The sequence below is a fragment of the Aythya fuligula genome, chromosome 1 (assembly GCF_009819795.1).
Source record: "Aythya fuligula isolate bAytFul2 chromosome 1, bAytFul2.pri, whole genome shotgun sequence".
Lineage (NCBI taxonomy): Eukaryota > Metazoa > Chordata > Aves > Anseriformes > Anatidae > Aythya > Aythya fuligula.
In genome coordinates, this window is record NC_045559.1 from 126,644,810 (window position 1) to 127,143,505 (window position 498,696).

The 498,696-nt window shown below is 45.3% G+C and overlaps 3 protein-coding genes across 9 annotated transcripts; all 3 read right to left on the minus strand.

The window, feature by feature from the left end:
• Window positions 1-8,762: 8,762 nt before the first annotated feature.
• RAI2 (retinoic acid induced 2) lies at window positions 8,763-41,151 on the minus strand. 6 transcript variants are annotated; one of them, XM_032206527.1, is made up of 3 exons: window positions 27,100-27,151; window positions 20,990-21,194; window positions 8,763-10,891 (listed from the first exon to the last, which is right to left on the minus strand). In XM_032206527.1, exon 3 carries the CDS (start codon window positions 10,802-10,804, stop codon window positions 9,155-9,157), a length of 1,650 nt encoding a protein of 549 aa, XP_032062418.1. In that variant the 5' UTR covers window positions 10,805-10,891; window positions 20,990-21,194; window positions 27,100-27,151; the 3' UTR covers window positions 8,763-9,154. The 6 variants fall into 6 exon arrangements, with proteins under 6 accessions (XP_032062418.1, XP_032062409.1, XP_032062427.1 ...); XM_032206518.1 differs by lacking the exons at window positions 20,990-21,194; window positions 27,100-27,151 and adding exons at window positions 15,268-15,399; window positions 23,013-23,475; XM_032206536.1 differs by lacking the exons at window positions 20,990-21,194; window positions 27,100-27,151 and adding an exon at window positions 41,096-41,151.
• A 101,539-nt stretch (window positions 41,152-142,690) lies between these two features.
• On the minus strand, window positions 142,691-169,965 carry BEND2 (BEN domain containing 2). 2 transcript variants are annotated; one of them, XM_032208283.1, is made up of 12 exons: window positions 169,906-169,965; window positions 163,466-163,627; window positions 159,563-159,723; window positions 158,219-158,290; window positions 157,964-158,038; window positions 156,133-156,237; window positions 153,101-153,614; window positions 151,708-151,908; window positions 150,709-150,830; window positions 149,500-149,713; window positions 148,206-148,409; window positions 142,691-143,911 (listed from the first exon to the last, which is right to left on the minus strand). In XM_032208283.1, exons 1-12 carry the CDS (start codon window positions 169,910-169,912, stop codon window positions 143,889-143,891), a joined length of 1,860 nt encoding a protein of 619 aa, XP_032064174.1. In that variant the 5' UTR covers window positions 169,913-169,965; the 3' UTR covers window positions 142,691-143,888. The 2 variants fall into 2 exon arrangements, with proteins under 2 accessions (XP_032064174.1, XP_032064173.1); XM_032208282.1 differs by having other exon boundaries at window positions 142,691-144,628.
• A 9,789-nt stretch (window positions 169,966-179,754) lies between these two features.
• Window positions 179,755-422,476, minus strand: NHS (NHS actin remodeling regulator). The gene is made up of 9 exons (XM_032180566.1): window positions 422,146-422,476; window positions 203,490-203,642; window positions 201,357-201,490; window positions 192,785-192,847; window positions 190,398-190,590; window positions 187,221-187,352; window positions 183,043-185,994; window positions 182,404-182,530; window positions 179,755-181,714 (listed from the first exon to the last, which is right to left on the minus strand). Exons 1-9 carry the CDS (start codon window positions 422,474-422,476, stop codon window positions 181,090-181,092), a joined length of 4,710 nt encoding a protein of 1,569 aa, XP_032036457.1. The 3' UTR covers window positions 179,755-181,089.
• Window positions 422,477-498,696: the final 76,220 nt, after the last annotated feature.

The window sequence follows — 498,696 nt, forward strand, 5'->3', positions numbered from 1 at the left end:
GTGGATTTACTCCTGCAGGCAAAATCCCTGTACTATGCAATACTCCTGGTTAGTCATCACTGAACTCTGAGCCACGTATGCTGGTGTATTTCTGAAAACACTTGTTTGGTTCTGATGTTTTGGGCTTATATTTCCTTTCAGGAAGTGCTACTATGTAATTGATAAGCCTGTTTAAGGTAAAATTGATGCTGTTTGTGTAAGCTACAAGAACCAGTGGTGATAATGAACCAGTTTGTTGTCACTGCCGACTGTAATATACATCAGGGATAAGAAAATGTACTTTCTGTGTAGGAAACTGAATGTACTGTATGTAATAGTGCAAGTGATGAAAGCTATTTGCTAAGGAAGATGTAGTCCTAAATTGGTAGGTTTTATTATATTTCTTATTGCCTTTTTATATGAAACTATATAGTAAAAATGTATTTTTTACGAATCCTTTTGCTGAAAATGCCTTGTTGTACCAATACTCTGATACTCCTCAGGTTTCAGCAGAGATACTGCTGCAAAATAACATTTTTTGTAGCTTGTCTGAGAATTTTGTTAGTTTAAGTGACTGCAATGCAATTTTAATTTAGCAAGTCGTTTGGGCTTCCAGGCTTGTTTTTATTATTCCATCATTAGACATTTGACACTAAAGGTTATCTCTATTGATTTGTTTTGCATATCTTTTGTGGTGCGTGTATGCTTAGATGAATAATACAAGCACGCTCTTTGTAGTAAGAAAAGGTCAGAGCATTGATTGGAGAAAGCATATTTTCTCTTTGTGTTCGGAAAATATTGACTTGATCGTTGGTAAAACCCTATGAAAGTTATAGTTACACTGTGAGGAAAACATAATGCCCCACATGTGGAGCATAGCGTTTAAAACTTACTTCTTCTGTGCTTTCTTATGCTGAATTTCAGAGTTCTTTAGCTTAAAAGAAGTACTGCTCATGCAGTTTAACCGAAAACAGTTTTAATTTTTTAACTGCCATTGGCATAGGAGAAAGAAAGATGTTTCAAATTTCCCTCTGGCTTTTATGGAATGAGCTTTTTGTACATGGTACTATGATGGGTATAAATATTTGTTTGAGGCTCTGTGTGCGCCCAGGTGCGCAGGGCTTACTGTGAAGTTACAGTACCAGGGTTTCACCCTGCGCTACACCGGGTGAGATTCATGCGTTCAAAATGTTGCAGCAGAATATATTTTTTATTCTTTATTTTCCATGGGATGTTCTTCTCTGTAAACAGCAATAAAATAGTTTGTTCATTGTTGCCTGCTTTGTTTTATGTGTAAGCACCATCTGTGTGCAGGGGTAGCTGTCGTACCTGGCAGTTCGTGACAGCATCTGATGGGAGGAAGCTTTAATCAGAAGGATGAAATTATTCCAACATAGTTTATCTGAAGCAATTAATTTGAATTTGGGTTGGTCTGTGCTTTCAAAATAACAATTCAGGAATATATTCAACTATTTAGGTTTGAATATAGTATATGGCTGCTTAGAGTTTACCGAATTCTCATAGAAATCACTAAGGGGAAGAGACTCCTAAAAACGAGTTTGTCCTGTGTTCAGGTGAAGATCCAAACTATTTTTTTTAAAGCAGATAGTACCAGTAGGTTTAAACTTCATATGCTTGAGGATTTATCATTTATGTTATAGAGAAGTCTGTTGTTTTGATGCCTCTCTGCAGTGATCTGCCTGTGTTTAAGAAGTAACGTTAATTGTGTTAATGGTAACCTCAGATACTTCACAGAGAAGTTATGGAACTTGGAGGTAACAACAGTCCAGAGGCATTTTGCATCTGTTTTCCCAAAAGAGAGTGAATATCTTTTTGGTGCATATTCAATATAAAAGACAACATGGTGTATTGTCTTTGTTTTTCTGAGTTGCTTTGCTATCAACAGGGGTTCATCTGCTTATCTGGTTCTGTGTCTTGTAGCCTCTCGCGAGGCCGCACTGTGACACATCAGCACACGGTAAGATCTCTTCCGTGTAAAATCAAACTGCAGCTGCTCCAGGAGGGCTGGCAGCTCTCACAGCCCTTGCTGCAGAAGACCCATGCAGTATGGAAATGGAAGAATACTGCATGGCGGGGCGAGTGCACGTCGCAGTTGACGCTACAGCACTTCTAACACGTTTGGTGTGGCTGTGTACGTGTTGTAGGACTCTTGCAGGAATAGTAATGAAAGACAGCAACGTCACATTGGCTGAAAGGATGGAACATCTTCCCATTTTTTGTCTACACCACTTCAGTGACTTTTATGACGCCAGTTGCTCTAAAACTGTGTGATTTTTAAAGCTCGTTCTCCTGTAGACTTTAAATAGTAACTGGTAAGTAACAATGTGTAGAAAGTTGTAGAGAAAGCAAAGTGAAGTGTTCCTAGGTTTGTCCCCTGTCTGCTGTTCTAAGTAGGAGCTGAGGAGTGTGGTCTGTTTTAACGCAGCGGCGTGTGACTGAAACAGATTTTAGAAGTGGATAGCAGTATTATTTTTTTTTCCTTTTGGTCGATTAGCTGTTCACATAATAGAGTTAAATGAATGTTTAGTTCCAGCGTTAGATGTGTGAACCTGGTCTAAAAGTTAAAAGGCACCTTTGTGTTTCTATTGCTGCTTAAGCTGAATTGAAGCTATACAGAGATAGGCTGGCTTAGTTCAAAGGAAAAAAAAAAAAAAAGGAAAAAAGACCCCTTGAGATCAATTTCGGAGGTCATATATTCCTCCTCTCTTTTTTTTATTGCATGTAAAACTATTGGAGTGAGTAAAAAGTGCTTGCTTGGAATTGCCTAAGTGATGCAGGGAGGCAGAAACTGATTCACATCCATTTCTCTGCTGAAAGGGCTGCTGCTTTTTTCTCAAGCCTTGGTTGCAATCTTTTGCTCCGTGAAGCTTACTGACTAGCCCACAGATTGTGGGATCCCGTTCCCAACCCGTCAGTGTTCCCGTTGTTTCTGAGATCACGCAGAGCCATTTGGGGGCTTTATCTTAAAATCTGAGGTCTGTTGTAAGCTCGCTGTGTTTTGAGTCAGCAACTTTGAGACATCTTATGCTGTGATTTATTTATTTATTCATTTTTACAGCGGAAACCCCAGAGATTATTCATTTTAAAACGGCAAACACATATATCTTAAAAGATTCTCCTCTGTTTTCCCTAAATAAATTCTTACTGCTGTGGCTGTGGAGATGATGGGAGACCTGCATGTGCTTCAAGTATGCCATTACAGTGGTCCAATAGGCTTTTAACTCCCTCCCTTACATGAATCATCCATCCTTGTCCTAGCAGATCATTTTGATTAGCTGTAATTTGTCCCATCTGAATGAGAATCAGCTCCCACCAGCTCCGGAGTCTCCCAGCCCTGCTGTATGATCTAAGGAGTCCTTCCTGAGCTGCTTCTCCCCTTAGCTTTATGGGCTGCTGCTAGTTTTATTCCAGCTTTCATTACCTACCACGGAACTGGTTAGTGCTGATGGCGGAGGCTGCACACCGGCACTTCTGGCCTTGTTAAAATACACGAAGGCATTTTCATCCACCGAGATTCACTTTTTCAGCCTCCGAAGTCAAAGCCCTTCCAGGGCAAATCGTGTGAGCAGACAGATGCCAGCGCAGGAGGAAAGGGAGCTCGCATCCCATCTTGTGCGAACAGACAAATGCGAACAGATGTACGGCTGGAAGCTGGCAGGAACACGCTCCTGCCAGTGATTCCTTTCTAGTTATGACAGCTGGAAGGAAATGAATACGCCACAAAACCACCATGGTAATTGCCATTACCCTGCGCTGGCAGTCTCAGCGGTGAGGTCAAGGATGGGAAAGACAAAGACTCATCCACCCTCCCAGGTGGGCGCTGAGGAGGCACTGGGAAGACCTCCGTGAACGGTGGCGCACCTCAGCCTGTTTCACAAGCACAAAAGGCTGGGATTTCACTGGATTTCTCATTTTCTCACACGTGGGTTGTTTTCCCATGAGTTATGGCAGTGCTGTGTTCCTCCAAGCGATTGTGCTAACGCTGCTGAGATCGGAGTGGAGCTCCCAGGCAGGTCTGAACAATTCCTCCCTCAGCTTCCATCTCTGCCGGAGAGCCTCTGTTCTGAGGGAGGCGTCTTGGCACGTGCTTCTTGCTCCTGCACAGTTTGAAAAAATCAGGGAAGGGCCCTGCATCTTGACTGCATGATCCCAGTGCAATGTGCTGTTGCTACCGATTTCTGTCCCGGCCTGGGAATGCTGGTGGTGCTCTGCTAGGAGCAGAGGCCTCTCACCCGAGGCAGTGCTCTGCTACTCAAGGTGTGGCCTGCAAAGAGCTTTCCGTTTGTCGGGCTGCCTCTTAATTGCGTGTGCTTGCATGAACACAGCAGTGGGGAGAGCAGAATTAAATAAATGCTCAGTTCTAGTCTGGCTTTGGCTTAATGCTTGTGCTTTAGGGGTGAGCTACGAGATCGGTCAGAGATCTGAGGTGCGTGTCCCAAGGAGGCCACTTGGATCTCCAAGGCCTAGAAGAAATACAGAGGCCTCCTTGGAGATCCTTGCTTGCTCTACAGAGAGCTGCTTTCCCTTCTCCACGGGGGATCTGTTTTCCTTCTGTTTCAACCACTGCAAGCCCAGAGATGCCTTTGGCCCACCTGAGCAATGCACCAAAACCCTGCCAGTGCTGTGCCTGAGATGGCAGCTTTTGCTTATCAGGCTCAGTGGGCAGCAGTGGCTGCTTTGTGGGTGTGGGTTTTTTGTTTTGCTGTGTTTTAACTTAACGCTGCTTTGTGTGTTTTCAAAGGACCGGAGCAAGGAGTGCTCAGCTGAGCCACAGGGAACGTATTGCTTCCATTTATCTCTGCGCTCACCGTCGTAGTGCATTAATTGTAAACTGCCTTTGGGTTTGTGTGTGGCTACGGGAGATGAACAGGTTGGGGAAAGTTTAAATGTTTTGAAAGAAAACAAAAATGGAAGGCAGGGGTGAGTGATACGGCTTGTGTGCAATGAACACGGGAAGGAAAATATATGGAGAATGAAGTAATGGAAAATGGGAGGAGAAGGAGGAAGCCAGGTGGAGGTACGAGCTCACACAGTTTCAGGTTTGGATGCAGCAATTGCTGAGTCACAGCTCATGTCTTTTGACTACTTGACCTGGGATTTCAAGGCGGAGAGTTAGAGGTTAACACTCTGAGCCATGGAAGGGGTGTGAAGTATTTCATCTTGTGTCAAAATGGGTGTTTTTCTCCCTTTGGTTTGCTGTTCGCCAGTTGCAAATCATAACGTGTCTCTTTAGCATGAGCGCTGTGGTGTGTGATTAAAGGAGAACCCACGGGCCTGTCCGTAACAGCACATGCCAAGGACTTCTCGAGAAGATCTCATCTGCAAGCATGGGCTGAGTCCTTGGATTCCCTACGCGATTCCTGGGGCATCCTCTCGTTCTGTCCTTCAATTGCTTCTCCCTAATGGAACGAGCCACTGCTACCACTCCGCTCTCTATGTGATTTCTTTTCAGGTCACACCCGCAGAGGAGCACAGGATGGGGTTTAATTTCATACAACCTCATGTCTTCATATCCTATTTATGTCTAGACTGTCTCTCACTGTAGTCCCTGTCGGTCTAGTTGACTGGGTTCAGGGTAGGAGCAATCTGACCAGACTCCAACATCTGCTTCATGAGATCCAAGCTCTCCTGACTGCCTGGGTTTTATTGGCACGATTCCTGGCATCTATCACGGGAGCCGCAGTGCCCGTCCTGCTTACCTCCAGCATGCGAACTGGTTTCCCACCAGAAGTGCTGTTGGTTTTAGGTAAAATGGAACAATCCCGTACTCAAACCCTTCGGAGAGACCTACCTGGCGTTCAGAAGGGGCACATTTTACCAAAATCCACTCGATACCTTCACAGCGTGGAGCGCAGGTGGGGTTTCAGTCCTTTCCCTTTTGATGAGGCCTCAACAGACAGCAAATGACTTCTGCAGCAGCAGCTCCCACCTTTAGTAGCTTTCCCGTGCCTACTGATGGGACTTTTTGGGCTTTTTTTGCACTTTTAGGGGTTTTCTCCCAGCGGGAGGGAGCTCCTCGTTCCGTGTCCTGGCCTTTGGTAGCTCCGGTCCGTGAGGTGCCAGGCCTGGACAAAATGCTGCCCATCATCTCCGGCTCTTAAGCAGAGAAGGATGGGAGCGCTGTCGGGGAGGATGTGGTGAGAAGGATGATATTAAAACAATGCAGAAAATGCGGCCGTCCTCAGACAGCTGCGGGCTGAGGAGCATTAGTAATCCCGGGAGCCGGGGGGGGCCAGGCACGGGCTGGCGGGGATGCGGTTTGCATTACCAGCGCTCCCTGCAAACACCGACTTCTTTACAGCGAAAGCTGGTGCTTTACCTGGGAAGCAGAGCTCCCTTCTATTAGCTCGTATCCTGCCATTTGCTCGTTTAATTTTCCCCGCTTTGTTTGGAAATACCCCTGCAATTTCCGTGCTGAGACCTTAACGCTGTTGTTCCAGGAGAGCCTGGGGGACGTGGCCACGAAGCGGCGCTGAATATTTTAGCGGTTAGTAATTTTTCTCCCCAAATGTGTAGAAATGCCTCAGATGGTTCAACAATGGAACGGATTTTCCTAGCAGGGGTGGGATACCGGGATTTTAACAACTGTGGAAAACGTGTTTTCTGCGCTGGAATTAGGGGATTTGTTTGTGTGCGCAGGGCGGCCGCGGGACGCTCTGCATCCAGCACTGGCAAGCTTGTGGCATCGTCTGGGAGAAATGAAACTTTCAGTGAGCATGGGGGGAAGCACTGAAAGAAGGGAAAAGTGAGTGAAAAAGCAAATTTCACAAAGTCACATCACTGCTGTGGTGGTGGTGGGCTGGCCGAAGGCAGGGAGGCAGGACCCCGTCCCAGCCAGCCGAGAAGGCCTTTGCCCGAGCGCTTCAGCGTGTTTTTATAAACTCGAGCACAGAGAGAAACCAAAACATCTGGCACCGGGATATTATGTAATGCTGATTTATGCTGCTTTCATTGTCTGAGATCCTTGGCCAGGGCTGCTAGCGGGTGGCGTGCTGTCAGATCGCTGTGCTGAGGAGCGGAGGGGCACGGCCTGCCTGAGGCGCTCCCCTGGGCGCTCGGCGGCCACCTCGGCGCCCGTCTGAGCTTCAGCGTGCAAGAATTGAATGAATTCGGTGATGCCCCGTGGGTCAAACCTCGGCAGGGGTGTGCAGGACGGTGTGGTTTATCTGGCGTGTGGTTTATCTGTGCTGTGTTGTGTGCCTGACGCGACATTCAGCCTCTCCCCCTGCTCTCGTGTCTCAGCTACCTCGCCTCCCCTCCTGCTGCTGGTGCTGCACGTCCCGGGGGCTGCGCTACTCCTCTCTCTACCTGGCGCACCCCCATCCTTGTAAAACATCCTCCTCCTGCTGCCATTACCGCTTAATGACTTTCCCCCCAACATCAGGCAGGGCATTAACATCTCCATTACGAGCCACCAGCAGCGGAGGCCCTGTATATCAGACACACAGCTCCCCAGCCTTCTCCTCACACAACTTTCGGAAGCAGTTAAAGCATTAAAGGAAACTAATGGCCCCATACACAAAACCCGTAACCTGCTGGTGGTGAGGAGGAGCTGGAGGTGCTGGATCTCGGTGTCATCCCCGTGCTGAGGGGATGTGGGGCTCGTGCTCCATACGCGAGAGGTACCTGTGTGGATGGATGAGCCCCGCCCGGCCTGTGGGCACCTGCAGCCAGCATCGCTGAGGGGCACTGCCCCTGCATAGCCCTGGAAAAACCCAAAACCTCCCTTTTCAGAAGGTCTCGGTGCTCTGAGCCCGGCCCCACAGAGGCAGCGGGGCAGGGAGAGCGGGGACGGCTGTCCCAAGGGATTTAGAAACCCTCTGCCTCCACGCTGCAGCAGCCGTGGAGTGAGACATGCCGTCGGGGACTTTTCTTGGAAGGAGCAAAGCAAAGTAGCCGAGCATTTTCAATTAGGAACGGGGTTATTTAAAAAGCTGCTGTCAGATGACAAAGCATTAATGAATCCGTCAGCACTTTAAGCTCTTCTGAACGTCTCCGGTTCTGCCAGCTTTGGGGGAAAAACAAAGGCTTTAAAAATATTTTAAAAAGCAGGAGTTTGACAGAATCTGACGCTGTGTAGCATCCCTGCCATGTGAAAATTCCTGACTTTTCATGTTAAGCAAGAGGGCTGCGATACCTCAGCCCAGAAGAAGAGCAGCGTGGTGCCCTTCCCAACTTCGGAAGGCGGAGGCGTTTTCTGGATAGTGAGCTGGCACCTTCCTCACGAGTTTCAACAGATTTTGGGGTGACGCCAGCGCCTGAGGACGGGATTTCTAAGCCAGAGGCTGCTGCTTTGGCCAACTTATTGCAAGAGCTACTGCAGCAGCCTTCCCGGAGCTGCTCAGGAGGGGGCTTTTGGAAATAGTTTGGCTGCAGAGGGGTAGGGGAAGGCACGCTCAGTGTGCTGCGTTGCCCAGATGATGGGCTTACAACTGCTGCTTCTGCACAGACAGCACGGTTCTGGGAACACAGCATCCGAAATAATAAGAAGGAGTTTTTCTACCCAACAGGTATAGCCGCACACAGGCAGTGTCCCACCCAAATTGTTATGTTCTCGTGGCCGTTCTTCCCTGGGGATGGGTTTTCAGACATGAGCCACCTGAATTTAACAGCCAGTGTACAGGAGGGCGTCTCCAGCTGATTTCCACACACCGAGTGCCAAACCATGGCCTCCCAGGGCGTTTATTTGCATCGTACACTCACATCTCTCCACTGGCGTGGAAAGCCCTTCAGAAACGAAACAACAGAGATAGCGCAGCCGGTCAGCACGTACAAACATTTATTTCGAAATTTCCATTCTAGCCGTTATGAAGAGTTACATCATCAAAGCACTTCATGGCAGTGAAAATAGCTCTTACCCCTCTGACTCATCCGTTACTCCATTAAAGCTGCAAAATGTGCAATCTGCTTGAAAAATAGGTTGCTTTTTATTCAGTTTCCCGTGAAAAGTCAAAATTCAATAACAAAAACAAAAACAAAAAAAAAAAAGGAAAGAAACCCAGCTTATAGGGACTCTACATCTGCTCCTCTCCCCCTTCCCCCAAAAATAACTTACAAAGATAGTTTAAAGTTTTAAATGAGTTTAAAACCAAGTGCATCTTTTTTATTTTATTTTTTTTTCCATAATAATCTTAAAATTCTAAAAACCCATAATTTACTTTCTCGGAAAAAAGGCAGCGAGCCGTTGCTTCTTGATTGGAAGAATGTGTATTTCGGGCGAGTTCATTTTCTTTAGCTTTACGCTCCTGTTCTTTACAGGTTTCCTAAGCGCCTCGGCGTTGTCCCGGGGCTCGGGCTGGCTCTTCACGTCGTAGCACTGCAGCACCGAGTCCTGGGGCATGTCCCTTTTGAAGGAAAAGTTTTTGGTGGACACTCCCGACAGGCCCTTGATCTTGCCGCAGAAGATGGTGGGCACGGCGTCCTTGACGGAGACGATGACTTTGGCTGTCTGCGAGGTGCTGACGATCTCGATGTTGTTGCCACCAGCCTTGGGCTCGCAGCCCGCTCTCCCCGCTGGCTCCACCAGCCACTTCTGCGGTGGCCTCAGGAGCTCGCCCGGCCCGGGCCCCACCACCCTCGCCTCCGCCTTGCCCGCGGCCTCCGGCGCTTTGGAGGGGGCGAAGGGGGCGGCTGGTGGGGCCGAGGGGCTGCCCTCAGCTGCGGGGCTGGTGCCGGCCGCCTCCCCTTGTGGCCCCCCTGGCTTGCGGCAGGAGGCGAGGGACAGGTCCAGCGCCCCGTCCTCGGGGGACGGTGGTGGTGGCGGCGCGGCCTCGCCGGCACGTGGCGCGGGCGGCCCCTTCATGGAGAGGTCCAGCGCCTCGTTGTCGCTGCCCATCTTGATGACGGTGTGGCGGCTCAGCTGGGGGAAGTCCCGCTGGGGGACGAGGTCGAAGGGCTTCGTCTCCTCCTTCTCCAGGGGGGTCTGGGTGCCCTTGCAGGGCTGCGGGGTGAAGAGCGGGGGCTTGGGCGGGTCGGGGGCCACCTTGGACTCGGCGCCGTGGGGCACGGGGATGGGGACGGGGATGGGGATGGGCACGGGCACGGGCAGGGGCACGATGACGGGGTAGGGCACCAGCAGCGTGGCGGGGGGCACCAGCGGGGAGAGGGGCGAGCTGAAGGCCTGGGGCGGGAGGGCGGCATAGTCAGGGGGCGGCTGGCAGGGGGCCGAGCCCAGGGCGCCCTGCCCTGAGGGGAAGAGGTCCTGCAGGACGGCGGCGAAGCCCGGGGTCTGAAAGACGGGTGGCAGCACGGGCTCCTGGCCCGGGCCCGCGGGCTTGGGGTCCAGGAGCTGGGGCTGGCCCACGGGGGCCGAGGAGCCCGGGAAGAGGCCGCCGTGCAGGGGGCTGGCGGGGCAGGCGGCGCCGGGGGGCAGCACCAGGGGCGAGTTGAGGTGCTGGAAGACGTGCTGCTCCAGGAGGACGGGCAGCGGGACGGGGCCCTGCGTGGTCATGACATAAGGGGTGGCGTTGCCCGCCGGCATCTGCGGGGCGGCGCTGCCGGCCACCTGCAGGTGGATGGGCAGGACGACGGGGCTGTCCCCCAGGCAGATGGGCTGCAGCACGGTGGCCGCCACCTTCAGCGCCACCCCGCTCTGCGACTCGGCCGGCGGCGTCAGGATGGAGGGCGCGGGGACGGTCACCAGCGGGGACAGGGCCTTCTTCATCAGGTCGGCCGAGTTGATGTTCCAGGCCTCGGCCGTGATCAGCTGGGCCACCCCGTTCTCCAGCTTGTTGTTGGCCATGGCCGCCGGCGGGCTGGTGACGTCCATGGGCAGGTTTGGGGTCTCCTTGTAGAGCTCCTCCATCTCGCAGGGCTGCGGGGCTCCGCGGGTGCCGCGCTCACATCGCTGTCAGCGGGGCTGCCGGGGGCACCGGCACCGACATGGCTTGGCCTGCGAGGCAGAAAGACGGGTTAGGCACTGCATCAATCTCCCCCTTAACATAATATTTGTGACTGCCTTGAAGGATGCCGTCGCCGAAGGAAGGCCACTCAATGTCTCCACGCTTCGGGGTAAGGGCTCCGCAGCGCACCACAGTAATATATACATGGGTGCTGTGTATACAGACGTCCCTGAGTGCTGTACGAAGAGTTTTGAGGAACTTGTATTGAGCCGTAAACACAGATAATTTAAAAGGACTCCAGGGCTGGCTGCAGTCAAGACACCACCCCTCCTGCAGGCAGGCTCCCCCAGGGGCTCAGGCACTGCTGCGTTTCACAGATTTAAACAAAGCCTCACATAATGACAGCACGCGGCTTTAGCTCAGCCAAAGCACAAAACCCAACATTTCTAAACATACACAGCTCGGAAACGTCCCATCATGGGCAGAGGGTCCTCAGTTCCCCCACAGGAGCTGCCCCTTGTTGGTCCTGCAGGGATTTACCAGCACGGGTCGGGCCGTCGGTGCGGCAGCTCCGGCAGGTCATGAAGCAGCCCGGCCGCGCTCCCCCCGACGGGAAGAAGCCCAGAGCAAAACCCAGCCAAAACCCAGCACCTGCCCCGCTCGACGTGGGCAGTCCCTCGAACCAGACACCTGGTTCGTAAAAGACAGTGGGGATAAAAACCAAAACGACTTCAAATCCACTTTGCCAGCCCACGCCTTCATCTAAACCCAGAAAATGTCAATGGAAATAAAAGGGCAGAGATCATTCCTGTTCGTGATGGCAGCGAAATTTGCAGCCTGTTTCCTACAAAGATGAACACCCTGCCTCTCCCCCTCAAAAAAAAAAAAAAATAATTAATGTTGCTGTGCATTCATTTATTTAGAAGAGTAAATAATTTACGCCTGCAGATTTTGCCTGGAGGACTGCCACGCCGCCTGTGCCGCTCCTGAAGTGAGCAGCGCATCCTGCGGTAATAATCACCATGGAAACTTGTCCATTTTTAACTCTGTTACCATGGGGAAGCACCAAAAGCACCCCAAATTTACATTTTTCACCTGCACGCAACTGCATCCTGCTACCCAAGGGTGAACTGTGCACTGTCACCACCGCACTGGCTTGGCCCCGGGTGCTTCCCCGCATCCTTGGGTCACGTTTGCTGCTCGGGTGAGATGAGACAGAGGGCAGCAGGACGCTGAAATGGGTGTGAGGAGCCTGGGCCTTGGGATATATCCCTGTCTGAACACACCCGGATAGCTCCACTGGCTCTGCTACTCACATAAATTACTCGCTAGTGTAGCTGGCTGCAGGAACCTGCAAGCGAAATGGGGACAGACAAAAAAAACCCAAGCCCACGAACAAAGGCTAAAGCACGGCCAAGGCAGGGGAGCGGGAAATCTCAGCGTCTCTCCCGAGACTTGTAAATCCCCGGGCCTGGCAGCGCGATGCCACGGCGAGCGCGAGGCTCCAGCAATGTCGGGAGTTAATAGCTGGGGCTGGCCGAGCAAAATTCTGATAATTTATCATCAGGCCCATCTGATTTTTTTAAAAAGGATTTTAAAAAGTAAACAGATGAGTCATTCATTTTCCCCTGCTGCTGCTGGCTTAGGGAGAATAATTCATGATTTTTTTCATCTCATGAAATGTTCTGAAGAAAATATTCACAAGTACAGGGCTGAGGTTTTTTGTTTGTTTCCTTTTTCAGTGTTGGCTGAAACAGGCTGCAGGCAGGCAGAGATTCCCAAGCACAGAAAGGCAGGAGAAAAATAAAATCACTTATTCAGAAAGTGACAAGTAGTGGTACCAGAAAAAAAAAAATAAAAATAAAAAAAATCAGACCAGTCTTGTTTGGAAAAATAAAGAGCTAACGTTTCTAAAAATAAAGACAATGAGGAGACTGCTCAGCAGATTCAAGTCGAAGAAATAAACACTGTTGGTTTTGTTAATGAATTAAAAAGCCATTTCATACTTCTGCTACAGCCTCTTTCTTCAAAAGAGCCATTTACAAGCCCTTCAGCCTCTGCAGCTTGCAGCAGCACCTCGGCTCCTCTCGGTTCTGCGGCACGGACGAGTGTTTTGCAAACCAGGCTGGCTATTGCTGATTTCTCTGTGTGTTTGCAAAGCGTGAGATCTCTGTGTTTTCACAGAAAACGAATGATCTGGTGGGGACAGGAAATGACCTTCTATTCCCCTGGCAAAGCCGTTTAACATTGAGAAATAGAAAAATTAAGATGAAAATTATGCTGTGTAAGAGCCTTGAGGGATTAGCATGCCGTACGGACCCACGGCGAGAGAGACAGATAACCGCAGAGGATGAAAGTATAAAACATAATAAAATCCCCCACTGCTGCTTTAAAAAGCGACAGGGCAGAGGAAATATCTAGGCGAGGGAAAGAAGAGCTCATCTATCACCATCAGACACCTTGAAGAGATGCCTGCTTTCCCTCGTTGCCTTTTTTTTTTTTTTTTTTTTTAACTTTAAGGCATGGCCAAATGTGGTTCCCCAACAACACTGGAGCTGCCCAGCGAGCTGTCCTGTGGCTCCCGGACTCCCTCTTTACACGATGAGTGTCGAGAACAGGGTACAAAAACCCACGGTGGTGTGGACAGGACTCTGACTGAATGGCGCTTTTCAGCTTTGATATTAACAGAGAGAGCTGTACCACCCTTCCCCTCTAATATACACCGACCTGAAGCATGTGCTGCTTTTTTCTTTGATGACTGCTGCTTCGCCGCGCATGAAACATTAAAAGTTTTTAAAACTTAGTTTCATGTATCTAATAAATGCAAAGGGAGGCAATAAAACTCAGTGAAATTGCCTTAAGTTTCCTCTGCCTACCTCACCTCAGTGTCGGAAAATCAATTAATTTCACTTTCCCTACTTATCTATTTAATATTTAATTTGCTGTTTGTTTTAATTGAAAATAAGCTCCCAACATTGAAAAGAAAGCTATTGCAAATATCTGGGGTTTTCCCACCGGGGTGCTGATAAGAGTTAAGTTCATGGCAGTAGGCAATGATGTGTGTAACTCTACAGGAAATGATATGTTAGCTGTACAGAAATGCCATTAAAAGGGCGGCGATAACTCTGGCGTGTTTTTTTTGTCCCCTGCTGATGGCCGTGCCGCCAACTTTTCTCAGGGCTGTTGTGTGGGACCGCAGCTCTCCACACTGTGGGTGCAACGCATGCAGTGGTCCTGGTGCTCCAGCATAGCCCAGTTCGATCTCTTGACCTAATGGCATGAACTGGGTTGTGTAAGTACCCCAGGCTGGACCCACCTGTCCTCAGCAGCCAAAGCCCATCCCCTCCCTCCGCATCCATCCGCGGTAAATAAGCAAGGGGGCAGCCAGGGCACGTACCGACAGCAAGGGCCTATAAATCATCTTGCATCCCGTGACTTTTGTTCTGCGTCGCTGCCGCCCAACAGGAGCAAAGGCTTCGCATCACACATCCCCACCAACACTGCTGGTGTCGCCGTCTTGGCTGGGTGCAGAGGCACCGGGAAGGCTGGTGGTGACCCCCTCGGAGAGGAGGAGACCCCTGCAGGGTGTCTGTTGAGACAACCAGCCCTTCACCCTCCTGCCGGCTGACAGACACACCCCAAATGTGGCCCTGTCAGCCCCAGAAAGGGGCTCGATGTGTGAGACACCCCGAGCGGGCCTGCACGAGCGGGGCGAGGGCAACAGATCTGCCAGCTGCACTGCTGTTGCCAACAGCCTGTAGTCTGCAATCCCTTCTGGGGAGGAGAGGAGACACTTTCTGCTCATTTTAAAACAAATCGGGCCAATTAAAAAAAAAAAATCCTGTCACAGATCCGAAACCGGTGCCTTTGCTCCCAAGGGCGGCGTGCAGGGGACAGACAGACAGCGCTGGGGGACGAACGAACAGAGCGCTGGCCTGACACATTTCAACCTGCAGTGAATTTTTACACCCGACTGAGAGGCCTCGCTAAAAATTCCCAACTGCTCGAGTCTCTCACATCCACCGCACGCCCCAGTCCCTTCTGCCTCCAGGCTGTGCGGTGGGAAGGACCTCGCAGCAACTTTCTGAGGAGAAAACCTTTCCAGATGTGGTTTATTTCCCCCCCCTTGGCGCACTACGAGAGCCTGCAGCAAGCCCAACCCACTCAGACAGCACACGGCGATCCGATGCATTAAACCTGACACGCGAAGGACAAATATAAATTTGCCAGCCGTAATTACTGCTGGCTCACGTGCCGCCCAGGCCGCTGACATCCCTTCGACCTCGCAGGCCCATTTCTGTCCAGAGAAGGGCCGCAGCTCTTCTTCAGAGAAGGGCGAGACGGCAGCAGCCTCAGAAATTGTAAATTAAAGGTGAAAAACCGTGTGGGACAGCGCTGGCACCATAGCTCCCGATGTGCACCATACCTGGGCCTGCACGGTGCCTACACACACGCTGCGCCCATGTGTTGGCTTTTGGAGCGAGGCTGCGGGGAGAAAGGAGGCTCGTGCTGGCACTAAGAGGCTTCTTAGGCTCGAAAAGCGAACTGCGTGATTTTCCTATGGGAAAAAAATATTTTAAACAATTTTTCCTGACATTAAAAATCCCATTTAACTGATTATTTGGTATCGCTTTCAATCAAAACATTGTATTTGCCAGCGAAGCAAAGAAAAATGAGCTGTTTTGAGAGCACAGAGCTAAACAAAACAAACAAGAGAGCCGTCGCTTTACAGTAAATTTTAGAAAACATGCATTCTGCTTTCCCAGCAATCGATACCCCAATGATAACAGGAGGGGAAGGACACCAATTAAATGTAATTGCCCGTCCCGCTTCCCCCCAAACCCGCAACAAAAAGCACTCAGCCTGATAAAATATTTGCTCCTTCCCAGTCAAGAGCTTTATTAAGCAGTCCTCCAAGCACTGCAGCTCTTGCAAAGGATTGCAGAGTTTGATGTCAGTTAAACAACTTCAAAGCCTCATTAGCTCCTCGGCAGAGATTTGTTCCCCGCTCAGAAACCCTCGGCTCCCTGTTTTGTCCTGACACAGTTCCCTGATCCCAGGCTCAGATGTTTTTCTTGCGTTCACTTGATCTTTCCCACTACCCTGATGAGAACTGGCATGGCAAAGGCTGCCCCCGTTGCCTGTCCCTTCGGGACGAGGTGACTGTGTCACTCCCAGCTACACGTGAAGGGGACCTCCATGCACACCAGTCACCCCGTTTCAGCTGACCAGGTCAAGTCAAAATCCATTTTTAAGCTGCTATGAGTCTTCTGCAGGTGAAACACCTGACCCTGGGCCCATTATGCCACAATGTTTCATCATCTTCAGGTGCCTCCTGACCAGCGATGCCCACCAGAGCAACCCTCCACGGGTCCAGCAGCTCAGAAGCAAGGGAGATGCCACCAGCACCATGGGCACCCCGTCCACCCCAGCACCTCCACGTGCCTGGCCCTCCTCGCTGGACCTTCTCGAGGCCACAGGGATGAATGAGCAGAAGCCAGTTTGTGCCTGCAGGGAAGAAATTCCCTGAATCCAGGCCCCAATGAGAAGACCGAGCACAGGGAACCCAACACGGAGCCATCAGCTTCTCTCCTCCTGTGGGCAGGGTCTCACTCAGGGGCATGGTCAGCTACCAAGGTATGGGGGTGCTGTTTAGGGAGCAAAAGGGTAGACTCTTCCCTTCTGCAGTGCAAAATGTGGTTATTTAATGCTTCATCCTCCCCCACTGACTCGAGTAACCCAAAGCTCGTTCGGCTTGCCAGTCCAAGCTTTGTATTCATAGCGCCAGATTCACTGGATTCTCCCTCTCACTGACCCCTTTACCAACCCCAGCATTTCACCAGCATCATTCTAGCATTGATTTTGAAGCAGAAAGCACAGCCACGTCAGATTTCAAACTCACCCTGTTCTTGTCCCACCCTATCTAAAACTACGTGGATGGAAAAACTTTCAAGAGAAAGCAGCCCCTCATTTTCATCCTTGCAAGAATTTGTAAGCAGACACAGGCATTTTGTTTAAAAGACAGAAAAACTCTGGATTCCTGTGATGTGAGGAAAAAGGCACTGTTTTCTCTCACTCTCACACCCTTTTACACGCTGCCTTTCACCCCAGTGGCTGCACTGAGCCTTTCCTGGTGTGATGGGGAGAGGCAGGGATGACCTGTTCCCTCGGTCCTGCTGTCATGCATGAGGTGCCAGCCCTTTGAATGCCAGACAGCACCAACCAGCATGAGATGCCACCCTGCACCGTGGATGTGTGCAATGAGAAGCCCTCACCAATTTTCAGCAGGTTTTCACCGGCTGGACTACAGCAGCATGGCTCCAGGGAGGCGCACGCCCTGCTTGCTGCTCCTTGCAGCTGTGCTCCCCCAGCTTTCCTCTTCCCCCCTTCCCATCGAGGTCCAAAAGTAAATGTTATTTCCCCGACACCAGGAACCAGCCAACGCAAACCTATTTTGCAGATGTGCCTTGCGAGAGGAAACCAGATTGGTGCTGCCCATGCTTTTCCATCACACTTTCGGAGAGTGCATCCATCGCTATGACTGCATCACACCAAATTTTGTGCTTATCGCGTCCCCACCTCGCTGTCGGCCGGCTGGCAGCAGGATGGAAGGATGCCCCTGACATATTTACTGCGGCGCTCGTCACCAGCCCTTCCCATCGCAGCACACGCTATCACGTGCTGAAAAAAACTCACAGGAGCGGTGGGACACGGAGCGGCAATTACGTCTTTCCCAGATGAGACCGCTGCATTAATGGCTCGGTGCAATCCATCATCATCGACTGAAAGCCCTCGGGGAGCGTCGGCGGGCCACTCCGACAGCCTGGCTGGGAGGTGTGGCGTTGGGGAGGCAGCGCAGAAAGACGCCCGGAGGGACAGGGATGGCTCGGCACACTGGTGCAGCTCCGGAGCAAATTTTTCTGTCAGTCTTCATCCTGCAGGCCACCTCGGTGCCTGCTGAGGCGATGCTGCCTGTCTGGGTGGGATGGCTGCCAGCGAGGGGTACCACTGCCACCCCAGGGTCTTCTGTGCTGGAATTAAGCTTGGAAAATCAAAAAAAAAAAACACCAAAAACCAAAGAAACTGCTCAAAACACAAGCCATTGAGCACCCACCGAATACAGGGGGCAGCATCCTCATCCGCTGCAAACCATCCCCGGATCAGGATGCGGTCCCTGGTCTGGGTTGAGCCCCTCATCACCACCCATCTGTGGGTACTGAGATGGTGGCAGCAGCCTGGGGCTCCCCTGGCCCCCCCAGAGCAGCGTGGTGGGGCGACGGACCCTGCTGTTTAGGTTTGGCTGTCTAAACAGGCACTGAAGGATTAGGTCCCATTGCATCTTCTGCGCTAATTAAAGGTTGTTTATTATCCGATTGTCCCCGATAGCATATATTTCTTCCTTGTGTAAACACAGCTGACTCTGTGGTCTAAAAATTCACCAAAACAAAAAAAAAAATGTGAACCTCTGCGTTTGGGCAAGTTATAGGGTGCGAGAGACGCCCCCCAGCCCTCCCTGCCAGCACCCGGGGATCAGCAGGGCTTGTGTGGCTGGCTGGTGGGCCGTGGTACCAGCCTCCATCCCCTGATCTGGCAGAAAACACACAAAATGAACATCTGCAACCACTGGTGGCATCCTGTCACTCACTGTTGAGCCACAATTTTGGGGGCCTTGGAAAGGGTTTGCTTAAACCTAGGCAGACAAGGCGCTTTGGCAATGTCCATGTCTTGATCCATTCAATAGAGTCTTGAGGTCCATGTCTTGACCCCTTCAGTGGAGAAGTCTTGATGTCCTCATCTCGATACAGTCAATGGAGACGTCTTCATGTCCATGTCTTGATCCACGTCTGTCAATGCAGTCTCCCCCAGGCCATGCCTTTGGGTGCAAGGTGAGCTTGGTGGGATTGGATCCCAGCCCTGACACCAAAACACCACCAGCACTATGAGCTCGGGCACAGAGGAGCAAACCGATGCAACCGCTTCGCGGTTACCTGTGCTCGTGGCCCTGTGTGGCTGCAGCAGAATGTATTCGTAAATACACAATCAATGAGCCCCTCTTTTCCAAAAGGCCTCTGTTTTTCTGCAAAAGTACAGATGCAGAAGGAAAAAGCAATTTTTTCACAGGCCTCTTTGTAACTTTCAAGCGTCTGACTCCAAACCAAGTAACACTTTTTTTTTTTTTTTCCTGCAGATTTGTGCATGTAATTTAGAAGAATTAAATTAGTCTATGAATCTACTTTTAATGATTTGAAGCTGCGTGCCGCCCTTGTAAATTTATAGAATTATTTTAGATTTCTCTCGCTGCATATTGCAAAGGCAACACAGCGTAGTTTCAGTAGTTGAATTTTTAAATGTGTTTATCTGGGTCACTGCTACTTACAGCATAAGAAGATTTAGTGAATCCAGTTTAGCATCAGTCTAGTGCAAAGGAAAAAAAAAATCTTTAATTAAAACCAAAAGAATTATGGTGGTTGGTGGGTAAAAATCTGAACATTATCAAATAAAAGCCTTTTGACCGAGCCAAGAAGAAAACAGACCCGCTTACAATTTAATTCCAAAGGGGCTAGGTGGTTTTTTTTTGGCTCACCAGAAATGATCTTGTTTAATTGGCAATTTCAGGTATAGAGAAAAGAACTAAGAGCATTCGGACATCAGGATGGCATTTTCTTCTGTGGCATCATCTAAAATCAAGATCGTGGCTGCTGGTGGTCCGCTTGCCATTCAGGGAGCAGGGCTGCCCGCGTGCCCGACCGCTGGAGAGGCGACACTTCTTGGCCATGCAGTGGTCATGACAGAAGGAAACCTGTTTTGATGTCTACTCTCAAACCCTTCTACCAGGACAGAAATAATCAAGCAGGTAATATTCAGAAGACGGGAGAGGCACCTAACATAGTTTTTCCAGCAGTCCTAGCTTGCCCTTTCATGCGCATTGCCTTGGAAAACGCCCGAAGAAACCAAGACGTTGTTTGGGAAAGGACAAGCTCCCGTTCTCACAGGAAATGCGGTAGGAGGCTGAAAGGTCACGGTGAGAAGAAAGCCCGAAAATATCCCTGTGACGCGAGAACAACATCCCCAGCACCACGCTGCCCGGCGGGTGACACGGATGTGACTCAGGAGACGAGCGCGCCTCGGAGATTCGCAGATGGGGGACAACGGCAAGCCGAAAGCATCCACCCTGCATACTCCAGCCGCCGCTGGAGCCCTTTGGTGCCCACCTGGAGGTGGCCCAGAGCTTGTAGGAGAGAAGCTGAGCTGCGGTCCCACAGGGCATTGGTGTCGCGGACACGTGGGGCTGCAGAAGCCGCGCCGCTGGGATCCGCAGCCGGCTGCTCCCCAGCTCCAAGCAGCAGCAGCAGCAGCACGGGGAAGAAAGGGGCGAGCGTGTAGCTGGTAGTTTGACCCTGTTATCGATTTGATGCTAACAGGGAGTGCAGGAAATAACTAACTACAAAGTATTTCCCGTGTCAAAACCAGGGAGGAAGGATGATGGATTTTCTTCAGATTATTAGCGGGAAGAAAAGCCATAAATCCTCAACCCCCCCCCAGAGTTGTTACTTATTTTCTTCCAACCACGGTGGATTCTCTTCCTCCAGCTCCCCAAATCTATCTGTTGCTGGCAGATGGCACCCCAGACGTGCAGCTTCACCCCCCGGCATCCCTGCGCGATGACAAGAGCCACCTTCTGGCAGCCTCGTCCCGCCGAGGCAGCGCTCACCTTGCCGTCCGTGGGGCAGCCACACCACGGCACTGCGTGAGGGAAAGGCTCAGTGCCTGGCCCTCGGAGATGGTTTGTTTTATCACACTGGTTCTAGAGATTTATCACTTCCTCTACCTTCCTCCATACGCCCAGTGAAGAAAAATCTGTTTTAAACATGCGACAGGCACAGCTGCCTTCGGAGAGTAAGTTTGGGGGGTAAAACAAAGGAAAAACAAGAGCTATTTTTAAGCTGGGGATGACAACCGTGCTGACCAGCGAGCACAAGTGTCGGCACACAGCCGTTGTTCAGCACATTCACGAGGTCAGGCTGCCACATCATCCTTCAGATGCTTCACTTGCACCCCTTTCCTTGCAAATATGGCTGGAGAAAGGGATGGCGTACAGGCTCGGGATTCTTGCGGGTAAGTATGACCAGTTTCTTCTCCTCACCCACCTCAGAAGTCTGCTGCTGATCCCGAGGGAAAAATGCCTTTAGCCCTAATGTCGGGTCCCACGGGCTGTGAAGCTCTACCTTCAGTTTGGTGGGACTTCTGTGCAACAGCTTCGGCGAGGCGAAGGGGATGGACTCCAGGAGCGCAGCTACCTCTGGGAGCAGCCAGGACACCTGGCCCACGGGGTCAGGAGCACGTCCCAAAAAGCTGAAGCAAGGGGCAGAGAGAGAGGGAAGGGGGATAAGATGAAGAGCTCCTGACATCTGCATCGCAGAGCTGCAAGGACCTCTGGGTTGTCTCCAGATCAAAGGACCACTTGATAGCAGGCACCAAACACCACCACTCATCTCATCCTTCGCACATCCTCCCAGGAGAGCCCACTCCGCTGATGCTCCTCGTGATTTATCCCCAGGAGCGGCTGCTGTGGAAGGAAGTGGGAGCACATGGAGACCTGCCACGGGCAGTGAGACCAGCAGGACCCAGCTCTGGGGACACCCGGTGCCTGCTGCAGAGAGTGAGATGGTGCAGGGCCCAACGCAGGGACCTCTGGGCAGGAAAACATCCAAAAAAAATAAATCAGCAGTGTGACTGCTGTAGGGAAGATGATGATGAGGAAAAAAAAAAAAAAACTGGAGCTGCTGACACAAGGGATAAGATGCACAAAGCTGTAAAGAACACCGAGGGGATGGAAATTTGAGTTTATTGGGGAAGAGTCAGAGGGAGTGAAAATGAAGGGCCGCTGATTGATGCAATGCCCTTAGCTTGCAGAACCGAGCCTCACCGTGAGATGTCTACTGTCCTTCTGCAGCAGCTGCCGAAGACGGATGAAAAACACCTCTGGCCACAAGCGAGGCAGTGATGCACTGCTGCAACTTTGAAAGCTGGAGAAGAATTGCAGTGTTTTGGCCGCCCTGCAAAAAGGCAGGTGAGGCAAACCGGCGTCCTCGGGCAGACCCACGCGCTCTTCCACAGCCCTCCTTGGGTTCCCCAAGGTCTCGAATCAGCAAAACAGCAGAAATGGCTAGAAAAGGTGTCACGCTCAACCTGCAAACACCACGGAGCATGTCCCAAGCTTTACAGCAAAGGGTTACTATGACTTAGCAAAAAGCCTCCGATCTTAGCAATAAAGCAACTAAATAAAATGGCAGCTGAAACACATCAACATATCTTCGAAGGCCAAAATGAACAAGAACCTGAAGAAGCCAAAAGAGAATCAATACCGTTTTTTGGTTTTATTGCTTTGATTAAATAATGTTCTTTGGATAGCGTTGCTTGCTCAGTGCAACCGTGGAAATTGGATTGGCAAATACTGTGCTGTGATTTATGGATTGGAAGGTTGTCTGATTTCACGGGGCTGGCAAATACAACAGTGCAAACACCTTCCCTGGACAAACTATTCCTAAACTGCTCTATCAATATTCAGATCATCAAAATTGATGTTTGCCTTCAACAGGAACAGTATGTATGTGCACGTGCACACACACACACTTATATTCTCTTTCTCCATCTTTTGGACTGCAGGAATGCACGCTGCAGGAAATGCTGCTTTATCCCAAATCGAGACCTCTCCACCTGCAAGGTGTTTAGCCCTTCATGTAGGATGCGTTTCTGCCGATTGAACGTGCCCCTCTCCCTCAAATAAATTCTCAGAGAAACACTCCGCAGCAGTTCAGTTCAACTCCTTGTTATTCCAGATCTACAAAGGTCTCTTTACACCCAGTTTACTGTGACATGAATGATGGATAATTGCTGAAGCCCTAAAAAATTCTGTCCAACACTTATATAAACTCTGTATTTTTTTAGTAGAGCAAGGTAAATACCCAAAGGTATCGCTGGTCCCTGTGGGTGCATTTGTGGAGAAAATTTGGGAAGGTATTAGGGAGACTGCAAAAGAAGCTCCAAGGACAAGCACCCATGCTCTCCAGCAGGCAGGAAACCTTGGCACGCTTCTAGCTATGATAAATAAAGCAGGCCACATCCTGGTTTCTGCAAAACGCTGCAGGAGCTCACGGGGTGAGCCTTTACCTTGTCCTCCTCGATCACTGTCACCGCAAACAACAACCGGCTCTTATCAGTGGAGACGTCTCTGCTGGGAACAAGTGACTTCAGGACACGGCGTCCTTCCCCGCTCCCTTGAACCCTGCAGACAATTTACGGCGCTGTCACTGCTACACACGGCCTCCTCACACGCACGGTTCTTTCCCCTACATTTAGCATTTTGATTTTTAACTAAATGTCCTCTAAGGCTCTTGCGAGACCTTGATGAGTGGCCATCTTACGGATGCTCTGGGTCACTTTTCAAAATATTTGCAGGCTATAGGATGAGCAGCGTTTGCTTTTATCCCTTCTTTGGGAGGTAACATTTCGGTAACGTACATTACCCAGATGAAAATTTATTGGTTAGCACTGGGGAGAGCAGATCCTTTACAAAATTAGCCTTTGACCCAGGGAGTCTTTCCTAAACAGGCAATGATTTAAAAAACCCTCAGTGGCTCAGAGATGTTTGCAGTGCTGGTATCGACTTGCACAAATGTTAAAAGGTGCAAGGATAACACAACTACCTCATCTATATTTCACAGCAGAAAGAGTGGGGATGAAAAACTCCCAAAAACTTCCCTAATGAAACGTCAAAGCCAACTAGCTTCACTGGAGCTAATCCGCAAATCTTGATGACAGTGCAGATTACCCAGCCTGCTACACTGGCAAGCGTCCAAGGCGGCTCATCTCCCGGGGATTACACCTCCATTTAGGGCTGCCGTAGTCTGAATTATGTGGAAGAACCCTGGAGGAAACAAGTTGCAGCTCACGTTAGTCACCTGGGGGGCTTGCAGTGCGCTACAGGCTCCTAAAACATCACGCAACGGCAGCACGTATGGGCACACGAGGGCAGAGCCCCAAATATTGGCAGCGTTGTGCCACGGCCAACCACCGACGTGCCAGCGAGCTGCTGACAGATGCTGCGAGATAAACCTCCTAAGGACCTTAGGGTCTGGGGAAGAAATCCCTTCTGCTGCATCCACCCCGTCCTCGTGCTCGGTTCGGAGACCCGCCCGAGACGAGGGATATTTTCTCTCTCACGGAGGCTATCTATAGACGATCCTTTTTATCATTCTCCGCCGCGCGGCTCCCGAGTGTCAGGCCCAGCACATCTCAGCATTTTATTGTAATTTCGGGTTGTTTACTTTCGCGAGGCAGGATCTTGGCAGAGGCGCGCGTTTCCTCCAGGGATGGACGAAGAAGACGGGGGCGGGCGGGGGGAGAAGGACGGAGGGATGGAAGGAAGCACTTTAACACCGACCTCCCCATTGTCTGCCTTAACAGGGACACGGGCCGAAACACAAAGGAGAAGGTAGCCAAACAGACCTTTGATCCTGGCTGAGTCCTCAGGCGAGCATCCTGCACCCGCCTTGCTCCCAGCCCGGCCTTTCCTCCTCCTTCCAGCTCTCCCTGCGCAGCGCGGCCATCGCAGCTCCCCGGGGAGGAGGAGGAGGAGGAGAAGAAAGAGGAGGAAGAGGAGGAGGTGGAGGAGGAGGAGAGCTTCTCGTGCCTGTCTGCCGGAGACACAGAGCAGCACCAGTGACTCCAGACGCACGGGTTTCTGCACTGCATGGTTTCCAGGGAGATTTGACTCATCAGTGTTTGGGTTGGCAGCGCTGAAGCTAATGGGAGTACCTGCAAGCTCTAGGTGGGGGGAACAGGGCGTCTGCGTTTCGAGGTGCTACGCTGGCGTCTCGCACATCCCCGTGCTTTCAGGCGCTCCCCGGGGGCTGCTGAAGCTGTGGTCCTCCGAGGAGAAGGCGGCTGCAGCTGCCCGCCGGGCACAGCACACCTCCCCTCCTTCGGCAGCAGCTTTCTTGCTCCCTCTCCAGCTTTGTTTAGGTAGAGAAAGTGGCTCGCAGAGACCCTTGCACAAGCTCACCCCAGCAGCAATTGACTTTGCCGCCTAAAATGATTCACCGATGTTTGAAAATCACGCAAACAGGAGCCCGCTCGGGTTTTATTACCGACTTTCCACAAAGGCACTGACGCTGACTACCGCTAATGCTATGTCTGGCATCAGCTGCCTGTGAATATCTCTCAGCAATAACAACTGATAGCAAAGCCCGGAGCCTACACATCACCCTCCTATTTGTACATAAATTCCCTCTAAAAGGATTTCAGCATCCTCACACTGGCTCTACCCGAGCATTTGGGCTCTTAAAGTCAACTCAGCCAGACAGCACGGTGCCACGCAGCTACAAACAACACAGGACGATTTTTTTATTACAATACGCTGCACTATTATTTCTAAAAGCCCAGACAGTAATATGCGGCGTGTAAAAATATACATTCATCAGAAAGAGGCTAGATACTAATTCCTGCAGCTTAATTTTTTTCTTAAGGGCCCCAGCCCATTTTTCAATTAAGGCAGGATAATATTATTAATCATAAGAAACTGCTGATGTGTAAAATTGTTTCCTTTCTAGCTAGCATTGCCTGAGAAACGTCAGATGCGACATCTCCACATTATCCCAAGGTGGTGGCAGTGCGGGAGCTGTCGCACCTTTTGCATCAAGGACCAACCTTTGGCAGCTCCCCGGACGATGAGCAGCTCGTGGCAGTTGTCTCCTCTGCGGCTCAACCTTTGGCCATCGCCTGGAAAACTTTCGGCATCACTCCCGACTTGCGTGGCCCCGCGGCTCGCCTCCTCCCTCCCCGGTTCCTCTTAATCCCCCGTCCTGTAAACAGCATCCTCCTTAATTTTTCCCACAGTGACCAATCTCCCCCAGCTGCAGATCCCTCCTTCTGCTTCCCCCCGACACGATCAACCCTTCAATGCTGTTCCTGGTTATCTGTAGCCTTGTGCCATTAGTTTTCTGACATCACCAAATGCTTCCTTATCTGGAGTTGCTTATATATTACATATATACATATAAAAGGCTATCTTCCACCACCTTATTAACTGCTGAACAAGAGTAAACAGTGTAAAGAGAACAGGCAAGACACTGGGGCTGTCCTGTGGGATGCCCCACCCCGATATCATTCCCTCTTGGCAGACACTGACAACCAGAGCACTTCACTCCACAGCCTGCGGAGGCACATCAAATAAATAGAAATTGTGACTTTCAGCCAAAAAAATCCTTTCTGACACGAGTCGCTCCTATTCAAATGACCGGTCTCATGAAGATCTGAACTGGAAAAAGCTGCAGGACGGAGCTCGTGTAGGTCTCTTTGCCGAAATGCTCAGCAGTGTTTCTCCTTGTGAAAAGACAAACCAACCCTGTGCCACCACAGCGATAAACACAGCACGATTAATGGCCAGCAACGCACCGGATACTGCGTGCAGCAGGGCTATAGTTAGTAACTACTTACTGACACTAATTGTTACAAACAACTGAGTTACCAGAGAGATTTTCATCTTATATATATACACACACACACACACATATATATAAATACGGCTTTGTACAAATCCAAAGCATGTGAGGCTAAAGCTAATGGGCTAGCTTTGTCGAGCATCTCAAAAATCAAATTAGCTGCAATCAAATTCATGGCACAACTCAGGGTTCATTTCATTACTATCAGAAAATTCAATCTCTGAAATCTTACAGTATTAAGCTAAAGCAATGATCTTTCTGTTAAAGTTCTTTCTTTTTTTCATTTTAAGGTGAGAAAAAGCTAGCAGGCCCTGAGAAGGTGGGGGTGGGGACTCCTGATGGATCCTACTGAAAGCTTGGCAAACATTCAATCGATTACTCTTATATAAGGAATAAAAAAAACAGGCAGCCTTCCACACACATACTGAAATACGTTTTGCAGCATAAATCCTACCTTTCATATCTATTTCTACAACATGCCCTTCCTTACAAACAATAAGTACGTACACACGTGCACATATATATGCATATACATCCTTAAATTGAAAACGCAAATCCATTAGGGAGCTATTTAAATCTACTCATTGCTGCAATAACGAATCATCTTATCTCTGTGTCATACTGTATGCGGGAGAGTCAGAAGTTCAAGCAAAATGCGCACACTTATGCAACATTTTAATGAATCTGCCTTTTTGGTTCATTTTACAATAAACACTCTTTAACCTTACTGTAAGAGCCAAAAGGAGAATACTCACTGCAAACTCAGCCTCCTTTTTATTCCTTCTCTTCAAGGTTTCCAGCTATGTCTCTCTGCAGGAGTCAAGTGTGGTTTTAATAAGGCAGATGAGGCAGGGTTTCTCAACTGCTTTTGATAGAGGTGAGGTGGTCAGCTCTTTATTGACTTTCTGCAGTGCTGCAGCTACGTACTGTACAGACAATCCTGCTTTATGAGCATGCACCAGACAGGAAATGGGCCTGGAAATTTCCAGTCGGTGTTGTTTGATGCACTGTTTGAAAAGCTGCACGATGTGCATATAAAGGAAATGAAGGAGAGCCTTTGCTGTTGTTGTTGCTAACCCATCGCACTGCAGGCACTAAGTGTAGCCAGCAATGCCTGGGCAGGAGCCATTTTAAGAATTAGCATGTTTCACCAAAAGAAAGAACAATGTTGATTATTTTGTGTATGCAAGTACTGCATATCTAAGACCTTTCTATAAGGGAAAAAAACAACATGGGAGTTAACTAGCTGCTGAACAATGTTACAGTCCCTTTCCTACATCATCAGCCACAGTGATATACACTGTACACAGGGCGCAACTGCACTCACTGACAGCCACGCATCATCACGAGGGGATGCGAAAAAAAGGAAGTAATCACAGGCCGGTACCATGTACTATTAAGGTTTTATTGACACCAGCACGGAGCAAACACATCACTAATTAATGGATACTCACAAGCTGCACACATCCTTCCAACGGAGTGGCAACAGAAGCACGCAGCGCTCCTCGCCCTCATACATACATTACTTTGGCTGTTCACCCTCTTGCCTTTTCTTCTGGTCTTCTGCACATCCCTGGTCCCTCACCTCCTCACACACAGTAACCAGGTAGGTTTCTCGAGCAGAGAGATGCACCTTCACATCCCCTGCCACAAACCCCCCACGTAAGGTCGAGCAAGCCAGGTTCATAGGCAGACATGGCCTGGAGTACACAGACACATGGTCTGGAAAAATTCCCCCTGAGGTGTCTCTACATATCTGGATGTGAAAATAACTTTTAAAATCCGACCTGACATCTCTCTGTGCCTCTTCTTGCTCTCTGCCAAGGGGGGGTAATATTCCTCTGCCTCCAGGGAGCGCAGTGACGGTGAGTAGATCAAAGCTGGCAAGAAGGTGCAGGCACTTCAGTGGTGGCAGATGCACAAAAACCTAGCACAGACTACAGAAATATGGCACATACATACCCATGTGCTGGCTGCATGACCAAGCACCAGCTCGCACCTCTGGAAACACTGGCTGCAGGACTGCTGGGGCCAAACAGTGGATGGGCACACATCACCCCACCTCCAGCCGAAGACCTGCATCAGGGTATCAAGAGCTGCAGGGTATTTATCATGATTTCATTTCTTTCAGCTAACTGCAGAGCCCTCGGGGATGCTGAGAGTAAAGCTACACACACACACAGGGATTCAAAAACCTTCAGCTCCAGCCTTACAGCTATCGTGCTGCTATCAGTGCGTATGTCCCTATTTTGTGAAAGATACAGTAATGCTTAAACGCTACTGACTTCAGTAGACATAAGGATCTGCTTAACTTTCATTAGGTGCTTAAGTGTCTTTTCTCAATTGATACGCCTTCCTCCCCAAGCACTTCAATGCATGCTAGCCATTTGTTTTATAGTCACCTGGGTAGTATGTCTTTCCTTTCCAAGTACAGCTACTTACACAGGAGGGTATTATTTGTTACATATGTACAGAAGATACAGTGGAAACTGTGGAAAGCTGTTTTTTTTTTTTCAGTCAGCTTGTTGAAGAATTACAGGACCACAGCATGGCTGAAGCTGGCAGGACCCTCTGGGCTCCCCTGCTCCAAGCCCTGCCCAAGCAGGGACACCCAGAGCAGGCTGCCCAGGACCATGCCCAGGTGGCTTTTGGAGATCCCCAGGGAGGAGACCCCACAGCCTCTCTGGGCAGCCTGTGCCAGGGCTCCTCACCCGCACACGGGCAACAGACAAGGACAAGAACATGGACAATGACAGGCAGATGATTTTGCTGCACACTGCTCCCAAATTTTTGCCTACTGAATAAATTATCGGTGGGCAGCTACAGCATAGTCCTTAAGGGAAGGCGATGAAATGCCAATAACCCACAGCAATGAACGCTTTCATCCTGCGTTCTGCATTTATATTTAAAATGCAGCTACAGGGAACAGGCATCGTGTGAAATAACAGATGACAGGCTCTCACAACACACACACACTGCTTTAATTTAGAGGACTGTGCTGAATTAGCAAGCTAGGTCCAAGCTAAATGCCCACCTCCTCTCCTGAGCACCCGCCTCGAGCAGACCTGCTCTGGGCTGCTGCTCAGCCGACCTGTGCTTGCTCCCAGCCCCCCACCTGCAGGTCCCCAAAGCGTGTTCTTGTAGCAGTTTGGCTTGTTTTTCCAAATGAGATGCTGTTACACTGTGAATCTCACGAATTTTCCTTGCTAAGAGGAATTAGCACTTCGTTTCTGACTGGGGAGAAGTGGGGGGCTGGCCCGGGCCTGCTGCTGGGCCATGCTTGGGGCCTGCTCCCCGTGGGCAGGAGATGCTCGGCGTCTCTAGAGAGGCACGCCAAAGGCACTTTTTGTGGTGAAATGATACATTTCACCACAAAAATCAGTGTATCATTTCACCACATTGACACGCAGGCTTCACTCTCTAAAGCCTCACTCGAGCAGCCCAAACTACCAATGATTTAATTTTTAAGGCCTTTTTTCCGTCACTTTTTAAAATTACTCCACGAGAAGCAGCAGACTGGCACTGTCTCCAGGTCTTTGCCGGTGGTGAAGGAGATTATTCCTATCATATTCTGCAGGGGTGCTGTCAAATGCTGTTCCAGGCTACGGGCCAAAATCTACCCCCAGCCCATGTGCTCCCTTCCCACTGGCACCAGTGATATCTCCACCAAGGACTGACAGTAGTAAATGGGCAGAGATGTGCTGGCTGCTCCACCAGCACGATCTATGTGCTGAATAATTCATTTTAAACTGTTGCGCAGATGTCAAAATGTTATTGCTGATTTCTAGCCAGCAGGATGGGTGCTGCTTCTCCCGATGTGAGCATGTCACTCCCAGTAACACTAGAGACAAGCTGGGGGGTGTCTCGGCAAGACAGCAAATCCTGGGGTGCAAACTCCATATGCCCACGAATGTAAAATTAAATTCCCAAATGCTCATTACAGGCCACCTCTTGCTCTCCTTATTAGAATTTTCCTGTGGACACACTCACCCATTCCCTTTAAAAAATTCAGAAAATTAAGTTAAAACGTTCTGTAGTTATACACGTACATGGTGTCCCACAACCACCTCAACCCATGGGATTTTCTATAGGGTCTCACAAAAAGCCTCTAAGAACAAACAACTTAAGGGTCACAGCCAAATTTGGATCGCAAACAAAAACCAAAACAGAAGAATAAGGCCCAATCCACCCCACCCCACCCCGTCTAAACATGAATAAGTAGATCTAGCCTACGAAGTCTGTTGACATGGTCATGGCAAGAGTGCCTCATGGCAGAAATCAAACATCTCCCTCCTCTCAAAAAGAAAGAAAGAAAGAAAAAGGAGCTTTCCTGTGCTTCCCCTTTTGCTAAACCCAGAGCAGCCAGTCCAGCACCCACCCAGCCACCCCAGGGGGCTGCAGATGCTGGTGGCCAGTAGCACCTCCAGGAGCGAGGTGGGGCTGCTCCGTGCATGGCCTTGGGTGGCCCTTCCTTGGCTGGAAGGAAAATGGGAACAACACCGGAGAGCCATAGGTTGTGAACTGAGGTCAGAGATCGGGATCTCTGACATGAGCCAAAATAGCAAACAGACCCCCTGCCAGCACAGGCACACCTCCACGAGGGATGCATCAGCTCAAAATTGAGATTTTCTGTGCCTGTGGATGTGCTTTTTCATGTCAGCTGGTCTCTGTGGAAGCAGACCTAGGTTTAATGAGTTCTAATTTGTTTTAAATCCATAGGTTTCTTTTTAATAATTAACAGTCCCCATCGTTCAGCAAAGCCATTCCTTACCCCTGACTACTTGCTATTAGGAATGAATTTGCAGTGAAATATTGTTAAAAGGTGGAAAGCAAGTGACATAATTCAAGTTTTAATTAAAAAAAATATATATCACACAAAGCAAGAGCACTAGGAGGAATCATAATTGAATAAGCAACAAAAAAAAAAGAAAGACCCAATGCGTACTCCTCCCAATTACCCATTTTATTCTTTTTATGCTATTTGAATTCTTGTAATTGGTTTCCCTTACTGGATGCCCTGTGCCCAGGACATATATAACATTTTCTCTCTGCAATTCCAGGAACTACAGAACGCGTCCACATCATTACAGCGAACATTACACATGCTCACACACTGGGGTCCAGGAACTACAATTAACACATTAAGAAATAATAACTGCCAAGGGAGCAAGGGAAGATAAACAGCATGTAGCTGATGTAGCAAGAATTCAGGTTGGAAAAGGGCTGTCTCTTGGGTAACAGGCAAGAGAGAAATCGAAGTACGGTGCAGCACTGCCCCACCATTAAGCTAAGAAATCCCGAAAACCGGTTGAACAACAGCTTACACATTCATTTCTTGAAGTCCAATTTCACTAAAAGTACTGCTGGCTTCAGACTGTATTTTGAAGGAACCTGAAGGCTTGTATTTACAAAGAAATAATAATTGTGTCCAAATTGAAAGTTTAAACGGGATAGGGTTGAAATTGAAAACCATTCCAAGTATTATTGAGAAAAAAAAAGGTTCTTTTATTTCCAACTTCCAGTCTAAAAATGTGGGAGCAAACCTGTAGAAGCCATATAACAAAGACCACAAGAGCATGGTACGTGGATATGTGCTTTCACCACGCTAACAAGCAGAAGCCATGGACTACGCTGGCCCTTTTGGATATCAGTCCTGAGTTTCGCTATTGCTTTCATCTGGACCAACAAAGGCCTTGGCACTTTATTTTTTTGCAGAGATTGGAAGCCAATGGAAATGGTGGCACAACCAGGACTCAGAGGTGGCTTTGTCTCACCTCTCTCCACCCAAACACAACCAAAACAGTGCCGCGACAACCCCTTTCCTGAATTTTGTCACCTCCCCACAGGAAGGGGAGGCAGGAGAGGCACAAATACAGGGCCATGCCACACCCCACCTTTTGGGGGGAGAACAGCGGCTCCCCCTCAAGCCTGCTACCCACGTGGTGACGTGGAGGAGTGTTTGTGTGAAAGGCGTGATCCCCCGTGCTGCCCTGAAGCATCTCTCATCAGTCAAATAAGACATTTCAGCAAATAACATGGCACTTTGTAAAAACATAATTGTTTTTATTTTCCAATTTTCCATGTTTTGTGTAGAGTGCTGCTGTGTTCAAGTGAACTGAATAAAAGCATAAACAGTAAGCACCATCTGGAGAACATTCTTCCAGCATGCTGAGAAATAGCAGCCGCCTGTGCTCTACCTGCTATAAATAAATGTCATTAAAAAATGTCCAAAAATTTGTTTGCTCCTGTTTGATGGAACTGCAGCCAGATAAGATTTTACTTAACCCTGTATTAGGGTACCTGACATCTTCACAATGAAAAATAAAAGTGGGTACGCTTGTTTCTGAGCGCTTCGTGTTAACATCAGTATTGCCAGCAGAATATCAATCCTACGCTTTATGCTAATAGCAGCATCAAAGGCTGCAGCTTGGGAGTAACACATGAACAAGATATTTGAAACCTGATTTCTTTTAAACTGTATCAGGTTCACGCTGTGGTGATATCCCTGAATCTGCTAGCAAGAGATTGGGTGAAATTATTCTTGCTCTAAAACGACAGTGTAACAGTTTGGATTAAAAATAAATAAATAAAATAACGTTGGTAATTTCTTTTCAGTCTAACACAAAACCATTCCAATCTCCCTCTCTGATAAAAAAAAATACAGGCTAAGTCGGCCGTGGGGTTGTGATGAGGCTGTGAAGGGTCAGCATTTGCTGTGTTTGTTTAATCACTGCAATTAGAGCTATGCAAATAATGAAATTGTTTGCTACGGTGGCCAGGCTGGCTGAGAAAAAAAAAAAAAAAAAAAAAGAAATGCTTGAGTTGAGCAATCGAAGAACTATTTTTTTTTTCTTGGTAAAATGACAAAATAAAAGTGTTTTGTTTGCTCCACTCAGAGGGTAGCAAGGCCTTGAAGGAATCAATTCAGCTTGAAATGAAAATACATTTTCACACTGGAACAAAGCACTTGAACATTTTACATTTTTTCCCCTTTTTATTTACTTTCTTTGGGCCAGAATCTTGGACAAACATTTTCAGCACCCTGAAACAGATGCTTAGGAATACTTACAATTTGGGAGGGTAAAAAAAAAAAAGGTGAGGGGGAAGGGGGGAGAAGGGGATTTGACTGTTCCTTCACCTAACCTCTGCCACATCTCTCCAGGACAGCATGCAGGGCTGAGGCAGCACCCGCCGGGGCTGCTGCCTGGCTGACAAACTACCAGCACCAGTGGGAAGAACGATGGGAAGACATTTTAGTTTCCTTTTTTCCCTCTTCTCCAACCCACTAACCTTGGGCTAGCAAGTGCCACGTAGTGATGGGAGTGAATGTGCCTTGGGGAATAACAAAAACAGGCACTGGGTCCCTCAGAGTGGTTGTAATTCCCAAGACACAGTGCATTGCAGCCTAGGTCCTAATCCTAATTTAAAGGCAAGAGTGGAAGTGATGGACATGAATCAGATGCTGTCCTTCCATCAAGTTTTTTCCCCAAAAATCAAGGCTGCTGAGCACCGGTGTGTTTGAAGAGCAGCTCTTCTTGTTGCCCTGCTGTCAGCTGTGCCTTCCCGTGGGTCCCACTGAAAGCCATTCCCACTGGAAGCTGTTTTTTGGTTTTGGAAGGACTTCATGTGCGAGGAGCTGCATGGATACACACGAGGGCACAGTCCTTTCCCTGGTGAAACAGTCATCTCAGACACAGCAAGGGCAGGAAATGATAGCATGGTTATGGTTCACATGAGCTGTCTTTTCCCTATAAAAATATTTTAGATAGATTTATTCAGAGCCCACTCACTTCAGTTAAATGAGACTTTGCACACGGGTGCTTCAACTCTCTGGAAATGAAGATGTTCAACTCCTGATTTTGGCAGGGTGGGAATTTGCCTACCCCAATAAGGCTTTCCAGGGGCAGGTGTGCTGGGAAGTCAGGTGGTGGGTGTCTGTCTGTCCGTCTGGATGGATGGATGGATGGGGGGGAGGGCTGTTCTTTGTTTTGTTTTTGCCTTTGGTCAAATTCAAACAATATGCGGTAACAAGAACTAAATGTCATTTTCCTGCCATCCATCTTAATTTGGCATCCATTTTAAAGCTTACCTTTGACCTTTTAAAATGTTAATACACTTAAGCAGATATAAAAACCACACAGCTCCTGGAAAAATTAATCATAGCCATATCATGATGTTAGTCTAAAAATGTAGCATCAGTTGTTTTCCTCTGTAATTTTAAGAAATGTTTGTCAAAGTCAGCAGCGGTAACTACGCCACAATTAGCTATTATTTCCTTTGCAAACAAGTATCCATGCTAAATGCGATAGCGAAATCATGTCAGCATAACTGGCACGACTTACTGTGAATTTCTTTTGTTTGATAACTGCCGAGAAGCACAGAAAAGGACCTGAAAAGGGCCTTGAGAAGTTGGCTGAGCCATCGTCCTGCGCCACAGCAGGATCAGCTATATCTAAGCCACTCCTGACAGGAAACCTTACTTAGACTTCCTTAAAACAGCCTGAAATAGAACCGCAAAATCTGGTTGCGCAAATCAAAACAATTAAATAACGTAAATATGAAAATAATCCGTATACGTGCGCCACACACACAAATACGAAAAGACAAAAAGACCACGCTGACCTACACGGTAGCTCTCCCACCTCCGACCACTTCGCATTCTGTAGCCAAAGTTACAAACAGGAAACTCTAATAGAAACACCCCCTTCCTTTCAAAAAGGAGAGGCCGCTCACTTGAGAGCCTCAGCTCCTTGAAGTTCAATGGCACCTCTCCCCAAGAAAAGCAGTTTCAGAAGCACCGGGGTCCTAAAATATTTGGACCTTTGTGCTTCAAAGCCAAGAGCTCTTCAGTTCCACCCGAAAGCAAACAGGAAGCAGGAGTGTTGACCGGCCTCTCCAGCAACCACAGCATGGCTAAGATGTCCGGGAGCCTGTTCCTGATCAAAGACATTCACCTGGGCTTCTGACTGAACTGTTTCGGGGTCGGCTGCCTTTTGGATGGGGGCTGGGAGGCCGTGCTAAGTCTCTCCAGGACGTTGTCGGCTCTGTGGTTGCACGCTATGAATGTGAAGCTCGTGGCACGCAGCCGTGCTCTGCTTTCGCTTTCTTTTCTGTGGCATTTAACAACGCTTAGGGCCATCAATTTTAATGATCCTCTTTAGAAGACAGGAAGTTATGGTGACAGCCAGAACGCATCCTAAAACGCAAGCGATGGCTTCATGGCTAAGCACATGTGGGAAGGACCCACAGCTGCTAATTGAGCATCTGAAAAAGATAAATTAAGGACCTACATGGCAAACCCAAACCAAAGGCTGATGTGTTCCCTCAGTGAGCTCCTCACCACCGCGTTCTTCCATCTACCAAGACCATTTCAGCTCCAGCACAACTGGAGCTTGGCCAAGCAGTCTTCATTAAGCCGAACAGCTGCTTAGGTGAAATGCCCGGGTGAGACACGAAATATCAAGCCTGGCACCACCAGCCCCATCACAGAACACCACTTCCAGTGCCCCCTGCACACCCGGTGCAGAGGAGCTGTTCACAAGGAACCCGTTTTCTCCCGTGACAGAGGCCTTGTGAATCCACCCTCACCACACAGGTCCTCCCATGCCAAAACAGAGAAAGGGAACCCCATCCACACCACCTCCACAGACTGGAGATGAGTTAACAGCACCTCAAGGCTACAACAGCAAAGATCTTCTCTGCCTTTGCTCCTTCTAGGACAAGCCAACACGAGTATGTGTGGAACTATGTACATGTATCTCCACACCACGTGCTCCACCCTAGGTAGACAGTAGCCTTTGCTGTCCCACCAGAAGACCCTCCAGGGCTGCAGACCCATGTTGATCTCTCTCATGGAGCCCTGTGATCCAACTGCTTTCCTGTGGGACTTGTGGAAAGTTCTCCTCCCCCCACCAAAATCAGGCATCTTAAATAGGACTTGGCCCCTGCCATAACTTTCTTTGAGGACCCCAAAGAGAGTTGCACAAGAAGTAACAAGATTCTCTCAAGAAAGACATGGTAATTCTCTTCTTCGTCCCTGAAAAGTGCACAAGATTTAAAACAACAAAATCCAAACCCAATGATGTGTGTTTTGTACATAAATTCCTACTGACTTCTGTCGTTCCCTCAGTGTCCCTCAGCCCAGAGAGCAAAGCCCAGCCCAAGAGAGGCCTGACACAGCTCAGGGCAGCAGTCCCCTTCCCACCCCACTTCAGGACAGAGCTGCCTTCCCATCTCCAGCCCCACCACCGAGGCCAGAGATGAGGACATCTATTATTCTGCTGCTGATGCCTGACTGCTTGGTTAGGAAAAGCCCGATTAAAAAAAACAACGCGTTGCCCTTCCTGTTTGCTTTGCAATGGCCTTGTGCGAATCCAGCTCTGCAGCAAGTGATCCATCACCAGCCACCAGAAAGATGTGCATCATGCATACACAAAAATACATTTTACTTAGCTTTCCACATTTCTGTTCTCACTGACCTTTTGCACTAGTCAGTTCAACAGTCCTCAGTATCTTTCCTTCAACCTAAGGACAACCTTCTTTTTTTAAAAAAATAAAACAAGGACCATTTCATGCAGTATCGTCACCTAAGCTTTCAAACATGATCAAACATTAATATATATAGATAGATAGATATAAAATGAATACACATTTCTCACTTTGCCACTCCTGACCCTGTAGTCTGTCTTTTTTGCTGGCATGCAACACAATTCACACGTGCAATTGTTATCCTGTTTGCGACTGTTTTATTCAGCATCTTCTGATATTCACGGACTGTAAGCTAAGTAACGCTCCTCTAGCTAATTAGTTTACTCACTAAGCATAGATGAATAACTGATGAGCTACAAAAAGTTGCTATTGTTCCAGTCAGTCACCAAATAACTAACTTGGCCATTCAACCAGGGAGAAGTTTTCTTCTCTGAAAGGTGACAAGTAGCTCTGTAATGACTTCTATTATTTTCTCAATAAACTCGGAGAAAATAGGACGCTGCAGTTAGAAAAACACAGAAAAGAGAAATTAGCTACTACTGTCATTAAGGATTCAGAGGCTGAAAAAGAACAGTTGGTGCAATGCAGCTGGAGCGCCTTTCTGGAGCGAAGCGATTATGCTCTGGCCGTTAATGAATTATTTTTCGCTGGAATGCAAGACCTGCACTCCTCCAAACAACCTGGCTTTGCTGTGGGGAACAGGCTGCCAGAGCACGTGAGAGCCATTGTTCTCCTGGCCCTCCTGGTAGCCACCGCGTTTCTCCGGCCTCTTTGTTTCCATGTCACAATAAAGGCAGAAACATAATGAAAAGGTTGAAGCAAACACAGGTGTTGGAGGGGAGAGTGCTCTCCAAAGCCAGCCTGCACTACCTGAGTGGGGATGTCCAGGGGGTGCCTGCCCTCAGCAGCCCCACCGAGGTTCAGGAGGTGGAGAGGTGAACTTCCTTCTCCTCTTGGGCCCATCAGGGTTCACCCCCTAGTGCCAGCTCGAGGACAGTAAGACAATAAGCACATGAGAAATTGAGGCACTTCTGTGACACTGCCGCAGTGGTGCCCTGCTCCAGACTTGCAGGAGAAGCCATGGACATGGCCAGTCCTGGGAGGACTTGTTTGAGATCTTTGAGCTCACTGTGAGAGAGGTGGGAGCAAAACCCCAAAATCTCCTCCTCAAAGCCAACAGACACTGTTCTTTGGAGGGTGAAAAGGACAAGAGGCCTGTCCCAGGCTCTTGGGCTGCCTCTTGAGAGCACTCAGCCGCAAATCCAAAGCCTCAGAGAAGCATTTTCAAATATCCATGTACCCTATTAACTACCCAACGAAAACATAGCAGAAATAGCAGGCTCCAGCTGCTTGCACTCAATGCCAGCCCTTGAACATGGAGCTGCAGAGCATCCCCAAGCCACCCATCCATGCGCTGGTCTGCCTTCCACAGCTCCCACCTTGCTCTCCCTAAAAATCCCATGCAAAATCCCACGGATGCAATCCCATAAACTCACCCTGCCCACATTACAGCACCACTACGTGGCTGCCGTACATTACAGGGCAGCCTGGATAGATCTGCCTGAAAAAAAGAGAAAGCCACAACTAATGGGCAGCACTACATCACTTGACAAAGCAGCTCCTCTGCAAGGCAGCCAAGTTACTGAGTTGTTTAGTGCCCTGGGAAGGATTGGCAACACTGGAAAAAAATCAGGAATGGTAATTCCTGAGACCTGGGGAAGGTTAGCGATGCTTCTTTGTAGCCTAGGACTTCTCAGAAAGCTGCCTCCTTCTGGAAATCTGGAGTCTTCTGGGACAATTAAGAAGAAGGGCTTTGAACAAAGCAAAAACAAGAGACAGTATATGGAATCTGAGCAAAGCTACAAAATATTTACTGTACTGGCCCTCTGTAGATGCCGTTTCTGGAGGCGTGACCCAGCACAGCCCGACCTCAAAACAAAGCAATTCTCGGCTGGCACCATGCATCCTCACCCGGCTCCTTCCGCTCAAAATAAAAAAAGCAGGCACTCCCATAAATCATTTATCCACCCCAGTTCTGCAAGGAGAACGTTTGTCAGCTCCCATTTTGCTTCCCTTTCCCTGGCTGCCGGCTCTGCAAAGCCACCATTTCAGCTGCCTGCGGGCACACGCATCCTCCTCCTGCCCGTGGAGACCCAGCCCGCCCGCCAGCTTCGGAGGCTCTCAAAGACCACGCAGGGCTGCCACAGCACACGGGTAGGCTCAGGTGTAGCGAAGGTGGTGGTGCTCTACTCAGTACAGGTTTTTAAATGGCAATTTTTAGGCAGGTATATACCTTTTTGGAGTCGGTAGCCCTGGGGCACCCCTCACGTGTACTCGGCTACCGTAACCATCACGTGATTTATGTAGAAGTAATTGGGGTTAAACTCTCTGCCACATCGAACTCGTCACATTTGGCCCCATCTCTAGGACCTAGAAACATCTGAAATAAATAAAGCCCTGTGTCACTTCACGGGGTCTGGGCTTAATTAGGATCATCCTGGTTTTTATGGGAGAAATCTTGTACTGCCAGCTTGATGTGGCGAGCCCATCACTCGCAAGGTTATCTGGTTTTTGTTGTGTTCCTTTTTCCCTTTAAACTACCTACATGAAAACATTTCTATTTCTACAAAGCCTTATTTTTTTTTTTGTTGCAAGTCCTCCGAGCAGCCGGCTGACAACCCCTCCTTATCTTTGGCCGTCGTCCATGCTAAAATAAGCATCCCGTTGTTACGCCAAGGGAGCTGCACCCTCCCACCTCGGCTCGCTGTCGGCTCGCACACAGCTGGCTGCGCAGCGCCGCCCGGGGTGCCATTTTCTGGGATTCACTTCTAGGATTCACCCTCTCTCGCCACGACCTGCCTCGCCAAGTCATGCCAGGCCCCTGGCACGCTGGGGATGCCCCAAACCTCAGCCAACACGGACTGACCTTGTCCCAGAGAGCTGGTGGCACTCAGCCCACGGACACGAGGGTGGCGATGCAGTGGCATCAGCAGCTCAGGACAGCTGGGTTAGGGGAAGGACAGGGTCAGGGGCTGCTGGCGCTTGTTGCCACCAGCTCGGGCAGCTTCCAGCTGTGCCCCCCAGGTGAGGCGAGCCCCGCGGGCCAGGGGCAGAGAGGAGGGGAGCGGAGGCAGGGCAACTTTCAAGCTTTCCCTAAGCCCTGCTGCCGATCCGCGGCAGAGGCAGAACCAGAAGCCTGATTTTTTTTGCACAAAATGAGTTCCTGGAGCAGGAGAGCAGCCAGCCGCCTTTGTTACGGGCGGGTGCATTTTTTAATTTTTTTATTATTTTTTAATTTTTTTTTATTTATTTTCCCCCCCCCTCGCAATTCGTGCTGCTGCAGGCTCGCCTCTTGCTCGCTGGGCTGCGACTTTCCACGGCCGCTGGCAGCGGTGCCGGGGGGCTCCCGGTGCTACCTGCTCCGTGCCCTTGGGGAGGGGGGGGGGAACCCACCGGCACCCTGCCAAAACCATCCCCGGGCACCTCTCGCTGCCGGAGCCCCCCGGGGGCTTCACGGGGGGCATCGCCCAGTGGTCGCCCCCTCTCCAGAGCCGTACCTCGGGGTGCAGGCGATTGGGGCGGCTCGGACGGGGTCCGGCTGCCGGAGCTGGTGGCGGAGAAGCCACCCAAGAGCTGTCGGTGGCCGCGGGGACAGCGGGGCGAGGGTGCGGGATGGGGGCAGCGCCGGGCGCGGTGCCCGCAGCGGAGCCGCCGGGGCTGCCGGCGGAGCGGCGGCGGCTTTCCCAAATGTATAGAAAAGAGGAGAGGAAAAAAAAAAAATGGGAAAAAAGGGCAAAAAAAAAAAAAAAAAAATGGATGGCGCTGATTTTGAGCCACCGGCGCGCCCCGGACACTCCGAGCAGCGGCGCATTAGCCAGGAGCCCTTCCCTCCCGATGCTCCGGCGGTAAATGACGTGCGAGGTCACCGCGGAAAATCATAATAGCCATAATAATAATAACAGTAATAATGATAATAATGATAATAAAAGCAGCGCTTGCCCGCGGGGACGCCGAGTACCTGCGTGCACCCCGGGGGCCGAGCCCCGCGCTCCCCCGCCCGGCCCCGGGGGCTGTCCCCCCGCTGTCACCGGCGGCCGGGGCTCCCCGCAGCCCGGCACAAAGCGGCGGCGCCGCCGGGAACAATGCTGGGGCCCGCGGCCGCCGCCCGCCCGCCCGCCCGCGGCTCCCGGGGGCTCCGCGGGGAGAGGAGCGGGACCCCCGCCCCGCGCAGCCCCGCGCAGCCCCGCGCAGCCCCGCACCTACCTCCCTCCGGCCGCCGCTGCAGGCTGCGGGAGCCCCCGGCCGGGCTCCGCGCCCCGCGGCCCCGCTGCTGCCGCCGCCGCCGCGGCCAGGGCGCAGCCGCCGCCCGCCTCCGCCTCCGCCTCCGCCCGCCCCGCCCGGCCCGGCCCGGCCCGGCCCCGGCCCGGCCGCCGGCACCGCGTCCCGACGCGCGCCCCCGCGGGCCGGGCGGGGCGGGGCGAGCGGGGAGAAAGGGGCGGGGCTACGCGGGGAGTGGGCGGGGCTAGGTGGGGAGCGGGCGTGGTTAAATGGGGTGTGGGCGGGGCTAAGAGGGAGTGGGCGGGGCTTAAGGGGTGGTGGGCGGGGCTAGCTGTGAGGCTCTGAGGCTCAGGGGGGTGAGCACTGGACCTGGTCCTGTAGGGGGTGATGCCCTGTAGGGGGTGATGCCCTGTAGGCTCTGATCCCCTGTAGGCTCTGATCCCCTTCGCTGTTCTCACAGCGCTCAGGCTGCACGAGGAGAGGCGCCGTCTGCCTTTCGGGTTGCCCCAGCTGCCGCACTGCATCCCAGTAGGAGCTCCTGAACCTTGTGTGAGCATCCTCGCAAAGCCAGGTGGTCGGGAGAAATGTAGAGCATACAGGAGAAATATATTCGACTCGGCGTGAACTTCGTGTATGGCCCGTGCTCATACGCAAAACCAATGGGTTGTCGCCGCTTCCTTCGGCGAAGCATGTAAAGCAGGCAGCTGTGCCGTGCATCTTCCCCTCTTACTCCGTCTCGCAGCAATGCTTTGATCCCGTCCCGCGACAATGCTGCGCAGCAGCAGAATAAACGCTGCCGGGTGTGGTTATTAATCTAACAGTCCGGGATGCACTGCAAACCTTAAACTGGATGCACAAATTCAATATGAGCACCCACGCTGTAAATGGGAGGTAGGGAGGACTGGTAGACCAGCACACCCGCACCGTCTGCTGTGAACTTCCAGAGCACTGCAAGGGTGCTCGCCGTACGTGAAATGGGGATTCTGGGCGGCTGCAAGGAAGGTTTGCAGTGACAGGAGTAATTTTCAGTTTTCCTCTAATAATATATAGACAGTAGGAAGCCTGTGGCAAGTCGGAATTGAGCACCGAGCAGCTTCAGAATTGTGTAAGGCATTATCTATTATAAGGAAGTTTATAAAGCTCCATCTCCATTATTTGAGTTTTCATGAGGTCATAATCCACTTGACCCCCGTGGTTTATTTCATCACTATTGCCCCTCCAAGGAATTATAACCTTTACCATTACCACTTGCTAAATATATCAAGAGGTTTTAGTGACATTATAACAAATCACCAAGCTCAGCTTTGTTGCTTGTAATGTGACCGTAGTACCTACTATGAGAGTGATTGTCAGCCTGACGTCGCTGTATTTTTTTGATTGCTTTATAACAAGAGCACATGATAATAGATCTGAAAGTGTTTTGCTTTTCCTTGTGTACTTACAAATTGACTTTTTCTGAGGTCATCTGAAACTGAAGTGCTGGCTTCTTAACCATTGTTTTGGGGATCAAGCAATGAAAAATATAAACTCAAGAATATTGAAATGAAGCACCAGTGAATTAAGGTAATGCTCCTCGCAATTATTTCTCCTTTCAATTAAATGTATGAGTGTTCATTAGGAATCATACTGTAATTTGATTATCCTGAAAGCATTAATTGCTGATCAAGGATATCACAGGTAAGTCTGTGGCTTTTTAAAGGGACAGACCACAGAGAATGTAACGACAAGCGAGAATTTGGGGTAAAAATAATACACATAATTAAGCTACTTTTTACGGTTCAATCTGTTTTCCAGCAGGGGAAAGGTGGGTCCTATGTCAGTCCCCCCAAGAGATGCTGCTAAAATCATAAAGAGAGTTTGCCCAATAAAAGATTTGCTACTGAAGCCAACGTGCAGTCTCACTTCAAGACCAGCTAGAGCCAGATCTTGGCCTCAAAACCATTTTGACAAGACATACCTTGTCAAACTCTCACTGGGATCCAGCCAAGCTGCTTCTGCAACCAGTGCTGTAAGTCCAGCTTGTTTGCTGGAGCTGCTGGTGCCCCAAACCGTGCGAGGTTCCCCTCTGTGCCGGCAACTGCAAAATAAGCTCGCCTATCTGTCCCACACGATACCACGGGGCAGGTCTGGGCATACGGTACCATCTCAGCTGATGTACAGCAAAACACCTCCGCCGAAAAAAAATCTCATCTGATTAAAAACCTGGAAGTCTGGCTCTGGGGAAGAGGTCTCTGGCTTTATCCTGCGGACCTTTTTGCTGGCCAACAGGACTATAGGGGTGCACTCTAACATCCCCCATCTTCCCACCAACCCACTGGTTTTCACGCCTACAGTGTATTAATTTCCATCTGAGCTAGTCACTGTTTTCAACCTTTATGGTCAGTGGAGAGAATTAGGCGCTTTTAGGATGCAATTCATTTGACCTTTCTTAGACATCTACTTTAGGAAGAGATAAATCACTCCCCCAAGTGTCTCTGTTTCTCTGTCGACCACAAAATGGCCTGAGGGTGGTTAGTTCAGCATCAGGTATCAATAGTGTAGGCGGTCTACATACAATTAGGTGAATCCCAATCCGGTTTGCTACAGTGCTGCTGTTGCAATGACTGCTGAAGTGCTCTACAAAGAGTTTTATTCACGTATCTTGAGCATGTAAAAATATCGTGGGTTTTGTCCTTTGACAGTCTTTATGTTTCAGAAGCATCGTGCTAGCAGGGTCTGTGTTTTGTGCTGAAGTTGGTCTGACAATTCTGTTCAGAAGAGTCTTCAGTTACCCACCAAGAAATCATCAATTTCTGCACTTTTTCAGCCAATGTCTTTCACAAATATTTCTGTGATTTAATTTAAAGGTAGGGGAAAGGCACAATGTACAGCAAGGGAATGAATACAACATTAGAAACATCTCACATCACTGTATACAGTTGAAAGCAAAGTTGAATACGCACACATTTTTGTTTTTATTTGATCACAGGGCAAGATTTTAAATAATATTAGTAATGAAAAATCTATAGCGGTGAGAGTCACTGTAATGCCATAAGCACACTAAGCCAGTGTACAGTACATCTCAGAAAAGGCCCAAGGCTCAGATGTCTATCTCTGTGTTCTTGTATTCCCAACAAGCAGTGAATAATGCATTAGTTTTGCTTCAAGCATCCTATTTTGAATATGCTTTAGCCAGAATTATTAGCTTTCATGTAGTGTATATTGTAAACAGGGGTCATGCTCAGAGCCCACCTAGTGCTGTCTCCAGACGGGCCCTGGTAAGGAACACAGAAAGATTTCAATAAAAATTTCTCCTTGCTCGTTGTCCCTACGGGATCCCCCAGGATTTCCAGATGATAAGGCTAGGGCCAGCTGAAGGTGGTGGTGGAAATCTCCCTACAAGCCCCATGGTTCATTGGCTCAGGCCCCAACATATTTAACAAAGCAGAAGGAGGCAACCAGTTCTGTTGCGTTGACATGGGAGGACTTGCACTTCCTCTCCACAGAGACCCATCCCAGGACCAGCCACCCCAAGACACCCCACTGGGCGTGTGTTGAGCTGCGTTGGGAAGAGCCGGAGCCATCCGTGCAGCAACGAGTAACCCCCTGGAGCTGTCCTGCAGCTGGCTAAGGGGAGGATGGCCTGAAAAGAGCCTTCCCTAAACTCATCGTGGTGAGGGCCACCAGTGCCCAGGACGGATGATGGCCATGGTCATCTGCTGAGCAGACCTCAAGTGTTGAGGGAAGAGCTGCCAAACGCAGCCCTGGGCCGAGAAGCTGCCCCTGGCTGTTGTTAAGCTGTTGTGCTTTCTCCTCCTGCAGCCGGGGTGGTCTATAAAAAGTGAATTAGCTTGCAAGGAGCTATTAAGAGCATGCCATTTGAGATACAGGGTATAATTTGCAAAAGAGTAGGTGTTTACACATACACGTATCCACACGCACATCCCGTATTTAAGTTTCCACAGCTACCGCTGGAGCAAGCAGCCAGCTGCTAAATCCAAAATAGCAACGAGAGCACATCATCCGCCCTCTGTATTACCATTTGAAAGGGACAGTTCCTTGGGAGGATGGGAATTTGACAGGATATGAATATGTCTGAGACTCTATTAGGCACTAATTCAGCAGGACTGGCTGAATGAGATGAAGAAGCAATGAGGAGGAGAGAATCTCTTCAAATCTGAGCTGATTGGTAATTTTGATGAAAGCCCTTTAGTCTCATTCACTGCCTGTTAATTACCTCTGGAAATTAACGTTTATTTTTCTCTTCAGGAAATGTTGTTCAGCTGCCAATATGGAAAGATTAATTAAATTCTTCCATGGATGAAGGTGAAAGTAGGGTCCTTGTGGTCAGCGCGCGTTTTGGCTCTGGAGGCAGGTGTGTCGTGACAAATCTCCCTTTGAAAAGAGCAGTCCAGATCTTCCCTCCCGTGTTTTCAGAAGATAAGTATGTCCTTGTCCTCCTGGGGTGGGGTTGGCATGTCAGGTGCTTTCAGCGGGGAAGTCTGAGCGTGGAAGTGCTTTCAAAGAGGGGAGGGAAATGGCAGCGAGGACTGCAATTAAACAGTTTGGAATTAAATTAGGAGAAGCCTCTTGCTCCACCCAGTGAGAATTAATTAACAGCTCAGGACAAAGGTATCTCTGCTTAACTCAAAGGGAAACCCTCAGCTTGAGCCCATCTATACAGAGGATCACAAAAGTTAATTGATTCAAAAAAAGTGGTAACTTGAACCTCACATTCATAAACTGTTCATAAACACGACAGCTTCTCCTACCAGTTCTCATTTATTTGATCTTGGCTCAGCCTCAAAAGCTGCTTTTGTCAGTGCTAACGATGGCCCTTCCACTGCTCAAGAGTTTATTTCCAATATCCACTATTATGCTATTCGCTCCTGCTGTGCAGGAAAGAAAAAAGAAGAAGAAAGAAAGGAAGAAAGAGCAATGTTCCAGGGAAACTCCCATGCATGTTTGGTATGGGCATGTGAGTTCCTGATTCATAGCTGTGAAACCAAGTGTCTGGGCATGGTTGGTAAAATCAGACGGCATCATTAAAGGAAAAGGAGTGCTCTGTTCCATTTTATTTTATTTTATTTTATTTTATTTTATTTTATTTTATTTTATTTTATTTTATTTTATTTTATTTTATTTTATTTTATTTTATTTTATTTTATTTTATTTTATTTTATTTTATTTTATTTTATTTTTCTGAAAGGAAGTCTGCATTAAGTTTTAATGATAGACAAAATAGGTGGGAAGCCCTTGGAAGCACAATGGATGGGTTTCAGGCTGCCTCTGTGACACTTGCAGGGAGGAAATGAGGCAGCTCAGAAGGGCACCAGGCAGGAGGCAAGTAGGTCAAATAGACCCAACAGGCTTTCCAGCAGCAACCTGGTGGAGAGCAAGCTGCCAGAGGAGAAGCCAGCTGCAGTCAGTTGAAACCACCCAGGCAGGCGGCTCCAAGGCTTGCTCACTGCAGGGAAAATGCAGCCCTCGCTGGCCTGAGTTGCTTTCACCAGAGGACATCCCGATCAACCACGGAGGCATGGGGCACTGTACTGGAGGTTTAGGGGGTGGCAACATTGAAGGATTGGTGGTTTACGCTTTGAAGGGTCCATTATCGATGATATACCATAGTCATTTTGTTTCTTCACTGTCCCCTATACACGGGGAAGAGGAACCAATACCTTGGCCTATTAACAAATCTCCCACGGGTTACAGATTTTACCTCTACTCTTCCCTATAGCAAGTTTTCAGATCAATCTATGAAAGCACAGCAACCCAACGGTGTTTGCTAACAACTGTCATAGGTTATTTTGCATAACCTATAATGTACGGGGTTGCTGCCAGCCAAAGGTGGCATCTTTCGCTTGCAATAAATTTGGAGATTAGTAGTTTATAGTCTGTTCGGCTGAGTAAGTGCTGGGGCGGGGCACTGAAAATTATGAAGACAGACAGCAAGAAGCAAGCAAAAGTGATGTGAACAGACAAGATGGGTTGGAAAGCAGTAAGAAACTCATATATAGTGCACTGATTTAGTGGCCAGTCTGAAATAAATAAATAAATAAATAAATAAATAAATAAATAAATAAATAAATAAATAAATAAGAGATTTGACTACAGAGTCTAACCAATCTAGACCCCTTTTTGTAGCTGTTAAAAAGATATCACATGTGAAACAAATATATAATTTCCAAAGAAAAACAGTGTCTCAGTTTTTATGAACGTTTTCTCTTTCTTTCCCAGCTAAATCTGTTTACCACATTTGACTCAATTCTGCAAGTTGCTTCTTCAACACTGCATTTTTTTGACAAATTCGTTATTCACCAAAAGCATTCTCCCAGCTTTAATAATAATGAGAAGGAAAAAAAAAAAAAAAATTCAATGGACTGGAAAGAGGCCAGTAGGCTTTGGTTCAGGCCTTGTAAAACAGCAAATAAACATTTTCCGCATGCTTTAGGAGAGCGTATAATTCCTTGGTCCTCCACAGCCTCTGTGTAGAAGAAGGGGGCTAAGCACGTGGAGAAGCACGTGGTCGGATTTGTTTCATCTTCAGCTAGGAAGACAGGCTCGATCTCCTTCAGCCTCTGGCACTACCATCGGTCTGTCACAGTTATAGCTACAAACCCTTTTTTCTCTTGTGTGGTACACAACTCCAAGCGTCCTGAAGTACATTAGAAAGGTAAGTAAAAACTAGGTGAAGAAGAGAAATGAAAGCACATAAGTGAAACAGAGAACTCTGAGGATACCTGAGATAATTCTGCCATTTAAACTTGCTTTTAGCTTGTCTGCCTTCAACTAGTCGTATTACAGCAAATGGCACCATGGAGGTGCTCTGATGACTACTGTCATGGTGAGGGTAGCTCTACGGCTGATGAAGCTAAAATGCAGTGTTTGAAGTCTAATAGCAGGCAAGAGAGAAAATGCCCATTAGACGTGTTAGATGAGCAGCCTATCCAGTTTCTAGAAAATAATGCTGTTTTTAATGCATGGAAGATTTTGCCTTGAATGCTGTCTTCTGAGCCAGCAAGGAAGATACACCGATATATACAAATACACTTGTATGTCAATACTAGGACTGAAAAAATGGTTCAAAATTGACTCAGATGCACATATATGTAGTTCTATATACCTTCTTTTCACTGTGCAGAAGAGTTCACCCTCTTATTTGCCCCCTTTACTTGCAGTATTACCTGCCTTTCCTAAATCAGCCACCACACCGTCCTACAAAGCTCAGGGAGCCAGTAACTGAGTAATACTCGGCGCCTGGTACCCCATGTCATCGTGATTCCACACGACATCATTTTATGATGCAAACGCACTCTGACCTCAATAACATGCAATATATCAAACGTGAATGTATGCAAAAACGATCCCAATAAAGGGAGGGGGTAAATAAATTTGTTTTGATTTTAATGATATACAATTTAAATGTCACTTTTGCCGAGCAATTAGGGTCTGAAGAGAGTGACCTTTGCACAGCGCCCAAATTGTCCCGAGGCATGTTACTTCTCCCTGCATTTATTGCTGCCGTGCATGATAAAGGGTAGCTTGTACGATGCAAGTCCATCGTTTGTGTGTCTGTCTCCTTTCACTCGGGGACACACAAAGGAAGCAAGGCAGCACGAATGCCGTGCCATGAGAATGGCATGAAAAAAGCAGAGGATGTTGCTTGCTGCGGGACAGCAGCATGGCCAAACAGAGACGAACACATTGCCACCCGACAGCCACTACCATTTGCTTTGCTTGTGGGTGCTGTCAAAAAGCTGGTTCCACATCTCCTTCCATACAATTTATCTGCAGGTTGTGAAGGGCTGGACTTGTCCCAGCACACACACGTGGGCATGGATACATGGTGAGGGAGAAAGGGGACCAGCCCTAACCCATACAGGCCATGCTGCCCTTCCCCTAGCTCCTGCAGCTTCCCAGGTGAGCAGTGTGGTCTCCAGCCAAGCCAAGGAGGTGGGCCACGCCATCCATCCAGGTGTGGGAACACCATCTTCTCTTCATCCAGCCCCTCTTCTGGGTTCTGCAGTGAGCCAGGCACCTTCCAGAGGGTGCAGAGCACCTCTCCGTCCTCAGACATGCCCACCCTCTGCATCATGTCTGAGGCATTATACCTACTCGGTCAGACCAAGGGGAGAGGTTTTAAGTGGTGAGACGTGGCCCCACTGGTCTCTCAACCCTGGCAGCTGATTTGCAGCTATCTGGTTATCCCCAGAAGGGTCCCAGCTGGTAAGTGGAGGCCTCAAAGGGAAGCAGTGCCATGCGAACGGAGGCAGCAGCCTCCTGCCTCCTGCGCCGCCGCGGCTGGAGCTGACAGATTGAGTGTGTGAACTACCCACACCTCTGAGGCTATAAACCGCGCCAAGTATTATCTTTACAGCTGAGGGATTTTAGTATGCGGTAAAATGCAATTGCCAGTAGGAAGTATTAAAATACAGGCCTCTGTTTTGGCAAGGAGGAACATGACAGCAATACGGTAACAGGCCAGGCCGACCTTCCAACTGCGCCTCTTGTAAGCTGGACGTTGCGTGGCATCTGCCAGGTCATAAACAGTGTGATGCATCGCGAGAAAGAGCAGTGGATCATACGCAGGCATTTCCCCCTCTTCGGTATTTTTCCTTTGATGTTTGTAATGAGTTGGTGCTGAGAAAAGCCGTCAAGGGGCAGTGCTGGAGCTCCCTGACAGCGGGTGCTAAGGGTGGCGAGAAGCCGATGGCTCCTTTCGGCAGGGCTGCCCCTCCCCAAGCTGGAAAGCTGGCCCTAGCAAGGCAGATTCAGTCAGCCCCTGTCTCTAATCCATTCTTGGCTTTATCACTGGAAAGGCTATCAAGCATTGGGCAGATGGCTAATATTTTCTTTCCCTATCAGTCTCTGTTGGATTCGGACCAATGGTGTAAACACAAACAGCTCTGGCTCTCGGTCACCGAGGCCTCCTGCCATCAGCCTTCCCAGGGAGGAGTAATTTAAATGAACTGGGGAAGTGGGCACAAGTGAATAAAACAAATCCATTTGCCACACAAGCTGGAGGACCGATCTCTTGAACTGAGAGCACTCGATGTTGCCATCGCTAGCTGGTGTCTGAGGGGATTCAGCCCGGTGTTTACTCCGTGCCTGTTGTTCAGTGGCTTCGCAGGGTGGGAGAGGTGCCGGAGCATTCAGGACGCTGTGCATTTGGGGCCATCTGGCGTGTTCGAGCCACATATGGAGCTCCTGCAAGGCAGAATTATTAAACGCTTGAAGCCCAAAGCTGGTGGCTTGCTGAAGTCTAGCTGTGCTCCCATGGTGTGAGCCCATCTTGAGGCTGATCCCGGTGAATCCAAGAGGGATTCAAACACCTGATTAACAGCTTCACGGCGCTCTGTGACGCTTCTGTCCAATGCACCCGTATGTGTGATTTATTGCCACCCATTCTTATTCTCCATCGTCCTTGCGTTGCCAGACTCGGATGCATTAAGCATGCTGCCGTGGTGCATTAAAATGTGATGCGGTGCTGGTAAGGGTAAATTTATGAAGGTACCTACCAGCACCTCCCCATGGGGAAGAGACCCTGATGTGCCTCTTATTGTCATTCACATCCTCCTTACCTGACCTGCCCGGGTGGTGCTAAGGGGATAGAGACTGGTCCCACCACCGGTGCAAGCTCATCACAGCAATCAGGACTCCACACCAGCAGAGGAACTGGCCCTGGAGGGACACCAGCCCCTGCCACCACCCCACCTGCAGTGCAGCATCCTCCCACAGCACCTCCACACCATCACATACTCCTGCACCCCTCCAGCTGACCTTTCCTGAGCAGCAGCAGCTCCCAGGCTGCAGGCACACTTGGCTCTTCTTTTTCTGCTTTTGCTGTGGCAATGCTAATACCCCTGGGGTCCGGAGAAGTTGGAAGTATATGTCATGAACCCCACTGGTGTTGTTTTTTTCCACTCACAGAGTAGAAAATGGGGATATAACAAAGTGGAGGAGTAATGTTGTAGGTCCAGAAATGATGCTTCCCAGGCTTAATTGTTTAAAACTTCAGCTTTTGGAAAATCTCCCATTCCAGAGGGGAGGGAACCATTAGTGTCATTATTCCCAGCTGGGATTAAGACCTTAAAACAGATAATTCTGCAGTAGTGATGGAAAAAAAAATAGCTCCCCTATTCTCCAGCAGCATGTTCCATCTCAGGAACATTTGTAAGGAAGCAGCAGTCCTGTGTATTATTGGAGAGGTATTTAGTTCTCGTGTCTTTCAAAAGCATTTTTACTAGTTTGTTCGAAATGTTATGTGTGCCAGGTCCTCTCCTTTTGGCTTGGATGGTGTGCCGTACCAAATGTCAGCACACAGGGATGGAGCGGCGATGGCATTATTCTGGCTCCTGCTGCATCGGGAGCCTTTATGCACCTGCTGTAGAGCGCGGGCTTCAGACGGGGGGAGATAATGAATCTGCATGTGCAGATTTCTGGATGGTGCTTTAAAAATGATTCTGAAATATTGTTATGGATTAATATAATGCTGCCATAGACCGTGTTTCAGTGATCACTGAAAAGAGAAAGGAATAGTTCGTAGGGTGTAAACGAGCTGGGAGACTACTCAAAAAGAAAGCATGCAAATTATAGGGAGAGGTATTGAATACTCTTATCTGAAGCATTGAGTCTAGAAAGCCTGAACTGGGGAGTATATTCTCCTGCGATTCTGCAGAGATACCCATGTTTTACACTTCCAGCATGCCAGGCAGTAGCTGGAATCCAGCCTGCGCTGCCTTTCAGAGGTAAAGTAAATAGGGTGAATGCAATTAAACAAGCCCAACTTGCACGTAGACCTCAGAGAGCCTGGCATTTGCTTCCCATTTTAATCGGAAATTTCTGAAAGTGGAGGCCTTTAAAAAAAGCCACATGCAGAATCCTTCTTCCCCCCGCTGGTGATTTTTCTCAAGCCCTTGCGCTTTCACTGTGCTGCTGCTGGAATAGCTGGGAGACAATTGGAGGTTATTTTTAGCCCGCCTCGCTCTGTAATGCTGCTGACATTTGTAGGTTAGGCGTACCAGTTGCTGGCTGCTTCTGCTTCTCCATCTTCCCTAAATATTCCCTTCCAGCAGCTGGACATTGCCCTCTCCCTTCCCCAGTCTCGCCCCATAGGCATGGAAGTACCGAATCCACGTTGTGCCTGTCAGTGATCTCGGTGGTGAGGAGTTAAAAGCATCTTTGAAAAGCACAGGCACTCGCGTCCTTTGACGCAGCTGGAAAAACCCAACACAGCACACAACAGCTTGGCTCAAAAGGGAGCTCGGCATGCTCAGCTTCCCCTTGAGATGTGCAGGAGAACCAGCCTTGATGCCGGGCTGGGCGAGCTCACCGAGGGTTTGGGTGTCCCGTGGCCCTCTGAGGTCGCCACCAGCACCAGGAGCCCCCTGCCTGCCCCAGCCCATGCCCTGGGGAGAAGGGAATGCCTCGGAGAGCCATACAATTTGGCACACATTTGTAGGACTTGTTTTTTTTTTGTGTTATGGCATAACTGAAAGTGGAGAAAATGAGCTGTGCTTCGAGGTGCCATCGCTGGCATGCCCTGGGGAAAAATTTGGGAACGGGGGAGATGCTGCTGGTGGGAGGCAGGGCAGAGCAGCAGGACACATGGCAGCTTGCAGGGAGCAGCCCAGGGGCTGGGGTGCAAAGCCCTGGGAGGGGTTTAGCTGCTGCTCTGAAGAGCTGGAGAGTTTTGGGGGTAATTGCAGCAGAAATTGTTCGCTGCGCTTAAGCCTCAGCGCTTAGCAGCACAGCGAGCCGAAACCACCGAGCTCTCAACTCTGAGCTCCCTGGAGCTGCTGGAGTTTAGGGAAATGCAAAGACCTCCTAAGCCAGGGGAGGGGAGATGGCTGCTAAAATCAGAATTCAACAGCAGATTAGATTATGAAACCGCCATTAACCTACTCTGCACTGTAATCTCCAATCCTTCTAATATATTTGGCATGCGGCAGCACAAACATTATTTTCCACTTTAAATTAAGGCTGAACAGAAATCCTTTTTCCAGGCAACCTCTTTCTTTTCCTGGTGCTTTCGGGGGACTGATTTTAAAATGAATATCTTCATGCAAATCACAGCACAAACAAATCCAGGCAGATAATCTTTTGGGGGCAAAATCCATTTTCTCCAGTGGGGACCACATGTGGGCTCCGTGCCAGGCCAAATCCCATGTGCACTCTAGTGAAACCCAGCCTCAGCCACGAGATGAGGACGGAGCTCTGCTGTCCTTCCCAGTGCACTGCTGCGACTGGGGTGACCCCTGCACCTCCACTGAGCTACCAGGAGCGTTTCACCCTCCTCTGTGCTGTTTAGGACAACCCTAAAACTGGCTCATTTTGTCATCCAAACAAACGTATGATTAGTACAGATTAAAGCAAGAGGCCTTCATGACACTGCAGACTACCCAGCATGTTTATGAACTAAAAATAATTCAGAACTTATTTATTACTCCTCTGCAGGCAACTCCAAAGAGCTGACTGGGGTGAGACAAGGCACACAGCTGCCGTACCCATGGTTGCTTCCATACCTTCCACCTAGCCCAGCTGCATGGGGTGGCTGGGGGACACTTGGCTGATCCTTTATGCCCTTACTCGTGTTCCACCTGAGGATGTGTTACCAGAAACAAGCGCTATCCTCATCCCACCAAAGAGGACCATGGAGCAAAACCAAAGCCAGAGCGGCTCTGGCAAGGTCGGCTAGGTTGGTCAATGTGTCACGGTACAAGATTGCAGAAGCCTGAAGTTGTTGCAGCTCTTCCATTTTGGAAACATCCAGGCTCAGGCTTTGTGCCAAAGTCCGGGAGCATCTTCCAGCACCGGCGGGGAAATGTGAGCACAGCAGTGGGAGGCGAGCTGTCCCCGTTCATTTTTCCAGCAGTAAGCAGGATTCTGTCTGCATTTAATAATTGTACACCTGTTATCTTATTTCCCAGAAGTGTTCGTCGCGGTGCTAGAGACCCCGCAAGGACACAGAAGCATCCTCTCTCTCCAGTCGCAAAATAATATCACAAAGGTCATGTCAACAGGGCCCCTCTCGCACATCGCTCCCTCCGGTTGCCCAGAAACAAACCTCCTGAAAATTCAGACCCTAAAAGCAGCTAAAGGAAAATCAACATCAGGAATTAAGAAAGAAAGAAACGTGCTAACCAGTTAATTAGCTGATTGATGTTACTTTGGTGGTTCTCACCCCACAGTCAGCATAAGTTCAGCAAAATGTGCTTTCAAGAGGAACAACGCTAATTAAATACATGATAGAGCAGTCCAGGTAATAATTAGCAAGGGATAAAGTGTCCGTTCATTGGGATTTATGTATTTTTTTGGTCAGGCCTGCAGCTGATTTATATTTTTGTTTGTCTTTGTCTGCCTGAACCTTAGGCTACCTAAAAAGATCTTCGCTAAATGTAATGTCCACATCCCCCCCCCCCCCCCCCCCAGTTAAAAAGCAGCAGAAACCCGAGATGCAACCAGCATTCATTTCCTATTATGCAAATATAACTTCACAGTATGACACATCTGTAAGGCTTCATTTGGCTCCCCCCTGGCACAGTAAGCATCTGCAGCTTTAATGCCTTTGATATACTGTTTTTGATTAGATTAAAGATGATATTTATAGTAATTTCAGTAATGTCATTAGCTGTCACTGGAGTATCCTCCAATATTTTGTTTCCTCCATATGTTTTGCAGAAAGGATAATGAAATTTGACTGTCCTGCAGCCTGGGTATAATAGCATTGTTTGGGAGCAGGGCTGCCTGGGATCAGTTGCTCCTCATCGAGTGAAAATGGGGACAATCCGGTGGGCTCTGTGCGCCTGCCTGCTGCAGCACCCATCCTTCTCCATCCTTCGAGGGACAGGGTTGACTTCCCTGCAAATTGGCCGAGCCATGCATCGCTTCTTCAGACACCTTTTGTGGTTTCTCCTTCGCCGGTCCATTCGCTGCAAGCAGACCCCAAAAATCAATGAGGCCATCAAAACAAACCCTCACAAAAGCAGTCAAGGAGATAAATCATTCAATTCTCTTCTTTCTTCGCCAGTTCTGCCAGGAGAAGGGCACGCACAGAAGGCCCCTTGTGCCCAGGGTCCTCCTCATGGGCTTGTAGCCGCCGCATGCCCAAGGAGATGAAGTTTGGCAACAGCCAGCAGATGGACAGACAGCTGGAAAGGCAGCCTTGTAGGGGACATTGTAGGCTACCCCTGGGGTGGGATGAGTGCTGCCTGTGCCCTGCCTGTGGGGCCAGGTCGGGAGGGATGGGGGGGAGGAAGGACAGACAGGAGGGTGAGACTTACGAAGAGGGACTGCAGATCACCAGCACGTTTAGCAGCGAGAGGAAAAGTCCGGGGGAATCCGATGACAGGCAATAAATACCTACAGTTTAACAGTTTAAACAAAGGTGGGGATTATTTATGGTAGGACAGTGCATGTTGGCCAAGGGTCAAGGAAAGGAAAACTTAGTTTAGACTTCTGGGAGGAGAAAGTAGGTGGTACGCAGCAAAACTGCCAAGACATCGGAGGCACGTGGCACATCGCTGTGGCTTTGTGTGATCAGAAAGACCGTGGTGGGAGATATGTGGTAACAGCCCCAGGAGTAGGAGATGGATGCTTGGCAGCTACCATGGGGGTATCTCTTCTCCTTCTGCTCCCAAGCCTCATCGTGCAGAGCACAGACACTTGCATCTCTCCCGAGTGGCTGTGTCTGTGCTTCCTTGGGGGATTAAACACACCGATTCTGGGATTGCTCTAGCTTCAGGTAGCTTAAAGCTGCAAATACACAGTGTTCTTTGAAAGAATATCTGCTGCATTTGTATTTCTGGTGAGCAGTAGGCACACTGGAGTCATGGTATTCCTGGAGAGCTCAATGTATAAATACTCGCTCCTCCGGAGTAGGTGGGGAGTGAAGGATGATACGTGAGTGACTTTGTTTAAGTGAAAGAAATCACTTGGCTTTGCATTAATCTTTCAGATCCATTTCCCAGGGAAAAAAAAAAAAAAAAAAAAAAAGAAAAAAAAAAAGTAGTTAAAAAAACAGACACACACACACAAATGTCCCCCGAGAGCATTTAGAGAGGGGAAAAAATGGACATTAAAAATGTATGGATAATCTGGAGCGCCGCTCGTAGCGGTGTGTTCTCTAATTGTGCGTGCTGAAGGTCTGACCCTCTCCTAGAGCTGCATGCAGAGGGCAACCCCAGCCCCAGGGGGGAGGGCTGGGGGCAAGCGGCGGGGGAAGCCCCTCGCAGCGTGAGGAATTGGGCTGGTGTGAGTGGGAATGGCAGGAGCTCCTCACGAGGCAGCAGCTGAGCTGGCCTCTTAGCTCTGAGCGCTGTGTGAGTTTGGGCTGTTGGTCCTCTCCCCGGAGCCAGCCCACCAACCCTACGTCCCCGTGGCCGTGCATCCCCTCCTACCCAAGGGGAACCCCTCCAGGAGAGGGTCCCCATGTTCCACCACGTGCTGCTTTGAGCTGAGGACGATGCTCTGGTCACAGAGATTTGGTTTGGGTCCTTTTTACCCAAGGAGGAGACGCTTGCAGAGTGACCATAGCACAGGTCCTCCAAGCCAGTTGACTTTCTCTGCCTTTATACCAGCATGAACTGAGAGCAAATGATCATTTGCTCTGTGATCAGCCTAATCACTGCTAGTGAGTCTTTTCAAGCGGCAGTTCCCTTGGGAACAGCATATATTTTTCAATCAAACCGTGTTCCGCCACTAGATCTCTATACAAAGGTAAATAGGGCAACCCTCCCCTAGTCCTTACTATTATTTTTTCTTTTTCGAAATGCATTTTGCATTTATGAAAATGAAAGTGCCGTTTCAAAATGCAAACCTGAGCTCCTGCTTAGAAACTGCCACATGTAATTGCTTACTTTTTGGAAAATTGCTCTTCCGTTCCAAATTCTGGTCCAAAAACTATGCAAACCCTGGTTATGTATTTTCATACACACTCATATGCCTATGAAATATATTCATATGAGTATTTTTATATATGTTTTGCTTATAGCTATTACATTAACTCTGTGAATGCTCTCAGTTATTACAGAAGTTAATTTGTAGGAACTGTAGCAATCCCTGTTTACCTCAACTACATGAATACATCTGCAGCTCTGCCTCTTCTGCTGCTGGCTTCCCCATGTGTATACGCTTTCAAACCTCCAAGGGTAAATGCACTGGCACTTCCTCGTCCTCCTTTTATTAATTTCTATCACCGAAATAGCTGTCCTGGGATCATTCAGGTCAGGTTCGCCCTAGCTCAGGCATTTATTTCACTGTTCCTACCCCAAGCAATCCCTTTCAGCTGGCTCAGCCTCAGTGGGGCACATTTCTCAGCTCAGGCACTGTTTACAGCGTTCATTTTCTCAGAAGTTTCCTCCACTTCTGATGAGTCCATGCCTACCCCGGACTATCCCTGCGTTTCCACACACAGGAATACCGCAAAAGCCCCATACTAAACACTGGGGGTTGGAAATGAGAAATGTTGATTGTTTTCAGATTCTTCAGCTCTCCTTCCTGATTAACGTCTCATATGGAAGGAGTTTATGTAAAGCTGATGTTCACAGGCTCAGCAATATGCAATATCATTCTCCACCAAACAATTCTTGTCAACACCGATAGTCTGTTCCTTTGTTGGATTCTTGGTGAAAATTGTTGGAGCTCGTGTTTCAGTGTTCCCTCTTCCATTATTTATAACATACTGAGTTACAAGTGACAACTAACCAAAACAGAGCTACACTTCTTGGTAGATCTTCTCATTTTCCATATACTTTGGGCATGAAGTTTGCTCTTTTTAAAGCACGGGATGCTTAGCTTAACAGCCTCAAACTGTAATAAAAATGTAAAATAGGAAAATTTTATAGCTGTCCACCAGATGTCCTGAAGATTTTCTTAAGGAAAAAAGATGTAATCTGTTTTCGGCATCCTCACGGCTTCCTGCAGCATTCACCCTTTGGAGTTGGCAGAATCTATTGTCTCACGGAGATGAGTATTTTGGGGGAGAACGTGAAGAAGATCCTAACAACCTTTTCTTTTATGGCTGGCAGAGGCCACGAGCCACTTCCCGGGATGTCTGAGACATGCCTGGCCTCACCAGCTTTGTTTGCTACCAGCAGCCTTCCTCATCTAACCCCTCATGGTGTTCCTCCCAAACTTGCATCGTGGGCTGCTTGATGGCCGTCCCCTTCAGCAAGATGTCCCACATCTCAGCCCCGCTGGGTAGGATGCTGTGTACCAGAAACAGGCAGCCCGGTCCCTTTGGGAGGGCAGTGCCACACACCACCAGCTTGCATCTCCAGCTGAAGTGGCCAAACTCCCTCTTTCCAGGGCTGCCACCCTGCTGCTGGGCCTTCGCTGCAGGTTAGCTACAGAGGTACAGTTTCAGGGTCACCTTTTATTCCCTGATAACAGGATAAACGTGAGCCTTGTTGTCTGGGCTGGCCGCATACCACGGCGTGGGCTCTGACAGCTCGCAGCCTGCTCGCTGCTTGCTTCTTCCTGCAGCTGATGCTGCAGCTCCGCTGGCGCAGCACGGAAGGGGACTTTTACAGCGAGTGAGTCATGCCGAGAAAGCTGGCCACAGCCAACGTAAACCCCAGGCTGTGCACGCTCACAGCCTCGCATCTTATCTCCACCAGATCTGGTCAGAAACCAGGGCTGTGCAGCTTGAGACTCTGCAGCACTGGGTGGGAGGAGTGGGGGGAGTGGGGGGAGAAGCGGCACTGTGTGCAAGCACAGAGCCCAGCATGCTGCAGTGCCCCAGAAAATGAAACTCTCCTCCAAAATAAATTTTAGAGCTGCCAAGACATCATGTTTTGGTGTGTTTAATTTCCTTTTTGTTTTCACTTGCACACCAAAGTACATTTGTGTATGAGAACAGCAACACAAAAAAGTCCAAATGACCAGAGCTGGAATCGAGCTGAGATGGAAGGTTAAAATACTTTCTCATCTGCCAACACTGATATCAGCATTACCCCACAAAATATTTAGCTGAAACTGCATTCTACCAGAGACCTGCTTGGTCGAAATGGAATTTTTAATGTGTTTCTTTTTTTTTTTTTTTTTTTTTCCTCTACTCTTTAGTTTGGCTTTGTTTTTTTCCGAGTTCTAAAGAGCACGCATGCATTCAGGATTACAGTAATTTTGGGACGAGCTTCTCATCCACATGCTAAGCAAGGCAACAGCTGGCAGATGTGTGATTTAATTTGCACCTCATCTATGTGTGCTGCTGCCACAATAAGACGCACCAAGTGCCTCTGGCTCTGAGCATGCCAACCAAGCCCTGCACCCCGCTTTGGCTCTGCACCCCCAAATCCTCTGCCCTGCCAAGGCTCAGGACACCCCCAGCCTTCTGCCATAATCTCCCAGTTTTTGAAGATCCCACTACTATGAGAGCCTGCAGAGAGCCACTTGTGCCTGTGCTGGCTTTGGATAATTCTGGTGTTAACCTCTTTGCTTGGGCATCCTCAGCTGCAAATTGAGGAATAGCAGCACACTTCAGAGGGGTGGTAGGGTAAGGATTAACTCCTACGCTGCTTTGAAGCACTATATACATGCCAAATAATATAATCATCCTAAATGCGAGGCCAGGATAATCCGTGTATTTTTGCAGCCCCAGAATCCTATTTGATTTCATCTGTTTTAATTAACAAATTTAATTTTGCATTATTAGGGAAAACAAGAGCAAAAAAAATCAAGCTTGCGTATGCTTTATTACAAATTATTGTTATCAGCTGCCCCGCAGGACTCCAGTAGGCACTAAATATGAACAACGGTTAAATTATGGGGGTCATGGAATAAGCACAATCAAAATGCAAACACTTTTCTTTCACGTGAGGCGGGGCGAAAAAAAAAAGACGAGGAATCCTTGGAGCCTCCTTGGAGCCACCAGGACTGTGGAGAAACGTACCGAGCAAACTGTAAAACTGATTACTAGGCTCAAAAAGGCTAACATGCAATTTGTGTTCTTTTTATGTAGATTAAATGCATTCACTGCAGCTCATAGAGCTTAGATGCTCAGCAGGGATTCAGAGGGCTGGGTATCAGTCAACCACAGCCAGCCGCTAAACCACAGGGCAAAATCTGCTATTGTACATTAGAATAGTCACTTAATCTATCTTAATGGGTGAAAAACCCAAGGGACAAATGTATATTAAAATCAGAAAGTTAGTTGTAACGTTTAAGGGAAGCTGTAAATATTTTTTGAGATAACACTATAAAACATTATTAATGAGTCTGAAATCCCCTTGAATATCTTTACATATAGCTCTTGCAGATGCAGCTGCCTGGCAGCACCTCCTGCCTATCGATGGGGAGGAAGCCCAAAAACACTAAATGTCGGCTGAGTAAACAAGGCAGGGGTCGAGCAGGATCTCCTTTGGCAATGGAAAGGAAAGGCTGCCAGCTCAGTGGCTGGCAAGCACTGAAATGTGCTGCTGGGCACCAGCATTTGTATGTACAGCCACCAGGGCAAGGGTGGTGCTGCCAACAGCGTCAGAGCCACCTCTGGAGAAATGGCCCATCAGGAGGAGTCGGCTGTGGTTACACCCTTTCCACCATGGCACGGCACAAAAAAAAAAAAAAAAAAAAAACAAACATCCTCTGCCTGTCTTCTTCACAGGAATCAGGGTTACTGGAAACTGAGGAGCAATAACACGACCTAATTCCCCACCCTGAAAGCCTCCTATTTATTTTGCTGGTGTCTGGGGTCTCCTCAGCATCTTCTAGCTTAGATTCTCCTGACAGAAGGTTTTCTCTCCCCCACTCCTTGTATCCTATTTAGAGATAATTGGAACTGCCTGCCATCATGGCTCAGAAATAATTACTTTGCCATAATTAGGCTTAAATCAGGATTTTTACACCTGTGCTGAGGGTGGCTGACTAAACCACAGGCATTGCCACATGTGGACCCCAAACTGGCTCTGTGAGCAAGGACCCCTGCCTCCACAAACGTGGGTACAGATGGAGAGGAAGAGATGCTTTGTCAGCCATCAATCAACATTATTTTGGAAGACATGTGGAGGAAAATGAACCCTGCTGAGGCCTACAACATGTGTTTGACCTTATCTGGGTAGAGGATGTGTTTTTTTTCAGCTGTCTCTGTTATGTGCTCACCAAATCCATGTTGATGCTGCTGGCCAGAAGTGATGTTGTGGAGTCAGAAAACACACAAACCATTGGGAGAAGCTGTCCATTCCTGACGCATACTGTTATTCAAATGTTTGCAGTAATCTTCAAAAAAGCTTATTTCCACTGGCAGGACTGAGCTCTCATTCCAGCTGCAAGCTGGTCAGGGAGCAGCGCTCCACCACGAGGTCTTCAAGGCACCTCCATGGGTGGGATGCAGGGATGAGGAACTGGAGCACTTTGGGGCCACCTGCACCATATGGACAAGTGGCATCTCCAACAGATAGAAGAATAGAAGACCTCCATGGAGAAGACCTTCTATGGAGCAGGTATGGCCCAGCAGGCCAAAACCAGGTCAAGAGAGAGGGCAGGTGAGAGCTGAGGACTAGTCAGAATGGGCATGGCCCTACCAAAACCATGAAGACCAGGAGCCAAGGCAGTCACTGCTTGTGGCGCTGGCACCTAAGCAGGAGGATGGTGGAAGGAAAGGGGTTTGGCCTGAAGTGCTGTGAGGCCTAAAGGCCTGAGTCCCTTTCATGCTCCACAGCCAAGTAAACACCCCACTCCTGCCACTTTGCCATGATTTATGTGTCAGATCCGAGGGACAAATTGCTCCTGGGATGATGATTTATGCACTCGAATGTCATGAAGTGTATTTCGTAAGGTGAAGGATGTTTCAGAGCCTCAGCAGCATCCCTTTCTGGTCATCCCAGTGCAGGTACCACCTGTGTCCTGCTGGTTGGCCGTACCTCACCCCTCCGAGCCTCCAGAGGACGCACAGGTGGGGCTGAGTTCGCCAGCCCTGTGACAATTTTTCCTGTCTCTAAGTGAGAGCTAATTAGACACACACATTTCTTTGCTAAGGCTGGCTTAATTCTGTGTTTTAATTAGGTGAAAGAAAAGTGCAGAGCTTCTGTACTCCTTGATTTTCTACATGTCATGTGAAAAGCAGGTTTCCATTTTGAGAGTTGTACTTTACCCACAGATTGCATGGCAGAGATGACATTTCTTTCATTCATCCTATCCTGCTTGCCGTTTAATCTCCTGTTACATCGTACAAACCTCTGTGAAGAAAATTAACTGTATTCCAGCCAAAACCAAGGCAATATCCATCCCTTATTCCATACTGTTTATGTCATGCTCAGGTTCCACGCTTTCCAATACCTCCTCATTAGTCACCACGCTTCGATTAATACACAGATATCGTTCCCTCAGTCTCTGGACCACAGCTTCTGTGTGTTATGGTGGTTGCTCAGGACAGGAGAGGTGTTGTGTTGTGTGACACCAAAGCCAGCTCAGCTCAGGTCACTCCTGAACTTGCGCTGCTTCTTGTAAGGCTCATCCTCTGTTAGTTTGAGTGGTTCCTGCTATAGGACTTCCTATGAAATGCAGTTCAGATCATGGGTTATAACAGTTTAAAGGCATATTCATTACAATCTCCACTCCTTGTCCTTTTGGACCAGGACACGGTTTAACATTGCAATGAATTTCTCCCCTTGCCCCTGCTCCAGCCTGAGCTTCTCCATTGACCACAGTCCCTGCTCCAGCATGGACTTATCCATGAGCTACACCTTCTTCAGAGGTTTACCTACTGTTTCATGGACTTACCCATGGCCACGGACACTTCGAGGTCTACCTGTTCTGGTGTGGACTTTCCAGGCCACAGTCTCTTCAGAGGTATACCTTTTGTGGCATGGACTTATCCACAGCCACAGTCACATTGAGGTGTACCTGCTCTGGCATGGCCTTTTCCATTGGCCACAGCCCCTTCAGAGGTCCCTTCAGACATGTGCTGTGTCATGGTCTTATCCATGGCTACAGACACTTTGAGGTATTCTGGCATGGCCATATCCATGGACAGGGACACAGCAAGCTGTATGTCCTGTAGCATGGGCTTCTCTGTGGCCACAGTTGCTTTGTGGTGCACTTGCTCCGGAGTGGCCTTATCCATGGCCAGAGATGCTTCAGGGTGTACATTGTCCCACGTGGGCTCATCCACAGGTCACAGTCCCTCCGACTGGAGCTCAGTCTGGAGTTCCAGGCTCTCCAATACAGCAGCACAGGAACAGCAGCGATGCCCTGGCCGTCGGCCAGCCCAGGCTCCAGGCTCATGGCCATAGCTGTTATCAAAATGTTCCCAGGCACAGCAAAGCGAGATGATAAGGAGCAGAGCAAATGGCAAAAGCAAAAGCAGCCATTAACCAGCACGGAACTCCAACATACAGTAAGGTAAGCAAGCCTTGTGACAAGCACAGGAGCCTGCCAATTAGCAGCTAAACAGCTATAGCACCTATAAATTTGGTCTAGCACACTCCACACTTAGTCAAATCTGTCATCATCTCAAACCCTTTGTGCCCCATATTGGGCACCAAAAAGGACTGTGGTGGTTTAACCTGGCAAGCAGCTCAGCCCCACATGGCTGCTCGCTCACTGTCCCCAGGTGGGATGGGGGTGAGAATCAGAAACATAAGAGTGTGAGAAATCATGGAGTGAGACAAGGACAGTTTTCTAGGTACAGCGAAAGCCATGTGTGCACCAGCAAGGCAAAAGAGGGAATTCAATCACTGCTTTCCATCAGCATGCAGGTGTTCAGTCACTTCCAGGAGAGCAGGGCTTGTCCTGAATAACATTTTCTTGGGAAAACAAACGCCATCACTCCAAATATTCCCTCCTGCTTTCCCCCCAGTTTTATTGCTGAGCATAGTGCCATTAGGTATGGGATATATCTTTGGCCAGCCTGGGCCAGCTGTCCTGGCCGTGTCCCCTCCCAGCTCCTGGTGCACCCCCAGCCTCCTTGCTGGCAAGGCAGCACAAGAAAAGTCCTTGGCTCTGTGTAAGCACTGCTGTGCAATAACTAAAACATCCGTGTGTTATCAACACTGTTCTCATCAAAAATCCAAAACACTGCATCATGCAAGCCTCTGTGAAGAAAATTAACACTATCCCAGCCCAAACCATGACATCTCACTATTCTCTTCACCTCTTGGTCTGAACCTTCCACAAACAGCAAACAGACCACAACCAGTTGTGAAGCCTGATTTCCTCCCTGCTTCTACAAGGTCACCAAATCACATCCATCACATATCGACTGCATCTGCTCTGCCATTCAGTTTTGCTCAATAGCTAAACTACACATGGGAGTAAAGTATGAACATCTGCTTCAGTACGAGATCTTGAAGACCCGTCAAAATTATTGTTATAATTTAAACTCGGAAACTTGTAGAGTCTGCATCCTCCATTCAACTGTGAATGTAATGCCTACATTACTGTACTTTATGTTTAATAGCCCACTGTTTAACCCGTTGTTACCCACCAGCGTATCATGAAAAAATACAGGGATTATTAGACCATGATAATTTTGATCTATCTGATGCTGAAGAAGGGAAAGATTTGAATCTCATAAAAGCTTAGATGTTTAAAAAAAACAAAAACAAACAAACAAACAAACAAAAAAAAAACCACCAACCATTATGCAGGAGGTACTGTGTTTTTAAGTCCCCTTTTGGAAAAATATTAAGACTGGCCTTTCTATTACACCATTCAAATATTAAATATATTTGAAACATGGGGTTTTCTTCCTCATGTGAAATTTATCTTCCAGACATCACTTCTTTTCCTACCATAACTGGAAGATGAAATGATAAAAGACACTAAATTGCACAGTCTGAGATATTCTGGCTAGTGTCTCTATTTTGAAAGCCAATATACACAGTGGTATTTACAACTCTTGCCTGGAGAATGGTTTATCATCATTTTCTTTTATTAAAGATGTTTGAAGTAAATCTCAACCATTCTCCAAGGACACAAAAGTCCCCAGCACTAAGGAAATCACGTGGATCCTGTCCTCTTTGGTCTGTACCAGTGAGGACAACTAAAAACACACATTCAGGCATAAGCCCAGCAGAGGCCAGCCACACATCTGCATCTCCCCCAGCCTCCATGACTTCAGGTCATGGATATCATCACGCTGCCACCAGCTTCGAGGGCTCCGAGCTGCTGCTTGCAGGACTCCGAGCATCTAATTGTTCTATCTGTCAAATTACACGGCATCCCTCAGCTGTGATGGTTGAAAGCCCTTCTGGACCAGGCTTATGTGCAATGCGGATAGAAATAATTGACAACAGCTGATGTGCACGGTCACTAGTAATGGATGATGTAAGCTGCAGCAGGTTTGAGAACACATGATTCACATTACAGTTCACTGCTGGTTCTTTGAATTAATAATGGTTCATGCTTAAATGGTATGATATTTATATATATTGCTACAAATTCACTACTACCTAATTCTTCATGGTCATCAAGAAATGGTACACCATGGCCTCTGAGACTTTCTGATCCTGGGAGCACCAGGCCCTAATGCATGAAGTAAAGGAAATTAGCTCTTAGCAATAGAATCGAGAGCACAAAATTGAATCAATTTGACTTCGTCCAAGTAAATTACATGGGTTGTGCTACGTTAATGTAAATAAAATGTGTATATGCCAGATGATGGTGATGCTGCATAGATTGAACATATTAGGGAAAAATGAGCAAATGTGGGCTAGGAAACTTTCAGAAACATTATGATGGCTTCTGTGTCCTTTTGCTGCTAAAGGATACAAAAGGACTTGTCATGAATCCAGTTATCCATGCCCACAGAAAACCATAAAACTCCTCTGAAACGAGCCAAAACCGTGTTTTCAAAAACAAAGGTCTCTCATACTTAAATCCTTTCTGGGAGCTCTTCCAGATCTAAAACGAGTGTCACTAGGAGACAGGAAAGCTCTCTTGCCCAGGGACACGACCCTCTCATTTCCATCTCTGCAAAGATTAAATTTGAACCCTGCCCGGTCTGACTCTCTGCTTTCCCATCCCGCGCTGTGCTTGTGGTGACAGGCTGCCACGTCGAACGGGAAGGACTCTGCACCCAGCCTGCATGCCTGTGAATGGCTGCAGGATGAAATGTTAGGGGCACGGTGATGCTAGGTACAGAGAAGCTGCTTACTGTCCCAGGACTGCATCTTGCTCCTCCTATCACCCGGCCAGGTCGTGTTCTGTGGAAATTCTCATGTCTGGAAGAAGGAAAAAAATCCTCGTCCAGGTGGCCGGGAGATTTTTTTTGGTGATGGTGGGCTTTCCGGGTTAGTTTTCTGTTTTTAAATGGTGGCTGTTCAGAGGAATGTTAGAGTAAATCCTGAGAGATGGAGGAGAAGTCAGAGGGCAGGGGAGGCTCTTGGGGGTGCAACACAAATTCATTTAGCACATTGCTCTGCAATTTATCACATAGGTCTCACCTCCACATATGTGGTGCGTGTTGCGTATTTAGGGACAGGGATGAGACGGAGTGGGAAAATGGCTTCCCTGTTCTTCGTACCAACGAGCCGGTTTCATAAACCAGGATTTATTTACTGACACACAGTATTTCTGTCAGAGACACCTGAAAGTGTTTTGACCCGTAGATTTTCCTTGAAATAGGGGTAGGCTGCAGGAGTTGTGTCTACAGCAGAATGATGTCTGAAATGCCCGAGAAACAAATTGGGCTTGCTTTATTGCCTGAATTTTAGCTTTTCCATGAAGCATCTAGCGTTGTGCAAATAATGCTCAAGGCACAAAGCAGTGTTTGTGAGTGGTGTAAGAGTGACTGAACTTAGCAAGAAGCTCACTATTTAACTGTTTGGCTGCTGAGAGCTTCCCTTCAGAAAGCAAGTGTGTTGCTGCACAGCACACTGGCATTTGCAGCTTGCAGGCAGGTTTCTGTTTCCATAACTGGAGTGAAAGAGGAAAATAGTGTGCAAAATCCCAACCAGCCCTTTCTTGGTGACTCCAGCCAGGTGATCTGGCAGCTAAGGCACCTGTGCAGGGCATCTTGCAGGTGGGCAGTGAAATGGAGAGCCCCTTGCCATGAAATGCGCATCAGCAGGGTGCAAAAGCTGAGCAAAATTGGCTCAGAGTTGGGCTTAGAAAGTGGGGGAACAATAAATAGAAGAAGGCTTGCAGAAGAGCAGAAGTTGCAGCGTGTATTTGCCTAACTAGCCCCAGATGGGAGAGATTTGTAGGTATCACGGCTGAGGAATGTTTTCAAGAGAATTGTGAAGAAAAGGGAAAGACGGGCGCTTTGCGAAACCTGAATGTTTTTCCCATGCATGGAGGGATGTGTGGAAGTGGCTGAGGGGAAAAGAGGCTTGCCAGGAAAAAGGCAAAGACAGAAAGGAAGAAGTTTGATGGCCTCAAGAGCTAAAAGCCACTGAAGACAAAGTCCATGCTTTCGTATGAAGACTGGCCATGCCGCCAGCTATGAGCTGCAGCGCTGTGAAGGAGCGATGGCTGGCTTGGTAGCTGGGGCCCTACCACCACCACCTCCTTCCCTCCTTCTTCCATAAATTGCTGCTCTCCACAGAAAACAAACAAACAAACAAAAGCTTCCTGTTCTCTCATCTATGAAGCTTTGTTGAAGTGCTGGCTCAGAATCAGAGGTTTTTACCGAGCAAAACTTTGTCCCGCTGAACTCCACTTCATTTCCATTTCAAAGGGAAATGTTATCAATTTCTTTACTGGAAATTCAGAATGAAGTCCCTTTAGAACACGGCCCATTTTCTGGATTACTGAATATGCCTTGGTTTGTGGTATTGTGCTTAAATCCGTCTGTGGCTATATTTATTACAATTCCTTTTTTTTTTTTTTTCAGCTTGCATGAACTCTGAAAGGGGGAAGGTCAACTGATGCAACCTCATAAAATCCCAGTGCAAATGTAGGGACTGTCAAGAAATTTCATACGTGTAGGATTTCTGGCATTTCAAAAAGAAATATTGATTGTCCTTTTCCCATTTGCCTGGAGCAGGTGAATGAAGAAACTTCTGAAGCAATAATTTATTGTGTCTTTACCGATTCACTGAAGCATTTATGAATATAGCCCAAAGTCTCTTGACATTAGCCGCTTGATATGTTATCACACTATTTCATACAGAAACTCTAAGAGCAAACTTGGCTTTCTGTTCAAAGTCATAAACGCCAGGCAGCCCTGTGCATGGTGAAGCAGGCTACCAGACAGAGCATCCAGGGAGGATTTCAGCTGTGATTTAACCCTTGTCTGGCCTGCCTGGCCCCATTCTGCTGCAGCTATGGGATTTGCTTCCACGCCTGCCCTTGCTACAGGGTGCTCTGCCCTGCTCCAAAGCCATGGATGTAGGGAAATAAGTGAGGAGATGGGGACGTGCACCTTCTGCTTATTATGAGAAGGACGGGGTGGCAGCACTGGCAGGAGGCCGGAGGCATGCCCTGCATGCACTCTGAAGACATTTAATCATTGCTTAAATGGAGGTTGCAAATTGGTATCTGCAGCCGACGAGGCAAAGGAGGAAGTTCCTTTAATTACACATGATGAAAGGAGGTGAGAGGGGCCGTGGCGTGGGGTGAAGGACAGAGGGAGACACGTCACTGTCACGTCTGTGAGCAATCCGTGGCAGCAGCACGCATGTCTATCAGCCTAGCTTCCAAGTGGCTTTAATTACAGGAGACAGTTAAGTAATTACTGTATTCAACTTACCAAATTTTGGGCAAAGATGCTCCTGGGACCACGAGACTATGAAGTGCTGGGTGTCTCCTACAATGGAAATCAATGAGATCTTCAGAGCAGGATCAAGCCCCCCATGTAAAGGTCAAGCAGATGGTTGGAAATGACTCTACTGCCTGCCTCCTTGGAGTGACACTGGCTACTGACCACAGTGGGGGGATTGAAATGAAAACACATAGCCATTCCTCATTAATTAAAGGGTTTTAGTTTAGCTTGTTCATACTACAGAGGAGCCTAGGAAATTTGGTGTTTAGTGATTGCAGGAAACTTCAAACCTTGCATCCTAAAATCCAGGACCCACTTATAATGTTAATGATGACCATTTCAAAACCAAATTACTTCCATCACAGGACAATCGGGTTTGAGTTGGCAGTCCTGATAGTGCAGTAATAAATGTCGGACTGATCTGGTAATGTGTTTGTGCCCATGTTGAACTGGTGCAAATCACTGGGAGAAGGATGAAGTAAAGGCTGAGCTGGCCCACTAGATGTAAATGTTTTGTGCTCACTCACACAAAAAAAAAGTGTTGGAAGAACCCAGATGAAACCTAGATCCATGTCTGAACTTCAGCAGGAAGATCACACTTTTCCTCTACATATGGACCTGAAATCCTAGCTTATGGTTACTCATAAACTACAACTATTTTAAATCTGTAGGCCTAAGTACCTTGTACCCAAGAGTAACATAAGAACCAGCAGAGGAGTCCTCTGAACTGTCTTTAAGCTCTGGGAAAATCCTAAAAAATGGGAGTGGGAGAGGGGAATAAAAAACAAATGAGAAGAAGAGCAGGAGAGTCCTAAAAGTTGGGCCAATATTTCAGAAAGCCAATGGAATGACGCAGGAGACACTAAACTAGTTATCTTGGCATTGATCCCAGGCATAGTCATGGGAAATGCTGATAGGGGACACAATCAGCAAAAAATTAAAAGACAAGAGTGTAAAATAATGCCAATCAACAGCGCTTTATGGAAAACAGGTTTTGTCGAATATGCTTGATGATGGGATGTTTTTCAAGGGATCACAAGTTTGTAGGATAGAGAAAACTATTGTCATCAAGTACCTAATATTTTGTGTTTTGAGAAAAAAGAGCACTAAACAAATCCAGTGCAGCTCCCATTCAAAGAGTGACAAACTAGTTAACTGACAGATTGAAAAATGCTGGAAGTTGGGAAGGACAATCCCCTACAGAGTGGTTGTAGTGGAGTCCTGTGGGAGTCTATGTGTGATCCAGTGCTGCTTTATACCATTTTTCTAACCAGGAGAGAAAGCCCTGCGTCTCTGGTGAAGAGGGCTGACATAAACCACATGCATTTTCATATAGCATAGGTGCAATTATGAATTTAGAAATAAATGGAGCAGATCAGGAGTGTAAGGTGGGGGAAGAGGGGGCTGTGCTCTGGAAATTGGTGATGCTAAAATGGGCCTGGAAGTAATTTGGAATAAATTACTGAATATGTTGCTTCCAGTGTAATGATTCAGCCAGAGGAATGAACAGGTTTCAAGAGCATTTAAGTAAGCAAAAATAGAGAAATGGTATCTTCCTTGCATACAGTGAAATTACCTTTCTGTGAGGGCATTGCTATTACGCTACATCCAGCTTTGGGGCCAGGAGGAGTCAGGAAGGTGCAGGAATGATCCATATGCTTTCCCAGAACAGGCTGTGGGAGCTGGCTAGTGGAGGTATAAGAAGCTTAAGGCAAGGCCTGGAAAAAACCTTTACACCCTGTTTAAAAAGAGCTTTCTGATGGCAGTGAGCTCCTCAAGATGGCAAAAGAATGTAATGAGGTCCGGGGCTTGGAAGCCATGGGCACATCCAGAAGAGAGATGAGGCGTGATCCTGGCAATGCAGTGCCAGGACCAGGGGCCAAAATCCAGGCTGAACGGGGGCAACCTGTGTTGGCTGTGGGCCATGATGAGGCTGAAAGGATTAGAAATAATAAAAAGAGGTGGGTTCTGGCCCTCCACCCACCCACCCACATGGACATTCGCAGTAAAAGCCATCCTGTAAAATGGTGTTTGAAATCAATGGCCACGTTTCCATGATTCTCATTAAGTAAGCAGTATGATCTTGAAAGAAATTCACCACCGAGTGTGTGAACAAAATACACAAAATATTGTTACTCCATTTGTAATATGCTGATGTAATTCCTGTGCACCTGGGGATGTAAAAAAAATGTGCTCTGGACCTGCAGAATGTGCAGAAACATGCTTGAAAATTTGTCAAGATGCAGCCCAGGAAAAGGTTGCTAGCGTGACCTTAATGACATCCATACCAGAAAAGCTCATTCAGTGGTTTGCAAAGCTGCTTCTCCAATGACTGGTTAGTTGCTTTCTACAAAATAAAAATTCTCAGTTCTACAAGTTATTGTCTTACACAAATGCAATAGCAGAATGGGTAAGAAACACACCACAGAAAGTAACAGCAAACAGACGTGACATGGTGTGATGCACGCAGCTCAATTTAAATGCCCTAACCTTAAAGCACATCACTTATTTCTAATGATTATTCTGATGAGCAAAGGATGTAGCCACAGCGCTTTGTTTGCTCTGAAAAAAAACCCCTAGATGTTCTCACCATGCCCGGGCCCCTCACTTCACAGTTGTGACCATGGGACTGAGTGGCCTCAGCTGAACACCCGGGGTACTGAGCGCAGCACAAACAGTGGCAGCCCTGAGTCCTGCAAGTCCACACACATGGCAAGCTGCTGGGGTACACCAGGCCACCAGGGTTTTCCTTCAGCTGCCAATAAAATAGGGAAACGGTGGTTCTTCCAGGCTAATTTCTGTGTGATTTGAAAGCTGTAGAAACACATAACGCTGGAGCAGGCAACGAGGAGGATGGATACGGTTGCAACCAAAGATCATCTCCACACAGCCAATCCCCATCAAACTGGAGCTAACGTCTTTTGTATTTTAAAAACAGGATTTTTTTTTTCCTGTGTATGTGTTGAGACAAATACTGAAATATAGGTGTAAACAAGCCTTCATTGTCTTATTGTCCATAGATAAATACACAATAAGTTCAAAGTAGGGCTGGATTCATAAAGCAACACTATGCTAATCTGTATTCGGGTCTCAAGCGTATTATCTGTAATTTACAACCAATTTAAATGGCATTAAGAGTCTTCCCCTTATGGGAATTTAAATTTGCATCCTACCATTGAATTAAACACTGATTGCATATTTTCTATAGGGGACGTAATGCTCTTTGAAGCTTGTTTTGAATAATAAAGCATCTATTCATGCACATGGTGCAATGTGTTTCTTTGTCCTGAATGTAATTGAAGTAAAATGTGAGTTAAAGGGATTTTTCCTCTAGCCACAGGTTTGTTGATTACCATCTATTTTCATCTATTCAAGGTTTTAAAAAGGAAAAGAAAAATACAGTAATCTCTTCCTGCATTTGGAACCTCATTTACCACTCAGAGCCTTCCTGAGAGCGCCGGGGATGAACAATCAGGAGGTCAAGTTGCAGCCGATCTTTGGAGGAGGAGAAGAGAAAGGAGCAAAAGAGTCCCCACCCTTCTGGAAAAAAAATAAAATAAAATGCCACTGACAAAAAGCAGAGGGAAGCGTACAGCATCACGTCTAACCACCAGGAGAAACCTCCTGGCTGCCGTCAGGTAGCTCTTCTGCATGCTGCCGACCACTGCAGGCCAAAGGAGCTGCATTGGGGATAACTTCAAAGTTAAGAAAGCAACGAGGGTGAAATAATACTGCTGATTTTTTTTTTCGTTTGATTTGTAAGTGGGGATAGCTGAAATAAATAACAAACGTGTGACTTTCCCATTTTTGGAGCTGGAAAAACAGCACAAAGGCAGCCTGCAGAACAGGGGACTGTGTCAAAGCCATGGGGTGTGCTCCTCCAGCAAAAGCAAACCCACTGGGGAGAGGCACCCAGCAGGTCCCCGTCTGCATCACCCACTGCCAGCTTTGCCTTGGGATGTCAGCAGCTGTCCCCACCACCTCCTCCTGTCCCCATGTCCCCACAAGGCACCTGTGTCCCAGCCGTCCCCACGGGGCTGCAAACTGCACCCTGTGCACTGAGCAAAGCGCCACGAGAGGCAAGTCCTCCCCTAACGCTGCTGCAGCAGCTGCAGCCGGGCTGGGGGAAAGCCTCTCTGGTGTGTTTTAAGAGATCTCTTTTATTATTATTATCACTGTGCTGTTCACTTTCAGATATAGGCAGGCCTGTGCCCAACAAAGCTGTAGCTGCGTTAATAGCTCGGATATTCACGATCCTGGCACTTATCCAGAAATGACAGCAAAGACAAAACATAGTTGATGTATTTGGCACTTGTGCAGTGATATCATTAATGGTTTAGAGAGATGGTTTTTATTTTTCATCATTCTCTGGTTTCTATTTTCTTGAAAAAGCAGGGGCCACCGCTGCTGAAACCATAGCTTTCCTTCAAGCCTTGGGATTTCTGGAAGGCTTTAAAAATACAGAATGTACTGGCAACCAGAACTCCACGATGATTTGTGTCCTTCCCCATCTTAAAAGGTGATTTTATAGCTCCTCGAGGAACAAACACTGCTTAAAAACTGCCAACTGCATTTTAGGAAGAGGCAGGGAGGACTGCAGACCGTGGCCTTGATCCCATTAGGACAAGGTGTCAGACAGCGGCTGTAACCGTATCTCTGGACCTAAAGAGTTGCACAAGATATCTTTACAGGCTATCTCGAATTACTGCAGTTAATATTGTATTGGTGCTATAAAACCAAGTGCTGGCAGAGCCGCCGTTGTGTACGTAGCCAACATCAAAGGTTGCCGTAGCCGCACTGCCCAGAGATAATAAGGGAGAGGAATACTGCTTTTTTGCTTTCCAAAACACTTCTGTCACAACACGTGCACATGAGAGAGAGGATGGTCCCCGGACACCTCCAGCCTAATTGCCATTTTGCTCAATTTGCCTAAAAGGAAGGTCTCCAGAATGATAAACACTCTGAACATCAGCTCAGCACCACGAGTCCATAGGTGCGGGTGGGATGTCCTGCGTCCTGACGGTCTGTCCCAAAGTGTCCCCCCTCACACTGCCAGAGGCAGGGAGCTACAGGGGGAGCAGGGAGCTCCAGGCTAACTGCAGCTCTGCCAAAATCCCTCATGGACCCTCCTCGGCCTGCACCCAGAAGCAGGGTCACTCCTTCCCTCACAACATGAGATTTTTTTTGTTGTTTTCCAGCATGTACATTCAGGATTTTTTTTTGGCAGGCCTGTGGAGGACACACTACACTCCTTCAGCAAAGGCTGTGTGCTCCCTTCGCTGCCACTGGCACCCTGATAAAATGGCCCCAGGGCAGGGAAATGTGCATGCGCCAGGTCCCTGGAGCAGCCGAGCCACCCTGCGAACTGCAAGTATTTCCCCCAGTTTTCCTACAGAAACCATACAAGAATTCAGGCCTGATTTACCCACGCTAAGCCCAAGCCGGGAGTGATGAAGTACGTGTTTTCCATCCCCCGGCAGTCAAGGCCAGTGTACAGCGACTCCTCCAGAGATCAATGTTTTAAAATAGCTGAAACCCAGGAATCCTAGCAGAGCTGGCTGAGGAGGCTGCCTGGCTTTGTGTCTGACACACTTCACAACACCGAGAAAATGCCGTCGCAGAGTGAAAAGATGAGGAGCAGACAGACACCCCATCAGGTGTGGGAGGTGCTGTTGGTGCTTCTTAGCTACACACACACTCATTAGTGATGTGGAAACCAATGTGAAACCACCGCTGATAAAACACGCCGCTCATCCAAAGAGAGGCAGAAGGGGAAATAAAGCTGAAAGGCTTGCTGGGCCTCACGGAAAGCTGCACCCAGGCGAGCTCAGTGCTCTGAGGGCAATATGTAGAGACAAGGGGACAGGCCAGGAAACGCAGTCACCCTGAAAAAGGGGCTGCAGGCCCTGAGAGCCCCCCAGCAGTGATGGGGAGGGAAGGCAGCGTGATTGGGAGGCGGAGGGCTCCTGGCTGCAGGGCCCAGGGGATGCAGGCCGAGGCCCCTCAGCTGGGGGAGGCATGGCAAGGGACTGGAAGCTAGAGGCAGGTCGTTTCAGACAAAAATCTGGCAGGCTTTTCCTAAAGCACAAAGCATTTCCAAAACCTTGTATTAGTCTGCACAGTTTCTGGTGGTTTCTGACTAAGACAGGATGCCTTTTGGTGTTTAGCAGCCAGGATTTATGGACTGCCGTGCGGGGATAACTAGGTGGCATTTATATGGGAGGTTGGCTTCAGGAAGATCGGATGAGCTCCGCTGGCTTTTGGCTTTATTCATCTATGAAATTGCCACACCGCTTTATTATACATTATAAATAAATAAACAAGGGACGGGGCTGAGCTCTCATCGCAAACCCTCTGCCTGCTTTCCAGGCCTCTGCAGCTCGAATGTGCGCGTAAAAAAAAAATAGCAGGACAAAGGTGACAAAGCAGACTCAAACATCGCCATCGCCATGGCAACAGTGGCATTAGCCTGACACAGCAGCAGAAACCCAAAGGCACCCTCGCACAGAATATCCTGCAAGTTAGGGAATTGTGAAAGGCAAGCCCTGCACTGCACAGCGTAAACAAGAAAAATATAAACAGCCACAGATTGCTCAATAAAATGACTAATTGCTATTTAAAAATAGGCTTTCTGCAAATAAATAGGATCTTAATAATCTGTAAAATCAATTTCCCTTGACACTAGCAACAAAAGGAAAAAAAACAATCACAACTTGCATATAAACTAACAATTTGCGTTTGCGTCTTTGCCTGGAATCAGAACCAATTAGTGCGGTGATGTGGGGTGGGCTCCCCGGCTGCCATTTCGGCACAGCTCCTGTGAGCCTGCCAGTGGTGCACGCAGCGACGTGACTAACATCTGTCACATCTGGTTTGCTCTTTCTCTCATCTGCTCTCCGGGGAAGGACTGTGTGTGCAGGAGGGTATTTTGCATGGGGCTTTTTTTTTTTTCTTTTCCCTTTCCTTTTAATGTGCATACCGGGATGCATTTCAATGAGGAAAGTTCAAGCCAAAGCAATATACCGTGCACGTGAGGAAAGAAAGATTTTTCAGTCCCCTGTGGGATTTGGCACCGCCGTCTCAGACACAAAAGTACAGAGGAAGGTTTCTGTCTTGCCCAGCCGAGTTCAAAGCAGACAGCTTGCTCAGCCCTGAGGAGTGCATCATTTTGGACAGCGGTCCTTGTCTTGGTGCCTATAGGAGTGCCTCCCAGCTGTGTGGCCAGGGGGTGCAGAGGATCAGGGCAGAAAAGTGGCAGAAAAGGTGGATTTATTTTCTTTTCTATCACAAATGATAAGATTGTTGGCAATCTCTAGCTGCTGTTAATCATACAGTCCACACCTGAGATACTTTCATGTGTGGTGGAACAGGGGGGATGGGGCCCCAGCACAGCCAGTTGCCGACTGTACTAATTACTTTCCAGAGATTAATAAAGGTTGTGCTGAGTTCCAGGCAGACTCCAGTGGTGAGCCAGTGGGCAGCTCCATCAACTTCACTAGGATAACTCAGTTCTGGGAGAAACCCAGGTGTGAAGAGGAGCCATCACCCAGCTGTGCCTGGCGGGTGCACATTCTCTTTCACAGGATCTGGTTTTCCAACATCCTTACTTAAGTTGGTTACAAAACAAGAAATGCTCTCACTTTATTCAAGTTCTGCTTCATAATAAAGATTGTTCCACTTCATGTGTCTGACAGGGAGGGATCAGATGGGATTCAGCCCAAACAGACAGGGATTTATGCTGCCAGAATGTGATGCTGAGAATAAGTCTTGCAGTGTTTGACGGAGGCAACACACACAGCCTCTGCAAGAGGACAATACATTCATAACATATAAATCCGCAAAATGGTTTTCTGAGATAACTGGAATTTCCATATACATATAGGATTATTATTATTTTTTATTTTTGTAAAAATGTAAGCCTTAAATGTATTTTTATTGTAATAAGATTGTAACATATCGGTTTTATTTGCAATCACATCTCAACGTTGGCCAAATGCTCTTTGAAGCCAGCAGCAAAATGAAGAAAAGCAGGCCACGAAAGCTGACATGCAATATTCACAGTAAGCTCCCATTGGTCACCAAACCCAATATCTGCAATACTTTCAACAATTTCCATAATCAATTAATTCTGTGAAATGATTTTTTTTTTTTTTTTAAAGTAGATAAACCAGAGGCATTGTCCCTTGGGGGATATAAATTCTCCCAAACACTCAGCCCTGCTCAGAGGCTTACTGCAGAGCACTGACTGCCCATCAAGACAAATACCACGTCCCCCTCAAAGTTGCATGAAGATAATTTCATCTCTTGGCCAAAGAATTAGGAATCAGCCCATCAGATATGATTAAGCTGCTTCCATCTCCTTTGAGAAACATCTGCTTCTCAAACAGATTACCACAACTGATGGAAATGCTATTTTATTTTAATCTTCTAGAAGAAAAAAAAAAAGGAGCACGATTTGTCGGGGAAGGGAAATCTTGCTCTCCCCCTGCTCACGGAGCACAGCGATGCCCTGGGGGCCAGGCAGGGCACAGCAGCCAAGCCTTTTGGAGGAGAGAGAGAGGGACCTGCTCTGCAGCTGCCTGGCCAGCCAGGGTGGCTGGAGCCCCTTGGAAGTGGCACGACTTCCAAATGGAGAGCTGCTTACATCCCTGATAATGGTCCATTCCCTCCTTTTTTCTCCTCTGTTGTGTCAGACCTTGCCCTGTTTTGCTTGTCCGAATTGCCAGTTATTAGCTTCAGAGCACAGCTCATGCTGCAGGCAGGCAGATGGGGAGGAACCAGCGATGAGGTCTGCCCTGAGCAGCAGATTATTTCCACTGACAGTCGGCTGATGCACAGCACCTCCTTGGCTCCCTGAAGCCGAGATAGCTTTTGTTCCAGTTGGCAATGCAGCCACAGATTTATGAGCTTCTGTGTCGCTCCTCCGATTACCAAGCCAGGAAAGCCACCAGGAAACCAAGGTTTATTTGATTTCCATTTTTTTGTGGGTGTGCAGGGTGGCCAGCCTAACGATGCTGAAGCTTTGGAGAGGAGTCTGTGAGCACAGCCCCATGCACAAAGAGGGGGCTGAAGTGACATGCAGCATTTCAGTATCGCCCTTCACATTTCCTAACAGTTTTTATGAAGGTGAGATCCCCCACTGAGGTGCTCCTTTTGGGGTGGGGAAGCGGAGCGCCTCCCAGCCCTGCCACCCTGGCCACCCTTGGTATCACCAGACACTGCCAGGGTGGAGGAGAGGCTTGGAAAACCAGCACCAGACATTTCAAATCTAAAACAAACCATTACCATGCTTGAAAACCGGGAGGACAAACAGAGCCAGGCCCACCACTCTGCACCTTTGTACTTCTGATACCGTAATCCAGCCCTGATACAGGACTTCAACCTTGACTATGAAGTCAGGGTCCAGATTAGGATGTAGAAATCCACATGAAAGGCTTTCTTCTGGTCTTGTATTGCATTCCCTACCCTAGGAATAGTTTATTCAGTACTAAAATCAGCGTTTTACTGATTAGGGGAACAAAAGGTATTTACTGAGCTCCAGACAGCTTAATGTAGTCGTTTGAAATTCTAGATATAGAGCAGTGGGGTAGTACCCAGCCTGCCCTGCCAAGAAATAGGTGGAGAAATCTCTAAATATTCCTGGTTCCTCCATCAGAAATTATAAAACAAGAAGCAGATACATAATTTATAACTTATATACCCTTCCTTGGGGTTTCTCCTAGTTTGAAGTTTTTGAGAGCTTTTGCATACGTGTGGTCAGAACTCAGAGTAAAATTTGCTGCAGAGTTCATTTTCCAATTATTTCTCTCTTTTTGTGGTTATTCACAGCTATTATAAATGAAAAGGTGTTATAGCCTCATAGAAAGATGACTAAACAGGGAGGGGACAAGAGGATGTTCCCTCTGACCCACAAGCTGCCACCATGAGATCACAAAATCACACAACCACAGACTGGCTAATGTGAGAAGGGCCCTCTGGGCTCACCTGCTCCAAGCCCTGCCCAAGCAGGGACACCCAGCGCAGGCTGCCCAGGGCCATCTCCAGGCGGCTTTTGGAGATCTCCAAGGAGGAGACCCCACAGCTCTCTGGGCAGCCTGTGCCAGGGCTCCTCATCCTCACAGCACAGAAGTGCTGCCTGATGTGTTCCAGTTTGTGCCCACTGCCTCTTGTCCTGGCACTGGGCACCACTGAAAAGAGCCTGGCTCCACCCTTCTTGCCTTCTGTTATCCTCTGATATATCCATGAGTGGTTTTCTAAAATATGGTGTTTAGAGATATAATTAAACAAGTGATTTTCAGGCTTCCTTGTCCCGAGATCCTTTGCTCCATCTCCACATCTCTATGCCCTGCCTCCGACTTTCCCACCCAGCTAAAACCCACCTGCCTTTGAAGCTGTATAGTGAGGGGAGCACACCCCTGGCTCGAAAGCCTCTCACAGCATAAGAACTGCAGATGGGATCACATAATGCAATGCGTTAACAATTTTACATTTTTCATTGGCCAAAAGTGTCTCAAAACTCAATTTTAGCCTGGAAATTACCAAGGCAGCCTTAAATGATTGGCTTTTTGAACACAGGAAGCGATAATCAATCTGTTCTCAACCCAGTCATTGTAATCTCACAGAGATAAGGAGGATAAGACACGTAAGACGGATGGAGTAAAGAAAGTATATTGGAAATAATCTTTAATTAAAAAAACAACAACAACTGAAGTCATGTCAAGCGAACCCTTGAAAATGTATGCAAATATATGAAAGGAGGAAAATGAGACATAGTGCTGGTAACTGAATGAAGGGAAGCCTTTAAATGGCTTAATAATAGGAACACATTGGGAAGCAGTGAGGTTAATACAGAAATGACATAAAGCAGTGGGGGGCCTTGGACTAGATTTATTGTGCATACTAATTGGAGGACATTGAATACCAGATAATAGCTGAAAGATGGGGCTGCGGCTCTGTCAACATCCTCTCGTGCACAAAGGATGATCTGGCAGAATTTAATAGCTGCACAATATCGCTGAGAGTGACACTTTAATAGGTAACAAAACGCTGCATTTCAGCACGGTGCAGGGGGAAACCACACGAAAGAGAAAGCGTATGTGAATTTAACTGGAGGCAGCACAATTTCCCCACCATTTCTCAGCCAAAAAAAGAGCCCAAGCACAGTCTTTATCTGACATGATATTAAAACAAGCTTAAACAAACAAATAAATAAATAAATAAAACAGCACCAACAACTGAGACCACAAATGTCTTCTAAGTCTTTTAATCCTCATAACCTCGCACTGGCTGAGCTCAAACACTATTTCATTAAAATCCAGGAGTTAATTAGGGCAGGAAAAACAAGCAGCCCTCACCTATCCTTGTTTCCCCAGCTGAGGTAGATGCAGAAATTACACAGGCAGCAAGTAGATTTTATTTTTTTCTGTGGTAATGCTTTATTAACAATTTAGAAGAAATTTGCTACATTGCAGGTAGCAGCAGAGGAGAAGCCCCAGTGCGTGAGCGGAAGCCACAGCCTTGCAGCACCCGATCTCCAGGCTGCAGCACAGACTGCTGAGCAAGGAAACCACCAGCGAGGAAAGGCCTCGCAAAGATTTTTTGCGTAGGTTATAATATGCAGGCACAGAAATGCTGTTTATAGAGGTCAGGCAGCAGTCTGTGAACTGAAGCTTGATAGACTCGTGAAATCCACTCCTCACAGTCCAATGTGCTGTCTGAGACCATATTCCCAGGGTGCATACCAGGCACCAGAGATGGGATGCAGGGTGTGGGGCAGAGGCTGCTCCACAGGCCCTAGAGCTGTCAGAGATGCTTTGTAGGGCTGGCAGCTATGCCATAGAGCCTGGGGACCATGGTGCCTACGTGCACCTGGTGGGATGGCTTGCTGCCCCTCCAACTGCTATAGGTGCTTGTAGATAGCAACAGGCCATTGCTGACCCCAGAGACTTGTGCAGAAACACCTACATCTATTTTAGCAGCTGAGTACATCCCTGGGACCCACAGTGGTATTTGCTGGATGTACACTGGCTGCTGTGGGAGCTTAAACAGGCTCACCTGGAGCCACCCACACTGCAGACAATTTCTGGACGTCAGAAACCGAACCCCATCTTACCCTCCTCTCCTAGGCACCATCACTGTCTTGGTATTGAATTAATGCAACAGATACATTTCCTGCCACCATCCCCACTTCAAAACACAAGGTATGCTGTTCACTGTGTGCTCTTCACATTTTAAAATGCAACACATGGACACGTGAGAGCGTGTGCGCCTGCTGGCCTAACCTCAGTGAAACTCTGGGACCTTCAGGGTGAGGAGCCCCACAACTCATCAGAAATGCAGAGAAGGCTCCTGCCAGCACTTGCCTGAAGAGAGTGAAGCACTTGCACCATTCCCCATCTGCATAAGGAGAAAATAATCCTTTAAGTGGTATTCCCATGAGGCTGCACAGGGAGCACCAGGGGAGGAATGCAGCTTGGGTGGGTCAGCATTGCAGGCCCTTCATCCCTCACCCACGTTACTCTCTCTGCCCAGCTTCTCCCTTGGATCTGTGATACCTGCTGAGCTTTAGGCACTAACTTTTCAACAGGTGCTCAGCATTTTGCTCCTGGTGGGCATAAATGAGCTGGATGTGCGCTGGACAGCAAAGAGGAACTTTACTACAAAGTAAATATACTGTCAAAGGATGTGTCAGGACTGAGTAAAACACATTTGGGAAGATACTTTGCCATGCAAATAGAAACCACACAGATAAAGATCAGATACCCATCTGCCAAGGCATGCTACGAGAATAAGCTGGGCTGTAATCTCAGTAGATGACCCCACACAGTGCTTGTTTAACTGGTCCACTTGAGTGAATTCCATTGCTCTCGCGAGACCCCACCTGGAGCACTGCATCCAGCTTGGGGGCCACCAGCACAAGAAGGACATGGAAGTGTTAGAATGAGTCTAGAGGAGGGCCATGAGGATGGTCAGAGGGAGCTGGGGTTGTTCAGCCTGCAGGAGAAGTCTCCGGGGAGACCCGATAGTGGCCTTCCAGTGCATAAAGGGGGTCTACAGGAAAGCTGGGGAGGGATTCTTTGTCAGGGTATGTAGTGATAGGACAAGGGGGAATGGCTTTAAACTAAAAAGGGTAGATTTAGGTTAAATATAAGGAAGGAATTCTTCGCTCAGAGGGTGGTGAGGCACTGACACAGGCTGCCCAGAGAAGCTGTGGATGCCTCATCCCTGGAGGTGCTCAAGGCCAGGCTGGATGGGGCCTTGGGCCTGGTCTGGTGGGAGGTGTCCCTGCCCAGGGCAGGAGTCTGGAATTAGATGGTCTGTAAGGTCCCATCTAGCCCAAACCATTTAGTGGTTGTATGAAGGCACAAGAGTCAGACAATAACAGAAATGCCTCCCCTCAGCTGTGATACCATTCCTTTTATTTTCAGAGCACATCCCCAGTACATGGTGTCCTCTCAGATTTGGGCTGTCATTTATTGCTTATTAAGGAAACAGCAGTGCTCATTACTAGCTTTGGTGTCTGAAGCCTTCATCTATCCATGGCAAGACCTTATTTGTAGTTTCTGTAGCTGGGATCCACCCCAAGGGCTAAACCCTGGAAGCCAAGAGCAGTACAGGAAGGCAACTGGGCCCAAAGTTTGTCTATTCTGCCCCAAACTGAGATGCTGACAAGCTGAGCGCTTTGCAAGGCTCCTGACCTTCTTATGTCTCATTCAGCCCAGCTGCCAAGCTGTAGCAGGTAATAGCAGGGTCTTACTGAGAGCCATATGTTGCTGCTGGGCTGTTTAGGAGAAAAATACGTTAAAACAATCCACACAGGTTTTTATGCCATTTCTTATTTATTTGAAATTCTGTCCCCCCCTTACCATTATAATATGGGAAGGGATAAATTTGTGGTTTTCAGTAAGTTGAGGGACATCCCTTACACTCAGGAACTGCTGCTGGTGAGCAGCATGGAGACTGACTACCAGTCCTGTGGGAGCTCTTGAGTGTGAAATCAGAACAAGACAGGAAAAAATCAGGAAGAACAGAGGTTTTACTTACTCCAACAATCATCTCAGAAGCAAAAATTGCAACGCACTTCATTACTGTAGACTTCTTTCTCCAGAAAAACATCTTCAATCTGGCAGATAACATCATTGCACAGATGTTTTCCTCCCTCCTTCCTGCTCCCTACCTTTCTCTGAGTGTGTGGTGATCATGATATGGGAATGTTTGATTTAGAAGACTAAGCCTTACCCTCAGAAATCCTAATGCGCAGATTATCATTACTGTAGGACACAGAGAGCTGTCAGATTAAGGATTTAATTGAAAGCACAGATGAAAATACCCATGGAGAAACTGGTTTCCCTTCACAATGAGAAATCAGAGAGGGCTCTGGGGCATTTGTCACTGTGAGTAATGGTGTGGATGAGACGTCCAAAGTGCTCTGCATCTCCACCGTCAGCAGGCTCCATCCTTCAATCCTGAACTTGGCACAGAAGGGAAAGACGAGCATGCTCAGCGCTTTGCTGAGAATTAAGACTTGAGAACAATACACTGGAATATGTTTCAGGCAAAAAGGAAAAAAAAACACATTTACTTGTTTTGTGGATGCTGTCAGAAACAGGCTTTTATTTCCTGATAAATTTTGGGAACCTTGAGAGAGTACAAAGCCAGCCTAAGTAAGAGACCTTTGATTTAGAAACAAACCCCAGTATCATAGTGCTGTGTGTGTACACATTTCCCTCCCATGCTTTTAGAATGAATAATCAAGAGAAATGACAAGAACCCTACGGCACACGCAGAAGTAGCTCATATATCAAGAGAAAGGCTTTCTCTCTGTTGCTGCTCTATGTACCTCCATGTACAATACCAGTTGTTTGTGTGCAGCCATCAGTGTTCAGATCTCATTTGTACGACACTTTTATCTCCTCCCTTCCATCAGCACTGACGTTGGATTTCTAAGCCAAAGCTTTCTCCCCTCTTGTTAGAAATTTCATGCTTTTATCTTTATCTTTTTTTTTTTTTTTTTTCTTCCTTTTTCCCTGCAGGATGTCATCCCCACCATTTGATTCCAGAAGCTCCAGGCCAAGGAGGAGACGACACCTCTGCAAAATCCAGTTCGTAGCCCCCTTGCCTCAGAGCTGTTTTCTCAACAGTGCTCCATCAAGGGCAGCCTTTGTCCAGGGCGGGATAAAGGCACTTCCCTAATTAAGTTAGCTTCACCACCACTCGGGCGATACAATGTTCGCTAAACTCATCCACAGCCGGGCAGTGATGAGGATCGCAGCTATTCTGTGGGAATGGAGCACATGTCAATTATCCCAGAATTTCAAAGCTGCAAAAACCAATAGTTTCCTTGGCAAAATCTGCCAGGCATGACATGACTGCTACTTGGGCTCTGCACATTTCCTAATGCAAAGAATTGGACAACCTCAGATACTGTTTCCAAGAATAGCAAGGGCAAATGAACTGCAAATTACTAAATTCCTTTTATTGCTGGGAGCTACAAAGTAATTTAAATTAGTTTCACTCTAAAGTGAACTGTGGGGCAAGCTGGGAAAATAAAATAAGTGGTGACATTTTAGGGACACATTTTATGATCGTTTAAAGGAAATATTTCATCTCACACCGATGTATTTAGTCGTCTAGAAGAGACATGTTTGTAAAGGATCTCTGTTTTGTGTATGGGCATACACACAGCACAATTAAATGCACATGTCTACACATATATATGCATTAACATATAATATAAGCAGTATTTTTTGTTCACTTAATACCTAGCCTTTGCAGAGAAAGAGACGGGAACTGGACACACGTGAACATACATTATTACAGACCATTGCTGTTAACATTGGGTTTTGAATGCATACTGCTTTTCTTCTTTTTCCTAAGTGCTCATCCATAGGTAGGCTTACTGAGCACATAGGTAAAATTGTGGTTGCGTGTACTGTTTTAACAGTTTCCTGCTTCAGGAACTCCTTTTGGATCCCTGCTGGGGTTTTGATTAATGTCCTACCTGTGACTTGTGCAGATCTGAGCTATTTTGCTTCTGCAGGCAAAGGGAAGAGAGGGGGATAAGCTACAGCACCTGGCACCACGTCGTTGCTGCTGGACTGGAGAAGTCATAAAGCGCTCTGCCTCTTAATGAAATGGAATAGACAGAATAGATGCTTCCCCCTCCCGCGGCATCACTGTGAAAATAACTCAGTCATGCTGAGCGGGGTGAGCTGCACAAGCTTTGCATGTCACAGCTACAGCAAGCGGACAGCAGCAAACAACAACAATCATAACAGCAATAATAATAAAAAATGAGAGAACGGCTGGAAATCTTTCATACTGTCACATTTTCTTTAGATGAAATGAGGTTACGTCTTCAGCCAGCCAAAAAGCAAAGCATGGGGTTTGTGCCTGTTACAAATAATGGATCAGCAGCCACTAACACTGAATGCAATATGCAGTGGCAGAAAGCTTTCAGTCAAGTGGAAGTAACTTCTTCATGGTACAAAGCACTTTCTGTGACCTCAGTGTCCTAAAAGTAAAGCAATACAGTGCTAGTGTCACAGAAATCAGACTGCTGTTGGGTGAAGGGAACAAGGATGCAATTTCAAAGGGGAACATTTGGGGTGATGGAGGTGGCAAGGACCAGCCCCTGCTTTGTTGGCAAGTTCTGTGTGTGTGTGTGTGTGTGTGTGTGTTCACTCATTTCCCTGCTTCTGTTCCTGAGGTTTTGAGGAGCGCTTTTTTTGTTTCTTCTCATGGTGTCACTTGCACATTTCCCCTCTGGGGTATCTGGACTGCAGGCCAATGAAGATGCTTCCAGCTTGCCCTTAAAGCCCAAAGAGAGCAAGGAAAGCCCTGCAGATCTCAATGACCTGGGAGGAAGGTCTGGATCTCTGAAAACCAAACCAAACCAAACCAAAACCATCTTCCCACTGGAAGTATATTCCTGGCAGATGGAGGTGCAAAGGATGAAGTGCAGCATGTCCAGCAGCCCAGCCCTATCTTCTTCACCTGACCTCCCTTGGGTTGTTCTCACTCTCCCACAACAGCACCCAGTCTCCTGCCCTTCTTCCTCTGTGCCTGTGCTGGCCATTTGGCAGAGGATTTATTGCTTTGTGTGCCTTGTTGTTAGCTTACCAGCATATCAGCAGTGCTTCAGGTGGGCAGGCCATGGGTGGAGAACGAGTGGAGTTGGGAACTTGGGGATCTTAAAATGTGCTGCTAAAGAGCACCGAGGCACTGCATCCCCCTCCAGCTGAGGAGCGCGCCAGGAGCACTCAGGAGGAACAGTGACCCCTCAGGTGGGATGTTTTCTCTCCAACACCTCCAGGTGTGACTGACCCTACGAACACAGCAGCCATTGATGTCTGCTGAAAGGCCACGAGGCAGAGAGCTCCTGGGTTTTCTTGCTTTCTTTGGCACGTGCATGGTGACAGGCCGGGTGCTGTCAAGACGGGACATTTAGGGAAGGGATAGGACCAGAAGAGCACAGATGTATGGTAGCCTGCCCTAACCTCCACCTGGCTCCAGCCTCCCTGTGTCAGATGCTGTTCTGGCAGGCAATTCTTTGCTTGCAGTTTTGCAAAGCAGCAGCTTAATTTTGGTCTTTTAAGGCTGATGGAGGGACAGTAAGGAGACGAAAACATAATGTATGTTTTGTCTCAAAGATATTACTGATACACAGAAAGTGTTGGCCAAAGTCCTTCTGATTTCTCACCAGATGAGTGGAAATACTGAATTCTTTACTTTTTTTTCCACCGTCCCTGGCCAGAAACACAGAGCCTTTGAACTCCCCAGCACTGGCTGCCCAGGCAATCTCACTTCTAAAGGAGCCAAATTGCACCTTACTAAAACTGGGACTGAGCTCCATAAACTACAAAAAATTGGGCTGATACAAGGGTCTATTTCATAGACTAGCCAGTTTTCGATAACTGCAGGCTCAATTTGTGGCAGTGACAGCAGGGCTGGAAAATGCCCCATTCTAGCTTCAATGCCTGGATCCATTTCTCTGCTGTGTATTAAATGGCTTGAATTTAGGCTGTCATTCTTTTTTTTTTTTTTTTTTTTTTTTTTTTTTTTTTTTTTTTTTTTTTTACAGCCAGAGGGTACAAGTTTGCTGCGTGAGCATCTGCACGCAATGACCCCAATTTAATTTCTAGTACCAAAAGCCAGTCAGGAGATGCAGTGGAATGCATGTGTGTTTAGCATTGAAAAAAAAAAAAAAAAAAAAAGATATGATTCTGCAGTGGATAAATCCAGACACCCACTGGGAGAGAAGGCAATCAGAGAGAACCATTTCCAGCCCAAACAGACCCTTTGGATTTGAGGAGAGTGGCTGCCTGACAATGAATAATTTGTCTGACGGATTGAGTGTCCCGTTACTACCTGTGGATACTGAGAGAGCAGACTGCAGTTCCTTCAGATATACTCGATTACCTGAATTGTATCGCAAATCTTAAAGTCAGAAGCTTGATTGATTCCAAACACTGTTCTGCAGGTGTTCAGTGTTTAAGAGCTGCAGGCTGGTTGTGACCAGGCAGAGATCACAGGAGATTTGTTTCTGATCCCCTGATTCCTGCCACATTGGTATTCCAGTGTGAATTATCATTCCTCAAAATGTGAGATTCATTTTTCACTACTCCTCAGGCAAGTTTTTGAAAGTCATTTCCCACAAAAGCCCGTGCCAGAAATACGCCGCTGTATGAATATGCAACAGCGCAGACACAAAAGAAACCATGACTCGTGCAATTTCGTTTGAAGCATTCCGGGTGCTATTCCTAGAAATCCATTTTGGAGTATGCACTACATTTCACATCAAAGCACTTCGACTGCGCTTGTGCACTGTCACCCTGTGCTGCCCTGTGCGTAGCAATGCTCAGGAACCGAGGGGGCAGGTGAGAGCAGGTCAGCTCATCCACTGACCAGAGGGTGCTGGGGAAGGAGATGCTTGGCTGGGGCTGCTATGTCCAGCACGGGGCAAAGCTGGGGGCTGGTGGGGCTGCTGCGTGTGCCTGGGCGGGCTCAGTTCACGCTGGACAAAATCCAAGAGGTAGCAGAGAAGGAGCAGTCTTGCTAGGTTGTAGGTGGAGGTCTTCCTGCTGCCCTCCTGAGCTCCCCGGCTCTGCTCCTGAGTGTGAATTTCATTACAGGACCATAAAGATGAAAGCAGAAGCAGGCTTGTAATAGGCCAAGCAAATAAAAAGCAAGCAGGACTTTTCAATTGAAAACCCCAGCCTGTGCAAAATGTCTAATTTCTCTTACCCTTTTTGGGCTGTGGCACAACGCAAGCAATCTCAGCACGGCTGTTGACACCTACTGAAATAAAAACGCGTGAAGTAATCTTTCTGAAGGTCATGGTGACCTCACTGCCTTGCACAGAGTTCTCACTTGAGCTGGGGTTCCTGGCACATCCCTGTCTGTAGCTAGGGAACCAGGCATTTTGCTCGATAGGGACATGATCTTCCATTGGCTTTGCTCATTCCCAGCCTGGCCAGGAGTACAGCCGGGCTGAGAAATGGCTGCTGATCAGACAAAGTGGATTCAAGGACACGGCTGGGCGCAAACGCTGAAAACCTGCTGCATCACTCGTGGACAAGTGGAACCGGGTCGTGCTTCCCTCTTTGCCAAATTAAACACGGGGCCGCTGCAAAGAAATGAATGAAACACCTTTTTGCTCGAGTGAAGAAACTGGGACAGCAAATAAAGGGTGATTTCTGAAAGAGCCAGGAGATCTTTGAATTGCAGTGAGACTTTGGGAACCGAACCTCAGGGCAGGTCCTTTCAAAACCTTCCTTGTAACATGCTCCTCCAACTGTGGTAGAAGTGGGAACAGCTACAAAGTTTCACATCTCAAAACTTGGCCTTGGCAGGGATTTTCCTTTAAAAATAAAGATCCATTCTGAATGGAGTGTAGTAACTTCAACGCTAGCGTTACCAGGACTCTGAAAAATGAAGTATTAAATGATGAGGCTTGAAGTAGGTCCCTCCACCAACATGTTTTTTCCACTCACACAGAATCACAGAATTTTCTAGGTTGGAAGAGACCTCAAGGTCATCGAGTCCAACCTCCAACCTAACGCTAACAGCCCTCCACTAAACCATATCCCTAAGCTCTACATCTAAACGTCTTTTGAAGACTTCCAGGGATGGTGACTCCACCACTTCCCTGGGCAGCCTGTTCCAATGCCTCACAACCCTTTCAGTGAAGAAGTTCTTCCTAACATCTAACCTAAAACTCCCCTGGCTCAACTTAAGCCCATTCCCCCTCGTCCTGTGAGGGAGGGCTTTTCTATTAGTTTTTAACCCTTTAAAAGAAGATAAAGTATTATGAAAAAAGTCTGCAACACCTTTGCCATGCTAGGCATCTCCACCTCTCTTCATGCATGCTCTGAATAATGAGCCCTGGGTCACGTCTGCAGCTCTTCACCTTAGCAAAGGAGCATTTAACTCATACGTTCTGCTGATCAAAATGTTATTTTCCAAATCACCAGTGTCAGTGCAGAGAAGTCTGCAGCCTGTGGGTACAACTACAGCTCCTGATAGCACCTCGGGAGCTACTTCATCGGGATAAAACAACTACCTCCCTCTGGTCAGGCAAGGCTTTTTCATGGAGCCTGGTGAACTCTAGTTAAGATATGAACATCCAGGGAAAAAAAAAAAAAAAAAAAGCCATATAGACTAATTAAAAAGAGTGGCTAAGAAACAAAAAGCACTAATTTTCAGAATGCACCACCTGTCTCTAAAGTGCTCAAGAGAGACCTGACTGTTTTTCAGTATGTGAATTAATTCTTCAAACTGATTGCCAAAGCAACTAATTGACCAAAACCATTGTTTCTGGGGAATGCAGAGCCACACCAGCGAGCTCAACTAAACTGTTAAGGCGACATTGTTTTCACAGAAAAAGGAAACTTTCCACAATTACAGCCAAAAACTATATTGGAAGGGAGCTGAGGCACCTTGTCAGCAGAATTCTCTTTATTTTGGGTTAAAAAAAAGTCTTAACCGGCTACACTAATTAACATGCAATGAAGCTCGAAAGGCTGCCAAAGCATCTACAGTAGCACAGTGAATGGTCAGAAAACTTAGACAAGAACTTAGTGTTCCTGCCTCGTCATGTTTCTTCCCCCCGCGTAGGTGGACGGGCTGAAATGGGCTGTGTGACCTCCTTCTGTCAGAAACTATCACTCGTGTTATGCCACTAATGCCCCTGGCCAGCTCGTCTGCCAAACCTTATGCTAAAAAAAAAAAAAAAAAAAAAAGAAAAAAAGTCATTCGGGTCCCTTTCATTTCTCAGGACTTCTTCATGGACCTCCGGGCAGCCCGTAAAACCAGTGTGGCTCCGAGGCTTTGCCTCCTTGGGGATTGGGGACAGAGATGGTAGCGCGTGGCTTCTTGCAGCAGCTTTGGCCCTAAGCTGGTGGAATCGGAGGGCTGGTGAAATCGCACCCGCGACCCCACTTTAGCTGCTGCCTGATCATCTGCATAAGCGATAATAAATCATTTAAAATTAAGGCAGGATGCAGTTAAGCCTCTCATTAAGCCCTGCGTGCGTGGAAAGTGGGGTCAGGGCGGCCTTTTAAAAGGCGGCCGGCTTGGTTATGCTACCCCTCGGTGGAGATTCATCTTCTGAACAGGAGCTAAAAGCAGACTTTGCTCAACCGCGAGGAAGTTTATGATCTGCCGCGGTGTTTTGTGAAGTGAAATAGAGGCCCAAGTGCTGGGAAGAGATAACTCCAGGTGCCGCGGCTGCCTGGGCTAGCAGAGGGCTCCTGCCCAGGGAGGTTAGCTCGCTCCCAGTGTTCCCAGTAAGGACACAGTTATCTTGTTTTCATCTGGGCTCTGAGTCAGGAAGGTAATAAAAAAATAACTCTTCTGAGTGTTCTTGTACTTTGTATGTGTTTTTACAGGAATTTACAGACACCTGAAAAGGATATTTGCAAAGTGACCTATGATCCTTAACCTGCGGTACACACAATAAATCTGCCACCCTAACCATTGCCAGCCTTTTTGAATGAATGGCTGCATTATAGCAGCACATGTGTACAGCTACAGGGCTGTATATCTTATTGGGCTTCGTCCTCCAATCAACATTTAAAAAATAAAAGAAAACCTATATACAACTATCGACACATAAATTCTCCTACGGTGATTTGGCTCTTCCTTCTCCCTTGCCCCTTTCCATCCCGACTGACGGCTTTATTATTTTCAAGGGACAGTCATAAACATCCCAACCAAGCCAATGAACTTCTTCTCCCACACATAAAAACCTCCTTGGAGGATACTGTGTATGACCAACAGAAGAGTAATGACTTCTTTTCCTAGTTATTCAGTGTTAATGAACTAACTGGTCATCAAGATGCGGGCTCGGAGATGATAGATTCCTGCTCATCTTGGGACACCGAAGCAGACTTCCAGTGGGAGCAGAAAGGCAGCATCTTAAAGGGAAGGATGTTGCCAAACGCTTGGGGCTTAGGGAAGTGCTGTATGAGTAACTGCCCTGTGGTTCGTGAGATGACCCGAAGAAGACTCTAAAAGTAGGGTCAGATCAACCTAAAATAATTTTGACTTGTTTTGCCTCACCGAAACAAAGACAGCTTTTCATTTTGGTCCAGCAGCCTAAAATACAACACTCTGATTTTGGCCCCTGCCACAAAATCCTATGAGATGAAGAGCTGGAGTCACCAGCTCCTACCCAACTTCTGACTGAGAGGACTCAACCCAGTGTCTAGGACCACGACCCAACCATGGGGCCTCTGGGTGCTCCAGGGTGAGCTCAGCCTTTCATGCTACAGTCATTTTTCGATGGTGACATCCACATTCATTAATCCAGAAAGCTAAGGACCTTGTAACCCCCTGGTTAGCCCCCCTCTGAGAAGGGGACAACCTCGCTACCTTGGCCAGGAAGCAAGCCATCCATTAATACTTATCTATCCACTGATGGCACTGTTTCTGACTTTCACTGCCTTACTCAATATGGTTACTTCTTCCAAATATTCTACAAAATGAGCAATGCAGGGTGCCTGTGCTTCTCTTTGCTGAGCCAAGGTCACTTTCACAAGCTCTCGTTTCCTAAACGTGGCTCTGTGTCTGTCGATAATGTACGTTACCAGCCATGCCCATACTCTTCTCACACGTAGGCAGCGATACGCTGGATGCCCTGAGACCAAGCACCATAAAACGACCGTGAAGAACATAAATAAGCAAAGAGAAGGTCCCCACCATCTGGCAGTGCCACATTTTTGTTTGACCTCATTGAGCTGTTACACTGAAATTTCTTATTTGAGCAAAATTTTGACACGATAATATTATAATTTCAAAGCATAATAAACAGATCAAATTTGGAAATTGCCTATACATTTTCTTGAAACATTCAAACCATTTTCCTTGGAGACCACTGATGGTTTTGTTTTGACTATTGAAGTATTTTGCATATTTTAGTATAAAAAAAATCACTTTGCAGTGTGATCATACACTTTGTAGTACTCTTTGTAGTGAATGGAGTGTGATCAAAAAATGTCCCTTGTAAAAATAATCACCTTGAAGTGAGAGGCTTTAGCATGGCTTAAAGACTGACCATTGACCACAAACAGTCACAGTTTTTCAAAACACAGTGTCTTAACATTTCCCTGTCAAAAAATTTGGTAGAAAGAGTCAATGTTTCCTATGAAACATTCTGCCTTAGATGAAATCTGCACGATGTGCCAAGAAACCACGCAATAAAATTTTTCAGCCAGCTGTCAAGGTCAGGCAGACTATTTCCGAGCAAATTATGTGGAGGAAGAAATTAAAAAACAAGCGTACAAACAAATGCTGCCCATATTGGGCTGTACCTTCAGGAGGCTCAGCCACAGGACTGAAACTCCTCACGCTCTGTCTGGGCTTCTGCTGCAGCAAAGGGCTTATTGGCACACCAGTAAGCACTGAAAAATTCAAGAATTGCTGTAATTTATGTTGTTATATGGAGCAAAAGCAGCAGGCACCCTGCCTAGCTTCAGCATGCTGCCTCAGCACCCTGTGGGTCCTTGTGCAGAGGGAGCCATGCACCCCTCTCACCTTGGTACTCCACTGCCCAGTGCACTGCTCAAGCCCTGTATTTGCCTCATTGCAGGCATGCAGCACAAAAAAGGGATTTCAAAGGGATTCCCTCTGACTTTTCGGGGCAGAGGTGCTGGTGTCCCCTGGCATTAGGAGGGAGGAGTGGTGAGGAGCTGCGTGGCCCTGCAGCACTGGGGCTGCTCCCACCCATCCCTCCCTGTCCCATGGCGTCACCTTGCTCATGCACTCACTTCACTGGGAAATGGGCAGTGGGTGCCAAAATAGGAATAAAGCTTTGCTGGGAAACAAGACGGAGTCCCAAAGTCCTCAATTCTTCTGATCCCACATTTCCAGGTGGAAAACGAGCCATATTCAGGGAAAAAGCCTGTGGAACTGATGTCACCTTCATGCTGAGGGTGCGTTACAGGTCCAGCAGCTTCTCCTTGCATAAGTGGAGAACCACTGGAACCACTGAAGATGCCAACTGAGGTCACTGTCTGTGGGACTGACATCCCATGTTTTTCCTTTATTGACTCAAGGCATGCACAACACACACAAACAAGGGCTGAGAGCAGCAGGCAGAAGCCATTTGGACAGCTGTGACTTGGTAGGGCCTCTGCTTCCCTCCCTAATTGCAGGGAGCCAAGAGCCCCAGGTACCAAACTGCGGGACTGGAGCTGCAGCAAGTGGCAGCAGCTGGCCCTGCAGCTCCCTTGTCCCACCACACAGCTCCATCATCCTGCCAGCAGCGCTGGAAGGCTTTTTGGAGCCAGTGTTTTAAAACGCCACGAGGTCCTGGCTCTGAGTGCCTGAGGACGCCTTGCTGCTTGTAACCATTGCGCAGATGATTCACAGCTTCGCACTTGCACCATTAAAGGTAGCGTTAGCACTGGGACTCTTTATGCAGCAGCGCTGGGAAAGGCTGAAAAACGCTCCTCTGAAAGGGCTTTGTCACCATCCCTTGATGGTGAAGCGGTCTCCTACAGCAGCCCCATACATTTCAATTACCATACACTGGTGTCTCTACCTCTTTCCCCAACCCATAAAAATCACAGTCAATAAACACAAATCACCACCTGAAGGAGCCGGTGCTTTCCTCCCACTTTAATATACTTGCCCATACTTCAAAGAAACCTGGGGAGCTTCTCGTATCTGCAGTGCCCAGGCTGCCTGGTCTCAGGCAAGGATTAGCCATGTGTGCACCGGGAACAATCTGCTCCTAGTTTGCTCTAACATGGTTTTTATCCCTCTAAATCATGCTCAGCCATTTGACCTGACATCAGGCTGACACACAACCTGTTTCAGGGGTGGAGGGTTGGGAAGAGGAGGGGATTTTGCTGTTTCCTTCCTCAGAACAGAAAACCAGGCTTGCATCTGGGAGGGCGACTTCTTTTTTTTTTTTTTTTTCTTTGAGGGGGAATTTTCTGTGTGCTTGCTCCATTCTTTCCCAAAGACAGGTCTGGGAATATCTCAGGATGCCAAGTTAACAGCAATGATTTTAAGGCTCTGCAATGAGCTTTGGTGCAAAATATCAGCAAAGCATGTGAATTCCCCCAAAACAGAGGGAAGGCCACTGCATTTTGTCGTGGTGGGGGATGCATGTATCTTAATCCTGGACCTGCCCTCAGCCCGTGCCTGCACCTCTCGGTGCTCTCGGCTCTGCTGTGGCAAAACAAGAGCGGCCCTTCATTCGGGACTCTTCCGCGGAGCAGTGGCACTTTAAACATTTCAAAGTGTTGCATGGGAGCCCAGCATGTGACTCCCATTAGAGTCAATATGAGTCATGTGGCAAACAACCCCCAGAGCACTTTGAAGATATACTTCAATTTATGTTTTTTCTGATCCCAGCTAAAAAATAAAAAAAAATAAAAAAATAAAAAACTATTGTAGTACAGGACTTCAAGGACAGCTTTTCAAGAGCGATTCTCTTTCCTTATTTGCTTGTAGACATAAATCACCGAGGGAGGGAGTGCAATCAGTTAGGCTGTTATTTGATTATGGCATGGCAGTGACTGTATAGGGGAAAAAAAAGCAGCGTGTGAAAAAGAAGTGTTGATGACAACTGTATATTAATTATTTAAGCCTTGTACAGAAGGTCTGACTGAAAAGGAACCAGGGCGAATTTTCATGGAAAAAGCTTCCTGTTTAAAAGTTGAAGGGTGGGAAGCTCCTGTACTGGGGGAAGCTGTGCTGCCCAGGCTGGGCCAGCACCCAGGCCCTGTGGGGAGGCAGAGGGGCAAGGGGACACGGGTGACCCTGCACGTCCCCAGCAGCCTCCCCCAGTGGGGCCTCAGGGCTGTGCTGGGACTGGTAGTCTTAGCTTGTGGCTAAAAACCAGTGGGAATTTGCTCTTCTTGCAAGGAAGGGCCCAAATGCCATTTTCTTCCTCCAAACTTGTGCCCGTAGCTCCCCGTGGAAGAGAGAAACCTGCAGGTGAAGCCTTCTGGAGCTGTGGTTCAGGTCTCCTGCTGCTTTTCCCATGGTCCCTGATTTGTGAGTAACCAGCTCAAAAACACAAACAAATAGTGCCCAAACGAAGGTGTCTCCTTCGCAGGAAATGCTGCAGCTGAAACAAACACAGACAGTATTTCTTAAAACTTTCTGCGGCCAGAAGAACCCAACAAAGAAATCCCTGCTATTTCAGCAACAGAGGTTGGCCCTTGGCCTGGCATCCTCAGCTCTGTACCCAAAAATGGGGTCCAAGATCTCCTGCAGACCCCTGTTGGCTTGTACAGGGTCCCAGAAACCCTTCCCAAAAGCAGCTGGTCCAAATCTGACCATTTCCTTGAAAAGTGGAGTGAAAATAAACCCACATCTTCCAGCAGGAATAAAACACGATGAGAAGCTGCTCTCTTTGCAGACAGGGTTGCTGGAATAGCCCCATCAATACCCTGGGGGCCAGTGCTGACAGCCCCCTGGTAGCCTCAGCACCCAGCCCCAGCACCCTGCAGAAAGTTAGACTAAATGGAGAAATTGAGAAAAACAGAGGAGCAAGAAGCTTCTTGATTTTTTTTTTCTTGATATTTTGTTTTGACAGCTTTACAATAAACTGTTTCAGCTCATTCTTTTGAGAGGATGTTTTCATTCTAAAATTCACCTGAATTGAGAGATAGTGAAGCAACACATTGTACGTTGTTCTGAAGCAAAGCATGATTTTTTTTTTCATTTTTTAATTTAGATACCGAACCATTGAAAAAAGAATCCGTTCAGGTAAGGCCAAGGAAAATCAAGGTTGATAAGAGGCCTGGGAATGCAATTGCCTTCGACTCATGTCCCTGCCTGGCCCAAATAAAATCTCAGGAAATTAAAAGCCTCCACAATAGTGCAAGTGGAATATGCTTCTCTGCGCTCACCTCCTCTGATGTCCATTCTTCATTTTATCTTTGCTTGTCCTTGTCTCACTTTCCACCTTGTGTGGGATTCTGTTCAGGCTCCGTTTTATTCCCCGGACAAAACGCACAAGCCTGTAATGATCAGCAGCTGAGAGATGACATCCAAGCGCAGTGCTGCCGCGCCGCTGATTCGCTGGGATGCCTTGTGTGAGGTTAGATGTGGTTTCCCCAGCTAGGGAAACGCATCTGTCCAGAAAGTAAATGCACTTGCCTTAGGCTTCACTGTAGCCTCAGCCTTTATTTCCAGATCAGAAGAACTCACGAGGCAGAATCGAGAGGCACGCTCTTGTAATTTCCCATCCCAGTTACCTTCCTTTGCACATCGAACTTCCCAACTATTTCCATGACAACAGATTATAGACTGACACCTCGCTCCTCCACTGGAAGTGAATTTACAAACTGAGGATTTATGAAGTATCATTGCTAAGAGATGCATCACGATTAGACAGACATGCCACACGTTTCTGAAATAACTCATGCCTGGCTGTCAGGAGAATTTGGGTCCTTTGTGCAATAACTGCACTTAACATTCACACCGCTACCGTGTCACTAAACATCGCCTGCTCGCACGGGATCTCTGGCAAGTGGAGAGCAGATACGGCGTGCCATCAATCACTCACCGCATTCTTGCTTTTATGTGTTTGCAGTTTTATGGCTTTACTTTAGCCGCTGGCTGTTGTAACCGAAGCAATTAAAAGTTTGCTCAGCACGCGTCACTCTCGGGTGGGAGATGTGGGGGGGGCTCGGGGCTGTCTCAGGGTGGGGAGCAGCAGGTAACAGCATCCTTACAAAAGCATCCTTAGGTCCATAGGTCCTCACACAGCCCCTTGGTCCAAGGTCAGCTGCAAAGAGCACATATAGAGTGAGCACGGTGAGCAGCATGCAAGGGGAAATAAAGCGGCCCTTGGGAGGAGATGGGCCCCTTCTAAAAGCCCCGGGTTGATTTGCAGTTCAGCAAGTTCATGGGAGTGATTGCTCTAAGCGGAACAAGAGGTTAACGGGCGAACGCTTCACCCCTGAAAACCTGGGTGCCACTCCTGATTATGTCACAAGTAAAAAATTAGATTTTTTCCAATATGGGGAAAAATTAATAAGACCTTTAATGAGTCCATAAAAACATTAGAATAGCTTTAGTCACTTTCTTTTTAGTAACTATTAGGCTTGTACATTTTCTTAATGGAAGCACAGAGCAGGAAAAGTGCTTCCTCATGAAGAAAAACGAGGAAATGGCTACTCAAAGTGAAATGGCCAAGGATGTGGAAATGCTGCCGGCTCCTCCATCTGTGTGACCAAATGGGTGGGAGGGCGAGGGGAGAGTGAGGCACCGGGTGAAGGAGACTTGGAGAGCAAGAGTGTGGCTGAGGTGCAGACGAGGCATGCTGGGGGCATTACTGGGTGATTCTGTATTTCCCATGAAAAACAGCAAGACCCAACTAACATCAGGAAAAAAGATTTTGTGGGATTTTCTCTCTCTGGCCAATGAATACCTATTACCTTTGCTAGGCTTACTTCTGGCTGGTTACATTAACGTTGGTAATGCAGAGTCTCTGTTACTAATGAATTGAGAGATGGATAACAACCTTCCTGCTAAGATGAAAGGGTTTTTCTAATACCAGAATAAGCCTACCTTGGAAAGAGTGCCGTGAGTCCAGAGGTATCACACTAAAGGAGATCCCATAAACTGCTCTCTGCGTCTTTTTTTTTTTTTTTTCCCTTCTTTTTGTATTCCCTGTTAAAGCACTTAACCACAACACAGCCTAATAAATCGGGACATGATGGCTTGTGGCAGCCTGCACTGCACCAACACTGCTGTTGCCTCTTTGCTGTCCGTGCATTGCCTCCTGCTGTCACCCTGAGATGTCCTGCCTGTGACAGGCAGGGGTAGCACGGCCCAGGAGCAAGCCACCAGCTTCACTGGCCATTAAACAAGGTGGGAGGAGGAAACATCACCTGGCCTCAGCCTACCCCGCTCCTTAGGAGAGGTGCTGGCAGCGTTTCACAGCAGGCCGGGGCGATGGTGATGTTTGCAGGTCTGCTGCCAAGTATGACCAAATGTGTGAGCCCCCAGGTCACCTCCACGGGGCCCAGGTGGTTTTGTGGCATCGCTGCTGACCCTGAACAGTGTGCCTGCAGCAGGGGGGCTGCGGGTCCCCAGGGGGAGCCCCCACAACCCAGTGGCAGAAGGAGAGTGCACAGCATGGCTGTGAGAGCCAGGCCAGGGCTACGGCCTCCCCACGTGGGGCTGTCCACAGGAAATGAGAACAGAGGCTCTTAAAGCACAAAAATGGAGAGGCAGAAGCAGTCTTGGCCTCCCTAGGCAGGACAGAAACCCCAGCCCAGCCACCGCTGCTCTCTGCACCCCCCCACCTCAGCTGCCTCAGGCCATGGGCCCAGGCGCTGAGCTTCTGCATCAAGCCGTGCTTTCTCCACATACCCAGGAACAGTTTAGTTGTGCCCCTTGCTGTGCTCCAGTGCCACCCTTCCTTCTTCACAGAGGTCACTGTGACCCTTCAAGGCCTGCTGCACTTGAGCTCCCAGCTGTTAGAGCCTGGCAGCACCCCGTACACCCCACCATGAGCAGCCACCAGCCCCGTGGTGAGGAGCCAAGCAGCCAGCTGATCCAGCACAGCAGCACCCGACCCAGTTTTCCACTCTGTCCCCAGGTCCCCACACGCCCATGGAGCAGCAGGGTGAGCTCAGCATGCTGCAAACAATTAAGGCGAGGTGGAGGCAAGGGAAGCAGCGCTCTGCGCCGCGGCAGGCAGCAAGCAGATGGCTTGCGCAGCTTGCTTCGAAGCTGAGCTCCAAAGCGCAGGGAAAGGCCAAAATTCATCCACACTCCTGGGTGCTGGGCACCAGGCTCAGGCTTGCTGACCTTCCCACTCGCAGGGCGAGACGTGCCCGACCCCGCTGTGGAGAGGAGGCGGCTCGGTGCAGCAGCCCTGCGGGCAGAGCCCCCTGCACCTCCTGGCTGCTGCAGCCAGCCAGCAAGCTCCATCAGCATTTCCCAGCAGGATTTTGGCACCTGCTCACACGGCGAGCCGACAGCCGAACCTGTTATTCCCCGCTGCAAGAATAATAGGCTCGCGTTCTGACAATGCTTTTCAGTGGAAAGTTTCCCAAAGCGTTTCACAAACAGCGTGAAGTGTAGCGAAGGGGCTGGCCCTGCCAAAACCTGAAGTACAGCCATTCTGTGCTGGAACACAGCGGCTGCTGAATAATGAAGAGGAACAACGCAGATCTTTTTAGGAAGCAAAAACAAATGGCTGGAGGAGCATGGAAAGGCGTCCTGGAAGCTTAGCTAGAATTAATCTGAAAAAAAAAAAAAGCTGTGCATATGTAACCATCTTTGTTTCAATTTTCATCTCCAAAGGCTTCCTTTTGTTACTTGCGTGCTGGTCGCAACCAGGCTGCTGATTCTTTGGAAGAAAATCAGCAAAGCAATTTCTACCTTTATTTTAAAAAAATGCTGAAGAATATTTCGATCCCTTAGGTGTCCTGGAGTCAGCAGAGAGGCAGGGTCTGACAAGTGCTGCTGGAAGCACGCAAGGGAGTTGCTGGAGTGATTTCAGCAGCGATAGGGATTATTTGTGAGCACTTGCACAGGAACAGAGGAATTTCAGAGGCACAACTGGGATTCGGGTCCAGATTAAGGTTTCTGATAGTAGGTCTCCGTGCTGGAGCTGGGTGCCTAAATTCCCATTTTCATCAGTGGAGAGCCAGTCAGTGGAGGGTAGGGAGCAACATGCCTCATCCCAAAGCAGGCAGCTCAGCTGAATACCTCTCCAGATTACAGGTTAGGGACCCAGCTGGGACACCTCATGCCCTAGGGGGCTTCCTGGGGTGTCCAAAGTATTCGTGTGGGGCTGGCAGGCATGGCACGTGGCCAAGGGCTCTGTTCTGGGGCTGAGTGCCAGGGTCACGCCGCATTCCCATGTGGGCACTGAGGTGCATGCACCCACGCCTGGCTGCCCTCAGCTGCAGCACTCGGTGCTGCTGCGAGACAGAGGGAGCTCAGAGGGTTTTAAATGAAAGGCCCTACCTGCAGGATGGGCGAGGGGTGTCTGAGCTTCAAATGCTCATGTGTGCTTGTGGTTGTGATGGTCTGACACATACACACATGGTGCCTAGGGAACTGAGGCACGGATGAGACTTGGTGGAACAGTGCTTACTGAAAATGTTGCTGGTTTTGCAAATGGCGCCTTCAGTTCCAGAAGAAGGTATTCAATCATTCTATTATTCTGTATTTTTCCAGTGAATTTAATGCCAATAATATCCCATTGCATCTTGCAGGGGTTGTGGATTTCGTTTGTTTTTTTTTTTTTTTTTTTTAGCAAGAATGCTATTCGTGGATAAGTAACACTCCAGGAAGAGTCATGTGAGAACACATATCAAATGCATTTTTGCATTTCCTAGAGATTATAATGTTACGGTTATCAAATCACAGGTTATGATTTAATTACTTTTCATTATCTGAGCTGCATAGCTCTTGAACCTGAGAAACCCTCTCCTTCAAAAATTAAACAGAAATAAATTGTTAAAAAATTGCATCCTCTGTAAGGATTTCTACACAGCCTTCTGCAAAAATCCCCTGCATCCCCAAGGGCTACAAAATAATCGAGTTTTATTGTTCAAGAAAAGAAACAAACAAACACATTTTTCTGAAATAAAATTCCAAGTTCCATTCCAAGGCAGGACTTTTATCCTGGAATGCAATGGGCTTCCACACTTCTGTGTAATTTTTTCTTATTTCAATAAGACCTCGCCTTTAGTACTGCGGTAGATAAAGTGCCTGGGAAAAGCTGTTTAATAACTGACAGAATGTCAAAGTACATTTGTGCAAAACAAAGAGATTTATAACGAAATGTCTGTTCTAGCTTTTATTTCGGATTCTTTATTAACATGTTCAAATATTTAAACTAATCCCAGGAAAGAAGGGGAACAGAGATTAGATGCCAAATGAATTGATTGGCTTAAAACAAAGACTACACTGAAAAAAATCCCTGTCACGTGCTGCTTTGTATGTCTGCTTAGCTTGTGTAAACAATTGCAGATGCAACTAATTAGCCTAAAATATTACCCGCCAATAGCAACAGTAGAATAGCAGGCATCCTCAGAGATGCTGGTTCGAGATGACATCTCTTTTGGAAACTGCCTGCTTTTGATTTTGTAGACTCATATAAATGTAGGCTTAGCTGAAACCTCAAGAGGTCAGGTAATTTTAATCCATCCTCCTGTCCTCAGGCAGCAGTGCACATACTTACATTACTGATAGATGTTTGTCTTGTGTAGCCCTAAAAATCTCCGCAGTCAGTCTCAGCAGCCCATGCCAATTCTTAACAATCGTTACATTTAACCTAAATCTCTCATGGTGCAATTTAAGCTGATAATTTCTTGTCTTGCCTTTGGTCATGATGAAAAAAATGAGCAACATCCTACCTGTAGCAAGTTTATACACATTTTAAGAGGCTCTGGAGATTCCTATCTTCCCTTCTGTTTCAAGAAACAAACTAACCCAATTCCTTCCTTCTTTCCTTCCTTCCTTCCTTCCTTCCTTGACAGTGACCCAGCTGAGGCAAAGTGAAATGGCCTCTGTTGTCACATATTAACAGGATGCAGTACAAGGATTGTCACAGATAAAGAGTTATGGGGGGTTTTGTTTGTTTGTTTGTTTTCCACAACAATAACACTTAATGCACAGATCACTTACCAAGAATTTTGTTTTCATTTAATACAGAAACTGCAGGTCTCTCCAGCAGCTGTGGTATTTTCATTGTCTTGCTTCAATGCTCTCTGTTGATTTAAAGTAAGTTTGCTAGCCAGACATGTAACCCATTTTCAAGGGCACCGTTCAGCCCAGATCTCCCTAGTATTCCTAGTGCTCATGAGTGTAGCATAAAACAATCATGAAAAACTATAAAATTCAGGCCTATCATAGCTGTTGCCCATCCACCATGCCCATCACCCAGCCACATAAGGCCACTGGGTTTTTCCTTTGTGGTTGGTGCAAGTCTGGAGGCCCATTCAGTAGCTCTGAAAATTTTTTCTTTAGGATCTTTTACTCTCCATACCCCTTGCAGGAAGTGTCTGGTACTTTGTTTGTGGCTGATGAATGCCATGAGCTGCTTACTGTCCAGTATCTAGATGTGTGAGGTACTTCATGATACTACAGGGGCCCTGCAAAGAACAAACATTCGACAGTCTTGTCAGACTAACTTCAAATCCCATTTCAAACGCCTTTAAGAAATTAATGCTAGAAATAGAAAAGCAAAAGAAACTTAATCTGGAGACACGGGAATACAATCACCCTTTGGCAAAGAATCACACGAGCATGTCTGGGGAAAAGCAAGATCAATATTTCTGTATTGTGTACTTACCACCATTTCTAATCATTTACAACGTCCTGACACGTGTATTTTACTCGTCCTGACAGGTGTATTTTTCTTTAAGAGAGGGGTTTAAAAACTGATTCTTGAGGAGATCCTGCAGGCTTAAATAGGCCAGTTTCTGTTGAGTTAGGAAACCTTAGACTTTATGAGGGTGTCAAAAATTGGGTGCATGTGGATCTGAGATTGGAGCCCCTATAAACATCAGGAATTTGGTTTATATATAATAGGAAGAGCAGAAGTGGCAAAATGAGTCTTTCAAACAAGAAAATGCCTAAGGAAATGTGTAATTCCTTTATCACCTTCTCAAGGTCAGTGTAATCCCCAGAGAGTTCAACTTGACCCATTTAATTTCAAATTAATCTTTCTTTCTTTTGTATTTTAAAATCCACTCTTTTAGGGAGAGGACATTCACCAAGTACTCAAAAACAGAGGTAAGCTCTGAACTACAGTTTTGTATTGCAGTGCTGTAGGACTTGAATCTGACTCCTATTAAAGTCAGGCTAGCTGTAAGTTTAATGAGGATCACATCCAGATCACACAAAATAAGGGTTGTGAAGTGAGGGCTGTTCAGTGTTGCCGAGCCATTTGGCTTTAGCAGGCTCGAGGGCAGCCTCTGCTTGCGTTGCGGCGCTGAGGCATTAGATGGAAAAGCCACAGGCTCCGTGCTATAGCAGAGCAGGGAATTAGCTTACCCAGCCCATTAGATACGAGACGTCTGTTTCAAATGAACTTTCCCATTGCCTGCCTTCTTCCTCCTCCCCTGAAATAGATAGCCATTTAAGCATAAAAAATATTGTAAGGGAGAGAGAAACATTATGATTTAACCCCTGGAGGCACTTACCTCCACAAATGGCACAAAGTGCCTTGACAGTCACTTACGCTACGCTAGATACCCGCTAAAATCAGGCCACGTGAATCTTGCCCTGTGTGATTTCTGTCAATTAGAAACCCGATGGAATTCCACAGCCTGAGGAATTTTGATGGATCCTTTCCACTGGCTCCAGAGGCTCGATGTGGGCCCCAGGGGGACTAACCTGTCCCTCTGAGACAGCACGTGGCACCTCGGGCTGGAGCCACTGGGCAGCTGTGCACTGCAGAAGCAGCTGTCAGGTTCAGGCCAATACCTCCCGAGTGTAGAGATGGCCATGGTGTCCATTTCAAACCAAATCACACCTACTGTTTCAAAAGGTACTCTGTGGATTAGCCAGTTTAGGTTGTCTGTGGTAGAGCTGTCCATGTGGCTCGCACTGTTATACCAGGTAGAAATGACCTTAGTTTTGCAGACTATTGCCCTGAAGGGCCTTTTGGCTATTCTTGAGCCCCTTCATGGTTTTGGCCAGAAATTCCATCCCAGAAATGCCAGATTTCACCTCTAGACCTTTTGTTTCAGCAAAGCAACATTTTCGAAGAAAAAACTCTCAGTTCGAAAATTGCCATCCAGATTTCCTTGGAAGTGCTTGGGAGCACTTTGCTCTTAATGCAGACACAATTTTAGCAGTTGCCTTTTGAATTTGGCAAATAAGTGCTTGTGTTTTTCTTTATAGCTTTTAGAGGTTATGCCCATGTTGAGATTGCCATCAGGACCAGCACTCCGTCCCTCACCTGCTCCCTTCATCATGTTTTCTCAGAGCAGCACAGGAGCTGGCCGCAGACCTGGGTCTCATCTCTTCAACATCACCCCAGCACTCAAAGGCAGTGGTGTGGAGAAGAGGCAGAGCTGCCAGCTGCTTCAGTGGGCAGGGGCCTCCTGGAGGACTGGGGTTGAGCACACAGCCAAGGGACTTGTTTGATCAAGAGCTGCTCAGAAGGGATCACGCTCATACTGCCGTCCTTGCTGAAACACCCAAGAAGTTTGCTTTTTTCCTTTTAGCTGTTACCTTGTTGTCTGCTAATGAACTGTATCCCTTTTTATCTTGCAGATGCCCAGAGATAAAAAGTTGCTCCTTAAAATGCTCCCGGATGAATAGGTTGGCAAGTGGTTACTTCCTTAGCATTTTATATTCCTCAGAAACCAATTATTTTTATTTCAGAAGCTGTGACTCTTAGAAAGCCTGTTCCTAACTCAGAACTGTAGCTGAAAGCATCAGTACTCTAAATTACGAGCATGATCTAATTGATTAGTTTTACAAAAATATGAGTGCCAAATTGAAGCAAGGTGGAAGCTTTCATTGCCTTGACTGCTTTAAAGCATAAATGTTTCCTTTTTAACATTGCTTCTCAATAAAAATTCTTTTTAATGAATTCCAATGATGTCTTGCGCATTGATATAATTTTATCGGACTACACTGAACCACTTTTGCTTTTCTCCTTGAGAGGCTTACGTGGATGTTCAAGGTATTTGATCTTTGGGAAGGGTGATTTGGGAGGCCATCTGATCTAATGGGCTGGGCACTAGACAGGGACTATAAAGACCCAGGTGCTAATCTCCATTCTGTGACCTTGGGCAAATCATTTCATCTTCCTGCATTTCTCTCCTACCTTTTATCTTTCTTTAACACTCTTAATTAAGCCAGAGTGCTACAGATAATACAGATAATAACCAATTCTTCCCTTTCATGAATTAGACATGCTCCTCTTAAAATGCCACAGAGGTTGGACTGTGGTGAATGTGTGCAATTACCTTTAGTAAAGACAGTGGTTGTTGCACACAACCTCCCTGGACTCGTATGAGCATCTGGATTAATTATATCCTGTCTTCAGTAATTCCCTGAAGAATGAAAATAATGAAGGGTAAATACCTTTTATTAATACAGCTACGGAGTGCAATATGAAAAAAAAAAAAAAATGAATGCTCCACACATTTCAGTAACTACTTAATGGCACACAAGGACACAACCAGAACAAACACCCCATTCTCGGACGCGCTCCCCGCTGGGTTTCAGATGATGGGCCATCTTACAGGGAGGCAGAGCTGCCACGCTTCCCGTGTCCCCAAACCCCACAGGCTTCGATGCTCAGACGTGGCTGGGTAGCAGCCAGTGGGCCCTTTGATGCCGGGGATATGTGGAGAGGAGCCTGAGCTGAGCACCAAGAGAGGTCACCCCTCGCCAGCTGTGATGCTTTAGACAGGGAGACGACTGGGCTCTGTGGGTGTCCCCAAGGACCGTGAGGTCTCTGTGAGCAACCACAACAGGCTGCAAATTTTGTCAGGACTGAGGCAGCCGCCAAGCTGCTGAGCCATGATTCAGCAGCTGAGGATGTCTGTGAAAGTCACTCGGCCTTGGTTAGGAAAGTAAAACTCGCCGCAGAAAATAATATCCCAGTTAGGCGCTCTTAGTGCCTAAAGTAAACAGCGACGTTTCTGTATTGAAAAAAAATCAGTGGGAGAAATCTCACCTGTAAAAGCCATCTGGGTGCACAGAGTGGAAAATGGATCACAGCAGTCTGAGTGCACAAGGATGTGATGAAAGGTATATTTTACATTTAAACAGATAAGGTAGATGAAATGTAGAAAATCCAGAGCCCCATTAACACAGCTCCAACGCGCCGGCACATTCAGTTTAAGATGACAGCAATCAGAGTGTTCAAGCACTCTGAGCCCCCAGCAATGCTAATTCAGCCTCCTTGCAGAGCCACACCACCAATGGCCAGGGTGGTCTTTCCTTAATGCCGGCTCTCAGACAGACCACGTACAATGCCTGGTTATTACTTGAGAATAACTGTAGCAGCACCTTAAGGAGCCACTTATGTAGGACATTATTATCCAGGGAAGAATTGAAAAAAAAGAGGCAGTGCCTATACAAAAGATTCCCGAGCACAGAGCCAGCTCTGCCCCCTGTCTTTAGTGCTGTGCTGCTCTGCTCTTTCATTCACCAAATACATTTGCTGCTGCACACACTTTGCTAGGAATATGTACAGTTTGCAATATTTTAAAGACTGGCTAAATTTTCACCCTTAAAGAAAGCTTTAGCACGTAATAAATTTTTCAGATTACAAAGTGGTCTGTCTGCTTCTCATCCTTCTGGTAGAAAGAGAGAAAAATTAATGTATTTTGCAAATCTGAGAGAGTTGTCTTTTTTTTTCTCTTTCTCAACTTGTGTATTGCTAGAGCTTACAGCCCTGCTGGGTGAGAAATACACACCTAGTATCAAAAAAGCCATCTGAATAAGTGGGTTGGACTAGACAATCCTCAGAGGTGCCATCCAACCTCATCAGCTATTGTGTGATTCTGTGAAGCAGTCTGCAGTCTTACTGCCAAATAGGTCCTACAACTTTGCTATCCAAATGCCACTATACCCATGTTAGTGAGGCACATCAGACTCTGAGTCCAGTCATCTCCTGGGGAAAAGATCATGCATATCTACCACACAAACAGCTGTGCGGTTCTTTGCATTTTTTTTTCCTTCTTCCTACTATCTGAGCAGCTATTAAGGGAAAAGGAATTAGCTTCAAGCCAGAATTGGCTTAAATACTTTATAAGGGAATCAGACAGACCTTCAAAGTTATGTCTAGCCCCAGTCATTGCAATGCATGCCAATATTTTACACTTCGAGTACTGGATGTAGCAGTGGGACTGCTGGCTTTTATTTTTTAAGAAGCACGTGTCCCCCCCATCTCTGCACTGATATTAACCCTCCATGAGCATGTCATTTTTATTTTCCGCTCAATTAAGTAAAATGTAGTCCCCAATGAAATATTCAGGATGTTTGGCTGATAACTCCTTACAGCTGCAGTCACAGCCTGAAATGGAGGAGGGGGGAGCCCCCACACGTGCTCCCCCGCTGCAGCAGACAGGTCTGTGTAGTGCTGCCAGCCTTCAGCTCTGCTTCCCTGCCCACGCCTGGGGCAAAATTTCCTGGTATCTCACCCTCTAAATGCCTAAGGCCAACATGACCCTCAGGGGTAAGTCTTTTCCCTGCCAGGAGGGCAATGCCTGTTCACACACTATCATTTACTTCCTTAGCCTATGCTGTTATCCTCGTCAAACACAAATATACACACGCACATGCATGTGAAGCTTTTAAAAGCAAAGTCAAGACTGAACCCTGTATTCACATCAAAGAAAATAAAATACCCCAGATTTAAAAAGCTATCAAAATTAGCATTAAACAGAACTGAATACATGTCAAGAAACAGCTAAGGTACCCAAATAATCCTAATTCTTATCCTGCTGAGAGGCCAGCCGTCTGCCATCTCTGATTTTGTGGACAGAGTGCTGAAAATACACACCGCACAGCTCTAGGTCTGTTATTGTTTACTTACATGTAGTCTACAGTACTAAATGTAGTGCTTTGTCGTCATGCCAACGTTTGTATTTTTCATGTAAGTACTATAATTTTATGATCTGGACCCATGAGATCACTATATAGGAAAGTAGAGCTGGCGATACATCTAATGGAACCATGCAGTTCCCTCAACTAGGCCAGGTGGTCGGCAGCCTGCAAAAGCAAATGAGGATGAGGAGAAGAAAGTAATACCTGCCTTCTGAAAGGTGGCATGACTTTCAGTCACTGACTGGAAAAATAAATGCCACAGGTCCACGCGCCCTAGTAGTGTATCTGAATTTGCCAACAACCTCCACCTTTCCAAGCAAACCAGAGCAATACAAACTGTACAGATGGCTTCAATGAAGGAGTATCTGAAACGTTCTTCAGATTTGAGGTGGCAGTGCCAGAGAGAAAAAGGTCCAGAATTATAGGAAGAGGAGGGAAAGAAAATGAACCTCCAAGGTTAGGGTTAGGCAGCAGCATATGTGAGACTCAGGTTCAACCCTTGTCCTCCCTGTGGGTGAGGTGACATGCAGACATCTGCACTGTTGCCTGGGAGCAGCTCCTGAGACCATCTCCCATCTTCATTGCTAAACTCCAAGATTTTTTGGCCTTGTCCACTGGTGAGGGAGCCCTGCCACATTCATGACGCAGCATGTAAGAGGGCTGTGCATGGAGGGCCTGGTCCTTGGCCCTCCATCTTGTAAAGGCCTTCCACCTGCATGCAGCAGGCCTGACAGCAGATACACCTCACCACCTGTGCAACCTCACATAGCTGATGTGAACAAGCACACAGAAACTTCACGGCAAAGGTGTAAGAGCAGACTGGCCACTGGCTGCTCTGTGCATTGCAGCACTGCCTACAGGCCCCGCACTTCATAAGAAAGGCCTGTGCAAGGCACTCACACTATGACTGTGTGGACAGGCTCTGGACACTCTGATGCCCTTTTCTTACCCAAGCTTGCCCTGCTGAAGAAAGACTGGAACCTCTTTCCTAGCTTACTACCAGTGGGTCTGTGTTCATCTCACCTCCCACAACTCCATGAGAGATGAAGCCTTCACTAACCCTCTCCCATGCCCACATATGCCATAAGAACTCCTGCATGTTCACATGGGCTTCCTTGTGCAATTCCAGGCTAGCAAATATTTTGTCTACCAATAGCCACGAAAAGGCATTTCTGACAACACGCACTCTATTGGACATACTGGGGCATCACAAAGGGGCTCTCCTGAGGCTTGTCCATCGCTTGGCATTCCCAGGATGTTATAACCACCATTAGTGCAGGAGATGACTGCTCTCATTGCAGTCCCTGTGTGTAGTATTTGCTGTCTCATAGGGAAATTCAAAGTCCACAGAGGGACAAATGGGCCAAACCCTCTGCTGTCTGCTGCCCCTAGCTCACATCTGTGCCTCTCTGCAGCATCCCTGTGAGACTGCCAGACTGCTGCTCCTGTAGCTTAACATCATGGCTGGTCATCAGCAAAGCACAACGTCCTCACACTTCCAGTTCATACAGGGCACCAGAGAGGCAGCAAGCATCGTCTTGTAGGAGATCATTATCTGAGCAGGGAGGCTGGGAGGTACTAATGAACTGTGTTGGACATGTGTCATAGTCCTCACCAAATGCCCTGAGGCCATTTCCTTGCTGATCACCATTTTTTGTGAGGTCCCAGACAGGGTTCAAATTGCTGCCAGTAGGTGCAAGCCCTGCCACAGACCAACAGGAGCAAATTTTCTCAACCTGGCCGTCTGGGTTAGCTCCTTCAGTGAAACAGGGGTATGCAAGACATGGTTAACAGCAGTCAGAGGCTCCTGCTGGAGTTCATTGCACTGCTCAACTTCTGTTGTAGGGACCTTTCACATAGTCCCTCAGAAGTCCCTCCTATCTGCCAGACAACACCCATGCTTGGCCACTGTCTGAACCAGAGGCTGTTGTGACTATCAGAAATGCCACTGTCATTGACAATTTTGGTAAGTGGCACCACCTTCAGGTAAGTGCAACCAAACAATGATGAGTGCCTTCAGTACACAAATCCTTTGTTCTTTTTAAAAAAATAACCATGATGCTCAAACAACAGGGTGTAAAACATGAGCCACAGCCAGAGCAGATATGCTGAGCTCCAATATTTTTGAGTCACTGGGAAATAGTGAGTAACAAACAACGCAGTGAGTAAAATGGATGATTAAGCTAACACCCCCATCTTCAAAATAACTGTGCTGCCAACATATTTGTGAACTCTAGGTTGATGTTATTCCACATGCACAAAGTCAGTCAAGCTTCAGTTGTCCACAGCCGAATGTAAAACTCATTCACTCTTCTGCTATGCCCAGGGCATTGCCATATACATCCCATGAATTTTTCATATGCAAACTAGTCAAGAAAAATCCATGCCAGCTTCAAAGCCACCCTTGTGATTTGCATACAGCCTGTTTGTCATCAGGTTGTCCCCTGCAGCACAGCCAGCCACTCCTAGATGTGGCGGTGCATTCAGGGCAAGTCTGGTGGGAGAGGAATAGCCTCTGTCAGCGGGAACAAAGAAATACATAATGTCAAGCCTGTTGTTCATCCCACAGATTTCAGACCACTCTGCTTCACATTGCGACTGCTGAATAGACTCTGGACCACCCGAGGTCTATACATACAGCCCCCAGAGAGGAACAGCCACCTAAATCCACGGCCAAATGCAGACGCTGACACCTATTGTCCATAAATTTTTTCTCTCCAGACACTGAAGGCCTGAAGACACCACACGCAGCAAATGTAGAAGCTGCTCTCTTGCTCGGTGATATTCATGTCAGCTAGAAAAAAGCAGGCCTCGGCAGCCAGCATAAATTGTAGCAGCCTGAGCCACCCGCCTCGGCTTACGCCAGGGAATAAGACCAGAGCATCTCTGTGTAAATCTCCTCCAAAGTACGCTCCATTGCTTTTCACTTGCCAACAAGGATGAGGGCATAGCTGTTTTGTTATCTGTCATTATCTGTTTTCGTGTTCTCACAAGCAAATGGGTAATATTCCCCAAGCAGGTAGTGTTCTCTGAGGCAGGCCCATGGGAGCAGATGAATGCATTCATTACAGGGACCTTTGTATTGAAGCTGAACCCAGCTGATCTCTGCGGCACTGGGCTGTAAAGGCAGGCTAGCCAACACAAAAGGGGTCAGTGAAGTTATGCCAAACATACGCCATGTAATTGATTTCCAGATTTGGTTCATTATCTGTATTACCAAAGAACAAAGCAGGAGAAAGACTTAAAATATGAAGCAAGGCATGTATATATTTCTCAACGGGATGTTTTTAAAAGTTTTCTGTAAGGCTTCATCTGTTCTTTAAGCCTTGACTATTATTCCATTTTCAGAATTTATAGCACGCATAATAACCACATTTTCTTTCTTTTAGGAGTATCCATGCAGGTTCGCAAAGAGTTGGCTATCAATCTGAGGAACGAACGTCTTAGAGATGACTCCCCCAGCTGGGGCCTCAAGAGATAAGAGGATAATAACACTGTGCATTAGCCCCAAAGCATTCCTGAAAGCCACTGTCCCTTCAAAGATCCAGCCACTTCCAGCATACGCTGAGTTTCTTGGTAGCTGGCAGAGCTCATTCCTCCAGCAACTCGCGCAGCATTTCCTGCCGTCCCTTTCCCACTTCTCAAGAAAACTGGGATGGAACAAAATAGCTTTTGAGGCCACAGTTGATTGCCATCCCCAGATGCTTTACATTCAACATGCCATCTGTGTTTTGTTTTCTTGTTAAGAGGGTTTTGTAACAGTTTTTATTATCTACTGTAACTAGAAACAACAGCAGGAAATCATGTAGTGCAAAGCAAGTATAGAGAGTGATTTGGCCTCACAATTGCTGGCCATCAATCTTCCACTTGAAATCTCTCCATTGCAAGCCTTTTCCATCCTTGCCTGTATGTGTATATGTGAAAGAGAGAGGGTGCAATTGCAGGGCAAAAGCACACATTTGGAAGAAAAGCAGGAGATGGGTGAAAAGACTTCCAAAAATCTAAAGCATAGCAGGGTTTAATGCTGTTGCAGGCATCTTTTGGACACAAAGTGCCAGATAGTTAACCCTTTGCTCGTCTTCCTGAGGGAAACACAAACTTTTCTGCATCTTTAGTCAGCCCAAGAAATTATCTGACTGTCCAATTTACTCGGTCCTGGGTTCTCAGCAATTTGATTAACAGCTTCATTGATTAATAGTGATTAGTTTAACCAAAGGAATTAACCTCAGAATTAATGTGTGGCCAGTAATTTAAGTGACTTGCAAAAAAATTGTCCTGATTGCTGTCTTGCAGCCCATTTCCCATTAAATCTTTGTTTTCATTTGTAACCTTCTGCTTTCTGTACAAACCCACTTTCTCACACAAACTTCAGCTTCAGTGTCTGTGCTTCTCTGTAAACACTAAGTGGAGGAAAAACAGGGAAGCAACATGGATTATGGTCTCCTAGTATAGGGTTATTGTAAAATTGTACTCCCTGCATACCAGGGAATAGGAAATTTGATTTTCAAGGGCTCCCTGGGGGGCAGAGATAAACTACAAAAGTCTAAACTTGTCATAATTAAACACTCATGCCCATTACACACAAAGGAAATTATGCACATTTATCTAGGTCATTGAAACATTCATATGGCAATACTATACATGAATGTCCATTAATATCCTGTAAGAACATAGTGAAAGTGTTCTCCCAGAAGCAATGCAAGGTTGTGCTGGATGAAGATGCTGTAGTAGCATGGAGGAAAGAGAGGGGGAGGGATAGGAATGGTTAATATATTTCCAGCCGGAATGCAAAAGGGCCTAGATGGGTACAGGCCCCATTCCCTCTCGGCTGAGTAAAGCATAAATGTTAATTGGATAAGCTTCTCATAACAATATTCTATATGGTTATCAAGCAACAGCAATGGGAGTGGTTTAAAAATGGATACTCAGCGAGTGTAGTTCCTTTTACAGCTCTTTTGGATGTCAGCTTGGTTTGTCTAATGAAATCTGGTTTATTGGAAATTGGTAGCTCTGAATACATACCCCACCTTTTCTGCCTGATTTGTGTTTTGAATATTTACTTGTTGTGGAGCTATATGTGTGGGCTGGTAAATAGGAAAATATTTTGTGATAGACACCACTGTAGTCATCCATATTCCTTTTATTCCTATCAACTCCTAGATGATGAACCACACAAATCTCACCTGCCCCCAGCACTTTCCAAAAGTAAAAAATACATTTTTGACCACTAAAAAAAAAAAAAAAGACACACACACACACACAAAAAAAAAAAACCAGCAAGGACCATTAGAAATAGCCATGATGAGTTTGGCACTGGCATCTCCTGGGGAATTAATGGCCAGGTGTTGCTAATGGCTCTCAGCTTTGCATCAACACTCCAAGTCACTCCTAATCCCCAGAACGGGCCCTGCTCCTTATTGCTTAATTAGAACACAAACAGCTCTATGAACATAACACTGATGGTCTGACTCAAGCCTACAAAAGAAGAGAAAACACAGAGTTAAGGGTTAAAAAAAAAAATCGTAGAAATACTAACATAAAGCCATCTGTGTAAGTAGGTTTTGTTTTACAGCAAACACTGTTAACAGAAAAAGCTGAAAATATATATATATTTTCAGAATTTGATCTGTAGAGGTTTTGCAGCTAAGAGACCTGTGTTCGGTTCCTTCTATTCCTAGATTATGTTTTATGTTATTTACGAGGACTTGGACCACTGCCAAGTATGTGACAACTCTTGTGTGGGAAAGTGGCATGAATTTTAAGAATGAATGAGTAGTCCTCCAAGTGTTTGTGCCAGAAGCACCTCATTCAGTAGTGGGGTTTGTTGTTGTTTTTTTTTGTTTTGTTTTGTTTTGTTTTGTTTTGTTTTTTCTTATATAAAATGTTTTATTCATCCAATCAGAAAAAAAATATATATCTTACCATATGGCCCATGAAATTTGTGCAACACAAAGAGTGATCAGGTACAAGAACCCCCCAGTTTTGATATTCCATCAAAATGCTGGGTTAAACTTTCAGCCAATAAACATGTTCGCAGGAAGTCAGTAGTAGGTTATGAACCATTTTTTAATCCCAAAAGAAGGGAGTTTGTGACAAAATTTGAAGTTATTCCACTTTCTGTTGCATTTGAAATGCCTTTCAAGCTCAGATATGACAAGAGTTTGACGTCTGAAGAAGTGTCCCATCCCCAGCTCTAGAGGTAGAAAGCTCTGCCTAAAGAAAAGGGCTTCAAAACAGCCAGATCAAATTAACCATGAGTTCATTCTTATAGATTCAAACTTTACTGTCAGAAAGATGCAAGGGTCATGTTTGTGAGTATCTATAAATCTTTCTGCATTGACAATGCCATCCAAATTAAGCCCAATGTTCTTGTTAAAATACAGGACTTGCAACATACATGTATATCTGACTGCAGGAGAAATTTCCAGACCTGTACTAGTAAGACCCATGTCTGGATGTAGATTCAAACACATGATTTTGCTTAAGACACTTTGTTCCCGCTGCCAAACAAGGATTTTTTATTCTTTAGCTATTTGTGAATCTGGATATACACCAGACAGTTCTACAGTAAGTAGGAACATGACCTTCAGGCTTTTATAGAAAACCAATACTAAAGTACAGTATAAATGATCATTTTACAATGCATTAAAACAACCTTTCTCCCCCAAATTAGCAGATAACTCTAGATTAAGTCACATTTCCTTCAACGGGATGTAAGTGAAAATAAAATATTATTTTAAAGGCTTCCATCGGTGTTTGCCAACTGAAGAAGAAGAGATGCATACATCAGTATTTTGAACATGTTTGGAAGATGTGCTATACCTTTTATCAGGGCTGTTATCCCTGTCAACAACACCGCCATGCTTCTGCTAAACTGCCTTGGAAGGCTCACTTACTACAGTGCATCCTGTTTCCTCTAAAAATTACTTAAACTGACTTCTGCTAATCCTCCCAGCCACACAGGGTGGGCTCAGTCAGGCCGGGAAGCAGAACCAACCTAATGTTGCACTTCTCACAACCTGGAAATTCAGCTTAGCATTTGGAAAGTGAGAGAAAGGGAGAGAAAGTCGGAAGGTTTTCACAGCTATCTTGGTAACAAAATCTGTGTGAACTCCCTATCAGCAGTAATAGTAGGAGCACAGAACATATACAGAGCAACTCCAGTTACCGTTTCTGTGTCTGTGTAAGAAACAGGCAACACAAGTTTTAACAATTCATATGTATTAAAGACTAAAGACTTTGTGTGAGCTGAATTAGAACTTTTGAGGATTTTTTGCTTTGTTTCTTTCAGCTAGTTCTAGCTTTAGCTTTATTTTAGCCTGTGATATATAGATTTTGCATATTGTAAACCACACCACAGACTTGCACTATAAATTATTTCCCTAGGGGTTCCGTGGGGTAGTAGGGTTGCTTTTAAAGAGACACCTATTCAAATACAGCTGTATGCATTTATCAGTTGAGTACTTAATTAATTGGAAACTCTTAATAGCCACAGAGGACAAGAAGCTTTTGTCCAGCTTAGCCTGTCTGGATACATTTTATATGTTGGTAAATAATTACTCTTTTGAACACATGGTACTGCTGTTCTAATAGTCAGTGAAGAAAAAAAAATGAATTATGACTTGTACTGTCACCATTTGCTAAACATGGTGTGTCAGGTCTTGTTCTTGTAGTATGCTTCTGCAGCAAAACACAGGCATGAATGTAGCATGACGGGGCATATCTATGCTTCATTGAATCTACTTAGCCTGGGTAACAAGAGGAGGGAAAGGACGGTGTATGGGAATCGGAACTGCTCAGCAACCCAATTGCCCTCCTGAGACTTGTCGGTGACGCTGTAAGCCTGTCCCACCACATCTTTGCTGCTCTTGTACGTCTTTATAAGCACACTGTCATCTTGGTATGGAGGCAAACCCCTAGAAAGGGAGAAAAGGCACGATAGGTTTCTCTCTTAGCAGATTAGGAAACACCACCTCCTCCTTCTCCTTTATTTTACAGCAATTAGTGGATGGATTGGATTTCCCGGAGGCAACATGACAGAAGCAGATCTTTAGGAAGGAAGGCATCAAAATAGGGAAATAGTAAGAGTTTCGTTTTCCCTCAGGAAAGCTGCACCACATTAAAGGCTGATAGGTGTCAAGAGAGGCTGGTGAGCGCTGAGGCAATGGGCAGGACAAGCTTTGGCTCAGCACATTTCCCAGGAAAGGGCGATGTGCGAACCGCAGGGAAGGCAGTGCTGCGATGGGGATGGCCATGGGGTGCTCTTGAGCACATATCTCCTGCCCGCTGAAGAAGTGACTGCTGTCCCAGTGGGTGTCTGTTTTCCAATAGCATTCCCTGAAAGCTAATGTGCAGTTATAACAGACACACTTACATGCTTTAATACATCATTGGTTGTTCAAGTTATATCTGTATAAAGCGAGTGCTGAAAATACTGAGCGGCTGTGTAACCAAGAGTTGAGCAGACCTAAGCACTTCATGAAATACCAACAAAGTAGCTGTAAATCTCAATCTTAAAATGCCCTGCTCCAAAACGAGCACAATATTTAATCTTACTTTTTCTTCAGGACACACATCATTAACTGCTAATCAACTCAAGCTTCAGAAATCCCTGAGCAGTCCTCTCAGTTTTCAAAAATGTAGTCAAGAAACAAAGTGCTTTTTATCCCCCCCCTCGGTAATGTTAACAGGTCCCAGAGGTGTCCAGGTGCAGACAACATCACTGTTGCACACCGAGCCATGCTGTGCTGGATATGCTTTGCCTGTGTTTTACAGGATCTTGCACAAAGCCCTCCAGGTTGACAAACACAAATGCTCTGCAGCACATGGTGTTAGGTGTACCTTGGCTGTCAATTAGGCAGGGCCCTGGGAAGCTGAGCCAAGGAGCCAGCGGAGCTCCCTCACTCCCATGAAGCCTCAGCGGGCGGATGGGGACTTGCTTTGCAAAGCAAGCCGAGCCCTGGCATCAGGCACAGAGCTGATCTCTGTCGCTGGAAGTTTTTATTTCCCCCTTGGAAAGCAACCTGGGAATGGTCGCCCTCTGAGCGCAGAGGCTGAGCTCACGCCCACCCGCTGCAGCGCCCGTGTTCCTACGGGAGGGCTGCTATTTAATTAGCCTGGTGGGATGTGCAGTGCATTTCCACGCAGTGAGAGAATGCTGCTTTGTTAGAAAGTAGGTTTGCAGGTGCTAACAGGAGTAACTGGTGGATTCCCCCCAGCGTAACGTTTCTGCTAGGGAATTTCTGCCTTGATTTGGGGACTCTCTTGTCCCCAGGTAAGTGCCAGATGTGCCCTTGTTGTATTGATTTTGCAGGCTCTTGCCCCAGAATCTTTTCCTATCTTCTGCTGTGTTGGGGATATTAGTACAGCATGCACACAGACAAGAAAGCAGGCCAATTTCATCTGAGTCCTAGCAGCTCGTGTTGTGTGCCTGAGACCTTGGCCACTTCCTTCCTCCTCATCCTTCTCCTGCCTTTTCTCCTCCTCTTTTTCATTCTCCAGCTGTTACTGCAGGAAGCTGATGATGAAGTTGCTGGCACAGGAGTCAAAATATGGCAGAGTCCACTCCACCAGGTGCAAAGATCCCCAAACATAACACAAAACTGTGGGAGATAAGCACAGGACTATACCTATACAGGAGGGGTGCATACAGGGGCGCTCATGCTGGCTAAGGGGAACTTCCCCAGCTCCAGAAGCAAGCATGGAGGACTGGACATCCCACTGTCCCCAAGTTAATAAATCCTACCCTGTAGGCTCAGTGGCCTAGACAGGACCTGGATCTGAGCTGGCAAACTTGTCACTGTATGGATGGGCTAGTTCAGGCCTCCATGACCTCAGACACCTCCTTATCAGGCTAAAATTTGGCAAGTATGCGTCTCCCCACTCTCTGCCCATCATCCTGCTCTTGGCAAGCTCTCCATGCCCTGAGTCCCACCTGGTGCATCCTGATAAATACCCTCACGATAAAAGTGGTACCTCACTGCTAAGGGTCTGTGGTCTCCAAGCCAAAGATGATGCAGCAGCTTCTGCCCACGCTGCTCCAGGTTGGCTCTGTCTGCAGCAAAGCAGCTGAGCCCACACTATTGTGACACACTGGCCTGCCCATCCTTATTACGGGTATTTTTGGGAGGTGGGGGACAGTCTGAAGTGCACAAAACATCTTGGTGCCAAATGTTTCCCTAGTAATGACTGCTGTGTTGCTTAGTGTAGAGAGGGGAGGAGGTTTTGAGGTAAACTGGACCCAAAAAATTAATGACCTGGATGATTAGTACCAGGTATTTAAATTGAACCCTCATTTGAAGAAGGAGCTAATGGAGGGCTCTGGAGGGCCGTACTAGTTCTGCTGAGGAGAGATGCCTGGTGTGTAGTTTATTTCTGTGTTGGTCCATGGCTCCTAGCTGCAGGCTGGAGGACATTACTACAGCTAGGTTTTATTTTTTTCCATTCTGGAGGGACCTTTTAATGAGGAGGCTTTGCCTCATAGGCATCCCCTCTTCTGTTCCTGAGTCAGCCTGGTGTAAGAGAAATAAGGATATGTCCCGGAGGGACTAATCATATAAATAAGATTTTAGGATCTGGCTCTGAAGTAATAAATGAAAGACTAGGAATTTTGTATTATGAAACCCCAGCTGCACGAGCTCTCAGCTTAGGCCTAGTGCCTCTACCAGGTTCCAGCTGGCTATCAGAAATCATTTCCACTTCACTGAAACCAATGTTAAAATTTCCCCTTAATCCTTTTCCAAACCATGCCCACACATTCTAGCTGTATTTATTTTTACTACAATTCAGCAGAAAAGGCAGCCTGACATCACTCTCGGAAAAGTACAGAATTCATTGAAACAATTCAGCCTCGAGTTTGCCCTCCTTTGCCCCGTTAAGCCCTGTTGCTCGGCCCGGCCCTGTCTAAGCACAGCCCTCGCAGCACACAGACACTCAGACACGGGCTCCCCGCCCTAGCACGGGGCAGGAGGCCCAAAAGCGAGAGTAAATATCAGAACAGAATAAAAAAAAATAATTAAAAAAAGTGTATTTCCCGGGCTTTACCACCCATTTTGCTGAGATGCGCGAGCTATGGCTATGGCTGGGCCTCCTCACCTTTTGACCACATGGCAGCTCATTGATCACGGCAGGATGGAGCGCTTCCAGGGGGTGGGTTTTCCTCAGAGGTGTTTATGCACGCTTGCTGGCTGGCCCGCACTTTCTGGAAGGGGAGAGCTAAATCTTCCACGTTTTGGCCATCCAGCATGAGCAGGGCCTGCTGGCAGAGCTGGAAAGCCACATGGCACAGGCAGCATGGGGCAGTGTGTGCGTGTTTTTTTGGGGGGCTGTGGCTAAGCTCACCCCTGCAGCTGGAAACAGCTTTCTGCAGAAATACCTGGGCAATGCTGCAATTTGCTGAGGGACGGCTGCTCCTGTTGTTGCTAATGTTATTGGTAATAGTTTCGTGTGCCCCTCAGTAATGTGAGGGTCATGCAGAAAGGTATTAAGCAATGCAAAAATTCCTACGCCGTGCCAGGCCTCTACCCGTGTGTGCCCTGCAGCAGAGGTTCAGGCCAGCAGCTGCTCAGTGAGCAATCTCAGGAAGGAGTAAGCCACCCTCAGCTGCTGAGGAGGTCCATCATCCTTCCTCTCTGGGGACTGAGGCTGTCTGTAGACAAGCAATGGCTGTGGGGGGAACACCAGCACATCCGCGGCTCTTTGGCAAAGGCTGGGCACAGAGCCCTCTGCAAATCTGGATCACTCCAGTTGCTAGAAACAGAGGCACACTAAATCATTAGTAACTTTTGAGAAGATTGGCCATCATCTGCAGAGTGATAAATCAGTGTCAACATATCCTCAAGTGCTAGTCCTTTGCTTCGTAACCATCTAGGTCACAACCAGTAGGGTTTTTCCAGATTCTTTGGCTTGGTCCACATTTTTCTCCTTCCTTCCTTCCTTCCTTCCTTCCTTCCTTCCTTCCTTCCTTCCTTCCTTCCTTCCTTCCTTCCTTCCTTCCTTCCTTCCTTCCTTCCTTCCGGGGATATACAGAACGGAAGACCTACCTGCAATCTAAAAGTGCAATACACTTGCAAAGTTGTCTGTGGAGGAAACTCAATCATGAACACTCATATCATTGCTAATATTCTTCAAATGGCTATAAAAAAAAAAAAAAAAAAAAAAAATCTTCAGGTACTGCTTTTTAATAAACCAAAAACCCTCTCTCAAAACAACCTGAAAATAATTCAGCCTCTTGTAACAAGCTATCACTGCTCTCCGCAGAAGCCCAAACATTTGCCGCTCATGAACACGTGGGGATGGCAGCTATCAGCTTGCGGGGTTTGCTGTACTGCTGCTCAGGTTGGCATAACTTCACCGTAAAGCTGCCAGCAAGCTCCTCTGCCAATTGCAGCACAGCCCAGTCCCAAAGCTTGAGTGCTGTGACACCTTCCCCCGAAGTCTACTGTGGGATCAGTGGCTTCTTAAGGATGGCGCTGTTACTGCTGAGCGTAGCAGTCGGATGTTTCCCAGCACTGAGAACAGATTCCCCCTCACCACCCTCATTATCTATAACACCATTAGCTGCATAGTAGTGTCTCACTAATAACCGGCTTTTGCTTATTACTATGAAATTATTCTTCTCTGCCATATGCCACCTATATTCCTCTTCCAAAAACGTGCTAGGGACTCTATTAGTGGCATCCGCTGTTTATTGGGAACACATCAAGCAGATACTGCTTTTAATGTCCCTATCCACATGGGCATATCGTGTTAGAATTCAGAATAAACTTCAAAACAAACAAAGAAATGAAGAGAAAACAGCAGTGGGGAAGGAACTTCCCCTTTGTGTTTTAATATCCACTTATGTTATTGACAAATGCAACTTCATCCATGGTGAGCTGCTCTGAGGAAGCACAGACACCAACCAAGGTCACTAGCTCCAAACAGGAATTTCCCCCATGCTCATTTGCCTGTGACTCAGCCCTGCTAAAACATCTAAAAGCCATAAACAAAAGAGAAGCCATAACCATAGTTATGCTATAAGAGTCAATATCTACTGGGCAAGGCAAACAAAGGCATAAAAGAGATTTGGTGCCAGAAAGTTTAAAGGGACAGCATTTGGGAAATAGTAACCTAAAGGAAAAGCTTCAGCTCTGATACACAGCAACAAGCAACACAAGAGACCCTAGGACATTCCTCCTCCTGCAAAGAGGGACAGGAGCCATGATCATTTACACTTTAAAAACAAAGAAACTAACAGACTGATCCCTCTGCAGCATTGTAAGAGCTGTTGTCCACCCTGTTCTTTGCTGGCAGATTTCCAGGAGGAAATTATTGTGGGGGTTTTTGATGCTATCTGGCATCTCTACATGCTCATGCATATGGAGAAAGCAAAATGAGTGCAGGCATCGAAATGGGAAGCAAAGCAAGACAAGTCCCAAATAAACCAGGTAGAGACTGGGAGAATGACAGACTTGGGAGACTGGGAGGTGGCAGACTTCAGTAGTGTACGCGCTCTTTCGTAAGATGTATGTTCACAGGCAGACACATAAACGTGTACACCTGCACAGTTGAAAATGAAAGAATTACTTGTAATCTAAGGAAGGTTAGGGTGATATGCTGCTAACACACATGCAGCAGGTGAGTGTCCTGTATTCTAGGCCATGCTCTGGTGGACAGACACCTCCTGGTCATGTCACACTTCCCCATGCTTGGCTCATGCATTTAGATGACACACTTCCAGATGCTCACCCAGAGGCAAGTATTGTCTTAGGATGCGTGAGGACAGGAGCAGGCTATTCTTTGTGCTACTCTCAGTTCTTTCTGCACAGCCACACAGTTCATAGGCAAGGTCTGTCTGAAGTCCTTGTAGAGCTCCAGAGCCCAGCCTGCAGTTGGCTGGCCGCAGAGAAAGCTTTGGCTGGAGCAGAGCAACCTGACAGCTGCTTAGCTGTGAACAGAGCCAGAGCAGCCATTTTGGTAGCTAAGTAGGCAGAGAGAAGTTTGGATTATGTCTCATTTCTTCTAAATGATTCGTCCACCTCTTCCCCATTCCCTTATTCCCAGAAAGTGCAGGACTGATGATGAATGGCCAAAACCCTTCCAAGGAGTCCAACAGCCTGCAAGAAAATCACGTTGCTGAGCAGCATGAACATGGTGAGAATGGGGATCAGAAGAGAGGCTCTGTTTTTATCCATTAGCAAGAGTCTGGTAAGGTATTTGCAAATGCATTTTGATCCTGGGAAGGTAAACTCTGCAGGAGCCCTCAGTACACACCACAGTGGCAGATTACTTCTTGTGAACAAGTTCTGGGGGCTCAGCAGGGTCTAAAGACAAGATATTGTGTTACTTGTTCACACCTTCTGTCATCCTGTGCATACACACAGGAGTATCCATGTCTAGCTTAATCGAAAAACTACATGTCCAGTGTAACCTAAGAGCCTGGGTTCCCTCCCTAGACAGAGAACAGAGACAGAAGGCGATTCAGGTGCCCTCAAGTAGGTAATCACTAAGGAGCTGCTTTCTCTCCTTCCAGTAACACTAGAGGCTATAAAATATAAATAACCACCGTGTGCTCTGCTTTCAGAGGGCTAAAGTAGTCAGATGGGGTGAATTGCACTCACAGTATATGATATTTCTATTCATTTTCTTGCTTTGTATACATATATATATATATATATATATTATAGCAGAGGCATCTGAAAGCATACACACACACAGAGGAATGAAATTATTGCACAAAGCTAAGGCATCCCAAGCCTCCTTGCTGCACATTAGTGCTGGCGGAGGTGCCCATCGCGAGTGGTGTCACAGCTCCAGCACCCAGGTTTCAGGGGCTGTGGCAGCCCTACGCTGCAGTGCAGACTTGGCCATAGGGGCTGGGGTGTTTTCCTGGCCTGCCTCAAATTAGCTCAGGGCCTGCCACAAAGAGCGTAGCATTTTTATTTTGAAATATTTTCTTTCTTCTTATGTCTCGATTTTGCGATAAATCAAATTATTTGGCTGTTATCGCAATCCTTCAACATTAAACAATTCATTTTAGCTTTCAGCTTTTATGATCAATGGAAAGCTCTTAATCAGAGCTGCCAGCAGCGCTGCTTTTATTTAAGGCTCGCAATGATTAATGAAAATGTATATGATCTCAGTGGTGCTAATTTCTGCTAGCTATGCCAAGTGCTCCCAGCCGTCAGGGAGGGTGACCGGCTCTGGTCCACGTTATGCATCCCTGGGGGGGCCTGCAGACTGAGTCCCACGGGCAGGGCCGTGTCCCCAGCTCCACACCTGCCTGTGGTGGAGAGTGGAGCACCAGCTGAAGGCAACCTACACGGCCTGCAGGGCTGTAAGTGAGCTTAGGGTCTGGCCCCGAGGGAACCTACACTATGAGGGTGAGTCAGTAAAACAAAAAAGGGAGCCAGGCTGGCAACCAAAGCCCAGGGTGAGCTTGCACATCTGGTGAACAGAGTGGGAGTAAAAAGGAGTATAATTTCTTTTTATTGGGTTTATTCATATATTCCCAGGGAAGCCAGCGAGAGCCTAGAAATGTGGAATACCATGTGAGACAAAGCACATTGTGTGAGTCCATTTCTGCCGGCTTGTGTGGCAAGAAACACTACTAGCATTAGCAGGGCTCACTCACAGTAACCCGAAACAGAAATGGCTGAGCATCTCAGGATAACTTAATACCTCTTTGCTGGAGTCTTCAAGTGAAAATTTGGATTTAAATGTCATCTGTTTCCTACTGTCTTTGGGACAGATTGGAGAAGTCAGTGAGTAAATACTACCAAGGACAGAACAAAGACAACCTGGTCACTTGCTGGAAGAGGTGGTGTTGAGCAGGGGTGGTCCTGCCAAGGAGCAACCCAAGATGGGTGAGACCACAAGTCCATGTATAGATCCTTCAGCTGAACTCAACTCCTGTTGGTATTTGATGAATTCTATCAAAATATACTCAGGAAAGATGAAAGAAGAAAAAGAAAGAAGCCAGTGAACTTTTGGGGGAAAAAAAAAAAAGATTTGCAGCTACTATGCTTGTGGTCACCCTCAGGTCTCCTGAGGCATAGTCAGGCAACTGGGTTAAATATGAACACTTTGGCATGCCAGTGCATGGAATTTTGTAGTCCTGCTGCTATATTTCCATGCACTGAGGACACTGCCATGCACTGGTATGAGTCTGTAGCTTCTGTGGAATTCTGGATGCATTAAAAATTTTTGAATTTAAGAGATAAAAGCACAACATCCACAAGTTTAATGACATTCTGGTCTTTCCAATTAAAAATAATAAGGATAAGCTAAAAATCATACAAGAAATTGAGCGAAATCAGAGGGAAAAATTTTAGAAGTAAATTACAAGGTAATGACAAAGCATGAACATATGCCATGCAATTAGTTAGTGAAACTAAAGGTTGATCTGGAAAAATGGCAGGTCTTGGGGACAGATAGTTTCTGAAGAGGGTAACATCAGATCTGCAAAGTGAGAAATAACGTGGAGTTGAATAAGAGTCAACGCTGACGGTGATTTGGATATTTTTGATAGTGACAAAGAAAATTCACTTATTTAGCCTATTCTGTCCACTGACTTCATAGATCAAGAAGAAAAGATAGCATTGGTAGTTCCCAGAGAAGATTTTTCCCATCCAAGTATGTGACTAGAAGTGAAAGTGGTATCCATGAAGACCCATTTTAGTCCATTCTGGAAAAAAAAAAATAGTCTAATGTGTATGAAGGATGCCATGCAGTGAAATTGTTAAAGCAAAGAGACAGGAAAATTGTTCTCTTTCTGAAAACAGCTGGGCCACTGACTCACTGTGTGGCCGTGGGCAAGTCCTGGGACTTCTTTGCATCTTAGTCACTCCAGCAGTTCAACTGGATGAAAGCAGAATGGATCACAGTATGCTCCAATATTCAATATGCTGCAGATGCCGCTGCTGAAAGAAGCATTCTTGGTTAAATAAGATCACAATGCAACACCAAAAGAAACCAGGGATAGCTGGAGGCACCAATGTGAACAGCAGCGTTTGTGTCGTCTCTTGGAGCCTTTGCATTGTTGCAGATCTTCATGGTCGTACAGTCGTATAGCTCCAAGTGCAATGGATTGGATTAGACGAGTTTTAAAACTGCTTCCATCCTTTTTTAAGATATTCTTTATAGCAAATTGCACATATATATATGTAAAACAATACGAAGCTCTGAATTACTTTATTGTATAAATAACCCTAGAATGTTTTGATGCCAAACCTGCAAACATGCTACTGCCTAGAATTGCCTTGAAGTGGTTAATCAGGAGATAAATTATTCCTATCACAAAATACTTGTGCAAGTTGGAGTCATTAAAACAGCACTCTGTGACATACATTTTAGAGCAAATTCCTCTTCAAGGTAGAATATCTGTTAAAGTAATAAATATTCCCTGCATTAAAGTGAAGTGCACAGTAGACAGAAATATAGGTTAAAATCCTCTACAGCAATGTTGGCTTTGGGACTCAATTCAGCACAACGTTTAATTGTGTGCAGGTACTTAGCTCCTGATGCAGCAGAGCACTAATGCACATATTTAATTGCCACAATGAATAAAGGCCTAAATAGGAATGGGATTACACATTTTTAGCATTCTTACTAGTTCTTCATGTTAAGCAGATGTTTAATGCTTAATGTTTTACCGAGCTGGGTCTAGGCTAAATTTATTAACAGAAAAATTTTAAATTCTTCAGGAAATTTCAAGCACCTTCCTGAGAAAGCTCAGAGGCTTTTAGCTTTTGCAAACACTGTGTAAATCCTGGAGATTCTCTGGGCAGTGGCTGGAGAACAAACCCATTTCACTAATTTTTAATGATGCTTTTGAAGCCAGGCTGAATTGTAGCACATGGAATCACTTCCATATGATCACCTACTCAGTGATTTAGCAGAACGAACCAAGTTTCCAGGGAGGACGTGCCTACATTACGAACTTGCAACGTCTTCTTCCAGGACCACTTCATGAACAACTCCAGTGGGTGAATGGGCACTGGGGACCAGGCTACCTACCCACCTACATCAGAAGATTAGCTTTTGTCAGCCTGAGAATTACAAATTGCTTAGGTAGGGTGGATTAATTTGCGTATTGTGCCACACATATTCAGGGGAAAATAAGTAAGCGATGGCACTGTATAAATCAATGGAGCACGCACATCTTGGTTATTGTATGGTCAGTCTTTTCCAAAAGGGATAGAGGGGAATTACAAAAGACAGAGAAAAAGATGAAGAGGGTGATCAAATGCACGGGACCTCTTATTCATGAAGAAGGACTAAAGAGTAGGCTACCCTTCTGTTCCCCTACAGCAGGAACAGAGATGGAGGCAATATGTATGTCCTGAGGGCTGTATAACCACAGATGGCATGGGGAAGGTGGGCAGGGAGCAATTTTCTTCTCTTGCCACAGGAGTTAGGAGGCACCCCTTGAAATAAATGGGCAGCAGATTTGAAAACCAACATAAAGAAGCTGGTTTCATACTGTGCATAATTACAGCTGTGAAACTCATTGCCACAAATGGCTCAAAGCAACTGAAAAAAAAAAAAAGGATTAGAAAAGTTCCTGGGGTACAGTCTGTTGGTAGTCTATTAAACTAAATCTCAAATACAACCTCTGGCTTGGGAAGTTTTGCAACGGCTGCTTGGTGGAAACTGAAAAGCTATGCAAACGCAAGGGACACACTGCATTAGCATTTGCTATTTTCTTTAGTTAGTTTTGCATACTCTTTTCCTATGTTCTGCTTCTGGCCACCGTGTAAGTTTAAGTTGTGAACTACATACACCTTTTGTCTGATACAGTATTTTGGGGAGGGGGTGGGAGATTTTTTATGCGTGTTTTAGATGAAAAGAGATCCTACCTCCACTCTCCCATCGCGTGACCCTGGGTACCATGCCCCAAGAAGTGGTAAGAGGTGGGGTTAATCTCCACAATCTCCTCTTCTCAAATAAAACTCCTCTTCTTAAATAAAGCTACTCCTAAACAAAGCACTGTTTCCTCAGGAAACAATGCCTCCCCACAGAAGAATAACCACTATTGTATGCTCTGTGGCTTCATTGTCTTGTCTTAAGATGGAGGAAAAAGGCAAAGCATGCCAACTCATTGCAAGTGCGATGGAAAAACTGAGTTTATACAGACCAAGAACAACTAAATTAGGATGTTGTAGTCACTAACTATGGTGACTTGGAAGAGGCATTTGGTGTCACTGACAGCGGGTCCAAGTGTCAGCCCGTAGGGGACGCAGCAGGTCTTCTGCATACATTTCTGCACACAGTTAGGTCTCAGAAGGACATTTGTAAGTACTTTCTACTCTCCTCGTTTCTCTCATAAAAGCTACCATCTGTCAGCATTTTTTTTTTCCCAGTGTCCAAAACACAGGAGATTTGTTTGTACTGAGGAGCATTTTATTAACATTGCAGCAGCAACAGCAGCATAACTTGGGCTGGTGCAACAGAGAAATACATTTCAGCATTCTGAGGAAAGCATTACGGAATCGGGATCTGAACTCTTGCCCAGGTAAAAATGTACTCATTTCAGAAGGGAGAAACGTGGCTTCAGTTTTAAGTCAAGTGAGATTTGGGCACAGAGAGTGGGAACGACTTATTAGTGCATTGGCTTATTTGCAAGGTGCTCTGACACCTGATCTGAAGTCCCCATTCCAGTTTCATTGCCCCCTTCCCTCATTGAAGAGAGAGGTATTTTGTGCTCTGCTGAACTGCTAAAGGACAGGACACGAGTCACCACGACTGAGCAGATTTTGCCTCTTCTTCCCATTGCTCAGCCTTGCTGCGAAGGAGTGTTGTGCCAAGAGCTGGTGACATTAAATCTGAACACATTTTGCTGACCGTTGCAGAGTGCATGGGTGGCTGAAGCAAGCTCATAACCTCAGATTTCAAGATTAAGCTTTAGGAAAACCCACCTTTGATCAATAAAGGAGACTGTGTGCTCTGAATCCAATTCAAGCACATTGCAGGTGATTTGCCCAACCAGCACCGAGGGGCCACATTTTCAAGTGCGTGGCTCTTATGATCTGTAGGAAACTTTTCTCAAAGAGCTCAGGTCCCACGGGGGCACCCAGGGACAAATAACACCCATGATTTCAGCAGTGCAGACTTTCATAGGAACCGAGCAGGGGGGACAGCCCAAACCAGGAGGGATGGAGGAAATTCTCCCTTTTGTTCTGAAGGCCTGGGATCAGGTCTCATGGATGTGCCTGGGAGGGACTGGACATCTTGAATCACTAGCCTTATCTAAACTGTTTGCTGGCAGCACAGAGTGAAAGAGGTGTCTCCAACACATCAGGCACTGGCCCTGCTACCGTAATGCTTTCTACCCCCAGTGCTGGTGTCACTGTTTTTTTCCCAAGCCCCACACACATACAAGTACTAATGATGACATTAGAAAAAGCCATTCAAATTCCTTGAAGACGGAGTGAATAATTAGTACAGAAGCTCCCTGAAATGCTAGCAGTTGTTCTTTGGTGGTTACATTAACAGGGCTCGGTAACAGAAAAAGAAAGACGACGAAACATATTCTGATAAATTGCTCTGCCCCTATGTGCGAGGGGAATGACACAAGCTTCCCATGCCCCAGGGCTTGTGTTCCTGGTGCTGTGACACTCCTAGGTGATGCCACTTGCAGTAGGGACGAAGGGGCTGCTGGTGGGCCTGGAGGGAGAGCTGCACCTCAGGAGGTGCTGCCACACGTGTCCCAGCTCGAGGAGGGGATGGGTAGCAAGGCTGTCACACTCACACCTCGCATTTAACAGTCTTTCCTGATTTGACCTTTCAGTTTTAACAGGATACATTTTAAGTGCAAATAACATTGCTGAAGAGAGGCATAGCAGATGAGAAAACGCTTCAGCAGTCTTGTCCCCTTGGCTGAAATGAAAGTGCAAAAGGCTTAGCAACAAACAAGTGGGAAAGGGGAACCTCCTCCCTCTGCTTCAGATAAATAGATGCTGGCAGCGTCATGAAAAGGCAGCAATTTGAGGGTCAGCAGGAGAGGAAGAGGAAGCCATTCCTACCCCCAGACCTCAGGATGATACAGGAATAGGTCAGAGCTTAATGGCATCCCTTATGGACACATAGCTGGTACAGGGCCAAGCAGGGAAGCACTGTGGGTGCAATCACCAGGCTCCAGGAGCAGGGAGGAAGCGTGCAGCAGCTCCTGGCTCTGCCCCTGCTTCCAGGGGATGGAGGAGTGGGGGATCTGTCAGTCTGAGTCAGGCACGGGCAGTGCAGCTCCCAGGAAGAGCAGACAGAGTGTGAAGCTTGCTGCAGGCAGGAGTTCACTGCAGCCATCCTGGGATTTAAACAGTGCTAAGCAAACCCCTCCTCCATCACAGCCCTGGATGGCAACATTTATAAACCCAGCATGAGAAGGGGAAGGTCACCACAACAGCTGCTGTGCTGCAAAGCTGTGTTGGTACCAGAGGTGCCAGGGCCGCACCGGGAACCCATACCTCCCCATGCAGCTGTGGTCACATCCCTGAACTCCTGCTACCCAACTGAGCTGAGCATGTCCCCCCATCCAGCAGATGTCATGATTTGGTGGGTTATCAGGATAAAGGTCCCTAGGCAGAAAGCCCTATCGGCTGCCAGTGGGCTTTGGGCCCCAAAGGCAAGGGATTTAAATCTCAGATGAGAAGGTACCTGCCTTCTGCATGACTGCTTTTATGGGTGATGGCAGCAGTCCCAGGATCTGTAAGACCCTGGCTCAGCACGAGGTGCAGAACCTCACTCCAGTCCCACACAGGCTCAAGCAGTTGCGGTATTTCTCACCCCAAGAGGTCAAGGGGGCCTTAACTTTGGCAAATATTTTTTGTCTTCAAAGCACACGTTCACTTAACTACCATTCTCCCCTCCCCAGCCTTCTTTAAAAGCAATATTCAAAAGGAATATGCTCCTTCCTGTTGCTTGTTCTGCCTGTAAAATCCCACTCCCTCACACAACATTTTGTCTGTCTGATCTGGTTAGACTGGCAGCGCTTTCAAACAGGACCAAAATACACCCTGTGTATTATAGCACCTAATTAGCTCGCTCTGCATGTATAACTGTGATGAACACAGTGGCATCCTGGTCTTACTTCGGACTCTTTATTCTACTGTAGTGCTACAAATGAAAACAGGATTCACACAGCCTTGAAATGCAGGAGGGGACGTTTGGTATGTGACAGCACCACCATGGGGAGCTTTTGCTTGTTTGGGTTTCATAAAGTCCAGGAAAAGCATAACAAGCAAAGCTTGTTTAAATCTGCTTGGATACAACCATTTCATTCCTGCATTTTTTTTTTTTTTTTTTCCCCAGAGGCTGTGGAGCTGGGAGGCAGGCAGTGGCTCCTCCAAATTTCTTTCCTCCCATGTTTATAGATACCTTGATGCTAAGAGCTCTTCAGCAGCCAATGCAACACCTGATCTGACCCCATGGAGCTTCTTTCCACCATCTGTATCATTCCCTCTCAGATCATGGGCTGGACTTTCTTTTGCCAGCAAATGGGCTACTGGGCAAGGCAGACTTTCACCTGGAAGGGTCATCTTAACCAGCTGCTTCCCTGCGCTGCTGGCTGGCACTCTCTGTCCATTGCTTGGTGGCCTGTCCTTCCTCAGCAGGGATGCTTCGCTGCAAACCAGGTCCTTTGCAGTAGGTACTTCTAAACTGAGAGCCCATAATGGAGGAGGAAGAAGCAGAGAGACATTACATGGCTCCATGCATTCTTGCATTTGAGTGCTGTGTTCAGCTTTGGGCCCCTCACTACAAGAAGGACATTGGGGCCCTGGAGCGTGTCCAGAGCAGGGCTACAAAGCTGGTGAGGGGCCTGGAGCACAAGTCCTGTGAGGAGAGGCTGAGGGAACTGGGGGTGTTTGGTCTGGAGAAGAGGAGGCTCAGGGGAGACCATATTGCTCTCTACAACTACCCGAAAGGAAGGTGTGGAGAGCTGGGGTTAGCCTCTTCTCACCAATAACTAGTGATAGGACCAGAGGGAATGGCCTCAAATTGGACTAGGGGAGGTTTAGGTTGGAAATTAGCAGACATTTCTTCTCAGAAGAAGCAGTCAGGCACTGGGATGGGTTGCCCAGGGAGGTGGTGGAGTCACCGCCCCTGGGGTGTTCAAAGAAAGGCTGGACGTGGTGCTTGGGGACATGGATCAGTGGGTGACATTGGTGGCAGGGGGATGGTTGGACCAGGTGATCTTGGAGAGCTTTTCCAACATTTATGATTTTGTGATTCCATGATTCGGGTCCTTCAGCTTTGATCTTGGCTGGTGTGGGGCAGTGGTCCCCTGAGCTAACACGATGCTTGGCCAGCCTGGGCTCCTGAGCCCGCACAGGCCTGGGCTGCGGCCATGGAGGTGGCAGCAGGCCCGGGCAGAGCTGCCCCGCTGGCACCCTGCCACCTCCACCCCAGCTTCAGGATGTTTCTCTCAGCTTCACCTTCCCATCTCGTCTGGACGGGCTCTTGTTGGACGCACATACGCGTTGCTTTGTTTTATTTGGTCCCCCTGCCAGCACACACAGCTTAGGCAAAACACTTGAGTATTTTGTCTTGAAGTATTTACTTCCTCAGAAGCCGCCATCCTGGCATGTGGAGGAATGGTTAAGTGAAATAGGACACGTGGATGTTGGGCAGTTAAGAGGCAATGGGCTAGTAAAGTACCGTACTCAACTCACACGAGTCTGGCACGTACACAGCTGGCTGAGAGCCAATCAGGCTCAAGGACACGATGCCCTTGAGCGATGGGGAAAGTCCCTAAGGCAGGACAGTGGCTAAAAGAAGGAGGAACTACCTGAAAAGAGCGGGAAATGTTAGCCAATCCTGAGCTTAGTTTTTGCAATATGTATGAGTTGACTATGTTCGAACTAGATAAAAGGCGACAGAGCTATCCATTAAAGTTGAAGTTTACTGTTCACTCATATTGAGCGTCTGTGTCTTCCTTCCGTCGACAACACTGGCACCCAGTCAGATTCCCCAAATAAGCCAGTAAGGACTTAAGTAAACCGCCTACAGGTGTTGCCCAGCTGCTTCATTGTGGAGAGCCCTTGAACTTTGCACAGGCCCTTCAGGCCAGAAGGGATGGCACAGGACTTGCCTGCGCAGCCCGATGCTCTGCTCCTGCCCCAGGGCTGCCCAGACCTCCTCCTCCTCATCTGACTGCCTGCTGCTGCCTTTTTTCCACTCACAGCCGGCACTCTGAGATCATCTCTAGCACTGCTGTTTCTAAGACACTTTGCCATCTCTCCCTGCTGCAGACAATGGAAGAGGAAAATGAATCAGCCAGTGGTGGCCAGGCAAAAGGTTCCCTCCAGAAGTTGCCTGAAATGGAGGAAGGGGGCACAGGGAGAGAGCTGGGGATCCCTGTCCCCATCCAGGCTGAGGAGCCAGGAAGAAGGGGGTTTCATCCCCGACTGAGTAAAAGCCAAATGACCAGGCTTGATACATCAAGCTACATCAGCTGACAAGGAGAGAGTTTAGTGCCAGGTTTCTGCTGTCAGTGATGCACGCACAGCTGGATGTGGACCTGCACATCACCTGCAGTGTGCTGGTAACCCTACCAGCAAGGCCCCTCCCTGGGTTTTCTCTCCCACAAGCCAGCACCATCCCCTGCCACCACAGTGGATACAAATTAAATCCAGGCTACAGGGAGAGCTGTCAGCTGCTGCAAACCTACATTCAGCTGCAGCTGGGCTGGAAACCTGCTCCTACTGATGTTCGCCATAGGGAGTCAAGCCAAGGGAATAGAGGCCAGTCTCCAAATCTAGCGTTTAAAAGATGTTTGCTTGTTTGTTTGTTTGTTTTACATGAAGTTTCACATGTGCCTGTTTTTCTGTGCCTGCATTCTACTGACATGCTCACCCGGTTGTATTTCCACGTGCCAATCTTTGATCTCCGTGTTTTCTGTGCCTGTGTGCATACGTACATGCACATGCACAAAGACTGGGGGATTGGCATTGCACTAAGCTGACTGCATCAGCATTAGAAGCAGATTTGATAATGACCCCAAATATGGACCCAAATGTTCCTTCTTCTGCTACTAATTGACCTAATGGATTTCATATTTATAACCAGGCAGTGGTTTGTATTGTGAGTTTCTTTTTGTTTGCTGCTTCAGAAAAAATAGGAAATACTAGAACATAACACATACCATATTTGCACATGTAAATTGCCATGAAACGGTCCCCCAGGCAACTGCCAATAGTGGGTTACTAATAGTTTGGAGCAGTTGCACTTTAATTTATGATGGCAAACTCTGGGGCAGAAATCCGCAGTCATTATGCACACAAATACTGTGCTATATACGTGTATTAATCTATCTTAACAGCAGCATGATATTCTAGATCCTCAATCAAACCCACAATGCTGTCAAAAAGGAAAGCATGTTTTATCAGGTGGGGAAGAAATATCTGGGGGGAAAACCGAGACAACAGATTAGTGCCTGAGGGGAATTGATCTGCCAGCTTGAGGTAGACATCTAGCTGCTGTGTGCGCCTCTCCCTCTTTGGATGAGCATCCTTGCCTTCCACATTCACGCTTCACTTTATCCCATTGTCCATTCAACTCCTCCCCTCTCTCTCCCCAATTGCTGTCCCTTTTACTCCTCATTTCTTTCCCCCTGTGATCCTACATGAATTTCAGTCAGTCTGCCTCACTTCCCACATGAGGGGGAGATTTGTGAGGATCCCTCCGCTCTTCTTTGAGATTGGCAGGCATGGTGGGGAAACTAATAGCACAGCTGCCTGTGAAATACTTGTTCTGGCCACTAAAATGTAATAATAAAGCTGGGTGCTCTACAGCTCTCAAATTGGTACCTTTCAGGAGTACTAAATGGTCTTAACAAGTAAATGAAATGCAGGCTATTTATCAGAGAAATCAGAATGGCACCTTTGCAGCTGTTCCTGTCTCATGAGGAAAAAGATATAATTAGGCAGATTTAAAAAAAAAAAAAAAAACAAAAAAAAAAAAAAAAACACACTTAATCTGGAAACTCTCCAATCTGCTGAATAAGCGTGTATCTAGGTAAACTTTAAAACACATTTTCTGCACCAGATAGAAGAAAATCTCAGGAGGAGTCTCCCTGGCTCATTGGCTAGGCATGTATTGGGGCAGGTTTAGAAACATTTTAGCGTAGCTGATGGACCATGACCTTTTAGTATCAGTCGAATGCAGATTGTTTTTCTAAGAGGTATGCTATTGAAAGTCACCGTGAGCCAAGTTAGAGAAGTCTGCCACAGTATTTTCACAGGATCAATCCAAGGTATTTTCCAGTTCATGCCAAGTAATAAAATCTTTCTTTTTGTGTGCATTTCTGAACACAGCTGTTCTTTCCTCAAAGGCAAATTATCTCCAAAAGGTAACATTTCACCGAGATAGCTATGTTTTAAAGGAGGAAGTTTCACTTTTCCTTATTAAGATACTTAAACAAAAGAAAGACTGATTTACATGTGTTGTACATATAAAACGAGACAACAGGCGTGTACCCAAATATTGTTCTAATTATTTTTCACTTGTAGTTCTCCATATGTTTGCACTGCAGTCAGTGAACAATAGAAGAGCTCTCCTGTGGTTAATTTTACACCTGTAAAGTCCCCTGGATACAAACCAAGACTGTGTGGCCAAGTGGATAAAGTACCTGGCTTATCTTGCCAATGAATTCATTGCTCCAGGGGGTTAGAGAAGATGGTGAGAATAGGAGGAATCTCATTCTTTTCAGTCTTTAGCAGATTTCCATTACTTTTGCCCTTCCTATCTCCAACGCCTGAGGAAGGAAATCCCCACAAGCTTCAGGGCTTCAGTGCAAGCGCTTAAAAGCCCCTCCACATCCTCTGTGCTGTGTGGGTGAGGTGGGAGGGAGGGATTCCCTGGTGCTCCACACTCTGTGGAGCAAGCGTGCTGAGGACCTGCCCATTCTCAACACCACAAAAGCAACCGAGGCGCTGTTTTCCTACCAGTATAGGGCATGAAGTCTGTGGGGTTTCCACACCAAGCCTTGCAACAGGCTTCCTGAGTGACCTAGAGCAAGGCATGGCACTTGTGCCTCAGGCTCCCCCATCTATGAGCAGGAAAACGCTGTGTCCTGTAGCCCACTGCTTACCTGCTCAGGGGGTGAGCACTGGCTGGCAAGGACCGGCTCTGCTGCGTGTCCCTCACCTCCCACAGCAGGCTCAGACCTCCGTTGCAGTCAGTACGCATTACCGTAATAGATATTAATAGAAATAATTAGTGCTTCACAATTGTGCAGATTTAATATGCCTGGGAGTCTGACACTAATTTATCAATAGCATAGTTTACAGTACATCATTGGTATTCTTTGTGAGCCATGACCTATATTCGGATATAAAGGATCTTCAAGGTTCCTCCGCAAATAAAAGTAAATGTTAATTAAAGCACTTTCTTCGAAAGGCTTTCTTTCAAATGACCTACAGTTCCAATATTTGTTTTATGGTGCACACAGATAAGAGGATTCACAATCTCACAGGAAATGTCATATGAATATAGGAAGGAAAAAGTAAAAAAAAAAAAAAAAAAAGTGAGGAAATGAATTCACTTCTACAGTACATCAGCATACAGATTTTGGCTACAAGAAAGCTGAAGTGAGGAGGGTACCTATTACAAATGTCTGAAACATTACATTTTTAACTCCAAAAAAGGTTTCAATCCATTTTTTCTTTTTAGTGTAAGAGATGGCTAGGACATACAGAAATTAAATGCAGTGTAACATTTGTGTTGCCTTCAAGAGAGAGCTTTGGAGGTATTTTATTCTCCCCGTCATAAAATTTTCTCTCTTAAAGAAAACTCTCTTACATAGCTGATAGGAGCTTGGAGGTTGTATCCTTCTACACAGCCCTTTGTGGTACATTTTCTGTTACGTTCACAGTGCACTTCAGAACATGAGATCACATGCAAAATGCGATGCCTTTTACAGACATAAAAGGGCTGCTCTCTTTGCACAGAACTGTTCTTTTTTGGTGCATTTCCTCCCGTTAGAAGGCCTACTAAAGCTCAGCTAAGATGTATGATCTCAGCATAACTTCCTAAGACATTCAGATTACCAACAAATGTTCTTTTTTAAAAAAAAAAAAATTAAAAAATAAAGAAGCCCGCAACATCCCCAGGGAATTGAAGCCTCTGCTATTGTTCTTTCATTTCTGATGCAAGTCAGGAGATACCAGACAATACAAATTACTAAGTCACTATGCACTAAGCTGCATTTGCTTAAAAAGCTCTCCCAGCTGACCTTCCCAAGTTAGCATAAAGCATATAAAGACAAAAAAAAAAAAAGCTCTCTGCGTTCAAAAACCAATGCACTTTTATCTAGCCAGGTACGCTGGGAAGCTGGGAAGGAGGTAAATCCCAGAGGGAAGCCACTCAAGCTGGAGCTGATTTGGGTGGGTTTGTTCTGCAGGAAAGTGGGGACAGAGTAGAGTGGGTCATGGCTACAGGGTGGAGGCAGAAAAGGGGGAAGCAGATAGAGGAAAAGGCAAAGAAGCACTAGGAAAATAAAGGAAATGTCTATGTTCTAGCTCAGAGGACATTTAACTCAATGCTGATATAGGGACAGGCAGGGCTTCACTAGCAAAAAGGCACACAGGGCTCGGAAATTGATTCAGGACAAGGTGTACAGCAGCAATCTGCTTCTTTCAGCACTTTTTCTTTAAACGTCCTCGAATTCACCAAACAGAAGATATATTACACTTTCTAATATAAGCCTCCTGAGGGGATGCTGCTAAAAGGCTGTCAGCAGAAAGGGGAAAAAAAAAAAAGTGTTCAAAGTGTGCAAGTAGGGGTTAGGGACTCCACATTTCAACCGATCTGCAGCTGGGGACGAGATGTATTTGCATTTGTTCCCCGGGCAGAAGACCTCACATTCATTACAAAAGCTATTTCAAAATAGTTCTATCTACTTAAAAAAAAAAATAAAAAAAATCACATATAATCCAAACAAAATGAAAGATGTAGCTAAGCATCAAACAATCTTACCTACCTCCCAAAAGATCTGTAGATATTCCCTTTGGTTTTATTTGGTTTTGAGTCGGGCCTTCAAATAAAGGCCAGAATTTACATAATTACTGCAGTGCTGAAGGGCTTCATGCACAGGAGCCCCCTTTGCACCAAATGTTGAAAATAGAAACAAGAATAAACTGTCCCAGAAAGCTTTCTTGTCATGGTTTCAGCATCCCACTACTCTGCAAACGAATGACTTTTGTTTATGGTTACTGTTATTTCCCTGGCATTTAATTGCAGGGATTTTCTTTGGAGAAATTAAGACAGACACAAGAAACATCTTTGTAGTCCAAAGCACTGATGATTATGTTTCAGCATTTTACAAAGCAGTTAGGATTTACTGATGATTATTGTGTTCATATTCAGCAGGTATTTGTGGCAGCATAAGCCATTATCACGCCTCTGAGTCTTTCTTTCTGCCTTTACATTTGGGCACACATCTCAACCATTGGTGTTCGGAGTCCAGGGTACTTGAGCAAACTCACTTCCCTGTGCAGGACAAGGTCCCATGCCAAATTACAAAGTGGAGTGGGTAGATTACACACACCAGTGCCATGGAGTAATGCCCAGGGGTGGGTGGGATGGCTGAATCTGTCAACTTGTCTGAGGGACCACAACACCCTTTCCCTCTATGTGTCCCTGTGACCATTTGAAGTATTATTATTATTTTTAATTTGAGTGAAGCTCAGATTTGCCAACATAGACCCTGATACTTCAGCCATCTTTCCACGTGTTAATCTTTCCTACTTTGAGTAGTCATAAATAGGATGCAAAAGTTACACACTCGGATGCTGCTTGCAGAATTAGGCCACAGGCTTAGTTACCAGGTTAATAAATTCACAGCCAAGCAAAAGCTTGAATAGATTTGCTTCCAGACTAAGCAAGACTGGTTTTTGGTTGGTGGTTTCCAAGTGAAGGCTTTCTTAAGACAGCTGCGGAGTTAAAAATTAAATTAGGAAAAGCCACAAAAATACAAGAGGTCTCAATGCATTGTGGCTCTTTTGTTTGCTTGTTTCTCCTTTTATAAAAAATATGCAGTCCTTATTGACTTGTTATAGGAAAGGTGTCTGCTACTGTTGCTACAGTTATAAAAAGGAAAAGGGAATTACAACCCATAGTAAGATCTCCATGTAAAAATATCTTACTTGCTAAAGGGAGAGAAGTAAAGAATTTTACATATATTTGCTTTTGTTTATCTCTGTCTCCAGCTAACACTGAAAGTGTAGCTCTATAGAGCTACAGCCTTAAAGAAAAAAAAAAAAAAAAAAAAGACAAAATGTGCTCAAACAGCACCTCCATGAGATCACACAGCAGAAAAAGAATCCTCACTTATAATCTAAATACATGGGAGGATGGAAATAATGTTTTATGGAAAACTATTGCACTGGAATTTAAGGAAAGTTCTGTAGTGCGGAAAACAAACAGATTTTAATAGGCTGCTGCTTTAAGCAATTGCATTTATTTCCAAGAAGGTCATGCTCATAAAATGGAAAACTAACACTTCCTTCAGAGTCGTGGCAAAAAGGGAAGAGAAAATAGCTACACTATAAAGTTATCTTTGATCTCCTAGAGGAAGGGGCAGGATATTGTAGGTGTTTTTTTTTTGTTGTTATTGTTTTGTGATTAAATAAAGACACCTTCTTTATATTTTTCTTTTCTCACTCAATAAATTTTATACAGAAACATTTAAACAGAAAAAGTCACAGCAGTAATGTATTACTAATAATTTACCAGTGTTTTCACCTATGACAATTAGGGAAATAAAAACGTGCCTAAATACTTCATTTTCACGTCCCAAGCACCTGACTGCTCCACTCACTCCTTTCCTGTAGTCACTAAACCAGTAGCCTGCAACAGTCAAGAACTCCAAATATACATTTAGGCTTTTTTCTCTGTCAGTTTAAATAGCTTTCCCTTTCCTTGTGAAATTTCCTGCCTGCGTAACCAGATCAGAAAACTACACCAGTCTCTTTTCAGCATATTTCTTGCCAAATCTGAGCAGAGACTGATGCTCTGAGCTCCAAGAACCAAAGCAGGATATGATAGAAAAACTGCTCCCGAAATCCAGCTCCCAAACCATTTGTGGAAGGAGTAAAACACCTCCTTGCCTTTGTTGTTACCGTTTTTTGAACAGCAACATCATTTGGATTCTTCTCAGTTCTGAGAGACTGGTCTAAGCGAATGTTCTTCTACCTTTTTCAATTTGCAAGACCCCTGAGCACTGTCCAGTGGTGATGTAGACCTCAGAAAGCAAACTGAAGCTAAAGGAAACAGGCTTGCCTTTCTTCACCAGCCCTCATGGTTCACACAAGTAAGGGAAAACATGGTCTGGGTAAAAGAAGAGAAGGGAAGTCACATAATGTTGCACAGAGTGTTTCACACAGCTGAGCACGTAGGAAGCTCGTCTGGCTACCAGGGGCCTGACCAGATGATGATATCCCGTGGTCCTGTTACCAAACCCTCACATGGCCTCCAGAGTCAAAACCTTAGAGAGTAACTTGAATAAGACAACAATCTAGTTTCCTACTGACACTCAGCCTCTGTCAAGACTCAATTTAAAACTTAATTAGCAGGCATTAACTGGTGTAAGAAGCACATACAAGCCATTTTGCTCTGGCCTGGATTAACTAGAAACGTGGACTTCCTTCTGTATGCTGGGAGGCACTGGGCAGAAAATATTGGGCACCTTTTTCTGTACTAGTCCACGCAGTATAGAAACACAGCAATTGAGGGCATTCAATACAAGAGATACACACGCCATCCTGTGGTTAGCAACCTTTGCTCCCAAACTGAGATGATTTTTCAGAATTTCACATCCAGTTAGGTCCCTTCCTTTTCCCAAATCATTTTATCACTTCTCAACAAGCTGGAGCCTTCCCCAAGCTGGAATGCCTGTCGTTTCAGCAGGTCTCACCTGTCAAAGTCCTTCAGGATGTAGCCACCTCACACAGCTGAAAATCCCCTCCATTTGGACTGGTTTGTCTCTCTGTCATGGCAATGCAGCCCTTCCTATCTCAGGCTAAGCACACGATAATATTGTTACTGTCTCCTGGCCAACAATATCATTACTTTGCATTCTGAAACCTGACGCTACAAGTAGAAAGACATGTCCTGGCCAACCTGTGGTCCCTTGCCCAGCTTTGGGAACTCCCAAATCCTCACACAACTAATTGCCTGCCTGCTGATGCCACTGGAAGTCTCTTCCTTGACGGGGGCTTTCAAAGGAGATGTCACCCTCGGAAAGTTCACCCTAGCAGACTAAATGATAAAGAATCAGAGGATGCTGATGCTCCATTACTCCCTACATTTTACTGCACACACAACACTGTACATGAATGGATGCCCTATGTGCTATGTCTAACAGCACCTGTAAACCTTCAACTAAAACAAAAACTGTGTCTCAGTGAACAAGCAAATACAAAGCCAAAATAGATCATTTTTTAAATTAGAATATTTAACTTAAAAAAAAAAAAAATGAAGCTCAGCTGGAAGTGAAGCATTAATTGTTCAGCAACAGCACCTAAATCGAGTTTCTTTCATTTAATTTCTTTCAGGCGGGGAGGTTTTCTGTTCTTTAGAAAACTTTCAGCCCTCGGTAGGTGGTGCTAGAGCCCTTCCAACTACCCAGGAGAAAGACAGCATCTTTCCAGCACAGAAGTTTTTGTGGATTAGTATTATCGATGTCACCTCGCTGTTCATGAATAAACAAATAAATCAGTGCTAAATACCTACACAGTTTGGGTGGCATTTAAAGCCAGCAGCTCCCATCTCGGTTCACGCAGACACCACTGTACCTTGTCCTGAACAGAAGAAACCAGTGACGGTACCAGAACTATAAAATAATTGTTGCCGTAGCTATAAACAAGGCAGGAGCAAAGAACTGCACAAATGTTTATCCATTCCACATCATATTCTAAAACCCTGTGAGCACTCCCATTAAACATCCAAATAAACGCTTGAAGAAAATAGTTGTATTGATGCTGTTCGAGGGGATGAGTTGAAACTGTTGAAGCTGAACATGTCTGTGAGAGAGACAATTTCCATACATGCTGCGAATGGCACCAGGCCTTAGCAGAAGTACTGTCTCAAACCCTGAGACTTGAATCATGTGTGGAGTGGCCCAGCTCTGCTGTATGGAGGATGGAAACTTGTACAGGAGAGTACAGCTCTACTGTACAAAGACAGAGGACAGAAGGTGAATTTTCAGTGTTTCAAGGGAGCAATTACCTTCCTGCCATTTTATTCCTTGAAAAGGGAGTAATACAGAAACTGATTCCACTGCGAGTATGGCCTGATCTACTAAAAATGCACTAGTTTAAAGGAATTTCTTAGCAATTTTACCCAACTCCCACTCTTCTGTGGAATGCGTTTCACACAGCTTACACAAAGCTGGAACTGACAAGTCCAAAAGAGCTCTCTTTGGTTTACTCAATCAGTTAAAGCCGTCTGAATTTTGAAGCCCTCTCACCTCAATCAGATCTTCTCAAGGCTCTGGTGCTTGAAAGGAGATAAAAAGAATCTTTTCAGATGAAATTGTAGAGCCACGATGCAAGAAATAGTAAACAGACACATATTTAGTCAAGGAGATATAAGCTAGTTTTATTTGTAAAATACTTTCCCGAAGAGCAAAATACTGTAATTTTATTATATAAAAGTTAGCAAAATTTGATACATTTCTAACAGAAACGAGAAAACTATTTCTACTTTTATTCAATTATTCAACTCTCTTTCAGTATGGAAGCTAGAGGTATGCACCACACTAACAGATTTCAGTGCCAGACAGCTCGTTCAATAAATATATCGTTCTACCATTAAAATCTGTGAAAGACAGTGAAAAAGTTTCATATAGCTACTGAAAAAATATAAGCATTTTTGTATTTTTTTTTCTGAGGTTTGGAACTAGTAATATCTACACACAATATAAAATTCTTGGCATTTACAAGAAAGATTGTATATAACAGTAACAGCAGAATTTGTTACCAAAGTTCTTATGTTACTGACAAACAGCAGTACAATGTCTCTATTTAAAAAAAAAAAAAAAAAAAAAAAAAAGATAACTTCAGCCTATTTCTTAAGTCCTACAGAAGATGTCTGCCAGGAGCTGGCAATGGAAACGTACTAATTCCATATTTGATAAGGCCATTGCATATCCTAACTTGCAATAAAAGCTGATCCTATACTGTATAATATAATATAAACTGCCTGTTTGTTATGAATAAAAGGCAAAATGAGAACCAGTATCCTATTTTATCCTATTGCTCACAAAGAAACAACAACAAGAGACATGGAACCTTTGCCTTGGAGTGGACAGGTCTAATTAAATCTTGCTCTGCTATGTACACAGGCATAAATTTAGAAGCCAAAGTTTCAGAGGTGAAACTGGTTCCTTGTGTCAGCTTTCTGAGGAGCTATTTTCTATGAAAAAATTGGATGTGTGAGACTAAGCTCAGAGATTATGCAGATGGTAAGGCAAATTTATGCAGCAGTTATCCAACGTGAGAGGGCTGTGTAACTAAAGCTGAAAAGACAAGTAATGGAAAGGCATTGTATCGGGTTTCTGTGGCAAGGTTTTGGTAGCATGGTGGCCGCAGGGGTGGCCTCTGTGAGCATAGACAAGGAGCTGCCCCATGTCAGACAGAGCCAGCTCTAGCTGGCTCCAAAAGGCACCCAGTGCTGGCCAAAGCTAAGGCTCTGATAACATGGTTAAAAAAAAAAAAAGTAAAATATGCTGTGTGGAATCTGTGAGAGGAGTGAGAAATGTGAGAGAAGCAACCCTGCAGATAACATGTTCAGAAAAGGAGGGAGAGGAGGTGCTCCAGGTGCTAGCACAGCTATCCACACCGCAGCCCCTGGAGAAGCACACAGTGGAGCAGGTGGATGTGGCCTGAAGGAGGCTGCAGCCCATGGGGGACCCATGCTGGAGCAGTTTGTGGAGAACAGCATCCCGTGGGAGGGACCCCATGGGGAGCAGGGGCAGGGAGGGACTGTGAAGGAACGGTGGAGATGAAGCGTCAGGGATTGACCGCAGCCCCATTCCCCATTCACCTGCACCACTCAGGGGAAGGAGGTAGAAGAATAAAGATTTAAGTTGAGCCTACCAAGAAGGAAGAAGAGGAGGAAGGAGAAAGATGGTTTCAGTTTTGTCTTGGTTTCTCACTACCCTACTCTATTTTTAATTGACAATAGATTAAAATAGTCTTCCCAAATCAAGTCTGCTTTGCTCATGACGGTGAGTGATCTCCCTGACCTTACCTTGACCCTTCATTTTATTTTCTCTCCCTGTCCTGTTGAGGATGGGGAGTGAAAGAGCAGCTTGGCAGGCACCCGGCAGCCAGCCAGTGATAACCTACCACATTCTGAATACTGAATATACCCACCACATACCAAATATTTCCTCATTTGAAAAAAAAAGAAAACAAAACAAGTCATTACCTTCTGTACAGTTACTGCTGCTCAATTTCAACTTAAATGATGAAACAGATGTAAAATTGGATACATATGTAGTCATCTGTTTCTATTTGTGTATTTTTAGGATTCCCACACCCCAGTAATTTTCAAAATGAGATTTTTATTATTATTATCTTAATAATTCAATCCACTAATAAATCTTAGTGTTGTGCGGAAATGCAAGCAAGGGCAGGAGTAATCACTGCACATCTTTCAGAGTTAAGTTAACAAGGACAGGACGACAAGTCTTCAGAACAGCAGCCTAACCAGACAGCAAAGCAAATACGCCTGGCTTTGTAGACCAGGAGCCACACGCTTGAATATTGAAAGCTCTGATTGTGAGTTTGAGAAAGGTGCACCACTGATGCTGGTCATCTCTGGCCACATACAAACAGCATGCAGCATGTGTCCATACAGTCTCAACTGAAGGACCATCACTTGAAGCTGATGGCAAATATTCTTTCTTAAATCTGAATCAGGATCCAAATCCTCTAGATGGCTCGACGAAAGCTGCAGCCCATTTGCACCTTGTAGACATCAGACAGGATGAGACGTGCCACTGAACCACTACGTCCCTCAATGAAGTGCTTTCTTCCATTTTCTTCATGAAAAAACAGAATCAAGTGCTGGGCTGTTTGTTCTGGATGCTGTTTTTGTAGAGCAACATCAGAATGAAGAAAAAATTACCAACTGTACTTACAATGTTGTCTGTCTCTTTCCTTATCCTGTAACAAAGACTGCTGCTATAGGAAGAGGAAAAAGAGAGAGATAACAAATGAGCTAGATGCAATAAAAATGTGTTTTCCTTTCTGCATTAGGTATTTTTGCATAATATATCCAACTGCCAAAGCAAATTTCCCTCCTCACACATAAGGAGACAGTTTAGCTGACTATGAATCTTCCTCCACGGAGGGCCATTCTTTCCTCTCCACATTTCTCTGTCTGCTTCTGCTGCCTTGATGTGCAATCCATCTTTTGTAATCAAATTAATCTTTCATTGTCATTTAATCATGAAAAGAAAGTGCTTTCAGGGGACAGCACATTACAGCCGCTACAGGAAATGGTGGAATTCATCTCTGAGGAGCGCGAATGCTACTTCTACAAAGACTTTAAGGTTCCTACTGCCAACTTTGGTCTCGTGAAATATGATATTTAGTGCTGCTGCCTACGTGGGATTTATCAAAACCTGCTAAATGAAGATCTGAGTTGGCTGTTAAGAGATCTTCAGTCTGCAAGATTGATAGTGTCACTTCCACATGGCTTTACAGAAGTAGGACTCTGTGGGGGACTCTTTTCACTTGATGGTGGCCTTGCCAAGATTCTCCGGTTGATTCCAGCTGTAGCCTTTTTATGGTCGTGTCTGAGACTGCGGATTGTGCTGTTTATGGCAGCCACGCATGCCTTCCAATCATATCCAGTTTCCTTTAGATCAAAGGATGGGTAGTTCTCTTGAAGAAAGTCTAAAAATAAACACGAGCGAATTATCGATCATTTATGCAATTTTATTTTCAGATTTAGTTCAGTCAAAACAAGTGCATGCTACCAAAACAAGACGCCACAGGCATGAGGCTTGCAGAGCAAAATTAGAAGGTAGATATTTTTCCCTTCTGTTTGAGATATGTAAGAATGACAAAAGATCTAAGCATTAAAACAAAATATGCAAAGAAAGCGAGTAACCATTTATGTGGTCTTGATCCCTTAAAGTGCTGAATAACTTCAGCTTCTGCTGCTGAAGCAATTAAGTCTCAGCCTCCATTTCAGAATGTCCAGCCTTTGCAAGACTAAGCCCTCCTCCAGAGGATCTTTGACAACAATGTACAAGAACTATAAGCATCCTCCTGCTTCTGGTGGATAGGATCAGAGCTGTCTTAGCTCCATCTTTTTGAAATGTAGGGATTGAAGGGTAGATCAGATCAAACTTGTTGATCTTGAAGGTCTTTTCCAACCTAAATTCACTAATCCAAAATACAGCAGTCTAACACAACACAGCCATAGAGAAACAATGGTGACAGAAAAATAGCAAGAATTTGTTCCTAACTAATACTGTTACAGTACAGTAAATGAATACTTAACTTAGCAAGGGGATAAACAAGGTAAGACTGCTGCTGCACCTTTCTCCCCTTCCAACATGTAAAATGAGTGCTTTTAAGAACAGATTGGTTTTGTTTTTATTACTGATGAGCATTCTTCTGAGCTTAGCTGAATTAGGTTTTTCTCTCAGCAAGCCCCTAAAATCTTTAAACAGGCACCAAAAAGGAATTCTCCACTGTAATTTCAAATCAAAAGCAATACTAATTCTCTGCTTAGCATTTAGATTTACCTTAGCAGAATGAAAGGTACAGCTAGATGATTCTTTTTCAGTTTTGTTCTGTCGCTCTCACATATCCTTATCCTACCAAGTAAAAGCCTAATACAGTTCGCAGCTGACGCTTTGCTTAGCCTGTAGTTCCCCACCTGGAGAGCTGATTTGCCAGGAAAACATGGGCCAGGAGAAAGACAAGCACAGAGAGAGAAACCTGTGCTCCAGCAGTTTACTCTACTCTGAGTGGCTTGGAAAAAAAATAAAGAAAGAGTGAAAGAAGAAAGGAGAATACTCCTGAGGTATACTGACAAAGGATACAGCAGCTGTTGGCAGAGGCAACAGCCAGGGCGCCTTCACCTCCATCCCTGACAGCGTGTCTGGCCTCAGAGCTACAGCACAGAAGACAAATTCTTACTACCATGCCTTTGTACAAGGCCCACAGATCAGCTTTTTAATAATGCTTTTTCTTTCACAGAGAAGGACTAATTGTTGAGAATATAGCAGAGCTAAGTGGGTCCCCTTCCTGCCCTGCAGTGTTGCATTCAGGGAGCCGATGTGACCATCCCATCAGGCTATGTTGTAACGTTAAAGAAAACTGGGCCATGGACTGCCCTCTGGCCTGAAAGCCAAGTGACACAGCCTGGCTGCAAGCACAGAGCAGAGAACTTTGCCTTGCATCTGCTGTGGAGTCCATCTGGTGTACCTGCAGCCTTCAGACACCCCTAATATATCTTCTGAATGCTTGAAATCGAAATGACGTGAAACAAAATGTGTGTACTACGGACGTATGTGGAGATGCTTAGAGCGGCAAGCTTTCTCAGGCCAGTGGTGGAAGAACAAACAGTTCGGGAAAAATTACTTTTGTGTATAGTCTTGCCATAATGGGAATGGTTTCTGGTGTGCTCTGTCCCTCAAGCCATGCCCAAACACCATCCCACAGCGTGCAAGTCCCAATACCATTTTATTCAGCAATATTGCTGTGATCTCAGAGGTGAACTCACTGCACACCTACTAACAGCCACAGATCAAATAGCAAACAAAAACATGTTATCTTCCACTCAATGCTGCTGTTTATGCTGGCCATGCTAAATTCTTACCAGATAATGCCAACTTTTCTTCTGCGTAATAAACCACAGGTACCCTTTCCGGCTACAACCTGCTCCACACTCCTCCTCACCTGCTGTTGAATTGTTATTCTAACTCCACCGCCACTGTCACAGTTCTGCTTGCTTTACCCAGCCTTGCAGGAGGGACCAAGTGAAGCAAACAGAAGGCTCCCTTTTCGGGAAGGAGCATGGATCATTGCTGCCCAGAGAGCTGTGGAGTTTCCCACTTTGGAGATCTCCAAAAGCCACCTGGGCATGGTCCTGGGCAGCCTGCTCTGGGTGTCCCTGCTTGGGCAGGGCTTGGGGCAGGTGAGCCCAGAGGGCCCTGCCAGCCTCAGCCATGCTGTGAGTCTGTTCCAGAAGTCTTAAAGCTGAACTGAGAACAATGCAGAAGGCAAAACACCTGCTACCATTCCAACCATATCATAACCTCTCTTGGCTTCTGGAATAGGATTTGCAAATAGAATAAATAATACTAATCTCCTGAAGGCATCCTGGATTCACGTAAGCTGACGAGATGGCAAAACTGTACAAATTCATACAAAGGAATAGGTTGTTCTGTATTATATGAAAGACACACTTCAACAAAGAACCATTACCCAACGAGCTCAAACTGGTCAAGTTCGAAATGCTGCCCGTTCACTTGGCAGCAGTCCCTATCCTACCTGTAATTTCTAAACCAATAAATAATTTTAAATATAATTTTAATAATAAGTAGAGACCTCAGGAGGCCTCTACTCCAACCTCCTGCCCAAACCATGGCCAGCTCTGAGGTCAGGCAGCATTGCTCAGGGATTTGTCCATTGAGGGATGGAAAAAGGACAGAGATAAAACAACTTTCACAGAGCAACCTGCTCCAGTGCTTGACTGTCCTCATGGGCAAAATGCTTCTGCTCATATCCAGTCTGAATCTCTTGCTTCCATTTATGCCTGTGGTCTCTCATCCTCACACATTCAATGCTGCAAAGAGCTTGGCTCTCCCTTCTCAGTAAACTCTTTCTGGCCGACTGTTATCCCTTGGAGCCTTCTCTTTTCCAGACCAAATAAGCCCAGTTTCCTCCCTGGACAAGAGTTCTAGTTCACTGTCCCTTTTGGTGGTCCACAAGCTCCCACCTATGAGTTTCCCAAATAAGCCAAAGCCTGCTCTCCTAAGCCACAGGGTCTGCTCTCAAACCTTTCCAACTCTCCTCAGCATCCTGAGGTCCATTATTTCACAGTCTCTACAGGCAATACTGCCACTGATTATCACACCCCAACCTTGTTTGTGAAGAGCATCAGAAGCTGCTGTGCATTACTTCTGCTTAGCCTACCCAGCACTTGTACCAAGAAATTATACCCTCCGACCCCCTTCAGAACCCTTGGGGACTGCTTACATCTCCCACTCTGTCACCCTTTCAAGTAGTATCAAGGAGACTGAGTTCCCCCATAAGAACAAGGTTTGTGATCTGGAGACTTCCTTAATGACTTTAACTACTGTCTCTCAACTTTTTCCACCACTTGTACTAGTATTTGTCAAAACACTTTCACAGAACAATTCCTGAAGCTGCATGGTTTGTTCTTAAGACACAAGAGTCAATCGGTCGTTTTAATTTCCCCCATTATCATTAGAACAGAGGCTTGCTTTCTTACCTCTGAGTGCATTAATCCTGTTGCAGTCCAGTGGACTCATGCCACGCTCAAGATTACCGTATACGTTGCTTTTCACCAGCACGTCTTCAGTGAAGAGATGGCGGATCAGGTAGCGAGCTGACAGCTCCGGCCGGGACTTCCCCTTAGCCACGTAAATGACCGAGAAAGGCAGCTGGACGTTGCGCCATGGGCTTCCAAGTAGTTCTGGAAAGAAAGTCATGGAGAGAAGTATTTTACTTATCCAGTAGCGACCATCCCGTAAAATGGCTGTATTACACTGAAACTACAACACACAACATTCTCCCCTGAAACTGCTGTACTCGGTTGGAGAGACCGGAGCAAAACTGCAACACTGCAGCTAATTCTGAAATACAACAGATTGTAGACAGATGTTCCAGTAGCCAAAAAGCTGCCTGTTTTACAACAGTGTAATAGCACTTCTGATACGCTTTCAGCAATGCTGGCAACGTAGCCTTCATTAATGATCGCCTTCTAAATCGTTGTCCTCTCACGTGTAAAGATGCTATTCCAATTACATAAATAAATAAAAGTTCCACGGTTACAATGGTGCTTATGTCCCTTAACTGGAAACTGAACAGAGTGAATATTTTTTACAACTACTTCAGCATGACTCCACTGCAAACCAGGCAGTTTTTTGGGGGTCAGAATAGCAGTAAAAAATCTTGTATGCAGGAACAGATCTGCTAGAGCCCCAAAATGATTCTAATCAAATAATACAAAGGCAACTAACAGTTCATTTTCCTTGAAGCTCTCTATAGGCGTCATGTGCTGCATGTGAACTTTTTTCCATCTGATGCATTTGTATATATATATTTTTTTTAAGCATAAAGGCTACCCTAAGATTTTTGTTTTCTTAAATTGTCAGTTTTACAGAAGGATGTTCTTCTGAAATTACAATTTCATTTCATTGATATTCTGAATAAGCTCACTCCATTAGAGTAGAATATCTATTAAAAAAATAGCAAAAAAGGGACAAGTGTGAAGCAATTCCTGAAAAAGTGACAGACCAAGCAGACTATCTTACAGCTGAACTTTCTAGTCTTAAAGTGGACGTGTATTATGGGAAATTGGTAGATGCACACATTCTGTTAGCCAGATCATACTCCTGTTTGCTCCCAAGAAGACTTACACACCAAGAGGCTAAGAGAAGAGTCACAGAGGTCAGCAAATCCCTTTATTTCACAATTTCACCTACAGTACTATCTTCTGCTTTTCATTGACGATTTAAAACACAACATGCATAAATTCAGAGGATGACAATTTCTCAGATTACCCATGGGTTCTAAAGACTGCAGTTTCTTGACTGAAGGTGTGTGAAAAGGTTCTGGAAACTTCTCCCATCCTGAGTTCTGCAGACTGTCCGTTGTGGAAATGATCATTTTCTGAGGGTTTTGAGAACTGCCTTCACTAGTTTCGTTACAATTTAAATCTACACAAAGAGACGTATCTGGAGCGTCGGCTAATTTTTCTTTCCCGTCAGCTATCTCCTGAAACAGAGAAATGAGGTTAACACGTGCACCAGGAAAAGCCTACCTGTTTTCTAATTAGCGTTTCAGTTCATTTCCCATTTAGTATAGATTAGATTCCATGTATTTACAATAGTTAGTCCTGAATCTCCATCATCACAGCTACAGGTGAAACAGATACTACATATTCATGGCTTGGCACAAAGGTTTTTAAAAGCAGAGGTGAATGGAGTTACAGGTGTTTTGGGAGTGATGCTTCAGTAAATATAAAGTCAAAATGCATAACTGGATGTATCTGATGGAAAGGCTGTGAAAACAGTGCCAGCAGCTACATGGTTACGCTCTCAATCAGATCTGATGTTACTCCTGGGCTAAGGGAGTTGGGGTTGTTCAGCCTGAAGAGAAGGCTTCAGGGAGACCTTGCAGCGGCCTGCCAGTACCTACAGGGGGCTACAGGAAAGCTGGGGAGGGACTCCTGGTCAGGGAGTGTAGGGGTAGGACAAGGGGGAATGGCTTTAAACTAAAAGAAGATAGGTTTAGTTTAGATATAAGGAAGAAATTCTTCACTCAGCGGGAGGTGAGGTACTGGGAGAGGTTGCCCAGAGAAGCTGTGGATGCCCCATCCCTGGAGGTGCTCAAGGCCAGGCTGGATGGGGCCTTGGGCCCGGCCTGGTGGGAGGTGTCTCTGCCCAGGGCAGGGGGTTGGAATTAGATGGTCTGTAAGGTCCCTTCCAACCCAAACCATTCTGTGATCTTACAGAACTTTCCTTTTAGTACCCTATGTCTACATGTATCTTATTGGGAGCTGGAAGAGACAGACGAAGGAAAAGGCCTATGCTGCCAGTACTCCCCATATGGAACCAGTGCTGCAGTCAGCAGAGCCACGCTGAGCAATGCAAAGACAGAACCCAAGGAATTTCCAATTAGAGCACCGTATGACTAGGAGTTCAAATAATTAATTTGACAAGGAAGCACAGACTTAGTACTTAATAAATTACCACCTTGAGACAACTTACTGGGTTTATTTTTGTTTCAGAGCGTAAACAGCGGATCATAGCATTGACATTTGTGATACAGGTTTTCCAGTCTTTTCCATATTCACTCAAGTCATAGTTTGGAAAGTTAGTCGCAAGAAATTCTGCATATAAAATGTAGAAAATGTTTTAAGCTTCATGACAAGGAAACAGTATTTAAAAGTATTCTAATTTAGAAAGGAGAGAAGGCTAAGAAATGTTTGATTTTTTTAGGAGCTTTGTATTTCTAGCTTTTATAAAAAAAGATGGTAAACTCATGTTTTGAAGGTAAGTAGCACTATGAAATTCAGATGTACAGTGATATCTTTTTAATGTGTTGAGTGATATCTTTTTAATGTGATTTTATTAAGTAAATTCTGGTAGGATTAAGGGAAAGATGTAACTTAAAAAAAAAAAAAAAGACTGAGTAATGCTGATGCTGCAACAACTTTATACGGTTCATGAGATCTCCCAGCCTTTAAAAAGAAAGGAGGAGATAGACAGATTCATACATCTGTGCCACAGGATTTGGGGTAAATAGCTTGGCAACATTAAAAAAAATAATAACAAAAGCCCTCCTCATCTTCACCATTTCTCAAACAAACAAGAAAAGTGAAATTAAGAGAGAGAAGAGTGTTTAAGAATAAGTATTATCAGGTAACAATTGTCCTGAGTATACAATGACCATTAAAAAAATAAAAATAAATAAATAAATAAATAAAACAAAAAACCAACATACACAAAGTAAGCAGTAATGAAAAATTTAGAAGCACTTCGCATAACGGATGAACATTCTAAACAGAACTACGAGAAAGCACAGTTTTTATCCATTTTGAACAAAAATGAACATTGAGAATCACAAAACAGGAACTTCAAACCAGCAGAGCACATCCACAACTGCGTTTAGCATCATTACTGTAAAGAAACGGACACCTATATGGTAAAATCTCTGACAAGTACCGAAGAAGAAAGTAAACCTGTGCATTTTCAGAAGTGGTATACCTCTTATTGCAGCGATTTTGTTAGGATCCAGTGTTCTGCGCCCCCGTGCGCTCACTCCCATAATGCTACACAATAAGGTCTCCTTGGGGAACAAGACCCGAACTAAGTAGCGAGCTGCGTACTTTGGTTTAGTTTTTTGCCGAGCTTTCATCAAATAGTTTCCGAGAACTTTCACATTTCTCACTGGGTCACCAACATACTCTTTTGTGAAACAAAAACATTCAAAGAGAAGATAAAATATAATAAATTATATTAAAAAAAAAATCAAGAGTCATTCAAATAATAGTTTTTGAAATTGTTTCTTAACCTCTAAGCCAGCTCTCCACTAAAACTGATTTCCCTATATATCACTTATCTTTGCTCTTACAGAAATAAATCCACAGCTTTAAGTTGTTAACAGAACCGTCTTTTAATTTCACATTAACACTAACACAACTAACTGAAATAATAACACCCGAGAAAACATATTAAACACATAGAAGGTTAAAATGTTTGTACAAGTCTATTTTTGCACATGTACAGATGCTATACGTTTTCAAGATGACCCATGAATAATGGCACAACCATACACACTACTGCTAAATCATACATTGCTTACAAGTTCGCAGACAGGTATCTGGGTATTTCACCTACTATTCATGCAGCTCTTTGGCTGTATGAACCTGTATTTTACACCAAAAGCAACCAAAACCTCATAGTCCACACTTCCACAGAGCATTTACTCAGTGCATTTACAAAGAAATACATTATCTTTTTAAAAACTTGGTGCTATTTGATGTGTGCTTGCTTTTTATATCACAACGATGTACAGAATTCTTCATTTTCTGTGGAACACAGTATTTTGAAAGAAACCAAACACTGGAGCGTTTGAGAACAGAAAGGATTTTTCACAAAACTTTCCAGAAGAAAACAGGTATTTTCTTCACACAGATCAGGTTAAGTTGTTTCTTAAATACCCAACATCTATGCAGGCATATGCTTCAATTTTACTTGCAATTTCTTCTCTTTTAAAAAATATGCACAGTATGAATATATTACTTATAACACGCAGGTCAAAAATAGTTTACATCAAGTCCTAAGAGAGAATAAAAGGTCTTAGTCTTAAAATAACCCAAAGCATGTACTGTAAATCAAAGGCTTTTCTTAGTCTATACAACTGTATATACACTGCACAGAGGTTTTTAACTGATCCCCAGCATATTAAACACTCCTACAACCTTCATTTCAAGGGATTTAAACACTGTTCTATAATAAACATCTTTGTAACGGCAGCCAGTTCTGTTCCTTTACTTTTGTTAAATGATGATAAAGAGATATTCTTTAGGCATAATTTTTTACACTAACAGCATTTTTCTAGCCTAGGTGTCTGTGTGTTTATTAGAAAGGAACTCACCAAAGCTTGGGTGGATGGAGACCGAAGAAGATGGCAGTTCCTTACTAATGTTCACACTCCCAGATGCATTTCTGTAGCTGACCACCACAGCTTTATTTCCCAGGCTGGTCTCAGATGGTGCTGGCATCACTGAGGATGCCACTGAGGAAGGTGCACTGCTGACAGTACTTTCCACAACACTGGCTGAAAGATTTGATTGCGGAGGAAGGTCAGGGATGCTGTTAGCTGCTGCGAATGATGAATGCAATGAATGTGTAGAAACTATGGTGGGGAGTGGAGGGCTCTGCCTAAGAACGGGCTGCTGCGGTTCAAGCTGCACAGTCTGTTGAACACTTTTTATTGTGGAATTGACCTGAACATGGCCGTTTTGTAAAGCGACTCTTATGACTGGGTTATGCATTCCCTGGCCTGGTGAAGAGAACTGAAGACTTGATTCCCTTTCCATGGATTTTTGTACTCTTATTCTTCCTTGGGGCAAATGACTGGAACTTCTGTATGTAAATCCAACTGGTTTCTGTAAATGTGATTCAGAAAACAATTAAATGGTTAAATTAGATATAGCCGATCTTTCGAAAACCAGGAAGACTACTTTGTAGTATTTATGCTATTGGCAATAGACTTCACAGGATCACAGAGTGGCTGAGGCTGGCAGGGCCCTCTGGAGGTCGCCTGCTCCAAGCCCTGCCCAAGCAGGGACACCCAGCGCAGGCTGCCCAGGGCCATCTCCAGGTGGCTTTTGGAGATCTTCAAGGAGGAGACCCCACAGCCTCTCTGGGCAGCCTGTGCCAGGGCTCCTCACCCGCACAGCACAGAAGTGCGGCCTGGTGCTCAGAGGGAGCCTCCTGGGCTCCAGTTTGTGCCCAGTGCACCGGGCACCACTGAAAAGAGCCTGGCTCCATCTATTTTGCATACGTCCCTTCAGGTATTTATACAGCTGAATAAGGTATAAGATCCTCCCTGAGCCTGCTTTTCTCCAGGCTGAAGAGCCTCAGCTCTCTCAGCGTCTCATCACTGGAGAGATGCTCCAGTCCCTTAACCACTTTCATGGCCCTATGTTGGGCTCCTAATATGTCCACATCCCTACGGTACTAGGGGCTCACACTGGAAACGATACTCGAGTACACTTCACACCTCACTGTCATGAGGCCAGTGCTATTCTTCTTCTTTCCTTTTATTCTCACTTGTAGCTCAGACTCTAAGAGTTTATCTAGTCAGCTTGAGTGCTTCTCAAGTTTTCTCCACCTGGGGTGCTGGCTTTTTTTTTTTTTTTCTGCCTTTCTAAAAAGCCAGAGAAATATATAATGAGAAAGGCACCTTTGTGAAAGCTTGTTTTTAGCGGAAAAAAAAATGGGCAAAATAAAATTAAGAGTTTTTGAACCATTGACTCAGAATTCTGAATTTTCAAGGACTGTCCACTGCTATATTAGTTTCCTTTTAATAAAGGAAAAAGGAAACCAATTCACCTTCTCTCCTGGCTCCCTCTTCATTCTTTATTTGCTGGCTGAAAGCACTAAACATCCAGACCTTGCCCACAACGACAGACTCCAAAGTGACTAAAAAGGAGAAACTGAGAGATGGGCTATGCTTTCCATCTTTTGGAGTCCTTTCATTACAAAACATATGCACCCTAAAACATATATTCTAGTTTGAAATAGAAGTCACTGATAAGGAGTTACCCAATGTACCTGATATATTCTTGTTTTGTTATTTAAAAACAGAGGTCTGATCATATTCCACTCTTGTAACCTCGGAAAATCTATAACCTGAAGAAAGACTTACCTAAAAGTTTGTCCATTTCTCTGAGTATTTGAGTTGATTTAATAAAAAAATAAGTTCCTTTACGACAAACCTCTCCTTATTTATATCCTTAGACCATTACAGCTATAACAATGGTACAGCTTTAAAAATCCACAGCATTCCTAATGGTTTTAAAGAGAAAATGCAAGCAGAACATAAGAAAATGGTTGGCAGCTTACATTTGCTGGCTTCTGCCTTACACCATATAATGATAAAAGTTTTCTTTAAAAAGCTGGGGAGGCTACTTTTAATTTGAACATTAAAGCAGCTGCCTTCCCACCTGATCAGAGAGGCTAAGAAAGCAGAGGTCATGTGGTCAAACTACTGCTGATGACACCAGTTTATTCCCCAAATCTCGTATTTTCAGTTAATTGGCCAGTATAAGCTTACAGTTGTCAGGACAACAAAAAAGCACTGCCATATAAGTGACATGCATGAAAGTGTCATCATGTTTACTCACATACATTTTACTCAATGCAAATGGTTTTACTGATGTCTTGACATCTTGACACCAGAATCACCTCTGCCACATTAAAAGCTTTGTAGTATTGTTGACAAAGAAAGGTCATTATAGATTTCATGACCTTCTTCAAAAATCACCTGTAATGTTTTTCCTTTAAAGAGCATTTGTACTTACTTAAAATACAAATATTCTGCCTCTTTAGTTAACAGCAGATTAATGATGTAAAAACAAAATAGATCACATACTCAGCATTGTGCCTTCTTAAAATTTTTGAAGGCATTTTATTAGAAATATACAATTCTGTACTGCAATATTGGAAAGGACAACCCACTGCCGAGATCTAAAAATCAACTTGCTAATAGAATCAGCATGCGTTGGTTCTGTGATGCAGAAGCTCTCTTCCGCCTCTTGAAACCAAAGAGACAGTACACCACACCTGGTAAAGCAGTAACACCAATATAACCACATATAACATGTAACCTACACAATTCCTTCCCATTCCTTCCAATAAGGACAGACTTTATACAGCATCTATTACGGGATCCTTAATTTGACGAGGGCCACTGGCAATTCTGTGACCACTAGTCAATAACAACACAGGAGACTGAAGCTGTCATAAGAAATCTAGAACGATTTAACGGAAATGGAATCGACTAGTTTGCTACTATTTTTAGTCTTAGTGAAAGGAGAGGTTTTTCATTTTAAGTAAGCATCAAAAGAAATGAGAAAATTACAAGGAAAAAAAAAAGTTCTCAAGTTCTTTAATACTCACAGGTTTGAGCAACAGTGGCCTCACACGCGTATGCTGCATTTCTGAAACCTTTCGATGTAGTAGGTCAAGCTTTTTATCCAGTTTCTGAATGGCATCATACATGGCCTGATAACAAATGTACAGGTTAAAACAGTATTGTTTCACAAGAACCCACCAATTTAAATATGAAGAAATCAAGTAAATTCCATTAAAGGCAAAATTCCCTCCCTAAAATTAGGCAAGATCAGTAAATAATAAATACCTTCTTTAAGGATATTAAAATCAATGCAGATGACAATAGTAAATATCATGGTAAAAAGAATTTTCAGAGAAGCCCACTCCTGCTATTTTAACATGGCTGGCAATTACATGTTGTTCTTCCTGCTTGTGCAATGTTTTCCTTTTATCTATCATTTGGTACATTTCATTTTACATTGAAAAGCTACTGACAACCAGTAAAGTAAGCTACGTATATACTATTTTAAGTCACAGTAAGCTCCCAGGTACAGAGGTGAAAGGCTCATAGGCAGTCACTGAAATAGGGATTTCTGTATCACTAATGATATATATAGATATATCTATATATAATGATATAACATATTTAGAACAATACTGTCTAAAAATTTAAATTCCCAGGTGGAATTCAGTCCAGCCAAGGATGTAAACAAAGACAACAAGAAGTGCTTCTAGGACATGGGTAACAAAGGGAAGTCTAAGGAAAATGTGGGTCCGTTGCTGAATGAGATAGTGGACCTGGTTAAATGGGACAGGAAAAAGAGTGAAGCTCTGAATGCCTGCCTTGCCTCAGCCTTCACTAGCAAGACAGGCCTTCAGGAATCCCAGAGACTGGAGGTAAAGACTGGAGCAAGGAAGATGTGTCCTTGGTGGAAGAGGATAAGGTCAGGAAACACTTAAGCAAATTGGACATTTGTAAGTCTATAGGCCCTGATGGAATGTATCCATGCTGAGGGAGCTGGCAGATGTCACTGCAGGACCACTCCTTATAATTTTAAATCAATCATGACAATTTGGAGAAGTGCCAAATGACTGGACGAAAGTAAATGTCACTCCTGTCTTCAAGAAGGGTAAGAAAAAGGACCCCAGGAACTACAGGCTACTCAGCCACACCTCAGTCCCTGGGAAGGTGATGGAGTAGCTAAGGCTGGAAACCATTTCCAGGCACATGAAGGACAGAAAAATAAAAGCAGTCGGCATCGTTTCACCACAGGGAAATCAAGCTTGGCCAACCTGATGAACTTCTGTGATGAAATGAGCAGCCTGATGGATGAGGGGAGAGCAGCAGATGTTGCCTACCTGGTCTTCAGCAAGGCCTTTGACACTGTCACCCAGAAGAGTCTTATAGACAAGCTGTTGATGTGTGGGCTGGATGAGCAGCAAGGTGGATTGGAACTGGCTGAACAGCCAGGAGCAGAGGGTGGTGAACAGTGGCACAAAGCCTAGCTGGAGGCCAGACTTCAGAAGTCAAAAGGAAAGAACTCACCAAAACAACACTAGCAGCACTTTGGCACATTTTTGACAAGCCTCGGGGACTTTCAAAGGCTCGGTATGTATGACTGTCAGATCTTTCCAATTATTGTAAAGCCCCTCACAATAAATCACTTCTGTATTAAAGCTTAAGATTTGAAAAGTATTCATGCCAACTATGGTGTGAGAAGTTCAGAGTACAAAGAAAGATTATTCTTTCATTGAAAATAGAGCAGTTAAGTGAAAGGCAGCCAGTGAAAAACTGGAAAGGCTGAAGTCCTAGCTTATCAAATACAGATTTCAAATCTTCCTGAAGTTTACCTAAAATTGTTTCAATGCCATTGGAGGGAAGGAGAAAAAGAAATACCTGGCAGTAACTGAGGACCTCCATAAGAGTTTTCTGCTGATCTCCAATGTAGGAAGCTTCGGATACAATACTCCCCTTTTTCATTAAAATAATATTAAAAAAAAAAAAAAAAGTGTAAGCTAGCAATAGACACACAGTCTTATGATAAAACATTAATGAAACATATCCCATCTTCAAACATCATTTGAATCTATGCCAAAATATATAGCCCCAAAGCAGTACTTACAAGTCATTAACAAAAGAAAGCAAACTTACACATTCATAATCTGGTTCATACTCATAAATGACACTGTCACTGTCTTCATATTCTCCTTCCCTGGTTCTTATCTGGGAAATAACATAAAGAACTTGTAATGTTCTGAAAAATGAAAGAATTCTGCACATAAACAACAGAGAGAACCTGTTAGGAATATTACTTGGATATTTTCAGTTGTAGCTATATTCCCTCCCCGGCTACAAAACGGCCCAAGGAAGTGAGATTGAACAAAGACATCTCATTTACGTGCCTGCAGTCAGGTCATGTGAATACTCACCTCATATTTGGTTTTACAGTATTGTATTCGTGTTTAAAATAAACCTCTTGCAAATTTCTATTAAAGATATGTATTGTTATTTGGTTAGTCTAAGGACAGAACTTTCTCATGCAGTTACATAGGTAGTAACTACTATTTTAACTTTACTAATATATAACTACAGTCATATCCTGTATAACCAGCCTTATGTAATTATGAGACTCCACACACATTTTTACACTCATTTAAATAAATCTTTTTTTCCCCTAATTGATTTATTTCAATGGTTATAACTCTGCACAAAAAAAAAAATGCTGTAAAAATGTCTATTCACCAGCTAATAAAAGTAATTTTTTTGCTTGAAAGGAGTTGCATGAAATCTCCTTTTAGATGGGAATCAACAGTGCCACCACCTGGACAACGTTAATGTTTTTTTACTTCAGTGGATAGGAGTAGTTCCTGTCCACCATACAGAATAGATTTTGAGTCTGTTTTTACAAAACAGAAACAAACAACAAAAAAGCCACCAAAAAGAAATGAAGAAAAAAAAAATTAAGACATATTTGATTGCGGCCAACTGTGAAAGAGGGAATTATATTCTTTAGAAGAGGTAGAGTTATAAGAGAAGGTGCACTGTTAATCGTTAGACAAACCATCTCCTAAAATTTAAGGAATTATCCTCTGTATGGTGACATGAACAAAATCTGAGACCTGCCTCAAGATAAAAATGTATGTAATCTGTCTTTGATCAGAACCTGTCATCAGCTCGTGTGTACAATCCCTTATCCAACAAGATTAAGATCCAACTCTATTTAATCCTAAACTGCACAAATATTTTACTGCAAAATAAGAGGACGTACATGGAAAGTAAGTTGCTCTCTTATGTATAGTAACACGTAGTCTACACAAGTACAATATCCAGCATAAGGTAGATATGCTAGAAGCTTCCAGACACACTATGGATATATCCTACCCACGCTTCATCAAAATGTCATCAAATGAGCATAGAAAAGTGAAGGAAATATGGCATTTCCAATGACATTGAAACTGTCAAGAAAACAAGGGGCTACTGTTTGGCTACACATACCACATTCTGTCCCACTAGAGTGGGGGCAAGCCGTTTTCTTTTATTGTGCAAAAACACAAAATCCATTTTTTCAGGCATGTGACCATTTCCTCTCTGCATGCTTGCAGAATGGCTCATTTGTGATGGCACTCGTTCAGTCAGGACCGATAAGCCTTCGCTTCCTGGAAAGTGAAGAGAAAGCAAAGCACATCAGTGGGTTTCTCCCATTGATTTAGACATTTGACTATAAAAACATGTACAGCCACTTTTTAGGAAAACAAAAAACAAAACAAAACAAAACAAAAAACAGAACAATCACCATTTTCAAACTGCTTGGTTATTTGAGATTTATTTGCTAGCATGTTATTAAACGCTTATTATTCCAGTTTATTTCGGTCTGAAATTGATAAAATCAATTTAATATTTTCTTCCAAATTCATTGGTGGAGCTGGACAATAGGCCATTGCCACTCTTTAAAAGCACAAATAACCCCAGCAGTTTAGTACAGCCTAAAAACCAGTTTACTCTATGGTCAGAGAATATCGAGGCTCCAAGCACGTAGTAACACAAATACAAGTTAAGCCAAGTCAGAGAGAAGCAAGCTCTAAGGATGCTCACCGTGAGAGGACATTTGGATGGTATTCCCCTCTCCTCTGCTGCCCGGTTCTCTACCAAGAGATTGCAGAGACCCACCAAAAGAGGTGAGGAAAGGAGTCACTGCAGTTTTAAGGGAGCCAGCTGCCCATCCCTGGGATGATGCCCATGCCTCGCCCAAGAGGAGGACTCCAGACAATCACTTACGTGCTAACAAGCCCAGCACCCACGCCTGGGAGGGATGGACTCCTCCAGCAGCCTGATAACCACGTTATCAATTGCTAACAATTGGCACCAGGGAGAGGTGGCTTTTGGTGGAGCCTGCCTAGTGGCAGAAGCGGGGGTGGGAACCAACTGCAGCCAGCTAGCTTTCCATCGAGAGGAATGTTCTTTTAGCTAGGATTAACTTCTTAGCCAGACCTCTCAAATCTCAAGAAGTAATAATTTTACCACCATGCTAGAATATAACGGCCACTGAAAACAAAACAAACAAAAGAACCAGCCCACCAACCAGTTTGCCAACTCTTCCCTCCTAATTCTTAGCAATCCCACACAATTGCCAGACCTACCTTTTGAAGGATATTAAATAATTTCCACATTTCATATTGCAAAAATCCCGCTGTCCATCGTTTACGGGTTTCTACCTCAAACTTTCAGGAAAGAGCTATGGCAACACTCTTATGAGGAAACAATTTCTCCTTGATTTCTGTATATTTTAGATACAGTCAGAACCTAGCACTATACAGATAGCACTTGTAGAAGAGAGGATATTGAAAGCAGAGGAAAGCTGGAGAAGCTATGACAGACCTTGGTAGGTTTTGAAGAAATAAGGAGAAAAAAAAACTCAGCTGGCTTAAGAAGCCTCTGCCTATCTGCTGTGAAGTAGCGTTTTGGAGCTTAGGGCGAACCTAAAAAGCATGGTAGGGTGTTTGTTCTGTGGTACAGGGCAGCAGGATAAATGCTCTAGCACTATGTACTCCCTCAAACTCCAGATGCTTTCTGCTGCCAAAGGAGAATGCCACTTCACCTGGAGAAACATTAGGTAACTGGTTTCATTACATTTAAAACTCATTACACTTCTGTTAAACTAACCAGATTCCCAATTAACTTCCCAAATATAGATTTAAGAATATGATAACCTTAAAAAAAAAACAAGTGATACCAAGTTACCAAGTTTGTGGACATAAATGGATAAATAAAAAGCATAATAGTAGTGCTCTGGCAGCAAGCAGGGAGGAATAAAGACCTATATCTGTGTCTTAGTGATGTTGAGCTTGCTCTGCCAGCTAAGTATCTGTAGGTGAGAAGATTGGAGACAAAAAAATAAGAGAAAAGTTTTGGACGGACAGAACCAAATCTGGTGAAAAGGCGCTGCTCTACAAGATACCAACCTAAGGCGGTGGCTGAGTAAGAACTGAGAAAATTTCAGTTCAAAGAGTTAAGTTCAACAGTTAAGATAAACTTAGGTCATGTTTTGGCCATACATGCCACTATACCCTATTTTAACTAGATAATACTTAACACTAGCAATCTACAATAACAGAAGCTCTAATCCTGAAGATGACAAAAATGCCTTTTACCTTTTAAAAACAATCATCCCCACTCTTCATGATTTCTTTGCTGATAATGAAATAGTTATTCATTTCCTGAAACAAAGTCAGCAACTGTCTGTGGGGCAGGATTTTTTATTTATTTTCAAAACAGAGAAAAAAAAAAAAAAAAAGAGTAAATCATCTTCCTTCTTTCCCCAAATGTGTTGTTAAGTATAAATGTACAGAAATTTACAGCACACTCTGCTGTCAAGTAGAAGACCACGGAAATTAGAGCTTTTCAGTAGCACCTAACAACAATGGGAAACTAAGATGTGTGGGATGTTGGTGAAGAGAAATACTGATAAGAACCTCTATTAAGCCAACTAGCTGAAAAAAAAGGTAATAAATACCTTCACTTAACTACAGACATTTCCTTTGCTAACTTAGCACTTACAAAATGCTGTTAACAGCTATGATTGAGTTTTGTGTGGGCCAATGGAAAATTGAGTAACATTTCTGAAAGCCTCCAATCTTAAATGCTAAAATAAAGACAATGATTTAAAGAATCACTGAAGGCTACTTAGAGCTAACAGTTTACCACCCTAAACAACCATCTTACTACCATTTGTTATACATTAGTATCAGCAGTGTTCCGCTTGACAGTTGATCTAGACGCTTCATCTTTCGGATTAGGTTTTTTCCATGACATTTGCTTTCCAACTTGCTTGCTAATTATTATCTAATTCGCTCCTAGGTATACACAAGAAACCTCTATTTTAAACATAGTATTACTTCAGTGGGTTCATTATTAGTAAAGACCTCTAAAATAATAGTTAAAAAGGCAGCTATTTTTAAACCATAGAATGGTCTGATTTGCAAAGAACCCTAAGGATCATCTAATTCCAACCCCCCTGCCATGGGCAGGGACACCTCCCACCAGCCCAGGCTGCCCAAAGCCCCATCCAGCCTGGCCTTGAACACCTCCAGGGATGGGGCATCCACAGCTTCTCTGGGCAGCCTGTGCCAGCGCCTCACCACCCTCACAATAAAGAATTTCTTCCTTATATCAAATCTAAACCTACTCTCTTTTAGTTTAAAGCTGTTATTCCTTGTCCTCTCCCCAAACTCCCTGACCAAGAGTCCCTCCCTGGCTTTCCCGTAGTCCCCTTTAGGTACTGGCAGGCCACTGTAAAGTCTCCCTGCAGCCTTCTCTTCTCCAGGCTGAACAATCCCAACTCCCTCAGCCTGTCCCCACAGGAGAGGCACTCCAGCCTCTTGATCATTCTCGTCGCCCTCCTCTGGACTTGTTCTAATACATCCATGTCCTTGTGCTGGGGGCTCCAGAACTGGATTCAGTGCTCCAGGTGCGGTTTCACAAGAGCAGAGCAGAGGGTGAGAATCACCTCCTCGAACTGCTGGCGACACTTCTTGTCCATGGAGGGGTGAAGTGGTTCTGTAAGGGCACCTCAGTCTTTGGGGGAAGCCTCATCCTCCTTCTGGTCCTTGTCATTGGCAGCTTCCACTCTCTGGTTTTATTGGTCCCCCTCCCACCTGTGAGGGCCTGTGAGGGAGTTTTGGGCTGTGCATCCCCTGCAGACTGTGCTGGGATCCAGCTGTCTAACTCCTCAGCCTCCCTGATGCCACGCAGACAACCTATACAAACAATGTTATAGCTTCTGAACAAAATCTGCTTTAAAGATGGGTAACACAGAAAGCATTAAAGGCAGAAGCACTGAACACACAGCATTAAAATTAGCCACTAACTATGAGATCACCAAAGAAAACGAAGTGCAATTACCATACGCGAGTTGAGGCACGTGGTGAACGTTACTGTTTACTTCAGAGTTTTGTTCCATTGACACGCAGCTTTGTGTGGACAGTCCATTTTCTCCATCTTCTGCCTCAGAATTGTCAATAATCACTGCTTCAACATCATCCTCAACGTTCACGGGGTCATAATCTATTCGTGTCAGCAGAAAGAGAGGCAGGTTAAGACTAGACACTATTCTGCATATCAGATGAAAACTGTAATACTCTTATCATGCCTAGCATTATCTCAATTCTACCACAGGCGAATTTTAGAGCAGTTTCACTTTAACATTTAAATATGAGGTCACTTCAACACGCGTACTGAGGTTTTAACACATGCTAGAAGGGAAATGGCTTGCTATTGCTTAGTTGGCAGGACTCCTAAAAGTACCTAACCCCGCCTGCAGCGCCCAGCTCCAACAGGACCAGTTCCAGGGCAGTAACAAGCACTCCTGAAAACCCCATTTCCATTCAAGCACCCAACAAGACACACTGATTTGTTTTCGAAATTTTACTTCCGTAAACAAGAAATACTTAGTACACTCGAAACAAACCAGCCTACAAATCCTAACTGCGTATTTGGTATTCAGATCAACCCAAGCACTGGCTCTTAGTGAGATGCTGTAGAGAAACACTGAATGGGCAGTCTCCAGTGCTGTGGTGTTGTTTTTTTTTCAATTAACTGTATCAGGTCAAGAAAAAAGTGTTGTGCTTTCAGAACAACTATTAGAGCTACTACAGCTAGATTTTTTGATACAGCATTTGGAGGAGGGCAAGGAAGGGAGAGGAATTCATCCTTGATGAAAGAAATTAATGGAAGGAATCATACTGTGAGGCACTAGGCTGAATTAGAAAACACAACTTAATTCAGCCAGCACACACACGATGACATGTATGTCATCTTTTCCACAGGATCCCTGCCCCATTCGGTGTACAAAATGGGATGAGCTCTGGGGATGAATCAGGGCTGTATGAGTTTAACACTGGTCTGCTTCTTTACTCTCGTACAAAGAGTTCACTCCCAATCCTGCTCCCTTCCCTCTGTTCCAATTTCTCAAGAGCCTAACAGGTGAGAAATAAACTGGATCTACAGGTAAGAGTCTTCACTCTGGCCAGTACGCCTGTCTAATCCAGAAGACACAACGCAGAAGGGTTTGGATTTGGCTGTCATCAGGTTAGGAAACACTGCTTCACCCAATTACGGGTATATGCAGAGATGCCCATCAATCACCATGCAGCCAACAGCTACGTTTATAGCAATAAATGAGGCTGAAAATCCAGTAGCCCTGCAAGAAGGAGCTTAGTTGAGCAGACATGAGCTGGGATACGCTGCTTTGGCTCCAAGTCAGAGCACGGTTCCTGGCCAGTTTTAAATTGCTGTATAGAATAAGGAACGAGGAACCAGCACATGGCAAAGACAAAGCAGGTCCATCTGGAATAAAGGATGGAAAGTGTTATCAGATGTCGGGAGTGTTACTACAAGTGGTTGACAGTAAAAGTCAAAGCTCAGTTTTCCACGCCCTCTACCAGCCTTCCTGAAACAAGTTTCAAAATCAGCATCTCCACAGCATAGTGAATTCCAGGCAGAACGTTTCCAAAATCTGCAGCTACAGAAGTTTAGAGCTAGAGGATGACTAGAGGATGGATATAAACCAAACAGGGAGACACCCCACTTTCAAAAAAATATATTACATTTCTACAGTGATGTAGAAACAATGACACAAAAAGCATCAGTCTCTCAAAACCTTTAATCCCCAAGAAAGTGGCCAGGATCCTCTTCATATCTGGGACTTTTAACTTCATCACCTGTTGCTCAGCACTCAAAGGGAAATCATTTCCTCTTCAGAATGGCACTCTTACCTGGACAGCCAGGTAATACTGAAATTAGCACACACGACCCATTGCCATTAACATTTACCAACGTGGCTGGTCATCTCAGCTCTGTAACATAAAGAAAGCTGCTCCAAGAAACAGACCCACCTGCTTCATACCACTTCTTCCTTCTCCTAATGCATTCTAGTTTTTTTGTCTCTGAGGTCAGTGGCCAAATTTAAATGTCTTTGCTGAAAATTGCCTACGTTCATCACAAGGAGAATGTCTGTGCTCAGAAATATTTCACTTACGCTGCCTAAAACACTTGTCAGTTAATACTAGCTACTAAAAAAGGGTGCAGGGGAAGTAGTTCTCATCTTGTGGTCCAATATATAACTTATGCAGGCAAGTTGTTCAACTTTTTAATGTTGCTCCTGTAGCCACATATTCCCAACTACAATCTTTATAACTTTGAACATTTGTTACAGAAGAACTCTGGCTATTTACCCGTAAACTTGAGGAAACTGAAACTCATTCCTGTAAGCAATTCTGAGTACTTCTGGTGCTTCTAGGAAGTGCTAGCAATACGGGGTAATGGTATAGATATAGCGCTGACCAATATGAAATATGTACCTGTCTCTCTCAAGTACAAACCACAAACTGCCAGACTCTGTAATTAACTTGTGCTCCTAAAAAAAAGGACAGTAAAGCAAACCCATTAAGACACTATTTTTTTTCTTGTGACTTGAATGAAGATGCAACTGCATTTCTTGGAGCAATGGGAGTTAACAACCTCCCTGCACTAATTAGCTCCCCTGGCACAAAATATCATGACACAGGTATTTAGAAGTTTCCAGTGAGTCTTTAAATCAATTTAGAAATTAAGAATAAGTGTGATTGAGAAAATATTTAGGTTTATATATTTCAAATAAGGGCTTTACTGTGAATTACACGCTATAGTAAGACTTACTAAACAGGCTGTTTTGTCCAATGATTGCAACAAGCTGTATGTTTAAGAGCCTTGAGAATTTCTGTTTGAAAACTGAAGTGACAATCGTTCTAAATTTAGAAAGCATCAGCCAGCTAATTTCCTGCTCAGACTCAATGAGTGCTCTGAGCTACACGAGTTGTTATTTTCAGCCAGGCACTAGGATATGCTACATCAGAGGGTAGATGCTGACAAGAATCGTGCTGTGCAGGAAGGCAGCTGGAGAGCAGGGCTTTGAAATGATGAAGTTAGAAATCCAAGACTGGAGTTGCTCCTTTTAACTGAAAAATGGCTTGTGCTCACTATTCGGGATTTGTCCAACGTTGTTTTAACAGGAGCTCTTCGTTGCTTCTGCACAAAATCATCAGGTAAGCAGGTCTTTGCAGAAAGCCAAAGATACTGAACTTGAGCCCAGCTTTCATAACGATTTATATGCAAGAATGTCCAACTGTGTGTCTAACTCTGCATCAGAAGTTACATAGCCACATTAAGCTACTGCTTTTACACAGCAAAGTAAAGATCAAGCCTCAGAAAGATTTTATTCTCAGTAACTGAAGTATGTTTATAAATCATTATGACTTGAAAATCTGATCTTCTTTGGAATCTGTGTCATTTGATCAAGATATAAGCAGTCAGTGGGTGCCAGAATATTGAAGTGCTGCTCCTTTACCTATCCCCTAATCACAGCACAGCAGTATAGGCTTTGGGGTAGAGAGCTGAACACAGAAAAATGTAAAACAAGTAACAATGAAAGATGAACAGAACCAAACTGCAATATTTATTTTTTTAAGCACACTTAGAAATCGAAAGATGTTGATACAAACATCAAGATTTTTTTTTTTTTAAATACATTTTGAAGGCTTTCAAAGTAAGACTGCTGCAGAGACACTACTCTGGAAGTTACTACTGAAAGGCTGACCCCACATGCAAAACTGAGAAGTTTCCATGGCCTATTTTTTCTTAGTGTAAGGCTCCATTCACAGCTCTCCATTTCGCTTCTTCAAACTTGTGAGATAGATTTTCCAGTTTTCCTGAGTGAATATATTTTGTGAGCATTTGGGGGGGGGGAGGCATCCATTCCTCAAAAGAAACTGAAGGATAAACAAATTTGAAGTTGTCAAAGTCATATGGTACAACTCCTTACTTCAAAAACTATAATCCCTGAATGCTTCTGAAAAGAATTCTTTGCTGAGGAGGACTAGTTAGCTCAAAGTAGGGATATACCTTCTGCTATCCTAAAAAATGAACCTACCAAGTTATAAAAAAAGAGAAGTCAAAGCATGCAGATGACCAATTAACACCACCTTAATATGTATTCAATAAGATTTCCAAATTCTCTAATGCATTTTGAACATACTATTAGACTCCTGAGATGATTTCTTCTGCCTGCCAGGGATCACTCAACCAAAAGTGTCCAGAAATGATCCCTTCCCCGCACTCTTCTCTGTGTCCAGAAGACAACACTTGATAGGAACCCAAGTGCAAGGGTGGGAGAGGAACTCTCAGGTAGCGGGGACATAACACACAAGGTGAACTGGTGGAGACAAAAAGGAAAGAAGAAAAAAAAAATGCAAAAACAAAGAAACAAAACTGTAGCACTACAAACTACATCCCAATGTAAAAGCAAAGCAACTCTAGCTCAGTGAAAAGAAAGATACATACCACGAAACTTACCTGAATTTAAGCTAAGTCACAAAAGGAGAACCTGCTAGCATTACCTGGGACCACATCTATCTAGATCCTGGCCTATTTGTGGCACAATGCTTACGCCAATACAAAAAAGAGTGAGCTAACACAACGGACAGGATAGGGACAACAGTGCCATAATGTCTTCCAGTGGTAGCATCATGTTATCCCGGCTTCAAGTAAAGATTTGCATATTGACACTATCTCATTGCAAATATAACAACTTTAACCACATTTCTGCATACTATTATGCTCAAAGCTGTGAGCTGGGAAGCACAACCAGAACTGATACATCAGCTGAAGTCAGAAGACAAGCTGACAGACTACTTTTCCTTCCCTGAGCACATTACTAATTAAATACACCACATATGCCTGTGGGATAAGGAGGGGCTCGTACTGAGTCAGACTTTACTTGCTGAATGCTCTCATTTATTGCAGAAACAGGAGTGTAGGTAATCATGAGTTATTAAACCAAACAGAGAGGTAGGTGACCCGAGGGCCGAGGAGGCTGTAAGCAACGGGCAGTAATGAATCACATCCCAACCTCTACAGCAGAGCTTCTACTGGCAACGTCACCAGAGCTAAACCATACTTTTCACTGGATGCCAGTGTTTGTTCTTCATTTCCTAAGCATTTAGTTAAACGCATCTCTGTATTCTGCAAACATGATCCCCATACTCCCAGCTGTAACTGAGAGCACTGGGAGACATGTATAAGACAAAGTAAGTTTTATAAAGATGCTTTATGCTGCACTCAGGAAAACTGGGTACCATCCACCTTAGGTTGCATCCTTAAATTTAATATACTTCTGATAATTCTGTCCTCAGTCTGGATAGTTCCTGCCCTGTAGCAGCTGATCAGAAACACCAGAAGACTTCCAAAGATACTAGATACTCGTCAAGTCTCTGAAGGCTGAAACAACAGCTAACTTAGAATGCAGGAGCCAGCATCTGTGCAACTGAAATTTGCAACGAAATTAAGACAGTGGAATCGTACATCGAGCAAGCATAATACATTATGGTGAAGGGAATAATGAAGCCAGGTTTCCCAGGGCTTTAAGTTTCATGTTCAGGTTACCAAGATGCTGTAAGTAAAACTCAAGGGGAGACAGGCCTTACAAAGAGGCCTCTGATGTTGAGTAAGATTTATCTGTATGTTTAACTGAGGAATATTATTAATGGCACTTCTATCCTACTGCCGAGGGATTTAGAGCAGTTTCTATATTAACGATTGCTGAGTTCGAGCAAAAAACAGTCAGGAGACTGAAAAAACTGAGGATAAACCAGGCTGCGCTGACACCCACCACATGACACTGCGTGTTTGCCTGGTCAGTGTACCAGGACTGCCGTGCCCCCTCAGCACCCTACGTCTAAGCAGCACCCTTTGCTTGGTGCCTGTATGTATAACGGCAGAGCGCAGTGACCAACGCCTCAGTTCACCAAAAGCAGCGCCACAAGAGACCAGGGCTGACACCTGCTCCAACGCCACCCCGGGGAGGCCCGTGGTACACTTGTACGACACCCTCTGCCTCCCCACGGCAGGATCAGGGTGAGGGGGAGCCCTCCAGCAGCGCCACACTCCTTCTTTTTGCCGTTTTTGCCGTTTTTTGGGGACCCCCCGAGGGCTGTGGCAGCGCACACCCTCCCCTCACGGCGCCTCACCCCCACCTGAGGGGCGCCCGACCCCCCCCACCCCCGCCACCTCCACCGCCGCCGACGGGCAGCAGCGCCAGCCAATCGCCGCGCCCCCCCGCGCCGCCGCCGGCCAATGGGAGCGCGCGCGGTGGGCGTGGCCCGGCGCCGAGCGTTGGGGCCGTTGCGAACGTTGAGGGAGCGTTCCCCGCGCGCCGCCGGCTCGCGCCTCCCCCCCCCCCCCCCACCCCCTCGCCTCCCGCCTCCCCTCGCCCCCTTCCTCCCCCTCATGGCCGCCGCCCCCGCTCCTACCCGACATGGCGGCGGAGCCAGCCGCGGCTCGGGCTCGGGCTCGGGCTCGGGCAGGGGCAGGTGTGGCCGGAATGCGGCGTTGGGGACGGAAGCGGCTGGCGTGAGGCGAGCGGCGGCGGCTGTCGGCGGGCAGTGCGGCTGCGCGACGCGCCCGGCAAACGGGAGCAGGGCGGGCGGGGCCGCCGCCTCCTGCCTCCTGCCTCCTGCTGCCGCTCCTCGGCCGCCCGCAGGGACCGGGGGGGTTGTTTGCTCTAAATCCTTTAATGTATGCCAGCGACTCGCACCGGTGTCACCCGCTGAGCCGTGTCCCCAAGCACCACGTCCAACCTTATGCGTATCAGTCACCGGTGGTCCCTCTGGGGGTCTCTGGTGCTGAAGGCTCATGGTCTTCCTCCCTCTTGTCCTTCTCCTTTGTCCAGCTTGGCTGTATGTCAGAGACTTGTGCAGTGTCCCCTGCAAGCTTTGTCTTTTAGTTGTTCTTCAGCTTTCCTCGTCTCCTTAATCTCCTGCCCAGATATCAGAGACTTGCATAGTGTCCCACGCAATAGTCGTCATAGTTAGCAGTTATTCTGAAACCCCCCAGATACCAGAGACTTCAAGGAAAAGCCTACAAATACATTTCCCTTCAAGCTCTCTATTGACACAAATTGCTAAAGCATTCGTTTGCAAGATACAAGAACTATATACATTAACCACTCTGTTTTTCTTAGACCTGTGGATATACAAGGGTCTGTAGGACAGAAGGTCACATTCATCATACCTTGCAGCCCTAGCATTGTTCCATATTGACACGAATCAGATGAACACATTTCACAAATGTCTCCTCATTTCCAACCTGAACCTCCCTGGGCGCAACTTGAGGCCATTCCCTCCAGTCCTATCACTAGTTCCCTGTGAGAAGAGGCCAACCCCCAGTCCCCACACCTTCCTTTCAGGTACCTGCAGAGAGCAATGAAGTCTCTCCTGAGCCTCCTCTTCCCCAGACCAAACACCCCCAGTTCCCTCAGCTGCTCCTCACAGGACTTGTGCTCCAGACCCCTCACCAGCTCCATAGCCCTTCTCAGTGGAGTACAGGAGCACAAGGGTAGGTGGGAACCTGAGTAGGTGAAGCACCCTGCTCGGGCCCCTTCCAGGGCTGTCCCATCATTGCCCCATCCCCAGTAGCCAGGTGTGGAACCCATCCCCATGAGCCACCACCAGAGGAGCTTTGGACTGGGGGCTGATGCCTAGGGGTATGGGACACGCTATGGGATACCCGTGAGGGATTGCACAAGACAATTTAGCATTGGGGAGGAACCAACAGCAAGGGAAGAGAGAGATTTAGGCAACTGGGGAAACTGGGATCCATGGGGCAGACTGGGTGTGAGCCCTGCTGCTGGAAGGATCCCCACACTACCCATGCTTTTATATATATATATATATATATATATGGATACACCAGTGAACTCCAACCTACTCAGGCATAGAGAAGCAGGATGAGTGCTTCTCATGGGTGCTGTCTGTTTGGGTGAGGGCTGTTTGTGTGCTGTGGGGCTGGCTGCAGGTATGCCTATGTTTGTGGTGTGTGTGTGCTCTGTGTGCATGTCAGGGGAAAGTGCCTTCAGCCTCACTACTGGTTGAACTCATGGGCATGAAGCTACAGCAGCTTTGCCTCTCCTGGGCTCTTGGATCCAGCACGATGTATTTTCCTCTAGCATACATTCTGTATTTAAAGCTTAGAGCATACATCTGAAAGATTCCGGGCAGAAGGAACTAGAAAAGATTTAAAAGCTGTTACCCATATTGGTGAGAAAGGTAGAATGATGATATAGCGTGCAGTTAGTTGCTTATCTCTGAGAAAGCTTGTGTAAGAGTTAGGTACATATAAAAGGACTATTTATAGACTTTACCTTGTTTCCTCATAAGCGTTTTGAGAGAATCTGAAGGATTAGTCAATGCTTCCTTTATTCCTTCCTGATCTTTAGTAGGATTTAAAAGCCTGTTTTCTCTTTGACATTGATAGCTAGGTGGAAGACCATCATCTACAAGCCCCATCTTGAATCACATCAACATGATACATCCAGTTTCTTATGCAAGCGATTCTTCACCAAAACATGTCAGATTTACTGCTGCTTTTCAGTTCAAGTACATGGCTGGAAAAGCACTGAGTAGGCCAAGAGCTTAGTTTTCCCAGAAAGCTTGAGGTGGCAGGAGAATGCCCAAGTGATAGGGAGTCCAGCCATTTTCAAGATAAGCTTTTATCTTCCTCGTTTGTTTTTCTGGTGTTTTGTTTGTTTGTTTTTGTTGTTATTTTTAATGATAGGGCATCAATTTGTATGTGTATAAAGAAGGAGTCGCTGAAAAGAACAATTTGGGAAGAGGAATATCTTGGAAGGCCACAGAGGCTGAATAGGAAACTGAGACACGTACTGCTGACTGTGGAAAGGAAGTGCTCGGGACAAGGATAAAGAAATGTTGGCTTTCAAAGGAAACAGACTGAAAAAGTTTGTACAAATATCTGATTTCTGTACTCTTGTGGGACAATGGTATTTGGAGGAGCTAACAAGACAGATATTTGGGGAAGGGGTAAGATGAATCCAATCTTTAGGAAGTGAAGTTAATTAGAAAGTATTATCTGATACACTAGAGGCCAAACATTTCTGAGTTACACCATGTGATTTTAGAAAACTTTGTCTTGAAGATAAAAAGTGGTAGACATTCCACAGTGCTAGACATATACAAATATTGTTTCAGTGGCTTGCTAATCAGGTAGAAGAAATGATGGATTTGAAAAGAAAACTGAAAGAGGTGGAGGTAGGCAGGAGATTGTTATAAGGAAAGGAGTCAGCTAATAGTTAATACATTTGAATGTGGAATCATAGTTTCGGAAGGAGTGAGAAAACCTGATCTACAAGGCATTTGTTTTTCTTGGATCAGTTTTCACATAAACTTTCCTGGAATTAATTTGTTGGCCATCTTTTCTGGTACTTATATTTTGATTTAATTGGATCCAATGACTCTAAGCTTATCTACTTTATCTGCTTCTGAAAGGTCTTAATTTGATTAAAACTTGGTATTTTATATTGCTGGATATTTCAAATGACAAGCGAAGATCTGGACTAACTCCAGTTACACGTTGGTCTTCATAGATCCCAGAACTTGTTTTGTGCATTGATTTGACAGAAGTACCAGAAATGACAGCCTAAATGTATATGTTTAGGGTTTGCTTGATGGTTCAGCTGGCTTTGTAAAATGAAATGCATAGAAACAGATTGCAGTATTAGGATGTTATGGTTTGGCATCAGTAGTTTGAGGGTGTGGTCTATATTTCATTTGCATTGCTTTGGATCAGCCCTTAAATTATCTACCAAAAAAAAAAAAAAAAAAGAAAACAGTGAAAGCATGAAGCCCAAGAAAAGACTCCAGATAATCCGGTTTTGAAGCTCTAACATTCTTAAATGGTAATAAAGCCACTTGTTATCATTGCTCATGATGATGAAATTATGTAAGGCTTGTCCATCTGCTGTTGAGTAAGCTTTTAAAGAACACCTGAAGGAGGTACTTTTTAAGAGGACAGCATTCCTGTTAAAGAGTGAACCCTAAACACTGGCAATAACATTGCAGTTCTGTGCCAGCCTTTTAAATGTATAAATAAACTTGAGTGATCAGGAACTGAATTACTTCAGATTTTGAATGTCATTTACTCACAGAGATGTTTTTATCTGATGATTTCTTTTTTTCCAGCTTTGGAGGCTTGTGATAGATCTGAGCCACCTGACCTAGATTCAGTGTGACTGGTTACCCAAGTGACCAAGCCACCGTTTCAGTGATGTTACTTGCGCAATTTTCTCAGTCTCGGTGAAAACCATAGTGTGAATTTCCACAGGAAGCTCATTGAATGATTAGTGTCTTTTTTTTTTTTTTTTTTTTTTTTTTTGTAATGCATGATTTTGAGTAATAAAATAAAGTGGAAACAGCCTAACACCGGATCAAAACTATTGCAAAACCATTATTAAAGGGCAAGGCATCTCTTATTTGTTCACGTACTGTTGCCAATAAAGCCTGTTTTCCTGCTATATGACTACCTCGCTGTTGCTGCTAGGCATGGAGAGCAGTGTCTTAGCATGAACAGTCTGAACTGACCTATGAGTTGATCAAGAAATGGCATTTCCTTGGCCTTTGTTATTTTTCTCTTGGGGCTGAAGGAGCAGTTCCTGCCTTTCCCCTCGCTCCAGCTGGAGATGACTGAATAAAAAGGGAGCTGTGGATGCAGTTGCTTCCTCACAGGAATAGTTTATGGTTTGCAACTTTAATGTGAAATGACAATAGTAAGAATAGTAACGTACTATCTGGATAAAGTTCTGTTAAAAAAAAAAAAATTGGTAGCTATTTATCCAGAGTGAAAATTAATAAAAGCTGCTGTATCTATTCCTAGCACTGTCACTACCACTGCTGTTCTGTGCATCTTTTGAATTTAACATTTGAATAAACAGAAAACTTCATTGAGAATGCATATCTCTTTTATAGGATAAAATTGCTTTAACATTCATAGTGGTTTTGTGATTTTCCAGCTCTGGGGAAGTTTAAATGTCAATGCAGGTGAATCAAGTGGGAAAGCCTGTCTTTAGCTGCTTGCCTGTTTTGTTATCCTGACCTTGAGCCTGTGTTGGAGGATGTGGGTTCATCATGAATACACATCCCCTGTTTTCTGTTTCAGGAGTATATCCAGATGATGTGATATGAAAACTCTCCCATTCATACTGAGGTAACTGAAGACATCGTCAGTCCACAGAGCTGGATAACCTGCGTTCAACAACTCACAGAATCACAGAATCATCTAGGTTGGAAGAGACCTCCAAGATCACTGAGTCCAACCTCTGACCTAACACTAACCAGTCCTCCACTAAACCATATCACTGAGCCCTACATCTAAACGTCTTTTAAAGACCCCCAGGGATGGTGACTCCACCACTTCCCTGGGCAGCCTGTTCCAGTGCCTCACAACCCTTTCAGTGAAGAAGTTCTTCCTAACATCTAACCTAAAACTCCCCTGGCTCAACTTTAGTCCATTCCCCCTCGTCCTGTCACCAGGCACGTGGGAGAACAGACCAACCCCCACCTCGCTACAACCTCCTTTAAGGTACCTGTAGAGGGCAATAAGGTCGCCCCTGAGCCTCCTCTTTTCCAGGCTGAAAAATCCCAGCTCCCTCAGCCGCTCCTTGTAAGACTTGTTCTCCAGACCCCTCAAGTCTTACGAGGAGCTTAGGAGAACCACTGAAGAGTTCTTATGACCAATAAGGTTGGGCACTATAAAAGTTTCAGGAGAATACCTAGAAGCCAGTAGTTAAAAACACAACTGGGACAAGCTGGGTCAACAACCTGTCACCCTGAGTTTAATCCCAGAATCAGAACAGTAAATACATGCTTCTGTCACCAAGTAAAGAAATAAAGGAGGGGGGTGTAATTAACACAGCCAAACATAGGTTTATGGAAATCAGTGCTAGGGCTGCAGCCAGCCCTTGGCTGCTCTCTTCCCCAGGAGAGGAGTTTGTTGTGGGAGCTGAAATGGTGAAGGGTTATTAAGGTGGAGAATGGGTTCCAGCTCCCAAAGGTGACAGTGCCAATAGCACAGAAGTTGAAGATAAAACTTACCAAACTCTGTGTAACTCCACAAGCTGGGGATGCTTGACATACACACTATTAACGATCGAGATCTAGGAAATGCTTTTATATTAAAAATCTCATTTTAAACACCTAAAAGCCCTGACACTCAAACGAAGGCTCCGAAACCTTTGGAGGAACCACCTTTCCTTCTCCTGCGGGTGGCTGCTGAGTTGAGAAAGTGCTGTCGTGTTTTCAGGTGTCTCCACCCATGGCCTTAACACTCCCTCGGTGCAGGTATGCGTTGTGGTGTATCCCCGGGGCTGTCAGCCTGCTTTTGCGCAACAGCCTCTTCAAAAGACCTCATCGTAGACATTTGATATTGGGAGTGTCCCTCGCTGACGGGGCTGGCCCTCACACAGGCTGAATTTGAAACTGTGGTAGTAAAACAAGAGTTCTGCCTGTTGCTGCCCCGTGCTGGAACAGCCCAGCAGGCAGAAAGCCGTGTGGATGGCGGGGCCCTGTGTGCTGCACAGTGGGTGAAGTGTAGAGGTAGATCTGTTGTTGGGGGGGTGTGCGTAATGTGTGTTGGAATTCCACCCTGTGGAGAAAGTACCATCATTTTCACTGTAGCATCTGAAGCTCTTAATCCACATGCTTTATTATCTTCCAAACAGAAAGCACCCCCCACTCGTAAGTCGTCCCTTTGTGCACGTTTCTGTACATTGACACAGACACCCACACAGCACGATGAGATGCTTTGCCGAGCAGGAAGGCACAACCTGAGAAGCGCTTGTATATGCAGTGATGCTCCATGTAGTATCTGGTTTATATTACCACCGGACAGGCTCAACTGTGGTATGCTGTGTACGTGTACCCAAAGGTACACGCTGAAGCCTGGATTTTGCAAAGGCTTTAAAAAAAAAAAAGTCACCAACTTCACATATGTTGTAAATAGTTACAAAGATTTCAGCTTGTCTATATAAAAAAGCAAGGGGTATATTTTATGAGGTCTAATGTTTAATTTTCTCTCCACTGAGCATGAAAAAAATACACAAGTGTATAGCGAGCAGATAAAAACCAGATTGTGCCTGCCTCTGTAGGCTAAGCTCGTCCTACAGTTCTTGCTTATCTGTACTTCAGGGTTGGGAGAGGCGCGTAATATACATCAGCAAATGATCTACATAGCCATTAACTGCTTGACCATCTGGTTGAAACAAATGTTATAGAAGCTGATTCCCACTTGGAGACCACTCTGGTACCACACCCATAGGGGAAATCTTCGTATCTTTGCGAGGCACGATTTCAAATAGCTCAGCTGTGTTCCCCAAGGCTGATTTTTCCACTCTAAGGCACTAGACTTCCATATTTCAGCTTTGGTCCATGTGCGCTTTCTAAGTACCCGTGTCCAGGGTTGCAAAACTACTGACAGAATGGCAGATGAAACAAAAGCTTCTTCTCTCCCCCTCTTCCTGCAGGTATGCAGTTTTGGAACATTTAACCCACCTAGCACCCGTGTTCAGACTTCTCTATCTCCCACTAACAAAAATGACTTAAACTTAGAAGTGCAAATGATACTTTATTTTATGTTCATAGTTTATCACCTTCCTTTTTGGCTACAGCTTGCTTTATGCGATAAGGTTCAGTCACTGGATGCTTTATGCCTTGGGTCTTACGTGCTGCAATTTGTTTTCCAGCCAAAGATCAAGTAGCAGTCTTTCCATTATTTTTCATCCCTGCTTCCCTTCTTTCCTGCTTAACCTTTTGTCCCCTGTAGAATTTAGGCAAATCCAGCAGTCTTTATATTCTGGCAAAATTGTACTTGGGGGCTAAATTCCACTTAAACCCAGTGACGGTTTTCGTTGGATACAGATTTTTCCCTTACTTGGTTTGTACAAAAACTTAAATTGAAGGGAAAACAAGATCAAGAGGTTTGAAAGGCGCGATGCACTGAGACTTGCTTTTGGAAAAACTGTACCCATAGTCCAGTAGATCAGACTTTACATTTCATTACAAGTAAAGAGAAGGTGTGATTTAATTGCAGTCACGTTTATTTGCAGTTTCTATACACACTTTCTAGGTAATCAAACTTTTCCGACACATTTTTTGAGAGGGGTTCACAATGAAACTGTCACCGTTTTTACTAAAAATAAATACAAGACTTAAAGTGTTGCACAGCTCTAAAATATACAAAGGCTTGGATTTAATGTAAACTTTGAAAACATTTTACAAAAGAAACCATCTTTGCAACAATTTAAAAAGTTCATATTTACAAATATTACAAAAATACAAAATGGATGCAAGTCCATAAACCATTGTCTTTTCTGCCAGCATGAACTGGTGCTAATACCAAAATAGTTACACTGTAACCTTCTTAATTTTTTTTTTTTATTTTTTTTAATTCTTTAAGTCATAACCTACAGTATTTCTCTATATCTGCCACCATTGCAGCAAATGCACTCAATCACTGACCTTTGGCAAAAGCAAATATATGCTTTATTTGCTACAACTATTCCATCTTCTCTATGCTGCCACGAAAAAAAAAAAAGGGGGGGGGGGGGGGGGGGAAGAAAATGTTACTTTTCAGAACACACAGCTGTGTAACTTCCAAAATCATTTCCAGAACATCAGTGCAAACAACGGAACAACAGGTTGAAATGATGGTTCACTGGTGGCCATCAGGCATGTCCTGTGCCCTGTTTCAAGTTGTCTGATGTTCCCCTTGCTCTACAGCTTGTCCTCCGGTGCCTCGGAGGCACACCTGCAACACCGAAGGGGTCTCCCTCCATTTCTTTTCCACTGCCTCCCACATTTGTTATGAACTCTCTTCTTCACAGTGGATTCACAGTGGCTTTGTTTGGGTTTCAATCCACTGAATAGAAAATAGGAAGAAAGCCCCTCATAGATTTTACACAAAATAAGACTATATTTCAATGTGATTGTTCTCTGGTCATTTTGTATGTGAAGGATTGCCTCACAATTCAAGTCAAAACACATTTTAGTGTATATTTATATATGGCACCTATTGAATTGTTGACAGGTAATAAAAAGTGGTATCACCAAAGTCAATTCATTTGTATTCTCTTTACAGTTCTGAATGATTTTTTAAAGCACGTAGAACACCTTTAAGGGCAAACGTGTTATAAAAGAGCTCCTGGTAAAATTTTAGGGAAAATTACTTAAGATGACAAACTAAGGAGTTTCTGCCCAATACCTAAACTTCCTTTACTCATGTTCTCCAGAAAGTGTTTTGTTATATGCTATACAATTCCTATTAAAACATTCCCATTCATTCATTTCACTTGTGTTTAGACTTATTTTCTTAACTAAGCTACTAATGTGACTAGCCTGTAATTTCCAAACCTCACCCCACCTACCTTTTTAAATACTACTTTAGACTTCCCTGTTTTGAAGCCCTTTAGCTGATTTACCACCCCTCTTCCCAACACACGTACCACATGCATAGTGATTCCATCTGGCATACTGCACACAACCAGACTACACAGGAGGACGGTAGGATACCCTGAATTATATATTTCTTGTGGTAAACGCTAGACAAAATGAGACACAAACCTTATGGGAAATAACATTCAGGATTTGTGTTAAACCATTCTGACTTGCTCAAGCTCTTTAAAATCATAACCGCTTTAGGTCGAACCTTCCTCTTAAAAACACAATCTGCCCTCTTTTAAAACGCTCAGCTTTATGCATTACATGAATAAAAGCACACACACAAAAAAAAAAAAAAAAAAAAAAAGGAAAAACCCATTTCACACATCCCACTTCCCTATTATTTACTTATGCTTAAAGCCAGCTTTCAGTTGATTTCTTTAGTACCAAAGTACGCTCCTTCTGCCATCCTACTCAACCTGTCCTACTGCACACCAAATTCCTTCTTGTAATATTTTCTCTGCACTAACCTTTCCTCTGTTCCTCTACTCCAAAGCATATCCTACAGCAAACAACACCAACTGCACAAATTTTGGACAAAGAGGGCCTTGTTCTCTGAGTAGCATGGTCAGGCTACATCATTGGAAACCACAATGGCCCAAAGGAGAGTCAGGCCAACGACTGGTTTTATTTCATTTAGAAATTAAAAGCATAAAGCAACTTGTGGGTTAAGTTTAAAAGTACAAGTCCTTTCAGTTTTAAGACAAGAAAATTCAAGTAACTTCAAGTAATTCAGCTTTTATTTCCCTGCCTTCATTTGTATCAAAGCAGTTGCTTTGACTTGTCTCCTCTCCCTCCCCATCCCAGTCCCCCACCCTGTTGCACGTTTCTGGTGAACCCAGACAAAATCCAAACTGTATGAGGCTGGCACAATGAACCAGAGCTTTCCCCTTCCCGGATTCGCAATGAATATAAATAATGCATACACATACCTATTTCCCAGCTACATTTTCACAGTGTCATTTTTGTAAATATTTAGGTAGCATGAATCTCATCAGCACAAAGAGAAAGCTTCACTGAAAACTCATCGCAGATATTTACTGATAAATTGAAAGCGCTTGTTGCATGCTTATAATTTATTTGTTTCCCTTAAGAGCCAGAAACTAATCATGTTTAAAGATTATAGTTACCAGGTTATGACTGTGTTATGTATCCCAATAGCCTAATAGGAATACGAAAGGAAGTACTATTTCCTCACGTCTATTCCCGCCCAAGCAATCCCTGTTAGCACGAAGGCCCAGGGGACACCGTCAGATGGGACCGTTTGGGGCTTCGTATTAGAAATGACTTAGTTGTGTCAGAAGCACGCCTGCCTTCCCAGCTGGTTATCACGGTGAAACTCACAGCTGCACTTTCCAGTTAGCTTGTTGGGAGCTATGTTAGAAAGACAAATGGTTGCTTTAATCCGATCTCAGCCTTTTCGTTTTGTTAGCTAAGGTGGAGAATTCCTTTCAACTGTTAAATGTCATCTTTGAGGCTTATATGGCACCGAACGTGGTTGTTGGTGGCCATGTGAATTTATGCTTGATATGAAAATGGTATTCACAGAATACAGTTATTACATTTGACTTCTTTTGTCGTCTATAAACAAAGTTGTTATGCGGTAAATTGTTTGCCACGTGTCCACTTTTTGATAATTCTATTTACAAATTTCTATCAAAAATATGATATTTACATATGCTTTGTTAATTTCTTCTAAATTTTGTTTCAGCTCATTTTAGTGTAGAAAAATACCAATCCTCAAGAGCATTTGCTTTTTTATTTTTCTCCCTAGGGAAGCACTACAGTGAGGGATTTCTTTCTAGATGGGCAACTTCTGGGAAAAAAAAAAAACACAAAAAGTCTCTCTGAACTCTACGAAAAGTGTATAGCCTTGAAATCTACAGTGACAACAGAAATGAGAGTGGGATAAATGAAATGAAGCTAAAAGAAAACAGAATAGGCGTAGCATATCTTTCTACTTTTGGAAAATGTAGAGCAATAAATAGCTACAGCTGTAGTCCTGTTTCCCCAGCATCTGACGAACACAAACACATTTAAGCATCGATATTGCCCTGCAAGTATTGTTATTATTATTTCTTCGACTGCTACAGCGTTGGCCTCTTATATTCACATCCTTACACAACCCACGTGGTGTCAGCAGTCCCTGGCAGCCTATGTTGAGCTCTGAGAAGACCGGTCATCGTGGGGGCTGCCGTCCGAGTTCTCGGTCTCTCCCTCCGAGATGGCCTGCATCGGTGTGTTGTACAGCCTGCAGCGCACGCTGTACCTGCTGCTGCTGGCTGCTGGCGGCGCCCGGGAGCGCCCCACTCGCGAAGATGCTGACATGGGAAAGCTCTTGGAGGAGAATCCTTCCGCGTTGACCCTCGGGGAGCAGGGGGACAGTGGGGACAGCGCATCGGGGCTTGCCGCTTGGGGAGACTCGTCCAGGCTTTGGGGTGCATCCGCCGTCAGCTCTCCGGGAGACTTGGGCAGAATTGGACTCTTCAGGATTTCTGTGGCAGACATCCTGTAGCTAGAATCAGACCGACTGCCCTTTTTAAGGAGCAGTAGCTTAAACTCCTCGTTAGATGTGTTGGACTTCTTGGCGTTCCTGTATATAAGCCCGGGGGACCTCTGGCTGCTTATGGGAGCACCTGTGCTGCTGGCAGGTGGCGCGCTGCTGGCAGGCAGCGTACTGCTGGCGGGTGGCTGGCTGCTTGTCCCAGAGGAAGCTCTCAATCTGTTCCTGACAGACAGGTCTCCGGAGTCCTTTCTCCCAAGAACTTTCCTTTTTGATCTGTAACAACACAGAGGAATGCTCTTTCATACACTGTCTTTGTAGAAGAATGCTTCACACTAGCCTGCAGTTTCATGGATTCACCACGCTTTTAAACTAGCTGGATCTCCCTTATCCCTCTCACTCTTACCCAGTTCTTCCAAAACAATTCATGCACAAACTGCTCTTTATAAAGACAATGATGCTTGAGTCCCAGGTTAGCCAAATACTCATCATAACCCATTTAATATCAGAAATCTGTAATTTCAGCTGTGATCACAAATTTCAGCTGAATACACAACATGCTAAATTTGAAGAGATGCCCTCTCATCACTTCAGTGTGACAGCTCACTCTTTAAGACAGAGCTGGGGGGCAGCCCCCAGAAACCACCGTGGGGACTTTTCTTTGGAGATGTGTGTTTATTAGAGAGAACAGTCTGATGTTATTTCTAAAGCATCCTACACATGCTGTAGATGCTCATCATGCACACATATGACCAGTACCCATTGCTCCTGACCCCTGGTAATATGGTTAGCATCGTCAATGCCATTATATAAGGCAAACACCCATAATATGTAAGCTAGTACCAGCAGGACTTCAGGACTTCCAGTACCATCTCTGGCTGGGATACTCGTGCACGCCACCACACCACACCAGCTGTGTCTGTTGGCGGGCAGGGCAAGGCCTAACCACAAGAAGGCTAGATCACCTGTGAATGACTGCAAACAGGTCCTCAGTAGTGCGAGGTTTGTTGGGAGACACGAAAACGTCCTCAGCATCAGCCTGAGAGTCTTCACTCAGCGGGGACATGATGGAGTCGTCACTTGGAGAAGACTCTAAGATAAGGACAGAAGCCATGGTTAGAGTCTGACCACCGCCATGTGCTGAACCAGCGCTGCTAAGGCAAGGTGTGAGCTCAGTGTGTGAGCCAGAGGCCAGTGCTGGTGACACAGACTTTATCCTCTAACTACCATACACGTTGCATGTTAGAGCCATGCGGTGGGCACTGCTACGGCCCAAGAGCAGGACCTCCTGCTTGTGGTACAGGCGCTGGCACCACCTCTGCAGCGGTGACAGTGCAGCCCTCCTGCACAGCAGGGCAGTGCTCCTCCCTCTCCTGTTTTTGTCTGGCACGTAGCACAAGGGAAGAAGCATTTATCAGAGAAATACACCCCTCTGAGAGAGCACCCAGCATCTCTGGGTGGCTGCTCTGCTGTCAGACCAGGAGGGCTCACCAGGGCCTGTGGAGGCATGCCGAGTGGCACCTCCAGCCCTCAGGGCACCCAGCTTTGTCACCCTGTCACTGCCAGTCACACCCCACCCAGCACAGACAGAGGACACAACTGACCTTTCAGCGACGGCTCTTCTGTGCCACCCGCTGGCTCGTCCGCCCTGCCGGCATCGGAGGCACTTTTGGTAGGAATACCTGATGCGATGTCGTTCTCCTGCTTGCAACTCGCTTCACCGAGCGAGTTTACCGCCGCCGTCTCTGATTCGAAGCTGATATTCCCAGGCACATGGTGGCTTAAATCGAGTTGGTGCTTAAGCTGATCGCTGACATCCACTCCCTGCGCCTGAGCAGGGCTTTCAGCTGCAGGGCCAGGCTCCAGCTGCTGCCCACTGCCACCAGAGAGCTCTGGCTGCGTGCGTTCGGGGTGGCCGTCTACTTCTGCTCCCCGGTTAGCTTTCTCCACTTCGTAATCACCTGTGGGGACGGCCGAGCCTTTCTGAAACCCTTCTGTAGGAACGGCACAAGACTGATTCAGAGCTCTGTCTGGCAAGCGCTCGGCGGCCAGGGGCACTTGGTCCTTCACGGGTTTGATTTCAACCAGAGCTGCGCTTGCTGAAGTTAGGGTTTCTTGCTCGCAATTACTCTGCCCACTGAAAGAGGAGCTCTTTTCTAAGGGCGGTTTTCCAGGGCCTGTTTCTACCGGGGAAGCGTCAATGTACGGCATAATGGCCTCCTCGGTGGAGTACTGCCGTGATACCGGCTTCTTGGTTAGGAGCGGCCTCATTTTGCCCGGCGAAACATCATTTGCCACCAGCGTGGTCTCTCGGACGCAGAGCAGGTCAGGAGTGCTGCCCTTCTGCTTTGCTTCTTCGGGCCTGTTGACAGCCCTGAGGTGCACGGACTTGAGGACGGAGGGCGTGATGGCGAGGGCAGAGGGAGGGCTGGGGCTGAGGGCTTCTCCCACCGTGTTCTGCTTGCTGGGGTTGAAGGCGTGCAGCTGGTGCCGGTGAGCGAACGGTTTGTTCAGGACGCTGTGAAGAGCACTTAGGTCGAGATGGGTCGGAGGTATAATCGGGAGTTCGAGGTCTTTGCTTGCAGACACGGTGCCGTCTTTAGAGAGCGGCTGTTGCAGCGACGACTTCCTCTCGGGTACTTTCGGCTTTCTCTTGCTGCCCCCCGGAGACAAGGGTCCGGAGAAGAAGGCAGTCGGGAAGGAGGAGGTTGGTGTCTCCGACTGGCTCGAGTACCCGCTGGAGGGCGAGGCCAGACCCGCCAGCTTCTCCGGCGAGGCCAGCTTGAACTCGCTGTCGACGGAAGGGAGGGATGGGGTGGTGGCCCGTGACCCGGACTGCGACGTCTGGGACTCGGAGCTCTCTGGCGACTTGATGCACTCTATGACCGTGGTACCCGTAGCAGTGCTCGAATTAGATAAAGACCTGTAAGGATCGCTAGATTTCAAGTCGTTCAGGAGCCAGAGGTCTGCATAGTGAGGTTGTTCAGCACCTTCGTCTTTAAAGGACGGCATGTCGGCCGTGTCGAACTGAGCGTCCTTCAGGCTGCCGTCGCTCTGGCTCACCCAGGGCAGCTCGGATTTGGGTGGCAGGCTGGAGCCCTCCGCTCTGGAAGGTGTGTTGGAAAACTCAAGCGGCAGCTTCATTTCCCTGGCGGTGTGCGACACGTGCTGCCCGCTGCTAATCTTTGGTTCTTTCTTCTCAGGAAGATCCACGCTGCCCTCAGATTTCCTCAAAGACGAGCTGCGTTTTGGTGGGGCTGGCTTTGCCTTTGGTTTCTTCAGAGAGATGCTCTGCCGTCCCTGCCTCCTGTGGTTCATGCACTCCTGCCAGGCACAGTCGGCCAGGCTGGAGGTCACGCTTGCCGTCTGGCCGCTCTCGGAGCCTGCGGCTGCATAGTTGCAAATATAGCTCTTGTTACCCTTGAGACCACAGTCAAAGTGCATGGAGGTATAGTATCCTTCAGTATCCACGGAGAAGTGTGAGCTAGTGTCTGCCTTGTCAGAGGGGGTCTTCTCTAGGAAGCTGTCGTACGTGGCCATGCTCGTGAAGCTCGGGCATCCCAGGCTGTCGGCCTTGGGGCGCTCGGGGCTGAAGTCCTGGCGACAGGAGGCATCGTGGTGGTGGTGCAGGTAGTTCCACTCGCTGTCGCTCGTGTTGCTGTTGTTGGGGTCATCAAGTAAATCTGCCACGGTGGAGGTGAAGGAGCTCGCCCTGTGGCCTCTGACCTTGTCCACGTGGTCACCAAACTGCTCCGTGATGAAGACGCTTGAGTCCTCGTTGGCATTGGGAGCGGTGTTGAGGGACAGCTCGGAGTCACAGTGCGAGGAGCCCGTCAGCGGCGGAGAGGCAGCAGGAGGAATGGTTTCGGATGTCTGAGAGGGACACGTGGAGCTGCTCCCACTCCAGTTGCCGCTGGAGGACTGGTGGTCATCCTTCTGGTCCATGTGGCTGCTGAGCAGGACTCCTGCCGTGGAGATGGAGTGAATGGGGCTCCCAAAGGTGTCCGAGTTGGACGAAATCTCGCAGCTTCCCGAATCTGCCATCCTCGACAGTCGCGACCTCCCTCTCTCGCCGATGCTGTGCTCGGGGCTGTGCAGGTGCTGAGGGCACGTTAAACCTAGGGGCTGGTGCTCTTGTGAACCCTGTTTGCTCAGGACCTCCTTCCCCTTTTTCGGGAGCCTCTCCTGGCTGGCTAGGAAGTGCTCTGCCTCATAAGCCGAACTCTTGGTGGCGGCGGCCGGGTCGCCCTCGCTAGCTCTCGCACCCTCGCGAGGGAGGCTCCGCGAGCGGATGCGGTTGCTGACGGCGGCAGCGAAGACGGCATCCCCGTTGTCCGCCAGCACCAAAATGTTGCCGGCGGAGTGCGAGAGGGAGGCGACCACGCTCTGCCCCCTCTGCGCGCGGATGCGGCGCCGGGAGGGAGCGGCGATCAGGATTTCTTCCGTCTGGCACTCCGAGTCCCTGGTCCCTGACCGCCGGCTGCCGGCGCTGGAGAAGTCCGGGTTGGCGTGCACAATCACGCTGCGCTCCCTCGCCACCGGCGACTCGTCCGAATCTAGGGTACACGTAAAGCTGGGTGAGAGGCAGCTTCGCGCGTCCCGACACGAGACGACCCGCGGAGAAACCCAAGAAGCATATCTGCATTTAATCTTGCTGAGTTTTGTACCAAAGCTAGCTCGGCTATAAAATGTACATAAGGCAGACCTCATCGCAGTGAGGTGGGAAATTCTGCTAGTCCTGCAACGTGATCTCAGTTCTCCTGTTTCTGCAATGTGATCTCACGCAGAGCTGATCTCACTGTGGTAAATATTAAGATGAATATTAACTTTTCAGTTTTTTCACTGTACTGTAGCTCGTTACAGGCAGTTGTCAGGAGCGGCCGCCTGACCAAACACTCCGTAAACTTCTAAAAATAATTATATTCTATCTATCTTTTCAGAATTTCCATTATCTGCTTCTTTCCTACCAAGAATATTTGCACAGTAACAGGATCTTTGTTTCATAGGTTCTCTGGTTGCTTATTCCCTATGATAAACACATTCCTTCTGCCTCCGATCAAATTTTACAGCAACTGACCGAGATATCAGAGTCATCTTCAGATGTAGATGAACATTACGAAATAATGATCCTGTTCATTTAGTTTCGGGTTCAGACCAATTTTACACTGTATTTGCCCTCAACAGAGTTGTTCCTAGTTTACCTGCAAAAGAAGCAAGGCAAGCCACTTGATTTCAAGCAAATATCCTTGGTAATAAAGAATGCAAGGAAGGACTTGAGGACAAGCATGACAAAGAAAAGGAACTTTTAGCAAAGCTTTCAGTGGGGTACCAGCAGCTGTCTCTAATGCGGATATCCAGCTGATATCTGAGTGAGCTGTGACAGCTCATCACTTTGCTGAGCAACATCTGTCATTTCTTTACCTTCAGATCCCCTCACACAAGAAAAAACTTTCACTTAATCTAGTTACTTTTTATGCACGCAACTATGGGTTTATAACAAAAATAAAATGGAAAAAAAATAACTGATTAACATTTACACGATAAGAGCTGAACACGTACATCTATATTACTCGGTAAGGCCCCCCGTACATCAGGGCCATATGGAGTAATATAGCTTTGCTTACTGCAGTAAATCAAAAGAACAAAACACATCATTCCCAAACTCCACAAACAGTTATGCTTTCAAGGATTCATATCTTTGGAAGGCCGGCTACCAGCTCATATCCCTGCAATTTAAGTTGGTTAGAAAGCTATCTATGGAAGAGTTGTATTTATACTACACCTATTTCTTGTTGCACTCTTCTGGGGATGCCAGAGATGGTTTTCCTCCTCCTCAACTTTCGTCTCCGCTGTAGTACAGATTGTGAATGAACAAGAGAGCAGCGTATACTAGCCTCTCTGTCAAAACCAACTCCTGCAACCCATAAATAGGTCTCATTAGCCTTTAGAAATAGTAAACAAATTTTCATGGCTGGAACACAGTGGAGGTATGTGAGCTTGGATTAAGCCTGTGAATAAACATAAGGGAGCCCTTATATAGCTCTTATGTGAATTATATTACAGTATATCACAGTTTTACATTTAATTCCAGCTCCCCCTCAGCAGCCTGGTCTGCAAAAGTAACACAAGGACTGAAAAAAAAAAAAAAAAAAAAGAAAAAAAAAAAAAAAAGAAAGAGAGAAAAGGAAAAGAAAAATAAAAAGAAAAGAAAAGAAAATGAGGAAGGAAAATACAGTTGAGGGCTCCTGGTAGCAGGGCATCTTTCTTATAACTATTTATCCATCTGTCACAGGGACAATGACAGTTACTTGTCTGCAAGGAGCAAACTTTTCAGCTACAGCCTGACTTACTTTAAGCAACTAAGCATAAGGAAACAATTTAAATTTTAATGCCAAATTACATTAGTTGGGGGCTTCTTAGGAGATCAATATGCCACAAGGGCTACCATTTCAGAAAGGAGTAAGACAGCTAAAATGGGGCAAAGTCCACATGCAAGTTTAGAGAGCAGTTTCCTTGACTATTACACATGGCCAAGGATGAAATAAATGGGCAGCAGGTATTGTGCACCAGCACGTGGCCTGATTTTCCCAAGCGCTCAGCTTGCAGCAAGACACACAGGAGTCCGCTCTGGGAATCAGCTCACACATTTACCATCCTAAATTTGGATTTAGGAGCCCAAGTTCACATGTACACCTATTTATAACCATGATCATGCAGAATGGGCAAGAATTCCTCCTTTTCTCTATGTTTCTATGGAATTGCCACAGGGAAGTCTCTTTGACTTTGTTTTTTACACTGTGGTCAATCTAAAATTAAAAGGAGGCCCACCAAAAGACCAGCTGTGGTCTCGCAGAGCTACATGCTTCTGCTCTCTAAAGCTGACGTGGGACAGGTCGGAAAAAATGTGCCAGGTCCATAAAAACACTAACATTGGGATCATCGGTACAGTGGTTTGTAATCTTAAGAAAAAACAAACAAACCAAAGTAAACAAAATAATAATAAAAAAAATCCTGATAAAAACTATTGTAATAGCGTATAATTATATAAAACATAATTATACACAGACATACACATACATATTACACTACATAACAATGTAAAACGTTAAAAAGTAACTTTCTTGTAAAAGTTCTTCTTGAAATCTACTACAGTGAAATAGAGGCTTCAGACAGATGTCCTGTAACCACCAATGCCCCTGGAATAAGCAGAGGAAGAACTTTCTTTAATATGGAAGGAAAGTGCCGTAAACTCCAACAACAGTCATTTCAAAAAAGTGAACATTTCTCGGGGTTGGGAGAAGCTTAAAGAACAAAACAGAAAAATGAAAGCAAACTCTTTGAAACGAAAATCAATCCGAATCATTGCTGGGTGTCCAGCAATTGTGAGTTATCTGAACATGCTCTGTGTGCCAGATGCACGGGTCATCTCCAGAGGAAAGTGGCAGAGGGTACGTCCTCCCCGTGACGCGTACAAATTATTCCCATTAGTGCTAATGAGAATGATACACATAAACATCCAGAAGATTACATACCATTCTTGATCTGTAAAATTTGGTTCCAGTGTATGGCAGGTGGAGTCTAGGCAAAAATTGCTATTACTGGAAAAGTTCACATCGGTCCCAGGCCTAGCGCTGTAATTCTGCTCTGGACTGTGTGACGTTAGTGATGCTGGGCAGCCTACACACCTAGGGTCCTACGTGCTGTGGGGGCAGAGCATCACTCAACGCCTCGTGGACGCATGCCACTCTGTTCACTTCTTTCTGCAGGGGCTTTCATCGGGAGTGCCCAGCCTGGAGCAGGCAGCCCTCAGACACAGCTCCTTCTGCCCCAGGTGGATGGTGGGGCAGAAGGGATGCTGCAGTGAGCCCCCCAAAAAAGTGAGGCCCTTGGAAAGTCAGCAGCAAGTTCCTGGGAGCAGAGCGGGGCAGGGGGCGTGCAGCCCTCCCCTGGCACCACAGGTAGCTCGGCAGCCTGTTTTGTGGGAAGGCTGGGCACTGCCGATGGACACAAGCAGGAGCGATGTGACATGAGGGGACGTGACCTCCCCGCCAACCCCCCGGATTCTGGAAAAACACAATTAAACACCAGAATTTTCTCTGCGGCTAGCTGAGAGCTCCCTGCTTTTTCCCTGACTGTTAATTTTCAAGTCTATAGCCGTGGAAGTCAGCCCACTTTATGCTCTTACATTAATCAAACCTTGGTGCAAAATATCATTGAGGAAAACTCAGATAAACCTTATGTTTACCATAGCCCTCTGGAAGGAGAGAAAGAGAAAGAGAGAAAGAGAAAAAAAAACAACCTGATTTTTGATTCTGGAAACAAGTCATCTATCACATTTAATAACTGATCAAGCTGGTGCTTACACAAACAATTCTTGTTCAAATAAATCTAGTAAAATGCATCCAAATGTTATATAAATAAAAGAAAATGCCATTACTATACCTTCAGCATAGCAGCATATAAAGAGATCTCAGAGCGGTGGTTTGCATGCTACACAGTCATGACTTGCATGTTTAAAGCACTGCAAATAGTAGCCTACATTCTCTAGTTTCTCTTCTCCTGCTACACATGATAATCATATGATTAATCCTGGTGGCTTTCTGCATTATTTCAGTCAGCTACGTTCGAAAAGCTATTTGAGGTCTTTGTGAATACAGGCTGTAGGTTATATACACAACAAAAGTACATTGTTTATACAGGGAGCCAGCGTTACGTTACACTGTACAACATGACTCGAAAAATGTGGGCCAAATTCATCCTAGATGCGGCTCCAGTGACTTCAGTGGGCACGCATGAGGGATGAATTTAGCCCACTCTCTTCCAGCAACTAAATCCTCAGGCCAGGGTCTATGCCCACAGACTGTAAAATCCAGCGACTTCAGACAAATTAAACAAAGTAAGCACTTGACCTCCCTCGAACCATGCAATAAATACAAAAAGAAATAGAAGAGATTTGTACCAGTGACATTGATGGGGATAATGCAAGAAGAAATCACTTGGGCATCTTGTTTCATTTTCTCCTCTGGAGTTGGGAGAGGTAGTGCTTTACTCCAATTGGTTTGCTTATCCAGTGTAGAAGGGATATTATGTATTGGATTTTTCGGCCTCTGCCCTAACATGACATCTGTATCTTCGTCCTCTGGTGGATGGGACTGCAAACGAATACATTCAGAATCAGTGTCTGCCACTCGGGCACGCGCGGCTGCTGTAGGAACAAAGCAGGCAGACAGATCAGCAATCAGTGACAGGGAGCAACCACGAGCTGCTCTGGGCAAGGCACACGGCGCTGCCTGCTCCCCGCTGCAGCGGCGATAACGCGGCGGGTGCAGGGGACAAATACCTCACCGTGCGGGGAGAGGAGCAGCGCCTTCACGGGGCAGTACAGGACGCCCTCCCGCTTGGAAGGGGTACACGTCCCGTGTTTGCACGCTGCTGCCTTCAGTGCACACCCGCTTACCATCGGCGTGACACCGGGGCACGCTTCTGCATCCGCAGCCTTTGGAGCACAGCGGTCTGCTGCTAGCAGGGAGCACCGGCCCCGGGGAAACACTCGTTCAAGGACAGGCAGCAGAAGGCCTAAGGCTTTAAGCGAGACCCCTCCGTGCCTCGGGAAGTCACTCGCATCTCATTTTTACAAACTAGGGACGTGACCAGAAAAAAAGTTGCAGAAAACCGGCAGCGACGTGGTTGGAAGCGGCAGGTGTTAGCAGGGCCGGGGTCAGGAGGATGTCGGCCAGAGGGAAGGTCGGCCACCACCAGAAGAAATTGGAAGTATTGTTTAGAAACCATGCAAATTTTTACAGCATGCTACGAGAAGCACTAGGTACGGAAGATAAAGAAACAGAGAGAAAAGTAAACTGCGTGGAAGCAACACAGAGGCTTTGTTTTCTTTGTGAAGCAAAACCAAATCCCCCAGCAGCACCCTGTCCTGCAAAGCTGTTGTAATTCCACCCAGTAACAGAGAAATAAATTAAGCAGGTTTTCATGTGGCACCAGCTACCGACCCCTGGTTTGGAGTCCCTTTGTTTAAAAAAAAAAAACACAACAAAACAAACTTCCCATTTTGTTTGGAAGGAGCGGAGGGGAGAAACACTCACCTTTTTCTGCCCAGTTCCCCCCCTTTTTCCATCAGAACATTCTTCCACAAGCCGTGACAACTCTTCCCCTAGCCCGGGAAGTCGATCTGCCTCCTCTTTAAACACGAAGAGCAGCACCTCTCAGGCTGGCTTTCTCCCCAGCCCTGAATTCCCAGCTGCCCAGCTACCCAGCTTGTCCCTCATAACTGCTCTTGAAGCTTTCTTCGCCAATTTTTGGCTGAGACAAAACGCCGCGCTCCCCTCCGTGCCGGGGTCCAGCAGGCTGCGGTCTAGCGCGGCGCGCTCTCGCCAGCCTGCCTTTGTAGCTCTGCCATTCCTCCTCCCAGGCTTCGCACAAGTCCCCGGGGAACGAGCCGCCTCCAGCTCCAGACAGCGCTTACGCCCCAGCCCCAAAAGCATTTTGGATCCCAAAGCCACGCTGCTGGCTGCGGGGCGGGAGGACGCACACTTACCTGGCCGCCGTCACCCCCCGCAGCACCCCAGGGCCGAGGGGACGTGTGTCCTCCTCCTCCCGCCCGCGGGGAGCCCCGCTTTCCCACGTAGGGTTTTAGCAAAACATTGCAGCCTTCTTTCTCTCTGCGGCTTTTGTGCCGATCCCCGGCAGACGTGAATAGCTCGTATAAACTTCAAGCACAAAAGACTTTGTTTCCTAGGTAACTCCCCCCCCAAAAAAAAAAGTTTGATGCATGCATGAAAAAAAAGAAAAAAACAACAACAACAACAAAAAAAACCCAAACCCTGCACACACGCAGGCAGACACACAGAGGCTGCACCGGCTGCTGGCTCCTGCCAGGGTAACAATGGAGCAGGGGACAAAGCGGGTGAAGTGACCCCGGCTGCCAGAGCTCCTGCTCAGCAAACTGCGGCATCGCTGAGCATCCAAACGCACGTGTTTGTTCTGGTAATGCCCAAACCATTCCTTACCATTTGGAAAAATAAAGCATTGGGCAAAAACATTGCAAGAAAACGAAAATCAGTCACTGCTGCTACGGGCTCTGTCCTGGACCAGGCCGCTAAAAGGGGGTGTTAGGATCAAGGAGGTGGCCTTGTGGCCAGGAGCTCCTGAAACTGATCCCAGGTGGAGAGTGAAAGAGGGAAAAAGACGTCTTTATTGTGCCTTACTGACATCAGAAACAGAAGAGGCAGTAAAGTTAGCAAAGTGAAAAGCAAGCAAGAGGCAGGGTTAGGGTCTGGAAGGCAGAAGAGTGAGAGAGGGCTGTGAGCTGAGGATTGCTTGTTTTTCCAGTACCTTTCTACTCCAGGGGGTCATGTGGCAACACTCAACTGGGGAGGGCGAACGGGTGCTGTTAAACTATAAATGTGAAATGTGAAAAAAGAAAAAAAAATAAATTAAAATTAAAAACACAGACAAAATGTTGTTGGTAAAAGCACATTATTTCCGCCTGGATAAACGAGTGTCAGAGGCAAAACAACCTGAGCTTTCCACCTCGATTTCCAACCGATCAGTCTGTTCTGATTTTTTTTCTGCTTTTTTTCTGATCAGTCCCAGAACAAACTATTCCACAAATGCAGCCCCACCTCATTCAACTTTGCCTATGGGACCCATGTGAAGTCTGTGCTGATTTTGCTTACTCAGATCAGAGGAAATTGTAGGGAAATTGGTTCGATCTCCTTCTACGGACATAGTTAAATTGTCCTAAGAATGTCTTGTATTGATTTGGGGAACTCAAACTGTGTACTGCCTGAAGCTGGAGCAGTGCAAGGTGCTTATCCAATTACATTATAAATGATCTATTTCATAATATAAGGACTTTTTTTTGCCTGAGGTATTTATAGGGAGCGGATATAAATAATGCTGGTCCTGAGGATGATTTATCAAATACGTTGATTGCCAAGGTTTCCTGATGTTGTCATTACATTTCCAAGGTTGCAATCATTGTGTCAGGACGACAGCGGCCAATTGGCGTTTTGTCACATTTTATAATGCTTGAAAGGATAAAGAGGGATGCCCAGACTGTCCTAGGTCTTGCTGAATCCCTGCAGCTCTGAAGTCCTTTAACGGTGGAAGCTCTGGTTGGTTTGTTGCAACGTCCTATTTTTAAAACGAATGAGTGAAGGATGACTTCTTTCAAAACAGGAAATAAAATGAAAAAAGATAAAAGAAAAAAGGTCTGGTCACCATGCTGGAAAGCTCTAGCAAGTGCTATCTCCCCTGGCATTACTTAGCAGACCTGCCAAATGATCCTATGAACATTGCTCTGCCCAAACATCATCGGTGCTGCTGTGATGAATAAAACACAAACCCTCATCTGAGACGCTTTGCATTGTATGGTCTCCTTCCAAAATAATACAAGAAGGCGATGTTGAAGCTCCAAAGGCTGAATTCTCTGTCTTGCCCTACCTTTTTGCTAGATATGCAACACCTCTCACTGTACCCTGGTCCATGTGCAGGACTAAAGTTGAGTGAAGCCTCCAAATAAGCTTCACGTGAGCCCTATTGGAGAGCAGAGGGATAAAATTCAAAAGAAGGCTGTTCCTGGTTGACGTTTCTATCAGGCCATTCTGATCTGTGCAAATCCAGTTCTCCTAAGCTGGGAAAAGGCCCTTACTGTGGGATGAACACCACTGTTTGTGTAAGAAAAGGTGCAGAGATCCTGAACACGTCAACAAGTTAACTTTGCTCTTCAGAGTCACAGGGATCATTTTGCCCTTGATCTTCTGGCCAAGTTTCCCGTCACCTGCTTTGTGCAGATTTACCACAGCTAAAAGGATCAGGTTTTGAACTTCAGCTTCCCCATGGAAGGTGTCTGAAGAGGAAGCTGTCTTGGAGAGGGTTGAGATGGATGGAGACCAACACCAGTGAGGTGATGAGTCCAGCACATGAAAATCTTTTACTTCTGTCAGAGGTTCCACAAAAGCTCATGAGGATCCCAGTCGGTGCACAAGAAGAAGGGGATGGGGAGGGACCCAGGGCAAACCTCCAAGAGAGAAACAGCGTGAGCTCGATTCTGGACATGGAGCGAGTAGCTCTGGGCTACAGCAGACACAGACAAGGGCTGGCTACCCATCAACCTGTCCCATTGGTGCAGGGCTTTTCTACCTCCCCATGTGCTCCTCTGCCTTCCTGACTCCTCCAAGAAAACACCCCGCAGTTCCACGTACCCACAGCTTACACTTGACTTGCCAAGGTGTGGGGATTTAACATGGAAGAACAACGAAAGGTGGGAAAGGCAAAGGTTGCCTGATTACTGTCTTTTCTTCTCCCTGCCATGGAAACAAGAGAAATGCCACGGAGGAGTAGGTCTAAAATGGCAAAAATTTCAGCTCCTGCTATCTTATTGGTGTGACCTTCCACTGTGACCTGACCGAGGGATCCCAAGGTCACCCGCTGCTGGATCCGGCACGGTGCCCAACTCTGGGCAGCTGGGCACGCTGTGACACAGCAGCAGCCTCAGTGTTTCGATACCTCTGTGCTGGGGGAGGGAGCGAGCTGCTGTCCCTCAAATGTTCTCATTCACTCAGAAGACCAGAATATCTCTAAATGTCTTGAGTAAACACATAATTAAGCAAGAAATTATTATTATATACCCAAGGCTGTTCTGGTCTGCTGGGCAAATCTGCAGTTAGGCAGTTTTCAAAGTGAATTTCTTTTGTGTGGGTGTGCTTGGCAAATAGCAATGGTGATAATCAATCTGTTAAATACAAAGCCAGAATACTTTAAATAGGCATTTTTCTTTAATGGGCTAAGATTGCTTTGAAACCAAACTGGTGTGTAATTGCTTGAATAGGGATTTATTCTGCAGTCACTGACAAATGTGAGCCTCTCTGTTTTCTGAGCTATCCCATCAACTGCAGTTGCAGAGGTGTCACTGTGCTCTTGAATCTGCTCTGCAGTAAAAATCTTGGTTGCATATGCATGTGATTGGATTTCTCAGTGCTCTGCATCTCTTCAGTGTGAAAGTCTCTGTTTTTTGTGCACTGCAACAAAAAAAGTGAGGATGTCCAAGCCTGAGATTGTCAGCTAGGCTTCCCTATAGGGAAGCAGGAGGCGGCATTGCCACAGAGCAATCCAGCTCAACCTTCATCAGTACCTAACTCGGGATGAGGCGACTCACCCCTGAACACCCTATATGCCCCGAACGCTCACCCCATAGATTTTAAGAGGAGCCTAGCATTACTTGTTACTAAGCCAGGACCCATGAATCATCCTTTTAGCTAATGAGAACCCTAAACCCCATCAGAGCAGTGACACAGAAGCAATTTGGCTATCACGAACTTGCCAGCCTGGCAATTTATGAAACCACCCCATTTATTGTCCCAGAACTGGGATCAGGAGGAGGAAATGAGTGGGTCAGCAACAGTACAAACTCACCACTTAATCCCCACTTCTGTTCTACATCCTCCAAAGCTCTGAGGTGCCACTTTGAGATGCCTACTGTTTAGGATCTTCAAGACACGAGGGAAGACTAGCGCAAGAAGCATCGTGTGCACCAGGTCGTGTATCTAGCCTGCCTGCCTTACAGCCATAGTGTTACAGGAGATACTTGGATTTTAAAGAGCACAGGACATGGTGAGCACTGTGCAACAGTGAGGCAAAAAAACATAGCACCAGGAATAAAGAGCTTACTTCTGTTCAGAGAATTAAAGCTGTTCAGAGAATGCTATAGCCTTGTCAAGAGCCATACACATTTATCCTCAGCGTGTTTGTCTAATGGAGTCACAGCTGAGTTGATCCTTTCCCCATGCCCTCAGCACTGGTTTGACCGTGTGGGCGGCGTGCTGTCTCCCAGGAAATGTCGGTGGCCGAGTCACAACCCCTGCAGCAGCAACGAAGCCGGGGCGAGGGCAGGAGGTGGCTGGCAGCACGGCTCTGCTCCCCAGCGGGTTATCTCTTACTCCTGCTGCCTGTAAGCTACAGCCAACGACAAGCACAAGGGATCAATATTGTTTACGACTTCGGGCCTCTATAGCACTGGGTGGTAGACACTGCCTTCTCAGGATGACCTTATGAGTAAAGTGGGCAGCGCATTAGCGTGTAGCTTCAGCACCAGCAAGCTTTGTATACGGTCCGTTCCCAGCAGCAAAGGGAACATATGCAAGATGCTTTCAAGCTAAGTGAGTTCATAAATCACACGTACTCATTATGAGTGCATCCCAACCTGACATTTGAAGGCAATCATTCACGTACTGGAAAGGTAACACGCAGAGCAAACGAGAACTGGTGTTTTGTCCTACGTTTGCGTGAGCCTGCTCCTGACTCCCGTGGCCCTGGGTGAAAGCTCCCTCCCACCCTCTCCTCCTCTGCCTGTAAAATGAAGAGCCTGCTGCTTCATTAACTCACGGGAGCTCAAGGAAATGGTATGGATTTGCATGCTGGAAAAATTAAAGGTCTGGTAAAGGGAGAAAAAATACTAATAAAAGGTTAGCAGCTTTCCAGTGTTTTCAGAGCACAGCTGACTCCTTAATCAGAAATTAACATTCGTACCCATACAGCATCTTTCTTATGCAGTCAGCTGACTCTGAAAATAGGAATACTTCTGGTTGCTATTTCTGCTGCAAAGCACAGCCCTGCTCACCTGCTGCTCTCAATATTTATATTTCCGTATGTTTCATTCTCCTCAAATTTTTGTTTTATCTGCTTGTGGGTGTTTTATTTTATTTTGGAGCATCGCAAATGTGATCTGCTCAAGTACTGACAGTCCTTTAATGATTAATGTACTGTTCAATGTTTTGACAAGGTAAAGATGGGCTTTCTGACAGAAGTCATAGCACACATGGCATTCCAGCAGATGAAGGTGCAAACAATAATCCCACGATACAGGGTGGTAGGTATTACGCTCAGTGCACAAATAGTGCTGTACAAGTTCATTCTGATGAATAATGTTAGCTGGCTTTCATTTTAACAGCTACAGGCAGGATTTGGACACAGAAAGCCCAACTCCTGCCTAGCCCTTAACTCTTTTTTTTTTTTTTTTATTGAGGCTTCGTAGAGCTTCAGCACAAAATTGTGTAAAACTTAGGTGTGCGCAGTGCAAAGCACCCCAAGGCAGACCACAGGGAGTATTTTTGAAATGGCAGAGGCATAGAATAAATTACCTGATCCATTATTTTCTTTTAATATTTGTTCTAGCTGAGGTCTCAGGGAGAGGCAAAGCCTGACTGGAAAACAACCTCCTGCTTTCTGTCCCTTAGATTTCTGCTCAGGTTGTAATTATGAGCAAACTGACACTGCACCCTGTGCAACCATGAGTGTGGATTTCCAAATATTATGGGTTCCTTGCTCAATCTCCCTTATTTTATTATATCAGCTGTGCCATGAGGGGCTTGAGAAATTGTGGTCCCATGACACCTGCACTCTGCACTTGAACACTGAGATTTTGAAGCCTCACAGGGGGCACTTAGTAAAAACAGAAAGAAAAAAACGTGGAGAATATGAAAGAGAAGTCTGAAATGCAGCTGGAATGACACAGCATCTTCACACTCAGCAGAGCTACAGGCAGGGTTGTCATGGGAACATGTGTAAAGAATATTTCCCTCATTTTCCCAAGTCTGCACCTTCCTTGTACTTTCCTCAGATCATTTTTTGTTTTCTTCATTGGCAAAAATGCCTGAATGAATGATGCTTATAAATTTGTTTGGTTGTGTAGGTCCATTGTGTAGAGAAAGACTAACCATGCTAGAGTTTTTCAGCTTGAAAAATGAATGTCTGGGATGTATATGAAGTGAAACCATGTCTGCAAAAATGGGGGGAGGGGAGAAGGCATGGAGAAAGTGAACAGGAAGACAGTGCTCACCATTTCTCACACTCTAAAAACTAGAAGGGATGCGATAAAATTATGAGGCAACAGGACTGAAACAAACAAAAGATATATTTTCATATGGAAGATATATTTTCATACGGATTGTTAAAGTCATTGTCATAAAATGCTGTTGAGGGCAAAGGTGTAAATTTGCTAAAAAGGGGGATTAAATGAGTCTCAAAATCAATGCGGGCTTGTTCCTTAGTGTGTGTTATTCTGTATTGGATCTCTAGCTCTGGAACTCTGTAATTCATTTCTGCATGAAACTGGAAGAATAAATCATGGGACAATAAATGGCATAAATCATGCCCTGTCCTTATACACTTTCCTGAAGGATCCCATTCTGGCCTCTGGGCTAAGTGGACAAATCAGGGCAGCTCCTGTAACAAGAGTAGGCTATAATGAAGCTAACTTCACACATATCTTGTCAGGGACACAAAAGATCCTAAGACACAAAAGATCCCAGGACACAGCTGCTTCTTGTTCTCTGCTGCTCCATGACAACGTGATCTTGTGATGGAACAGTTCGAAATGGCCTTCCAGACCCATTTTCACTGGCATCAGTCACTTTGGACTGTAATTCATTTGGTCTTCCTTGGAATTTATGGGACTTTGGCACCTTCCTCCTTGCAAAAACAGCCGGCCATGCTTAAAAGTGAATCTAGCTGTTGAGGTTGATATTCTCTAGCTTTTCTAAACAATATGTAAGATCTTTGGGAAAGCTCCTGGTTGGTAGCAATAAAAATAGCAGCCAAAATGTAGGAATCTGGAGGCCTCAGCTGGTCTCAGACAGGTGATCTGTTTTATGGTAGCTTTCACTACGGATAATTCTCACAGCTTTCACAGTGGTCACTTATTTCAGTGCCTCAATGCACGTGTTTAACATAGATGCCCAATTTGGAAAAGTCAATCCTGTAACTTAAAGATTTCCCAGCTTCTCGCTGAACACTTTCCTAATTTCTAGGAAACTCGGAAAAGGGCTTCTATTGTCATTTAATATCGCTTTCACCATGCACCTTTCCCATGCACCACAACATCCGAATTCAGAATAGACTGCTGTGCCATGAATAAAAACTCTTGTGGGACTTAACATCTTTAGCTCATCAATGAACAGATGATACAATCGACTGGCATCAGGTATCAAACAATTCCAGCCACCCCTGAAGCATGTATGCACCTGCAGATGTCAAAAAGCTTATGTCAAAAAAGGTGAGCTAGCCAATAACAGCACTCTCAACTATCTCTTGTAATGATATCATTAAGTCAAGAAGGCTGGCACAGTATCAATTAGTTATTCATTGCTGCGGTATCTTGTAAAAATCTCTGATTAGCCTTCTCCCAGACGGAGCACTCATGTGCTGTTTCATCTTGCCTTATTCTCTCGATTTATGGTTGCCCCGTGGTCAAGGAGTTCCCTAAGAAATGGGTCAAGGCACTTTGAAGTACCCTGGCCTTGGAGTATTTGCACATCCCAAAGCAGAGCATTTCCAGATGCCTTGAAATCCATAGGACTGCAACCTCCAAGCTGCTCTCGTTTGCTTCTCCTCAGGGGACCGCTGATCCTGGTCAGCCTCCAAAAAAAGCCCCAGCATGGGTGGGCACAAAACTTAATATTTTCCTTCTTGAAAAGAAAAAGGTGGACTTGCTGATAAAGCCAAAACATCTGCATTCAGCATGACTTAATTTTACCATCTAATGCAGGACTCAGAGGGTTGCTCACTATTTATTATTATTTTGTGTTACACAGATGGAAGTAATGTCTAAAACGCCCTGGTTCCAAGCACAGCAAAGATTCAGGCCTTTCAACACTGAGTATGCAATTTCATAAGATATGACTCGTTCCCCATCTGATACTAACTAAGAGAGCTTTATGTTCAGTATATTGTCCAAACTATTATCCGTAACTAGTTCTGATTTGTAATGCAGGGTCACCTCTCCTTTACCTTTCAGTGACCCCATAACAGCATTAGCTTCGATGATAACTTAGAGAGAAGAAGAAGGCAAGCCTGTTTCTCCTTTCTGTCTTCCTTTTCTGTGCTGTCCCTTAACATCAGAGTATCTCCTTTCAGTTGATTCACAAGGCCTGCAAATCTAGCCAGTTCAAAGCCTGCAGCGATGGTGATGCTCTCCTTGAAATTATCCAGATAAGCAGCCAAAAAGCCAGAATGGTCAACCTAATCAAAACCTCGTCATGCATTTTGTGCTCACAAACGAGAAACAAAACTCTTTCTGTGGACTGAAGTTTAAGTTCCTGAGCAGGTGCTTTACAGTGTGACTCATTTACCATTGCAGCAGTTCTATATGGTTAATGTAATGGATTGGGGTGAATGGATTCGGAATTTTAAGTTCAGGAGGTGACAATTCAATAGCTATACATTTATAATGTGCTCGTGGCTGCAGTATCTCTGAAGATGCCAATGTCCCTGTGTTTGCACATGCCCAAATATCCCTACACTGAGGGCTGGCAGTGAGCATGTACATCACAAGTCAAACCCCAGCTGGACCAGTGGTGTTTCAGTTGGTTTTAGGAATGCAGTAGCTCTTGGCCCAAAGCAGAATTTAGCCAATCTGGCTAAACTCTGGTACTATGGTCCTACGTGAGTGAAAACTGCAGCTCCTGATAGCTGGAGACGTGCTGCTGAGCCTCTCTGCACCCGTGCAAGCCTCCAGTCAGTGCTCAAAGCCCTTGAGCTCTTGGCTCCTGGCAATGATAATTCAGGGCTGAAATTACAGCACTTACTGAAATTACAGGAGCGTCCTGGAAGTGCTGCCCAAAGCAGGAGCGGGGAATGTGAAGGACTGTGGAGAAGTATACGAAGAAGTGTGTACGTGTGCTGGCCAGGGGTGAAAAATAAGAGGTTTCAAAGTGAAAACTTCCACCTTGAGGCTGGCTGCTGGAAGCTGCTACCTGAGCTGTGTTACTGATGAGATGCCAAGAGGAGTTGTGTTGTCCTTGCATGTGCTTGGGGGGGGCACTTGTGACACAGTGTCACACCTGGGGTCCCACAATGCTAACGATGTGTTCACGTGGGATGCTTGTAGCACGCAGGAGAGACTTACTGATAGGAAGTGCCGGTCCTTTATCGCTTGCCTCTTCTGAGAGCAGACTGCAGGAAAGGGAGGAAAGGGGGGAGCCACCACAGAGATGGGCCCTGGGGCTTTTTGCTCTCTGTTATCACCTCGGCTTCGATGTTCTGTTTTGGAGGAGAATAAAGAGGACATGAGTCTTTCAGAGCATTAAAAACATAGAAATGTCTCTACTAGTGGTGCAACAGAGCTACAAATAGGATGTGGACTCTAAAACTGAAGTTCTTCCACTGAACACTACTGATGATCCTTACTGACACTGAACAGGAGAAGCACTTTCAGGACTCCCAGGCCTTGGAAAAGCAATGCATGTAAAATGTACCCCAGCACGTGTACTGAAGCTGAATTCACCCCACATGGTACTTACTCCAAGGGACAAAGGAGCTAACTTGTAAGTGCCTGGGACACAGCACCTGATTCTCAGTGGGAACCTGCAGCTCCTGTTGCCTTAGAAAGTCAAGATGAATGAACACCTGCATTCTACCCCTATAAAATATACTCTTATGAGGGAAACACAGTCTCAGGTAGGACTTCCTTCCATTCCTTGATATTGTGGAGGTCCTTACTGCAGCTGCTCTATGCCCCAGCATGGAGGAACCCATCCTGGCAAAATTCCCATTGCTCTTCTCCTGACCCAGAGGAGTCTTCCTTCACCATGGGCTCACAATACCCAGCCCTCTTCCAGCATCACTCCCAAGTCTGAAATTTTCCATGTGAATGGGGTAATGCTGGTGGATTTCCCATCTCTAATTTTAGGTGAGAGTTGGGTAATTATTGTTTGCTCAGTGTTGCTGGAAGGGGATGATGGATTCACCTAATGCACAGAGCTATGGTCTAGCCGACCACGTTTGTTAGCATGGATAGCTGTTTCCTGATCTAATGTTTAGTTTGAATTACCCCTGGTTAAATAGAGAGATAATTAAGAAATTATTATACAAGAAATGGGAGAGAGACAATAAACATGTTTAGGGCAAATTTCAGATTACAATTTCACTTCAATATGCACAGTTATTTAGAGAATAAAAATATCAGGATATGACACGCTGCCTGCTGAACCTGCACCGCTGCCCTTAAACACGGAGGATGGGAAATTGCCTAGAGGGAGCCGTGCTGCTTGAAAGCGATGAGGCATTTCTGCCAGCTGCCTTCCCCACCGGTGTCAGGATTTGAGCTGCCCACCAGATGGCAGGCAGAGACCAGCCTGGCGCTGGGACGGCTGCAAAGCGGAGCTGCTGAGAAGAGAAAAGCCAACTTCTGCTCTACTTGAGCACGACCGTGACTGCGATCCTGCCTTATTGCTCTTTGCAGTGCTGTGAGGAGATCCTGCACCCACAGTGTGGGCCTGAGATAAACTCTGCTGAGAGGTTCACATGTGGGAATTGACAGGAATGTTTCATCCGTCCAACAGATGCTCCCCAGATCCGAGTAATTTTTATTATAACCCAATAACAACAATAAATGGGCAAGGCAATGATAGCTGCTGGTGCAAAACACTTTCAACACACGAGGCTTCAGTGGTTTCACTTAGTAAATTCCCTGTATGGCAGGGATCCCTCTCTCTCTCTCTGCAGGCTCTCAGATGCCACCTAAGAAGGACACAGGTCTCCTCGAGGCTCCATATCCTGTTTATGACCCCAGGCGGGCAGCTTAGCTTCTGTGGAGCTTATTAGCTTCTCTCTAATACCACTGGGCTACAGGTTTAACCTCTGAGAAGTTAAATCTTATCTATCCTGGAGCCGAGGCATTGTTTAACGTGTGTTTAGCATTGAGAGGGAGAGATGTGGCCTTATTAAAACACTCAGTACCTCCATCCTTTTGGGGTCAGTGCATCAATTTGCCCATACTCACAATTCAGACATATCAATTTAATAGAAAAACACGTAAAACCAGAATGTAAAACAAACGTGTAAAAAGTCCACCCCAGATCTCCTCCAGTAACCATAAATAAGTCGTAGAGGGCACACGCCTCCTGCGCTGCCAGAACTTCTTCTTCACCCCTATTTCTCAGCCTGAGCCCCTAATTCCCCAGGGAGAGCAGTGCCCACAGCCCCGTGGCAGTGCCCAAAACTCCCCAGCGCTGCCTGGCGGGGACGTGCCAGCACCTACCTCTGCGCAGGGCTCGCAGGTGCTGCTTGGCGTGGTGGTGCAGCTCCTCCACGCACGGTGGTCTGGTGGAGGGGAGGAAAATGTTTCTTTGCTGATGCCAAGGTGCCCGGTAATAGACGCTCAGTTTGCTCTCTGCATCCAGGTTGGAGACAGCTGTAGAAAAAACAAAGAGAAGCCCAGGTGAGACTTGGAGCATCTCGTGTGTTGGTGTAGCTGAAAAGGAAAGGCTCCCGCTTGGAACAGCAGTGCTGTTACTATAGCTTTCCTCCCACCAAGTTACAACCACCGTTATCTTCACCGTGTTGCTGTATGACATTATGCTACTTAGCATTTAGATAACGCCTTTTTGCCAGATCACAGACCTCCAGTAAAGGAGGCAGGCAGGTGCAAGCATACATATTGTCTGTGTTAAACGTGTGGACTAACGGGCTGATAATTTTATAGGCAACAAAATGAAAATGCAAAGAAACTAAGCGACATTCCCATGGTGAGAATGGTTGAACAACGGCAGCGAGAGGACCGGATCCCACATTTACCCACCCTCCTTCCCAACACAGTGTAGCTCTTCCACTACATCACGTTACACACGGCTGAGTCCTGACACAGGTTGCTGGCTCGCTGCCTCCCAGCCCGTACTGACTGAGATTAACTGCCCATCCTGCTGAGCACCTCTAGCTGTCACCTCTCAGAAAAGGTTCCCGTGATGGACACGGGCTTCTGAGGGACAGAAAAACCTCAGTTCCCCTACAGAAGAAAAACAAAGGCTGCCTCTGAAAGTTGCAAGAAAAGTTTCAGGTCCAAGAGACCTTGTCTTGTAAGGCCAAGGAGCTTTGCTTACAGGGCACCGCAGTGGGAGGAAGGATGGTGGAGGGATCTACGGGGGGTTCCCAGCCCAGCCAAGGAGCTTCAATCTCCTTGGGTAAGAGCCCTCTTCCAGCAGTCTATAATCGTGATATGACTCTGTGCACCAGCCCCTTCTCCAGCTACCTCATTGCCCACTTGTATGACACATATTTTCACAGAATCAAAGAATCATCTAGGTTGGAAGAGACCGCCCAGATCACTGAGTCCAACCTCTGACCTAACACTAACAAGTCCTCCACTAAACCATATCACTGAGCTCTACATCTAAATGTCTTGTGTCAGGGCCCTCCCCTTACACTGTTTCTACAGTTCCTGGCAAAAGCAGCCCCCATTGCATGGCCCTCGGCATGCCACAACAAAAAAAGAAGGGACGTGCCCTGAGTGGGAGGCCAAGGGGCACCAGCAGCACGTCCACATCAGTACCTCTGGTGGGGATGCTTTCTGGTTTTGTTGCTTTCATTAATGCAAAACAGCATTTACTCAGACTGAAGGCATGCCAGTATTTTGCATGGAGAAAGAAAGAGGAAATGCTAAAATCTAGAGTAGGAGAAGGATGGAGCACAGAAGGGGAGAAACCCAGGAACCTTGCCACGTGCAGGATATTGACAGACTTTATAGGTTTCTTTGATGAGAAAGAAAACAGCTTGCTAAACTTTGTGGTGCCATGATGAAGATGGTGCCTTACGAGGGTGATAGACCTGCTGAAGTTCAGGTTCTAAAGGCTTCAACACCACTGACCCCAACCCAAACTTGGAGCCCAGCAGGCAGCCTCTCTTTGCTTTGCAGTTTATTTTTGCAGATGGGTTATTACTCAATTTCCATCATATTTGCACTGCCATTCCATGCAACTGGTTGTGCTGTCGGTGCAATGAATTGCAGCAAGGTGAGACAAAAATGCGTAAGGGGATGGTGGGAGTGGGTAGTGGCTGTAGGATACCCCTTGAGGGTAAGCAAGCACAACTTCTATTTTACAGACAAGGCACCAAGACACAAAGGGACTTGGCCCGATCCCATTCTAGCAGCTGCATCGCCTCCTGGGGAAGCTCATCTCAGGACAAGAGCTGGTGAGAGACAGCAATGGTACCCCACCCGTTCCTCCTGCCGCTCAGGATATGTGATATTCATGATCGCAGATTGCACCCTGGGGGCTAATGAAAAGGCAGGCACAAGCAGTTCCTTCCTGCTCCCAGAAACAGCCTGTCTAGACTGCAGCCCTAGTAGTTGTCTGTGACAGAGCTAAATAAGTGAGCGGAAAGTTTTACCTGCTTATGAGCTGTTCAGACATTTCATTAGAGTAGAATAGATTTCACTGCAATATTTAACTTGTAGAAAGCTCCTCTGGCTTTGGCAGCAGCGCTTTACAAGTAAGATGAGTAGGAGTTGGATTAACATACTTTGTGTGAGACTTAAAAATGAAACCAAGCTAACACAATCCCGCCCCGCACTCGCTGCGGTAGACACACGCTGCTATCACAGATAAAGCAGCACGACCTCTTGGCCATCCAACAAGCCTCCAAGAGCAAGCAAACCTGGCAGAGCTGTGAAAAATACTGTACCAGAAGGAAAATAACAAGGAAACCCGTTGCTTATCTTGAAAGGATAGGGCACTGAGCAGCTGACAGCACCCTGTAGTAAGGTCCCAGTTACTGCACACCCCTGTTACTGCACATCTGTGCATCCTCTTTTCCTGCAGGAACTCGGATTCACTGTGCCAGGGAATGTGCCCTACTGACACCAAGAAGGCAGAAATATTACACAACACGCACTGAACCAGACAGCCCTTTAAAATATTGAAAAGCTGGAGTGGATTTTCTAGGCGCTCCAGAACAGAAACGAAAAGAGCTGCCGAAAAAGCTGTGAGGGGGTGAATGTCCTCTGCCTGCGGGGCACGGGGAGAAGCTCAGAGGGAGGGAGAATCACTGGGCAGGGCGGAGGACAATGCTGGCCCAGGGACAAAGAAGCATAAACCCGCCTCGAATGCCATCAGGCTGGATGCTGGAAGACACATCCCAGCCCCAGAGCAGCGACGCTCTGGAACCATGTCCCGGAAAGGGGCAGGAGAAGGAAAAAGCCCTCTGGTAAGTGACGGAGGAGGATCAGAAGACGTGACTGCCTGTCAAAAGAGGGGCCAGCATCTAGTTCACCCTCACGGACTGTTACCTGGCCTGTGATCCTTGCAAGGGCATCCAGACTGATTTTTGGGTGCAGGCCCTGGGAGCTGGGCACTGGGGGCTGAAGCCACCAGGACTGCGAGCTTCCAGGCCACTGAACATCTCACTCTGGGCACAAAGCTGTATCTCCTGCCTCCACTAAAACAACGAAAGCCAGCCCCGTGACAGCACAATTCAGCAGTCAAAGACCACTGGGCTGAGATGCAGAGGACCTCTTCCATCAAAGCTTCACCACATGCTTCTGCTGAGAGCCTGGGTTAATTGGTAAGACTCCCCATGCCTCCGTTGTGTAAAATGGGGGCAAGGTATCTCTTTTGGCCAGCGCTTCCTTTCACTGGGTGATTTACACTGCAGACTGTTTTAACAAGGCCTTGCTCGTGTGTGCCTCCAGCCCCTGAGCATCATCATCATACGCATAGTAAATAAAGCAGCACAGAAACTGTAAAGCCACGGTCTTTAAATTATTAATGGCTGGACAACAAAGTGAATGAGAAAAGAATCCTGCATAGATGTAGGAAAAGCATTCCAGGCATCAGATACAGATTGTTAATATATTGTTAGCGTGCACTTCGATCAGTTTAGAACATACAAGTGAATCATATAAACTATCATGTTCATTTCATTCCCAAGCTGAAGTAATTGTTTTTTGTCTTGTGGGATGACAAAACGACAAGAGACCATTTAAATGGATTCTCCATTACATTTTGTGGATCCATTAACGTTGGCTGGTTTCCTGACAACCAATGTCAAACAGACGTATACTAATGGCTGCTCTCCTGAGAAGACTTTTGAGGGTTCCCAAATAGCTGTTTTATCAAAGCTGATCATATTTATCATTCACAGACCCTTCTTGTCGTCACGTCCTCTCGTTCACTCTCTCTCCTCCTTTAACAAAGCAAAAAAGGATCCTGCCATAGCAGAGGTACATGTAGATGCTTGAAGGTTGCGCGGCTTTAGTGCACTCAAGCGTGGTTGTTCTAATAATAACACCACAAAGGCCAAGCAAGAAAGATTTCTGCTCTATTTACTTGATAGGTCCAGGGGTTTCCCCCCCCAGCTCCGTCTGCTTCTCTAGACGCTCACCTCCCCCCTCAGCTCCTTCTGTTTCGTGACTTTCTGTTATATTTTTCTGTATTATAGCTGCCATTAGGCGTCAGGGGGAAAAAATGATGATGTCTTATGCTTCCTGGTTCAAAGCAAAAACACAATTTGGTGTGGGGTGTGAAAAAGTGCAGAGCCTGGAGGGGATTTTAGCGGTGAGTGAGGACGGAGCCTACGTGCTCAGGGACAGATCCCCCAGAGCTACCACACTGCCAGCTCCTGCACGAGCAAAGCCAAACCTGTGGCTGCCATATCCTTGTTAAAGCACCTTGGTTCCAAAAGGCAAAACCATGATCTCTTCCACACAGGCTGCACAGGTGAGCTACCATCTGCCAAGTTTGTGTGCGAAGCATCACAAGAAAATGAATTCTGACCGACACCGGTTCACCTCAAATACCAGATAATCCGGCAACACATCCAACTCCATCATGCATATTAGTGCATAAATGTTTCATTGAGGCAAGTGCTGAGTCTGATGTGAGTTTTATTTATAGCCCTGCATGTCTCGAATGTATGCTTCCCCTAAGCACTTGTGTCTCTGCTGTAAAATCTAGGGGGCTTAAGCCTACACGGCTGGTAAAAATCTACAGTCACTACCCTGCTGTACATGTCCCACATTTTGTGCAGTATCAGCAAGATCAGCACTTTCAAGGAAGCTCCTTATGGGGCTGCTGCTCCCAGGGATGGTACAGGGGGTGTCTGGGCCTACCCAGTGCGGACAGATGCCTGGGGGGACACAGCCTGGAGCTCCTCCAAGGTGGGACAAGCTGCTTTCTACAGTTGTACTTGCTGCCAGCTGTGTGTGTACCCAAACACTTCCCCCTATTTGCCAACTCAGACCAATGCCAACAGCATTTCCCTGTCCTCCTGTCCCTGGGCCTGCTGGTGTGTGGTCCAGCTGCCCCAGGACACCAGAGAGCCGAGGCAGGTAGCACTTAGGCCTTGGCAGGGCTTTGTAAGCATGCTTCTGACAGGAGACAAGAGATGCCCAACTCTCACTGAAACAGAAAACTGTGTGCCAAAATCCCTGTCTCCTTTTCCTCACCGCTCCTGTGTGTCTTTGGGGTTTGTTCAGTGACAGGATGGGATCCCCCTATCCTCAGTCACGTCTTTTTTCCTGCTTTCCTGGTGTGCCCACAGCCATGGGCTGACTGACACCCATTTTGGATGGTCTGCTCCTGGGTTACTTCTCACTGGGGTCCCACAGTGGAAAACATGGTTTGCAACGGCCTTATGCATCACTAGGCCTTATTATTGCTCTTTCTGAGAATTTTGTGCCCTGTGCGTCTCCAGCTCAGGATGGGTGTAAGGAGCAAATGCCAGCAGCACCAGCCCTGAGACATGAAGGGGGCAGCTGGCCTGGACGTGGAGCCTGGACCACCACATCTACACCACCACCAGCACTCACGCATGGACATCAAAGCTGGCATGGCTGCACCTACACAGGTTGCAACCACCCTCTGGAAAAGCAGGAGGGGAGACACAACAACACAAGTTCAGCCCTTAGCTACATGACAAGAACACAGTTATTATTCTGTTCTATGCTCATGGATGGACAATTTGCAAATTTTTCAAACTCAGGCAAAATGCAGAACTCTACTGAGAGCAGAAGCTGTTGAGAAAGACAGCGATCTTATGCTCTTTGTATTGTTTTACTTCTTGCCAATACAGTGAAACGTTGCATGTTTCAACCACAGTTTCTTAGTGCATCCCTGTGACACTTCTCTGCCTCCTATTACGCGACACATATGGAAATAACAGCTATTCAGGAGAAAAAAATGGACAAGTGGACAAAACACCATCCGTAATCAGCGTTCACTTATCCGGAAAGATGAAAATATTGGAAAGCATACAATTTAGATGTCATTTTCACGTGAAGATCCTTGAATTTCGCATTTACCTGGTATCCAGTTAACTGGCACAAAACCAGACACAATTCAAGAGGGTTGGGAAGCCTGTGATTCTTATACACGTAAGAAGATTATGCTGTTAAGCAATATGCACTTATGTGAAGAGTGCCACATGCTAATCCCATTCTTGGCTTTGCTGCTTTCAGTCACTGCTGGCGGTGTTTGAACATATTTTTAACTGCTTTCCCTAACTCTGTCAAATAAGTTACAGTGGCCAGATTGGGACTTGTTATTTCAAAGTATTTCAAAGCTGTCACTGCAGGATAGACGGTAACCTCACAGAAATGCACAGCATTTTATATGTTTAACGCTTCATTCCTGCAAAGCTTCTCTTGCCAGTGATTTCTTCCTCTCATTTTACTCCCATTCTCCAGCCTATGTTTTGCACTGCCTCCATGAGTGGATGGGAAAGAAATATCTTCGTGCTCTCAGCTACAAAATACCGGCAAATGTAGTCACAGACAGAAGGTTTCTGTTGGGGTTTCATTAATGGAGCTGCCCTTCTCACCCATGAACCAGACTGGAGAGATGAATGGCATTTTTATTCTAGGTGCACATGTCTAGTTATTATACACCTCTATGAATATGTGCAATTGTGCGTACACCCCCACTCCTATCACACCAAGCTCTGCAGTGAAGAAATACTCCTGGGCACACTGCCCGTCTAATACATGGTGACAGCGAGCACTGGAGGGAGTGCAACACACTTATCTATTAATAAACATCTGAAATGCTCAATAATGTATGCGTAGCCATGGTGTTTCTACTGTCCTTGTTCTGCCATTGATAGCAGGAAGCCCATCAGGGCAAGCAGGTTAGTAAGTGAGAAGCAAAACTACTAACATGGTCCAGCTCTATCCCTGGAACAGCTAAATACTTACGACTAGACAAAAGGTTTTTCAGCTGTGCACTTGTATGCATTAAAGTAAACATTTAATTCAATTCTACTTCTTCAGAGACTGCGACCCAGCTGGGAAGTGACTCACACCCCAGCTCAGTGGTTCAACCAAAGAGTGGGAGTGATACCACAGGCAGCACTGGTGTTGCCTGCAGGGCAGGCAGACAACACCTGAGTCCTGCCTGGCAAACTGAAAGCTAATGTTAGGTCAGCTGCTCTTCAGGATGAGTCCGCATTCATTTCCATTTGCTACCATGCTCCACGAGGAAAAAAAAAAAAAAAAAAAAGCCAATCAGACAGTAAAATAGCAAAGGGATAAACAGTGTTAATAAAAATATCACCCAAATCCAACTAGTTTAAGGCTACTGGACCCAAAGATAGGGATGGCACGTTAGTTCTAGGGATGATATGACATCAGACACATGTACATATATACATGCGTGTTTATGTTGTGGCACGTAACTGAAATCAATGTCTCAAGACGCCCTTCAATCTCACATTCTTAATTAGCTGAAAGCACTTCTCTCAATCTGACGTGCTTTCAGCACTCATCAACACAACTTTCTTCACAAGTTGACCCCTCACATTACTCCCACTCTCGATGACATGCAGCAAGATAAAGCCTCTTGTCTCCAGCAGTGCGGTGCATGGTCTCTATAATGCACTCAGTAAGCAGACTTCTATACATCCTTTGCAATTCTCTCTCACTGCTCTGCTATTTTTCTCCTGTACTGACTCATCCCAAATCACTATTAAGCTTGCCCTAGTTGCTCCAACAGGTCACCATCATGCTTTCCCTTTTAAAACACAGAAGTGTGGTGTTCACTGTGATGTTGCTCTCAGATCTGTCACCTTGATTTCATATGCCAGCACTCAAGAACAAAGCTTTACAAAATTCATTTACTATGCTACCTGCCTTGGTTAATGTTTACCTTCAAGATCTTGTGAAAAAAAAAAAAAACATCCTCATGTTCTCCAGCAGCCCATTTCTTCATGAACTATTCTATCTATTCTATACATACTTTTGTCATAGGTCAGTGTTTCTGCAGTAGTTTTAATGCATCTTGCCTATTCTCCTACACAAAACATTCGATTCCTCTGCATATTTCTCCGAATATTTATACTTAAAGTGGGCCAGTGGGCCTTTTGCATCCATGCCAAGGATTCTCTTTTCAAGACCAGAGGCCTGAACATCATAGCACCTACATGTATTTCCACATCATCATCCACAACACGAAGAACCTATGCTGCTGTAAAACCCCAGGAGCCTTGAAAAGTCACGGAAGATGACACTCAACAAAGAAGATACTGTGTTTGGCATGTTGGAAGATAAGATTCAGATGACTTATTCCAAGTACAGCAAACATATTTCCATTTTCCTTGAAATCTTTATAATCTGCAGCCTTCCATCAAAGCTGTAAGAGCAAGTCTCCATCAATCTCCGTGCCTTCCCCGTTCAGCTCTCAGGAGTGTCGTTCAGCAGCAGCTGCACCAACGGTGCAGTGATACACACGCCTGTCTCATAGACAGCAGATTGAGGGCATCGACTTATTCTGCACAGGGCATCAGATGGCCATGAGCAGGTGACAGCATTTTTGTTTACTACTGACCTGTGCTTCGTTCAAGATGATAACCTGTAAGAAATAAAGCCCGGTAGCCCCACTGCTTAATCTTATTAGTCCCTGATGTGGCTTCCCACAGGTAATGACGAAGTCACTGGTCTGGAAGGGTGATAAACACTCTACAGAAGAAAAACACTACGACATGTGAACAGCAAAACCAAACCAGAGACACGGGTTACATTTTGTATCTCGTGTAAAAGTACGGGGGATGTTTTTCTAAGAATGTTTCCCCCGTTATTATTTTTAATGGCTCCTGAGATCTCATTTGTCATATGTGAACTTACAACATTCGTTATCTGTCCTCCAGAAAAAAAGAACTGCCTTTATTATTTGTGAATAATTATAATTGCCATTAGCAAGGTGATTATGATTAAGAAAAATCAAGAGTTAGAAAACAGGGTGGTTTCTGGGTGATGGAGACCTGAGGATGTGTTGGAGGTGGGAGGGACAGTCCCATAATGAAGGTTTCCCTGGGAGGGAGGAGAAGGAGAGACACTTTCCTCATAGGCATATTTAAGCCCCTTGTCTTCAGCAAGTAGCAGGGGGGAAGCCAGTAACCAAGGTCAGAAGCTGCTCCCAAGCGAAAAACAAGACTGAAGAGTTCTCACACAAAAAGAACAAGCAGGGCCCCTCTTCCCTTCCACTGGCACTGCACGTAGGCTGAGAAATGAAGCCCCCAGAAGTCAGGAACAACAAGCCATGTGTTAGGAGCAGAAACGGTGGCTCAGATTTCACACTTTTTCCTCCCCATCAGTCTTTTTCACTGTGCTTGGCTAGATGCCCTGAGTACCGCTTAGCTGCGAGTTGAGGTAAGTAGCAACAGTTTCTTCCAATTATATTTAGTAAATACTAGGCTACTATTGCCACACATGCTCCTCTGAATTACTCACAGGCATCCAGGGAAAGACAGAAAGTCAATCATCTCAGAGGGGCCGAAGGCAACTCTTTTTTTGTCTCCTGAGGAAACATTTGTGCAGCTCCTGCAGCCCCATCACTGCCTTCCTGCAGAGGCACTGAGACACATGGCTCGCTCCCAGGTCTCTAATTGCTCCTGGGGTCATGGCCACACCACTGAATCTTCTTCCCCATAAAAGAAAAGCAGCTTGTGTCTTGGCTCAGGTGGCAACAATCATGTGTGCAACACCACTGGGTTATTCCCATGCCACCCTGATGATGGCCCAAGGCTGGCCTAGCACACGGGCGAAGCTGAAGATCCAACTAGTTCACCAGGTAGCTCTTCATGCATCCTTCCAACAAAAGACTTTCCCAGCTCAGTGAATACCTAAGACATTCATCACCACCCCTCTCAGATGTTCCTTTTGGCCTCAACCTCACAAGTGATTTATTTGAGTGCACAGTTCTGTACAGCCAAGTTTGAACTGGGTGTGCAGAGCACCTAGCACAAAGGAGCTCAGGGCGACGAGGGGGAGGTCTCATTTCTACACCGTCTGGCAACATCCTTCTTCAGTCCCACTTCTGACAAGACAGTTCTGTAAAACATTACAGCAAGCAGGGCCAGAAGGGTTCAGGGAGCCACTTTGAGCAGCCAGCTGGGAAGAAGTAACACGGCTGGCCAACTTGCAGAGGAGTTTCAGTTGTTGAAATAAGACTAAATACAGTCTTTGTTGTTTTATACAGGGAAGGAGAGCTGCCTGAAAATATAGATTTTCCTCCCCCCCCCCCCCCCACCTTTGATACCTTCTCAATCAAATAGATTTTATCCAAAAAATAAAATTAAAAAAAAAATATTAAGAAAGAAATTCAAGATGGAATCTTGTTAACCTTGTAAGATGGGGAGAGCACAGCAATTTTCCCTTCCTCAAGCCCTTGGTTCCATACTCCAAAGACATTTCAGGAAAAATGGGTCCACAGCTCGTCCATTGCACCTGGGGGTGCTGCACCAGCAAGGTCATATCCCAGAACTAGCCCCTGGGGCACCAGATCCTACACAAGTCTTGGAGCCTTTTGTCAGTGACATTGTGCACCTAGACTTCAAACCGAATGGCTTACGTCAAGACAAGCTATTTTCCCACTGTTATTATTGTTTGAATAATATGTTCTCAGCTTGCTCACCTTAGGTACTAATATTTTTCTGAGGCGTTGAACTGTTTTTCTACTGCATTTCAGGCCCTTGCATGCCTAAAATGGCAAACGAGCACCAAATGGTAAATGCCAGCTTGCACGCCTGACCAACTGGTCAGCACTGTTTGTTAGCCACATCCCCTTGCATGATGCTGCAGAGGACGCAAACCTGTTACCATGCCAGCTGCAGAGCCTCTACAGCTCATACTAACCAGCTAACCCCTAGCTTGGATTGAGACATCACAGCCGATGGCAACTAGCACAGAAAATGCAGCTTGAAAACATTCACGCTAAAATAAATTTTTAAACATTTACTTCTTGTAAAGGGTCATAAGGTGTTAATAAAGATTATAACATAGACTATCCCTTTATTGTTATGGCTAATGCGGCTTTATGAGCCCAAACCATACCCTATTGTTTGCACTCACATTTATATTGTTAAGCCACATATTTATGCAGAAGAACTAACTGAGTTCTGACATGTTTTTGGTTTTGTTTTTTTTTTTGAGCAGCCACAATTGCTGAAGAGCTCCAGCATTTGTCAGATGCTGCAGGGCTCTGGACCATTCCCTGTCAAGAGCTTTCAGTCAGGACATAACAGCAAACAGCAAATTCTTGCACATTTTTAACTCATCTGTGCTTGTGTGTGTGTTGGACTCAGTGCAAGGCAGCTTTCAACACACTGGGTTTAGTACAGCAAATACACAGGGTGGCAAAGGGTTGCTAGCTTAATGTACATATGAAATGATCACCCTTTAAGCATGGTCAGACGTGTTATTATGACCGTGTACTGAGTGCTGTCCCTGAAACATAAAACAGAAAGTGTGATGAAATGGGGATGTTTCCTTGCAGCTAGCCAGAACCAGTGCAAAAATGCCGGGTGCCAATATCCAGAGGTAACTATCAGGAATCCTGCTGAGGAGCAACATTGGCCTGCAACACCGGGCAGGAAGCTTTCAAACTCTAAATTGCAAGCAGTGATGAAAATTAAATAAAAATAAACGGCAGGAAATAATCCGCTTTAAAAGCCACAGGAAAAGAAATTAAGCCAGGATACACTTTCCAGAGAGGAAAAAGGAAAGGCAAAAAGGAGAGGGGAAAAAGAGCATTGTCATTAAAACGATCATGCAGGAAGTGTAAGTAAAAGATGGGGTCATCAAGTAGAAAAAAGAGTTTGACCTTAATGTATCACGTGCGGAGTGGAATGGTGAATCACGGGAGAAAGCACCCTTGGGAAACGTAGATTTGTTCACAGGGAGCAGAGCTGACAACACTTCCAAGCAGAAAGAAGCAGACGATGGAAGGTAATAACAAAAGTAACTCTTCCCATGGGAGATTCGTCTCCCTGGAGTACTTCTACAGCTAGCAGCTAGGCTCCCCTCTGATTTTGAGTATGAATGAGCCACAGAGAGCTCTGGGAAGTCCTCTGGAGGAGCCTGTCCTGCCCTGGTCACCCTGGAAGGACTACAGGAAGATGGACTGTGCTCAGCCAAGGTGCCCCAGCACTGCCAGGCACGAAGAAGAGAGATGCTGCCTTTGCAGGAGACCAGGATCACCTCAAGCGGTCACTCAAAATGTGAAGCACTGTCCAAGAGACTGAACAAATAAACTCATTTTTATGAGAAGGGGACAACTGTGTTTAGAAATGTGAGCCAATAAACTGGACCAGGGGTCAAATTTTGCTGTCCTTGCCCTGTCCTCTCTCAGCCTCTGGACACTGTGGCTACACAAGGACATCAGGTCTGGCCCTAGCTGGCTCTCTCTTTACTGCCTTCTCCTCTTTGCTGCTCTCCCTTTTGTGTGGGTTTTCCAAGCGGCATTAAAAAAAGAAGTGCTGGAAGAGGTGCCAGACTGCACTAGAGGCTGAAATGCTCTACGCAGTGAACAGCAAAAGGCAGACGACACCCACGGTTACAGCCCAGCCCTGATCCGGCAGGATGCTGTCTGGGGGAGGTGGCAATCAGGCTTCACATCGCATCAAATCCCGTAGCATCTGCCAACAGAGCGGGGGGAGCCACCCCAGCCAACTTTTTTTTTTATATAATATGTATATTTTTTGTTAAGTCAGAGACATTTTATATACAAATACAGATCAGTTTGCAGCCATCTGCTTATTTTCTATGTATCATCTCAAGTATTGTTAGGGTGTTAGAGAGAATATGAAAACAAGCTCTTATCTGTGCCTCTAAGCTTAAAAATTAGAAAAAAAAAAAAGAAAGAGAGAGAGAAAGAGAAGAAGAAGAAAATACAGGAATTGGTATGCAGCAAAAAGGAAAGAATTTTCTGTTCTTTCAGGCAGCATTTTCAAATGGTGGTGGCTGTGGTTTGGACATGCAGGTTGGTCCACTAGGTGGATATGCAGGCAGATCCCAGCTCTGGCCCTGGGCAAATCACCTCCTGGCCTTCACAGCCATTTCTTCTTCTCCCAGGGACCTTCTAGCCTTGTCTCTGTTCTTTCTGAAGGGCAGAAATCACTCTTTTCACTTAACACACACAGTACTTACACAATAATAGGCCCCTCATTTCGTGTGCTATTCCAAAACTACTTTTTATTTATTTATTTTATTTTATTTTATTTTTTTTTTTAATAGTGCTATATTCTTTCAGACAAAAGTAGGCTTGAATACTTTTTAACCTTGACAGAAAAGCTGTGGTGTGTGTTCCCCGTCCTGTGGTTCTGGATCCACAGGATGCCACGGCACAACAAACCTCTGCCATTTGCAAGCAGCTCCAAAATGCCGGCCTGGATAAATATTGGGTGGTTCATTATTCAGAATTAACCTGCCATGCCCAGTAAAAAAAAAATAGAGGCAGCAGAGCTCCCTGGCTGATTTCTACCAGAATCCTAACCCACGCAGCACGGGGAGACGCATGAATTCACTAATCAATTGCCAGGTTTAGTATCACTCGAGGTTCTTCTAACTACTCCTTTAAAATCGCAGCTGGTTCCTGAAAATCAGGATTGTTTCCCTGACTTGGCAGTTTGATAATTCCATCTTCGTGTTTGTTCATATTAGCAAGTATCGATTTCCTGTGGGATGCAGTAACTCTGAGCATAGTTAGTGTGGGTGAGGTCACTGCTTGGCGATCTCTCCATTACACAGAGTTACATCTGAGGTTCAGGCATTGGCATTCTCAGCACGCTCTCATTTTATCCAAAAAATGGGATTCTATGCAACAGCACAGAAGAAAACATTTCTAAAAGGTACAGCTACTACTTAGCTATGAAAATGGTAGCTAGGGAGAGATTAATTTCATTGTTTTTCATTTGGGTTCTCTTTTTTTTGTCTTCTATTAGCATCCTGACTCCTTTCCTCATTGTAATATTTGCTCATCAGTAACATTTTACAAACACTTCAATGCTTTTTCACTTTCCAAGGGACAGAGAAGCCTGCCAACATTTAGTACAACTCTTCCTACTTTATGTAAACATTTAGACTTACCTTCATTCAGTCTGTCAAGAGGAAATATTTAAACTTTGAGGGTTCTCATTGTGACCCAGAAAACAATTTATTTTGCAGATACTTTTACAGGACAGTGGAGTAAATTTTAAGGTTTTAAGAATCCCAGTTCTATTGCTATTGATATCTATGGTGACATCCATGATAACTAAGGGAATTATTTGCTAAAGGGGTGGCTACAAGATGCTCATATTGCTTTGCCTTCGGTGCCCTTTTACTTGTGGACACAGAGTGTAGGATCCCTGCAGCCTGGTGCCTCCTAGCAGCTGGTTTCACTGTCATAGCTCCTGATGACAAAAGTTTCATCCCGAAATTCATACCAACAGTCTTCTAGTTTTCCTGGTTTTATACCTGAACTCTGCTTTCCTCAAATCTCCAAGCCGGGCAGCTGACTGCGTGCAGGAGTTGTGTGCGGGAGCACCAGGCGGCGTACTGCACACACGAGCTCACCCCCTTCTGGCAATAATTCAGCTTCTTACCGACTCCAGCTGTGTTATCTGGGGTCATTTTCCGCTCTCAAACTATGAAGGTTCGTTGGGTTTTGATATGTTAAAATTACTTTTGCCTCTCTGCAATACATTACGCTGGCAAAGTGGCTGCGGCTACACAGACATAACTGCATTTTAGCAGTAAGCCTATTTCCTCACACCCCCATATTCATCAAAAAGACACGTTATGCTGATAAATGTTAGCAGGGGCTTTGGCTGGCACAGTTATAGCAGTCAAAGATCACACAGTTTTCAAAGCTTTGTCCAATACCTTTGTACAAGCAGAAATGGGTAATGAAGAAAATGGACTTAGATATGTTCAGTCGGACTTGGTAAGGGAAAAGCAACCTTTTAGGGTCTGGCTACATGAAAGGGACTTAAAAGTGTGGGATGCTGTTGCCTTACAGCTTTTACTCCCCAGTCTTGTTGCCTGAAGTTTCCCCCCTTGATCTTTCCCCACTTGACCTTCTTGGTAAATACTTCTCATGCCCAGCTGAAGGCCTTTTCCAGAGGTCATAAGGACATTTTGTGTACCAAATCCTACTCTGATAGCCCACAGAAGACAATTTATAGCATAAATAAAGCTTATTGCATCTCTTCGAAGTATCCCCAACTGCACAGTGCCTCTGTTTAAGCAGCAGCTGCCAGAAGATGGGGGCTCTGTCTGTCTCCAAAAAAAGTTTCCAAGAATCCTGATGAGACTTCACTGTGATGCTGGCATCAGAAATCATCAGGGACCTGAAAACTGACTCGGCCATGGAAACACCAATTTCCTTCCTTCACTGTTCAGCCGAGAGGGTATCGCATGGCCTCCTGATGTAGAAAAAGAGACCATAAAGAACAAAATAGTTACCGTGCTCTAGCCTCTACTGCTTTTGTTATGTTCCTCCAAATGTATCAGTTGGTAAAGCAGAGCTGCTGTGCTTCTGCATGCATCACTGCTTCTGCTAAGGTTGCAGCAAAAGCCTAGCTTCCTTTGCTCTCACTCTCTTTCCCTTCCCAACTTGCTTTCCCAACTAGATGTAGGTGTGACGAAGAGGCACTGCAGAACAAGCAGAAGAAAAACTGAATGAAATGTAAAATCTGCATTGTGGGAAAACAGTGATGTGAGCTCAGGGCATGGAGCTGCAGTAAAACAGACTGACACATCAGTCAGCCGCTGAATAGGGAAATGCATCCAAATTGGCTAAACCCTTTTTGGTACATTTATGTAGTGATGTATGACTTACAGATTTACTTCTTTTTTATTTTGCCTCATATGAAACAGGCACCCAGTGCTGCCAAGACAGCAAAGTAGAGCAGTCAGTCAGATATTGAGATGGAAACCACTCTTCTCTGGCCTGTCTCAAAGCTTACAGCAAATGGTAAGATTTGGGTTTGGTCACAGCCCTGCAGCTTTGGAGTTGCCTGAGAAGGGTGACATATATCCAGGCATTATTACAGGATGAGAAAGAAAGCACAGCAGTGCATGTGCAGGTTGAATTTCAGGAGACTGCCATTTGAGCAGTGCACACCTCATAGTTTAAAGCCCTTCCAATGTATTACTGAAGGTGTTCACTTTTTTTTTGTCTTGTATTACAGCTGCAGCACCTCAAACAGACCATGTCTTCCCAAAATGCTTATTAACCCCAGGCTTCTGGATTGCGCCTGCTCCCCCTGCCACTGGGACAGAAGTGGGATGTCAGATGAAGCTGCCATCCCCCCAGAACACTTATTTTGCTGTTATATAATGTACTGTTTCTCAGTTAATTGAAAAAGCTGTCGAGTCATAGAATTGTTCTGTTCTGTAGTAAAGACATTGGAAAAAAAAGGACTTGGTATGGTGGTGCTGAGAGAGGATGTCTGCGGTGGACCAAGTGCAAGGGAAAATACGTCTTTCCCTTACCAGCCTGCCTTCACGTGCTGGTTTTTGAAGCAGGCAGCATGGCACTGAGGCCTAGCAAGGAGATGCCATGCACCACACAGCCAGCCTTGCTGCTGGAGGTGGCTGAGCTGAGCTGGGACAGTGCTTGGGGCTGCCAAGAGCCTGCAACACTGGGGATGGACCACTGAGGCCTGCAGGTGCTGCCACAGCAGACAGCACACCATACCTTGTCAGCAGGCCTCAGTATTGAATAGCAATAACTTTCAATAATAACTAATTAGTGTCACATGCAGAGGCTTAAAGACAGAAAGTGCTGCAGCTCTCCCGTGATCAGCCTGCAGCGCCGAGGCCGAGCTGTGGGGCCGGCACAAGAAGCACCTGCACGCGAGCTGTGCCCTTCCCTTTGGCACCTGCATGTCCACCACCTCCTGCTCCACGGTACTGCTCTCCCTGCAGCCATCCAGCCCAGCCCACCAGCTCTGGTGCTTGTGCCTCTTCCACGCTGACCCCTGACACATCCTCCAGCTCCCTTTGAAGAAGCAAGCCGAGGCTCATTTTGGCTGGCTCAGGAGTGTGGGCATAGCCAGCACTCCATTCACCCACTGTGTGTGCACGTCGAGCAGAGGGACATATCTGTGTCGGCCCATGTCGAGCATGACACCTTTTCATTCATAAAAGACAGCCTGCATCTTTAATCGCTTTGCCAGAATAATAGCAAAGAAACAAACACTTGATTGCCTGCGTTATCAGGCACTATTGGAAAAGTCTAGATAAGGATGCCGAACAACCTTGGCTGATTAGTATTCCACATGCAAACGCTTCCCCATAACCCAGAGTCATCTGTATCCCGGCAACCCTTAAAATTTCATTCTCACTGAATTGCCAGATCTTTATCAAAATATAATTACAGTCTTAATTTGGAAGATAAATTTTGATTGCCTGTGCAGTGCAAAAAAAATAAATAAAAAAATAAATAAATAAAAAAACATTGTCAGGTACACAAGAGCTGAGGTACAACAACGGGTAAACGTGAATCTCCATACTCTGCCATTGGTACATCACCTTTCCTCTTAGCAAAAGTTGGCGCTGATAGCTAGCAGTGAGGTTATGCTGGGGGAGACAGGCAGAGACGTGAACAAAACAGACTCCTAATGCCATCAGATGAACTTTGTGCTAAAAACAGGGGGAAAAAAGAAGAAATCTGCAGCTGTATGTGAAGACTATCGCTATTATGAAGATTGTCTGCTATTATCATTACAAGGTGATCGATGTGCAGCACTGTTGTGTAAACCTGGAGGAAAACGCTGGTCTTCCCTGAGTGAAGGGGAAATTGTACAGAACTAGCCTTTTCTCCCACTGCTTCTTCCCCTCCTTCAAGCGCTGGCAGAAAACAGCACAGCGTTTTACAGTTATATCCAGAGGGTTCCCAAAATGCAAGGGTCACAAAATGGCTTCAGATTTCAGCAAATTGTTCTTGTGTTCGTCTCCAACCTAACTGACAGCCTTTAAAAGCACTCTCAAGAGCAGCCTCTGAGGTTGATTCATTCCAATAAGATCTGGCATCGAGAGCGTGGCTGTTAGGAGGCTGAAGGAAAGGGGGGCTGTTTTCCAGCAGTGATGGTGGAGTCTTATGTATAGAAGCTGCCACCACCTAAACACCACATGTCACCAGCATCTTTTATCCCCCAAAATGACTGAAGATATTAAGATTCATGCATGTATCACAACGACCAGAATCACCCATCCTCACTATGTGCTGTTACAGTGATGTGTAGTACTCGATCCCACTCCCATCTGCAGCAGACGCAGAGCCAACCTCTGCATACAACACGCGGATGCAGTTGGAAATCCCCGTCACTTCAAGCGTTATTACCAAAGACACGCTGCTGCACGGGGAGTTGCTCTTGTTACTTCCAAGAACTGAGGCGATTACAAGGATTTTTCCCAACTCAAACATGTAGCCTAGAAAAAAAACTCCCAGAGGAATATAGCCACTGCCTGCTCTACCAACAGGGCCCAGAGGAGAAGAGACAGCCTGGTAGGCAAGCCACGGAGGTTACCTAGTTTCTGACTTAGCAGACTCCAGCAGTCCAAAACCACCTCAGCTTTACCCTATTGAAATGCCAGGGGGGAAAAGATAATTACTTGGATGGCAATGGCATCAATGCAATTAGACGCCTGACCTCAGTGTTTCTTGGTCACACGCACAGAGTTGAACTCATTGTTAAATTTGGAACGGGGAGGTTCTTTTCTTCCTCCTCCCCCACACATACTCACAAGGACTGTGAATTACTTGTACTTTCTCTGCAGTGCTGATAAGGAGCCCTTCCTAGGACAACGTGATCCCACCCCTTGAAATGGACTTCCTCGCCTCCTGGGGTGGCTTTGGTACCCGGCCTCAGTCCATTTTGTTATCTACTTCTATAGCTTCAATCACCATTGCATGCCCCATAAAACACAGCTGTACCTGACACACCTGTAACCTTGAACTCACTCCCCGCTTACGCTGTCCTCTCCTGGGAAGACAAGACAAGGTGAGAAGAACTGGCACAGTCAGTAAAATCAATCACGTATGCATTCAGAAGGATTATTTTGGAGATAGGAAGTCATACTTTGCTAGAGTTACAGGAGGAAAAAAGTGCTTCCTCGTGGGCAGTGGTCAACTACATCACACAAGTGAAGTTTTCTTCCTTCATGCTCCCCTGCCTCAATGTTCTCCGAAAAAAACAAGCGTGGTTTTGACCAGAGTCTCATTTAAGCAAGCACGGCTGCCAGCTGTAAGACCCAAAGTTCACTAAAGTTCAGAAGGATGCTACAACCTTTGCAGTCACTCTTGTGCACTGCCTCCCATTTCCTAAAAGCCATGTCCACTCATGTGGCAGAGATGCTTTTTCTGACAGTATCAGTAGTTTTACAGCTGAATGGGCTTGGAGACTGAACCATTCTCAATCCCTTGGTGGCAGGACCTCAGCGGGGTTGTGTCGTACTGCAGCACAAATGGAGGGCAGGAAGGAACCACGAGAGAACAGTCTAGTCCGTTTTTCAACACTGAACCACGGCTAAGGCGCTATGAAGAGCAGGTGAGGTGCCCACCCCCAGGCCCAGAAGATGTTTCCTATAGTGAATTTTGACTCGTGTGACTGAATCTGCCCTAAAAAGGTCAAAGAGCAAAGCCGAGTATAATTTCACTGCTCTAAATTGGAGCAAGCGTTTCTAGACCACCCCAACTTTATTCTTTCTTGTTCTTTAAAAGCCTTAGAGAACGAGATCCTGCAGGCTGTGTAGGCTGCCTGTCCCAGTGCTTTATTTCTGTTTGCACTTGGAAAGGTCTCCCTAACCTTCCCTGCTGCAAAGTCAGCTGGCTCCTAACGGGGAAGGCTGCAGAAGCGGGCTCAGCAGCTGCAGTCACATGCAGCTCCCCTCTTCTTTGGGTAGCGGATTCCATCTCTAGTGACATGAATTCCCAATTTCTATCCTCAGATGAACTGAGCTGACACAACTAAGCCAGAACTAGAGCCCTGAGATACTCCAGGCACGGGGCAGGGGGAATAGGTGAGCCTCCAAAGGAGGAGGATGAAGAGACGCTTACTCCAGGTGCACAGTTCTTTGCTCACCTTTTCAAAATGCATTATTTTCCTGCTGGTGAAGGGTGCCACACTGAAATCCAAGGAAAATAAAGTTGCCTACCCACAGCAGCAGATACAGCCTAGCAGTGGAGAGACGGAAAGCCTCCATATGCCATGGTGACGACTTCGGTACTGCCTGTTATCCAGTCCCTCCACCTGCCAGGCACACAGCCCCCACATAAGCCCTATCAGCAACCAGCAAGCATCTATCTGGATGAAAACCAGACCGATACGAACATGCCATTTTGAAAGCCTGGCTTTTGGCTCCGAGTTGCATGTTCCAACACCGAGGCTCACGCTGGGAGGACTGGCAGAAGAGAAAGGTTACCAGATTTACTTTCCCTCTGCACCATGGCATGTTGCAGGGGGAGGAGTTAAAAATGACCTTCTGAAAGCTGCCAGCATCTTCATGATAGCTGGTAAAAGAATGCCTTATTCCTCCCAGATGGTCTTCACTGAGAGCTTTCTCAAGGGCAGTAACAGATTTCCCAAGCCTTTATCATCAGCAGGAACCTCCTGAAGGAACATTTCATATTTGATAGGTATCATGATGTTCCCATTTCTCTTCTATGCATTCTCGAGCCCAGATTTCCCAGCTCTAAATACACAAATGCCATGATAGGCTACAGCAGGAGGTACGTGGTTATCACATACATGTCCCAAGTTCCTCCTAAGCAAAACTAAGGTCTGGCCTCCTCGGATATTGCTCATGTTCTCTTGGATGAGAAGACAAGCAAACCTTACTACCAGCAAATGAGAGCTCAGAGGGGAATATTATACAACTTCCACAGCCAGCTGGACCCTCAGCATTACACCCTCTGCCTTCTTACCATGCAGCAGCAACAGCAAGCACAAACCCAAGCTGTGCCAGCGGCACCAGCAGAGGAACACTTGAAAATATGAACTGGGGATGCTCTTCCCTGCCTGCCATTTCAGCAAAGCCGCTTCACCTTTGAAGGACCTGTCTTAAAAACCTTATTTATCTGAAAACAGCTTGCCTGCTGCTGCTGATTGCAGGAGCTGGTGAGCAGAACAAGCCTGTGTGCTGCTGGCTGGCCACGGAGCTGCCCGGCAGCCCAGCGATTTCTATCAAAGCCAGCAACAGGGCAAGTGCAATGGAGGGTGCAGCACACGAGTGGTTAATGCACGCCGCTAAGAAATCTATACGCATCCGCTGCCTCTAACAGTCAGAACATCTTCTGTTGACATTTTCCATCCAGTTTCATTAGAATTAAAGCGCTCATAATAAAAACCTGGCAATCAAAGGAGAAGAAGCTGTCACCAAGGCAGGATGCATTTCTACCTACACAGTTAAATAGAAGTCCGCTTGCCTCTTCCAAGCAGCATTAAATAGCATCCATTACCAGCGCAAACACCAGCTGAGCCCCCCTCCATCCCTCCACCTGTGATATTAAAAGTCCAGTGCAGCCCGTGCAGGCAGCTTGGCAACCTCCGCATCTCCCTCCCCAGCGAGTCGCAGAAATGCTGCATGCTAAACTCTCTCCTGCACCGACACGGATTCACGCTACGGACAAAAAATAAAAAAAATAAAACTCAAAACTACCCTGGCAAAACTTCAAACAAACCGGCAAGGTGTTTGGCAAACCCAAGGCGAAAAAGCCGGAGTCGACCCCTCAGAGCGCAACGCGGGGAGGGCGACGTGCGATGCCCTCGGCTCGCCCCGAAACACAGCTCCTCGGGAGCAGCCCTGCGGAAGGAAAGAAATCGCATTACCGCCGTGGCCTCCCTCTGCTCGGGGCCGAGAGCCATGCCGGGACTGCGGGTTTTTCCTCCAACTTCACGGCGGGCCCTGGGAGGAAGGGGTTAACCATGACATCACCCAGGCTGCCACCTCCCTCTCCCCCCCCCCAGCCTCGATGCCTCCCCCGGGGGACCCAGCGGGACGGGCTCGGAGCCCCCCCGGGAGCCCCCCAGGTGCTGAGCATCCCTGCCGTGCCCCTCTTCGGTGTGCTGCATCCTCCTGGCGTCAGGACCGCAATCTTCTCCCTTCTTCCTCTTTTTTTTTTTTTAATTTTATTTATTTATTTATTTATTTTTCCCTCCCTCTGAGCGTGACATCATCACACGCCAACAACTCCACTTCTCTCCAAAAAAACAGGGCCCCGAGCACAGCTGCCTGGGACGCCTGGTCCCCAGCACCCTACTTTCCCTTCCTATAGCAGCGTACGCCTCGGGGTGCCTGCTGTGCACCCACTGAGACAGGTGCGGGTGCGTACCTGCATCCCCAGGTCTCTTACTGTACCAGCAAGCATCTCCGGGTCTCTTACCGCGCCAGCAATGCTGCAGAGGTACCAAATGCTGCTCAGGTAGCAGCATAGCGCTGCATCTGCAAGCACTCTCCCTCATACGCTGTGTGTGCACACGACAGGCTGCATGCAACTATACCCTCGCTGGTTACAGGTGAGTGTTTGGTGCAGAGCTCTGAAGGCTTTACAGAAGTCACACGAGCCCACCCGAAAGGCGCAGAGGTGTGCAACGTGCGTGGCGTGTGGTGCTGCTGCCCTGCGTGCCAGAACGCCTGACTTGGGAGGCACTGCAGGAGTCTTTCAGCAGTGAAATCCCTGGCAGCAATCTGAATTGGGAAAATGACAGTGAGCCAGGTCCTGAGAAAACCTGTGCCGGAGACAGGGAGGCAGTGGGAAGTCCAAGGTGGTCAAAGGACTGCCGTGGGGTTTATTCACAATTCCCTCCCCTTATCTCCCTCAGCAATGTGTTTTGCCTGCGGACTGGCTAAGATGTTTGTATCAAACACCAAGCCACGGCTGAAAACCTGACTGACACCTTCTGTCATCCAGCACAGAAGAACATTACACACTCAGGAAAGACCAGGTGTTGTGGCCCTGGGACAGGATTTCCATAGGAGGGAATCTCCCTCTCCATCTTTTAGTGAGTACATGGCCCTGTGGGTCCCTTCCCCAAATGGCAGCTGGGTCACCCTGCCTCTGGCACAGGCAGGGAAAAGCCCCAGACTTAGGAGGATGCCTGTGGTGCACAGGGATGTGGGGCCAGCTTTGAAGCTCCTCCGGTACGAACCTTCAGATAAACACAGAAGAGCGAGGCCTCTGCCACCATTCATTAATCAAACCCCAGTTTTCTTACTGCTCTGATAGGTATATCACAGTCATTAGCAAAAGCGGATGCTATTTACACATAGTAGCATCCATAACATCTCTGGAGTAACATCGATTATACATCATATACTGGATCCAAAGAGAAAAAAGCAGAAAATGCCCATTCACCAGAAACATCTCTGCATTTCCCTTCTAAATGAAGGAAGTGGTTAGTTCAGCTTATTAAGGAAAAAGGCAAACCCGCTGTCTGTCTCCCACACCCCAAACCCTCAATTTTTGAGTTCCCTGCCCACAGAATTGCCAGAATAATTAGATTACTTTCTATATAATTAAGTCCCTACAAATTTCAAGTTGAAAAAAAAATTAAAAGGAGAAAACCAAATTAATGCCATCCTCACTGAGGACAGCCAGCTACAAATCAGCTATTGCACTTTCCACAGGGAAACAACCAGCTGGCCCTGTGGTGGTCACTTGCCCTGGGAGAGGGAAGGGAGTCCCACGGCTCTTCTGAGAAGACAAATCAGAGAATAAAGGACAAATGGACAAGTCCACAGGCAGTCTTTACTTCTTGGTTTTCTTTGGTTACTCAGATTATTTGTTTAGTGTTTGTTTTCTTTTCCAAGATCTGCTTCTCACAGGCCTTCCAGCACTCTAGAGTTCAAATGCATATATATGCTTTTTTCTTTTTCCTCGAAGAAAACGCTGAACACTCCCTTCTCACTTCACTTCAGTTCTTCCAAGCGATGGCATTGGTTTAACCTGTAGCCAGGAGTGTTAGCAAGCTGCCAGCTGGTTACAATGGCTCTCGAACCCAACCAGATCCATGCTTGCTCCCAACTGTGAGACGTTTTTGCAGGAAAGCAAAAAAAACCATTCTCCTAAGAAGGACCAGGCAAGTAAAGTGCAGGACCGGGGGTGGAAGGAACCCAACATAAATAAGTGAAGGCTCCTAAAACTCCCAATCAAAGAAGAAAAAATTCTTCCAGCCAGAAGAAACTGGAGCTCGCCCACCTCTCCCATCATTTCCTCTCCTATTACACTGATATTAATGAACAGTTTCACTTGGCAAATGCAGGTCCTTTCAAGTATTTGGGTGACCGAGTTGAAGATCGGTGCCCAAATAAATGAGCACCAAACAGCAGCATTGCCTTAATGCGTGCATTTCAGTGTACCTTGGGGTTTCTCCAAAGTAAATGGGGTAGAATATGCTCCATGTTGTATGAATTCTCCACTTGCCTTAGCAAATGCACCTCATTCAGGATTTCCAATAGCCTCTTTAATCTAGTACTATGCCTCCCACGAGCACAGTTTAGCAAATGTATTATGTCGTTTAAATGGGTGTTTCCCATTTTAAGAATCATTCAGAGACGAGCCGAGAGTCCTGCACCACTTTTCGTCTTTGACCACTCTTTAAATGCAATCAAGTTTGGTAGCAGACCTGAGGAAATTAGCAGATGAATGTCACACAGCTGAATCCCCCGCTATTTTTAACATTACAGAACGCACCGAAAGGAAGAACTGAAAGTCCTCTTCTTTAATGACGTCCCTGCAATTTTCTAAAACATCCAAATTTCAATACTCTTTCATTTTAATCCAAACTGTTACAAAGTGAATCAAGGTCATGGCTGTCTGTCACTTTTCCAAATTACTCTTGAGTAAAGGCTGCCCTCAGCCAAATAATATCAGCCTAAATAGGACCTCAGCCTCTCCTGTTTCATTATCCCAGGGAGGTTTAAATTTCAAAGCTGACTTGGACTACATAAAAGTTAGCTTTCAAGCAGAAGCAGTATGAATATTCTTCCCACCCCTCTATTTAACCTTCTCAAGGAAAGAAGGAAGAAAATAAGACCCGGTACCAGTCCTGCTGACCTGAGACAAGATGAAGAGGCAGAATAGTGTGGCACACCTCTGAGAAGAAATCTCAATGCCATTTTTTCATTGCCTGATTTCCTTTCTGACCCACTTGACTGTGTGGTACTCCACAAACAGGCCGCTCCAGCCTGCTGCTCCCTGCTCAGCAGAGCTGGCTGTCCTCAGCAATGTCATCAAGTCCAACCATCACCTAATACTACTAAGTCCCATCAGTAAACCATGTCCCTTAGTGTCATGTCCACACGTCTCTTAAATACCTCCAGGGTTGGGGACTCCACCACTTTCCTGGGCAGTCCATCCCAATGCCTGATCACCCTCTCCATGAAGAAATTCATCCTCATGTCCAACCCAAACCTGTCACAACTTGGACATGCCCATCATGTCACCTTTGCTGCATTTAATTCACTACTGCTGGATTTCTTTTCCTCAGAAGGCAGTGGCTTCAGTGACAGACACACACTTAACTTCAGTCTCAAAGTCTTCACACCAGGCTCCTTGTGCAGACCAATGTTGATTTTAACATTCCTTTTTTTAAAGCTTTTACTACCCTTAGGGGCATAGCCCTCGCAGAGCTATTTCCTGCTTCGTTTACTCGTGTGCCTGATGGTTGTGTCGCTGGCCTGTCCCCGTCTCAACCCTGACGGTCAGACCAAGGGCACTGCTCTGCACCAACAGCCACCCACTGCAGCCCCATGAGGGAATTGGGGAACAGGTCACGGGAGGGCCTGTCTCGCACCTCCCATTTCCTCCTGATGTGGACACAGACCCCTCTTCTCACCCTCACTGAATACTATGATAAAACCAGAACGCATCGCGTTGATCATCTGAAACATTGTGGTTCCCTGTTCCTTAAAAGGCTGCGTAAAATAGCATACTTTTTCCTCACACGTCATAAAAAATCATTTTTCAAGGCTGTCCCTCATGCTGCCCACCCTTCCCCTCGCCCTGCAGCCTCCTTCCAGGAGTTGTGCCTTGGCACCAGCCAGGCACCCACCCCGCAGCATTGGCCATCGGACCTTGCAGCATCCCCAAACATTGCTCATTCCTAGATGAAAGAATAAACAGTCCCAAAAAACAGGACAAGCAACTGAATCCTGTCTCTAGCAAGCAAACAGTGAGAAACCTATATGCAGTGAGCACAGACCAGGCTGCTTTGGGCTTTTCTTGTCATTCCATCCTGCCAGAATTGGGTTTTCTGCAGCTGTAGCAACCATGCAGGTTGGAGCTACCAAGGTAAAAGCTTCCACAGCAACACAAGGAGATTTTAAAACTGCTTTACTGCCAGTTTGTTTTGTTTCTAATACAGATAATTTTTAAAATTGGAAGTATATTTGTAAATATCAGGAGGACACGGGGTTATACTTTTCCTCCCCCTCAATTTCTGGGTTTAATTTGTCTGCTTTGTGTATTCTGGGGGACTTATGCAAACACTTCAAGGCAGCACTACTGCAGCACTGCAAATGTCACACACACACATACATACCTACATATATACGTACACACATCAACATGAGAGCAGGAGCCTTGCCTCTCTTCGTGGGGGCTGCCTGGCCAGGGACAGGCACCCAGCACCCAGCAGAGGTCACCAGGGCCATGCCTGCTCACACCCTGTTCAGAAAAGGCCAGGTCCCATATATGCCTTATGCAGCAGCAGCCACGTGTTATGGAGGTACTTGAATGTTACACAGGTTTCCACTCTTTTTCCTCCCCTGATAACAGGGTTACAATTCCCACTTTACACTACTTTAAGGTCTCTGTAATAATCAGATGGGTATTTTTGGACTTCTGTTCTTGTTGTTTGGCAGCTAAGCAACATAAATTATAAAATTATTTTGGTTGACTCGAGATAACAACTCAGTTAATCTATTTTCTTCACAAATTCAAGATTTTTCACATCATCCTCACCTAGCAAAAACAGTAATCCTCTGGTCAGCAGGAGCACAGGGACCATAACACCTCACCTAAGTACAGGAGACATAGATGCAAGTTTTCCCCTCCTCATAGGGTGCAACATTGTACCTTCTGCCCATGAGAGCAATACAGAAGTGTTGCATTGGTGTCCAATACTGGTGCTATCTTGTGTCAGATTTAAGTAATGAGAGGGAGCAAAACTTCCTACTTACCAGGACATGACGATCCTTCCTATTTTTATTAACAAGAATGTAAGGATCTGAAATGAAACTTGGATTGCCATACAACCAAAAAAATAAAACTCTCAGCTGAATCTCTGGTCTTTCCCCAAATAGCGAGGTAAATGTTTAACCTGTTTGCTAATCCCTCCATGCTGCTGTTTCCTTGCTGCCCTGGGGTGGCAGGGTGCGCAACCCCTGCTTTGGGAGAAGTATGATGTGGCTTGCAAATCTTACAATGATTATAGATGTTGCTATATATGTAACAGGATCAATATCTGTGCCTGGTCTTTTACCACCAGGAGCAGAATGGACGTGTTTTATAGGAAGTGTAGTGGTATAAGAGTTTTGGGTTCATAATGTACTTTTCACCTACAACCCCCTAATAAAGGTACGTTGGATAGGTGGCTCATGCATTTCTGGGTAATCCAGCTGCCATGCTACTGGGGTACCAACTAGAAAATAAGGATTGCAGAGGAGAATTTTCTCATTCACTCTCACCAGCACATGCTTAGACACTGGCTTTGTTTGTCTGAAGTCATAGGTGACTGTGCCAGAGTTTGCAGAAGAACCAAGTCCTGAGTTATATGTTTTATACCCTAACAGTATTATGTCCATTGCTTTCACTATCATTTCCAGCCTCCCCCATCCCTTTTCACAAGATTTTCTTCATGTTTGTATCAGGAGAACTACTGATTATGTCATAAATATTGATGTTTGACTTAATATATTTTGCTTTTAGCCTGGCAACTCTCTATTTCAGCTTGCCAGGGCTTTGCTTTTCAAACACTCAGAGATACAATTGTTGCAGTACAGATTAATAAGCTTGGAAGGAGTGGAAGTTTAAGATGAATGGAAATACAAGTCACACTCAAGTAACCTACTGCCAAAAATAGTAACCATGTCGTTGTCCTAACACAACTTGCATCTCTGAAAAGCCTGCAAACCATCCAGTGAGAGCTGCCCTGTTCTGACCCGTTAAAACAGGGCAGAACTGCAATATTTCATACTATTTGTTGTGTGCTTTGGAGCAACAATCTACCCACAAACCACAACCACAACCCAGTGAACTATCTTTCCGTACTGACTGCATTGGTTCAAACCACTATTACTTATCTAATAATTAATATTGCTTGATTGAAAAGGATGGAGGAGCCTGAATTTCAGTACCATGCTCTCAGCACTGCCTTCCTGCTTTGATATTGAGTTAAACCCCGAAGATATTTCTGCTGAATTTTACTGACAAATTACATTCATCATCTACATGCCTGTCTTGTTAGAGCATGAGATGTGATACATATTAAAGTGTGACACGCAATTTCCCTGTTAGCATATTTAGCACACACCACTCTTACATACTGTGCTTGATTTCCCAAAATTCAAACCAAGGCATTTAGTAACCCCCAGGGAGAAGCCAAGCCGCAGGATTAGTGACCTCCATAAGCAATGACCACAAAAACAGGACTCAAAGCGGAATTATCCCCCAGTGAGTTTGCCATCTGTTGCCCCAGGAGAACCACCCCAATTCCTGTCAACAAGCTCAGAATGTAAAAGGACCGTGGGAAGGCTGTGTTTATCCCTCTGCATCCGTTTTCTTCATCGGTCAGCTAAGGAGGGGCCGATAACCATTCGCCCTGACTATGTCTGTGAGCTAGGCGTGCTGTTTGGTGGTACGATCAGGAGGACACCAAGCTGTGAGCGTAGGGGTCAGCAACATCCACCTGCAGTTCGCCCCTTCGCTACAGAGGGCAGCTCAGGAGGTGGCCATGGCTGTGGTCAGGGTGGAAAACAGAGTGGAGAAGATCTGTGCAACCCTATATGTCTCAATCTATCAGAGTCAGCTGCGTCTCTTTAAAAAATGTATCTCCACAGTGCTTGTGTTGCTGGAAAAAAGGTAGCGGGGCTTTTCCCAGGTGTGGGCTGTGTGCTCAAAGGGGGACTTTGGTGGTGGAGGAGGCCAGAGGCGGTGTGGGATGTAAATGGGACCTCTGCAATGCATGCAGCCCTACGTAATTCGATTTCCCGTATTTTAAAACACTTAATCCTTCTGTTTGCTTTTTACATCTGGGGAACAATGTGCAGTGGAATTCCAGCTGAACTCTGGAAACAAGAGAAAAATCATCTATTTCAGAAATTGGCCTTCCAGACTGAAAGCACGGGGAAGAAAGCACCTGAGCGTGTGTCTTTGAGGGGCAAGGTGTCTCTTCTATCAAGCTTTGACTGCTTTCTGCTTTTAGTGAAAGAAACAGCTTAGAAGTCAGGTGTCTGTGCTTGCCTTGGTGACAGTGTGAAGGGAGAAAAGTTGTATTTCATCCCTGTCCTCATCAGTGCTTCAGGGAAGTGAAGAGTGGGATGTGCATAATGAAACGGGAGAGAGATGAGTTCAGCTAATTCCACATGCTGCCCGTAACAAATACAAGCAGCTCAGAAGAGAGGAAAAAAAAGAAAAGGAACCTTGAGTCTTGTCCTGGCAATGAATTCCTGCTTCTTTTACAGATGAGATGACTTAAGCTGAACATGTCACGGGAAATGGAGACAGTCCATGGCAAAGCATTCTCCGTGAGAGGCAACCACAGTCACCTCCAGATGGACACTGTTCAGTGGTGAAAGCCTGTTCTGGTGGCAGCTGGTGGCACCCAGGCAAGGCCTACTGAGTGTGGCACTGAGGGGCACTGGGTATCAACATCGGCATCCATCCATGACCCACCTGTGAGCTGCTGCTTGTTTACTTGCTCCTTCCACGATGGAATGCCTGCGGCCAGGCAGGGCCTGGGAGGCCAAAGATGTTGTTAGGGCTCCTACCTCATTTAGTTTCTGATACACTGAATGTTTGACTCTATGCTGAAAACATTTAGTCTGGAAGATGCAAGGCTCTTTGGGCAGGCTGGTGGCTGAGGTAGATGTGTGTGACAGCAGTGCAATAAGCACTGGTGGTAATCCTCTTTGTGGATCAGTCTTTAAAAAGCAAAAAACCAAAATGTTTTCAGAGAGCCATGTGACACCATGACAACACGCAAGGGAATGACAGAGTGCAAATATTTTCCATGATTTTCATTAGACAGCCCTGAATTTTGTGGAAGCACTGATGGGCCAAAGGAAAAGCCCAAGTGCCATTTAATTTTGAATGAGGCAAAAGTAGCGCCTTGTACGGAGCATGACAGCTTGATAGTCTGCTTGGCCCCTTTTCCTTCGTCAAGGATCATCTACCAAAGGCAGTAGCCAGAATAAAGCACATGACAAACACAAGGAACCAGAAAGGCGGAGAGATTTTATGATCAAATATTTACAAGGGAGGGTGGAGGCTGTGGGGAGGGAAGGGAGGATGTATATGGAGTGCATAAAGCAAATGGTGCGGAAGAGACAGGCGGGAGATACGGAACTGCCTGACATGAAGCCAAAACCCAGGCTGATGGGGAGAAGTGACCCACCCCCACCACTTAGTTACAACAGTTTGCAACTGGAAGTCATCCCAACAATTTATTTCAATTCTTTACTCAACTACATTGCTATTCGATAGGAAGATAGCTTCTCCCTGTTAGCATCTAAGAGACCTGGCTAAATTCCTATTCACAGTAAATCTGGGACTTATTTTATTACAGTCCTTCCTTGGTCATTGCACCCTTGAAAAAATACAATGCCAAAAGCTACAAAGAGAGTATTAGCTCATACAGACCTAATGTCTTTTGATTTGGTATTGGCAACAGCGATCGAAGTTGGTTAGACAAATTTGGTTAAGCTTCTCTGTTTGCAAATGAGTAGTGCTGCGGCCAACTTAGCTGCTTTTCTGTTTCTGCCCTTCCTGCATTTGCAAATGCTGCTTTGGTTGACTTAACACGGGTCAATACCTGCCGTGGGATGGATACACACAGAGCTCTTGGTCTGGAGCTCCAGCCACCTACCACATCTGCTTTGCAAGGCTACTGCACAGGGCCTGTGATGCAGACACATGAGATACCAGGAATGGGAATTAAAGAAGGCAAAATCATTTCTCTGTGACAGCAGTTAAAATCTGCTTCCCCCATTCCTTTGAAAAACACTTCTCACCAAAGCTTCCCGTTCGAACAAACCCAGCGCACGGAGCAGTGGATTGGTCACAGACATCTTTGTTCTGCACCCAAACGAAATTAGAAGTGACACTCGGCTTCCACTGCCAGCCAGACATCAAGCAGAGTCGTGTCCCCAACTTACAGTGTATTTAAAGCCATTGCTGGCTTTTTAGGGATCAAAGAGAAGGGGGGTAACAGGAGCTCAGAAGAAGACCAGGAACAAAACTACAGTTTAGCCATATGTGTCTTTGACTGCTTAATGTTTGCTTATTAATTTTCTGAGGAGACCAGCTCCAGGGGCTCAGCCAGGCCAGGGCACGAAGCAGAGCTGGGATACAGAGCATGCTGCCAGCATCAGAGCCCTGAGCTGGGACGTTTGCAGAGGGCACAAAGTTTGGGCTTTGCTTTCTATCACCACCTGGACCCTCTTCCAGAGGCAGCCCCTCCTGGGCCGGCACGGCCTGGCCTTGCAGCCAGCTGGGCCCCCCGCCCCTCGCCACAGGGTCTCCAGTTTACAACTCTCACAAACGAGTTCATTTCCCCTCATTAGCTCTCACACGCAGCCGCCGCTCCTCTGAACTACCTACTTCTCTGCCCCCAACCCCTGGGGACCCTTCTGGAAAGGAGCGGGCGGCTGCCCAAAGGAGCAAAACGAAGGGGGCCTCCCCAGGCCGGACACGGCTCTCACAGAACGGATGGGGAAGAGGATTAAATCAGCGGAGAAACTTATAAAGCAGAAATCTGAGCAGCTCCATTTTTCTGGGATAATTGCTTTCAGCAGGTTTCTTATTTGATACAAGCCTCGGCCAAAGTGGTATTACAAACTATTGATCTCATGCTTGCAAATGCAGTTTACTCCTCTCCCTCCATCCCAGGCCTCTAATTTTCTTGCTTCCCTTAGTGGCCCAGTAAGTTCTCCAGCTGGCAGCTGAGACCCCAGGCTTTCCCCACAATCAAGTATTGCTCCCAACACGCAACACAGCAACCTTTTTCACCCTAGAGTTCATGGCAGTAGCGGTCTGGTTTGAAAACCTTCCTACACCCTCTGTGCCAGGCAAACTTTTGGGCTGTCTCCTCGACACTCCATTTGGCTCTGTCACACACAAGGCTCCTGGCCTAACCCTCATGTCCCTGTGTATTTGCTTTCAGTCGGAGGTTTCTTTCTCTCTCACTCTGTCTGGTGGGATTTTCACACCCTGGGCTCACACAGACATTTTCTCAAACTGTGGAACAAATATCCCCAGGCAGCCACACAGCTGGGGGAAGACTTGGCACAGGGGTATTAAAATAGCATGTGCATTTCTCTCCAAAAACCAGCACAGAAGATGCAATAACATCAAAGACTGACATAAAACCACAGAAAGTACAGTAAGCCGAAGGGAAAGGACTTCCACCCCTTTCCAGTACATGAAGTACAGTGTGGAGAAGCATTTGCCACCCACTGTAAAACTTCTGTTAATGACCCTCGGCTAGTTAAATTATTCCAACATAACAAAAGCAAAAATAAATTCAACCAGCACTACCATATGGATACATTCATTCCTGAGAGAGGGCAGGGCACGTTCCAGTGATCAAGATGCTGGATAGCACATGAAGAGATCTGGGCTTGGGTCCCAGCTCTCACAGAGGCTTTACATATGATCTTGAGCAAAGCACATAGGGTGGGATTCAGTTGCTTAAGCAGAGGTGTCTGGTACCATTTGAGATGCCCTGAGGTATCCCACACATCTGTACAGGGCTGGTCGATACAAAATAGGACCCTGGGGCAGCAGCTGGAGGCCAGGAAGGATTTAGATACCTATACTGCATTCTGTACTGCTTTCTGCATGTCTGCTAGAGATGCCTCATGTAGCTTGTAGAGATGCCATGCAGCTACAAGGCTAGTGCACCAATTACCCACCTTTCCTGAACCCTAGTGCCCTGTATTGTCAACTATAAGCTACAACAAACACAGAATCACAGGTTGGTTGAGGTTGGAAAAGACCTCTGGAGATCATTTGGTCCTACCCAACTGCTCAAACAGGGATGTGTAGAGCAGGTTGTCCACAAAAATGACTGCGGAAAAGAGTATTTGAATTCCCTTCTGCCTGCAACAGTCTGTTTTTGTTTTTGTTTATGTTCTTGTTTTTCCTCCAAGTGAAGAGTTTAAAGCTGGTTATGCTCTAGCAGGATGCATGGCTGCAGTCAGGTTATGCCAGCCAGCTGGTCCACTCACACCAAGTTTTTGGGCTCTGTGCTGCAGCCCCTGTACTGGCTGCAAAAAGCTGTTGTCACCTCATGCAACCTAACAGTCCATTTCTCGCATTTGTCACTGTAATCATACATTAGGCTTCATTATGTGTGTGAGGCATAAGCCAGAAAATCCTGTATGGTGATAGCATCTCGATGTGTGACACTCTGCAGCATTTGCAAAGAACAGTGATGTTACAGCCTCTTGGTGTATATAATGTCACAGGTTGACCAGTCACCACATGGAGATGTTGCCCAGGTTCAGTGTGATGCCCCATATAAGTACTAGTTTCTTTTGCTGCTTTGTGAGGTGGGGCTCTCACAGCCGCTCCCTACAACCCTCGTGCCAGGATCTGGCCATCCTGTTATGCTGGGGGAACAACAGGCGACCAACGACCACAGCCCCTTTAACATGATCTAGTTATTATACTGCACTGAAAGACAGATGCCCAGAAAAGGATGGTTTATGTCCCCATTACTGATTTTGCAAAAGTAGCTGCAGCCTCAGTCATATTAGATATTTCTGATATTCGAACAGCTCCATAGGTTAGGGATCCATCATGGCTCCTGCTGCTTCTGTATTTGCTGGGATGAGCCTCGGTTGAGAAGCCTGCTCTAAGTCTACCCCACCACGATATTCATGACTTGGAAGAACGCTTTTAAAGGTGTTTTTTTCCCTGTTTGGTATGTTTTTGGAACAGCTGCTGCCACATGTAACAATGTACTGCCCACAACCATCATAACAGCTATTATTCCAGCAAGTGACTGCACCTTGGTTAGACTGCAAAACAATCAGAGAAACCCCACTCTCAATCAAAAGTCTGCAACACACTCAGTGAAGTCTTCCCTGTGTGTCTTTACAGTGCTGGGCACACAACCCCCTCCGCAAAAAAAAAAAAAAAACACGCCCTTGTTGCTTCAGTGGTTTCCATCCATTCACAGTAGGCTTTAAAGCACCGTCGTCTTTCATAATTAATCACGCAAGTCCAAATTGCCAGAGAATCTTCTGGGGAGTAAAAACTTTGGCAGCTGGGGTTGTTGGTGGCCAGAGGCCATTTGTGGTAAGTACAGCACAGACAGGGCATTAACTGTAACTAATTTACCGCACGCTCAAAAAGCGCTTTCTGTGCTGTAGAGAAATCACAACTGGGTGTCAGAGACTGTCCCAAAGCCAGAGTAACTCCTACACCCCTCTGTCTCAGGCCTGCTTTTTGGGGAGGAAGCTTGTGCCACACCTGGATTAAAAGATTCAGAGAATAATTGTGGTGAAGAACTGCTAGAGATTAAAAAACACTTCTGGGTGCCAGAAGTGCAAAAGTAGAGCGAAGTGGAGCTCTGTTTGTCCTGCCCATGCTCTGCCAGGGGCTGCACAACTGCTGCCCTGCTACTGTGATGGAATTAATGCAAAATCCACTCTTACACCAGCTGCTACTGACTCTCTGCTATCTGACAGCAACCCGGACAGTTAGCAACAGCGGAGCAAAATATTAGATTGACCGTGTTTTTGAGGGACTTCATAACAAGCCAACAAAAGCAAGGACATTCAAAGCTCTCAGTTAAGCATAGCGAGAGGTCTCTGTGGAGCGTCAGATGACGAGAAACAGATTTGCTGCATTACATAGTCATGTCAAAGGGTTGTGCTGGAGCATTAGCTGACGGCAAGCCTGAATTTCTTTGCACTCGCTGGCTTGAGCCAGACCGAGGACCCTGCAGCCTCGTGTTTCATATTTTGCCTATCTTTTCCCCTAAATTTTGTTGCTCAAATTCTGATATGTCTCTTATGAATCTTATCTTACTACAAACTGATCCCACTGTTTTTGCAATGGGGATGACTTCAGCACCACCACTGGAGGAGTAAGGCCTCTCCTGTTATGATTAAGGGTTGGTCCACAAATCCAATTAACCGAAAGACGTATTATTATATTTGTAGGTAGTCATGGTACAAACCCTTCATGGTAAATTGAGATGTAGTTCTTGCTTGGTTTGGAGCAAACTCATTTCAAAGGCCATTTTTAATACAGGGGATTTGACCAACACATGGTATTTCTCTCTGGCCATTTTGTGTAATTTCCCGGGAGGGCTCGCTATTCCATAACAAAAGTAGGTTTAGCCAGGAAGCACCGTATTAATCGTTTCCAAAATCCCTATTTATTCTGGAATACAGTCCACTAAGACAGCTGTTCCAGAGCAGCTATCGTTAAGAGTACGGCTACGTTCACTCTATTCACCCCGCTTCCCCAGGAGGACAGAACCTGTCCAATTCATGCTGCATCAGAAATGAACTGCTGAAGAAAAATAGCCCTACCTGCCCATCCCAGAGGCTGCATCCCTTCAGTTTATTTTTTAAACTCACACCTTTGTTTAGTCTAGAATACGTTTCTCACATACACAAAGATTTAGAATTGGGCTCAGCTGAATCAAAGAAGTCCCAATTAAATGAAACAAAAGTGGCTTCACAGACTGTTTCTTGCTAAGGGCACATCCTCAACTGGCTTGCAATAGCTTAGCAAGTAATATCTGCAGAGATACTCCAATATGTGCACTACCATACACACATTCATCCACACTGCAATCAGTGCTACTTATAACTCAGGTGAATGACATTAAAACTGGAAGGTTTTAAGCTGAGCTAGATGGGGATGACTGAATACAGAGGTATGGGGAGGCAGCTTTGCTGATGATGGGAAACTTGGTAATTCACCATAACTTGACCCTGTCTGAATCTCTGCAAATCCTGTTTTTACCTGATTTAAGAGTGTGAGACGTGTTTAGGTTGTATATTTCAGATCTCTGCAGGCCTTGGACCTTGATAGAAGGCATTGCACACCATTACACACACAGACCACGGAGATTTTCTCTCAACATAAATCCACCAACATCAGCAACGACATCCAGAACAATAAGTTTCTTTCTGGAGCCACAAGACATAATTGTATTTGAGGAACTTTTAATGTACCATGATGTCAAGACTGATTTGCTTTTAACTATTAACTAATAGGGAGCCCCAACATTCAGCGGGGTAGGGGGAATGGGACTATTTCTATAAAGAACATACTCATAAAACAAAATGATGTTTTATAAGGCTTCATTCAAGCTCTGCTTCGTAAACCCATCAAGGAGAAATTCTGCATTGACTTCAGTGAAATGTTTCAGAGTGCCACTGGGAGGTGTTACTCTATAGCAATAGCACCAGGCCAAGGAAAAGAGCTGGCTGCGGAGCTGTGTGGAATACAAGAGGACACATGCCTTATTTCCAGGACTATAAAAGAAGGGGGGGAGAGGAGGGGACATGGGGACACGGGGCAGATGATTAACTCATTAACACTCAGATGGCTGACATTTTTGCCCTCAGATGCCATCCACTGGCAATATTTTAAGATGACCGACTCTGGCCCCTGCGTTAAGCGATACATTATTGACCTCCCCTTTAATCCTGTTAGGATCAGCATTCCCCGGTAATACATTCGCACATGCATGCGTGCGCGCACACACAGGGGGAAACCCCAAAGGCTCCCACATTAGTGTAATCTTTACCAGGCGTCAATAGGTTTGACACTAACGAGGTTGAACAACAAAACAAAAACCTATCCTGCCGATCCTCCAAGTTACGGAGAAAACTGCTGAGCGAGCGAACTGCCTAGCTCAACAGATCATGCCTCACGCTGCCGCTCGTGCTCTCTCCCTCTCTCCTGCAATCTTCCTCCCTCCAAGCATTTAGCTGGATCTCCCTTATTAAAGTGATCATGCATCCGATGCAAAAATGTTTGAGTGAATCTGCATGTTGCCTGGGGCCCTATCCATTTATTTATTTCATTTTGCCTTTCACTCGACAACAACAACAAAAAATCCTGCCCAGTCTGCACTTTTAGCAGACAAATGGAGCTATTTCTCCATGGTAGCAGCCGCGAACAAATCAGAAAGTGTTTTTACAACCTTCCTCTGGGGATTTTTATCACTGAAGCGATCAGGTGATACCAGGGCTGTCACTCAAACAGTAAAACAAACAAACAAAAAATAAAACAGAGCCCCCCTGCTCCCACTGGTGGTCTGCAAGAAGAGAAGGAAAAGGGAGAAGCAGCCAGCAGGGACAGGGATCCCCTGGCTGGGGGATGTGAGGGCTGTGCACTGCCCTGCTGCTGGGCCCAAACCTGCTGGGCACCCTCTGTGGAAAAACGTCACAGCCATGCGTTAAGGAAAAGATGATAAACGTGAAATATGTGGGGTCAGGCTTGCCAACTTGCAAAGAAGCAAGGACAAACATTAAAACCTCCCTCGGTGCAGGGAGGCGAGCTGCCCTGCAGCCCCCCTCAGGTGCGCAGGTGGCTCAGGCCGGGAGCGGTTCAGGAGTGAGCCTGGACAGAGAGGGAGAAAAAGCAAGGCCAGCAAAATTTGCTAGCAAAAAAGAGAAACAAAACAAAAATAAACAAAACACAAAACAAAACAAACAAGCAGCAACAAAATCAGTAAAACATAGATGTGGTTAAAACTGGACGCTTCCTCATGGTTTATGGTCAGCATCTCCTTGCTGAGAGAGGCGATTCTCCCCCTCTACGGAGACACCACTTGGAGCACTGCATCCAGCTCTGGGGCCCCCAGCACGAGAAGGACGTGGATGTATTAGAATGAGTCTGGAGGAGGCCACAAGGATGATCAAGGGGCTGGAGCACCTCTCATGTGGGGACAGGCTGAGGGAGTTGGGGTTGTGCAGCCTGGAGAAGGCTGCAGGAGGCCTTACAGCAGCCTTTCAGTACCTAAAGGGGGCCTACAGGAAAGCTGGTGAGGGACTCATTGTCAGGGATATAGTGATAGGACAAGGGGAGATGGCTTTAAACTAAAAAGGGTAGATTTAGATTAGATATAAGGAAGGAATTCTTCACTCAGAGGGTGGTGAGGCCCTGGCACAGGCTGCCCAGAGAAGCTGTGGATGCCCCATCCCTGGAGGTGCTCAAGGCCAGGCTGGATGGGGCCTTGGGCAGCCTGGGCTGGTGGGAGGCGTCCCTGCCCATGGCAGGGGGGTGGAATTAGATGGTCTGTAAGGTCCCATCCAGTCCAAACCATTCCATGGCTTTGTGATTCTTGCTGTCCATCAGGCAGTTCCCAGTTGGTGCAGGCACTGGCCGAGTCAAGGGTATCAGTAGCTGGCCGTGGTTTGTCACTGCTGACCTGAGCGCCAGACCCAGCATTTCAATGCCAGGCACAGAAACCATAACAAAGAGGGAGATGTGACTGGTGTCTCTCCGTGATACTTCCTCAGGTTTCTCACCAATTACCACCCCAATCTTTTCAGCCTCTTAATTTCTGATCTCCATACACAGAGATTATTCTGTTCAGAACAGCAAAAAGTTGTTTTAGCTAAACAGCAGCTTCTGCCCCAAGCCCACTCACTGTTCAATAAGCTGCTCCATCACATAATGGCACCTACAATTTTATTGCCACTGTGCAGCAATGTTCTCATGGTGGATTTTTTTTTTTTTTCATTTTCAGATTGTCTGCATTTGTTCTTAATAGATTTTTTAAAAATAAAAACCATCATAACTGCCTCTTATGGTTCACCTGATACTACCATTGATAATAGTACTGATCATGGATTATGACAAATGGATTTCCCCCCCCCAAAAAAAAAAAAAAAAAAAAAAAAAGGAAAGGGATATTGGGAGAGATTTCAAAAAATTTAAAATAACAACAGTGATCATAAAATAAGGTTTTTTTTTTTGTTTTTTTTTTTTTCTCCTTCTGGGCAACCAGAAAAGCACTGGCTAGTGTTCAGCCTCACTAGTCAGGGTACCCACCTCAGTGATTACCAGAAAAGCTGAATGGCATATCTCAAGACTGCAACGGGAACCGGAGCAGAGCAGAGTCGCTTTGATGTGTTAAGACAGCCCAAGCCACCAGCAGGTCTGGCTGTGACAGAGGCAGCAGCCTTGGAGAACGTGACCTACATAGGGGCTGCAGCCTCCCACCCTTCAGCGGCTTATGCAGCCACAGACATTCCTGAAAATACTTATAATTGCAGTACTCGCAGGCTGCTCTGTCCCCCCCTGCTTTGTGTGTAAGCCCTAGGATCGAGACAAAACAGACAGAAAAGCAGACTGAACATTTCTAGGGGTTTTTATCAAGGTATGACTTACAAACGATCATTTCCATTAGAAAGTAAAAAAGGTACATTAATCCATACATTTATTCAGATCTCCTGCTCTGATGCCAAGTCAGGCACAAAACAACATTTCCTTCCGAAGCCAGTGTTTTTTTCCATTAAAATAACCTCACAAATGGAAGGAAAAGGTTCTTTACGTTTTATTTTCTCTAGGAAGTAATAATAATTTTTAAAGGGTCGATATACCTCCAGCCCTGTTTTTCCCTTAAAATGACCCCAAGCTGCATAGGAAAAATATTTGCTCTCAGCGCTTGAACAAACCTCAGTGAATTAAGTTTTTGTTGTTAATGGCAAGGCTGCTGTTTATCTGCAGAGAATCAAACCAGATGTGGAAAATAACTGTGGGTTTGGTGGCTCAACAGCTTGCCCTTCAACCTCAGAGAGGAAGCCCACCGGCAAAACCTGTTCGAGGTCACCAGCAGCCTGAAAGCCCTGGACATGCCCCTGTTTGCCTGTTGTGGCCATCAGCACTGCATGAAGTTACCCACAGGGGGCCGAGGGGGCTGAAATGGGGACCCCTGGGAGCACCCCAGAGGGAGAGCTGTGTGCTTCTGCACATCTCTGCCCTCCTCGGAGAAAGCTTCCCACAGTGCAGCCAGCTGTGAGCTCGTGCAATCATTTAAGGTTAATTAAAAAAAAATATATAAAAAATCACAACTGCAATCCAAGAGAACATACTATGTTCGATTCAATAATACAGGTTGCGTAAGGCATTTTGTCTTCCAGCAGAAAATCCTCCCGGACTGGAAGAGTTGGGTACCTGGGAAGAGTGAACGTGGGGGTGCTGCGGTGACCACAGCAGGATGCGTGCAGACTCTCAAAGCACAAGAAATAAAACTCCTGTGTGGCCCCACAGTGGTGTTCCTGAATTTTAGCACAGGATCTGTGTCAGAAAATGTTTGCTTTGTTCCTTTTACATTTGTGTTGAAGACTTCTGCAGGAAGACAAAACAAAACAAACCCCAAAGCCTCCAACCACTCCTCAACATTTTCTGACCAGCTCTTTTTAATCCCATTTTTGACCACTGAACCACAAGGATGCTGCATTTTTGAAGCTCTTTCCCTATTTGTTTTCAGCCCATCCCAATAAATGCCTGCAGTATCAACCACAGAGCAAGTGCACAAGGGGGCTGAGCTCAGTTGGACGCTGTGCTGGAATAAAAGCAACGGAGAATACTTTCTCTCACCCCATTTCCAGCACTCCTTCACAGAATCACGGCATGGCTGAAGTTGGAAGGGACCTCTGGAGGTCACCTTGTCCAACCTCCCCTGCTCAAGCAGGGAGACCTAGGGCAGGACCACATCCAGGTGGCTTTTGAAGACCTCCAAGGAGGGGGAATCCACAAGAGACACCTTGCTTAGCATCTTGCAAACCCGAATAAATATCCTGTTGATCTAGCCATATTTATCAGACTATGCATGTTAAGAGTTAAAAAATGAATGCGGATTAAATATTGCTGCAGCACTGCAAGAAAGGCACCTGCACGTGTAATGCAGATTTGCATGGGGCTGTCAGCGTGTACGTATGAAAGGAGGGTTGGCTTACAAAATCAGGTTGCCTTTGTAATGCTGTGCACAGATCTCCTTCTCTCTCCTCCCTGGAGAAATCAGGATGTGAAGAAGCAAAGCTTTCTTCCTTCTTGATGTTTCCTAACTAGGCCAAATCACTTTGGAGGATGGCCAGAAGTTAATTTAATATTCACCACTGACCTGTTTTATTCCTCTGAGGTTTCAGCAAAAAGTTGGGTGAAAGCCTTTTCCTCTGTTTGTCTGAGAGTGCGCCACCGTTAACGCCAATCCCCAAAGCGCAGTCTGCAGTGCACACATAAATGATTTATTCTGAGCCTCTGCTCCTTCCTTGCTCCATCAACACACTCCTGCAGAAACTTGCTAGCTGCTGCTCAGGTGAGCTACCGCTCACCAGCAGTCTTAGCAGCACTGGGAGAGGAAAAGAAAAAAAAAAAAATTGCTTCCTTTTTATTTTAATGCCCTTCTTTATGTCTCTTTAGAGTCAGGAAGGAGATTTGGAAAACAGGTAAGAAATATCAAAGTTGCAGCTCTCCTCCAGCTGACTGCATGTCGCTGTGCTGCTCAGCCAGGAGATTATGCAGCCGTGCCATCTGCAATGCAAAGCTGAAGCCTCCTGCTAACCACCAGTACCTGTCTCCAGAACAAAGGTGCTAATCTGGCAGCGGGAACCAAGAGACAATCAGTGGAGGAAACTGCAGAGGCAGAAAGTTTTTCCTTAACAGCACATGAAAATCCATGTGCAATAAAGTGCAAATAAATTTGCAGTGAGAGAAAATGGCATTTTTTGCACTTGGAGGGCATTGAATCAAGTGTTGCTAGACTTGCTGATCACAGCTGCCTCTTCAGAAATCACCGTTTTGACTAAATTAGGGATTTATAAATACTATGCTCACATCTGCGTGTGTTCACCTGCAGGATCACTGATTAACTATGCAGCAGATTCTTCTGTCTATAGACAAACATACACATACATACACAAAATGAGTCCTACTTCCTCCAGTAAGATGGCCATCAGTTGGCAATAACCCTCATGACTTGGGAAATTGCCCTAAATATCAAGCATATGGTATGTGTTGTTAATCCTCTTAGCTTCCATTTTCTACAGTCGGAGTTGTGAATGTTCAGCTCCTTCTCAGACTTGGCTATGGAGGAGAATGTATTTCTGTGCCTGCCACTACGTGCTCGGATACCTAATTTAAGTTACTGGTTGTGACAGGGACATTGAATTTAAATTAATGATTTTGGATTCAGTCTTTCTTCGGTGGAGGAATCAACCGCTGTGCTGTAAATGCTGATGTCCCAACCAGTAGCGGTCATTAAAGATCTTGATGACACGTCTCACAAAATGACTCCCGGTCTTTTTCTTCAAGTCAAACTGCCTTAGAAGTACATACCCTTCTCATTTTAATTGGAAAAAAGAAAAAAGTGTGCTGAAGTTGCTGAACTAAAACATGGTATCTGCAGCAAGCCCTGGAGCCTATGCTAAGCGCCTGCACTGCTGCTTCTGCTGCAGTGGCATTTCAGAGGCAGCAGTTCCAGGCAGATCTTGTCCAGATCACCCCAGACAAGAGCCGCTGTAGAAGGTAACGTGTCGTACAGAATTTGATGCTTGCAAAATTTTACCACGAGCAGATTTTCAAATTGACATGCTGAAGGGCCCTGATGGATGCTTTACGGAATACAAATATATAAACGCGCTGTACTTAAATGCTTCGCAAAAGGGTGGATTTTCATCTGCCCAGGATTTCAGTAGCACCTAGGTGACACATCACAGCACTTCTGAGAACTCCCAGGAGGATGATATGCCCCCACAGGGCTAAACCCCATTGAAAACCTTGTCCCATAGTGTGCAATTCAGCTCACCTAGCAGCTGGTGGCTGAAAGTGAGGTGCCTACTATAATGACTCCAGGGCGAGCCTGGAGCACGCCAGGCCGGGGAACTAACTTTCAGGGAGCTGCTACTAGACAAGAGGAATCTCAGACTCAGAAATTAGCTGGAGTCTTCTCCTCAGGCCTTCTTCTTGTTTGCTGGCAGAGATCCCCGTTGGGAAGGCCCTCAGATCCTCAACTGAGGCTCCAGGTAGGGAAATGTCTGTTTCCACACCACTAGCACTGTTCCTCCTTCTCCTCCTGCCAAATCCATTTCATTCTCCAAGAGATGAATTCCAACAGGTAAGTTGAATGCCACAGAACAAGCAGCTGGGCAGTGCTTGTCTGTGTGTACAGAAACTTTTAATATTTTTGTCTTTCCATTGCAGTAGATAAGCTGAGGTCCTTGAGTGGGGGCTCCCGTGGAAGAGCTAACTTGCTGCTGACACACAGCCCAGCTCTCCTCTGATTTACAACCTCCTTACGCTGCTCTGATGCAGGCGTCCTGCAGCCCAACCTTACTGAGTAACTCGCACGATCTATCTCCTGTGATTTCCATCAAAAACACCTGGCCTAAAAGATTTCCATAGATCATAAATCCTCGGTTTTATATAGATTTCCTCAAGGGATGGTGAGCAAGATGTGTGCGCCTATGGGAGCCTGTTGAAAACTTCCTTCAGCAAAAGATGTTTTTTGAAAGAAAAAAAAAAAGATTTTCTTGTGATTTCCAAATCAATACCATCACTTTGTAGGCAAACTAAAGGGAAAGTGTTTTGTTTCCATAGGAAAAAAAATAATAAAATCTTACTACCTGAGGCATTTTGCTTTGTTCAAAAGTTTCCATGGATGAGAAAGAAATTAAAAGTCTCCTCCGTCATCATTACCTGGTGTTTAATTAAGTAAACAACCTTTCTTTACTAGAAACATGGTAATCTAATATCCATATTTTGGATCAGAAAACAGACATTTCAACAAGTACAAAGGCAAAGCAAGAAACTGCAGGCACACAATAGCAGCCAGTGTTTTTTTCTGCCAGTGGGAGAAATGTTTCCCTTCAGATAGCAAAAACTGAATTCACTTCTTAAGGTGAATAGTTCAAGTGATAAAGGCCCGTTTGATAAGAAAGCAGAGGACACAAAATAAAGCACGCTCAAGCCAACTACAAATCATCTCATGTAGCGTGACTTATTTATACTGCACATAAATAAAATAACAACTTTCAACCCACTTAGTGAATTTTTGTGTAGGGACAGAAAGCGAGCACACCTGAGTAGACAAGGAATATTCAGGTTAAATATACAAATTATTTATACTTCACAGTCTATTTTGGAGGAAAGGGGTTGGGGGAGGAAAGGGGAAGAAGCTGAATGCACTTCAAATAGCATTATTTATCATTTCCTGACTAAATATAGCAAGTGTCTCAGGAAAAGATTGACTTGGGCTTTCCAATCAGCAGCAAAGGGAATTAACCCATGCTGGGTTTGGTGTAAGCTGCTAAATCCTTCAAATATGATCCACCCTTTAAATTAAAGTCCAGGCTAAGCTACTGGAACTGGATGCAAAGAGAAGCATTCCCCTTCTGATGACAGTTCGCCTTGAGAAAAATATGATTTTGCCTTACCAGCTGCTGACCTGTGCTCATACCAGCATCTCCGTGATGCTGGTGTGATGGTATGGGAGGATCGCCTGCCTCCCCTGCAGCCATCAGCGTGCCACAAGCAGCAGACCTTTTGGTTGTAAGTCTTTGTGTTTGTGTAATTCCTCGCTTCCCTCCCTGTTTGATGGGCTCTGATCTTTGCCTCGCCTGCCTCCACAGCCTAAGCGAGCAAAGTTGGTGGTGCTGTTCGCCAGAAGCATTAACCAGGAGCACTATTTCACCAGTATGTTCCTGCACTTACCTTGAAAGCCACGCACACGTGCAAAATACTGCGTGCCATTCAGTGAGGAAAACTCACAGGAGAACTGAAATAGTGACCCCTTTAGAAAGGCAACAGATTTTCCACCAAGCAGAAGTAAGCTCGCCACTTCCAGCACCAGACCTATTTTACAGCCCTCAGAATCAACTCCGTCATTTATATTTCATCAACTATAGCACACCAGGGTGCTATAAATGTAAGCCAAAAGAAGCTGCCAGCTCAGCTTCCAGAAAGAAAAAAAAATAAAAAAAAAATCCCAAACACTGAGCCCATGCCCTATTCCAAATGAAGAGATGAAGCAGCCATAAGGGCTGCTGCCATGCATGCACCTTCCCAATAATTAAGGGTGGGATACTGCAAGAGGTCAGAGGAGAGTGCCTGGTATACCCATGCTATAAAGAGAAAGAGACAGGCTTCTCAACTGACTTGGCCTAGGATGCTTATCTCATTTTAATCCCAAATTTATTCCTGGCCCCAGAAATCACTGCCGTTATCCCACATATGTTATTATGAGTTATATATGCCAAGCACACTGAAATGCAAGCCTAAGGCTACAGACAGCGTACTTCCCACTACAGAAGTTGCTCCTGCGTTATCTGAAGTAATTTGTATGTCTGCTTTTCTGTCTTCTCTCCGTTAGCTCTTTGCCCAACAGTGCTGTCCGTGTTTGCGTTGTGATAACCTGACAGATACACAAACAAATAGCAAAAAGAGTCAGGAGTATTTATAGCGTCCCTGTAGTTCTGGCGTTACGTTATCTGGCCCGCCTGCCTAAAGGAAGAGGAGTTGAGGAAGGCTGGATGCCTTGGCTGATCATAACACACCAGAAAGCTTTCCTGCTAAGTCACCCATTTTGATGGCAAAGCCAGCAGAGCCTAGCCACCACTCTGACTCGCTTCAGCTGCCTTGCAGAGCTCCCAAACGAGTGTGAATTCTCACAAACTACACACCTATTTCAGGAAAGGCTGCTGCAGCAACACTTAAAGCCACCACCAAGAGTCTGGGCACCAGAAAGGCGTCCCCTACCCCCTCGCTGCCCCCCGTGCAGCCTCACCACCTCCTTGTCCCAGGCAGCTGCTCCTACCCTCCACCCAAATTTCATGATGAATGCATATGTACACATAGACACTGCTGCTGCCCAAAATATGGCCCTAAATAGCATGCAGGCTATGGCAGGTGTGACAGGAGGTTTTGCCGCAAATAGCAGAAGAAATAGGTCAAGCTGTGACTCCTGCACCTGTGCAGACACAGGGGCCTGCCCCCTAATTCTGCTCTTGTATTCCCAGTGGAGGAAATAAGAGATGGTCTAATGGTCTAAGAGGCTCTATGCACATGGGTTTCCTTCAGATTGATCTGAACTACTCTGACAATCTGATCTTCAATATTTCTTTCAGAACTTAGTGTACAGACCAAAAAAAAAAAAAAAAAAAAAAAAAAAAATCAAGATGTTGTTCCGATATTCAGCCCGTTACTGAGTTACTGCTTACTCCTGTAACTAATTCTTCTCCTGTCTTGGCCTTTACATGCTCTGCAGGTGCAGACAATTGCATCTCCTCCTCAGCTGTGGCACTGCCAAGCAAGCCAGGTTTAATTCTTGCAAAGCACAGCAGACAGCCTAGCTCCCTTCCAGCTCCACTTTGCTGCTCTTTTCTGAAGCTCCAGCCAAATTACCTCTGCTTTTCCAGCAACCCAGTTATCAGTACCAATCCCCAAATTCCCGTTACAGACCAAGTATGCAGGAGACAGGCATTACCACCTCCTTCCCAGGGACCTGAAGCCTCCCCATAGCACCTTATGTTTTAAACCTTCTTTGAAGGCAGTCAGCGAAGTGCTGCCCACCTTCCCACATGCTCCTTCAGCACAACCCTGCTCCACTTCAAAACATCAAAACCACGTTTCATGTTTTTCCCTAGAGCTTAAATTTGTGTTTTACCAAGTCAAATCTCACTTTGTTATTTTCTGCTCTTTTTTTTTTTTTTTTTTTTTTTTTTTCCAAACTGGCAAGGCCTGCCTGCCTCCCTGTTCATTGCTGCTCCAAGTTCTCACCAGCGTTTCCGATTCTTCCCAAGACAGTGTCACCTGCAAACTCCTTGAATTTGTTTGAGAAAGGAGCTTTCCTAATAAGAGAAGAGAAGATCAAAGAAAAGAAAAGAAAATGCCAGGTGAATTAAGCCAGCAAAGCAAGTTGCAGAGCCAGGCTGAAGTGGCAGACTTTGCCATCTGTGTACACACCAACCAGATACAGAATAACACGAATACAAAGAGAGATAATTTCTTGCCTACAGAAAAATTAAGTTAAAGACCTCAGAACAAATGGTAATATCTCTGCTTGTCCCAATAGCAGGCGTTATTCATTGATCTTTCACGGAAATTAAGGCACGGAGATTTAAAAGGCTTTGCTCAAGTCAGCACAGGAAAAAAAAATTCACACAGTCACATGGATTATGTCCTGATTTTTGTTGTATAAAAGCAAAGCCACATCTAATACACACACACACATATGTGTATATATATATAGTTTGATTGTAGACTCTTGGTATCTGTGTTCTCCAGAGTGTACTGCAGTATGATGAATTTTATCTAAATGTTCAAGAAAGAATATATACATCATATAACATCAGCAATAGAAAAAGCACAGTCAAACTCAGTTTGGTTTCACAGACAGGATTTCACCTGCTGTGTCTCAGCTTATCTCAACCAGTTTCATTTCTCTTCCTATCTGCTCTCCTGTTACGCAGTCCCCCTCTTGGTACTGAGTTCTTAGCAAGTGCTTAATTAACAAAACCAAAAATCACGATCTTTCTTCCTTCTCAGACTGCTAGAGAAATCGCTTCATTGACATATTTTTTAAAAAATTATCTGTTTGTGGTTGGCTGTGTCCATGAGTAATGAAATGAGTAACTGCAAAGAATGTGAAACAGAGCTAAAGAAATTAAATGAGTTTTAAATATATATATATATTAAATCTTTTCTTTTCATGTATAGAACTAAGAGCAAATCACTTAGTTCTGGTTACTGGCGTTTAACTTAAGCAAAATCTCTCGTAATAAGTACAGTGTATTTCAAAATAATGTAGCCAGTTTGTAGCTCCCCCACCAAAAAAACAAACAAACAAACAAACAAAAGCAAACAAACCAAAAAAAACACCTACAAAGAAAGGTGGACCACATTCCCCGTGACAGTAAGAGATGATTAATATTCCAGATGGTAGAATGGTCTGTAATTAAACCACGATATGCCGAAAGATTACAGCCAAACATGAGGCCTGCCCTCATCTGCTTCTTAGTATTACTAATTGTACAGCTACTAGGCTAAACAGGGGCTTTCCTTTTGTTATTACAAATTCCTTTATTTGCTGTGCAGTGCTCCTGCCTCAATGCCCCAGACAGCAGAAAACCAATTTATGCCACAAATGACTTGGCAGAGGTAGAGAGGGGCACGTGTGAGTGACACTGACAGTGGTGCATGGATGGAGGGAGCGTATGGCACGGAGCAGCCCCTCATAACTCTTCTCTTCAAATCTCTTTCTTACAGCTACCAAGCCAACTGTTGGCCAAAACACACAACCAAAATAAGGTCTAGGCTAGGATCATGAAGCAGTTTGGGTGCCCAGTCCTTCCTGTTCAGTGCTCCCACTGCAGAAACATGCTGCGGGTGGAAAGGTTGCTCAGCCCCTGTGCACCCTCCTCTCTCCCCTAAAACAAGTAAAGCCCTTCAGCTTATAGCCCCAGTGCCACTTCTGCCAGTCTTTCTGTGTCAGAGGTGTCATGGGAGAGAACCAAACGTTGCACAGCCCTCAGGCACCTGGGGGCTGGCTAGCCTGCAGCATCTCCTGGGTGGCACCCATGGACATGAGGTGAAGTTTCTCCTGGAGGAGTGTATGGCCCCAGAGGTACCCAGGTGCACAACAAAGCGGTTCGTAGTGCCAATAAAGGCTGGTCTCATCAGACAGCCTGCAGCCCACCACGCTGGTTATCTTCTCCAGTGCTCTGCTGCATCTCTGGGCTGGGTCCCACCGGTGCTCCTGGAGCATCAAAGCCCCACATCCACTGCACCGCAGCATGGAGCTGAACATTTCCACTCCACCAAAGCAAGCCTGACAACACACAGATGAACCAGCTGGGACCTGCTCAGCACATGTCCTCCCTAGGTCTGTGCAGATGCATGCTCAGGTTTCCAGCAGGCGTCATATGCACAAGATGAAGGACACGGAGTGTCTTGCCCATGTGGACAACATGCGTCCTACTTGAATGCACATGGAAAACACTTCCCCATTGGAACTCCACATTACTTTTTTTTTTTTAACTTCAAACACATGCTGTACTTAACCTAAACGGAGCTGAAAGAGAATGTGAAGAATTGGATGTATTTCAAAGTCCCAACAGCCCAGCTTTTCAAATCTCAGACCACCCTTCATCTGATTATTTGTGAGCCTAATGAAGTAATTGCAGAGTGGCGGCCTGATTTCCTCAAATCAAATGTCAACAGTCACGAATCTCCAGGAGCTTGTGCAGCTTGATAATGAGGCGGCTCTGCAACATAGGGGCCTGCCCATGTTTTTCGTATTACGGCGCAGATGGAAGCTGTAATTCCCTCTAGAACAGAGGGATGCATTTCAGCAAACAGTAGCGGATGACATGCTCATTTCTGGAAATGTTTTCTGCTTCTCTCCAGCAGATCAATGAGCTGTGGTTGAGAAGGGGCTGAAACAATCGTGGTTGGACAAAACACTGCAGAGGGGATGGGGAAATAGAGCAGCCAGCTCGTGACCTGTGTGTCTCTGTCTGTGTGGTGCTCAACATGGGGTGCTCACCCCTCTGGAAAGCCAGCCGGTTGGGTTGTCGTGCACACACAAAGCCGCCTAGCTGTTAGAAATGACAATCCCACCAGCACACACCATGCTATTTCTCAAGACATCTGCAGTTTTGCACTAGGCGGGCTCTGCAGGTGATGCAGTCTTTCTGCGGAGAGCATGCCAGCGCACCCACTGCAGTGGCAGGACACCTCCTGCGTCTTTGGAAGTTTCCGTGTATTTAAATTGCACAGAATGCTTTTTCTTCAAGTCAAAGTTTTTGAAATCCTGTCTGCAGAAGGGTCAGGAAGCCTCTCTGTTGTCTAAGGAAGTTTGGCTGAAAAATACAAAACTTCTTTAAAATGCAAATACCCAGGCTTGCTGTCTCTGAACCCTTTTTCAGGAGTACTTGTTTGCTCTGTCAGCGATGCAGCTGCTCAGAGAGGAAGGCAAGGAGCACAGAGGGCTTAAATCATCCTCTCAGCCCAACAAGGAGATTCTTCCATGAGCAAAAAGCTCAGGACTTTCAAAATCAACCTTTGCAACCCAGTCCCTGCCAAGAGTATTTCCCCACCCCCCTTTCTCTGACTCTCCAGCAGGAAGAGACCAAAGCCTGCCCTCAGGAAAATACACTGGTACAATTTAGAAGAACATGAACTAGCAGAAGGAGAATAACCAGAAGACTATGAAAATACAGAATAACGTGGCTTACAGTGAGATCTGCACTGTCGTGCATTTTTAAAAGGTGCACAGATTTGTTTCTCTTTCATGATGGTGATTATATAGACTCCCAAACTCCAAGGGGGTGTTTGAAATTCCAACTACTGCATAACTTGGTTATTTCCAACCTTTCGAGCTTTGTGGAGTGTTAATTTCCGTGCTGGTGTGCACCAACTTAGCCCATTTCTAAGCTACCCAAGTTCCTCCCTGCTGACTGACAGCACTCGGTGGCCAGCCCTCTGGTTTGTGCTGCTCTGCAGGACCCGAGCAAACATCTGCATCAGGCAATTACCGCAATAAACACCTGCTTTCCTCCCTCGCTTCCACCACCCATGTGTTGTTGGAGGCAAAAGACCACCTTGCCGGAGTGGCCTAAGTTTTTAATTGGGAACTAACCACCACAAAGGCAGGTGGTAAAGCGTGTGGTTTTTATACCACCTTTGGCCCATTTTGAAACACCCACCACCACTATTAAAAGCAAAAATCAGCCTCTGCTATTTTCTTTTGAGGGAATGAGCAGCAATTTTCCCATTGATACTGTAACACCTGATTTGGGGACTCAACAGGCAGACACCTTGCTGCTGGTGCTGCCATGGGGCACTGGGGCCAAACCCCAGAGCTGGACAGGGCTGGGGACGGAGCAGGAAAAGGGAACCTCTGGGTCTGTGAAGCTTGCCCTCACCTGAGCGGATTTCTGACCACAAATGTCATCCCAGGCAGTTATGAGCCCTCAAACATGTAGACTTTGAAATCCAGCTCGTCTGGAGCATTTGCAGAGCTTTTACTCATACACATGAGTAAATCTCTTCCATGAATGGCATGATCTGATGATAAGGCCCGCACCGGATTCGATTAGAGGAATTTCACTTGAAACTGCAAAATTAAATTCTCCTGGCAGTCTAAGGCAAAATAACTCATAAGCTGACAACACATTCAAAATTAATTCTGATTTTTAGAAGAGATATCTTTTGGCAAGTTTGATTTTCCTACCAGAATGACTTTTTTTTTCTTTAAACATGCAACTTGCTATTCAGTAAGCAGCATCTGAAAATCCATGGAATGCTGTTGAAACAATTGAAGCAAACTCAGATACATGAGGAAAGTGTGATGTGATACTGATTTATTCAGCATGAAAACAGATTTATAGCAAAGTAGACGTCTACAGCTGAAAAGTCTAAAACATTTGCAAATTTGCTCTCATTTCCCCTCAATCACTTTTCTGTGTATTATATCCACATTTTAAAATGGGCTCATGCATGTCTTTTACTCATATTTGATGCAGGTATGATCTGTAAGAGTTCATTTAGCCATTTCCCCATGTGTATTGAGCTATGTATATAATGGAGGGCTGACCACGAATGTCCTTTTCCACTGCCCAGGCACTTCTGTGCAGGCCACCTTGAGCTGCAGAGCTCTCTGCGTGGGATCCCGAGGGAAACTCAGCTCTGAAATGAGGTGAGTGACCCATGCAGAGAAGTGTGCCTGAGAGGTGCAGCGCTGATGTGCCGCCACAAACTGCCTGCGGTGGTTTCAAAAGCTCCAGCTCCGGTTACAGCACAGAGAGACAAGAAGAAGAACGATGTTTCAAACAGATCTGTTGCTACAGAAGGGAAAAAATGATGGGACATGTTTAAAAACTCATGTGGTATGATCACGGATTTGTAGGATTGCTGTTCACATCTGCACAGCCTGCATGGCCACACCGCAAAACATCACCCTCTATGAGTGGGTAGGCACTTGCATGAAGATGCAATGCCCATCTCTGCCCCCAATGCAATTTTGTCTTTGTGTTTTCTGCTGACCTTGGTGTATAGCATGTGCACATACCTGAACACAGGCATTTCATCCAAGGCAAAAAGGGCTCCTTGGAGCGGACGGAGGTTTAAAAGTCTCTGTTTTTGAAAGGCACTACCGCCAGAGCAGGTGCTTCCACTCACACAGACAGGAGCTAATTGTAGGATCGGCTCTGGCCTACGGGCTCTTTTTTATGGTTACATCCACAAAGGCTTTGACTGGTCTCTGTAGTTAGTGACTGCACACACAAAGAGGTCTTTCATTAGCGGCGCTCCATAGGAAGCCAGGGCAGAGAGTAAATGATACCTTAATGTTCCCTTTCAAAGCTGAAGGGCTTGACAATGACGCTTGTTAGAGTACCGTGGCATGTTCCTCCAGCCCTCCTCCTTCCAGCCTGCTCTTAAACCTACGAACATCTGATATTTAGCTCCAAACACTGGAGGTAATTGTTTATGCACTACTTTGGGAAGATGCAAGGAAACAGCCGCGTTTGAAGAGCGTGGCTCCAGTCCCACCTTACAGCCAGTGCCCATCCATCACACCGCCGACGGACCGAGCCCACGGCTGTGCACAGAGCATCTGAAGGTATGAGCAACTATGAAACCGCACTGACGAAACCACTATAAACCCCCTTATTCATTCAAATTAACATGTTAAGTGAACACCAGAAAAAAGATGAAGGAATTGGTATAGGACAATGTCCTGTTTCTGAAAGGTGGTGGTTTTATTCCCTATATGATCTGATTCCCTGTGAAAAGGAAGCTCTGTTCACTGGGTAGCACACAGTTGAGTGTCAGTAAGTGAAAGTCCTGTTTTTTTTATACGGCACCTCACTTTTCAGGGACTTCGTATTAAAATCTGCCTTCCTAGGGGAGTACAAGAAAAGGACTGCATGAAAAACAGAAGGAAAGAAAACCAAAGAATGCAATTACTGAGTCACATGCAAAGCACGTTTGCAACAACAGACCAAATAAACCTAAATAAATATTTTCATCATTATTCAATTGGAGGCTCTTCTGGTATTTTACAAAATGCTCTTAGTTTTGACAACTTAGATTATTAAGGGGGATTTTATGTACCCAGCCTAGCTGGAATGACATGACTACAAATGCTTGGGAAGGAAAAGAAAAAAAAAAATGCCCAGAAGTGAATACTAAGTAAGCATATTTAGAATCATTGAAAAAGAAGGTAATTTGTCATCACTTCTTCCATGGATTTTAGGTTGTATTCTATATAATAGAAGCTGATGGAAATGTGCTACAAATACTTTAATTTAGATTTTTTTTTTAATTATTTTTTTTTTGAGTTGCAAAATTAGCATTCACAAAGCCAGACAGCCAGGTGTTTTGTCTGTGAGAGATAAGCATCTCATCTCTCTCCCAGCTTTGTTTGACAGATGAGCACTATCCCATCACTTTCGAGGCATATCAGCCAAATAGAGATCTTCCAGCTGCACCCTTTGGAGCAGATCAGCAAAATGGTGCGTAGGAAGTACACATTAGTGAGGTAACTGCCTAAAGCATATTTGGAGATACTTATATTTGGGAACAGCTAGCTGCAAATATATGACACAGCTCACCCTACAGAAGAGCTGAACTGTAGTTACACAGCATATTTTTTTATATATCAGCAAAGCCAGCTTAGAAGCTTGTGTTAGGCTAATAGGTATCTCGTGAAGGCAACTGACACCCTCTGGAAATGCTGTGCTTCCCACTGCCCACAGAGGGAGCCCAAATAACTGGCCTGCGCTAGGAATCCACGTGTGAGAGTTAAAATAGAGTGGTAACAGGAGATAAACCCCCAGGGGAAGGAGCAAGCCCTGAGGCTGTGCTCTATTGGGCTACAAACTTCTGGAAGTAAAATGCCAGTCTTTTGTGGTGGGTCCCTGCGGGTGACCTGGTGTTGTATCCATCAGGCATTCATCAGTAAGGCCAGGCTCTGGCCTGAGGTTTAGTACGGCTACAAGCAGGAAAGGCTGCCAGTGCTCTTTGCTTCCTCACAAAAACTTTAGGACCTGCAGTTCTGCTCAAGAGCTGGCAAATAGAAGGGAAAGATGGGAAATCTACCGAGTTTCAGTGGCCAGCAAGAAGAATGCCTATGAAATCGGTGTGCTTCAAGGGCCCGTCTAAAACCCACAAGAGGCGGTGCTCAGTCACAGTCAAAATGGCAGAACTGCGGGTGAGCTAAGGCTGTGAGAGACTGGCTTTTGATTTCACTGGGACCAGGTTTTAACTCTGCCTCTCTGATGGCATAACCAGAGCCTCTTACACTCCTTATAACTTTCCAGCTGCGCAACATTTGTCTTCACAGGATCACAGCGTGGCTGAGGCTGGCAGGGCCCTCTGGGCTCACCTGCTCCAAGCCCTGCCCAAGCAGGGACACCCAGCGCAGGCTGCCCAGGCTCACGTGCATGTGGCTTTTGAAGATCTCCAAGGGGGAGACCCCACAGCTCTCTGGGCAGCCTGTGCCAGGGCTCCTCACCCACACAGCACAGATGTGCTACCTGGTGCTCAGAGGGAGCCCGCTGTGCTCCAGTTTGTGCCCAGTGCCTCTTGTCCTGGCATTGGGCACCACTGAAAGGAGCCCGGCTCCGTCTTCTTTGCACCCTCCCTTCAGCTATTTATACACATTGATAAGATCCCGAGTCTCCTCTTCTCCAGTCTCGTAGAACACGATTAGCCTGGAGTCTCAGCCACAAGAAGGTTCTGCTCGGCATTGCTCCCATTCCTCTGTCTCACCCTTCACTGCTGTCGGGATGTTCCTCAGGCCTTTTTTTTTTTTTTTGTCTTATCCTTTTCCTGCAAGCCTGGCCTGTAGTCTTTATCATAACACCTCTTAACACATCTGAACCACCATATTATTGTCAGATGTTGCGGTCGTTCAGCATCTGGCAACTTGTGCCGCACTCTCATGAAGTGACACATCTTCCAGGTCTTGCTTTGACGAGGCACCGGGCAGCTGAAGTCTATTTTTAAATGCACTAAAAATAATTGTTCTTTTTGTTGTGAAAACCAGGATTAAGCTGTTATTCTATGCTAGGAATGTGTAGGGCTTCCTGCAGGGGCTCAGTGACTCGCTCCAGCCAGGTTATTTTTAGAGCATCCAAGACAAGTTCCATAAACATTTATTAAACAGAATGTTATTTTTTTACCCATGCAAAGCAATGTATTCTAGCACATTTGGTACCTCCATTTTCTGTGTTGCTGCTCATTTGGTATCAGAAATTTCTCTATAATCAACAAAAAGTAAGAGATGGCTGGTGGCAACAAATTATCCATCATCTCTCCACCTTCTCTCTTCTACCCTTTCTGGTAGATACACTCCTTCTGCATTTTCAAAGGTTAACCTACCTCTGGATATTATGAACTCAGGGTTACTTTTGTTCTGGAATGTGCCTGACAGTCTGCTCCCCTCTGTGAACACAGGAGGGGACAGATGCAGACTGACTGCAGCAGAAGTGACCATGCTAATACTAATACTCCGCTGCTCTTCTATTTGCTAACACTCTTCTCCTTGCTCTTTTGTGGGAATATTTTCAAATTATATTCCAGGCAGCAGTAAAAGTGGTAGCAGATTATGCTAAACTCCAATGTAATGAATCCTGTAAACCATCCAACTAGTTTGTCTGCAAAATATTTTGGAACTAGAAGCACACAGCAGTGTGTGTAGCTTAGAAAAGAGCTATTTTCCTAGCAAGCCTTCCCACAGTGTTGTTGACAATTCTCAGTGCCTTTGTACACCCATGAATATCTCACAGTAACTTTGGTTCCCTCAGGTTGCCACTCTCCCTCTTATTTCAGGGTCCCACAGGGCATCCTTGAATTCCTCAGATACAGAGGATAAAACAGCTTTGTGCCATTCACTGGTAGCTTCATTAGGCAAGCTACTATCTTGGCCACCTGGCTGTGTTTCCCTCCAAAACCTGGGGTGCAATTCTCCCACCATGTTTCATTAGGGCAATTTCTGCTCTTGCAACTGGCTCAAACCCTTAGGAAGGAAGATTGCTTATCATCTATATATTCCACATGCAGTGTGGAAACTCCCTTCCCATTACACATTTTCTAGTGTGGATATTTCCATTCTAAACTGACCTCATAACATTAGGAGTGGAAGGTGAACCACAGCTCCAAAGCAAAGTCTGTGAGAAGGTCTCAAAAATTGGTCATCTTCACATCTATAGCTCCAGTTTAAACAGCTGATGACTGAAGGAGCAGAAAACAGGTGTCAGTAAATATAAAAATAAATAAAGATAGCAGGGTGAAAAGGAGGAGCTTAGAGATGTTCACTGAAAAGTTAGCGTTACTATGACCTGGGGACACATGCAAGATTCAGCAAGACAGAGTTGCTGGAATAGTTTACTATGAATACTCTGTCCTTTTCTACTGATTTTTAAATGAGCACAGCATTGTTAGGAAATTTTGGTCATTTTCCACATCCCTGTGGTGCCATGTGCATGACCAGGGCTTTGATCTTGAGCACTTGCCCAGTGTTTCTGGAAGGCTCCTGTTCAAGATCTGGTACAAGTCAGATACTTTTAAATATAGCTGCAAGGTATGTTAAGGAGTCTGGGGACATCAGAGGGTGGGTTACCCTGCCCAGGTAGAAAAAGCTATTGTGTGGTTCGTGGAACAAGCCACTGCAAATCTCTGTCTCCTCCTGTTTATTGATGAGGAACTCAATGGCTGAAAGCTGTGTGGAAGTACTTTGGAGTAAATCAATAAAAAGATATGCATTAGAGCAGAAAGAGGGTTTTTCTTAATAACTACATTTTTCACTCTTGATTTTTTTTTTAATTATTATTATTTTTTGTCCAGTAAACACCTGAGTCACAAATAATGCAAGGCATGGGATGGGTTGGCTGTTTGGTTTGTTCGGTATTTACAAGCAAACCTTACTTTCTTTTTTTTTTTTTCTTTTTTTTTTTTTTTTCTTTTTTTCTATACAGCTCTGTAAACTTTTCCTTTTAACACTTCTGCCTCAACTTTTGGCAACACCTGGATCGCATATTTAATTTGCTTTTTATCTCATCAGCTTGTTAGCTTTAAACAACTGACACGCTCCATCAAAAGAAGAGAAAAACCAAAACAAGAACCTTATTAACCTCTGTTACCCATACAAACTAATTACCTCTAACCCCTCCCCAATTATCCCTGGAGAGGGGAACTGTTTTCATTAGCTTTCTGCCCACTTTCCACCCCTCCTCTCCATGGTTGCCTGCCTTGCTCCTCAGGAGCACGGTGCTGATGTGCCCCCACTCGTGGCTGCCCTCCCAGCCCCGAGGGCTCTCCAGGGCGAATCCCCCATTCCTACTTAGCTGAGGTGCTCTTCAGAGCTGCCAGGGTGCCTGGGGAAAAGTCCCCTTTTTGCCACAACTTTCAGTCACACCTGGTTGTTTGGTCCACAGTCAAGGGTGGTGACCCTTAGCTTCTGACCTTGGATTATGTTTCAAGTCTTAAACGGGCTTCCCGTCTGCTGATTAAAGCTTGTTTGTTCAAAGCGAAGGGATTAAAAAGAGTAATTATAATCCTGCTAATTTATGTGATTCTTCATGCTAAACCATGCCTGCATGCATAGACATCTGTGAGCACACGTGCCTGGGACATTTTTGTGTGCATTTGTTCTAAACCTGTGCCAGCAGCAAGGGAGACAAAGATTATTAACTGGCTGCTGTTAGTCCTCTCCGTGCCATATATATGTCAACGCACGCGATCTTTCTTCCTTTTTCATTAGGAACGAAGTAAAAGCAGTGAGGCATTTCAGTACGCTAAGCTCTTGCTTCTGAATTAATATTCAACAAGTAATCTGACATGAAAGGTGAGAGTAACCGTGACTTCGGCCGTCCCTTTTATCAAACAGCCACAACCACACATTTACACACCACATACCAAATTTTCAGGGCACGACAGATGCTCACACGTTGTGCATGTGGAATTGAACGAAGCAGGCTAGCATCTACTTATTGCACACAGGCCAAGGCACTCTCATCAAGAGCCCAATAAAGCAGAAGGCAGCACGACGGAAGAACTCCCTGTTCCAAGCTGGCAGAATGGATTTTCTATAGCTGGTCTCAGGCTGCCACCATTCAGATCAGCATCAGGCGAAACGAGTGGATCAATTCAGAACTCAAAGCAGGAGGGAGGTACACAGCACTGGTCTCTTGGCAACTCCATCTTAATTATTTTGTGTCGAGGAGGTGTCGGATGGAAACTGGGCTCCTCTCTGCATCTGGACCAGGCAGACAGACCCATGCTGGCCTGACTAAAACTCGAGGCATGGTCCATATTTACCTAGAGGGGCTCCTGGCTGGGTACTACCTTGATCCAAAAGTTTCTGGAGGGACTTGTTAGTGCGTTTCATGGCCTGGGCCAGGAGATTAGATGTTGTTTGGATTAGGATTTGAAGCCTGGGGTGAGCTGGAGGGTCTGAATCCCTCTGCAGTAAATGCCTACAGCACACCTTGTGCTGCTAGGCACAGGCTGGGAGGGCCCAAGCAACCATGGCCAAAGCACAGGATCCACTTAACCTCATCCTAACAACACCAATCATGAATTTCCCCAACAAAAAAAAATCCAGCGAGTACAGCTGGCCACCTTCAGAGGCAAAAGAAAACACACTGTTTTTCCACATGTTTCATTACAGATGAGAACAGGTGTCTGGGCAGGCTCTATGGAGCCCACAAGGTTTTGCTTCTGTTGCCTTCCCCCTACCAGGTGAGCAGCAGTGCTTCAGAGAGCAGCCTTGCCCTCTGTCCAAGGGTGTGTGACACTAATATTACCGCTTAGATAAATAAAAAAGTACAGGGTGAACTTGATGTGCAGCCATTATAGAAGTGCCTGCCTTAAAGGGGCCTAGCTTTGATGTGCCATGGGGCCTACAGCTAGCCTCTGTCCTCTTCGTGTTGGTGAATTTGTACTCTTCTTCTGGCCGAAGCATCCCCTTTCCCATCCCTGTGGCGGTGGTCTCTCTGGCAATGCAGGGACTTGTGCCCACAAGACTTGTGGCCCTGTCTTTGGCTCCTTGCTGGGCAGGCCTGCCCCACTGTAGCATTAACCAACTCATCAGAGAACGCAGCTGCAGCAAAATTAAGGCAGAAAATTAGAAATGCTAAAAATTTTTAGCACCCTCCCCCCCCCGCCATCCACCTCTTTGGGAAACTGCTTTCAATCATTTTATGTACTGAAAACAAACATGAAAGGGAAACTCTCCTCTGCCTTCAGTTGTCAGAGCAAAAACCAGAATTCCCTGAGCTCTTTTCAGAAGTGCTAATATTCTCCCCCAGGCCTTCATTATATCGCACACAGATCTGCAGTCCTCTGCACACAGGCGAGGAGGGAACAGCCTGAAAAAGTTGGGCTGCTACATTTAGTTATTTATTTAAAATAAATAAATAAATAAATGCCAGCATCAGTGAAAAACAAATCGAGGAGTGCTAAAATTTAAAATACATAAATAAATAAAAAAGAGCTAGAGAGAAGCTTTGGTTCCAGTAGCAATCCAATGGGAAATGTCAGGTTGGTGTTATGGGGTCTCAGAGGGGGTGGAAAAGACGATGGGGCTGCATCCCCCTCCTCCAGCCAGGCGCTTGCAGGGTGCAGGCCACGCGTGGTTCAAAGTGTCTGAAATCCATTTCTGAAAGTGTCGGGTTTTCCTTCCCTTGATCTCAACAGGAATCCCAAACTTCTTCTGCCTGCTGTGACTGAGCGGTGCGGCATGCTCTGTGCTTCTTGAGAAAAAATCCACATGCATGAATTTCACTGCGGATCTCCCCCTGCACCATTCTGATTTTGTCAATGATACTGCTACTTCCAAGCTCAGGGAGATCAGGCTCCCTTTTTTTTTTTTTTTTTTTTTTTTTCCCTAAGGGAAACAAATAGTCTTAAAAGTCAAAATTCCTACTAGAGGCCAAAGGGGATGTTTTATACATTTGGGCAACCCCCTCGATCATTACTAAATTTCCCATTAAATAAAACTGAATTCCTTTCAGTTTGATCACTTTTTTTTTTTTTTTTTTCTTGTTTCAACAACAGTGGAAGTACTTTGTTTGGTTTGGATTATCTTACATCGCGTTATTTTATAAAAAAGATGCTTATGTTGAAAGGAAAATTATTTTGAATAGGAAAATCATTTGATAAGATGAAATTTAGAATGCAATTTTTAAAATTTACTGGAACACTTCAGAAATGATTCAATATAATAAAGTTAAATTGCAATTAACATATTTCAGGGAGTCTTTTTTTTAACAAATCAGCACATTCAAGTAGAAAAATATATATATATTAGGAAATTTCTGAGGATGGGTCAGCTTCATCCCACAGTTGCGGATCCCATTCTCTTGCTCATCTTGTTTTTCATCTACTTATAATTTGAATGAGTCCAGTAAGGCCTGGCTAAAATATAACCTGAGAAAGGAAAGAGAAACATATTCAACGTGAATGCTCCCTTTTCTCCTCAGTGAACAGATTTGACTGCAATGATGAATAATATGCATAATATACATATGCAATGATTGTAAATAGCGGGTTTTTGTAACAAGGAGAAATTCTCTTTGTGTTCCTTAACCTTTCACAATGTGTGTAGTTTCACTGGTGCTGCAGCATCCCACTTAACCACACTGACTGCATGCTTAAGCCGTGCAAGAATTTGCACTGTCAAAATGTATGATTTTATGTTCATAACAAAGGCAGTTGTGAATTTCATCTGGGGAAGAACCACTTGAAAATCCAACCCCGGACTTGGCAGAGCCCCATTTTACCAACTTGTGAATAAATTTCTAGGCCTACACAAAGTGTTCCTTCGTAGTGAGATACCCAAAACACAAGGTAATCCACTCAAACACCAATCCACGACCAGGCAATGGAAAGAAAAGCCAAAGGGTGAAAGATGAAGGAGACAGCAGAAGTGACCAACATAATGACTGGTGCTACCTGGGAGAGCTGGCAGGGCGGAGATCCTTTCTGGCTTGATCTCCAAAAGAGAACCAAGCCCAATAATTGTAATGTACTAAACACATCACTTCTTGTTAAAGCATGATGAAGAGAGGAAGTGTCATTTGGGGGAGAATTATATGGTAACAGGCACCAAATTAAAGATTAACATAAAGAAGTAAGGGGCTGTGTGTTTAGAAACAGACATAGTTAATGTGGGTCCCTACATTCAAGCATTTCATTTCAGTATCTGCATTTAGGTATGTGATGTGCATTTTTTGTTTAGTGAAAACAGAGGCAACTGGGAAGAAGCCCCAGTAAAAATGATTCCTCTTAAATACTGTAGCTTTCCCTACTAATTCCCATGCCCTGAACCCCATTTTTACCCCTGTAATACCCCTGTATTTTTTTTTTAATCACATAGCAGTGGCAGGTATTGGCTAACGGCAGGATGGCACAGACAGCACCCTCGCTCCTGGAATAGCTCCAGCACAGAAAAGACATTTATAGCATGCTGCCAACAGCCATCCACAGCAGCCCCCTCAGTTTTTAGATCACAGTTTACAGCAGATAGAGCATTTTTGTCTCTCACTTTACTCACAGTGTCTAGAGAAGAGAAAAAAAAAAGCTCTAAAACATTACTGTATTCATCCCTTTAAAAACAAAAACAAAGCAAAACATGAAGCACCATTGTAGTCAGGTTTCCCAAACACCCTGTGAAGACACTAATGCTAAGATACCATTGCAGGAACATGATGTGTATGGAAATGAGGTTTCATTTGGATTTCACCTACTTGCCCAGGGCCTCTTTTGGGTTCCTCTAGATTTTGGTAAGTTAGATGAGTCTAAAAAGTCAGTGACAGCAATACAGCATTGGGAACAGATAAAACAGCACATGAGCTGCCCTCCTGATTTGAGCCAAACTTCAAACAAAAAACACACCTGAGACATATGCCTATGTTCATAGCAAGGCACCTGCTTCAGGGCAAAAATACAGTTTTCCAAGTGCAGAGCATCTTTCACCTGCCTCTAAAAGCCTTGTGGTTAAAAATTAGCTTCAACTGCTTCAATGTGCTATAAAAATGCTCAGGTATCAAACTAGGATGAACCTTCTGCTGTTAAAAGTTGAAAGCATTTTTACTGTTGTGTCTCTTCAGTCAGTTGGTTCTGCCAATACTGGAAAGCACTCATTAAATCTTACTCTCCCCAGATGCCACCCCAAAGGCCTGAGGCATTTGTCCTGTGTCTGGGGCTCAGGACTCGAGTGGTTTAGCCTGTACTGCCATAGCTTCTTCTGTGTCTCAATGCATATCAGAAAATGTTAGGATAAACAAACTACTTCAAAAACTGGCATTGCATACTGCCTGCTGCTGAGCATCTAATACAACAGCTAAGTTTGCTCACTTGCTTCACTGGAGTAATCCTGAGAAAATCAATAATGTAGTCAAGATACAGCTACTCTATTCATGTGGAAGTTGCAATTCAGCTAGAAGTTGAACATGGCATCCCTCAGGCTGTTTTCCAAGGCCAAGGAATTGTTAAACGTCATTATAGCACTGAATGCATGCCATCTAGCATATGTAATACACCCCCTCATCCCCTCTCCCCTCATTTTCTTTTGACTAGAGACAAAAATCCCTACAAAGCCGAACAAATAACAAACTATCTTGTTTTATGATTTATATTGTGCCCAGAATATTAACCCTTTATCCTCAGAATATATCCAAGACATGAGGCATCGATAAAGCAGCCAGCTTTTTGGCATGATTACCTACATAATTTACCTCAAATGATCCTAAAGTACTGATTATAATTTTCTTGCTCTTCTGTCAGATCAGTTGTGGTTGACGACTGCTCTCTGCTACTCTCTTCAGTGTTGGTTAAGTCCACTCCTGTAGCTGAGATACAACAGAGGGGGGGTTGCAGGGAGAAATTTCTTTTCATAGATGAAGGCTGGCTCCGGACCATGGCAAAGCAGGCAGTCCCCTAGGGCAACATGCTGCTCGCAGCAGTGAAATGGCCCCAGTCCTTCTACTGACCTTGCTCCTGCCAGAGCCCTGGCAAGGCAGGATGGCTGCTGCTTCAGAGGGGAAAACGGGTGAGGTACTTCCAAAGAAGGGAGAAGGAAGCATCTGCTGATGGAGTTGCTGCTTCCAGCCCTCTAGGCTCCAAGGGGTAGCAGATCTGCAGACCCCTCCATCTCAACCTTTCACCTGGCTTTGGCCCCCTTTTTGCCACAAGCCTTGACTTTTGCAGCAGCAAAAATCATTTTTGCCTGTGCTGCTGAGCAGCTTGAACAAGCAGTATTAATTAGTCCCACAGACCAGAGCTGAAAAAACGGACAAGCTTTCGTGCACCCAATGCTTCTTATTTGATTAAACAAGTAGAACACATTCAAATATCAGAATACCCTTTAAAATGGGCAACATATCCAATTAACTGACAGGATCTGAAGCGATGGGACAAGGATGATAAAATAATAAATTATGAAACTGAAAAAAAAAAAGTCCAACACAAAATGAGAGGGATTTTGAGTGTTTCTCAGCATGGAAGGAGTGACACAGCCAAAAGGAATGGTTGTTCTTACCTGTTATCACCCACTTGGTAAAAGCACAACTTGAAGAACTTGAAGATATTTAAAAGATAAGAATGGCAGAGTGAAGTATGTATGTTCAGGGGGTTCCCAACTAGTCAGTATTAAGAAGTCTGAATTTTAGAGGGGTTTACGCCATCAGGGATGGAAAAAGCTGAAGCTGGATCTCAATGTCAGTCTAGTCTCATAGCCCATGTGAACCACCTAATGGGTTATTGCATCCCCACTGCAAGATGCGGGCAGCATTTCTGAGGAGCAGCTAAAAGGAAGTTGTACAAACAATGCTTCAAATGCTGCTACTGCAAGGTCAGCATAGGCTAAGCTAGGGTACAGCATGCACAGACACCCTCAGTGAAACAAGAAGCAACTCACTTTTTTAGTGCACATAGTACACAGCTTGCTACACAAGTGGAAGGGTCAAAAGTCAAGACAAGATTGATACTCTTCAACGATGACACAAAGGAGAAGAGGCCCTGCTCATAACCATGGCACCACTAGCCCAGCAAGAAGCGTTTATTTTCCTGAGGTTGAGGATAAGATAACTGTGATGCATCCAGCTGGCAAGGTTGTCAAGGAATTTCCCCAAGGCAGAATCTGAGCCCAGACTCCACCGGGCAAGATAAACAGATGTACCAAGCACATACTGAGATCTCCAAGACTATACTAATCATGCTTTACACCATGCCTGGAAACAATCCCACCAAGGTTTACTGCATGGATGCGATGACCTAGATACTTGCAAGCAAGGCAGTAGTAGAAGGTGGCAGCATTTTCTCATGCAGTTACCTGCAGGATCCTCCAGCCCTGAGAAACCACCACATGACAGGCATGATAAATGATCCTGGCTCCTTACTGTTAGGTATAACATTAGCAGGACAAGGGAAGAAGCACAGCAGAAGGAGACAGACTCAGGAGAAATACTAAAGATCTTGGCACATCTTGGCATATCTCAATGTCCTGCTTATGTCACAATCTCCTTCACCCTTCAACATCCTTCTTCTCCTCCCTGCCGCCACCCACCAGCAGGGATGAAACAATCAGGTTTTGCAGATGAGCATTATTGCCAAGAACATCTGTTTGGAAGCGTACCTTTTCAGCAGGGCTAATTGACTATTTCTAGGGTTGAGTGTTTTTTGAAGCAAAGATGTGAATCTGATGCTAAAAATGAAATTGAAATAATTCACCCTTTATCATCCCATATCTTGACAGTACCAAGGAAAACAACAGGGTCAAAAACTGTCTCCTTCCTAAGAAATTCATGTTTCCTGATTTCTCCTTTGCTTTTTACCTTCCATTTACGTGATAATTCTGCTCAGGGTCTGCTGAAGACAGAAGATTATTCATGTGAAAGTTGCAATTGCTTAATTAATGCTAATACACACCCAAGAGGATCACATCTTAATTAGTGCAGCTCTGTGAAAGTCCTGGAGAAAACAGAGTGCTCTACATGCAGGCTGCTGTACCATCAGATTGACAAGTAAACTGCAAAACTGCTTTCAAGCAGCATAGGGCTGAATCCTGTTCCACTTCCACTTTTGTCACTCTAGTGATGCTATCATGAGATACAGTGGTGTAAGTATGACAATCAGCCCTGTAATTCAGTACTGATTCTGCTTTACTTAAGATTATCTCCAGCCCCAGAGAAGGCATTTCTTCCTAAAACACCCTAACTACCCTGGTGGGTTTTGAAATAATGTACCAATTCTGGCAGTGTACATGTACTACTGGACTGGAGCAGTGACACAAAAACCATCTGAGCTGTTGAGAGCCAACGTTGCACTTTCACTTGTCATTGATCTGGCTTTTGCTTGTTAAAAGCAATGGTACAACTCATTCTGGCTTCCACAGCACAAAATCAGGCCTGTGAATGACACATCTGGCCAGGCCAAAAAGCCACAGCTGGTTGTCAGTGTCCATTAGTGCCACACAGTATCTACAGGTGCGCAGAAATAGACTTGGGCTAAATTTAATTTTATTTACAAGTGTTATGTAGAGTAATATATTCTCACAACTAAGTAGGCTGCCCCTTCAATGCTGCTGCCTGGGGCAATAGTCAAATCAGCCCCCAGAAGAGGCCTGCCCTGACATTAGACACCCATGACGTTCATTAGACGTGCTCGTATTCTGCGAGGGACTCAGAGCACCAGGAAAAAGGCCGTTCAGCATCACAAGGCAGTTAGCACGCTCAGAAAGATTAAACCCAACAATGACAGACAGCTCCAGCAACTATTCTAAGCTGGCAGTTTGCCAGTGAGGTACAGGTTTTATTAACTAACTTTCAGTTAATTTGCTGTCCAGTGGGATTCAACTGTCAAGAGGCCGCTCTTTTCATGCAAGTTAAAATGCCACTGTGGCAACCCCTGAGTAAGCACATTCCCACTATGTCTTGTAATAATGTAATACAGCTTGAAAAACAAAACCAGCAAACACTAAATAAACAAATAAATAAAAAGGCAGACTTTTTAAGTTGTCTCAACCTTTGACATTGTTCCTGAATTCCCCCTAAATGCTGTGGCTGACATCCTTGCCTCGTGGCAGCAAGAGGAAGGGTCTCACAGGCTCCTGGAGCACAGACTGTGCTTTCACTTCACTGCCCCAGCCTTCCTGCTCTTCTTGCTTTTGCAGTCTGCCTCCATCCTCTCCTTTTAGCTCATGTTAGTGCAATCACTGCCAAATTAAAAATTAAAGACATTAAATCAATACAAACCTCAGTGCTAACAATCTGTGTCCAAGCCTCATTGTTCATTATTATTCCTTGCTTCTATTCCTCTGGGATCTTGCTTTTGCGGTTTCTACTTCTCCCATGTGAGGAATCACTTATGCCAAAGGTGCCAGATTATTATTAGGAATGGTACACCGGCTCTCTTGGGAAGAGCTGAAGAACTAGTTAACCTGTAAGCAAGTGCCTTAACCAACTGCACGACAGAGGAGCCAGCTGACCTTTCCCTGGTCTAGGGGCAGTTCAGCCTCAAACACAAAAATGCTGTTGTTGTCCCATTCGCAGCTCTGCGATGAAGAACAGCTTCCAGCTAAAACAGCAGTTAAGGGGTGTCTCCAGCTAACCCTCCATTTTTTCCTACCAGAACATGGACATTGATTCAGCACTGGAAGGACTGGAGATCCTGTGTTTGGACAGATCCTTCCCTAACTCCTTCTGGCCAGTCCCAAGCAGCAATGAACTTGACTGCATATCACACAGTGGAAGACAGAAGGACCTAAGCTAGAGAGAGAAGAGAAAATTTTTAAGTGCTTTGTCAAGCCCAGGCAGCAAAGGGAAGCTGAGGCAGCTTGGCCTCTAGTAACCACTTAAGAATGAATCAATCCTTTCTATAGTGTATTGCTGTCTATACTTATCTGCCTATCAAAGAATACACAGTATACATCTTATAGAAGGGATATATACTATAGTGTACACATGTGTAAAGCTCTACAGTGGTGACAAAGATATAATTTGCAGCAGTAAGACTCCTAAGAACTCCCAAGAAAACAGCATTTGACCTCTGCACTTTCTGATGCACATAACCTCTTAGAAACAACAACATAAAACAAAAACAACAGCAACGAAACAAAACAAACCCGAAACCAACCAACAAACAAACAAAACCACAAAGGTAATCATCTGCAGAAGGGAAAACATAGGCAATGTCTGTGACTGCTCTCTGCCCTTGCCTTCCAGCATTAATACCTCCAAAAGGGATGTTGCCCTCTCTGTGTGCATATAATTATTGTTTTAGTTACATCAAGCGTGAGCTCTGGAAGCAAACTTACAAACCATTCTCGCTTGTCAGATTTTGGTTTACGTCATTAAGTTTTGAATTAGATTTTTTTTCCCCTTGAAATTAAATTGCAAGACGTGTCCAAGAGTTCAACCAACGTTCTCCATCTCCTAATGGGCATTCAGCTACCTGGTACCAGACCAGAGTTGGTCTGCAGTAAAACTCCTAAACGTGGTTGAACATCAGTCCTCAGCACCATCTGCTCCTCTCCTCTTGCAGCAGGGTACTTGCTAGCGTAGGCACAGCCTCTGAAACTAGTTTCTAACTTTCTCTAGGGAATTCTTGCTTATGGCCAGCTGGGCTACTGCTGGGCAGCAATCCCAGTGCTTCACCTGAAGTCCGGGCTGTTGTAGGTGGCCCTGCCTGAGCAGGGGAATTGGAGCAGGTGACCTCCAGAGGGCCCGGCCAACCTCAACCCTTTGGTGATTCTGTGCCAACTATTCTTACCAACTATACCATAAAATCTGAAATGTATCCTCTCACAGGATTAGAGGAACATGCCGTTAACTCCTCATGGAAGTGGTTTGAAGGTTGCTGGGGCTGGCAGAGTAACCTAACCCACCGCAGCTGATGTGGAAGGATGCTACTAGTCCAAGGAGCAACACTAGGCCTGCGCTTCTACAGCTGACAAAATCGGGCTTTGATCAGAACATCTCCCAGGTCATAGAAATGCCATTTTCATCGACATGGTGCCCAGGGACCTCTCCTGCAGAAAATCAAGTACTGCAGCCACCGGCAAGAGGGATGGCTCCCTGTCTAGAGCTGGGCAGAGGCCTCTCCAGCTCCCCTGCTGCCTGGGGCCGTGCTGGGAGGGACGGTCTCACTGACCTTCCCTATCACTGGTGCTACAGGCAGCGAGGCAGGAGGAGGTATTGTATTAGTGTATGCACAGCAGGGCACTGAGGGAAAAGGGCAGATTAATTAGATCACAGACAAAAAGGAATGGTGATCCGTTTTTTCAGGGTCAGCATTTGAGGAAGGGAAAACAAAACAGTTTTGCTTGTGGTTCAGGAGAATATAATGTAAAACTTGTTTGAGGCTAAATATGTTCTCAACTCAAAATAGGATTTTTACAGGGGTCAGATAATTTTTTTAAAGACAAAAAACCTTAAACATTGCAGAAAACCCATCATTTTGACTAGTTACAGTAACAAGTGCTGGGCTAGCAATATCCTCTAGCCAACTCTTTTTGTCAGAATTCATCATAAAAAGCATTTCAGATGACCACTCTGCAGCCTTACAGAGCCTTCAGCAGAAGCTCTTTTTGTGGACTGCATAACCTATAGGACAGCACAGCTGCCCGAGGAGACCTCCTTATCAGTCACATGCAGATACGTGGACGTTACAAGACAAAAAGCTCCAAATGGATCAAAAGCAATACAGTGAAAATAAATGACATTTAAATACATGAAGAAGCACCAGATATAGTATCTAAACCATGCGTTATAAACAAAAGAATGAATAAAAGCACATCTTGCCACGTGCTTTCACGTGATGACTTTTACCGTCAGCCACGAAGTTTGGGTTGGGTTTATTGCATGCAGTCAAGAACTCTCAGCTGGATTTATAAGTGTGTCATGACACAGCCAAGGCCTGCAAGAGTGTTTTATTTACTAATTAAATAGAGGCTGGCAGGCTGAGTGCCAGTCTGTGCCATTACGCAATTACATGAAGAGGTCTGGATGATGCAGAACTTCCATCACCCATTTGGGATTTTAGCAGGTTGTTTCGCTTTCTTTCCTAATATCGGCTTATTACAGTAGGTGCTGCCATTAGTGCTCTGCAGCCAGAGCTGGATTTGCAGCCAGCCGGACACAAGCGTGTGCTGTTGTGTATCAATTAGCGAAGGGCTAAGTGTGCCACGTGACCCATTTTCCTCAGCTCTGCAATTAGCAGCTTTACAAAATCATCTTTGAGGGCCATGAATGTGAGTTAATCTTCTGGGGCAAAACAGTAAAAGAAACAATCAGCAAAACATTTTGAATGGGATTTAAGATAATGAAAGGCCATGTGTCTATGTGATCACTTTTAGGACACTGGCAAAGCACCATGTCTTTGTTTCTGTTATAAAAATTCCAATGGAGTATATTGCCCTTCATGTTCACATCTTTATTTCTACGTTTTGGAAGCCGCAAAATCTGACCCAGCATCTTTGCATGCCTTATTATAGCATGAGATCACCCTCACTATAATTTGAAAGTAAAAAACTTGTTATTCCTGGTCAGATACCCACTGCAGACATTACGTTTGCTTTGTCAATCATTCTAAGACCTAAAGAAAGCCAAGTGTCTGCAGTTTCTGCAAACTTTTTTTTTATTTCTTTTTTTTTTTTTTCACTGAGTTTGTGCAATATTCAAAATGGTTTCATGCTTTGACTGAAGTGGGAGAGGAGTGGCCTCCAAACAGCTTCCAATGATGTGCTTATTTCCCATCTCACTAAAGGGCAAACACTCTCTGTGAGTTTTCAGCCCATGTTTTCGTTCACTTAGTTATTTCCTACGGCTTGGAAGGACCTAGCTGACAGGCTCAGGGACCCTGGTTGCATTAATTGTGGCTGGAACTGAGCCCATGAACAACTAGATTTTTCATAACAAACTCCTCCATAAAACTGGCTTTTACAAGTAATTTTCTATTAAGGATGAGGGAAAATGGTGAGGACCAGCTCAGGTAAACATTGCAATTTGGTGTCTGTCCAAACGAGATCAAACATTTTGAAGCTCTCCTCTTGTTCAAGTCTCTGTCAGCCCTTGAAATTTCTGGCAGTTGCTTAATGCCTTCTGGCACTCTCCCCTTCACCCGCAAGCACACAGTATCCTTGGGGGTTTCATGGGAATCACTTTTTTCTAGTACAGTCCCAGGACTACTATCTTTTACCCAAATGAGAAATACATTTCTGAAATACATGTAAGGAATTTCTCCCTCAGCCCCAGCTGAAATCACTGAGTAATGACTGAACATAAAAACAATGCTTAAATCCAAAAGTTAAATAATCTAGCTCAAGACCAAGGAAGGATTTCTGTAACAGTTTGGTGCAAATTAGGTTGGCATCAGATTTTATAAAGGCTGGCTCAGTTCCTAGATTTTACAGACACCTGTTAGCAGCCATTAGCCACATCTTTGGGTTTTACTTCTAATACAATGGCATCATTCCAAAAAAAATTCTCCAGCAGGTAACACAGATGGGCAATCAGCACCTACTAACCAGATCAGTGTGAATACTGTGTGCGATAACAGCTAGAATGAGGATTCACCATGTTTATCTGACATGATATTCTCACTGACATATTAATTTAGTTAATCTGACACTCAGCTAACATTCCCTGCAACAGAGCTATTTACACCGGGGATACTCAATGACAGAAAAACCTTTCCAGATCCAGGTGATAAGTGAATGTCACCTAGACATTGTGGAGGTAACACAATGTTCTCCAAATTTCTGCAGAAAACTTGCATTTATCACTGCTTTCCTGATCTCTGAGAAGTAGCTGTAGTTAGTCCCTACAATCCTAGCCGTGAGCACAGGCAGAGGACTTTAAGTCACCTGTCTTGGGATTAGACAAAGTATGAAGCAGCCTTGAAGAGCAACACAGGAAAGTCCCCAATTCCTTGAGAAGGTCCTGTTCATGACAGATGATATGCAAGAACTAGACAGGACAACATTGTCCACCTGTGTAAAACATTGCTCCAATCTCAAATCGCTCTACAGATGTTCACTAAGCCTCACCCCTACCTCTCTGACACTGGCTGTGTGCCCATTTTGCAGATGCCCGCATTGAGGCATTCATAGCTGCTATCTAGGGAGCAGTGAGGCAGAGGCAGAATTTTAAGTAAAAACTACGAATCCTGTTTTTGAATCATTCCAGTCACTCTGTGATATTCCTTTCCCTAGAAAACCTTTAAACTTGAGCCATAGAGAGGTCAGAAACATAAATTATCGGATTCATTACTTGTAGGCAAAGCTCCCAAGAACAGCAACAGGGGAAAATCTTGACATTCCTTTCCCCCTCCCTGTCCATCCTGGAAGCCACAAGCAACATCCCGTTGAACCTAATGGAGCCAATACTCTTGGCACTGTCAACTGACTTTCAAAGCTACGTTGTCATCGGTTACAGGAGGTTTTTGTGATGTTCAGACACATGACTAAGAGCAGAGACTTTTACAGATCAATCTGTTCGAGGCTGAGACACTGAAACTCTATGGCCTCTTACACCATTCATGTCTCACTGAAAATAGATAATGACTGAACAAAAAGTGATCTAGAACAGGAATAGAAAAGCTGTGGTTGTGGAGTAAATCCTGTACCAACACTGTATCATGTGGCTGGCCATAAGGCTGTGTTAGTCTTGGGGCTAAGGGGTGATCTGAGCTACTTGCTGTGACCAGCCTGCAGCTGATGCCACCAGGTCTTCAGCAAAGGTGTGAGATGATGCCTGCTGTATTGCATTTGCTTTGACGATCTTTAATAATAAGAGTCAGTTCCCTCCAGGCAAATGTTTGCAGACCCATTCAATTAATGTCTTCAAAGCAATTTGCTTGCAGCCTGCATTTCCATAAAGCGCAGCAAACATCCTTATAAAGGCATCAAGTAAGGAAAAGTGGTTTGGGATAATCAAGATGTCTCTTGGACCTGAGCAATGACTACTGACACACATGGACTTGCCCAACTCATTTTAACCATATTTTCTCTTCTCTGGGTTGTTTTATTACCCCTCCTTCTTAAAACACTTATTTTTTCCTATTGGAGAAATACTCTATTAACTCCACTTTAAGAGATTTTGGGCACCCGTTGTTATTGTAGATCCAGAATTATTGATGTTGAGATCTACAATGTAATTAAGCATTAAAAGAATAAAGCTGAAGACAGTCTACCAAACTTTCTATCCAGTTCAACAATAATGCAGCAGTGTTCCTGCTAAATAAATTAACTTAGGATTCCTACACTCCCATGATGAAATATTCTACGTGGACTTCAAAAAGGCATCTAAATGGATACATAGATAATTATGGCATACTATATACACCTTCAAATTACAAGGTTTACCAATGAGTAGCCAGTAGGTATCAAACAGTCTAGATACTACACTCCCTGATTTGGGCAGTAAGGGTTTTAAGAGAAGGCTTTTTTTCCAAGATAAGAAAAAAATATCTGTGGTAGTTAGATTCATATTTTCTTAAGATATCTAACTGAATACCAAATTGGGCTTGATTTCCCAGCTGGCATCCCAACTCAAGCTACCAGAAATAAGACCATCAGTGCATTAAAGCAGAGGTGTGCACTGCCTGAAGAGCATATTTTCAAGGGTAGATACTGATATTCAAATGGAATCAGTATCAGTAGAGCTGATACTCAAGCGGAATGGTATTACTCCCATGGAAACCACAATGTCCTTCAAAGAAGGAAGTCATCACCTTGAATATTCTTCCTAGACAAAGAATCTTCTAACCTTATCCAAGGCCCACCAAGGCCAACAGAAAGCTTCTTCTATCAGTCAGCGGGCTATCTTCTTTCTAGGTCTTTCTGAATATGTGTTCATTTATTCATGAAAGACAGCGGTTCACAGCTTTGTGGGAACAGTTACCAGTCTGTGTCTTATCAGAAACAATGCAAATTATAAGGAAGCATCTTCGTCACCCACCATTCTCTTATTTTAAACACAAACTTGCCTATGCATGTGGTTGAAATACTAGCCACCCAGAATGAGGTACGTAACATTTTGCAGAATAGCTTCTCTCAGTGGCAACAGCTGTGATGAAAAATTAAATGTTCCATGATGAAGGAACATTCAATGCTCTTCAGTTAAAAATTGCAAAAAAAAAAAAAAAAAGAAAAAAAAAAAAAAGGTTTTGTGGCATTGCTCTTGTTCTTTCTCTTTCTTGCTCTCTCTCTCATCCGGATGTTAATTTGGGCTTCACAGCAGGTCTTCAACAGAAGAAACCAGAAACAGGGGATAGATGCTCAGCCACTGGATGTTGTTAAGAGCTCTACTGAAGTCACTGAAGCTATGATGCTTTTCACCAGTTAAAGATCTGCCTGCAGGGCTTGAAATGCAGTCAATTGCCCCTCCTCCCCCTTCACCACACAAGCAAAATTTTGTATCTTTTCTATGGTAATTCACTCCATGCTATTGGGAAGAAGAGAGAAGAGGAGAGGAGTTCCCTAGATTAAACATTTGCTGTTCAAGGCTTGGACAGAAACCCACAAAACTGTGAGTGATCAGAGTGCACCACATGGAAATGATGATGGAAAACCCCAATGAATAAACATGCCAGCAAAGCCCATCTCTAAATAACATATTATTGTAGGTTTTCTTAAAAAATAAAACAACGCAGAATTTATGGTTCTTGCATTTTTTTAATAAACATTTTCTTAGTTTCCTGTATTCTGCTTTTTCTCTTCCATCCATAAATTTCTTCCCTCCCTCTACAGTCCCATATGTTCAAAAGGGAGACAGCACATTAACAACGAGGCCAAGTACAACCAAAGAAGTATGCAGAAGCACGGAGCAGGCTACGGGATGAATGGGAGCAGTGCCTCATTTTTTTCCTTGAGGGTCATCTGGTTAGCATTGAAATGGAGGTGATGAGCTGTACCAAAAGTCCTTCTCACTTAAGAGCAGGAAGGAAACCCAAGTGTATGGGGTCATCCCACCACCCGGGGAGACACTCCACAACCTAGTGTCATTCTTAGTCTGGGTCATCAAAAGAACTGGACCTTTGGATGTGCCACCAAAGGAATCCTCCCCATGTAGCAGCCATGAGGAATCCTCACCCTTACACAAAGTTCAGGCACTGTTAAACTGAGTGAGCAGAAGTGATGGGGTTTATTTCACCTGCCTGTAAGTTAGATCTAAGTTCCCTCCATAATCAAGGGAGACATGCACATCCCCAGCAGAGTTCCTCCCACCTATTTTAGGATGGGCCACATCTCTTTTCAGACGTACTTGTCTTTCTCCACTGTCCCTAGAGGACATCTTAGACACTTTTAGACAGCTAAAACAAATTAAATGATTTTCACCCATGTGTCAAAACTGGTTCCTTCCATTCTTGCAATTTGACTGATATGATTAATCAGTGGAAGAAACTGACTCAGGATAATTTTGAAGAACGGGGACTAATAGGATTCAAGACAAGATAAAAGAATCTAAGTACTCTGATGATGTAAAGGAGTGAAATTTATAGTTACTGTCTGCACTGTCACTGGAAGAACATTATATTTCTATAAAGAAAGCTTTGTATTCCAGTTCATGAGGTACAGAACATGTGTCGATTGTGCCCAAAATGTCAGCCTAGTAATTTCCAGTCTGGTAGTTTTGACAGTCTTAATGAACAGGCTCTTTGCTCAGCAAAAAACAAGGACTGGAATATGGAGATAACTGTATTAGGTGGACTGACAGGCTCTTTGAGAATTACTGGGTAGGACCTGCCCTAAATATTCTTAGCCATTCTGTGCTAGTACTTTCTCACTTTCTTAAGCATGAAATTCACTTACATATTCTAAGAAAGAAAAAGAAAGGTGTGGGGGGGTAAACAAGATATAGGCATTTTCAGTGTACAAGCATATTTACATAATCAGGGCAAAAACCTGCATTTTAAAAATGCCCTAAATACATATTTACATGAGAGAATGCAGTGATTCCAAAGAGGCTGATAATGTGCAATTTTAGTATAGCCAACTATGTATTTACACAACTGAGACAACAATCCCCATTATTTATTTATTGACATTGCCACATTAGAAAAATCGAACAGCTATTAATCCATACAACTTCACATTAACTCCTCAATATTGCATGTCCTCGGGGCATTCCAGTACTTGCAAGTGAACACCAAAACCTAGAAACTTTCTCCTGAGGAAAGGAGAGGTTCCCTCTCTTGCTGGGTTTCGTTCACTTATTAGTCCTCTTCCAAGAGACCTTCTGTAACCACAGGTTCCCTGCCACAAGCAGTATCCTGCTCAAGTCATTGGTGATCTGCAGCAAGGTTGAGAGTAAGCACTTCTAAAAAATCTGGACTCAGAACGCTATTTCTGAATGAACTGTGCCTACACAAGGGCCTTGTCCTCTTGACGAAGGATCTGGGTGAAGATGTACGTGTGGTAGGGAACTCCCTTGTCTCTTCTGATGGGAAAACCTGGTCTCCTTTGGGACTGTGACAAACAGAAAGCATGAGGGAACACACCGCTTTGGGTGTGCGAAGGCAGGGGGAGACACGGCAATAGTGTGAACACAAAAGAGTCTGTGCTGTCCCCAGTAACAGCTTCTTACAAACAATTTAATGTAGTGAAGAGGTAAGTGATATAAAAAGGAATCTGGCTTTCCCTCTCCCATACACTGTGCATTTTCCCCACTTGGAAATCCTGTCTCATTAACAAGCTGTAAAATGTTTTAAATACCTTTTTTCTCCCTTCCCTTCTCCCAGCCTCAGTTCCAATGACACAGGTATCAGCGTGTTTCAGGAAGCAAGAGATACTAGATTTTGTATTCTGCTAATTCACCATTTACAATCAACCCAACTACTTTAGTGTTTCTGTGGGCACACAATTTTCTTTTAAATAGACTGAAAATAATAAATTATGAAACACTTTAAAAATTAATGCATGCTCCAGTTTAAGCAGCTGTCGAATTCATCTGCTCCTCCCCCCCCCCAGGAAATCCTCTCCATCCTAAAATATCAAAACCCTAAAGACAGGCAAATACAGAGCTCTGACTGGCATAGGAAGGACAAACATCCATCATCGAAGGTACCACCTGTCTTTCACATCTTTGCTGCATTACCCCACTTCCAACCCGACCCCGCCAGCACCTGAACTCCCTGCAATGCACCGCGCAACGTGCCTGCCATCTGCTATGTGTGCTTCATCCGCTCTTACCTGCTCTCTGAGGGGAGAGCTGTGTATGCAGGCAAGTGTTTCGGCAGGGTTTTGTTTCAGGTTTCCAACCTCTCTATAAAGACAGGTCTCCTGACCACAAGTGGGCAGAGCTTGGACAGGCAGGTAGAGAGGTCACCAGCATGTAGGAGCCAGCCCAAAGAGCTAACAGTGACATTGTTCCTGGGAACAGTCAAGGGCCTTATATCAGTCACATCTATAATGTTTTTACAGCCCTTTTGTTTGCTGGCCAAACTTTCTTATGCATTTATTTTGCATTAGCTGACTTTTGCTGCTCTTGTTCTCAGGCTCCTCACAACTCTCCTTGCTCTCACTTCACTGATGAACTTCTAAAAAGCTTTTGCTTCCCTGACAAATGTCCATCTTGCTCTTGTTCCTGTTGTACTCCTTTGCACCTCCTGTCATTCCAGGTCCAGCTCAACAGACCCCATCTCCACTGACACCAGCCTTACACAGATGAGAATCCAATAGTAAAGTGACCAAAGTGGGACGAATCATCACATCAAGAGTACTGCCTCTTCAGCACTGCCAGCCACTGCCAGAGCACAGGGACACAAAATAAATTCACATTTTTTACCTGAAAGCAGTATCACACTAACAAGTAGCATCACAGGCCACTGGACCACTAAGAAGAGAACAATGCTGAACGAGTTAAAGGGATTCATTTCCTTCTCAGGAGAAGGGTAGAAAAACAAGGAGCCTGGCTATTGGCACGATTTGTGCTGCCTGGTAGGCAAACATTTTCATAAAGAGCTGGGGTAGTTTCTTACTCAGATTAAGCAAACAACAGCATGCACATGAACACATACACATGCTCACGACGCTTAAGGAAAGATCCAAGCTGTGGCTATCCCTGACAATTGCTTGTAGACACGAAAGCTGTTGTACAGCCCTTTTATGAATATTTTCCTCTGCTGTAAACCTACTGGTCTGAGCACCCCCAATAAATGGACATCAGAACTGAGAGAGCACAGAAAAACAAACAAACAAACAAACAAACAAACAAAAAAAAAAAAAAAAACAGAAAACTCAGCAGGGTCATCAAAGAAAAAGATTGATCAAGAAGAAAGTTATGCAGCCAACACAACTGGACCGAGAAATCAGTTGTGCTCTCAATAGCATACACTTCCTGGGCCATAAAGCTGACACTGAGACTGCACACTTGCATTCCAATCCGACACATTTATTGGAGAAGCAGAAAGCTAATGTTGGCCTATAAACAATTGCTGTCCACTGTAAATCACTGCAGGACCTCCCTTGAAGCATATTGCCTCCCATTTATCTCACGGGCATCAAGGAACCCCGTGCCCTCTTCAGCTTGTTGTTTGGCCATTAAGTGAAGACACTGCCTTTCAGAGAGAGGACAGGTCCACCAAAGCCAGAGCGAAAGACAGACAGCTCCAATGCAAGGTTCAAAACATGGTTTGTGGATGTATGTGACTTTATCCCAAGTTGCCATGAGCTTCTTGCAAAGATTTGACTTCATTTTATTTCCCTTTCTGGGGAAAAAGAAAAAAAAAAAGCAAAACAGTGCTATTAAGGTTCATCGGTGCTCCAAGAAAGTACGACAGAAACCAGTGGCTGTTCAGGGTGGGATGCTTGCACAGATTTGCAATCGTTTGGAATGAATGGAGATTAAGAGTCTTGCGTGTTTCCTGTGAGTTATCCAGAAACAATTTTCCCCGCAGAGTTAATATACAGCTAGAACATCACAATTTAATGCTATAATTATAATTTTCATAAATCTAAGTTATGCTGAACAATTGCAAGAGTGCTATTTTATTTTATTTTATTTTATTTTATTTTATTTTATTTTATTTTATTTTATTTTATTTATTTTTTTAAACTAAAGAGCATCCTTTGTAATTCTTGTACTATTCATAGAAATGCCAACTGATAAACAGTTGTCATGGGAAATACAGAGAGATGGAAAAATGGAGAGATATTTCTAAGCACTTTCTTATCGTCTGGACTCCAAGGACTTGGCCAGATATGTTCCCTGATAAAATGATTGCTTCTGTGGTCAGTGTCCCCTTCTGCTGACGGGGAGCAGATGTGTCCCGGAGTGGTTGCATTTCACAGCACAGCACCAGCCGAGTGGCAAGAGCCCAGGCTCAGCACCGCTGCGGAGCAGGGGAAGGAGAGGAGCTCCCCTCAGTACAAGGCAGATGGAAGTCACTTGTCTCCAAACACCATAGGCACATGAACCTGAGCACTCTTGGATGGACTGTGCCATGTCCCTGAGCGTGCTACAAGCCCACCCTGACACATGTCCTCACCCATCTGGGAGAAGATGAACTAAGCATGAGCTTTGTTCACAGGAAGATGAGAAATACCAAAAGCTGTGGTGAACATTTAAGGTCTGAGGGCTGGAGTTAGGCATGCATTAAGCATCTGTCTGCAGCAAGGTGTTGGAGCCAGGCTGGGAGCAGAGGGAAAGAGGTGCCAGGAGCCGAGCACACGTGTGCTCGGCGGGTGAGTGCCTGTGGATGCTGTCTTGATTTACTCACAGGCTGCAAACATGAAGCAGATATTTTTATGTTCTGTTATTAATGTTAACCACAAAACTAGAAAGGTTCTCCATAGTCAATAAAGATAACAATATGAAATCCACAAGTGCCAAGCTGCTACAGAAATGTGAAGCTGTAGAAAAAGTTAATAAATTCTGGAGGAATGCCTCAGGCTTACTCTATTTCCAAGGAATCCAGAGATTTCCAGCATACGTCGTTCACAGGCCAGTCTTCCCAGTGCCTGCTCCAAAGGGGGCTTGGACAGACTTCAAGGGAAATCTGCAGCTATCTGTGTCCGCTGCCAGGAGAAGTTTAGCGGTGCAGTGCAACAAAGCACCGCTGCCGATTGACAGAGGAATGGAAAAACAGATCAGATGCATGCCTGCCTCCGGGGAAGTGTGCTGTAATCCAGGAGAACCAGAAGAACCCTCATTTTGATATGCCAGTCCTTCTTTCAGAAAATAGTTTCAAATTTATTAGCCAGGCAATAACCAGGGCTCCCTGATGCTGTTGTTCCATGATGCTATCGTGACACGAAACCAGAACTCCCCATAAAATCCAAACCTTCTCACAAAACCAGTTTAAAAGCAAACAAGGTAAATAATGTTTCTAATGTTTCTACACCTTATAATGGTAAAGAAAACTGAGAACTTCCAAGGACCACATTGATATAGTTGTGTTCTCCTGAGTCAGCAAAACTGGTGCTGTAAAATCCACTTTTCATAGAATCACAGAATGGTTTGGGCTGGAAGGGACCTTACAGACTATCTAATTACAAGCCCCTGCCATGGGCAGGGACACCTCCCACCAGACCAGGCTGCCCAAAGCCCCATCCAGCCTGGCCTCGAGCACCTCCAGGGTTGGGGCATCCACAGCTGCTCTGGGAAGTTTTTTTCAATGTACCCTTTAAGTCTGAAACCTAATGTGACATTTACCTGGGTCACCATAGATCATGTTAGCACAAGGCCCTGCTTGCCTCATGCATCATGATAGCAGCTTCCAGCTTCACCCCGCACAGTTACAGAATATCGAGGTGTAATACTGAGGAGGTACATGTGGGAAGAGACAAATAAATGGAGAGGGGTAGTCACAGCTGACCAGAGGAAGGGCAGAGCTGTGTTTCCTCCCTCGCACTCTGGGTACTCTTTCTAAGGGTACTCTTTGATATAATGCACGCTCAGCCTTGCTTTTTAAGACTAATATTTCTGTATGCCTTTGGATCTATTTGTCTGAAAATGGATTGCAAGTTCAGAAGCACATGGAAACAACACAGACCTTCAGAAACTACATTACTGAGTGAAGAAAAAAAATCAAACACAATCTTAGTAAATGCAAAAAAAATAAAATGGAAGCAGGAAGGAGCCCTGTGCTGTTGAGATACTAAAAAGGGGAAAAGGGAAAGACTTAAAAAAATCTAAATGTATAAATCATTTTCCTATTATTCTCACAATACAGCAGGATAAAAAGTTATTTTAAAATGTCTTTGGAATAACTCACAATGTGCACAGTTAAAAGGTTTATTTTTACCTTTCTGGTTTTAGGTAAAAGTTGTTTTGCTGATCAGAACAATTATGCTTATAAAGAGGTAAAAAAGAAATCTGCTACCTGCAGATATGCAAACCAGGGATACTGGAGGTACAGTTAAGACACAGCATTCTGCTACTTAAATTGGTTTCCCCTCTGAATTTTATTTCTCCACAAAATATACATACTTTATTATTATTATTATTATTATTATTATTATTATTATTATTATTATTATTATTATTATTATTATTGTTAGAAGCTTTCCATTATGGAGTTAACATATGTTTTTACAACTGTGAAATAATCAGGAAAGCTTTCCAGTTTGGGAAGAAAGAAAAGAAATAGGGACTACAAAAAGCAAAACAGTGGCTACAACTTACGGATTTAAACCAGACAAAGAAATGTCAGAACGTGGATTAAACACTGGCTTCACTGTAGCTACTGCATGAAAACGTGCAGTCTCATGATTTCTGCTATGTTCAGAACTCACCGGTGTCAGCTGCTGTCAGCAGGGAAGCAGATCACACACACTACTCGCTGTCACTGTTCTTACTTTCCCAAAAGTTTTTATTCCACTGGTATCATATCAGAAACTTCTTACACACGGTGCCTATCAGTAGAAGTGCATTCTTCATTACCCCTTGGAAGGCTAAGACTTATTAACCCTAAGAAGGCTAAATGGAAGTTGGGTCTTTCAGTAGTTTTGCTTCTTTTTTTTTTTTTTTTTTTTAACATTGTCTTATTGCTTGAACTGTAGAGATCCTGCTGTAATACCCAAAGCATCTAAACTATGGAAACGTTATCTCTCAGAAAAGTAAAAACAAATGAAGATTTGAGTTCAGGATGGCTTCGCAGCTGACTTCCTACTTCTATTCTTCACATTCTTGCTGAGGCTTCAGCTGACTGTCACTTTTCTGTTGTTCTTTGATTAGCAAGGCACACTTTAGGTTTCCAGGGAACTGCTGAAACACGTTCTTGCAATACCCGTGCTCAGCGGTGTTATGGCATGTGGAGAAGAAACGATTAAAAAGCACATGAGGGGAAAGAGAGAGGCAGCATGGAGACACATCGTTCCTGGCATCTAAAGGGAAGGAAACTCTCACAATGAGGTTGTTAAAGGACTGATCACATAGGTTTGTTTTGATTTCGATGTAAATCAAGTGACTTAATTGCTTCTCATATAGCAAGGATGTAGCAAAAGAAACCAGAAGGTTCTAAGGTACGATCACCTGACCTTGGCTTTCACAGAGCATGGGGTACAGAAGCACTTTCTCTCTTTTACACCAAATAGGTTCCCAAAATAAGACTTTCCAGTAGGTCTTAATAACTCATAGGCCTGAACAATTCTGTCGTGGTAGGACCTTGAGGAGAAGAGCAAGCAGAGCGTGGCGACCTGTGCAGAGTTAGCCATGACAATGACAACAGGGGCAAGTCAAAAGTCTCAGCTTCTTCACCTGGTGAGTCTTCATAATCTTCATTTTGCAAAACATATCTTGCAAAACACACAGTTGTAAAAGAAATATTTATAAATGAGCCAAAGAGTAGGTGTCTGCTTCCACCTGAGAAAGCCTGCAGAAAATTGTTTCACAAGACGTAAGCAGTCCCTGCTCATCTCAACCTCAAGCAGAACAAATGTGTGGGCACAGCAAAGGAGCAGGGCGTGTGAGATACATGGAGGGCTCCCGATGCCTTCAGTTAACCCATGACTTGTGACAGCACTTTGCATGTGGCTTCTCCAGCTGAACTTACATCATTTAGGCTTGAAAACAAGGGGGCAGTGTGTACTGCCACAGCCAATGCTGAAACACCAATAAACTTCAAAATTAATATGAAAACAAACAGCACAGATAAGGCTAACTTTGGTTTGCTACAGCTTATTAGAAAAGAGAGAAAACTACACCAAGTTGGAGGTCCCGTGGGATCCCAAACCAGGATTCCACGGTGCCTTTTAAACAAATTGTAAGATCAGGACCGTACTTGTCACTACAGAGCTGTTGGATGATACAGTTCCCAGGTTTCAACATCCCCTCTCTCCTTTGCACACAAGTACATACACAAATACTCCCACAGACTCAGCAAAGCTCCAGCACATACCTCTGCCAATCCCTTGCCTGTGTCTGTATGAATCCCATTAAAGCTGGCATGAGTTCAGGGAGAAAAGGAACGTATTTCTCTCTGTGCCATAATGCGCGCAGCACTGCTTTCTACCATTTCCATTTGTTGTTTATTTAAAAAATCACTTAATGTAAAACAATTAGGAATATTAAAAAATGAGAGGGGAGAGAACATCAGGAACAAAAATATTTGTCTATGAAAAATATTTGTCTTTGAAAAAGTAGCATTTAGAATAAAGAACAACAAAATTCTCCATTCTGAACTTAAAGTAGTCCATGAGTCATCTAAAATAACAGGCTACAATTAATTAATAATGTAACGAATTAAATTATCATAAGCTTACACTAGAAAATTACTTAAACAAAATACACAAGGGTGGGGAAGGGCTGGGGCACGGGCATGCTGTGTGGCTAGGAAGGAATCCCCCTGCATTCAGTAACCACCCACCAGCTTCAAGGCCCTGATTTCTCTCCAGGACTCTGTACCAGGTTTTGCTCTCAACTTACTCTTTGAGATTACAAAAGTTTCCAACACCTCCGTCTCTGCCAAGGGGGAAACCAGTTACCAAATTCAGGCTACTGTTTGATATGCTAAAACTTTGATCCAGCACAACACTTGGGCATTGCGGTTACCTCCTAATGCAAGAGGAAGAGTCAGCCAAGGTATTTTTAGCCTCCTGGAAAGGTGTACTTTCACTGCGTGAGGCTGGAGGAAGGCTTGGCTTGCTGATGAGATGCTGCGTGAGAATACCTGTGTTCTGAGCTCAGCCCCTTAGTTCCCCATCCTCCAGTGAGCGCTGTTAACCCGTAAGGCTGGCACACCTTCTGTTTCCCAATCCTGAGAGATGATGTCATTTTAGACTTTGGAAAAAGAATTAAGCGATTACAGCATCCATGTCCCAAAAGACACTGCTGCCTCAGGCACTATCGTGATTTAAAACCATAAAATAATAAAAACCAACTTATCTCCCCCTTAAAGGATACATGTCCTTATGGCTAAAATAGTGCTCTAAAGACTGTGGTGAGTAGAGGGGTAAAAGAGGGAGGCAGATGAGGAAAACAACTTGTGTGTTTTGAAAGCACTAAGCAAAATGGGGGGATGATCTCTCTCCATTTGCATTGCACTTTTTCATTTACTGCCTGTGTTCCCTACCTTTCTGTGTCTCTCACGAAGACACATAGTATGGGGTTTCTTCACAAATGCTCTTTGGAGCTGGGAACACAGCACAAGCAGAACTCCAGCCTCAGGGACAAGATACAGAGCACATTGCATTTATCAGGGTAGCAGAAGAAAAACCTTTGTCCTGGCCTTGGCTCTCATCCCCCCAGCTTGTGGGGCTGGGCTCCATCAAGGTGGTGGCAGCAGGGAATGGGACAAAGCAGGGCAAAGGACCTATTATAAGGGGACAGCATCACCAGGCAGGAACTCAGACAGTACATGGGAAAAACAACCCATCACACTCTAGATAGATTTTTTTTTTTTTTTTTGTTATTCTTGCAACATTTTCCCAAGGAGGTGAGATAATCCGTTATTTGTCATCTCTGAGGAAGATTTCAGGCTGATGAGTGGTTAAGTGAAGCTGTTAGAAATGGCGGGGAGCCCAAACTAAAAGTACAAGGAGACAGGACTTGAGGAGGTCTGCTCTGGGTTTGTGCAGTCTAGCTGTCACGGCACAAGATAAGGAAAGACAAGAATGTGTCTTCTCTGACCACAGAGGCCCTGTAGATTTCATTTCTTAATGGCACTCCAGAAACAATTACTCATCCTCACTCAGGCCTGAATCTTCATTTTTTCCACATAATTTCCTGCTCCCCAGAGAAGCCTGTCTTTTCAAATCCCTTCTGTTTCCATGAGGACTGTCTCTCCCATGTTGTGGTTTTGAAGGCATTCAAGTCCACATACACAGCACAATGTTTTAAAGGTTCCTCTCCCGTCTGATTAATCATTCTCGACCCGTTTCCCTACCAGTCCTGTCCAGTGCAATAGCACTGACATTTGCTGAAAAGTGGGAAAACAGATCACAAACCAAAACACAGATCTGCATATCTGTAGATCTGTTATATATCTATTATATAGCATTGCTGCAACGCAAAATGACTACTCGTGCTGGGTGCTCCCAAGCAGAAATCCAGTATGGATATAAAATACCTACTTACACATACCCCTCCTTTCTTTGATGTGGCCATCTTCAATACACTGGAGCTAGGCAAAAAAAAAAAAAAATAAAGGACTTTTTTCTCCTTTTCCTATGTGCAGTGTCCACAAAGTCCCCCAGCACAGCAGCAGGGAGACCTGAGGAGTCATGGCCAAAGCAACAGGGGCAAGTGAGCATGGGGTTTCCAGATCCTTGTTGGCACATACCACATCCCATCAAAATATGCTGGCCTGCTGCAAGGGGATGTTCAGTCTCTGAAAGAAATTATAGCCCTACAGCATCTGCTGCCCACCTGGGCAATCTGAAGAACCATTCAGGAGCTAACTGAAAGCCCAGTTTTGTGCTTTGGGTCTCTCTGGGGTGTATGAACAAGTCTTTGCCTAGCAGTACCTTTTGAAGCTCAAGGACTGAGATGTCCTGGAATGAAAAACAGCAACTCTGTACCCACATAACATGAACGTCCAGGAGGATGTGAAAAGACTACAGCAAATCTCTGACTTTTTTGTTCCTTAGTTTATTCTTCTTGGCTACGGTTTACATTTTTGGTGGAAAATTCCTCCATCTCTCTGTTGGCAGATCAGTTCTACACTTGTTGCACATGTGCTGCTCTAACAGAATAATAACTTAATTTTCCCCACAAAGCAGTAACATGCTATGGAATGAACATTTCTAATTATTTTTTTTTAACTGTAAAAAGTCTCTTATTCAATCTGTATAATAGGTTAAGTGGCCATTTTGTATTAAAAAAATAATCAAGTATGCTTTGCTTCCCAGCCTCTCTCTCCCTCTTTTTAAATGTGATGTTCTAACAGTTTCAGGATCAGGGAAGTGGTTATTTTTGGCATAATATTCAGAAAGACAATCTTGCAATAGTATTCTGTACCAAGTAAGTGCTCAAATGAACAGAGCTTATAAATGATTAATATAACAGCAGTGAGATAACCCTGACATGTACATCTGGTGTTTGTTAACTGAAGATTATTTCTTTTACGGTTTTAATTGGGCCATATTAATTGGATGCTTCTCTTTGGTAGACATATTTCGTATCACAAAGTTAAGCCAGGTTTTGTTCAGCAAAACTGTAAACATGCAATTACTCCCAGAAAACCATGGACCCCTCCTCATGCCTGGAACACACCCTCAAAGTCATTTTCATGGGGTTTTACTTCCAGAAAACAAGTGGACTCACAGAGGTGAGGGTTAGCACGATGTTCTGAACACTGAGTGATGTGTCTGTAATTGCCATGAGCCTGCACAACTCTGGCAAATCTGTCAAGAGGCCTCATTGGTACCAATATCCTGTGTGCTTCAGCCTGGAGTTTCTTCATAAGAAATGGTTTACAAGGAAAAGACTGCAGCATTATGATACAAATTATGATTGTACACAAGAGTCTAGTGCATTGTGTAGGTACAAGAACGCTGTTACATGAGTAGCTAAATAACTATATAAAGAATAGCTATATAACATCTATTCTCTAATGAGAACTGGTTGCTATAAAGCTCATTTGCACTGAATTAACTAAGTTGTTCCTCTTACAGATCTCCGCCAAAGAAGTTATGATTGATTAAAAGTAGTTCCAGCCATGATCTCCTTGAACACCGTGTCAGAGGTCTGCAGCTGAGTGCCCATGTAAATTAGAGTACTACAATTTGCCTTTCATTAGCCATCAGGTTTTTGTTTGAAATGCCCCAGAGGAAACTCTGACCTACTCGATGATCTGTAGAAATCACACTTTGCTCCCACAGGCCCAGTTCAGGGCAGCGTGCAGCACGAGCCTGGTGTTAAGGTAGTGGATGTACCCTGACTTGTCTCAGCAGAGCTACTCACAGGCTTAACGCCATGCTCCTGCACGTACTTGCTGAACCCAGAGCTAAAAGCAGATCAACCCGAGAAAACAAATTTGTTCTCCGTGATCACTTTCTGACATCGAAAAGCCGAAAAGCTGTTTTTTTTTCTTTTTTTTTTTCTTTTTTCCATTTTAACTTAGAACAAAAAGACAAATGACAGACATTTTCAGGAGACTAAAATCCAGAATTATTTAATTCTTGGGACGCAATGTGTTTTCCAGATTTCCATCAACCACTGAGATAAGTGCTTGAGATCTAAGGACCCTGAGGAGTCACAGCTTTCTGGCAGCACCATGGTAGAAACCAGAACTGTGGACGCAGAACTCGCAGACCGTGAACTGGGGAGGGACCCAAACCAAGCAGAAAGCCTCAAAGCCCTTGGAGACCTAGTTGGAGATCTGGGCCTGACAGCAAGGATGGCAAAGGTACCAGAGAAGCCAACTAGCGTAGGAGGCTGGAAACCATGAGGTGCATTTCCATGGGGCAGAGGATCCAGTGGGGCGGTCCAGCAGCTCCAGACCCTAAATGCCTCTGCACTTCCCACCTTGATGCTGTGTTTCAGGCAGATGTGTAAGTTGCTGGGCAGGTAAGTTGGCAGAAAGCCTATAAGGTTTTGGAGAAAATCTGGCTGGCAGGAAAGTTTTGAAACCTGTGTGACAGGAGAGGTCACATTGGAGCACAGGGGAAAAGGGGTGATTGACAGGAATTCAGTTGAAATGTTTTACATCTGAAAAACTCAGCATATTCTGAGTTGAAGACATTCTTTTGGAAAATTTCCATCACCTCTACTTAAATGACTATCATCTGACACAATCTAGCTTTCAGCCTTACAGAACTGGATCACCATTTGCTCCCCGCAGAAAGCCCTACTTGGAGTAATTTCTATGGCAGATTGTTTCTCAGAGCAAGCTTCATTTACCCATGGACAAAGACACACCATTTAGCTCCACCATGGTGCTTACTGTGTTAGATTGGGATTACGATAAAAGGAAAATATTCCCCTAACACAAAATACCCTCTCCTGAAAACCAAATCCGTGGGATACATGGGTTATACAAGGTACCTTACAGCTATCAGGTAACTGAATGGCAGCAGCAACCTGAGTCCATTCCACCATGCAGACTTTTCCCTTTTCTCCTTAAAGTTTTGCAGAAGAGTTCCCCATACCAAGTCGTAGCGGTTAAGAAATACCATTTGTAAGAAATCTGCCATCCAAATTTTAATAGGGTTTCAGCCACTTCAAAGCTGTTCATTTCTAACACTTTTAATCCTTTTCAGCCGCTGGCTGTCTCCCTGCCAAAGTCAAGTCAATTAGTTAAGAAGTCATTAGAAAAGCCCTCGGATATGAAAGCAATGCCTTAAAGTCCATCTCTTTTGCGGCCTCTTTCAAAAGACAGGGCTGCTACTTTTGGCACAGTTTCAGCCCCTTTCTCTACCTGAAAGAGAAACACAAAATGAGCCTGAGTCATCTTGTTGTGTTTGATTGCATCCTCACCTGCTGGAATACGCTTCCTACGGGAAAGCAGACGAGCAGGTACCAGCAGGGCAGCAGCCACAGCTTCCGTGCTGGTGGCTGAATAATGAACCAGTTGCTTCAGCAGCCTCGCTGTGACTCGTCACGCACGATTTTTGATGTCCCCAGGGATGCTGCTGTACGCCCTGGCCTTGCGCAGAAGCCTTGGTGATCGGCAGCACGTTACGTCCCACCAATTCTCCATGCCAAAATCACTCCTTATGCCGGGGCCAAATGGTGCGCACTGGTTCAGGATGTTTCTCAGTGTGGGGTCCTGCACAACCCACATCCAGATTTCCCTTCCAAGAGAAACACTTGGCTTGTTTCTGATGGGCCTTTACCTACAGCGTGGGTGAGGAGAGGAGCAGGGCCCCGAGGCAAAACAGGGAGTGAACCAACTGACAGCATAGCAACACCCAGCGACATTTATTTCCTTTTTTCTCCCATCTTCTCCAGTGAGCTTATCTCATGTTGCCATGCAAGCTCTAACTCATGCCAAGACTCAAAAAAGGCCTGCTCTGAGCAGCCATGGTGTAAATACCCATCTCAGGGTGCTGCCACGTGCATCGCCCTCACTGGGTATCCCGCAGCAGCATGGAGGACAGCTGGTACCCGTGCTGCTGCCAAGCAGAAGGGGATCCCTTCCTCCACAGTGTTTTTTTTGGGATTTGCTGCTGACGTGTCCCCTTGTCTCACCCAGCTGCACCTCAGTGAGCAGCGCTGGGGAATTAAAAGCAAATCTGGTCTGTAGCATGCAGCCCTCCCAGCACACACGAGGCAGAGACGGTGTGCTGGAAACTGTCTGACAGGTCCTTTTACCAAGCCTGTTTGCATCCTAAGGCAGGCTGTCATCAAACTTGGCACTGCAAAATAGAAACTGGCAGGGACCAAAGGCAAGAAGCATGCGTCTGCTGCAAGCACTTCCTCCCAGAGCCACGCATTTTGCATCGCAGCACAGCAGCAAACAATTATATCAAGCAACCCAAATTCGCTCAAATTACATATATTTACCCCTACAGTAAGTCAGAATGGGAGTTGATTCACTCATCACTCCAAAGAAACTGGATGGAGTGACTAATGTGGAAATGATCATAATTTTCCCTGCCCTTAATTTTCAAACTGAATTTAAAAACACACAGCCTGATGATGGCAAAAGATGGGTTGTAAATATTTTGATATGGCAGCATGAAAAAGGAGGCTGGGTGTTAAAAGACATCACAACAAGAAGCAGAAAAGGATGCTCTTGCTGTACTTGCAATTTTGACACAGATTGTACAGCATTAGAAAGATACTGTCAAAATAGAAGAAATTTGGTAAATGGCTAAATGAACCAGGGCTGGAAGAAGGCTTATGTGAAAAGACCGGCAGAGCTACCACTTCTACTGCAGAAATGGTAGGTAGACAAATCTTGAAATTGCGAGTGCTCTAAAGTACAAGCAAAAAATTGGCTCAACCACAATGAGCTTAGAAAAACGAAACAAAACAAAAAAAATACTCTTTTACAGTTTTGCCATGTAAAAGCCAACGGAGACGAGAAAACTACACAAAAGTGCTTCCGAGCCGAAACACCGAGAGGAAATGGAGTCAGAGCAAATAGCTGACACGCTCTACCTTTTCAAGGTGCCTTTTCTTTCCCCTTGGATTTGCCCAATCCTACTTCTCCACCTTGTTCTTCTCTGGTAGAGCAAACACGGCGTTGTGTGCCCTCATGAAAGAATTGTACAAAAGACCTGATATGGCCATGGTTTATTTTGTTGTTGTTTTTTTTTTGGCTAGCAGCACCTTGCAGTGCCATGACATTAGGACATCTGGGCACTGCTGTGAAGCCAGCCTGCATGTCAGAGCCAGAAACTACCAAAAACCACAGCTGGCAGAGGGCTGCTCAGCACCAGGCAGGTTTCTCGCTGTGCCCCTGGGGCCACAGGGCCACCAGCAGCGGGTGGGATTGAGGTGGAGAGGACAGGGGGATTCAGCTGTCCTGGGAAACAAGGTGGGGAGCCAGCAGTGTGCTACCTGCAGGTGGACACCTGCCTCACTGAGAGAGGGTGAGCTTACAGCAGGTGATGCCCAGCTGAAGAGGGAGAAGAAAAAGGACCAAACCCCATCCCTTCCCTAGCACCTGGTCCCATGCCACGTGTACATCTGCTCTAGTTGCCTACATGGAACGTCAATCCTCCCTGTCCTTCCCTGGAGATGCTCTGATCTTCAGCTCTTTGCAGAACAAGACCCAGTTTCTGTCTCATGTTGCACCAGGCCCAGACCTGCAATGTGCAATCAGGCCCCAGCGTGGGCAAGGGTCCCCTGCCTGGGGAATGATGGGCTCAGCTCAGGGCTGCATTCCTGCCCTGGGGGAGTCCTCACAGAGCAGAGAGAGCTGCCTCCCAAAGAACAGCCAGAGGACATGATTGTCCCTAACCTGAGAGATGAGAAGCTGGCGAGATGGGGAGGAGGGAAAGGGGGCCAGTTGTTTGCTTCTTGCCTACTCTGTTAATCAGAATATCTGTACCTCACACGTGGCGACTGTGACCACACTGCCAGCAGGGATAAATCAGCAGGAGCAGAGCTTGTGCTGCCTTCCCGGGGACCATCTCTCCAGCAGCATTGGCACTGGCATCCTGACGGAGCAGACTGGCAGATTTGGAAGAGCCAGATGGAAAAAGTGCTGCACATGGAGGCACAGGTACCCACCTCAGCATCTCTCTCTGTGCATGCAGTGGACATTTTCCAGGACTTCCTGATGACCATTTAGACTGCTGGGAATGGCTCCTAGGCTACACTAGTACCTGAATGGCACCCAGGCATTGCCCCTGCATGGCCTGTAGGGCCCACCAACGGTGTAACACTGTGGGTGATGATGCAGAAATCATCGGGCCTGTGCCCTGGAGCTGGGTTACTGCACTACTATGGGTGTACACTGGCAGCCTGCATAAGACTTCTGTCTTTGAAGTGACCCTATGAATCTGTTATTCTGAGTATTGCTGAGAAACAGCTATGGACGGCACATGGTTGGGATAATAGGTTTGCAGTGTTCTTCAAAGGCTTCACAGTGTCACCCTGACCTGTAGAGAGCCTGATATTTCGATGCCAACTTCATTGAGTGTACCTTTGTTCCAGATAAGCTCCATAAACAATCTTAAATCTTTTTTTTTTTTTTTTTTTTTTTTTTTTTTTAAGGGAAAAGCGTCTGTCTGCTAACAATGCTGTTGTCATTGGAAACATAATTAAAACTTTTGTTTTTGTAAACTAGAAATAATGGTGAGAGGTATTCAACAGACTAAAATCTTCATTCTGTATGTATAGGAGTCATGATTTCTCTAACGAGATGGCTGTTTGAAGTGTGTTTGTGTGTCTCTAAAGAGAGCTGAATAATATGTATTGATGTTAATTGCAGAGCTGACAAGTTGCTCTACCCTGCTATTATGTTGCCTCCTTTCACATGATCCTAATTCATAAGCAATCCGAGAAGTTGTTTTGTTTTGTTTCAGACAGGCCTCCCTCGGTGGGGACAGGCTGGATGTGTTCTGCCGCCAGTGCCAACACGAAGCTATGGAAAGCACAGCTCTCAGCCCGCGTTTCGGCTTCGGGATTGCACGGGTTTCCTGGAAGGGAAGTGGATTAGTTAGGAAACAACCCCTCAAAGCTATTATCTGCTTCGTGCAAAATTTCTTTTGGATTACCACCCACTTCAGGAAAGTGTTAAACTCAGCACTTTATCCAGTCCTCAGAGAAGGAAAGGAAATGGCTGGGGGAGGTCTGGGGCTTTTACAAGCGCTATCACTGGCTGTAAACGCTCGGTTCAAGTTCATTTCCAGGCTCTCTACAAAATGGTCTCCTGGCACTGCAACAACACCGTGACTGCAAGAAATTAGCTGACTTGTAAGGGTCTTGAAAAGCCAGTGGATGGTGACAACTGGGGCAATGTGTGTGGGTTTCTGGACCCCCAGACAGCTGAGCACTGGGGAGGTCAGCTTGCTCGCTGTGAACAGCCACCATGACTGCAAGACATGCGAAGCAAGTGATCACATTGGGCAACCCACATCAAATCCTCACTCATTAGAGAGACCATCTGCAACTCGGAGAGGACAAATGGACCAGCAGGCAGGACTGGCAGTCCTGCTAACAGCACAACGAAGTCCTGGAAAACCTGCCATTGGGAAGCACCACAGCTTCTTCGTCTTCTTTGCATGCCGATGCATGGCAACACATCTGGGCCACATTTCCGCACTGAAGGGTGAAAGTCTCGCCTTATCACATAAATGTACCAGCTGGGGCTTTAGGAGATCTGTCAAATACCACAAGATTTGCAATAGTATCACAAGTGGAAGTGTTGGGCTCACGAGGTTGTCAGTCCATGCCAGAAATGGGATTTCTAGCTTATTAGTAGGTAGCTACAGACGAATGACTGAAGTGGGAGAATAATTGTCAGGCAAAACAAATCAAAGCAAAAGGTGGCAAGAGGACATGTGAGAAAGCAAGAAAGTGAAGGTTTCCACTACTGAGGAAAGGGGAAACCAAGGTTTCCTGCTTCCAGCTGGGCCTTCAGTATCACAGCCTCCATCTGTCTCAAAACACTGCAGAACCTTTGCATTTGATCTCATGTGGCACGTAGCCTTGACAAAAGCACACAGATGGAAGGGGCAGAGGAAAGAGCCACACATGCATTTTTTTCCTCATCTGAATGGTCTCAGCCAGGGAACGCTGGCACCTAGGTGACATGCCGTGGCGGTGTGCTATTTGCTGCAGCGTGTTTGCTCAGGCACACAGCTGCAAGAACACTATCCTATTAACAATACTGGAGCAGTGTATTTTCTCTGGTTTGCCTCTCCCTGGCACACAATAGCACATTGTTAATTACCACCACGCTCTATTTATAGCTCACCCCATGCAGTTAGCGGATACAGACTGAGTGGGATTTTCCTCTTCCTTCCCTTGGAGAAGACTGGTTTCATAGGAATGCCTTCTCCTTGTTCCTCTGGCCTGAGCTATGCAGCTGCAGATGCCAGCTGCTCTGGGACTGCAGCTCCAGCAGGAGCACCCTTTCCCTCCATTTCTTGGCAATCCCCTAGGAAACGTAGAAAACTCTGTGCTTAACACAGTCAAAGCAGAGGTTAACATCCACTGTGTGCACCATCAAGGAAGCCTGTTTGTCTCTCCTCTGACACAAATGCAAAAAAATTACTGAAGAGTGTGAGGTTGAGCAGAAGAAACAGATCACCGTGGGCTGCTGTTACGGTCACGGTGGTAAGAACACTTTCATTGCGTAGCTGTATGTACAAAACCCTCTGTGTGCCAACGCCTGCAAGAACAAACAGAAGTCAAACTACTGGAGGGTCAAAATGTCCCTGTTTGCTGTTAGTCTGGAGAGAACCACTCCACTGAAGGGAAAGTGTGGAGGAGCTGGGAGTTTCCTGCCCAGCGCTGTTTGCTCCTCTTTGGGCTGAGCAAGCTTTAGCACGCCAGGGGAGGTTCACTCTTCTCACCTTTGGCTTTCTCCTTCAGAAATGGTAGCACTGTTTTTTTGGCATTTGGAGGAGTAAAAATTTTCTTCTGCACATGGCAGCAGAAGATATACTCCTGCTAAGTGATGAGCGTGTTCCATTCCTCCTGACAGAAGCAGCTTTTTAAATAATACGCTATCTTTTCTGACTGATACACTTGCTGACAGGTTATATTGTTTGAGAATAACGCACGAGGAAGTTTATTTTACCATAATCCAAATGGACAGAGTTAAGGTTAAATGCTATTGTTTTACTTTTAAGAGAGAAAGTTTAGGAACTTATCATTCTCGTGATGATTTTTTTTTTATTTATATAACGTGTCAAACTGTAAGGCATATCAGTACACACAGTCAAACAAGATGCTCAGTATACACAGGGGGGTTATGGCTTGCAGAGATGATGACAGTTTCGTTTTTGCACTCAGCAGAACAGATCTTCCCTTTGTTCAGCCAGCTTCGTTTACAGAAATACAGGCGAACGACGCCGAGCTGTAACCAAACCTGCACTGCCCGCTATGGCAGGAGCCATAGCAACCGCCTGCACGCTGCCAAGGCCTGGTTTAATGCACACCTACACGCTGTCACACAGACCCACCGCTGGCAGTGAACGTCGCAAAACTGCCTCTCACAGCCTAAGGAGGAACACACACAGGAGCATGGCAAGGGCAGCCAACACGGTGGCCTGGCTCTACACCTAGCTGACCTTGGTCACGTGAAAGGCAGGCTCTCTGCAAACTGTGAGGCTCCTGCGTACACCCTCGCCATATGTACTCCCCCATCCCACCGCAGAAATAGGGACACGGGGGGATCATTAGGTCAGGAGTGCACAAAGGCCCCGCTGCCCTCCTTCTTCTGGGTCAGCAAGCAAGTGCTGTTGTTAAATTGGGGTTTAATGTACAAACTGCCACTCGGTTGTTTCTGATTGTCCAGAACGTGTCTTTGTTTATACACACAGCCCTCCATCTGGTACCCATTACCGGCCCGTTTCTTCGTGTTGTGCATGGGTAACCACACACAGGAGCTCGCAGGGAGGACCTGTGGCTCCTCCAAGCGCCAGGCAGCCACCATGGTTCACTCACCAGCTCCAGGGATTGTCTCCTTCTGTACAAGGAGACCATACATTATTGTTACCAACAGACAGGCTCTCCTTTGCCTAGGAAGCCACATCTCTGAGACAGGATTAATTAGCAAAGACCAGAACAAGGAGTAATCAAGAGCAGCATTACTGAAGTGAGGTGGGCCCAGCCAGCGTGGGCCCAACCAAAAAGGTTCAGATCTGCACCGTCAAGTCCCAGATTTGGAGTGTGACACATTTCAAACAATACCACCTCTTCGTCTCCCTTTCTTACAGGCCTATAGCTGGCATCATCATTTAAACCAAAATCCACATACTGCATTTGAGGTTCACATCTAGACGTTTTCCTACCCTGTCTTTTCAGAGGTTTAGTTTCATGTTGCTGCACCGATTACTACTGAGTTGAAACAATTCACTGATGCAGCTATCTATACAAAAAGTTTGTAGGAAAAACAAACAAACAAAAACAACAACAGACAATAATCCCAGTCCTAACACTAACTCCTAAACTCACAAAAATTGTTCTTTTCCAGTTCCAACCAGCACAGACTGCAAAAACATCAAACTGTCCTGACTATGGCTCCTCAAAAGTGTCTAGATGACACAGGTCATCTCTACCTTCAAGCTGATCAACACACACACATTTATTTAAAATACTGCAATTCATGTATCTGTAACCAAGTGTATAAGCACTTAACCTTTGTATCCTCCTAAACCTTGAGCTGAAGCTCATGCTGTCTCTCACTGAAGGTGTCTGGCCACCGATGTGTGATGGGAGCTGAGAAAAACTGGCTGGTCTGGGAGTGCTGCACTGATCCCCCACGCTTCCAGGTCCTGTGGGCACATAAGACTGCCTCCTCTGAAAAGCACATCCCTCTTTTGGCTGCACCCTACTGCCATTGTCACTTGAGGGGGGCTGCCAGAGACCTACCCCCATCTGAGCCTACTCTCAATTTTCAGAATATCACAGCATGTTTCTGGGTTTAGAGAGCAGCGACTGCCTTCACATCAGCATGAAAAGAAGAGCAGGGAAGATGAGACTATTCAGAATAATGTGATTTTAAAGATAAATGACAAAGGTCAAACCCCACATTTTCACAGTTTGCCAACTGCTTTTCTTTCTAGATAAAGGATGACCACCACGTTAATAAATCATGCTAGGTCTACTGTTTCTTCCTCTTAGGATAAATTCAGTTACTGAAGCTCATCTATTTCTGAAGTCAAGTTAGTTTCACTAATCATCCCAATGCGGTGGAAGGGGAGCTCTGTTAATAACTTTTAAAATGACATTTTATATTTCAAAAATCAGACCCTAAGCATTCACAAGACTGGCCTGAACAATTCATAATACATCAGTTTTGTTTTTTTTTTTTTTAATTTAGCTTCTATTTTTTTATACACCAGGGGATATATTTTCCAATAGCTCTCTTTCAAAAAGTTCAAAGAATTCTTTGATAGACACCACATCAGAGGAACTGTGGCTAAATACGGCTCATTCAAAATAAAAACACTCAGCACTTTTGCATTCAAATGTGGCAAAATGCAGGAGGCCAGGACCAGGACTCTGCCCATGTGTATCCTAAAGATTTCATTTGATTAGTTGTCACACTAATTTTTTGTATCAAACAGTTAGTTTGGCGGTATGTATGATGATAAATGGACATCCAAGTGCCAAGGCTAGATGTTAGGAAGAACTTCTTCACTGAAAGGGTTGTGAGGCATTGGAACAGGCTGCCCAGGGAAGTGGTGGAGTCACCATCCTTGGAAGTCTTCAAAAGACGTTTAGATGTAGAGCTTAGGGATATGGTTTAGTGGAGGGCTGTTAGCGTTAGGTTGGAGGTTGGACTCGATGACCTTGAGGTCTCTTCCAACCTAGAAAATTCTGTGATTCTGTGATTCTGTTAATACTCTGGGCCTTGGCTATTAAATATACATGCTGTAAGTGTGAACATATACCTACTTGCTCTGTTATGAATTTATAGAGCAGTAGATCCTGGAGCCAGGTGATTAAGTAAGAGTCAGTGCTTTATTTGAAAGAGAACAGAACATTTTTAGCTTTTCTGGTTGCACTGGTCTGGAAGAGTTTTACCATGTAAAGTTAAGAAAAGTGAATACAAAGTGTGTTACAAAAAGCATAGTACCCATGGCAAATTTCTGGTCCATTAATGATTGGTATTGGAAAAACTGATGCAACCAATTTGCTAGCAAGAATCCTGACTCCTACCGTGACCTTCATGAAATATCTAAGGCCATCAGAGGCTGCAGCAATAACCAAGTTTGCCTGTTGATATCCACTATGCACCTTCTATGAGATTATGCTCTTTGCTTCACCATTGGCAAAGAAAATCCACCTGCAGTGTTAAAAAAAACTGCAGGGAGAGTAGGCTCGGTGCTTCAAATAGTGCAGAAAAATCTCATAGCATGTTTTGAACCTGTCTACCTGGAGTTTCAATGTGGGAGGATGTGCAGTTGGTACACCTGGTGTGTCCAACAACAGGGACAGAAGGAGGCAAGCAAAAACAATCCCAGGAAGCCTGCTCCATGGCACCCCAGTGTGTCGGTGAGGAGAGCAGATAGTGACCCACATGCCAGCTGTGCCCTCAGCCCCAAACCCAAGCAGGCAGGCCAAAGACATGACTGCAGCTCCAATGCTTTGTGCTTTCATGGTTTTATACCAAGCCATGGCCGTGTTTGCTGTCACATTGGCCAGATGCACTCCTTCAAACACCCATACCCCTGATGAACTGAACAAAGAGTACACAGGACAAGGACTTTGTGTTTTTCTGCAAGCCATTTACTCTGGGACTGTCAATGTGAGTACCAGGAACTAAGGAGGCGGTGTCAGACACATACATACACACATATGTACCTATACACACATACATATTTTAGTCAGCTAGGAAACAACCACTGCAGAAAGGACCTGATCTGCTTTTAGGGTGTGCGTTCATGAATGCCCTTCTCCAGAAGCCAATCAGCCCAAATCAGTGGTTTCCAAGGCACCCCTTTGCCCTTCTATGTGAAACCAAAGCTGTTGCACATTATTCCCTCAGAGTGGAGCTTGCAGGAAAGATTTTGTGGGCTGGCTGGTCATTAAAATGGTAGGGGAAGAAAAGGGAGGAGCCATGAAAAATACTCATTTCTAATAAATCCGAGATGGTTTCACATCCCTGAGGCAGACTCCTGTTGCTTTTGGCAGGCAGAACATAAAAAATAACACCAAGTCACAAATGCTACTTCTGAGCAGTTTCCTGTATGGGCTTTGGATTTGCTTTGTTTTCTGCTATTATTATCATTGCTATTAGAGGGGTGTTGTGGAAAAGAGCATAGGTGCATGCAAGGGGAGAAGTAGGAAAAAGCTAATCTGTCGTGTCATCACTCCTTTAATTCAAAGCGTAGAAACGCAGTCTTGTTAGAGTGTGAGGTCTGATAATGATAAGCCGGCACCACCTGAATAAACAGTCTGCGGGGCAGCTCATACCACAGCTAGTGGGAAGCGAGCGGTCCTCCGTCTGCTTTCTCCTCCAAAGAAAAAGCTAACCTTGAGAAAAGGCAAATGAGGCACACACTGCAGCACCCATCCCTTCAGCAGTGCAGGCTTCTGTAACAACTAGTGCCTAGGAAGGGGAATGATCTCAGCTTGGTCCATGGAGGGACCAGATGGGAAAGTCCTTAAATGGATAGATGCTCTTAAATCATGTGGTTGTGAGGAAATCCACCCAAAGTTACTTCTGTAATGGAAGCAGTGATTAACAAGCTCGTGAGTGGTCATCTCTGGGAATCTGTAGATGGGTGAAGGCCCATGGCTGGAAAAGAGCAAACATAATACCTTGCTTTAAAGGGGGGAAGGAAGAAGGTGTAAGGGAACTCCTGGTAACACCATGTTGCAAGAGGCTGCTTGCAAGAACCCTCTCTCCAGGATGGATGAGCAAAATAGACAGCAAACTCAAAAAGCACAATGCAAACTGAACAAGATGCATCTTAACTAACAGCTCCATCACTGTGTTGTTTAGGTTCAATGCTTCTTTAGTTTTGTCAGCATATTCCTCAGGGCAAATCTTTGAATTGGTCAGAAACACATACTTTATGCATTTATTTATCTGTATTGTAACAGTGACATCATTAGTGATATCATTGTTCAGTCATGTCATTGAATCAATACATTCAGGGACCTGAGGCTTATTTGTTTGAGAAGGTGAAGAGGAAATGAAACACCAGCAGACCAGACATGGAGAAGACAATGCACTGCATTAAAAGCTTCCACAAAGCATGGGGGGTTGGGGAGTTGGGGGATAAGGTTGTCCGAGCTGAAGGACTGAAGAATTAATATTTAAAAGAGGAATCTCAGAGGAGCAACTGTGCCATGTCATAGCAGGGCAGCTGCTACAGACACCTCTGCAGTGCCGGATGAGAAGCGGGCAGCCTACACTTCAGAGGGGACTCCGAACCATTTTATCATTCATGATGATGTGTCTGACATGCGTTAACATGAACAGGAGCAGCCACTTCATAAATGGAAGCTACTGTATCCCAAAGACTTTCCACATTGAATCACTGGCACTGTAAATTACCCCACTATAAAAACCTGGGGTTTTACAGGGACCACCAAACTGATCCCATTCCCTCTCTGGCTGCTGAGCCCCCAGTCTCTCACCTTTAGTCAAGAAGGAAACATAAGCAATGCTCAACCAATACAGGTAAAAATAAGTGATCTTCTCTTTAGTTAAAAAACAAACAAACTAAAACAAATAAAACCTCCATTCCTTCATCTTTAATTGAGACATTATACAAGTGAGAAGCAAGTGCTTCTTTCACAGGCAGCTGAAGACTGAAATAAAAATGCACATTCACTCTCCAGGTCATCCCACTGGTAGATGACCATACATTGAAACAAAACCATACATAAAAGGGGTCTGGATTTGTTGAAAATTTCTATAGGAAGTTTATAGTTTGGATGGGAACCCCATGGGGCTGAAGAGGGTTGAGAAGTTGAGAAACAACAAGCAGAAAGAAAACCACAACTTTGGTACAAAAAACAGAAGTAATGGAAAGGATGGAAGTTCCTGAAAAGTTTCATGGGACACAAAGAGAGCATAAAGACTCTGAAGTGTAAATACTCTCTAGATGAATCACAAAATTAGTTAAAATAAAATGAGATCCTACCCACAGACAGATGGGGCTAAAGATGTACTAAGCTCACTGTCTGAACACCCCTTTGGCACAAACTCAGCTCAGGTGGTTTCACTAACCCAGAGGAGATCCTTAGGACACCATGTCTCATCTGCTGTGCACCACTGGATGTGGAAAGCCATAGAAGTGTCTTTAGGTTGGGGTTGCCAAGTTTCACCTCAAAATAAAAACAAAACAACCCCCTAACTGTGCCTCTTTCTCTCCTCCACATGAAACACAAGACCTCTCACTACTGCTGAAAAAGCAGGAATGCTTTGCTCCCTAACTTTCTTTTCACTGAACTATGACACAACATGTAATCTGATATTTACAGCACCAAAACAAAAGTTGTAGAATTGTTATCTTTGTTTATAATTTACTCTGCACCTGGATAACCACCTCCCTACTACAGAATCTCTCTAAGAGATATGACCATGCTAGCAAAGAAGTTACTGCCCTCCAGCTATTCCTCTTGCATTTTGCATTTGGATAAGGTTTTCCTTTAAAGGCATAAGACTGTATTTATTTTGGGGGGAAGAAGTTTTTCCTATCTGCACTCCAAAAATTGAGGAAAACCCTTATTTATTTTTTTTTCCCCAGCATATTGTCTGTGCCAAAAGATGAAAGCCATTGACTGTTCTTACATGTAGGTAGTCTGGCCCTTGTTCAACAAGGTATTTAAGTGTATGCCTACCTTTAAGTACGTTAGTAGTTAGACCGATTTCATTGGAATGAACCTTGTGTTTGTGGCTGATCCCATGCAACTTGATGAAGCAGGACTAAGAGGTTTATTTTGCTAGGTACCAAGTATACCCAGACAAGCACAGGTGTATAGAAATTCCCTACAGCCAGAGCCATGAAACGACAGCCATCCATTTTTGATGATCCTATATCCATTAGCTCACTCCTGAAGATTTTTTCCCCTCTTATGTAGGAAAAATATCCAAGAACTTGCAAACTGGTCATGGTGGAAAATGATCAAAGCATGTTCCTGTGGCACATTTTTTCCTCTCAACCCAACCTTGCTTAAAACAAATGAGCCAACAGGCAATGATGCAATCCTCCTGAATTTCACTTATGGACCCAGGACCTCTTCCTTTTAGTTTCTTCATGATTATGGAAGCTTATCTGTGTATGGCCCTGTTTCTTCCATAGAAGTTGTCAGCAGTGTCCTGCAGCCTATTTCAGTTATGATAACAGCTGCTCTTCTCCTCCCTTCTTCCCCAGCCTTTTCTAAACTGCAGGAAGGTTCCTGTGGTGTGCTGGTTCTCCCAGCACTCAGGAATTGCTTTCAGTGAATATTGTATTTAAAATCTATGCATAAACAAGGTAAAAATGGGGAATGAGAGAAAATAAAGAAGAAATAAAAATGCCACTAGTGATGTTGCTTAATTTCATCCTCTCAGGAACTGTCCTGTCATCACACAAAAAAAAAAAAAAAAAAAAAAAAAAAAAAAGCCAAAAAACAACCCACCCAAGAGAAAACATTCACCATTCCCCAGATAAGATCATAAAACATAGTGGAAGCTATGTTAGGCCTCAGGACACGCTACAGTCAGCTGGAAGGAGAGGGGGTCTCCACCTGGGCTCCCCTGAACCCTTCTGCACGCCACCAGCAGTTCTGTCCTGGGGGCTCCTCCGTCTCTGAAAGCACTTTGTCTTTTATAGGTCTGCTTGAGTCTATAGGCAAATCTGGGGAGAAGCCTTATTTTTCCCATTTTCTTGTCTTTCCTTTGCCTTCTGGGAAAGCGGAGAAAAGAGTTCCCCGCCTTTCTAGGGACAGTCAGCATTAAAAATGATATGATCTCAACTGACAGAACTGAAAAGATTGAGGCTTGGCTAAGAGAAGGCAGGAGAAGGGAGAAGAAAATGACTGCAGCCCTGATTTTATAGATTGTGCTCATCTGTGGTTATTAGTGTGGGGCTGAGCACCTTCCCCACTGCATACCTGCCAAGTTTTCCTATGGGAATAAGCCACGAGGTAAGGAGTGAGGAAACTGCTACCAGAAACCTAAAGCTACCCTAACCAAATATGAAAATTAAGCTTTCCTCTTTGCTGCTCGCCTAGACTCTGGTTCCAAAGGATCCGGAAATATTATGGTCTTATGTTTTTAAAGAAAATTGTTCCATCGTGGCTCAGAATGCTCTAGGAGCAAGCTGCATTACCGGGTGTCACATCTGCTATCACCTGCATGCCAGAAGATTATTCTCTTGCTGATCGTACGCTTCTCAGAGCTTTAAACACCCAGCTCACAACCATTTCCCCTCCCTTCCCCCAGAAGATAATGAGTTGAAAACCGGTGTGGTGTGCTGAGAAATGACTACCAGATGCCACCCTGGAGATGGGCTCCATTTTATGGGTGAATTACCCTTAACATGCAACTGGCAACATCCTCTGTGAAATGAAGAAGACCGCCTTGAAAATTAACGTTTAAACATGTTCAGCACTTCTCTCCTGTTTCCTTTTACTCCTTTCCCTGTTCTTCCCCATACTTGTGCATGCCCATGCATGGAGCCAGCAACCCCATAACAGAGTCTGTTGTAATAACAGAATTAGCGCTCGCCTTCCTCCCGACAACAGAGGAGACGGTACCTCTTTTGCTATTTCTTACCCTAAAGCTACCAGAGCAAACACACCCACTCGCTGTCTCCAACCAGGGCCAAAAAAGTAGTACGTAATCACATACTCTGGAACTAAATGCTCCAGGGGCAAATAAACAGACAATTCGGTGCATGACAACCTGGAGAGCAGCTGAAATGAAAGAGGACACTTGATGCTCACTTCTGGGTTTTTCCCCCTTATCGGGATTGGCTTGCACTTCTCCTGGGAGAAGTAGCTGTGTGCTGTGAAGATAAGAGTTGGTGACAGACCAGTCCAGGGCTCCTCTTCCCAGGTCCTCACGGTGAGTGCCGAGGGGGAAGGAATTACTGACTCAGTTTCACTCACTGTGAACATTTTGACTAATTCCCACAGAGCACCAATGGGGGATTTGGGTTTCATCTATCTGCTTTCCTCCAGGTCATCCCCATGTCTTGCTCCCTGGTCACCTGCCCTGGGAGTCCCACATTCAACAACAGTGAATCCATACTGTGAAGTTGTTAAACACATACTTGTAGTAAAGACCCTAAAATCATGGTTGTAATGTTGCCTAAATGAATAATATGGCAATCTCCAGCTCAATTTCTACCAGTAAATGAGATCTTCCCCTGTAGCTTTATCTCCCTAGGCTTTCAGAGCTCTGTACTGACACTATTCTGGTTCTGCTTTGATGCAAGACTGGCCATGCCTGTCCAAAATCTCAAAAAAATAAATGCTTAGACCCACACAAACACACACTCACATATGAATAGTGACGGATACGGCATGCTCCAAGTACTCAACGTCTTAAAAATCCAGTCTCACTTATAGCCAAGCTAAAGCAGGCCAGTGCATCTCCTCCCTCTAGCTCCCCAGTAGCTGTGCATACATCAGGCACATAAATAGGTAAGGACTGGAATGCAGGCATCAGAGAAGTGCACCATCGTAGAGAGCCACGGTCTGACAGATGAGAACCCCTGAACTTTGTGTGTGTGGCAAGTATCTAAACTCTGTAGGCTCTGAAGTGAGTAGGAGCTGACAGACAACAGAGCCAGCACCAGCACATTTCTGACAGCAGTGGCATTTGTTTTGTACCTCACAGGGTTCGGGAAGGGGGATAGGGGAGAGAAGGAGGAGGGGAATGAAAAAAAAGGGGAAGATAGCAAGGTAGAAACAAAGCAAACTGCTTGTTATTTCTCCCAGGACCATCTCCAAACCCGTTCAGCTCACGTTTGCTCAGTTGCTCTGCTGCAACACGCATGACCTATATTAAAGCAGAAGGTGAATTGCAGTATTTTCTCCTCCGTGGCAGGACGGAACATGCCATGCTGAGATACCCAGGCTCTCCATTTCTGGACAAGCCAAGTGATCCATGAGATGAGCGGGGGACAAGCAAAATGCAGGTGTGAATTTCTCTGACATTTTGGCGGCATTTTTAGGGAAATCTCCTCTTCTGTGTATTTCTGAAAGTCTTATGTGTGTCCAAGAGAAGTTGCGCCAATGTGTGAATTTACCCGTGTCGCTACACAGGAAGAACGAAACTGCCAGGAGCTCCTCTCCACACCCTACAGCCCCTTTCCTAGTGCCAGGGGGTGCTCTGGGTCCCATCATGGGCAAAAGCAAAGGGGAGGGCTGCAAAGGGAGGGTCCCTTGAAGCACAATGGGTTCATGGCATGGCACCGGTGGTAACTGAAGTCTCATACCTCATTCTTGGGCATGTGGCAGGACACGGACGGGGAAAAACAGCCAAAAGGCACACCTGAGCTAGAGAAAAGCTCCCACACACACAAATCCTTTAACATGCAGACTGGTGAAGGGAGTGATTTGCTCACAGGTGAAGTTTTTAACCAGGAAGAACTTAACAGCAACACCTACAAAAGGGATGGAAGGAAAACAATCCTGTTTTATTATAGGCAGTCACTTGGAATTAGCTTTATCGTATTTAAAATGAAAGTGGAACCAACTTCAAGGTTGAGAGGTCTGTGGCTGAGCTGTAGCTGCCAATGCAGCTTATTCCTTGAGAGGAAAAACAACACTCAGAAAGCAACTGTAAAAACCATGGTATGAGAATGCACAGGGCACAACTAAATGCAGTGGCATTCCTGGAAACCCCTACTGTACAAGAGAGAGAAGCCACAATTACCTATATAAGCATATGGTCTGAGTCCATGCCACAAAGCTAGGCAGAGTTTCCTATATCATATCCTCTGATTTATTATTTTTTTTCTCTGAAATGAAGGCAGAAAATAATTGATAGAATTTACTTAGAGAAACCATAACTTAGAGAAACATAGAGTCTTGCCTACAAAACTCTCTGCTGCATTTGACAGAACTGAATAAGCACCACAAGCAATTGTCGAGTGGTATGGATAGGAGATACTTTCACTGACCAACCTAAACTCTTGGCATGAACCTCTTTTGTTCATCAAATTTTCTTTCCCTTCATCCTCCCCCAGCCAAAAAAAAAAAAAAAAAAAAAAAAAAGGAAAAAAAAAAGGATGTATCACAAAAAGATGTTGTCTATATCGATGTACACTGAAACCAAACCCTTTCTTCTGTTTTGGTATACTTAGCACAGTTTAAAGCCTTTCTTCTTGTATGATTTTTCAAAATTCAGATCATGTATTTAAATGAACATACTGTTTCAGAATTAAAAGTTGAAAAGTTTCATTTAGAAAATCTGAAAATGACATGTTTCCATGTTCAGCAAAATGCTTCAATGGAATGTTTTGACTTTGTTAAAGCTCCACATCCTCCTCCTTTCTGTCAAAAATACTCATCAAACTTAATCAATTTTCTAGAACATTTTCAGTACCTCTGAAATTATATTTTAGGCAGAATCAACCATGGATTGACAAAAACACCCCTTGCTGTATTATCATCTTACTTACGATAGCTTTGTTAACTATGTAATAATGCACTTTGATTTTTTTTTTTTTTTTTAATTATGATCTCTAGCATTCATTTGGTGCACCTGCATTTTTGTGTTTGGATCACCAGTGTGCTTTTACAAGTGAATCTCCCCCCTCTCCCCACTTTCCATGCATTGCTTTGCATCATAGATGGCTTTGGGAGCACACAAACTGGATTTCTTTCAGAAAAATACTAAAATGCAAGATCTGCTTCAGGAACACACCTAGTATGATCCAACTACTAAAGGGTGTTCAATCCATGGAGCTAGATGTGGTAAGCCCCTGCAACAAGCACAATGTGGGGCCAAGTTCTCAGCACTGAGTTTGTTTTATTTTCTTTACATGCCTCCTCTTGCTGCTCTGAACCGCTCTAGACAGAGGCACAGGGTCCCCCAGGGAATCTCCTCCATTCCTGTTTCTTGAGATGCTTTTCAAACCTGGCTCAGTGTCACTGTTCCTGCTTTGCACATGGAGAAAATGCGTCAGGCACAGTGCATTTATGGTTGGTATTTCACAAGCACTTGCTCATTTTGCATACATTACAGTTGGGCAACCACTGAGAGAAACTCGTGGTAGGAATCACCCAACTTTGGGGGTGTAAAATCTGGACCTCTATGTCTGAGCTACAGGACTTCATATGATAACGTATCTCATTCACCTTAAACACCTAGCACATAGGAGAGGTGGCTCTTCCATGAAAAGTTACTGGCCATAACTGAAGCCAAGATAACCAGTTCTGATTTAGGTGTCTAACTTCAAAACATAGACCAGAAAACTGGTTTCCAGGTAGTCCCTCAGAAGAAAGGATTTCCAGTACAGCACTGACCAGCCACATGGACAGAAGCTCTCTGGATTGGAGTCACAGACCAGCTAAGGCTGGAGGGCACCTCTGGAGAACATCCAGTCCAACCCCTGATCAGAGCAGGGGCAGCTGCAGCAAGTTGCTCAGAGCTGTGTCCACTCAGGATTTGAGTTTCTCCACGGATGGAGACTACACAGCCTTTCTGGGCAACCTGATCCAGTGTTTGAACACACCACAGAAAAGCTTTTTCTTACATTCAAATGGATTTTTTTTGGTTGTTGTTTCAGCTGTGCCCAGCTTGTCCTGTCTCTGGATACCAATGAGAAGAGTCTGGCTTCATCCTCTTTTGATAGTCAGTATACTGGCAATCAGATTAAACTGAATAATCCCTCTTTATATGTGGGAATGTTTTGGTTTGTTCTGGTGATCAATAATTAATTCCTGAATGAATACATCCCATTAAGTTTTTCTGACTGGTTCATTCAATTTCACGACAAAATCAAATAGCTATTCTCTCAAGCCTCAATACCAACCTCCAACGGCTGTTGTTTAGAAACTTCACAATTACAATTTTTATTCATGCTTCATAATCTCAAATTCAGTGTTGAAAGATGCAATGAAGCACCAATAAACTTCTATTCATACAGTTAAAAGTTTATTGCTTAACCCATTCCAATTTTCATGAGATTTTTGCTCATAAATTTCTGCAATCCATTTCACCATTGATGTGTGTGCAGAGAGAGAGAGACATAAAGAAGACAGATAGACAGTAATTTTTATCCTCAAGCCCCTGTAAATGAAACCTAAAATTCAAACTGACTTGGTAGACACAAGTTGTGAGATTCACATTATGGCTGAAAATGCATATGCAGAAATACATGAGATGGTGCAGGTGTGAAACTGCAGTGCAGCATTGGGCATGCATTTTGAATTTTTATTTTCTTTCATTTTTCTTAAGAGTGTAAGCAAAGTTTATGCCCATATCCACTCTTCCTTTGCCAAATTATGGTTCCATCAAATTAAATTGTGCGTGCATCTTCATTTCTCTTTGTCTCACACATGACAGTCTAGAAGCCTGTTTCTGAGGAGAAAGAGATCCAAAGAGTGCCTGAAAACAGCTCTACCAACAGGAATTTAAAATAGATGTAAGGTCAAATTCTTGTGGCTGTAACTATGATGGATCTTGAGTGATTGACTCATAGTAGTAGTGATTTAAGAAAAGCAGAGGAGGGGGAACTGAGGGAAAAGCTTTTCTAGTGATTATAAAAGGGCTTCGTTTGCAACATGGCAGCCTGGCACAATGAGCTCAATGGAACAAGCTCCTGTCTCATCCACCTTCATGAAATCCACCTGATTTCAACTGAGACTGGGTAGGCAAGTCTCATTTGCCAACTTTAAATTGCAGGTCATATCAGTAAAACAACATACTGACAAAATGAACGATCTTCTAAGATGAACATCTCTTTAATGGATTAAACCTTGAAATGTATCTCCTGGATACAGCTTCTACGAAGGAATTGAACGCAACCAGAGAAACCCCCTTCCAGTAGCAGGCAAGATCTCAGAGACAAAAAACAGCCCACCAAAATCTGCTCAAAAAACACTGGTCTTAGCCCTAATGAAAAATGATAGGAAAGGGTCTTCCAATTCTTATCACAGAACCATAGAATCATTTAGATTGGAAACGACCTCTAAGATCATCAGGTCCAACCATTAACCTAGCACTGTCAAGTCTACTGCTAAACCAGGTCTCTAAGCACCATGTCTACTACATTTTGAATACCTCCAGGGATGGTGACTCAACCACTTCCCTGTGCAGTCTGTTCCAATGCTTCACAACCCTTTCATTGTAGAATTTTTTCCTAATATTCAACCTAAACCTCCCCTGGTGCAAATTGAGGCCACTTCCTCTTGTCCTATTGCTTGTTGTTTTCTTAACTCCTTTTTTCCCCTTTGTTTAAAGAAGCCCAGGCAGCTGTCAACAGTATTTCTCTGGCAATTTTGCAGTAAGCCTGTAACTGAAAAGCTAGCTAAAAGCAGTCATAAACAGCTTTATGCTGGTCCTAATTTGCCAAGTCTTGGAGTGACTGATAAGGCTGTGCTCAGCCTTTCCCCTGTGCTGCCAGGATGCTCAGCAACAGAAATGGAAGTAGCATTTTTGTATCATTTGTATTTGCCTTTTTTCTCTTCTTTATCTTTCAAGCAAGAATTGATTGTTTCCAAAAAAGCAGCAGCAACTACACCAGTTTATCTTGGAGGACTTGGCCTTCCAACAAGATGGTCTTTAATACCGCATTTAATGCCAATTCAAAGTTCTCAAACAGGGTTTTCCTTTTAAAGCTTTGTAGCTGAAGCAAAACAGAATGCAGTTCAAAAGTAAAATGAGATCTGGCCATACAACACCTTTCAGATGCTTTCAGCTTCTCCCCTGCCTTTTCTTCCGTATCTTTAACAACACAGTATTATAAAGTGAATATTATGTGATAATCTGAAGTCTTTATAAAAGACTTTAATGGAAGTTGTTGGCTATACGCCCAAGCAGGCAGAGTTTTCTATGCTCAAGCTCTCAAATCTCACTTGACTATTAAACACGACCCAGCGTCAAGGTCACATTAACACCTTTGACTCTTGGGACCCGGCATATTTTGTTGAAATGAGCATGGTGTATCAATCAGCTGGGATGCCCTCATTCTTCTTCTAGATCTAGAAGCCATTAAACTTTTGGCAACATCAGAGACTCAAAAGCTGACTGGAGAGCTCTTGGTGCTATATCACAGGTAAGTAGAAAGGGCCTTTATGAGACTCCTTGTTCAGTGTGATCGTTAGGGGGAACAATACGGCCATGTTACAAGTCTTTACTTCTGCCACAAAGAAGCAGAAAGATCTTCCCCATGATGCACAGCTTTAGAAAATATCCCTAGTTTGCCTTTCTGCTGAGATTAGTTATCTCAAAACAGCTAGCATTCTGTTTATAAGAAGATTTGGGACTAGAGTCACTAACAAGAGTCTGGCAGTGCAAAGCTGTCATAAACATATTTGGGGAAATGGCGCACAGCCCAAACATCTTTCACCTGGCCAGTTTCCCTCTGCTTGACATGACTACCATTTGCACTTGTGGGTAGCCAGCAAATGGCAGAGCAGACCTGAGACTCGCTTAATCTCTGCCAAAAGACAGCCTAGGTTTCAGTCGTCTCTAAACTTAGGTACACAACAGGAGCTTAAAACCCACTTTTGGACTGTATATTCTTCCACTGACCCTTAATCAGCCACAGTGGAGGATCCCACCTTCTAGCACTCTTGTTTTTGTAAGACTCTAATACTTCTTTTTTCACCTATTCAAAGACAAGATGGCTTAACTTTTCATCTAAAGGCAGATTTTGAGATCCTCTATAAGCTGTCTCAACCCTCAAATGCGACTGTCACCCCTTGCTCCGTGGGAGCATCACCAGCCCAGCTACTGAATACAAGCAGACAGCACCATCTGGTTCTTTTGGCATAGATATTCCCAGTTTCTCGCTTGGAAAATAAAGTATGCCATGGGCTGGCTTGAGCATTCTTGCCACTAGTTAAACCTTTATATTGTAAAAACAGAGACAAAATTTGCAGCATTTTTATATGCTAAATAACGTTAGGTGGCCCTGGAGACTACCTTTGAAAGAAAATGGCTTTTGGAGCTCGGTGAGATGATTTTCAGCTTCCAAATGGAGGGACTATTAAGAAGAAGCATGCCTAATACCCACTGAAACCAAAACAGACGGATTCCCATGCCAAGCTGCATGGCAGAAGCTCTGAGGCACTGCAGATAGTTAGGACGCACAAACCTTCTAGGATGACGTTGGAATGAAGGGGCATTTTCTGTGGCTGCTACCCTTTGCTCATGAATATATTTTTCTTTTATTTATTCTCATTTTTCATCACTGCTTAAAAAAAACCCTGCAGTCCCATATGCCCCATCATTCAAGCTGGCAATACTCTTCACAATCAAAATTAGAAAGACTAGATGGCAAAATAGCCTGTTGGTTGGCAACACCAGCTGCTTTAAAATACTAACCTTGTTTAATTCCTCTGAAACCTTGTATCTCTGAAATACCAACTGTCGTGGAAACATTTCCTTTCACTTGCTTCTCTGACAGGGGTAAAATTACTTCAGCAACTATTTCTCTGTATGAGATGAAAACAGCAGATCAGTGGGATTTTCACAGCTGCATTTGGGGCCTTTTCTATACTGAACTGTGATGTGTAATTTTGATTTGGTCCTCTATGAAATTACAAAGTTATTTGTGTCCTTTGGTGTAGTACAGAGTAAAAAATAAGTCAAGTGGTTCAAGTGAATATAGGTAAGGCCTTATCTGAACCAAAATGTATAACAATTCCCAAACATCAGATCAGAAATAAGCACACACACATGAACTCTGCATATCCATATACATTTGTAAGCACACTCCACCTTCTCAGGTAGCCTAGTAGAAGTGACAAAGCGTGAAGGGTCATAGCACTTCAAAATCACCAAGTGCACTGGGTCTGGCTGGAATGTTAACTTTCCCGGCAGCAGCCCATTCAGTGCCGTACTCTGTACTTGTAGCTGGAACAGCAGTGTTATCACACCAGTGTTGTGTCTACTGCTGAGCAGCAGTGGCACAGCATTGGGCCTTTCTCTAACCCTCCTAGGGGGTGGGCAAAAAGTGAGGAGAGAAACATCACTAGGGCAGCTGACCTAAACCAATCAAAGGGATATTCCATACCATGTGGTGTCACACTCAGCAATAAAAGGTGGAAACAGGAAGAAGAGGGGAGGGGTGGGCTCTCGTTGAGAAGACGTTGGTCCTCCTCTCGAACACCGGCTGCGTGCGTTGAGGCCTTGCTTCAAGGACGTGGTCAATCATCGCTCATTTGTGGGAAGTAGAGAGTAATTTCTTTCCTCTGCACTCCCATATAGCTTTCATTTATTTTGTTTGTTTGTTTTCCTCCCTTTTTCCCCTTTCCCTTTTATTTCCCCTTAGTTAAATTGTTTAGTTCACGGTAGTCTTTATTTCATTATTATAATTATTTCCCTTTAATTAAATTATCCTTATCTCAACCCGTGAGTTGTTCTTTGCTTTACTTCTCCCCCCTCCTCATCTAAAGGAGGGGGAGTGAGAGAGCGGTTGTGGGGGTTAGCTGCCCAGCACGGTAAAACCACCACACCAAGTCCTTTTGGGACAACATTTCCAAGAAGGCCCTCTAGCTCAGCTCTGGAACAGAAAAACTACTAGGAATTGGGGATCTGTGAACCTATTTTACAGGAGGCCAGAAGACTTCAGCTTTAGTCTTGCAAAATGAAGGCCAAATGTTTATATAGATGCCTACTCTAAATTAATTGCGGAGATAAAAGCCGAGAGAAAGACAGGTTATTGAAGCTGGCTTGAACGGTTATAACCTGGTCAAAATAAATTTAGGCCAGAAATTTGAAGCTTCCTAGGTTTTAGAGCAGTGAGGTCCTGGAAAGTCTTCAAAGCAACTCAGAAGATCCTTTTCTTTGCTTTTTCCTATATAGCTGCTATTTCCCTTATAGCCATCTCTAGCTAAAACTGGACAGCCCTTCCACTGGCAGAGTTCATACCCTAGTGCTTCACAGGACTTATTCCTTCACTCAGGGCAGAAGGATGTACCTTGGTGTCTTTAAAGAGAAGGACTTTGTTCCAAGAGAGGAAAGTGTGTTTGTGAAGTCTAAGCTGTCTGGAGAACATGATTCTCCCAGATTGTGCTTGGTACCTTGCTGATCCAAGTGTGCAGCCATGCTCACCACAAGCCTGAAGGAGCAGCTGGGCTGCCTCACCAAGAGACAAGGCAAGAATGTGGTGATGCCCCTGATTTCAGGGTACCAGAGGGGCCAGGGTGACCCTTGGATGGCCACTCAAATGCCTACAGCTGCGGAATGAAGACTGGCCAATCTAAATAATCACAGAATCACAGAATCACAGAATTTCTAGGTTGGAAGAGACCTCAAGATCATCGAGTCCAACCTCTGACCTAACACTAACAGTCCCCACTAAACCATATCCCTAAGCTCTACATCTAAACGTCTTTTGAAGATTTCCAGGGATGGTGACTCCACCACTTCCCGGGGCAGCCTGTTCCAGTGCCTCACAACCCTTTCAGTGAAGAAGTTCTTCCTAACATCTAACCTAAAACTCCCCTGGCTCAACTTTAGCCCATTCCCCCTCGTCCTGTCACCAGGCACGTGGGAGAACAGGCCAACCCCCACCTCGCTACAGCCTCCTTTAAGGTATCTGTAGAGAGCGATAAGGTCACCCCTGAGCCTCCTCTTCTCCAGGCTGAACAAGCCCAGCTCCCTCAGCCGCTCCTCGTAGGACTTGTTCTCCAGGCCCCTCACCAGCTTCGTCGCCCTTCTCTGCACCCGCTCAAGCACCTCGATGTCCTTCTTGTAGCGAGGGGCCCAAAACTGAACACAGTACTCGAGATGCGGCCTCACCAGAGCTGAGTACAGGGGGACGATCACCTCCCTAGCCCTGCTGGTCACACTGTTCCTGATACAAGCCAGGATGCCGTTGGCCTTCTTGGCCACCTGAGCACACTGCTGGCTCATATTCAGCTGACTATCCACCATCACTCCCAGGTCCTTCTCTGCCTGGCAGCTCTCCAACCATTCCTCTCCCAGCCTGTAGCTCTGCTTGGGGTTATTGCGCCCCAGGTGCAGGACCCGGCACTTGGCCTTGTTGAACTTCATGCAGTTGACCTCAGCCCATCGGTGCAGCCTATCCAGATCCTCCTGCAGAGCTTTCCTACCCTCAAGCAGATCGACACACGCACCTAACTTGGTGTCCCTAAATCTCACAACTTCTAAAAGAAATCAATCTTACCTGTCAGGTTAATTAAAGGACAAAGTTTGGAAGGCATGTTTGTTTTAAATGTGCACTCATTTCTGTATTGCATCACACTGTCATTCCTTCATTTAAACAAAACTTAGTTCTCTGATAATTATACCCATTACAGTAGGTGAAATCTTGGTAGTCACTGTCAAATTTTAATACAAAGATGAAATTGGAGGTGTTTTCCAACCTAAATGATTCTACAAAAAATCATTTCCTCTACCAATTAAAAGAAAAAACATATTTTAAAAACAAGGCTATTTCAGAATAATCTGATTTGCAAGAAATATTTTGCAAAGCTAATGCCTTTAAAAGAAGATAAGTGTTCTATATTTGGAAAAATTTGTCTGTAGGCATTATATGACAGGACTGGCCTTTGTCCTGTCTCTGCAACGCCCAGCATTTCAAGGGATCTTCTCCACCATGAAGGCTTCAGTGCTCTAGAGTAGATCTCAGGAGTTATCCACCTACACACTTCTACAAAGTGGGCCCTTCCTTACCCAGCCCATAGGAGCACCCATTTATTAACTTCTCCAGGTTCCCACATTACCTTCAGACACACATAAGGGAGCTGAGCAGGGCATGGGCAGAGCAGCACCATTTGGTGGATATGCAGTAGTATCTTCCCCCTCCATTTCCATTCCTCTCTCTTGCCCAATAGCTATGAGCAAAGTGTTTGCTACTAGGCAGAGCAACTCCTTGATTTTTCTTCTGGACCTGGTGTAAAAGAAGATGACTGACAGATGGCTCTGGAAACTGAAGCTTTCCAAGATCATTGGCAGAACAGGGCTGGTAGCAAGGGCTTGCCCTGGCCCCTTGCTGGCATGCCTCTGCCACAAATCTATGGGGTTTACCTGCATGAGACACAGGTTTGCACCCCACTCTTGGCCTGACACCAACCACTTGAATGACAAAAGATGCCTCCTCCAACTAACCCTGGCCATTCGCAAAGACAATTTTACCCTTGGAACAAAACCTCCAATTCCTTGCAAGCCAAAGCACACCCAAGAAGGCAGAGGAGCTGCATCAGTGCAAACAGCAAGGACAGGCCCTCATAACCTCCCTGGGACCCCACTGTGCAGGCAAACCCACTAAACCCACAGCCCAGCAGGTACGAGGGCAGTGCCAGCCCCGGCCCCTCTCTGAGCAGACCATCCTGTCTGCTGAGCCCTGCTGACTCGGCCGCCTCAGCGGCCCCCGCGCTGCCCCTAGCTTTTCAGCAATGTGCTGCCCGCAGCTCTGCTTTTGTTTGTCGGGCTGATCCCTCCATCTGCTCAGCGGCTGGGCCCATTCAGCCGCCGTGCCCTGCTCCCGCTGCTCCTGCCCCAGTGCTGCCTGGTCATTGTCTCTCGTAAGCCAGCCACCATCCCCACACAAAAGGCCCCAGAGCTAGGTAAATCCTCCTGATACCAGCCCAGCAGCAAACAGAGCTGGACATGGATATTCGCCCCAGCTCTCCACCCTGCACTCAGGGACACGTGTAGCAATGCCGACCTCACGTCAAAAAAGCATTGAAACACCAACGTGCGTTCAAACAGCCCTCCAGATGCACACGGGGACTCATCAGGAGGCTTCCTCGGGAGCCCATCTGCGCTGTCTCAGCTCAAAAATAAGCAAACAATACTGGCGCGGCCCTAATGCCACCCAGGAGCTACATTCCCAGCGTACCGAGTCATCTCCAAGCAGGAAAATTCCCACAAGCATCTTTACAAGCCTTTGCACCCCTGTGCCAAGCACACTGAGCTGTGTGCTCTTTAGCCCCAGCTGTCAATAACTCATCTAGACCCTTTCGATGAACCAGCATCCCTCAGTTTTCTGCAATGATGGATCAAAGCACAGCCACGCAGCCTCAGTATGCTCATCTTTCATGGCTCCTAATCAATATGAAAACTTGTGATGGAGAATGAGGGTTTCATTTGCAGACTACGGTTCTTTTTTTGAGGATAAAAAAGACAAAAAAAAAAAAAGTAGTGAAGGGAGAGATTAAAGGTTCTGACTGCCCAAAGGGATTTGGTTTTCACTTGAGCAGGAAAGAGAAAAGCACTGAAAACACATAGGAAAGGCCTATTCTGTATTACAGGTGCCCACTTTTAGACTTTTCTTTATCTTGACTGGGAAGTTTTGTTAATTTCCACTGTGATGTGGGAAGTGTAAGGGGTCTACTTATATAGCACCTGCTGTGCCAGACTTGTACTGCTCTGTAACAGTCACCTCGCTGCTGAGACTGCAGTGGAAACTGAGGAAAAAATGGGTCTTACGGTAAGAAACAAGAATTTCCAGCAAAACCAAGATAAATATTAGTTCACAGTGAGATGGCAATAGCACCTATCCTTATAAATGTATAATAGACATTTTTTGTTTTGATGGAGAGAAACATTAGACTAAATCCTCCCCAAAAAACTTTCCTTCATGGCTCAGGTTAAGTCATTTCTTTCTGCTGTGTACAGGTCTTGCCCCTTCTTCCAGGACTTATGGGAGACATAAAACCTGAAGAGTAGCAACATATCCTGGGCTGCATCAAAAGCAGCATGGCCAGCAGGGTGAGGGAGGTGATTCTCCCCTTCTACTATGCTCTCATGAAACCCTACCTGGAGTCCTTCTTTCAGCTCTGGGTCCCCCAGCACAGAAAGGAAGTATTAGAGTGAGTCCAGAGTGGCCTAAGAGTACCTAAAGGGGGCCTACAGGGAAGCTGGGGAGGGACTCCTTGACAGGGAGTGTAGGGACAAGACAAGGAGTAATGGCTTTGAAGTAAAACAGGGTAGATTTAGATTAGATATAAGGAATAAATTCTTTACTCTGAGGGTGGAACAGGTTGCTGAGAGAAGCTGTGGATGCTCCATCCCTGGAGGTGTTCAAGGCCAGGCTGGGTGGGGCTTTGGGCAACCTGGTCTGATGGGAGGTGTCCCTGACCACGGCAGGGGGGTTGGAATTAGATGATCCTTAGGGTCCCTTCCAACCCAACCCATTCTGTGTTTCTATATCCAAAGGCTACAGCACCAAAGGCCGTGGGTGCACACAGAGCAGCTCAGGAGCACAGTGCACATGCAGGCATCTCCTCACACTGTGCTGATGAAGCCTGGCCAGAGGACTGAGGAGAAGAGCTGATTTATCCTGCAGTTTTCCTTCTAACTACACCACACCACAGCATCAAGGCTTGCTGGAGACACAGATCACCCATGGGTCTCAAAAAGAAGAAAAATCCTGAGGATCATCCACAGCTAGAAATGTTTTACCAGCACTTAACCAACCTATCAGGCCTACAAAAGCCACTTCTACCCAGAGCCCATGAGTGTGAAATATTCCCTCTAACTACTTCACCAACAGATCTGTGAGATCTCCCATGACCACTGACACAATTACCTGGGAATAACCCAGTGATGCCTCTGCCACCAAAGCCCACCAGCCCTGCTATTGCAGGGGTTCCTCCCATTTCTCCTGGAGACACAGTCTCATTTCAGACTTCTCATTTCAGACTGCACACCTTGATGGCAAGAGCTTCTCTATGTATTTTTCCATTATATGCATTTTTAGATTGATGGCAATTGCATGAGATAAATGAAGTTCTGAAGAGCCAAGGGATCCACTTTACTATGTAATATATCAAAAACATAAGAAAATTCAAACATCTTTTAAAAATGTAGCCAAAAGTCTGGACTGTGAAGAAAGAAAGGAAGAAAGGAAGAAAGGAAGAAAGGAAGAAAGGAAGAAAGGAAGGAAGGAAGGAAGGAAGGAAGGAAGGAAGGAAGGAAGGAAGGAAGGAAGGAAGGAAGGAAGGAAGGAAGGAAGGAAACCAGACAAGTTCAAAACAAACAAGTGTCAAGACTGCCAAGTTCATAAATAATATTTTTTTTTGCTTAGCTAGATCCTGTCATCTCCCACCATGGTCACTGAGATTGTGATGATACTATTCAGCCACACTTATGAAGCTGTAATTGAGAGCTAGGTAATATTCTCAAAATTAGAAGGAAAAAATACAAATAAAAAGCCCTCACTGAACTTTTTCAGACAAGTGCAACAGTCACAAAAGTGTCTCAAAAGTGGTCCAAATATATGAGAACTCCAAGTACCTCAAAAAAGAATCTGTGAGCCCTCCGTGGGTAGAGCATAGTCTGAAATATTTCCTCTGTTAGCAAATTTTGGTTTCCTCTGCCCTCCTTCTGATGCGGCCAATGTAAACTTTCCCATTTTCTGTTTGTTTTCCCTTGGAGAGCACCATGCCTTACAACAGAAAAACGAAATCCCACAATTCCACTCCCCACTGCGCTTGGCATCTTTTTTTGCCAGGAGTATTTTGCCATCATTATATGAAGCCTCCTACAAAATGGTAGCTTTGGGTCATTAGTATGCCTAGCATTTTTATTTATTTATTTTTATAGACAGTTCACCTTCAGGTTTCTTGGGATATGAATGCTGCTCAAAGGCTTCAAAGAATATTAGCCCTTTCAGCATTACTTACTCATGTGATTTGTTTTCATCCCACATAAAGATGAGAGAGGACTTTGAATGTTTTCTCTATATGTCTGACAAATGTTAACAATGGGTATTTACATAAGAAAGGCTCATGATTTATATTTTGATTTTCAGTCTATAGTGAAGATAAGCCTAACCAGAGATCATTTGTGGAAGATAAACATTTATCCCATTTTTCTTTTGACAAGCCAAAGAACGCAAAGTTCAAAAAATATTAAAAGGGAGGATGCAGCCTTCCAACACTAAATTTATAGACTACATTATCAGAGCTGGCCTTCACATTGCCTTCCACCCTTCCCTTTTCTGTCCAGAAAATCGGTACAGCAAGGACCTTGTGCTCAAGACTTTTTTTTTTTTTTTTTTTTTTCCATAAAGCTCTCAGCACTTGGTGGTGGCGTCTGAATAATTAATTATAATACATTTGTATATGGTGCTGCATGCAGAACTGCTTATACCAGAAAATAACAAAATGGACATGCACAGAAACGTTGCATACACTTTTGAGAGAATGCCTGGCTAATGGCAGGCAGAAACACAGCTTACCAGGTCAGTACTGTCTTCTTAGAAGGAATAAATACTGTTGCACTCAAAACCCTTTATGTGACAGTGGTATATATTACCAGTACCATAAACCCTAAGAACAATAGTTCAGACTCCAGAAGAAAAAAACACATTAAGTACAGGATGCTGAGAATTTTTTTTTTCCTCTAACCTTTCCCCTGAAAAAAAATAATTTCGCAAATCTTTTCCACCTATTTCATTTAAGAGATGCTCTCAGCAGATAAGGTTAGCACAGTACATATGTCCTTCTGCAGATTCTCACTCATCTTCCTAACTAATCATACCTGAGATTCAGCTGGCCAGTCATGCCCAGCATTCATTCCGCATGGTTTACTGAATATTTGTAGAAACCACAGCTTCAAAGTCATTGTTCCTTACGGTGTTTTTTAGCTGCTGCAGCATTTTTTACTGTGCCCACATCCTTTACCTACAGGGCTTTTCCTAGCAATTATGATTTATGCTGCTCTGTTGCACAGCATTTTTATCTAACTGTGGGATTTTGCCCTACCTCATTCCAAACTCCCAGTTCCTACCTTCATCAGTTATAACCAGTGTGCTGGCATCTCACCCAGCTCTTCATCTGACAGCCAAACCACTTACTCACTCGAGCCGGCGCACACTGTTCCCAGATCCTGCACTATCTTTTGGATATAAACAGCCATTCATGGGAGCATCCCTTACTTCTTCTCTGACTTTTATCCCCACACCCCAGTGTGAAGCTGATACTCGAGCACCGTTCCCATGGGTATAGCATTACAAATCCACTCTGCATCACCTTCCCTATGCGCTGCGGTGCTCACACTGAGGCTGCCCAGCAGGGCATGCTAAAGCAAGCCTCAGGGGACAAGCGTGAGATCTGCTGAAGCAATCTGTGGCTCCCACCCAGCCTGCGTGCCCTGGATCCCTGGCACAGTGGAGAGTGGGAAAGGATGGTGCATGCTCTGGTCATGCCCCAACGTGGAGTTTGGACACGGCTGTGGCATGCACCCACACACGGATGCTGGGAAACTCTCCTGGGTTCAGCAGCGCAGGTATTGCGCTGGACAGAGGCTGTTGTTGCACTTGATAGCAGCCCTGCTTGAAAATGTGAGGCACTGAAGATTATGAAGTGCCTCTGAAATACATGCCACCAAGCGTGGAATTCCTCTCCGTCTGCCAGGACAAACAAAACCAAGCCATTACATTAACATCTACATCCCCCAAGTGTGTTAGGCATTGGCAAGGGGTGACGCTGGGGAAGGAGAGGAGGTGCTACAGAAGGAGACAGGAGGGAGGGGAGAAGTCTGTCATTATAAACAGACAAAAGTACAGTCTCAACCAGAGCTTTTGGTATTGTCCTTTCTGTGACCTTCTCCAGCCTGTGTTTACCAAGAGCACTGCAGAAATCATTCTGATTACTACACACTCGAGTAGAAGGTTTTTCACTGGCACATAAGCACACGTGCTGGAGATGCCAGTCACAGCTTTCCACACTACTGCAGTTCTCAAATGTGCACATCGCTGCTGATAAAGGGGTGAGCAGCGGGGGAGGAAAACACAGCCTCTCACAATGCAGCTCTTCAGTTTTTCAAGTGTCTGGGTAGCAATTCCTGTCCCCAGTTTCCATTGCCTGCTTTTGCTGCAACGCTTGTCTGCTTTTGAATGACTCTCCCTTTCCTTCCCCAGGCAGCAGAGCATGGTCCACCAGCACCCTGTGGTTTTATGGTGCCCACTGCAGCAACAGCTGTTGCCTACTGTCACCCTCTTGCCAAGCCATGCCTTTTGCTTCTCCTTTTGTTGAACATTTGCAAGTGGGAGCTCCCCCCCTGCACGAAGCCTAAGCGTTAAGTACTGCGGGCCCCGGCGACCTGTGACTACGCAGAGCAGCAGCCATCCTGCTTCCTACCTGCTCTGACTGCCACGGAGAGAGGGGGATTCCTCAGGGGCTCTCTAAAGGGCTGACATCTAACCTGGGAAGAGATAAGGGATCAAACTGAGCTCCTAAGTGGATTGTTAAATTGTTTGGGTTACAGCACAGAAGGAAAGAAAGCCAAAGGCAAACAAAAAGCCATAACTTTAACTCTACTGAGGCACAATACTCTAGAATGGACAGAGAGATCTGGAAAGGTGCAAATATATGAGAGGGTACAAGGTCTAATAGCAGCCTCCTAGATCCGCCTTAATTTCTCTCTATACTTGTTTGGCTAAACAGAAAAAAAAATCTGTTTGTGGGATCTTCATCTTCTTATTTCTACAAAGATAATTGTTACTACTGCTGGAGAATATCTTCACATGAGGACTCAAGCAGAAGCACCTTTGAAATAAAAACCCATCATCTATGAAGGTAGGACGAGATTCAGTAAAAATCTACCAGATACAAATGAGTCTTCCAGAAAGCAGAGCTGGCAATCGCTTTCCTATTTAGGAAAAACGGAGGGTTAGAGAACTAAAAATGTACGATGTTTTTGTAAAGGTGGCTGTGAAGATGGAACTTCTTGCAAGCCTTAGAAAGCCCTTTTTCTGTCCGTGCAAGTAAATTTCCAGGACTGCTGCATACATTTATTTTTTCGGAAGCAGGTAGAGGAGAGGGAGATTCACCCCATTCAATGTTAACAGCTTGTTGGAAGTCTCTCAGCAGTCCACCAGACACCTGAATCTCTGTCCCAGCAGTGGTTTGAGGGGGAGTCCAACAGTGGAGCTGGGGCACCTTTCTTCTTCATCCAGGCTCTGCAGGAAAGTGTTGCAAGTCGGATCAGATGGACAGCAGGTCCACATCTGCAAGGGCCTATTTGAGTAATTAGTCCTGGCAAGGGCAGCGAACGCAACAGCTCCCCTGAAAGCAACCAGTTGTTCTCCAGGTGGATGTTACACGTAGCCTGAGCAAGCGTGGCAGGACTTGGCCAACTACGAGAATCGTTATTAAATCTTATCTATGTAAATATTAGGTACTACTTGCGTAAAAGTTTGCAACAACAGGCTGCTGGTTATTGTAACATCTCCCTGCAAGATCTACCCCCTGTAATGAACTTGAGAATTCATTTTAATCCAGGCCAACAGGAGCAGCCTGGTCCTTTCTCCAGGAGGTACTTCTCACGTTAAAGCAATTCACATCCTTGTTACGAACAAGCACGAGTCCTTTTAAATGCATGAAAAACAGTTTGGCAATAAAAAAAAGCAACAGGCAACAGCTAGAGACAGTATTATTTAAATAATACTGACTTTAGAGTCACCTTTTAAAAGGTAAAATAAATAAAGCTTCACTGCAAAGCCAACACGGCAAAGCATTCTGGGCTTTCCTATCTGCAGCAACAGAGCAAGACGTGTATAGTTGCGAGGCTCTGGCAAAGGCAGTTCCTGATGGATACAAAAGGCCACGAGACAAACAAATGAAAGCAGTTGGTGCATGAACCGGCAGCAGAAGGAAACGTGGGGATTTATTTGACAGCCCTTTCCACAACACCGCGGCAATCTGTCAAGTGGCTGGGACTTTCCTCTGGAAACCAGGAGGAGTCCAGTACGGCTTATTTAAAAAAAAAAAAAAATAACGTAGAGCTAAAGTTATTCTCCTTGATACTGCCAAAAGCCCCGCTAGGAAAAAAAAAAGGAGGAAAAGCAGCAGCTATCTGTGCGATGCTGCAAAGGCCTCACTCGTTCAACTAAAAACCCCTAAACTTGCTTTCATAGGGATCCTGTGGGGATTAGGCCATATATTGTAGGAAGGGCGATTGTGCTTTTTCTTGGAAAACAACTGGTCAGCTCCCCATTTATGGCCGGGGCTGCACAGAGAGGAACACCACATCACAGCCAAATATGGAGCCAGGACTAGGTTGCTGAAGCCGTTTCTTTCTTTGGACCCATGCCACTGCTCCTGCTTTTTTACTGCATGTTGCTTTCGGCCAGCCCAGATGTAATAAAGGCATCGATATGCAGGAACACCCGTGCTTTCCCTTCAAAATATTTCCTCTGGAAGCACAGCACAGCCTAATTAAATAATGCCATTTGCGACAGGAATGAGAACGCAAAAATTAGAGCAGCTTTTCAGCTTGCACTGCACCGCACCCCTCCTTGACAAGCAGCCCCAAGTAGCTGACAGTATGCCGAACATCACACTGTGCTGGAAGACCCGATGTGCTCAGAAAAATAAAACCCATCCTCAGTTTGTTCTGCAGTGAAGGAAATGGGCAAAAGCCCTCCCGGGAGCCCCCAGACAAAGCGCTGCATAACCCGAAGCTGCGGGGCAGCGTGCTGCGCTGCCTGCCCGCCCTCCGCAGCAAGGAGCACCTGCAAGCATAGGCAATGAAAGGCAAAAGCACTGCTGGAAATAAATGCAAGCGAGGGCTGCTCCAGGACTCACAGACTGCCACCAAGATGTTATAAAACTCCTGCTCTGCACCAGCCCCGAGCTCTGGGCAGAGGCAGAGGGCTGGGGTTCAGCCACCGCATGTGAGGCTCAGCAAGGAGGGTGCACGTATGGGGATGGACGGCAGGTAGATAAGGCAAGTGCTGGAGCTGTGTTCTGCCAAAGTGGGGAAACCTTAGGGTTGTGATTCATATCAAGCCCCTGAAGCAAAATGCTGCAACAAAAAGCCGCTGGGCTGATCCAGAGGTAACTTGGCCTATAGGGACGGTACCTACTGCAATTCATTCATTTCTATAATCAGCCCGAGGAAGGAAATTAAAAGCAAACAAGGAGACACAATGGCAATATCTCTTCATCAAACGAGGAGAAGCAAGTGAGAGCAAGATGCCACAGATTCACGGCTGCCTTCCCCTGGCCCTGCTTCTTACTGAAGGCACCGCTTTGTCCCTCTCCATCCCCGCTCTGCCTTGTGCTGGCACAAGCGTTTGCTCAGCTCTGCAGCAAACTGAACCTGGAGAACTAATCCAGGCCGAAACTAATCTAACAAAAATGAATTACAGCACGGGGGCAGGAATGTGCAGCCGCAGCGGCGGGAAGGGCAAAACCAGTTCCCTTGGCAGCAGCATCCCCGGGGCTCATCCAGAGCCGGCTGCGAATAATGGTGTTAGAGCCTGCACCTGGGAGTGTAGCTGCTACTGCCGTGGTGTAAGTGGCCACAGGCACACGGGGACATCTCAGCGGCTCGGGTGCTTGCTAGCAGCACGGCCAGGAAAGCCCAGAGCTCGGCGCATGCAGCACAGCCTGCTTGACAAGGTGGGTAAATATGCAAGCAGTTAGCTCAGCGCTGCTGCAGCTGCACGGTTAGCTGTGATTTAACGCAAGCTGCGGCGCGTTTGCATCCATCACAGTTGCCACAGAGAATTAAGCGCTGCACGTACAGGTCAAGAGCCAGAGCTGGCCCCACTCTTTCACACTCAAATTGAAGCTCGAAATGCAAAAAGCAGCAGGGATTTTAACATCATTTTTGCCATTTCTTCTGTTTGTAAATAGCCATTGAAACACTACAAGGAGCGCTCCCTTCTCAAAATCAGTCGCCAGAAATGCTTTCCTTGTGTCAGCCTCTGACCTCCCTTTTTGGACATTTCCACCTTAAAATAGCATCCATTTGTGGTATTTGGGCTACCCAAGAGCTGCAGCAGAGACGAGTGAGACCCACACCTCGCCTGACATCACTGCAACACAGTGGGGGAAGCCAAGGGGAGCTGGCATCGAGCTGCCCCGGCCCTATTACCTACCGAGGGTGCCCGGCAGCTCACAGCCGGCTGCCCTGGGTGGGTTTCAGCCCCCCCAAGTGCTCCTCCTGCAGGACAAGGTGACCTCTGGGCAGGGAACTGCGTCCTTGAGAAAGGACTGCAAAACGGAGAGAAAAAAAAAAAAGAAAAAAAAAAAAAAGGAAAAAAAAAAAGGAAGGAAAGAGAATTAGAAAAAATGATTTTTATGGTAATTAGTTTGCACTGTGGTGGAAGTAAATTATGCTTAATCCTAAACCAAATGCAACAGAGTAGAGAGGAATAAAACGAGGGCGAGGAGGGCAGACAAAGGCGCACACACATGTGCAGAGCTTCAAAGCCAACCAGCAAATGCACCGGGCTCGCTCCTTCTCTCCAGGAAAGTAACAAACCCCTATAAATGCCACCAGTGGGTGGCATTTTCCTGATACTTCAGAGGAGGGCCAGCTTCTGCTCCCCGTTACACCAACAGAACCCGAGTAGCTCCATTTACATCCCTGAAAATGAGATCAAACCCAGGCCCAGCGTCCCTGCTCCGAAATGCTCGCTGTGTACTGCTGACAGCTGAAATGATGAGCAAAGACATCAAACCTCGGGGAAAGAGGGAAAAATAAAGGTGACCAAACAGCAGGAAGAGGGGCGGGGGAGAAGAAACGCTCCTAGGAAAGCAATTATAGCTCCTCTTTCATGTCTCTTCCTTTATGCTTAGCGGAGACCAAGGGTGTTTTGCTTTTAAAAGCCAGGTGTGGCAGGAGGAATGGAGGGAATCTGAGCAGAGATTAATGGGAGTTTCGGAGACAAAAGGCATTAAGTGACTTCCCTGTAAAGGCATTTAATGATATTCAGACCCCGGCCAGTATACCGACTTCCCAAGGGCTGACACCAGTCTTTGGCTGGCAGGAAAGCCTGCAGGTGCTGTCCCACCCTGTCACACAGATGAGGCACGCATTTCAGGAAGAGCACATGAAAGACACTCTGCAACGGCAGCTGGCATCGCCCTATCTCGTTCAAGAAACCTGCTCAGCTTGAAAAATAGACCTCGGGGTTGATCTGCGCTTCCATTTTGAATTGGGCACTCCTTCGGCAGGCACGAACCCTCCTGCCCCCAAGCATCACGGCTCTGAGCTGCCCAGCAATAAGAATCGAAGAGCAGGAGGGCGCCGATGGCTCAGGTGCACAGTGGGAAGCTGGTGTGAAATCCAGCGTGTGTATGTACACCTACACATGTGTGTGCATGCATGTGCGTGCATGTATCTGAATTTAACTGGGGGTGATGTCCTAGCACTTCCAGGCTGAACAGTAAAATGGCAGAAAACAGAAATATCAAATCGCTGGCACTAATTTAGGAATGCAAAATATGCCTATTGCTGTGACTGCTGGGTTACAGCACCGGGACTGCACCGGGCACCAGAAGTCACTCAGAAACCGCCCAGAAATCCCCTGAAGTGAGTGGAGCAAGTGGGGAGGGCAGCGGCAGGGACCTCGGGCAGGCAGAGGCTCCCTGTGAGGGCGCCTGGGAACGCGGCGCTGCGAAAACGCAAACACGCTTTACCTCTCTGCACCACATAAATCAGCAGGAAGATGAAAAGACCTCGGCAGAGCTGCCTGCTGGCTTCCTAGCGTGCTAGCTTGCCATTTTGCATTCCTTCTCCTTGGCTACACATGGGCTTTATTCAGCCGGGGTGGCTGAGTGCCCCTCCTACGGCGCTGCTCTCACGGGGCAGAGCACAAGCAAGGTGCTTGGCCGCCCCAGGACGGGTTGTGGTGCTCGCCCAGGCTCCCTGCTCCCACCTGGTAGATGTCCCTGCAGGCTGCCCCTTGGCAGGGGTGAGATGTTTCTCCTCGGCCATGCTTTTGGAGGTGCTGTGGAAGAGAAATGCAGGCTCTCCATGAATTCATAACCATAACCACTTCCCCTGCCGCACATGGCTCTACCAGCCTGCTGACTAACAGCCTCGATTAACATCCTAGGGCGCTTTCTGGAGCACTGAGGAGCATTAATTCCAGAGCAGTTCATTACCTGTGCCTACAGAAACCCCACCTGCAGTTTCAGCAGGGCCTGAATTTCTTCACATCCCCTCCTAAAGCAGGTGCTGCATCCAAATGGGCAGCCGCCCTGTCCCCCTCACCCTCAGGCTCCTCGCTGCCCCTTCCCACTTCATGGGGCAGGCAGGACCACGTCCGTACCATGACTTGAAACCCCCTGATCGAAGACGCAACACAAGAGCAAAACCCACGCGCAGTCTCCGCGACCCGATTTTGTCCCTTTCCATTTGTCAGGCACTGGGTTTTGTGGCTTAGAGCTGCCAGGGCTCCTTGTGTAAGGACGGCATATTTAAGCGGGGACTCTTGGCTGCGCTGCCATGGCAGCTGCCATTTTGCATTCGTGTGCAGGAGGAGAGTGAGGGAACGGACTCTGCGGAAGAATTCACATCGCTCCTTTCTGCTCCTTGTTGTGCTGTTGCATTTAAATATAAAATAAAGGTCACCCCAACCGAAAGGGTAGAGCTGCTCTTCAGAAACACATAATGAATGCACTGGATGTAAAAAGGGCAAATGTCTTTTAAGCAAAAACACGGCTTGAATCATATTTTTTAAAAATGAAAAGCTTTTTCATCCTCAGACAGCTTCTGGTTTTGCATGTCCAGTGTGGGTCGTGGCTCTATGAATTATGAACTCACTTGAGTTGCTGCAACCGTGGCAGAGGAAACATTTCTACTGCGCAGGAGCTGCTCTCAGCATTAAGCGGGGAATTTCAGGGAAGAATAGAGCTGTAAAATTTGGAGAAAAAAAAAAAAACAAAACACTTTTGTATGTTGTTTTACTCTCCTTATGCACTGTACAAACATAAAGTAATTAAGCGTCTCCAGTATTGCTGCGAGGCTCACCCCTGCGAGGCTAATCCCCATTTGAAGGATATGACAGCTCATGCAGAAAATGAACACCTGATGCAGTGAGATACGGCCCAAGCAAATACCATCGAACCACCAACACACCTCCACTGGCAAAAACCTACCCTTGCAACATCTGAACTGTCAGCACTGGCTGTTGCTTGTCTGCATCCCCATCCCATCCCCTCCAAAGACATCCCCAAATAAGCAGCAACTGCAGGTTATGAATCACAAAACACTGGTGTGACACAAGTTGTGCAAATGGCAGCTCCATCGGGTGCAAACACACTGACACCTCCCTGCAGGCTAGGGGCCATGTATTATTTTGGAAATATTTGGGGAAAAAAAAAAAAAAAAAAGCAAAAAGGTGCATACGTGCACTCCCTGAGTGACAAGTAGGAAAGCAAACGTGAAACCTAAGCAAGCCAGTCAAGAATTACCCCAGCATTTTGAGAAGCCCGTCACAACGCCTGTAAGAACAATCATCTGTAAGCATTATTATGCAAAATTGAGTTTTCACTCAACAGATTATGACAGCTCTTTCAAGGGGAGACGCATGAAGACAGGGAAAGCAAGGAAGTTAAAACAAATGGGAGTTTCAGACCATTGTAAGAGGCATAGAGGAGAAAGATAAATCCCAGTTGGAGAGAGGTTTTGAAGAATGATAATAATAACAGTTCCAGTTCCAACTCCATCATCACTTTGGGGGCAGATCATTTCCATCAGTCTTATCAGTGGTACAGAAATGTACCATTTTTTCCTATATTCCTGTATTCTGGGGACTAGTGTTTGTTAGATTAGGACTCCATAAATATAGTGTAGTATCTCTACACTCATAATATAACCTAATTAACACACTTATGCATACACATAGCAAGCAGTGGTTGGAAATGTCCAAACACAGCCTGTGCAGCACTGCCTGGCAACCCAAAAAACATGACTTCCACTTCAAGCAGGGGTAGGAGCAATTTCAAAATCTCAATTAAAATAAAAAAGAAGTTTGGAAAATTGTCTTGAGGAGACCTTCGTTTATGTTCTGCCTTTTCAAACTTTAGTATTCCTCTTTTCCAGATTTTCTTACCACCAGGAGGATTAACACATGCAGCCAGACACCGAGAGTGAGAACTATGCCAGGAATTTGAAATAAATCATTAATCTCCAATAACTCTGCAAAAGACTGAACTCAAGCGACATCCTCATTTATCTCATTTTAAAGCCCCATCACTCCCAGAACCCCGACCAGGTTTATGCCAGCACAATAACCCCCCAGAGGTGGTTTCCCTAAAAGTAACACAGCAGATGCTGGCCACAGGTTTGCAGCGTGTGATGTCCAAACCGTTAGCATCAGCAGTGAGCTGCGGGCAGGCAATAAGCTCCGGGTTGCCAACATGTTCAGGCAACCACCTGAATTTCCTAAAATGAGCTGGCCAGGCTGGGGGAAGCCTGTCAGGTGGGACCTTGCCCTCGTGCTGGGGTACCCCAAAACCTCACCCTTGCATCCCAGATGGGTGCCAATGGTCAGCTGAAAGTCAGCGGGGCTACAGAAACATACAGCAGAAGGAAATGTGCCCCTCTCTACTTCTCATGTCCCCTTTGCACCCTGGTTATATTCATCACCCATTGCTTGGAGAGCCATCTGCTCATTTCTGCATCCAGGCTCTCTCTCTGGAAGGCTGCACTCCTGTCCTCTACTGAGGGAAAGCTGAGGTGCACAATACACACACACAAAGGGGTAGGGCCAGATCTTGACTGTGTGTACTACAAGCTGGGGAACTCGTCTTTTCAGCAGAGGTGATCTTTAAGCAACAAGTAAGCATTTGGGGGGAAGTGCAAAACGCACAGTCTGTGCTCACGCCAACACAAAACACGGTATTGCAGCTTCGGGAGCAGCCTGGGTGACGGTTCTCCTTCACCTCCATCCTTGCAAATACCACTGCCAGGAACACATTACTCAGTACTTCCTCCAGACTCACTCGGTGTAAGTGGAGCAAAACACACCTACTGACACACTGACAGGGATCTTAAATCCTTCAGCATCCGTCCTCTCAAGCCCTTTATTCTGCATCTGTTTGAAAGCATGAAAATTCACTCCCCCGCCTTTTTTTTTTAAACTGCTCTTTTCTATTTATTTATTTATTTTCATTTTGCTGCCTACACATTCCACCAAATGTGCCCCTGTATTAAACACTCCTTTTCCTCTCGATGGGAGCTTTAGGAAACTATGACTGGGGCTATGCAGCATGCAGGTTCCTTTGCTACTGCTCTTGTATTTCCACGTTTCATCAAAATTTCTCTACCTAATTTCACTGTAGATCAATAAAAAGACTCAAAATGTTTCAAAAGTATTCAAAATTTTAAAAATGCATAAAAGAAAAAAAATGTTAAATGAAGCTTAGGCGATACAGGCATGAATTATGAGTATCTGGGGCTGACAGCAGAGAAGAGCCACTCTTCTGCACATTGTCTCCACATCATGGCCAATGTTCCTGCAGACCCTGTGAGCCAGGGAGCTCAGCGTTCCCAAAATTACAACGATTACAAGTCCTTAAGAGAGTTTTGTGAAATTGAGAAGTGAGCAGAGGTACAAAGAGGTTTGAATAGCATCCTATGAATCATGTGAGAAAGGTAGAGCCAAGCTGCGAAACATCCTCTCTCTTCTTGGCTCCCAGCCTAGGGGCTCAATCTTACCATAACAGTCCTGTGCAGATTATCTAGCTGCAGAGCATATAAATCTCCTTTTATTTCAAAGCAGTAGGTAATCAATACCCTAAATTAGACAAAAACATGACTCTCCTTAGAAAATTGCTTTCTTGATAGAAGACAGGGAATAAATATTCCTAATAGGTACCTACTTGCTTTCAAATAATAATGGCACCCATTCAGTAATGTGAGATGCCTCAATTAGAGCCCTATTGTGCTAGGAGATGTACAAACAGGTTAAACTGGTTCAAGCTATTCTTGTGATAATTTCCAAAAATAAAGAATGGAACATGGGAAATCATCAAAATGCTGAACGTGAAACCTCCTGGAGCCCTGTCAGACATCTCGGGTTGAGAAATGCCCAGGAAAAAGGAAGCCAACTGCTGGGACAGGCACTCCTGAACAATAATAACAATAAATAGATAAAGTTTAAAAGCACCAAAAAATGATTTTGTATTAATTCTTGTTCCATAGGTTGACAGGATAAAAGGCAGCAAAGGAATGTGATTGGTCAGGTCACTCCCTCTTTTGATAATGAACACACACACACACACATTGCCCTCTCCCTATATATAGTGGAGAAAATCACTCAGCTTTGATTTTCATAAGTAATCAAATGAGTCACATTTAACCATAAATTAACATGATTAATACTGAAGAGCAATCCACTACTTTAAATTTGCCCACTGGCAGTTGCATACACAGTTATTTTCAGTGTGCTTTTTTTTAAAGTATTTTTTTCAGAAATGAAACCGTATCTCATCCGTCAGCATTAGAGATAGGAGAGGGAGGTGGTTTGTGCCAGCAACCTCCAACACGGTGAGATGGTGTTTCCCAGTAAAAGCAGGTTTGAAATATGGAGATGGAATGAATTTCCAAACCTCCTTTGGTTTTGTTTCTAATTAACAGAAGCAGACCTCCTTTACTTTCCCTGAAGATACCTTTGCACCCCACTGCGTACAGTAAGAGATGCACAGTCCTCAACATTTACAGCTGTATCTACAGCCTTCAACATGACTCCAAAGATCCTGGATCTTTAAAACACAGCAGCAGCCCAGGGTTCAGCTATTACACTATTACAAGGACTGATAGAAATCTCTCCTCTGGAAAACAGCCATGCAAAAACTGGGTTTCTGCTGAAGGAGTACTTGTACCAAACCTCTCTTTGCTACTGCAAAACCTCAGAGCTCTTAATCCTATACAGTGTGGGTATTAAATGCTGCTGCAGTGAACCTGGGGAGTTATTGTCATGTGTTGCTCGTGCTGTTGCCCCAGGCCATGTCCTGCACCCTTCACAGCCCCACGCTAGGTGCCTGTCCAGGATGCACTGTGTCCTTTTGCCACAGGGAGACATTGGTTAGACCAGGCAAAAGCCCAGAGTGGAAGCCTGAAGCATGTACCAGCTATAAAACTCATGAAGTATCCTGGCAGTGCTTCAGAAGCAACATATTGAGGTGTTAGGGAAAATACTTCATCAAAACCTCACAAACTTTATATGGGAAAAATCCCTCCATTTCCAGGTCCAATTATCACCATAAGAAGCTGATGGGATAACTGCACCGGTGCCAGGTACAAGGCAGACAGGAGGACCTGCTCTCTGCCTGGGGGGGTTGTGATCTAAGTGTTTCATCACTGTCTGCCAAAGTAATATGCAAAGGTACAAAAGATGCAAGCAAATGCTTCCAATTTGTATACCTGAAATATTATTACAAAGTGCTGACTTGTTATCCAGTGGTTCTCAGCTACGTAATTCGATGTGGAAAACAGCGTTAAGAAATGTCTTCAAGGCTGGGAAAAGATTTCACTTACACATCAACTGCAGATTTCAGATCTAAAGTATGTTTGATGAACAAAATGAAAAATTTCCAGGCAAGGTGACCTGCACCGGTGGAGCAAATGAACCAGAGGACAGCATGGAAGAGAAGCATGCCCCTAGGTGTAAACCAGTCAGGGGACATGGGGGCTTGATGATGCACTCGTGAAACAGAAGGAGCCATGTGAAGAGGATGACAATGTGGTTATAGAGAGGGAGAAGAAAGAACCACCACTGGGGAGGGAAATAGGTAGGTTTTATGGAGGTGGGACAGTTCTGGACAGAAGATGGGAGCCTGAGCATGGATTTTACTGCAGATGGCTTGAGACAAGAAAGCAGGAGGAGTCAAAGGTGGCATGGGGCTTTTGGCAAAAGGGTCAGGCTCGTGGATAGCAGGTTGGTGAAGCACACCACCATGTTTCCGGAACAGGTACCTCACTGAAAATCTACCTCCAGTTTTCCGCACTGAGCTCAAGCATCCTTGGTCTCTCTTCAGCCACCTTCTGAGCTTCGGTTTACAACACTGACGTCTGGGCGGTAGTATTTGGATTGTAAGGTCATCACTGCACGCTCCCTATCATTGCAGTCTTTGTAAAAAAAAAAAAAAAAAAAAAAAAAAAAAAAAGCAGAACTTTTCCTTTCGCGTGGGGAATACCCGACATTAACTTTCATATCTTGCAATGGCTCTGCAGTCAAAAGGCCCGTGAGGTTACAGGGATCAGACCTACAAATCCTCCTCCTGCTGCCCTCCTGGCAGTGACTTGTCAGGAGAAGCAGCGTCCTCCAAAGACTGATCCATCCCCAGTGCCCGTGACAAACGTGAACCATGAGGCCGGACAGCAGAGAGCAGCTTCGCCTGGGCTTTCTGAGAGAGATGCCTGCAGTGTGGTGGGTGGGAGGTTCAGGGAGACCGCTCTGCATTCCTGCACGGAGATGTGCTGGGAGCACATCGGCAGCCCCACCTGCCACCCCCGTCAAAGGGAGAAGCACATGGGAGCTCTGCTGGGCCGCAGTCTCTCAAATTAAGGATTTAAGAGAGTATCAGGCTTATCCTGGCAACGGGGAGGCCTAACTTACTCATTAGATCTGGAGAGACTAAAGCAAAACAAATGCCGGTGTTTTACAGAGGGATCTCCCAATTCCCTTATTGCTCTTCACGTGTGCAATTAGATACTTCAAAGGAGGAGAATAAACACAGGTGTCTTTGGAGAGGAACAAAATGTCAACATCGCCATGAAAAACCTTCACCATGAGCAGCAAGCCCGGCCCTTTCCCCTTCCCTCTCCCGGCCCCGCTCCCCAAGGAACCAAAGGCCGAGCAGCTCTGTGCTGCACAGGGGTGGTGTGAGCCACCGGGCTATCGCAGCCTTCTCCTCCTTGGCTGAATTCAGGTCATGTCTCCACAACCATTAATCCTGGCTCTTTGGTCTCAGTACACACTTGATCTGGATCAGCCCAGGGCGCATAATCACATTTAAGATGAATTAGCTGGAGCACATGATATGGAGTTTACGCTGGCCTTCCGCCAGCTGCGGCAGGACGGATGACACTTGATCCTGCATGAAGCCTGCCAGTACAAAGTTAACCCAGTGCTGTTTTTGGAACAAATGTGAACCAGCAGAGCCACATCACTCCTCTGGAAACAGTCCTGAGCGCAGATTGGTTGCAGTGCTTTTGATGCAGTTACTCGTTGTCAGAGGTGGATGGGCTAAGTCCTACTTAATTACAAAGCCAGGGCAATCAGACTTACCCTCAGTCAAATCAGGTTTCAGAGCTTAGTGCAGAACTAGCACTAAGGTTAGGAGGGCCTAAATCCGCCCAGATTGGGCATAGACATACATCTGGTGTCTTCTTAGCTTCGTCTCCTACCTCTCTAGATCTGCTCAGGGCACATCCCATGCTTCTCCATCACTGCAGCAAGCTGGCGACCCTCTAATTCCTGCCTGTGCTTTCTGGGAAGAGTTGTCTCACCCTATTGGGAGCACAAAAGAAGCCATGAGGACGCTAGGAGGTGTCTCTTGACACACTCGATCCAGCCTATGACTTTACTGCTGCGTTCCTGCGCCACCAAACTAAATTCACAGTGTTGAGGGGAGGAGGGACGATGAGAGAGCTCCTGCCCAGTGCTTACTGTCTTATTGCACCAAAACAGCCACCGTCAGCTGCTATCTCTACTCAAAAACATACTCGTAAAACATTGCTGTGCATGCCAGTCATAACCATTTTAAAATATCATACATTGTACAACTTTAATAGAGCTCACCATAGCATTTAGCTCAATCAGAAAGATGTGCACTGTTTCCTGCTAATGTCTACATGACAGATCTACACACGCCATTCCAACATGAGCTTGTAACCAAGTATTTTAATGTCCAAATTACAATGGAAGTTTTCTGAAGTAACCATTGAACAACTTATCTTGTACTGGATGCAATTACATTGTACTCCTACTTCTTGGACTGGGTCCCTAACAGATAATTACGAGAAAAAAAAAAAAAAAAAAAAAAAAAACAACACACAGATAAAGTTCTAGAAAATAAAAACTGTAGGTGCCTCTCATGGGGATGCTCACAGAAGTGAGGTAGTTTGAGTAAGGCCCTAAACGGCAATTTTGCCATTGTCCCTGTGGTAATGAACAAACAAGAGGAAGAGAAAGGAAGAGAGACAACCTGGCTCATCAGTTTGCCTCCCACTGTGCCTTGTCCTTTGCCTTAGTTTCCTTTTCCTTAGTAGCACAAATCATTTTTATATTCCATCCTGAACCACGTCATCCTTTTCTTTCTTAGGTGTGACAAAATTTCATTGTTCCTTCCAGTTGTAAAAGAAAGCTTTCAAGGACTTAGCTGAAACATCTTCTGGTCTAGCTGATTCATGAGATAATCTGCTCTTAATATATACAGTCCTAAGCCTGCTTCACTTAAGTTTTAGATCAGCATAACATTCATTCCTTGCTGTGACTCAGTGGAGGCTGCAAGAGATGGTAGAAGGGAAAAAAGAAAAGTATCTTTATAGTAGGTTATTTTTATGAGAAAATAGTGTGCTGTATAAAAACAGCATTATTGAATTGAGGTGTTCAAAGCAATTCCTGCAGAGTAAGATTATAGTGAGCAGAGTGCAGGTGAGGAGGTCAGAGCTGCAAAGTAAAAGCAATTTATTCCACTGGTGCAGAAACACAGGGAAGTATTACAAGGTAATTATAAACACGTGTGATACAAGCATCTCGCATGCACAGATGTACATCCCACCACACAAACCTCAAGCTGTACACAGAGGCACTAATGACAACAAACACAGTGAGAAGTACAAACTTCTACCCTCCTCACAAGCTCACATGCAATAGATAACTTTCAACACTGATGATGGGAACGATTACAAGGCTAAAAAGATTAAACTAATTGTGTGTTTAAGTAGAGCATTTACCTAAAATATGAAAGCATGCAGAAAGAAGTATGCATTTGGATGTGTAGGCAAGGCCATTTGAATCCATAGTAATACCCATGACATAAAAGAGATCCTCTGGAAAAATAAATCAGGTAGTGCTTTAAGTGTAGGCAGGTAAAGCAACAACACAGTGCAGTGGAAGTAAACCAAGTAAACAGGCAGTGGGAATTACAGCCAATGCAAAGGGGAAGATAAGCCATCTGTAAACTGCCCAAGGAAAGCGATGCAGGAGATCACACAGAAATTTCAGCTGTTTGGACACACAGAAAGCAGGTGAACCATTTCTGCAGGAAAAAAAAATAAATCTCACTTTCATTAAAGTTCATTCATTTCATTCATTTCACTGTCCAGTTGCTACCTGCTGCGAGCTGCTTTCTGACTCACTCTGTCCACTGCAGGAGCAGGCAAGGCAATGCACAACCAGTGAGTCTCATTAAAAAGAGTTTCACTGCAGTGCAATGAGCACAGAGAGCCTATGGATGGGGATGGGGAAGGAGATGGAGATGGCATGAGCAAGACAGAGTGAACAAGAGCAGTATGAAGCTAATTCACAAACCCTACCTAGTGCAGTCTTGTATTTAATGTGAAGACTACACTGCTCTGTTTTGAAAACAAAACCATTCACCAGCAACTACTTTGTCCAGTGGCTTTACCAGCATGAAGCCAGCCTGAAAAAACACATTTATCTCTATTGACTCCTCAATAGTTATCCAAGATCAAAGCAAATGAAGATGGCAGGGACTCAGAAAGGAGATTTTATTCCATTATTCTGCAGCTCATTATGCTTATTTTCTGTGTGGTGTGTTCCTGTATAGTAAGTTCATGGTTTGTCCTCTCATCATGCTTAGCCTTTAGTGGAAGTATAGTTAGATGCACAAGTCTCCCTAGCATAAACAGCATACCCATTAGCAAAAGAAAGCACAGACTTGGTTCACTCCAATGGCATTTTATTGTGATAAAATACCTGTGAGACAAACAAGTCTGAGAGTTACATTAACAAAAATTTCTACTCACCTGTATTTTTCCCTGCTGTAAAAAGAAAGACAAAGCAAAAAGACTACAGATGCATCGATCAACATTTCAGGAAAAAATAATGAAAAAAAAAAAAAAAAAAGACCAAAGAAACCCAGCACATGGTAGGTTTCTTGAAAGAGCGTAACGATCCCTTTCTGTGCAGAGCATTTGTGGTATAGTGTGTCAGTCAGAAACTGGAATTTCCTGCAATTAATCAATTTAATAAAAATAATTTGACAGCTTTCCTTCAAATGCTGTCCATGGTTTAGTTGCATTTCTGTTCTGGGTCTTTTGATCAATCAAGGAAGAAAACTGACTGGCTAGACTTGCTCTGCTGAAAATGAAAGATGAATTGGGAAGCTCATTTATTTTTGTTGGAGAAAGAAACAAAGGCAGACAAGCTGACCAACCAGCCAAATCAGGCCACTGGCCAAACCAATTATTTGTGTCTTGCCAGTCATTTCACTCCGTAGTTGTTCCCCTAACAAAACTAAGCGGCCCGTTCTCCCAGATATTTGCCTAATAGCAACAAGGCAATCCAAATTCTGGATTGTTTTCAAACAAACTTTGAATATAATTTTTTACTCTTTTCAGTTTTAAAAGAATAAGTTGGATGCTTTTAGGCATCCCTATTTACTAACACCTATTAAGCAACCAGAATGAAAGTAACTCGCAAAAGAAACCGTCTTCTCAGACGATGGAAACATCAAATTGGGAATTTCTGTGGTTAGTCTGGCCAGTGCCGGCCTGTGGCTGGAGAGGAAAGTGATTTCCTCTTATAAATTATGTTTCAGATGTTCCATTATCTAAACCAGAACTACACAATACATGTAAGCCCAGGTAGGGGAAGACTGAAGAACAGGACAAGATCCTGCCGGACAAAACTAAAGGGTTTTGCACTTGATTTATGGTCTCACAGCCTGAGAACATACCTCACTAGTGCTGCTGCTATAGTAACAAACCAGACTGGTATGCAGGTTTGTGTTAATAATATTTGTTGAAAGAGTTTTCTCAGTTGCATATTCATGTTTCTGCTTCTGCTTTTTTTTTTTCTTTTTTTTTCTTTTTTTTTTTTTTTTTTTTTGGCATATCTGTAAAGGAGATCAGTACTTGAAAACAAGAAATGCAAAATCAGAGGGAAAAAGGTCCGCAAGGGCTTAATAAGAGAAACTCAGAAGTTCTGCAATTACTTCCCAGAAATTAGGGAACAAAATGTTAATGGGGTTTGGGAACCTCCTAGAAATGTCAGCCTCCCCTTGGGCTTTGAGGAGTCTGACCTGGAGGCAGAGTCCTCCAAAACTTTTAGGCAGAGCAGCAGCTTTCTAAAAGTGAAGCAGCAGCGAAGCAGCAGTAAACAAGAACGAAGGGGAGGAAGGAGAGACCTGGTTTATTTACAGTCAGGATCATTCTATATACAGCAACAGTCACCCAAAGCCTACACATGTGCTTTTCCTTAAACATTATGAGTAGCCCCAGCTCATGCAGCAAAATCAACAGAAAAACTCCCACTACTTATATAGTAAAGTTAACCATGTCCTTTTGTTCTTGTGTGGACAAAGATTAAATCGTATTTATCATACTCACCCTCAGATTCAAAAGCAAGAATCTGAAGTTCAGCCTTGATTCAGCTAAGTGCCTAAGAAGTACTTGATGTTAGCATGTGCTCTGCTTATCCATGATCTTAAAGAATACCCCATAATTATAACAACAGTAAGGGTATGAAAGTTAATTAAAAAGCAAACGAGGACAATCCATAAAGGTAACGACAGTTACTCTGATCTGTAAAGGCATGCTATCTTTGCTCTGGGTATTTTTAAAAATGGGGAACACAGTTTAGATAATTGTTATCGTGACCTCCTTGAGAATATGTCTTTTAGCACAGAAACAAAGGAGTATGCTTTTATTTCTAACGGAGCTAAAATTGGACCATTTACATATAGTATTAAAATTTAAAAAAAAAAAAAAAACAAAAAAAAAACAGCCATGAATTTGTGAATCAGTGGACTGAAGAATAATGTTTGTCTTTACTTCCATGTTTTATAATGCATGTTATCAATTAGATGATCTTTGTAGGTCTCTTTCAACTGAACTATCCTATCCTATCCTATCCTATCCTATCCTATCCTATCCTATCCTATCCTATCCTATCCTATCCTATCCTATCCTATCCTGCCACTTTATTTTTTCATTTCTATTCTTTGTTTTTATTGTTTTGTTTCTGTAGAGTCACAAGGAAGAAGGCCCCTCCGCACCTACTCCCATTGTTTCTCTCTCTTGGCACTGATGTCTCACCCACAGAAATTAACTGAGAAATTTGAATCTTTTACTTACTAAGAAAGGGGAATGGAGACCCATGGGGATAGAGCTGATCTTTGGTTCAGTTCTTCCATACAGCCCATCAGTCTGAAACTCAACCAGAGGGGAAAAATACCTTTCATGGACTATAGATCGTTAGCACATAAGAGGAGGGGAGTAAGAAATGGCATGACTTTCTGGAGTAGGATCTAGCAAATGGAAGAGGAAAGACTTATTACATACAGGACAATTTACCTTTTTCAAGAAGAAGTACAGCCTCTGCACTGGATCATTTCTCCAAGGCCAAAAAAAAGGGTACCAAAGATCTACAGCACTATTCCTACTATCATCACTACCGCAGTTCAAAGAAATGAGCCATGTACCAACACATCTCTTTGAAGAAAACCCAAAGCACTGCCTCTTGGTGCAGGAGGTCTGAGTCATTTCTTTAAGCATTTTCCCTTTTAATGTATGAGGACAGCTACTGCATTGCTCCATTTATTCATATCATACATTACTTGTGGCTTTTGGTTTTCTGGCAAAGCACCAATGTATCCTCTCGGTTATAAAAACTTGTCGTGCCTCTGAGATACCACTAATTTGAGAAGGTGAACATGGTCCAAGTACCCATTAGTGGTCAATGCCCATTGATGGGACTGAGCGAGCACAGTGATAAAAGAGAGGATAAGGAAGATATTAAAGTACCATGAGCCTGGCAGATTTTTTTAAAGCTAAAAGTGGCACTCTGACTTATTTTTTCCACCCCCTGAAACAGGTCAAGAGCCAAACCAGGAAATTATAGAGTTGTAGGATTAACATCTGGCACAGGAAACCTCTAAGGGATGTGACATGGGAACACCTGGAAAGACAGTTTGATTAAGGACAGCCAGCATACATTTAGACACAGGAGGTCATGCTTAACTAACCTGCTGGATATCTTTGAAGATAATACTGCCGTGGCAGATAAGAAAAACATGACAGATGCTGTACAGATTAGATTTTTCAAACAAAGTTTTGACAAGGTCCAGCCTCTGAGCTGACTAATGGAGACAAACAAAAAGTTATGGATTACAAAGTAAAAGGACAGAACAGTGGCTGCAGAGCAAGAGATAGTCAGCTGTTGAGCAGGCGCTTTATATAGGGAAAAGGATTACTGAGTGGTGGGGTCAGATTTACAATGCTTCTTCCATCCCACTTCCCTCAAATACTGTTTCCATGTTAGCATCTTTCAGACAAAAATGTCCTTATGACCTTTACTGCCTTTGATGAGGGGTTTTATGTCACAGCAGCTATGAGCAATGGCTTTAGTGCCCCTTTGGTTCACAGTACTGAGCTTGTACTTGTACACTGAGGTCAATAGAGAGATACTGAAAAGAATATCTTCACACGGTGTTCTGGCTCTCACTTTAGGAAATGAATCTGGGCTAAGCACTGTCAATGTAGAAGAATTTGGTTCACTCAGCAAATGTAGTTCAATACAAAAAGCGCAAAATAAATTAGTCCCCGAGAAAGGACTCAGGCAAAGTTGTATATGCTAAGTACAATAATGACAAGACAAATAGTAGCGGCAAAGAATTTTAAGCAATGCAGTGTAAAAAGAGATAATTAAAGCCACCAATATGTGGCAGAATGTCAGAAAAAAATGAAGAAAGAAAAAAAAAAGAGAGAGAGAGAGAGAAATGGGATATAAGCTTGTGTTAGCAGAGATACAGCAGTAACAACTCAAAATCAATGGTTTGTTCTGGAGATGGAGGCTTAGCAGATGCTCTGTATTAGCCGCTATATCACAGCAAGAATATCATTGCCTCAGAGGGTGCAAGAGCAGAGCAACAAAAAGTGAAACCAGATCTTGGCTCTTACCAAGCCTAAAGTTATTAGGTGGGTGAACTGAGAGCATGTTATGCTTATTCTCACTGGAAAAGACAATACTTTGAGGTGACCTAATAGAGGATTTTCAGGATCATGAAAGGGAGTGATCAAGGTAACTTCTACCCAGGCAGGGTGGAGGACCAGGAGGGAAGGAAGGGAAGGAATGTTGAACCAGACTGCAAACATTTCAAATAAAACAACTGGGAGTAAACAGGGAAGTTGTCAGGCAGAACTGCTTCAGCTGAAGGGTAATAAACATGTGGAACAAGTTACTAGGAGAGGCAGCTGAAACAAAGATTGCACATGAGCTCAAAAGACACCTGGATTTGTTTCAAGAGAAGAGAGGGATTCAGGGTTTGTTTTTTTTTTTTTTTTTTGTGGAAAGCAGAATGTTGGGATTAAGACACACTTTAAAACAGCAGGTATGCCAAGCCATTCTGGGGTGCCTAAAATTATGCATACTGCCATATACTGTTCAGCAAAATTCCCCGTGCTGCTGCCACACCCTCACCCTGGAGCCACGGTTAAAAGAAATACCTCTCCATAGGATCCTTCCCTCCTGCAGCTTGTTTGGGCCAAACCATTTAAATTGAGAACAGTTCTCCCAGACATCTCCCTGCTGCAGGCTACAACAAAGTGAGAAATGAGCTGTAGGGACATCACCGAGTCCCACCAGCAGTGACCTCCTCAAGCACAGGAGAAACCTGCCACTGCTGCTGCATGACCCCCCTGAAACCCTGACTGAGGTGCTGGAGAAATTAGGTGACCAGAGGCATCTGTGGGCTCATTTTCCAGGGGAGACTTCCCAGGGCCTCGGTCTTTTAAGCCCTGAAATCTGCCCTGAAAGAGGCAGGTTTCCTGATATTTACCAAAGGTGTCCTGCTTGCTCTCTGAATGCCACCCAAGAGAGGGAGTGAGACAGAAAAAAACAAGCTATTGCTCATGACTGGCATGGCAAGAAGAGGCAGGCACTGGCAGCCTCATCTGGAGCACACTTCTTGCTCCTCTCCGTGAGGAGGACATTGCAAACAACTCCCACCAGACGTCCTGCCAGAAGACACTGCCTCGGCTTCAAGCGGAGGAGCAGGCCCTCTGCAAGTGTTAAACTGAAGAGAGAGGATCAGGACATGGGTGGCAAGAAGTGTGCAGAGGACACGGGTGCTGCCCGTCCTCTGGCTCCTGCTGCCTGCCCCAAACACCCTCCCGTGTTTCCTCTGCCTCCCAGCCATGCCCCCACATGGAAAGCTGGGCACTGCAGGCCTTCCTCATACAGCTGTGCTGGCACCCAGTCATACAGCCACAGAATAATTTAGGTTGGAGAAGATCTTCAAGATCACAAAGTCTAACCATTAACCAGACCTTACAGAGTCCCTTACAGAGTAACTTTCCTGCAATACCGACAGCTATTTGATGTCATTTGGACTAGAATCATGACAAGATAAGGTTAATTAAAAGTGGGTAAGTAAGGATCTCAACCCTCCCCATATAAATTCTATCTTTATTTTAAAATAGCCACTCCAAAACTAGTTTCAGTTTTGTTAGAGAAAAAAAAAATAGTGCTCCTTGGTTCAGAAATTTACACTCACCAGTTTATCTTTGAGCAATTACTGTGGATGAGATATAGCATGCAGAAATTAGGTGACTGTTTTGGAAAATGTTAGCATGCTTCTAAAGAATTCTCTATTCTAGAGAATCCACCACTATGGAAGTATTTTTTTCATGACTTTATTTTTATGTCTGTTACTAGTTATAGAAACATGCAATATTGAGGCTGAAACAGGTTTTCTCATCTGATATTTTTTCTATTACCTGATACCCTGATTTCTCATTCAAGTGACAATCATTGGTTCTTAGTATTTATTTCATTTTAGCATGGTATAACAAGAAACAAAGAGTGGTGCTGTTTAGGAGAGTATAAATAGCGACATGGGCATTGCAACAGGAGAAAGAATAAAGCAGATGAAGAAACTGTTCTTTCAAACCTGAGTATCCCATCCTACCTACAATGACAGTAACACATCCAGGATTTAGAAGAAGGTACAACGTAGAAAACAGTGTTTTATTTTTAAATGCATTATTATTTTTAAATGCATTACTATTCTTTCAAACACAGCTTAGCCAATGACACTGCCTTCAAACACCCCTCAGACAGGTGTTCATTTTCTGCATCCCGGTTCTCTGCCAAAAAAAAAAAAAAAAAAAAAAGAGAGAGAAAGATGAACTTTTTTTTAAGAGACCACAGTTTGTATGCTTCATAGAGACACACCAGAACCACACATCCCCTCTTTGGGAAGATGTCAACCTCTTAAAGCAACTGGTAAGTGCATAAACACAAAGTGGAATTAATGTTACTAATTGTTTTTTTAGTAAAAGAGCATAGGGTGCATCTGCCAAACTGAAGACTCTCTTCAGCCCCACACTGCCACAGCCACCTGACCACAAGGCGGGTCAGTGTTCTCCTTCCCCACTTCAACCAGAGATGCATTTCCCAACTGGCTGTCCACATGCTGTCTGCATCTTTCTCTCCAGGAGACCCGCCATGTAATTCCTATCAACTGCCCTTTGAAAAGTCTGCCAAGCTTTTGTTGCTTGCAAACCTTGGACGAAGGATTCTCTCTCCCTGCTAATCACACCCAGGTCCCCAGAAAATACCTTTATCTAGATGTAGCCACCATGCCATCACCAACAGGGGTAACAAACAGAGACCTCTGGGGAAAGCTAACAATATTAGGCAGGGTGTGAAAACAGTTAACACTATTCTGGGCAATGTCAGACCAAGTTCCCTGCAGGTGTAAATGGAGTTTTGACCATTTATGGGAAAAAGGAACATTTGACTTTTGGAGTGTGCTGCCAACCCTGCCAGCCTCCTCAATGCATGCTCCAGCATGGAAACCTCCATGAAGACCATCTTCATTTAGAGCTGTAGGTAAGTCCCTTCCAAATCCATCCACACTTTCTCTGGAAAGTTCACATCTGGGTGACATTACTGAGATGATCAGATTAAAGACTTTGTTTCCTACAGAAGACAACTGACACTATTCAGGTCAAGAGACAATTGCTAACAAAACAATATGCTGTGTCATACACTCTTTTGCTTAACTGTGTCACTGAATTTGTTGGAGTAAGCGTTTTCTAGCAAAAATGTGTATTTTGCATTCTCTCCTGGTTTGCAACAAATTTTCTTCATGTCCAAGATTTATTTAGGATATGTCATTTGACTGCAAGGACTGGGAGATTAATTACAGTTTTCCTGTTTCAATTTTCCACTGATAAATTATCTTGATAATCACGATGACTACTTGTTCAACCAGCTGTAGTTTGTGCAACATTCTTTCTGCCATTCCAGAAGTAATTTTCGAAGAGAAATTGGAAACCTATTTCCAGATTAGGCCACTGAACAGAATGAAGGATATATAACCGACGGACTGACAGAAACACTGTAAAGCAAGATGCGAAAGATTAAGCCTAAAACCATACAGATGGGTCACCATCAATTATACATCTGACTACTCTTAACAAGCTCACCTGAAAGCCAGAAACAGAGTAGTAAATATTGCTATGAGCCAGGTGCTCAGGGTGGGGTCTAAAATAATCAGTAAATGTCCTCATAGCAATTTTAAGCAGTAACAACTGCTTGTTTCCAAATATGTAGAAATATAAACGCATATACATATATATAGCTCCAAACAATTAATCTATTTTGAAGAAGTGGGGAACAAAGTTTATTGTTTGCTATTGGCATGGCAACCAGAGAGAAACACATCATCTATTCCACATGGCAAGGGCGCATGGAGCCGAATGGCTGGGATAGAAATAGGAACAGGCAAGGAGCCGGCTGAAAGGCAGCATCAGGCTGGGATGCTAGGAGGCTGGCCTTTCCCACCAATCTTCATTTCATCCAGTCCCAGACCAGTGAAGCAGGGTGCAGGAGGATTTTTTCTCTCCAAGGCAGCCTCTACAGCTTTATTGTAAAGGAAATAAAGGCTGGGTGAGTTAATATCACCCTGGCATACACCAGAGCTCTGAGAAGGTGGGAAGAGTTATGGTCAAAATGAATTGTCTGCACCAGATCTTTTGCTTCCCTACAGTAAGCATCTATAAAAAGGTCTGGCTTCCTTTGAAGGAAAATAAAAACAAAGCACAGAGAAGCATCTATTCTTGCTTAAATGAATTTGCAGGCTGAAAGCCAAAGACAGCAGTGAGAGCAAAAGATTTATAAAGGGTAAACAAATAAATAAGCACTCAAAACAAACAAACAAGCAAACGTAGCTCAAGATAGAAGCTCAACTGAATGTGCTACAGTACAGCATTCAAGTTCATGTCCTTTCCCACTTCCTTCACTGCTTCTTTGTGGCTTGAGTGTGACAGTGGCCTGTTGGACCGCCCAGGGAGTACAAAGGGATGCGCCTTCCCCACTCCTCTGCTCAGGGCTGGGAGAAAAGGTGTGGGAAAAGGAAAGCTGGAGCCATGGAGCCACTGCTTTCCATTGCAAGGAAATGAGGGCAGGAGCAGGCAAAGTAAAGCCATTCCCTCTCATCCCATCCAGCCCCCTGGGCACGAGGCAGGGAGCACAGGCTGCCCGTGGTGAACAACATCCTTTCTCCCCATCCCACCCTTCGCATGGGGAACAGGAATGAGGGGGCTGGGGATGCTGCCTGCAGCCAGAGCCCAACTGGGGCTGTGCCTCCCAGACTGGGAACCAGCCACCTTTATGCCAAGGAACAAGGCAGAATGACAGCCTTGTGCAGCAGCTAAGGCACAAGTGGTATAAGTGATGGGTGTCAGTAAAGGAACTGCAAGGGAAACGATCTGTTGCAGCAAATCGACACCTATGTCACTCATAAAAGAGTGCATGAAAAATATCTCTCCTCTATTTTTAATGTGAATAACGAAAAGGTATGTTTAATTTTACTACAACACTAAAGCGAGCATGAACACCCACGCAATGAGAGCAGAACTGCAGCTATTCTCTCCCCATCTTCACATTTAGCATTCCGCAGAACATCGGCACGTCCCCTTCTCCTGCATGTCCCAAGACATAGTTTTAAGGAACCTTTTAAAATGAACATTTCTGTATTCATACACAAAATGCACATTCCAGTGCTGCTGTACAAATGCTGTGATGCCAAGAAACAACCACACGGTTCTCCTATTCAGGCTTTTTTAAATAGAAAACAGAGTTTTATCCTAATGTGTCTGCTTTTGTCTGACATTTTTCAATTTTCATAGAATTCCACCAAAGATATTCTGGCACCCAGAAAGTGAAGCAATTCAATTCTGAGCTAAAAATTGAAGTTTTCCATTTGGAAAGACTGACAGACAGACAGATATTGTTTTGATGTTGTGATCCAAAATAAACTTTCAGCTTTTCTGCAACAAGCCATTGGGCTCAACTCTTGCTTTAAATCAGTCTCATCCCTACATCCCACCACTTTGGCCCGTGATTGTTGGTCCAAATTCCAATCCCTCAGTCTCTTTCTGTGACCCAAGCTCTTTGCCTAGGCTGCATAACTCTGGCCACACGGCAGCATCATGCCATTCCCCACAGTCTGTGATGTACTGAGGGAGATGCGGCCCAGATGGAAAACCTGGTCTGAAAGAGAGCAGGCTGAAAGATATGGCAGAGGAGATAAACCATTACCAGAAAAGGCAGCATGGTTTAATAAACCCAAGAAAATGTTCTGATTTTCCTGATGGAGACTGCTTTTATTCCTTTGAGGGGGAAAAATGGAACCTTTCTTTGCTCAGTTCCCTCTCTCTAGATGACATCACCTCAGCCCAGAAAACAAATGTACTTAAACACCTGATTAGTGGGATTTGGACATCCAGATATTTTTGTGCAGCTGAGCCTATACTCTTAAGTGCTCCCCTTTACACACATCATATCATATTGCACAGTAATGGGCTAGGGAAGGGTTTTCCAGATCTCCCTGAGAAACCAATTTAGTCCTGAAGGCAAAGAAGCTGAATGAATTCATGTTACCTCAGACTACGCTAATTGCATTAAAACCATGGACATGGTTAAGAAACAGTAAGACACAATTCAGGCCTTCACTGCTAGATGTCTTTGTTTGTATACTTCTGTTGTGTTATTTTGCCTCTCCCTGCTCCAGTGGTGACCACAAACTGCTACTGCTGAATGACTGAAAGATCTGTGGAGACTTTTTGACTTTTTTTTTTTTTCTCCCCAGGAAACAAGGGCCCAATTCTGCAGCCCAAATTGACCTGGGTGTCCCAAGTTAAGTTACATGCAGCCCATGCAAAGGTTCAGCTGTCATTAGATTCATTCACAGTGAATCTCAATGAGCTGAAACAAGAATTTCTAGAGAACAAGGAAGGCTCAATGTCCCCCTCCTCCTCTCTCCACAGTTGTACCAGGCTTATTTGTTTCTATGTTTGCTATTTGGTTAGTGGTGGCAACTGGTTTAACCAGACATTCAGTGGGGCAGGCAGTGTACAAACACTGCTGGAGCAGCTTTCCCAGCCCTTCAGGGCTGTATATTTTGGGACTGTATAAATGGGTACAACAGAGCCTGGTGGAGGAAAGTTTAGAGAGGTGACCCACCTTGCCCCAAATCACAGAGCAAATCCACCACTTGGCCAGACCCAGGTACCTGCTCTGGCCACCACTGAAGGGTTAACACAGAGCCATGTTCATGTTTCATCTCCCTGCTCAGGTCTGACTTTCTCTTGAAACCTGGGCTCATTTAGAAGCCATTAGGATTCGGGGTGGAGATTTGGTTCATGCCGGGGCCTTCCCTCAGAGCTTTAACTTCTCATTTTGACCCTCCAGAAGCAAGAGAGATGGGATTTTCCTTTCCGCTTGCTTTCCTCGTTAAAGTGCCTTCTCACAATGTTTGCTGGCCTTGCCTGCCACGTTCTGGTCTCCTCCCTTGGTTGCTCCAGCGTGGGGAGCCCTCAGGCCTCCAGCCACCCTCTGCCCTGACACCTGTAGCCACGGGCACTCCTGGCACCCTGACACATATCTCCAGGGAGAGATAAGCTGTGAAGGGGTAGGGTGGTTGTGAGAAATGGGTCAAAACACAGCCACCACAGCCCACTCATCTGTGCCATGCCAAGCAGAGATGCACAAGGCTCTGGAGGCCTCCTCAGCAGGCCATGGCACTGGTGCTCTCCCCAGGCTTTACTCGACACTGGCATAAAAGCAGCAGCAGGTGGGGTTAAAAAGGAGGTCACAAATACAGTAAGGGATCTTTTATTTACACTGGGAGCACTGTGGGGAGGAAAGCAGCCTTCCCAACACCAATGCCTTAACTCTGGGGAGGGGGGGATGCTCCTCCCAGAAGCACCCACCTCTTTCTGATGGCTGTGCGAGGAGCCCAGGAGGACATCTTCTCCAGTTGCCTAACCCAGAGCTGGGTGGGTCGATGACACTCTCGCTCTCTCCTCCCAGATATCCACTACAAAAGACCTTTAGCCATATTAATCCTCCTGCATTGAAGAGGGCGACATCTAATCACGTGGATAAAGACTGCAGCATAGGGCACGTCCAAGTTGGCTGAAGCAAGGTGGCATGAACAAACAGCTCTGGCATTTCCCACACAAACATTTTGCAACCTTAATTATATTATTTCAATAAAGACATATGAAATGGTTTTGTTTTCTTTCCTTCTCCCTCTCTCTCTCTTTTTTTTTTTTTTTTTTTTTAATGCATACAATATTTAATAATAGATAACAGGCAGGAACCTCAATCTAGTAAATGTATGGAGTATTTTAACTCGACCTGACCAAATCAGAAGATGCCTGGAGGAAGAGTTTGATTTTCAGCAGATCCATCCACACCAGAAGAACAGAAACTTCCCCGGAGACTTCACTTTGGCTCACTGCAAAAAGCAGATCCCATGCAAAAGTTCAAAGCGTAGTTGGAGTGGAGCTGACTTGGCCATTAGGGAGCAGTGACACGGAGCAGAAGGGGTGATGCAAATTGAAATTACCAGGTGGAAGAGACCAGTGGGACTTCCCCAGGGGCCAGCATTGTGTGTTAGCAGGCTGGTGTGACTGGGGTCATTGTGCTGTTCAAACAGCAGAAGAAGAACACAGTGAAAGAAATAAGCATCTTGCACTCTACCTCAATACATACTTTCCTTTACAAAAAAAGTTACTTGCACAGTTCTCAAGGTTTTTTGTTTATTCTGTATGCTTCCCGGGGTGGCAGAAAGAGGGCACTTTATTTGTTCTTAAACATCATGTTTCCTCTCTCTGAGTAAAGCTGGTGATGTTCATGATGCTCAGTGCTCTACAGGTATTTAGCAGCTTTACACAGTGCAACAGGACAGTGAATAAGTTGCAGATTGGTATGGTTAAGCCACTTCAAACTCCATCACTGGTTGATCTCCTGGTGAGACTTTCGTGTCTACAGTGATAAAGTTTAAAAGCATGCAATTACCTGTGCTGGAGAAAAAAAAAGATAATAGAAAAGAACCCCCAAATCCATCTTCTTTGTTTGTCAGATATTGGTACTCTGCTTCATTTGATAGCCATTATGTTTTTAAAAAGTAAAACAAATAAGAGAGAGCACTGTGAATGCCAAAGCCTAAAAGAGATCAATATAAAGACCTACCTAGAAAAGACTGTGCATGAAGACAATACACAAATGGTTTCACTGACCTCCCTCCTGAACCCTGTGGTTTGGTAAATACCTTACTTAATCTGTTCAGCATGAAAGTAAGCAGTGAATCAGATTCTTAAACCACCATAAATGCATGCCCACAGAAGAAGAAAACAGCAAGTGTTTATTCCTGACACACAAAAAAAATAACATCACAAAGACAATATTGCAACTATAATGAAAATGTAACAAAAGCAGATTGGATCCCTTCAACCTTGGAAGCTAGATGAGAGGCTTAGAGGTTATCTCAGGTACTGCTGGTGTCTTCCAGGGCAGTTCCCTCCAGCCCCGAAGTCCACCTCCACTGTACCCATATGCCATAAACAGTCCTGCAGCTGGCCCACAAAAAAGGTTCCCAGACTCATTACCTGTCCATATTGACATCTCATCCAAAAGACTAAGATACGGTAACACCCAAAGCAATAGAAGAATCTAACCTTAGTAGACTTTCTTTTCAAGACTCAAAGAGCACGAATGGTCAAAGCCCTTCTCTGGATCATTTGGGAAGTACCTCAGAAGATTACAGACTGCAGGAAACTCTACTGCTCTGCAAAATGAAGAAAATATACTCTCAGTTAGGGTCACCTTAAAAGGTTGATGTGCTCCTTCTGTTGTAACAGAGTGGTTGAAATAAAAGCAGATAGATGTCATCAACCGAAATAAAGGCATGTGGGGCTACAAAAATATTTCACTTCTGCTTTCTGAAGGCTGTCAGTCTGTGGAGCCACAGCAGAAGAAACAAACAGTGGACCTAAATGATATTTAAATTTTATATGCTATCTGCACAACAGTTCTAATGAGAGAGATGGCTTAATGTAATCTCTTGACAGATGTTACACACACCCAGATCTCCTCAAGCAGTGGCCTGGGTCTCCTGCAGCTCCTGGGCTGATGGGGAACTTCTCCGCTTTGGTGGGAGTAGCGAATGTCTGATTCCTGTTTGCTTGTTTGTTTTTTGTTTCTTTTTTTTTTTTTTTTTTTTTTAAAGTTTGTTGCATCATAAAGAGCTCAAATTAAAACATTTCATTTTGGATGTGAAGTCTGTGTGATGCCTTCTGAACACTACCTCTCTCTTTTTTTTTTTTTTAAAATAAACATTTTAGCTAAAATATGCCATTTCCCCTCATTTCTCCAACTTTACTGCTAACCAGAATCTGATGATTTGAGCACACTAGCTTCTTGCTAGGTATTAGAAAGGTAATAATGAAGCATGGAAGAAATGTGGATATAGTGATGAGTTTCTGCAGACCGCTGTTTATTGACTACAAGTTCTCTAAGTCTCATCACCATTATGTCAAACAAACAAGTTGCTGCTTGTGATCTGCAAGAGCTATTGACTGAAGTCAAAGTGCCAGATGTCATTCCACACACTTACAGGGTTGCTACACCAAACATAACTTTCTTTTTTTCTGCTATGGGAGACATAGCAAAAGAAAACAACATCGTTAAACTAAAATACTGACATGGTTAATAAAAAAAAAACAAACAAAAAAAAGAATTGCTTCAAACAGGGCAGAGCCTAGCTTTAAGAGTTAAATTTCAGCATCCACGTGTCCTTGCTTGTCATTACGAGATAGAGAATCAACACTCCGTGCTGGCAGAAGCATCCATCAGGTCAGTGTAGTTTCAGACACAGCCATGTGCAATACAGGGCACAGCTACCAGGGTCCTGTAGGTTCTACACCAACACCTCTGAGATCAAGGATTTCCTTCCCCTCAGTCACGCACACGAATCAAGATTTGTAGGATATAGGTATACAGGCTGGCTTTAAAAAAGACAGAAGAGTAATATTTACACTGACTAGCATTTTAACCCAAAGGTGACAGTAAAGTAAAGCTTTTATCCTGAAAGACAATGACTACCTAATTGGAGACGGGAAAGGATTCAAGCAGAGGGAAAGGAAGAAACACATCCCTTTTCATCCCCCAAAAGGTAGCACAAGCAGCAATTTCTGAGATGCAGACCACAGGCTTTCCTTCGCTTAACAGGGAAGAAAGAAATGTGGAGAAGAAAAAGGGAAGAAAGAGCCAAAGACAAAATGGAGGTTCTCTAGCGGCCAACAGTGCATGTGTTATGCCAGGGCGCCTCTCAAGAGCTGCAGAATCAGTATCCAAGCATTAATTCCCCTTCACTGCTTCACAGAGAGCCAGTGGCATCGTAGCAGATTCCAACTTTACCTTAGCAATGCCCAATGGAGCAGCTGCACTCCAGAGAGCATTTCGCTTGCACGTCCCCGAGCTGTCGGCTTGCAGCACGTCACTCCAGCCATCCGAACAGGAGGCCAGCAGAAAGGGGAAGGCTCGCAGTGACCTGCCCGATAACATTTTCTGCAGACTGGAAATCCCAGTCAAATCTCATCCAGCCCCATCACAGCTTCCTGCAATCAAACCTGACAAGGAAAGCCAATTACAAAATGCATTTCAAGCCTCACCTGGTCTCCCAAGAGTAGCTCTACATATTTGAAACATTTTGATTGGCTTCTTGAAATGCTTGCCTGGCTAAAGTGACCTACAAATACCAATTTGCAGCACATCCTTTATAACATTTGCCTCAGTGTTAGAACCCACGTCCTACATTCAAAGCTGGAAGCTCAGGAAGAGCTAGGACTAGCTGCTATAATCCATGGTAGAGGTAATTGTCATAATTCGAAGGGTATGCCAACAAATATGTTGTGATCGGGACTGTTAATCCTTATAGTAATTGCTGAAGGTGCCTCCAGAGTAGACCGGTCTTTACTTGTTACCTCTAGCTATGAATCTCATAGATAGGGAACAGCCAACTGGCAAAATCGTGCTCTCTGAGCTGTGCAGCCAGCCCTGCTCCACCACTCTGCCCAGCCCTGCTTGTGTGTGCCAACAAGAGAGGAGAATACTTTGTACACAGATCTGATGGCAACCTTTCATCCTCACCACAGTATCTTCTGCTAATAATAAAGTAACAATCAATTGAGGACATTAAAACAGGCCAATCCATCAAAGAAATGGGCTCAGGTTCTAAGGCATAGGAGATCAGTGTAATTCACTGACACTAGTCAAGTGACACCAATATATTCCTACTGGAGATCCAGTCTGCTAAATGCTAACACTATCCTCACATTTTACTTTCTCTCACTGGGTTCAGGCAAATAGACCCAGTTTTATAACAAGAAATCCTCCTCGTTTCTAAGGATGTCTGTCTGAATTCGGTGAAAAAGGAAAATGCCCTGCCTCAGAGTGATTACAGAAGTAGCATAACTTGGAAAAGGCAAAACTGGATTCACTTGGAGCAAGACAAAGCCAGTTCCTGCAGGCTTCCCTCCCACTGAGTTACACAAAACAAGCAACTACTTCAGGCATCCTCATGCTGCAGCATCCCAGAGCAACAGCAGTTGGGGGGCAAAAATGGAATGACCACAAGGCAGTTGCATACGAGGCACCTACGTATAAACCCATATTTGAGTAGCCTTATCCTTCATACTTGAGTCTAAACACTTCGTTCAATCAACACTGAAGAGAATACTTCTTATTACTATTATTTTTTTTTTTAGTGGCAGCAGTGTCCCCTCTCACAGCAGAGCAAGGTTCCCACGGATGCCATCCTTATCTCTCACAACGCCAGGAGGTGGGGGGCGCACAGGAAGAAGTGCCAAAGTTTGCCTTTCCTTTTTTGAAATGTCAGTGCTTATTGATCACTAAATCACTTCAACAGCTTATTAAGTAGATGTCACAGAGAGTTACTACCGGTCTCCTATTAATTTAAAAATACTAATGGCTTTTTTTTGGAGTGTAATTTCTTTCCAAATGAAAAATGCCCCCTGTGTTAAAAACTGAACATTTTGGACCCTGTTCATCAGTGTGCAAGGCTATTGATCATACATAATGCACATTTAGTACAGATTTTAACACTGCAGTATGTTTTAAGGTTGCTCTATAGCTTTGTTGTTTCATTTCTTTATCATTTCAAAGGATCCTCTCCATTTGGTTTTTCCATTTGCAGACATGCTGACATTCTCCTGATACATATTGTTCACAGTTTCATGTCAATACCAGCATAAATAGAAGCTATCAATCACTTTCCTGATGATAACAGTAAATAAATAAGGCACGCTTTAAACCTTCAAAGCACTGCATAAACATCAGTTTGTTTTCACAACATCCCTGGAAGCACTGAGGCAAGTGGTTTAACCATTTCGCTAGGCACTAACTCCGATTCAGGAATGGCTTAAGACCCATATGGCTCATTATGTGCATTAACCACAGAAGATGTACATTCTGACAGATAACCTACATATAAAAGACCAGGAAAACTGTATTTCCAAAAATTGAAAGAAATTCCACTCAATCATAAAAAAACAGCTCGTTTAACTGTGAGGGTGGTCACACACTGGACCAGGTTGACCAGAGAGCTTGCGGACTCTCCAGCCCTGGAGATGTGGAGAAGCTGGCTGGCCACGGCCCTGAGCATCCTACTGAAGCTGCCCCTGCTCTGAGCTGGGCAGTTGCAGTGGCGCTCTCCAGACATGCCCTCCAGCCTCAGCTGTTTTGTGCCACTGCTGGATGCGGTCAGGATCCCTCCTTTGGACTGCTGTACGCTCACACAAAATAAGCACCAATATTTGAGGATACCGCAGCATTTTCCTGCCTTTTGCTTTTCTGTGGGTGCAGCTAGAAATGCCATGGGCATGGCTAGGGATGTCATTAACTCCCCAGTCCTGCAGTGAAGGATACACAGAGCCAGACACATGAAACGAAAAACACACAGAGGATCAAACTGGGACATCTGATTCCAATATAGTGTGCAAGGAGCGGGCGGGTGTTCTCTGCGTTTGGAAGCCTTTCAGCTCTCAAATATAACTACTGTTCAGTCTCCAACAAAAGACTGGGATTAAGTATCAAACTTTTTTATTTTATTTTTTATATTTTTCTTTTTGTTCAACATCTACCAGACAGACATAGTAGCATCTTTCTCTCACAGTTGTCCTTCTACAGATATAAAAGCTTCCTGCCCATTACATCCTTGGTTATTTCACATCCCATTGATCATTTTGCCTGTGCAGCTAGCAGAACTGCAGCAAATAATCAAGCAAAGTAAGATAAGGCTAGAGTCTTGCCCTGTGGAGCTGCAGTCCTGTGCTGCCTCCCGTGTTCTTCTCTGCCTCTCCCCCTCCTTCACATATCTCCTTTCATTCCCAGAGACATTTCCAATAGCAGATAAATCAGCACTTTGAATTCTTCTTGTGATGTTGTAACAAGCAGGCAACTGGCATGACATGTTGTAGAGAGACACATGTGAATACCTAAGTCAGAAATAATGAGATTTCTCTCCCGTATGCAGCGTGAAATGAGAGGCAAACGACCTCACCGCTGAAAACAGAGGAGTGCAAGGAGAGGTGTGGGGAAGGGAGGGAGGGAGGGAGGGAGGGAGAAAGAGCAGATGTCTGATCCATTTTGCTTACTACAGTGGATTTCAGAAGAAAAACTGTCTGGCAGGCAGCACCCTGGGAAACAGCCTGGGAGGGATGGGACAGTGGCAGAGCAGTGTCTCAAAACCAGGCAGCTCCACCCTACATCCCAAGGACATGTCCCCTGTGGCCGGGCACCGCTGTGCATTGTGGCCAAACGAGCCTGGGCTTCAAACAAAAACACAGAGGCGAAAGGAGGAAACAAAAGAGAAAGGGGATAAAAGGTCCCAGTAAATCAATTAATGAAAAAGTCTGCTTCAGTCTATAGACAGCAGTGGTAATTGCTGTGTGCGTTGCTTGTGATGAATAGGGCCCCGTTACCGTTGCACAACTCATCCTTCTCAGCCTGGCTGGGAACCAGCAGAACACTGATCTCCACTGAAAAGTCTTTAATTGTTGTTAAATTAATCAGGGCAGGGTGGCAGCTTTGGTTCATGCTTAACCGTCCCATTTTCTCCCAGCCCCAGACTCCCACCTTCCCCCCTGCTCCTCCCACCCCTTCCCCGGCCCCTCAGCTCGCATCACTTTTGGGTCAGTCAAATGCTGGTCCCGTTCACACAGCAGTGAGCCATGCAATAAACCTTAGGGTCCTGCATTTCATCTGCTTCAGGACGTTGTCTCTTTGAAAGCCACGACGTAATGCAAAACTTTGGAAAGCTGAACTCCAGACATACTTAAAACCACAAGATAGGGGAGTAGAATGTTTCACCACCAACGCCGAAGCCAGAGATATGGGCGTTGCTGTTACTGCTTAACGCCGGGTGTGCAAACACTTCCCAGGAGCAGCCTTGCTCTCTGGGGTGGCAGGCAGCAAGGAGCTTCACCACCTTAAACCCTTTCATTCATATTAGGGGTCACTTCACTGAGCTGTTTACAGCGTAAAACTAGAATAAGCAAGATGACAATCTGATCCAAAATGTGTTTCTTTTTGGCAGTCAGAAGAAGTCAAGAATGTGACAGTGGTTAGAGATGACTCTCACACCCTGCATCGTCGGAAGAGTCCTCCCAGAAGTCTTAAGCTCACCCTGTCTCCCCATGCTGCTGAAGGATTTGCTGGAGATTTAGCTCGGATATCCCATGCAACTTTCACAATGTTAAGCCAAGAGTATGCGAAAGATCACTGCAAAGAGAAAGAGACCTTCCTCCACGAATAAAGAGGATTGGACAAGAAGTAATGGGAGCGATTAAGGAATAATTAAGTTGTCGCAGCAGACATCTGGGTTAGATGTAAGGAGAAAAAAGCAGGAAGAGTAGGAGAGGAGTGGAATATATTTCCTAGGCCAGCTGTGCAATTGCTGTCATCAGAGGTTTTTAGGAAGCAGACAAACGGCTGTCAGGAACGACACAGACCTGAAGACATTGAGATGATCCAAACAGCCTCTTGCAGACCTAGGGACTAAGGAGGTGGTAATTACAAGTGAGCAAGGCAGCAGCAGGCATCCTGAGGACCCACTAAAAACTGAAATGATAAATGCAGCCCTCAGTGTCTAGCCCTGCAGAATTCTGAAAGTCCCTCTTGTCCCCACTCCATCAGCTACATACAAAACAAATGCCATTGAATATCCATGAACTCTTATAAAGAAAATATATTATTTAGAGCAAAGTCTGGAAAAAAGGTGTGTTAGATTGACCAGATAATTTATCCAGCAAAAAGCATAAGCTGAGGCCTCTAAGCAGTCTTTGTCCACTACATGCCATCTCTATGCAGAAAAAGTTAGGTACTTGTATAACGCAACTTGCATGACACAATCACTCTTTCTCACCCAGCTTAAATGATCCACACGGTAAGACAACCATGGAAAGACCTGAAAAAAAAAAAAGCAGTCCATAGCTAGCATAAGCAGCATTTCACTATTCTAACTATTCTAACATAGTTTAACGAAGTCTTTGAAGAATATTCTTGAAAGAAGAGATGGCCCAGAAAGTTTCTAGGTCATTGACAGGTGATCAATCTCACTGTTTTGAAGAATTTATTATGAAGAGGTGCCCAATCAAAGTAATTTAATGCATCCAGATAAACCCGAGGAGCTGCTCGCAAAGAACTTGGCCACAAATCTGAGAAAGACTCAAGCCCTGAAATCTCATGCAGGATCCCTCCTCATCCTTTCCTTCATACTGCCATATGACTTCTTTACTTTTGGTTTCTCAATGACAAATGAAAGGCCCTCCATCTCCTGAAGTGAGGCTGTATAAGGATATATCTTAGCATAATTACATTTGATAAAGAACCACTTCAGATAAAATATGCTTGTGTCACTGCATTTTTTCCTTCTTACTTCCTAAAAATGGAGGCAAATTTGCAAGTCTTTATTATCCTAGAAAAAGGCATTTAGCATTTTATTGGCATTTCCATATTTGCTCGGCTCGGTTTTACATTCATCAGGGGTGACATCATTCGTATATTTTATTTGCATTAGAATGGCAATTTAGGGTCATTGTGCAATCCCAGCAATATGCATCGCACTGTGCGGCTCTGATCTCCCTTCTGTGCTGGGAGGAGGGAGTCTAACACCAACACAATGATGCAATAGTTTATCTTTACATATCTGACAACTTTCAGCTTCTAGTGTCTAATTTTGGAGAGGCAGGGGGAAGGGTGGTGGGAAAGAGTGGGACAGTAGAAAAAGAAGAGGAATCCCAAGGATTCACTCCCTCAAAAGAAAATGTATTGATTTTTCTTGGGATGTGCTAAAAGGCAGAGTTTACTAGTTAAAGCTGTCTACCAGATCCTTCTTCCTCTGAGGAGCAGAACGATGTACTGTAGAAATGTATTGGGGTCCCACCACGGCAATGGGACCATAGTCCCAGGAAGGGACTATGGCAGACGTTCCCACAGAACTCTTCCATCTTTCTTTTTAAACCCGGATTATGGAAATTCCTTTGTTTTCTCTTCGGTCCCCAAACCGCTCCAGCCTAAGCACCCCAGACACAACTCTTGGGCTTCAATTGCTTCATTATCTTGGGTCATTTTTATTTCAAATAAACTTACTGCAGCAGCAGTAAGCCTCAGTGAAGCAGCATTACATTCTGTATAATAACAGAAGCTCTCTCATATGCGTGCATTATGTATTTCACTTATTTTTTCAAGGATCACTACATCTTACCAAGAATATCATTTGCAGGAGGACATTTAACCTTTCTTTCTTACCTTTTTCTATATACCAGAAGATCCTTCTACTTTACAGGTAGCTGTAGCTGAGATTTTATTGATTACATCTTATCTGTGTGAAACATGTGTAACAAAATCACTGGGTTTCATACTATCAGGAAAGAATGAAAGCACAGAGTGGGTAAAACCAATTCTAGGCACAGTGCAAACCAAATCAGGACAGGACTCATGAGTTTGCTGGCGCTTATTATTCTGCTTCTCTTAGCCATCGTATGTATCATAGCATTATTTGTGAAAAAATGTTCTTAAAGTCTTTTTCTAAGTTTGTTTACCCCTGGGGCTGGTATTTTGTACTAGGACTTTAGCTCTGCCAATAGAAGAGTCAGCTAGATAGCGCACCAACCAATCCTTGGGTTCTGCTGCTGTATTCCCAAATGCCTCCTAACACCGCAGCAATTCCTATGTTATTGTTAAATAATTGGAGGCAGGGAAGATTTGAGAAGGCAGAACAAGTTGCATGCATTGGCTTCCACAGATGAGAAGGTAAAAGATAGTTAAACTTTTTCCCAAATGGATAATTTCTTAATTATCTGTATAGATTTCCTGTCTGTCTTGCTGTTGCTACCACTGCATCTCATTAGGATTTGTTTAGCTTCAGACAGTCTCACAATTGTTGTTTCTAGATGCTTTTGAAAATTACTATAATTTGTTTGTTACTTGTGTTAAAAAAAGGCTTGAATTATGAGCTTTTCCAACAAATGTTTACCAAGTATTACAGAATCCATAATGAAAATTTACTCTGTAACACTTGGTGGTTTTATTTTTCATGATTATGAGGTTGCTGTTGTTTATAATCTGAATCGTAACAACCCCATCAAACAGTTAAGCCCAGAGTAGAGCCCTTAAGAGTTAAGCTATGGTTAGCCCAGAGTACTGGAAGCAGGACTTCATTAATTTGAGCAGTATGTTATTACAGCTTACACATATCAAATCCTAGCCACTAGTAGATGAAATTTATTACCTGAAGGCTAAGCAGGGTCTTGCCTGAAATGAGACGACAGCTTTGCTTGCCCTCCTAGTACCACGTGTCGCATCTCCATGCCACGCACACATTACACCCAGCAGGGTGCTCTGCTTGGAGTGCTCCCGTGAGACAAAATGTGCTTCAGCATTCTTGGGTTTTGAGAAGTGGAAAACACGAGACTGGGGAATGCCTTCATCCAGCACCACCCTTCTGAAGTGGAGACTGAAGCAGTGACCGGAGGGTTCGATGACCAGAGCAGTGACCTTCCCCTTCAGCCACCGAGGCCCAAGATGGATGTGAAGAGCCCTAACATAAGGTGCCTGCAGGCCCACAACCCCAGAGTTTTCAGTGAGGAGAGCAGAGTTATTTTTCACATTAGAAATACCGTTTTTCCTGCTGAGAGTACTGCACCTGTTTCAGTTTATACAAAATCCTTACCATGCTCAAAAGATTTAGGAAAGGTATCATTCTTCTGTTTTCAGACTGTTTTGCTTGTGGACTTGACAACACGAACCTGTGACTGGCCTTTTTCATTGCATGACAGAAGGTGCACGCTCTCCACAGGCTCTGCAGTAGGACGCTTTCCAGAAACAGCAGCAGCAACTGAGAGCAAAAGGCCCTCCGGAAGATGAGTAATGCAGAGAGTAAAGGGAGGGATTTCTGTGGCACAGGGCCCAAACTGCAACCCTTCATGAAGATCAATCAGTTCTGGATGTTACTAAGCCTGAACAGTGAACGCCTCTATGCAAGAAAATAAGTGCCTGCCCATCACTCATCGCTGTCCCTGGGGAGCTAACTCAGTCATTGGTCTGTCCAGCATCTTTGCTGTAGAATTTGGTGTCAAACCACATCAGCTTGAAAACCGCATTTCTCTAGGCTAGCACTGACATTCATAGTTCAAAAGGAAGACTGCAAGCTTGATTCATCTTCATTTTATGCCGCAGCAGTTCCACAGAAGTCAACGGAGCCACACTGACACATACCTGGAATGAATCTGGCTCCACGTTTGGGAGCAGTGCTTGGCTCTCTCCTAGAGAGCTTCTTGGGAAAAGAAGCTCCACAGGACTTGTGCTTCCACTGCACGAGCAGCACTGATGCTGTGATTCTGAGAAGGGAAAATTTCATTTCCACCAGAAGTATAAACCTAGTATCAACACTTCACTTGGTGTCCCATATTGAAAAAATCACAACTGGCAGGGTACTGATTTACTTTAGATCATAACATTACCCTCCATGCTTTGGTTGTGTTGTAGCCTCTTCAAATGGCATGCTCTGGAAATCGTTTCCAGGGTTGCTTTCAATAATTTGACCTTTTTTTTTTTTTTTTTTTTTTTTTTTTTTGACAAATTTGACAAAGCTAAGTACTTTGAAATCAGCTCTGTTGTGAGCCTTTGGGAAGCTTGACCAAATGACCTCCAGAAGTCTCTTCCAGCCTATAATTTTCACTGAATGTGAGATTCTGAGATTATTTACTGCTGCTGCTGTTTATCCTGCCAAGGCTCTGTTTCCAACCTTGTAATCCAGCTCTCCCTCACCACAAAGCACTGACTTTCCCGTTACTAACAGACTACTAACCATAGCACTTTCCTGCAAGATTATTACCAGCTCCATTCATCTACACCATATCTACTTCCAGATCTGCTTTTACTGCTTACATGTCTTTGGGCATGGGAGTCCCTTGTAATTTCCTCTTACTTAGACATTCCCGAACACCTGACAAGCAACTGGGATTTTCCAGCTTGTCCTCATCTGTTCCCCAACTGCTTCCATACAGCTTAACAGCTCCCCATTGCTGTTATCTTATGGCAGATGAGGAGGGCCTGATGGCAGCCAGAACACAGAAGCAAACCTCATTTTGCTTTGTTTTCAATCAAAAATAAATACTTCTACACACTGGTAAATGGCACACAGGCATATGGCAATGTCTTCCTCTGCTCCATACGGTGCGTATGTCTATACACACCATGTATACGTAGACTTTTCCTTTCCCAGGAAAAGCTGGTCTAAGCCCCGAGCTGATGCACCCGGTTCCTCCCCTGAATACTTCACTCAGACGCAGACAAATTGCAAATGTGAATGTGCTACATCACTCGTGTTTCTCTTGGCGCTTCCAGCGGTTTTTAACATGGTGTGCCAAAAGGGCTTCTGCCAGGCAGTATCCAGCTCTTTACCACCGCTGCAGATGCTGAAGTGATGGAGCTGGCACAGATCCATCAGGTGAAAGTGGCAGGGGCAAGGGGCTATGACAGGCTTCACCCCCTCCATTAGCACCAGCCACCTGGCTCACATTTCCCCAGTTCCCCAGATGTCCTCTCACCTCTGCCGCCCGCATTCATTTTGGCGCTGCATGCACCCTGGTGCTCTTCAAACGAGATGCCTCTGCCTGGCGGCACTCCTGGAGCAAACCAGCTCGTTCGAGCTGGTAAGCCTGTCAGTCAGTATTTAAAAGAGCTTCCAGTTTTGCAGTATATAAATTAACCTTGACACCTACTGCAGCGGTACCTTCGCTTTTCCTGCATAGCCAGCTGCACTTGAGGGGAGTTAATAACTGCAGGTAGCAAGGAAAAAACATGAGGAAAAGCTTTCAGGGGACGTGATGATGCTTCTTGCAGTGCAGAATTCTGAAATTAGCTTACAGGCAGATACCCCAAACACTTACTTGTAGCCCTTTGATCACTGGTGCTCAGCCACAGTGGCTTGTTGGACATGGCAATTTTACTTCTCCTACTTGCTTTGTGCAGGAGCTGCATCAGAGTGCTGAGGCATGCAAGTAGAAGGTAGCATTTGTGTGGCCCTTATCCTAATTAGCTGTGTTTCCACATGCCCTTTAATTCACCCAACTAATCCCAGAGATAGAGTGACCTTTGTCTTTCACCTCCTTTATCACACTCAGCAAATGAACGAGTTCCCATAACTTAGGCCAACCATTACAAATAATCAGCCAGGACTGAACCCTACAGCTTTTGTCTGCGGAACCAAAATACCTTTTCTTTGCCAAATTCAAAGCAGAGCTAAAAGCTAGGGATCTGCTTGTAAGTAACGTATTTGTAGCAAATATTTTATGCAAATGGTGGCATTTTTAAAAATTAAATATTCATCAGATTCCACAATTATTCCAGACTGACTAACTTGACTATCAAATAATATTCTGCAAATATTTGCCACAAATCACTGCCATATGTTTTAATGCAGTTCTGATATAAAAGCAAGCTGGACCAAAGCAGCCATGTCACAGCCAGAGACATCACCTTCATTTGTATCGTGCGACCAACTTTAGCCCATGAGAAAAAGACACAACATCAGGTCAGGAGACTCTCCCCTATTATACACGTAGCCTAGGTGGTAACAGCAAACAAATGGGGACTTAGTAAGCAAGAGAAGGGAAGATTTCTTCTTCCCTTCCTCTCTTGAGGCAGAGAGCTCAGCAGTCTGCAATGCGGGGATTATCCAGTTCACCTGGAAGAGTGAAGCCCAGACCTCCTCTGGGGTGAGGTGCATCAGCTGCTAGGGAGGGAGGCTGAAGGCATCACAAGAGCAAGGCCACCCACCTGTGAGAAGCCAAGACCCATGATCAGGCTGCCATGCACACATGGCCACCTAAGCTGAGGCTTCCTGGCCTGCCAGGAGTGGGCTTTGGAGGGCATTTGCAGAGCTGGTTAGACAAATTAATGCTCAGAGGGCAGTGGACATGGGCCCAGGCTCACCTCTGTGGAAGTCTGTATCTGGCACATCATCTACAAATATGTCTAGGTAGTATGTTGTACTGGTCTAAGCAAATTAAAAAAAAAAAAAAGAAAAAAGAACCACCAAAGACTCAAGAACATCCTTTTTCCATATTTCGGCAACAAGCCTGGTGACTCAGAGAGGCACGGAGTGCTCCGGGACAGCAGAGGCTAAACAAGGGGGCTCACAGAAATTAATCACCCACACAAGCTGCTGCCAGCTCCTGCACAGCCCAGCTGCAAGCAAGGTCCACTGTGCCTTTCCAGTGATCCTATCTGTTTACTGGAAGCCAAAACATGGCTGGTAACCGTTTCATTGGCATGCCAACCCACTTTTCGGCTGCTTGCCTCGTTCTCCCATCCCTGTCCCAACGTCCCTCTCCAGACGGCCAGCTCGCTTAAACAGCTACCAGCATTTGTTCGCATCTATCACGCAGTGATGGCCCGAGTCCAGATCCAAGCTGGCAGGATCAGCATCGTCCTATTCAGCGACACACAACCTACTTGTCATCCTTTTGGGAACCAGTGACTCAGACGTAACTTTATTGCAGCCTGGCAGCTGGTGGGACCGGCGAGACGCACAAAGAGAATAATGCCGGCGTGCACGGCGCCGCGGAGCGTGGCACAGAAAGCCTGGATGCAGACTTCATTCAAGCCCTGGCATAATTAAAACAGCATTACCATTCCTGGTGGCAGATTTTCACCTTCTGTAAACCCAGACTTTTGTGAGTGCTTTGTTGTACCAGTTTGCTACATCTGGAAGTCAATGGATTATGAAACAGAAGAGCAAGTTCTCTTCCTTTCTTTTCTGCTACTGCTACCAGCAGGAGCACCGCAGCCTACCTCTGGGGCTGTGCATATGGTGGAGGCTTGGCTGGAGCCTTGCCAGCCACCACAGAGACAGCAAATTGAAGTGGGTGTTTGCTGTTCTGCAGGGCTCCAGAAGGGATTTTCTTTCAGATGCTACATCTGAAGGGGGAAAGTGAGGGGAATCTTATATTTACTACAGGCAATCTTTCCCTCTCCATTCGTGGTTTTGAAGCAGAGCTCGGCAGCCCTGCAAGCTCCCTGTGTTGCCATATTTTCTCCTCCTCGCCCACCGATCCTGCTGATACAGCCAGTTTTGCAGGCATGGTTTTGTAGACCCAAGGAACTCATCTGGATGAATGAAGGAGAAAAAAGAATTGAATTCCCTCTAAGCAGAAAGCAATTGCAGCTCGTGATGCAGTTTGCCCCCACGCAGCTGTGTTTTGTTTAGGGTACCTACACCTTCCCGAAGAACTACCCTCATTTATGTAGTGCAGCATCTACTAACGCCTTACAGCAAACATGTCCTCCTAGTTGCTTTGCATAGGATCTAGCTAGAAATCCAATTCCTCTGTATCTTTTCCATGACCAAAGACCTAGCCCATACCAAACCACAATATTTACGTTTCCCCCTAAATCCAGATTTTAGCCCTGTCTCAGAACTGAAGATTCAGACAGAGTGTAAGGGAAGAGGAAACATTCACAGGGCGGCTGCAGGCAAAAAAACTAAACACATCTCCCTCCTTTTCCCTTCCCAGGATGCAAGACATTGCTGTTACTCCATCCCCAGACCTATTTACATGAGCGTACAGCCAACGCACGCCTGCTCCACCTGAGGCAATGCCTGCTCCTAGTCCAGGCAACTCCGGCAGCTGATCCCTGCCCCTCACATCCCCGCTCACTGTCCTAACCCATCCCCCAGCTTCTACTTCTCTGCGCTCTCCGAGAGGGAATAGCTCCCGTGGTTGTCTCAGCAGCTGCTCTTCGCTTTCCCAAGCAGCAGCGGAGCTAAATTGACCTAATTCCTGCTTGTTTCCCCGCCACCCACGGAATTAGAAATAGCAGCAGCAAAAGCTGCCAACGCTCTCATCAGCATTGGCTCTACAGTCACGCAGGATCGGCTCACGGTCGCTCAAATTCCTTCAGGCCCCACAAGGGTTGGAAACTTTTGAAACCTGCAAAAATGATGGACAGTTATTCCAGAAAATTCCATAGGCGGCCTCAAGGACAAGTGGATTCTTGTATGGCACAGCATCAGTAGTGTTCTTTAGACTGCAAACATCAGACATGCATATTTGTAAGAATGCACAAATAAGTCTCCCATTTGATGTCTCACCCCCTTGTCAGATGTATTTTGGGGCTGCAGTCAGGTTTGGGCTATCAGGCTGATTGTTTTTTCAGTAATGAAAGCTCAATCAGTCTTAATCACAACTTCATCAAGACGAGACTTACACTCGCATACGTATTCTGTAGAGAAATTAGCCATCCCCTGCCAGGCAATATGAGGGACCAGTTACTGCTTCGTGAGGAGCAGCCTCCCTTTGCTAAAGGCCACAGTCTCAGATATAAAAAAAATCACATAAAAAACATTCTTTCCTTGCCATGCCACAGCTCAAGCTGCACAACTGCCCCCAAAACTTACCAAGCTACCAAAAGAGCAGGATTGGGAACATTTATGTTAATTAGTGAGTGTATGGAGAGGGAGCCAAAGATATGTTAAGATCTGATATGGCATATGGGATCCGATAGCATGTTATTAGAGGTAGAAAGCAACCCTTCTCAGTGTAGCTTTTCAGTTGCTTATTAAGGCTTTCCGTTCAAACTTCGAAGTGCTTGGGCTGAAATTTTCCATGCCATAATTACTACTATTCTGGTAATTAAAGCTTGCTATAGTGCAAAGACACAAGGGCATTTCCTAACTTTTGAGAGTGTGCTTCTGCAACCTTACTCATTTTTTTTCTAGTAGCAGATGATGGGGAAGGAAGGCTTAACCCTAACCAAACATGAGTGAGGCTGGGATTTGTGTTCTCCCAAACTAGACAGGCACCGACCTACACCAGACAGGGATGCAAACTTTGCAAGAATTTATTCTTTGTCCTTGCATCTGCACTGGGTTTTTACTGCTCTTGAGATTCAAGGTGTATCTCCTATGTCAGTCAGACAAGAGACATCATAAAAAATAATGGTGACCAGTCCCTCTCCAATTAATCCTGCTTCCTGTACCTTTGGCAAGGGGAATTGTTACGAGTGGACAAAGGCTTATAACATATCATAACTTGAAGCATCTTTTTGGATTCAAATTGAATCAAATGACATGCTGTACACCATTAACTTGGCCTGCAAATATTTTGCAAGTTAGTTAGAGGGCTCTATTCTAACCAAACCCTGAACTGTTCAGATTTTAATATTTAATTGAAGCTCAAGCCCTTCTGTAGCTGTTGTGGTGATTTCACCCTGCTGGGCAGCCAAACTCCACCATAGCCACTCTCGTGCTCACCCTCCTCAAATTGAAAGAGGGAGAAAATATGATGAAATTTTTAAAAAAAGGCTCAAAGGTTCCCTATCCCTATCCCTCATCACCACAGTGGCCAACAAATTTTGTTCATTTAAAGTTTGCTGTAGCTTCAAGTAAGAAACTCTGGCACCACTTAGACTCTGAGGAAACCTCAGAGCCAAACAGCCTCTGTAATGACTATGAAAATTGTATTATTAGCTTCTAAACAGAAGCAGCATGACACTCTGCAAAGGAAATACACAGGCTGTCAGAAGCACTGAGAGAAGGTGTCAGCTACAAATTAATGGCTATTTAAACATATTATTTGTTCCAAAGTGTTAAAAATGAGCTTTTTAGCTCTGATGGCAGAAAGGGTGGTGGTATGTCAAGTCCCACATTGGCATGCCATCTCTCCCAGCTGCTGCTGCCAGCAGTTCAAAGCTGTTGATTGGTATAACTTCAAGACTCCCATGGGGAAAGGAAGTCTCTGGAGAAACAAAAAGAGGTTTTATTCCTTCCCTTGGTTTAGCTGAAGCAGAGACGTTCTGCTTTTGGTTCTGCCGACAAACACACGATTAAACAAAAGTAGAGGAACAGAGATTGACTTAAGTTAACACAGATGGACAGCTTGGATGCTAACCTAGCTGATGGACTCCTACTCACTGAGAAACTGAATTTACAACTAGTTAAACATGCGTTGGCTCAACTAAGCAGTGCAATGTGGCTTCCACATCCTAATCTCAGGGTATCTGAGATTTCCAAAGAGCACTGTGAAAGCCAAAAGGCTCTCAGAATCTGAAATTTTTACTGCTCTCCCCATTTTGCCTGTTTAAAATTTACTGCCTCAGAGAAGCAGAGCCTCTGATATGAAACAGCCTAGGAAAATGAACTGGTAAAGCTAAAAGCTAACTCAGTGGAAGGCAGAAACATCTACATTATTTGGAAGAGGCACTGTCTTAGCTACTCTGCCAGCTCTTTTTTTTGTGGGGGTGGGTATATGGGGGGGGGGAGGAAATGTATGTTAACCATTGCTATCTTAGATTAAATTAATCCCACACGTTCTGCCACTGAAGATATTTGGAAGCTACACGCTGGTACTAATAACTGGAAATACTACTGAAATTATTTCACAGCACTTGCAAAGAAAGATAGTGAGCATGGCATATACTAGTAGCTCACTGCCCACAGGTGATAAGGGACCATTGATTTTAATCAATATGAAAAGCTATCTGTTCAATCTACTGCAAACCTGTTGATATAGACTTGTAGGTCCAAGGTAAACAATTTGCCTCTCCTACCTACAAGAATGTGTCTACAAAGTCTGTGCTTGGCATAGGCATGAAGTACCCCTATTTCACTTTGGCATTTCTTGAAAATCTTCCTGCAGGTCCCTGGAGCCCTGGCAGATGGGAGCAGGAGAACACACAGCGCTCAAGGAGGTGGGAGCTGCAACGTTTCAGAGGAGTTAGGCTGGCTTCAGGCTTGAGAGCATCTTGCCACTTGGGTCTCATTGCAGCCACAGCTCAGGTGCCAGCAAGACCAGGCTACCAAGAACACAGACCTAAGATTCCCCTGGTCCTGGCTGTCATGAGCCCACTGGCTAGGCAGGGAGCTGGCAGGGAATGAGACAGGTTTCAGATACTGCCCTGCAGACAAAGCTTTCTCAGGAAGTTGCCTGGTATCTGTCAAAATCACATTGTAACCAACCCAGTTTCACAGACTCTTCTGATTTAGAGTTGGCATTTTCCGATGGAAAAGATGCTTCAGAATATTCCAAACCAACACGGCCTGAATGTAAAATGATTAAGGACTTCCCTTGTGTCCACTGACCACTGTGTCTTGGGACAGGCTATCTGCAAAGCCTGGGTACTCCACATATTTCTCAGTGATATCCTGAGTCTGCAGTCCAATGCCAATTTCAAAATACCACTGTTTGCACCTTCTGGTCTAGCACCAACCTTTTGTGCTTATGGCACAGCTCCTTTATCTGGTCAAAAATGCCAAAACATCATAATATTGGTGCATCTCTGATGCTGTTGACATAATCAATGTTTGAAAACTAAAAAAAAAAGTGCCCTATGAACGCAATATGCTATCAACTGCCAAACAGCAGCAATCCTAGCTTAGTTACTTACTCATTACTCTTTTCACAGAACTACTTTCCTCACCTAAAGTTGCACAAAATCTCTCACATGAATCTAAGACTCTCTCTAGATGTCAGTCCACAGAGAACCTGGGTGCTGGGAATAACTGAGCTGATGAGAGGATGCACTGGTCCAAAGTATTAAAGAAGAGGGCATGGGGACGAAAGCCTGCACTGGCAAGCACTCCAGCAAGAAATCACACCGTGGAAGTTAGAAGGGGGTTTAAATTAGATGAGGCACTGTTATTCTTAACGTTTGTAATCAAAAGCCTGTGGTTTCAATTAGGAAAGCAAAGATGCCTGGCCAACATGCTATTACCAGCTTTTTGGCAGGCAAAGCCATTTACAACAACCAGGCTGCCTCTCCTGCACTCAAGTATTTGTTTTTACATCAAGTCTTCTCTGACTCCATAGTTCTTGGAACAGACTCCCGCCACCCTTGTAGAGGGCAAAGTCCATATCAGATGGATAGTCAAGCAGAACAAAGTGCTATTACTTTCTCAAAGCTGCTATTCAGTCACACCCCTTACGTTATTCCCATGAAAATGAGGGAGTGATTTTAATTGTTATGTATGGCAAGAAAGAGACTGAAAACAGGAGACGAGTCGTGTGGGTTTTCTGGTTTTGTTTTTCACCTTTCAGGCTGAAGTTGAAAGTAAAGTTCCCTAGAATAACTCAACATGCCTCCCTTTTGATTTTGCTCCTCCATGTCCTTGGAACGCTTTTGGAAGCACCACAGTGTTCTGCAGGTTGTTGGCTTTCAGGAAAAGGTGTTCAGCAATATTGGAAAAGAAACAAGGAAACTATGTGGGAGAGATGCACAAACATGAACGTTTGCCCAGGGACAACTGGGACTCCTGAAGCCAGGCTCCTGCTCTGCACCAGCAATTGTCCTTTCAAACTTTCCCTCATCCACACAGTCCCAAAGCAGTGTAAAACTGCTTGTGTTCTGTAGAAAAAAAAAAAAAAAAAAAAAAAAAAAAAAAAAAGAAACACTCATTTTTTTCCTCTATCCTTATTTAAAGCTCCACTTCATTATATTTACTGGTATTCTGACTTTAATAAATAATAATCATATGCTTCTTGGAGGCTCTAGGCATCTTCACGCATAATTAATCATACAGCCAAACCCCATGAGCCTTCAAATCATCATTAGAAAGGAAATCTTCCAGCCAACCACCTTGAAAAAAAGAGATCCTTTCTATCCCTTAATTGGTCTGGGAAGCACAGCCACAATGCTCTTGAACGGATGTCTTCTGCACCGTACCCACAAAGCTGGGCTCGGACCAAGCCAGGGAAATAAATTCCAGAGATGCACAGGCTCCCCAGAAGCACATCCTGACAACACCCATCTCTGCTACATGGTATGTCAGGTTGAAGTCACTGCAAGGAGAAGGAAGAGGGAGAGGAAAAAAGGTAGCTTCCTTTCTCATTAAGCAAGAATAAATATGGATGGTGATGGTTCAGGGATAAAGCACTACGTGCAGGCACAGGCAACTTAGCAAAGCTGCTGCTAACAGATTCTTACATCTCTTCTCCAAAAGGTGGAAGAGTACAGCTTCGTAATTGCTTTAATTCTTTTTCCACCCAACACCTCCTTAAATTGGGAAAGTTAAACTCAATCAAGTTCCTTTACAGTAAAGGGCAGCCTTTATCACAGCTGCAGGTTTAGCGTGTATCCCCATAACCTAACTGAGCACCAGGGCCGCTGCCGGAGACCATTCTCCTGACGCAACAGCCCTGTGGTACCTTGGGGCTCAGGGACACCTTGCAGACCTTGAATCCCTCTGTTGGCCCTGACAAGCCCTGACAAGCGATGGGCAGGCACAACCATTGGGGAGCTCAGGAGAAATGTCTCCAACAGCTGTGCAGCGAGCACATGGCCAGGCTGCCCTCCTGGATGTGCTCCCCATGTACCATGGCAGCAGTGCTGCTTCACCACCCCCATGGACTCCAATTTTCTGAGCTCCACAGCACCCTTCCCACTTGCTCCATGCTCCTGGGGTCCTTGCCTTTGGCATGACCCCATCACAGGGCTAACCCACAGACCCAGCAAGTGCACTCTGAGCAAGTAAGAGCGGATAGCTTAAGCCACTGCTTATTTCCCTCCTATTATCTAAGCTGCCTTTCATTTTTTACTTCTGCTACACAATGAAGTAAGGTCTAATATGTAATGGATTACCAACAGGGAAGAAGGAGCAAATAGCTAACTTATTTGTTTTAGAAGGAGTATGCAATAATAAAAAAAAAAAAAAAGTGCAGCCTACTGTATTATGCCCATGAACTTTATCCTTCTGACCAGCACGTGGTGTCCAAGAAAAATTTCCTGCTCCAAGAAACTGCAGCCTGGGACCAGAGCCCACAGACTCCCAAGAAGCTGCAGCTAACCAGCTCCAGCTAACCAGCTGCGTGTCCCGGGGGAATGGCTACAGCCTGGCTTTGGTTCTCCTTGCACTGAATCCTTACTGCTTTAACAAGGTTGCCTGGAAGTGGCTTGAACAGACAAAAAGGGAACGCTTCTCTGATCGAGTGACTCATAGAAAGAGGGAGGGAGGGAGGGAGGGAGGGAGGGAGGGAGGGAAGGAGGCAGGGAGGGAGGTCGTAAGATACTCTTTGGAAAGGATTTCAAAGCTGAGCATATTGTTCCAGGAAATGTTTACAGACTGGAAAAGAGGAAGTTTTGACTTTCATTGGCTTGTTCTGTTGCAACACGGCATGTTTACCAAAAACCCATTCAGACAGGGAAAAGAAAAGCTCCCTTCTGAAGAAGAGCTGGGCAGGAGGCAAAAGCAGCTCTTCCAGTGTGAACTTTGCTTTAAAGTACTAGCCAAGAGGAGAAAATGAGCCCCATCCTGGCTCTGCAAGGCATGCTCATACCTCAGCCCCATGAATAAAGAAAAAACAACAACAAAAACAAAACCAGGCTAAATAAGAAAAGGCCAGAGCGTGATCAGGACACTCTCACTGCAGTTTTTTAGGCTGTACCTGCCACGTGCTAGTGGCTTTACAAGCACCAAAGAGTGTTCCTCCCTGGAGATGGAAGCAGTGTCAAGGAGATGGAGCAGTTACAGGATGACGATATCTGGTTTGTTTGTTTGATAACAGATTGAACACGATTGCAACAACCAACTGCCAAACAGGACTCATCATGGATGTTCCCGGGGAAGGGCCCAGTAAAAGCGTATCGTATTTTAAAACTGTAACTGTTACGATTTTACTGCTGAGATTACATTGAGAAAGCAGGTTAGTGACCTGTGCCTTACTGTTTAGTCCTTCAGCTGCTGAGTTTCTTCCTGAGACAGTGTTGTTTCATCCCCAAATCCACTCAGGATGCTCGCAGCCCCTACCAGGAGGTGTCTTCATCCCCCTTTTGCTGCCATGCAGTTTCTGGCAGCAGCATCAACCCAGAGGCAGAGCTGGTGCTTCAGTCTGGCCTTGTGGTAGTGCCAGGTCCCAGGGCTGTGAGACAGCTGTGCTTGAACTGCTCCTCGCCCCTACCGAGCTCTTGCTTCTCCAAAGAAGTCTCATTCTCCCACTGGACAGAGCTGCAAGAAAAGAGGTCTCTGGAAGCACCCTTGTGAAAACAGCCCAGTGGAAAGCAAGGAGAGGGAAAAGGGCAGGTGATGAGTGTCCTTCAAACCTCATGGCTCTGAAACCTCACAGCACCTCCTCTCTTCCTCCCCTCCCAACAAAACTGGCTCCAAAGAGGATGGGAGTACTTTCAAAACAGGCTCCAGCGCTTAGGAGGTGTGAGAGCAACAAGAACAAAGGCTCGTCACAGGCCATGACAGCAGAGATCAACACAGTACCTATCAATGGTGAAATGGTGCTTATTTAGAGTGACAAAAAAACAAGGAGCCTGTTCCAGAAGGAATGAAAAAAAGTTTGGGAAAAAGGGAAGCACTTCAGTCCCGGAGATGTGTGCCAGAAGACAACAGGAGATGCAAAAGCCATCTTTTTCACCTTTAGCTCTTTTTGTGAACCACGTGTACTCCTTGTCACACACTGCAGGCAGCCTAATGAGGAAAAAAACAAGTACTTTGTTTTGTAAAGCTTTTTTTTTTTTTTAAAGACCAGAAGAAAGTCCCCCAGATGTCATCACTACTCTAACCTGTGGACCCCTAAGTGGACTAGCTCTTGCTTTGAAAATGAAGGGTCCCTGCAGTTTAGTGACTTAGAGACATTTTGAAATGCTAACCTATTTGACAAGATATTAGTCAAAAGCACTGCCAGAGCGCGTGAATTAATAGAACCCATATGTAACTGCTTAATAGTAAACACTCGTTTAATCCTGTGTAGCTAAATGGTATAACAAAAGCATTAGCTGGTGACATCCACTTAGGAAATATGATCCAATCGATATTATGATTTCTTTTTAACTGCTCAACTGGTTTTGACACATATAAAAATGTGGTTTCAATCAGACAAAACTGCACCACAAAAAAAGCCTTGTAAAGGAGCCCAGACCTGTGGGCTTTAATGCACTGCAGTGGAAAAAAAAGTCACAATGGGACTGGAACTGGGAAAGCAGGAGGAGGAAATAAGTGGTCCCTCAGTCATTATTACCAGCCATGAGATCACACAGACCTTTCATCTTATATTATCAATCCCCTTTAGTGCTGGACTTACAATAAAACGTGCAGTGCCAGGCATAGCTGTAACAGGAGAAACAGCATAATTCCCTTTGTTTTTCTCCTCCTGATTGCCCTCATTTACATTAACTCCTCAGCAAACAGTAATAGCTAATGGAGCAAGACTGTTACAGTCCTGGTTCAGTGACGCTGACTAACTGGGAACACTAAAAGGATATTCAGAAACACAAACCAAAATGATAGCAACTGACACCTATTAGAAAAAAAAAAAAGAGAGAGAGAGTAAAAAAGAGGGGAAAAAAGAGAGAGAGAGAGAGAGAGAAAGGAAAAAGGAGAAGAAAAAGAAAAAAAAAAAAAAGAAAAAAGAAAAGAAAAATAGAAAAAAGAAAAAAGAGAGAAAGAAAGCAATACCCCCTGAACCAAACCAAAATATTCTCCACACCAGGATACTGCACAGCTGAGATAAACCAGCATAATATTTTATGAGGAAACCCTGCTGTCCACAGCTAATCTGATTTGCTGTGTGTCCAAATGGGAGCTGAATGAAGCTTCCTCCTGGTGACGGACTAAACCCAAGCCCTCGACCCACCAAGCATCGTAATTGTCTTGGCTCAGGCAGGATGCATCCCCTCAACAGTGTCCCACCTGCAGTTTTAAGATGGCATTTCATTAAGCTGAATTATCTTTGTGCAAAATTTACAGATTAGCTCCCTGGCTGGCTGATATTCCTGCATCCTCTGAAGCAGACGTGAAGCCAGCCAGGCCCGATCCCACGCAGGGATCAATGACAAAGCTAATTGAACTTTTACAGATGGACCGAGTGCAACGCATCTCCTGTGCATAGGGAAGTTAAAGAAGAGAAACGGGGCCAGGAAGCGCACTCGTGCCGAGCAGGGCCACTTTGGTGTTAGGGTTAACATATAACGCCCAGAAAAACAGGCTCCTACATTTCCTTGAACAGCTCAATAGTAGTTTTACAGCTCCTGGCATTGGTGCTGCTCCCCTGGGGCGGCACCAGTGGGTGCTGAGCCCGACACCTGCAGCCTTTGAGGAAAGCCGCCTCTCGGGGCGCAGCGCACAGCACCCTGCTCCATCACACCGACGCCTCTGCAAGGCTTGTGCTGACCAGGCTTGTGTCCCCACACTACTCCAGTCAGCACCAGGGCACTCAGATGAAGCTGACCATGCCGGTATTTGGCCAGCCTTTTCGGGCAGTTTTGCAGGCTGCAAAACTTGGTTCATGCAGGCAGGCACTATTGATACCTGATGCAGCTAAATGCTGGGCTGTGTGGACGAGTAGTGTAGTCCCAGCAGGCTCTACAGACCGCAGGTCAGTACCTCAATCCTCCTTCTCCATACGTGTCAGAAGGTGAAGCAGTTAGCACTCAGCTTCTTGACCTACCAAACATTAACTTTGCCAAACCACACGAGTATCCAAAAGATCTTCATTAAAAAAAAAAAGTCCCACAAACGGCTGCTTTTAAAAAGCTTTGGGTTTCCTAGCTATTTCCTTTCAAAGGTCAGATGGAGCAGGTTTTAATATTCAAAGAACTGTTTTTCTTTCAGGATACTGCTTATTAGTTTCACAGCTGAGGGAAGATGGATAGACATGAGTGGGCTTCTTTGATTTGCTTTCTGAAATAAATATTCGTTCCCACAGATCTAAGTCAAACATTAACACTAATGCCTTACTCTAGGAGCCCATAACAGCACGAAAGGTGAATGTGCAAATTTAGGAAAGTCAGCCTTCAGAAGACAAATAGGGCAACATTTGCCGGCAGTATGTCAGAGAGGTCTTCACCCATTTGTGCAACAGAAGTCCCATGTCACCCACCTCTCTGCTAGACATAAAAAAACACACAGCTTTCCAAAGCTCTTATAAGAAGCATGACTCATTCCAAAAGAGGTAATTTCCCAACCAGCTCAACACAGAAGCAGACTGATAATCTGGTGAATAGCAACGCTGCAAGAACAATTCCTCTGTTTCTGAGCACGGGGTTACTAAAGCTTCTGAAATGGCCCAGTGGTAAACCGATACTGAAGTTAACCCTGTAACAGCACCAGGGCAATAAAAATAAAGCAGGAATGCTAGCCAATATGCACAAAGGAATATAAAAGGGTGAAGAGCTGATGGATTTATTCATGTATTTTTGCATGAGCTAACAGCAAGCATAAATTTCAAGCCTGCTCCTCAGCTGCATCTCATCACTTCTAACCTTACTCATTACAAAAATCCAAATATGCTGTACTGGGGCTGCCTTAGAACTTGCATTTGCAATTCACTGGTCACTGCATTCAAATCCTGAAGGCTCACAGAAACTCATGCATATTTTTATTTATTAATGTACATATTTTAGTCATGGCATAGCACTCAGAAGAGAGGTATTCACTTCTGTAGAGTGGGCCACAAGTGGCATAGAGGGATATTTTCTCATGCCCTGCTCAAAAGAGTGCAATACACCCCCAACAAATACTGCAACAGTTTTCTTGAGAAGAGGTAAGCTAAAAATGCCTGCTACATATTTAAATGCCTTTGGACATGGCTCAGCCTTTGAACATCCAACTTCCCATGGATACATTGCTCATGGGAGAGGCTTTCTCTCATTGTCTGCAGCCCCTTGTCACTCTACTACAGTTACTAGAAGTTCTTCTTCCCTCTTACTACTCCATCCTGAAAAGAAAAAAAAAAAAAAAAAAAGCTCTCTCAATTGCTCCAGGCAAAAAAGAGATGGGTTAGTTTAAATACCTTGGTGGTTCAAGCTAAGCCAGTCCCTCCAGGTTTTAGTTCCTCTAAGACTTGTTCTGCCCAAAGTATCTCAAATGGTTTGACTGCTGCAGCTGGGGTGGGATAATAATGCCTGCAAAATTAAAGTGGTAGCACAGGTGCAGTAACACTAGTTGAAGTATTAATAGTAACATTAGTATAAACTATTTCATAGTATGATAACTTATTTCTCCTTTGAGCTGTAAGCATCTGTAGCAGTGCAAACACCTTTGCACTAGTGCAAGAACATCCAGAGAGATGCCATTTTAAGACTAATGCTTTCAAACCAACATAGCAAAAGCACTTTGTAAACAAACACACAAACCCTGCAAGCAGTCCTGTCTGAATTTTGCCTGCCTCAACCTTTGTTTTGGCCCCTGTCTGTACTGCACTCCCTGTGTAACTCAGCAGCTCCGTACAACACTCTCCTGTGCGCAGCTGCAGCTGGCACCCAGCTGGCAAGGCAGCAGTGGTGATGAGCACAGGCAGTGGGAGCCCTCACTTTGACAGCCTCCACCCCATCCTCAGAAGCAGGACAACAGGACAACAGCCCCAGTGGCTTTTATTCAATGCTGTTTGCTTTCCTGCATGCTGAGCAGGCACATTTCCCACCCCCCTTGAGCCAACATGGGTAGCATTAAGAAAAAGGGGCAGAGAGAGTTTCTTCCCCTTCTTTTCTCTCAGTCTCTCAGCATCACTTTAACAGACAACTTACTTGGGGACACACCTGGACACACACTGATTCGACCAAAGAGAAGTTGGCCCATTCAGTAAAATAAGAGCAAAACCCTCCATCCAGAGCAGTGCCTGAGACACTTGCCACCAGCAGGCACAGGAGCTGCCTGGGAGGGAGCACTTTAACAGGGTGAGAAGACAGTAGTGTGCCATTTCAGTCCTGGCATCCCCACCAATGCTGCCAGAAAGGAGCTGCCAGATGGGACTGTGGGGAATCCGTACAAATTACACATTTTTCCGCTCATTATCCAGACAAGACCACCCAACCATTGCGTTGGAGGCTTCGCAGCTGACGCTAGCTACTTGGAAAGTAAGGTTATATATTCTAACCATCCAGTCTGGGTCTTACATTTTATAGTTTTTAATTTAGATGCTCTTGATTAATCCTTCCATCTTCCTTTCCAGTCCCGCTGTGCTGGAAACTGTAATAAATCACAGGCAGAAAACAGAAGGGAGGGGGAGGGCGGGCAGGGGAAAAGAACAACAAAACTATAAGAGTGATCAGGTTGGCCAGAGCAGGCAAAACCAAGAAGAATATGAAATGTCAGCAATAAAAGTAGAGATTGAAGCAACTGGTGGGGCAGAAAAAGCAGCAGTAGGATGGAAGGGTTTCCAGCAGAATATAATCTTTAAAACAAAAACAACAAATCAATGCAGGGCACTGTCATGAAATAGTCCTTGGTACAGACAGCAACACAACCCTCCGAATATGGGTGGAGAACAAGTCTTTGCTCAAGCTGCAGTTACCCCCTAAGCTTCTCCACAAAGGACAGAAAGAAAAGCTGAAGTGAACTGGCCAAATATTGGCAGTCAGCGCTAACTCCACCCTGCCTTTTAGCTACTGGCAAGGAAATAAACGTCCAGCAGACTTCAGCCTGTTTCTGAAGGATTTTTATCAGAAGCTATTTTTCCAATACATCTGTAATATTAAAAAAAAATAAAAAATACATTTTTTAGTGATAGAGACCACATTACTAACCAGCCACCCTCCAAGAACAGCCAGTAACCACATCCAGTAACTTCATTAACTGCATACGGTGCTTTGCTTAAAGTCCAAGCTCCTGGAGCCAGGTGGAGTGAAAGCTACAACTATCATTTTAGTGAGAGAAAAGTCAAAAAGGAATCAAAAATTCTAACCTCATCATTGTGGAGATGCAGTTAGAGATAAGCCAAAATATCAAAGAGAAATTAAAAAAAAAAAAATCCAAATGCATTATTATGTTAAAACTTGTTGCTTTTTAAAATCATCTTACAGTGTTTTAAGACTATGTTTTGACTATCTGGATGTTACAGCTCCCTTCAGGAAGATGAATACAGTTAAATATAATGAACCTGTTTCTCTGGACTTATTGCCAGCTTGACATTTCAGAGCAATCTGCACCAATTTTCAGTTTTAGTATTGAAACCCTCTGATGTAGAGGGAAACAGCAAGAGCAAATGCTCTGCCCATCCCTGCTTACAGACTCTCAGATAAGGGATCTCTCCAAATGATACATTCTCTGTGAACAGTCCAAAGAAGAGAAATTAGGAAGATGGGATGCCTAAAAAATGCCCTGCGAGTACGAAGAGAAACAACTGGCATTGCTTAGCCTAAAGAAACGGGGAACATGGGACATTATTCAAATGTACGAAGTCTGTTGCAGAGAAAAGTCCATTTTCTGTGTTCATGACGAACAGGAAAATAAGCAGCAGGCTTACTTCACAGAGAAGACAATTTCAGTTAGATACTGGGAGACACTTTTGAATGTCAAAAATAGCAAAGCACTGGAACAAGCTGACCATGAGGTCTTCAATATTAGAGGCTTTTCAACAAACATTAAACAAACACCTTCTGGGAATGACATTGGTACAGTTGATCCACCTCAGGGCAAGGAGATGGAAGGCATGATCCTTTGAGGTCCCCTCCAGCCTGAGCTTTCTAAGATTGCATGATTTACTTGTTTATTAAACTAAAATTACTTACATTTTGGAAAATGTGTGCTTTACCCTGCCATGTAATATGAAATAACTTCTAAAAGCAAGTTACTTTGTGGGAGAAATTTCCTTTTCAAATAATTCCTCTTCATAAAAAATAAAGGAATTGTCTGTTTTCCTTCTTTAAACCGTAGCAACAATATTTACTCACTAGTTTCATCCCCGCAGCAAGCCAAAAGGCCTACAGAACATTCCTTTTAATGAAAACAAAAGCTTAAAGTGACAGCTCTCTCCCTCCCTAATCTTTTTTCTGTTTTTCAGATCATTTGTGGACATCTTACTTGCTTTCCTCAGATGCTCTTCCTCCTCACAGTGGTTATACTACAAGGGGAATCTTCCCCTTAGCTTCATTTCCACTCACCTGCTACACTGAGAAAAAAACAAATATCCCACCTGTACATGTAGCTGACTTCTCCCCAGCTGCACTCCTGGAGAGGAGGACAGATGAAACCTCGATGAAACCTCTTCCCAAAACGCTCTCTCTAGATTTTGGACATAAAGGATTAAATCCAAGGAGTGGTAAATGAGATTTCAGAATGGGAATAAGCCATACCTCACCTTGAAGGAGACACTCAGGAAATGCATCAATACTCAAGCCCAGACGGTGATCTGCAATGTCAATGGCACAACGCAGCAAAACCCCCTCAAAGCTGGCCAGGCCTTCTTTTACTGGATTACCTCTTTCTTCCTCAAAATCTGATGTATAAATGAATCTGAAAACTTCTCTCACCCATAAGTTCAGCCCAGCACTGTAACATCACAGGGGCTGCACTACAAGATGTTATTTTTCTCTCTCGTCTGTTCTACTCAATGGGAGAAAGAAATGGAGTGTTCAATGAATTTTCCCCATCACAACATACTTGCACAGGCAAGTTTCCTTCCCAGAAGTGCCACCTTTCTTTTAAACATATTTATGATGAGCAGTATGGGAGAGGATGCTCCCTGGACAGTGTGTCAGCCCCATCTCTACGGTCCCAGCAGAAGTTCTTGTGGGATCAGGCAGTCAGTTGATCAACAAGACTGCTATCAAAGTGTGGGCAGCATAAAGGGCCAAAGGATCAACGAGAAAGTACTTTTGGAGAAAACAAATCATTTAACATAAGTAAGAAGAGAAGATGTGGAGCAAAAAGGTGAAGCTGTTGCATTCCCCAGCAGAGATGTGAAATGGTAAATGCCAGCACCTTCATAAATACATAACAAATCTTAGTCTGGGAGCTAGTAGTTTGAAAGAGAGTTCTTGGAGGTTACAAAAACACAGTGTGATGTGTACAGGATTATAAAAGCAGGAGGTCTCCCAGGGCATCCACTCCACCTCCCACCCAGCCAGGATTATTTCCCACAAATCATCAGAATGCATTGCACTTACAACAAAAAATGTTTTGAATACATTTATCTTTATTGTAAGGCTCTTGAGCAGCTAGGCTTGCAGGGGAAAGAGTGCAGAGATTTAAATGAATTAAGTGAGCAGAAACTACTATTGTGCTTTTAAATTGTTATTAAAGACTTCTGCATTCTCCTGTAATGGGCATATCTGGTATCTGCGAGGCAGTTGGTGCTCTTTGGAGGATAGTACATTTCAGACAAATGGTGTCTTGAGGGAAAACTGAAACAACAGACCTGAAACTGCTCTGCTGTGTCAAAGGCATCACACCGGCTAGATAAACCTTTACATTTTCAAAGAAACCATTGTACTCTTAGGTTGCAGAAGCATGCACCAAAGGTTTTGGGAACAGGGTGTGCCCTTTTTGGCTCGAACAATTTTTAGAGAGCCAAGAGGAAGGTCCCATGCCTTTCTTTTAGGGTTTTGTAGCTTTCTGATTATAACACATGCCTGACCTCAGGAAGCAGCTAAAAAAAGCTTTCCCAATTAATGTCACCTGCTAGATCAGCAGGCATTACAGGTTATCAAATGTTAAAAACAACTTTTTAGAAACGCAGAATTGGCCTTATTAACCTGAGGGAATGGAAGGATGTGTGGGTGAAATCATCACTCCTGTGATTTAATTTAACAGGAGCTTGGCCTCAAGTGCTTTTCCCTGAAACCTGTTACCTCAGCATCCTTCCTCCACTGGCCAGGTACAGGACTGGCAATGGCCACTGCTCTACCTCCTGAACTCTTCCAGCGGATTTTTTTATTTCTTTTTTTTTTTTTTTGCAGGCACTCAGCCTTGCAGTGAGATTGTTGGAGAAAGAGGAGGTAGAAGTGTTGCTGCCAAGCTCATAACTATCTTCAGGGATGGGCAGAGCAGTCACATAGGGAGGAGAAATACAGCTTTATGGCCCGTTTTGCTGTACTATCATGTCTCTGGGCCCAGCTTATTAACTGACCCTCTGGGTTCTCTCTTTATGAAAAACCTCAAGCAGTTTTTCATGTCATCCTCATGCAGAATGGCAAAATGCCACGAGTTGCACAGTATCGGAAAGCCAAGACAAGTCTCCCTTCCTCCTTACCTTTCTCAGAAGCTTTGCTGCCTGCAGAACTGGGGGAAGGTGGGAAAGATGCCCTCCCTTCTTGCTGTTGTTTCTCCCTAGGCCTCCCATAAGCTACCAGCAAATATCAGATTGCTGGCCCAGCTGGAGAATTTGTTAAACAAGAGCTAAGGATTACTTACATAGGAACTGTAAACCCATCATCAAAACGCTTGTAATTGCATGAGAAGCCAGCTGTCCAAAATGTGGAGGTCTCAGCCAAGTTTCGCGCACAGCCACAGGGCTCTTGCTTTCCACCTCCCCCTGTCTTTGTTTAAAGAAAAGAAAACAAAACACCTTCAGCTCAATTAGTGGGGGCCACTTCCTCTGTCTCCAAGCCAGGGAGCAAGTTTCTGTCAATTAACTACAAAAAGACAAGTACAAAATCCCTGATAGGGAAAGGCTTTCAAAGGTGATGCCTCTGGTACAGGCCTTGTCTCCTTACCTGCTTCTACAGGAACTGCAAAGTGTTTCCTCTTTCTCCTTTTACTCTCCAATTTGGCTTATCTAAGGTCTACCGGGTACACATACTCACAAGGAGCTTTTCATTAGGAGCAGGGTTTTTGCCAGGCTAAGCAAATACAAGTGAGACGTAAGCTATCTATCACCCAGCATTGCCTCATTGCGCCACCCCTCTCTCCATACTCCACCTTGCTTTCCTCGCACCCAAACTGCTGGGCTGTAAGATCTGGACAAGTATTTCTGGCAACTCATAAAAGCCCAAGTCAGGGAACAGCTCCTGCACTTTGGTATGCCAGAGGTGCTTGATCTCAGTAGCACACCAGCCCACCTAGGAGTAACATGGAGTCATTTTTCATAGACTTTCACGGCAAGGAGGATAAATGGAGGGTCACGCCTGATAAAGCAGCCATCACAGCTTGTGATTGAGTCATGACGGCTTCTTCAACCACGGGAGCATGATATTAAGGAATTCTATTTCCCTGCCTCTTTCTCTTTCCTTTGCTGTTTTATTTTATATTGGAAGCTCAGAGTTTTATTATTTCTTCTTTCTTTAGTCATTATAAAAACTATGGATCGTTGTACTTCTTGAAATCCCCAGTGACAGGTACGGTTTGTCCTGTCCGATGTTGGCTTTAACTTGTTTTGCAGACACTAAACAAATGACAGACTATGAACAGAAAGGGCTAATTAAAGAGGACAGAGGACCTGAAGGCTGCAAAGGTGGCCACTGCTTAGAAGAAAAAACTAAATTTCCAGGTTTAAAAAATGGATGGAAGCTTGTAATAAACAGCTGGTTTATGTCTGGCTTAGATAAGGGGCTAACAGACCACCAGCACTATGAGTGCAAGTTTTGCCTTCACTTGTTTGAAGGAAACAAGATGTTGTTCCTGGCCAGCCCGCCATTCCTTGCGCTGCTCAAAGCAACAACAGTATGACAAAGCTGCGCTGCAGGTGAGCAAAGAGCAGGAGGACATCCAGAAACAGCTGACATCCTCGTACTGCATTACATGCATCTATCGTATGGCAAGATGAGAAATGTAACAGCAGCTTTCTGTGCCTGTGAACAGAAAGAGACACTTGAGTTCAATTATTACAGCTGTAGTATGCTCCCACTCTCAGCTCTGTGCCTTTTTTCCATACCACCCACTACACTTGGAACAGCTTCCCGTTTCCTTTTTACCCAATGACCTAAATCTCCACAGAACCTGTTTTCCCCTCGAAGCCTTCCTACATCTGCTAGATTTGGCCTAGCGTCTCTGTGCCATTCCATGGCCAAATTGCTGTCCTGGTCCTGGCAAAAACACCTGGAAGAGGGCTAGATTTCCTCCGCTGTTTGCAAAGTGCTGCATGCATTTATGCAGGGTTGTATGTACCAGGAATCCGAGAATGACTTCCCGCATTACGTGCCATCCTACAGCACGCGCTCTCCGGATTTCATTACAAAGAGCCCTAATCCTCACGCTGCCATGCCTCAAGCTGCCTGCTGCCACAGCTACAACACCAGCATCGTGATGAAACAGCTGTGTTGGGGCGGTCAAAAAAAATGCAGCGAGCTTCTTTCTGTTCAACGTGCATTTTGTCTCCCTCACGCCTATGTGACTTGCAATAAAGCAAATAATTCATGGTCTCAAATATATATATGTTAATTTTGCTGTTAATGTTATTATTAATGTTTAATTAGTCTTTGCTCTGAAGATGAAAAACACTGAAGCACATAAGTTAGGCTCCTGCAATTACTGTGATTGAACTCACAAAACCAGCTAATTGCACTTGCAAATTACAAGTTAGCTATTTGCACATCTACTTCCTCAGTCTGCCAGCACCACCATGATAACTGAGTACAGAGTCTGGAAAAAAAAGTAGGGTGAATTATAGTAATTCTGTTCACTGTTATTGGGTCTCTATTTCACTTCCTACATACCAGGATTTTCTGATCCTGCTCCCATGGCCTGAGGAGGTAGTGGGCATCGGCTTCACCTCCCTGGTATGGGGGCGAGTGTCAGCCATAGGACCATGCCTTCTGCTTCTAGACCTTGCTCATGGAGGGCTGCTGGCCCTTCCCCTCCCCTTGCATTGCAATGGCCCAGAAGCCAGGTGTGGGCTGAACCAGTTTGGTGAAGCACAACCCAAAGCTCTTGGATATGCTGTAATGGCTGCTAAAAAATGGTCTTCTGGGCACACCCGTAACACACATGCATAAATATGCTTTCCAGCATATTTATAAATGCATGCATTCATAAATATGCATTATCACACATGCATAAATATGCTTTCCAGTTCAGCACAGAGCACTCAGAAACCCCAGCTGAAACCCTAAGAGAGGTGGTGACACCAAGGCAGCTTTGGCCCTCACCCCTCCAATCACACCATACCCTCAGAAGAGAACTGAGCGTTCGTATGGTGCAGAGGATGAAGGCAGAGCATCTAATTGCACCGAGCTCCCTGACATCTCTGTCTGGCAATGCTCAGACCCTTCACACTGTCACAGCGATGCAGAAAGGACTGGACTCATCAATAGCCTCCCTGAAGCAGCACTGGAGGGAGTCTGCAGTGTCTCTGCTGCACAGTTCATTCATATTTGACCACCTACATGACAGCACATTAACACAAGACTTAGTGGTTGTTTACTTTTCCTAATGTTTCCTTAGGAAATGTATATGACCTGGATGGATGTCTGAAGGTAGCAGGAAGGCAAGGGCTGATCAAGGCTCTTCCTCCTGACAGGCAGATTTCAGTTTGTCTGTTTTGCAGCAGTGTCTTATGTCCTCTAACAGCAGCAGGGCCTCTGAGTCCTCTCCCCTCCCCCTCACAAAATTAAACATTTGCTTGTTTTTCTAATCTTGCTGTAGACAGCCTCCACAGGTCACCCACAGAAACGAGGACACAATATTAAAATCAATCTGCCCCGCATACTCATTTAAACAGAGGGGAAAAAACAGAGCCACAGAGCAGAACTGCGGGACTAGAATAAAAACCAATAACGTGCCCCTTCTCTAATTTCTCTGAAGGTCTTTCTAGAGTTTTATTCCCAACAGGGCTCCTTAGATGCCTTGGTTTGCCTGCAGAAATGCTTGATATTTCTGTAGTCCAAATCAAAGTGAATTAAACATTAAAGCACTATGATAGCATAGCAGGTCTGATGTAGGAGCAAAACTGGTTAACATGGCACTGAAGTTTATGAAGCAGTGAACTGGACTTTCCCCCTCCTTCTCCTCCTTCCTCAGATGTATTTACTTATTTATTAGTTCATTCATGCATCCTCAGCGCAAAGCACAGAAATCTTCTTCCAGTACAACTCTCAAGTTATACTGGTCTGGCACTTTGCATTTCCTGCATATTGCATGACACACTTACGTGTGCGCAGGCTGTGGGACACGCTGCGTGTTGATGTGTCCTCGCAGATGGTGCTTTCCAAACACTCCCTCGTTAAAAAGCAGCACATCAGCTGGAGGATCTCCAGCGCTCCTCAGAAGAGGAATCCTTCATCTTTCAAGTGAAGGCTAAGGGGTGCAGAAGCACCCACCGCTTTAACACCATTACCACCAATCTTCTTCAGTCGCAGGGTATAAAAAGCATCAAAGAGATGTCTTATTCACAGGTGGGATCCTGGAGCACCTTGCACTGACTGTGTGAGATTACCAAATGAGAGAGAAGCCAAGGACACGTGAATATGAGCAGGCACTCGCACAGGTACCAAAGGGTCGACAGCAACTGACTCTACGTTTAGACACAAGGAGGAAGAGTTTGGCTTCTCTTCCATGCAAGGCAGGAAATCAAACACAACAACAACGAAAACTGAAATGAAAGAAGTAACTCAGAGGAGCACACTAGAGAGCCAGGAAAGGGAATTAATTCTTAAGGCCAACTACAGGGAAATAGGCGCTAGCCAGGGCCTTGACTTACATATAGTAGAAACCTGCACTCCAAATTAAGCCCAGAGGAAGTTTATCCACCAGAGCTGAATAATGAAACCATCATTCAAAATGATTTCATCTAACTTTTTTTTTTTTTTTTTTTCTTCCAAGAGAGAAGCTGCAAGGCCATTTAAAGCTCAAGTGTATTAAGGTTCATCGGGGCGAGGTCATCTGGAGATGCTCTGATTCCCTCTGGGAGTTCTGATGATTTTGACTCCCCTCCCACACACTTCTATTTCCCTCTCTCAGCATGTCACGGCCATGGCTATCAAGCCCCGACCACTGAGGGCTGAACATGATTCAGATCCCTTCTTTATTCTCTTTAGAAATATTTAGCAGGTTCTTTAGAGATGCTTTTGATTATTTATTATGCAGGACAAAAAGTTCAAAACCCTTTTCAGCACTGGGGAACCCATTCCATTCCCTGTTTTTGAACTGCAGACATTAATCTCACAGCTAGCTTTATTTCAGGAGGATGGCTTTGCATAACCCATGAGATGGCTCTAAATCTCCATTATGGTTCCCCCACCAATGCAAAGAAGAGATGCAATATGTGTATGTGCCTGAGGTCACCACCAGCTGAACGCCTCAGCCAAATGCTCAGCCAAGTTCCCGAGGAGAGGGCAGAGTGCTCTTATCCAGATTCCTACTGTCACCGGGGTCAGGCCCTATGAATATACTGTTTTAACACTTGCTTGCATTGGAAAGGGGTCAAGTGAGGACACACAAACATCCCAGGCCAGATAAATGTACAGAACTGCAGAGGTAACAAGCCAGACAGCTCATATATAACTTTGCTCAGAAACTGGCATATTAGATTCCTTTTTTCCCCATCTCTATTATCATTGTTTTGAGGAAAAAATGTTGTGCAGAGACAGCGTTCAGGAAAATGAGCATCATGTGTGTTTTAGCAGCTCTACTAACATGAAGACAGAAAGAAATTTTATATCTTGAGTTCATCGATTCTCTTTCGAATATTCTGAATGCATTTTTCCTCCACCTTCACTTTGCTTTAAGAACACGGCCACTGCAAGTATGCACGATACATTATTTATTAAAATCCTCCTCTCCTTCTGCTCTGATTTCTGACTATAAACATGAATGTGCCTGGTCGAGATTAAAAGGTACAGCATTGATTCAAACAAGTGCTTCCTTGATGGATAAGCAGCTTTAATGTCCTTCACTGCTTCCTTATTTTCATTTACATTAAGTGCCCAAGCTATCCACTAACATCAGGGTCCCTTTGCCCTCGGCATTAGCCAACATCTATGAAAAGACTATCCCTCCCCCGAGAGTTTCATAACCTAAGTGCCAATGAAAAGCAGAGATAGAAAGAGGTGAACCAACCTCCTTGCCACCACAGAGCAGGCTACTGGCCAGGCACAGACCATAATCTGTGTCTCCTGCCTCTCAATAGGGATGGTGGCATCTTGCCACACCGATGCAAGCTCTGCAATAGCTTTCGCTGATACTGCTAGTGATTCAGGTTGACCCAGCGAGGCTGGCTCTTCTCACCTCTGTTGCATATGAGAAGCTGGGGATCTATTAAATACTCTCTTAGTATTTCCTTCTTCCTCTCCCTGGCTGGTGTTATCTCTCAAGGGAGGCTCTGCAGCTGGGGGAGGGAGAGAAGGGAGTGAGGGAGTAATCTCTCTATTACAGTATGCTTTGCAATAACAAAATAAAATAATAATAATAAAAAAGCAAGACCTCCTGGACTGTCCTATTTGCTTAAGCAGGGAATCCAAAAATACAGAAAAAAAAAAAAAAAAAAAAAAGTATCTGTAGAGATTTGAGGAGGGTTTTTCAGTCTAGGTATTTAATTTTTTTGTTGTTGTTTTTTGTTTGTTTGGTTTGGTTTGTTTTTTTTTGTATTCTCTCTCTAAATGAAGATTTTTATTGACAGGAAGCATTTGGCTTTTCCCCCATAAAATTAATTCTGAGAAAAGCCTGTATATTCCTTTCATAAATAGCTGCTTTAGAGAGGAACAAGAAGATAATAACGACATACATTCCTTCTCAAGAAAAAGCAGTAAAAAAATATGCATCTACTTTCCCCAAGACACAAATGTGTGCAGTGTGGCTAGCTCCCTCTCCTCACACCTGTAATCATTGCCCTTCTCAGTGAAGTCAAGGACATGAATTTTTACTGAGCACATTTCAAAAGGCCTCTAGCTGTCCTGTCTTCCTGAAGGACAGCAGCTCCCTGCATACACAAGACTTCTCCCAGAGCCCAGCTCCAGCTGTAGGTTTATGTGCTGTTTATATGCCTGCACTGGGATCCACCTCTTTTTGTCCCTTCATGGGTACCCCAGGTTTCATACTCTTCCTTTTCTGCTTCCCTTTCTACTACACTCCTTTTCCCTCCCACTGCTATCAACCTAATGTGCCAACTAGGCTCAAATAATAGCTAGCTCCTTTCATTTAGGGCAGCAACGTTTCGTTGTGTATTCCAGCACATGCAGTTGAATGGAACTCGATGGTCAGTAGTGGCTGCCAAGATTTTTTCCCTTTGCTGTGACATTACATACGTGACTTCCACAGACCAAAGTATTCCGTATGTAAATAGTGGAAAGGCACCAAGAACAACTCAAGCCCACCTTTATCTCAGACAGCATCTGTTTTGCTGAGTAGCTGTGGCATAAATTGGAGTGTAAGATTTCTTACCCTGTTTATTTTCAGGAATTACCCTGTTATAAGGAATTTTATACCGGGGGAGTCTAGCTTAATAATGGACCGCAGGAAAGCATTCCACTAATACAGCAAAAGCCATTTTGCTTTCAGTAGTTCACATAGGTGGTGCAGAGGGACAGAGGCAGCTTGAAGCCCCACTTAAAGTGCCCTCTGGAGAAAACTGCAAAACTTGTTGTTTAGCTGCAGCGTTAACTCTGACAGACACACAAAGCACACTCCGCAGCACAGAATTACATGAGCTAATGGAAATTATTTGCAGGAGTAGAACAGTTTGTTTCATTGACTGGTACAGTCTTTGTCACCAAGGCTTTCAGATGCTGCAATTCACATTTAAAAATACAAATAGAGCTATAAAGGGCAACAGAGAAATAAGGACGTCTATGACAGGATTTATGATTACAATGAGAAATGGGAAGTATTTTGGTAGGGACAAAGCTGGGATAGAGCTGGCAGTTTTAAATTAAACACACACACACTTTTCAGGGATGCAGACCTTTTTAAAACACATTTCTAGCCTTCCCTTATCGAAAACCTTTTAAAATATTCAGACGTGATTAGATCAAGCATTTTGCTACACAGCCCGATGAATGAGCTGTGGCATTTCAGCTGTCTGAAAGACATGACTGCGGAGTGAAGCCTAGGGGAGGAGAAGAGACTTTAAGCTTCACTGACATACACTCCATATAAAAGGCATGCTAGGCAGACTTTTTGGGTCAGTGGTAATCAGCAAGAACATTAAAGCCTAGCTGTACTGGAACCGTGGAAAAAAATCTCTCTTCTACTCTAATAGCAAAAGCAGTCACAACGGCCGTGGTGAGCAGCCAAGTGAGGGGCCACTCACGCTCCTGTCCTACTGAAGCCAATGGCACCACAGCACTGATGCCGTGAACCTCTGCCAGGGACTAAAGCCCACTCACCAGAGCCCCAAGACACTACTGTACTCCTAAATTGCGTAGGCATGCTCTGTCTTTGTGCCACCTGGTTAGGAGACAGCTTAAGCAGAGATTAACCTAGTGAAAACATTCCCACTCACCCACCTGCACCGAACGAGCACGTCGCCAGCCCCCGGACTTGCAGGCTAAGGAAGGTTGTTTCCATTAGGAGGGACTCGCTGTTTGTACTAAAGTCAGCTGGCAAGAGGCTCGCATCCCGTGCTCAGGTTTGTGTTCTTCTCTCCTCGCTCTGCTTGAAGATCTTCAGCTGTTGAAAGCAAAACTGTCTAGCTGACCATCAAGTCACTCAGATCCCAGGCTTCACTTCCCATTAAAGCTGCACACGATGATAAGAAGCAGGTCCTTATTTTACTCCAGCAGAGATTCTTCCTCAAAATAATCATTTGTGCTTTGAGTAATTAAAAAAAATATATATCTCTATGCAGCACTTGGACAGATACTGCACTTGAGTATATGTAAACAGGCTCCAGATGGTGTGCTGTTTGAATGTTTGGGATTTCTATTATCTTATGATCAATTGGAAATCTTACTCAGATGACACAGGACCCTTTTCCCAAATGTTAAACATACAATTTTAAAATGAGCTTCGTTTCTTTAAGTATACCCCAAATAACTAGACAGAGCTTCTTCAGATGTTGTTCACAGATGTGGCTGGCTTCACCCAGGTTTGTATCTTTGTGGAACTTGCATTTAGAAACAAAATCAGGACTTCATGATGATCAAGGTGGATCATAGGCTATCTATCACCTTTCAGCAACATGCACACCTTTGCAAAGAGTCTGGATAACACTCCCTTCTACTCAGCTGCCCTCGGATGCCTGCTTCCCTCATTGCTCAGTTAGTGCTGTCTTTGCCAAGAGACCCAATGGGCCCGAAGTTTGGTTTTAACAATTATTGGCAGCAACAGTTTCAGGAGGAGAATAATGGAGAGGAGAACTTCAAGAAGGGCTCCCCTAGGGGAATCCATGAAATGGATTCCATCACACAAGGAGGACTTGGTCCAAAGTCCAAATATCCAAAGGGTCTGCCTCCAAATCCTGCAAAGACCTTGTAGTAGCCCCTCATTTGCACCATTGCAATTTGTACCTCTGCCAAAGGTATACCTGACAGATGGATGCTACAAGCATGGATGTTTGCCTACTTGTCCTGCAGTCTTCATGATGGGCACAGCTTTTGGGGGGCAGCAAGGAAGCAATCACCTGACATTCAGTACATGGGAAACACACAGGCAGACACATAGCTAAGGAATGCAGCAAATAAGTCAATATGAAAAACAGAGGCCTGGCTTCTTGCATGTACCTGGAGCTCCCACAACCCAAATTCTAATAGCACAGGCTCAAAATACAGAAAAGAATGGTGAAAAATAACAGAAGAGAAATCTAATGCTTTGTCTCAATAAAAGCATTTCCTAACTTCTGAGGAATGATAAAATGACCTACATGCACTGCAATTAATGAACACTTTTCCTGTCCTCTGTTTCTGGAGCCAGACAGCCTGCACACCATCACAATAGCATCACAGGTCTCATTCTGTGCGTGTCATGAGCTTTGCTATGTAACAACACCGAGTTTGCCATTCCATCCTGGAAGCACTCTGTGTTTTGGGAAACTACTGGCTGGTGCTTGTTACCTGGCAGGACCAAGGCATCAAGAGTAAGATATTGCTTCTTGAGCAAGTAAAGAGGCTCTCACTGGCATAGAAGCAAATGAGCAGCTTTCCCAGGAGTGTTTTTACAGGACACCAGCTCAATATTTAAAAAAAAAATAATAATAAATCAAGGATTATGTATGATGAACAGCTGGAGTATGTTAAACATATTTTACTTTAGGTTTGGCAGGGTTTAGTAAATCATGATTTAATCACACTCCCAGGCCATCACTGTAAGCAAACTCTGGATAGGCTCAGTAGGACATAAAGAAAGGATAAACAGAAGAATGGGAAAGCCATTTTACCAGGAAGGACATAGACTTTTGTTATTTAGCTTTGGAACAAAACAAATGTGAGGAAGTCTCAGAAAGGAGAGATGAGAAGAGATATGAAAGAATACCACAGAATTTCATAGAATGGTTTGGGTTGGAAGGGACCTTAAAGATCACCTGGTTCTAGCTCCCCCCTGCCATGGGCAGGGTCATCTCCCACCAGACCAGGCTGCCCAAAGCCCCATCCAGCCTGGCCTTGAACACTGCCAGGGATAGGGCACCCACAGCTTCTCTGGGCAGCCTGTGCCAAGGCCTCATCACCCTCTGAGTAAATAATCTCTTCATTATATCTAAACTAAACCCACCCTCTTCTAGTTTAAAGCCATTATCACTTGTCCTATCCCTACACTCCCTGACAAAGAGTCCCTCTCCTGCTTTCTTGTAGGCCTCCTTTAGGTAAAAGGCAGCAATGAGGTCTCCCCATATCACCCTCCTCCCTTGGTCAAGGGCAAGCTTCAGCTGTAAACCTGGCTTGGACCTCTAGGTGAGTGTCTCCACCCTGCATGTGTGCATGCATACACATACACACACACACAGAGCTGTAGGCTCTGGATACTTTAACATGAACTGCACATTCCCTACTGTAATAATACTTCAATGTCAGGAAATGCTGCCATTTCATTCCATCAACTAAGCAGTGCATAAGCCCAGGTAAATTAAAATTAGTTCCATGCAAGTTTTGAGGAATACTGTCATGTAAGTATAAGTCAGTGAAAGCTATGGAACTGACTTAAAGGGCACAAGGTTTGGCTGTCTGGGCACTGCATTTACCTTATTCTAGCAATTGCAATAATTATTATAACTAAGTCAATGCTTTGATTTATTCTTTATTAGCACCACTCACTCATTTTTTGTGGTTTTACTACCCCCTAGAAACCACAAGTTTATAGCTTCTGGGCCAGACTCAGAAGCAAGGCTAGAAAACTGATCTAAATTACAGTTCAGTAAATTACATTCTCCAAGATCTTCTCAACTCCAAAAGAGCTGGGTAAACAAAATGTTAAACTGGAGGTCTAAGGGATTAAGCATGGTTCATTGCATGTCATCTTCTGCCCTCCTATTAACTGTTTCAGGTATAAAAATATAAAAAACAGCAAGGGCAGTTGGCCAAGGCAACATACAAGAAAATGCCATGACTTTTCTCCAGAGCATGCCACTTTGAGAAATATGCTGGAATGATCCTGTGGGATCTCCTGGGCCAGAGGCAATTCCTCTTTATTTAATACTGCTCTATAGACCTCCCTTCCACTAGTGAATACAGTTGCTTTTGATTCCATTTATCATTTATCCTAATATCTCAAAAAGTTGAGGTGAGGATTTCCCCAGTTGCTCAAGGACCCACCTCATATAGTTGTGAACTATAGTTTGATTTTATGTCCTTAACGTCTTTCTGCTGTACCCAATTCTTCTGTTTTCCTTAGCCACATCAGGGTTCTGCTTAACATTCCAGATTTTACATTGCTCTAAGTTCAACATTCCCCCCACCCCGAATAATTTTATTAGTATTATTTTATGATTTCATGATCCATTTTTTCATATACTTGTCATTGTGACTTGTAAATGTATTAATTTTTGTTTTCTATCCTTCATGTCTCATGTTTTTATAAGAACTCAAAAAATACAGGAGTTTCCAGTAATAAAATTTTCCTTTCTAATTGTCCAATTCTTTTTTCCTGCTTACTACACATCTTCCTGTTCTTTGTGAAATTACCACTTCCAGACTATGCTGATGTACACAAAGGAAGAAAACTTCACCCCATATCTTTTCATTCTTTGACTTATTTTCCTTACATAAACATGTGCATACTTATAATTAAAATGAAAGCTATACAACATTTTACAATACAAAGAAGTTTACCAAGAATTCAGTTTTAAAGAATAGTGTGAGATCAAGTGGAAAACATCATTTTTTACCAACACAGATAAAACTCTTAACAAGAAGCTAGATCATCTTCAGTTAGTTTTCTAACACATTCATGCACAGCTGCTTGATTACTTCTAATGGTTTGGCCTGAAAGAACATTCTAAAAATCCATAAATGTGAGGGCTTTCTTACTTATATGGGAGTTATTTTTTCAAGTTTACTCTTATTTAATGTCCTGACTTCACAGCTTTCAAAGCAAGAAGGCACAGCTGGCAGAATACAGTGAAGCCAGTGAAGGAGGTAAGGTCCATGCATGTGCAGCCGTTATTAATGGGGACTATAAATAAGCCTTGCTTTGAAACTCAGATACTTGAAATGCAAATACAAGAAGCTTGAGTCGAGAGAAGGTCAGCTGTGATGGACTTCCATATTAGCAGTGTAACAAAATTGGTGCATTTGCACATTATTCTTTTTGCCCAGTGGAAATGTAAGTTTCTAAAATAGAACAATCAAGGGAATGATTTTAACACACAGTCCTGGGACTACTTGTGCTGAGTCAGATTCCCACTGGGAACTGGCTAAGACTCTGGAAGGAAGGTATTGAAGACTGTGGTGGAAACTCATCCTTTTCATGCATGCACGTTTTAAAGGCTGCTGCCAGCCACCAAGCTATAGGATGGCAAACATTATCTTTTCAAAAGGGAAAACTGGGAAGAAAAAAAGAAAAAAAAAAAAAAAAAAAAAACATAATAAGGAAAGGAAAAGCCACAAATCACAGCCCTCAAGTTAATCATACTTTTGACAGTGGTGGCAACCAGGCCAAAGCACAAACAGTCTTCATGAAGAATTAGACTTCAGAACCTATACTTCCAAAATCAGCATGCTTACACATCATCAGGACCTAAATATGGTACCTCCTGCCATTGGAAATGTTAAGCAAATTGCTTCAGTTTGGATACATCAGTGGAAGCAGCGGGCACTGAAATCTTCCCTCACAATCCTGGTTAGTGGTGGCCACACGAGCCCCAGGACAGAGAAGATGACGTCCATTGGCAGCTCTACACCCACCACATCCAAAGCTGGTTATGAGAGATTCAAGCCACCCAACGATAAAAGTCTCCCATGAGGGACCACTCCTTAAATCTGTCTGTGCAGACAACGCCCAAAACTGTGGCCTCACTGAAATTGATGACAAAGCTCCCCTGGACAGACAGACATCTGTGAGGCCAGAACTTCACCCAGGGCATTTGGCAGAAGCTGGGGCAACAGTGCAATCACTTCAGCTGCCTTAGAGCCAACAAGAGACTCAAAGGTTTTAAATAGAAGTGAAAGAGAGAAAGTCCTCAGAGCAGATTTTGCTGTGAGGTCTTAAATTGAAAGAAAACTCCTTAAGAGAGTGATAAATATCATTCACAGCTTTTATCTAAGCATCCGCTCAAAGTATTTCCTTCTTTTCTAATTAAAATAGGGATTTGAGTGCCAGAACAATGATCTGTAGTCAAAGAACCTCGCAGACAGAGGGATCACACTAGCTCATTTCCTATTTAAACAATGAAATCAAACCAAGGTTTGAGAGACCAGGGTTTGTTGCCATTATTTGAGCTGGCACCACACACGCTCTGCAGTACTTTGATGTGGCTGCCTTAGGCAGCTCATAACAGGAGTAATAATATTGTAAAATATAAACAATTGCAGTTAGCAGTTCGGGAAAGAAAAAAAAAAAAAAAAAAAAAAAAAAAGGCCCTTGCTTTTACAACAAGAAACAGCATACTGCCTTCCCTGCTTGCAAGGTCAGGGGAAACCAACCCCAAATTTTAACAGTCTCAAATTAGTGTTTCATTAACGTGTTGGGGCAGCTGGTACAGAGATCCCCTGAGCCAGGCAGCTGTAGGCACGGGGCAGCTCTGGTGCTCCAAGCACCTCCCTGGGGACAGGGACAGGCCAAGGCCAGGCTGGGGCATAGGCCCACAGGTGGGTCAGGCAGGGCAGGGCTGTGGGGAGACGGAGCCTGGGCCTGCTGTGGCCTCCCTGGGGCAGGGGCTGGTGGCCCTGGGGCTGATGTAGAGGCCTGGGCCTGGGCTGGTGCAGTCTCTTTCCCCTCGTGTCTCCTCATGTTTCTGCCTTCCATTTTCATCCTGTTCCAACAGCTCTTGACATCAGTGGGCCTCCTACTTGTTTTAAGGGTCTTCAGACTCAGCAAAACCCCATTTTAGCAAGGGAAGACAAAACCTCATCTTGAGATGGGGGTGCAAAACACACTGTGTTTGATTAACTTCAGTTCTGCTGAAGCCAAAAAAAAAACAAAAAACAAAAAAAAACACAAAAAAAAAAAAAAAACAAGACAAACAAACAAACAAAAAACAGCATATGCCACAAAAGTAGAATAAATTTAATGTTATTAATGCCAAGAAACAGAGGTCTACTGCTGAATCCAAAACGGTTACTGTCATTTTATTATCAATTGCTGTGCAAAAAGCCTTTTGTATTTTGAAGCCTGAAGCCAAGCTCACAAGCCTTAAGATTCATTCGATCAAAGAAAATGGTTTATACACAACTAGACAGATTTAAGAATATACCCAAACATATCTATTTACAAGTCTAATCCTTAAAGCATCGATTATATTACTCAGGCTGTACATGGACAACTGTATTGGTGATGGTGGTATTCCAATGCCCTTACTAAAAAACACATTCAGATGGAGACTTGAACATCAAGAGTTGTGTTTTAATGAAGAGTTATATCTGTGAAAACCAACCTCTAACTCACAAATTGAAGAATGATTTTAAGTTAGTCTACTCACCAGTTTATGAGTTTACATGATTTAAAGAAGAGTGTTTTGCAAAAGGAGAAAAAAAAAAAAAAAGAAATGAGTTAGCAGGAGGAATGTCATGAGAAAAATATCTAAGTGGTGTCATACTCATTGTCCAATTATGAAAGAAAGATATAAAAATTCAACCATTTTTAACTGTTACTCTTCTATAATTTTTCATTATTTTATTTTTTTTTTGCAAGAATAGAAGGTACTATCAGTGCCAGACATCAGTACTACTTTCAGATTAAACAGCAAAACCTACCAAAATCTCCTCACAAGAAATAGAAAAGAAAAATAAAAAATGTGGAAGCATACAGTGAATGCAGCAGCAATAACCCTTTGAGTAGGATGGGAAACTGCCTCTTTGTTGTACTTGCCGAAAACATAACGATATGCCTATCAGGAAGTCCTCCAGACAGACAACCTAGCATTTATTTATGTTTTGGGTTTATTTTAAGGTGCTGAGATCAGTTCCAAGTAAGTTCACCTTAAAAGGAAGAACATAGACTAATCTCTGTCCATTATTGCCAACTCCCAGTATTCAAAGATCAGTAGTCAAATGTTCTTGGCTCCTAAAACAAAGTCTGCATACATAACAATCAGATATAAGTATCAGGGCTGTATGTGTTTTGCTTTTTAAATGGTAGTTTGGTCCTTTTCATTTAACTTCAGGCTGTGAACTTCTAGAGTTCAAAATACTAATGTTTACAACTAGACAGGCTAGTAACTTTCTTCTTTCTAAACAGAGAGAGCTGATGCTCAAATGAACATATGACTCCAGTTTTTGGCACTCTAAAGACGGTCAATAAAATCACAGAAGTTGGCAACAGTGCCCACATGCTGTCAGCAAGCCATGAACAAAGGGCGACAGTTCATCTACCGTTTTACAAGGTCCCCTTCCATCAGTGTTCTTTTCCAAACAGCTACCAACAGTAACTCTCAATAGCCTATGCTAGCACAAAGCCAAAAAGGTTAATAAAATAACTGTTAGCTGCATTCAAGGACAACAACCTTGTAGCAGACTAGATGAGCACAAAATGCTTTAGCTTCATTTGCATGCTAGACTTACCAGAAAGTACAGCATTTTGCTCTTACATAGCTTTCACTTAAAAGCGATGAAGACCTTATAGAGTACCCTTAGCTTCAATGTTTAATTCATTCTCAGCTTTCAGAGGCCACAGCCAACACCTAGGCTTCTTACATGCATAACACAGTGACAAAGGGTCAGAAAACAAACTCTAATTTCAATGTGGAACAGGTAATCAGCTGGTTTACGTGCTTCTTTTTGGCTCCAAAGCAATCTCTCTTAATGCTTCAGAGTTGGTACAAAAACATTTCTCTGCTTGCAAGAGAAAATAAGAAAACACATTAAAACCAAAAACAAACAACAAAACACAATGGGGGGACATATCATGGGCCTAGAAACATTTTGGACAGTGCTGCGGGTCATAGATTGGCTATAACAGTTCACTATGCCCATCCAGTAGACCTCTCAAGCATCTTCCTTCCCAATGTATGGGAAAGTCCTGGGTCACATCATGGATATGGAGATGCACCCCAGAGAGTAGGTCACTTGGGAGAAGTACTCTAACCATGTCTCTGGCTGTACAGCCTGCCATTGAGCAAACCAGTCTCTCACTAGAAGTCTTCTGTGATGTGGCATAGCCCCAGCTGCATCACAGCAATCCCCTTCCACCAGATGCAGCTGCTTCTGGTAAGTATGGTCCATCACAGGATGCTACTTAAACATATATGAAATACAGGCCTGGCTGCTAGGAAGCAGCAAGCAGAAGTCAAGCATGGGAGCTCAATGTAAGATAAGGACCAGCCTGCTCCAAGTTGGATAGAAATCACACAGGGCTCTCAAACCACACTTTCCAAAGCCAGGGTATTCAGGCTTTCTCCAAGACAAATACTTTTGGAGCTAGGAATTCCACATCTAGCAGCACTGCCCTTGGGGTAAAAAGTAAGATGGTCCCTTCAATAAGTTTGGAGGATGTAACAAGGTATTACCCAGCAGCACTGGGAAATGCTACAGAACCAGTTAGTCTGATATTCTTAACCTTAAACCAGATGAACATTCATCAAAATGAGAAATCCACACATGCTGGTGACTGACTCCCAGCCGATGGCTGTTCTGCTGCGGGATACATTGTCTCAGTTCAGGCCATTCAGGCTCTAAACCAGCACCTCATAATTGTGTACTGTATGCAACAAGTTGCCATGTTAACATCATTAACATCACCTTTGCCTACTTGTCAATTCAAGACAGACACTTTCACCCTGCAGTATCTCCCAAAATGTTTCAAAAGGCTTAAGGAAATCCCCAGCAGAGCTAGAATACCACTTCACTCAGTTCTGCATCAGCATGGGGACAATAACACAACTATGAAAGAGTTAAACCTCCCAGTGTGGATATTTTTCTTCATCTTACCTTAGCTTAAGCAGAGTAAAAGAAAATAGCTCTGAAGCACAGGTATGTGTTAAGCTAGGTGTCTTCAAGAAGTAAGGATTTTTATCTCAAAATCATCCATTCCACAAAATTTGTTTTTCAACACATAGTTAAGGTGATTTGTTTGAACTTAGGTTATATACATATAAACTATATATATTATAACGTTATATATATATTAATTTTTAATATGAAAAAATGCAAAATTGCAAAACAGAAGGTTTAGGAGTCATTTGCATGAAATAAAGTATCCCACATTGTTTTAATTTTCTTGCTGATATTCATGTGGGTTGCTCACAGCATGTTTGTCAAGCATTGCCCTTTATATTAAGACATTGGGAAGTATGATAAAATACAAATGCAGGCTCCATAAAACCATATTCACAGCATATTTACATCTATGGCACTTAATATAATTAATATAGAGGACAGCAACAGTAGGGTGCATATATTCTATGTTCTGGTAAACTGCTGAAATTGTAGCAAGAGTTTGTATTTTGAATGTCTGAGGGTTAAGATGTAAATACTAGCCCCTTTGATACAGATAGGAGGAGGGTTGTGCATACTGGGCTCATAAGAAAAAAGAAAGTAAGATGAAACAAATAACCCAGTTTCTCAAGAAAAGAAAGATAACACTGTGCCCAAGTTCAGCAGCACTGATTAGCAGAATATACCCTCATTTACTGCTTCTGTATAGCCTAGACGTACATAGTCAAGTTCCATAATTAGTGCCCTCTGCTATAAGGATGGAGTATACATTCATTTCAGAATGGAGGGGAAAAGAGGAGGGGTGGGGGAAGATACTTTTTTCCACATAAAAGAAGCTACTGTGTTTCTGCTGCTCTCCACAGCCGGGTTCTGTAGGTGGCCATTTAAACAACAAAGGGAGTTCAAGGGTTCAAAACAGATTTCTGCTGCTTAATACCCAAGAATCTGCATTTTTAAACTCCATCTCCCTGCTGTGCAATTATGTATGAATTTAAGACTAGCCGTTTTCTTATAAGAGGCTGTGTTGTGCAAGTGGGAGACAAAATCAGGTCACTCAATCATGAGAAGTAAATTTCCCCAACCAGCTGTTGTACTCCAGAGAGAGACGAAGAGAGAAAGGCAGACTTTATTCCCTCCTCAGACTAGTCCAATTTCCAATCATATCCTTTGGAGTTTGAATACCCCTTCCATCTCCCTTCAGACCCAGAATGGGAACCTAATTAAACCTTAAGTACTGCCGTGTAAAGACCAACACTGTTTTAAGACTTCTCTGAAAGAAAGGCTCAACCAAGACTGCCTCTGTAAAAATATGCATCCCCTGTTTAAAACAAGACACCTGCCCTCTCTGAGACTTCTGTGCCCATTCCAATCTCCCTCTTTCTCTTAGTTCCTTTTGAACATTTTATTTACAGTCATTTCTTTCCTGGGAAATGTTATACATCGGCTCTGTGTGATCACAGTGGCCCATAGGCACTGGAGGTTCTGTGGTCCCAGAGTAAGAGGCCTAGAGAAGAACAGACTAACACAAATAGCTGTGCTTTGCCCCATTCCTCACCTTAGGATCCCTCCAGCTGTTAGCAGAAACTCCTCCTGGGGCTTTGCATGGGCAAGAGAATCCACAGTACCAAAGGCTGGCCCAGGATGCAGCCTCCTTCACCAACTACCCTGGGACAAGCATCCACATATGAAGAAAGGGAATATTTTGTAACTTCCCACAGGATAAACAACAATAAACAACAAACAAAACAAACAACAGCACACACACACAAAACCAAAAAACCACCACAGTCTAGCTCCTGGTGTTGGACCAGAATGCACTGCTGGTGAACATCTTTGAGATAAAATGTCTATTGCTAAAAACAGCTGATTTCTCTTTGATAAAGAGACAAACCAATAAATAAAGTTAACAACTTTGCCACAAAGACATGGCAAAAGAAGAAAATCAAGCTTAAAGCATATGGCTGTATGTGCTTTTCATTTGCTCCCAAGCATACCGTGTTATCATGAATACAAAAAGACATTTAGGAGATTCAACCCAGGAAGAAATGACATTTCTGACTACCTTGGAGGTGGCTACTCTCAAGCCAGCAGGCCACAGCTGCTCTCTAGCAAAGATGTGGCCCAAGCCTGTCTGCTGTATTTCCACCTGGCAGCTCTGCTCAGGGAACAGTTACACTGCATTGCACAAATTCCAGGTGTGCTGCCACTGCCCCACACAAGATGGCTCTTCCAGTGCTCCAGGGCTCATTTGCTTTATGAGCATTCACTTTTTAGTTTCTGTGTTAAAAATAAGTACTCTTGCACATTACCATTTATTAGGCATTTAAAAAAAAATCACTGTTTTCAGTGACCAAAAGTCAACAGTACCTAGCCTTGTTAATCAAAGCCTATTTGCAGAATAAATTAATGCCATGCACTAGAGATTACAAAGCTTATTCTGTTTAGCTTCAACATGTGCAATGTACTGCGTTAGATCAAACAGGAAAAACAAATCATAAAATGTGTTTTCCTGCCCTGATTCTCTGACACAGTCCGCGGTTTCAACCCTGACCCAGCATTGTTCAGTGCTGAAGAGCTGTGGACTGATTCATGGCTAGTGAGACAAGCAAGAAAATCAATCACTGGATCACAGTAGTACTACCCTTTATCTGCAAATGAGAAAAAGCTTGGGTTTTGCCCTTTTCTTCCATATGCAGTAAAATACCAACGGCTGCAAAGAATCTTTAAAGAGAAATTAAAATGTATGAATAAGTCTATTAACTGAAGATATAACATTTTAAACTTACGGATGGATGGATATATAACGTGCCTGTATGTATCTATGGATTTTAGACATTACAGCTAAGATCACACTGTTCAAACTCTGCTAAGGACCACAGTCAAAGTGAATGCTTCACTATCGCCCCAGCTCTTCGCCTTGCTGGGATCACAAGGCTATGTCTTATGGAAATGGAAAAAGAAAAAAGGAATTTTGGAAACAATCTTTTTTTTTTTTTTTTTTTTTTCAGTCCCATTTGCCACTTCTCTGTCTGTAAGACACGAAGGGAAGCATGAGTGCATGGTTTACTGAAAACAACCTTTTTCTTCACTTATGCACGGGGGAAGTATTTTTCTCCCACAGAGGGCAAGTATCATAGGCTGTTTTCTGGGGTGAGGAGAGATCTCAGGTAGCCACAGGAGAGCCATTTGTGTATGACTGCTGCTGGAGTGTTCTCTCAAAATAAAAGCAAACTCCAACACTACAGGCCCAACTGGTACTGCTTCAGCAAAAGTCCCCGCAACAATAGCTGGGGGTCTGCATAACAGCTTCTCTCTGAAACCTTCATCCCTCAAGCACTTGGCAAGCTTCATTTTTCCTTGAAAGCATTTCAAGGTCTTCTCTTCCCCTGTTTAAAAGCTGCACCGGGCAGCTTTTCTATCAGCCCATTTTGAGAGAAAATTTTTGAGCCTGATGGAAAAGGAAAGGCTCAGCTGTGCAGAGGCTGCTCAGGGCAGGCAATGGTAAAGTAAGGAGAGAAACTGGACCCAGCCAGACCCAGGACCCACCCAAAGTTATTTCATGTGACTGCAAAAAGATTGCAAGCCTAGCATTAGGAGTTCAGATGATAAATCCTTCCAGATGGGACCCATGCACTGCTGTGCTTTCTGTCCAATCTCCAGTTAAACAGAACTGGAGCCACAAAACTGCTGTCATCCCAGACATCTGTGGCAAACTAGCTCCTCTTTGAATTCCGTTTCAGCAGGTATTAAAAGGAAGGGATTGCTCTTTCAGCTCTTGTTAGTATTTTCATCCCATTTTGGAATTTGTCTATCATTTTTATCTTTTGATTAAGAAATGTTAATAAAGATTGATGGTCTCCCTGAGGAAAAACAGGTGAGATAGCGCAAGCTGAATTATATCATCCCAATAAATCTTCTTTTCAAAACAAACACAGCTTTCTCGTCTTGCAAAACACTGTTCTTTAAAGACCATACTTTGTGTTTTAATAAAGAAGAAGGTCTTTCAAGTGAGTTAACAATTAGCAAATGAAGATGGCAGCTAACCAAGATGCTCAGGCCTTTAGCTTTAGTCATTTGTCAGATTAATACATATAAATGAAGGATTCTGTAGTCTTCACTTACAATGGCTGAAGTCATCGGGATTAGACGGCACAATTAGCAAAGGCTGAAGCATTGAGCCTGGAGAAACAGGGAGGGCAAAGACAGAAACTGAAGAGAAACACACTCAGAGAATGCATGCGCATAAGGAGACGGCTGCCTGCAGCCTCATTCGAGTGGTGAAAGATACAGAGAAATAAAAGAGGAGTCCCAGAAACAGCTTATAAAAATAATTAGTGGCATGAAAAGATCTACAGATGGAGAGAGACTGAAGAGGTCTGATGTGTTTAATTTAGATATAAGGGCACATGAAAGAGGTACACAAAGTAATGAATAGCACAGAGAAGGAATTCCAGGATTCTTTAATTATCCAGCTTTGTAATGCAAGAACAAGTGAGTATTCAGAGAAATGAAACCAATTCCACAGAGTTCCCAGGCAATACACAGGTAACCTGTGGAGCTGCTGGCTACATTTCATCAGTGAGGACAAGAATTTAAAAGAATTAAACAACAACAAAAAAAAATAATAAAAAAGCAAGCTCAATTAATAGTATCATGTGCAATGACAACATACGGAGTGAAAAAACTACACAGAAGAGCTAGAAATGCTGATGATTCAGGGGACCTGTCGAAACCAATCCTGCCTTCTCTGGGATAACGCATCATGTGTGGGCAGCTGTTACTACTTTCTACTACACTCCTTCTTGCACTTTTTGCTTGAGCCATCTGGTACCAGCCACAGCTTTTCTGATCAAAACTATTTTCCCGAGTACATTTTCCCCATTTCCACAGAAGAATAGGAAGAATTCTCCTTATCCCCCCCAGAGCCCTGTGCTGCTTCAGACTGCAACAGCCGAGGCGTGCAGCAGCAGAGACCTGGGGCTGCTCCCACCACCACTACAGCAGGAACCCCTTGCATCCCATGTGGCTGCCCCCATGGCCCTGGAACACCTCTCTGGAAGCGTTCATGCCCCCTCCAGCAATAGGAAGGCTGGGGGGGTTCCCAAACTGCCCGTTGTTCCCAGGCATTTCACAGTTACTGGAGGGGCTGTGCGGGGAGATGTGCCAGCCCCTGGGGAGCAGGGAGCCTTGGTGCAGCCCAGGCCATATGCAACAGGACAGCTTTTGCCTCCAGAGGGCAGAAAAACGTTAATGGAGACAATAACCCAGCTTTCTGTGACTGCTGGACGTGCCTGCTTCTCTCTGTGAGCTACCTCGGAGAGAGGAAGAAAGAAAAAAAACACAGAAGTGATTCATGAGGGCACGAAGCTTTGTCTGCCTGAATAATGAACTAACGGCTGGCCTTGCTGACAGCCCAGCATCCTCTTACAATCTCATCAGCCCCTGCTTTGTTCCCAGGCCCCGCTCAGGCATCAGCTGAGGAAGTTCATCCGTCTCGGCGGTACACCGTAATGATAGCAAGGGTTAAATACCACTTACGCGGAGGTACAAAGGGCCGATATAATTTTATGTGAGGCCAGACAGCTGGTTTGTATAATTCCAGTTTTCACAGAGCATTCCCTTTCCAACTGCTATTTCTTTCCAGTGCGTCCCCTTAAAAAATAAAAAAAATAAAATCCCTGTGAGTTAATTCTGTTGTTGGAGAATGCCAGGGCGGCTCCAATTATCAGTGACACAATTCAAAGCTAAGTCCACTTTCAAACTCAGACCCAGGCTAAGGCACCAAGACAAAAATTCTTACAAAAGTCCTCCCTGTTGAATCATTTCAGGACAAGGTATGGATGTAGTTTTGTGCCTGTTCTGCTGAGTTTTGTTGTGTGCTTCTTTTTCCTTAAACACCATTGCTCTACCTTTCTAAGAGCTCCCAGATAAGAACATCTGTTTTTAAATAATCTCAGTGCTGCTCTGGAGTTTCTACAGTGTGCAGTGACATAATCAGCTGCTTTTTATTAACTTGGTTGTTTGTGCAACAGCATTGGTGAATGTTCATCCATTCATCGCTGCACATCAAGCAACTGGGGCAGATCCAGTAGCAGGAGTGTTCAGTGTTTGCCAATTCTGATACATCAGCACTATCTAGCAGCTAAATTATGCTTCCCTTGCCTGAGTAGGCAGGCACCGAAGACAAACACACATGCACTTGTTTACTGAATCATCCTTCCTAAAATGTGGAGACATGTTAACAGCAGAAAAAGTGAGCTGAAAACTAAGTGAACATTCAAGGTGCAGATGAATGACCCTTCCCTTTTCTCCCTTGTCTAAAAGATTCCCCCAAATCATGGGAAAGTAGCCTTTTCCAGGGATACCCCAGCAACACAAGTACAGGGTGGAGCTGATCCCTAATGACTCCTGTAAACAGATTTTACACTATCACACACAGCTTTGCAAAGCTTTGAAAGACCATCCTGGAAGCTGCTGGGATTTCTCATGGAACATCAGCCAAACCCTGCAAAGAGCTGAGGGAAGGGGGCAGAGCAAAACAGGGTCCCAGACTGATTACTTGCTGCATGCTCCTCATGTCAGCTCACTACTTCAAGCCATTGGTATATGAACTCCTGTTGAGGACAGAGTGAGGACACTGGATGTCACTCTCCAACCCACAGCACAGGGCAGAAGCAATACCCAAAACCACAGGCCCAGGGTGTGCCACAGCAGCCCTCAGGGTCCAGAACTGAATGGTTTCATCGTCTCAACGATGTGTGTTACCACGCAAGGGAGAAAGCCCCTTCGCTGAACTTGGTCTGACTGACAGCCTACAAAAGGCAAATGGGGTCTGTCTTCTCTGCAAGCCTTCATAACAGCTCAGAGCAGTGGAATCGGTGCCTATCCTCTTAGAGGCTAAATGAAAAAGAATGGTGCTTGAAGCTTTTAATCATGGCACCTTGAGCTCATAAATGCTTCAAAGACTGGATTATAGAGGGGTACACAAAAGAACTAGAAAATCCCATAGAGTCCGGTCTGATCTCTGGGACTGTACACTTTGTAACTACCCCTCTGAAAGCACTATCCTATCTGATCTGATCTGATTTTGACTCCCTACAATGACTGGATGTGGACAAGCTGCTGGGCTGCTATGAAGAAGCTGTGTGTGATGGAGTCAGGGAGTGCTTCAGCAAAAGGCAGGTCTCAATTTGTCCTACAGCACCTGATGATCTTACGGATTAAAAGCAGTTTTGAAATGCCGGGACCAAAGCACTATTGCTGCCCCTGCTGGAACCAAAAGCACCTTGTAATCATGTCACAAAATGGTTAGTTTTATAACAAGCCCTCTCCTCTACCAACCTCCCAGTGCGAATCCAAGAATGGGGAACTCCACGCACCCCCCCTCCCCACCAAAATGAACAAAGCTGTAGATCCGGGTTTAAAAGGTAAGGAGGATCTAATTACACTTTACAAGCCACCTGCAGCTCTTGAGGAAACGACTATTTAATTGAATCATTCTTCTGAAATTTTCTCTAAAAAAAAAAAGGGGGGGGGAAGAAAGAAAGAAAGATACTGACTCATTATGGTTTCTTTGATCCTTTCCAACACAAGCAGCTATATGAAGAAAGCAATTTTCCTTCCCTGAGTCCTCCCCTGTTTGTTTCCCGCAGTGTCAACCTGCTCCAGCAGGCAGTCCCGGCTCCTTCCACAACACTGCTCACCCTGCCCTCGCTCTCTGTTAAAGACACAGCAGTTCTGATGAAGCACCATCAGCACTACTGGGGAGGCACGCCTGCTGTCATGGCTAAAATGATTTCTAATTTCTACCTGGTCATGGAAAAGAATTATCATGGCAAGACATCACTTGTGACTTCCCCAGCCTCTTCAAGGATTCTAGCGGAGAGCTGACACCTAATGCAACCCGCTCCGGCCAGCACTGCTCAGGAATCCCAAATAAATTCAATGTTCCTGAGTCCTTTTATGCTGTAGCATCCCTTTCTTGAGAGCCTTCATAGATATATGAACATTTAAATATTCTTCTGCTGGTGAATGTACCTACAGTACCTACACTGCCTCTACTGTGCTTATGAACTATAGAAGAAAAGGAAATATTAGCTTAATAATGCAGTAAGGTGATGGTACCAAAGCAAAGCTACAGCTTTCCATAACATTAGATTTACTATGTTAAGCTCTTAATACTATGAAAGATTAGCAATGACAGACTCTGTTGTAGACTAGCAAAAGCTATCTGCAATTCTTGCAACTTTCACATTAATCACATTTAAACATGCTGGTAACAGATGGGCATCATGGAGTGCTAGGTCTCTCACAAGCCAGTATTAACAAAAAGCATGTCTAGGAGATCTTGTGGCTTCTACAGATCAGAGAGATTGTATATGCATGCACTTTATTATTGGTTTTGTTGTATATTATCTGCAATTATTAGAAAAGCTCAAGTTAAATAGATGACAGGCTTCAGTATACATGAGTGGGAAGGCTCTATGGGTCTAGGGGGAGAAGAATCAAAATAAGACTACCCACGCAAAGTTCTTCCAGGTCCATACTTCATGTGCACAATGACGATTTTTCCATTATACAGGGAAAGCCTTAGATACCACACTGAGAGTTTTCCTCTGACTCTACTACCCGCACAAAGCTTCTCCCAAAGCCCACATACAAGCCCAAGCTGTGAAAAGTGCAATGCCAGACACCAGCCTGGTTGGACAGATAATGAAAATCCATCCTCCCCTTTCATTAGAGCAGATGTCAAGCTCAGTTGGCTCTTTCTGACTGAAGTTGAGAGCGCACCTGAAGGGAACTGCAACGTTAGCACTCGGCAGCCAGATAGAACACATCAGACATTTATTAAACTTCCCAGCACCGTTTTTTAATTAAACCAAGTCCCACGGTACAACCTCATCTTTACATGACTGTAATTAACCAGGACATGCTGTCTGTAACTTAAGAAAGCTCACTCTCTATGATCCAAGCCTCAAAAGAAAGATTGGTAACTGCAAAAACTTCAGTCCAACTTCAGGTTGATCCTCAAGGGGAAAAATCTGTGGCTCTCAGCAACAAGAAATCCTGCTTACTAAAGGAAGAATGGAATACCCCACCTAGAGGTATTACCTTCACTAGGGAAAATGGCATCAACAGCTGGAAGCGTTTGTCCATGAAGGACCGAAGCACTCTTGATGTGGAGAATTGTCAGTCCCGCAAATTGCTCACTGTTGACAAAGCAAGCCTGGGTAACTGTACAGTATCCACCACCAGAAAGACCAGCCCAACTCATCCTCATTCCTTGCGTGATATCACCCCTGAGGAGAAGGGATGGGCCTGCCACAGAGCTGAAGAACCAAGGCCTACAGAGCCCATGGCAGTACTCGTGCTTCACCCCATGGTGTTTAACACGAGTTAAGGGACTCATCCAAGCATGAGATCTATAAACTCCTCTGTTCAACAGCAAGAGACAAACCCGCCTTACAATGGGATGGATTGCCTAACGTTTAGAGTGATGGAAAACTGCCAGTTTTCCTGATGGAAAACTGCCCTGGCAGTAAAAACAGAGGAGAGGCACTGGTCGCCTCAGCTGGCTCTTCTAGGGTTCATGCAACTGCTCTAACACTCTCTTTCTTTCTTTTTTTCTTTCTTTCTTCCTTTCTTCCTTCCCTCCTTCCTTCCTTCCTTCCTTCCTTCCTTCCTTCCTTCCTTCCTTCCTTCCTTCCTTTTTTTTTCTTTCCTTTTTTTTTTTTTTTGTAATTATCTCCCTGCTATGAACACAACAATCCATAGTAACATTATGGAAAAATTAATTATTGCCCTAACTAATGTTTCTTCAGCAGAAACTGAAGGAACAGACAGGGAGGGTACTTAGGGACCAACAGACAAACAATCTCCGTTTGATGCAGCTTTTTCAGGAGGAGTATGATCTCCAGATTCAGGCCCATTCTAAATAGAGCCCAGAAATATCCGAGCTATTTTAAACAAGCCGTGTTGTGTCATGCAGCTCATACAAACACAGATTCAGTGAGTGGTCTTTTCAGGAGGGCAGACAGCTTCCTCACCCGTGCCGCCCTGCTGCCAACTCTCCCCCCACGCAACCTCGCTGGCACAGCACCTTTGGAGGCTGAGCTACACCAAAGCAGGGCAACACCACTGCCCATGAACATTGTGCAGGGGAGACTGTTGCCTCAGAAAGCTGCTGAGTTGCATAGGTGAAGCCAGTGAGAAACACCAGCTGCTCAGCGCCCCTGAAGCTATGAAGTGGCATGTCAAGAAAGGGGAGGTGGGAGACATTTCCCTCGCTATAAATGGCATAGGAAAGCAGGAACGAAAAAGGGTGCAGGACACCAGACAGACCTCTGACCTGGTTTCCCCATCAGTATGAAACCAGGCTCCTCAGACCCCAAATTCACAATGAGACCTGCAGAGTCACATCCTGGTGCCCCCAGGGTGCTTGGGCAGGAGAGCACAAGCATGAGGCTTCCAGGGAGTGGGGTTCAGGTGACACTCACAGCTGACATCCACAGCTCCAAAATGCAACAGAAAAATGTCTGGACAGGTTTGGAAAAAAAATAAAATAAAGATCAGGTAGGCTTTCACATAGCTCTACAAGGTTGTAAAATGTTCGTGTGGTGCAATCAGGACATGAAGTAGTAGAGAGAGCTGTGTGTCACACAGATGAAAACGTTCTTGGTATATAATTTAACATCCTCATGCCCAAGTACTATGGTCTGAAAGAAACAAACAAAAACTACTTTGACACAGCAGATATATCTTGGACCAAGAAGTATTGAAGTGTTGGCCAAAGTTTGACTCAGCCAGCTCCAGCCTCCAGTACTAGAGCATTTAATTATGTTATCCAGCATTCAGCTCTAGGGATCTGTCCATCTGGCTCATGCCACAAGAATCAAGAAGCTGCAGAAGAACAGACTGCAGCAAAAAAGGTCAGCATGTGCCAACTTCTACAGAGACGTATTTAAACAGGCCCAAGGTTGGACTGCCTCAAAAGGGAACAGAGGAGACATTTCCATGAAACAGTAAATACGAGTGTACAACATTCCTTAGGTGAATCTGCAAACTACGCTGTACACTTGCATCACTTTACTTTTCACTTTCCCATCTGTTCTCTTCGAAGAATTAATTTAATGAACTAGGCTGAGGTTTTCTACATTTTAATTTTTCAATTCTTGCTGTAATATAGTGGGAGCAATTGATTCAAGAGCAAAGGCTTCACTTCTGCAAGTCAGAATAATAAGAACAAAAAATCATCATCATTCCCACATCCCCGAGCAAGATGTACCCTATTTCTGGGGCAGGATCACCCATTACATCCTGATGACGATTTTGCAACAATATCACAACAACCTCTCAAGGCTGGATTAATCTTCCAGTGTGAGAGGGATGGGAAGGGAAGAAAGTGACCTCCACCACAAGATGCTTTTGGACACAAAGTCAAAAAGGCAAAGAATGAGACACATCAGTTACCTTTGACTATTAACTTTGTAATAAGGGCTATAATACTGAATATTTTCCCCATGTTTTCAGCACTTCACTGCTGATACAGCTGTAAAAATTCTTCTCCCCTCTATTAAGCTTCTTGAAGCTCAGTGACCAATGTTATCTTGCCCAAATTTTCCACTCATCTTCCTCCTTTACCTCTGTGTATACAGACAGTTAAAATGGTGTTTCTCTTCCAGTGACACACAGGATTTTGAGGAAGAAAATGCTGTCCAAACCTCTTCAGTTGCAACTATTGTTAGGAAAGGTCTGCATGCTGGTTCGTTTTATGGCAATGGAATCCTTTAGTCTCACAGTGCTAGATGCTGCTTGTCAGGCCAGACATACGGCCAATCAGCAAGTCAAATTCCAGAAAGGAAAAAAAATAATCTCTCTGAGCTGAAATATTTTGCACTTCCCTCTCATTTCCTTTAACGAATTGCCATTCTGATGGGTTCTTCAGCACAGCACCTAGGAACAAGGAGATAAATGAAAAATACCTCTAATCTACATTAATAATTTGTGTTAAGTTCCACTTGGACAATTTCATAAATGAATAGCCACATTATAGACGTGGAAGGTAGCTGTAATGTATTTGTTCACTTGCAGACCCAACACTCCTCGAACAGGGGTGCTGCTCATTTCCACCCTGTACCTGTAGGCCAGAGCAGGCTGCCCAGGCCCATCTCCAGGCAGCTTCTGAAGACCTCCAAGGAGACCCTACAGCCTCTCTGGGCAGCCTGTGCTAGTGGGAGGTGTCCCTGCCCATGGCAGAGGGGTTGGAACTGGATGGTCTTTAAGATCCCTTCCAGCCCAAGCCATTCTGTGATTCCATGACCTGCATTCCAACAAGCAATGTTTTGCCACTCTTGCTCCAAAGGGATGGCTCACAAGCCCTGGGTACCAACTCACACCAGCTGAGCTGCTGCTTCCTCCCAGTGATGGAGAGCTACCAGCAGACCTTCAGGTGAGCCTGCTCGTTCTCCTTTAGGAGGATTTTGTCCAGAACACAGCTTATCTGTCCTCTGTCTGGGCACCAAGCTGCATCAAGCCTGTGGGAGCTATAACAGTGGCCAAAAAATATTGCTGAAATCATGAAGTAGTGATACTTATTTTAGGCTATTAGCAGAGTAATGACAAGATGATTGCCACAGAATATACTTCAGCTAGAGCACAATTTCAAAGTAAAGGAACTTAAAACAGTGATTTTAATGTGCTAGCCACAATGGATGCATTTATAATGTCTATTAAAAGCAGGTTACGTTTGGGGGATGGTGGTTAATTAAATATTAGCAGGTTATCAGTAGTTTATTAACTGAACAAGACAGCACCACATTAAAGATAATCAATAGAGAATAAACCACAGCCATAAAAATTAACACTGCTCATTCTCACGGTGAGAGGGGGTTGCCTTTACTGTTAAAATGGAGGTAAACAGTGAAGGCGCAGGTGTGTCCTTAATGAAACCATCATGAAAAAAGATGCAAAATATAGGGTGACCCAAAAGGAAAGTCATTCAAGGCATAAGTTGTCCACCCCCTAAAAAAAAAAAAAAAAGACTAAAATTGGAAAGAAATAATCAGTAATTCTAGAGGGGAAAGAGGAACACGAACAAGCAGTTTTGCAAGCAGCGGAACTAATGAAGCCTGGTTTTCTCCAGCTTTTATGTTGTGCAGAGGACTGACTTTCACATTGAAGAAAACGTGAGCTCCAACTGGAGCACATTTTTTTTTTTTTTAATCGGGTTGGAGCATTTATAGTGGATTCTTTCCCTGTGGATTTTCTGGTGTCTAATAAGGAGCAAGCCCATCCTTCAAATGCAGCAGCAATTCTGTTCTCTCCTTTACCTGGCAGCCTCTTTTATGATTCCTATCCTGTGGCAATGTAGTTGAGCTTGTAGTTGAATAACAGATACAAAATTTCTGAATGGCTGCTGTGAGATACATAGGTATGCCCACCTCCTCCCCTGTTACACACTCACAGAGTGTGCTATCCCTTAATTCTTGTTTCAGTAAGAAACCAGGCTAAAAGCTGTGTTGTCAGAATAATCCATCCTACAGGGAAAATTCAGCTTTGGCATGCTGTGTGCAAGACTTCATACAATCTGTTGGGGAGACCAAGACTTCAGGTTCAGTGAGGGAAATGGAGTTGGGCAGTACCCTCTCCTTGGACCCATTTTGATTTGCATGGAAAGTGTTTAATCATAATTAGTCTCTCACTTCACTTAAAATTAATTCACTCCTTATCATGTCTCACTAAATACCAGCCACAGTGAAATGCATACCGTGTTACAAAAAGCATGCCTCTCAGCATCACAGCAAGTTACTGCTGCCTATCCTGATCACCATCAGCAAGATCTCATTTCTGCAATCACAGGCAGTCACAAACTGGAGAGAACAATGCTTGGTAGTAGCTTTTCTGAAAACAAAACCAAAACACACAGGCAAAACAGAGCATCCATAGAGAAACCAGTTTTGCCTTTAAAGCAGTCCAAAGCCTGTGCCAAGAGAGGAATTTTTCAATGCACCCCACATAATTCATTCCCCAAAATGACTTGCTTGGTTCACGGCTCCAAGGAGAAGGATCAGCACCTTCTCCCCTCAGCGTGCCCTCCCTCCAGGCCAGCTTAAAAGTCTTTTCAAACATCAGCAAGCTAACAAAAAAACTTTGAGAAGGCAGGGGAAAAGCTGTAGAGGCCCGAGCGAGCTATGCATATTTATAGCACAAACACACTGCCCCATGCTCATTCTCCTTAATCACATGCACACGCTAGCAAGACAGCTCCTCCGAACTTTCTCAGGGACTCAGCCCGAGTGGCTATAGCTCAAAGTCCAACTGCCTCCGCGGCTGAAAAGAAAGGGAAACCCACAGTGGCTTTGTAAGAATTACAGTGATCCCATTAAAAAATTAAAAAAAAAAATGCCTTTCTCTGCTGGGACTTAGCATGGCAGTGCCACACAGCACTCATTGAATCTAGCAGCATTTCAAGCACACAACTCCTGGTGTAATTAAACCATGGGCTTAATTAGGTTCCCATCACTATTGCTTTCTTCCTGCCTTCAGCCAAGAAGGTATAAGAAAAGATTGTCCAATACAGATACTGCAATTTAAAGTCTCAAGTTAAGAACACAGTGGGTGTATATCTCGTATAAAATCTACCCTAAAAACATGCCAGTTGTTAAACTAAGCAGCGCATTAGAAGCAGTTAGATATAATGAAAATGGAAATGGAAAGTATGCTGGGGAGATGCTTCAGCTCAAAACAGCACGCACTGTATGCTATCTTTTATTTTAATCATGCTCTAAGCCCTGCCTTTTTGAACTTTTTATAAATTCCGCTATCTCCCTTTGCAGTTACTTACATATTGGTGTATAAATTCAAAGATGAGAAGCAATTAGGAATGAAGCTAAGACTCCCTCTCTTGATGCTAATACATCAAAGGAAGTGAAAAACCTCCCCCCCCCCCCCACGCACACACTCAGTAACACAGAGAGCTTCTGCTCTTCACAGCCTAATAGCTCGAGTAGCTCCAGTGGAGAGTCTGATGTCAGATTCCGATTACACGGAGATGCCAAGTGATTGGAGAGAGCAGCTTTTGAAAATCCCAGCTCTCTGATTCAGGAGACCACACAGCTGTGCGGCGATGCTTTTAAAATGCACGTGCGTATTACTCCCATGAGCTGGTCATATTTTTTTCCCCACTTTGGGCATCATAACGTTGCTTCCAGGAGTTCCTCGTGGGTCTCTGATTTGGGTGCAGTACACCTAGGCGTGCGTGAAGAAAATGTGTCAGACTGGGGGCTCTTCAAACAGCTGGCGCTACCCTGCTGAACCAGAAGAGCAGTTGAGTGGCACCGTTATATCAGGTGCCGTATATTTATACTTGCCTCCTGCAAATCGTTCCCTCAGTCCAAGGACATTTGAGAATTACGCAATAGGGTTTTTGGAAACACTCCAGGCCCTTCATCTTTCATAAAGAGAAACCACCATCTTTTATGTGTGTGAATAAACAGGTGAATGACCTTCCCACGTTCTCAGTAAGTTATCAGAGCCTGCTTGCTTCTTAATCTCCAGATCTCGCCCGTATCAGCAGGAAGAACCAACCGAAAGTGGGAACGTCTCTGCTGATTTCACCGGAACACTCGTCTCACATCTCCATATACATTAAACTATAAAAGATCTCAAACAGAAGCAGGGAGTTTTAAAGGGGCTTTGTGAAGTATTCGTGTTATGTCACCAGATCCACAGTAAGTGCAAGCATCTTACTGGCCTGGTTCCATTTTCTCTGCAGTCCTACTCCTGGGTAAATGAGACCTCACTGATCTTAAAGGAGTCAAGTTGTTTCCACCTGGATTTCAATAAACGCCCAGGAGACCCTTGTTTGGTGCATGAGTATGGGCCAGAAGGAAGTTCCATTAATGGCTACGATACTGCGCAGCTCTGTGGCTGCAGTGAGGTGGGATTCCAGCTTTGGCTATAACTGGATGTCAGGTCTTCTGTCGGGAAGGCTCTCCATCTAGCAACAAAAGTCCTCAAACATTTCAAATCTCTTACATCAGTTTAAGTATTGTTTGTGGGATGGAAAGCAACTACAGGAAGGTAAAGGCCTTCTATACCATGCCAGCGGAAGACCAAGTAAATGCAATTCAGCAAAATTCCTGAAGATTTACATCTGTTTAACAGGGAATGGCTTCAGAGGAAAACCACAGCCACCTGCTATTCATCTGTTACCATTTTGTACCAGGTTAGCAAGTCTACCTGAGCACTGAGCTCTTGGAGCCTTTCCACTGATGGTCCCACTGACCTCAAGAGGACAAAGGGTTTTATACCCTGCTTTTATCTGCAAAGATGCCAGAGTCTGCTTTACACCAGTCAACGTGACTGAAGGTGACAACAGCTTCGAAAGCACTATGTCTCTGCCAAAGAGACTTGACAAATTTCCTCCCCGTATGTTCTATCACGTACTAAATGGATGAGAAAAATCTCTCAACCCCAGGCTCCGTACGGTCATGCTCTTGTGTAAAAGGTTTTCTATCACTACTCTGTAAACAAAGATAAGGAATCTTTTTCCTAACTGATGGCGCTCTATCTAATGTCATGGGCAAGGTACAAATGGGATGCTTAAGTTAGCAGGTTTTTCCTCCTACATTTCTTTGTTGTTCTGACAGTAGTAAAAGGTAAACAGGAAAACCAATGGTTTGGCCTCCCACTCCTGCAGACTCTTGCTAACTTGACACCAGCCCTCTGCAAGAATCCAAGCACTCAGGAAATTATCCAACTTTCCCACACCCACAACCCGGGTTATTTGCGTTAATGGGAAAAGTACAGTCAAGTGCACCAGACAGTAGAGCTCTATGAAACAAGCAAATAAGTGACAGCAAGCACAAAACCTAAAAAAAGAAAAGAAAAGAAATTAAAAAAAAAAAAAAGCACCAACAAAACCCCCCAAAATAAAAAACATACACGGAAAAAAAAAGAAAACAGAAAAGAGCCCTCCTCCACTTTCAAAAGGACAAATGAAGAGGCTGTGTCATTCCATCTGGATGGGTGCAGGCAATTGATTACTACATCCATCGTACAATTCTGTTTTTCTTCGGAGGTTTTGTTATGCACCCGATGAAGACTTGCCAGTGAATATGATTTCGATGTACAAAGAGAGCTGTGAATACATTCTCGTGCTTCATGTCCCAAACCACATTAGCGCATGCTTCTGGAAGTGTAGCTACCCTTACACACAGATGCGCTTATGCACTATAAAGCACTACAATACAGGCTTAAAGGAAACTAGAAATCTACTCTCATTTGTTTCCAGCAGTACCAGAGACGCTTTTGTGTAAATGTATCCAACCTGTGGGGGTCTACAGTTGTGCCTCAGCACAATAGGAAATCCGTACAATGGAAACTGCACTTTGAAATCCCTGGGATTTTGCGAAGCAGGGATAAAGTGCAGCACTTACCTACCCAAGCTAAACTTGCTTCTTTTTTCTTACAATGGGGCACCTACTCTTAAAGTCTTCTGTACTCTCCTGAAGATCTCTGCAAGCGTGACCACCAGCAGTTAACCTGGGGTGGCCTTATGATGGAACCAGGGTGCAGGTTTCTAGGCTCAGCTGGCACTGAGGTTTCAGTGCATTAAGCCAAGAAGGAGGAGAGGCATAATCTGCTGAGCTTTGGATCCAACCTATGTTTTGTAAAAATGGTAGAACTGCAGCAGAAGCAAACCAAAACCTTACAATTGATTAAACGTTTCCCCTGCAGTGCTCAAAACCCGAACAGAGGAGCACTGTATCAGTGTGTAAAAAATAAAATAAACAAACAACAACAACACAACAATCTAAAAATCCCAAAGAAACATACCAAAAGCAAAAGTGAAACTAGCCAGGCTGTTCCCAGTAACTGACTTCAATGAAATAGAATAAATTAATGCAGAGCCTGAAATGATAAAGAACCAGTTCACAGCTGTCCTTTTTATCTCAATCCTGTCACTTCTGTAAAGAAAAGTATCGGGGAGCTCACCACAGAGGTGTGGGGACCTCTGAGGGACACAGTAACACAGGGGATGCCCACACTCCTAAGCAGCTGTATTACTAAATGTGAGCACTTAGGAAAATTGGGAATGGAAAAGTGGTGCAATGAAGATACAACAAGCAACTGCTGGAAAGGAGACAGCCTTCAGGAAGATTTGCTTCTGGTAACACATTGATGCTTTCAGAAAAAAAGCCTGGAATGCATGGAATTCTCTGGGATGCCAGGGTGCAAACACGATCTTGTTAACCAGGGCTTGAAAATCTGCTGCCCAGTCACTATTGATTACTCAGAAAGCAAGATAGCTGACCTCGTCAGGTTCTGAGAAGTACTGTGTTCCACTCAGACTGGCAGATCTGGAGGAATCGTCTCTCCAAGTGCAGACAGAGGCAGTCAGTCCCAAGCATACACACGAATCCAGCACTTCTACGGCTCTGCGTTACCACGATTATGAAACTACTATCACACTGCTCATTTCTCTTGCTGTTAATAAGAAAACTCGAAGCAACAGCAAGACTGACAACAGTCATGTTATTCCCACATGGTTCTGCTTTAGAAGCAGACCCTGGAGCTGATCGTGATGAAAAGCAGCGAAGTACTTAGAGTGGCAGAAGGGCAAAGCAGTTAGTTCAGGAGCTGAGCAGGAAAACACTTCTCACCCTTGTTTCTCTTCCAGTCAGAGGGTGGGAAAGGATTCATATTTGCAAGATGCTAGCTGGCCAGAGGCTTGTAAGAAAGATGAAAGGACCAGCAGCATCTGGGAAGGCAGGGGTGAGGGACCCAGAGTTTTTGAAGATGACCTGCTTGTGACTGCCCAGAATCTGTCCTTTATTGTGCCTAACAAGCTCTCCAATCACACTTTCCGAACGGTGCCCGAACCAAAAGAGCAACACATAGGTAAATCCCTCCAACAGCAGCTCAGCAAAGCAGTTCAAGCACTTTTCTTAGAGCAAAGCATACCCAGTCTTGCAAATCTTTACCACTTCAATAGCAACAAAGCTGAGAATGGAAAGTCCCCAGGAAAACAACAGCCACGGTGATAAGCATTACTAGAAAAACGCTGTTATTAATTCATTTCAGTTTTCTGTTAATATTCCCTGGATCCAACACCAGTGTTTTATATGAATGCAACAATACCTAATTTCTGATGTAAAATATGCCATTATGACATGAAATTGTACAATACGCTATTTTCAAGAGAGCTCCTTTCCCGACCTCCTTCCCCTTGGTATCATTGGTATCATGTCTGTTACTGCCATGGACTAGATCGGGCTAAGGGATGCCCCCTGTAACCACTGGCTCCATTAGCTGCTGGGATGGATCTGTCCCATCGTTTCCTTCTCCTTGCCCAGACCATCCCTTCATCACAGGAATCCAGCTGGCTTACGAAGCGCGGAGAAAAAGGCCTTCAAATGTCACGGCTCAATATCTAGGGCACGTCTGGTAGCATTACTCTCAAATCACTGTGCTGCAGTTGGCGTGATAACACCAAGAACATCTCACTGTGGCGAGATAGCCCAGTAGTTTGTAACCTAGAACTTAAAAAATGTACATGTGGGCCGTGCTGCTGTTAGGCTAACATGCCAGTATGCAGCACCTCGGTAAATACACCGAGCAGACAAGCACCTCCAGGCACTCAGCAAGTTTGGTGCCACCATTACAGAGAGGACACGGGTGCCTACCACCACCTTGCTCCTTGTGACATGAGCCCAAATCTCCAGTCAGTTCCGATTTACTCTTAGATGTGGTACTCGGACCCGACAACCAAAAGGCAGCCCCGAAGCCACCTCACTGTCCCCACGTTTGCTGCTGGATGTAGAAGTCAGCATGCCTTCATGTGAGGCTGGTAAGGTAAGGCAGACCTGAGCTTGCTCTGTTGCTTTGAAGAGAACAAATGGGTCCTGTGACTGGAGTGAAATGCTGCCAGGAATGAAATGTGTAGGCACTTCATGCTTAAAACAAACATTAGCATAGTTTTGCTGAAAGTAACAATGAAGGAGGAGGTGTCAGCCTAGGAAGGAGAACGCATGCTCTCGTTACACGCCACAGCAAGGATGGGCAGCTTCCTGCCAGGCAGCTCTATCAGGCCCTCGGGAGCACAGAACAGACTGCAGGCCAAATGGAGGAGCTGCCGTGGACATGTACAGATTTGGAGGATGAGAGGAGAAGACTTGCAGCACGGTGCAGCTCAGCTCCAGGCTCCCAGCTGCGATGTCCAGCTGCAGCACCACGCAAGTGCAGCTGTCCTGGTCCAACACTGGGTGGGGAAGAGGAGCAGCCAGAGCGTGTGGCAAGTTGATCAGCCATGCCCACTGGCTGGGTGCGGAGTCTTGTCACGCTTCGGGCACGTGCAGCACAGTGCGATGAGGGCCGGGTGATGTGCCTGCGAGCAGCTGCACAGCTGGAGGCAGGACACACACCTACGGGAGGACGGGCAGCAGCACACGGCAGCACCATGCAGGAGCCCCTGGCTAGCCAGCCCGAGGGATATCTGCAGCAAGAGCAGCAGCACTGCACTGCACGCTGTGCTGCATGCAGGGGAGAGGAGAAGCAGCAGCCAGACCGCAGGAGATCATAACTAAAAGTGAAGGATTTAAAGGAAAACAGAAAATGAGCATAAATGCGGACTCTGCGTTTATCATCTCAGGGGAAAAGCCAGGCTCTCCAATTAAGCGCATGACATAGCTGTGCTGTAATACCACGGTTTTGCACCGTGATCTGAAAACAAGCTGCACTTGCAGAACCCACAAAGCAAAATAGCCGTGTGGATTAGACGGGCTAAGCTCTGCTCTCGCTTCCATTAGCGTGTGCGCGCAGCTACTCGGCTCCGAAGACTTGCAGATGCGAACGTGATACGAGGAGTTTCATTTCCTCAGACAGTTCCCTCACCACACCGGCCAGCCCTCCTGCTCACCGCAGTTTCCAATCACAGCCCAGCTCTCTCCTCTGACTGCACGCTAGTCCTGAAACCACAGAAAGCCTCCGTCGGGCTGACCTGGAGTTGATGTATGTTAACGTATCGTCGGCAAAGTCATCGTGCAGCTGCCCAGGATCTAGTTTAAACAGCTCCGAATACCTACGGCTCGGTTTTGTTAATCAGTACAGCTTCGCTGATCCTAGAAGAGTTACTTCTCTTCTACACTGCCCCGAAGGGGGGAAACGCAGAACACGATTTTTTAAATGGCACGTTCATTAAAACCACCTAGAAGGGGGCACGCTCTCGCTTACCCCAGTGTAAACCCACCTCCTTACACCCACCAGAGATACGCGGGATTTTGAGGGGAGTAGCAGAAAGCAGAAAACTGAGCCAAAATCCCCTTTGAAGCCACTGCTTTTTCAAAGCCAGACATTAGGAGGGCAGGATTGGCAACGATCTGTGCCGCTCCGGACCTCCGGTACCCAGCCCTACCTACGGAGAGCAGACAGTCGCAAGCGCTGGGGAAGCGTCTGCGTCAGTGAGAGCACAAAACCATTAGGCTGCTGTAAACACGAGCAATGTTCAGCAGAAATCAGCAGCTGCTAGCACTACGCAGCCTGTCACCGCTTTTATAGCCCGGGTGGAGAAGCAAGCAGCAGGATCCAAGCCCTCCGCGCTCATAACCGAGGCGGCGGATCGCCCTCATCTTTCTCGTCCCCTCCCTCCCTCCCCGGCCGTTCAGGGCCACTCTCGGCACAGACACAAGTCATTAACCAAACTTCCTTATTTTACATGGCAAGCCGCAGAGAGACGAGGTGCTTTGGGCATTGCTGCCTAGCGGGGTGGCCGTTTCAGCTTCAGCCCTTAGGGTTTCGACCTCCGAAGGGGCAAGCATCCCCCTCGGGGATGGGGATCCGGCCAGCAAAGGGGGGCGCAGCAGACCACCCCCCCCGGCCGCCTGCGCCCCATCCTCGCCCCCTCCCCGGCGGGCAGCCCCTTCCATAAGGCTCCCTGCGAGCCGAGCCGAGCCGAGCCGAGCCGCGCTACTTACGCACTGCCTCCTGCTTGGGGTCGAGGCCGCGCACGGCCCCCTGGAGGCCGGCGATGCGGCCGTGCAGCGCCCGGACGCGGCGGTGGGTGCCCTGGATGTCAGCCTCGACCTCCTGGAAGAGGGTGCAGGCGTGCCGGGCCACGTCGGAGAGCTGCCGGAGGATCCGCGACAGGGCCACGTTGCTGACGGCGCACAGGTCCAGCACCATCAGCACCGCCGCCGCCGCCTCCTCGCCCGCCGCCCCCGGCTCCCGGGGCTCCGCCGGGGCTCCCCGGCTCTCGTCCGCCCGGCACAGCCTCTGCGGCTCCACCGTCCTCTTGGCGAAGGGCATGGCCGAGCAGCCCCGGCCGGGGATCGCCGCCCTGCTCTCCGCTGCGCTCTGCCCCGCTCCGCGCCCCGCCGTGCGCTCAGCGCCCGCCGCCCATCGCCTGGCCGCGGCCCCGCTCGGGGCTCCGGGGCTGCGGGCGGCCGCCGGGCATCCGCCGCCGAGGGGAGCCGGGGACAGCCCCCCTCGCCTCGCCCCGCTTCGCCTCTGCCGCTCTCCCGCAGCGCCGTGCCGTGCCGTGCCGTGCCGTGCCGTGCCGTCCCGCTCCGCCGCCGGGTGCGAAGGGGCGGCCCCAAAAACGCAGCCGGAGGAATCCCGCGGCCGCGAGGAGGAGCGAGGAGGCGGCGGGGCGGGGGCCGGCGCCGGGCTCGGGGCCGGGGGGGGCCCGTGTCGGCCGCGGGGAGGCGCTGGAGGCAGCGAGCTGGGAGGTGCAGGCGGCCGGCGGCCCCCCCGCAGCACTGCCAGGGGGGTCCCGGGCTGGGGGAGATCGGCAGGCACCCCCCTGCCGCCCGCAGAGGGCGAGAGGGTGCTGGTGGAGGCCTCCGGGGTGCCCAAAGCCGAAAGTGCCCAGGGAGCAGGCGGGATGTCAGATCAGTATGGGATACGGAGGTATTAAATCCTGTGTGATGGGTGCTAAACGTGCGGAGGGGGTGCTGCGGGGAAAGATGCCGTAGGAGAGCAGCCCCAACAGCCGCACGCCGCGGTTAGGAAGGGTCTGGTTGCCTGCTTGACCCGGACTTGTCACCCTTGCAGCCTTGAATCCTTACCGTGGTGCAGGACACGTTACGTGACCGCATGCAGCCGGCGTGTAATTACCTGTGGTCAAGCAGCCCGAGCTGCTGTCACCGCCAGCCCAGCAGCGTGCGCTTGCAAAGATAAATCTGAGCCGACCAACTTTGCTGGACCTGCTGCTGGCTTCTGACATGAGCGCATGGGCAGTTCGTGTGCCCTGACGTTCTGCCCAGAGTTTCTTCCACAGGATTCAACTTTTATCCCCGGTAACAGAGCACAGACTGTGCTGCTCTTCCCACCTGTGGGAGTCGCAGTGCATTAGTTATAATCCGCTGAAAGGTGTTTTCGTATTTCGCTTGGGATTCACAAATGGGATAGGGAGGGAGGGCGGCTATGATTTAATTCCACAGAAAGGGCAGCAGCCATCCAAAGTGGTGTGGGATCACAAGAAAAGGACCGCAGGAGTCAAAGCTGCTGGAAGCAGCATTATAGCCCTCACTGGGTGGGGATAAAAACTTAGGGAAGCAGCTGTCAGTTGCTTATCCCACATTGCCCTCAGGCATCCCAATGAGCCACTGGATCGGGGCATTTGTAAGAGGTGGAAGCTGAAAGAGGCAGGATTTCTGTGCCTTGCTGCACTCTCCTGGTTGGTACTGTCATCTGGGCAGCTCGGGAGGAACAGGAGCCCTCTCAGCCTCCTCATTTCCTTTGGTGGGAACACAGCTTCTGTCTATCACTGCAGGTGCCACGGGGTCTGGTAGTGTCCCTCCCAGTCACACACTATGAAATCTTTTCCTTTGGTGATGCACAACCCCAAATTCAGCAGGTTCTCAGCTGCCCCCAGAATTGCTCTTGGTGTGTCTGCTCAATAATAGGGTAGGAATAGAGGGGCGTAGTCCCAAAGGCTACCCTCAGCTTCAGGGGACGGGTCTCTGGAGGCTCTCTCCATAGCCAAAGGAGAGGGAAAAACTCCCCCATGATGGATTTTGAACATTTACCTCAGGTCTGAAGTCTCCTCAGATGAGCCTGTCCCTCTGCCCTGCCTGCAGGGGAAGCCCAGGCAGCAGAGCTTCCTAGGCTGAAGTTAAACTTCAGGAGTATTCCCCAAAGTGTTCGTTTATGAACCTGCCAACCTGGACCAGCCTTCTGCATCAGTATATTTCAACACGCACCTGCAGATCTCAGAGACTGAGACGTGTCAGAAAGACTACCAGTCATGAACAAAGATAAGCCTGTGAACCAGTTCTTTATTTGTTTATTTATTGCGGGAGAAGCCTTCTGTTGGGCTGTACTGCTTTCCTGCATGAGTGTGAGCTGTATTCCCTGCGCTGGTTGCAGTGACTTCAGGTTGGGATGCTGCTGTGGATGGCCCTGGCTTCACCCATAGCAGGGAAAGATTGTGTGGTGGTTTACTTCAGAGACACATACATTGTGGGGATGGGAGATGGGGTGAAAAGGGTACAAGAAAAGTTCCTCCTCGACCTCTGACCAGTGCTGCTGGTGGTGGGCAGGCCCCTGGTCATAAAACACAGCAGCTGCTGTGCAACTTCACAGCCCCTAGCCCCATGCTACAGCTGTGTTCACCCCCTCCCCAGTTTGCATTTGTTGCTGACATCCTTGCTGAGGTGATTTTACAGTGAAACCAGCCAGGCGACAGTCATGCTGATAGGGATGGAGGGCAGGACCACTGTCGGGTCGGAAGGAGTCAGTGGTTCCCTGATGCAGTGCAGGAGCCAGGGAGGTGGGATTAGGCAATCTCGCCCAGTTTGGCAGGGTTGCTCTGGCCTGCTGCAGTACGCCTTGCTCTGCAGTGCCAAAAAGGGAGGAGAGGCTGATGAGTGCTTCAGGCTATTGTCATTTCCTCCTCTTTCCAGGGCTGTCAGGAGGATGCCTTTAGGCATCATATTAATGAAGTTGTGGCCTTTTGACCATGCTGTGGCATCTGTCATCGCCAATGCTCCCCCCCCAAAGTGTATCACATATTTATTCCCAGCAAAGATGTCACAGGCAGCACATTACCAAAGCTGTACCCACTCAGGCTAGCAAGAAGTATCCTTGTTCAGAAACTCTCTTAGACAGGATAGTGACATCCATTGATCACACCAAGGCCACATTAACAATAAAAGCCCATTAGCCAGGAAAGCAGCGCAGTCAGGGCAGCCTGTGTGAGTCTGGACCTGCTCATTTAGGTCTCACAGCCCTGCCAGTTCATTTCAGCACAAACATGTTAAGACTGTGTTCAAAACAGGATTTTACCTGAGAAATACTTCTCCTGAAGAGGCTCGCTGGGTTTGAATGGCTTAGTCAGGCAAAATGCTGGTAACTCAGCTTCACACAGCATGTCCTGTGTTCGCCAAAACACTTCTGTTCTGGACAGCAAGGTGAATTCCTCCTTCAGTGTCATTTGGCCTTTGAAGGCAACACCGCTGATGTACTAAGGCACACTTCTTCTCACTTCTAGTTCCCACTTCCATATGACTTTATTGGCCCAAACAGCTATACAAGTGTTGTCACAGTAGGTGAGAGACCATGAACCTCTTCCAGGAGCTGCCACATGAATAGGTGTGGGCAGGTAGGAATAGTCCCTGCTCATCCTTGCTCCCATGATCTCTCACAATACTCCCAAGTACACAAATGCTGTGCAGACGCTGAATTTTCTCTTGTCCACCAGGCCTTGGCACCCTTTTCTCTCACTGCTCTTTGAGAAGAATAATTCCATGAATCTCAGTAAACCTTTTTCCTGACCTTCCTCATGCTTCCTGGTGAGAAGGTGTACAGACATGAGAACAGTGAGCGTTTCTCAGTGTTAATCTCTCTTTCCTGTCCCATTGAATTTCTCCAGCCACACACATGCTGTCACCAGCTTGCATTCTGAATTCATCTTGCTGCTGTTTTTTTCTGGTATTTGTTAATATTTATATTACCATAAACCGCTTCACTCTTAAACCATGACCCCACTGCTTTAGTCACTGCTTTAAGTAGGAAAAAAGCAGGGCCTGCAGGAGCGTGTGTACCTGTAGCAAAATGAGTAATTGGGCTCCACGAGGTGCTGCAAATCATGTTGTGCAGGCAAAACAATTAAAACCTGAAAGTTAACTCCCTTTCTTCAAACTCTCTTAATTACAGTTGTTATAGAGTTTACTTGTAATCAGAGCAGGGATGACATTTCAAGCTGAAGAGTGATTATTAAATTGATACTTTCTTTAAAATGTGCCTTAAGTCAAGGCTGACATGATAATTGAGTTTTATTACTAAGAAATGTCTGTTTTAATAAGGAAACTTCCCTATCTCCCTAGCAAGTTCATGTTAAGTGCACATCTACTGAGTGCTTTCCATCAGTACTACCTGGCATTGCGAGTCAGGAAAAAACCTCAATGGAGCACCCTTCTGAAAAGCAAATGCTGCAGTTTCCTCTGATATCAATATACATTTCACATCCATACATCTTGGAAAGGGGTATTGGCTCCTAGCACTGGGAGATATCAAGGAAAAAAAAAAAATAGTTGAATAAATGCCATTATCATTTATGCCTTTAAAAGTAATAGTGGTTAAGAATGTGCAATAAAACCAAGAACAAATCAAAATGAGGCTGTGAATTTCTGGTAAATTTCAGGGTCCCCCAAAAAACATTAAAGAGTGCCAACTGCTATAATATGATGAGTCTAAGTATCCACGCTGTCATCCAAGAGAATACTGCTTCTGTGTTTGTTGGCTCAGAGAAGGAGAGCTGTGCACAGGACACTTGGGATGCTTGCCCTAGACTCCACAGGAGAGGACAGCACAGCAGAGTGATGGTGCTTTGGCAGCAGCCTCTGCTCTGAGCTGGACTTCAGGAAAGGTGGGCTCTGACACATGGGTGGTGCCGCCGTGTTTTTGGAAAGGGCTGGTGGGTATGTCTTCAGATGGGAAACCTCTTAAAGTCGTGTCAGGTTCTAGTTTATACAGGACAGCTCTGCTGAGGGAAGTGTGGGGCAAAATTTCCCGTCTTCAGCCTGACTGTGGGATATGCAGAGGGAGTGGTTAATTTGATCTCAGTGGGAGCAAGTGGGAACATTCAGAATGACCAAAAGGTAGAAAAGATGGTTATGACTTAAGAAGCCCTGATAAAAGAAGAGGCAGACAAAATAATCTGTATTTGAAACATAATAAGTGAACGGAAGCATAAGGGAGAAAGATGTTTTCCTTGCAGTGTGAGATCCATCCACCCTCTACGTTGCTCTGACTCCTTAATTACACTTGATTTGTTAGCAGTGGGGGTTTAACCTGCACATGGTGGGTATTTTCACTGTTCTCTTTAATTTTGCCTGCTGGCATCAGGCAGTTTGTGCACATCAGGCCCAGTCTGCAATCTTGATTCAGAACTCAGCTGACCTCAGCTGACACTTTGCCTATATCAGAGCAAGAGGAGCAACACTGACATAGAAAAAGGAGGATTTATTGGGAACAGAAGGTGAAAACCCCATCATCCACCAATGATCATTTCTTCAATATTAAGAACACGCGTTTTTACACTTCCCAAAATAATTTGGCACATGCTGATTACATGCTGAATGTGTTCTAGCTCTCTATCATGTGGTCTAAATGTGGAAGTAATTTCAAGTTTCTGTACTCTGATGTTTACCCCTCTCTTCTTTGTTTCAAACTCTTCCCTAGGAAAAAAAAAAAAAAAAGAAAAGAAACCAAACTAACAAAAAACCCACCATCTCACAGCTTTTGTCACCTAAACCAGACCAGTAAAAGGCCAGATCCACCCCTCACACTCATGGTGAGGAGGTAAGGAGGAGGCTGCACTGGGAAAGGCCAGGTCAGGCTGGTGCCTCTGTGCTTCCCACTGCTTCTCCCCAAGGGAAGAACTTGAGTGTTGATGGGATGGGTGTTCAGCTCACCTGCCTCTTTCTGTGTTGTGGCACGATGTTATCTCACCCAGCCCTGGGTGCTGCTTGGGTAGCTGCACTGCATGAGTAAGCTAGCTTTGCATTTTTGAGCTGGGCAGGTCCATGTCACAGGTTTGCTTGCAGAGCCCTGTGTCAGCCATCATCCAGAGGTTTTAGGCAAGCTCCTGCCACTGGGCTCTCTCTGGTTTGGATTCCAGCACAGGATGTCTGGGAATGGATCAGGCTCGCTTAACCTTCAGAGACTACTGCTGTAGAGCCTGTCTGGGTGTTTCAAGATCTGGCCTGGGGTTTGCAGGCCATGTTCCAGAAAGTCCATGTTCCAGGAGTCAAAAAAATAAAAAATAAAAAAATAGGGGGAGCAGATCAGATTTGAAGACCACTGGGGCAAGTAAATTCAAAAGCTCATGCTGCCCTGCACGTACTCTTTCCATCTGTAAGATTTCCATTATGCATAAAAGTTTGTCTGCCAGGAGTAACTCTTTGATTCTGAAAGAAATCAAAATAACAAAAGATAAATAACAGCTTAGTAGGTGGGCTAATTCCTTCTTCCACCTCTTTGTCCACAATGGAGGTGAAAAGAGTAGCTTTACGTGCAGTGGCTTGGCAGGGCTTCCAACCCTCCACCAGCAGAGTGGGAAGGCACCCCAAACGCTGGTGATTTAACTCCTGCAGCAGAGCAGGGCTCGGGGCATGTGCTTTTCGGCAGGCTGAGAAGCTCTGACACACGGTGGTGCCCAGCACTGGCCTGGCTTTCCCAAAGAAGCATCCTCTGATATAAATCCTTCTTAGGCTGAGACAACTTGCGGTCTCATCACGGCCAGTCAAATCAGCTCCCTGTTTTGTTTAGCTAACAAGTAATACTTTAAGTGCTCCGAAAATGCACCATAATAGGAAAAGTCTGACAGAGTAAGTGATTGCCGTTTCAAAGGCAAACAAAGTTTATAGAAGCATAATTAGTCATCTGCTCTTAAACGAGAAAAATATGGTAGAGGAACTGAAAAGATAATTTTTGGGTTTGAGAGAGGTACTGAAATACGTTAAATAATGGAATGTCATTAAAGTCTACATTTATTTTAGGGATAAACAGGGCTATTATACAGTTACCCACATTCATGTCTACTCCTTCCGTACTCTGCCTAATGGGCTCTGCTCATTGTGTAGAGAAAAATAAAAAATAAAATAAATAAAAAAAAATCAGCCCTATCCTGTTTACAGTTGAGCTGCAATATACCTAAAATTACTACTTCAAATTTTGTACATTAACTCTGTCTGCTGGCAAGAGGAAAACCCTCTCGTATGATATAATTATGGCTTCGAGCAGCACTAACGAAGAAGTCGCACAGGCTGGGGCCTGCTCGCCTGTGTCTGGAGGCATCGACAGCAAGCCTGTGGTTGTGGTCGCACAGAAACAGAGAGAGAGACCTGGGCTGCTAGTCAAAACAGCCTGCAGAACCACGCCAAGCCCTCTGGGAGCAAATGCGGGGCCGGGCCCATGTCCCCGGCGGGTGACTGCAGAGTTTGTTCAAGAGGCCGAATCCTCAACCACCATATCCTTCCCCCTCTGCCTGCTGAGCTGCCCTAAGTGCACCTCAGAGGAGGCCAGAAGGGATCAGGGATGGAGGTGAGGTGTCCACCAGCACCAGTACAGCCACTGCAGGAGCTGATGCACAAGGGAAAGTCAGGGGACATTCACATTACACGAGCCTAAATATGCCTGCACTCACATCCAGGGGTGAAGCATGGTGTGGAGATCCGGGAGCTCGCTAGCTGTAAAGGCCCCTGCAAAAGCCAACAACAAAAATCATTTTTGAGCTCCTGACCTGCTACAAAACTAACTGGTTTATGGTTAGATTTGCTAATTTTGGAAACGTTGTTGAATGTTTTCAAAACATTCTGCATTACTGCATGGGCATACTGGTAGTCACTACTTAAAGAACGTGGAGTAGTGCAGAGCATAGGATTTCAAGAAGAACTGGAAGAAATACCACTGATAGCTGCCCTACATGGTGAGAAAAGGGACCCAAATCAGATATGAGTTAATTGGGATTTTCTTCTACATCTCATTGACCTCTCGGATGGAGAATCCAGCAAAGCTATGATTTATTTACCATATATGCACTCAAAGGGTACTGCATAACTTAGTCTTCTGGCACTGTGAAAGTTATTTGCCATAATGAATTTTTTAAATTCTTTGGAGAAAAGTGAGTGTGTATCCCCTTCCCCCAACAAATTAAAAAAAAAAAAAAAAAAAAAAAAAAAGGAAAAGAAGAAAGAAATTGCAGAGTAACATTCAAAGGCTCATTAAAAGCGGATGGTGAAAATAGATTACAGAGACTTCAAAGACTCACAATACTGGTTAAGAATCAGCTCTCTTTTTCAAAGAAAATGTTATTAGCTAATCCTTGAAATTTGGGTTTTGGCAGATGACACAGTATTTCCTGCAGGTGCAGAAACAAGAGGTATTAAAAGCGTTTTGGTAATGCTCAAAAACCTCCCAACTAGACTTAAGGTTCCATCTGTTCAAGCCAGCCTGAGCAAACTCTGATTCCTCATACATGCACTGAAATGTAGCAGCATTTAAAGAGGACACTCTAACATGTGCAAAACTGTATATCTCCTTTACTGAGAAAGCTAGTCTGTTAAGTAATGTCTCACTTTAAGGAAAAATTAAAAAAAAAAAAAGCCTTTATTACTGTTATTATCAGTAAGACCAGAGGTGCTAACCAGAAAAGCCAATGCAACATCTGCATACAGATAACAACTGTGCTAACAGAACACCATAACTGTGCAAACTTCACTCCCCACCACTTTCCTGCTTATGTCAGTTTGGTGATGCTTTGATGCTTTGACATACGCTCTTTTTTAAGGTCTTCTTTAGAAGGTCCTTTTTTTTTTTTTTTTTTTTTTTTTTTTCCGTGGCTAATCCCAGTTCCTCCATTAGTTACAAGTCCCTGGTTATCAAGAGAGACAAGACCAGCCACATCTCACTTCAATTCCTTTGTTAAACTGAGATCCTTTGGCTTTGATTTAAAACCCAGCTATCTCACAATGACAATTTTCCCACTGAGACTTTCACCTAGAATTTGGCCCCAAAGATGTCCAAAGCTGTGTCTTACTGTTTCCGTGGCAACCAATTGCTTGAAGTCAAATAACAGGACATAAAATGCCCTTAGTAGTTAGCAACCTGAAAAGGAGCACCCGAATCAATAAGGGATGATGGAATAGCAGCAAAAATCTTCCAGGAGGCTTACTCCTGTTTTCAAGCATCCAAAAAGTTGTTCTGTTGCTATTGCTTTTCTGATACATTTGGACTGACTTTTCTTATAATTTCAATGCAAAGGCCTACAGCTGTATGAAACTCAAACCATGGCGCAACTGAAGTTCACAGTTTGGAGGAAAGGGGCCAGTGGACATTAGTCTGTGAAGCCTACCACTAATGATAGAGACCCACATTTGTGTACATTATGAGACATAGCTCGTATGCAGACAGAGAAAAGCATACCCCTTTCCTGAGCACTCTGCACCTGTTCTGAAGAAACCAATTTAAAGTGTTTTTGAGATCTTGAGTACGATATATGGACACTCACATTTGCTTATAAGAGGCAGCTTACCTTAATACTCACAAGTTAATTCTCTGAATTATATTTTTTCCACATACACAGCATCAAATATACACTGATGATGCCTAATATCAGAAAACCTGACACAGTTTCAAATGTTATTAGAGCCACCCGCAAACACAGAGGTGAACAGGCAAGGTAAGTATTTTGGCCAGGGTAGACAGCCTGTTTGGCTTCAGCTTGCAAAATAACTAGGTATTTTCCATTAAATATTTTTAATTAAAGCTCTCTGAACTAGCACTACTGGAGCTGGAGCAGGAGGTGGAGTTTTGCTGATGGCATCAACTATGATTAATGAAGCATTATTAAACAAGCATCACAAACATTATACAACTATGTATCAAAAATAAATAAATAATAATGCAGGCACAAAAGCCATCTAGGTCCACATTTAAGACGTTACACAAGTGTCTTGATTTTCAAAAGCTTCTCTTCTTGTCCCTTCTTGCTCTAGTTCTATTGACATTTATGCAAATGTGTCAAAAGAACCTCTGAAAAGTTTAATCCAATATAATACCATTCAGATACCAAGAGAGCTCAGCAAATTGTTGCCAGAAGAGAAGTTTAAAACATTTTGGGTGTTATGGAATATTGATTGCTTAAAGAAAAATAACTCTCAAGTTAGTAAATCAAATAAACATTTCTGGAAATATAAAAGCTACATCTTGAGTGCAAGGCATCTGAGCAGAGCCGTGTAACTTCTTTTAGTCCTCACTCCACCTTCACAGATTTGTCTTCCTGTAAGTGATTATAAAATGATGGGCATACTGCAGGATCACTCTCCAACACAGACTCTTTCCTGTGGCCCTTCAGGGCAGGTGGGGATAAGGACTGGGGAGAGAGGCTGCAGAAAAAAGCACAGGTTGGTGGATCTCTGTGGGCACTCCTACCCAAAGGTGAGGCTCTTAATGGTGATTACAAACAACAAGAAAAGTATATACAACCCCTGTACTCTTTATTTAATTTTGTGGGTTGGTGAGTTAACCATCTTGCTATAACCTGAACCATGCTCTAAAAATCCCTGCATCTGTCCCTGTTTTTCATAGGCACTGGCTTCCAAACCTGGACATCTCCATTACAAACCAACATCAAGAGTCAGGTGGAATGAATCTGGGCCCCTATATCTCCCTTTTGTAGTAAGATATGCTTACAGTGTTCTCACCATCTTCAGTATTAGATTAGCAATATTAGGGTTTAGAGTGAACTTCCTGTAGTCTCCATGCTCTTCTCATCTGGATAGCAGATGAATAGTGACCTCAGGAAATTTTTGAGGAAGCATAAGGTATATGGGGGGAAACATCAGGGGAAAAAAAAAAAAAAAAAGTGGCCATAGTAGACTATAAAAGCCACAGTGCTTAAAAAATACCTTGCTGACTTTAATTGATCTAGCTAGGTAGGAAGAGTGAGCAGGATAACCATTTTACAGGAGGGGATACTGAATTATCATGTATGATTTCTGCTGTTTGAAAACTGCTTCTGGAGGCACTACAGCATCTGTTCATTACTCATTATGGTTAAAAAGAAAACATCTGCCTTTCCATTAACTGGGATGGTGGTTTGGTTGGATGCTCCACCTGTAAGAATGATGTCAACAAGCTTGTACCTGACCATTGTATTTGAAGTATTGGCTAAGAGTTTTATGTGGACATCTCATAGCTGCTATTGCCTCTGTTATTGACGTCAGTTTCCACATGATGTGTGCATTTTTTTTACCATGGATTAATTAGGAATATTTACTGGTTTGCACCTATCATAGCAGCAGCCAATCCTGTACAGGCAAATAAAAATGTTCCGAGCGTCTGAATAAGAACCAAGAGCACTCCCTCTGGTTCTTAATGGCATAGTCCATGCTAACCACAATGGGCTCCCATCCAGGCCTGGGCAATGATGTTGCAATGAGGTTGCTGTGTGGAAAATGTGTCAGGACAATGATGTCCAATGAGTGATGCAGGACCTATGATATTCAGGAGATATGCACCTATACCACTTCTGGAATTGTATCTAATCCCTTACTCCAAAAAAAAATAAAAAAGGAAAGAAAAGGAAAAAAGGGAAAGAAAAGAAAAAAAAAAAAAAAAGAAAAGAAAGAAAGAAAAAAAAAAAAGAAAAAAAGAAAAAAAAAAAAAAAGAAAAAAAAGAAAGACCTTGGTAATCAATCAAGAGCAAGGAGCAGCACGAGGAAAGAAAGCATGTTTTAACCTTGTTCCTACAGCTTTACTTACATTTGTTACTATCTCAACGTTTGTCACAATACTGAAAATCTTACCACAGGCAAAATGTCTCAACAATATTGTTTCCATTTCAAAACTAGGCGCAGAATTCCACTCCTGCAAAGTCTGCCTTGACAAGCATACAACACTGAGCATTGTAAAGTAAAATCAAACTGAAGTGGCAATTCAGAAAAAATCCATGCGCAGAACACATTAAAAATTCACTGCAACATCACTGATCAAGCATGAGGTCTTAGGTTACATGAAATGAGTTACTAAAGCACAAATTGTTCTTGAGAGCTACTTATCTTGCTCTCCATAATTAATTTAATACCTTAGATGAGAGAACAAAGGTTAAGGCTTACTCTCCAGTGGGGTCACTGTTGAAGAATAGCCTCTGATTTTTCTTCTATGGAAGTTCAAACACATCCTAAAAATGCCGGGAATAATCCATACAGCTCGTGTGAATGTACTGGAATTAGATCGGAGCGGTTCACGTCAGCTGTCAAAACTGAGTCCTGTGAGAAGACAAAGTGTGTGGGCCATAGGAAGTAAATTATCAGGCAATTAACACTCTATATGCATAACAAAGCAGTGAAACAAGGGGGAACAGGGGGTTGTTCAGCCCAGCTTTGGCCGGAGTGCTCTGATCACAGACCAAGGAGTTAGCAGGAAGGGTCAGCGGTCCCTTCCTCCAGCAGGATGCCATTTAGAAACCTGTAAGCCCTGGGTATCAATTTTCATAGCTGTTAAGCCTTTTCAACCCAAACTTGGCCTTCACTTTTTGTAGAAACGGAAAAGGCCCCCACAAGTCCCAGGTTCTTCCACCAAAGGATGTCCCAGGGGAAGAAGGGAAGGCTTTGGGAAATGGCCTGTGCATTTTGATGCTTGCACCTGCCCCCTTGTTCTCCAGGCTTCCTGGGCTTGACACCTTCATGGCAAAAGCAAGAGCCTAATGCAGCTGTGCAGTGAGAATTGAGTGCCCGCTCCAGGGTGCACATCCATGTGTTGTGGTGCAGCCCTGCTGGCTTCAGGGACATCAGGCCAATCCGTACCCAATGGTTTTCCGAGGTCACTATATTACCCCCGCTTATTAAACCTTTGACTTTAGTAGCTGGTAGCCAGCCACAAGCTCTGGAGGGAAAGTGACATGCCCCTGGTGGCTTAATGGATGAGTCTCTTAATAATGATGAGCAATAAATGAAGTCGGTACTCCTGCCTTTCTACTGAGCGGGGCTCCCTTCACACCAGCTGACTGCCTGGCCCATTAACTCTGCTTTGGTAACATTAACGTAGGCCTGTATCACCACAAGGATCACTTAAGCCCGGAGCTTCACCCTTTAAAAGATGTTTACTGCGATTCACTCCTGGTATTATATTTCTTACCGGACCTGCACTAATGCTTCCATTCTGGACTGTAAACTCCAATAAAACTGAAAACACTCCTTCAGAAGGTCCCTGCTGTTACACGATACGTTGTTTGTTGCCAGCGTGATCTTTATACCTGGTGGTGTTCAGATAAAAAAGCTGTTATTCCACTTTGCTGCCAGAAGACAGCAGCAGCAGCAGCTGTGGGGCCACAGGGGACAGTTACAGGCACATGCTCTTAAAGACATGGCTTTAATTGAACAAAATCACCGTACACGCTGGGGCAGATCTTTCGTTCTTGTAAATCGGAGTGACGCCAGCGGAGCTCTGTCATTTTTAATGCCTAACATTCTAACCCAGAAATTTTCAGGCCATAAACCAGGGAGCGAGTAGCTTCCCCTCCACCCAGCATTGGCAGCAAAGAATTGAGGAGGTGTTCAAGGCATAATTCCCAATTCGAAGATGTTAATCCCTGCCTCTGGGGATTACAAACTTCAGCCTTTTACTGGTCAAATAACTAACCCCTAACACGGTTAATTTTCCTGAGTGAACTTCACTGGGAATAGGTTAAGAGGTCTGTTGGTCTCAGGTACTAGCTACTTGATGCTTCAAATAGTCCTACCAAATTAGGTCTGCATCCAAAATGCAGACTTGGCATCTCCTCCCTGCTACAAATGTTTTGTGTATCTTTTAGCCATTAGTATTTATCAAAGTCAGCAGCCCCATGGTGCAGAGCAGAGGCCTGGAGAGCAGGAGAAATGCGGTCCATTTGTTCCTGAGCGGGGACTGAGCTCAGCCATTTGCACCACGCTGGTTCGGACATGTCCACATATGGGGCATGCCTCCTTTTGGTGCCCAGGCAGCAGTCAATTATTAGCCGCAAGCACAAGAGAGATCAGAGCTTCTGGAAAACAGAGAGATCTTTCAGAAATGTCACCCCATTCTGAGAAGTTAACACAATGAAGAATCGGATTTTAACCTGCCATTTTTAGAAATGGAGTCTCTGTTTAAGAAGAAAACTGCCATCAAAGATCCTTCAAAACCTTAGCATGCTCATGCTCGAACCTCAGGCTTTGCTTAAAGCTTGCAATCTCAGCATCTTTGCAACTGCAAAATACCAGTTCTTTCACTTTTGTGTTACCTGCGTCCTTTCATGTCCTTGAACCTCTTTTCTCCATTGCATCTGGCTAACAATTGTAGTGTGGCAGCCAATGCTCATCTGTGATTACATACTCAGGGTACAAAAGGAAACATTAAAAATAATACAAAGTATTTCATCTGGAGGACTTGGGTGTGGTGTAAGGAGAAGATGTATATGATAGAGAAAAGAAAACGCTTCTCCTTCCCCACATGAGTAGATGTAAGTTTGTGACTTGACAATGTGTTTCTGTTGTGCTGTTATAAAATGAGAGTTGAACATTGTGTTCTGCTCCAATTTTAGTACCATCTCCACCGATAATACAGAGCACTTCACAGACTTTTCAAGAACATTTTTTTTTCATAATGTTTACGGAAAAATAAATTTGTCACACTACCTTGCAAAAGGCGGTTGCTTTGTTGACCACATGCCAAACAGAAATTCAGACATGGAAGGCCAGAAACAAGATTTACTTTAATCCTACTAATCCTGAGCTGTTGATTGGTACAAGGCACCATTATAGCCGGGTAAGCTTCCCAGGCTTATCATCTGATTCTGTTTGGAGTCATGAGATCACTTCAGATTCTCAGTTTTTCCCTTGTAAGGGGCAACATTACTGCCTCATGTTCCACTTTCTGCTATAAGCTGTAATGAGCAAAAGAAACCATGGACCTTTGCCAGCAAATGCAGAAGACTCGAGGCAAGTAGTTTACCGACTCCTGACAATATCTTCTACCAGGGAGGGTGGAATGAGGAAAGCTGGGCCTGCCCTCCAGGCAGGTAGCAGTCTGCCTGGGTAAATATAGGGCCTTCTTACACTGACTTCATTGAGCCATCTTCAGAAGCTGAAATGATACTTTGGGCAGGAAGGCTTGGCTAGTTTTGCTTAGGGAAGGAGGTGAAGAAACATGCCTCCCAAAACATTTTCTAATGGATGTGAGGACCACTGGCGAGCTGATGGGAGCCTGTTAATAACCCTCTTCCCAGAGCCTCTGGAAGCAGCCTAAGGATTTCACGGGGCTGTGGATTATGAGGTTGAAAACCACTCTCTAGGCATGGAGCACTGACCCAGTCCTATTAACAGCAGCAACCTGTGCACCCATGGGGGAAACTGCACTCACACCACCTACCTGAAAAATGAGAAGGGCCTTTGCAGTAGGGCTGTCTGATAATTGAACAATTTGCTTCATTTACTTTTTTATTATACTGGTTATACTGTGTGCTCCAATTTGACAGAGCTGCATCACAGTCCTGAACACTATATTTGGTTTGGTTTATACCTCACTAGGATATTATCTCTTTATCTGCTGCCTGCATTCCAGGCCCTTTGGAAAATTCCTCCCCTTGAAGCTTATCTCATTGATGGCTAATTAGAAGGATACAGCTCCCAATATATGCGAAGTACCCCGTGTCACAATGTTATCAGGGTAACACCATCATGCCAACAATGCAGTTTGAGCTGAAGTAAAAAGATACATATTCAGTTTTAGGCTTAACTTTATCTACTGTCTTGCAGATAAAACTTAAAGGGACAGAAGATGAGAAACAAAAAGCTCCTGAGTTGCAGTTTCATCTAGAAAGAAAAGGTGAAAGTTTTAAAGAGGTGAGAATGGCTGAGTTACACTGTTTTTTACTTTAAATTGTCTTCAGGGATTAACACCTCAGAGAGGTTTTTGAGACTGTGATGGTCTGTTTTCTTCTGTCTTCATGGCACCTCTGCAAGGGAGCCCACTACATTTCTGAGGCACTTAGGTGCTATGGTAGTACAAATGATAGCTGGCAGTAAACACCACAACCTCCTACACACACTATCAGTATAAAGCAGATGATTGAGAAAAGCTCTTACAGTCCCTTTTAGCAGTGGATGCAATTAATTTGTTAACATTTCCCTGTAGTCTCACAAAGAAGCTGAACAACATGGAAATATAAACCAGATAATAAACGCATGTTGTTGATTCAGCTCAGCCCTAAGAAGTTATCCATCGTTTACACTGAACATCTTCATGCATCTTAAAGGAGAATCCCATCTTCTGTGAGTGCATAGTGCATTCCTGAGACTGTGGAGGCCTTCCAAACACAATAAAATATGCCACACCACTGTCACCAAGATAGAGCTCGAGAGATGCAACTAAGGTTAATTGCTGTGGCGGTGGGATGTGCAACATTGATCAGCATCTCTGTTTACTGGTCTCCAGCCTACCCAGTTCTTGCCCCTTTCCAGGGGAAATTTTAACGTTATTGATTTATTTACAGAAGTATTATTTGCAAAACAATTGAAAGATGTCTGGCTGTCCTCTCCAGAAGCATGATGTGGGAAAAAAAAACAAACACTTTTAGGAAGTGCTACCTGGCAGAAATGTCAGATGGAAGCAAACAGGAGAGGCAGCAGCTCCTGGATAACTCAGAATTTGGGATGCAGCAAGGGGTAGAAATTTCTGCATCTGTGAGAATCTGCCTGGGAGAAGACAAAGAGCCTTTTAGCTCCTGTGGTTAACAGAGCAACAATTTTCACCATTAAGAATTTTCACCCTGTTGTACTGGAAAATACATCTCTGAACAGCCTTAATCTGCAAGTGTTGTCCTTGCAAGGAATTATTACAGTGGGATAGGGAAATTGCTCCAGCAAGTTGACTGAACTTCTTTTAAAATTGCTTTCCTAACAATTTTACTGGTGAGCTCAATCTGCAGTTGGGCAGTGGGCATCTCCGTGTCTGTTCCCATCAAGATGTGGGCAGCTCAGAGATCTCTCTGATGTCCTAGCTTCTTGACTTCTGATTATATACAGCTTACACTTCTGACAGTTCACATAAATAGTCTTATTTAAAGCAGACCTGATGATCTCTTAATGCTTTTCAAGGCTAAAGTTTCAAAAGAGTTTTTCTCTTCAATTTAGTTTATGGCAGCACTGTATTTCACAGCTGGTTTTAATGTATTTTTGGAGACTATATGGAATGAGTATTTGAGTTATAAGGTATGTATATCAGATGAAGCCATAGCCACCATTCCCTGGCAAACTGTTAGATCAAATGAGCTGAATCTCCTCTACTTTATTGCCTAATTAATTCTTGAACGATCACTGAATTGCAGGAATGGGAACCCTGCCAACTTTGGTCACACTCTGTATTGGGTTATGCCAGAAAGGATTGGAAAGTGAGGGTTTTCTTTAATCTCAGTTCACAGAGGGAAACTTCTAGGTAGGTGGGCAGGGGCTTCTTTTGCCTGCTCACGCAACTGAATAGCAAGAGGAAGTGGGTCTTCAGCCAGGGGCAAAATCTCCAGGGAAAAGCAAATCCCACTGGGGAGCAGGGCCATGAAAGTGCTCGCATTCCTCAGTGCCAGCCTGCTGCTAAACAGGATTGGGTTGATTATCTGCAGCCGAGTCTGCCTTGGATGACTAGATCTTTTGTAGCTTTTGCAAGCCCTACCAGCAGTGGGACAGCAGATCAGTTGGAGAGGTAAGTCATGGGCTGCTGAAGATGGACTCATGGCACAGAAAGATTTGTCTGAGAACGGACTCCGAGGAATTCAAGAAACAATGCCTTAGGAAGAGCATTGGAGCTAACAGGGTGGTGTTAGACACAGGACCGTGAGTGCAGTGTATTCTTGCAGGCAGCACCTTTACATTTTGAAGCTATGTCCTGTTTTTGAGCATAGGAAGACTCTTTCAGGCATTTGGCCAAGTGGCAGGTTTATTGCCTACACACTCCATCCAGAAAAATAAAAGCACATCTCATGTATTTAGGATGCCTTCAACCCAGCCTCCTACCTTTAACATTTGTTTATATAACTGTGGTCCATGAATTTGCTCCATTGGCAATGTGGCAATAGGGTGGAAATGCTGTTGGAGAAGAGGCTGATTTATAAGATGTTGTAGATGTTGCAACTATGCTTATTCCTGATATGAAAGATGCAGTTGAAATCTTATGAACGAATGCCATCATTTTTATTTAATGTGTAAATAAAGTCAGATCAGGCTTCAGTGTGGGTTTAGCTGAGGTCAGTGACACAACCTGTTTGTTTTAAGGGAAGGAATAAAATGGCCAGAGGCTAATAGAAAACTCAGGGCCTGAGACTTAGTGGCTGTTTTACATTTGGATGGCAGGCAATCAACTTCCAAATGCTATCCTGGGCATTAGGGAGCTCTTCTTTTCCAGCAGACTGAAACTCCTGAATAGGAATCAGGCAGAGGTGTGAGAGCTCAGCACTGTGGTGAAGACCAGCAGCAGACACAAGGAGAAGTACTCAGGCAAACTTCGTGTTTCTGATGATTTGCTGAGGTGTTCATTGGTTCCTAAAAGATCTCCCATTCATGTTTCACTGTCTTTTTCTCTCACATGTGGCTTCTGTTCTCATGCCAGATTCAATTCCATGCTGTACAACCCTCTGAAGATTTGACAGTGATCTCCTCAGAAGTAAAGCAGAATTTCTTCATGTGCACAAAAACATCACAGTCCTGCAGGACTGGTGCTCAGGGGGCATGCAGGCAATACCTTCCTTCTGGTATCTTGGCTCACATCTGCAGTGGTTTCCTGGGTGCCTCTTTCCTTTAGAAGCTGTCTTTGATGGGCCAGTAAAGCAAGCAAATTTCTGCTACTAACAAAAATCCTGCAGTAAGCCTCACTGTCTTTCCTGGAAAGGAAAGCCTGTAAGCCTGTCTCTGTGCTGCTCTTCTACCTTGGACTCTCAAAGGGCCAGAGGAGTGTGCTGATCTCCCTCTGCTAGAAGGGGCCCACAGGAAAGTGGATTCTCTTCCAAGTATTTTTACATGCAAAAGTGAAGCCCATGGAAGTTCATGGTGAAAGCAAGAGTAGAATTGTGCTTGTTCTTTCACTGTCATTGTAAGAGGAGCTCCGTCTGCAGTGGACCTCGGGTGCATTGGAGACACCCATTTCTCTTCAGTGTTTAATGTACGAAATTAAGTGGAACGGCTTGTTCTTTTTGAAATACTGACTCATCAAAAGTTGCTACAAGTGCAAAACACTACCTCATCTGGTATTTTCAGGTGTAATTGTGAAGTCCTTGCATATAACTAAGATAAACACAACATTAAATTAACTCAACAAAATCACCTGTTTTTCACCACAAACATAGGAATGTCCTAGGGAAGTAACCATATGACTTTAAAAGGTAATTTAGTGGACATAAGACTGTATTAATAGTGTAAACAATACTAATATACTTATTTTCATGCTGAAAACATTCATCTCTATTTCCAGAATATTCAATAGCTTCTCAGTTCTTTTAACATCGTATGTACCTATTTGTGGATGATTTTTCCTTGAAATAAGGATCAATCAGCTCCTGTCCAAGCCAGAAAGCATCCAGAAGGTGAGGAAGAATTGGTGAGGAAGGGTGGCCAAGAGCTGTGAAGCAAGGAAATATTAATTCCCTACCCAAGGTACCGTCCCATGGCTTCCCCCACCCAGTACTATCTGCAGAAAAGCAAGGTGGAGAGAGCAAGGTAGGCACAATTTATCATGGCAGAGCACAAGAGCAACTCCACAGCAAGCAGGGCTGCCAGCCCAGCAGAAGACCCCATGTGGCACCGGTGGTGGCACCCCCAAGTAATTCGAGACACCCACCACCCCGCACAGCTGTGGACACCACTGGTCACATGCTGGCATCACTGCTGGAGGTGCCTCCCCGGTATGCCCAGTCCTCTGTGGATGGTGTTGTGATGAAGCTCCTTGGCCAGAGCTGGATGAGAGAGCAGTGAGGGAACTGGCACACAAGGAACACTTTCATTCTGCGAGCATTTGTTTGGTTTGGCTGCAAAGCTCTCTCACGTGCCTGCAATGCTGTAACCTTCATCGATAGATACAGATCAGCATTTGTATGCTCAGCACCTTTGCTTGCATCTGAATTTTTTCCAAACCAAGAAAGTTACACAGATCTGGCTGATCTGGCTGCAACTTAAAAACTTCCTCTTTTCTGCTCCAGCCTGTAGTAGCTGGCTGCCGGTGATTAGTCTGCTAATTAGCAAGGGTGGACCAGGGAAAAAAAAAAAAAAAAAAAAAAAAAAAGCAAAAGCTTTTAAATCAAAGACATAACCCCCAGGCACATAATTCAGGGATCACCATATCCTGAGAGAAGCTGCTTGCCCTGGAATACCTGTATTTACATTTCACATGGCATGCCATCTCCTGCACATTCTTTCTGAAGAGATAATATAGAAGAAAATTATACTTAATATTTTAATAACATTTAACTCTGAACCCCTAGCCTCACTACCACATAAAGGAAGTGACCCAGGAAGAAACACTTATGGGGGAAATTTATAGTGGCTGTGGAGCTTACTCAGAATTATTGCAGACTTTCACCACTGTAATGAGGGCAGGCTTGGTTCCCCGGGCTTGCCCATACTCAACCACCTGAAGTTGTAAAGCTCCTGCAGAATGAGCACTGACGCACACCCAGAAGTATCCTTCCTGCCATAGGAAGCCCTGCAGTGCCACCGCAGCTTTGCATGCTCATGGTGGCACTGAGCTGTATCAACTTCATTTAGCTTCAAACTAATTATGCCCCCCTAATGACCATCCCCAAGATTTAAAAATCAAGTGAGAGCCAACCATCATGCTCTGAAATAGCTGCATGTCCTAGATTTTCCTTATGAGAAAGACCCCAGATCAGACCTGCAAGGCTCGCCTCTCCTTCCTAGCATGTGCCAACTAGCAAAAATCCAACCAGAGCTTCATGGCCTTACGGAGACCAAGCTAACAAGGAGACAGAAGTCACACAAGCAGCAGCCACCAGCCCTGAAAGACAGCTTTGAACCCTTGGTAGAAAGGAGTTACCTATTCAGGGGTCCTATGGACTATCAGAAGGACTGGCCTGTGTCAGCTCCTGGGCAAGAGAGCATCACAGCTCTCCATGCCAACTCCTCCTTAAGAGCTGTGTAGCAGGAAGAGGATAAAATTGCATTTGGGAAGCCTTCCCATCCTGGTTAAGTGGACAAGCATGAAGCTGATGCTGTAGGAGGCTAGGAAGTGCACCCTTCCCCTATGCCACAAGTAAGGCCTCATGGGTCTGTCAGGTGAGTTTCGGGACTTTTCACACTGGCATTTCTCTCTTCAGCAGCTGATGTGCCACACAGGGAGCACACTTTGTAAGCTCAGTCCCTCCCATTCACATCAATTTTGTCCTTTACCAGGCCTGAGGACCCTCACATGGAGATTACTGGGCATAAGAAGAGAAAATAACTCACCATCTCCTTAACAGCAACATAGCATGCAGCTTGCACAGCTCCAAGAGCTGATGGTGCTTGGAGGGCTCACACCCAGAGCACGTCTCCAGCTCCAGAGGCTCTCCCTGCTGCAGGCAGATGAGATGCAAGAAGTACGTTTCCCATTAGCAGGGCACCCCTGGAGGACCACACAAGCACATTCCTCTCCATCCCCTCGAGAAAAATGCGGCCTCCAGCCTTTCACCGTGTCAGCACAAAGAGTAATTCACATGCATATGAATGCATTTGGCTAATCATAGTGTAGGGATAATTCTCTGTATATAATTACATGCTGTACTAGGCAGTTAACACTGCAGGGATGTTAAGATCTGCGTCTATGTAGGAAGGGGGATGGAAGGTTATTATGCAATTTTCACAGGGCAAATGGGCAGTTTCAGGCCTGCCGGTACATTTTGCATAGACACTGAGCTGAAATCTATATCTAACTCAGTGCAGCCCTGATTAAAACCAGAAATAACTGTTCCTGGTAAGATTCAATTTAAACTCTATCCCCTTATCTTTGTCAAAAACTTATGTCTTTGCATGGGGATCTCCATCGTACTGATAGCTGAGGCTGCCTGGCTTGCCGGATTATCCAAAAGTCTGGTCCTGTGCATCACGTTCTCTCTCCCGCTTTCAGAAGTTTTGAGCAGTTGTATATCTCATATATGGCAAGGGATTAGCAAGTACCTAAGATGTCTGAATATCGTGACATCTTGGTCTGGGGCTAAGAGTTTTCTGAATTCTGTTATTGAAGGAGATATATGGAGCCCTTTGAGTAGAAATAAAATTAGATAAACCTCAAAACAGAGCATCCTTTTCCCCATTTTTAAAAAAATATATCTACAGAAATAAAAGATTGAACAGAATTTGCAAAAGAAAAGTCGAACAACGTTCTTGAACTAAATGTCAAAGGGAGGGGGAAAAAGAATAAAACAACGTTAGGGATAAAAGACATAAGGAAGTCTGGAAGTATCAGTAACTTGACATGAAGGGATCTCCAAGTAGTCACAAAATACAAAGCTGGCTTCCAAAGCTCAAATCAAGCTAGAAAATTATGTCTTTTTAAAAGAAAGGCAACTTTACTCCAGTTTCTAGGCCTTGAGAAGATACAGCAGTCTTCTTTTGTTCCAAGTTATTTTTGCTCTGCTGTCACCACAGCTAGAAGCTTAATTCATACAAGTCTGAAATTCTTGAACAATTAGTCGGCTTTCTGAGAGGCCACAAATATTAATAGACTCATGAGAAAGTCTTATGAACTGGCAAGGCTGAATCAGGAACCCCTAGTGTCAGAGCAAACCCAAACAGAGACAACATGAATTGCTGATTGAAGCCAGGGCAAATCTCTCTATAAATCCTGTGTGAGCCAGAGATTCTCTGTGTGACCTTTGGCAATTTGTATGGTCTTGGTGTGTTCCTCTGTCTACTCAGCTGGAAAACTGGTTTGAAAAGAAAAAAAAAAAAAAAAAAAAAAAAAAAAAAAAAAAAAAGCAGGAGCTGACCAAAAACCAGATGCTGAGCATGAGCTAAGCCTTTCCAGGTAAATAAATTATTTTAAAATAATTATGATAATACAAAATGTTCAGCATACCTTGTGTTTTACTTTGTGTTTACTGCTGGACTGGAGCCCATTTACCCCAAGAGGATGAACATAATGACATTTGAGAGGAGGGATCTGATGCCAAATCAGCAGGGAGAGCCATCAATCCTTGCAGGGAATGTTGGACTGCCAAAGGCAACACTGTGATAACAGTGAATCCCACCCAGACTTCCAACTCAGCTCATGGCTGAGGCCAAGACCAAAGTCAAAAGGCTTTCTCCTTTGCAGAAAAGGATGGAGGAACTGCTGGGGGACCCAGGAAAGCCCTTGAGCTGTTCTCCATGGGGCTGGGGAGGTCCTTCAGGGAGCTCAAGGCAAGATCTCCTCATGGACAAGGGCAGGGCTGGATTGGATCCTAGAATCTGCTGCTGTGGTGTCTGGTGGAAGCCATTCATTAGACGTAATTCTGGGGAGAGGTTGAGGACGTATTCCAGAAACAAGGGGGTGAATTACTATTTATTTATTTATTTATTTATTTTAATCTCTGATTTACTGCTGGAGTTCACTTACAAGCATTTATTTACTACCATTGGCAGGCTGACCGTGCACGCTGCCTAACAGATTTATCTGTAATACTGCTGGGTGGTCACTATTCTTGTGTAGGAAGATTAATTGCAAAGACTGCTAGGGCATCCGGTACTGGGAAGTTTAAACTATTTAAGTAAAATAATAATGCATTTTTCTCCATGGCCTCATCCATCTACACTAAGAAAGTCAGGATCCGTAACAGGCTGGTGGTGCAACCCCTCAAGCCATGGGGAGGAAGGGTGGCTCCGCAGCACAGAGAAGGGTTTTATACCCTATCAGCTAGTTCTCCAGGCATGGCAAGGCAACACAGTGCTGAAAACACTGAAAACTTGTCGTTGCTGCTCCCTTGGTTCCTATGGGGACGCCATGGCTATGGGCTGTAAATATTTCATTCTCCTGTGTTTCCAGACTTACTGTTTCTGTTTAGCCACCAGTGAATGTGCAACACGAGTGGCTGGCATAGAAACTAATATCCAAGTCCTCAAAAATGTTTGCCGTCTTTTGGCACCCAAATTCTATTAACTTATCTTAGTTTGATTTGGAGGCCAGGACGAAAATCCTGCCAATAATCAATGCGAAGTACAGTTAACTCTTTAGCTGCAAAGGACTGAGCTGAGCTTTTCTTCTTGCCCTACCACTGCGGTGAGTGTGGGAAATTTTCATGGGGAGCGGAGTCAGTCCTAACCCAGCACGTCTCAGTCCTGGCACCAGAGGTGGGTGATGTGGGCAGGGAGGGAAACTGCTGGTCCCCGCTCCCCGTGGCCATCCTGTGACCACAGTGTGCAAGCACAAGTCCTTCTGTGCCCGGCCACGGGGGCCACTGGACTCCACTGGCTTCACAGCCTCATGGCATGGCCCCTAGAGAGGTGGTGGTATGTGCTGGGCAGCAGATGGGCTACAGAGGACACCCCACATGCTCACACCCATGCTATAGGGGGCGAGTTGCATGAGGGAGGAAGGGTTAGCAGGAGACCCGTTCCCTGAAGAGATACCAGCACTTATTATGCAGAGTACCGGTAATTATCAAGCTTATTTTTCTATTAACTCTTAGGGGAGGAGGCAACTCTGCTATAAAAGGGTATTTTTATACTGATTCATTTTATGGCTTTGCACTGAGTAAGGGTGAACCTACTTGCCAAATCAAATACCAGTTTTCATAAAGCTTTTTGGACCTCACCAGTTTGGGAATATAGGGTGCCATTTTCTTTTCTGGGGAGCATGGATTGCTGGCTGGGATTTTTCCTTTTTATACTTCACTGACCCCTTTTTGACATTAGCATCAATTTCTCATTTCCTTACAACTGAGTGGGCAACAACAAGAGCTTAGGCAACCAGCAACTCCTGCTAAAGTCACAGGCACATAGATCAAGCAGAAGCTTCACAGTCAAGCTGCTGGACAGCAAATACCCTCCCTCTGGTTCTCTAGCTCTCCAGCTACAAGACAGCAAGTTCAAGTGTAAGATTTTTCCATTTTTTTTTATCTTATCAATATTTACAAATATCTGAGGTGTGGGAGACAGAGGGATTTGGCCAACCTCTTTTCAGTGGTTTGTGGGGACAGGACAAGGGGCAATGGCCACAAGATGGAGCACAGGAAGTTCCGCACCAACACGCAAAAGAACTTCTTCACGGTGAGGGTGACGGAGCACTGGGACAGGCTGCCCAGGGAGGTTGTGGAGTCTCCTTCTCTGGAGAAGGCCCTCTCAAGGCCCATCTGGATGCCTACCTGGGCAGCCTGCTCTAAGGAACCTGCTTTGGCAGGGGGGTTGGACCCGATGATCTTTCGAGGTCCCTTCCAACCCCTACAGTTCTGTGATTCTGTGATTCCTCTTCTTTGCCATAGGGAGACTTGTCATGAACAATGGTGTGACAAGGGACACTATGTTCTCTCTGAGTGATGTCCAGGCCCGTTCAACCAGGCCTGCAAGTCCCCTCCTTCTCCTTTTTCCACTTTGGAAATAAAGTTTCAGTTGACTGTGTCTGGGACAGGCTGAATAATCAATGACTGAACATACACACAAAAAAAAAAAAGCTAACAGAAAGCACTGCCCTCTTATTTTATTTTGTTTTTATTACAAAATGACATTATTTGATGGCTTCTTTCACGATTATATCTTGAAGCAATTTTAGTGGCAGTGCTGAAAGAACCAGGGTTGCAGTAGCTGGCTTGTGACAATCATTGAATATATAACAATATTAGTGCCAGCAAAGCTGACACTTTAATGGTAAAGTTACCCATTCCCACCACAAAAAGAAGTCATTTTTCTGAAGTGCATTTGTAAATTAAATGCATGGAAAAGTTCCTCTCTGCACCTTTGAGCACAGTGGTTAGTGACAGAGGCAGATCAGAAGGTGGGGAATACAGCCCTGCAAGAGCTGAGCTTCATTTCTTTTTTTTTTTTTTTTTTTTTTTTTTTTTCCAATAAAAGGGATAGATATTTTTCACAAGTGGAAGGTTGCCATTGCCTTATTTTTTATTTTTCTATTTTTTAAGGAAGGCCTTTTTGCCTCTCTCAGCAAAACTGGAGTACTCCTTTTCTGTAAAAATGTCACATTTTCACCTACGGCAAATTCATGGAAATTTATAAAGATTTACAACAAGAAGCAAAGTTTTAATTTCCATGAATATGCCCCAGGTGAAAATGTGACATTTTTACAGAGAGGAATGCACCATTCTCCTCAGCAAAAGAGTATTTTCCTAACGAAATAGCAGCTCATTTTTAAAAGCCGCCTTCAATTACAGTTTTTAGAGCCACAAAAGGAAAGTTTAACACACCCATAAAACCCACTCCTTCCCCATTTTGCCACAAACAGGAGTGTCTCAGTTGCATAGACAGCATTATTTCTATTGCCATTACATTCAGGGTCTTTAATCACGGATCAAGACTCCGTCATGCCAGGCACTGCCCGGGGAGAGAACAGAAGGCTGGTCCTTGCTTCAAAGAGTCAAGCCCCTGTGGCAAGAGGCAACAGCACGGGGAAACGTATGGAGAGGAGACAAGAGATCAGCACAGGGCTGGAAGATGATGGACCACAACCCGTGCCTTGTGCTGAGAGCGGGGGGTCACCCCATTTGGCACAAGAAGCCAACAGTGTCCTGCTGCTGCAGGGACTGCAAGCATCGTGCTGAGGTCCAGCACCAGCAGCACCAGTCATAATCTGTTTGGCACACCTTGGGTCTGCTTGGGGCTGTTAAGACCTCATCTGGAATATTTTGTTTAGTTTCATACATTTTTTTTTTTTTTAAGAAAAAGAAAAAAAAAAAAAGATGGCCCAAATCCAGTTCTCGAAAGTAGAAAAACCAATTAGAGATCTAGAAAACATGATTTATGAAGTAAGACTGAAGGAAATAGGGTTGTTTAGTCTAGAGAAGTCAAGACTGAAGGGAGACAATAACAATCTTTAAATACATCAAAGTTATCTGCAAATATGAGGGAATAATTCTGTTCCCCGTGTTCACTGATGACAGGATGGGAAATAATGGGCTAAGATAGTCGCAAAGGAGATTTAGGATAAAGACAAAAAATCTAATGTAAGGTTGATTAACCACTAGATAGATCAGCTGGAGAAACAGTTATATCTCCTTTTATTTTTTGTTTGTTTCTTTGTTTCTTTGTTTGTTTTTGAATAACAGCTTAGGCAAACATCTGTTGTGAATGGCTTTGGTACAAGCTGGTCCTGCTCTTGGGCAGGGAAGAGATCAGACCTGCAGGAATCTGTCGAGGTGCTCTGAATCACACGAGCCGCCCTGATGGAGCTACAGTTGCCTGACAGGAAAAAAAAAACACCAGGGGACTGAGCAGAGGCATGGATGAGAGACTCTGAGAAATGCTGGGCAAGACTATCTTTCACAGTCATTTCAAAACCCAGTTTGTAAGATTTATGGCGTGTGGAGTGTAATATATCCTGTGGCATGTATTACAGCCAGGGGCCTTTGGCATGTGCGTATGCCGGAGTTTAAGGCCGTCACTAATGATTCCCAGTGCTTCAAAGTTTGGTGCAATCCTGCAGCTTTTTGAGAACATGATGGGCACCTACCCTCTGGAAGCCTTTTAGACTTTTAAGAGCTTGTTCCTCTTGGGCATCCGGAGTTGCGCATCTCAGCAAATTCAAAGGCATCTCTGCTTTGCCGTCTTTCCCAGACTAACTTGGGGGATAATCAACATTCACTAAAACAAAATAAAAAATAAAAACCAAAAAAGATGATTGCTCTAAGAAATGGGAAGCAGGAAACTTGGTTACATACATGGACGAGAGGTACAATGGGTGAGACCTGAGCACAGCACGGAATGATAATTACAAAAGTACACAAAAAGGAGGTTCTGGCAGAACAGCCAGGGACTTGTATGCTCCCCCAAATTTGTTCCTGTGGTTTGGAGGTTTGGGTCAGACCACACAGATCACAGGGAGTTTGAAACAACAAAGGGGAGGAATTGGAGAGACCCACACCGCAGCCAGCAAAACCCTAGAAGTGATTTGTAGTGAGTGCCTTGGTCTTACCCATCTGAAATCCCTTTCAAGTGGAGCAGAAGGGAGAGGCTATGGATGCCACAGCATCCTGCTGCTTCAGAGGTGGTAGCTGCTTTGGAACGGGCGTGTTGGGTACCGAAGGTATGAGCAGATAAAAAGATTATCCAGATGCCCTGCAGCTTTCTCCTGTGGTATGTAGCTTGTGCTGCAAATAGCGCAGAAGCGATTTCCCTGTTACTGGGGTATGAGCACACACTTGGGCTAATACCATTGGGAGAGAAACACAGTAAAATATGGTTCTTAACCATTATGACATTGTGTCTGCTCCTTTCAGTACAGAGGAGTATTTAGATCTACAGGTATATGCTTTTTTCTCTGTGAGCATCATGCCCCAATGCATGAAGACTGCTCCCCACAGGCAGATGGTCACTTGATGGCTCAGCACAAAGAAGGGATGGTCAACAAGACAGGTGGTGACACCACAAATTCTGTTGGTCCTTGCCCTGCCCCTCCTTCCAGATACAGCTTGCTGTGGAACTGTTGCCACATGGACTCAAATGCCGAAGGACTCAATGCCATAGCACTTCTGCACAAACACCTACTCAACCACCCTGGCAGCACAAATGCTCGTGTCTTCACACCTCTCCTGCTAACCCAGTGGGATTTGACCAAGCCCAGTCTTGGAGAGCAAGAGCATTTAATCTCCCATTGTTCTGGTTAGAGAATGGAGCATCTGGAGAACATGCACTCAGCAATTCACTCCCTCAGCTGCCGTGCTGCTCTGTACCATGCATTTCTGCCCAGAGAAACAAGCCATAAGAAAATTCATACAAAGAAATAAAAATTCTAACCCATCTCAGACCTGTCCTGCTTCATGAAAAGGATGTGCTGATGAGAATGCTTTCCCTGAAGGTGCCACCTTTGTGTCCAGCACCAGCACAGCTCTGGTGACAGCCAGGATAACTGGAGAAAGGAGTGTAGGCAGCAGTGGGAGATTTCCAGAAAGTGCATCCACACAGGGACCAGGTTTCCAGCAGCCAAAGCAAAGGTGTGCACGGGGTGTGTGAAGCTGCACTGTGGATGCTGTCAAATAGATAGAAGAGGGTAGAAGATTTATCTCTGTGTACGCATACAGTCTGAGTTTTCACAGAATCACAGAATCACAGAATTGTCTAGGTTGGAAGAGACCTCAAGATCATCAAGTCCAACCTCAGGAGTTCTTACAGTCTGCTGGAAAAAAAAATATTTTCTTCCAAAAGTTTCAGTGGAAGTGCACACCAGAAGTCACTGGACCAGTGTCCCTGGGCAATGACTGCCCAGTGGACAGGAGTGATCCCTATAGGAAATATTTTTGTTGCCAAGTGCACTCCTGCTTCTCTACTTTGTGAAACTCCTTGAAAAAAAACACTGGATAGCTATGCGAACACTGCATATATGCACAAGGTAGAGGAGGTTGAGTGGAAAGAAGGCAAAAGAAGAGAACAAAAATTTTTGAGAGAGATTTTCCTATGAAAACACTGTGGAAGTCAGGTTGCCTGCGGAGACTGATTCATTTCACCTTGAAGCATAAGTGTGGTTGCTAGCCTAATCCCCACAAAGCCACAAAGAACATCCACTAAAGAGTTCATTAAGCTTTGACAAACTATATGCATTGGGCTGTGTGTGCTTGCTGGGCTCTCCTGAGACAGTGGAAAGTATTTAATACACAAGCAAACATCTTAGAAGGGAAGGTATCCTTTCCTCATATATTTCCACATAAAGCATTTTTGAAAGATTTATTCGTCGTAACTTGATTATTTCCAAGCTGCCATGTAGCTCCCTAGAACAGCTCTGACCTTGGCTAAGGGTGGGGGACCAAGGAATTCAGCCCTGGAAACAGCCTTTCCAAGCTGCTCCCAAGTTTGGTGACACAGTTTTAAGTAGGAACTTCCCAGTTCAGTGCCCATGTGAGAGGAAAAAAAAAAATAAAGAAAAGAAAAACAAACAAACAAACATGTTTTTATTCACAGGCTGAACTCTCACAAAGTATTACTGTATTTCCTTCTCAGCTTTGGAATTGCCTAGGGAATTAAGAGCTTATTTTCTTAAGGGGTACCTGCTTGAGTCGGTTCCGATGATCTATTTTCAACTCCCTTTTAGCCAGGCTAATTCACTTCATGCAGTTAAGGGAAAAAAAAAAATCAAATTAGATCATATTATCAGCGTAAGATAAAATAGCAGTGGATTTTTTTTTGATTTTTTTTTTTTTTTGGGAGCATTATATCTCAATAGCACAATTTGGATCAAATCCAAACACTCAGAAATTCTGTAAATTTGCTTTTAAGAGCCCAGCAGGGGGGTTTCATGGAAAGCGCTCCAGTGTATGAAAGAATTTGTGAACAGTCAAGCTCATTTATTACAAGATTTAATGCGATTTATTTTATTTTTTTTTTGCAGTGTGATTTGTGGAAGTCTGTGTTTCTGATCGCTACTTCCCACCATTATGTTTTCATAAAAATTACAGGAAAGTTTTGCTTTTTAAAAGACTTATTACACTGAATAGCAAAACAACTGAGCCCTTAATGGGATTGTTGTTCTGTCTTTAATTGCTTGAAGTTTGTGGGGAGAGAAACATCTTTTATTAGAGCTACTGACCAGCCTAGGAAGAACAGGCAGGTCACTGGGTGCATGGACCCTTTCTCCAGGTCCAAAGCCCCCGTTAGGCTTCACACATCATGCTGCTGGTGGGATGTGTAGGGATGGTACAGTCTTCTTAACAACATCAGTAAAGAAAACACTGGTCTTTCATAATAATAATATAAATAAATAAATAAATAAATAAATATTACTAAATCATAATTTTACCAAAGTCATTATTTCAAATAGCAGAATGACAAATGGAGTTGTTGCAGTGGGCCAGCAGGAGCGATGCTCTACGGGCAGTGCAGAAACATGGCAGCAACCACCACAGGTCTGACTTACTTTCCAGCATCAACTCTTTCCAGCTGTCACCAGACCTGGAAAGGAGGGAGAAATATATAACCAGCCATTTGAAATCTGGTCTGCAGCTTCTCAGATACACATGCTGAAAATGTGTGGGCTTCAACAGCTGAACATGTTTTTTTTTGGGGGGGACAGGGGGTGCCTGATCACACCTGAGCAGGGAGAGGTTTCACCCAGACCCCCCCTGCCAGGGAGCCATCATCTCCTACCCCTGGCTGTCTCGGGCTGGCTCTGCACCTTGCGGAGGCTGAGCATTCAGCTGAGGGGTCTTCAGCAAGGTTTGCCAGGGGATCAGAGGCCCTACAGCAGCAAAGCTGCCATGGACAATAGCCTGTTCTGCCACGCTAAGGGCCAGCCTGGCCATTAGCCAGGATCATAAGTGAAGCAGCTAATTTGCATCTAAATTACTTCGGATTTTAATCAGAGATTAATAAACAAAGGTTTCTGCAATTATTTATACAGATCACAGCAACAGTGCTTCGCACAAAACAGCGGCCAGCATCGTTTGCCCCTGGGGCTGCAGGGAAATGCATCCAGAAAAGAAAAATCCGCTCCTGTGCTGGAACCAGCTTCTCCAAGCAGGGCTCTCACTCCAGCAGTGACTGTACCAGGCTCAAGCATGACTGCCCTCCTTCCCTGGGGGACAGGAGCTCTGCCACACACCCAGCAGCTGGGCAGCCCTGCAGGGATCCTGGAGGAGGGGTGCCACAGCAAGACCAAAAAGGTTCCCTGAGCGTGGAGGTGATCAGTTGTGCACATCAGTGCACTCAGCAGAGCAAGGTTCAAGAGGGACTCCGTTACACAATAAAGCAGCAGCACACTTGCCCCTGTTTAAGGATTTCATCACACAGGTTCACAGCCCTGGATGCTGCTGAAGAAAAACTTTGCTAGCAGGAAGGTACTGGAACACAGCACTGGTATGAAGGACATGGGTGTTTTTCCAAGAAACTTGAATCAGTCCAGGCTTTAAGTTTCATTTCCTTCAGCAACGCTAGGCAAGAGCAGGCACAGCAAGACTATTGCAGCCTACTTTTTGTCAGTGGCTTGCAAACAGAAACTCAACAGCTTAACAGTTTAACACAGCTGGGGATATTCAGCGTCAATGACTAAACATGCCTGAAAGATGTCATAGCTGACTTGGAGGATTTTACATTTATTCTGCCCGAAGACTCACTGTAACACTGTTTGTCACTGCAGGTAATTGGCCCTGCTCAGTCTCTGTGTTCAACAAAGAACAGCTCCAGATCTTACTGTCTGTGGGTGAAAAGGAGAGCATTTTTCAGTCCATCTTGGCTGTAGGTTTCAATATTTCTTTTCTAAGGAGAAGAAAGCAAAGAAGTTTACAGCTGCTTCTGAGAAGGCCTTCCAGGCAGGGACAGATTCACAGGGATGAGCAGAGTTGGGTACTAGAGGGAAAAAAAAATACTTGGAGAGACTTGCAGCTTCTCTCTCCCACTAGCAAGTCCCTAAGCAGCTCTGGCCACACACCACACAGGATTAGGACTCCCCTACCTGCCTTTCCCAACCTATTGAAGGTGTACCTCTCCTTACTTTCAGCAGGTTTTACCCCAGCACTGCCTTTTGCCTATGAGATACTTTTGACAGCACCACCCTACCTCTTCCCCTTCCTCCTTTTTGGGCACCAAAGTGCTCAGGGCCCTTCCCGATCAGCTTTTTTTGCCCTGCTTCAAGCATGTGGAGGGTCCTGGCTCTAGCCCAGGTAAAGATTGTTCCTGTTTCAGGTTACTCTGCTAAAGGAAAATCTCATTCATCTTTCTCATTTCCACGTTCTCAAGATACCACAAGCACCTTCTCAATATCTTCTTCTAGATAATCTTTTGCAGCCTGGTGGGTTGTTGGTGGGGATGGTAGAAAAAAGGATGGTTAAGTGGAAAGGAGCAGGCAGAACCACTGGAGGACCTGATGGAGGCACAGCTGTGCACAAGGGTCCCCTTTCTCACTGCTGAAGGGACACAATGAAGACACCCATACTCTATTCTGTGAAGAATTTTCCAGTTATAAAATTGACCAAAAATTCATGTTAAAAGGGACCTCAGGAGTTTAGTTTTGAGTGTACCCAAGGACGGAAAAATCACTACTCTGGGCAGCCTGTTCCAGTGTTCAGTCACCCTCCTTGTGATAATTTTTTCCTTGTAACTGATAAAAATTTCTCTTGCTACAGTCTCTGCCCATTGCCTCTTTTCCTTTCCCTGTGTTCCTCTGAGAGTAGCTTGGCTCCATTTGACAACTGCAGATGGCAAATAGATCCCTCCTTTGTGGCTTTTTCTCTGCTCTCCAGCAAAAAATGAGGGCTGTGGGACTCAGGGCAGCCCTCACCTCATGGAGTAATCGTGGGGAACAGTAAATGCCTGGACCAGTAGTATCTGGGAATAAGAAAGCATTTTGAGCTATATCAACAGGGATGTAGCCAGTAGACCAAGGAAAGTAATTATCCCCACCTACTCATCACTATTAGACAATATCTGAAGCACTGTGTCTAGCGCTGGGGCCTGATACAGGAAACTCATCCATGAGGTGGTTGAAGCTCAGCAGAGGGCCACCTGGCTGAAACATTTGCCCCATAAGGTGCTGCTGGGTAACAGGGACTTGCTCAGACCAGAGAAAAGATGGTTTCAGAGAGACCTTCCAGTATCTACAAGAAGGTTACTGGGATGGTGCACTTCAGTGAGATACGCAGTAGGAGAACAAGAGGCAGTTGTGTGGCGGTGGAGAAGCAGGTGCCCAGTTTCCCCAGAGGAGTCAAAGTGTATCAGCCCTGGGCCTGGTGCCTGAGGGAAGGAGAGCCTCTGACACCTGTAGGGATTCCCTTACAGCCCCTGCTATGTCTGACTCTTCATGCAACGAGTGGCACTGTGGGCAATGAGGAATTTAGGAGCTTCGCCGTCACCCTCTCCTTGCTCCCCTCCCTGACCAGCAGCCAGGGGTGCTGCCTCATGTAAGGAAGGCCCTCAGTGCACACACCATGGTCTGCCTCATCCCCAGCCCCAGGGTGAGCCATTCAAGCTCCAATCTGGGGATTAGGAAGGGGGACCGTGTCCTTCAGGGGGTGGACCCCAAAAAAGGGGCAGCAGAAATGGGCTGCAGCAAGTTGCTGGGCTGCCCCCAGGAACATTGTGCAAATGCACCACTGGCCTGGTCCCGACTGCCATCTTGTGTGGCCTCCAGCTCCTTTGTTCATGTCCATTATGGAGAAAAATGGCAAGCCGGAAAGTTTCCTGCATCCTGACTGTAAAAATAGAGGCAAAGTAGGACATTTTCTCCACTACTTTAGGGCTCATCCTTTGTTACTGAAGCACGTCATGTAACAGTTTGCAATTAAAACCATCAACAGCATGGAAGGCCATACCACAATAGCTTTGTAGTCAATTATTTGATTTATAATTAAACATGAAGAATTTCAGCTTACTGACTAGAAAGTAGGACAAGTACTTTCTGTTTGCCTGGTTCTATAAAAAAGCCAGGCATCCAGTTTGCAGTTTCTACAGCATGTATAATTTCTCTCCTGCAGCAAGGGCTGTCTCGACAATGAGCAGGTTAGAACAAGGTAAGTTTCAGGATGCAAATTTAAAGAATTACCATGGCAACTACAAGAAACCCCCAAATATACAAACAGCTGGTGGCTGTGAAGCCCCCTCAGCCATCTGTGAAGGGAAGCTGGGTAAGGCACAGAGAGCACTGCAACACATGGGTCAGGTTTGAATTCTCCCTTCACGTGGTGACACATTTCTGTATTTATCAATGCTGTCATCAGCTTATGCAGCTTGGTAATTTTGCGCAGATAGTCAGTGCTTTGAACCAGTCCTGAAGACAGTGATTTCCATAGGTAATTTTTCACTCATACACCAATGCCATGTTGTCCATCTCTTCCCTCCCTAGCTGTCCCTCAGACATCAAGGAAGATTTGAAGGTGGTACTTGTGTCAGAGTCCTCCAAAGCACACAGCCTGTCTGTATTTGTTTGTTCTAAAATAAAGGACAGAATAAAGAAAGGCACATATATATGCCCATTCTCAGCTTGACTGATGAACTAAACTTTACTTGGTTTAACTTCTAAATCCTCTCCATTTATGGGCCAGCCAAATACCTGTAGGGCTGTCTCTGATAAGCACATTGGGAGCATCTCCTTGGTCAGACCTTGCAGTTCTTCACCTGGCTTTCAGTTTTTGTGCACGTAAAGTGAGGCCTGCACCATACAGCCTATTGTATGGTATGCTAGTGCTAACAGCAGCCTTCACCTATCTGGTAAGCAGAGCACTGTATTAAACCTAGCCAATCCACACTGTCTTACCTGAGAAGCAGTAGCCTTGATGGTTGTTACACTTTTGTAACCACTTCATACACAAGTCTTGAGAACCTTTTTAGAAAATTTCTGTAAAATGTACTTTTTCCACTGCCCTATTGTATGTGTTACATTGCATTTTCATCTTCTGCAGCTACTTAAGAGGCCACTAGAAACTCACAGGCACTTCGCTTCCAGCGGGCACGCCAGGATGCTTATAAGGGTGGCCAGATCCCAGTTTCTCTGGGATTTCCATGCTCATGTAATGAGAATGAATGCTGAGCCACAGCTCATTGTCTAAGATCCAAACATCTGTTTGTGGGAAGAGGTTTTGTGTATCCATACAGCTTCTAAAAGTGACTTTCATGTGAACACAGCATGATTCGTGCTCAAGACTTGAACACTTTTTCTACCCACAAGAACCTTGTGGAGAGCATACAGTATCACCAGAACAGCAGAAATATTTCAGGTTGTGAATGCCCAAACACGTACATATGTCTGTGGTATTTTTAAGATCTGGAGAGTAGATTTAGCAACCTATGTAGGCAAAACTATCGTTACTTTTCTGGTACTCTGGCATTTGAACATCTCTACTATTTGTCCATGAAAAACATTCACCTTTAGGGTCATGCTGTGACAGTGAAACACAATCTGGGTAGTGAATATCTGTGTTTTTCATCCCCTAACAGTAGAAAATAGGTTTTACATGATAATTTGTACAGTGGAGCATCTGTAGGCCTGCTTTACCACTCTTCTTTCCTGTAACGATGGTGAACTGTACTTCATAGACAAGAGTACCTGTCTGGTCATCAGAAGAACCTACCTGTTTGCATGTGATATTTCAGGAAAGTGAAGCAATAACACCTCTCAGGGGGACTGTTTCAGCAGTCAGGTTTCAGCTTGATCAGTAACAGCAGAAGTAGCTCTTCTTACCAGCTGTAGTTTCCAATAGCTGAGGTTATGTTGGTATCACAGCGGCTGCACACGCAGAAGAGGCAGATTCCCACCCCGAAAAGGATGCAATAATTTGGTCATGTTCCTGTCAGGGGTTCAGCAGAGCTCAGCGGTGTTCTGCTTATGGGTCAGGTTGCAAAACTGGAAAACCAATGGCATTTAGTAGATGCCAAACAGCAAATATTCTTTTTGTAGGTCAGTTGCAATTAGCACTACAGTAAAAATACTCATCATGGTTACAATTTTCATGCAAAGAAGCAAACATGCACAGGGTAGAAATGACTACTTACATGCTAGAAAACAAAGAAGGAGAAATTGCCACCTACGAAAACATACTTCTCCCTTGATGCATCCTTCCTGCTCAAGCCCCATTCCTGAGCAAACAGTCAGCAGTGGACTTTTTTTCTTTTTTTTTTTTTTTTTTTTTTTTTCTTTCCTGTCCTGATGTTCAGTACACAGAAACACATGCATCATGACTACAAAAATCAAATGGTAGAGTTCTAAATGAGGGGTATGTCCAGTATTGCTATATCCACCAGAGGCATCCATTGTTAAAAATAAAGTTAAGGTCATTTGGCCATATTTTCCTTACTTTGTCAGTCTGCCCTTTTTTTCCCAAATTAACTTCTCAGCTGCACAGGGCAGCAGTTTAAGTATGAAGCAACCAACTGGGATTTTTGTGTGACTAAATGTTTTCCCCCAGGGTCTGGGAAATGTTTGCATCGACAGTTGCCAAACAGTGCCTGCCTCCCAGCTAGTGCAAGGCCACGGACTCCTGCTGGGGAGGGAGAGATGCTCCTCGGAGCCCACAGGATTGGACACGAGGCAAGTCAGAGCAGCATAAAAACTCCTTCTTTCTCCCAAGGCCTAGCACCGTGCTGAATGAACTCATTGACATCTACAAGGTGGAAAATGCTATTTCTCCATGCAGGCCTGACTCAACACACAGTGAAGGCAGCTGCAGTCGACTCTGCAAAACACAAGGCTACTCTTTTAAAGCATTTTAAGGGAGTTGCAACCTGGGCTGGAACCCAGGCCTCCTTTACAGGCCACTCCCTGGCTTGTTCTTCCTTGTGTGACAGAAACATCCTTGTATTTCAAAGGGGGTTGATTCTATGCCCATCTGTCCAAGCAGTAACAATATGAGCCTTACTGATACACTTTTGGTATCACAGAAGAGGCAAAGAGAGCTTAGAGTGCATCTCCCAACAGTGCAAGAGTCGTCCCTATAGGTGCTTCATCCCACCACAACCAAATTGTGTGGCCTATGGTGTGGGAAGGTGTCAAGTGACCTTGTTGGCAGCACAGAGCAGGAGTGCCCACAATTGCAGACCGTGGCCACCACCAGAACACTGTCCTTTGCCTTTCCTTTATGCCACCACAGTCCTCCCTCACTATCCTCAGGCTATTTGCTTAAGTAGACAGGATTTTTTGCTGCTGTTACCCCTCATTAGTGTCCTAGCCCTCAATAGAAACACAGACATTTCCATTCATCATGCCTGCCATTTTTACCAGTGGTACCAGGAAACTGTGACTGCTGGCAAGCACAGAAAGATTTGTTTTTAACACTTCACTTTTGCATGGTCTATAATTTCTTGTGTAGTGCACAGTTGCCCATTTTGCCTCCTTTAATGCTTCCCATGTATATCTCCAGCACAAGAGCTGATCTAAGGCAGCCCCTATGTGGGATAGCCTGGGAAGCCTCTAAGTTCTAGCCGGCTCCTCCACAAAACCAGCTATGTATTTTCTTCCCTGTGGCCAGTGTGCATGAATCGCTTCATGTAGCCAGGTGTCTGTTTCTCGTCCAGCGTGGCCTGGCTCTCTCCCAACAAGCCAGTGCTCTTGTTTCAGATCTGAGGAGCAATTTGTCCCTGAAAGCGTGCAGAAAGCCCAAGTAGTTCTCGTTCATAATTGGCACCGAAAAATGGTTGTCTTTTTTCCACAAGGCCCACCAGATCTCATTACTGGAGCTCCATTTCTAACAACCACGTTGTTGAACATTGACTGGCACACTAAGAAGTACAAAAACTAATGCAGCAAGTGTCAAAATCCAGTTCATGTTGCAGAGCCTTACACCTTGCTTTTTCATTATGTGCATTCACTTGCAAAATTCGCTTGCTTATTTGCGGCGAGTGTGAAAGCCATTAGAGGGAATTAAAGAGGATCTACTGAAACTGAGGAAGAAAAGCTTTAGCATCTGCATGGAAGGGAGGGAGGGAGGGAGACTTCTGTGTGTTGGTTTAAGGCTGTGTAATTAGGACTGCATGTGCTCCTCGGAGGACAGAAACCATAAGAAGTACAAGACTGAAGTCCAGATCCGCCCTCAGCCTGGAAGTACTGGTCTCTGCCACGCAGTTTTGCAGCCACGACTGAGGCAATTCAACCTGCAGGCTGACGAGCCTGGAGAAATCGGGGAAGGGTTTGCGGAGAGGAGAGAGCCGCCTGCGTTCTGTTATCGCTCTGCAGAGGTAGCGGAGGATTTAGCCTGATTACACGCACTGCACCTAATCTTCCGCTCCCCGGCACCTGCCTCTCGCAGGGGCTCTCGTGGGATAATGAGGAGTGACACACGGTGTGAAGTGCCAGCCCTATCTCATCGTCACCACCATCGCCGCTGTCACAGGGAAGCACCACGGGAGATGAATCGAAGCCCACTGTGTGTTTAGGAGGGTTCAGCGGCTGCTTGTTGCTATTTTTATGCAGATTCGCTAACAAGGAGGCTGAAGGAGAGCTGCTGAGTTACAGATCATGAGAAACAATTCCAGCTAATTAGTGTTTCTGACCCATATTAGAAGAGCGTGCGTTTTGTTTTTTTCCCCTGGGCGATTTTAAACCGTATCTTGCAGGCTTTAGTCCGATGTGGAGGACTTGCTGTAACTGCCAGACTTAGCATCTCTCTCACTGCCTCTTTTTGGTATCTGCTCTGTGCAACTCATTTAACTCTTTGCATGCGGTGTCCCCAAATCAGCTCTGGCTTTCCCAAGGTCAGATATGAATTCCATTTGGTGGCACTGCCTAAGCTCGCATGAAAAAACTGAGCATAACAAAACAAATGCATGAGTGGGCAATTTTTTCCTGAAGGAATGAAGTTTCGGTTTGATGCTTCCAAGAGATTATTCTAAATGACTGTGGGAAAATGATGAAAAAATGCGTGTGGAGTCCTTTCATAATACTTGCACTGGGAAATACAATAAAAGGAAAAGAATTCCCCTGATGTCTCTGTTTTCTTGCATAATCCTCGGTGCTAAGGCTGTGATTGTATCTACAAACCCTTTCCTTGACAATTGCTGGTTACAATGTGCCAGCCACATTTGTACGGATAATAACCTCAGACCCGGTCACGCAGAGGTTTACACCCGTGTTTGAACAACCTCCTCAGCTTAGAGGAACTGCTTTCTGTACAGAGCCTGTGCTTGAGGTCCTATGGTGGAACTGGAGGTCGGGATCTCTGGAGGGGTCTCATCCAGCTCAGCCCTACATCTGTGCAGAAACCCTCGCTGCTTGACATTTGTGGAAATCTACCCACATAAAAACAAATGGCACAATTTTGGCCTCAAATCTGTGATAATTTAAGATGAAAAATCAAAAACGTTTTGACTTTTTTTTTTTTTTTTTTTCCAGAGCCCATGAAAGGAGCATTTGACTGCTTATGGTGTTAACATTCATTAACATTTTGGGGCATACACAGCCTCTACTTTGTTCTCAATGGCTGCAATTTTTGTTTGAAGGACAGAGAAGTAAAAAGCCTTGGCAGCGAAACTCTGTGGGCTCTCTCCAGCCTACACCACCTCCCTCCGTGCATCTAGGAAGTGGTGCTGTGGGATCTACTCAACCCCAGCTATGGGTTGTGGTGGGTCGGCACACGGCAGGGCCAACTACCCATCTGCATCCTATTGGGAGTGCTCCGACTTGCAAGTGAGGGCACCAAGTGGGATGTTACACCATGATCAACATCGTAGCAGAAAATGCCAAAAAATACACCTTTGTGCCAGCTCCTTTTTCCTCTGGGACACTAACAGGGCTCCCCGTAACCCTCCTAGCTGAACTGCAGTTTTTCCTGCAGACAAATGAAGTGTGTGCAGACCACGCAGGCTCTGTACCAAATAAGTGGATCTGCTTTGAGGCCAACAGCCTCTGTGGCTGCAAGTCTGAAAGCCTGAAGACATTTTTTGGACAGGCAGAAAATGAAACCAGGTGACGGATTCTGTTGGCTGACCACAGTGGGGGGGGTGAAGCTCTTTTTGCCATCCCTACTCTCACATCCCCACTCTACAGCATCCAGGATGGATGATTCTGGATGGAGGAACCCTACTGGTGAGCTGAGGGCCAGATCTCCCTTTACCCCAGCAAATGTTTAAAGAGATGTTATCATATTTTGTTTCAGAACAGGAAAACACAGAATGATTTGTGGTTTCTGAATGTGTTCTCTGTTGGTACATAACATTTTTAAAGGGTATTCATACACAGTTAATGTTGGCAGATCTATTACTACAGAAATTTTGCCTAAAAATATCAGCAAGCTCTGCTCCCACTCACAATCAGTAGCTCCACTGATTAAAGACTGAACATTGATTACCAGACCAACATGTGGATTATGGAATAGCTCTTCAAAGAAATCAGATCACAATACACAGACCACATAAGACCCATAAACAGCTTCTCAGTCCCTCCCTTGAGAGGAAAGAAAAGCAGGGCTATTGTCAGCAGACTTAAATTCCCCAGGCTAGGATCCCTACTACCACAGTAAAATCCGAAATTCTTCAGAAGACAAAATACTTTTTTAAAACCCAACTTCCTAAGGTAGGTTTGCTCTTCTCCCCTGTGTCTCTCTCGTGTCTGGGGTAAGATCTTAATTACTGAGAAATAATTATAATGTCATAAAGGGTTCTTCTGCTCACAGAGGAGAGGATGACACCACATACAGTGCCACTACTGTTCTCCCATCAGCTTGGAGTAAAAACAAGAGCCGAGTCCCACAGGGCCCATAGCACTGCAGGAACAGGGCGCCGAGCATCGTGGCCCTGTACTGGCAATAAAGGGTCACCTCAGAGGCAGAGATCCTATTCTCCTGCAGATTTTTCCAGTGACAAATGAGGAGGGGAATAATAATAGATTCAGATTTGTATTACATTAAGTTAAATAATTCTCAGAAGTTTAACATGATTTTCCTGTTGCTGCCTCTGTCAACGTTATTCAAGTTGAAGCTCAAGTGCTGCCTTTGCTACCTGTTTTACATCTTTCTATTTGAAATGGACCTGAACTAAATCCACGGGTAGGATTGCTCTAAACATTGTTGAGGTATGACATCATTTAACTCAAATATATCCTAACATGTTAAGCTTTTGGAAATTCAGGTTTCTTTGCATCCTCTGTGGATTTAAGCACAGCTATATACTGTTACTCTCTTTCTTCACTATTTTTCATCACAAAGACAAGTGTTTGGGATACATTGTGTGGATTGTGAGCTATGCCTTGATCTGTGCCTCTAAAGATGGAGTCATACTTGGGAAAATTTGGTCCATAGCAAACCATTTCCTCTTCACAGAGGAAAGAAAATTGCTCAAGGTGGAAATCATGGTTATCTGTAAATGCAGAGGTCACTCAGGTGGGAAAGAATACTCATGACAGGGACTGGGACTGACCAAGCATGGACCTCAAATACTTATGGAGCAAGGAAATCTTCCCTGCAAACAACCTGTTAAAACCCCATTAGGTGAAATGTGCATGTGAGATCCCTTGGTCCAAGCTCTTTAGAAAAACAAGCAGCACTGGTTACAGCTGGATCACCTCTTTTTTTTTTTTTTTTTTCTTTTTTCCATATAAATCCAACCAAGAGATGGATGGACAAAGAATATGAACAATTGCTTTGAAAAGGAGGAGATCTGTATGGTTGCCTTCCAGTTATAGAGTAGAAATGGATGATAGTGACATCTTCAGCATCTGGCAAGAAACTAAGCTATTCTCATCAAGCAGAAATATTAAAGAGACTCAAGGAGCTGCTCCTGCACTGTCTTAGGGAGAAGCAGGAGCATGATTTAGACACAGGGAATCCAGGTTCAGCTATTCAAAGATAAAAACTGGGAATAATAATTTAAGTGGATGTTAGCATGCTAATTTGTAAATGATGCTTTCAAAGAGCACAGTCTGTTTGGGGACAGATTGCAGCTGTGTGGACAGGAGAAACTGAGAAAGTGACTAAACTGAGAAATAGCTCTCTCCTGAGAGTCTCCCCATACTTGAGGACATAGTCACAGCATATTCCAGACGATTCCACCAAGCCACCAAGTTCGTCTCCTTCCCTATGTCAAATGAACAGACTGAAACAGGCTCTGAACTTGGGCTGACCTCCATGGAGGCCTCATTAACTTATTCTTGTGACCATCCACAGAAAATCTGAGGGTGTATTTTCAGTCCTCAGAAAAGGATTAGTTTCTGAAACACATTCCTTCTCCCCAGGTCCCTCCACTAAAACCTCAACAGTAAAACAAATCAGATGAGACAATCACAGATAGCTTCATGTGTCACACTTTTGCTTTTGGCAGGTAAAGAAATAAGAATGTCCTGGCAAAAATTAAAACACTTCCTATCATCCCCTTCAGCTTCACCTAAACCTTGCCTCCCTATCTGCATTTACTAACCTTGACTACTGGCGACTTGATGTCCCTGTATATGGTGTGGTTTTGTTTGTTTCAAACTACTTTTCTTCTATAAGAAAATGAAAGGTCCAGTAAGATGAATGATAAACCCCCTGCATTGATGCTGGGACACTGCCAATCCCTATGGCAAATGGGATGATACAGACCATCAGACTCGACTGGAAATTAGAGCTGAACCAGAGCAAACTGCAGAAGTGTGAAAGTCTAAATGACATTATGAAGCCAATTGTGAGAATTCATCAGCTGTAGGGAAGAAAAAAAAAAAAAAAAAAAGTATAAAAAGAACCAAGCTGCACTAATTTTGAGTGAAAGTTTAAGTACTTCCCCAGCCAGTTGCAGGGAACATAGTAGTTTCTGCTGCCTGAAAAGCTGACTCATCCCTGGGTTTTGCTGGAGGGTCCGTTTGAATGGGGGCAGCTCACTATGAGATTAGTTTCTTCAGGGGGAAGCAACCTAGAGCAGAGACAGCATGATCTTTATGCATAATTTAAAAGGGGAGAGTTATGAGAGATTAGTGCTGTCTCCTGGTTTTACACAATGTATGCAATTAAATGTCAGATCTGTCAGAGTTTATGTCTTCACACACAAGCAGAACACCGCTTGCCTGAGCTGCTGTTTATCACACTACGGTTATTAAAAACAATGATATGGGCCAGCCAGGCAGCCCACTGAAATACAGTACCTGACGGAGTGGGGTCAGTCTTTTTTTTTCTTATATACAGATTGATTCCTAAGAATGAACATCTCTCTCTACAGGGACTGGGAAACAAACCATCAAAGGGACATACTCACCTCAAAAAGTGCCTATGTCCTGAAGTCCTTAGCTATAACTCCATAGAAATCTGTATGTCCCCATTCCCCTCCAGGTTTAAATCTGCATCCAGTGCTGCCCACCATGACATCTCATATCAGAACCAAACATCTCACACACTTTTTGATCACAGAATGGTTTGGGTTGGAAGGGATCTTAAAGTTTATTTAATTTGAACCCCCCCTGCCATGGGAAGGGACACCTCCCACCAGACCAGGCTGCCCAAAGCCCCATCCAGCCTGGCCTTGAGCACCTCCAGGGATGGGGCACCCACAGCTTCTCTGGGCAGCCTGTGCCAGGGCCTCACCACCCTCTGAGGGAAGAATTTCTTCCAAATATCTAATCTAGATCCACCCTCTTTTAGTTTAAAGCCATTACTCCTTGTCCTCTCACTACATCCCCTGACCAAGAGTCCCTCCCCTGCTTTCCTGTAGCCCCCTTTAGGTACTGGAAGGCCACTGTAAGGCCTCCCGGAGCCTTCTCTTCTCCAGGCTGAACAAGGCTTCTCTTCTCCCTCAGCCTGTCCTTGTACCAGAGGTGTCACAGCCCTCTGATCGTCCTCGTGGCCCTCCTCTGGACTCATTCCAACAGGCCCATGTCCTTCTTGTGCTGTGGGCCCCAGAGCTGAACACAGGGCTCCAGGCAGGGTCTCCTGAGAGCAGAGCAGGGCATGGGGAATCACCTCCCTCTCCCTGTTGGCCATGCTGCTTTTGATGCAGCCCAGGATACGGTTGGTTTTCTGGGCTGCAAGAGCACATTGCTGGCTCACACTGAGCTTCTCATCAATCGACACACCCAGGTGCTTTTCATCAGGGCTGCTCACAATCCATTCTCCACCCAGCCTGTATTTGTGCTTGGGATGGCCCTGGCCCAGGTGCAGGATCTTGCACTTGGCCTTGTTGAAACTCATGAGGTTCCCACAGACCCACCTCTCAGGTTGTTCTTTACGTGATGTTGACCACTGGCCCTGGTGAACAGACATGGCCAGTAGCACAGAAAACCAACTGTGGTTGGCCACAAGATACTAACCTGTTTTGCCCCTACATTCCCACCACTCCTCTCTTTCCACCCATTTCTTCTGAGCTTCAGAAGCAAATGCATCAAAAGCCAGAGTGATACTAATGCAAGTCAGCAACATCCACTGCAACATCCTACTGCTGTTTGTGCTGCACACACAGGCTCCTGAATACTGCTGTGGTTTAGTTTGTGTGCTGGGTTTGAGAAGGATGAACTGTGCCTGAGCAGCACCTGTGTCCTCCATTAAGTGGGGCCTGGTGCGACTGGCGCAGGCTACAGCCTTTATTGGTCTTCAGTGAGATGGATTGCATCTGTGCTATCTGAGGTGTGTACCTAGCTGCTAATCTTCCGCATGTATGCCAGCTGAACGACGATCAAGTGTCCCATTAACTCCAGCTAGAGCAACCACCTATGCCAAACAGGACATGTGAAGTAATTTTTGCAGGCTTAAATTTCGGAAAGCTGAAGTAATGTGGCCTGATTCCCTAGGGAGTCTGCTGAGCGCTACGATCCCCTGTTGAATTCAAAGGAGCTGTAGGTTCTCAGCACTTCAGAAAATCAGTTTGTGCCAGATTTTTATAACAGAATGATGCCATGCTGCACTTAAAAATAAACATATTTTTCCCCTGCCCCCTCTCTGTGTCCCATTTTAACTCACTTTTTTCCACTGGATTTCATCCATAGCTTTCTTCTTACAAGCAAAGGAAAGAGAATGCATAAGTTTTAATTAGAAATTAGTCTTTCAACCTACAATGTATGCTTTAAAACCCAGCAAAAAATGTTGCAAAGCCTGTTATCCTTAGTTACGAAATAAGTATGCAAACTCTGTCACCATACTCTTCAAAAATACCTTTCAGCTGTTCCTTTTAATAAAGAAAAGTATGAACCCTTCTATATTACTCTGAGTTTAAAGTAGCTCAAATGTTTGGTCTACCAACTTTGACAATGTCCCTTTAAGTTTTCTGATTTTTGTAGAAGATCTAGCCCTGGGGTTTTTTGGCTTAGACACAGTACTTGTCAAAACCCTTCAGACTCTCTTACTGAAGTGGCTGATGCTGAGTGTTGTTTTTTTTTGTTTTTTTTTTTGTTTTTTTTTCTAGAATGACCTTGTTTCCAGCTCCCATTTCATGAGAAAATGTGATCGTGTCAGAATTTTTCTTTGGAGAGAATTTTCATTTTACGGATCTTGACAGATTTTCAATTTCATGCTTTGATTTGAAGTTCCTCTGATTCTTTTCCTCTTACATTTTAATCTGACAGCCTTTAAGGCTAGGGGGACCTATTCTCTAGTGGCTACAGCAAAAGATTTTGCATCAGGAGATCTGGGTTCTATTTCTGGTATAATCTCCAGACTTGATATGTAATTTCAGCAATATGAATGTGTGTGTGTGTGTGTCTGCATCTGTGCGCATTTTGCTGTGCCTTGTCCTATAAATACATAAATATGCATTTAAATAGACAACTATATGCATAAAAGACCGTAATGCTTACACCACCACCCATCCCCCCTTATTTCTATTACTGCTTTTGAGTATTTTGAGTATTTGGCTGTGAAAGAAAAAAATACAGATCCTACTGCATTTAAGCACTATGGTATTAGTGTGTTTCTTTCAGCAGCTGAATTTTGACATATTTAAAACCAATGTTGCATATGACAAAGTTTTGCATGTCTGCACATACATGCAATATCTTAAACATGCTATCACTTCAATGAACACTGAGTGAGAGCTGCAGTCTTCGTAGATGAAAATCCATGACTTTTGCCTGCAGCTTTGGCCTCCTCTTAGGCCATTTCCAAAGGAGGTGCCTGGTCAGTGTGGACTGAGAGGCATGTCCAGGAGAAGCTCTGGCCACTGCCCAATAGGTGTCTCACAGAGCAGATAAACATTGTCCTTTGGAATTTGGCATCTCTTTTCAGTGTCTGTAGGTTGTCATTTTCACGTAGCCGGGCTAGATGCTGATGCATTATAGGAGTAAATGTAAGATAGGCAACTCCCACCTTAAAAGGCAAAGCTTCCTATTCACCTGATAGAGAGAAACTTAAGTGCTTCTGTTCTGTAAAGCATATCTTCTTGGGAGGCCTTCAAAGGCATGTACGTCTCCCTAGGGAAATGAAGTGGTTACTTTAAAGAAGACTATTTCATTAGGTGCCAAAAATGTAGGAGCAAGCTACATGCTTATGTTGACTAGATCCCTATCAAAGAGATGAGAATAGATGGCAATAGATCCTCAGGAGCCCTTCATCTGCTCCTCATCTGGTAGCCATTTACATTTTTGTATTTCTGTGTTCGTGGGTGAGGAATTCCTCACTAAGAGACACTATCTGAAAATGTAAAGAATGAGAGGTCAGTCCAAGAAGGATAACAGATCAAACTGTTGAACAGTGAAAATGCTGCTCCATGAAAATCAGTTATCAGCACTCCAGGCCACACTCAGAAGCTCTGCACTTGAAGTCTGTGTCATGTATTTGCAATTGAGCCCAATGCTTTCTTCTCTGAGCTGTCAAACAGAACTGGGAAGGGAATCTGGAAAACCACAGTTTTTTAATTTTTTTTTCAGTTCAACTATTTTCTCATTCATGAGCTAGACAGGAACTATGGGACTATTTACAAATTGGCTATTACCTGAAATGCAATCTGTGTAATTGGTCGTATCAGTCATATTTATTCTCTCAGACCAAACAATTCCAAGACCATAAAAGAGGTTTCAGTCTTGTCCCACCAGCCTTGCCAGTAAGACTCCCCAGGTGATCACTCTCAGATGTGTTTTCACATGACTTTCATTTTAAAGATTTATTTTCTGGCAAAAAAAAAAATATGTTAGGAAAATTTATCTACTTAAATGTCGGTGGAAAGCACATAAAAGGAGATCTGATACTATAAAAGAAAAATTGCTATTGTCTTAAAATACCATTTTTTTATCAGCATTCTTTCATTCAGAGGTTATCTGTATCCTGCTCACAGAGAGCTTATCAGATCTGTTTCATTTTCATTCATATTCACTTGAAGGAGAATAATAAGCATGTAAAAGAAGAAACGTGGCTCTTCTATCTCTGGCTAAATACCCTGAAGAACAGAGGTTTGGGGGCATGGGAGAGGCTGGCTCAAGTGCTGCTAGGACTTGAAAGCCAAAGGACATTGTTCTTGGTCTTGCATAGGGACAGTATGCTCTTTTTGGTATATTTACACAGGGTCTGCTCGAGCATAAGAACAAATGGTATACTATTAGAAACATACTCCTAAGTGAAAGGCACCACAACTAGAAAGGGATATAAATTGAGAAGGAAATAAACATGAAAAATACCATTTCAATGAAAAATACAGTTTTTAAAGCTAAAATATACAGTGTTTTAGCAAGATATCATGCACTTTTTCAATAACAGTCTTCTCTGAAAATTGATTTTATAAATGACTGTGACCCCAATAACCTGTTGCTGGTACTGGTCCCTCTCCCAGGAAAGGAGCAGGACCAGCCGCATCCTTAGCTCTTGCAATGAGAGCTATGAGCAGAGCTATGCAGAAAGAAAATGATGCCATAACCATGACTGTTAGGGGGAACTTGTTACCCCACAGTTACAATAAGGAAGTTTACTTTGAACTCAGGAGGTGGAAACTACCTCACACTTGACAAATTTAGTTTAGGATAAGGTAATATATGTAATTATTGAGAGCACTTGTATCTCATGGTTTTACAGTAAATTATTGCACTGTAACTTCCTGAATAGCATACTTCATATGGTAACAGACATAATTACGCTACCTTATTTTTCCTCAACTATAGCATCTCTCTGATTTTAGCTGGTTTAGCAGAAGCATGGGGGATAGCAAGCAGGGATGGTCTTACAGTGGGTGTGTCTGGAATTTATTCTGCATCACAACAGTTTTCTCATTAAGCTATGCACACTTTCCACTGAATTCTGTTCAAAAGGCCAGGTAAGGTGTGTATGAAGAGTCCCCCTCGAAATACTGCAGTTCCCCTAGCCTTGATGTGCCCCACACACCACAAGGCTTGGGCGCTCATTGACTGAACAGCACTGCTCACTCCAAGGGACGCCCTTCCCCTCCTGTACACATGGCCTATTTAGTCTTGTATGGCACAGGAAACCCTTAGAGGGCATTCTCCCCTTCTGTCACTTGGAATTTATCAGTATCTGGTAGAATCTCAGCATCACACAGAAAAAAGTAGCAGCCTTTCAGTTAGAGAAATGGCAGATCAGCCAGCCCTCTTTTCATGCACTTCCTTTGCTTCATCACTCTGTTTTGATGCCATTGCTTGTGAAAGGACTTTATTGGGTCAAATTCTTAAAAAACACATGTCTTCCATGAAATTCTGAAATTCCAGCCTGTGCTAGTTCTTCTGCAAGAGAAGTTCCTCAGATGGAGCACCAGACTTACTGCAATACCAAAGCCAGACATCCTATAGGTGATGTCAGTTTCAGAGGCAGAGTTATTTTAAGAATCACTGTGTGGCTGCCCATGGAGGACTCATCATCATTTTGGGTACTAGTGGTACCACCTAATGTTCACCATTGGGTAGGGTGTTTGCTCTGAGGGAGCCATCCATCCTCTCTATATAGTCAGTCGAAGGATGGTCGTGTAAAGGGGTAGCTCAGCAGAAGCTACTACAGACTGCCAAGCGATGCAGTCACTCACACCGTGCAGGGCAGGTTACTGAAGTGAACTGTCCTCTCAGCAGTGGCCAGCATTCCTCTTGAAACTCATTGTAGAGAGGGTTTCATCATGGATTACAGTATGGGCAGCATGGAAGATGAGTGCACTGGGGCCCAACAGCAAATTGGGAAGGGATATGATTCAATAGCATAAATGCACCCCGGGTTGCTGGGGTCAATCAGCCTTTGGAGGCATTTGTGGCTCCAGACACAATAAAGAGAGCCCAGACAGCCACTTTGAGACGGCTACGGCTAGATGAGAGGAGCCCCACTGGTGTCTCAACCCTTTCCAGCCTCCATAGGTTTGATTTCTCCTCCGTTTTACTGTGTCTGCTGGGAAGCAAGCCAAAGCCACACTGAGCTGGATCTGCTCCTGATGTTCCTCATGTTCCCTGTGTTCATCTCCAGGGTTTTGGGTTGGCCCTTCAGAGAAGCTGAGGCCAGCAGGGAAATTTGGAGCTTGATCAGCTTCCTAAAGGGGGGGAGTTTGGATTCAGGGGGTTTCTCCGATCCCATCCCCACCAATGTTTGCTAAAATAATAAAACCTCATTTCTTTCCATTAACTCAACTTGTGTTTGCTATGTTGGTGGTCTCTTTTCCTCCCCTTTCTTTAAGTCTTTCCTTATAAACTTAATCAAAACAAGTTTTCTAGATTTGCTGAGTGATTCCATTACATTTCCTGACCTCTGCCTTTCACTTCTATTTACCTGTCTGCCTCTATGGCTCACCCTCCTTCACAGTTCTTCAACACCTCTTCCCAAACCCACCTAGTCACAGCCTTTTAGTATTTCCATTGTGAGCACAGAATAGTCTGAAATAGGCTTGGTTATAAGACAAGATGGTAACTCTCTGCTGCTCCGAGGGAAAAATCCCTTCTGCTGGCATCCAGCTCTGATTTGCAGCTCCCATCCTACAAGACTAGCAGCTCCCATCGCCGCTTCCCTCTTCTTAGGTGGCCAGTTCCTGTCCTGAGGTACCTCAGAAGGGATGAAACTCGACGTGTCACACTGATGAGTGGTGCTGTATGTGGAAACCAAGGGCTTCCCCCATGGCTGGGCTGCATCCCAGGCCCAGACGGAGGGTCACTTGTGTTCAGAAGTTGGGGTGCTGACCCCCACCCAGCACCCTCTTCTCCTCTGAGATGCTTACACTGCTTCTCCTCCCTCCCTGGATAAATACGTCCTATTTGCTCTGAGTCCTCTCCTTTCTCTGAAGCTGAATGCCCTTTCTTAACCTTGCAGGAATGTGTGTGCATACTAACCAGAGGGGATATATAAAACATGTCAGTAAGTGCATAATACCATGTGAAAGAGCTTACCTGAGACACTGTGGCATGAAGACTACAGTATGCTGCTGGGAAGCAGGAAAATTTATTGGTGGCTTTAGGCCTAACAAGCTCTGATGGCTGTCAGACTGGCAGGGGATAGAGGCAGAGACAGATCCGTGCTTGGCCCCTTCCTTAACTACCAGGAATTTATTTTTCAGTCATTAACTTCTTATGCAGAACCTTCTTCCTCCTAAAGCTGCAGTTATTGCAGAGAGGAACAAAGATCTCTTCTCTTTCCTCATTTCTTTTTCTTTTAAGTTATATATCCTGGGGGGTGTTTGTTTTGTTTTAAAAATCTGCAACAAGAGGGTAAAGAGTGTCAGAGAAAAAAAAAAACACAACCTCTCTCTCTCAAAAAAAAAAAAAAAGAAAGGTTGTTTTTTGTTTTTCCTTGTTTCATTGTGTTCCAGCTGAACAGCTGTGAACTTTTTCTTCATGCACTCATTGTTGTTTTTACTGTCATTGTTTTTACTACTCGATCTTCACTTGGGTGTTTCTTTCAGGTGTACATACAGTGGTAAAGCAAGGCTCCTCTTGGGTCTTTGATCTGGGTCTTCAAATAAAGAAGCTGAGCATTTATAGCTCTCTTTCATCCAGGTGTCTGAGTACTTTGTGAACACTAATGAGTCCTGTCTCGTGCCACCGTGCAGACAAGCTGCAGCTAACTCCAGTCCCCACAGACATGGAGGTGCAGGGAGCTTGCCCGGCACGGTGAGGGAAGGCAGTGGTGCTGCCAGAGCAGCACACCCAGCACGGGCTCTCTAAATTCACTCCCCCTACATTGATACTGACATGGGGAGAGTGATAACGAGCTATGGCAGATGTCATTGCTGCTTTGTTGATGGAACAGCTCATTATATAATGAGAATATATCATGATAAAGTGTGCTTCATCTCTAAAGTGCTTTAGATAAATAGTTCTGTATCTTCCCAGGAACAAACTCCAAGCTACATACTCTGTGACCACTGCTTAGGCTTTCCAAGACCTTTTATCTACTATGCTGTCTTACTAGTAGGTCCTACAGCTCAGGACATTTTGCTCCCAGGAATTAAAGATGTGTGTTAAGAGACAACAGGAGCAAGCCCAAAAAGAGAAAGGACTGGAACGCCTCCTTCTTAAACATTCACCATTTGCATTGTGCCCAACCTGCTTTAGAAAATATCTCGTGGAGCATCCTGGTGCACAATGGAGATTGTAGATCCATCACTGGGGATGCAGAAGTCCTGAAGGGGCTGAGCTATCCAAAGCTACAGAGCAAACCAGCAGGAGATGTGGTTGGGTGGCAAGGGGCTGTATCTGCCCAAGCTCTCCCACTGAAATGCAGGCTAATGTGAGCCCCACTGAGAAAGGACACAGAAGTTGGTCCTTAGAGATCACACAACCTAGCAGCTGTCCAAATGCAGATGGTTTCAGAGTAACCACTGACAAGTTCTTCCACACCTTCCACAGTTTATCATTCCAACTTTAAGAAATGAAAGGTTGTATGCTCCTTCTTATTATGGTGAGAACCGTGCCCAGATATAGCTTAGTGCTCAGCTGTGCTTTTAGCTGGAGGGTATAGTTTCACAAGACACCTAGAGTAGAATTAATAACCCATGGCTCCACTGTTTTAGTGGGACAAATTGGCTTATCTTGCAATCAGACAAGAACCAGAGCTGGCAGAAGGAGAGTCGGTGAGGTGGGGAGCAAGTGGTGTGGATGGGGATCTGGAGGAGGGCAGAGCCATCCCGGTGATGGAGGACAGCTAGCTGCTAATTCAGCTCACCCATCAACCAGGACTTAAATGACCAGAGAGAGGTCAGATGGCAATGGTGTCTGAGCAGCTGAGTCACCTCTGCAGCTGCAGGGAGAAAGCTTCTGAAGGCTCTCAGGGCAAGCACGGTACTTCAGACCACCATCGAGAGGACTCAGCAGCCCCAAGAGAGGTGTCAGCATGGAAGCCTCACTACTCAGGAGACAAAAGGTTGTTCTGCTATCAAGCTCCTGCAACAGTATTGATATTAAACAAGTATTACACTCCCACAACAAGGGATTCAAGTTTTAACATGTACATTATAAAAAGTAAGGAAAACTAAGAGAAAGAAAATATGCATTCATGAGCCAGGTTGGTTTAATAAAGTATTAAATAGTTAATGAATGATGCTTTCAAAACAAAAAGAGGGGTGGCAATGCAGGAGAAGATGCAGCAGGAATGAACTGGATGGATGGCTGTGAAATTCCTAAGCTGGGCCTGAGGAAGGCAAAGGGAGGAGCTGGTCAGAGATCTCTACTGACTGCTGTCTCTAGAGTGTCTCATAAAAAACCACATAGCTCAAATTATTTCATTCCTACACACACATTACAAAGACAAACCTGTTATTAGTGGGAACGCTTTCCCAATATGAAAGGCAATATGGGGTTGTTCTTGTTCTTGCCATATGTCTTGTGTAATGACAGATAAAGAAGGCTGAATTGCCTCTCCGTGCTAGGCAGCAGTTACTGACTAAGGAGATTTTTTATTGAGAAAGTGATTATATTCCTTTCCATGATAATAAAATTCTTCACGGCGTTCATTAAAAACGTTAAGACTTCCCAGGTAGCCACTGTGCCTTGCTGTGAACGCAACGCTTTCCCATTTTTCAGGCCCAAGAAATGTGTAGGGATGGTGGTATATATTTTCAGCATCTTTGCAGTTCTCCTTTAAGAACTTCTTATTTGTCTTCCAGGAATAAGCCTAGGAGCGGCCTGATGTTTCTGAGCTGATTCTTGTGCTGCTAATCTTCACTCCACTATTTTTAGACAATTCTTAAAAATCTGCCTGTTTTTTCAGTTGTCTTTGCTCGCAGTGATGGCTTATTTATGTGGTCTGGGAACATTTGCAGTTTGCCTCAGTGCATTGGTCTGAGCCCAGCAACAGCTTCCTGACTTGAGCAAGGCCCAGTTTTCCTTATCAGTGGTGGCCTGCTGCGGGAGAGCTCCCTGTGGGGCACTGCAGGAGGAGATCACAGCTCCCTGCACCCCTCCTGGGGTTAATCCTCAGCCATGATCCTGCTTGTTTCTGGGCCAAAATGCCTGGGAAGGGGAGGATGATTCCCAGAGCTGTTCTGGGTGGTGCAGGGGAAGGCTCCACCCCTGCTCCTTCTGTCCAAGGAGGACGATGAGCAGGGTAAGGGAGCCTTCATGGCTGGAAGAACTTGGGGCAGCTGGGGTGCTGAGAGCATATGAACATACCTAAAAATGCTACTCCTTGTGGCTTCAAATGTTTGGAAAGAGTATGTGTCCCTACAGTAAAAGCAAGGGTGCCACTCATCATGAGTGCTTGAGGTCCCCACAGCACCTCATAGAGGCCAGTGAAGGTGCCGTGAAGCAGCTACAAGACTGGGTTTGGGCACCTGAAGATGAACACACAGCTGAAGCCAATGGGGTCAGTCAAACCCACATTTGTGCAGCTGTGCAATAAACAGAGCAAGGGACCCAATTCTGCCCCTATACCAAATGAAAAACTTCACAAAGAGGGAGCAGAGACATGTGGTGGATACAGTTTGGGCCTAGGGGGATGTCTGTTGTCCCTTTCACTATCCATAGTGCCGTGAGAACTCCTGGACCGAGAATCAAAGCTTTATTGCTTAAAGCTTCCTCACCTGAAATAGTCTGAGCAGCTGGCAAAGGCATTCAGAGCAGCCAGCAGGGGATCCTGGGGCTGGAGCTGGCACTAGGAAAGGTGGACCATGGCTGTGCAGCATGTGAGCTGTCAGCCATGGGTGTAATCTGTATCCACTGCAAGGCAGCATTGCCATTTTGCTGTGAAAACAGCAAAATTTTCTTGTACAGACAGGAAAGTTTCACCTTGAATCTAAATTAGGTCATCTCGTGCTGTGTTTGCTGGAGGACGCGCAGTGAAAACTAACCCGTGATGGCAGAGAGATGGGCTGGATGTGTTTTTTTCTGCCTTTCCCTCCCTGGTACTACTGCTGGAGGAGAGTGAGTGTTTGTAGCTTCCCCAGCCTGGTGTGTGTGCAGTGTTTGTGTGTATTCCCTAGTAAAATCCAGGCTGGAGCAGCCAGCAAGCAGAAGGCCTGTTAAGTGAGTAAAGGGCCTGGCATCCAGGCAGGGGTGCTGGGTGGACAGGGGGGCTGTGCTTGTGTTTGAGCAAATCCTGAATCTATGTACGTTTGTGAAACTGAAGAGTGCTGTGTGTGTGTGCCTGTGCTAGTGAATGTCTGTCTGTCTTTGCCAGCTGGAGTGGAAGAAATGGTCTCAGCTGTGTGCTTCATGTGAGTCCTTTTGAAGGCAGCTCTGGGCTGGAATAGCTTGTGTGAGCGGCCATCTTAGGGGCCTGCCACTGCCTGTGTGTGTCCCGTGCATCTTGGGGCTATGTGCTCAGCTTTGCTACTGCTTGAACCTGCAAGGGGAAAGCTTCAGCCCCAATCCCTAGCCTGCGCAGAGACGCCAGATCCCCAAGCACTGTGCTGAGCCCCCGCAGCTGGGCAGCAGCACTCCTCAGCAGCAGCAGCTGCAAGAGGCAGTGGTGCTCTTTGCACTTACCTCACCTAACAGCAGGCTGCAGAAATCCTGCTGTTCCCAAATGACTTCTCAGAAATGTAGCCACTGCTAACATACCACCAAGCCCAAAGATCATCTCTTTATTAGAGAGAAGAGATGGAACCAAAGGCTAGTGTCCCCCAACAAAGTTTCTCCTAGACACTCAAGACACTCGTGAACAGTGTTAAACAATATAATTTATTGGCTTTTTACTTAAACTAATATTTCTAGAGGGGATCCACTCCCCTGTCAGTGTGGGCAGTTGCTGCCCTGGAGGTAATGGTGGTAATGGCAGCCTCTGCTGCAGGACTCCTGGGAGCAGCGTCTTCCGATGGATCCAGGAGAGACTCTTCAGTTCATAGGTTTGTTGGAGTCCTGAAAACCAGCTGCAGGGTAGTCCTTATAAAATACAAATCTATTTCTAAAGAGGCATCTAATCTATGGGAAACATCTAAAAACCTTAGCTATTCTGACTATTCCTATTCATCTATGGGAAATTGTGTAGGTATTCCTCAGTGGAAGTTCAAAGGAACATGAAGAGAACCGCTAACTGCCGTTGGAGCAAATGGGGGAAGGAACAGCCACATTGTTCTCAAAGAGACTCGCAAACAACCCTATCTCTGCCTGCAGCTCGCTCATGAAAAGGGATCTCTGATGAGAGTTTGCTGATGCCATGTCGTCCATAATGATCTGCAGCTCACGCAGCTTTGGCAGCAGAGACTCCCTCAGCTGACTCACAAGAAGTCCTGGAGCATGCTGGTCAGTGAGGTGCCCTTCTTCCCGCTCCTTCTCTTCCTCCAGCAACCCCTCCTTAACTTCATCTTTTTCCTGTTCCTCTCCTCCATCTGCATGCTCACTGTTTGAGCTCCATGGCTCAGAATCACCATTGGTGTCATCTTTTATCTTCCTGGGCAGCCAGTACATGCCAAACAGAGTAAGAAACACTTCAGCAAGTGCCCAGAACTGCCAGTGGTGGCACATGGAGAGGAACATGAACCCCGTGCTGTTTCCACTCTGTGGTTCAGTTCCCTTCTCGATCTGCTCTAGCAGCACCCGCATCTCCTGCTGCAGCATGACTTCTCGTTCCTCAATGAGGTCCTGGGTGACCTTGTCAGGCTGGTCCCCAACCTGAAGCATGAGCTGTAGGAGGCTCAGCACTGACAGCACGTGAACAATCATGATAGCCATGGTCTGGAAGAGATGGGAGAGAAGGGGCTCAGCAGGGCTGGGTGCGAGGGAGCTGGTGGCTGGGGGAGAAGGGACAGGAGCCAGAGAGACGCGAGGGTAGGTAGGAGAGGGGGCAATGGAGCTCGGAGGCAGCAAGGGCAGGGTTTGGAAGCGCTGCACGTCCAGGGCTGCAGGCCCCCCCAGGCAGGTGTTTGTGTGCAGCTCTCAGGTGTCCAACAGGGCTGTGAGCCCTGGCCAGAGGTGGCATGGGGACCGTCCTGCCAAGCTCTGCCCATGAGCAGCCCTGGGCTGGGCTTTGCCCCGCGCAGGGCTGCTGACAAGGCAGGGGGCACCACAGGAGACTGTCTCCAAGCCTCAGCCCCTGTGGGGCAGCAGCGTCTCCTGAGGCCACGTGAGCCTGCCTCATCCTCGAAGCCTCTGGGCACTTGCCCTGGCTGGGGCACCTCTGTGCCCAGCCCAAGGCCCTCCCCAGAGGGGCTGCGCCCTCATCCCAGCCTTAGAAACCACCCTGGGGGCTGCCGTTTGTGCCCCTGACCCTGCCCTCGGCCAGCCTTTCCCCTGCCTGCCGCACTCACCGATGGCCTGCAGCGCACTGCATCACAGAGCCCCGCTGACAGTCCCCATGCCGACTCATCCCAGTTCCATTGTGGGCACCAGAGCACCATGGTGACCACCGCAGCCCTGGGAGGCCCCAGACAGAATCACAGAATCACAGAATTGTGTAGGTTGGAAGAGACCTCAAGATCATCGAGTCCAACCTCTGACCTAAGACTAACAAGTCCTCCACTAAACCATATTACTAAGTTCAACACCTAAACGTCTTTTAAAGACCTCCAGGGATGGTGACTCCACCAATTCCCTGGGAACCCCATTCCAATGCCTCACAATTCTCTCAGTAAAGAAGTTCTTCCTAACATCCAAGCTAAAACTCCCCTGGCACAACTTTAGCCCATTCCCCCTCGTCCTGTCACCAGGCATGTGGGAGAACAGACCAAACCCCACCTCTCTACAGCCTCCTTTAATGTACTTATAAAGAGGGATAAGGTCGCCCCTGAGCCTCCTCTTCTCCAGGTTGAACAAACCCAGCTCCCTCAGCCACTCCTTGTAGGACATGTTCTCCAGACCCCTCACCAGCTTTGTCGCCCTTCTCTGGACTCTTTCGAGCACCTCCATGTCCCCAGTCTTGGCTCAGCATCACACAGCTGCCCTGTGCACACCAAAACCCCAGCCCTGGCCACCGCAACCTGCAAAGCACAAACCCGACGAGCCGGGGCCTTAGGGGCCTGTCTCTGCCTGAGTGTGTCCTGTGCATCTCAGGGATACATGCTCAGCTTTGCTACTGCTTGAACCTGCAAGGGGAAAGCTGCAGCCCCATTCCCCAGTGGGCTGGTTTTACCTTGCTAGGCAGCTGAACTCCAACACAGCCGCTCTCTCACTCCCCCTCCTCAGAAGAGCAGGGGAAGGGAAGAATAAAAGGAAACAAACAACTCATGGGTTGAGATAAGGATAATTTAATTAAAGGAAAAAAAAAATATTAAGGAAAAAATTTTATTAATTAAATAACTAAAGGGAAAAGGAAAAGGGGGAAAAGGGAAAAAGGGGGGAAGGGGGAAAAGGGGGAAAAGGGGAAAAAAGAAAAGAGAGGAAAGGAAAGGAAAGGAAAGGAAAGGAAAGGAAAGGAAAGGAAAGGAAAGGAAAGGAAAGGAAAGGAAAGGAAAGGAAAGGAAAGGAAAGGAAAGGAAAGGAAAGGAAAGGAAAGGAAAGGAAAGGAAAGGAAAGGAAAGAAGAAAAGAAAATCTGTGTGGAAGTGCAGAGGAAATAAATTACTCTATACTTCCCACCAACAAGCGATGTTTGACCACATTCTTGAAGCAGGACCTCAATGCACGTAGCTGTTGTTCAGGAGGACAGACGTTTTCACAGCGAGAGCCTACCCCTCCCCTCTTCTTCTTTTTTCCAACTTTTATTTCTGAGTGTCACACCACAGGGCATGGAATATCCCTTTGGTTGGGTTAGGTCAGCTGCCCTGGTGATGTATCCTCCCTTCCTCTTGCCCACCCGCAGCCTGCTGACTCTGGGGGTTTGTAGGGAGTCCCGATGCGGTGCCAGCACTGCTCAGCAGCAGGCACAGCACCGCTGTGATACCGGCGCTGTTCTAGCTCCAAGTGCAGAGCACAGCACTGTGTGGGCTGCTGCAGGGAAAGTTAATATCCAAGCTAGAGCCAGCACGCCCAGCCTGGGCAGAGACCCCGGATCCCCAGGCACTGTGCTGAGCCCCCGCAGCTGGGCAGCAGCAGTCCTCAGCAGCAGCAGCTGCAAGAGGCAGCGGTGCTCTTTGCACTTACCTCTCCTAACAGCAGGCTGCAGAAATCCTGCTGTTCTCAAATGTCTTCTCAGAAATGTAACCACTGCTAACATACCACCAAGCCCAAAGATCATCTCTTTATTAGACAGAAGAGATGGAACCAAAGGCTAGTGTCCCCCAACAAAGTTTCTCCTAGACACTCAGGAGAAGACACTCAGGGACAGTGTTTGTTCAAACAGTCTGATTTATTGGAATTTTGCTTAAACTAATGCTTCTAGAGGGTATTCACTCCCCTAGCAGTGTGGACAGTTACTGTCCTTGTGGTAATGGCAGCCTCTGCTGCAGGACTCCTGGGAGCAGCATCTTCAGATGGATCTGGTGAGACTCTTCTATTCACAGGATTGCTGGAGTCCTGAAACCCAGCTGCCGGGTGGTCCTTATAAACTACAAATCTGTTTCTATTGAGGTGACTAATCTATATGGAAAACATCTCCTAACAAAAAACCTTAGCTATTCTGACTATTTGTATGCATTTATGCATCTAATCTTTGTAGGTATTCCTCAGTGGAAGCTTGAAGACACACGAGGAAAACCATTAACTTTGGCATTGGTGTAACTGAGGAATGAAACAGGCAGGTTGTTCTCAAAGAGAGTTGCAAACAACCCTATTACTGCCTGCAGCTCTGTCAGGAAAATGGATCTCCGAAGGGAGTTTGGTGATGCAGAATTTGTCCCTGCCATCTCTTCCATAATGTTCTGCATCTCAAGCAGCTTCGGCAGCAGACTCCCTGAGCAGGCCCACAAGCAGGCCCGGATCATGTTGGTCATTAAAGTTCATTTCTTCCTGTTCCTCCTCTTCCTCCCTCAACTCCTCCTCAACTTCTTTTTCCTCTTCTCCTCCATTGCCATCCTCACTGCTTGAGCTCCATGGCTCAGAATGACCACTGGCGTCATCTTTGATCTTCTTGGGCAGCCAGTACATGCCAAAAAGAGCCAGAAATGCTTCAGCAAGTGCCCAGAACTGCCAGTGGTGGCACATGGCGAGGAACATGAACACTGTGCTGTTCCCACTCTGCGGCTTGCTTCCCTCCTTGATCTCCTGCAGCAGCACCGACATCTCCTGCTGCAGCATGAGTTCTCTTCTCTCCATAAGGTCTTGGGTGACCTTGTCAGGCTGGTCCCCAGCCTTGAGTGTGAGCTGCAGGAGGCCCAGCACTGACAGGAGGCGAATTATAACAGCCATGGTCTGGAGGAGATGGGAGAGAAGGGGCTCAGCAGGGCTGGGTGCGAGGGAGCTGGTGGCTGGGGGAGAAGGGACAGGAGCCAGAGAGATGCGAGGGTAGGTAGGAGAGGGGGCAATGGAGCTTGGAGGCAGCAAGGGCAGGGTTTGGGAGCGCTGCACATCCAGGGCTGCAGGCCCCCCCAGGCAGGTGTTTGTGCACAGCTCTCAGGTGCCCAACAGGGCTGCGAGCCCTGGCCAGAGGTGGCATGGGGACCGTCCTGCCAAGCTCTGCCCATGAGCAGCCCTGGGCTGGGCTTTGCCGCAGCAGGGGCAAAGAGAAGAGCCCAGCAGGGCTGCTGACAAGGCAGGGGGCACCACAGGAGACTGTCTCCAAGCCCCAGCCCCTGTGGGGCAGCAACGTCTCCTGGAGCCATGGGTGCCTGGCACATCCCCAAAGCCTCTGGGCCCCCACCCTGGGGGCTCGCTCACAAACCCAACACACCCCCAGGGAGTCCCTGTGCACAGTGGGCAGGAGCCACCCCGGTGCGCTCCTCCTAGTGACCGTTTTTAGCATCCTTCTTCTCTCTCCCAGATTGTATCCTTACCTCTTCCCATCATCTTAAGATGATAGGAAGTAGAGAAGGGGGAGCCATGAGCATAATGCTGAGGCACAGACCTGATAAGTCAAACACGGAGACAAGGATAAGAAACAAACTTTTCCTGGTCGCAGTAACTGATGCACTAGCATCACTAAATCTGTTTCTCACTAAATCTGTTCCTAATTCTCTCTCTGTGTAGTCGCGCTGTTATAAATGAGGTCTCAAGTCAATCTGAATTTTGTAATATTTATAAAACAAATATTTCTAAAAGGTATAAAAGCTATAAAAGGTATAAAAGGCAAGTAAACAGTGCTGGCTGTGCGGGGAGTCTACGCTCCACCAACACGCACACACGAACATCAAACATTCTAAATATACAGAACATTGCTTTACATACTAAACGCAAGTATGCCTCTACATATGTACAATCAGGAAAGATAACAAACAATCCTTTAAGTTCCATGACTTAACAGTCTCCATTTCCCATTCCTTTTCTTCAGGCCTAATGTATCCCGTTCTTCCCGGATCGAAGAAAAGCATATCCATCTCCTTGTGAAGGCCAATAGGCCTGGGTCAAAAGGCACGTCCAGGTCAGCAGGGGGCGTAACAGCAAAAGCCTTCGATGGCTGTAGCAGGAGAGGGGCCTATGGGGTAGCAGTCGGATCAGTAAAGGAGCCCGCAGCTCCCTCGCTATCTGGCAAGCCACACGTTTGTGATTGTGGCTCCACATGGCTCTTTAAGGCCTCAGAGGCTGCTCGCCAGGTGCCGATAAATCCCAGTGCAACCTTGTCATTTTTAGTTGCAGAGTGCCACACCTTGACCTCTGTTTGGTCCCATATTTGAGGCTCATAAACTGTCCAATTGTTAATAAAGAGAATAAGCTGTAAGGTTACCAGGACAGTCTTGGTTCCTAAGGACGAACGATTCCCCATAACGCGCAACTGCTTACCAGCGAGAGGCAGTTGTGTGCACAGGTCCGCTTCTCTCAGCTCGAGCTTCTCTCCAGCTCCAGTGCGCCTATTTCCAGCAACTTTCTGTATGAGCTTCTCTGAGCAGTTTGCTGAGTCTGGCCGAACCTATCTTCATGAGGCAATCAAAGTGCCTGTTCCCGTCCTGGTCTCCATTCTGCCAGCCTGTTCCTCTTCCCTTCTTTTTCCTGCTTCTTTATTGATGTAGCTTCATCGTGTTGCCTTTTTTTTTTTTATCTTGAGGGCAGGCTCCCCTCTTATACCCTTCTCTCCACAGCAGTTCTTTTCAAAACAACTTTTCATTGCTCAAACAACTTTGAATGTAACAACAACAGCAAACACCCAGAGACATCCATGCCTTAAGTGGAGAACAAGAAACCAGAGACTGCATGGAGTCTCCTGAATCACCCTTCTTTGTTCCCTCTAAACTCTTTTATATTCCTGATGGCCTCGTCGTTAAGAGTCTAATGTTATCTCAACCATGGGGCTTTCCAATGCCCATGGCCACATTCCCAAGTTCCCCCTTCTTTATTAATATCAACCATTTTCTCGACAGGAATTACTACTCCCTATATAACAGCGCTCTCCCTCCCTTGTGTATGTGTGCTGCGAGGCCTACGTGCCAGCTCCTGGTGAGACCTGCATGTGTGTGAGCATGGCTTTGTGCAAGCTGCCGGAGCAAGAGCGGTCTTCTAATCCCAGCCATGGGGCAGGAGAGGAGTGTGATCCCAAACCAGCTACTGGGGGACCGGCATCAGTGAGGCGAGCACGGGCTCCCCACTGCACGGGAAGGTTCAGCAAAAGTGTGGAAATCTCGCTTACGGTCATATCTGAGCATCTCTGTGGATATTCACAGACCTGTCAGGTTTTTCTCAACAAATACTCAACAAACATCACTGAGTTGTTTGGCCAAGACAGTTCAACCCCACATTTCTCCTGTGGTAAAGGATCTGAGAAGAAAGCGGAGGGCTGGGGGAGGCCTATGGAAGATGCAGCGCAGTGGTTTGTGCCTCACACTCTCGTGCAGACTGTGGAGGTTTGCACTTTTTGGAAGAGGGGCTGCCCGCAAGGAAGCAGGAGAGGTTTATCTGAGCTGGCGCTGTGAATAACACTTGGCTGCTGGAGCTGCCAGTTCAATTTAAGGACAGTATGAGCTCGCCTGCTTCACACAACTGCAGAGGCTGCGGGTGTTGCAAAAAGCAACTACTGCTGACAATATGTCAAAGGATAAGCCCAAATCCAAGCTATTCCTTGAACTTTGAACACTGAACTCCACTTGAGAGCCAAGCGCTATTATGGAGGATACCCACAGAATCTTAATACTAAATATGCTTCCAGCAAGACCTGTTAAAAAATGGGCCCAAAGTAGCCAGCTTAAACCTCTCTGTAATTTATTTATTTTGGGTTTATTTCTTTCAGATTTGTGATTCAACAACCTGGCAGCAAAAGGCCTCCATTATTCTCATTACACAGGGCAGCATGTTTAAAGAAATTGGAACCAATTATGTCGGCTATGTTGATCTTGCCAAATGACCTTTTCCAGCAAGAAATGATGTAGCCAAGATCATTTCTGGGTGATAAATTTCTCTCATTTCCTCCAAAACCACAAGCAATTTTTTCCCAGGTAGAACCAGAGCAGCAGGGTGATGAGGCCAGTGAACCTCCAACCTCTGACCCAGCCACCTCTTGCATCACCTATCCCATCGATGGATGCCCTGGGTACCTGTCCCCACTGAGGACACCCAGGCTGCCCCCACCACGGGACAGGGGTGGGGACAGAGAAGCTGGAAGACCCCTGAGATGATGGAGATTTGTAGAAGTGTGTGTGTGTTTTAAAGCAGATGGAGGGTGCTGGCATAGTTATTTTTGTTCCCTGGTCCCATAATGCCATCTCAGGGCTCTTTTATCTTTTGGGCAGGAAGTCCTATTGTGGGAGAGGCGGTTATTGAAGGAGTCAGCTAGAAAATGTCAACTCAGCCTTATCTCCCAAGCACCCAAAATACCCCTCCAATTTCCAGGAGACGACTAACATGAGGAAGATGCCTTCAGTGGAAGGAAGAATGAGAACCATGAGAAACAGTACAGTCAAGCAAGACACTTCAGTGTTGTTCAGGGACATTAAAGAGTCAGTCAAAGGAAAAGACAGCAATGTAGAGGGCTGCAGAGGACAACCACTGTCAGAGGTCCCCAGGCTGGTGACACACACAGCGAGCCCATGGCTGTGAAGGCTCCATCCTGCTCCTGAGATGGCCACACAGCATCATTGACACCTGCCTTCCTAGCAAGCCACTCACAACATCTCTCTCAAGCTCTGTCACAGCATGATAGGCAGCACGGTCAGCCCTAGTTTGAAAGCTCTGAAGGTCGGGAGCTGCCTTTGGCTCCAAGCATGTGCACGTTCTGGCTCATTTGTTCATTGTGGGGCACCACTTGCCATGCAGGTCTGCGAGGCAGATGGGGAAGGCTGGGGAATGCAGATGTGAACTTTGTTTCTGTCTGTGCAAAACAGACGTAAGGGGTGTAGATGAGACGAGGAGCAGGATGCAGGCTGACATTTCAAACACTGCCAAAACCTGAGTCTGTGGATTCAGATCCACTGCTGTCTTAGATTATGGAAAACCTTTTCCTTCTTAGTCTTGGTTCTGATGTAATTGACAGGATACCATCAACTAAGATTCATCGCCAATTTCCTTTCATATTCTCCTCTCCTCTGCTCTCCTCTGCTCTCCTCTCCATTTTTCTTTTTTCCTTTTTTTTTATGTTTTCCTCTCTTTTTTTCCTCTTTTTTTTTTTTTTTTTTTTTTTTTTTTTTTTTTTTAGCATCTACAATTCATAGGCTTCAAGTCTTTCTAAGTTTTCAGTTAAAATAGGTTCCATCTCAAATGTAAAATCTCTCTGTGGATTTATTGGATTTATAATTTTAATAGGGAAAAAGGGTGAAGCATCTTGAGTCATCCGCCGTGCCATATACATACAACTCAGGTGGTTACAGAAAATTCATCAGGGTCAGCAGGAAGTGGGCAGGTGAACTGGGAAGTGGCAGTGGCCCACTGGGGGACATGAAAATAACTCCAGAAAAGAGCATCAAGAATAAGTGACAAACAAAACCTGACCGTCCTTTAAATATGTGTGACTGGGGAAAAGACAGCTTTTTAAAATCATGACCTTTGGGGATACCTAAATAGCAACAAGGGAATGAGGGAATATAGTAGAGTGAGATGGGAATGTGCCAATAGGCTGAGGGAAAAGGAATAGCCATAAAACTGCTGAAGAGCCTAAAACCTTGATTTCACCCTCCATATCTATCCATGTAGACAAACCAAAAACTTTTATTTTCAAAGCTTCAGGTCTCTCAAATTTAAGTCCTTTAAGGTGTCTCATATTGAGCAGGCAAAATGGAAGGAGCTAAAGTCATAGGCCGCTTCTGATACAACTAGAACAAACGAATCTATTATTTCTTTATATCTTAGTTTGAAATTACCTATTGTTTCATCTGCTGGGGATTTGTCTAATGTTTTTATACAGTCATGGTTTGCGTTTTTGGAAGAAAGAGCATCAATTGTCTTTTATTTGAATTTAGACACAAAGTGTAGCTTTCCTAGTCCACCAGTCAGCACTAAATCAAGGAGGATTAAGCGGTGTGCAGAACATTTCTCATTCATGCCCGTTTGGCCTTTTTTTCCTCCAGAAAGTTATGGCCTCTCCTCTTGAGCTGACATTACACACCAATCATCACCACTGGTGCTGAAAGCTAGGCCAGCACTTGTGGCAGCAGCTACTTCTTGATTAAATCCCTGTGTTTACCTTACGAAATGCCAATCATCCTCCGGTCTCAGCACCCAAACCCTGCAGGGCTGGCTAATGGAGACATCCACCAGCTGCAGTGAAAGTGTTTTCACATCAAACCTCCCGGAGCGGTAACTCAGATACAGGACAGCATCTGCCACCCAGGGACCTCTTTTCCTTATGGGAACCAGGAAAGCCAGGAGCTAAGTACTGGGAGGGGGGCTATTTTAGGTCTGGAGACCCCTGACCACCAGAAGCCCCAGTGAGAAGATGAAGTGACTGGAGGTGGTGATGTTCTGAGGTTGTTGCTAAAGTCACTTGTCATCCAGTTATAAATGAAAAGGGAATTTGACCCTCTACCTTGAGAGGGTCGTTCCCTAGAACTACTGTTTGAGGCAAGTTTTCCATCGGGTCCCCCAAGTTCTGCAGAGCTCACACGTAACAGCTTGGGAATTTGTCAACCAGCTCATTGAAAAAAAAAAAAAAAAGGTGTGTGTGGGATTTTAATATATAAAACACAAACCAGAGTAATAAAATAAGCATGGTAGATTCAGAATTATTTGTGTTTTTGTTTGTTTGTTTGTTTGTTTGTTTAAATATATTAACCTTATGCTGCCCCCACAAACTCTCTATACTACAGCTTTGTATATTAAGAAAATATGTGCAGTGTGGAAAGTATTAAGGAAGTGTTGTAGGGGCTGCGTTAGAGGAGGGTCATTACTTTTGGCTGTCTGAGAAGCTCTCTGGAGTCGAGCGACGTGTGTGCCAGCTGATTAAGACCACAGAAGTGATTAGCAAGGGAACCATTAACAACACTGCGTGTCAATGCCCATCTTTAGGTTAAGGAGTTAATTGCCTCTCTCAGAACTGTGGTTTCAAGACTTCTGTAGACCTGTGAAGAAAATACAGCGGCAGTTTGCACTTGATCCACATATTTTAAGATCCGTTTCACAACTACAAACAGATACTTCTCTTTCTAATTAGTGCGGAGCAGGGTGTCCTGATGAGATACATCCAGGGGTCCTGAAGGAACTGGTGGATGCAGTTGCTAAACCTCTCTCCATCATATTTGAGAAGTCATGGCAGTCCAGTGAAGTTCCTGCTGACTGGAAGAGGGGAAACACCACCCCTGTTTTCAAAAAGGGAAAAAAGGGAGACCTGGGGAACTGCAGGCCAGTCAGTCTCACCTCTGTGTCCAGCAAGATCGTGGAGCAGATCCTCCTGGAAACTGTGCTATAGCACATGGAAAATAAGGAGGTGACTGGTGACAGCCAACATGGCTTCAGTAAGGGGAGATTGTGCCTGACAAATCTGCTGGCCTTCTGTGATGGGGTTACAGCATTCACCCCTATAAAGATAGGGGAAGAACAACTGACATCATCTACCTGGACTTGTACCAGGCGTATGACACTGTCCCCAGTGATATCCTTCTCTCTAAACTGGAGAGATAAGGATTTGACTGATGGACAGCTGGGTAAAGAATTGATTGGATGGTCACACTCAAAGAGTTGCAGTCAATGGCTCAATGTCCAGGTGGAGATCAGTGATGCGTGGTGGTCCTCAGGGGTCGGTATTGGGACTGGTGCTGTTTAACATCTTTGTCAGTGACAGGAAAAATGGGATCGAGTGCACCCTCAGCAAGTTTGCCGATGACACCAAGCTGTGCGGTGTGGTCAACACACAGGAGGGAAGGGACGCCAGCCAGAGGGACCGTGACACATTTGAGAGGTGGGCCTGTGTGAACCTCATGAGGTTCAACAAGACCAAGTGCAAGGTCCTGCATCTGGGTCGGGGCAATCCCAAGCGCACATACAGGCTGGGTGGAGAATGGATTGTGAGTAGCCCTGATGAAAAGGACCTGGGTGTGTTGGTTGATGACAAACTCAACATGAGCCGGCAATGCATGCTTTCCACCCAGAAAACCAGCTGTACCTTGGGCTGCATCAAAAGAATTGTGGCCAGCAAGGTGAGGGAGGTGATTCTCCCCCTCTGCTCTGCTCTCGTGAGACCCCACCTGGAGCCCTGCCTTCAGCTCTGGGGACCTCAGAAGAAGAAGGACATGGACCTGTTGGAGTGAGTCCAGAGGAGGGCCACCAGGACAATCAAGGGTCTGGAGCACCTCTCTCATGAAGACAGGCTGAGGGAGTTGGGGTTCTTCAGCCTGGAGGAGGGAAAGCTGCAGGGAGACCTGATAGTGGCCTTCCAGGACCTAAAGGGGGGCTACAGGAAAGCTGGGGAGGAACTCTGTCAGGGAGTGCAGTGGTAGGACAGGGGGTATGGCTTTAAACTAAAAGAGGGTAGGTTTAGATTAGATATTCAGACGAAATCCTTTACTCAGAGGGTGTTGAAACCCTGGAACAGATTGCACAGAGAAGCTGTGGATGCCCCATCCCTGGAGGTGTTCAAGGCCAGGCTGGATGGGGCTTTGGGCAACCTGGTCTGGTGGGAGGTGTCCCTGCCCATGGCAGGGGGTTGGAACTGGGTGATCTTTATGGTGCCTTCCAACCCAAACCATTCTGTGATGCTTTGATTCTATGATTTTAATATTGAAGTAAATGGCTAAACATGTGAAGAATGAGATAGCCATGAACTACATGTGTGTTTACACATCACCTTCCCTGTGTGCAACAACTTTTTGTTTTTAAAGAAACTTTTTACTGATTTTTGAGGTGTACTTCTCCAGGAGTTCACATATGTGTACAGTACAGCACCTTCCAGTGAAGCACTGATGTGCGGCTTCCCTTTCAAAAGGCCTTCCCCACACCTGGGAACAAGTGCTTGTCATTCCTCCACTCAAACCATCCTTTTCCCATCTTAAACCTGAAGGAAAAGATTAATAGATCAAGATTTTATAGGCTGAAAAAGGAGAAAGACCTGCTGCTGAAAATGCTCTGGTGTCCTCATTTCACCTACAGGTGAGAAGCTGAAATTTCTTCAGCTGAAATGCTGAGGTGCCACCACAGAAAACCAGGTGGTCTTGCCAGAGACAAGGTCCCAGGCCATCCCAGACCTGGAGGGTCTCCAGAGCTATACCCAGCAGCAAAATGGAAACCAAGGGTGAGACATGGATCCATCAGAACTGCACTTTCCAGAGGAAATGTACCCAAATAAGGTGAAAATAAGGTGACTGTCCCTCACTGGTGCTCCCAGGAGGGCTGCATTGTACGAATCCAAACTCTGTGTGAGAAAGTATTGCTGCTCCCCGCATTGCAGTCCATAGACAAATTAAAACAAAACAAAACAAAATTTAGAATCAAACAGGGGAAAAATACAGTTGTTCAATCCATCTGCTCTGATCTGCTCACATTTTTTCCCAGTGCCCTGTATGCTGCAAAACAGAGTTATACACGGTAGGCGTAATCTATAATTGAGTGTCTAGGATTAGTAATTGGTCTTTCCAAATGCTGGGTGCTAGGAGCAACAGCCGCGGCTGCAGACACTCTGTGTTGCTGCCAAGAGTTTTTAAATTCAGGCACGAGCTCCTGCATGAGTTAGGCACCAGCAGGTTTAAACAACAGGCAGTGTCCTTCGTGATCCCAGCTAAATCTTTAACTTGAGAAGAGCACAACCGACTCAGGTTTGCACGAATACTGATGGATTCTGAGGTTCATTTCAATATATATATATATTTTTTCTTTTTAACAGCTGGGCTTGTCTTCTCCAGATACGATTTTTCCTTGAGATACTCTGCATTTAATTATCAGCTGGGACAGAAAGCTTGCAAGCACAGCTGTTATTGCAACATTTCAGTGCTTTGCTTTTTAGGCCCAGATGGAACGAACTGTGTGAGAATGAAAAACCAAGAGCAAAGCAAACTTCCCCAAACCCTCAAAACAACTCGATGTGAGAGACAGGTTGGGCTGGGTTAAGTGCACAGGCAGACCAAATCTCCCTGCAGGGCTGAGTGGGGGTCTGTGCTCTGTGTTCATGCAGCCAAACACCCGTAATTCCTTTCACAGCTAGGGCCTGTCGCAGTTGATGACGCTGTTTGCAGAAGGAGGTTTTTGGCTGTTGCATCTGGCACAGGGGACACTACGGACTCCTGGGTTTGCGTGCTGGAACCGTGCTGGGGATGTCACTGCAGGGTGGGAGGCAGCCCCCTCCCAAACACCGCAGGGTCCCGCCAACCCGAGACATGCAGACAGGATGACCCAGGGCCTTCTTCTTCACTGACCTTCTTCACCTGGGGGCTGCAGGGCTGCTTCTCACTCCTTGCTCTCCCAGCTGCTGTCACACAGCAGTTTTTTTTCCCTTTTCTTAACTCCCCTTTCCCAGAGGCCCACCCAACGTCACTCCCTGGCTCTGCTCTGGCCAGCAGCAGGTCCCTTTTGGAGCTGCCTGGAGCTGGCTCTGGTCTGCCTTGGGGCAGCTGCTGGGCTCTGCTCACAGAGACCAACTCTACCACATCCCTGGCTACCAAAACCTTGCCGTGCAAGCCCAAACCACACTCCCAATAGGGTATTTTAAACAGGGCATGTGTAGTTTCTGCTGTGTGAAGGCTATTCATTAAAATCCTTAATGCTAAAGCAAGAGTAAGAATGAGCCCCAACAAAGCATTGCAAGAAGGCAGCGTACATGTGCAAGCATGTGTGTGCACGTGGGTCTTCCTCTCCCTGTCATGTTGGCCAAGTTGAACCCTCAAAATGACTGCAAAGCATGAGCATGTTCTCAGCTGCAACTTCTCCTTTTGCTTGCTGCTGGAGCACCATATACCATGACCTTAGAAAGTCTGCAAACTTCTTCTGGGGAAGAGAAGTGGAACAGGATAGTGGCAGCCTTACAGCCTCCTCACTCCCTTACCTTTGACATTACCTTTCGAAACTGAAGGGTGCTGGGGCACTGAGCAAGCACAGCTGTGGCTCAACCCGAATGGTTTGGTTAGACCACGCATTCAGTACAGCAGAGGCCACCTGTAATCAGGCACCCACCTGCATTTTGTTTGCCAGGGCATTCCTCTTCTGTGCCCACCTCCATCAGATGCTGTGGTGACGATGCCACTGGGCCAGAATTTGCAAACTGGTGCTGATGGTGCTGCTGGCTGCTGTCAAGGCATTTCCATTCTTCAAGCTGTGTGGCAGCACTGCCTCAAGTTGGATTAAAGCACAAGAGCCACTGGGGCCACAGGGAGGTGCCAAGAGCCTCCTGCTCCCAGCTCCGGGCTCGCCAGCACTGTGGCCCAGCAGAAACAGGCCTCCAGAAGTGCTCATCTCTGCCCCTTAATGCAGAAGGAGCCCAGACAACGGTGGAGCTTTGACTCTCACCTAGGTGGAATTAAGCAAGATTAATCCCACCTCTGACAGCTTCCTGGGGCTGTAGAAAAGACTGTGGCAGAGCAGGGTTTGAATACGGATTTCCTCGGCTGGTGTCCTGATGCTGGGACAATCTTTCCTCTCTGGGGGCAGGCATCTGAGAACCAGGCTGTCGTCTGCAAAATCAGTGGCAAATAAACGCCGTGACAGTAAAGACAGCCTCAAGCACTTTTTGCTCTCAGAATTAATCAGATTATTTCCTCGGGATAATATTTTATTAATGCAACTGTAACCCGTTCCATTAATATATTTTTTTACAAGCCTGTCACGGGCTTACCCTATCACGCATTGTGCAGGATGCTGCCTTGTGAGGGTCAGCACCTGCCCCCAGTCGCAGCAGGGAAGGTTTTCCTGTTAGAACCACAGAATAATTTAGGCCGGAAAAGATCTCTAAGATTGTCTAGTCCAGCCATTAGCCTAACATTGCCAAATCTACTGCTAAAGCATGTCCCCAAGCACCACATCTATATGTCTTGTGAATACCTCCAGGGATGGTGACTCAACTACTCCCCTGGGCAGCCTGTTCCAACGCCTCACAACCCTTTCTGAGCAGAAATGTCTCCTCATTTCCAACCTGAACCTCCCCCGGTGCAATTTGAGGCCATTCCCTCCAGTCCTGTCACTAGGTACCTGTGAGAAGAGGCCGACCCCCAGCTCCCCACCCCTTCCTTTCAGGTACCTGCAGAGAGCAATGAGGTCTCCCCTGAGCCTCCTCTTCTCCAGACTAAACAACGCCAGTCCCCTCAGCCACCCCTCACAGGACTTGTGCTCCAGGCCCCTCACCAGCTCTGTAGCCCTTCTCTGGACACACTCCAGGGCCTCGATGTCCTTCTTGTAGTGAGGGGCCCAAAGGTGAACACAGCACTCGAGGTGCAGCCTCACCAGAGCAGAATGCAGGGGGATGATCACCTCCCTAAAAGTTGTCTTCATGGAAATCCTGGATCGAGTCCAGGTCTGCCAATCTGCTTCCCAACCAGTTACAGAGAAGAAGAGCCACAGAATCCATTTCACCAGCTTAAAGGACTGGATTTCTAGGAAGGCAGGATTTTAGACAGCTTTGTGTTGCTCTCCCTATTGTTCATGAGAGACAATAATCTCTTTGACTAGCTCATCCTGTATTAGCTTCCCAATTCATCTCCCAGACTTCTGAGCCAGGGCTGTCCATACTTCATTAGTCCACTGAGCCCTAAAGCACCTGCCACATGCATGTTATTAGGTCACTGCTGATTAAATAATTCAGCCTCTCTAAAATGACAGTACTCAAGAAAGTGGGTTATGTGCTGAAGTCAGGCTTGTTTACTCTGAGGAAGGCTGGTGGTACTGGCCAACACTGTTGGGCTGAGGGAGATTTTTGATGGAGGAAAAAGAGCTGAAGCAACAGGCTGGCTTTGTCAGAAACATTGGCTGTGATTTGTCTGCCCCCAGAGTGCTTTCAGAACAAAGACCACTGTCCTCCAGTCTCTCCAGGACACAGAAATGAGAATTCAGTTTTATGAATGTTTCCCTGTAGAAACACTCAGGTAAGTAAGACCTTGTGCTAATCACAGCATGGCTGAGGCTGGCAGGGCCCTCTGGGGTCACCTGCTCCAAGCCCTGCCCAAGCAGGGACACCCAGAGCAGGCTGCCCTGGACCATGCCCAGGTGGCTTTTGGAGACCTCCAAGGAGGAGACCCCACAGCCTCTCTGGGCAGCCTGTGCCAGGGCTCCTCACCTGCACAGCACAGAAGTGCTGCCTGGTGCTCAGGGGGAGCCTCCTGTGCTCCAGTTTGTGCCCAGTGCCTCTTGTTCTGGCACTGGGCACCTACCTACAGTCTGAAACACTCTGGCAGTCTTCACAAAGAGGGTAAGCTTTGGAACCGGAGGAAAATACAGCCTGGGTATATTTCCCCCTTTATGGTGGGTCTGTGGAGGTTGCAATTACCACACCCTCCACCAGTGGAAGGAGGTCTAGAGGAGAAGCTGGAAACACTGCTACTGCTTATAGCAATGGGAACTCCTCTTCCAGCTGTGCCAGTCTGAGAGCTTTTACACTCCAAGCTTGATACCAAAGTTTTGAGTAAGTATTACTGGTTTGGATACTTAGAATATTTTGATTGAGAATAAATAAAAATTATATCAAATAATGAAGCATTCCCTGAAAGTTTTATTTGTTCTTGGGAATGAAAGGGATAATACTGAAGCTGCTCAAAGTTTTCTGTGAGGCTATTACTGACACAGGAGATACAACCCTGTAGGGCTGCAGCAGCGCTGTTAAACGTGTATCAGCAGCTGAGCTCCACTGCTACCTATCTGCTCTCTCAGAGTATTGACTGTATTCCTTAAAGCTCCAGCTGCTGGACTAGATAAAAGTAAGCTTAGATTTAATTACGAAAAATCAGTGGTCAAGCATTAGAAAGGGGCCCTGGATAAGGATTAAAGATCCAGGAGCCAGAAGGCACATTAAACAAACGTCCCATTTCATTTTTACTTCTCACTCTTGAAGCCCACCTTGTGATTTTGAAAGCTGGATTCATAAATTTGAATCACCGGGGCTTTAACACCTTGTCCAACATGACACAGTGCAAGCAAAAATCAAATCCTTTAACGGGAAGTTGTTTTTCCTACTAATTTCTTAGGTCCCTAGAGAACTTCTAAAATGTAATTTACTTTTACATTTCACTCAACTTGCACAATGCAAACAGACCAGTCTTCCTGAGCACTGCAGCAAGTGTGACCTGCAGAATTACTGCTTTAAACCTTCAGCACCAGCTTACAGCAAAGTAACACACATGGTGAGCAAATACACATTCCCCAATTTGTCACCCACTTCCCATTGTATTAAAACATACATAATAAAACTTGGCAAAAATAAAAAATAATAATAAAAAAAAAAAACAGCTACTAACACAACCATCTAGCTTTAGGATTGACGTAAATAACTTGTATCTGTCTAACAGATCAGAGGATTATATGGCAGTCAATGAACAATCAACCTGATTTCTTTTAGAAAAAAGCTCTACTTGAGGCCTGAATTGTTACTTCTTCCCTAATGATAAATGACAGCTACATAAGGCAAAATATGCAGTAATTTCTGAGTGCAAAAATGAGAGCAAGCCTCAAGAGGCTCTGCAAAATTCAAAGAGGAGCAATAAATACACCTATTTAATGGAAATCAAAATTGAGATGTTTATTAATTTGATTAGAACTAATTTTGATCTCTCATTCCTCTCCTGCCTTTGATCCTGCTGCTTCTTCTTCTTGAGACTAAACAGTTAAGACTGCTAATGAAACACCTCAGGATGTAAAATTACATGCAAAATTGTCCTTCTCCCCGCGAGTTTCCCGAGCCCAGGCTCAGAGTTGCCATTACCATAAGCTGCAGAGCAGCTCCGGAGGTTGGGATTTGCACTCTCGGGAGATGCTCACAGGCAATGCTGTTATCTGAGCAAGCGGAAATCAAAGCACATGAGGTCAGAGGACAATTTTTATCTGTCTGAAGAGGCACATTTTTTAGCACGGCTTTTCAGTGAGATATGGGCTCTCAGTCCGCCAAGGCCTGAGGTTTCCTTTCCAGCTCATGCAGAAACTTTTCCATGCAGATCACTGAGAAACACAGAGCATACCTGCCATGGGACAGGGAGGCTCACACACACGTCTGACGGCTTAAAAATAGTTATTACTTTCAAATGGTGCCTCAGGCTCAATGCAAGCATTGAGAGAAGATTGAAAGCCAGAGATTCACACCACCATTTACTGGATTGTACAGTGTTATTAGCAAATTCTCAATCCGCTGTGATGATACCGCCCCTCCAGGATGCCAGCTGATGTTTGCAGGGCTGACAGATAAGGAAAAACAAACAAAACCAAACTAAACAAAACAAAAGGCAAAAACAAGTGGGTGTCATGATGCAGTAATTTAGAGTCACTGCTTTAGAGATGAGGTAACCATGAACTGGCTTCGGTTTTGGTTACCCTGTGTCAAAAAACAATATAAAGAAGGAGAAAAAAATTCCAGGGACAGGCAGCAAAAATAGCTGGAGACAAAGAAACGTCTGGAAAAAGACAGACTGAGCAGATGGGAATTCCTCTGTCTATACTGGAGAAAAATAACACAGGAAACAATAAAAAATGCATATTCAATAATCGACAGCAAATGGAAAGCATAGCAGAAACTTATAATATGTAAATAAAGTTTGCGTGAAGCTTCTACTGCTGAGAGTGTGTCACAGGTACTCCCCTGTATCCACTTAGAGAAGATGGAAATGCTGCGGTGAGAAGGGATGCCGATATTGCCCTGCCTGCAGCAGCTCATGCGTTTAGGTGCCAGGGGTGCCAGAAGAGACGCCAGTCCGTCAGCCACGGCTGCAGTCTCCAGGAATCTGCATCCTGAAACGCTGCTGCCAGCCTCTGGGCCCTCCCTTTTTCCTCCAGTGCTTTTCGGCATTGCCCCATGCAGTGACATCTGGAGCAACAGCTCTGCATGGTCTGCGTTAGCATGGGCGTGAGTCCCAGATATTATTCCCCTAACTTTTCCCAAATTCTGTCAAGCAGCCCTGTGCTGAGTGTGGGTTTCAACAGACGGCCTGCAGAGCCGACAGGCCACAGCAAGCCACCCGGATGAGCTGCACCCTGCTGGCACCTCATGAAGCGCCCTGTGCTCCACCACCTGCAGCCTTGGCCACCTCCCTGCATCACCAAACCAGAGCAAAGCCATAACCCAGCTAAAGGAGAGCAGGCCGAGTCTCCTGGGCTGGGGGCTGGGGCAGAAGCAGCCTGTAAGTGTCTGTCTGTGCTCTGCCCAGTCTACCAAGCTTTGTATCAGTCTGCCAAAGGCGAGTATCACTGACTAAACGTACCCCAACTCTGTGACAGACAGCACGAACTACTTAAGTGACCTTGGAACAAAATGATTTGCACATCACGTGGCAGTCCTACACATAAGCCTCCTGGTGGTGAGGTGCTCAGCAGAGCTTTTTAGGTACATTACTCTGCTATGGGGGGCTGGGGTAAGGTGGTGGAGATGCAGCGACTTCTCCACTACCTCAGAAGCACAATTACTTCACCTGTTTCATTGTATCTGTTTCATTAAAAAACAGCACAGCAATGAGCAAGTTCCTCACACAAACTGAGGACAGGAAGTAAATTGACATTTCTTGTGATCTGTGGAAGCGGCCTAAGGAAAGTATCCCCCTTTTCCTCCTTCCCTCCCATGAAAAACAGGCCAGATACAGTATATAGCCTTGATCTTGTCTAGCCCATCACATTTCTGATGCATAAAGCATCTTCAAAATGTCCTCTGATAAGACATTCCTCCTAGCTTGCGCTACTTCATTTAGCAATCAATACGTGTAAATCAATTTGGGATCTAACTGGGAGTACAGATGTGGCACTTACCAGAATGACTACTGGATTAATACAGCTGGGACACAGCCAATGCCACTGCTTCCAGACATGCCCAAAATGGTGTGTGCTGAGTGAATACCGTGGACTCATGAGCATACTGCAACCCGACCTCACGTATCAAGGCCTCCTGCTCCGGAGCGCCTTTGTTTGAGGGCATGTGGTGCCCAGGAGGCTGGCAGGGAAGGTGAAACAGGAGGAGTGATGAAAGAGCTCTGACCCAGCTGTGGGCTACAAGATTCCCCAGGGGTCTGTTCATTTGTTAATTTTCCTTTATTCTGCTTTGCTGCAGAATCCATGTGAGCATACAGTCTCATCATGCACACTTGTGAGGCAGCATTGCCTAAAAAAATGTGGAAGGATTAAAAAAAAAAAAAAGGTCTTTGGACTTCTTATATTTCTTTTCTTTCCCATTTCCACTAAGAATTATTTTTCTAGAGCAGGAAGATG

Excerpts from the sequence above, each read along its gene's own strand:
- RAI2 (XM_032206536.1), bottom strand. The coding sequence starts at position 10,804 with ATGGAGGAGCTCTACAAGGAGACCCCAAACCTGCCCATGGACGTCACC.
- BEND2 (XM_032208282.1), bottom strand. Across the intron at positions 158,039-158,218 it reads ATGAACCAGATTATGAATGT|GGGAGTATTGTATCCGAAGC; the intron begins GTAAGTTTGCTT and ends TTAATGAAAAAG. Across the intron at positions 153,615-156,132 it reads GGCCACTGTTGCTCAAACCT|AAACCAGTTGGATTTACATA; the intron begins GTGAGTATTAAA and ends TCACATTTACAG.
- NHS (XM_032180566.1), bottom strand. The coding sequence starts at position 422,476 with ATGCCCTTCGCCAAGAGGACGGTGGAGCCGCAGAGGCTGTGCCGGGCG. Across the intron at positions 201,491-203,489 it reads CCTGCGAGCCCTGCGCAGAG|AACATCGAAGCCGAGGTGAT; the intron begins GTAGGTGCTGGC and ends CCTCCAAAACAG. Across the intron at positions 190,591-192,784 it reads TGACCCCCTGGAGTAGAAAG|TCCCATCCACCAGAGGACGA; the intron begins GTACTGGAAAAA and ends ATTCGTTTGCAG.